We start from the raw sequence: 467,842 nt of genomic DNA on the forward strand, positions 1-467,842 counted from the left end.
CACTTATAAGTACCCCACCTATAAGTACCCCACCCATAAGTACTCCACCCATAAGTACCCCACCTATAAGTACCCCATCCTCGAGTACCCTACCTTTAAGTACCCCATCTACAGGAACTGCATCCTCGAGTACCCTACCTTCAAGTACCCCATCTACAGGAACTGCATCCTCGAGTACCCTACCTTCAAGTACCCCATCTACAGGTACCGCATCCTCGAGTACCCTACCTTCAAGTACCCCATCTACAGGAACTGCATCCTCGAGTACCCTACCTTCAAGTACCCCATCTACAGGAACCGCATCCTCGAGTACCCTACCTTCAAGTACCCCATCTACAGGTACCGCATCCTCGAGTACCCTACCTTCAAGTACCCCATCTACAGGAACCGCATCCTCGAGTACCCTACCTTCAAGTACCCCATCTACAGGAACTGCATCCTCGAGTACCCTACCTTCAAGTACCCCATCTACAGGAACCGCATCCTCGAGTACCCTACCTTCAAGTACCCCATCTACAGGAACCGCATCCTCGAGTACCCTACCTTCAAGTACCCCATCTACAGGAACTGCATCCTCGAGTACCCTACCTTCAAGTACCCCATCAACAGGAACCGCATCCTCGAGTACCCTACCTTCAAGTACCCCATCTACAGGAACCGCATCCTCGAGTACCCTACCTTCAAGTACCCCATCTACAGGTACCGCATCCTCGAGTACCCTACCTTCAAGTACCCCATCAACAGGAACTGCATCCTCGAGTACCCTACCTTCAAGTACCCCATCTACAGGAACTGCATCATCGAGTACCCCATCATCGAGTACTATCAGCCCAACCACATTTAAATGGCAGCAATGGACAGCTTGGTCAGCTTGTAACGTATCTTGTGGACCCAGTGAGAGGTTTAGAACAAGAAGATGTAGACGAGGAAATTGCAGTGGAGAAGTTCTGGAATCGATGCCATGCGAGATACAAAGTTGTCCTACTTGTAAGTTGATGATTAAGATTCTGATTTTATGTTAAAAATGTTAGTGTTTGTGGTAACTTGCCTAGCATTTAATACATTTTAAAATTTTCTTCATGTTTTTAGATCAAGATTTGGGTTGTTTTAATTTTAAAGTAAGAGATAGCTACCGAGGTAACTTAAATACTGCTGGGGTGTTGAAAGACATAGAATGTTTATACTGGAATGAGACCAAAACGTAAAAAATAATTTTAAAATCAATAAAATTCTAAAAAACTTATTAAAAATATTTCTAAATTTTGAAATGTATGATTTTAAACAGAAAACCAACAGATTACCCTGGTAAAGGCTTAGAAAATAACAACTTTTGTCGAAATCCAAAGGGAAAGAAAAGACCGTACTGTCACTATAATTACAGGAAGACAATGCCATGCTATCCATCTTTGTGTATCTGTAAGTAAATTTAATTTTAAAATTAGAATAAAGAGTTACATTTTAGTTGTCAAAATATGGTCGCAACTCTCCACCAATATATGTCTGTGATAATTCCCCCCTGACCATCACAAACAACTTTTTTAATATTTTGTCGGCCTTTAAATTTAATATACATATATATTACGTACTAAGCTTTATTACATACAAGCTGTAGTCAAAACAAAGTTTTAAATTGAACAATTTTTACAGATACAAAGCGAGTTCAATATCAGCCCTGGTCAGCATGTACACAATCTTGTGGTAGTGGATTACAATATAGAACAAAATATTGTATCACGTTTAAATATTTTCAGGAACCTTTTTGTGCAGGAGGAGTTCTTGAACAACGGGAATGTAATATTCATGCCTGCCCAAATGGTAAGTACTTATATTTATGTTTAATTGTTTACTACTTATGTTAGCAAGTTACTACAGCCTCAAGTGATAAATTTTATATCTGGAGCTTTAAGAATCATTTTAAAATAAGAAAACTTTTTCATCTAGCAAATCTACAACCAAATTCTTGTTTTTTATATCCACAAACTAAGTTACGTTGTAACATTTTAATTAAACTATAATTTTTTTTCTTACAGAGCCCTAATAACTACTAGAAACAACTTCAATTAAACAAAGATGACCAATACTATTACAGCATTACATTATAGCAAGCAAATAAGAAAACTTTAGCCAATATTTTTCAAAGCATTTTTGCTTTAACTAAACTGTTGTTACTTTAGACCAGAGATAACATATATATTTACCACCAATCACTCAATTATTTTAGTTATCAAACTTACATATGTTTAAAGTGTTTACTCTATATTCCACATAGTTCAATACTTTTTGTAACCTATATACTTAAATATAACCAGTACATATTCCTACGTTAAATAGTTACTTTTTACTAGTAACAATTATTCTAATACGCTACTGCTAAACTAGTTTTATAATTTAACTAAAATGTAGAAAAATTTACCTTCGTAAAAGCTTCTGATTAAATTCTTTCCAATAGTCCTGACATAACAAAGTTGTCTTACATTTTATAAACTGTTAATAACATTCTGGATAAAAAGATGCAAAGTTATTCGATTAAATTTTAACATATTTTACAAGTACGTACCATATTCATATTTTACATATAGTAAATATATCGACAACAAAATTGTGAAATGAGTTTTTGGAATAAAAATGTGAGCATAAAATGTTAAACGTAGTAATAGATAGGTACATTGGTGTAAATGTTTTGTGCTAAGATAAAACAAAACAGGAATTTTTTAAAGAAAATCACATATATAAAATTTGTAATTCTAATTCATAAATTTTATAGGAATGTATATAATATTGCAGTACAATAGATTTTACAATGCATTAACAGCTTCATGAAAACAAATAAACACAATTGTTTCAAATAGGAAATAATAAAATGCTTTAGTTTTATATATCATATATTTCTGCTGATGTCGGCATCTTTAGTTAATTTCTGCTGATGTCAGCATCTTTAGTGGATTTCTGCTGATGTCAGCATCTTCCGTAAATTTCTGCTGTTGTCAGCATTTTCAGTATATTTCTGCTGATGTCAGCATCTTTTAAAGATTTCTGCTAATGTCGGCATCTTCCGTAAATTTCTGCTGATGTCAGCATTTTCAGTATATTTCCGCTGATGTCAGCATCTTTTAAAGATATCTGCTGATGTCAGCATCTTTCGGAAATTTCTGCTGATGTCAGCTTATTTTAAAGAAGAATCTCAAAGTCTATTGTTTTGGAACAATCAGGTTTTTCAAAATGTCGAACGAATTGCCGTCTGGATGTAAACTGACAACCATCCCGTTGTCATGTCGACGAACCTGCAAGTAACCATAGCGATCGACCCCCACTATTGTAGCTTCAATGAATGACGATTGTGATTCCACATCAGGATCTTCAAATTTTACTTCAACCAAACTAAACAAAAGTGTTTTTTATAACTTTTATTTAAATATATTGTTATTAATAGTTAGTAAGGCGCTATAAAAGGTATAAACACCTGCAGAGCCAATTCTTAATCAGCAGCATAATTATTGGGCAATTATAATCTATAATATCCCAAACTGTCACAGGCATCTCGAGATTGGGTCGAGGTAACTGATATTACTTAATGTTTAGATCACAAAGTCAGCTTTTCAAAGTGCAAATAAAGTGCAAATCAGTACAATTATTCGCCATAAAATTAAGCAATTAAAAAAGTGTTTTAGTATATAGTTAATTACAAATTTATATTACTTATGGATCCAATATTTATAGTAAAGTTTTAGGAAACTATCTGCTCCATTTGCTTGGAAATCTTCAACAAATTTCTCAAAAATCGATAAAGTTTTCGCGATTAATTCTTCACTCGTTATTTTGTAATCCATCGAATATTTTTCTACAATAAATAATTAAAATTTAAAATTTTTTTGCAATAAAAGCAATTTCTGTAAAAAAGTATTGTAAGTGACCAGTTAATTTAACTGATAACAATTTAACCCTTAATTTTTCTGGGGTTAAGTTTTTGAATTACTTTACAAAATTAGTATTTAGTTAAATAGATTTATAATGTAAAACTCACCCTTTATGATGTCATTAATACAAACTGTAGGTTTTGCATTTGATAAATTAACACCACAACCTTAAAAAATAAATATTTATGTTTTAACATAGACCACATAATAATAAAAATTAAGCAAATAAGTATTTTAGGGTATTAAAATAGTATTAAGCTCCTAGTAAGTTTGAAAATTTCTTTTTTTGTTTAGCAATAATTATAATAATAAGATTGAAATTACCTTAAAAATAAAATAAGTGCTCTTATTATTGTGCTAATTAATAGCTTAAATGAATACAGTCTAATAATAAAGTGAAATCACACTGGCAAATTTAATTTGAAATCAGGCCTGTGTCACAAAAGTAACTCTATGTTTAGACTGTAAAATCTTATACTAAGGATAAATACTTACCAATAGAACAGATACACATATCCTTGTACATAGTTGACTTTACAATCACTCCACCTAGTTTAACTTGGGAACCAAAGTAAATGTCATTCGGCCATTTCACCCTCAAGTCAATATCCTTAAAAATAACCAAAACAAAATAACATTATGTTGATGGCATAGCATAGAGTTCATGACATTGAGAAGCATTATGTGGGGTCTTCGGTTTGATTCCTACTAATTCCAATGACAAATGACTATTGAATAATGCACTTACAGTACTCCTGCTAAGACCAAACAAAAAGCTTAAAAATTAAACTGCACAATTACAGAGTATATCAATATAATAAAGCTTAGTGAACAATATATATATATATGTTATATATATGACCATAGGCCAACAAATGTCCCTTGTGGTGTGTGAGTAAATTAGTGCAACCAAATATTAGTTGAAACAATATTGCCAAAAATCAAATCCATTTAAAGAACCAGCTATTAACTTATTATTACCAAAAATGACAATAGCACTCTAAAACAAGGTTAGGTAACTAAAAATTACCTTTTTGTTATTCTTAAAATCCTTCTTATCTTAGAATAAGAAAAACTTTAATAACAGAATTGTGATATTGGGCATATCATATTACCTGAAGTTTTGGTATAGATCGTATAGCATGCACTACCGCTACTGACACCAAGTGTTGAATAAAAGGTAGTCCGCCTCCCAATTGTGACTGGATTGGGATGTGAAGGGTTGAAGTGAACATAGAACAGCCCATCGGACTCAACCATTTATTTCCACCCCTTCCTGGACAAAAAAATCAAAAACAAATTTTAAGTATAAAAATGATTTGAAAACAATTAGGTCTTCAAAAAACTGCCAATAAGGCAATGGTAAAATATCAAGAACTTGGTATTTGCTTTAATACAAAAACAATGTGAAAAAATTATTGTTCCTAATACAAACTAATATATATAACAGCAATAAACTAATGCTACTTTTTTAAATTTTACCTTGTCCTTTGGTTTGTTGTCTGGCAATTACTGCTACTCCAGTTTCCTTTGGAAGTTTGTGAATTACTCTAATGAAAATTTAGTTTCAAAACAAAGTTATATAATATAAAAAAATCAAAAAACTAACATAAAATTGGTAAAACTAAAATAACCCATGCAAAAAAATAGATTATGATAACGTTACAATTCTAAATACACAAAGGTTCCAATAGCTATCCTATTTTACCAAATAAAAAGTGATCACAAGTCAAGGCTATACCTTGTAATTCTAAAGCATAGAGACAGTTGGAATCAAACCTCCGGTCTCATGTACTTATATTTAATGCCTTAAGCACTAGTTAATTAAATAAAAAATCAGCCTTACCCTTCTAATACAGACATTGTAGAGTTGATAACATCAATGTATATCACAGCTTGTCCCATATATTTACTTTCAAGCTTTTCAAAATAAGTTTTATGATCGAAATTGCTCTGATTTGGTTGACAAAAAACTTTGAAGAAATCCTCATCACGATTTTTTTGGTCCCAAACTGAACAAAATATTCAACATTTTAAATTTATTACCAAAATTTGGGAAGTACTAGTTAAAACATAAACCAATTCGGAAGTACTAGTTAAAACATAGACCAATTTTAAGTTAAACGCAAAATTAATTTAGAACAAATTTTTAAATTAACTCTAATAAAGTAAAACACATTTCAAGAAATAAACTTATCTAGTGTGTTTTATACAAATGTCCTTTTATATTAAATATCCAGTGTAACAATTATAGTTAACTTACAAGTAGAATCAATTTTTAGATGCAGAAGTTCAATATCATTTTCTTTCCACATGTTTTTATCAAGGCTAAAAATATAAAAAACATTTCTAAAGTTTTAAATTACAAATACTTAAACTAAAAGTTTAATCTTAGATTTGCAAAGTCTTTTACTATAGAAAGCCTATGTTAGTTTAATGGGTTTTTCTTAATGTTTCACAACAAAAAATACCCAATTTTAGTTTTACCAATAAACCATTACAAAAACTTAAATCTGAAAGCATTATATGTATTATATACTCACCATTTAACAATGTTTTGTTGGTGCTTATCATCTGCTGTATACAGATGTCCATATGGAGAGATATCAGTGCTTTCAGTTTCAATATTTACTTTTATTTCAATCCCAATCACTTGAAGTAAATGTGAGAATAACTTTAGTTCATTTTGGTTGTGACTTTCAAGTAAATCCAACTGTTTATAAAAACAATATTAATACTAAATATTAACTTGTTCAATGTAAGAATCTGTAGACTGTTAATTATACTTACAATCTTTAATGAAAAATGCTAATTTTATAGCCAAAACAAAGAGTAACTTATTTTACCCTTGCCGAGTCTCGAGGTTGACTTTGCCAGTTTTTAGATATTTTTCATCAGTTAAAATTGCCTGACCATTAACTTACCTAATTACAGGCAGTTTTACAACATAAAAGCAGTAAGGATCTAACCCAGAATCGTATGTGCTTAGTCTTCTAACCATCACACCGTGCCATTAAGATAGGCATAATAAGAACTTAAATATTTCTTCATTTGATTTAAAACTTACCAAACATAAAGCAGTTTTCCCTTTGTTCATTTTCTTCATAACACCAACAACCTTGCAACATTCTTCTTTAGTTTCCAATAGTACTTCAGTATTATCTTGTATTGGTTTAGAAACATAGGCTTGCAGTGTTGTAAAATCCACATCAAAACTTGTTTGGTCTTGGTTTGAAACAATGGTTAAACCTGTTGAAGTATCAGCTTCACTTTTCTTAACTTTAATATTGTCATAAAACTTGTTTGAAAAAGTCAAAACATTTCCACCAAAGTTTAAATACTCATCAACCTTTTTCTTTGATTTTTGCACAAGATTTTCTTCTATATTTTTATCAGGCCAGACCACCAACCCACTTACATTCTCAAGCCATGGATCCACAGTAAATTTTTGACTTGAAATGGAGTAAACAACATAACTTTCGCCACCAACTATTTTTTCGATTAATTTCACAGCGTTGTCAGTTTTTTCTGTGCTCCTTCCAGGTGCATATAACAATATATTTGGTGGCTTCATTACCTTAGTTGGTGGGTTGATATTTAAAGTGGCAATTCCTTCTTTGGCAACCCTGCTTTTGTACAGAAATGGATTTATCATTCTTAACAATGATTGCATAAAATCAGAAATAACCAATATTTTCACTTGGTATTTTTTTGAGTTTTCTTATGTCAGAATCGCTTGGTTAGTTGTATTTAAGTATGACTTCTTTTATGCTTCGAATTGATGTTGTTAAGTATTTGTATATATGAGGTATTTTTTAGTTTTCTTGAACTAGAACTGCTGGTTTAGTTGTATTCAAGTATAAGTCCTCCTAGGCATTTAATAGAATTCTAGTTGTCAATTAATTGTATTTTAATATTTTTTAAGTTTTCTAAATGTAAAGTTGTTCGGTTAATTCCATTAGTTTTTCTTTTCTAACAGAGTTTTCGTTGTTTAACTTGTTGTATTTTTATTGTTGAAATTGTTGTTGTGGAATATTTTGCTGCTGCAGAATCTTTTTTAAATCGTCTTGCCTTTTCTTACAAGCTGAAAGCTCAGTTGTTGTATCAGACAAGAAGAACACGCGACTGTTCGGTTGTTGTTTGTAAACTTTCGAGCCAGGTTTCAGGGTTTCCAACTCGTTCTGTAAAACTTCTTGAATTCTGAATTCCCTCAATGACATTTCAACAAAATTTAAAAAAAGGTTTTCCTAACTCTAAACATAAAAATATTGAAGGTTACATTTCAGTTGCAATAGAATAGATTAGTACAAATTAGTAGTTTATATTACATACATTTACATTAGGTTTACAAAACGAAAAATAAAAATGTTTTTATAATAACAAATTGCATATGGTTAAGCCATTAGAAAACATATGCTAGTAGAAATGAAAAAATAAAAGTTTTGCTTACTATAATTTTTATAAATCATAAAAAAGGCTTTTATCACAAAAACTGATGATAATTATGTAAAACTAGTTTACTAAATTCAATAGTATTTAAAATTGATTTCATATTAAAACAAAAATATAAAAGTTAAATATTTTAAGGCAAAAAAAAACATTACAAAACTTAAGTCAAAAAATATTTTTAAATATATTTCAATATAGTGATTAACTTTGTTGCCAATGAAATAGATAGATAATATAAGGTATAGTATATGATATAATGTTCTAATACATAATAACACATGTTTAACTAAGGTTTAACAAACATCAAAGGTCATCCATATTGTTTGTTTGTATTCCTCATTAGGATGTAGTACGGAGTTGGGAAATTTTCCAACCTAGAACAATAATTATTAATTCACTAAACATATATTGCTGTTTAAATTGCAAATTAGACCCAATTAATCTTAAAATAAAGTCAATGGCTTATATAAAATAGGGTGATATTGTATTTTATAGGCTTTTTTAAAATAACTAACTACAAGCATTTGTCATATGAAACATATTATAAAAGATTCCAACTGCTTTAATGAGTAATACCATTAAGTAAGATGCTATAAGCAGTATAAGCTACTGCTGAGCCAAAAAGCAATCAGCAGATTAATTATGGGGTTATTATATTTAATAACTTTCTAAGAATAAACTTCTTTAAAAAATAAATAAAAATAAATTAAATTTCTTTAGAAACCCTTACATTATTGATCGCATTCGGCCAATTCTGTGCCTCCAAGCAGAAAGCTGAATGTTTATTATAAACAACTCCATCTTTGCCCTTTATTCCATCTAAAAAGTTGCCAGTATAAAGTTGAATGCCTGGTTGGGTGGTTTCAACCGTCATCCGACGTCCATTTTTAACGTGTTTCATGCTAGATTAAAGTTACATGTTAAAGTCTATATTGTTTAGTGTATCATATGTTTCTATAGACTAAAAATAAGGCTAGCTACATAATTTATTTTACAGCATATGGTTTACTGTTAAAATGCGATATTATTCTTATTTTTTTTCAAATTTTTTACCATTTAAAATATATTTGTTTAAATTAAACAATTAAATATTTTATAACAGTTACAATAGCTTGATGTCTACTTACACTGCAGCTTTAAATCTTTTGCCTTCCCCCTCCAAACAAAAGTTGTGGTCATAACCTTCCCCAGGCACCTTAGCAATCAGATCAGGGGTTAACAAAGTGGGGGTGGGTAGATCAAACACGGTGTCTTTTACATCACATATTTCACCTTCATAAAAACAGTTTGTTTTTGTTACTCAGACTTTTTCTTTTTAAATGCCAAATTAAAACAAACCGTACTTTTTTTAATACTTATATTTATTTATCATTGATTTCACGATTCTAACATAGAGTAACATCAGTTACCCCGACCCAGTCCAGAGTTGCCCTTGACAGTTTTAAATAATATAGATAATAATTGCTTGATAATTTAGCTGCTAATTAAGTTTTGGCTCAGCAGGAGTTAATATCATTTGTAGGGCCTTTCTGAAAAGCGTTACAGCATGAGAGTAGTGGGGATTGAACCCATATAACTAACTTGTGTAGTTTAGGTATTTACTTAACCTACCTGTCACAAGACAATCACCATCCACTGGTAAATATTGCTTCGAAAATATTTCAACTTGGTGCTCAGATAAATCATTTTTCCAATCTTTCTGTACAACAAAAATAATAAGTTAAAACGATTGTCTCCTTTATAATGGAATTTGCATTTAGGTTATGCCCATTGTTAATAAATATATTTGGCAAGAAAGGATATTGTTTTACCTATTTTGCAAAATAAACTTAGATTTTAGCCAGTTTTTTTTTATTAATATTAAAACACTATGACATTAAATCAATAACACTTAAACAAAGAACCTTAACTAGTAAAAAGGATTAATAAAAAAAATAATGATCATTAAAAATAAAATACAAAATTTTTACTTACATGACCACCAAGATTATAGAAGCCGTGATTGGTCAGATTAATGGGTGTTGATTGATCGGTGGTTGCTTGGTAACCAATCTCAACAGTGTTTCCCTTCAATGTATAAGTCACAGAAACCTTTAAATTTCCTGGAAACCCTTCATCTCCATCTTCACTCGTTAGACTTAAAATTTAATTTAAAAAAATTATAGGCTACTGAAGTTACATATATTTAAAAAGTATATAAACATTGAAAAATCTGTTAAAAGATGTCAAAAATTCACACAAAAAATGATAAAAACTACCTGAAAACAACCGAGTTATCTTGAATTTCCCCTTTGCATATTTTCTGCAAATTAATCAAATATGAAAGCAGTGCTTATTTAGTAAAATACACATATACATTTAATGATTGCAAGGGCAAAAACATGTACAAGTAAGCATTATAAAACATGTACAAGTAAGCATTATAAAAGTATTATTCACTTTTAAATGCAGACCTTAGAAAAGCAAATGTAGACTTTATAATTTACCTTATCAAACCCAATGTTCCCTCCATGATTAGTGTTTGGTCCATTATTAATATTCAAGTTGTAAGTCTTTCCATTTAGTTCAAACTTTCCATTGGCAACCCTGTTTGCTACTCGTCCAATAGTAGAACCAAAGTAAGTGCTCTTGTCATGATATTCTGAAAAAAAAATGTAAACAAATTATAAACATAAATTAAATTTTAAAAATTCGTCAGAACATTTGGCTTCACAACATGAGGTCCTGTGTACAATCACCACTGCTCTTATGCTGTAGCACCCTAAACAAGGTAATATAATCTCTTGCCGAGCTCAATACGACTCACCATTTGACCAATCAGCATTTAGGGTTAATAATACCGGCAGCGTGGTGTAGTGGTAAGAACACTTGCTACACCACACATGGGCTCGTAAGTTTAATCCCCACTGATCTCATGCTGTAGTGACCTTGACATTAGTAAGGCGCTATAAACAGTATGAACTCCTGCTGAGTCAGCACTTAATCAGCAGCTTAATTATCGGGCAATTATAATCTATAATATCCCAAACTGCCACAGGTAACTCGAGACTGGGTCGGAGTAACTGATGTTACTCTATGTTTAAGTCGCGCAATCGACTTTCCCATATCGAGGATAAAAATATATACAAAAAATATATATATATCCCAAACTGCCAAAATCAATTTGAGACTGGGTCATGGTAACTGTTGTTACTTTATGCTTAAGTTGTTTGGTTGGCCTTACCACATTAAGGATAAGTAAAAACATAAAAAAAATATTAAAACAAATCCAAAACAACCAACCTTTCATAGTACTAAACCCCGTGATGACGTCATCTATTACCCCATATTCATCTTGGGTTTTTAAAAAAGCTATAGCAGCCCCATAATTTATCAAACCCAGTTCAATATTATCGTTTTTAAGGGTAAAAATATCAATGCCATTGTCGCCAAAGTGCCCACGTGTTATTTTCGCCATGTTGTATAAAAATTAAGAACGTAACTAAACATGACAAATGCCAACAATAATTAAAAGCTACCAATTCAACAAAAACTACTAACTAAACAAACTTAAATTTTTTAGCGGATTAACATAACATTTAAAAAAAGTAAGCAAACCAAATATTAATACCAACTAATAAAAACTGCTTCAAACAAACTAGTTCTATTTAGTTTATGGCTGTGTAGCTTATTTTGGATAAATCCACATAAGCTAACCTTTAATTTTATAAACAAACAGTTTTTGATGTTGATTTGAAATAAAATTGTTATTTATTTGCTGTCAAGCTTTGGCGTATTTTTCCTCCCTATTTTAACAATGAGTTCCAATGCTTTTAACTATAACTTGTTTATCGAATTTGCGGGTTATTTAACAACTCTTTTTACATGGGAACTCTAACCTCGTTTCTCTAGTATTGAATTATTTTTCCAACGATTTATTACTTTTTATTAAGTGTAAATGTTCGTTTTAAAAACAGTTAGGCAATTTCGTTTTACTGAACAGATGCCACTTAATAAACATGGATTTAGACATTACTTAAATTCAGAGTTTATTTCCGTAAGATTTAGCCAGAATTTTATATTCTTGTATCAACTAACCACTAAAGAATGTTTTTAATAATTAAAATTAATAATTCGCTACAGCTGTATGACAACGAACCAAACTTCATAACTAACTAACCATATAACAAACAAGTTAATCTCCATAACCAAATAGCTCTACTTAGACTCCGACAAACAAATTAAGCTTTCCACACAACAAGCACAATATATCTGCCTAAAAAGTAAAAACCCAGAAAACGACCTTACATTGATTTTAGAAAGAACTTTTGGAAACATATTAAATGGAAACCCTGCAAAAACCAGTGAGCCGATAAGTTTCCAATGTTTTGATAACAACGTCATTTTAACAAAAACTTCACTTCAACTTTTAGCCCCAAAAACAATGTTTAAAAGTAAAAAGAAAACAGGAAATAAGAAACCAAAGCAAGAAGATGTAACTTGGATATTAGAAGGTGTCGTCGAATATCTACGAAGCCCCTCATGGACTTCGCCAATCATGAATTTTGTTGACGATAATTGTTCGTGTTTCGAGAATAAAGAGGAAAATAAACTCGAATACACGACAATCCATGCAGAGTACAAGTCCCTAGTCGAAAAACTGTTGTACCACTACATTCGTGAGTTAAATGTTAACGAGGATACGTTCGCACAAGCTTGTAACCAAAACAACGGAAAATTCAACAAAATTGAGGGAATGTTTGAATACATTTGGGCCGCCGACGATTTTCTATTATTCAAACGAATAATGTCACAACACAACCTTCTATTAGAAATGCAAGCTATCTCCATGATCCAAGAGAAAGAACTGGAAGCGATCGCATCAACTTCTAATGAAACTTTCAAGAAGGCGAGCTCCCCACCTCCACCATATGAAGTTGATGTAGAAATGGATAATTTAGTTGGGCAGTCGAAGAAAGAATACGAAGCTGTGATAACGAAGATGAGTGAGCTGGAGAAACGTGAACAGAATGACTTAAGACTCGCAATCGAATATTCCCGCCGTGAAATGGAGTTGCTTGACGCTCAAGCTGCTAAAGAACAAAGAATGTTGGAAGAAGCGATCCGTTTGTCTCTAGAATCACCAAACCAGGAAACACCACAGGTTGCTAAGCAACCAAACATCCATTCCCACTCCTCTAAAACTGCAGACTCTCACCCAGATAAAAATTCAATATTTCCAACTGAAAAATTGTCACCAAAAAAAGAAAAAGTTGTAGAACTGAGCACAATGACAACTTTATTTTCACCACAGTCGACAAGTGAAACAATAGTCTCAACACAGCCTGCCGATGATAAAATTGTTCAACAAACTGGTGTAAAGTCTAAGAAAGAAAAACCAACAAAATTTGCTAAAACCTTACCACCTTTAAAAGTACAAAGCGCAAGTGAAGCTGCATCAGATTGGATCACACAATCACAAAAAGAAGTTGCTTCGACCAGTGCTTACCCAACATCAAGTAACAACAAAATTTATCCCGATTTACTTCAAACAAAATCTGGGATTGATCCAAATGACTTAGAGAAACGAAGAGAATACTTGAAAAGTCAAAGAGAGAAACTTTTGGCAATTAAGAAGAAGGAAAGAGATGAAGAACTGAAAACCTTTCAAAAAGAGTCGCCAAAAAATGTTGCTAACGGGGATTCAAACTCAAAAGATGAAGATAGAGAAAAGATGTTAAGTGCTAGACTTGCCTTAGCAGATAGGCTGAAACGAGAAGTTATTCAAAAAAAATCTTAATTTTCTTTAAAATAAAAATGTAGCACTTCTAGATCAAACCAAATCTTTGTGATTTTTAACGTATTTCTAAATTGATTGGTTTTTATTTATAATATCTTAATAACACAGCAATTTAAAATTTTTTGGTACTTCATCTGCTGATTTTTAAATTTTTTTATATATATTTCAAGTAAACATTACTTGCAACTTAGAAACTTATTGCATTTCTATTGGTGCAATATTAACATAATATATGGTACTACAACACTTCTGTAATTTTTATTTTTCTATGTTTTTAAATGAATGTATTTTATATATAAAACGAAGGGTGTTAAATTATAAAAAACACTGTTTTTATGTTTTTAACCCAATTTTATCAGCACAAAATAAGGTGTTTTTGAAGCATTTCATTAAATAACAAACCCCAAAAATGCAGTTAATCTTAAAGTGTATCTCTTATTACAAATTTGTTGATTTTTTACTATTTGTCATGGTGCAACTGTACTTCATTCTATATTGAACTTATATTATTATAATACAACTTACATTTAAATATGTATGACTCTATTTATTTAAGATATTGTATAATATATTCTAGCTTGTATTTCATTAAACAACAAACTCTAAATTATAACATCATTTATAAAAGAAAAAAAACTGGACAAATATAAAAGGCCTAATATTACAATTAAGTTAGTACTATTAAATCAGTTTATAACAGTAAATCCATAAACATACTTTACCAAAAAACTTATGCCAAATATAACAAAGTATTCCATTAGTAATATCAAATGCCTTTAAAATTTTACAAAGTTTTTATATATATATATATATAATACAACTCGAAAACCCGTTTACAGCATAACCGAACTTAGCGCTAAGTAAACATGAATATTTTTACATATAACTCTCTTACAAAGACCCCTTTCAGTCAACATATATTCAATAACAGCCTAGTTAAATAACTCATACAAAAACATGTTAAAACATAAATCCAAGATTAAAGTGCCTGTCATGCCATTCCTAAATTTTTGCATTAAAAATGAGTATTTTACAAATGGCTGATCCGATTCGAAAACAGCTTTAGTTTAATAGTAAAATTGTTGCTACGACGACAACAAATATATATCATAAGACCCCCTATTGTTATGGCAACCTGATGCAGTTGTTATGACAACACATGCCCCCTAATTGTTATGGCAACGGGAATTGTGTGTCTTGACCCTGTTGTTGTTGCTGGGTATCAGTGGAGATGGTCAAAACCTGGGGTACATTGGGGGAGGGTTGCGATATAGGGGTGCTTGTTTGAGGGGCGTTAGTGTGGATGTGAATCTAATTAAAATAAAAATTCTCTAAGTTCTACAAAAAAATAAAACTACAAAATAAAAAAACTAAAGTTTACAAAACTGAACCAAAAAACTATTTAATATTGAAAACAACTTAAACAAAAATAGCTAAAAACATTTGCCTACCTGCTGTTGTTGTTGTTGAGGTAGAACTTGCGTTTGATTGGTTGCTAAGGTGGTTGCCAAGGAACGCTGCATTGTGATTGGTGCAGAGGCCACAACTGTTGGACCAACCACAGTTTGAATACCGGGGTGAATTTGGCGAACCTAAAAAAAGGGTTAAATTTTAAAATCCTTTCCAAAGGAATATTAGATTATTTATAAGAAAATGATTTTTTACCCTTGGAAGTTGTAGTTGACCTTGTGACACGACCCTCTGAACTGATTGCTGATTGGTCAGGTTACTTGGTGTTACTATCGCTGTTGCCCCTGACAACGGTAAAGCAATCTGCTGGGCAAGCTGAAAAGATTTTTAATCAAAAAATTATTTAAAAGTACAACTTGTTTTTTTAGTTTGTTATAATATTTTAGAGACAATCAGATAGAGCTAATAAGCATCTTCAAATTTTTTTAAATTCAGAAGACCATCGTGAAAATATCATCATTTTGTCAACATTAAAAAAACAAAAAATATAACCCCAATAAATACTTAAAGCTAAAATTAATGTTATTTCCTTAACGAATTTATTAGAGCAGCAAACCTGAGTGTTTTGTGGCAGAATGGTGTGTCGTATTGGTTGTGCTGTAGATTGCGATGGAAGGAACTTAGTGACAGTTAATGCTACTGATTGTTGGTTCTGTGATGAACTCTGTGAACATAAAAATAAGTTTAAATTAACTATTAGAAAAAAATATATATATTTAATATTAGAGCATAATAAGTGTATATATGTATGTATGTCCCAAAAAAAATTCTTGTATATTGACATAAGCAAATATTAGCTATGTCATTTATGTCAAGCAATTTAATAATAATTAGCCAAATTAATAAAATGGCAAAATTAAAGCACTTGCTAAGTATTTCTAACCAGCAATAAAAAAAGCTTTATTTTACACCCCATATATATATAAAGTTATTCCTAATATATAGATAGATGAGCCAGTTTTAAAAATATATCACAATTAAATATATATATTAAACTCTTAAAGAAATAGAACATAAGGTGTAATAAATAATATTGTAAAGGTAATAGTTAGACAGCTGGTATAGATCAATAATCAATAAATATAAAAGTCAATTAGGTTCATTATTTAAAATTCAAAAGAAATAAATATTTTATAATCATCTATTCATGTGTTTGCTTATTTATTATTAATGTCAAACTGTAATTAACTGATGGTTTAAATATTAAATTACTATGTTTTACTGTAACACTCTTATTTAAATATAATAAATCAATTAAAAAAATCAAGTTTTTTATACACTTTTAAAATTTTTAATATAAAGCACTAATATAGACTTACATTACCCATGTACAAATACATATACCCATATTTTAACCATAAGTATATCAACAACAAAAAAGCAACATAACATTCAAATCACTGCCCTTAAATTACAATCTTTTAATAAACAATGGCTTAGGTTTGATCCCCACTACTCCCATGCTGTAGCACTCCAAGTAAGATGGTGCTCTTAACGCCCTCAACTCCTGCTAAGCCATTACTTAATCAATTAATTTATTTCGGGCAATTATAATCTTTAATATACCAAACAGCTAAAGTCAACTTAAGACTGGGTAGGGTAACAAATGTTGCTCTATGTTTAGGCTGTTAAGTTGACTTTTCTACATCGACATCAAGGATAAATAAATGTTAAAAACTCCAAGTTACCTTTGAGGTTGCAATCCTTCTTTTGTTTTGTTGTTGTTGTTGGACAATTCTGTTAAACTTCCCCTGAGATGAGATCAACTGGTGAGCTACAACGGGAGAGTAAACTTGCTTCTGTTGTTTCGACACAAATACCTGGAAAAAATAAGGTGTTAGATTATCTTTATAAAATGGAACTTGGTGGGCAACATGTCTGTCCCATTGAAGGCTCACATAAAAAATAAAACTGCCTACTATAGTACACAGGTAAATTATTGCAGGCAAATATTAGTTGAGAGTTGCTACTATAATATAAAAAACAGATCATAAGATGTGCTGTTAACTAAAAAATTAGGTAAAGAAGGTTTTTTATTCTGAATTGGTTACAAAGTAAACTTAATGGTTTAAGTATACTTAATTTTGCTGCATTATGATTAATAAAAACTAGTCGATAGCAACTCTTAACTAATATTTGCCAGCGATAATTTACCCATGTACCACAGATAGCAGTTTCATTTTTCTTGTAGACCTTTAAATTTAACATGCTTATATATATATATATATATCCCCCACAAAGCTGCATATTATATATATTAGGTATCATAGGCCAAGAAAACTTTATTATTGATTTTAAGGGCTCTAACCATTTAATTCAACTTTAAAAGACAATCAGATAGAGCTAATAAGCATCTTCAAATATTAATTCAGAAGACCATCGTGAAAATATCATCATTTTGTCTTTTTCAACCAATTTAGTCACATATAAAGGTTTACCTGTCTGGATTGTTGTTGTTGTAATTGTTGTTGTTGTGATTGTAGTGATTGTTGCTGTTGTTTTAACAAATGTTGCTGCAGAATTAGTTGGTTTATACCAGCTCCCTAAAAAGTTACAGTTAAAGAAATTTTACAGAAAATTAAAATTACTGAAATTGAATGCACTCAAAACATTGTAAAAATATAACTTATTTTAACTGCTTGCCGGTCATATAATCTCACTATTTAAAATATAAACATTTATTATTTAACACTTCAGGTTTATTAAAAAATAATATTACTGAAATTAAATGCTCTAAAAATATACGAAAAATTTAACTTAGTCCAACTGCTAGTCATAAAATCTTTAACAAAATTAGTTAAAATAACTTTTTAAAATGTGGACGATTGTTATTTAATAAACAGATTAGAACTAAAAAAAAAGGGTTTACATAAAGTTTATATTACTATGACTATATCATACTATCTTAAACAAAATTAACATAACATCTATTAAAATATAGACAATAGTTTTTAAATAAACTGTGCAGATAAAGGTTAAAAAGATTCACATTATCAGGTTATCATATTATACAAGCACTTACCCAATATTAAAACCCAACGACCCCATTTAAACACATGTTAAACTATAAAGTAACTTACTTGTGTTCCTGTTACAATCATCTGCTTGTTGTGGGCGGAGCTTGGAACTGTCAATCCAGTCAGGTTTACAGCTAAGTAATAAAAACAAATGAAAGTCAAAAGAATTGGAATAAAAAAATACATTTATGTGGCAATTGCATTAAAATAAAAGATTTACACACTTGGCAATTTGGTTTAATTAAAAGCTTTTTTGTTAGTAATATTCAACAAGTAACTAAGTTAACTATGGTTTTAGCTAAGCAGCATAGTGTTTTGGTCAGAACACTAGGTTTCACTACATGAAGTTCTGGGTTCGATTCCCACTGCTCTCATGCTGTAGCCCCCTTAAGTAAGGTGCTATAAACAGTTTAAAATTCTGCTAAGCCAGTATTTAATTAGCAGCTTAATTATTAGGCAATTATAATCAATAATATTTCAAACTGCCACAGGCAACTTGAGACTGGGTCAGAGTAACTGATGTTACTCTATGTTTAGGTCAAAGTCGACCTTTCCACATCGAGGTCGACCTTTCCACATCGAGGATAAATAATTATGAAAAAATTTCTAAATTTAAAACAACACAACTAACTTGGCGCAATATTAGTGACAGGAACGGTGATTGGCAAAGGTTTTGAACTAGCTTGTGTGGCTTGCTGAGCTGCGATCATTTGAACCTGATGTGCCTGATGTTGGGCTCGAACCGGAGCTATCTGGACCTAAAAATAAGTTGGGTAAATTAAAGTGGTTGGTTGGTATATGTTTGTATTGAAAAAATATAGTTTTTTTGTATATAACTTTATCCTTGATGAAAGAAGGTCGAATGCACGACCTCAATATAGATTAACATCGGTCACTCTGACCCAGTCTTAAGTTGCTTTTTGGCAGTTTGTGATATTATAGATTATAATTGCCTGGTAATTAGGCTGCTGATTAGATGCTGGCTCAGCAGGAGTTTATACTGATTATAACGCTTTACTCAAGGTTGCTACATCATGAGAGCAATGGGGATTCTATGATAAGTGTATTTTCGTATTGTTATATTAATAAATGCTTGTTATGACATCATAGTTACCTGTTGTTGACGATGAGGTACAGTTTTAACAGGTCGTTGTTGTTTCATCAAAATCTCAAACTCTTGTGCTGTCATTTTTGCAAGCTAAAAAATAAAATAAGTGATAACTTATGTCTTGAATGTGTTGTCATAACGGGTTAATTGTTGAAAGACAATCAGATAGAGCTAATAAGAATCTTCAGGTTTAATAATTCAGAAGACCATCGTGAAAATATCATCATTTTGTCAATTTTAAAACATAGTGTGTAAAAAAAGATTTGGGAAAAAATACATAAACTCATAGTCAAGAGATTATACAATAGGACTGGGCCTTTAACAACATCTATATTAAATAGGCTTTTAAAACAGCTACAACTGGAATCTAAGTCAAGTATATTTAAAACAAAAAAACAGAAGAAAAGGTAATTATAAATAGAACAAATTTAAAAAAGCTTAGATAAAAACAGGAGGTTTAATTAAAAAACATTAGTTTTAAAATCATTTTGTATTCCTAAAGAATATTATTCATAAAAATAATTTATGTTTAAGATAGCCTGTTAATACAGATCAAATTAATGCAAATTTACCACATATAATAATAAACACATGTATATAATACCTGTACTTTCTTGCCACCAGCTAGAATAGCATTTGAAGGATTTCCAGTGACAATAGTTCCGGCTAAATGTTGAGTACCTTGCTGGCTAACTCTTAATTGTTTAACCTGATATAAAAACATGATTATTATTACAACAATATTAGGGTAGTTAAACACAGTAAGTTGGATCACTTGTACTTAACGGTTTTAAAAAAATTTAAGGACCTTAAAGTATGGGAGAAGGCGATCCAATAAGTCCTATGAAAACTCATTTTAGTATTTGTAAAGGTTAGCTATTTGAAATGTAATAAATTCAGTGAAGTAAAAGTCCTATTTATGGATTGTTAAAAGCAATCAGAAGGAGGCTTACAAATCTCAACAACAAATATATTTTCAGATATATTAGTGGTTTGTAAAATCATCATGTTGACCTTAACAATGCAATCTATATAGGTATATAACATTTAAATTAATAACCAGACTTCTATATTTATTAATTGGCATGGCCTTAATAAAAGGGTTATATTTAAAATTGTTACCATTAATTTTTAGTACATTTTAATAACTAGTCAATACCCGTCAGCATTTTTAGTTGTTATACAGTTGCTACTTTTAACTAATATTTATTCGTAATAATTTACCTGCACACCACAAATGGCAGTTTTAATTTGTTTTGTAGGTCCATAAATTAGCCATACATATATACCTATTGTCCATTATATAAAGATACTGTATATAATAACATATCTGAAATAAGTGTGGTCGGGTAGTGTCAGACTAAGAGTCGAAAGATTTCGGGTTCGAGCCGCACCAACGCCACACTATTCGCCCTTGAGCCCAGCTTTAACAGATAGTTCACACACGTCCCAACCCGCACACCCTTACCCGATAACAATATCAAAAAACTTATCCCCTTTAAGGGGATATGAAAAAAATAAAAATAATAACATATCTGAAATTAAATGAAAGATTTACTTGTTGTTTTAAAGTAGAAGTTTGAATATTTTGTTGTTTTCCTTGCTTGATCTGCTGCATAGTCGTCAGTTTTTGGATTTGGGTAGCTCCTAAACAATAACACATTGTTATTTTCATTGTTGTAATAATAAACAAACCATTGTTAATAAATAAAGACAATCAGATCATCATTTGGGTTAAATTTGTTAATCTTCAAGTTTAGTTCAGAAGACCATCGTAATTTTATCATCATTTTGTCTTTTTTAATAATTTACATAAAATGTACATACACAAGTTACAGTAATAGGTGTAAACTTTGTGTAACTTTTCAATAAAAATTAAGTTAAAAATGCCAACAAAAACTAAGTTTAATAAATCTAATAAACCTTAGAATTAAAGTTGGCAAAAAAATCCATTTTTTTCCAAAATTTTTTAATTTCAGAGCCTTACCTTGAGTAGGGTAAGTAATAGTTGGTCTTGTTCTAGTCGAACTTCCTCCTGCTGTTGCCGTGGTGATAGTAACTAAGGGGGTCTGTGAGGAGAGTGCTTGGTTGCTAGTGCCTGAGATTGCTCGGAGAGTAAGAGAGGATCCCTAGTGGAAAGAAATATAAAAAATTACAGAGGACAAAAAAAAAGTTTTTAGTACGAAAGCCAGTGGTCTTACTACATGAGGTCCTAGGTTTAATTCCCTTTGCCACCATTTCAAAAAAACTTTAAAAAAGCTTTTTACTTTAAGTTGGCCTTCTTAAAACCTGAATATATGAAGAAAAATTTCTTTTTAAACTCACCCCTTTTCCAGTCTGTAGCTTGGCAGTCCCTTGTATAGAAATAGCTCCACTAACTTGCTGTTGGTTGATCGATATAGCTCCGCCCACTTGTTGATTGACAGATATAGCTCCTCCTACCTGCTGGTTAACAGATATAGCTCCACCCACTTGGGTTTGATTGACACGGCGAGGAAATGATGATCCAACAACGATGTTACTGGTTCCCCCTGATATAGGGATGGCTGTGAGTTGACCTAAGCCCTGGGTTCCACCTAAAAACATTAAAATTTAAATAAAAATTCTTAAAAATTGAATAAAAAAAAATTAAATAAAACTTCTTAAAAATTTATTAAAAAAAATTGAATAAAAAAGTCTTGCCTATATTTTTATTCATTTAAACAAAGTATATTATTTATGATTTAGTTAGTACAGTTAAATACCATTTTAAATGTTGTTTAAATACCATAGTTACAAAAGGCCAAACAAAAAGATTTTTTTAAGTAATCAAAATCTTTAAAAATTTAATAAAATAAGTCCTTGTTTTATGCATTGTTAAAAGGCAATCAGAAGGAGGCTTACAACTCTCAACAAAAAATCTATTTTCAGATATATTAGTGGTTTGTAAAATCATCATTTTGTCTTTAACAATGCATTTCTACAAGGTTTACTTATTGTCTAACACCAGATTAGGTTAATTAATATTCATCCTAACAAATAGAAATAACAATCACTATCAAAAAATCACAATTTTATTTAAAAATTTACAAACCTTGCAATGCAGCCTTCCCAACAATCTGGTTACCGTTAGCAACCACAAGAGTGTTGCCAACTTGAGATATTGCGATCGAGTGACCACTAGGTGGCCCACCAGAAGACAGAGTTTGACCACTAGTGGGCAGTGAAGGGTTGAGTTGCTGATCGGTCGAGTTTTTCTTCTGGTTTTGGATTCGTTTTGCTCGAGCTGCTGCAACCTAGATTACAAACATTTTTTTGATTAAAACGAAATGTTTTTTTAACTTAAGTTAGAATGTTCTTGGTATTTACTAAGCAAAAGACAATCAGATAGAGCTAATAAGCATCTTTAACTTTTTATTTCAGAAGACCATCGTGAAAATATCATCATTTTGTCTTTGGAACATAATAACTGTTACCTATTAAACAGCTAATATATTCCCTATTATATTCTATAACGATATATAAATTAAATTTTGCCATTGTACATATAAAGCACAGAGCGTCTATATATAATGAAGCTTAGTAGAATATATTAATGTAAATACATGTATATGTATATCAAATTTATAGCGCCATAAAATAAATAAAACTGATGTTTGTGATAGGAGGGTAAATTATCACAGGCAAATATTAGTTGAAAGTTGAGATCATATTACGACAATTAAAATGAAGCATGCTACTGACTGGTTAATTATAATGTCCATTATACTTTAATAAATAACTAGAAAACTATAAACAAATGCAATGGTTTAACCAAGTTATTACCTGCACTGGATGTAGAGGTTTATCGTAAGTGATCCCACAATCATGAAGAATATTTGTGTGCTTGGGGTTACGTTGGAACTGTCCACTACCCCCTGAAGTCTTGGGGGGGTTTCGTTTGTTACAGATCACTTTGCAAGCATCAAACCTGTACAATAATATAAAAGGTTAACCACATTTGGTTTGCTAAAAGGTTAAACACACACTTAACATTTTGTAATAGGCAAAAAGCATGGTGTAGTGGTCAAAAAACTTTGGCTTTACCACATTAGGACCTGGGTTCGATTCCTACTTCTTTTAAGTAAGGCACTATTAACAGTATAAGCTCCTGCTAGACCAAAACTTAATCAGCAGCAGTATTATCAGCCAATTATAATCAAAATTATCCCAAACTAATGGAGTCAACTTAAGACTAGGTCGGGGTAACAAATGTTACTCTATGTTTAGGCCTTAAAGTTGACCTTTCCATTTAAAAAATAAAAAAATATTATTACCTTCCATTAAATACATTTCGAGTGTTCTGTGTTATTTATTGTTAATAATCCTCATGAAATAACATACCTGTTAGAGTAAAGCGCTGTAAACATATGATTAGAATCGCCAGCATATAATACATTTGTTTTCTGGGTCTTTGTTAGCTTGGTTTTTGGTGTCTTTAAACCTGGAATAAGAATAATTTCAGATATATATTTAACTAGTTTTAGTTTATTGCTTTAATATTGTAAAACAAGGCCTCAGATTGATGTAGATTTTATCAGCACAGTTATTCAGATATATGCTTGTCTATTTGATCATCCTTGGCATATTTTAAATTTTATTATTCTCTTTAAATATAAGAATAACATAAAGTTTAAAAATGCTTACCAAAAAAAATAATAAAAAAAAAATTACTTTTTAATTTTTTCTTTGGTGTCATAGCATCTTGTATAGCCAGCGTAGTTTTTCGATCCTCTCTGGGCAGAATATATTCTTCATATCTTGATTTACATTGTTTTGGTGACCTATATACTGAACTAACACTGTTTACCATGTCTGCTACTAAATGCCAGTTAAGAGTATGGGCTGGCATTAGAGTGAGAAGTGTTAGTGGGATCTCTAATATCTGTTGAACAGCCTAAAAGAAAAAAATAATTTTTTTTTGGTATTTAGAAAAAAGTTTTTAAAAACCAATTTTAATATCTTTATTTAAACTTTTTGCCTCTAAATTGCATTTAGAACAAGTATATATATATATAATTTAACTGGCAGTGTGGTGTAGTGGTAAGAACACTTGCTACACCCCATGAGGTCGTTGGTTCAATCCCCACTGCACTCATGCTGTAGCCCTTGAGTAAGGCGCTATAAACGATATGAACTCCTGCTGAGCCAGCACTTAATCAGCAGCTTAATTATCCAGCAATTATAATCTATATTATCCTAAACTGCCACAGGCAACTTGAGACTGGGTCAGGGTAACTGATGTTACTCTATGTTTAAGTCGACCTTTCCACACCGAGGATAAAGATATATGCATAAAAATAGTCTGTGTATTTAGCTTGTTACCATACGAGAGCTAATGTTAACCTTTCAACTTTCATAATCAATGTTAATAATGGATACTAACAAAATATATAAGTTGTACAGTACCTGTAGTAATGCCCATTCCTCATTAATCACCCAATCAGGACCTGAGACTCCTTCACTCCCTGTTTTAATTGGTTCACTTAAATCCAGGGTGGGTGTCGAAGCATTTGGAAGAGCTGAAAATATCATAAAAAGTTTTTTTTTTTTAATTTGAAAAAAAAATGGCTTTTAAATATAAAACACATTTTTATGGGTCCTATAATAAATTATTTACTTTTTAAAAATATTATGTTTATTATTAACAATTAAATACAGTAAATAGAAGGTTAAATATCTGTAAAAAATGCATAACCACGTTGCATATATGTATATCTTTATCCTCGATGTGGGAAAGTCAAATGCGTGACTTAAACATAGAGTTACATCAGTTACTCCGACCCAGTCTCGAGTTGCCTGTGGCAGTTTGGGATATTATAGATTATAATTGCCCAGTAATTATGCTGCTGATTAAGTGCTGGCTCAGCAGAAGTTCATACTGTTTATAGTGCCTTACTCAAGGGAGCTACAGCATGAAATCAGTGGGTATTGAATCTGCGACCTCATGTGTGGTGTAGCAAGTGTTTTTACCCCAACACCACGCTGCCGGTAATATCTTAAAGAAATAGATAAATTTAAAAAAGTTAAACTTGCCTTGTCCAATATGGGGTAAGTTCTTAGTTGGTGTTGTGTTGACCTTAGTTTTGATTGGTTGAACTTTAGATTTTCTCACTTCAGATTTCTTATTCCGATTGAACAAAGATTTAGGGATGTTGATATCAAGTCTCGCCAGTTTTCGACTCTGGGATTGAGACCCTAAAAATATATGAATTGTTAAAAGTATAATTATAGTAAATTGTATTTAAATATAATGGAGCTTGGTGGACAATATAAATACATGTATGTTCAATTTATAAGCCTACAAAATAAATAAACCTGCAGTTTGTGGTGCAAGGGTGACTAGGGCTTTTAACTAAATGGGGCTTTTAACTAAATGGGGCTTTTAACTAAATGGGGCTTTTAACTAAATGGGGCTTTTAACTAAATGGGGCTTTAACTAAATGGGGCTTTTAGCTAAATGGGGCTTTTAGCTAAATGGGGCTTTTAGCTAAATGGGGCTTTTAGCTAAATGGGGCTTTTAACTAGTTAAATATTGACAATATGAAAATATGAATTTTAAATTTGGGCATGCTTAACCAATCCACAGGTTAACAAAACATGTGATATTCTTAACTATTAATCTTCTAAAGTTAAGAAGTATAGAAAGTTGGTATTAAAAGTAAAAACAATACTATTATGAAAATAGTTAACATAAAACTAATTAGTAAAAAAATCAGACAATATCATAAGACCTAAATTGGTATAAATCTTTCTAGCCTATATTACAACATATTACATCTTTTCTAGCCTATATTACAACAGATTACATTATATTACATCTTTATAGCCTATATTACAACATATATAATACCATAATAAAAATAAAGATTTGGAAATCGGAAAAAATATTTTAAGTACTGACCTATCATATCTTGCTTGGTTCTTCTCTTCTCCTTTTTGCCCACAAGAGGGGGTAGTTGAGCCTCGGACATAATGTTTGGTTTGTAGAGTAGAATGTGGGTGGGGTCAACATAGAAGTCATGGTCATCTTGAGGGGGGGTTGGGGGTAACCAAATCTAAAAAGTAAATTAAGAGAAGTTAAAAAATTGATTAAAAGGAATTCAAATAAATCTTTTGAGTTTCGAAAAGAGAAAAGTTTTTTAATAGTTCTTAAAGCTTTTAATATTTTTTTTTACATTTATTTATCCTCGACATAAAAGGTTAACATTACCACCCAAATGACCCATTTTAGAATTTACTTTTGGAATAGTATTGATTGATGACAGTTTGGAATAGTATTGATTATAACTGCCCAATAATTGAGCTGCTGAATAAGTGTTGGCTTAACAAAAGGTTACAAAGCCTTACTCAAGAGCTCACATTCTAAACCATTTAGGGTTTAAACAACTGGAAGAACGAACAAAAAAGGAGAAATCTTAAGAAAATATAGCATTTAACACTAATAGCTACAACAGTTAAAAAAAGCCCTTTTAAGGAGTTACACAGATGTTGCATAAGTACTATGCATTAAAATCAACTTACCGGCATAATTTCTCCAGTATTTTCATCTATCCAAATCTAAAACAAAATTAAAAATAAGTTTCGAACTTAAAACTACTATTCTAAACTTGCAAGAGGTAGCTAGACATTCAAGGGCATTTACAATGGAAAAAAAGACCAGTTTTAGAAAAATTACACCAAATTTTTGGGTATCTCTATTCAGAAATTGCCAAATTTTTTTAATCCTTTAAAATAGTCCTTGTTTTTCGCAAAATTTGGCATTGAAGTGTTTTTGCATATAAATTTGTCTACATTCTAGCTACATTAAACTGTTCAATGTCTGATCTAATAAGAGTGCATTTGGAATGACAAAAAAATATAAAATACGAGCCAAAAAAATCAAAATTTTTTACAAATTTAAGTCAGACCAAATGCACTCGTTATTTAAACTTAATTATCTGTCATTCAAAATGCACTTCCATATCAAACATTAAACAATTTGTCTCTTGCAAGGAATATATTCAACAATAATCATAAATAAAAAAAATAACAATATTTATCTAGAACAGAAATAGAAGAAAATGAAATAACATACTGATATAATTATAACCTTAACTATATATCACAGAGTCTTTAAAATTACCTAGACAATAGCAAGCATAACACCAAAACAATAAATTTTAATTTTTTTTAACTTTAACTTTTGTCAAATTTTAAAATGAAATCTTGAGAACTTTTTATTAAAATTGTAATAAAGATTCGAAAGACTCGAAAACATTTCTTTCTTCCTCATTAGAGGGCGCTAGAAACTCGTCGTTGTTGTCAGGGGCAACTGCTTCAAGGTCAAGGGTGATAAGGTCATCTTCGTTGTCATTGACAACAGTGAGGTCACATTTCAGCTCTTCCTGAAGAGAATCAAACAACGATGTCGATTTCTCTGTCATGTCAATGACCTCTGCAGGTTCAGGGGTGGTAAAGTCAAGGTCAAACACATTCTGAGGGGGTTTAGTTAACACTGCTGACTGTTTGCGAGATTTTTTAGCAATTTTTGTCGACTTTGGTTGATTTTTAACCCGATTTCCAGTCTGGTTCGGGGTTAAAACTGAATTGTTCACAATTTGTAATTGTTGTGGAAGATTCTGTATCATGAAAGTTTGCGGAGATTGAACCCGTTGTCTTGGTTGAGTGATCGTAAAACTCGACATCTGTGGGATCACAGGCTGCATTGAGACTACATTTGGTGACGAGATATAAAAGTTTGGAGCAGGTGTTATCACTTTTGGTGCCACACGAGAAACAGGGGTCATAACTCTTGTTGCACGCTGAATGTTTTGTCGTGGCGGTCCAACTCTGTTGATCGACGTGTTGAAACGAGGTTGTTGTTGTGCAACAACTGGTCGTGGCTGTTGTTGGACAAATGAAAATGGTAAAAACACTGCGCCTTTGTTGTTTTTGTTGAGAATATGAGAAGTTGCAAACTTATGAGGCTGCTGTGACCTTGGTGCATGTGGTCTGTTCACAGCAAACATATTAAACGTAGTCGGAGCTCGATTTTGCAACATCGGTCGCATTTGTGGCGGAGTTTGTTGAATCCTCGACTTCATTGAAGTTAGAGTTATAAAATTCTGCTTCTTTTGAATCGGCATCGGTTGGGTTGCCGCTGGTTTCGGCGTTTCCACAACAATCTTATAAACCTGTTCCTGAGGCTTATCTGAAGTGAAAGTAGATCTTGGCGAGAAGACCTCGTATTCATCCGCACATAGTCTCTTGTTCCGTTTTCGTGGACGACCAGATTTACTGAAACTCATGATCTCGTTGGGACCATAATCCACATTTGAGTCATAATCCCCGCTCGAGTTTAACAACTTCTCTGATTGCTCAGCGACCTTCCATAAAGGTGATTCCCGATATTCTAAAGCTTTCTGAGGAGGTTCATCGTCGTCACTTACTTCAAGCTCGGAGTTATAACCCCACCCTTCAAGATCATCAAGACCATCGCTCTCAATATCCAGTAAATAATCAGCAGTCTCGTCACCGTACTCTGTCCACAACGGGTCACCATTCCTGTTTAATGAGACGTCAGCAAAATTATTTTGGGATAAATTTTCCTCATCAGAAGTCGGATTTTCATTTTCTGATAATTGTACCGAGTTAAAATGCTCGTTACGGCTTGTAATTTGACCTCTAGAGGGCCTACCACGCCCTCTACCACCTCTAGCTGATGTCTTAGTTTGACCTCGACCTCTTCCACGACCTTTCGGCATCTTCTTGACCTTCACTTTGACCTTTTTGACAACCTCACCATTGATGACCTCATCGTTTTCGGAGGATGATGTCGACATATCAAGGAAACAAATATCTCTCTCTTTTCTTCTCTTTTTCTTTTTACCAACCTCATTCGTTGCATCCTCCCTCGTGTAAAAGATCTCATCTTCTTCCTCCATTCTCTGCTCCTCCTCCTGTTTGAGCGCCATCAAGTGTGTGAGCTCCCAGTCCTTCTTCGAGCGCTCAACAGCATCCTAGGAAGAAAGTAAGTACTTTTGTTAGTGACGGTAAAAACTTCTTTTAAAAAGAAAGTAGATACTATTAGTGGCAGTAAATACTTTTTTAGTAAAGTGTTTACTTTTAATACTGACGGTAAGAACTTTTTTGAGCAAGTAGATACTTTTTTAAATAAAAGTAGGTACTTTAATTAGTGGTGGTAAATACTTTTTAGAGAAAAGTGGATACTTTTAATAAGGACAGTTAACACTTTTTTTAAAATAAGGTAGATACTTTTATTATTGATAGTAAATACTTTTTTGTCCATTTAAAAATAATTTTATAAAATAAATGTCCTTAAAATACAAACAAAAATTAAGTTTAATTGTAAAACAAAGGCCTCAGATTGATGTAGATTGTATCAGCATAGTTAATCAGATATATGCTTGTCTATTTAATCATCCTAGGCAAGTTAGAAACATCCAAAAAAAGACTTTTTACCTCAGCAACTTGAAGTTCAAAGTCGTTCGTTTCTTCCCGACTGATCTCAAGAAAGTTGAGGGCGTATTTCTCGATGGGGTTCAACTCATCGTAGATCGTTCTTAACTCCTCCTCTACTTTACTTCCTTTTGGGATCTTAAACTTGGATGGAAGATCTGTAAGGAAATATACAAAAGCGTGTTTAATTTTTTGAAGTTTTTTTTTTTAAATTCAAAAAAGAATTAACTTCATTTTTAAATTAGGTTTTGGCAAAATAACTGTATTTGCTTATAGTATATGATAGGCATTATTTAATTCAAAAAACCTTTAGTAACTCCTGCGAGTATTTTAAAGTATATTGAAGTATAGTAGAACAACTTTTATAGTAGAACAACAATCTATTACCTACTGCAAGTATTTTTAATCAATGTAAAGTATGGCGACTATTGTACCTTAATTACTATGCACAAAATCCATAAAAAGATTAAAAAACTGACTGAAACCTTAAGTCAATTATACATAAATTTACACAGTTAACTAAGACTAGACTAAAGCTTATAGTTATGTCCATTATGATTTAGTTCAGACAAGCTATAGAGCTTTCTGAGTGGAGCATTTTGATTTAATATTCCTCATATTGTTACAAGCTTATTAATAACAATAAACCTGTTCTTGAATTGAGGGTAGAAAAGATCAAAACTTTAAAAAAGTGGTCAACTATTTAAAAATAATATTATTTTTTACCATTTTTCTCGTTGTCGTCTTTATCTTCAACTTCAGTAAATTCATCCATAACTGCGTTCTAAATATTAAAAAACTTTGAATTGTAGAGTTAGATCAGTGTACATAAGTAGGTATAAAGTTAATTGAGGCCTCAGATTGATGTAGATTTTATCAGCACAGTTAATCAGATATATGCTTGTCTATTTAATCATCCTTGGCATTGTAAAAAATAAAGTAAGCTATGCAAAATAAAGCCATAATAAAAGTATTACTAAATCTTTAGATAAACTAGTTAGCCCACCCTATTGTTAACATTTTAATTGTCATAATATGGTTGCAACTTAACTAATATGCCCGTAATAATTAACCCACACACAAACAACAGTTTTATTTATTTTGCAGACCTAATAATTGATCATACACACACACACATATATATATATATATATATTGTTAACTAAGCTTCATATTTAATCAAGAACTTACTTTTAAACTAAAAAATACAACAGAAATCAAATTATAAATTCATACTAGAATAAACAAGAAATCGAGTTTCAAACCTGTTCTATTTTGAGCATCTTGGCAGCAACAGCATCTTCCTGATCCTCCGTCTCCAACAAAGCATCTTCCAACTTCCCTTCCTCACCTGGATGCTCTGTTGGAGCTGTTTTGTCTTCATTATTGGAGGTGGGTTTCTGGTCTTCATTTGGAGCTGGTTCTGAGACACTGTTTTCATCTTTATTCTGTTAACAAAATGTTAAATTAGCCTGGGCATGTTAAAACTTGTATTTAAGTTTTAAATATGCTATGTGTGTTTTGTTTATACAATATTTTTTATATGTATGCTCTATAAAAGTTAAACGTAATATTAAGCATATTAAATGACCTATAAAAAAGTTATAACAGACATTAATTCTTGTCCATTAATATTAGTGCTCTATTTTAATTATCAGTAAATTAAAGACAGACCCGTAGATAGAAAAAAATGGCCTTATCACTTAAATAAAGGTTAATATTTTAAGTTGTTTTATTGATCAAATTAAAATGCTTTGAATCATCAAAGTCTAAAGACTTTCATATATCAAAAACCTGTAATATCATCATCTCATTCAAACAACTTCAATAATATATCAAGAGTTTAAATTAAAAAGAAACAAAAAATACTATTAATGGTTTTAAACCAATACCTTAGCATCTTCGATAGCCTTTTGTCTTGCAGTTAGTTTAGGTTGTTGAGTTTGCTCAGCTAGCTCTTCTAAGCCAGATGGGGCATCAAATAGATCCTGTTATAAAAAAACAAAGTAAAACAGCTTTAACTTTACAGTTTCTAAGAAAGCCAATGCAAGGGCCTAATCAGAGAGTAACATTTGTTACACTAATCCACTCGAAGTTGACTTTAGTAGTTTGAGATATTATTAAAAACGTGTTTTGATAACAAATCTGCTGATTGGTTTATGGCTCAGAAGTTAAAACTGTATACAAAGCAAGGTACGAATTAACGTTTAAAAAACGATTCGCTAAAAATGAGGTCGCATTTTTAGAGCAATTATTGGGTTCAAGTTATAATTTTCGTTTTTTTGTAATACTTGACGCGTTGCGTGGCATTTTTAAAATGTAACGTATTGTTAAACAATCGTTAAGAATATTTCGCACAAAAAACGAAACATTTTTGTTAACTTTAAACCTGTGTTATATATTTAAAAAATTGCGCAACAACTAAACGAACTCAGGAGCGAAATTTACGCATTGCCAAAACATGGAAAGTTATTGTTATTAAATGCCCTATAGTAACCTACATTTACGCAGGATTATGTTTATGTAATTAAATTAGTCTAAACCGGTTTAAAACAGATCGCAAAAATACACAAATACACACAAAGTTTTATTATTGCCTTAACCTTTTTTGGTTGATTCGCTATTTCTAATATATTTGTAAAAAACGATTCGCTAATTTTAAAAAACGATTCGCTTTTAGCGAATAGCGACCCGTTATTTTGTTCCCTGCAAAGTCTTTTTTAAAAGACATTACAGTAGAAGAGCAGTAAAATTGAACTCCGGGTTTTATATGTATTGAAGTCAAGGGCTTAAAAAAACAGAATTAAAATAAAATAATTAAAACCAAATTTAGAAAGATTTGGAAAAAATAAACAAATTAAAATTTAAAATTATTTGTATTTTATTCTATTGCCAAGTTCAACTCACCTTCAAAGCTTGTTGTTTAAAGAAAGCTGTTGTAAAGCTTCCTCCTTCAATAGCAAGATCACCGAGTAATCTTTTCTGGTTGGCTTTCTTTAGAATATTTTCCTCCACAGTTCGATCACTTATTAATCTGTAGATGTGCACATCTCTTGTTTGACCAATTCTATGACATCTGTGGAAAAAAATTCGGGTTTATATAATGAAGTTACGTGAACCAAGTATATGTATGCACAACTTGCGACCATATTACAACAACGGATTAAAATCATTATGGTAGAAGAAGAATTGCGACCATATTATAACATTTAGAATGCCATGACCATATTACAACAATTAAAATGCCATCCAAAGACCAGGCCATTTCCTAGTGTTTATAAAGCTATGAAATGTATAAAAATGTTAGAAGTGATACTTAGAATTGCCTTTTTGTTAATCCCACAAAAATGAACAATATTATTTAATTTTTAAGCTGTTTATTAGTTAAAAAATATTTGCTTTAAAATTATAATATCTAAGAAATGTTACTTTATAAACTTTTTTAATTTCAATGAACTAACATTAATGTTTCAGACAATTATCGCTGGGTAATTTCATCATTACACCCAGATCAAGTAAACCCCTAATATTAAAATGACCCCCAGAACCCCACCCCTAACTAAACATGGGTTTTTGTGAATCTTAAAAATAAAAGGGGTTTTCCCTGTTTGGGTACAAATCTGACTCGGCCTCTAATTGTCATCATCAACAAAAAAAAGGATGCTAAGAAATCGTTGTAGGGTATAAGTTGTGGGTGTATTTAGACAGTTAAAAGGCACCTATAAAGTGTACCATCAACTAATGTATATATCATGGGGTTTAGTGGATAGTATATATGTATATTTATGTATGTATGTTCAGTCTGTAGGCTTATAAAATTGTAGTAAATTATTGCATTTATTAGTTACAAGTTGTGACAATAAAATGCCAACTTTAGGGAAAAAAATAGACTAGTATCTACTTTACAATGTCATGAATAAGATTAGAACATACTGATAAAACTTGACACTTCGTTGGAATTGTAAAAATATTTAAACATTTAACACAAACCTATCTTGAGCTTGGGCATCCATTGTTGGGTTCCAGTCACTGTCATAAAACACAACAGTGTCGGCCCCCGTTAAATTCACCCCAATGCCTCCACTTCTTGTGGAGAGGATAAAGCAAAATATTTTCGGATCGTTGTTAAATCTCTCCATTCGAATCTAGCAAAAAAAAAAAAAGTTTTAAACTCGGAATTTTTTAAAATATAAAATTGAAAATTCAATTTGTTAGATTTTAAAAAAAATAATTAATTTTTAAAGTTAATTTTTTTAAATTTTTGTTTGTTATGAGTTTTCATTTTAAAAAGTTAATTTTGGCCATTTTTTCAAGTTGTTTTAATGATCAAACTAAAATGTTTTGAATCAGCAAAGCCCAAAGACTTTCATATATCAAAAACCTGTAATATCATCATCTCAATTAAAACAACTTTACCAACATATTACGAGATTAAATTAAATAAACTTAATAAAAACAAGAGCGGGTAAATCAAGATATAAATAACCGCAAATTTAATATTAAAATGCCATAAAATTTAGTCCATATCAAAATAAAAAGTAACTAATCGCTGAGATTCTGTAATGCAATGTCCTATGTATTAGAACCAAAAAATTAACCCTATGCAAACTTAGAACCAAAATTAAAACTCGTTTACAAAAAAAATATTAAAAATCTACTAAAATATCCAAACTTATTATTTGTTTATTATATCAGAAAATGACATCACCATAAGTTAGCAAACGAAAATGACGAATATAAAACGAATTTTCTAAGAAAAAATTAAGCACTCTAACTCACCATTCGTTGTTCAATGTTAGTGCTCCCATCCAGTCTTAAATATCTATATCCATGATAACTTAGGAAAGCTTCTAATATATCCAACACTCTTGTCATCTGTGTAAAGATTAAAATTCGATGTTTCTCCAGCCAGAAGCGTCGAAGTAAGATATTCAAAATTTGAAGTTTACCTAAAAGAAAAATTTCATTAAGTTATATAGTTTTAAAGCTGCAGCAATATAGCAACTACAAAGTTAAGTATTGTTACACAGAACACAATAGAAATGAGTTGGGTAAGAAAGTAATAGCTTTGTTATTAGAAAAACCAATGCAAAGATTACACAGCCAAATGACAAAATTTTTTTAAAAACTGGCTACTACATCTATTTAAATATAACAGAGCTTAGTACACAGTAATTAAAGGTATGTTTAGATCTTGAAAATAAGAAAAATCAGTTTCGATTCTAAGGTAAAATTATCATAGCCAAATATTAGTAGAGTTTTAACCATATTAGGACAATTTAAATGCCAAACATAGGGCAGGTCAATGACTAGCAGATTCAATGGTAAATCTGGGTTAAAACATATATTCTTAAAAACTCTAAGCAATTACAAATATAGTTCAATAAAATTATAATTTAATACAACTCACCACAATCATATTCAATAAGTCTAACTTCAGGAAACTGAACTTTTTGGTTCCTTAGAACCTGGTGCAGTGGTACCATCTTTTTAGACAACCATGTTTGCACTGTTGTGAGGTTGGTTGTTAGTTTGTGGTGTTTCCATGGTGATGGGTGAGACACCTGGTGGTCGGTTGTTCTAGTGACGACCTTCGGGACAACGCAAACAAATCTGAAAAAAAAAAATGGATTTTTTTACAGAAAATAAACAAATTAACTTAATTTGATTAAAAAAAACATTTCAAATGCTACAAAAAGACCCAATTTGAATATTTTCCCACACTTTTTGGTGTTAATAAGATAAAAGTGAGCATAATTTGAATTCCAATGAATGTAAACATTTCAAATGCTATAAAAGGCCCTAATTTTAATATTTTTTCACATTTTGGTGTTTAAATAAATAAATATTAATTTAAAGTGATCTCATTAATCTGGGCTGTCTTCAGAATGTTCAGATTGACTAGGGCAGATTATTATAATCATTGACCACTTATAAATTTAAGTACTTAATAAAAAAATGTCAAAACAAAAATTGACACTCCTTACAGAAGGGTAATATGAAAACTCACTAACATAAGTTTCAAACACAATTTTAAAAGCATAAAAGATTTCATTTTAAACCTTTCTAAAATTCCTTTCATATTTTGTAACCTCGTTGACGGCAACTTGACTAGTTCGTTAATTACATCACTCTCTACTTGGTGGGGTTGCTTCTTGATTAACTTGGATTTACCATTCATTGAAAAACCTCGACGCCAACTTATTCTTGGGGTCACATCAGGGAAACCACCCTCAACCGTGTTTTCATATCTTCAAAAAGGAAAAAAAATTGGGTTTTAGAAACATTAAATTTAAGGTTAGTTTTCCATTAAAATGAAGTAAATTGTTTGAAAAAATCAGATATTTTTATTCATTTTTGACATCAAGATTTTCAGATGAACTATGCCAATGAATTTAATCATCATTTTAATTAAACCAATTTTTTTTATTTTGGTTTTTCACACATTGATAAAAGTAAATAATAAATACGATATACAATTAATATTACAACAATGCGACGGGAAAAAATGACAAAATCAATTTAATGATTTAAAACAAGCCAAAAGTATTAATGTTCACATAAAGATATTAAGTATGTTATGGCATGGTCACCAAACCCAGCATTTAGTATTAAATAGTATATGTGTTTTGCTAGATTAACATACTTTATCAAACTATTAAGATAAACGTTGCCATTGATTTTAATTAATATTTTTAATTATAAACTTGTAATTATTATAATTTACTAAAGTAAATAAATCATCAAAATTGGTCTGTATTAATACATTTTAATCCACTATAAGAATTTTTAATTTTAAAACTTAAATGTTAAACTTACCTTGATTGGGTAATAGAACGAAGAAGTGAGATGGTATTGTGAGGCAAATAATGAGGCTCGTCTGTACAACGATGTTCATTGATGCATGAAAGTCGAGTGAGAATATCGTCATGACGAGCAGCTTTTTTTCGAGCCACCATTTTCTACAAAAAAAATAATTTTTATTGTTTTTTTTTAGCAAAAAAATATTTTTTGTTAAAATTTTGATTTTTTGAATGTCCTTGAGCTACGGGGTCATGTAATGCATGAGTGGGCACACAGACACGAAATCTCAAGTCTTAATTTTCCTGTATTGATCAACACAAGAGGGCACTAGAGAGCACTCGCATGTAAGTGTTAACAGGGTGAGAAATTTAAAAAAAAAAGGATTTTAAAAAAAAATATATAAAAACTGAGTTATTACAAGAATTTAAAGATGGAAATAATACAAAATATTGTGCTAAGAAAATGGCAACAAAGTCAAAAATTTGGTAAAAAATGCTGAATCTCAAATAGTAAGCACTACATTTATAGACAAATTAAATTAATATAAAACTTAAACTTACCGAGTAAGACTCCGATGAAATTCTTTTTCCATCTAAAAATAACGAATTTAATTACAATATAAAAAAAACTTATTTTTAATCATTTTAATTAACTTTTTATGTTCTCATTAATCTGTGAGGGTATCTTCACATTGATTCAGATTGACTGAGGCAGATTATTATAATCATTGACATGAGTGCAAGTGAAAATAAGGAAATGTTATTAACTTACTTTTTTTTGTATCTTTACTTGAATCTGTCGAAACATTTTGTTCAGCTGAAAAAAATAATTAAAATCAAACCACTTTAATAAACAAGCTAAATCCTTATTATGACATAACAGAACAATGATTGTCTCAGACCCCACAATGCACCACAGTAAGCACCCAACGATGACACCTAGTGGCCAATAGTAGCAAGGTTTGAAATCGATATCGCACTACTTTCGATCGAAACAAATATTTAAAAATTGCTCGAAGATACCAGATAGTGCTAATAAACAATAATAAAAAGTAAAACTTACTTGGTTGGTTTGTTGCTTGTTGAGATAAAACTGGGACAGGAGTCGCTGTCCGTGATGTCACAATCTGAACAACTCCACCTGTGATGTCATAATAATGTTGGTATGATGTCATAATAAAAAAAAGCATGTATATATTTATATAAAAAACAGGTCAAAAAATCAGATATTTTTATTCATTTTTGACATCAAATTATTCAGATGAACTATGCCAATGAATTTAATCATCATTTTAATTAAAACTAAGTAGTATATTATATATATATACTTTATATATAATATATTCTCTATAAAATTATCTAAAAAAATGCAACTTTACTTGATTTTAAATAAAAATCCTTTAACATCTATTCACCTGGTAAATGCCTGATCTGTCCATTAGGAATAGTTGCCCATCTTGTACCTTGTGCAGTTTGGTATTGTAAAGTTATACTCTGACTAGTTGGGGTGGGTCGGGTTGAATCTGTAAAGTATTAGTTCAATTTAATATCTATATTATCCACAGCTAATGAAGCTCAGTGGGTGATATATATATGTGTGTGTATGTCCGATTTATAGATCTTAAAAAAGTGGCTGTTTGCGGTGCGCAGATAAATTATCACAAGCCAATATAAGTTGATAGTTTCAACCAATTATGACAATTAAATTCTAACCAAAAGGCAGGATATCAACTAAGTAATACTATTAGTTAAGCATAGTCACAAATATTTTTTTCAAGTCCTAACACTAAGCAATGCATGGTTATTTAAACATAATAAATAAAGCTATTTAGGGTATTATAATCTTGTTTTGTTTTTAAAACACATAAATTAAGTTAATTTTGTGCCAACGTCCACTAAGGTTAACAACATAGAAGGTTGCAACCTAACGATGCCAGAACTTGGTTGATATTTGCACTTAAATCAATCAGAACATTAACTTATAATAATGAACAACTGCAAGAAGTGCATTAAAGCTTAGATTGTAAAAGCATTACATTTAGAAGGGTTATATCAAGAAGATTACTACTAACCTGAATCAGTTTTCACAGTAACTTGTGTCTTGTTGGTTTGGTTCTAAAAAAAAATATAGAATTTTAACTAGATAGGTATCACAATAAATCTATATAGAATAAAGCTTGGTAGATGATATATTCTTAAGTGTATTGCCCAATTTGTGGGGCTTTAAAATATATAAAACTGTTGTTTGAGGTGCGCAGGTAAATTATCAGGAGCTAAATATTAACTTAGAGTTGTAAGCATATTACAACAACTAAAATACCAACAGTAGAGCAGGCTATTGACTAGTGTATATATAAATAGTTAAATTAGTTTTTTAAAATACAAATCTATTTATTATTTAATATGATGTTATCAGTAATTTTAGTGTAATCCTATATTGAAGTTAAGTTATATAGTCTAAGAGAATTTACCTTTTGTTGTATTTGTACCGAGCCTAATGGTTTCGACAGTGATAAAGTTGGATTCATGAATTTCTAAAAATTTTAAATAATAATTTAAACTAAATAATACAAAAAAGTTTAATTAGGTTTATAAATTTTGTTATGAAATTCTTTTGTACTTTTGCACCATTTTAATAATTTTCTGTTTATAATGCACAGGCATTGGAAAACTAGTAGTAACATGGTGTAAAAGTTTATACTTATTTCTGATTGGTCCGACAGTAAACAATGAAGTTATGTGATTAATAATCACTGCATTGTTTACCTCTTATACAATCAATATTTCAAAAAATTCAAATTAAAAACAGCTAAAAAATTATAATAAAAAAAGCAGAACTTGTTTTATTAAATTTTCATACTCCATGAAATCAAAAAATTGTTTTTTTTACCTGGTTTTGAAAAGCTTTGAATAATTTTTCCCTGACCATGGCTTCAACTTTAGCAGATATTTGATATTTTGTAGGACTAAAATTAAAATAAAATTGTTAAAATCAATATAATTATAAACTTTAATTAATGGATTTTTTAAAAATAATGTCGGGACGAGTACAATTAGTGACAAACACCACAAATGGGAAGGTTTTCACCGTTAATATCTCGTTTGATCTGCCCCCATGGCAAGTCAATGGTGTTGATTAAAACAACACCATGATGGTATAGGGGGCCTTACTTAATTGTGTAGTGTGTTAACAAGCTCATAGCCTACCCTGAAGTTGGTATTTTAATTGTTGTAATATGGTTGCAACTCTCAACTAATAGTTGCCGGCGATAAATTACCCGAGCACCATAAACAGCAGTTTGATTTATTTTATAGGCTTTTAAATTGGACAAAATATGATCGACCAAGCTCCACTACATGTAGATGGGTAAGTAGTAATAACCAAAAGTTTAAAACCCCAAAAAATATCAATATAAAACATATACTAACAGTACTATACCAATACTATTTCAAATCTTGAAACAAAGTAACTAAGGTTTAACTATTAAAACTAAAATGTTTTAGAATAGTTTAGTAGAAGTAGAGAGTATTAACATGAAACAAAAAATTACCTTTCTACTGGCTTAGTTGAACTTGATATTTCTTCAATTAACTTTTTGGTTGTTTTTAATAATGTACGAGATTTAAACTCCAATGATGAAATATTACACAATCTTTCTAGGCAGAAGTTTGAGCTCGAGAAATCATATTCCTGGGTAATATAAAGAAGGGTAAAAATTATTTAACTGTACTGGACAAAGAATTGTTTATATAACATATACTACTTAACTTCCAATTTAAATTAACATCTATACATAACAAAAACACAAGAGTGTGACACTTGTTACCCTGACCCAGTATAAAATTGACTTAAGCAGTTTTAGATAATATTGAATCATATTGCCTAATGGGCTTTTTTTAAGGCGCTATAACATGAAAATTGCTGGGATCGAACACAAGACCTCAGGTAGTGAAGCCAGGTGTTTTAATCAGTACACCCCACTGTCAAAAGATCCTTATAATTAGATTATAGTTTAATTCCTATTACTAACCAACAAAAAGCCTTACTAAAAAGACAAATGATAAATACTGATATTTTTATGATTAATGTCCATTATGATTTAGTTCAGACAAGCTATAGAGCTTTCTGAGTGGAGCATTTTGATTTAATTTTCCTCACATTGTTACAAGCTTATTAATAACAATAAACCTGTTCTTGAATTGAGGGTAGAACATTATTTTATATGTAAGTTATATTAATTTGTAATTTAACAAAAAATACATAAAAAAATTAAGAAATGCTGGTGCACACAGACAAAATGACAAACGGTATTACTTACAGGCATTAAAAAAACTAAACATTATACTAAATAGCCGTTATTACATTGAAAAATTGAAGTTATAACCCTACCTCAAAAACATTTTTTTCCATGGCCCTACCGCACAGCATAGGGGTTCTAACAACCAGAGGTGGGGTAACAAAGGGTGAGAGAGTGGGTCTCGGTTCAAATAAGTTAGGATGGTTGCAGACTTTACGAAGTTGCATTAAAACATTGATTACTGACATAAAATGACCGCCAGCTAATGTTTCTTTAGTCCTGTAAAAAAGTGATAAATTCTGTAAAACTATGTGTTTATATAACAGAGCTTAGGAGATGCTATATATATGTATATAATGTCCAATATGTAGACCTACAAAATAATAAAACTTGTGGTGTTCGAGTAATTGATCGACAAATATTGGATGCTCGTTGCGACAACAATTATATTCTCAACTGTAGGACGGGCTATTGACCAGTACCAATAATACAACTATGTGTATTTAATTTCAAATTTTTATATACTTGCAAGCTTATTTGGTTTGTGCTTATAGCGGTTAAATTGTAGTTTTTGTAACTTTAATATTTTTAATTCAAACTACTAGTAAGTTTAAATTAAAAAATTAACAAAAAAGTTGATTTAATTTCTGATTGGTCCGACAAAAACTAACACAAATAAGTTAGTTTTCTATAAACAATCAATTAGTTACAACACTATAATGTTGACTAAAATCTAACCTTAACAAACAAAAATGTTCTTATAAATACTTTTCGATAGCCCACCCCACAGTCGGATTTTAATTGTTATAATATAGTCACAACTCTCAACTAATATTTACCCATGATAATTTACCCAAGCACCACAAATAACAGTTTTATTTATTTTGTAGGCTTATAAATTGGACATAAATATATATTTAATAAATTAATTACATAGCCCCATTATAAATAGATGTTACAAATAATAGAATGATGACATAAACAGAGTTAAAATTTAAATTAAACAAAGTACTTACGATGCTCTTGACATAAAATCCTCATATAAGAATCGCTGTCTTTTAGATAAATGACATTTAATAACATGTTCATATTTATTCGGCATTTGTTTCTCAACATCTTTCTTAATTCTTCGAAGAAGAAAGGGTCTCAACACCTTGAAAAATAAATTCAAAATATAACTAAGCCATTGGTACATATTTTTCTATAGTACATTTACTTTAAAAAAGACCAAGAAATTTATAACTAACATGGTAAGTATAGTAAAACCTTATTATATTAGCAATTACGGTAACCATTTATTTGTTTAAAAATAAAATAACTTTAAAATGTAAATTTATTTTAATTTTGTGCCAACGTCCACTAAGGTTAACAACATAGAAGGTTGCAACCTAACGATGCCAGAACTTGGTTGATATTTGCACTTAAATCAGTCAGAACATTAACTTATAATAATGAACAACTGCAAGAAGTGCATTGAACTTAAATTAACCTTTAAAATTAGTAAGAATAGTGTGACCTATCATTAAGATAATATCAAGAATATATTAACGGTACCTATAAAATACATAGCATCAAATGAACCGAATGTATATCATATGGATTGCATGTTTTAGTTTATTTTAAATGAGTAAGTGTTAGGGTTACAGTTTAAATTATAAGATACTTTTGTTCCATTTATTAACCGTTTGATATACATTCAGTTTATTTGATCTTGCCATATTTTGTAGGTACCCTTATATTAACAGTGTTTAGATTACCTTATGTAGTCTTCTTATAATTTTTTCATTAAATTCTTGAGTACCATCGATCATACCAGTCATTGGGTTGGAAAACCATTCCTAAAATAATAAAACTCAGTATAACATCTTTCTTTTATTAATTTTATAGTGCTATATATTATAGTCTGATGATTATTTTACAGGTGGCAGAATGCTGTTATAAAAACCTAACTTAATACCATTATTAAGTCAAAAATAGTACTAGAAATTACATTCTATCTGTACATATATTAAATATCTTTGCACAACTTCTTCAAAAATATTTTTTGATTGTTGACCTGTCAAAATATTTAAGTTAAAAACCTTACTTTAATAACAGAACTACAAAAGCTGAGTATTAGAAACTAAATTTCATGTCTAAACATTTAAAAATAATACAACAACAATATACACCTTATAGTAGGTCATACCTTGAATTCTTTGTGAGATTGGAATACATGAGGCATTAGAAAGTGCATGAGTGACCATAGTTCCATCAAGTTATTTTGTAAAGGGGTTCCAGTTAGAAGTAACCTTCGTTGAGAGTTGAAATTAAGGAGAGTTTGCCAGCGCTGAGACTTAAAGTTTTTGATGTTCTGAGCCTAAGAAAACAGAGAAAAAACATTGAGTTAAAATTAAAATTAATAAAGGATTTAAATGCACTTTAATAAAATGCATTTTTATTAGTTTCTAATGGTTGTAAATGGTACTAGTTCAATTTTAAATATTTTATTAAAAAAATTTAGAAGAAATTAAAAATGATAGAATGTGATAATGTTGAAAGTAAGTGGTTGTAATTGTAAATGCAAGATTGATAATGTGAACAACAACACACTATCAAAGTTGCACTTTAGTTGCAACACTTTATATTTTAACAAATTTTAAATTAATTAGTTGTAAATATGATTCAACTATATATCAGGGAACGAAATAACGGGTCGCTATTCGCTAAAAGCGAATCGTTTTTCAAAATTAGCGAATCGTTTTTTACAAATATATTAGAAATAGCGAATCAACCAAAAAAGGTTCAGGCAGTGATAAAACTCTGGTGTATATTTTTACGATCTATTTGATCTATTTTAAACCGGTTTTACACTAATTTAATTACATCATAATCCTGCGTAAATGTAGGTTACTATAGGGCATTTAATAACAATAACTTTCCATGTTTTGGCAATGCGTAAATTTCGCTTCCAAGATCGTTCAGTTGTTGCGCAATTTTTTAAATGCATAACACAGCTTTAAAAGAATTAAAAATGTCTGGTTTTTGGCAAAATATTCTTAACGATTGTTTAACAATACGTTACATTTTAAAAATGCCACGCAACGCGTCAAGTGTTACAAAAAAACGAAGATTATGACTTGAACCTAATAATTACTCTAAAAATGCGACCTCGTTTTTAGCGAATCGGTCTTTTTTAGTTAAGCTGATATACAATACAATTTTCGTACAACTGATACTATACAGTTTTGTTTTTTATTGATATTATATTAACATATAATGATTAAAATAAGTTCTTAAAAGCTTTTCTTTTTCACAAAATTATGACAAAAAGGATCTACAGGCCTTACCCATACAAGATTTATATTTTTATTATAAAGCTATACTATATCATTATATTACAGTACTAAAAATTAGCCTTTAAAAATATTCTTTTCTATTATATATAAATATAGTTATGCCTTAATAACACTTACCTCATCCAGTATAAGATATCTCCACCTTTTTCTCCTGAAACTGGTATGATCTTGTAAGACCAACTTATAGGAAGTTATACAAACATGAAAAGCATTACTCTTAGTCCATCCTGTTCTTTTTAACTAAAAAATAAATTGTAAAATTTTAAGAAAAATACGTATTTTGAAATCTTTTTTATGCTTGTAATATTGCCAGAAAATATAAGAACTTCATCTTTTTTTATTTATCCTCGATGTAGGAAAGTCGACTTCATGACCTAAACATAGAGTAACATAAGTTACCCTGACCCAGTCTCGAGTTACCTTTGGTAGTTTCAGATATTATTGATTATAACTTTAATTTTATAAATTTATTAAAAAGTCCCTTTTAGAAAATGGAAGTTTTAACCAAAAAAATAATTAATTTTTGCGAGAATTTTTAAATGTCCTTGAGCTACGGGGTCATGTAATGCATGAGTGGGCACACAGACACGAAATCTCAAGTCTTAATTTTCCTGTATTGATCAACACAAGAGGGCATTAGAAAGCACTCGCATGTAAGTGTTAACAGGGTGAAAAAAGAGCGCAAAAATATTTTTTACCTTTCTTTCTTTTTGAGATCCATAATAAGTTAAAATCTTGAAGCCAGGACACCATTTCTTAAACTCCATCTCCCAGTTTAACATCACACTGGTTGGTACAACTATCAAGTGAGGACCCCATACTCCTGTTTAAACACAAGTGAAAATAACATCACCGAAATCAAGTATATATTTATTACAAAAATATTTTTAACTTAAAAGCAAATTTGGATTTAAATTAAAAACCTTAACTTTAGAATACTAGTCAATAGCCTACCCCACAGTCGGCATTTTATTTGTTGTAAAAAAGTTGCAACTATCAACTAATATTTGCCTGTGATAATTTACCCATGCACCATAAGCGGCAGTTCAATTTGTTTTGAAAGCCCGTTTATTGGACATTAGATACATATATACTATAAATATTCCCCCAACCAAAATCCATTACATATATAGATTTTGACTGAAAATTGCTTCATTCTACCAAATCATGCTTAAGATAGTTCTATTATTAAATGTTCTAGACCGTTTATCACTACAGCCCACATAGCAGGAATGCAGAGAGTAAAGAGGTTAGGTTAGTATATGAAGCATACACTGGTCGTTGTGCTACCAATAAACACAACAACTGAAGATACTTCAATTATTTAAACAGTTGACTTATTATGTTTTGTGTAAAAATTTTAAAAGCATAAATGATTCAAAACTGAAGCCAACATTCTATTTATACGAAATGGAGCAGGGTGATATATACATGTATGTCTAATTATAAATAAGCATTTAAAATAAAACTGCTGTTTCTCGTGCATGGATAAATTAAATTATTGCGAGCAAATATTAGTTGAGAGTTGCAACCATTAAAATGCCGACAGTAGAGCAGGATAACAACAAGCGTTTATAACTGTGTTTGTAAGAGTTATTACTAGAATAAAAACAGTGACTTGTGTTTTTATTCTAGTTAGCTATAACCAAGTTTCGCCTAGTAAACAGTAAGTTTTTAGACAAGAAGTTAAGGTAAAAACACCTCACCTTTATCACAAGCAAGATGAGCTAACAGAGCAATAGTTTGAATAGTTTTTCCCAACCCCATCTCATCAGCTAATATTCCATTCAACCTCTTGTTAAACATGGTCACCAACCAGTCTAACCCAATATGTTGATATTCTCTTAAAGTGTGTCGTAATAATGGAGGTATTGGGGTAACTACCTGAAAGACAAAACATAATATTTTTAGAATGAGTTAGGTTAATAAAATATTTAAAAGAAAATGATTTTATTGGTAGGTAATAATTATATCAAAAATATGCACTAATAAATAGGGAAAAAAATAACTGTTCTTGATAGGCTATTGTGTTAATTATATTAGAAGCCTTAAAAAATTACTAATGCTAAATTTAAAAATATAAAATCTGTATATATATACAATATATATATATACTTATATATAACTTAAACTTATTAAAGTTTGCAATACACCCTTATGTAATACAAAAAATGTAACTTGTACACAATACAACTAACAAACTGTATTAGTACTTAAGTTGAGTTTAAATATATTAACCTGTGTAGTTGCAAGGGTATGTCCAGTAGGTTGTAAACTTTGTGCTTCTGCTGCTACATCAGTAATTTCCTTGTTCGGGGTGGACTCTCTATCTTCCCTAGTGGTACTTTCATCCAACTGTTAAAAAATCGATCAAAATTTTGTTAAAACTTCCGTTAAAAATAAACCTTTCAACCTACAAGTAAGTATCTAAAAATAACTTTCAACCAATTATTGGTATACATAGGTTAAAAAAGGGTCTACAGCCATTTATCTTAATACTTTATGTCAATTTAAACAAGTCAATTGGTCATAAAGTCTTGAAATTAGTGAAATTTAGGCCATTTTATGACAATTTTTTGGTGAATTTTGCCAAATACAGTCAGCAAAGCCCACCAGTTTAGTCTTACAGCTTTTGTTTTAAAAAATCTGAGCCCTAATAGTTAAATATACAAATACAAAAGTTTTGCTTTTTAGGTTTACAAATCTAACCAACCTTGTCCTTTTGTTCTTGTTTAATTTCATCTTTATTTGAGGACAATTTAAGAAGATAATCCATCCCTATCTCCTCCTGCTCGTTCTCTTCTTCATTGTCTGTAACAATCAAGCAATTATGATGTCATATTAATAACATATTGATGTTAAATAAACTGTAAGGTTAAAACCTACAAAAAATAAATTGAAAACATAAAATGACAAAAATAATTGGTCAATTTATTGAAAATTTGAAATGTAATCTCTCCTGGAAGCCTGAAACTTAATAAAGTTGCAGGAATGAAAAGAAAGATGTTAATGTTGCCTCGTGTTACACCCTCATATACTATACAAAGTAAAAAGGGGAAAAATAAAGGCTATAAAAAATTCAAATAATTTTAACTTAAAAATTTTAACATTTTAACTTGGGTATAACCAGGTTGAATAACCAAAACAAATAGTAAACTTGAAGTCACATAATTTTAGGACAGCAAATGTAAAACGATATTTGTAAAAGTGACAACAACGGTATACTTTAAATATCGTGATTATATGAATAGTAATAACCTATTATCTAATATATGTATATATATTGATGGAGTTTGGGTTAGGGTTTAAATAGGGTTTAGTTTGTGAATATATATAGTTTAAAGAACTGTAAAATCAATAGAAAATTTGCCTAGAAACTTAAAGCATACTTAAACCAAATTCTAATAAAAAATTATCAAAATATTGAACAAACCTTCAGCTTCTGATTCTTCTGAACTTTCGTCTTCGCTTTGACTTGCCGGTGTCGGAGGAGGGGAAGTCCCTTGGAAAGCACCACCGTACATTTTCATGAGTTCTTCGATGGGCATTTCACCTTCAGCCTGTTAAAAGACAAAAATTTAAAATTGAGACCACATTATGACAATTACAATCTTGACCATAGGAAAGGCTATTAACTTGATTACTAAGTTATGTTCACTGGTTTTAATCCCCAATGCAATATAGATATACACAGGGGTCGTATGAATCAGTGTGATAATATCCTCCCATTAATGACCTTACATAAAACTATATATTCATAAAGGTAAAGAGATGGGAGGCTTCAACAATATAAATTTAACCCTAGTTAAAAAACTGCCTTTGAAGCAACTTTAAAGGCCAATATAGTAAACATATATACATATAAAGTCATTAAGCTTAATCATACTAGTCGTTAGCCCACTCTACAATCGCAACTTTTATTATCGTAATATGGTAGCAACTTATAACTTCCAATTGCTAGCGATAATTAGCAGTCTTTTACCATTATGCAAGGTTATAAATTAGACCATGTTACACAACTAAAGCTCTATGACATATACATAGATCCGAAGCAAAAACTTAAAAAAGCCAAAAATTAAACCTACTTGCAAGTTGTTGATCTCCACCTTGTGGTCAACCTCTCCCAACTCTTCTTCTTCTTTCATCGTCTCCTCATCATCAGTTGATCCCTCCTCATCTGAGCTGTTAAAGTCCTTTGTGTCTTCCTTCTGTGATAATTTAAAATTTGTTTATATTTCAATTTCTTAACATTTAAATAGAACCATACTGTTTAAACCTATTATAAATTACTTGACAGCCTGCCCCACAGTGCATTTTAATTGTTGTAATATGGTCGCAACTCTTAACTAATATTTGCCCCCAATAATTTACCTGTGCACCACAACAGCGGGTTAATTTATATTGTAGGCCTATAAATTGAACATATATATATATATCGTTTACTAAAGTCCATTATTAGAGATTTTGTTTGTTATAAAATAAAGCTTGTTTTCTAAACATATTGTCAATTTCTGACGTATTGTTCTTTAAGAAATAAAAAAAACAAAATCAAATTAGAAAAACATGATAAATTAATTGATCCACAAACCTCAGTTTTAAGTTTCTTTGGTTCGACTTCATGACCTTCTGACCCCTGTCGTTTTCGAGCCGACCTCCGAAGAGAGATGGGAGTCGGTTTGTTCTTCTCCTCACCATCAGAGAGGACATCATCCTGAAAGAAAAATAGAGAATTTAATTTAAAAAAAAGGATGTTTAGTTATATAAAAAATTATCACAACTATTGACGAAATTATACTAATTTACTGTAATATTACCAATAACCTTTTGCAAGAAAATGCCATTATTTCAACAACAGAACAATTTTTTTTAACCATTTTTTACCCAAACCCTTATCTAAAAAAGGTAAAAAGATTTCGTAAAGAGTTCACCTAAACTTTAGTGAAAGCCCTTTCAGATACATATTCAACTAATAATGTACTAAAACCATGGTAAATAAAAGTTTAACATGAATATATAATGCAAAATTCACCCTTTATCCATAGTAAACAAGTAGCAATCTAAAAAATTGCATTTTTAAATTACTTACGTCATTATCGATAATAGTTTGTTCTTCTTGTATTTCAACATCAGGTTTAACCTCCTTTTCTGTGCTGGTAGACTCCTGAAAAACAAATAAGTTGTTAAATAAAATGGAAATTACAAATATAACTTAATATTTTTATTAGTTTGTTGTTTATTCCGTGATTTATCCGAGTTAAGTTGAAATCTTAACTCGGATATTTTCGTGAAATATTTTTATTTATTTCCTTTGAATGACCAAGTAAAGAATGGATTTCTTTAAAGGTAAAGTGATAGGAAAATCACCAATAATCCTTAAGTAGATTATCATAAACACTTAAGTAATAAAACCACTTTCTATATTAGGTTTGCATAGCAGAACTGTATTAAAGACAAAGTAATGTATATAACATAAAATTTTTAAACTTTATTGACAAAAATATATTTTTTAAACCTATTTTCGTGATCCACAAAATCTTACCTCGTCTTTATCCTCTTTCTTGTCTTCTTCCGCCAGCTCTTTATCCTCCTCAAGTGGTTTCCCAATATTCTCAACTAAGTCAGTTGGAAGTTGCGACAGAAGATCTTCAAATGGTACCTCGCTCTCCTTCTTCAATAACTCCACCTCATCATTTTCTGCATCTAAATGCAAGTTAAACTAATGCAAATCTCTTTTCAAATTTTAACTACGACAGTATTTAAAATTTTAGTTTTTTTTTAACCTTTTAAACCTGTAGATTTTGTATTACATTTTTACAGCGTTTAATCTAAGCAATGCGTTAAGGTTTATAAAAGTAAGTTAAACTAATGCAAATTTTAAAACTATTTATAAATGTTTAATTTCCCACATTAAAATGTTGTTTTAGTGGATTTTTCATTAGATTCTTACAGAGTTAAATTTAAGCAGTGGTTTTGGACATCTTTTAAGTAGTTATTAAATTATATAAAGAAGCAATATTTAATTGAAATTGTAAGTTGTGTTCATTTAAAAATGAAACTTCAAATTTTATTTTACTTTCGTTTTTAGTTTTAATAAAAACTTTATAAGGCAAATCAGTGAGACATTGCAATCATAATTATCAGCATTACGTCCCGTCTTCAATCACATCATTTTTGCCACTCTATAACATCACAGTACTCACCATTGTTGTCATTGTTCTCCTCTTCAACTGCAATTGTTTCTTCATCATCACTGGAGACACCTTGTGGCAGAAAATCATCTAAAGACGAAATAAAAATTAGATTTTCAGAATTTTTTGTAGCGTTGTTTTTTTGATCTTATGCCCAGCAATATTACTTTAAAAATAACGACTAAAATATTGTTTTAAATATTAGTGTAAAAAATTGCCATAAATGTTATAAAATAAATCAAGTTTTGAGAACGTACCATCACTAGCATGAGCAGAACTGCTTGCTTTTGACACAGAGGGGCTTCTAGAACCTTCAGGCTGATTTAAACCCTGGGTTAACCAGTCAGAATACTTTGCTGTTTGGTCAACAATATAACTAAGATGAAGATCTAATGCTTTCATTCGCTTTTCATCCAATAATGATCGCTGCTTGTACTCTACAACCTAGGAAAGAAAAAAAGTGTTACTTATAAGTGTGAAAAATATTTGGAAATCATGTGGTCAAAAGTTGAAGACATTGCAGAATCTAAAGTTGGTTTAAACCAAAAAAAACAGGGGTCACAACAAGTATATATTTACAAATACCTAGGAGCCACTATTTATTTTAAAGCATTACAAAACCTATTTCAAGTTCGAAAAAAAAAATTATGTTACGGCGATATTTGCTGTCAACTAAATGGTGATAAGTTAACAGAAGCAGATCCCGTATTAATATTTGAATCTAAGTTTAAACACAAGGAAATAACGTCCTTGCATTTTCGGAAAATCTAGGTCACAAGATTCAGTAGTTTAAAAATAAAAAATAACTGTTAAACTGTACAACAATTTAACCTATTTTTGGCTAAAATTTAAGGTTTTTAGGTGTCTTAAGGCATTTGTAGTTCAGTTGTTTAACAAAAATTAAAGGTTTAAGCAAAAATTATTTTTTGTTCTTGGTTCACTGGTAAAAAAGTGTTGTGACAGTATTACAACAACTAAAATTCTGACCGTAGAGCAGGCTAGTAACTAGAATAGGATGTATATATATATACCCTTTTTATTACATTTAATAAATAAAACAAACCTTCTCAATATTTGACCAAAAAGTTTTTACTTGTCGAGCCATCTTAGAAGCAATTCTCCTAAGTTTAAGTTGCTCGTCTTTCTCAGCCTTCTTTACTTTCTCTTCCTGGTCTTTGTGATAATTCGAAACCATTCGAACCAACTTCAAAAGAAAAAAACTTTATAATATATATATATAAAGTTTCGATTGTATTAAATATGCCTAAACTTTTTTTGAACTGATGCATATATATATATATATATATTAAAACATAAATTTATAGGACAAATAAATCAAAATAATTTTATTATAGATCTACAATTATGCTAATTCTTAAATGTTGATAATAAACCAATGTATTTTTAAGGTATATATATACCTTTGAAATATAGAGGATTGAAAGTATATATTATAGGGTTATGAAACAGATCGCATGTATTAAATGTTTTCTGAATTAAGTAAGTTAAAGTTCAATTTATGCAATTCTTTTGTTCCATATAATCCATTAGGTATATATACATTTTATTTTGTATATATTTTATAGGTAGCTGTATTCTTAATTTACAGTAAGTAGTTATTACCTTTCTTGCTGCAATTCTTTTCCATTTTCGTTCCTGGGCGAAGTCAGCAGCCAACCATCTCATTTCTTCAAGTAAGTAGTCCCAGTGAGCTTTGTTGCGGGGCGGTTCTTGGACCTTTGGACAAGTAGAAAAGGTTTAATTTTTAAGTTTTAGTTTAGGCAATTAGAGACAGGGTTATAAATAACTTTTTCAATCTTAGTCGTCGGTTAACAACATATGTGTATACACACAATTTCTAAAAGGTTTAAAATAAATTTTAGTCTAAATAAAAACTTTACAGACAAACTTGAGATGCAAACAGTTAAACAGTTTAATTACAAGTTTATTATATATAATTATTATAAATTTATTTTCATACTTTAAAGCTAAATTCACAAGTTTGTATAAATCTTTAAAAGTCGACTTAAGAAGAAACATTAACACACCTAAAATGAAGTTAGTGTAACAGTTTTCATTTCCAACTCTAAAATTTTAGTCACTTTTTCTCACCTTAGGAAGTCTTCTTTGTGACCAGAGTCCCTGCCTCCTAAGATCAGCAACTCTTCTTTGCACCACTGCCTCCTGTTTTGCTCTCTCCAGTATCTCCTCCTGGGAGTTTATGGTGTCGTGGTAGACATCCGATAACTGGTTCCGAGAAACTCTTTTCATCCTGAAAAATTAAAATTTGTTTAGTTAAACTAATATTCATAAATTTTGCCATTATATATATATATATATATATTAAATTTATAACCATTTTAATATATAGGCTATACAACTTTTTTAATAAATGGCATAAAAACCTAAAGATATAAGCTAATAAAATGTCCAAAATCCTCAAAATCTAAATTTATGCTGCGCTTATAAATAAATCTTTTTACCTATTTTCTGCCTAAATTTTTTGTTTTGTTTTAGTTTTAAATGTATATCTCTTTAAGATAAAATCATTTTAAACCTGTGAACAATAGAGGGTGAAATTGGGTTCGAAGACTTAACATTTTTAAGGATTGGTTTCGGTGCAGGTTCAATTGAAGGTGGGGCTTTTGGAGCGCTGAACAAAATTAAAGTTTAATTTAAACCAACACACATAACCTTAAACCTTAATGTTAACTCATTGTTATTTTACTTATTCCAATACTGTCATAAAATTAAATTAAGAAAGTTTTTAGAAAATTGAATTAAATAACTTTTACCTTTCAGTTGCAGTTGCTTCTTTTTTCTTAGTATCCGATTCCTACAAAAATAAATTATTTACACAATACTGTAATATTACCTTAAAAAACATATATATATATATATATATATAGCTAAAAATGAAAACAAAAAAGCACAGTCTTAAAATGGTGTAACTGAGATTAAATTCTACTGACCTTGTTTATTTTATTGGTTTCCTGATTAATTTTATTTTTATCAGATTCATTTTGAACGATTGGGTTCTGTGCAAGATGATCAATTACAAGTTGTGATGGTCGCTTCTTGAACTGCCCAAAATCAGAATAATTTCCTCCATGTTGGAGGAAAAATAACTCTGTGGCAAGATCTTTAAACTTCTTGTTGCACTCGGCGAGTAAACGTTCATTTTCAGCGTTTACTAAAGCTCGTTTTTCTTCGATTGTAAGTTCATTGTTTGTGCTCAGTGTCATTTTAAAGCAGATCGCTTAAAAATTTCTGAAAATAAAAAAAAAATCATTAAATCAAAAAATGCCCATGTTACTATCTTTAAGCAAGTTAGTATAAATAGAGACTTAAAGGCGAATAGTGTGGCATTGGTGGTCCTCAAACCCCAAACTTTCCGGATTTTGGTGTGACGCCATGACCGCCACACCACGCTACCAGGAATTAATAAATGTGGGGAGACCTTTTTATTAACGTTTAATGAATCCTATACAACAAAAAAACGATGCCATTTGTGGCAAATTTTTTTTTAATTACTATTTGAAATGTATTAGGGACTCGAAAAACATTTTTCAGGTTATTATAAATATATATATTTTTTAAATAAATAGAATGAAGATTAGCAATAAACATTTATGCGGAAATGTTAACATATGAACATAAAAATCCATTAAATACTGAATTGTAAAATGTGAAATATGTGCATGGTAAATCACCTACTGACCAAAACTAAAAAAATGCCATTTGTGGTGAGCTTACAAAATGTAGCAAATAACAAAAGATTAATTTTTTTTAAACAAAAAATCACCAAATTCTAGTCACTGCAAGTCTGATTGTTAGAGGAAGTTATAATTTTAATATCAGTAACGCACAATTTAATGTTTACATAACCAGCAAAAATATTGCGCATATTAAAATGAAACATTTTTTTTTGGCGCGTCAATGCGCAAATTAATTAATCTAACTTGTTAGTAGTTTCAATGCAATATTTTTACACTTATTAGGCAAACTTTGTTTAAAAAATTGTAAAACGTGCCCCAAAACACATGCACACGTGGTTTCGAACAAAAACGCTGCATTCCAAGTGTTATATAACGAACAACTTTAATTAAAAAAAATAAATTTTAAGACCACACCTTATATCCAGTGAATATCTTGACTGTCGTAGACCATCGAAGATCATACTAATGCTTAATATCAGCTTGAATATCTACAAATGTTTCTACATAACTTCTTTTGCATTAAAACATCTAACAACCATTCAGATCCAACGTGGAAGAAGAAAGGAATAGAAAAAATTCTGGAATGACCGAACAAAAAACGCACTAAATTTTAGCGCATGCGCACTGGAGGTGTTGCCTTTTTTACTGCATGAATTCTTTGTTTCTTTTTTATATTATTATGGCGCCTAAATTAAGCCGCACCGTTGCCCCGTAATTAACAAAAACTTATAGTAATTAAATAAATTTACAATGAAATACATGTAAAGTCTTTCAGACTATGCTAAACTACGATTTTTTGCGTTTTTAATCCCTAAATATAATCTAGTTTTGCACTATCAAAAAATCTGTTTTTAGTAAACGAAATTACATAAAACCTTTAATTTATACCTTATTTTAATTTAATTAACTTTAAAACCAATTGGTTTTGTTGTTAAAAAACAAAATAATGTAAAAATTAAAAATATTTTGCATACGGTTTAGTTTATCCTCAATCGAGCTACCTGTAAGTTAAAAGCATTGCGGCAAAACCAAACATAAAAGGGTTTGTTATTATTTATGTTGACAGTCTGACTAATTACCATCTGTTGTTTTTGTTTGTTTATAGAATTATCTAAACTTTACATACATAAGTATTTAGTTAATATAATTGGTATACGCGCTTACAAACGTAGAAAAATTAAATATCTTAACAGCTTGACGTTTTTTTTTTTAATTTTTATTTGTATTTTAGATTTACATTCGTTTTGTATGATTGTATAAATCGAGCTTCTGGATACGTCTTAAGAAGACAACGCAAAATAGTTTTACAAATTCAATGGAGATAGAAACTAAAGAAGTACATAATAATCATGAAGCACTTAAACTAAAACAGAATACAAAATCACAAAATGGAATTCATAAACACCTTATAAAGGACGAAATACCTAATGGACTATCAGACACAACAGAACAAAATAAAGACAACTCTTCTAATTTAAAACAGGACAAAGAAATTGTGAATGATACTTATTTAAATTCAAGTGAAAATCAAGAACTAAGAAAAACAAATACAGAATCTCAGAACTCTAAAAATAATGACATTAATGAATTGGAAAAGAGGTTAAAAGAGTCCCTAAAAGTTGACAAATCCGACCACCCTACTGATGTCCATGAACTAGATATTACAGACAGTGTTGTATCCGCAAGTCTTGGTATCTGTTATGTTCGATATAAAAGTGAACTTCAAATGCCAGCCATTATTCACCTTATTACTAAGGACCTTTCTGAACCTTATTCTATTTATACTTACCGCTATTTTATCCACAATTGGCCCAACTTGTGCTTTTTGGTAAGCAAAATTTTGTTTAATATACCTTGCATTTGTTAAGACTTGGTAATTTTTGTTGATGTATATTTTTTTTAATTTTAAGGCAATAAATGAATCGAAATATGTTGGGGCAATAGTCTGTAAGCTTGATCTTCACAAAAAAGTAACTCGGCGAGGTTACATTGCTATGCTTGCTGTGGACCAATCAGTTAGAAGAAAAAAAATTGGTAAAAAATATATATCAAAGACATACCCTTAATTTTTTTTTTTCTAGGTTGTGATTACTTTGCAATAATTTGTGTATGTATGTATGCATAGATTTGAATTGAAATTAAATAGTGTTGTAATTTTTTAGGTAGTAACTTGGTCAAAATGGCAATTGAAGCAATGATAGAGGAGGGCTGTGATGAGGTAATGAAATAAATGTTTATATTTTTCTTGTACCTTAAATAATAAAAATACAACTCAGCATTATGGATAACTTCGAACTTTAAAAATTAATCCATTGGCAACAATTCCATAATTTTTTTTCTGCTCAGACTATTTTCAATTAAACTCATTGTATTTTTTTATTATTTAGGTTGTTTTAGAAACTGAAGTAACCAATGCAGCAGCATTAATGTTATACAAAAACTTAGGATTTGTGAGAGACAAACGCTTGTTTCGTTATTATCTTAATGGTGTCGATGCACTAAGATTAAAGTTATGGTTGTGCGGTAAATTTTAAAATTTTATTCCTTTTTAGTTTTTACCGAAATTATTTTTTTTGAATTTTTTCTTGAAGTACAGATTTTGAAATTAAAAATCAATATTAGTTGATAAACTTATGATAAAACTGGAATTGTATTGCGTAAATTTCGATTCTTAAAATGACTTAACTGGCTGGCCTTTTGTTCTTTCTATTTATTAGTAATTTATGTTATTGCCACTGTTAAGTTCTTCATAGAAAACGGGCATTCTGAATAAATGAAAGTAGCTTTTTATGCAAAGAAAATAAATGTTGTTACAATTTTCTTTTAATTTAAGAAATTATTATTTTAAAAATAAAAAAAACTTTTGAACTTTTGCGTGTGTTTTTGTAGTACGAACGTCTTTAGTAGTTGGTCATAATTTAGCTAATTTGGGACTGAAAATTACTACTAACATGGCATACTCACTGGCAGCCTAGTTCTATTTATTTTAATAGAAATGTTGGTAAAAACGGTTTAAAGGTAAAAAAAAATGCTTTTTAAGGAAGCATGCTCCCGTACACCACTAGTGGTTTTGAGATCTTATTTTGTCACCCCTAACAACAAGACTCTGGCCATATAGCCACTGCTACCAGCTATAAACCCACTGCCATATTAACAAATCATCTTCCTGAGTAAAAGTTTAAAGAAAAATGTAATTTTAACAACAGTAAACCAAATTATTTCAAACCCTTTTTTGTTCCAAACTTTTTCTAAAAATGCATTTAAATTTTTGAGAAAACTTCTGTAAAATGTTGTTTTAGATTTTAGCATTTCGGAATATGTTAATTTAGTAAAATGGTATTCAGTATCATGGACCTATAGCAGATAACTAACACATCACATATTAGGGTGTAGTTTTAAACCATTGTTGCACTTCTAAAGTTATTTAAAATCATAAACGAAGACTTAAAAAAACTCGTCCAATGAAATAACCATTAAAAATGTAATTTAATTTTCGAAATCCACAAAATCGCAACGAATTTGAAGCAAGAATTGTTTTTAAAACACCAGCCATGTTATCTGGTTGTAATCACACACACACACACACAAATTAAAGATAAAATTTTAAATACAAGCAGAAACTACTACTTAACAATACATCTACAACGAAGATATGCTATTGTAGATTGACCATAAAAACAATTGTTTCTATACAATAACAATTGTTATTTAACAATCCCTTAAATTGGAAGGGATACAGTTTTAAACCTGTATAACAAGCAATGCAAGAAAAGGTATCCAATTGTAAAACCAAAATGCCCCTATTTACGTCAAGTGTCCTTAATTGGGACTTCGTGTTTTAAGCAGCATGCACAAAATATTGGACATAAAAATATTCAACAAGGACAATTAAAGTCATTGTTTTATTAACTTCCTAAATAATAATAATGTATACACTAGAACAACGAAAATATATAGTGTAGAAATAGGCCCGACTTTGACTTATTGCTTAATTACAATTTTCAGTACTTTCACCTTTTGGCCTTGAATTTTTAAGGTTTTTGGAACTTTTTTGCATCACAAAAAGTACCACAGAAATTTTTGTACATTGAATTTTTCTGAACAGGGGATTTAACAAATTTGTTGTCAAATAAAAGGCAAAAAAATGAGTTAAAACTTCTGGTCCATTTTGAGAATAAAATATTTAAAAAAGATTTAACTATATTAGATTAAATATAAACGATCGAATTGTCGAAATAAATAAGATATAGAGTTGTTTACTGTTGTGCTTTGTGACATCACAATTTGCCTGTAAAGGTAAGTTACCAAGACAACTCTGAAGACCAAAAAAATTTGTCTGAAAAGTTGTTAAGCTTATGAGTTGAATTACCTTTTAATTAATTTATTTAAAATTTTAATTATGAATTTTAATTGCTTTTTCTGTGTATCCAAATCTACTTTGGTGCCTCTTAGAGTTTTTGTTAAGATGATCCAGACCTATCCAAGCTTTATTGCATAACTTGTTGGTCTAAAAATGTTGAAAAAATTTAAATATTTGGTCACAATACCACAGTAATAAAAGATATAAGTTAAACCTTTTTCACAGGCTTGGAAATCCTTAAATGCAACTTGTTTAGCAAATTAAATAATAAGTAATCTTACGGCCAAATACTACATGTAACAGAAGATTAAAATACTTCAACTGGTACAACTTAAAATAGGCCTGTGGTAAACTTGGTAAACCTTGGTAATATCAATTGAATAAAATAATTGTAGACTTTATGTAAAACAGATAATTTAAACTGCTAAAAAATTACTTCAAGATTGGGGGTAAGCAGATAAAGAGTAAGGCAGAAAGCCTAGTTTGAAACATTAAGTAATAATTTAAATATTTATTAACTTACCGGTGATTGAATTGCTGCCGGTTGTACAACATCTTTAAGATTTATTGTAATATCAACATCTTCTGACATATATTTAACCTTAAAGAAATATAAAAACAAATTTTAGTATAATCTGTTTTGTATACAATTTAATGTAAAAAAATTGGGGCAAAAAAAGGAGAAGTCAAAACACAAAACTACATAATAATATATATATATATATCACTTACAACCCCTACAAGACAATCTAAATGAACAAAAATATATGTTTTTTAATTGACATTTCAGTTGACATTTCCTACCTGCCCATTAACAATGACAGCCACTTTATATTTCTCAAAGATATTGTCTTCTATGTCCATCGCCTTTTGTATTCTCTCTCTAATATCATGGAACCTTTCCCCAGTTTTAACTTTAATTAGAAGAGGAACTCCGAATGTGTTGTAAATCTCCTTGTGGAAGTGACCGGCACATATCAGTAACTCATCTTCACCAATCTTTTAAGACATAAGTGGTATTTAAAAACTTTCTATAAATTGACAGACTAATGAACATCAATACACAGAGTTATCTAATTGAGTTAAGGTAATATTATAGGGTCAATAATATCTTAAACAGGTACAAATTAGGACTAAATTGGAGTAATATTATGAGGTCATTAATATCCTAAACTTGTACAAGTTGGGTCTGGGTTGGGGTAATATTATGAGGTCAATAATATTTTAAACTTGTACAACTTAAGACTGGGTTAGGGTAATATTATGAGGTCAATAATATCTTAAACTTGTACAACTTGAGACTGGGTTGGGGTAATATTATAAGGTCAATAATATTTTAAACTTGTGCAATTTAGGACTGAGTTGGGGTAATATCATGAGGTCAATAATATCTTAAACTTGTACAACTTGAGACTGGGTTGGGGTAATATTATAAGGTCAATAATATTTTAAACTTGTGCAATTTAGGACTGAGTTGGGGTAATATCATGAGGTTAATAATATCTTAAACTTGTACAACTTGAGACTGGGTTGGGGTAATATTATAAGGTCAATAATATTTTAAACTTGTGCAATTCAGGACTGAGTTGGGGTAATATTATGAGGTCAATAATATCTTAAACTTGTACAACTTAAGACTGGGTTAGGGTAATATCATGAGGTCAATAATATCTTAAAACTTGTACAACTTGAGACTGGGTTGGGGTAATATTATGGGGTCAATAATATCTTAAACTTGTACAACTTAAGACTGGGTTTTGGTAATATCATAGGGTCAATAATAAGAACTTGTACAACAAAGACTTTAAAACCTTTTCCTTACCTCTTTTTGGTCATCAGGAACAATTTCGATCCTATATATTCCTGATGCTTGTGCATAAGGTTTCATATTGTTTAATTCTTCCAACGATTTCTCTCCTTTAAATATTCCACAAATTTTATTTCCCACCACCTCCAACATTCGTAACTCTTTATCATTGCCAATGTTTAACTAGAAAATAGAATAATAATATTGAATAACTTACAGGCAATAGGATCCAAGAAAAAAGTTAGTTTTTTAAGGGCAACACCAAAAAATATAAAAAGGCCGGAAAAAAAACATAAATAGCTTTTTTTTTTTAGTTGACAATATAACTAACTATTTATCACATTAACTTGATCTTTATTTTTTCAATATTTTCCTACATAAAACCCTTTTAAATTGTCATTTTAAAACAACGTTACCTTCTTTCTACATTCCTCCAACACACTTGCAACACAACCATTCTTCTCAGGATATAACACAAGTTCTTCTTCCTTAAGATCAGGAGTTACAAACACGCATCTGATTTGCCTCTTGTTCTCAAATTCCTCCACTTTCATGGTAAGCTGTTGGTAGAACAAGCGTTTGGACTGCTTGCGAGTTCCGTATATCTATGTCAGAATAAAACAAACAGAAAAAAATTATTTAAACCTTAGGAAAATTTTAATTAATTGGTTATTTAAGCAGCTTAATTTTTCCTTAAAAAACAAATTCATTTTAATTAATTTTATGTTTCCTTGAAGCATATTCCCAATTAAATTTCCCCTAACCATCTTTCTTAAAAAACAATTAATTATATGTTTAAATACTACCTGCCATTATATAGCTTAGCATAAGTGGTAAAAGGTTAAATGCTGTGACTGTATCATCTTATTTAATATTACATGTAATAAGCATAACATAAGTACCTGTAGTAAGTCCTTAAGTTGTCCATCAAAGCTTGATCTGATCACATTACCAGGTGCATCTCTTGCACTCTGTACTCTGAAGAACTGGAGCATTGCTGGGTCTGTATCCAATCTCTCTGCTACTCTTAGGGCGAACTGGGACAACAAATGTTATTGTTAAAAGATAAGAATTGAGACTAAAAAGGTACTTGATGTAATACTGTACAAAAGTTTAAAAGTAACACATTTTCTTTCTTGAATATACAAGTAAAAATGGCTTTTAATGAAAAGAATTACATGTTTTAACTATTAAATTTAAAATGTGTACAAAATATAGAAAACATCATAAATATTAGTGTGAAACATTTTAAAATATTTGTAAATTTATATGTTATATTTTGCCCGCAATTATTGTAAAAGTCGCTGGTTTTTAGTTAAATCAACTTGGTATATTTTGTAGCTGAACAGTTTATGTACAACATGGATATATATGACACATTAATGACAGTATAGTTTATAAACAGGAAGGCGATATTAATAATAAACCTGATCAGTAACCCAACAACAAATTTAGTTTCAAAACAAAAGGATAAATTCAACTTAAGAATATAAAAACATCTATTAATGTATTAATATTAAATGATAAAATTAAAACAATATTTAAACAAAACTGTTATCTGAGTATTTAGTTTAATATAGTAATTTTAAGAAGAAATTCAAAATTTTGGGGTATTTAAACTACACCATAAAACTTTTCCAAAATTGAGTTTTTTTTCACATAGGCCTCAAATAAACTAAAATGTCTGTAAAACACAAACTTTTTACCAACTTTTTAATCCAACAAACTAAACTAAACCTTCCAAAATACCAAATCAATCTTGTTTATCAAAAAATTAAATAACTTTAAAAATGTAAAAGTTTTGACGAAAAATTTGTTGTTATTAAAATTAAATTTTTCTTTATTAAAAAAAATTTTTTAACCTTTAAAGGTTTTAACTCAGTTCACAAACCTGTTGGTATGTCCAATTCCTGTTTAAAGAAACAACAAAACCAGGATCAACCGGATCATTCTTGTCACAAAGCACAACATCCACGCTGTGATAAATATCCCAGAAGTGCCGCACGGCGTCATTTTTTTCACGAACAATTGGCTGAAACACAAGGATGTTTCCGTCCATCAGTCGGTCCATTGCTTCACCCAACGCTGCCGTCCGTTCTTGTACCATTCGGACGTCGGAAGACCTGACTTCCTCATATAATTGGATCGGTGTGTCCGCTGCAAGACCTCCACGACGACGTAGTTCAGGTTCAAGGTCGGTAATCTATAAAATTATTAATTATTAATAAGTAATTACTTTATTAAGTTAACGATCATAAAGTTTTTAGCTTAATTTGTGACCTAGAAGTTTATAGCATATATAGCGCCTTACTAATAGATGACAGCAGTAGGGATTAAACCCACAACCTTATGTAGTGTAGCCAAGTGTTTTGACCCCTACAACAAGTTTACATAATATTTTAGGCATGCAAATTTTATGTTATTTTGTTAACTATCAATGTCATTTAAAGCATGCCAACTTTATGATATAAATTTATGGGAAAACTTGCTTATCATGGCTCAGTATCAAGATGTTATTGTCAGATTGATTTATGATTGACCTAGCGGCACAATCTTTTTATAACTGTTTTTTTAACATAACAGAAATAACAAAATTCTGAGAATAAAAAAAAAAGAAAAAAAAAGATTAGATTTTCTGATCTAAAGTCAACTATTTTACAAATTAAATTGAACTTACTGTTGAGCCCTCGATTGGAATTGCAATATGGCCACAATAAGAGATAGTTTGCGAATAGGGGTCGTACATTTTAAGGAAGATCAAAATATCGTTTTGTTTATCAAACGGAGACAAAGTGCTCGAATCTGCATCGGGTAAAACTGTCTCAAGCCACACGTGCCACGGATTTTCATTGTCCGCAATATCGATAAGAGCCTTGCTCGATGGCTAGAAAAAAACATTTTTAATTTAAATTTTAAAATTCAAACGAAGTATATATATACTTATAATGGGACTTTCTTAATTAATCCTAATTAAAATGCCATTAGGTTATTTCCTAAACAAATTAAGTTATATATTTCAGTTTTAACAGCACTGTCTTTTCTATTTTTAACAATTTTCTTAAATATTTTAGAAATTCAATTATTTTTGGTATAAAACCACAACAAAAGATTCAAAGATTTTTTAACCAAGGGATTTCCCACTAAAGTGATTGTTCTCCATTGTTACATCGATAATAAATTGATTGTGATCATTTTACACTAAAGTATTTGCCAAATAAACATATTTTAATAACTGATAGTGGATATATTAAAGCAGTTACCTAAATATAAAGTTTCATAAATTCTAAAGAAATCTAACAGCAGGCTTCATTCCAATTGAATTGAAAAACCACAAAGCAGAAGAAAAGTACAATGTATATATAGTTTAACTTATTTAGAGTAACAAAAAAAAGAAAAAAATAAACTTTTTATTACAGCTAGTCAATAGCCCTACCTTATGGTTTGTATTTTAATTGTCATAATATGGTTGCAACTTTCAACTAATATTTACCTGTAATAATTTGCCCATGCAACCCAAACAGCAAGGATTTAAATGTAATGGGTTTAAATGTAAGGGGCTCAGATGAAAGGGTCCAGATGAAGGGGTTCAAATGTATAGGGTTCAAATGAAGAAGTTCAAATTTTAGAGGTTCAGATAAAGGGGTTTAAATGTATAGGGTTCAAATGAAAAGGGTTCAAGTGTAAGGGGTGCAGATAAAGGTGATCAGAAAAAGATTTTTATGTATAAGGGTTTAAATTTCTGGCCATTATATATATATATCAGCCACTAAACTTCTTTATAAGCATATGGAGTTTAGATAAAGGGGATCAGATAAAGGTATTCATGTATAAGGGGTTTGTATATATCGTCCACTAAAATTATTTATATACAAATATCAATAAAAGCCTAAACTTGTGCCATTTTAATCAAATAGCCTACTTTATAATTGAGTCATAAAATCTTGTACTTACATCAGGAATATCCAACAGAGTTGGTCTCCAAGTGCTATTCTGTCTTTGACTAAACACCCATAATCTAAACTGGGACTGCTTGTATCCAAATGCCTTGGAAATTGCCTCCAATACTTCAGTATATGTTGCTTGTTTTAAGATTTTAATGTGTCTGAAATAAAATATTTGTTAGAAAGTTTATAAGTAAGTTTATCTTTAAATTATAAAAGGATGACTTTTCAAGACTATTTTCCTTATAAAGTGGTTTAAAATACATATTTCACTGAAAAGTAATTTAAGTTTCAAATTAAAACAGACCAAAATTTTAAGACCATTCCAATTTTAGTGATATATATATAAAAAAACGTTTTAACTAATATTTAAATCAATTTAGTATGAATTAAAACAGGGCAAAATTTTAAAAATGTCCGTGATGTGGTATAACAAATACACATTTTCATAAATTTTTAAAGTCATTTTAGTAAACCGGAAAAAGCTTTAAAAATTTAATAACTACCTTGTCATATGAGTACGTTCAAAATCAAATAAATCCTCGCCCTGATGCCCACAAAACATATCCTCAGTAATAATATTAAGAGACATATACAGATGCATTTCTGTTCTGTAAATATAAGCAAATATTAAATTTAAATTCTTATTCTTACAGTAAGAATGATTTATGTTAATATGTAATAATTAGGCACAAAAAATTACTGAATTTATCAATATTATGATAGCACAAATAAGTGTTTGTTATGGAATAAGGTTTGTACACACAAAAATTGTTGAAATTTTATGGTCTTGTATATTTCAATGCACTGTTGAGGCATCAACAAAAATCACATGACTGTCTACAGTAAAGAGAAATAACCTTTTCTTAAAAGTTAACAAAATTGTTTTTCATAAACTGCATAGTTAAATAAATAGGAGCACATAGAAATTCTAATATTGTCAACAATTATCATCACTTTGTGTAAATATTCGAATGTAGGTAACTTAACTCTAACAAATATTTTAACTTTACCACAATAAAGTTTTATTGCCAAAATTTTTATCACCAGTATAAGTTTGCCAACAGAGTTAAACCGATGATAGACATTGCTTAAAAACAAACATGGTTATTTCCACAGTAATCAGTTTCTTTGTATAAGAGACAAAGTGAGAAAGTTAATCCTATGTCAATACCAAATATTTAATGATGTAGTTTATCATTGTAACTTTTGGACAATTATTCATTGTGTACTTAATAAATATATCCTGAAAAAAACAAATAAATATGTTTTTAACAAAGAACAAATATTACTTAAGGAGTTATGTGAAGAAACTGCACTAAACCAACAAACAAACTCAACCAAATAAGAACTCGAAAATACAATATTTTTATACCTTTAGAACGGAAGAAAATTTAAGAATAAGTCAATAAGCATTAACCCTAACTTGATTAATAATTAAAGCATGCCCCTTATGGAAACGTAAGAACTATCAACCTTTCTTTGCGACGATAAGCTTCTAACTTTCTTTCTTCTATTAACCTAGCCATAAGTTGTTCTGGTATATCATCATCAGTCACTGAGCATAAAACTTCGGTCAACTTGTTTTTTCTTATGTACACCAACATGTATCTAGAAAAATAAAGTTTATTATTGTATATAAATTTAGTAAAAAAAATTGCAAGATTACCCTTATTATATAACTTTTATTATTACAAAAAATAAAGTTGGTTGATGTTGTTTTGTTTCTTTTTGTATTTTGAGCTAGTTTAAGTTAGTTAAAATAGAAAGTACTTCCTAATTAGTGACTAGTGAACAATTTCACTTCTAAAATTAAAAGTGTTACACCTCATAAAAAGTGTGAATCATGTTAACTTAACAGTCCTTTAAAAGTTTAAGATACTTTTAAATTTTAGGTAAGAAGTGTGAAATCAGTAAAAAGATCCTTAAAGTATATTGTCCATTTAAGAACTGTAAACTACAAATGATTCAAAAGTTTGCCTTAAATATAAATTTAGGTTACATTCACTCACGCATTAGTGGAGTTTCTTCCAACAAAAGAGTCCTCCCCAGTTCCTCCAAAGCTTCCTAGAAACGCCTCCTTTTTGGTGCATCGAGACACCACCTCATCATCAAACTTACACCACTTTCCGTCACCTTTTGGGTTAATATACGACACATAATGACCACCATGGTTGTCTCCACTGTTTAATAAAAATAAAATTAGTTTTATTTTATTAATAAATAAAAACACACATTTTTGTATCAAATTAAATTAAAGTCCTAAGAATTATATCATTCTTAGTTTGCACCAATTTCATAAATAGTAAGGTTTATTGTATCAGCCCTATGACTCAAAAACCAAAAATTCGAAAAACATTTCTACAAAATTAATGTCAATACATTTTTTAGAAATTGCAAGGCATTTTTCAAAAAGAAAGCTAAGAAAAACCTAGGGTTAATAAAATGTATGCCTCGTTGTTGAGTTACCGCTTTTCAAAGCATAAAGTTTTTATATAAATGACAGTGATCCAAGTAAAACAATAAACAATCAATTTAAAATAGAATATGATTTTTTACCTGTGTACAAGTATAGCATGAAGAACATAAACAGAAGGGTCATCTGGGTCAGGTGTTTCAAGAAATTCGTCCAAGTGCAAAACTGCCGGGAACTCATACCGGTCGTTGGTCTTAACATACATATCAGCCGCTAGGTCATACTGAAACCTGAGTAGTTGGAGGTGTAAAACTGGCGGGAAACATTTAAAAATAATCCCCTTATCTGCATCCTGCATCCCATAATCACCGGCATCAAATTTATTATCTCCATCAAGGGTGTCAGGTTTTACATAATTTCTAAATGACTCCATCACGTTTTTATTTCCTTTCACAATCAATTGAATATCAAAAAATGACTCTTCACGACTGGATATGTAATCTACGTTCTTACATTTCACATATGATTTAAACTTGCCTTCAAGGAGCTTGGGAATTGTGCCTTCAACACATGTTCCTTTCATTTTAAGCTCTACATTATCAAGTAACACACGGCACAGTTCTTGTACATCATGTTGCATGAAAGAATCTAAAGTTTCCCATCCGAACGACTTGGTGAGCTTTTTTGTACCGACTGGCTTGTCGTTGCTTTGTAGCTCAAAAAACACACGCTGCAAAGCGAGGGAAACACTCTTGGTTGAGTCGTCACTTTCGGTGGGCATTAAGTATACTGCCTTGCGCAATTTATTTGTAAAAAATAAAGTTTGTAACAAACTGTTCATATAGCAGGTAGCCCCTTGGTTTTTTAACCCAATATGCCCAGTTAACTTTCTACTATTCCATGCTACCCCATGAGGTGCATCGGCAAAAACATGGACCTGAAAAGTCATTTTTTTATCTGTTGTTAGATATCCCTTGTCAACATTAATGACATCATTCCAAGACATAAATTGGCTAAAACCCCAGTCATTCTCCTTGCAATAAAACATGTGATCTATGGGTTTCTCTATCATTTCAACTCCCTCTTTAGCCGATAAGATCCTAAGCTTAGCTGATCCATGACAAGACCACGAAGTTGTTTCATTATCAGCGTTACACTGAAGAAAATAACCTAGATTTTTAACTCCTCCTCTCTCATGAGACATGCGAGGCATTACTAATATCTTCCATGGTAAACCTCTGACGTAAGTGGCTTCACTAGTTACAGATCTATCCAACTTCGGCATGTTTTCAACAGTAAAACTAAAGGTCGCCTCGGATCGATAAAAACCAAATTCATCATCCGCAACTTCAATCTCATCGGATTTTGAATCCTCATTTTCGGAGACATCTCCGTTGATCATACTTGTGTCGACTACCGTCGGACTCTCGTCCAAATCCATTTTTTCGTTGGCAACATCTTGTTCCGCGTCACCGGTTATCATTTCCGGTGTATTATTTGGTGCGACGGTGTCGGGCATTTTGGTTATGCTTTCCTGGTCATCCATTAGTTTGAAATGTTTACTTGGATCCCTCACACCTACAGACACTTGCTTATGCTTACTGTTTATGTGCCCAATGGCTGCTTCTTAAACACAATTAATCCCAATCTTATCATTTAAAAAAACAAACCTAGAATTCCATATTAGATCTGAAGCAATTTTTAAACAATCTAGATAACTTAAACCGGTTAAAAATTTAAAAAACAAATATAAAGATAATAAATCAGTAAACTTTTGCACAATTATAAACACTAAAATATTAGAAAATCGTTAAATTTGAAAGAAAGAGCGAAATTGGCAGCACAACATTTATAAAATTATAGCGCTCGTTAATAATTAACTTTTACTACATTAATTAAACAAATGTTTGTTAACTTTTTAACCTATGCAATATTGTAATACCAAGTTTATAGCTTAAGTTCTTAGCCTAAGCAAATTATAAACGACCAAACCTTATCAAGAAAACGCGTATTCTTACTTCTGTTTTTTTTTCGAAAGGTGGTAACATAACTTTTGTGACATATTTTTTCCTTTTTGTATTTGTTTAAGACTTTTTAAAATCTTTAAACTTCCATTTTACCAAAGCTTAGTTATCTAAAATTAATTTATGCAAGTTAATTGTATTACAAATTAATATAAACATTTAGTTTTTTTCTAAAAGAAAAGTCAAAAAAATTTTTACAACGAAACTGATAAAGAGCTTTTAAAAACTTGTAGTTACAAGCTTTGTTTGAATATTTCGTTTATCCTCGCTTGAAAACGTTATCTAACAAAAATTATTTCACCAAATTTCAACGTTTAAACCTACTAATTAAATATTTTACTGTGGCTGTAATTTATAAATAAAGTTTTATTATTAATATTTTCCACACAGAAACATTTTTTGAATCAATTTAAATAAACTAGTTTTTTGGATGATAGTAAACTATTTGTTCTAAACTTATCAAAAACTCCTAATTGCATAATAAAATAGTATCATATTTTAAACAAGGTATTGCTTTTAATAGGATTAATTATTTATCTTAACTTTAATCGAACACAATAAACCAAAAATAGAAAAAAAGTGCAAATAGAAAAAGAATAAAAATTTAAATGAAGACCGTTGAAAAAAAATATTTAGCAATTTAAAAATCACACCAAAATAATACACAACCATTTAATCATAATGCTAAAAAGTAGGAAGAAATAAAACTACACTGTTAGTAATATTTAACTGTGCTTTAAAAATATAAACAAGAAATTAATAAATTAATTTTCGGAGACTAAAACGTCCTCAAAATATTCATCATCATCTGAAATATCATCTTTAATAGCAGTGCTAGGTTTAAGTAAATGATACGGAATATTAAGTTTACGTTTGGCACTTAATTTACTTAGTCTATGCTTCATTGAAGATCCCTTTTTTGTTTTAGTAGTTTTTTTTCCTTTAATTTCTCTTTTTTGTTCATTTTGCATCCTTACAACAACTTTATCACCGACTTGATCAATTTTTTGGTCAAAGGAGTAACTATTATTATTTGAACTTACATCAGGACTTGATTCTGCCATGTCACAATCTTTAATCTCGGGCATTTGAAACCAAGGTGGCGTTGCCATACTATTACGAAATCCCCTCATTACATTCAAACCAGGTGTTAATAATGGAAATAGATTTATGTTTTCAACACCCTTTGGAATATTTTCGGGGTCGGTAAATAAGTCTCTGGTAGGTGATTGAAGATTAATCTCTAACATTGCTGTTTTGATCTGTTGTCTTCTTTTATTTGAGCCTCTTTTAGCTGTGATTTCAATTTTCTTTGCCGGAACAACTTTAGAGCTTTTGTTGACTACTGGAGACTTTGTTTTTGAAGACTTTAAAGTTCCATTGTTTTGAGGTAGTTTTGTTTTTGTAATCTGCTGATTTTCAGTGTTATAAGATTTTAAATTTGTTTTTTGTTTGGTGGTATTCTTGCTCTTAGGTTGTCTTTTTGGGGTTTCATTTTTTCTTAATTTTTGAACTTCTTTTAAAATATTTTTCGTGGTTTCAATATTAACTTCAGCTTTTTGATTTCTACATTTCTCTGGTATTTTTTTTCGTCCTTTTTTAGTAACTTTAAAACTTGGCTGTAGTTTTTGTTTTTTTGATTGCATAGTTGCAATGGAAAGATCATTTATTTTATTTAAACTTTGTAAACCTATAGCATTTGGTTTTAAGTTCGTGAAATAGTTGTTGAAAATTTCTTCTAAAATCTTTTTATTTTTTTCTTCGTTTTGTGTCAAATTTCTCACTTTTGATCGTGTAGTTTGGGTTAAAAAATTGTTTTCAATTTTATTCCTTTTGTTTGTTTTATTGCAAGTGAAATTATAATTATGTTTTTGTAGATCTTCTGGGGTTAATCGAGTTAATTGGACACTTACATTCAACATTTCAGTTGGTGTAGATTTAGAATTAAAACTTTCACTTGTAACATCTTTACATTTTCTAATTACATCTTGCCTTTGATTGTCAATTTTAAGTTTCTTTGTAGAGTAATCAATCTCATCATTAAAAGTTTCACAAGTTTTTATAAAAGAGCAGTTGCTGTCGGCAGATTGATTTATTTTGCAATTATTTAAATCCTGTACATCTAACAATCTTCGTTTTGTGCTTTTCTTTTTAATAGTAGAAAGATGAGGATCTAGTAAATCTATTTTTCTTAGCAAATTAGTAGAAGGTACATTACTAATAATAGGTGAATAATCATGTATTAATGTTTTTCTTCCTGATTTTGTCTCTGAAATTGATTTGTAACTTTTGTTTAAATATAATTTTGGTGTATTTGTACATTCTTTAAGACTACCCTCAGAATAAGAATGATTTAACAATTTGAAACGGTTATTTTTAGTGTGACTGCAACGTAGAAATTTAAGAATAAATTCCCAATTTTTCGGAAAGCCGTTTTGAAATCTTCGCGCAACATTTTCGGGTAAATTACTTTCAATTAAATTGTTATTTGTTAATTCATCCAGAAAATATACAGCCCCAGATTTAGTATATACATACGATCCATCGGCGTGCTGTACTTTGCTTGTTTGATGCGCTTGAAATTGCGATTTATTCACTTTAATATTTCCATTTACAATGAAGTATTTTCCTTGCATTTGTACGCTCCAATTGTAGAGAATTTTAAAGTCACTTGACATGTTTATTTCTTACAATTACTGTAGATGAATAAATTATAATTAGAATAATCATATTAAAATAAAACAACAGTTTACGTTCTGACGACTGACGTCACCACGCTGTTTTTGCACGCCAATAATAAAGACAAAAGTTGTAACCGAAATACGACCAATCTTTGCTAAATTTCAAAAATTTTAAAAGTGATGACGTCATAAAATGCATTTTTGTCCTCAAATTCAACAATCCAAATATTTGTTATAATAAGGTAATATATAATAAAACAAATATTTAAAAATATTGCAAACAAGCTATAATAATACTTACACTATATGGAACTTAACAAACATGGTAAAATACAAAAAAACATTTAAAATTAACTTCTATATACAATAAATCTAAAAATAATTGATACCAATAAAATATAAGTTATATACATAGAAGTATACAGATTACTTTAAAATAATTTACCATGATAAATATATGATATAACACAAACAAAAACTAAATTAACTTCTACTAGTATAGGTAGTAAAATATTGTTAAAAATAAACTACTAAAAGCAAGAAACAAAGATAGATATAACACCTTATTATAAAATTAATACAAATAGCAAAAAATAAAATTTTAACACACCAATAAAAACACTTGTGAATATAAGTGTATTTCCAATTAACATATACTTTATTGAGTAATTAAACACATTAAAAAACTAATGTTTTTATCTTTCTAATTCATGTTGAAGTATATCTCCCCAATCTTTCTTAGTAAAAATAAATTTGTTTGATTTTTTGTTACAAATATCTTGAGTTGAAATGTTGCTAAATTCTCCCCTTATCCATTTTGATTTTTCATGCAACATCAAATGTCTTTGAATGGCCATTTCCTAAAAAAATATTGACAATATAAAAAGATTGTGTGCCCTTGAGTATGGCTATACAAAAAGTTCAAACTCTATTTTAGCCAACACTTGATCAGCAGTATAATTATGCGATAATTATAATCAATATTATTCTAAACTGGCAAAGTCAACTCGAGACTGGGTCAGGGTTACTGATGTTACTCTATGTATAGGTCTTAGAGTCGACCTTCCTACATCAAAAATAAAGATATACTTAGGCACATTAAATCACAGACTTAAACATTTAAATAAAATCATTGAAAAAAATTAAAAAACAAAAAAAAATTACTAAAAAGTTTAATTTTATAGAAATTTATTTTTAATTACCTTCCATGATATTTCATTTAGGTTTTTTAAACAAATATTATCTTGTTCGCCTAAAGTTTCTTTGCATAAATTCCTCCAAATATACTTAGAGTTGTTAATTAATGTATACCATGTACTAGAAACCTGTTAAAATATTAAATCTATATTAATTATTCATGCTTAGAAAAGTGTAAAAAAGCAATTTACATTTAAATATTGTAATTAAACAAATCACTTTGTAATAACCGGCAGCATGGTGTAGTGGTAAGAACAGTTGCTACACCACACATGAAGTAGTTTGTTCAATCCCCACTGATCTTATAATGTAGCGCCCTTGAGTAAGGTGCTATAAATGATATGAGCTCCTGCTGAGCCAGCACTTAATCAGCAGCATAATTATCCGGCAATTATAATCTCTAATATCCCAAACTGCCACAGGCAACTCGAGACTACTCTATGTTTAGGTCACGCATTCGACTTTCCCACATCGACTTCCCCACATTATTCTTACTTCAGTAGCTGAACATAAGGATAAAATATCCAAATGCATTAAAATATCTTCAGTTATTTGTATAGGAAGGAACTGGGTGAAATCAAATTGTTCATTCTCATTAACATCCATTTTATTTAAATAAATGTTAACTAAATTCTAAATTGTATAACTTAAATAAGTGTTCTGATAATATTTCGCAAAAACTTTATTTATTTTGAAATAAAAAACTTTTAAAATAACTGAATTGTTTAAATTACTGCTCTTAAAATCTCCTACCCGCTGCAGGCTAAACTATACCTTAATTACTAATTAAACTATCTACTTATTAGCGATTTGACCGAAGTTTATGATGTTTTTAAACTGTTTTACAGCAATTTTGTTGTTTACAATTAGCAACAGCTGGCCCTTTAAATGTTACGTCATAAACGTTATTGTTTGAAATTAACGGTGTGGAACAATGTCATTTTACGGGAGGATAAATAAGTTTTTTATTTCCGCGCTTTTTTGTTAATTTAAACTGAATATAATAACTAAAACAACAATTTTTCATTTAAAAAAGTTACTTACTTTACTGAATTTTAAAAATACTTATAATTTAAGCTTAGCTATAAAACAAATTGACTGGTATAGTAATAAAACGTAACTGTCAATCAAATTGACAGGTAAGATTTACATACCAGACTTTCTATTTTATCTTATTAGTACCAACTATAGATAGAGAAAGCTTTAAGCATTAAGACAACAGAAAATCAAAACTTAACAGACCAAGAATAAGAAGCAATTTAAATCCGCCAAAAAATAAAATATAAAAGCAGTTTGGATGGGTAAAATTGTTGCCACGGAAATAAATATTACAGTTATTCTAGATTAAACAACTTGCTTGATCTTAGTTTATTAAACAAGCAGTAACATAGACAGATATTAAGTTTAAAAACCTTTTGTTTATTCACATAGAGTCTTAAGCAATATATTATTCTTTAAACATACTTGGTTACTTTTTTAAAAATGGATTTTAACACTGTTGTGCCATGGGAGCATTTAGGAACTACAGGAAAACTTCGATTCCATGAAAATTGTGGAACAAATATCGAGTTTAACAAAACAAAAACAAAAGCTACAAGGGTTACGGGGTTCGCAGATGCAATTTGTTTCAGGTAAAATATCGTGTCATAAGTTTTAAAACTTTAGTATATTATTAGACTGCTTTTATTGCGCAGAAAATAAGTTTTACTTGCTATGACATTAACCTTAGAAAAATTACATTTTTTAAATTTAACAATAGTTAAAATTTTCGTTACAGCGAATGCCCTCTTTTACCCAACCAATTATTCCCGATTCGTATTTCGTCAACCGAAAAAGGATGGTCAGGTCACGTGAGGATAGGGGTCACTCAGATTGACCCCAACACCCTGACGTCACTTCCTGAGATGATCATACCAGACATGACAGAGGACAACCGCACGTGGGCGCTGGCGATCACTAAATTTCATAACAAAATCGAGGGGCAATCAACCGATCTTTGCGACATCGAAAAAGTACTTAAATTTCGTAACCAATACATCGGCAGCGAACAGTTATTATACGCGGGGAGAAGGCGCTTAAATTTCGGCCACGATGACCGGAGATTTCCCAATGTGGGACAAGCAGTTTTATGCCAAAGTAGAATAGGAATAACCCTTCGACCGACCCGTAAAAACAAATGTAACTTACATTTAATTATAAACGGGGAAGATATGGGGCCAACACTCAGCCACATACCTCTCAATTTGCCTCTCTACGTCATAGTTGATGTTTATAGCGTCACAAGAGAACTTTCTATTCTCCCTGTATCAAAGTTAACTTCGTTGCAAGATATTTGTCGTGACGTCATCAAGGAACAACTACATAATAATGATGACGTAGAAAAACTCGATCTTCCGTTGTCGATGACTAATTACTTACAATACAAACCTCTTTCATAATTTTTTTTTTAACGATTATTTTTAAAACAAATTTTATATTTTCTCTGTTTTAGAAACTTATATTTAATTCCTTACTATATTTTATATTAAAGTTTAGTACTTTAACTATAGCAAGTTATATATTGTATAAAATAAGGATCTAACGATAAATGTAAAGTGGAAATGTAATTGTGTAAATATATAAGATAAAATAATAGACAGTGGCAATATTTAAAAAAAGAAATGTGCAAAGAATTAGGTAAAAGATTTAGTACCCTATAGCTACAGTGTATACACTAATAAATATTTATAAGAATATAAAATAATAAGAAATATTAAAATTAAAAAACAGTATTATAGTTAACCCTTAACCCAACAGGCAGCATGTTGTAAGGGCACTTCGCCACAAGGGGTCGTGGATTCGAATCCCACTGCTTCCATCTTTTTAGAATTCCAAAATGATATTTAAAACTCAAACGGTGGTCTCAGATTTAGCATTCAATCTCATGGATAACTTCTTATTTTGCTGAGTCAGCAATTTGTAATAAAAATCAATCTCCTGCTCTGAAACCATGGTACTGGTTGTTATGGAGATGGTATCTATGGCAACAGGGGGTGATTTAAAGGGGGGTTGACTTTCAGGGATTGACTCGAGGTTAGCAGGGAGGGTGTTGTAAGCATTTGATCCCCAACTTTAAAGTTTAAAATTAGTAAAATGTTAAAATATAAGTTATCTTTTTACAAATGTGAATATATATGAATTGTTATTTTTAACCAATGTCATGTTGCTAAACATCTAATAGACAAAATAAATTAATATAATAGGACTTAAAAAACAATTGAAAACATGTTGGTTGGTGACTATTTTAAGTTGCCAAATTATATTTTAAATTGTTATAATATCTAACTAAAAATGGGTTAAACCAAAAATTTAAAACAAATCAGATTAACTTACAAACATAATGTTTATAAACACTCTTTACTTATACCGATTTTTATTCCAAATATGTTAAGCCTTTAGCCCACTACAACCTACTAACCCAGTGTTTTTGTTCGTGTTTGATTTTCTTCTCAACGAAGATGAAAAATGATTAAAATTTTCTGAAAGTTCGTCGACATTTTGTTCCGATATGGCAAGGTCAAGATGGCGCATATCGGTAAACTCATCATTCGTATTTGCTGAAATAAATAAAAAAAAATTACTTTTAAATAACTCCAAGCAAATTTTTATAGAATAAAACTTAGCGGGCTATGTATATAAATATATATGTCAAATTTGTGGGCCTACAAAATAAATATAACTGGTGTTTGTGGTGTGCCAGTAAATTATTATAAGCAAATATTAGTTGAGAGTTGTAACCATATTACAACAAAATAAATGCTGACTGTGGGGCTGGCTTTCAACTTAATATAGACTTATAAATTTATATTTAAACTGCTTAAAAAAACATATATCATTAAGTATAATAATTTTGTAAAATGCAAAAAATACTATGTCTACTCCATAAAGAATGAATCAATACAGGAGTTTAAAAAATATGCATAAAGTTTTTTTAATATAAATACAACATACTTTCTAATGTATCATCAATGGCGATTGAAATCTTCGACAAATCTTCGTCAAAAGTTAAGTTTCGAACACTTGGCAAACTTAAACTCATTCTTTTTGTATCAACCCCTAGCTTATTAAACTGACCCAGTTGACCTAACAACAACAGTAAAATATTTGTTTAAAGCAAACATATTCTATTTGTTGTTGCATCTTGTAAGTCATTCAGATTTTAATTAGGTTTTAAGTTAGTTTAAATATAGCAGTTTGGTGTAAAGTAAGGCCAAATAATAGTTTTTACCATTCAATTACTTATATACTAATTACACCAAACAGTTCATAGTTGGATTGCTTCGAAAAAGTGCTTTTGTTTTATATATATACATACTATAAACGAATGAAAATTAGCAATCAAATACTATGCATAGGTATAATGTAGTGGTCTCTTTTTTCTTGCATTAACAGCCAAGTTAAAAAAAATTTCAACTTAATTACATACTTGTAGTTGAAAGTCTTCCTTCTGCTGATGATCTTAATCCTAAACTTTGACTAAATCTTCTTCTCTTGTATTCGTTACTGTACATAAAATAAATATCAGATCGTTCTTTCGGTTGTTCTTTCATCTTCTGTGTTTTCGATAATAAACTAAAACAAAAATAAATTGGTAAATTACTTTTTTTTGTTCTGTTAAAATAACATATAGTTTTGGGTTAATATTGTTTAAATGTAATTGATTAAGTCTTTTTATTAGCATCCTTTAAATAAAAGTACAAAAGCAAAATTTTTTCTATCTTTAAGTGACTACTTTAGGTTTAGATTTATGAAGTCTATATTACCAAAAAATACAAATTTAATTGTTATTTAAAATACCTATTTTTCTTCTTCTCGTAAGTGACAAACATATAAGAACAACCATACAATACAAAACATAACATGGGCCACATAATAGAGTGGATAACTGAGTTAATATCCAACACTAAATTCCTTATAACTTCATCTTGATTTGCTTGGTTAAAGAAACATGGAAAAGTGGAGTTTATGTTTCCTTGTCTAAAGTGAATATAAAAAATTAAGTTAAAAATAAATGAAGTTAAGGCAACATTGTATTTTCTACAGTTATTTGCGTTCAATCATAACTAAACCAAAATTAAAATTAAACCAAATTTAAGAACACCATTTTATAAACATTTTGAAAACAAATTTGAAACACCCTTAAAAAATCATTTTAAAAATGCCATTCCATAGCTTGGCCTACAGTTGGGATTGTAATTGTCTAAATATGTCAAAACTCCCAACTAATATTCCTGCAATAATTTACTGGCACACCACAAATGACAGTTTTATTTTAAAAGCCTTTAAATTAAACATGTATACATACTTATATTGTTTAAATTGTCCCCTAAGCTTCATAACATTTAACATATTTTTGCCTAATTATTAATCCAAAGGCTTGCACTTAAATTAAACAACAAAAAAAAAACTAACATAAAATAAAGAACAAAAATCTCACCTCTTCAAGAAGTTTTCCACACAAATTGAGGGATCAAAGTCTTCATTCCATCCATTACATTCCATCTCAGAAGAATGAAACATACCATGTGCTCCAAAAGTATAAGAACACTGAATATTTTGTAAAACAAAAAACAATAAAATGTCTTTAAATTTACACCGGAATTTTTTATGTTGTTAATCATATTAAAATTATCTGTTAAAAGACTACAACACTTATATAAGTCATTTATTTATTTTCTGCCATATTTATAAATGGTAAACTTTAAACTACATTACCTTGTTACAGTTAATCAGAGCCTGTTCATTTTCCATTAGAATTCCTTCCTTAAAATTATTTATATTTCCAGTGGAGTAGGTGACTAAAATCTATTAAAAAGTTAAGAAGTCATTTTCTTTTAAAAGCAAATTGCACATTTTGTTAAAGGTCTTATAATAGGGTGCAAAGTTTTGTACTAAAAACTGTATGTAAAATTTCCTAATAACCTTTTTTTATATAAATTATTTATTCTTTGAAAGGTCGACTTCAAAACCCAAACATAAAGTAACATCAGTTACCCGAACTTTGTCTCGAGTTGTCTCTGGCAGTTTAAAATAATATGAAATATAATTGCCCAAAATCATAAGTGTGTAAAAACTTACTAATCTAGAGAAGTTTTAAATAGGAAAGAGTATAACATACTTGTACACATGGCTCAAATGCATCAGTTCCAGCACTACAACTTCCGTGAACATTTTTTAAAATCCTGGTTTTCTTGATGCGACAATTAGTCTGTGTAAAATCTTTGGTGATAGCATAGGGTCGTATTATGTAGATAATAGACAGCACCATTAACATTACCATACACAACATTACTGGTGCACCAAACAGTATAACATGGCGTAAAATCTCCACTAATTTGGTGCGTGATTTGCTAAAAAAAACAAAGAATTTTAATAACTGATCGCTTAACTATAAAACTTTATATTTTACAATATAACATAGATAAGTTAATTAAATAATATTAAACTTATATTAGATTAGTTTTTGACTTTATAAATTAACTGGTAAAAAAACACAAATATTTTAGTTTTTTTTTTCTATATATCTTTATTCTTTTTTCTATATATCTTTCGAATGCGCGACTTAAACATAGAGTAACATCAGTTACTCCGACCCAGTCTCAAGTTGCCTGTGGCAGTTTGGGATATTATTGATTATAATTGCCCTGTAATTAAACTGCTGATTAAGTGCTGGCTCAGCAGGAGTTCATACCATTTATAGCACCTTACTCAAGGGCGCTACAGCATGAGATCAGTGGGGATTGAACCCACGACCTCATGGTGGTGTAGCAAGTGTTCTTACCACTACACCACGCTGCCGGATTCAGTTTTAAACTAACTTCATAAATTGAATATTAGACAACATTACAATTTAACCAACGCTGTATTACATGCAAAGTTTAAATTTAAACAACATTTACCTTTTCCAGTTAATTTTCTTTTCTTTTACTTCATTATTTTCAAAAACTTTTGACGATTTTGAAATCAATTTATTGGGCAGTTTTGCTCTCGGAAATCCGTTAGAAATATCGTTTAAATTCTGCTGTGATATGGTATAAACCGATGCCATAGCTTTAACTCTTAGTAATGATTCTTTTAGTCAATAATATTGCTTCTAAATGCAAAAATAAAGGCTTGTTTTTTGTGTGTAGTTGTTTGCTGTTAAAAACAAATATTTGCATTTTCAGTGTTTCCACTTCACATTATTTTTTATTAATATTTATTTATCCTCAACGTAGAAAAAAAAAAACGTTACTGCCTAAATATCGGGTAACGTTTGTTACCCCCACCTAGTCTTAAGTTGACTATAGCAATTTTAAATAACATTAATTACAAATTTTTAATAACTTAACTGCCAACATTAAAGTAGCGGAAATCAAACCTCAATTCTCATACAAGTATGGGTTGCTAATTACCACAAAAAATAGGTAAAATACAAAAAATAATTCAAATAATAATATGTTTATGTTGAAACAAAAGCAAAATTCAATAATCTAAAATAGAAAATTCAACCAATAGTTTTAAAAGAAATATATTATCATACTTTAAACAGTTTAGGTCTACCTTAAAATTAAATAAACGTGAAAAACCTATTCCGTACACGCAGTTTTTGGTTACGTAGATTGTGCAACATTTGGTACAAAAATAAACGTTTTCTGTGTTGATATTAACGCTGCTAGTTGCCAAGAGATAAGACCACCTTTCTTACATTACTCTAAATCGTCATTTTCCGTGCAAAAATATACTCCGGCGGAACAAAAGAGGTATGTATGTATGTATCAGCACCGACGAATCGTAAGACTAGAATTTTAGTTGTGGGCGTATTAGAGGCGTTTCATAGGCGTTCCTCAACGGTAAAATGATAGGTATATTCACAATGTTTAGTACAGATGATTGTTTAAAGATTTAATATACTAAAGTTATTGGCTAATGTTTTAAAAATGTTATTTTTTTATACATTGCAAACTTTCAAAAATCTTTAAAAAAATATTAACATTACGATATACGGAAGTACCATAAACTAACTTAAAGTTGGGTCTATTTTGTAGGTATTTTTAATAAAATTTTGTAATTTAAATGAATTTATTGTTTAAATACTAGCATCAACACCTTTTTTTAGTTTAATTTTATTGTCATAATACCTCTTGGCAATATAACATCCTTGAGTAAAATTAAAGGCGTTTTTAAGGCATGTCTTATGTCTAAAAATAGAACAAAATCGCATGATATCTGTGTGCTTAAATTTTAGGAACTAAAATTTGGGAATTAAAATTTGGAAATAAAAAAACAAAACTTTTTATTTTATAAATTAACTTTTTATTTTATTAATTAACACTTGTATTTAGCTAATAAAAAATTATTGTAAATTTAATTGAAAAAATAGGAATTTTTTATAAGTAATTATTTGTTTTTTTAGCATACATTTATGCAATAAAAACCTTTAAAAAAATATTAGATTGATTCCACTGGGAAAATAATAAAACAAATTCAATGATTTAAAACATGCCATAAAAACTAACATTTGTATAAAAATTTTAAAGCATATTACGTCATGGTCACTAAAGCTATTAAATAACATTAAATAATAAACAAAAGTTTAAATTTCGAAATTCGACGGACACAACGCAATATTTTCCCGCCAAAATCACCCCTGGCTCAATTTAAATGACAGTCAATTCTTGGGGCGTTATTAAGGTGTGGTGTCATGAAGCCAACACGCTGTCCACGCATGTCGAAAAGCTATGAAAAAAAGGGGAAATCAAAATACTATGTTTTAAAAGTCGTTAAATATTGAATAATTTGCTCAAGTAATGGGTGAATGTTTTTAATTAGGTTGTAGTATTTATAATAAGTGTCAAAAATAAGGAAAGCCTTCCGTTAAAAATTTATAGGTTTGAATTTAAAGTTTTCGTATTTAAAACGGAATTATTAGTAAACGAAATTGAACTAGTTTCACAATATATTATTTTTTAATTTATAATTTTGACGTAAGTTTTGTTGTTTTTTTTTTCTTTAAAGGGGCCAGTCAGAAAATAGTGGCAGTTAAAAATTATAGGATTAATATTACTTTAAAGTGACAGTAACAGTGTTTCTTGTAGTAAAATTGTTATTTTATAATTGTTATATCTTGTAGTAAAATCGTTATAGTTTAAATACCACGTTAAATACTTTCGTCAACTAAACCTTTACTAAATAAAACTTGCATTGTTGTACTTAAAACCTTTTTTTTACGACTCTCTCATAATAAACAGCCTTTCTCTTATTGCCGCTTTCCTACAAAAAATGATTTTGAGATAGGGGGTTTCCCTTACCGTCCCATAACATTTTCTCTTTTTTTCGATTATATTACGTCAAAAAAGTTCGCCTTTTTCTTTTTAATAGATATAAAATAACTTCAGTACCGGATTATTTAACACTGTGAACAGTTTTAAATAAAGATTCATAAACGTGCGGTTTTGTGCGGTTTTGCAGAATAAACCAGCTTTATATTTCAAGTGCTATAATTTTTTTAAAGTTGAATTGTTTTAAAGCAGCAAAAAGCAAATTTAATTTTAATAACAAATTGTTTGTAAAATGGCATTCGGAAGTGAATTACTTAAAATGAAGGAAAATTTACAAGAGCCTCTTATTAAGGTAAGTTTAAAAATAGACTTTACATCACAATTTTAATTTATTTATTTTAACTTTGGCAATATTTAACGAAAATTTTTTTTAATTGTTTTATTTTTAGTAAACACCAAATATTTTTTTGCAAAATGTTATTAAATATCGTAAACAATTTTTTGTATTTATTATTAATTACATTTATCGTGTTTATATTGCTATTAGAAGCAAGGTTTTATAAAACAAGAATTTTAATTTCTATTGTAATTTTTCTGACTATATTAAAACGTACAAACAAGTTTCTTTAGAAACATAAAATAAAGGTTTTCGTGAATTTATTTTAGGCATCAATCAAACAAATCCTTAAACTTGAGATTTTAACAAATATTCTAAATGGAAATAGAAGTATAGCATGGGAGATAGAAGTTATCTGCAATTCCGAGTAATTATTTATTTTTCATACAGTTTAATTTGTTCTATGTTGTTTTTTTTGTGTGATATCCTATAGTGCCTACGTCATTGGTTGATAGTGCCGCTTTATTCACACATGACCGCGCAGTGTTTCCCTACAAAAGCAACTAGTAAATTTTTTTTGTAGAAAAAACTGTCTGGTCATGTTTGGATAAAGCCTTTGTAGGGAAACACTGCCTGAGACGGCGCACTTTTTTCCTACAAAGCAAATATGTTTTGCGCCGTAAACCCAACTCTGAGCACCTGTAATTCGTCGCTATATTTTACACGTATGATGGATGACATCATACCGTCACATTAAAAAAAAAACAATTTAAAATATATTATCTATGATGTAATCATAAAACATATATTTACCCCTGCATAAACGAAAATAAATATTTGCGTAAGTATTAATCTTATTTTATTTTTATTTTAGAAAACTTATGCTAAAAGTGTATACATTTAAATGCCGAAGGGAACTTCAATACAATTACCAAAACCTGGATGATTTTGTGGAAGAATGCCTTAACCAAATTTATGAACAATTTGAACAATATTCATGAAGTTAAATATTTATATTTAGTACATGTATACTACCCTTATAGGGTATTGCATATTTTGCTTAACCTTTATTTTTAAATTTTATATTTTAAAACAGTATTTACTCTTATTTTTTAAAACGATGGAATTTTAAAAAATGTTAATTTTTTTAATGTCTTTAACGCACTTAACTATGCAAATGTGGTTTCATCGTTTAATTTCACACTTATTTTTATCTATATTGGTTGACTAAACAACACTGTTTTTAAACAAATTCCACAAGTTCATTTTTTTGTATATATTTAATTGCTGGCAATTCAAATATTTTCAACCCGTCTAGAATAAATAGTTTTTTTTTGTGGTAACGTTGTTTGTCTTTGTATCTTGCCCTCCTTTTTCCTTTGCGTTCTTATTTGTATTTGCCTTTTTTTAACAAATATATTCTCTCGTTTTTCTCAATTTTTAAAACGATGGAATGTTAGAAAATGTTTTTCTCAATTTTTAAAACGATGGAATGTTAGAAAATGTTTTTCTCAATTTTTAAAACGATGGAATTTTAGAAAATTTTAATTTTTTTAATGTCTTTAACGCACTTAACTATGCAAATGTGGTTTCATCGTTTAATTTCACACTTATTTTTATCTATATTGGTTGACTAAACAACACTGTTTTTAAACAAATTCCACAAGTTCATTTTTTTGTATATATTCAATTGCTGGCAATTCAAATATGTTTAACGTGTCTAGAATAAATGGTATTTTTTTGTTGTAACGTTGTTTTTCGTTGTATCTTGCCCCTCCCTTTTTCTTTTGCGTTCTTATTTGTATTTACCTTTTTTTTAAATCTTTGGTAATACCATAGGGTCGTATTATGTAGATAATAGATAGCACCATAAACATTACCATACACAACATTACTGGTGCACCGAATAGTACAACATGGCGTAAAATCTCAACTAATTTGGTGCGCGATTTGCTAAAATAAAAGAATTTAAATTACTGATCGCTTAACTATGAAACTTTACATTTTACAATATAACATTTATAAGATAATTAAATAATATTAAATTTATATAAGATTGGTTTTAACTTCATAAATTAACTGGTAAAAAAACACAAATTTTTTTAGTTTTTTTTTTTGTATATATCTTTATCCAGTCTCAAGTTGCCTTAAGCAGTTTGGGATATTATAGATTATAATTGCCTGATAATTATTCTGCTGATTAAGTGCTGGCTCAGCAGGAGTTCATACCTTTTATAGCTCCTTACTCAAAGGCGCTACAGCATGAGATCAATGGAGTTTGAACCCACGACCTCATGGTGGTGTAGCAAATGTTCTTACCAAGTTACCACTACACCAGGTTGCCGGATTCAGTTTTAAACCACTTTCATAAATTGAATATTAGACAACATTACAATACAACTAACGCTGTATTACATGCAAGGTTTAAATTTAAACAACATTTACCTTTTCCAGTTAATTTTCTTTTCTTTTACTTCATTATTTTCAAAAACTTTGGACGATTTTGAGATCAATTTATTGGACAGTTTTGCTCTCGGAAAACCGTTAGAAATATCGTTTAGATTCTGCTGCGAAATGGTTTAAACCGATGCCATAGCTTTAACTCTTAGTAATGATTCTTTTGGCCATATAATATTGCTTCTAAATGCCAAAATAAAGGCTTATTTTTTGTGTGTAGTTGTTTGCTGTTAAAAACAAATATTTGCATTTTCAGTGTTTCCACTTCACATTATTTTTTATTAATATTTATTTATCCTCAACGTAGAAGAAAAAAAAAACTTTACTGCCTAAATATCGAGTAACGTTTGTTACCCCCATCTAGTCTTAAGTTGACTATAGCAATTTTAAATAACATTAATAACAAATTTTTTAATAATTTATCTGTCAACATCGAAGTAGCGGAAATCAAACCTAAATTCTCATACAAGTATGGGTTGCTAATTACCACAAAAAAAGAGTAAAATACAAAAAATAATTTAAATAATAGTTTATGTTGAAACAAAAGCAAAATTCAATAATCTAAAATAAAAAATTCAACCAGTAGTTTTAAAATAAATATATTATCATACTTTAAACAGTTTAGGTCTACCTTAAAATTAAATAAACGTGAAAAACCTATTCCGTACACACAGTTTTTGGTTTCGTAGATTGTGCAACATTTGGTACAAAAATAAACGTTTTCTGTGTTGATATTAACGCTGCTAGTTGCCAAGAGATAAGACCACCTTTCTTACATTACTCTAAATCGTCATTTTCCGTGCAAAAATATACTCAGGCGGAACAAAAGAGGTATGTATGTATGTATCAGCACCGACGAATCGTAAAACTAGAATTTTAGTTGTGGGCGTATTAGAGGCGTTTCATAGGCGTTCCTCAACGGTAAAATGATAGGTATATTCACAATGTTTAGTACAGATGATTGTTTAAAGATTTAATATACTAAAGTTATTGGCTAATGTTTTAAAAATGTTATTTTTTTATACATTGCAAACTTTCAAAAATCTTTAAAAAAATATTAACATTACGATATACGGAAGTACCATAAACTAACTTAAAGTTGGGTCTATTTTGTAAGTATTTTTAATAAAATTTTGTAATTTAAATGAATTTATTGTTTAAATACTAGCATCAACACCTTTTTTTAGTTTAATTTTATTGTCGTAATACCTCTTGGCAATATAACATCCTTAAAGAAAAATTAAAAGGCGTTTTTAAGGCATGTCTTATGTCTAAAAATAGAACAAAATCGCATGATATCTGTGTGCTTAAATTTTAGGAACTAAAATTTGGGAATTAAAATTTGGGAATAAAAAAACAAAACTTTTTATTTTATAAATTAACTTTTTATTTTATAAATTAACACTTGTATTTAGCTAATAAAAAATTATTGTAAATTTAATTGAAAAAAGAAGAATTTTTTATAAGTAATTATTTGTTTTTTTAGCATACATTATGCAATAAAAACCTTTAAAAAAATATTAGATTGATTCCACTGGGAAAATAATGAAACAAATTCAATGATTTAAAACATGCCATAAAAACTAACATTTTTATAAAAATTTTAAAGCATATTACGTCATGGTCACTAAAGCTATTAAATAACATTAAATAATAAACAAAAGTTTAAATTTCGAAATCCGTCCGACACAACGCAATAGTTTCCCGCCACAATCACCCCGAGCTCAATTTAAATGACAGTCAATTCTTGGGGCGTTATTAAGGTGTGGTGTCATGAAGCCAACACGCTGTCCACTCATGTTGAAAAGCTACGAAAAAAAGAGGAATCATAATACTATGTTTTAAAAGTCGTTAAATATTGAATAATTTGCTCAAGTAATGGGTGAATGTTTTTAATTAGGTTGTAGTATTTATAATAAGTGTCAAAAATAAGGAAAGCCTTCCGTTAAAAATTTATAGGTTTGAATTTAAAGTTTTCGTATTTAAAACGGAATTATTAGTAAACGAAATTGTACTAGTTTCACAATATATTATTTTTTAATTTATAATTTTGACGTAAGTTTTGTTGTTTTTTTTTCTTTAAAGGGGCCAGTCAGAAAATAGTGGCAGTTAAAAATTAAAGGATTAATATTACTTTAAAGTGACAGTAACAGTGTTTCTTGTAGTAAAATCGTTATTTTATAATTGTTATATCTTGTAGTAGAATCGTTATAGTTTAAATACCACGTTAAATACTTTCGTCAACTAAACCTTTAATAAAATTGTTTTGTTGTATACTTAAAACCTTTTTTTTACGACTCTCTCATAATAAAACAGCCCTTTCCTTTTACCTCTCTCCTACAGCATTTATTTTCAAATGGGGGGTTTCCCTTACCGTCTCTCTCAATTTTTTCGATCGCGCCACGACAAAAAAAGTTTGACTCTCTCTTTTTAATACATATAAACACGCTACGGACTTTCATACTGAAATAATACATTAGTGAATCATCCTAAACAAATTCATTTAAGTAGTATTGCAGACTAAACCACCCTAATAGTTCAAGTGCTATAATTTTTTTAAAGTTGAATTGTTTTAAAGCAGCAAAGAACAAATTTAATTTTAATAACGAATTGTTTGTAAAATGGCATTCGGAAGTGAATTACTTAAAATGAAGCAAAATTTACAAGAGCCTCTTATTAAGGTAAGTTTAAAAATAAACTTTACATCACAATTTTAATTTAAATAACTTAACATAGGCAATATTTAACGAAAATTTTTTTTAATTGTTTTATTTTTAGTAAACACCAAATTATTTTTTGCAAAATTTTATTAAATATCGTAATCATTTATTATTGAATACGTTTTATTGTTTTTATATTGCTATTAGAAGCAAGGTTTTATAAAACAAGAATTTTAATTTCTATTGTAATTTTTCTGACTATATTAAAACGTACAAACAAGTTTCTTTAGAAACATAAAATAAATGTTTTCGTGAATTTATTTTAGGCATCAATCAAACAAATCCTTAAACTTGAGATTTTAACAAATATTCTAAATGGAAATAGAAGTATAGCATGGGAGATAGAAGTTATCTGCAATTCCGAGTAATTATTTATTTTTCATACAGTTTAATTTGTTCTATGTTGTTTTTTTTGTGTGATATCCTATAGTGCCTACGTCATTGGTTGATAGTGCCGCTTTATTCACACATGACCGCGCAGTGTTTCCCTACAAAAGCAACTAGTAAATTTTTTTTGTAGAAAAAACTGTCTGGTCATGTTTGGATAAAGCCTTTGTAGGGAAACACTGCCTGAGACGGCGCACTTTTTTCCTACAAAGCAAATATGTTTTGCGCCGTAAACCCAACTCTGAGCACCTGTAATTCGTCGCTATATTTTACACGTATGATGGATGACATCATACCGTCACATTAAAAAAAAAAACAATTTAAAATATATTATCTATGATGTAATCATAAAACATATATTTACCCCTGCATAAACGAAAATAAATATTTGCGTAAGTATTAATCTTATTTTATTTTTATTTTAGAAAACTTATGCTAAAAGTGTATACATTTAAATGCCGAAGGGAACTTCAATACAATTACCAAAACCTGGATGATTTTGTGGAAGAATGCCTTAACCAAATTTATGAACAATTTGAACAATATTCATGAAGTTAAATATTTATATTTAGTACATGTATACTACCCTTATAGGGTATTGCATATTTTGCTTAACCTTTATTTTTAAATTTTATATTTTAAAACAGTATTTACTCTTATTTTTTAAAACGATGGAATTTTAAAAAATGTTAATTTTTTTAATGTCTTTAACGCACTTAACTATGCAAATGTGGTTTCATCGTTTAATTTCACACTTATTTTTATCTATATTGGTTGACTAAACAACACTGTTTTTAAACAAATTCCACAAGTTCATTTTTTTGTATATATTTAATTGCTGGCAATTCAAATATTTTCAACCCGTCTAGAATAAATAGTTTTTTTTTGTGGTAACGTTGTTTGTCTTTGTATCTTGCCCTCCTTTTTCCTTTGCGTTCTTATTTGTATTTGCCTTTTTTTTAACAAATATATTCTCTCGTTTTTCTCAATTTTTAAAACGATGGAATGTTAGAAAATGTTTTTCTCAATTTTTAAAACGATGGAATGTTAGAAAATGTTTTTCTCAATTTTTAAAACGATGGAATGTTAGAAAATGTTTTTCTCAATTTTTAAAACGATGGAATTTTAGAAAATTTTAATTTTTTTAATGTCTTTAACGCACTTAACTATGCAAATGTGGTTTCATCGTTTAATTTCACACTTATTTTTATCTATATTGGTTGACTAAACAACACTGTTTTTAAACAAATTTCACAAGTTCATTTTTTTGTATATATTCAATTGCTGGCAATTCAAATATGTTTAACGTGTCTAGAATAAATGGTATTTTTTTGTTGTAACGTTGTTTTTCGTTGTATCTTGCCCCTCCCTTTTTCTTTTGCGTTCTTATTTGTATTTACCTTTTTTTTAAATCTTTGGTAATACCATAGGGTCGTATTATGTAGATAATAGATAGCACCATAAACATTACCATACACAACATTACTGGTGCACCGAATAGTACAACATGGCGTAAAATCTCAACTAATTTGGTGCGCGATTTGCTAAAATAAAAGAATTTAAATTACTGATCGCTTAACTATGAAACTTTACATTTTACAATATAACATTTATAAGATAATTAAATAATATTAAATTTATATAAGATTGGTTTTAACTTCATAAATTAACTGGTAAAAAAACACAAATTTTTTTAGTTTTTTTTTTTGTATATATCTTTATCCAGTCTCAAGTTGCCTTAAGCAGTTTGGGATATTATAGATTATAATTGCCTGATAATTATTCTGCTGATTAAGTGCTGGCTCAGCAGGAGTTCATACCTTTTATAGCTCCTTACTCAAAGGCGCTACAGCATGAGATCAATGGAGTTTGAACCCACGACCTCATGGTGGTGTAGCAAATGTTCTTACCAAGTTACCACTACACCAGGTTGCCGGATTCAGTTTTAAACCACTTTCATAAATTGAATATTAGACAACATTACAATACAACTAACGCTGTATTACATGCAAGGTTTAAATTTAAACAACATTTACCTTTTCCAGTTAATTTTCTTTTCTTTTACTTCATTATTTTCAAAAACTTTGGACGATTTTGAGATCAATTTATTGGACAGTTTTGCTCTCGGAAAACCGTTAGAAATATCGTTTAGATTCTGCTGCGAAATGGTTTAAACCGATGCCATAGCTTTAACTCTTAGTAATGATTCTTTTGGCCATATAATATTGCTTCTAAATGCCAAAATAAAGGCTTATTTTTTGTGTGTAGTTGTTTGCTGTTAAAAACAAATATTTGCATTTTCAGTGTTTCCACTTCACATTATTTTTTATTAATATTTATTTATCCTCAACGTAGAAGAAAAAAAAAACTTTACTGCCTAAATATCGAGTAACGTTTGTTACCCCCATCTAGTCTTAAGTTGACTATAGCAATTTTAAATAACATTAATAACAAATTTTTTAATAATTTATCTGTCAACATCGAAGTAGCGGAAATCAAACCTAAATTCTCATACAAGTATGGGTTGCTAATTACCACAAAAAAAGAGTAAAATACAAAAAATAATTTAAATAATAGTTTATGTTGAAACAAAAGCAAAATTCAATAATCTAAAATAAAAAATTCAACCAGTAGTTTTAAAATAAATATATTATCATACTTTAAACAGTTTAGGTCTACCTTAAAATTAAATAAACGTGAAAAACCTATTCCGTACACACAGTTTTTGGTTTCGTAGATTGTGCAACATTTGGTACAAAAATAAACGTTTTCTGTGTTGATATTAACGCTGCTAGTTGCCAAGAGATAAGACCACCTTTCTTACATTACTCTAAATCGTCATTTTCCGTGCAAAAATATACTCAGGCGGAACAAAAGAGGTATGTATGTATGTATCAGCACCGACGAATCGTAAAACTAGAATTTTAGTTGTGGGCGTATTAGAGGCGTTTCATAGGCGTTCCTCAACGGTAAAATGATAGGTATATTCACAATGTTTAGTACAGATGATTGTTTAAAGATTTAATATACTAAAGTTATTGGCTAATGTTTTAAAAATGTTATTTTTTTATACATTGCAAACTTTCAAAAATCTTTAAAAAAATATTAACATTACGATATACGGAAGTACCATAAACTAACTTAAAGTTGGGTCTATTTTGTAAGTATTTTTAATAAAATTTTGTAATTTAAATGAATTTATTGTTTAAATACTAGCATCAACACCTTTTTTTAGTTTAATTTTATTGTCGTAATACCTCTTGGCAATATAACATCCTTAAAGAAAAATTAAAAGGCGTTTTTAAGGCATGTCTTATGTCTAAAAATAGAACAAAATCGCATGATATCTGTGTGCTTAAATTTTAGGAACTAAAATTTGGGAATTAAAATTTGGGAATAAAAAAACAAAACTTTTTATTTTATAAATTAACTTTTTATTTTATAAATTAACACTTGTATTTAGCTAATAAAAAATTATTGTAAATTTAATTGAAAAAAGAAGAATTTTTTATAAGTAATTATTTGTTTTTTTAGCATACATTATGCAATAAAAACCTTTAAAAAAATATTAGATTGATTCCACTGGGAAAATAATGAAACAAATTCAATGATTTAAAACATGCCATAAAAACTAACATTTTTATAAAAATTTTAAAGCATATTACGTCATGGTCACTAAAGCTATTAAATAACATTAAATAATAAACAAAAGTTTAAATTTCGAAATCCGTCCGACACAACGCAATAGTTTCCCGCCACAATCACCCCGAGCTCAATTTAAATGACAGTCAATTCTTGGGGCGTTATTAAGGTGTGGTGTCATGAAGCCAACACGCTGTCCACTCATGTTGAAAAGCTACGAAAAAAAGAGGAATCATAATACTATGTTTTAAAAGTCGTTAAATATTGAATAATTTGCTCAAGTAATGGGTGAATGTTTTTAATTAGGTTGTAGTATTTATAATAAGTGTCAAAAATAAGGAAAGCCTTCCGTTAAAAATTTATAGGTTTGAATTTAAAGTTTTCGTATTTAAAACGGAATTATTAGTAAACGAAATTGTACTAGTTTCACAATATATTATTTTTTAATTTATAATTTTGACGTAAGTTTTGTTGTTTTTTTTTCTTTAAAGGGGCCAGTCAGAAAATAGTGGCAGTTAAAAATTAAAGGATTAATATTACTTTAAAGTGACAGTAACAGTGTTTCTTGTAGTAAAATCGTTATTTTATAATTGTTATATCTTGTAGTAGAATCGTTATAGTTTAAATACCACGTTAAATACTTTCGTCAACTAAACCTTTAATAAAATTGTTTTGTTGTATACTTAAAACCTTTTTTTTACGACTCTCTCATAATAAAACAGCCCTTTCCTTTTACCTCTCTCCTACAGCATTTATTTTCAAATGGGGGGTTTCCCTTACCGTCTCTCTCAATTTTTTCGATCGCGCCACGACAAAAAAAGTTTGACTCTCTCTTTTTAATACATATAAACACGCTACGGACTTTCATACTGAAATAATACATTAGTGAATCATCCTAAACAAATTCATTTAAGTAGTATTGCAGACTAAACCACCCTAATAGTTCAAGTGCTATAATTTTTTTAAAGTTGAATTGTTTTAAAGCAGCAAAGAACAAATTTAATTTTAATAACGAATTGTTTGTAAAATGGCATTCGGAAGTGAATTACTTAAAATGAAGCAAAATTTACAAGAGCCTCTTATTAAGGTAAGTTTAAAAATAAACTTTACATCACAATTTTAATTTAAATAACTTAACATAGGCAATATTTAACGAAAATTTTTTTTAATTGTTTTATTTTTAGTAAACACCAAATTATTTTTTGCAAAATTTTATTAAATATCGTAATCATTTATTATTGAATACGTTTTATTGTTTTTATATTGCTATTAGAAGCAAGGTTTTATAAAACAAGAATTTTAATTTCTATTGTAATTTTTCTGACTATATTAAAACGTACAAACAAGTTTCTTTAGAAACATAAAATAAATGTTTTCGTGAATTTATTTTAGGCATCAATCAAACAAATCCTTAAACTTGAGATTTTAACAAATATTCTAAATGGAAATAGAAGTATAGCATGGGAGATCGAAATTATCTGCAATTCCGAGTAATTATTTATTTTTCATACGGTTTATTTTTAATCTACGTTAGGCATTTTTGTGTGATTCGCTTAGTGCCTACGTCATTGGGTTTGCGCACGGTGCGAAGCAGAGTTACCCTACGAAATCACATATGCTACCCTACGAAATCACATACCCTACGAAATCACATACAAAATTACATAAAAATGACGTCGATCTACGTAACGTCACTCCCTATTTCCTTTTTACGCTCTATTGCCTGCCGACGTTTTCCTTCAACATATCGTGTGCCCCGACAACATAATGTGGCATGCATTTGGCGATTACAGTCAATATTAACATAAAGCAAATAAATATCTGCGTAAGTATTAATCTTATTTTATTTATATTTTAGAAAACCCATGCTAAAAGTGTACACATTCAAATGCCGAAGGGAACTCCAATACAATTACCAAAACCTGGATGATTTGGTGGAAGAATGTCTTAACCAAATTTATGAACAATTTAAACAATATTCATGAAGTTAAATATCTATATTTAGTACATGTATACTACCCTTATAGGGTATTGCATATTTTGCTTAACCTTTATTTTTAAATTTTATATTTTAAAACAATTCTTAATCTCAATTTTTAAATCTCAATTTTTTTTCTTAATCTCAATCTTTTTTTTGGAACGTTAGAAAATTTTAATTTTTTTAATGTCTTTAACGCACTTAACTATGCAAATGTGGTTTCATCGTTTAATTTCATAGTTATTTTTATCTATATTGGTTGACTAAACAACACGTTTTTTTTTATCTCATGCTTGCGTAGTAAGTTCCTATGTAATTTGATTTTAAACGTTTTATAGAAGATGTAAATCAAACCAACAAACACATATAAATACTTGATGTTACAATTTTCAAACAGTTACTTAATTTTAGAATTTGAATATTACAACAAACAAATTTATATTTTGAAGCAAAATGTAATGCAAATGTTTTTTATTTTAATTTTATTATCACGCACTTTTCTGTAGCATAATTAGAATCTGAATATTTTATAAGTTGTGTGTATATTTTGATTGCTAAAGGTTGACTCTGTTTGAACTGAGATAGTTTTGTGTAATTTGTATATATTGATTGCTGGCGATTTAATTACTTATGTACGTTTTTTAATACAAAATTGTATATGCAAACCTTTTATGGGTGAAAGCTAGGTATCACGTTTTTATTTAAATCGTTAAGACGGTCATGTTATGATATTTTTTGTCACATGATCTTAAGGTGATAGAATTTTTTATAATTTTATTAGAAAGGGTGTTCTGTTGTGACGTAATCAAGCTATTTGTTAACGCAGGGTTAAAAAATAAATAATGTTGCAGCATTGGCGCGACTTAAAAACTTAAACTAATAAATAAAATGTTATTTCTATATTATGAATTTTTTAGTAAAGTTTAAGAATTATGGCATATTTTAAACAATAAAATTGATTTTTAAATTTATTTGTCGCATTATTGTATTAGGTATTGTGTATTTTTCTTATATTTTTATTGGGCAAAAAAACTTAATTATAAAAAACTTTCCCTCGTGAACCGATATAATTACACCAGTATACAAACGACGAAAACGTAACTACGGCAACGCGCCAAAATTTCTTATAAACAGTACACCAATTTAAAAGTCAGGACAAAAATCGAGAACAAAAATCGAGAAGCAATCGTGCATTTCTTTATTTTTCTATAGGACACCAAAAAACTTTCTATAGGACACAAAAAAAGGTGATAAAATGTTATTACCAGTATACAAACAGCAGAAACGGTGCGTCTGGCCGCTGTATCACGTGACATGTTTGTGACGCTGTATCACGTGTATCACGTGACATGTTTGGGCCTCTCTCATTTTCGCTTTGCGAAAAAAAAGGTTAACCGTGTCGTAAAAAAAAATTTTTGAAAGGGTAAAATTTAGGAATAACTTGCATATTTAACAAAGTCTAGTCTCGGGTGTACTCGTTGCACCAAGTCAGCAAAAATGCGCGGAATTTCAATGACTAGCGCGATGGAATGTCAGTACGATGATATCACCTGGTTAACCAAAACCTAAGCCTGACTAGTAGCATTTGTTTCACAAATTAAAAAAAAGACTAAACTTAGGCAGTGCCAAATAACTAAAATTCAAAGACATCCTAAATTTAGAGGTATTATATTATTATACAAAAATATTTAAAAATAAATACAAAAAACAATTACAAACAAACAAGACAAGTTACCAAATAAAGTAAGACTTACAACAAGATACAAGTTATCAAAAATAATAACAAGAGTTCAAATAATTACAGTTAATAAATTATATGTTAATAAGAAATGTTACAACAACAAGATGATTAAATAAAACAGATAACGATGTTGATGGTTTATTATTTAAAAAATTACATTTAATATAACCCAGTATGGCTCTAGTAGGAAAGCACGAACTGGTCACGATAAATTGCATGTGATCAAGGGACTAACCGAAATAAACCTACCGAAAAGAAAGAACGTCCCAACTCGGCCTTTCGAAATAACGTTTGTCACATACATTGCACAAATATATTAAACAACCTACTGTCCAGTAGGGGGCTACATATTATTGAACGAATATGTAAATTAATTAAAATTATTAATTGCAAAATTATTAAAAAAAAATTTGTTATAGTGGAACATGAAACTGTTAGTCAATATAATGGTAAACATACAAAATAAAAACAAACACACACAATTATTAAAGGGTCAAATGGTGAAGATAGAAAAGATTGTGCGGCACCTTTATAAGGCTGTGCACATTTTAAACACCAAGATGGAAAAAAACGCGCCACGCATGGCGGAATAAGATTGAAGATGGTTGTTTAAAGTTAACTACCAAATATAATGTTTTGTTGTTGAGGATGAAACAACGTTCATGTGGGCTACAATATTGGATTTGCCACATTAAAACCGCATAGGCCCATTGAACCACGGGACCATTGAACCATTGAACCACGGGCTAAGTCGTCGAGCGGGCTAAGTCGTCGAGAGGACTACGTCGTCGAGAGGACTACGTCGTCGAGAGGACTACGTCGTCGAGAGGGCTACGTCATCGAGAGGGCTACGTCATCGAGAAGGCTACGTCATCGAGAAGGCTACGTCATCAAAAAGTCAACATCACCAAGAGAGCTATGTCATCGAAAGTCCACGTCATCAAGAGAGCTACGTCATCAAAAGCACAACGTCATCAAGAGAACTAAGTAATCAGAAGGCTACGTCGTACGAGAACTAGGTAATTATTAGAGTTCTATGCCATTAAAATGGCTTTGTTATCAGAGAACCACATCTTAAACGGACTACGTCATCAGAAACACTACGTTATCAAGAGAACTTCGTAATCGGAACAATACGTAATTAGAAGGCTACGTCATCAGAGGTCTACGTAATCATTAATGTTCTACGTCATCAAGAGCGCTTTGTTATTAAGAGCGCTACATCACCAGAAAGCTACGTCACCTACGTAATCATTAATGTTCTACGTCATCAAGAGCGCTACATCACCAGAAAGCTACGCCACCAGAAAACCACGTCACCAGAGAGCTACGTCATCGATAGCCCATCAAGAAATAGGCACAAGGATGTAACCGAAAAATTGTACGTATTGCATGACGTCATCACCTCGGAAAAAAAAGAAAGGTTAAATTTGTTCTTTATAATTTATAAAAATATATTAATTAGATTCGAAGTAGTTTTAAATTTGCTAATTTAATTTATTTATACCAATTGCATTTGTACACCTAACTATAAAACAAACCAATTATTATTTAAGAAATTTAATAAAATTAAAACTACTAACAAACTACATTAACATTTATTAATATAAATAAACCAAAATTTAAATATAAACAATCCAATTATTATTAAAAAAAATATTTAAATTCAAAGTAAAAACAAATTTACTAACATTTAACAAAATACAAACACGTTATTATTATATTAAAACTTATTAATATAAATAAACGATGATTTATATTAAACAGAAAACAATCAGTTGCTCACAAGCAACAGCTAGCGGCCATTCAAAATACCGCGTGACGGTTTAAAAATGTTGCATCTATCACCAAGCAACCCCAGCTAGCGGTCGATCAAATGGTACGCAGCAACCCCACCTAGCGGACGATCAAATGGTACGCAGCAGCCCCAGCTAGCGGACGATCAAATGATACGCAGACCCAGCTAGCGCACGATCAAATGGTACACAGCAACCCCAACTAGCGGTTATACAAAATTTCAAGATACTATCTAATTTTATTATAAAAAGTTGACTGTAAAACTGACGTCATAACTAACCGACACAAACTGACGTAATAACTAAACCGACGCACTCTGACGTAATAACTAAACCGACGCACTCTGACGTAATAACTAAACCGACGCACTCTGACGTAATAACTAAACCGACGCACTCTGACGTAATAACTAAACCGACGCACTCTGACGTAATAACTAAACCGACGCACTCTGACGTAATAACTAAACCGACGCACTCTGACGTAATAACTAAACCGAGGCACTCTGAGGTAATAACTAAACCGAGGCACTCTGACGTAATAACTAAACCGAGGCACTCTGAGGTAATAACTAAACCGACGAACTAAAGTGACGGGCGGAGCGATGTGTTGCAACACGCGCACGAATTTAAGTTAACGTAAGACTGACTCGCTTAATCCAACAAGGCTGATCCTAGTATTTAAATTAAATGCTAAAAAAGCATTGTTTAAATTATTATAATAATATAAAATTAATGGCAAAATATCAGTTTTAAATATGGCAAAAAGGTATTTTAAAATGGGCAAAAAAGTATTTTTAATAATGGCAAACAGTTGTTTTTAAAAATGACAAAAAGTTGTTTTTAAAAATGGCAAAAAGGTATTTTAAAAATGGCAAAAAAGTATTTTTAATAATGGCAAAAAAGTATTTTTAATAATGGCAAAAAGTTGTTTTTAAAAATGGCAAAAAGTTGTTTTTAAAAATGGCAAAAAGGTATTTTAAAAATTGCAAAAAAGTATTTTTAATAATGGCAAAAAGTTGTTTTTAAAAATGGCAAAAAGTTGTTTTTAAAAATGGCAAAAAGTTGTTTTTAAAAATGGCAAAAAGGTATTTTAAAAATGGCAAAAAGGTTTTTTAAATTCTGAAAAAAGGGTATTTTAAATTCTGGCAAAAAAAGGTATTTTCAAAAATGGGAAAAAAGTATTTTAAAAATGGCAAAAAGGTATTTTAAATTCTGGCAAAAAAGGTGTTTTTAAAAATGGCAAAAAGTTATTTAAAAAAAATGGCAAAAAGGTTTTTCAAATTATGGCAAAAAGGTATTTTAAATAATGGTAAAAAGGTATTTTAAAAAATGGCAAAAAAGTATTTTAAATTATGGCAAAAGGGTATTTTAAAAATAGCAAAAAAGGTATTTTAAAATTATGGCAAAAAGGTAATTTAAAAAATGGCAAAAAAAGGTATAATGAATTTTGGCAAAAAGGTATTATAAAAATGACAAAAAAAGGTATTTTAAAAATGGCAAAAAGGAATTTTTAAAAATGGCAAAAAAAGGTATTTTAAATTATGGCAAAAAGGTATTTTAAATTATGGCAAAAAGGTATTTTAAATTTTGACAAAAAGGTATTTTAAAAATGGCAAAAAAAGTATTTTAAATTATGGCAAAAAGGTATTTTAAATTGTGACAATAAAGTATTTTAAATTATGACAAAAAAGTATTTTAAAAATGGCAAAAAGGTATTTTAAATTATGACAAAAAGGTATTTTAAAAATGGCAAAAAGGTGTTTTTTAACTGCGACAAAAGGTATTAATAAGAAATATTTATTATAACTTCGAATGACTTTATTTTATTTATTTTTTAATAGAATTTTAATTATGATTTTTTTTAAATTTTATTATGTTAATAAAAAACAACTATTGAACAATTATGACAAAATTTAACTTTAAATTTAGATAAAAAACAAACCAAAAAATTAAGAAAGGTGTACAATTGGCAAAAGGTATAAAACTTAATTATTTGAAAAATTAAACATTAAAGATGGAAAACAAGTATCTCACCTGTATGTTAAAGGAATCACCTTTCTTGGTCTTTTCCTCACAGCTCATCAGTACCTAAACTAACAACTACCTTAGGGCCACATCCAATTCTTCATCTCCTCTTCAAATCACCGTAGAATCGCCTGATTAGTTCCTCCTAAATAGCCAAACAAAATTACTTTATAAAACTACTGGTTACAATAAAGTTAATGTATAATTTTAATAAAACATATAATATAAATTGCTTTAAAAATTAACCGAACATTAGCCCCATGCTGAAGGCAGTTATCTTTGTCTAATTAGGTATTATCTAGTTAATTACACACTTTTAAAAATGGTGTCGTGTTCTGAATATGCGGACTGTTAAACGCAATTAGCCTAGCAGACATTAAAATAACGAGTGTCGACACGCGATCCTACCCCTAATTGGTTGCATATTCAGATCAACAACACCATATAAACTTTAAACAAGTTTTATAAAATTTTTAATACAATTATATAAAAAATCTACTTAACTCGATTAGTAGAAGTTCGCTTCGTCGAAATACCAATGTTGATATTAAATACAATACTTTTAAATAAAGCTACATAGAACAAATAAACAAAATATCACATTTTAGGAAGGAATTATAATCCACACCAGCGAACTCCAAGCCACGTGCTTTCAAATGAACAATTTCCAGCTAACACCCAGAAATTCTAAGCGCAAAAAAATGTGGCCAATCAACGTCGCCCTGAAATATTAGGCGCCAAAAATGTGGCCAATTAAGCGCCAGAACTCAAATTTTGATGGCTTAAACAATTTTTGCTTAATTGCGCAACTAGTAGTTCAGCAACACAATAAAAATACAAACGGTTTGCCATAAGATATTAGGTTTTAAACCGGGATTTTAAATGGTTTTGCGATAATAAATGTTTAAAATTTAAAATTTAATTTTGATTTTTTCCCATCGCTTTAAAAACACTTGTTTTAAGTTAGTTAAAAAAACAATAATCCATAAGAACAACATATGTTGAAGTTTGTATACAAAACTATATACAATTCTCCAAAAAAGCTGTTTTTTGTTTTTGTGTTTAAACAATAATGTTTTTTTAACCTGCATATTTTTATAACGCAAAACAATTGAGTTTTCTGTATGTGAAACTGAATCATACATTTCCTGTTTGCCCCCATTTATAAGTTGACCATTGTGTTCAAATATTTCTATACCAGCCAAATACAGAAGTTACGTTTTTTTACGAAAATTAAATCTAAAAAAATAGAACAAATATGATCTATAAGTTACTAGTTTTATTCTGTTTCTTAACGATTATGACGTCAGTAATGGGTTGTGACACAACAATTCTACCCAAGGACAGAATCTCGTGTAACCCTGACACGATTTCACAATCAGCTTGTGAGGCAGTTGGTTGTGTCTGGTGCAGTAACACCAACGTTCTAATGGCGCAGTGCTTTCTTAATAAAACAAATGCATACGACGGTAAGTGTATGGTAACTGTAATAACGTTAAGTGTAATATGGTAAGTTTAATCTAGGTTTCTTTTTTAATAAATAAAGGTGTGCTTATGCAACTAATTTGCGTTATTTGTAATTGCTGGGCCTATAAACAAATAATATGACTTTGGTGCGGCTTAAACTTAAGACCTTTTAGTCTGCATTCTAATACCATAACAGTTTAGAAAATTATCGAGATATTTTGAGTTATTTTGGCAAATTTTTGACTATTAATTAATCCTACAAACTTGCTACAATCTTGTGTTAAATGTTTTAAATATAAAATAAATTACATTTTTATTATTTAATTGTCCTAGACAATGGCGATTGTTCAATAAAAGAGCATTGATTAAAGCAATGGTGACTGTTATTCAATTGTGAAATGTTAGCAATTAAAAATATTTTTACTCCATTATTGATAATAATTAATTTCAAATAATTAATTGATTTTTTTTTGTTTTAGTTATGAAGTTTGCGCTCGGAAATTGCAACAGTATAACTGATTGTCCTGTCAAAGTTAACTGCTATCCTGACGTCATTTTAACCACCCCTAATCAGGCGGAATGCAAGGCAAGGTCGTGTCTGTGGTTGGGGACAACAGCCCTCGATCACCAGCCCCGTTGTGTTTATTATAATGTGACGACATTGGCGTCGAATTATTTTAAAACTGGAGGTAAAAAAAGTTTTTATTAAGTTATAAAAGGTTGAATAATTCGATAGTGTGGTATACCGGTCATGGCATCAAATTACGAGCCGAAAGGTTTTGGGTTCGAGCCGCACCAATTTCACAATATTTAGCCTTAAGCCCGGCCTTTACAGACAGCTAATAAACACGTCACAACAGCACCATTTTAACAGCATTTAATATCAAAATCTAAAATTAAAAAAATAGTCATAGCATTGGATTACGAGCCGAAATGTTTCGAGTTCGAGCCGCACTAATTACGGATAGCTGAAACACGTCACAACAGCACACCATTACCCAATAAAAAGAGAAAACTATTGAACAAAAGGTTTTGGGTTTAAGCTGCACCAATGTCACATTATTCACCCTTAAACCTGGCGTTTACAGATAGCTTAAACACACCAAAAAGTTTCGAGTTTAAGCCGCACCAATGTCACATTATTATCCCTTGAGTCTGGCGTTTATGGATAGCTAAAAAACATGTCATGACATCACACTTTTTCCCATAAAAATACAAAAACCAGTGGCCGGAAGGTTTTGAGTTTAAGGCGCACCAATGCCACATTATTATATGTTTACAACCAGCTTTAAAACATGTCACAACAGCACACTCTGACCCAATAAAATATAAAGACCTATTACCTAAGATTTACTTCTTTTTTTTAGTTGCCCCATTGCTTCAAGTAGCAGGTTTATGTGCCACATGTGCTACCTGTACATACAAACAAACTTGTCTTCCTAGTGAGAGTAACGTGAACGAGAACCGGTGCGAGAGAGAGAATTGTTTATGGTGTGATGGTCAATGTATAATTGGACAAACTAACAGTAAGTTATACTATTACCTAGCTTAAAATATTAGCCTTAATTTAACATTTGTTCTACTGGATTTATATATTTTACCGAAAATATTTAACCGAAAACCATATGCCTCAAAACACCATTTTACCTTAAGAATTTTGACCGAAAACCATATGCCTCAAAACACCATTTTACCGAAAATATTTAACCGAAAACCATATGCCTCAAAACACCATTTTACCTTAAGAATTTTGACCGAAAACCATATGCCTCAAAACACCATTTTACCGAAAATATTTAACCGAAAACCATATGCCTCAAAACACCATTTTACCTTAAGAATTTTGACCGAAAACCATATGCCTCAAAACACCATTTTACCTTAAGAATTTTGACCGAAAACCATATGCCTCAAAACACCATTTTACCTTAAGAATTTTGACCGAAAACCATATGCCTCAAAACACCATTTTACCTTAAGAATTTTGACCGAAAACCATATGCCTCAAAACACCATTTTACCTTAAGAATTTTGACCGAAAACCATATGCCTCAAAACACCATTTTACCTTAAGAATTTTGACCGAAAACCATATGCTTAAAAACACAATTTTACCCAGTATACGTTTGACCGAAAATATAAGAATGAACTTTAAAATTATGTCGTAGTGTTTGTGGCAACAGCGCCCCAATGAATGACGTCATTTAAATTTATATTATGTTGTAGTGTTTGTGGCAACAGCGCCCCAATGAATGACGTCATTTAAATTTATATTATGTCGTAGTGTTTGTGGCAACAGCGTCCCAATGTACGTCATGTTATAGCTGCCCCTACAACGCTTGGTTAAAAGTCGGATCGTCGCAAACTGAGTGCACCGCTAGAGGGGGAACGTGGTGCCCGAACAGAGAAAGCGCCCCGGACGATCGGAGATGCATCGTCTTACATGATTATAGTAAAGGTAAAAGATTCGAGATTAACTAAATTTAGCTTTTACTTGTGACGTAACAATGTTAACACTAAACCTCCCGATATAACGTAACAATGGCACAAACAAAGGTGCATAGAGAACAATTAGTTACAAAAATAACACATTAACTAACTTGTTACCATAGAAACTTGCAGCGTTGACGTCATCGGCCGACAGAATTGTAACTCCTGTGATGATTGTGACGTAGCAATCGATTGTAGTGACGACACGAGCACGAACGAGACACAAGCTTCGTGTGAGGAGATGGGTTGTATTTGGTGCACTGACGATTATCCAGTGAAACCACTTTGTAGATATTCATCTAAAGGATGTAAGCACATATATATATAAGTATGACGTCATAGACAAAATAAATATGACGCCATAGAATAGTTAACTACGACGTCATGATTAAAATTAGTAAGACGTCATAAGCAAAATAAGTACGACCTTTTAGGCAAAATGATCATAATGTAATAAACAGAATAAGTATGACGTCATAGGTGAAATGTTTATGACGTAATAAAAATTTAAATATGATGCCATAGAATTAATAGAGCGGTGCTTGAGCCTAAATTTATGTTACGAAAGCTATAGGTTAAACCCAACTCTAAAGTGCTTAGTAAAAATATGAATAGTATTATTAAAGAACCGACAGCGTGATGTAGTGTGAAGAACACTTCCTACACCACATGAGGTTTTGGGTTCAATCCCCACTGCTCTTATGCTGTAGTAAGGCACTATAAATGGTATTAACTCCTGCTGAGTCAGCACTTATTTAGCAACATAATGACCGGGCAATTATATTCAATATTATCTTAAACTGTCAAAGGCAACTTTAGACTGGGTCAGGGTAACAAATGTTACTCTCACATCAAGAACAAACATATACACAAAAAAATTGATGACAAAAAGAAATATTTTTACCTTTTTAGATCGTTGTACCAGCCCGGACCACTGTGAAATTATTTTCCCGCGATTTCAACGCTTTAGCATGTACCGCAAAAGTGGCCAAAAATATCACATCAGTAGATTACTGAAGATCCTATGTTACTCCCAGTTGGGAATGTGGGCTGAAGAAACACAAGATAAATGTATCATCACGTTCCCTTTGAAGTATATACCAGCAGTACAGGACTTTCTAAATAACGTATAGTTATATTGTTAGTATGTATTAAATATACAGGGATTATTGTTCCATTTAAATATTTAACACTTTTTCAAAATGTAAGCAATTAGGCTGTATGCTAATTTTTGGTAAATTTTAAATATAAATGTCTTAAAAAAATATATAATGCGTTTAAAAGTCTATATCTATTACTTATATTTGCTTACAGTAACTCATTAAAAGTAAGCAGGCATTTTTAAATCGCATTAAGTTCGTAAAATAAAAGTAAAATTGTAAAACTCAATAAATGTAACTTAATAAATGTAAACTACTATATTATTACTTCTAACAAATACCTACCTTAATTAAAACATAATTAACTTACCTTATAAAGTAAAATGACAGTATACGGTAGTTTGAAAGGCTGAAGTTTTTCTTTGAGATGTAGTTAGCTTTTTCTATTTATATGAGGCCATATAGAATATATTGTCTAATAATCTTTAGCTTCTGCCTTTCTAGATGGTTTGTAGCTTTTTATACCCTTTTTGTTTTGTTGTTTAGCTTGAAACACTAAAACTGACAATTAAACATCACATAAAATAAACAAGCTGTATACATTGCACAGGCTAAGCGTAAAATAATTCTAAAATTTTTAGAGATTCCCGGGGCTCTGATAGGTTAAAAAAACGCGCGCTTTTTTCTCTTCCTTTCTTTTTTTTCTCTCTCTCTCTTTTTTTTCTCTTTAATTAAAGCCAACCAAGAATAGATGGATGCACATAACACTACTTTATAAATTTTTTTATTACCTTTCCGTTACTTACTAACACATATATGTTAATTGCTATAGTAAATTATATGGAAGGTTTTAATGCTGGAACTGTAGTCTAAACTTACCTTTATTGGTGTGGTTTATATTTATAATATTAAGGGGTGTAGCAGAAGAGATAAGAAAATTTTAAAACACAGGTAACAGTTTTATTTTGCAAAAAGACCAAAATTAAAAACATAATTCACTAACAAAAAACAACAAACAATAAATAAGTTAAAAAACTCGCACCACGAATTTTGTATTTTCCTAAATTGTGGTTTGATTACTGTTTCTTCTTTGATAACTGGTCTTGGCCTGAAAAATAAACAAATTTAATAAAAGTTGAAACTTTAAATATTTACTAAAGAGACGCGTTATTTATATAGACATACACTACATAATTCTTATATACTGTATTACTTACCTTCAATGTAATTTCTTGCGACGAATTTCAGTCCTTCATCGGCGAAAATAACGGGCACTGAAATCTTCAAAACCATCATCCACTCCTCGAGGTTTAATGGACAAATTTGGAAAACCATCTAAAAATATTAAAAATTTCGTTAAAATTTTGACACATAAAATTAACTTAAGCAGTGTAATAAAGTCCAACTGCTACTTACTGGTAAAGGATCAACGTAGAGGATCATAAAATGAAGGGCAAGTGAGAGAACGATAGCTCCAATGAGCCACATGTTTTGCCAAGGAGGCATACGGAACAAAGACTGGTTCTCTGACACACTAAAAAGTAAAAATTTAAAGTTTTAGTTAAGGTTAAAAATGTCATGTGGTATCGTATAAGCATTTTGATATTTCACATTACCTGTTCAGTGCGTTCAAGAGCTCAATAACGACAAGCACCGACAAAGCCATTGTCATTGGGTGAGGATCTTCGAATATCTTGCAAGTTAAACCCTCGAAGTTTTCGGGTTGAGTTGTACATTGCATATAGTGAGTCTAAATTTAAACAATGTGTTTTTATATAATACGCTTCCTTAATATAGATATAAACGTAGTTTGGAGAAGTTGTACACTTACCACTTGCCACCACGACATTTGGGGGCCGTTGCTGGCGTACAAGAACCACCACAACGAAGCACCAACAGTTGCGAATCCAACGTAACCTAAACAAAGACAATTTGTCAATTAAAATCGTGTGTCAATTTGTATAACGTATGTTGCTAATGTAAATTATCTAGGCTAATATGACGTACCTCCAATGACGCAGTATCTGAACATGAGCCATCCGTTGATAAGCGAATCTTTGGTGGATCGGGGAGCTTTGTCCATGATGTCAAGATCTGGTGGATTAAAGCTAAGTGCGGTGGCTGGAAGACCGTCAGTGACCAAGTTTACCCACAAGAGTTGGACGGGGATCAGTGCTTCAGGAACGCCAAGGGCAGCAGCCAAAAAGATGCTGAATTAAAAGAATTGTTCAAGTTTAGGTCATTTATTGTCGATTTTACAACAGACTTGTCAATAATATAAAAGTGTTTTTGTATTTACCAAACAACTTCTCCAATATTAGAAGAGATGAGGTATCGAATGAATTGTTTCATGTTGTTGTAGATGGCTCGGCCTTCCTCCACAGCAGCCACAATCGAGGTAAAGTTGTCGTCAGCAAGGACCATGTCTGATGCACTCTTGGCCACTGCAGTTCCACTTCCCATGGCAATTCCAATCTCGGCTTTCTTCAATGCTGGGGCATCATTTACACCATCACCAGTCTAAATAAACATAATTTTATTACTAACCGGATGACACTATATGTTTGTGTTTGTTAAAAATAATAATGCTGCATAGCGGCTGATTACGTCACGTAGTAATAACTTACCATAGCAGTGACGTCACCATTAGCTTGTAAGTATTCAACAATCTTGCTCTTGTGAGCTGGTTCGACTCGGGCAAACAAGCGAGATCGGAGGCAAGCTTGGAATTGTTCTTCTCGGCTTAAATTGTCGAACTCTCGGCCAGTGTAAGACATTCCTAGAATACCAATGACATTGTGTTATTTATAAACTAAGGCAAATGTGTAAAAAGTGCTTTATATTGTAGCTTTATGGTTTTTTGTTTTAATAATAAGGTAATAACTGACCAGTAGTATCTTCATCTTCACCAAAGACTCCAATTCGTCGACAGATTGCCTCGGCAGTGGCTTTGTTGTCACCAGTAATAACAATAACTCGAATTCCTGCTTTGCGACAATCCTGGACAGCTTGGAAAACTTCCATTCTGGGAGGGTCCAACATTCCAACAATGCCAACAAATGTGATGCCAGTCTAAGATTAATATGGTATTATTAGACTTAGGGCTACTTTGTTATATTAACTGTATTATGAAATGCTTTGTATTTTAGTCAATATTTAACCTCATAATCAATAAATTTAGTTGAATCTTCTAAGTTCATCTGGCATGGACTTGGAGGAGTGTCAATGGTTCCAAGAGCCAAGCATCTTAAAGTGTCTCTTCCTGTTCCGTATTCTTTAACTAAAGCTTGGATCTCGGCCTTGATTTCGGCGGTCATTGGAACTCGTTGTTTGCCAACTCGAACGTAAGTGCATCGATCCAATACACCTTTAAAGAAATACCAGTTATATAGAAGACAGGCAATACATTAGCCAGTATTACTACGTTAGACAGGCAAAAAATTAGTTTATATTTGATAATAAGTTTACCTTCTGGTGCTCCTTTAACAAACATTTTAGGCCCGACTGAAGATGGCGCTGTGGGACGACAATACGAGCTCATTGACTTTCTGTCTCGTGAAAATTCCAATGTAAATTCTTTCTTCATCATTCCTTTAATGGCGCTGTTGCATGGGTGAGATTTTTCCGATTTGCTAAGGCCACTTAGGTCTGAGTTAAACACGTTCATTTTCTCGCACAATACAGTGAGGGCTGTCTCAGTAGCTTCACCAACTTTCTCATAAATTCCTTTTGACTAAAAAATAGTAAAGTTTTAGTTATGACTTGAAAACATATCTTAAAATTTTACAGCTCGAAAAAAATTATAATTACCTCATTGTAATCCAAAGACGAGTCATTACAAAGTGCACAGATGGTCGAAAGTTCGGTAAGTGCGTCATAATCGCTACAACGGATCTTTGCGTCGTTCTTTGTCACGTGGCCGACTGGGTCGTAAGTGGATCCTGAGATTTTAAACTCGTGGAAAGCAGCTCCGTCAGCCATTACTTTGTCGACAACAAACATCTAAAAAAGTGGCAAAAATAAATTGTTATTAAGTGAACCTTAATTAAAATGTTAAAAGACAGAAAGTTTTTAACTAACTTACCCTGCAGACAGACATCTGGTTGGTGGTAAGAGTTCCAGTTTTATCAGAGCAAATTACTGAGGTGCAACCCAAAGTTTCAACTGAAGGAAGACTTCGAACGATTGAGTTCTTTTTGGCCATTCTGCTTGTTCCAAGGGCAAGGCAAGTTGTGATAACAGCTGGAAGTCCTTCTGGGATAGCTGCAACAGCCAATGCAACTGCAATCTGTAAAGACATTTTATTAACTTAATTATTTTAAAGTTTTTGTGTAAATTGACTAATATGCAGTCTCAAGTAAGTATAAAAATTAATTAGATTTGAATGTAAAGTTGTTACAAACCTTGAAGTAGTAGATAGCTCCCTTGAACCAAGATCCACCATGGACTGGGTCGTTAAAGTGACCAATATTGATGGCCCACACAGCAATGCAGATCAAACTGATCACTTTAGACAGTTGCTCGCTAAATTCGTCAAGTTTTTGTTGAAGTGGAGTCTTTTCGCTTTCAGTTGAAGCCATTTGGTCTCGGATTTTACCGATCTCGGTGTTACTTCCAGTTCCAACAACAATTCCAGTTGCTTTGCCTGATGCGATGTTGGTGCCCTATAATACAATGCAGTTGTTACTAAGACTGTTTGAGTACCACAATATGTTATCTTAAACTTATATTAACTTACAGAGAAAAGCAAGTTCTTTTTGTCTTGGTTGACAGCTCTTGGATCGGGCACTGCATCGGTGTGTTTGATAACGCTTACGCTCTCACCTATACATATATAACATAAGGATTAGGCTTTTATTTCATGCACGCGTTTAACACTTAGAATATTGAAAATTACCGGTTAAAATAGCTTGGTCAACTCGAAGTGTTGTGGAGTGGATGGCGATCAATCGAATATCAGCTGGAACCTTGTCGCCAACTAAACAAAAAAGTTGTATTAGTAACTGTTGAACATATTATTTATATAAATATTTGTAGGTATTATGATAGTAAGTATCAAATCTATTTCTTACCAGATATTTCTACGATGTCACCAGGAACAATGTTTTTAGCCAGAACTCGTTGCACGATTTCCCGGTCTTGCCTTAAAACTTTGCCCATCTCTGGTTCGTATTCTTTCAAAGCTTCGATCGCACTTTCGGCGTTGCGTTCCTAAAACATTAAATCGTTATTATAAAATGTATAATTTAAAAAACGTAATTTACGAGTTTAAAGGTAATGTACTAACCTGCCATATTCCAATAATTGAGTTTGCGATCAAAATAAGAAGAATAACCAAAGGTTCAACAAAAGCTGTGATGGTTTCTTCCCCTTCTTCAAACAAGGCTAAAACCTAGAAAAATAAAAGTTTTAGTTACTTTAGTTATAAAGACCACATAACAACCAAAGTTATATTATAGCGAAGAAGAGTAACTTACAAATGAAATGACGGCTGCCAGCAGCAGGATTCGAACCAAAAGATCTTCGAATTGCTCGACGACCATTTGCCACAACGATTTCCCTTCTTCAGCTGGAAGCTCTACATAAAAATAACAAATTGTAACTATTTGTCTTACCAACGCTCATATATGCAAATCATAGAGTAAGTCAATGGTTAAACATATATTTACTTTAGATACGCAGAATTAACTTACTTAAATATACATCGTTCTTACGCCAATACCATATGCATTTAAAATGTGATTTAATCGAGTATTAAACTTACCGTTAGGTCCATATTTTTCACGATTTATTTTCACTTGTTCCAAGGTCAAACCAAGTTTGGATGAAACTCCAAAATGGTTCAAAACCTCGGAGGTTGTCTTAGCGTAAGCGTTCTCCATTTTAAAGAAAAACTTTCAATTAAATAAATAAAAATATGGGCAAAGTTTTCAGTCTATATGAAAACTAAAACCTGAAAAAAAAAACGAAATATTAGTTCAACTAATTCTTTGAATTCAGTAGATACTATTTTCTATTTCAAAGAGTCTATAAATCTATCAGAGTCTTATATTCTGTATTTATATAAATCTTATGCTTACACCTTTACGTTACGAGCTCACTGTTCGATTAGCTAGTACTTACTTAAGAATAGCTTGCGCTTGTTTAAACAAGATGGCTTAATACACAAAATACATAAGAAGGGAGGAACTGTTGTATTGTATGCTACAAACTTTAACTGATGAATAAACAATCAAAGCCCCTCGTTTATATACCCGTATAACGTCATATGTTACGTCACCGATTAACCTTGAGGTGACGACATGTGGTCATCAAGGTGATATCTTGTTAGCACTATGGTAGTGATAATATAAGGTTGGGAAAACTGCGGGGAATCTTGCACGTTAGATAAGAAAGTTACAAACCAGCGGCATTTAGATTTAAGAAAATTTTCTCCTTAACTGCGAATTCGCACTTGAATAATTGTGCTACTAAATTGTAAGTGTAATATAAAATATTGATCTAATGGTAAAACTAAGACTCCTGTCTATAAGTTTAACCACAACTTAAGAAAATTAAATAAAAACTCTTTTAACTGCGAATTCAAACTTAAATAATAAGCATTAAAAAATTAAAAATTGACATTTTTTTGGTACAAATTTGAATGTATATTGTATTCATGTTAGGTTAATATATGCAAACAATAAATGTAGCATTTTGTTGGGTGTTAATATGTTAGTAGATCTCTACTAATAAAAAAAACTATAATAAAAAACTAAATGTTTAGAAGTACCATGCATGCTTTTGGATGTTTTAAAGTAAGAGAATAAGTAACATTGTTAGGAAGAATGGGAAGATTGACAAATGAATTTGTTTTGCAGATTTGTTGAATCGGTTGCACAAATTTCCCTCACAACATTGCTCGCAAGAGGTCCCTCCAGAGCTGCAAAATTTCAAACGTAAATATTAATGTTATAGTTAAGCAGATAATGGCATCAAATTACGAGCCGAGAGGTTTAGGGTTCGAGTTGCTTTAATGTCACACTATTCAGACTACGAGCAAAAAGGTTTCAGGTATGAGCCGCACCAATGCCACATTATTCGCCCTTATGCCTAACGTTTACATATAGCTTAAACACGTCACAACAGCACATCTTTCCCCAACGAACTATCGAAATGTATTAACTTAAGATGATATAAAAAAAACTAATTAAAAATTACAATCATGGGATTAAGTTACAGGCAGCGTGGTAAGAACACTTGCTACATCACACATGAGGTCGTGGGTTTAATCCCCACTGATCTCATGCTGTAGCGTCCCTTAGTAAGGCGCTATAAACGGTACGGACTCTTGCTGAGCCAGCACTTAAATCAGCAGCATAATTACTGGGCAATTATAATCTATAATATCCCAAACTACCACAGGCAACTCGAGGCTGGGTTGGAGTAACTGATGTTACTCTATGTTTAAATCGCGCATTCGACTTTCCCACATCGAGGATAAAAATATATACAAAAAAATGGTTACTGTCCAAACGTCTTAAGTTCAACTCCCACAAATCCCACTTTTATTCACCGTTTAAAAAGTTTTGGATAAAAGGTTCCAATGTAAATTAATTTACAATAACAGTTAAGGTTCATACTTCGTTGAACAAACTTCTTCTAAGTTGTCCTCGTTACAAGTTCTTAGTTGACAACCTCTTGTATAAATATAATTATTACTTTCACTTGTTCTCATTCGCTGGGTCTAAAAATATTTCGAGAATTAGAAAGTTAGAGGTATACAGATTAGATTAGTGACGTTTTACCGAATAAACATTTGACCGAAAACAATATGCCTTAATACACCATTTTATTAAATAGACTTTTGACTAAAAACCACACGCTTTAATTGGGTAAAATTTTAAAGAAAAATTAGAAATGCGCAATTCAAATTACTGTTTATGGTCTCATAGCGCCCAGTAGCGGTTGGTAAAATTTAAAGAGAAAATAAGAAATGCGCAATTAAAATTATTGTTTGTGGCATCATAACGCCCAGTAGCGGTTGGTAAAATCTCTTAAAAAAATTGGATTAATTACGGTAATCCAAATTATTGTTTATGGCCTCATAGCGCCCAGTAGCGGTTGGTAAAATTAAAAAACAAAAATAGAGATGCGCAATTAAAATTATTGTTTGTGGTCTCATAGCGCCCAGTAGCGGTTGGTAAAATTAAAAAACAAAAATGGAAACGCGCAATTAAAATTATTGTTTGTGGTCTCATAGCGCCCAGTAGCGGTTGGTAAAATTTAAAAAAAAAACGGAATTGACCAAGGCAATCCAAGTTATTTGATAAAGGTCTCATAACGCCCAGTAGCGGTTGGTAAAATTTCTAGAAAAATTAAATTAATTACGGCAATCCAAATTATTGTTCACGGCCTCATAGCGCCCAGTAGCGGTTAGTAAAATTCAAAAACAAAAATTGGAAATGCGCAATTCAAATTACTGTTTTTGGTCTTATAGCGCCCAGTAGCGGTTAGTAAAATTCAAAAACAAAAATGGAGATGCGCAATTAAAATTATTGTTTGTGGCCTCATAACGCCGAGGTAGCGGTTAGCAAAATTAAAAAAAAAATTGAATTAATTACGGCAAAAAATGTTTATTACCCAACAATCAGAGCCAGATATAAGACATTGTTCCGCATAAGTTGTTGTTAATTCAAGTTCATTGTTACAAACACTTTCCATTGTTCCGTCACAAGCTACACAAGTTTGTAGAGATGAGTCGGGCTCAAACTTAAAAAAAATGTTAAGATTTTAACCAGATTTTTAAGCAACATTTAATATTGAATATGAAGATTTTTTTGCAAATTTTTATTCTCAATATGAAAAGGTCGACTTTATGACCTAAACATAGAGTAACATCAGTTATCCCGACCCAGTTTCGAGTTGCCTGTGGCAGTTTGGAATATTATAGATTATAATTGTCCGATAATTAAGTTGCTGATTAAGTGCTGGCTCAGCAGGAGTTCGTACCGTTTATAGCGCTTTACTCAAGGGCGCTACAGCATGAGAGCAGTGGGGATCGAACCCACGACCTCATGTGGTGTAGGAAGTGTTCTTACCACTACTCCATTCTGCAGTATATGTAATTCTTTTAGTATTTTAGTAAATTTAAAATATTAATTAAATTTAATTAATTAATTACTTCTAACAATCCAGAATTACAATACAATCCATTGAAACAACATTTCGCACAAACTTTCTCCCGAACCCCGTTCCTCTCTATGACGTAACAAAACTCTTTGTTTTGATTGTGATTGTTACAAAACACACCCTGTCTGATTTCGGGAGGTTGGACACAAGTTCTAGAATATTCTCCGTTTTCGCTTCGCAGAGTCTAAGTTATTATTTTTATTTGAAAACAAATTTTTTTAAATTTTTTTTACAGAAATTCATTTTTTTTACCCAACATGCGATCCTGGGTCCACTACATTCTACTGAACTGTGGGTTCCTCGTTCTTGTATGACGTCACAATCATTTCCAGAACACGTAAAACATTGAAGTGTCTAAAATAATTAAAAAAGAATATTTTAAAAAATCGGTTTATTATTATATCGGTATATTTAAATCCAATATGACGTCACAAGAGCTTTGGAATTGAAGTGTTACGTGATAATGGTGCGTTTGTTAAACACGACAATTAGTTAACATAACAATGGATTTTGGATTGTTCCGTTTAGGTTTAAATAATGGAAAATTGTTGTTTTAGAATTTTATTGTTTCGGTCAAGTTGTTTGTCTTTGTTTTGTGACGTCATAAGTAGTACGGGATACAAGCATTTCAATATTGTTTAATTTAATAATAATAATCGAAAAAGTCAGGTTTTTAGAAATTTCAAAAATATAATGACGTCATCAATGAATGACGTATTTACCGTGTTTGACGTAGGAGGGTTGGGGTCAACCGGATACAAGAACTGAGCTTCTAAAAATAAAGTTTTACAAAATGTTAAAGTTAATTTAAACTAAGTTAATATAATAAGTATTAAACTCACCTGATCTCATATTTAATAATAACATAACAACACACAACACTGCATGAATCGATGTCATTTTAAAAACCTTTAATATACTTTGTTTACTGTTATAATCTTATTCTTAAAAAATTAATAAGAAATAAAAAACGATATTTTTAATATTTTTTAGGTGATATTCACTGCTTATAAATTATGTTTTTTTGTTAACATAGTCTGCTTAATAAACATTCTGTAGGCTGCTTTATTTTCGTACAAAAATCCTTTTTAATAGCCTATGTCTGGTTTTAAAAAACGTAAATTTTCCTATTTGTTCCAACTATGACAAACGAAAATCTGAATTAAAATTCTATTTTGGGTGAAACTTTGAATATCTACCCAAGCAGAAAGTTGTTGTCACGATATAAAAAGGGAAAATTGGAAAAAAAAATTTCTTTTTATAAGGTCATATAAAAAAAGGGGCTTTCTTAAGACGATTTTGCTTTAAAATGCCCGCGTAAGGGGAAATGTAATGCCCATGTAAGTATTTTATATCGATACACGAAGCACAAATAAACTTTAAAAATACGCAAAAATATAGTTACGTTAAAGTTTAAAAATGCCTGAGTTGTTAATTTTAGGCATGCAAAGCCGTAGCCTTCGCACCCACAAAAAAATCAAAAACACCAAAGTAATATACTTAAGAAAAATATAACTCCGTACTTTAAACACGCTAAGGTATCATGGATATAGTTAATTAAAAATTGTTAAATTATATACAAATAGCCAGAGCGTTCCGTAAGTATTTAAAAGTGAATCGCACGCGCAAATGGACTTGAAAAGACCCTAAATAAAAAAAATTTACAATTTTAAACATGTCAAAATAGAAATTTTACCGATATTTTAACAGTATAGACATATTTGTCTTACACAAAGTTTATTAAATTTAACGCACAACCATAAAGTTTCTGTGAGAATTGATACAGAACAATTCGCAAGCAAATTTCAACTTAAAAGCTCAAAATAAAATATTTTATAATACGAAATTGTATAGCCTAAATACGCCAAATTCAATATTTTAATAGTAGTTTTACAGTACATCAAAGTCATGGTCGCCAATGCCCAAATTTATCAAATTTTGACTCGTAATTTTAAGAAAAAATTCAAGCAACTTAAAGTGCCCAAATATGGCCTAAAAAGCGGCAAAGTATTCGCCCCAATCAAGTTACTTGAGTACGAAGAAGCGGTTAAAATGTGGAAGATTACTTTCCATTGTCTTGAACGTTACAAGGCACTTGAACCAACGAACCAGCACTTTATAACATATCAACACCAGTTTAAAAGCTGTGTTGTTTGGTATAACATGTTTCAGATGATAAAAGTTGAAAAAAATTGTAAACAGAAATTAAAATCGTTAGGCTTTTATATTTAAAGCTAGTTTGAAGGAAAGTTAATTTGTAAAAGTAAAAAAGTTAACGAAATTGTAAATAAGGGTTACATCTTCACCCTTATATTATATATTACTACCTGTTTTAAAAGTACTTTAAAATTTTTTAGCGAAGATGTAAATTTTCGAACCAAAAATACGAAACAGATATATAATCGTAATTAGTTTTCTAGCAAAGGCAAAATTTAAAAAAAACGAAGAAACTCCTAATTTTTAAGAAACTCCTAATCATCACAGAACTAATTTAAACATTTTTTAATATTATTTAATCGAATTTAATGGTCGAATACTTTTTCAGGATAATTAGTTTATACAATCCCTTATTAGAACCGGATTTAATTAATCAGATTATACTAAATAAATTTAATTAGATTGTCATAATAATTTCCGCATCTGCAAATCGTCTTTCTAAAATGCGCAAAAATAAACATTTAAAGAATAATTAACACCAACTATTATACAAAGTATATCTATATATAGCACATCTAATAATAGAGTTAGCAAAATTAAAAGTAGCAGTGTTTCTATTAGCCTTGAACTTATGGTTTTATTAAGAATACTTTAGTTTTAAATGTGCTAGGAAAGTGCTTTTAATTAAGCCACAGACACCAAAATTAAAGACTTAACTTAATAAGAGACCAAATTAACATTTATATAAAATAAGTCGGTTTTTACAACCTATAAAAATAGGTTTACTATCTGACATTTAGCGTCAATATTTTCAAAGACTTTATTTATAAAAATAATCGAAAATTTCGCGCATTTGTTTAGAATTAAAAAAATCCTGGATTAAGCAAAAATCGAAATAATTTTCACTGCATTTGATGGCAACGACAACAAGTGGCTTTCAACGGCGATCGAGGACCATTTCAACACATTTTAACTCGTATACAAAAAAGGGAAATTCGACCTCTTCATGGAAAATAACGGCTCAGTTAAAACGCAGTGTCCTAGGTGTGAGTTGTCGTTAGTAAATGGTGGAACCGAAGTAAAGGAGACCCAAACTAAACAAGATTCGGATATTTCGAACGGTAAAAAGTTATACAAATGGAAAAATGAATTGACTGGTCTATGTGCTTGTAATAAGAAAAAGCAACAGAATAAGGATAATAAAGAAGCAACCAAAGCAAAGGAAAATAAATTAACAACAATATCTGAAGGTAATAGAAATTTAATTCTTTTTAAAACCCCATATTTTATTCCTTATAAGATAACTAAACACCTTTTTATACCAGTAGACTAGAATATAGACGCAAAACGTTGCTTAAATTCATGTGCATATTATGACAACATTAGAAAATATTAAATTTGACACAGCTAAATTAAATTTTTATAGAACAACCACTATTATTGTTTACTAAATTCGTTTTTAAGTTTAAATCACAGTTTTACAATGCCACAAGTAAGTATTTATACTAACAACAAGTACTTGTGAAAAAAACATAAAACAAACAAGTTTTAAACAATCTGTTCATACCAACAATTTATCGATTTACACTCAACTTTATTTTAATTAATACTTGAACTAAAACCACAATTTATAAAGGTAAATTTACTTAATGCTAATCAATATAAACAATATAAAACATCCTAGTTAAGTAAGCAACTAAATTGGAGACGTGGAATTTGTGAAAATAGAAAATAAAGGAAGCCAAAAAAGAGGTAGAATCTTAAAAATATAAAAAATTCGTTGACTGTTTATTTATATTTAGGTCAAAATTATTTTAAAAATTTAATTCCATTACCTAGAATAGGGTTGGGGTAAGCATGGGGGTTATAAAAAATGTCTATATTTCGGTATTTGGTTTACCATCAAACGACAGCATCTTTAAATAAACAGCCAACGGAATTTCCGCGTTTTCCGCGTATTATAATTTAAGATTCCGCCTGTCCCTGTTTTTATTTTATTTTGTGGAGTTCTAATAATAAACGCAAAAAGCTTTAATTTACTTTTTTATAAACGTTTAAACCTCGCTATTTAAACTCTAAACCCAAATTAAAGATTATCTTACTCACAATCCAACAACGTAAGTAGCAATTTTAAAAGATTAAGCTCAATATAAAATATATACCATTTTACTTTATTATAGTTATTTAACAAATAGGGGATAACATATAAACTATAATAAAGAGTAATATAAACTAACAGTAATACTAAACAATAAATATAAAAACATTCAACTTATTTTAAAACTTATAAACATATAAGTAGTATCACAGTAATGTGACTGTTAAAAATTTAAAGTTTAAAATCAAAGATAAGTCTAAATATAATCATTTTTTTTTGAATTTTAAACTAAATTAAAAAAATGTTTTTATTTAAGGTGAATTTGAAACTGAAAATTCGAACAAACCAGCAAAAAATGACGTCACAATCTCAAACAAGATCTTGCCTTTAAAGAAAAGTTACACATTACCTAACCATTTAAACGGGACACCAGGACTTACTCGAAACCAGAAGCATTTATTCAAAGGAAAAATGGAAATTTTACACGAAGATTCTGACCAAGTTCCTCCTATTGTGTTAGGGGAATCACCCGCTCATGTTAAGACACTGGGCAACGATAGGCCGCCTAAGAGGATTTCATTAAAACAAGACACCCCGCTACCCCAGCTAAGCAATAACCATCAGGTTCGAATTTTTAAAATTTATAAAATATAAAACCTTAATTTAAGGTAATAGGGAAAGAAGAGCGTTTTACAATAACAACTTTTAGTTAACATGATAACTGGTAAATTTACTACAAAATTACGGCAATACCGATAAAAACAAACGACAAAAACTGCATTTTTTTAGAGAATAAAAACCCCAGTTAATTATTCTCAGTAAATTAAGTCAGCCAAACCCCAGGTATTTTATATTAGTTACTTATTACCCCAATATGTTAAGTCAGCTAAAACCCATATAACTATCTCAGCTTTATTTCATTTTTACAGAGGACCAGCCCCCGTTATCTTATCTCAGTATGCCCGAACCATGACGGTCGAAACGGTGGTGAAACATTAGAAGCTGTGTTGTATTGTGCTTTATGTGCACAACCTGTTTGTTATAAATGCGCGTTTGAGAAACATAAGGAACATTCTGTATCACCTGTACCCGTGGCTGCTGAAAGTATAAAGGTGAGAAACTAAGTTTCATTATATATTGTAACTACTAATAAAGAGAGGTCGTATTTAAACGTGTACAACAAAAGACTGAATAAGAGTAATCTTATTAACCCACCCCCTATGCTGTATTTAAGACTAAGTTAAAGTAATATAGTTAAGCCAATTATATAACTTTAACCAATATAATTTAAACAATGTGGCAGGGTAATATTAGTAGGCATAAGGGAATTAAAACTTGGAGATGGGTAACAAATATTCCAAAAGGTTATAAAATCTTAAATTTACAATATTTTCAGATCAACCTAACTGAAAGAAAACGAAAAATTGAAAATACAATTTCCCAAATGAGAACCAAACGGAAAATGGCAGAAGTAAGTGAAATTTAAATAGATAAATGAACAAAATATTAAATAAATAATAAGTTTTTCAATAAACAGATACAAATATGAAATAAATTAAGTATTAGTATAAACCAAAAGACAGCGTTTGGACAAGGTTATTTACGTTTACTAACAAACAAATAACACCTGTACCTAATGTGTCAAAAATATCGAAATTTAAACACTAATATTGATTCAGTAATTTGGCGCGCGTGCCATCGTTGAATCACTTTTACTTTTAAGTGGGCTCTTATGTAGGTTTGAACACACTTATGTTGTTGATTTGTTTACTATCATGTTTGCTGTGGTTTAGGATTGTGTTTGTGTGTGGACAAAGTGTCAAATGCGTGATAACGATGCATAAAGGCCACCTGGTCTTATTAAGATAAATAAATCGTTTTTTTATTATATTTTTTCGATATCATAAAATTGAGTATTTTAAATAAAAAAAATGTTTAGCTATTTATAATAAATTGAAACAACTGTGTATAGACCGATAACGACGCAGCTATCACCCAGTTTTATTGAACTAATTTAATGTTTTACGTTTTTTGTACCATAGCTAAACTTGTTCGGTTCAAATAAAAGATAGATGTATAAACTAACAAAAAAATATGCAGCAATCGATTTTAAATTAACAGACATTTTTACAACGTCAAACATTAATAGTAAAACATACCAAGTGCAATTTATAAGCCTATACACAATAAACAAAACTAACGTTTATGATGCGCAGATACATTATCACGGGCAAGGATTATTTAAGAGTTTTAACCATATTACGACAATTAAAATTTACTATTGACTAGTTTTAATAATTCACCCAAAATCAACATTTTTTCCTCTAAATATATTTCAAATCAAATTGTTAGACCAGCAGCGAGGAATTACTTCAACGAATCCACGCCCAGTTTGAACAAGTCGTCCAAAGATTAAAGAAAAAGGAAGAGGAAGTGACGTCAGAGTTAGATAAACTAAAGCAAAAGAAGATAAATTTAATTTATGGGATCCAGAACCAACAGGAGACCGCTTGGGGACAAATCGACGCCGTTCTTAAAACTGAAGATGATGTCAAAATGTTGGAGGTAGGTCACGTAACCAAGAATTGGTTTAAATTGTAGCCAAACGTCATCAAAAATTAGTTTTTTTCGTTAATGACCAAAAAAGTAGTTTTTTTAGCATAAGTTACCGTTAACTTTTAAGTTCTTGCAAAAAGCTTAAAATTTACTGATTTTTTTACAGGAATATGGTGGACTATCGCTAGTGTAAGTTGTTTTAGTTTCATGTTTTTCTGTTTAAAATTGTGTTAAAATCTTGTACAGTAAAGTTAAAAGCATTTAAAGTGTATTAGTCGTTCATTATTGTGACGCGAAGACACTCTTATATGACGTCACAAATAGAGATTGATTTGAATTTTAGCGACTTCAAAGACGACGTAGCGAAGTCTACGGACAGTCCTTTGTTCCCGAACAATGGACAACGACCAACAATGGACTTAAACGCGGTCCAGGATGAAATAGAGAAGATAAGACTAAGTTGTTCTGGGTTAGATGCGATCGAGGAATCTCCTGAAGTTCATGTCGTTAATGGAATTACTCCAAGGTGATGACGTCATTCTGTTCATAGTTTTTCTGGTTAACCAAGATATAAAATTGCAACTTTTTTGGCTTAAGCTATTTTAAATGCTTTGACCAAGTCTTAAGTCAATACCATTTACAACTGTTATGGCTCTATGTTGAACAAAAACCCAGTCTCAAGTTGTACAAGTTTAAAATATTATTGACCTCATAATATTACCCTAACCCAGTCACCAGTTTAATATATTATTAAACTCATGATATAACCCCAACCCAGTCTCAAGTTGTACAAGTTTAAAATATTTTTGACCTCATTAGATTACCCCAACCCGGTCTCAAGTTGTACAAGTTTAAGATATTATTGACCTCATGATATTACTCCAATTCAGTCTTAAATTTTACAAGTTTAAGATATTATTAACCTCATGATATTACCCCAACCCAGTCTTAAGTTGTACAAGTTTAAGATATTATTAACCCCATCATATTACCCAACCCAGTCCCAAGTTGTACAAGTTTAAGATATTATTGACCTCATAATATTACCCCAACTCGGTCTCAAGTTGTACAAGTTTAAGATATTATTGACCTCATAATATTACCCCAACCCAGTCTCAAGTTGTACAAGTTTAAGATATTATTAACCTCATAATATTACCCCAACCCAGTCTCAAGTTGTACAAGTTTAAGATATTATTGACCTCATAATATTACCCCAACTCGGTCTCAAGTTGTACAAGTTTAAGATATCGTTGACCTCATGATATTACCCCAACTCAGTCCCAAGTTGTACAAGTTTAAGATATTATTGACCTCATAATATTACCCCAACCCAGCCTCAAGTTGTACAAGTTTAAAATATTATTGACCTCATAATATTACCCCAACTCGGTCTCAAGTTGTACAAGTTTAAGATATTATTGACCTCATAATATTACCCCAACTCGGTCTCAAGTTGTACAAGTTTAAGATATTATTGACCTCATGATATTACCCCAACTCAGTCCCAAGTTGTACAAGTTTAAGATATCGTTGACCTCATGATATTACCCCAACCCAGTCTCAAGTTGTACAAGTTTAAAATATTTTTGACCTCATTAGATTACCCCAACCCAGTCTCAAGTTGTACAAGTTTAAAATATTTTTGACCTCATGATATTACCCCAACCCAGTCTCAAGTTGTACAAGTTTAAGATATTATTGACCTCATGATATTACCCCAACCCAGTCTTAAGTTGTAAATTCTTTAAATTTGTAAATTTTTGACCTTTTGACCATAATTTAAATCTCATTACTGACCCTTTGTGTCGCATTTACTACGTAAAGCCCTTTTATTATGACGTCATAATTGTTACTGACCTTTTAAAATCGTATTTTTGCCCTTAAACGAAATTCGAATTTTTAATGAAATTTCTAAGTTGCAATTTTAAGTAATTTAAAACCATTAAGTTTATATAAAAATATCCGGGTCGTATACTTTACAAAGTGGGTGGTAAATTGTATATTAAGTTCGCAATTTTAAAATAACAATTTACAAGAAATTTTATTACATTTACAGAGTGACAAAGAAGCGATTTTCGTTCAAATTAGACCAAAATACCGCTCACTCGGGTCTAAGGGTTGCTTCCAATGCTTTATCGATGGAATTCGTGGGAGTTGAGCGAAACGGTGTGAATTTAAGGAACAGCCACGCGAATGGATCAATATTACCGAATGGGTGAATAAAAATTTTACAAAATTGTGTTTTAATCTAAATACATGCGACACAAAACTTTATAACGAAAGTTATTAAAAATTTTACGTCTTTGTCAGAATTTTGTGTCCGCCATTTTCTTATGTTTCAGCCGCCATTTTTTTAAATTTACATTTTAAAACGAAAGCGACAAATCCTTTTTTCCAATTTAAAAAATAAAAATCAAACTACTCAATAAATATTTGCAAACTTTAACAGAACTAACCCTTACCAATCTAAACAAGGAGTTCAACATTTAAACGGGATTGGAAGTCGATTAAAACGAGCTCAGTTTGCTACAGTACTGGGAGATTCATCAATAACACAAGTAAGTTAATTTTCAAAACTAAAAATATTTAAGATCAACATTATAACCTTGCAATAACTAAAAATATTCCACTTTTGTATATATTGGAGCATAGTATACCTATGTCCAATTTATTCGTCTACGAAATAAATGAAGATGGCAGTTTGTAGTGCACAGGTAAATAATCACTATACGACAATTAAAATCCTGACCATATTACGACAATTAAAATCCTGACCATAGGTATTGACTAAATGCCGACTGTGGGGCGGGTTATCGACTAGTTGTATATCGAAAAAAAAACAACTATCTTTACAGCAAAAAGTACATACCACACTTGCTTATATTTTTACTTATTTTAATATTACATTAGGGCAAGCAATACTGGGAAGTTAGTGTGAACAGAAGTATGGAATATAGACTTGGAGTTTCATACAAACAGATGCAAGGAACCAAAACATTGGCCGACGAACATAATTGCTGGGCCTTGTGTTTAACCTACCCAGACAGGTGAAAACTTAACATTTTTAGCCGATTTACTTTGAAAAGTTAACCCATTTTTTGACGGAAAAAAGATTTTAAAATTTACACCAAATTTACTATAAAACACTGTTCCAATTTTTTGAAATAACATCAAAAACAAAACCAGAGTTAACGTAAAAAAAATATCGTTTTTTACAGGTTTTCAGCGACTCACAAGCACCATAAAGAATACATATTCGTACCAACACATGCTGCAGCTCATACCATTAAAGTTATCAGAATTGGGATATTTTTAGATTACGAACGAGGGGTTTTATCTTTTTATAACGCAAGCACGGCGGCCGAAAAGCGACATTTGTACACATTTCGAACGTTTTTTAACAGACCTATCTGGCCACTTCTATCATTACGACAAGGCAAATTACAGCTTATAACCGGGCTACCAGTACCCAGAAATCTAGTGTGGAAAACTAGATAAAAAAGAACTTTGTAAAATATTAATTGAAGCATTTAAGAATGTTTAAAAATATGTAAAGATGCGCTTTAGTACCTACATACATTTTCACTTTTGTTTTCTTATTTTATACAGTTTACTTTAATTCAGGTTTACGTCCATACTACAAACTATATTTTATATTGTTTAAAAATGTTAAATAAAAGTAAAAAATACAAAAACGACCGAAAACAAAGAAATTCAAAAGACCGATTTAAATGTGTAAAGCAACCGATTTAACTACAAGTTTATTGCAGTTTCCTTAACGTTATTTAAAAGCAACCCTTGTTCAAATTAAAAAAAACAACAGCTGGGTATATTTCTTTTACAACTCTAAAATTATTGTTTACGGTCTCTTAGCGCCCAGTAGCGGTTGGTAAAATTTAAAAACAAAATTTTAAATGCGCAAAGAAAATTATTGTTTGTGGTCTCAGAGCGCCCAGTAGCGGTTAGATAAATTTTCAAAAAAACTGCACTTAACTAAGGCAAACCAAATTAACTGATTATGGCCTCACAACGCCCAGTAGCGGTTGGTAAAATTTAAAAAAAAATTGTAATTAATTAAGGCAATCTAAATTATTGTTTAAGAAACAAAGCGATTGGCCAAGTTTAGATTAGGGTTACTGCTCATAGACAAAGCAATTTACAGCTTATAACCGGCCCACCAGTACCTAAAAGTCTAGCGTGGATAACTAAACAAAAATTTGTAGTATATTAAATAAAGCGTTAACGAATGTTTAGAAATTATAGAACGGCGTTCCGTAGTACCCATACATTTTCACTTTTGTTTTCTTATTTTATATACAGTTTAATTTCATTCAGGTTCACGTCCATACTACAAACTATATTTTATATTGTTTATTAATGTTAAATAAAAACAAAAAAACAAAAAAACGACTGAAAACAAAGAAATTCAAAGGTCCCACTTAATGTCTAAAAGCAAGCAAGTTATTTACATTTTTTCAGTATATTTTATCTGTAACTTAACCCCATATCGGACCGTCAATATCATTATCATTGTTCCCCACTAAATTTTCATTTTTTTGCAAGTTCAATGCAGTTTCTTTAACGTTATTTAAAAGCAAAACTCGTCGTTTAGCGCTGTTAGTTAAACTGCTTAAATCTGAGTTAATGCCAGGTTTAAAAGGTGTTACGTTAAAATCTAAATCCAGAACGATCGGCACAACTTGAATTTTATTTTTCGTGTCTAAAAATTTAAACAAAACTTAGAATATCGAGTAAAAATTCCAAAAGTATATGCGTTTATCTATATTGACAATAAAAGTACCGCGTTTTTGCGTATGCACCTAACTTATGCGCAGTTGCAGATAAAATATATATGAGGCATAAAACTTAGATAAAGCTAGTTAAGCGTTCACTTGGGAAACCTGAATCTTACGCTACAATACGCAACTGCATATGCTGCATTTTCCCTTTTTCTTAAACAATCTCTCGTTTTCTTTAAAGAGAATAATAGAGTGTCCATCAGAATTATTGTTTACGGTCTCAGAGCGCCCAGTAGCGGTTAGTAAAATTTAAAAACAAAATTTTAAATGCGCAATAAAAATTATTGTTTGTGGTCTCAGAGCGCCCACTAGCGGTTAGATAAATTTTCAAAAAAACTGCACTTAACTAAGGCAATCCAAATTAACTGAATATGGCCTCACAACGCCCCGTAGCGGTTGGTAAAATTTTCAAAAAAATTCTAATTAATTAAAGCAATCTAAATTATTGTTTAAGAAACAAAGCGATTGGCAAAATTTAGATTACTGCTCAAAGACAAGGCAAAATACAACTTATAACCGGCCTACCAGTACCTAGAAATCTAGCGTGAATAACTAAATAAAAATATTGTAATATATTAAATAAAGCGTTAAAGAATGTTTCGAAATTATGTAACGGCGTTCCGTAGTACCCATACATTTTCCCTTTTGTTTTCTTATTTTATATACAGTTTACTTTCATTCAGGTTCACGTCCATATTACAAACTATATTTTATATTGTTTATTCATGTTAAATAAAAGTAAAAAATACAAAAACGAGTAAAAAACAAAGAAATTCAAAGGTCCCACTTAACGTCTAAAAGCAAGCAAGTTATTTATATTTTTTCAGTACATTTTATGTTTAACTTAACCCCATATCGGACAGTCAATATCATTATCATTGTTACCCTCTAAATTGCCATTTTTTTGCAAGTTCAATGCAGTTTCTTTAACGTTATTTAAAAGCAAAACTCGTCGTTTAGCGCTGTTAGTTGAACCACTTAAATCTGACTTAATGCCAGGTGTAAAAGGTGTTACGTTAAAATCTAAATCCACAACGGTCGGCACAACTTGAATTTCATTTTCCGTGTCTAAAAATTTAAATAAAACTTAGAATATTGAGTAAAATTTTAAAATGTATGTGTGTTTATCTATATTGGCAATAAAAGTACCGCGTTTTTGCTGAGTAGAATTGATGATATTCCTATTTTCAACCAAATTTGCTCCTTAAAAAGTTAAATACAGCATTAAAAACGGCTACCGTTTAGGCTTGTCAAAATACAAACAACAGCTGCGTACCTAATATTTGTGGAACTTTTGCAAGCGGTGTCCATAGTGGAGTTGGTAAACTGCTCGAAGGTGTACGACTTGCAAGTGAGTTACGCAAATTTACTGGCGTATACGGTACACTCTGTTCTAATACTTGACTAAGCTGGTTTTCTGACGTAATAGTGCTTATTTAACATGATTATTTGACTAAACTGTCTAGAATATCATTTACTGAACTCTCTAATTTACAACTTTTGCAAATTAGGCATAAATATTATAAAACAACATTAAACTGCGTTAAATTAATTATTTTCTGTCTACAAAACATTTAAGTATTGCGCAAGAATTTTAGCTAGTATTTGCCAACATTTAAAGTTATTTACTTAAAACAATTTTACCAAAAAAACGGCCAAAACAAGCGCGTGTTTAGCATAACATACATTACAAAAACTATATAACAACATTATTTACTATTTTAAGACATAAAACTAACTTACGAGGCGTCCCAATGCGTCTTAAATTAGAATTTTGTTCTTGCAAAAGATTTTCGGCTTGCAGCAGCAATGGTGTACTTGGCACATTTTGCATCGGCGATTCAGTCGCTATTGTACGAAATCTAGCCTCTAAGTTCATATTTAACTTAAATATAGTAGACTACAATTAACAAAACACCAAAAGTAATTCTCTAAAACAAATATTGTTTAGTTTTAAAATAGAAAACTGGTTTTAGGCTAAATTTAACGAGTTTTCGAATTGTCGTCTTTTTTTGTTAAATTTTTACACAATGACCGTAACTGCTTTGTGAGAAAAGAACAAAAAAATTAACAGTTGTGACTGATATTCTTTTTAATAATTACAAGAAAAACGCTGTCATTTTTTTGCAAATTAAAGCAAATATTCACCAAACTTTGAACCAATAACTAGAACATTAACGTTTTATAATCCAATTTTTTGAGTTTGAATAATAAACATCATAAAACACTGCATATAACAAGAAAGGTATTGCGAATACAAAGCGAATATTTATTTTGTAAATGAGTTGATTAAACGAAAATGCTTTAGCAAAAATTAAAGCTTTGAAACAGGCTTGGGTGGAATAGGTATTGCTGCAAGCCTTGCATGAGTATGAGGTTCTATAACCACATCTTTAAACGGTCGAAGCCCTGTTTCATCATCCACATAGTCTGCGTATTTAATTTCGTTGATATACTTCACCCCTATGTCCCGAGTATGAAATGACGTTGTTATAACACCAGCTAAATGTTCACAATTCAAAGATTGGGAAAATTTGATATGGGGAATAATTATTTTACCTTAAAAGCCTTGATGGCCAAAGTCCTTGTGCACTGCACTTATACATATATACATTATTTGTTTCGCCTTTAGTTGAGGCAGCATATCCTTCTCTAACAAAGAAACGAAGCGATTGGCAAAATTTAGATTAGGGTCACTGCTTCTCACAGTTGGAACGTCCAATTTTTTCCCCAATTTGTGAACTACACCTAAATTTACTCCAATTAGTCGACCAGTGGTTTTTTCAAACGCACCAAATAAAGTACCAGCAGAAAGACAATGTTCTGCTTTTATTTGATCCAACTTAATTTCTTCATTTAGATCACATTTTAGCATTCTTCGCAGGTTGTTACTGCCAGAAAAATGATCTTTTATAAAGGTCAGAACTTCGTTTTTGTTATACATATTTAGCCTTTTTACCAAAATATTTTTAGCAGCCATTTTTTATACAACTTTAACTTTTTACAAACACAAAGTTTCTGCAAAACAAAAACCTTTTATACAGCAAACTTTTTTACAGTAAAGCAAAACCACACACAAAATACCAAAGTTAAAACTTCGGGTTTGTTATTCAGACAAAACCTTTTTACCAAAATATGATTGGTGGCCCTTATTTATGAATCAAAAGATTTTAGCAAATAACTTCTATGCTAGATAAAGTTTTTCTTTTATACAATTAAGACCGTTCTACTATGCAATCAGTAATATTAAGCGGGCGAATTTAGACAAGCAGATACAAAAAAGCTTTTAAATTAAATTTGATCGTTCATTAAACATTTTTTGTTGCTTTGTTTTCCACCAAAGCCTTAACTTTCTAAAAGGCGAAAAAAAAGAAAAAGCTTCACACCATCATTTGGGTAAAGCCTTATATAACATAAAGTAGTAAATTTCATGAACTTAACTCATCACTATTTCTTAAAACTACATGTTTAACAAGCTAAACAGCTAATTTATTTGTTTTTGTTAAACATAATTCGTCCTATTTCGTCAGCGTTTTTTCATTACAAAACAAAAACTGTCAAATGATAATATTTCCGTGCCAAACAACACAGATCTGCATAAATTGCAATTAACATATTATTTCGCATTATTATTTGAGTGTATATGTTTATGATGTAGAATTACACAAAATAACATCCCAAAAATATTTTACATTAATTAAGCTATTTTTTAATAAAAAGTTAAACCATTGTCGTAATCCTACACATAGGTAAGTTAAATTGAGGCCTAAATTCAGATTTGATAAAATTACTGGGCGTACTTTTCCGCAAAAATTAATTTAATACGCGTCAAAAACAGCTTGAATTAATGCCACCGGCAATGTGATGACGTATTGCCAGCAGCATGTATACGTAACCTTATAAAATAAGTGAACAAAACTTTCGTTTAGCAGAATTTTTGATGAAATAAAGGTTAACTTTGTCTAATTATAAGTAAATTGGATAAAGATATTTGTAAATTAAAATATTACATATTTTTTTTAGAATCGTTTTGTTTAAATTAATAAAATGAAGCAGTCTATAGTTTTTATGTTAATGTTTGGGTTGGTTTTTGCCAAGTTGCAAACGAAAAAAACATTGGTTTTAATTGAAAATGTTGACATAAAAGCTAGCCATTCTATTTTCTTTAGGTCTTTAACAGGTAAGATTAAATATACCCCCTTTTAATACGCGTTTACCTGCAAAATTAGCACAGAAGTTACGTTTACAATTTCAAACTAAAATTCTATTTTTAATTTTTTTAAGATCGTGGTTTTGATTTAACTTTCAAGCAAGCTGATGACGCAAGTTTGGAATTAATTAAATATGGAGTTCATCTTTATGACAACTTAATTATTTTCTCTCCTTCTGTAGAAGGTTAATATTTTAAAAAAACAGTTTACTTAAAGTATTTATATTGTAAGCAAATAGAAGAATACTATAAAATGGTCTAGGTACCCATGTATGCATTTACAGTTAGTAAAAACTTAAAAAAATGCAGATCTTATAAAAACATCATCATTAACTTGAAATTCTGACACTTTACGCCCATTAATAGTAAACACTTTTGTTATAGATTTTGGAGGGAGTATTAAAGTGTCGACCATCACTGATTTCATAGACGGGGGAGGCAATGTTTTAGTAACAGCTGATTCAAGTGTTGGAGATCCAATCAGGGAACTTGCATCAGAATGTGGGGTAGAGTTCGATGAAGTAAGTATTAGGTCCCAATAATAATAAAACCTATATGCATATAAGTTTTTATGAGGGCCAATGTTAAACCAAAATAGCAATGTAAATATTACAATGTAGGGTAGTATATTAAACATTTAAACCATTTGAATGAGCTTTTATGTTACTATCTGCATATATTCATCCTATATATTTCCTTAATTTACCTCTTGTTGTATAGGAAAACACAATGGTGATTGACCACCACAACTTTGATGCAAGTGACAGAGGCTCCCACACCAAACTTGTCATTGAAACTTCAAATTTAATCAACTCCAAGAATATTGTTGGCAAACCAAGCTCACCTATTCTATACAGAGGTGTAGGGTAAGAAAATATACACTTTTAAAATTCAAAGCCACCAGTTGTAAATTGGTCATGATGTAAATAAATTAACAATATCATTATTAGGATGGTTTTGGATCAAGAAAATCCACTTATCCTATCAGTTATGAAGGGCACACCATCTTGTTATTCCTATTTTACTGATGACAAAATTGAACAATATCCACTTGGCGTTGGGTCAAGTACCATTCTTATTGCTGGACTTCAGGTAACACCAATAACTCTTTCTTATAATCAGTATTACGCTTGCATTTTTACCCGTAGTTAATGAATACCCATCAACCCTTTCTTTGTTACAGGCTCGTAATAATGCCAGGATTTTATTCAGTGGATCAATCCAAATGTTTAGTGATGATTACCTAACATCTAAGGTGCAAAAAGATGTCAAAGGATCCAAACTGTAAGTTTTAATACTTGTTATATGAAAAACCTTATTTTCATAAAGAAAATGCCCAATGCATTGGAGAAAATAGAACTACACTGTAATAATAACAGCCCCAGTGTTAAATATGCAAATGCCAAAAAGCACAACCACTTACAGAAACATTAAATTAAATGTTTTTAGATTTCCGAAGTCTGGTAATGAAGAGCTAGTGACAGCAATGTCAAAAAAACCCATACAGAAACATTAAATTAAATGTTTTTACAGAAACATTAAGTTAAAACCACTTACAGAAACATTAAATTAAATGTTTTTAGATTTCAACCACTTACAGAAACATTAAATTAAATGTTTTTAGATTTCCTAAGTCTGGTAACGAAGAGTTAGTGACAGCAATGTCAAAGTGGGTGTTCCAGGAAGTTGGGGTATTGAGAGTAGGCAACGTTTCTCACCACAAAGTTGGGGAAACTCTTCCACCTGTTGCTTACACCATCACTGACCAAGTGGTAAGAAATTGATAAGATTCATTTTGTTAAATTTGGTTATTATTTTCTGCCAAAAAAGTCAAACTTTTTAATTACAATAGAGCAACGATTGTAAAAGACACATTATGCTGAACTAGCTCCTATCCAAAACCTTAAGTTGACAAATATTTCTTATCCTAACAAATAAGCACCGAAAATAATATAGCCCTTTATTTTTTACTACAGCATTACAGTGCTGAGGTAGAGGAAAGAAACAGTGAAGGGAAATGGGTTCCATACAAGGGAACTGATGTTCAGATGGAGTTTGTAAGAATCGATCCATTTGTAAGGCTTCCACTTAAGCTTAACAGCAAGACTGGAAGGTTTGGGATCGATTTTAAACTACCCGATGTGTACGGAGTATTCCAGTTTAAAATTGATTACTCAAGAGTGGGTTATACTTTCCTGACCAGTGCTGTACAGGTATGTTATAATTTTGGTTTAATTTAAAGAATAAAATAAGTTTAACTGTAAACTTTGAAAGAAAACAAATGTATTGAGTTTTATTTTAAGCATACAAATGCTTCAAATTTCTGTAAACTTGCTAATTTTTGTCCAAATTTCGCAAGCAAAGTTATAATATTCCTATTTTATTTCAGGTATCAGTAAGACCATTACAACACACCCAATATGAGCGTTTCATCTCATCAGCTTACCCTTATTATGCCAGTGCATTTAGTATGATGTTTGGCGTTTTCGTGTTTTCTTTCTTTTTCTTGTACCACAAAACTGAAACCAAATCCAAAAGCGAATAAATAATCTAATCATGTTTTTCATTGCAAGTTGTTACCATTAATTTCGTGCAATGTTATTCTTTTTAATTGAGCAACTATTAATAATATCAAAGTTTTGTTGAATATCTTGCACCAAAAAAGTTCTAAATTAACGTTGAAGCTATTGTGTGTGACTTTTATTCTGCTACATGGTGGAAAATAAAAAAATTTCTAGAAAAAATCAATGTTTTTTTGTTATTGAGAAACAGCAGAATCTTACCTTTATTTTAGTATAAATTAACAACCCAGCGTTTCCTAAATGGATGTCGTTTTACATGAAAACGGTAGCTAACCAGTATAAATAAAAATAGGTAAAAATGGTTCTGAAATCTAGATATTTACCGTAGCAATTAAATCTACATCACAGATTAAAAGCAAAAATCAACAGTCTAGTAAGTCTAGAGTTAATGGATTACAATTTACCTGATATTGTATCCACGAACTTTAATGTCACAAAATACCTAATAGAAATAGAAGCTACTGAAATCGAGATACTTCTGGTAGAAACTAGCAGTTAAATGAAGATTACGGCAATGGTCAAATACAAACATTTGAGTAGCTAGCAATAGCAAGTGATAATAAACTGCCAATTTAACTAACAGTTAAGCTCTTGACCGCAATTGTAACAAAAACTCCTTTTCAAACAATATACTCAAAACTTCCATCAAATATGTGAAATAGAATCATGTTTAACAACGAAAAGTGATTAGAAATCACCAACAACAACAATATGTACACGGTTTTGGTTCGTGGCAGTGAATTAACCACTACGGCAGTACAACTAGAACCAAAATGTGGCCCAAAATAAAAACAGAAAATATTTACAAAATGAGGACAAAACCTTTTGTTTCTCTCATAAAAAGTTCCAATATAAAAGAGTTTTAATTAAAATAGCAAAAATACTAATTTAAAATTCATAAAAGTTAGTCTGCAGCAAATCTTTGCTGATGTGAGACAACAACATAGGTCACTAAACCAGCTTAATTTTAAGACAAACAAGCTTTAGAAAAAAATCCAAAAATCCATAGAGTAGAACATCAGTTATAGCTGATCATGCAAGACAGTAGGTATGGAAAATGTAAGGGCCATGCCATAGTTTACCCCAACATGTAAATATGGACAAACCATTTAAGACCTAAATATTGAAAGAACTAACTTAATGAAAATAGAACTAAAGACCTCTTCTTTTAGCCATCTGATCAGCTTTTGTGTTTTTGCGGTGGGATTTATTTCCCTGTCTCCGTGTCTCCCTGTAAATTAAAACTTTGTTGAGCAAATATATTCATGGTTTATTTTAATTCTATTGCACTATCATATTCACAGCATTTATATAAAACACATCATTTTCACTTTAAGTTGTTTATATTGCACACATACACACAGTGATGTTTTTTGACTTCAGTATAATGTTTAACACTGGTAAAGGGAAAACCACACATCAACAAATAAGAGCGTACCATTCAAAAAGTTACATACCGCATTTAAAACTTTACACAAAATCGCAGCGAAAAAAAACATTGTTTTTCAGTAATTTCACAACCATATTGCACACATATACACAGTGATGGTATTTACTAAAGTATAATGCTTAAAACAGACACACAAATATGGCACTATATACACAATGATGCAACATCAGATTTAAAAATTTCATAATATCACAGCAAAATAAAAACAAGTTTTTTTTAGTACTTCAAATCACAACCACACAAACAACCATATCAATAAAGGGCAAGTGGGTAAATTTAAATGGTTTTAGCTACTAAAGATTAAAACTATCTCCACCTTGTACTAACTACTGGAGCCTTCTTAAAAGTTTTAATGCGATCTTGGAATGTTGGCTTGTTTGTTGTATCATTGAATTTCTTGAGTGGGCCTTTATGGACCTCCCATGTGACCGGCTTCTTTAAACTCTCCTGTAAACAATAAGTAGTAAGGTCATGTTTTGTTAAATTTTTCGCATTTACCATCACTATAAACAATTTATTAACAGTCATATTTTAAAGGTTGGATTTAATCACATATTTATTTGGTATAAGAAGAAGAGTACATTTATCAAATTCGCTCTAGTGAGTAGTAGTATTTAATAACTATACTGATAAGAAAAATTGACAACAGAAGTGAGAATATATTCAAATGCAGAATTCAAATGGTTATACACAACTGTTTCTATATATAATGAAGCTTAGTAAACAATATATATTTTTATGTTAATGTATGTCCCTTTTATAGGGAAACAATTAAATAAATTTGGAATTTCTGGCGTGCTGGTAAATTATGGGTAAATTTTAGTTAAAAGTTGTGACTATATTACAACAATTACTAACAAGTATTTTAATAATAAATTAAATATAAAAACTATTTACCTTGAGATCAAACCCTCTTTTTTTCTCAGAAGTAGGTGTACAAAGGTTGGCATTGCTTGGTTTAAATGGGGTAAGTGAGGTCCTGATACTTCCTCTTTTAGCTGGGGTTCTGAGTCCCCCTTTTCCACCTTTGTTCTTCACCTGATCAGGGGTTTTGGCAACTAAAAAAAAACACACAATGCCAGTTTTTTTAATGATTGTCTCTACTAGGATTTATTTTACAAATTATAGTGGAAAACTTACAAGAAACCAATGATTTTTTGGGTAGAATAGCTTTGTTAGAATGAAAATTGGTTTGAATTTTTGAAGTTGAAGTTATCGTTGGTTTAAACATCCTTTAAAGAAAAAAAATGTTAAGAAAATCATAAATATTAAAAGTTACAAGATTTTAATTTTTTTTTTATGTGAATATTTACTTTCCAGCAGTTGATGTTTTTTTCCCAGGGGCAGGTGAAATAAAAGATGCTTTTGGTTGATCCTTTACTTTTGGGGTCTAAATAACAGTCAAACAACAACATAAAAGTTAAAAAACTTACTTTTGTAAAATGAAAAACACCATCAGAAAATTTATTTTAGGACAGCTGTATAATTACAATTTAGTGGTTTGGTAAACAAAGGAATGGCAAAGCCGACCAACTAAGGTTAAGACCCTTTAAGGGTTGGGCATTATGTGTAAGTTTGTCTACTTGCTTTAATAAAACATGTTTGTTTACCTTATTTTTAGGTTGTGAAAGTCGATTCAAAATATCTCTTTTCTTTTGTGATCCAAGTAGTTTGTTTGCTCGTTCTGTTTTTCTTTTCTGGTAATCATCGATTGATTCCATCTTATCAAATCTCCTTTACAATTAAAATTAGATTTTAAATACAAAAATATTATTGTGATAGTGGTCAGAACACTTGGCTTTATCACTCGAGGTCCCTGGTACAATTCTCATTGCTCTAATGCTGTACCACCCTTGAGTAAGGTGCTTTAAATGGTAGGGTATGTACTAGGGATGGGCCAATCGAATCCGAGTCCAAGTACTCGGCCCGAGTATTAAGCATATTTTAATACTCGTGCTCGTCGAGCATTTTTTAGTACTCGGACGCCGAGTAATAATTTGTCATTTAAGATCGTATACGATTTACTAAACATAAAAAAACACGAGGTTTGCCTTTTTCTAATAATTTATAATCTACTCTCAATTATATTACGTTATTTAAGCAACAATTGCGCAACTAATACACTTTTGATTACACTTTTTTTACTAAATTTTACGCATAATAAATTTAAAACTTAAACATTTTCGTTTGGATTTAAAATGATATTGCTATCAGCGGTTAGTAGTTTTGCCAACGTTAAACCTTTTATAATCCATAAATACGTGTTTTTTGGCAAATTTTGCAGTTTTAAAATTATGCGGGAAAGATTCTCGTGAACAGTTATATACGTTTAAATGACGTCATAACCGAGTACTCGGACTCGGCCGAGTATCGCGACAAAATACTCGGGCTCGTCGAATCCGAGTAATTTGGATTTCAGCCCATCCCTAGTATGTACTTAATACAATCATAATTCAATCAGCTAATTAACTATCAGGTAATTATAAACAATAAGATTCAAATTGCCTAAGTCAACTTGAGATTAAATCGGGGTAACTGATGTTGTTTAGGTCGTAAATTCGGTCTTTCGTCATCAAGAATGTATATAGTCTTTTTAAATACATAACACAGCTTTAAAGTAATCAAAAATGTCTCGTTTTTCGTGTACGTTACATTTTAAAAATGCCACGCAACGCGTCAAGTGTTACAAAAAAAACGAAGATTATGACTTGAACCTAATATTTGCTCTAAAAATGCGGCCTCATTTTTAGCGAATCGTTTTTTAAACGTTAATTCGTACCCTGATAGACAACAAAACATAGAATAAACCATATAAAAAGTTGAGTTGGACATAAAGTCTACACACTAAAAATTTACAAAAAAAAAATTAAAGTTTACCTTTGTTGAGCTTGTACAATCTTAGCAGCAGAAACTTTGTTGTTTGTTGTAAGTCCTTTAACCTGAAATCTTGGGATCTGAGTGACTTTTAAACTTGCTGGCTGTCCGGTCTTCTTCTCCAATAACTTAAACACTTCTTCCCTTTCCTTCACTTCATTGTATGAACTATTTTTTGTTCTTTTTGTCTAATGTAATAAAAGGTAAGTCAAAGGTTAAAAAAAAAAATTGTATGTTAAAAATAAATTCTCTAACAATTATGCAATAATGTTTTTAATAATATTTTGTCAAAGTTATTTATTAAAGAGCATTAAGTTTTATTATTTAAAATAGTATTAGCTATACATCTTTTAGGTGGACCTTACAAAGTTAGAAAAAACTAATTCACCCTTAAAGTAACAGAGTTCTGTTCATCAGATTTTCTCTTTGAAGCAACTTTTTTAGTCGGCAACTTTGAAGTGGTTCGGTTTTTTGGAATACTGAAAGTCTTGTTCGAGTTTAGCTTTTGGGATGAGGTCTTTGCCTCCAAAAAGTTCATTACTTTGTTATTAGAACTAGCATTATCTATAAAGAAGACAGATATATACATAAGTTATATAAATTTAGTAATGAAAATTCAAGAAATAAAAAAGAAAATATAAATATACAGATTACTTGTAACTTGTTCACAGTATCAAAAAGCTTGTTTTTTACAAACTATATTTGCTTAAATTAATTTATTAATACCTTTATTTCTTGAAGAACTTCTTGTTCTTTTTACTGGTTTCTCTTCTGGTGTTTGGATCTTAAATGAGATTTCGTTATCTGATTCATCCTTTAATAAACAAAAATAAATTAATTGCAATTATAAAAGCTTGTTAAAAACTAAACTAACTTACCTCTAGTTTCATCTCCTCTTCAGTTCCAGTTTTCTTTGGTGTAATTAAACACATCAGTTCTTCAGGTGCCTCTATTGAGGAGTCCTGTAGAAGTAAAAGTTGTTAATAATAAAATTTTATTACATACTAAACAACTATTTTTTGATTTTTTTTAAATATTTAAATGTAGTTATTTTTATTACCCCATCTTCAGAAGGTAAATCTGGTTTTGGAAGTATTGCTTTTCTTCCTTTTTTAACAACTGGGGAATTTTCTTTTTCCTTTAATTACAAAATATTTAAACAATAATTGGTTTGGTTTATATATATCGAAATTTTGCAGAATAAAAATGTATAGCAATGGGTTATTTTTAAGCAGCATAAGTAGGAAGTACTCACGTCTTCTGATATGAACAAGTCCTGTGAATTCTCATTTGTTGTTGGATTTTTGTTTAAATCACTTTTTTCTTTCCATAATTTTGTAAGTTCCTGTATTATTTTCCCATTCTAAACACAACAGTAAATTTACTTCAAAAATCAAGTTTAAAAAAAAATACGTTAGGTTAGAGTTATCAAAAATTCTTTTGTTTATATTATAACAATACAATTAACAAATTAACTAAATAATTACACAAATTCTTTAAGGTAATTATAAAATTTACCTTCTTATTTGCTTTTATTCCATTTTCTTTGGCTAATTTCTGTAGCTCTGTTCTTTTCAAACTTTTTAAATCGATCTCCATTTTTACCTAAGTTTACATAAACCTAAACTAAAACAATAAAATTTGTTACAATTAATTTTTAAGAAAAAGAAACCTATTCCGCAAATATTTAACCGCAAAGTAATAAAAGGCATAAAAATAGTTTCAATAATTGCGAGTTATTTAGGATCCAAATTAGATAACTAGGACAAATTAAATGAATAAAATAAATATAAATTTACAGTACAATTCATAAAAAAGATCTAAAATTTTAAAAAATAAAAACAATTTTTAATCATTTTCACTTTCACTAACTTGAGGGTCATTAAATCGAGATTTAAAAAACAAATTATCCGACTCATTCTCCCAGTGATTTAAATCATTACAATCAGTTGCAAAAGCAGATTCAAAAGCTTGCTTCAAATCCTGCATTTTCTCTGTCTCAACCAGTGGGGCGTTGCTAGTACATCTAACTACTACAGGTTGTAACCGATTTGTGACATTGTCCCTCCGTCTACTTGCATCTTTTCGTTGTAACATTTTGATCTCATGTTCCATTGCAATAGCTTCTTGCTTCATACGAGCATGCTGCATTGCTGAAAGATGTCGGATTTGTGCTTTCTCTTTTTGCGCAGCCAAGTGAGCTAATTTTTCCTCTAGAAGCTCCTTTTCTCTTTCTTCCTCTTCTTCTGCTAATTTTCTGGCATCTTTTTCAAGCTCATTCGAAGTAGCCCTCTCAGCATTAAAAGTGCTGTAAAGAGATGATTGTGTCATGTTTCTGAAAGTTGAAGTGTTGCTACTTTTTGTTGAAATTGTTGATGCTACAATAGGTAAAGCAGCGATATGTTTTGCTCGGATCATCTCTTTTTTCGCCACCAATTTTCTTCTTTGTAAAATCTCGTTTTGTTTCTCCTGTTTAATTTCTTCCATAATGTGAAGTTGTTTTAAAGCATCGGCATATCTTTGTTTCGCAATTTTCTTGTTTTGTTCCCAAATTGAAGCCATCATTGCAGGATCTGAATAATGCTCTTCAGCGCTTGTGTGCGCTTTTCCAAACTCCTTTAAACCTTCGGAATATTCATGTTTTGTCTTTGCAGATGCAGCCATTTTTCTTGCTTCAAATTCTTTTTGCAACTTCTTGGCAATGACTTCAATTTCTTGCTGTCTTTTTTGAGCAACATTTAACCGCACAAGTTTAGCAATACATCGTTCCTGCATTCGAACCTGCATCAAACGTAATTTTCTCCGACTTTGAAACTCTCTTTCTGCAATTTGTTGAGCTCCATTGAAGTCCAATAAAACATCTCTACTACTCATGTCTTTTATCAATTTATAAAGTGCTAAAAAGGTTTAATGTCTAAATGTCAAAGAAACACATGAGTTTAACAAAAGCATCGCCAACATTTTACAGTCTGACAGACTGACAGACAGTGGCAGTCTAACTTAATACAAAACTTTTAACAAAATAAAAAAATTTAAATACTTAACTATACAACATAGCGTGTCAGCTTGTAAATACATTTACAACACTTTAGCAAACTAGCAATAGCAATCTAACAAAACTAAACACGCAAAAAAATAGATTACATCTGCAAAAAATTATAGTTTGAAAAAATAGCGATTTAATTTACTTATGACACCAAAATATAAATAAAAATTTTATTTTAGAACTGCTAAACAACTAAATAATGCTGAATTACTCCTTAAACTACCTTAAATTTGCTTTTAACTTACGATTTTTCGACCAAACTTCGTTTTTATTTAGATCAAAATACAAGCAAAAACGCCGCCATTTCAATTCCACTATGAAGCGCTCTGATTGGTCAATATAAAACGATCTAGACGTGACGTCAAACTTATTATTATTTTTTGATTTCTATTGTTCTAGTCAAACAAAAGGAGCCACAGGCTACACAAATTAAAACTAATTAAAAAAAGTAAAAGGATATAAACAAAAAAAATCTTAAGTACCCCAATATTTTAACATTTTGCTGAAAAAGTTTATTTCAAAATAATAACAAAATAACAAAATTGCCCAAAAGTCTATTTGCTTTGAATCAAATGAACAGCATAATTAAGTAATTGTGCATTATTATAGAATTTGCAATATATAACTATGTCATAAGGTGATCAATGTTATAATACAGTGACTAATTAATAATGAAGAAATGCTAATAATCGATTATGTGCTGAAAATGACTGAAGACATTAAAGGCATGTAATTTAACTATTAAATTGGCTTAATAATAATAAATAGCATTAAAACAGTTAACTATATACTAGTACTTATCACATACCATACCCATAATAACACACTATATAATATAACAAATAATAATTAACAGTAGAACAAGATTTAAAAAAATATAATACTCTTATCAAAAGGTCAGTACTACTTAATAAAATCTTTAAAAAAATTGTACTAAAATACATATCAAATATCATGATTTATAACACATAAGTTACATAATACAATTAATAATAAGGAACACAGTTAAAAAGCTTGCATAAATCAAAATATATTATCTATTTGGAACAAATTTAATAGGCTGATTCAAAAAAACTACTTATTAAAATATACAAGAAAAATTTAATTCTTAATAATTATTTAAAAAATAAAACAAGTAGTATTCTAATAACAAAATGATTTGGCCAACATAGTTCTTTAATGTATTATGATGTTTATAATATAAAAAAAAAAAATTTAGATCTAATGTTATGGATGCTCTTTGTAAAACACTTATGAATGCTCTTTGTAAAACAACTAATATTTAAGAATAGAAAGTTCCTAATTTTAAAACAGACAAATAAAAATATTGATTAAAAAACTTAAAAAAAAAAATAAAAATATTGATTAAAAAAAAAAAAAAAATCTTGTAAAAAAACATTTTAAAATACGTCTGTTGGTAGAGACTGTGTAATTTCTGATTAAAAATAGGCGTTGTGTATTTTAGCTACTTTCTCAATAAATTGTTGATGACTGGCAAATAATTTTAGGTTGTGATCCAATCTTATCCACTTTGCACCACTTGCCTCATCTCCAGGCTGTTTAAATTATAAATATTAAGTGTAATTACAGAACAGATGACTAAACTATTTGATATTTGACCATAAATATATAATGGAGCTTACAAGACCAACCAAGTAAAAAACTTAGTTTGTGGTGTGTTAGTAATTTATCGCAAGAAAATATATGTTGCATGTTGTACCTATATTTCACTAATTAAAATACCAACCATAGGGGAGGTTATCGACTAGTGAATATAATTATACCATTAACATAGCAACACAACCAAATAACATTAACAAAAAACACATTCCTACATATTTAAGGTAAACACCATAACATAAAAAGTAAATTTTTAAACTAATAAAAGAAAAAAAAATTGTAGCAATAATAAACCCGAGGTATATATCCATGTACCCAACTAGATTTTAAGTATATAAGGTAGTAGTTTATGACATTATCACAATAAAAACAAACTTACCTTGAGCCTAATATTTCCAAGTATAGAGCCATCATGATCATGAAAGTTGTAGACCATCGTCTCTATCCAAGCATTGTCAGTATTACGGGGGTCATCACAGTATCCTCTAAATACCTGGAAATAAGATCCTTAATGCATCAGTACTTCGAAAATAAATTAAGGGAAACATGTGCAACAAAGAAGCAAAATAAAGTATATGTATATACTTAGGTATCAGTGTATATGAGTTAACTGCATATAAAAAATGAGTTAACTGCATATAAAAAAAATTATAAAAAATAATATGACTAAAAGTTTAAGAAAAATTTGACAACTGTATACATAAAGTAACTATAAACAAGGTAGTTGTATATGAAATAAAATTACTGTACCTACAAAAACCGAATTTAATTTGTACAACAACCATTCTGTGATATAACACCATTATAACAGATCAGTATTACTTAAAAATATACAAGAAAGGGAAACTCAAAATTACAAAAAACAAACATTTTTTTAAAACAAACCTCTTGACCATGACACTTGAAAAGATTATTAATTTTCACTTTAAAGATTTCAGCTTCTTTTTCCTCCATATTTTCACAAGCAAAATTAACCTCCTCAGTAAATTCACGTTCTAGAGTTCTTGACAACATTTCATCTGGATCGACCATGCCCTAATTGTAAAATAAATTGCTGTTTTTGCAATTTTTTTAATCATTTTTTTACAAATTTTTTTTTGTATATATCTTTGTCCTTGATGTGGGAAAGTTGAATGCGCGACTTAAACATAGGGTAACAACTGTTACTCTGACCCAGTCTCGAGTTGCCTTTAGCAGTTTGGGATATTATAGATTATAATTGCCTGGTAATTATTCTGCTGATTAAGTGTTGGCTCAGCAGAAGTTCATACCGTTTATAGTGCCTTACTCAAGGGCGCTACAACATGAGAGCAGTGGGGATTAAACCCACGACCTCATGGTGGTGTAGCAAGTGTTCTTACCACTACACCATGCTCCCGAAATGCAAGTATATATATAGCATAGTCATTGCTCTGCTGTTTTTCATTTAAACAACATTGTGTTAAAGCTGTTAACGTAAACCTAGTGTCTTTAATGACTGAAGGGCCATAATTTAATTCCGGTTAGAATACCATTGCACACTTTAGTCAGGTATTACAGCTTCTTAGATATTTACAAAATTACTTCAAATAACACAGTCTCTAGCAATGCCACCAGTTTAAAAAACACTCTAGTTAACTTGTTAGGGTAAACCTAAAGCTTCTTTAGACAAAAAGCCTTAGATTTGTTACTATTTTTTTAAATATCCATCCAGATTTCAGCAAGGCATTGAATATTTTTTAAACATTAAAATAATTTAGAAAAAAAAATAAAAAAAACGGCAGCGTGGTGTAGTGGTAAGAACACTTGCTACACTACACATCATAGGTTCAATTCCCATTGATCTTATGCTGTAATGCCCTTGAATAAGATGCTATAAACGGTATAAACTTCTGCTAAGCCAGCACTTAATCAGCAGCATAATTATCGGCAATTATAATCTATAAAATCCCAAACTGCCACAGGCAACTAGAGACTGGGTCGAGATGTTACTCTATGTTTAGGTTGCGCATGTGACCTTTCCACATCAAGGATAAATATATACAAAATAATTTTATTAGTTTATATTTTGTTTCTTGTTTTGGCAACTCACCCCAGGAATGGCCCACTCATTATTATCTTCTCTCTTAATTGCTGCAAACTGTAAAACATGTTTTCCATCTATTATTGTGACATCACCATTGTCATCAAGCTCCCATTTTGTAACAATGGGGTCAGCTGCATGGTTGGGACCATAACGACCCAATTTACCACGACCTCGTAACCCTGTACGACCTTCAGGGTTTCTGTGAAAAAATTCAGAATTTGAAAAAAAAGGTTTTCGAGCAAATTTCATAAAAATATGAATTTAAGAGAGTGCTTTCAATCATTTAAAACTGGTTTTAATTGATGGCTTGATAGTTGCCCCATGGTTTACATTTTAATTGGAATTATATTGTCGCAACTCTTAACTTATATTTGACCTTGATAATTTACGCAAGGACCACAAGCGGCAATTTTATTTATTTTGCAAATATAAATTTGACATATTTATAACCTACATGTATTGTCCGATAAGTTTAAATATATATATAACTATATTTTTTATCTTTACTAACCTTGGTATGCCATCAATGACTTGATATTTTCCCAAGTAACTTTTCCTATTCACTTTCATGTTAGAATCAAAGGTGTTGAAAGGTAAATTCACTGCCTCAGCATTAACATCTTCTAAGCTGATATCAGCCCATATAGGTTTCGTATCAGGAGAGTTGAGATCACCTAACACTTCAGGTGCAGTGTAGACAGGAGGTTTGTAATCCAACCATGGAACCTGGTAGTGTACAAGTGTGTTAACGGTTTAAGCATGATACATTATATGTAAGACAACAATGCAGGCATATTCCTAACATAGGATTAAATTATGTAAGAAAACAACATCTATGCATAATAGTGAACTTAATACCAGAAAAACATTTTTTGTATTCATTTATCCTTAATGCGGGAAGGTCAACTTCACAATCTAAACAAAGATTTACATTTGTTGCCCTGACATAGTCTTAAGTTAACAGCAATTAGCAATTTTAACCAAAGCCTACCAACAGACAATATAATAAGCCAGTAAAACTGTAACTGTAATAGGCAACCCAAGGACTTAAATAGAAACTGCCCCAAATTTACATATTAATATTTAAAATAAAACAACACTTACAGCCCATTGCACAAGGTGATCAGGCACCTTAAGTCTTTTAACATCTGTTGCTTGTGGATAATTTATTTCCCTTGCTTTTATATGAACTACAAAAACAACATGATTTAAATGAATATGTTTTTTTTTTTTTTTTTTTTTTTTTTATTTGACACACAGTACAACACAGAAAAGAATAGCGTAGCACGTAGTAGTACATATCAAAAAACAAATATTAAAAATTTTAAATAGCTAAATACAAACATAAACATAGTTTAAGGCAAAGTTGACCATTTTGTAAAAAATTTTTCCATTTTTTTAAATTTTTTATAACGATACAAATCACAATCTCTTAAGTTGGTTACAAAAAAAATAAGTTCCCTAATTGTTGGTGCCCGTTCAGCATATTTACAAATATAAACAATATATCTAGAGCATAATAATAATAAATTAATTAACGAATGAGAGTGATCATGCGAGACCACTCCAAACAAACGTTCGCTGTTAGAAATAATTAAAGGAAGTCTTAATGTGGCCGCAATCCAGGATATGGCATCTTCCCAGAACACGTTGGTTACTGGGCATTTACAAAAAATATGGTAAATGGTCTCACTTTCGGCTTTACAAAAGGAACATACAGGCGTGGTCTTCAACCCAAACGCAAAGAGAGCATCGTTAGTAACTATGGCCCTAAGGTTTAATTTAATTTGAAAAGATCGCAATCTAGTCGTCAAACTTGTGTCCGCAGTTAGTTTATAGACTGATTTCCATACGTGTTCGTTTAAACTCGGGTCGTTAATAGTAGATTGCCATTTTAATTTTTGTTTAATCGGAGTTTTTGTATTATTTAATTGGTAATTGTAAATAGACTTAACTGTACCGCCGTATGTTTTAAGAAAAAGTAAAATATCATCTATGTATTTTAAACCTGAGCGCGTGTTATTGTTAAAATAAGAGTCGTCAACATATGGTAGCTTGGATTTTAGTTTTATATAAAAAATGTAATCGTCATTTGTATTTCCAATGTTATATTTTGAAACTAGGTCGCTAAATTCAATGTGTTCGCCATTGTTTGTATATAGTTGTGAGAGGTCGGTCAATCCACGTTGTAGCCAGTTGGGGTTAAAGAGATATTTTCCTCGATATTTAGTGGTCTTATTAAGAAATATTGGTTCGGCGACATCGTCAGGTGGTAACATTATTTTTAATAGTTGTGCTGTTGTTCGTAAGTTACGAAGCGGTAAAATCCTCGTTATGTCTTTATGGTTGTAAATCAGTTTGGAACACATCACATTCGCAATTGTTTGCAGGTTTCCTGACGCACTTTCTATGTTTTTCCATTGAGACTTAAAGTTCTTATCAAAGAGTTTTGCTGCCCAACGTGTGTATAAGGCTAAGATGTAACTTTCTATATCAATCATATTAATTCCTCCCTCTTTATAATGAAGATGTAGTGTTTCGCGTTTCACACGTTCCCATTTGGAACCCCAAATAAAAACAAACAATTTTCTTTTTAATTTTGCCAAAAAAGCCTTTGGTGGCAACACTGGTACAACGCTAAGTTTATATATTAAAGTAGGTATAACTAGGCTTTTGATTAATGTTGTTTTTCCGATTAAAGTAAGGCCCCGAGAGGACCAGATTTGGAGTATGTTTGCAATTTTGTTAAGTGTTTCGCTAAAGTTTAAGTTGAAGAATTGTTTATCACTAATGTATTTGGAAATCGGTATGCAAACGCCCAAATATTTAATGTTCTCCGACGGCCATTGAAGGCCAGCGGAGGCGAAGGGATGATCTTGGTTATTTCTACTTGCGCCAATATAAAAGGCTTGGCATTTTTCTATGTTCATCTTACACCCGGAGATGTCCCCGAAAAGATTTACAGTTTCAAAGACTTTATCAAATTCATCCGAGTCACCGTTGAGAAACACCAAAGTGTCATCAGCTAAGAGCGATACTTTAAGCCGGTCTTCATTTATTTTAATACCTTGAATAGATTTGTTGATTCGTATTGCCGTTGCCAGACATTCTATGCAAAGAACAAACAGCGTTGGTGATAAAGGATCGCCCTGGCGCACCCCCCTCTGTATAGAAAAATAGCTGGATAGAAAATTATTATTGATAACTGAGCATTTAGGCCATCTATAAAATGTATTTAACCATGATAGTACATATGGGCCAAATCCAAATTGTATTAGAACCTCTTTCATGAAGACCCAGTCTAAGGTATCAAAAGCTTTATATATATCTAGGGCAATAATCGCCCCAGGAAGATTTAAATTATCCACATAATCAATAACATTGAATATAAGTCTTAAATTTTCCCCTATATATCTGCCCGGTATAAACCCAGTCTGGTCTCGAGAGACTAGATCATCGATGTGCTGTTTAATTCTAGAGTTAATTAATTTAGCTAGTATTTTATAGTCTGCATTTAGTAGGGTTATAGGTCTATAGTTTATGGCAAAAAAAGTATCTTTGTTCGGTTTAGCTATTAAGGTAACCACACCTTGGCATTGAGATTCACTTAAAGTGCCGGTGGCCTGCGAATATTTATAACATTTAAGTAATGGGTCCTGCAACTCTGACCAAAATTTTGAATAAAATTCAATAGGAAACCCATCAGGGCCAGGAGATTTGTTTGTTTTCATACTTTTCATGCTTTTATGGCACTCATTTTTACTTATAAGAGACTCGGTTGCAGTTCTTTGGGGATATATATCTTTTTTCCGAGCAAACAAGTTTTTATAAAATATCGAGAGCTCTTTTAAAATAGAATGTTGGTCCGTCAAAATGGAATTTTGAACTTTTAATCGGTTAATAATTTTTTTATCTCCGTGGCGCTTTTCTAAATTTAAAAAATATTTCGTGTTCTTTTCACCTTCTTCCGCCCACTTTGCTCTAGACCGAACAATCGCGGCCTTTGTACGATTCATTGCTAGATTGTTAATTTTTTGTTTACAATTGTTAATTAGGCGCCATTGATTTTCGTTTTTTTTAAGGTTCCATCGTTAAGAAAGGAATTTTCCAGTTTAATTAATTCCGCTTCAAGGCGAATTTCCTGTTTAATAAATTGTTTACTTTTATATGAGGAATATGCGATAGACACACCTCGCAGTACGCATTTCAGGGCATCCCATCTAATATGTGGCGTTGTATCGAGTTCCTGATTTTGTTTAAGATAGTTTTGAATTTCCTTTTTAATTAGGTTTATGTAATTTTCGTCTTCCAACAAGGATATATTAAGTTTCCAATACCCTTTACCCCGCGGTGTTGGGTCAAGCAACAGCGTTAATTTTACTATTTTATGATCTGATCTGACACTAGGTATGATATTAGCTTTAAGCGTTTTGTTTATTAAATTTGAAGAGGTTAGAAAGAAATCTATTCGACTTGCGACTTTGGGGTTATTTTGAATACGAGAAAAATTTAATAAATTGGGATGTTTTACTCTAAATATGTCATTAAGATTATATATTTGCATCAGCGAAATAAGTTCAGCACGCGCTTGTTTGTTTGAGTGGGCTAAAGCGCCACCACGTTTATCCAGGTCGTTATTTAGTGTTAGGTTGAAATCTCCCGCAATTATCATATCATAACATGTTAGTTTATCAATATTCGAAAATAAATTTGCAAAAAAATTTGGCTCGTCACTGTTTGGAGCATATATGCTAGCCAAGGTCAATCGTTCGTCATTAATTTTAATGTTTAGAATAATAAATCTACCGTCCGTATCCTTGATAACGTCATATATTTTGTAATTTATAGTCCTAGACAAACAGATCGCAACGCCCTTGCTCCTACTTGTGCCGTGCGACCATTCTATTTCGCCCCCAAATTCCATTTGCCATAGTTTTTGATCTTGCATAGTACAGTGAGTTTCTTGCAAACAAGCGATATGGATTTTTTTATGTTTCAGAAAATTAAATACCGTTTTTCTTTTAAGTTTATCTTGGAGACCGGCCACATTATACGATACAATTGTTAAAACCATACTTATATAAAAAAAAAAATCAATAAATAAACCTATAATACAATCATGTTTTACTATCACAGCTTCTCTTGAGTACTGCCTGCAGCAAGGGAGTTTTCTCATTGTACGATTGCATCTTACACATCCTATGATAGTTTTTTTAATTGGGACCAAAAACCTTTCGTCGTCCGCGCAACACGCAGTCACTACATCATAATTCAAGTTGCAATTCCAGCAATGGAACTTATCGTTGGACTCCAGCATCCACGCCTCTCTTTTGCAACCAGGGCAATCCACATTTATTTTGTTTTCGCTTAGGCTCGAAGCCTTGGGCTTTTTTCCTGTTTGAGGGGAGATGGTATCACGCCTACGTTTGTAGGTTACCTGTGTAAAAGTGTCGTCTGCTTCGTTATCAGTGATGTTTATGTCAGTCTCGCACTCGTTCGGTTGTGATTCCTTATCGGCTTCTATTTTATCTTTATTATTGCCGTCTGTAGAGTCTCGAGATAAAACTGATACGGACTGGCTTGCGCTTAATTTAGGGAACTCTCCTAACTTTTTAGGGCAATTAGCGAATTTGTGTCCTTTTTCGTTGCAATTTTTACAAGTAAAAATTTGATTTTCATATGCCACAAACATCTCGTACCCCTCTATTTCGATATAGCTCGGAATTGTATCTGGTTTTAAATCTTCTTTGTTCATCAGAATTGTACGAACTCCAGTTATAAGGTTTTTGCTGTCTTTACGAAAATAAACTTTGTGGACTTCCCCGAATCTTTCCGAGAATACTTCTTGGATTTTTTCGTTACTTAGCGGGATTGGCACCCATCCTAATGTAACTTTTATTTTGTCTGTATTGTAAAGTTTTATTCTGTATATGCTGGCGTTGCATTTTTCGTTCAAATCTTCCGCTAAATCCACCACTAGTTTTCTTGTTTTGCAAGTTACATCTACCAAATTCCCTTTTCTTATCGAAATTCCAACAAAGTTTTCTAGCGAGATGCTACTTTCTATCAAATAGTTTAGAAGGTCTTCCCTTGTGGTTCTTTTGACTGTTCTAAAGCTTAGACAGTTGGGCCTTTCTAGCCCATTGCTTGTCTCTTTTGCTAAGGCTTTAGCGTAGCTCATAACCATTTTTACTGTAAACCAAAACACGACCGCACGCGACGCGTCCAATCGTGGTATTAGACAACAACTACTAAACCAAAGCTGAATACCGAAAGCTCAGTCACGCCATCTAGCGCCAACTTGGGTTTGATTGCTTGCATCGTCGGAGGATCGATCTTCCTCCTACTTATCCTCTTGTTCTTGTTTCTATGGTTCAGGAAACGAAACAATCAGCAAGACAGTGAAGCAAATAAGACCCCAGTGACACATGAACAAGATCGTGACTTTGAACAACCTCTTGATGTGACGCATGCAGCCATAGCTGACCAAACCACGTCATCGGTAGACAACCACAACGATCAAGTCGCTAGTTCGTCCAAACAAAATGTCACACCGAATGATGACGTATACGCTGTCATGAAAAAGAAGAAGAAAAAAGTAGATGGCGTCGAAAGCCAAATTTATGACGTCACATCGCAGCCGGATAATGCAATAGCGGCAGACGTGTATGCTGTTGTGAACAAAGCAAAAAATCCCGAAGAACAAAAATTTGATGACGTCACGATCAAAAATAGTGACGTTACATCACAAAACGATGACGTCGAGTCCGGTGACGACAATGCAAGTGGTTGTGACGTATAAAGCGCTTTAAATAATAGACACAAAAAAAGTTTTTGATTGTAAAATTATCTTGTATAAAATGTGTTTTATCTTTTCTTCTTTTGTATGTAAATAATTAAAAATGTTTTGCTGATATTTGTACAGATTTCTTTGCAAGAATAAACAAGATTATAACAAAATATTTCTATATCTCTAAAAATATAACATTCTATAGCGGCAAAGGACAAGAACTTTTAAACAATAAAATAAACAACGTTCTTTTTTGTTATTCGAAAAACAACAATTGTACAAATTCCTTAGTAATAAGAAATACACTCTAAACTACGTCATTGGGTTTCATTAACAATATAACAATCGCTTATCCTAATGACCCTGGGGTAAAATTAAATAAAGACTGTGCTTTTATACTTGTTTCACATTAGAACTTATATTTACATGCAGAGTAAGGATAGACTTATAACAACAAATATGTGTGATGAATATTGCATTACTTGTGTAAATACAAAAAATGGGCAAGTTATTTATCATTACCGTTTAAAGAAATTTTTTGATTCGTTTCACTGGTGTAGAAATCGTTCATCAGAATTAGCAGTTATTCCAAACGCTAATGTATTTGAAACAATTGTTGACAAGGCACCTAACAAGAGTTGTTACAGTAGCACTTATAGAATAGGTCTTGTCAGTTTAGACCAAAGTAAAAATTTAGATTGGGTTAATGGAAGTTCATATTCTTAGTACAAAAATCGAATCAACACTTTAAACGTAAACTTTCCAGATCAAACTTTAGCATTTCGAATTTCATCTAAAGAACTTAAACCTTATGAAAAAAACAAAAAGTTATCCTTCGTATGTTATAAACCAACAAGCAGTATGATTCAAACTTCGACAAATTTGTCCCCAACAACTACGAAATCAACCACCAAACCAACTACTACGTCCACGTCAACAACAACAACAACCACCAAACCAACTACTGCGTCCACAACATTAAAAAAATTAACCACCATTACCAAATTCCGAACAATAACGAAGCCAACCACCAAATCAACCACTGCGTCCACAAAAAAAAAGAAACCAACCACAAAACCTGCTACTGTAACAACAACAAGTGGACATACTTCTACTATTGGGACCCACGAACAAGTAAAACCAATAGCACCTACATCTAATAACAAATCAGGAACTTCTTCAACAAAAACTTTGCTTTTTACATCTCCACCTTTACTTTCATCTTCAACTAACATAACTCAACCGAAAACGGAAAGCTCAGTCACGCCATCTAGCGCCAACTTGGGTTTGATAGCTGGCATCGGCGGAGGATCGATCTTCCTCCTACTAATCCTTTTGTTCTTGTTTCTATGGTTCAGGAAACGCAACAACCAGCAAGACAGTGAATCAAATAGAACCCCAGTGACGCATCAACAAGATCGTGACTTTGAACAACCACCTCTTGATGTGACGTATGCAGCCATAGCTGACCTTGATCAAACCCCGCCACTGGCAGACAGCCACAACGATCAAGTCGCTGGTTCGTCGAATCAAAATGTCATACCGAATGATGACGTATACGCTGTCGTGAAAAAAAAGAAGAAAAAAGTAGATGACGTCGCAAGCCAAATTAATGACGTCACATCGCAGTCGGATAATGCAATAGCAGCAGACATGTATGCTGTTGTGAACAAAGCAAAAAATCCCGAGAAACAAAAATTTGATGACGTCACGAGCAAACATAGTGACGTCACACCACAAAACAATGACGTCGAATCCGGTGACGAAAACCCAAGTGGTGGTGACGTATAAAGCGCTTTAAAATAATAGACACAAATAAAAGTTTTGATTGTACTATTATCTTGTATGAAATGTGTTTTATCTTTTCTTCTTTTGTATATAAATATTTAAAAATGTTTTGCTGATATTTGTACAGATTTCTTTGCAAGAATAAACAAGTTTATAACAATATATTTCTGTATATCTAAAAATACAACAATCTATAGCGGCAAAGGACAAGAACTTTTAAACAATAAAATAAACAACGTTCTATTTTAAGTTATTCAAAAAACAATAATTGTAAAATTCTTTAGTAATAAGAAAAACACTAGGAACTACGTCATTGGGTTTCATTAAAAAAATATAACAATCGCTTATCCTAATGACCCTGGGGTAAAATTAAATAAAGACTGTACTTTTTACTTGTTTCACATTATAACTTATATTTACATGCAGAGTAAGGATAGACTTATAACAACAAACATGTGTGATGAATCTTGTGTTACTTGTGTAAATACAGAATATGGAGAAGTTATTTATCATTACCGTTCAAAATTTTTTTTTAATTCGTTTCACTGGTGTAGGAATCATTTTTCAGAATTAGCAATTATTCCAAACGCTGCTGTATTTAAAACAATTGTTGACAATGCACCTAGCAAGGGTTGTAACAATGACACTTACAGAATAGGTCTTGTAAGTATTGACAAGGGTCAACATTTTAACTGGGTCGTTAATAAGAGTTTATATTCTTGGTACAAAAATCGAATTAAAACTTCAACCGTAAACTCCCAAGAACAATCTGTAGCATTTTGGATTCGATCTAAAGAACTCGATCCTTATAGCATCAAACTTTCATTGCCCTTCGTATGTTATAAACTAACAAGAAGTATGATTCAAACTTCTACAAATTTCTTCCCAACCACTACAAAGCCAACCAATGCGTTTACAACAACAAAAAGACCAACCATCGATCCAGCTACCATACCCCCAACAACAACGAAGCCAACCACTAAACCAACTAAAGCCCCAACAACAGCAAAAACAACCAGCAAATCTACCATCGTAACAACGACAAGTGGACATAAATACAATGCTGAGACCCACAAACAAGTAAAATCAATAGCACCTACATCTAATAACAAAGCAGGATCCCCTTCGACAAAAACTTTGATCTCCACATCTCCACCTTTACTTTCAATCAACATAACTCAACCGAAAACAGAAAGCTTAATCACACCATCTAGCGCCAACTTGGGTTTGATAGCTGGCATCGTCGAAGGATTAATCTTCCTTCTACTAATCCTCTTGTTCTTGTTTCTATGATTCAGGAAACGCAACAACCAGCAAGACAGTAAAGCAAATAAGACTCCAGTGACGAATGAACAAGATCGTGACTTTGAACAACCTCTTGATGTGACGTATGCAGCCATAGCTGACCTTGATCAAACCCCGCCATTGCCAGACAACAACAACGATCAAGTCGCAGGTTCGTCCAATCAAAATGTCACACCGAATGATGACGTATACGCTGTCGTGAAAAAGAAGAAGAAAAAAGTAGATGACGTCGCAAGCCAAAATAATGACGTCACATCGCACCCGGATAATGCAATAGCGGCAGACGTAAATGCAGTTGTGAACAAAGCAAAAAATGCCGAAGAACAAAAGATTGATGACGTCAGGAGCAAAAATAGTCACGTCACATCACAAAACGATGGCGTCGAATCCGGTGACGACAATGCAAGTGGTGGTGACGTATAAAGCGCTTTAAATAATAAACACAAAAAAAAGTTTTTGATTGTATTATTATCTTGTATAAAATGTGTTTTATCTTTTCTTCTTTTGTATATAAATAATTAAAAATGTTTTGCTGATATTTGTACAGATTTCTTTGCAAGAATAAACAAGATTATAACAATATATTTCTGTATCTCTAAAAATATAACATTCTATAGCGGCAAAGGACAACGCCTTTTAAACAATAAAATAAACAACGTTCTTTTTTTAGTTATTTATAAAACAACAATTGTACATAGCTTAGTAATAAGAAAAACACTTAGAACTACGTCATTGGGTTACATTTAAAAAAATATAACAATCGCTTATCCTAATAACCCTGGGTAAAATTAAATAAAAACTGTGCTTATTTTCTTGTTTTACATTAAAACTTATATTTACATGCAGAGTAAGGATAGACTTATAACAACAAACATGTGTGATGAATCATGTGTTACTTGTGTAAATACAGAATATGGAGAAGTTATTTATCATTTCCATTCAGAGGATAAGTTTAATTCGAACATCTGGTGTAGATATCATTTATCAGAATTAGCAATTATTCCAAACAAGGATGTTTTCAAAACAATTGTTAACAATGCTCCTAAAAATGAATGCAACAGCGGCACTTACAGAATAGGTCTTGTTAGTTTAGACCAAGGACAACATTTTAAATGGTCGGATGGAAGTCCATATTCTTGGTACAAAGATCGAGTTAAAAGTTTAAACGTAAATTCCTCCGAACAATCCGTAGCAATTCGGATTTCATTTAAAGAACTCGAACCTTATAGCGTTGACAAAAAGTTACCCTTTGTATGTTATAAACCAACAAGCAGTGTGATTCAATCCTCAACAAATGTGTCCCCAACAACTACAAAATCAACCTTCAAACCAACCACTGCGTCCACAACAACAACAACCACCAAACCAACCACTGCGTCCACAACAACAACAACCACCAAACCAACCACTGCGTCCACAACAACAACAACCACCAAACCAACCACTGCGTCCACAACAACAACAACCACCAAACCAACCACTGCGTCCACAACAACAACAACCACCAAACCAACCACTGCGTCCACAACTACAACAAACCCAATCACTAGACCCACTACTACTGTTTCCACAACAACTACTAAACCAAAGCTGAATACCGAAAGCTCAGTCACGCCATCTAGCGCCAACTTGGGTTTAATAGCTGGCATCGTCGGAGGATCAATCTTTCTCCTACTAATCCTCTTGTTCTTGTTTCTATGGTTCAGGAAACGAAACAATCAGCAAGACAGTGAATCAAATAGGACCCCAGTGACACATGAACAAGATCGTGACTTTGAACAACCTCTTGATGTGATGCATGCAGCCATAGCTGACCAAACCACGTCATCGGTAGACAACCACAACGATCAAGTCGCTAGTTCGTCCAAACAAAATGTCACACCGAATGATGACGTATACGCTGTCGTGAAAAAGAAGAAGAAAAAAGTAGATGGCGTCGAAAGCCAAATTCATGACGTCACATCGCAGCCGGATAATGCAATAGCGGCAGACGTGTATGCTGTTGTGAACAAAGCAAAAAATCCCGAAGAACAAAAATTTGATGACGTCACGATCAAAAATAGTGACGTTACATCACAAAACGATGACGTCGAGTCCGGTGACGACAATGCAAGTGGTTGTGACGTATAAAGCGCTTTAAATAATAGACACAAAAAAAGTTTTTGATTGTAAAATTATCTTGTATAAAATGTGTTTTATCTTTTCTTCTTTTGTATGTAAATAATTAAAATGTTTTGCTGATATTTGTACAGATTTCTTTGCAAGAATAAACAAGATTATAACAAAATATTTCTATATCTCTAAAAATATAACATTCTATAGCGGCAAAGGACAAGAACTTTTAAACAATAAAATAAACAACGTTCTTTTTGTTATTCGAAAAACAACAATTGTACAAATTCCTTAGTAATAAGAAATACACTCTAAACTACGTCATTGGGTTTCATTAACAATATAACAATCGCTTATCCTAATGACCCTGGGGTAAAATTAAATAAAGACTGTGCTTTTATACTTGTTTCACATTAGAACTTATATTTACATGCAGAGTAAGGATAGACTTATAACAACAAATATGTGTGATGAATATTGCATTACTTGTGTAAATACAAAAAATGGGCAAGTTATTTATCATTACCGTTTAAAGAAATTTTTTGATTCGTTTCACTGGTGTAGAAATCGTTCATCAGAATTAGCAGTTATTCCAAACGCTAATGTATTTGAAACAATTGTTGACAAGGCACCTAACAAGAGTTGTTACAGTAGCACTTATAGAATAGGTCTTGTCAGTTTAGACCAAAGTAAAAATTTAGATTGGGTTAATGGAAGTTCATATTCTTAGTACAAAAATCGAATCAACACTTTAAACGTAAACTTTCCAGATCAGACTTTTTTTGACTGTTCTAAAGCTTAGACAGTTGGGCCTTTCTAGCCCATTGCTTGTCTCTTTTGCCAAGGCTTTAGCGTAGCTCATAACCATTTTTACTGTAAACCAAAACACGACCGCACGCGACGCGTCCAATCGTGGTATGATTTAAATTTAAATGAATATGGCAATCCAAATTATTGTTTATGATCTCATAGCGCCCAGTAGCGGTTAGCAAAATTTAAAAGAAAAATTGGGAATGCGCAAAATAAAATTATTGTTTGTGGTCTCATAGCGCCCAGTAGCGGTTAGCAAAATTTAAAAGAAAAATTGAGAAAGCGCAAATAAAATTATTGTTTATGGTCTCATAGCGCCCAGTAGCGGTTAGCAAAATTTTAAAGAAAAATTGGAAATGCGCAAATAAAATTATTGTTTATGGTCTCATAGCGCCCAGTAGCGGTTAGTAAAATTTAAAAATAAAATTTGAAATGCGCAAATAAAATTATTGTTTGTGGTCTTAGAGCGCCCACTAGCGGTTGGTAAAATTTTCAAAAAAACTGCCCTTAACTAAGGGAATTCAAATTATTTAAATATGGTCTCACAACGCCCAGTAGCGGTTGGTAAAATTTAACAAAGCATTAGAAAATTGTGCAAAATAAGAATTAAAAAAAACAAAGGTATTAAAGTTGATATTACCAACAAACTGGTATAAGAGCATTGATTACAATAAATACCCAAAAATAATATTGTTTGTTAACTAAAATATAATAATAACATAAATTGTACTTACCTTCTTTATGTAGAACTTTAGGCACCATTTCGTTGTCTTTTAAAGCTGATATCAACCATTTTAACGCTTCATTCATCTCCTTGTTTTGTTGCATAATTTTCTTTACTTTCCTCTTTACTTTTTTCTGATGTTTCAGTGTTTCCTTTACAGAATCAACCGTGCTTGCAAGCTCATCAATTCTATAAAATAAATGACAACACTGTATTATTATACCTAGTGATATCCCGTCTTATAAAGAGCATTTTAATTGTTGTAACTTGGTCACAAATTAAATTTAAGCACAAAATGCACTTTCTATAGGCCTTCCATACATATGTATATCATACACTACGCTTATTATGCACATGGACCGAAAGGGGACTTAAGTTTGTACAATTAAAAGAAAATAATGAAAGTTATAAAAATACAACAACATACAATGACACACAATGCTTATGGTTTACTAAACCTTTTATATACAGATTTTTTATGCGTATATAAACTAATAACAAAACAAATTTACATAAACGCAATTTCACTACCAAAAATTTGAACAACTTTATGAAAACTTTAACAGATAGGGTAACTCACCTATCACTTATTCCTTCCACTCTATTTTCAAGTTTTTCTCTTTGTAACTTCTTCTGTCTAGAGTTGAACAGATCAGCGTTATATCTTTCCCATAAAACTACTTTCTTTTCATCATTCTCATCAGGAACAGAAGCTGAAAAGAATTTAAAATTGAATTTCAATTAAAAAAGAAAAATTTAAGTCAAATTAAAACATTTCTATTTTACCGTTTTTAAACATAACATTTTATTATAAACAAAAAAAAGTCAAAATTTTATCTAATTTAGTCTAAATTTAACACTTTCAAAAAACACACACTTTTTTACATTTATTTATCCTTGATGTGGGAAGGTCAACTTCATGACCTAAACATAGTGTAACATCAGTTACCCTGACCCAGTCTCAAGTTGACATTGGCAGTTTGAGATATTATAGAACACAATTGTCTGATAATTATGCTGCTGCTTTAGTGTTGGCATAGCAAAAGTTCATATAAGTTATAGCGCCTTACTTAAGGAGGCTACAGCATGAGAGGGGTAGGGATCAGACCCAAGACCTCATGTAATAAAGGCAGGTGACCACAATGCCAGTATACTTAATACAAGGCATGCAATTACGCAACTAAATTAATTTCAATTCAGCCAAAACTTACAGAATGGGTTGTCATGATCCCCATCACAACACGAAGTTAGAGCCCTAGAAATATGATGAACTACACTTAATGGTGTAGCTAGCCATGGTTTTTTGGAGTATTCATATATTAACTCATATCGTTGAAACTTCCATAAACTGTCAGTGTTCTGTACTAAGTTGTCGAATGTATAACTGTAAGGTACAAAAAGAAAGGTTAAATTGCCTGTAAATTTAAACTATTTTATCTGGACAAAACCCTAAAAAAGAAAGTGAAAGCAGAGAAAAATTAAATCATCTAGCATGTATATTAATCACACTGTAAAAAAAAACAAAAACAGATGAATTAAATTTGGATTTTAAACTATATTAAACAGCTATTTTAATATATATAAACAAGTGGCTAAAATTCTAAGTGAGAAAGAAAGGGAGAAAATAACTTTAAGTCAACTAACAAGTATGCTACTTATTTTATCAAATAATACCAAAAAACAGTAAAAACAAAAACTGATTAAATTGTATTATAATTTTAAACTATATTAACTTGCAGGTTGCTTATTACCTCATTTGTAAAAAAACTTTAAAAATAAAAAAAATGTAAAACACATATAGTATAATGCAAAAATACATCTACACACTAATACAAATGAACCTTTAACCTTACCTGAACATAGCAATAAGAAGGTTCAGTAGCAGAACATTAGCAAGTAATAAATATCCAGCAGACAGCACCGGAACAATCCAATGTTGTTCGGGGCATCTTCTTTCACCAGAATCAATCAAAGTTACATTGTTGGTGCATACAAACTCATCATCAGCTAAAACGATAAATGCATTTATAAACTATATGTTTATAATTAAAACCTGGGTTGGTGTAGTAGTTAGAGCACTTATTTTAAACATATTTATTGTATATTTTTTGTTTTAATGTAACATTTGTTACCCTGACCCAGTCTCAAGTTGACTTTGCCAAATTAAGATATTATAGAGTATATTTGCCCAATAATTAACAGTAGATAGTTTTTTTTCATTGCACTTTTTAAACCAGCAGTTTTTATCTTATAAGGTTCTAGGTTCAATAACCTGATACCACCACTAAAGTATTTTAGTGTCTTAAAGAAAACAGTACCAACATTAGAACTCAATTTTTAATGTTTACAAATATCTAAGATTTTTATACAAGCTTTATAAATAAAAACTTTAATGCTTTTTTACCTGGATTATAGCTTATCTCAGGCAGAAATAATTCTCCATAAATATGCCAGTAAGCTTTGCTAAAAATTCCAAGAAATGCTGTTCCAAAGTCGGCCTCGTTTGGGTACAATATTGCCTGACTTGAAACTCCGTAAGCAAATATAAACACAAACAAAATAAACACGAAAAATCCGAGATCTCGAAGCTAAAAAATAAATAATTTTTAAATTAACAAAAGTAATTTTAACAAGCTAGAAAAGTTAGCAAAAATATAACTTAATTTAAAGTTATATAGGAACTAAATTATGTTCACAAAGAATTTGTTATTTGTGTTAAAGATATTACTGTACACAAATGCAATATATTTATTCAACAAACAATAAATTCATTTAAGAAACCAAACTTCCTTTACATCATCTTTCTAATTTCCTGAATTGTTTAGTTTATATACTTAAGCCATAAAGCTCTAACTAAGGGTAATTAAAATATAAAATAATAGTAATTATCCACTAATATGACTGGAAAAAACATATAAACATAGCTAAATTTTAAAAACTATATTATACAAATGTACCAAAAAATGACTTGAATAATGCTAAAACAAAATAACCCCATACTAAAATTTATGCCTGAGTTAGAATTAAAAATGAACTTACCATATTTCCCACCATAATTAGTTTGGGACCTAGAGCTTTGTGGATTGTAAAAATGTTTAGAATTCGCAAACAAAATACAATGAAAGAAACTGCCAGCACTTGTCTTGCTGCGTTCAAGTAATAAAATCTAAAAAAATAAACAATTTAAATCAGACTTAGATAATAGTATTCTGCAACATAAGTAAATCATAAAATTTTATACTTTCAGTATCCTTAATAAATAATGGGTACAAATATTGCTTAAATTAAAAAACATCAATATAGAACTGAGTGTTAAAAGCAAGTTAAAACGAAATAAAATTTACTTGAGATGCACCATATAAAATCCTTTACAACTTACCTTAAACCAAACCCAATCCCAAACAACACGATCGCCAAAACATCCATTTTATTCCAGGTATCTTGAAACCAAATTTTGATTCTTTTTCGAACACGTTTGTGGTTATGCTTACTAATCTAAAAAAAAAAACTTTAATTTAAAAATAAAGCTAATTTAAACCTTGAAATAGCATAAATTAGTGTTTTATTTTAAAAATATACCTAAAATTATTACAATAAAAAAGTTTTTACTTAGTTAATATATATTCAAATTTTAAAGTAAATTGAAATGTTAAACAGTTCAACGAAAATAATTAAATTTGGGTATTAATACCAACAAGACACTTATAAAACTTTAACTAATTTATATATGTTAATACACTTACTTGTTTAACTTCATCTAAGGCCAAACAGACAACCCAAGCCAGTAAAATATACTCAAATATTGAAGCAGTGGTGCCAGAGAAGTTAAATACAAGAATGTAGGTGAATAACAGAAGAAAGGCCTGCAAAATTTAATTAAAATTAAAGAATATATTTTGTCATATTTACTTACAAGATCAATTACAATTTAATATATATTTGTTTATTCTTGACATGGATAGAATTCACAACCTAAAGTAAAGTAACATCAGTTGCTTCAACCCAGTCTTGAATTGCCTTTGGAAGTTTGGGATAATATAAATTATAATTGCCCAGCAATTAAGCTGCTGATTAGGTGTTGGCTCAGCAAGAGTTTACACCATTTATAGCGCATTGCTTAAGGGTGCTACAGCATAAAAGCAGTGAAAATTAAATTCCAAACCTCATGCGGTGAAGCCAAGTGTTGTAACCACTACACCACACTGCCGGTCAATATATATGATTTTTAACTATGAGTTTTTTCATCCAATTTTATTAAATTTTTATCAGGTGTTTTAAAATTACTATTTTTAGTACATTAAATCTTACCACATAGAAGTAGACGTTGTACCAGAACTTGACAATTGGAGCATAAAAAAACTTTGAAGTTTTCTGAACAAAAGTTGGTTCCTTTACTTCGCTTTTATTGTTTGTTTCTGCAATTTAGAAATTAATAATTAACAACTTTTTAAAGAAATTTTTAGGGTTTTTAATTTCAGGGTTTCCAAATACCTGTATCTGTATCAACCACTTCTTTATCAAAATGAATAACAAAAGGCATTATAGGGGGAAACACTGTGCATATAATCACTAAGAATGGACTCGTTTTTTCCTCCATTCCACCAAGCCAGATCTTACTCAACAAATACTGGACAGCTTGATGTGATATAAAATCCTAAACATTAAAAAAATGATCTATTAGTATGTAATTTCTTATTATGGCATTGGAAGCATTTATTTCTATTATGGCACTGGTAAACAATCCTATAGTTTTAAGTTTGTGCTGTGCAATGCTATACTATTTAGATTGTGTTTCAAAAAGATTTCGGGTTTGAGCCACACCAATGCCACACTATTCACCCTTGAAGCTGTCGTTTTCAGATAGCTCAAAACATGTCACAACAGCACACATTATATTAAAACCCATATCCTTAAGGAAAATATATAAAAAGGGTAAATTATAAAAAAGATTTTTTTGCTTGCTTAAATCTTTATCAAAAAATACCTAAAAAAAACTTTTAAAACCATAACCTTATTATACAACATAAAAATAATTAAAAATAATAAGATAGTACATTTAAAACCGAGTTTCTACCTTGCATTTAGCCTTGACAGCTGTTTCAAGACAGGTCAGATCTCCCCATTTTTTTACTCTTCTAGTTATTGATGCAGCCGCTATATCAGGATCCTTCTCATAAAACTCAGTTAAAACACCAGTAGCTAACTCTTCATAAACATTTGCATGATCCAATAAGTCAGCTTTCTGTTAAGGAGGTACAATAATTGTTATCAAAACTAATTGAAATAACTTTTTTATATATTTTTATCCTTGATGTGCGAAGGTCGACTTCACAACCTAAACATAGAGTTACATTAGTTATCCCGACCCAGTCTCGAATTAACTTTGCTGGTTTGGAATATCACCAACTATAATTGTCTGATAACTAATCTGATGATAAGTTGGGCACAGCAGGAGTTTATACCGTCTATAGTGACTTACTCGAGAGTGCTACAGCATAAAAGCAGTGGAAATCAAACCAAGGATGTCATGTTGAAAGGCCAAGTGTTTTTATAACTACCTTACATTGTCATCTTATCAGCATGAATAACAACATCTTGTGAAATTTTGTGTTAATTCTTACATACTTACACTTTCTCTGAGTTCAATCCTCTGGGCAAGAGATTTTAGCATCCTGGTTGCCATGACAGCGGCAGGAAGCTCCTCCCACAATCCTACCCACAATGCCATTGCAGTTTGTCTTTTGTTCGTCAATATACACCACTGAAACAATTCACGGATTGGGTTGAAATATTTCTGATAAGCAATTTTTTCCTAAATTTAAATGCAAAAATTTAACTTAAAGTAACATTAAGAAAATAAAAAGGAATTTTTTTCTATGTCTTTATCCTTGATGTGGAAAGATCAAAAGCACGTCCTAAATATAGAGTGACAACAGTTACTCCAACCCAGTCTCGAGTTACCTTTGACAGTTTGGGAAATTATAGATCATAATTGCCTGATAATTAAACTGCTAATTAATCGTTAGCTCAGCAGAAGTTTTAAACCGTTTCTAATGCCTTACTCAAGAGTGCTACAGCATGAGAGCAGTGGAGATTAAACCCACGACCTCATGTACTGTAGCAAGTGTTTTAACCAGAACACCATGCTGCCAGTTCATTATAAAACCAATAAAGAAATGAAATACAAAAAATTAATGTACCACCTTGTCCTCCTTTCCATTAAGTTGGGTTTCCTCGTAAACTTGGTTATTAACACAACATTCTGTTGAGAGATTTTTGGTGGTATTCAAGATTTTAAGATGAGAATAAGGTGACTTGTAAGTATATCCCATAAGTGATTTCATTACTCTAAAAAAAATTAGAAATTAAAAGCACATAACCTAATAAAACCTAATAATGACTAAAATAGGATATAAATAATTTATTAGACATTAGTTAATTGTAAATATTTTTTTTTTAAATGTCAACCAAAGAAAAACCAAGCTTTAAACATGGGGTTTTTGGTTTAATTTCCACTGTTTATATCAAAGTGCTTTTGAATAAGGCCCTATAAACATTACAAACTTCCCCCAAGCACAAAACCAATAAAATAGATTAATTCTAAGCAATTCTAACTATAAATAATATTATAAACTACCAAAAGCAACTGGAGACTGGGTCAAGGTAACAAATGTTACTCTATGTTAAGGCACTAAAGTCAACACTCTTAAATTAAGAATAAAATATATATTTGTTACCAAAAGATTTACAGCATTAATTTCTATGCAATTTAAACTTACTTTCCAATTGTTTCGATTGTGATTTCCTTTTCTTTTTTATACTTTTTTAACAGAGTCTCAATATTAGAATTTTCTTCAGATTTTTTGTACAACTCAACCAATCTTTGGGTGGTTAAAAATAACCTTAAATTCAATCCATAATCGAGAAATAATTTAACAAATTCCGTCTTGTCCTAAAAATAAACAAATCATGTTAAAAATCAATTAGAACAAATCTTTTAAATAATGCCTTAGCCTGAATAATTATGTCTTTAAATAACACAGTCTAAAAAAAGTTTTCTTGTAAAGGTTATTGTTAAAACAAAATTCCAATAAAAAGTTTAATAATAATTTACAGAGTTTAGTAAATGTCCTAAACTTATCTACCTATATAAATATATATATATGTATGTATGTCCAATTTATATGTCTACAAAATAAATTACACTGCTGTTTGTGGTGCGCGGGTGAATTATCCTGGCCAAATATTAGATGCAACCATATTACAACAAATAAAATGGCAATCAAAGATAGAGCTTTTGACTAGCAATTTTAAAATAAATTAAACTGCTATAGCAAAGAAAAAGTGATTTATAAAAAAAGCATACTACGCATAACACCATTATCATTTACCTTGTACAAAGCTTCTAGAAAGAGTTGACAAAGATCACTTTGTGCAATATTAGCATCATCAGTTAATATATGTGAATGAGCAATATCACTTCTATCCCAGGTAAGTGCTAACTTCAACTGCTCAATTCTATTCTCCTTTAAATCAGGATCTGAAAAAATAAACCTTTGTAAAACATTTGATGGTCTTAGTAGTATATGTTCACATAAAATGGGGTTTAGAACTGTTAAATAAGGAGCCTAAAGCAACAGCACTTGTAGTACAAACAAAAGAGTATGTGATTATATATACCATGATTTCCCTTTACGTTTTGACCAATTTAACTTAATTTACAACTTCAACTAACAGTTAAAAAAATGATATTTTTAGTTATTAGGCTTAAGCAATTTCTACACTTGGTTTTACAATTTCTATTACATTTTATTCTGTTTTATGCTTCTACCAAGTTTACTTACTGTTGAGAATTGCTTGCAAAATAGCAATATCCAGGTCAGCAATATTATCCTCATTATCCACTTGAAACAAGGTAATATTTTCCTTCATTCTAATACATTCCTTTACTGTGTTGGTGTTCCTGTTTAAACCATCAAATTTTGTCATTCCCTGCTCTGTGAAAACAAGTCAGTATTACATTAATGTATTTGATGTTAATTTAACATAATACTTTGCATTTCAAACTTAAGTTGACCAATTTATATCAACATTGGGTAGGTTGTAGAAGGCATAACTTTATTAAAATAGCACTAATATGAACTATAACTAAGTGTAAAGGACACATTTAAATTTTATGTAGCAATATGTATGTATTCAAAGGAGTTAAATATAATCTAAGTCATAAAAAAGTCAAGTGATTTAACCCAAAATATCTAAATATTAAGAAAGCATACTGCGAAGCATTTTAAAATATTCAAAATATAAAATATTATTAATGAATCTTTTTAATCAAATGAGTAAATAATTAACGTAATATTCCTATGATTAACCACTTTTGACTATTCTTTAATTTACAGCGCATCTATATGTAAATCAAGATACAGAAATTTTACAATTTAGAAACACTTACCTATCATAAGCTCCTTAACAAGTTGGTCGGTAACAGCAGTATGAGAATAAGAGTAAAGTGAACCCAGTATACTAGCCCACCCTCCAGACCCATCAACCACTACTACAGGAGTGCCTTGTTTAAGTGAGCTGTATACTGTCTGTATAAAGTAAATATAAAAGTGGTTAAATTCAGACATTTAATAAACGGTTAATATGAACATAAAAAACTGGTATTGCAAATTTAAACTTAGAATTTTATAATTTATGTGATGGTCTGGTGCATATAATTATACAAAGTAGGTAAGATTTGACACATAAAAGATATAAGACACTAGGGTTGGATGATACAAAATATTTGGGTAAATGTAAATTTAAACCACCTATTGTCATTACTGTTAGTATAGTAGGGTACAAAGCAATCAAAAAGTAATTGAAAATTAAACACAATTGAGTGACAAAAATGTAAAGGATTTATAATATACATAATTAAGTTGACAAACTTCATAGACAGGATTAATATTTATTTTTTTTTTGTATATATCTTTATCCTCGATGTGGGAAAGTCGAATGCGTGACTTAAACATAGAGTAACATCAGTTATTCCGACCAAGTCTTGAGTTGCCTGTGGCAGTTTGGGATATTCTAGATTATAATTGCCAGTTATTATGCTGCTTTAAGTGCTGGCTCAGCAGAAGTTCATACCATTTATAGGGCCTTACTTAAGGGCGCTAAAGCATGAGATCAGTGGGGATTGAATCCACGACCTTATGTGTGGTGTAGCAAGAGTTCTTACCACGCTGTCAGTTAAATAAACATTTTGTGACAAATTGTCATATAAATATACAAAACATGATTAAATGTAAACTTACTTCTAATGAGCCAGGACCACCTTGAACAATCACACACACAATAAAAACCTTGACGCCTTTCTCACTGCTCTTTTTAGCTGAAGTAAAAAGTTAAACAAAAGGTTAGTCATATTTTAATACAATGAATTCTTCAAAAGTTTAGCTAGGCAATTGATTTAAAATGTTGTTTAAAAACATAGTCATCAAAAAAATATAATAAAACAATATATTTATATGCAATTTGTTAAAAAAATTCCTATTTTTGAGTAATAATTTAATAGCCAAACTATTTAGTTCCGATATAGCTTCGATTGAAAGAAATGCAAGCCTTGTCAGGTCTAAACAACCCAACATATCGTCAATATTCAACAAACTAATATTTATATACTACACTTAACTTTAAGTTTAACCAATACTTACCAACATAACTTTCAAATCTTGTTCTCAAATCGATTTCAGTTCCATATTTATCTTTGCTTCCATCATCCACTAGTATAAAATGTGTGTGGTTCTTATCCAATAGACTTGTTTTATCATTATATCGTGGATCATCCATATCATGACTGTATTGAGCAGGCTGAAAAATTAATTGTTACTTTATATATTTATGGTAAATTTTAACTAGCTTAGGGATTGGAGTAAAACACTTTGTTTTATTACATGGGGCCCTGAGTTTGATTTCTATTGTTTCTATGCTGTTTTGCCTTTGATTAAGACAATTTAAAAAGTAAGAAATCCTATTGATCTCAAAACAATTAGGTAAAGGATGTTAAGTAACAGAACTACCAAGGTCTATAGAAGAAAATAAAGGTAAATTAACCTTATTAAGGCTTGTGTAATTATTATTTTACAAAATTGAAAGTAAAAAATTCTATAAAAACAACCTCGAAATGTTGAACAGATAAAATCGAAAGTTAATTTATTAAAATAAAAGTAGTTATAAAAGTAATCTTACTTCAAACAAGTTTTTATTTTTATTCTCAAGTTGATGTCGGTTTCTTATTATTCCCCATGGAACAATACCCAGAGCTACAACCTTAAACACAATTGGAAATTAAGGTTTATATATTTATCTGGTTGATTTTAATTAAAAAAATTTAATTTTTAAATGTTGTATAATTTGATATAAAAGACCTAGAAAAGCCAGTTTTTATTCTTAAAAAAGGCATAATTTAAACAGATAAGCAACATTATATTTAATTTGTTTATGTATTACACATTTCAAAAATATATATTTAAATATCATTATACAGTTGTTTTTATATATATCTTTATCCTTGATTTGAGAAAGTCAACTTAATGACCTAAACAAAGACTAACATATGCTAACCTGACCCAGTCTCGAGTTGGCTCAGGCAGTTTAGGATAATAGGAATATAATTGCCAAATAATTACGCTGCTGATTAACTTTTGACTCAGCAGAAGTTTATACCATTTCTAGTGCCTTACTCAAGGGTGCTACAGCATGAAAGCAGTGAGAATCAAACCCATGGCCTAATGTAGTGTGACAAGTTCTCTGACTACAACACTGCGCTGCCAGGAATTGCTTTTAATGAACAAAAACTTTCATTATACCATAAACTAACCTTTTGATCTGAGCTTTTAACAACTGCATATTCCTGAACAGCTTTCCCAACATGTTTCATCACCCCGCAGTTGGTTCCCCCAGTTGTTATCCATGCCCCTGTATAAGTAAAAAAACTACCTGTTACTTGGTGTTTTAACTATGTTTTTTATATTTATTTATTCCTAATGTGCGAAGTTTAACTTCACGACCTAAACATAACATATTAGCCTGAACCTGCCTTAAGTTAAATGTGGCAGTTTGGGATTTTATAAATTTAAAATTACCCATTAGTTAAACTACTGATTAAGTGTGGCTTAGCAGAAATTTATACCCAATATAGCACCTTACTTAAAGGCGACATAGGAGTAAATGAAAATCAAACACTTTACATTTATGTTGCTAAAAGAAAAATGATAAAAAATTTGATTTGAAATTGTTTTCGAAAAAGTTACAGTGTCTTAAAGACTTTTTATGTGCAGAGAAAACAATAAATCATCCTTAGCAAAAATAAAAAAAGCAACAATTAAGAAATATACTTAGTTTTTTTTTCTTTTTAAAGGTTTTAATAATTAGCTTGTTAATACAATTGTGTTAATTTGTTACTTGTTAAAGTTATATTTTGAGAAATTTGTTCACCTGTATTTTCTGCTACTTTGATCAAGCTTTTTCGAAATATTTTCGTTAAACTGAATTTCATTTTGAAATCTTGGGCACCCCCAGTGACAGATATAATAAAATTTGGGAGTCGCATTCCCCATTTCTTTGTGACAGCATAAAGCTCTTCCACACTGGTTTGATGACCGAGTCTAACATACTTTAAATAAAAAAAGTAATTTAATATTATTAGTGGACAAAATTTGTCATTTTCATAAATAATTACAAAATTGTAGAGATTAAAAAAAACTTAATTTCCAAAATATAAAATAACTTAATTCCCAAATTTTTTATTTATTTTTTCCATATATACCTTTTTTTTAAAGGCCTGGTTTAGTTTAAACAAAGGCTAAATAAGATTGCCTATGTGTCTATTTAAAGAAATTAAAAAAAAAACATTTTACTTTAGCTTGTTTTTCAGATGTTCCCACGAATTCTAATTCTCCAGAGGCATTAGTTAAATTTCCGTCACTTAACTTAATGTGTTCTGTAACTGAAACCTGAAACAAAAAGTTGTGCTTAGTTAGTTTACACTTAAAAAAAACATGATGCATTATATATATTAAAACCGACAGCGTGATGTAGTGGTCTGAACAAGCTTTACTAAATAAGGTCTTGGGTTCGATCCACACTGCTTTTATGCTGTGGCACCTTTGAGTAGGCGCTAAAAACGATACAAACAACTGCTGCGCCAATCTGCCAATACTTAGTCAAAAGTTTAAATATTGAAAAATTATAGCTTAAATATTGAGCAATTTATCAAAAAATCTTGTGCATGCAAACTGCCCTACTTTCCAGACTATACTGTGCTGAAACGACAATTGTTACTCAACCTTCAGGCCAAAATTTAACACTTTAGTACCATGAAAATTAGAGATATATAAAAATATTTATTTGGATTTCGAATAAAAATGTTAAAATATATTTGATATTAAATGTAATACTTACATTTTGAACTATTTCAGGTAGCTTTAACTTTGAAAATAGTGCATGAGATCTTTTAGACTTCTTGAAATCCGGGTAAACTCTTGATCTTTTAGCCATTTTATATTTCGTATTACAATTACTTTACATTGCCTTTTTATTTAGAAAACGATATCAAAAACTCCATGCCTACCACAAAAACTTAAATATATTGTCAGTTTGTAGATAATAGTGTCTGCAGTTAGTTTTAAATACATAACAGCATCTTTTATTATCATTTAAAACATTTATTTCCTTTAAATTTTACGTTTTTACTTCTCGTGTAAAAAGACGTGAAATAATTTCACTATTATATTATGTTTATGTTTACAAATAACTGAATCGTGGCGGGTAGTAATCGCAAAAAAGCAAACACTTTAAATTTAAAAAACTTTTCACTTAAAAGAAAACACTTTTTTATGTATTTATTCATTTCATAAAATAACTTGTGTTACCTTTGCTTAAGTCTTAGAAAACCTTTAACAGTTACGAATTTCATTTGTCCAAGTTCTCATGTAATGTAGCCTAAAATTTATAAATAACTTTAAACCAACAATTTTTAAACGATATTTTAAGTTACATAAAGTTAAAGTATCCTTGGACTTATTTACCGAAATTTTTAAATCAGTATTAATAAAATTCGTTGATGTAAATTAACGCCAAGCAAACTTAGGCATGTCTTAAAACAACTGTAATTAAAAATGAGTGTTAAGTAAAATAGCAAAAGTTATGTGTTTATTCTTCAAAAATAAAAAGTTAGATGGGCCTAGAAGACAACATGTTAGAATTTAATTTAGCGAGAACAATGGTTTACCGAAACCATTGTTTTAAAACTATTTCAGACAACTTTTCTCTAGGAAACAATCAAGTTCTCATGTTGCGACAACGAATGATTAAACATCGCAACACGTAACTTAATATTTCTGTTTTTGTTAAGATATACACATAGTCGAAAAGATTTTTTGTTATTTTAAACTTAACGCTTATTAGTCATTATTTAAACTAAGTATAGTATACAAGGTATGAATATTTTTTGTATAGTCATTAAATAAAAATAGAAGTAAATGCATAGATATAAATTTAAAAAGTAGTATCTAAATAGGGTTAGATTAATACTTAAATATTTTGTACATCTTATATCGCCTTTTTACACCAACAACAGCTTCTATAACTACAAAAGCTATGAACTCGACAACAACAGAACTAGCAACAACAACAACAACAACATTAACAACAACCGACGAAAATATACTTCCGTCGACACTTATAATCATACTCGGCGTGAGTACTGGATTATTTCTTTTTTGTACTTGTGCCTTGTATTGTCGTTCCCGTCAACGGGATTCATATATAATTCCACAGAGAATGAATTGTTGTTTACGTTCCAGTCGAAGGGGTTCATGTAGAATTCCACAAAGTTTAAAGTGTTGTTCACATCCCAGTCGAAGGGGTTCGTCTAGAAATTCACAGAGTTTAAACGTTGAACTAAGAGAAACAGCAGAATCTTTTGGGGTGAGCCAAATTGTAACAACCGTTGGCGGGACATTCAGTTACAAACACTTTGTTATCACTTTTTCTCAAAATGCAATTTTAGGAGATACAACAATAAACCTTTCAACAGAAGAAAGTAAATCAATCACCTATAATGAAGATAGTCAAATTTGCATATCCCAACTATTAAAATGTAGACCTTTTGGTTTAAAATTTCATAAACTTTTCACAATAACACTTCAAACTAAATATCTATCAGAAGATAATCAAAACTTAGCCAATGCAACAGTGTTTATTAAACGAAAGAACAAAGCCTTGGAAGAGTTAACAAGATCCAGTATAAGCACAGAAGGAGAATTTACATTTACGGCTTTAGAGTTTGGAGATTTCGCAATTTGTCTTAAAAAGTCCGAGTTTTTAAAACTTAAAAAACAATTTGCTACTTTTGGGACTTTAAAAAATGTGGAAAATATATTTGAGTTAACGTGGTATCTTAAATCAGAAACAAATAGTGAAGATTTGTTTGAAAACGAATCTTCTTCAATCCCTTACCAAACCACGGACGTTAACTTGGGGCGGGATATCTATCTTCATCTAAGTTATACCAAGCAAAACGATGGATTACAACATATATGCCAAAAAATAAATTCAGTTCGGTTACAGACTATGGGATTAATTGTAATACCCTGCCGCTTTTTAATTTATTGCAATCAGCAAAACAAAAAATTGCAAAATGACTTTGACGGTGGCATTGGTGAAAGTAACATACCTAATACTCGCCAAGAAGTATCTGTAAACTGTTTAAACAAAAGTAGTACAGACATGTGTGACATAGTAAAATATTCTTTATCCTACAGTAAAACCAAAAATTTATACTCGGAATATATAATTTCGGGACAGTTTTTGTTAACGGAACATAGCATTAATAACTTTTTATTAGACCGATTTAATTTAGGATAAATTACAGTTTTGTTTTATACCAAATCTATATGTTAAGGCCTAACTATTATTGTAAATGTAAAACTTTTTTTTATTTTTTTATCGTTTCTATAAGAACTTGATGTTTTTATTGCTATTATAGAATTATAAAAATTTTAATCAATGTTTCAATTGCATTGTTTTTAAATTTTTTTATTTAGAAAATGTGAATTACACATTAATATTTAAATTGTTAAAAAAGCTTTATAATGGAAAAAAACTGTTTGTTGTTTGGGTTTTTAAAACCTTCTTCAGTCCACAATGTACGGGTTTTAATTTGGTATTGTGTTACCGAAGATTTCGAAGACAAAGAAATTTTTAAAAAACATCAAGGGTCTGCTATACCGTATGAAAAGGTGTTTTTAGATTCCGAGAAAGATTTCTATTTTAATATTGAAGTTAAACCCACAGGAGAAAGATTAAACACAGTTACATGCGAGCCTACACACCACGTGATTCTAAAATCTTGTTTAAGTCGTAATTCATTCGTAACACCAATGCACTTTAAGTTTAAAGCAACAAGTAACGCAAACGAATCTCAGCTATTGACCCAAACAGAAATCCAGTATTCTATATCGGAATATCCAGACGAATTCACATCTGAAAATTGCAAGACATGTCAATCAACTATAATAGACTTTCAAGATCACGAAAACGATAGATCCACAATAAGTGGCAATGGTTAACTAATTTTTTTTTTTTTTTTTTTGTGTATATCTTTATCCTCGATGTGGGAAAGTCGAATGCGCGACTTATACATAGAGTAACATAAGTTACTCCGACCCAGTCTCGAGTTGCCTGTGGCAGTTTGGGATATTATAGAGACTATAATTGCCCGGTAATTATGCTGCTGATTAAGTGCTGGCTCAGCAGGAGTTCATACCGTTTATAGCGCCTTACTCAAGGGCACTACAGCATGAGATCAGTGGGGATTGAACCCACGACCTCATATGTGTAATTTATTGAACATCGATAGAGCTAATATTAATATGTAGTTAAAATAATACGATCGGGGAATAACGGTTTACATTAATACCGTTATGTCGTTTTATATATAAACTTATTCATCTTTTCCATAAATTTTAAATGTGATTTTTCATTCAGTTTAACAAGCATCGCTATTGTGAGTTTCTTCTTGTATTGCCTTATCGCCTAGTCATTTAAGTTAGAAATCCAAATGATTTTTGTGTTATATATATTTCTTTATTTTTAGAGTTATAGTTTTACAGTAATGTTATATATTTTTGGATACGATTCGCCCTGTTTAAACGATTTATAAATGGTCTTTAATAATATTTGTAAAGAGTAATCTTGATTCGTAAATAAGTGTTAAGCCAGTCTTGTTTTTGTTAATTGATTTTTTTTGTGTATCGAAATTGAATACATTGTACAGATTTTCATATGTTGTGTCAGTCGAGTTAGACACTTGCAATTATGGGCCGATTATCGACATTAGTTTTAAATTACCTGGGATTAATTTGTGATCAGGAGCTTATTTTATTCCCCGTTAAATCTTTAAGTTGGTCACATAAGGCAAGGTTATATAAACCCTACAAATAACATTAATTTATTGATACAGAGTTTAAGTTGAAATTAGCCAAAACAGCTTGTAAAACTAGTAAAACTAGCGTTTTAAATTGGAAAAATTTAAACGTAATAAAAGGTTGCCTTTAAAAGTTGTTTTTTATGTTCGACAAAAGTTTGTTAGTCACGAGAAATATTTATTTTATGACAAACTGATAAAAAAATTGGAATTTGTATTGGCTTGTCGTAAAACATAATAAAAATTTATGACAGTTGCGATCGTAAAAAAAGGTCCTAGCATTTTTTTGCCTATTTTCTGGAATATTAATACCTCATAGTTACTAGAAATAATTTATTTTTTGATGGCTCTTAGATAATGGTATCTTAAGTCACTTGAACGTTAACAAAATTATTAATTATTATATGTCACATTTATCTTAACAAAATTTGATATTTTTACAGTGTTTGTATACTGCCGCCACCCAAATCTATTTTTTATGTTTTGTTTATGTTTACAAATAACTTATTTACAACTAAAAATAGTGTCTAAATAATAAAAGTGTGATCGTAAAAAAAAACATTGGGACATTCAGTTACAAACACTTTGTTATCACTTTTTCTCAAAATGCAATTTTAGGAGATACAACAATAAACCTTTCAACAGAAGAAAGTAAATCAATCACCTATAATGAAGATAGTCAAATTTGCATATCCCAACTATTAAAATGTAGACCTTTTGGTTTAAAATTTCATAAACTTTTCACAATAACACTTCAAACTAAATATCTATCAGAAGATAATCAAAACTTAGCCAATGCTACAGTGTTTATTAAACGAAAAAACGAAGCCTGGAACGAGTTAACAAGATCCAGTATAAGCACACAAGGAGAATTTACATTCAAATTTGCATATCCCAACTATTAAAATGTAGATCTTTTGGTTTAAAATTTCATAAACTTTTCACAATAACACTTCAAACTAAATATCTATCAGAAGATAATCAAAACTTAGCCAATGCTACAGTGTTTATTAAACGAAAAAACGAAGCCTGGAACGAGTTAACAAGATCCAGTATAAGCACACAAGGAGAATTTACATTCAAATTTGCATATCCCAACTATTAAAATGTAGACCCTTTGGTTTAAAATTTCATAAACTTTTCACAATAACACTTCAAACTAAATATCTATCAGAAGATAATCAAAACTTAGCCAATGCTACAGTGTTTATTAAACGAAAAAACGAAGCCTGGAACGAGTTAACAAGATCCAGTATAAGCACACAAGGAGAATTTACATTTACGGCCATTGAATTTGGAGATTTTGCAATTTGTCTTAAAAAACAGTCCGAGTTTTTAAAACTTAAAAAACAATTCGCTACTTTTGGAACTTTAAAAAATGTGGAAAATATCTTTGAGTTAACGTGGTATTTTAAATCAGAAAAAAATAGTGAAGATTTATTTGAAAACGAATCCTTATCAATCCCTTACCAAACAATTGACATAAATCTAGGCCGTATTATATATATTTATCTAAGTTATACCACTCGAAACCACGGATTGCATCATATTTATCAGAAAATAAATCATATTTATCAGAAAATAAATTAAAAAAAAAATATAAAAATAAACATTGGTGAAAGTAACATACCTAATACTAGCCAAGAAGTATCTGTAAACTGTTTAAACAAAAGTAGTACAGACTTGTGTGAAATAGTAAAATATTCTTTATCCTACAGTAAAACCAAAAATTTATACTCGGAATATATAATTTCGGGACAGTTTTTGTTAACGGAACATAGCATTAATAACTTTTTATTAGACCGATTTAATTTAGGATAAATTGCAGTTTTGTTTTATATTAAATCTATGTTAAGGCCTAACTATTATTGTAAATGTAAAACTTTTTTTTATTTTTTTATCGTTTCTATAAGAACTTAATGTTTTTATTGCTATTATAGAATTATAAAATATTTAATCAATGTTTCAATTGCATTAATTTTAAATTTTTTTATTTAGAAAATGTGAATTACACATTAATATTTAAATTGTTAAAAAAATTTATAATGGGAAAAAACTGTTCGTTCTATGGGTTTTTAAAACCTTCTTCAGTCGACAACGAACGGGTTTTAATTTGTTATTGTATTACTGAAGATTTCAAAGACGAAAAAGCCTTCAAAAAACTCCAAAGTTCTGCTATACCGTATGAAGAGGTATTTTTAGATTCCGAGGAGGATTTTTATTTTAATATTGAAGTTGTACCCACAGGAGAAAGATTAAATACAGTTACATGCAAGCCTACATACCACATGATTTCAAGTTCACGTTTAGGTCGTTATTCATTTGTTATACCAATGCACTTCACATTTGAATCAGAAACTGGGTTGGCGCAGACAAGTATCCGATATTCTATTTCGACATCCCCGAGCGAATTTTCACTTGAAAAATGTAAAACATCTCAAACGACAACAATAAACTTTGAAGACCACGAAAACGACATGTCTTCGATCAGTAGCGGGAGTTCTGGGGGGTCTTAAAAACTTGAAATAAACAAACCTTAAGTTTGCAAAGTAGACAGTAACTGAATTCTCTTATATTAACGTTTTTAGTGCTTTTGATAATTGTAAATTTGTTAACATAATTTGCGTAATGTTATACCTAAGCTACGATTTAAATACAATGTAAGCACCTGAGCCGTTTTAACTTATACTGCACAATAACATTTAAAAAGTTCTTTGGTGTATTTGATAGCAAACCTAACCTCTGGAATCACTTTTTTTTTGTTTGAAATTACAAATATTTTTTTAAAAAAATTAAATTTTTTTTTTTTGTTTGTAATTAAAAAATACAATCTCTCTAGGCCTAATTATGTATATTTACTTGATTTTTTTTTAAATATTATTAGTTGAAGTTTATCGTCATCGTCATTTTATTATTTTATGTTCATTTTTTTAGAAAAAGAAAAAAACCCTAGTTTAACAACGTCTATAGCTTACAATGGACAAAACGTGTTTCTCGTATGGATATTTAAACACCACTTCAAGCAACAATGAACAAGTTTTAAAATGGTATTTTATTACTGAGAATTTTAGTACCACAACTTTGTTTGAAAAACACCAAGCTTCAGCATTGTCATACGAGAGTGTTACCATAGATCCAACAAAATCTCTATATTTCAACATAGAAGTATTACCCGCTAGAGACAGCAATAACACAATTACATGCCGTCCTTCGCATCGTATAATTGAAAGTTCTCGGTTAAGAGAAGATGAGTTTACTATACCCATGCACTTCACGTTTCTATCTACAAGCGCTTTGACGCAGACAGGATTTCGTTATTCTATTTCGGAATATCCCGACGAATTTTCACCTGATAATTGCAAAATATTTCATGAAACAACACTTAATTTTCAAGAACATAATTCCGAATCGTTAAATGTTAACTTTTTTTTTTAACATGTAAATCTAAACCATAATGTATTAGAAAGCGAATAAATATTCGGGTTGCATTAACAAGTTTAAAATTTAAAAAAAACAGGTAGCGTTATATTTTATAACAAGATTTTTTATAAAACCGTTTTTTTAAGTAAAACAAGAAACCAATAAAAAAATTTCAAGAAAATGTTTTTTGTTTAAAACGAATTATATTAGACCAGTAAAAAATGTGTTTTATAACAAGAACTAACAAGTTTCTAATTTCTCAAGTATCTACCTATATTGAAATAACTTTTGTTGTCTCGGAGCGTCAAAAGTTTGTACTGTTACTGTTGACGACCCACGTAATATTATCACAACTTTCGCAATCATATTATGACATTAAAAGTAACAAAAACATATATTGAAAAAATATTGGAATCTTTTTATTATCATAACAAAACTTTGGCCGCATTTATGCTTTTGTAAATAAGAATTCCTTATTTTAATTAAATGTGTTTTTATTCTTTAAATGTTTAAGCTATTATATTATATATATATGATGTTTTCAGTACAAAGCTATCATACAATTACAAACGACACGGTATTCACCCCGAACTATTGATTTAAACTCATCTCAAATAAAGTTCTTTTGTTTTATTTTTTGTATTGTTTTTACGCTGTTTATTATGTCTTTAAATATAAACTCGAATTGAAAAATAAAAATACTATTTTTTGACATCAGGTTACCCATTGTGTTCTTTTTACAAGGCAAAATAGATATAATAAGTCTTTGAAGCTGATAGTTTGAATCAAGCCTTTAAATTAAAAAAAAAACTTAACCTTAGCAGTATGTGAAAACTCTTAGCACATTTATCTTAACCTTTTTAATCGATAACTAGGCAAATATAAGGATTAAATCATGGTACCACGAAAATATTTAAATTAAATTTATCTGTTCAATTTAAATACTTACATTTTTACTCTTTAAGGTAATAACCCCCGTAAAATAAAAATTTATTTTTTCCTATTTGGAAAGAACGACCTCATGCTTTAACATTAACAACTTCTACCCAGTATTGAAATATATTTTGCACTTTAAAACATGGTGGTCTATAACTGCGTGATTAATAAACACAAAAATACAACTGATGGCCCATCATCTTTGATTCAACAGCTTTTGAAATTAAATAATCAATTCCTGAATGACGCATTAGCATAAACAATTTATCACAAAAAAGGCGTTAACATTACCATTATGTTTAATTGCGAATTCAACCATTTGCTAGACCAACTGAATAAGATTTTCGATTATATTAAAATTTGATTTTGGTATTAACGAAAATGGCAGGTGAAGTAACTTGTATTTTACGCTGACTGGGATAATAAGGTTTTAAAAGGCGGGGACAGTCTTCTTGTTATTGAGTTATCCGCAGACTGGTGTGGTCCTTGCCTATTTATCAAGTCCGATTTTGAAAATTTAGCCAAAGAAATGCAAGGAAAATTTACTGCCTATATAATTAACGTAGACTACAATAGAGATGTTTCTTCGGAGGTGGGAATCAATGTGTTACCAACTTTTTTGTTTTACAAAAACGGGGTGAAAGTGGATGAAGTAAAGGGAACAGATTTATCAGAGCTCAGGAACAAAATTGTTATGTATGTCTTAAACTAGCACAAAAACCAAATATATCTTCGTTTGTTATCAATATGTTGTAAAATACTTGTTTTAAAAGTAAAACTATTGCAATAAAACTGTTACGCAATAAAAAACTGGGCGTGGCTTATTGCAATAAAACTGGGCGTGGCTTATTGATTACTATTAATACTTGAATATGTATTTGTATTTAACCAATGATTATGATTTTTAACAGGGATGTGACTAATCACAAAACACTAAATGTTATTAACAAGGTGATGTCATTTTTAATATACAAAACATTACAAAAATGTCAATCAAATTATATGCAAACCTTATGGTCTACTAATAAATAGCAAACGCAATTTATAAATCCTTGACTTAAACTTTTACTCAAATCTATTTATATTTGCTAATAAATTTAGTTGGGCAATGTGGTTCTGTTTAAATTGACTTTTGCATTTTAGAATATGGCGGTATAAAAATGCGCAATATTTTAACATAACAAAAACATCTAATATTTATCGGCTTTTGTAAATCACTTGATCAAATCGTGAATGACGCATAATATTCATATTTATCACAATAAAGTTTTTTTTATCACAAATATTCATATTTATTTTAACTATTACAGATTAAGTTATTTGCTTAACCAAATAAATTAGAATTCAGATTATATTAGAATTTAATTTTCTAACAACAAAAATGGCAAGTGTAGTGACTTCTATTAATTGTAGAGCTGACTGGGAAGAAAAGGTTATAAGTGGAGGGGAGAAACTTATTGTCACCAACTTTTCTATGGATGGGTGTGGCCCCTGCCGATATATGAAGCCCATTTTCGAAGATTTAGCCAAAGACCTACAAGAAAAATTGACTGCTTATGAAATCAATGTGGACGACATGACCGAAATTGCCGACGAGCTTGAAATCAACTGCTTTCCGACTTTTTTGTTTTACAAAAATGGTGTAAAAGATGGCAGAGTTACAGGAGCAGATGATATGGAGTTGCAGCACAACATTTTTACGTATATTTAAAACTAGCACAAAAAACTAACACATTTACTATATCTTATATAATATTTCTAATATTACCATGTTATCAAATGTATCTTTATTTGTTATCAATATGCTGTAAAAATGCTTGTGACAATGGTGTAACTTTTGCAAAATAACCTTGTTTTGGGCGTGGCCCATACAATATTAATCACATTATTCTAAAATGTATTTAAAATTAACCAATCATTATTGTCATTAAAAAGGAAGCGACCTATACAAAACATTAAAATCGAGTTGTTATTAGCAACGTGATATCATCTTTGATATACAAAAATTACGACCCAAATGTTAGTTAACTTATATGCAAACTTTATTGCAACTGTAAAGCAACAACTTATATTAAAGAGAACAAACGACTTAAAAATTTAGCTCTTTAAACTTTGCCTTAGACCTGTTTATATTAGCTAATAAATTAAGTTAGACTATGTGGTTCTATTTTGAATTGACTTTTGTACTTTAAAATACGGTGGTTTATAAATCCCCGATAACTAAACACAAAAATAACACATAATAGCTCATCATTTATGATTGATCGGCTCTTGTAAACAGTTTGATTAAATCGTGAATAACGCAAAACGTTTTTACAAAAAAAGGCGTTTGCATTAACATTTTTTAATAACTGACAATAACCACATTCGCTCGACTAACTAGAAAGAATTCGGATTAAAATAGAAAGTGATTTTTATTGGATTTTTAAACAACGAAAATGGCAAATTCAGTGACTTTTATTCATACTAAAGCTGATTGGGATAAACAAGTTATAAATGGAGGAGAACAACTCATTGTTATCGACTTTTACGCAGACTGGTGTGGCCCTTGCCGATTTATGATGCCTATTTTTGAAGGCTTAGCTAAAGAACTGCAAGGAAAATTTACTGCTTATAAAGTTAATATAGATAGCAATGACGAAGTTGCCTCGGAGGTTGGAATTCAGTCCTTACCAACTTTTCTGTTCTACAAGAATGGAGTTAAAATAGACGAATTTCAAGGGTCATCTGAACCTATGTTACGAGCCAAAATTTCAATGTATATCTAAGAACTAGTGTACAAATTATATTACATAACTTACCCCATATTTACATTTATTTAAATATATTGTTTGTTATTAAAATGTTTTTAAATTGTTATAATACTTGTAAAAGTATTGCAATATTGCTGTATTTACTTATTTAAAAAATTATTATAAACTTTTAAACGTTGTGGATATTTAACCGAATATAATTATCTATAGAAGGAAGTGACGTAACCCTAAACATTAAATGTCATTTGTAGCGTTACGTCATTATTAACATGAATAACATACAGCATAAATGTTAACTAATTAATATGTAAACTTTATGAAAATTATAGCAAGCAACAACCTATATTAAATAAAACATGCGATTTAAAAATCCAGTCTTAAAACGTTGCCTTAGTCGTAATTATGATGAAATAGCACAAAACGTTTATTACAAAAAAGGCTTTTGCATTAACTTTTTATTATAAATGATATTAATTAATAATTTGTTTGACTTACTATGTAAAATTTAGATTAAATTAGAAGATAAGTTTTTGCTGAATTCTGTGGTAAAAAAAATAACAGCAGTGACTTATATTTATTCTGAAACGGATTGGGATACAAAGGTTTTAAATGGAGGAGAGGAACTTATTGTGGTTAACTTTTCAGCGGCATGGTGTGGTCCTTGTGGCATGGTGTGGTCCCCTCATGACCTATGAGGCCAATATTTGAAGACCTAGCCAAAAAACTACAAGACAAATTCACTGCTTATGAACTAGACGTAGACAGTCACCACCGAGTTGCTTTAGAGCTTGGAATAATAGCACTTTACCAACTTTTTTGTTTTACAAGAATGGTGTCAAAGTGTACGAATTAAAATGAGCGTCTCGATCAGCCTTACGAGCTCTAACTTTGCAGCATATTTAGAACTAGAGGATCAAAGTTACACATCTACTATAATTATTTCTATATCATTTACCTAGTACTAACAATTATTTAAATATACCTTTGTTTGTTATCAATATGTTGTAAAATTAATTGTAAGAATGGTAAAGCTACTTCAAAACAAAATAACTTTATTTGGGATATGGCTTATATAAAAAATTATTATATTAAATGCTGTTGATATTTAAAAAAATGGTTTTCTCTAAAATGATGAGACGTGACCTAAAATGTTAAATGTCATTCCTTGCTTAGTTAACATTACAACCTAAATGTTAGTTAACTAATATGCAAACGTTATGATATTTATAGCGAGCAACAACCTACCTTTAACCTTTCCCTCAGACTGAGTTATATAATTTCCAACTAATTCAAAATAATGGTTTTGTTTCGTAAATAAAACATTCATTTACACGGTAATAATACCAATTTTATGTATGCTAATATGCTTTGTATCAAAAAATATTTTATCTTTTTACATAAAAAACAAAATGGCCGCCGTAAAAGTTTTTGGGCTTTATTTTGACAAGTGAAAATCTGAAATAAAAATAGACACCATAAATGTTTTTTAACTTAACCTCGACATAACCTGTTTAACTGCTGGCAAAAAGGTTGTTTTAAATCTAAATATAACTTTCCAATTAAAATTAGACAAATCCAACTAAACTGTTTGTAAAAAAAACTATAGCAATTAGAATCGGTTCCATTAATTTTTGTGCAAAATTTATAAAAACAAAATTGATTTTTTTAATTTCGGATAAAAGTTGGAAGCAAAAGCGCAACAAAATACCAATAACATAATTTTCTAAAAACACTTTTTAACTATTTTAAACCACCACAGTTTAAAATAGAAAACTACGTCATAAATTTAAATATATGACGTCATACAGAAGGGGTAAATACAATGTTAGGATAATTTGTACTGCATAAAAGTAAAACATAAGTTTGAATTTTTATTGCAATTTTTTTTTAAATATAGGTAATTCTAATTTTGTTTAGAACGTATTGCACTTATTAAAAGATAGTTATATCGCCTATATTTGGTCTGGTAATTAGTTTAAAATAGACATAAATAAGTTATGGTTGTCCCAAAAGTTAAAATCATAAATAAATTTGCTCACAATATGTTAAAATAATAATATAAAAAAATTAGTAAGTAGTATTATGCTGTAGTAATAAATGCACCTAAAACGCGTTCATTTTCTATACCATATTTAAAAACTTTAAAAATTAAAAACGTATTAGTTATTTGTAAAATATAGTATACCAAGTACTAAATAGTAAAACCTAAAAATTAGTATTTTTTGGGGTAGCGTATAGCCTTTAAAAAGTCCCCAAACAGTCGGCATAAAAGCGATATTAAAACGCGTTTTTATAAATATTTAAATAACACAATTGCGCGAAGTTAGGAATATACACTTGTACAATAAATAAGATTTGGCTTCAGTTAGTATATACACTTAATTCACCTACATATACAAATAAACTAGTTTCAAGTGCGAAGCGATATGCATTAAAAATAAAACACTTTTATAAGGAAGCATATAGATTTATGTCAGGGTATATATAGCGACCCCTATTTTCAATTTTACCCTTTTTACCGCTTTTCATAAAATTTGATATTAAGGTACCGATCGCGGAGGAGATGAGGTCATAGATTAAGTAACAATGACGTCATAATATTAAACAATGAGTAATAGACTGCACATGTAGAATGGCGTGTAAGAAAATGCTGGCAATGACGTCACTTAAAAACGCCCGCTATTCAGTTAAACTTGCTATAGATCACCGCACCGTGTCGACGTCATAGAAAAGATGACGTCATATAAAAAATGACGTCACTAAGTCTTCCATAAGAGAAAGCTGAAAAAAGAAATACTTACTGCAAGAAAAAGAAAGTGATAATGTCACAGTATATGACGTCACGAAAACACTGTGACAACGCCAGGAAAATAGAGTAACGACGATGACGTCATAAGATCAATGACGTCACCTGGCCAGATCACCCATAGTAAATTTCCAGTGTTGGGATGGAGAGTAATTACAACGGGAAAGGATCAGGCCTCTCTGCTGCACCAAACGGCTGTCGAGGCACATGTTAGCGCCCTCAAGTTTTAACTGGTTGTTCTCGTTATCAAAGTGCTAGGGAAATAATCAATTTTGTTATTATTTTTCATCTCAATTTAAAGTGATAGGTTTTGGTAACAAAATTGACTCCTTTTTGTATAGAGATGGGTGTGCTGTTGTGACTTATTTAAGCCATCAGTTAACGCCGGGCTCAAGGCTCGAGCCTGATACCTTTTGGCCATTACCTAATGCCATAACCACAAAGATGTGCTGTTGTGACATGTTTGAGCTATCCGTTAACACCGGACTTCAGGATGAATAATGTGGCATTGGTGGGACTCAAACCAAGAACCTTTTGGCTCATAGTCCGATGCCATGACCGGTATACCACATTACAAAAACCAAGTTTAAGTAGTCTTGTAAGGGTAAATTACAATTTAAACTTGTAGGGTTAGGGTATAGCTACCTGTAAAGCATTGGTGTCCATGCATTGACTAAGTACAATTGTGCTTCCTTCAGTATCGGTCTTAGCAGTAAAACATAATTCCTGGTGAGTTATTTGGCCTTTTTTGTTCAAAGAGAATTCCTAAAAACATAAAACAAAAAAGGGTAAAAATTAAAGTTGAATTAAAATCTATTTAAATTTTTTTTTAGATTAATAAACAAACGTTGTAACAGTTTATGGAGTTATAATAAAACAATGTAGTTATAAACCTAATATTTAAAATAAAACAGTGTAGTTATAAACCTAATATATAAACCTAATATTTAAAAATAAATATAAACAAAACACAAATACAATTATCTATTGTATAACACTACAAAGCCCCTTTTAGTTTTAACCACTGTTTTTTAAGGGGTAAGATGATAAATATAAGAAAAGATTTTGTGATTTTAAGGATTAGAAACCAATATTAAAGTGATTCATCAACTGGGATTAACTTTGAGGGAAAACTGGCAAAATATCAGACTTTAAAGTTGGTTTTAAACTTAATTGATTATTGTGTTTACAAAAAATAAATTTTGTCTAGTTTAAAGGTCACTTAAATGACGCATAAAAATCTTGTTTGTTAATGGTTCCTTATCACATATCATTTAACATATTGTAATTAACATTCTATATATAAAGGATCAATTTTTTAACAGTTTTAATAAACAAAGCATAGCAAACATTGTAACCATAAATTAAAGGATGGTTGTTGAGTCAGCCATAATTAGATGCTTTTACAGATTTTAAATGAGTAATAGAGGTAAGGGATTATCTTAACATAATTATATGGTCTATTAAAACCAGTCACCTAATTCAATAGAGCGTACAACACTTTAAAACTTTTGCAAAAATGAAAATTTATCTATAAATAATGAAAAGGTTACCAAAAAATACAAGTATAAAGATTTTTTAAGATGTTATGTAAACTTTTTATACAATACTAACACTGTCCTATTTAATATAATGCAGTAGTTTATAACAGTTAAATATATGTTATATTTAAAGCTTAGATTAAATTAAAATTGTTGAAAGTTTAAATAATAACCCCACCCTCGATAATTGCTAAAATCTTATAATGTTACTTTGGGTTATTTTTGAGTGCAACTACTAAACGTTTAAATGAATGTTATTTGTAAAATTAGTATTCCAATATTAGTTTCTAAAAATGTGGTAGTTTTAAATGTAATGTGGACTTTAAAATCTAATAAATAAACAATACGTAAATTCAAAGAATAATATTTAAACAAAAACCTAATTTTTCAATAGAGACAAAATTTTTTATTGCCACATTTTTAAATTACCTGATTTCCACCCGATTCGTGACACTCATACATCCCTATATTGCCATCTCTGCCGTGCCCTAATGTGTCGATACAGTTGGTGGCACCTTGTTTGATGGCACCAAATGCCACGGCTTCTTTAGTGGGCACTCTGCAAAAAAAATTTAAGAAATTTAAATGTGTTTATAAATAATCTGTTGTACTAACTACAATTACAGTTTCTTTAAGTCAAAACCATATCATGTAGGAAATAATTATTTGTTAATTACCACGTAATTAATTAGCAATTTACACAAATCACCCAATTTTGCCACGTGTAAGATATTGTTACATCATAGACCGCTACATTATGAGGTGGATTACAGATACGACCGTGATAATTAAATCCTAATCTTAGACGTTAAACTAGGTTATTACATGGTGTAGGTCTGTAATTAAATAAGTGTCTGGAGACCAAATGTACATTGAAGTTTAATATACAGCAAATTTAAGAATGTTTTGTACTTAATAATTACAGTGTTTAAGTAGTATTTTAACCCATAATATATGTTTATCAAAAGATAGAGTGGTGTGCAATTTTAAAATAAAATTTGTACAAGTCATGGGTATATTAAAGTGTGGATGATATATATATGTATGTATGTCAAATTTAAGGGCTTTTAGAACAAATAAAACTGTTGTTTGCGGTGCTTAGGTAAAGTATTAATGGCATAAATTTGTTGTGGGTTGCGACAAATAAAATCCCAACTGTAGTGGCGAGCTAAAAACTAATGTAGTTGATATTAAAAAAAAAATCTTAATAATAAAATGGCTTTTTGACCTATTTATAAGAAGACTAACTTCAAAAATTTAAAAGGTTATACTTAACAAGTAAAAAGAAATGTAAAAACCTCGAAATAAAAGGAAACATGCTTCCAAGAATTAAATGTTTGTAATAAACAAGTTAATCTTTGTGCCTGGGGGTTTAAATTACCGAATAAATTAGTAATTGTTTTTATAATACACAAAGGTGGATAATATATGTCATGTGCCTTGTGTATTGTTTATAGTCAGACAACTTTATTTCATTGAAAAATCCAAGTTTTTAAATCCAGTTTTTAGGCAAAAATCATTGTTTTTGCGAGCCCAAAATTTAACACCATTGATCAAATTTGGTTTATTTCATTAAGTTTATTTAATTTTACTATATTCTTAGTCAGAACCTTACCTTAATTCAGGATATACATTCTCCAAATACCATTTAAATGGTTTACATTTGTTTCTTGATCGTATTTCAAGTCTTTCATCAATACTAAAACAAAAATATAAGTTTAAAAAAATGTTCGTTTTAAGACATATAATCACTTTTTATAAGGGTTTATTTTAGTAAAATAGCAGCTTAAGGATACAAAAATAACTGGGTTCCATAAAACATCAACCACATTTTCCAATAAACACAGATAGTGTATATTTGTAAGATACAAAACACTGCACAACAAACCTAATTATATTGCAACAAATAAAGGGATATGTACACACTGTTATCAGTAAAAAGCTGACCCTAAAAATTGTTTAATTTTTATGACATGATAAAAAGTTTGTTGTTTGTACACAATGCCACAATCAGTAACATCACAAACATGTATCTCTGTACTATCTCTAATTTCACAAGTTAATTATTAACCCAGGTTTAAAAGCAACACAACAGCAAACATCAAATTAGTGTTAAATTATTGCAAACCAATAGCAATCTCAAAATAGAAGTTAACACAACTTAATAACAAGTCAGTTCACTAAGAGTTCATCTTTAATTAGGCTTTAAAGTTGACCTTTATTTAAAGGTAATTAAAAATATAAAAAAAAACTAATTTAGATATAAAAATAACCCATAAGGTTGTGAAGTATAGATGGCAAAAATGTATAATTTTTTCACTTTTTTATTAACTTACTTTCCAAATGGCACAAGCCTCGCAGAAGGAACGGCGGCATAATAATATTCCTTATATTCATCCATCCAAACTTCAGCTGCTCTTCGTGTGTTTCTGTATAATATAATATTGATTACTTAATACAATAACATGGAGTAGTAATTTCTATATTAAAGTGTTATAGCGTCATTTAAACAATAAAAATACTGGATAAAAAAAAACAAATAAAAAGTATTGGATAAAAATAACTAATTCCATACAATATAAACATATAAAAATCTAATTTAACCCAATGTTTTCATACTATTTACATTACCAAACTAACATTGATTAAATATGAGGCCTAGTGTTATATTTATGTATATATATCAAATGCTTCATGCTGACCTAGTAAATACATTCCCACTTCCTCCAGGAAAGGTGTAAGGATGTTGTTTTCTGAATACATGACCCACTCTACTGCATGGAATAATTTCAAGTCTTCCTCCACATTGCCATACTCTGAATGAGATTTCTGTAAATATAATAATTTGTTTAAATTAAAATTGTATACAATATGATCCTTCAACAAAAAAGGCATGATAAAAAAAAGGATTATACAGTTAATTAACTAAAACTTGACAGTTTAAATGTTAAAATTTTTAGACTTTTACATTAAAAAAAGGGCATGAAATCAACTTGTCAAAATAGTTGTAAAATCATTTTAAAAAAATGAAAAAAAAATGAATAAAATTTAAATAAAACCAATTATATAAACACTTTACCAAACTATACAAACTTATCTTATAATAAAGATAGAAAAAATTGCAAATACAATGAATATATTTCAGGTTAAAATACCAAACAATTTACCTAAGTTTTCCCCACCCCATACATCCATGGCTGTGTCATATTTACCAAGTTGATTAAAGTAAGATCGATCCATGGAAAATAAACCACCCGCTATCATAGGAGTCCTGAAATAAAACATGGGGTTAAAACAAACAGGATAAAATTGAAGTATTGTTCATACAGCAAGTCATACTAAGGTATAGTTTTATGTTAAATTGGAATTTATTATTAGCTAGTAAATCAGTTCTTTAAGAAGTTATTATTTAGTTAACAATATATCAAAGTTTTCTTATCCTCTTTGTCATTAACATTAAAAATAATAAATATGGCAACATAAATTGGATAAAAGCATTGTTAAAAGCTGCACACTGTTTTAGCACTAGCATTTTTTTCATTTCATTAGATTTAGTAATTTGGGTTTAATTTCTTTAATATTGATTTAAGGAACTGTAACAAAAATGATATAAATCTTAACCTTTGTGTAATTTATCCTAATTAAATTTCATTTCCTCACTTAATTACCTTCTTTCAATCAATCGTAAGTTAATTATTTCACAGTTACATTTTATCTTCATTATTGGACTTTTTGGGTTTATTTAAATTTAATTATATCAACGGTATATAGATACCTATTCTTAAAACAATTACTTTTAAAATTGTAAAAGACTTGGCCTATTTAATATATTTTATTATATTTATTTTGTAACCAGCTGCACAATGTAATAAATTTAACCACATATCTAAAGAATAAATATAATAAAAACCTTAACAATTTTATTACAGACTAGACATAAAAAAGCCACCAAAAACAAATTAAAAAGTAATATTATATTCTTTACAATTAGAAAACTAAATAAATAATCAATTAATCTAACCCATGTAAAAAACTACAAGACAACAATAATTTTCAATTAGCAAAAAAACACAAAAACAAAGTTTTAAACTAACCACTCTTTGTTTTTTTATTGGTTAAATAAACTAACATATGTTCAAATGTTTTGTTAATTAATCAAAGTTTTAAATTGGGCAAAGCAATATCAATTAACTATCACAGTTAAAAAAAATTGATTTCTATTTGAAAGTAAAAAAACTTTTATTCCCACAAGGGATTAACTATTGTGTTAGATTTCTCAAATATGTGTAAAACTAAATATTTACTAAACAGGGAAATTTCATTTCCCTATGCAGATGTTGGTTTATTAATAATTAAACATGCTTAGTCCATTATGTTGGTTGATTAAATAGGTGAAGAAATAAAATTGAATTCCCTGTAGGTTTTGTAAAAATAAAATAATTCAAAACTTAAGACAAAATCCATTTCAATCTTAAAATCAACATTTTTTTAATTTTAAAACTTTTGCAATTTAAAACAAATTGGTTTTAAAAATCAATACATTTAAAACAAATACAAAAAAGTAGAAGTTATTAAAAAACAAAACTAAAATTGTTTAAACTATAAGTCTGCAAATTGCAACTTTTTTTCAATGTTTACAAATAAACAAACTGGCTTTTAGCTCTCAGTAAAAACTTACAAAAATGTTAATTGAAAATATGATGTAGACCATACAGTAGTTAGTTGATTGAAGAAAATGTAAGGCAGGTATGTTTTAAATCTTTGTTATTTTATATTTATTTTTACTAAGTGCTGCTGAATATTGCATTGAATTTACTTATATTAAACGTTAAATCTGACAAATTACAATTTAATTTATTTTAAACAAACAAAAAGGAAAAAAAACTATATATATATGTAATTAAAAATTACCCTATTTGGAAAAAAATTTAAGTCAATACGAAACCATATAAAAAAAAAACAACCTCACAAAAAATTAAATTAAAATAAAAAATTAACACAATTTTACAAACAAATAACCCTTTTTTTAACCAAATAACTAAGTAGAACGTTACACAATATGACGATACAAAATTTTACCAGTCAAAATTAAGTTCAAGGCCTTGAAGACAACCCCAAAATTGCCAACACAATAAACCTATGTGTTCTAACCAGACTAAACAACAAGTGCCTTAATCTTTTTGTTTAAACAAAAAATCTTGCGGCTACATTTACGTGCTGCCACTCAAGCAGAAAAGTGCTTGAAGATAAGACATTTTTGTGTATATTAGTGGTCTTCTTTATAATGGAACGAAAGTTTCTACCAGTCAAGTTTAAAATAATGATTAACCAGTTTTACTTAAAAATTTGTTCTAATTCAAATAAACTGACATTACATAAAATGTGTCAAGTTATAATAGTTTTTACTAATAACTTTTATGTTTGAAAAGACCTATGTCAAATTTTATATACAGAGTGTTGTTAGATGTATTTTTAATCTTTAAGATTTCATCAATTTTAATATAAATTTAATTAAAATACTCACGCAATAGGAACTACAGGATTGTTTGATCTTTTTCTTCTTTCTTCTAGTGACATGTAATCCCATTTAAACACCAAATTCCAATCGAAACCTAGATAAAAATTAAATTCTAATTAATTTATTTTGTATTAAGAAACCAGGTTAAAATAAACTAATAAAAGCATAACAATGGGTAAAAAGAAGAGGTTAAATTTTAATATAGAACCTATATTTAAACTATAACTTATTAATACTGATTTTTAAAACAATATTAAAGTAAAAGATTCAATTTAGATCAGTAAAACTATTTAGTTTACTTTTTAATACTTTGAAATGCATATATTTTAATATAACAAAGTCTTATTTTATGTAAGTGTGTCAAGATAAAAAAAAATAATTGTTCATTAAACCAAAATAAACTTTAAAGTAGATGAAATTAAAGATAATATAGCCAAGGGCGATCAGACATTTAATACGAAATGCCATTAAAATACTTTATTTATGTAATACAATATAATTTACTAGGCTATCTTATTAAGATTAATTCACACCCAAAATTAAACTTTTAAATTTTGAAAAAATCGCAAGTTTTACATTTTTTAGCTAAAAAATTTTGTAAAACAATTTTTTTTTAATATAAAATTTAAAAAATATTTTTGTTTAATGTGCTGGCCTTAAATTTACATTAATTTTTTATCCTATAATTCTCTTAGGATTTTAAAGGATTACATCGATATTGTGATAAGCTTAGATCATAATTCAAGCATGAAATCAAAAAACCTTTAACGTGTTTGTATTTATAAAACCAACATCAAAAATATGTTGGAAAAAAAATCTTTAAAATTAAACAAAATGTGACTTATAATATAGCAAACTGCTAATGGCAACTCAGGACTAGGTTAGGGTTACCGATGTTACTTTATGTTTAGGTTGTGAAATTGACCTTCCTACATTATGAATAAATAAATATAAAAAAACATAAAATAAATAATTTCTTACCTCCTTTTAGATCTGCACTGGCTCCAATATAATCGAAGTTATCCATGTTAATAACATCAATGATGGGGCACACAACAACAGTTCTGTCTTCATACACCCTTGAGAGCAGGGGTTCTAACCAATTATGGTTACACTCTACATGGGAATCAAGAAAAGTTAGAATTGGGGCGATAGCAACATCAGCTCCTTTTATTCTGGATCTCATTAAACCTGAAAATAAAACAATTTAATTTATTGAAAATAATTTAATTCATTACTTTTGCTGTATAATATATTTAGTGATTTTTCGACGTTGAGTTTGCAGAATTACCTAAGGTTAGCAAATATTTCTAATAAAGGCCTACCTTCTCTTTCATCATTTCTTAAAACTCGAACTTTCTCAATCGTTGATATTTGTTCTCCATCTTCAGCTAATTAGATAAAGAACATGAGTTTATTTATATAACAAAAACCTAACAATAAACCAATGACATAAAAAATGATTCCTCTACAGTTACCAAAAAACAATACAGTCTACTATATAAAAAAATACAATATACATTATAATACCAAATAAGTGTTAAAGAATAAGTGATGATGACATCACAAAACTTACGATTGTCGCTGAAATCGTCAACCAAAATAATTTCTTTAATTAAATGAGGTGGACTCCTGTTTAGAACGCTCACAACTGTTCTTAATAAAGTTGATCTGGCTTCATTATGGAAAGTAATGACAACACTTGTGGCTGGTAGGTTAGGGGTATCCAACTGCTGATTGGCACATCTGCAAATATAAAATTATTAAGTATATATATAACAAATATTGTGAACTACAAAAAATTGAAGCCAATAAAATGTCTGTTCATATGTTACTATTATTTATGCAAAAATCATACGATTTACATAAATTGTCTTTTAAACTTAGAAAATTAAAGACATTTTTAAAAGTTATTTGGTTTTAAAACTTACACATTAAAACAAATGTTTGAAGAGTGATTAACTTACAAATGACTTCTTGTATCAGGAACTGGTCGGTCACATTTTAATTTATCTGACGCAAATTGATTAAATTTATTTCTTTTATATTTATCTTCACCGGGTTTTAATAATGTTTTTTCGATGTAACTTTTTTCATCAAAAATTTGCCATGGAAGGGACCCATGAACTTTAGGGTCAAAAATAGCCTCATTTTCAATTGAATTTAAGTTTTTGTTTTTTTGTATATTTGGTGTTTTTACCGCACCAAAAATCTTGTCTTTATGTTTTTTTAATTTTCCTAAAAAATCGCTTGTATCGTCCGAAAATGTTTCACTGTCAAAATCTTTATTTTCAAATTTAATTTCCTTCTTATAATTTAAATTATTGTCAAAATTAGGAAATTCGATTTTTTCCATATTGTTCTTGTTAAAAAGTTCCTTATGATTGTTGTTAATATGATTTAATTTGGGGTTTGCTTTTTTGTAGGTGTTAATGGTTTGGTGATTTTGAATTGAAAACTAAAAACAAAAAAGAGGTAATGTTATTTTTTTGTAATTTAATATTTTGATTAAATATTATAGCCTAATTAAATACCAATTAAAAAAATTAAAACTTTTACTTGAATAAAATATCAAAAACAACTTACTTCGTGTTCTCGCAATACTTTTTCATCTTCAGATTCTTGGTTAACCGACCAATAATAAATAATTCCACAAAACCAAACCAGAACAATACCAATAAAGATCCGAGATTTTCTTCTCATTTTTAAATCTTTCTGAATCAATTCTGCTGAATTTTGTCACTTTTTGATTCTATTATAAGTTTAAGAACGCTTAGATATATATACCAATCACAGCATTATAGTTTAAATAAATCCCTAAATTGTGGCTGAAAAAAACGTTAAAATTTTATTTTAACGTTTTATTACAGAGTTAGGTAATTAGGCTTTAAAAACTAATAATTTACTGACTAAAAGCATGTAAGAATATAAAAAAAAGTTGTGTCAGCATTTTAGATAACTGCTCAAGGCAATATTTCTTAATATACAAACTCGGCAAGTTTTAGAAAGCTATTTCCTTTTCACGTTCTCCTTAATCTGCAATTACCGATTTAAAAATCTAAAAAATACATTTACGCATACTTTAAAATGCAGTTATAGACTAACTTTTACTATATTTTTCGACTGCATATCTTAATATACATACAGCTATCTGAATAAGTGCATATTTAGTATTTTTTACACATGTTTTCACTCATCAATAAAATTTTACTACGTTAGTAGGCACGCTTACAAATTGAAATGATACCTGACGACGTTCACCGTCTTACAACGTCATTTCTTTTTTCTCTTTTAACTCTCTCGCATTAAAAAAAAAACGAGAGAAGTTTGAACATGTAAATTATATAGCAACCAAATTCAATTAAAATCAATATTTAAGTCTAAAAAATTAAAGTTTTTTGGCTTTTTTTGTAACATACTTGTATTTGATGCAAATTTTAATATAAAAACCCTATAAATTTTAATTATAGAACAATTTAGTTAAAAGATAAATATCCTATAATATTGCAAACTCATGCGTAGAGTGTTACATGCTTTGTTATTGTTTGTTGTTGATTTTTTAACTGAAATTTCCCAATTTTTAATTAATTAACTTCAGGCAATGCAGACATTTCTTTAAACAAGAATACCATATTAATTTAAAGCTTTAAATTCATGGGTGTTAGTTGTTAAATGTTGCAAATTACCAGCGGTTAGCGTAGCCATTTTTTAAATTTGGATTTTTTTGGTTCTATAGTTTTTTAAATTTGTTCAGTCTGTCCTTTACCAAAACTAATCAACGAATTTAATAAATTTTAATACGCTATATTGTTTTATTGCATTTTCATGTGTATAAGTTTAACTTAATCATCTGTTTTTTCTAGAACTTTCTTGTGTTTATATTTTTTGTTCCACCTGTTTTAAAGGTAAATAAAAATTAAGTCAATATGCCACATGAGGTAATTAACCTTCAACTAGGCCATTACTCCAACTACATAGGAACACATTGGTGGAACTTACAAGAATCTTTATTTAATTACAATGAAGATGGCAAAGAATTATCAGACATCGACCCTGATACCATGTTTCGGGAAGGCCAAAACCACAGAGGAGAAGTGACTTTTACACCACGTTTAATTGCAGTGGATTTAAAGGGCAGTATGGGCTGTTTGCCACTTTATGGGACTTTGTATGGAAAACAGGAGATAACCGAAACTCAAGGTAAAAATAAAGTTTTGCTGCTGGTCTTACCTTTAAATTGTTGTTAATTTAATCTGTGTAAAATATTTATAATTATCCTCTATCCAAAAGTAATTTAAACTAAATCTGAATATCAAGTATTTTCGTTTTTATTTTTTGTAGCAAGCTACACTTGGGACAACAACGTTCAAACCTTCGCCTCAAAATCCTACCCAAAAAACGAGTTTCTTGAGGACTTGAGTAAAGAAGAAGAAATCTATGAACTGGGGATCAAAAATGGAAAAGAGAATGGCAACAATAATGGGGAACCAGCCAAGATTTATAACTTGAATAAGCAAATCAATACTTGGTCTGACTACAAACGCGTTCATTATCATCCCAGAAGTACTTTGTTGATCAACAACCATCTCCATGGTGACGATTCTTTTAACCACTGGGTGGCAGGGATCAATGAAGGTCATCAAGGGGTTATTATGGGTCAAGTTGAGGAGACAGTTAGGTTTTATGCGGAAGAATGTGATGCCATGCAAGGGTTTAATGTTGTTGTGGATCTTAATAACGGGTTTGGTGGGCTAGGGTCAAATGTACTTCAATACCTTAGTGATGAGTTTAAAGGTAAAACAAAAGCAGTTTTTCCTACAATGCCTGTTGGTTTTAAGGCAAGGACCGCAAGCAATAAAAAAACTGAAATGATTTCAACTCTGTTGTCGTTATCCAGTTTCTTGGAGCATAGTTCATTAGTTGCCCCACTCAGTTTAAATTGTGATTTGTTCCAGAAAAATGGCTTCACTCGAGATTTTCCATTTCTTAACTTTAGGCCGGGTTCGAGTTATCACTCAAGCTCAATACTCGCAACTACACTTGACTCTATCACTAGTTGTTACCGAACACGAGATCATATTTTTTCAATGTCTCAACTTGAACAAAATCTAACCAACGGAACTCGTAATTTACTATCCGTCGGTTCATCTTTCCCAGTTCCTTATGACATCACAAAGCACAATTGTTTCCCAGATTTTCTCTGTGATTTTTCGAACACAAATCCATGGATGACTTTAACACCCTCAGTTGATGTGACTAAAATGTTTAAATCTACTTTAACACCACAAAGTAGCGAGCGATGCTATGCCCAAAACTTAAGTTTAAGTGGTTTTAAAAATGATAGTTTAATATCCAACTCTGATCACCCTCTATACAGTTCAACACAGTTGCATCAATGCAAGGATATATCTTCAATGCTAAAACTCTATCTTTCAGAACGTTTTCCAAACAGTATCAGTAACACTGTGAACATCATTAAAGATTTAATCCAAATTAAATCTCCCTTTCCACATATCTTTTCCAATGAAATTCAAATTGATGGGTTTATTAAATCACAAGAGTTTAAATCAAATGGGCATACTGATCAATATACAGACTACTTGCTAAATGGTGATGGCCCATTAATTGCAAATGGGCATTCCAATTCCAAACCAGGCACGAGTAATGGTGTTAAACCAGTTTCAAATGGTGCTTATCCTAATCTGGTTGAAAATATCCCAATGATGACCGTTCTTCAAAGCTCAAGTAATTTGGCCTCACTTTTCCAGCGTTGCCAGACGCAAGGAACAGTTATAAGAAGATGGGCTTCACAGTGTAGGAACACTGATGTTGAGATTGAGAGGGAAGCACTGGAGGAGGCCATGGAACGGTTTCAAACTTTGGAAAAGGATTATCAAGCACTTGAAGGCGTGGAAAATGGAAATTCTTCATCAGATTAAAAACAAACAAAAACGACTTGAGTTGTACACCATAATAAACTTTAGTATTTTTTACTTGTGTGTTGTGTTACCTTTAAGTTTTCAATAAAAGAACAAATAATACTTATTTGTACACAAGTTTAACAATCTGACAATATTTCTTCAGACATTAAATACAATTTCTTTAAAATTCTGTAAGCTACATGAACTACATAATATAAACGAAACTGTTAAGTTATTACTTTTTGTACAAAATCTAATTTATGTTTTTTGAAGTGTTTGTTATATTAAATCGTTCTAATAAATCAAATTTAAAAAATACTCTTACCAAATTGGTTTAAAAGAAAGAGCTGGGGTATATATATGTACATTAAAATTAATATTTTTTTTTGCCACTGTGAAAATTTGGAAGTTCTTTTGTAAAATAAACGACAATACTTCAATTTGTTTGGTCTATAATTACACATTTTAAATATTTAAACTTATAGTCAAAAAATCCAATACCAAACTATTATATAACTTACAAGCAAGTATAACCTATCTGTATTTCTAGAATAAGGGATTTATCAACTGAAAAGTAACAAAAACAAAAGTAAACAAATTTGATTTCCCAACTTAAGACCAGCAACTATAATTATCTATATATAAATATATCTTTAACAATATTCAATTTCTTACCAACAAAACCAATTTTAAATTCAGTTATAAATTAAAACACGACCAACCCAAGACAAAAATGAAATATAAATCTACAAATATCTAATGAAGTAGCCATTATATTACTGTATAGTGTAATTGTATAAAAAAAACAACAAAAACAAATAGATGAACTAATAGTTTTATCATTTTATGACCTAACAATGCCCAAACTATGACATAATAGTAATTAGCGCATCCATAAAACGACTTTTATCCTCATTTTTAATAGTTATAATTGAGGTATCGAAATTATCATGCAAGGTCCGAGATTTTGTTCGCTCAGCCGCATGAAGAAAAGCGTTTCCGAATAAACTAAAAAGTGAGAACGTAAAAATAAATTAAAAGTGCTCAAAATAATAAAAATAAAAATCTAAAAAAATTAAAAAAGGAAAAACAGAAAATTTTCTACAAACTTTAAAAACTATATCAACTATAAAAAGGATTTATTTAATCTACCATTTAGAAACAAGTTTTTATATCATAACCAAACTAACTTCAGCTACAACATAATTTCTAGCAAATTTGCAAAATTAACTTTTTTAGAATTTCTAAGCCATATTTTACCATAATTTACTTCCAAAAAATTAATTAAAACTAAGCTTACTTTTTCCTTGTCTCATCAGCTAGTGGAGGAATCCCGATAATAATCGTACTTTGTTCTTCTATGTTATGGGGAGCACAAATAACCAAGGGCAGGTTTCGTGCTTTTTCCCTTTTTAACTTAAAAGAAAAAAATTTAAAAAAATGTTTTTAACTTTAATTAAAACTTTAAAAATTTAATTTCAACTTTAAACATTTAAGTGTTCTCTTTTTGATTATAAAAGAATGGTTTAGTGCCTTTTTCAAAACTTTACAAAAAAAATAACATCAAAAATTTAAACAACATTTTCAGATATTCATACATTTTGTAAGGGGGTTACTTTTATGGAAATTAACTTATGAAAATTTAGTTTAAAACTTGGCTTACCTTAGATAATGATTTCATGTAGGAATGTAAAAGATAATGTGAAAATAAATTCAAGAAAATGGGTTGACCAAAATATTTGTAATCTGGAGTACCCTGTATACAAAATATTAATATTATAGAGGTGAGTATCTATTAGGGACAAGCTTTGTACTTGTTAGTCTTTACTAGCCAATAGCTTGCCTACAGTTGAGATTTTAATTTTTGTAATATGGTTGCAAGTTGCAATTAATATTTGTTCGGCACCACAAATGGAAGTTTTGCTCACTTTGTAAGCTTTAAGTTGGACATACATTTATATAAATTCACTCCATTATAAATAAATTATTGTTTTTAACTTGAAAACTCTACCAAAAACAACTATTATTACTCTAAAAACATCTGTTAAGTTAATTATAAAAAAAATTATAACTAGTACCTCTTGAACGCTTGTGTAAAGGAAAGGACCATAACTCATAACTTGACCAATATCAATAAAAGAACTGACATTACTTTTAATTGACTTTAACTGAAGTTTTGCCAAGTTGAGACCTTCCTTCATCTTCGGGGCGGTTATTCTGAAGAAATGTTAATTAAAAGTAATTAAAATATTATATCTAGGTTATAATATCAAGTTAAGCAATGCTGGGTTTAAAACTAAATGTACATTTTAACATTTAATTGTAAGTCTAAACAGTATATTGTAAAGTTTAAAATTTTAGCGTCTTAAGTAAAGTACATTGTCACCTAATTTAAATGTTTTACATTATCAATTTAACATTAACTTTTAGTCAAATCAAATGCTTTTAACTAAAATAATTTAAAGTGATAACCAACCTTGACAAACTCTCCAGTGCTCCAACAAAATTTGAATTATCTTCCGGAAGGTTATTGTCAGTGGTTCCATTCTAAACAAAAACTCATTTTTGTTCAACATTAAAGATAAATCTTAATATATAAGTTTATCGTGCTAGATTCTATAAATAAAGAAGCTTATTGGCTAATATATTTATATGTTTAATCTATAGGTCTACAAAATAAACAAAACTGTTGCTTGGGTAAATTATTGCAAGCATATATTAGTTAAGCGTTGCGACCATATTACGGGCGAGCTATCAACTAATAGTTTACAATTATTTTTCAACATTATTTAATAAACTTACAATATCTTCTAGTAGAGCTCCAACAGAATAAACTGCATCACTGGCACACAACTATAACAAATTTAACTTGGTTAAAACATAATATATATTTAAAATAAAATATATAATAAAAAATGGTGCAAAATATCATTAAAACTAATAAAGTAACCCTTTTTTTATTGAATTATCCTCGGTGTGGAAAGGTCAACTTTATTACCTAAATATAGAGTATAATCAGTTACTCCAACCCAGTTTTGAATTGCTAGTGGTAGTTTGGGATATTATAGATTATAATTGCCTGATAATTAAGCTTCTGGTTAGCTGGCTCAGCAGAAGTTTATACCGTTTATAGCTTACTTAAGGATGCTACAGTATAAGAGCAGTTGGGATCAGACCCAAAACTTCAGGTAGTGAAACCAAGTGCTTAAAAACAATGTAAAAACGTGAAATAATATATAGTTTATTATATAACAAAAAAACATGAGCAAAACTTAAGTAATACAAACCTTGTGATTGAATCCATATTGGGCTGAGAAACTCTGATATTTCATATCTCTTAATCCAAACTTTTCAGCTGATTCTTCTACCAAAGATTGAAGATTTTCTCGCATTTTCGTGTCCATGAAAGCATAACTAAAAGATCATAATATTTACAAATTTTTAAATCAATTTCATTTATAACTATGCTACATTTACACAAATGCTAAAAATGTAAATGGACAATTGTATTAGTTTGGACTATCACTAGAATCTCAATAAAAATGCCAAAAAAGTTTAAAAAAAAATAGGTTAATAAAACTTGTAAAAATTCATTTAAAATTATCATATAATTTATAGTACATACAAGGGTATATAAATTACTTAAACAAATTTATGAACTATAGAAATAGTTTGATGTTACTTATAAAAATACCAACTTACTTTTGTTTACATTGAGTTAGTGGTATTCCCATTTCAGCAAGGAATTGATGAAGTCGTTTCATCCCAATGTTTGTCCAAACTTTAAAGGTTGTTGAAGTGGTGAGAGAGTGACACAAACTTTCGAACAACGACCAGTGTCGATACAACGCAAGATCCAAACTTAATAAAAACAAAATTAATAAAACATTGATTTTAAATCTAATATAGTGAAAAATCTGCATAGAAAGATTAGAAAATTTATAAACCCACAAAAGCGAAAAAGATTTTTAAAATTTGATATTACCAGTCGTTTAATATTACTATTAGCTTGCCCTACAGTTGGCATTTTAATCGTTGACATATGGTCGCAACTCTCAACTAATATTTGTCGGCTTAATTTACTCTCGCACATTAATATACCCATGCACCACAAATGGCAGTTTGTTTTATTTTGTAGGCCTATAAATTAAACATACTCCTGAATTGCCCACTAAGCTTTATTATATAGATTACAGCATACTTACTCATGTTCAAAGTTAACTTTTAAACAGTTAATTGATTTTGTGTTTTCATCGTCCTCATTCTGATGGTTCAACCTTGACATGTGACCTTGGAGGGTTAACACACTTGATACATATCTGGTAATAAATAAAATTAAACTATTTTAAGAAATTTAATAAATCTTTGAATGTAGGTTGGTTTAAATTTTAAAAAAATAGTATGTTATAATACATAAACCTTATCGCCTAAAACTATATAAATTTTAATAAAGGTTAATAGGATTACAAATTTTTACTATACAATTTTCTTCTGGTACATATACAATAAACAGAATCGAATGGAACGAATGTATATTAAAAAGACTTCAGATCCCATGTATTAAATGGGCTGGTGTTTGGGCTTAAGATTTGATCAATGCAAACCATTCTGTATTTTATAGATACACATATTCTTGACAAATTAATATCACAATTTATTTAACTTACTTATCTCTTCCTGTTCTCTTGTTCTGGAATTGATCAGCTACACCAGCGATGGCCCACCATAGTAAATCACTATTGTCTTTGGATAACTTCCAAGCTATTTCATAAACTATTAATGCAGCCTGTAGAGTATAAAAGTAAATGTTGTGTATGTTTAACATGTGTGCATGTTAATTAATACAAAAAAAATACTACATAACAAGAGACTACTACATAACTGATAGGCCTATTCTATAAGTGCTGCTTGAATTAGGTTAAAAAATAATGTTTCAATTTTAAAATGGTAACAGAGTGGGCTAAAAATTCAAATTACAAAACTTACTGAAGTTCCAAAATAAGAGAATTCTTCGTATTCGAAGATAACTTCTTTTCTTTTTTCTTCCCATTTTCTTCTCTCTCTTTTTCTTTCCAAGGTAGCCTAAAAAATAAACCAAAATTTAATTTTGGTTTAGGTATAATGAAACTATACTTAACTATACAAACTTAGACTTATAACTTTTGATACTTTTAAAACATAAAATCTAAGTTGCAAAAAACTTACAGTTGTTGAATGCATAACAAAGATTAAAGGTATATATATACTAGTCAACTTACTTCATCAAATCTTCTCCTTTTTGAAACTTGTTCTGAATCATCTTCGCTATCAATTTCATCTGACTGAAATATTGAGATTTAGGGGTTAGGTATATATACTACCATGTTGGTATATATACTACGGAAATCAATTTATATTCAATTTTTTTTAGAGACAAAAAAATCAAAAATAATAGCAGATAAATGACCAGTGCTTACAGCCCCATTAACAAAAATTTAATATTTACATTTTTTTAATAATATAACTACAAAGTTAATGCAAAAAATCACGCCTTGGTCCTTTTAATGTTATCATATCTATGACAATTAAAATCTAACTAACATCATAATCTCTGTAAATTGAATCATATTCTGGAATTGAAGTAATTTCATCTTGTTCATGTTGAAGAATGAAGTAAACTTGATTCTCACAATAAAAGTTTACCAAGTCAATTGGTCGATGACTAAAACATAAATACAAAATATATTAATGCAATTGATATAAAATAAATACTGATAGTGTAACAGAAAAACTGTGAAAAATGTTACATCAGGGATAAAAGGACAAAATAAGCGTTACTAATATCCACTATTTTACAGATATATGTTTGTCCAACTTACTATATTATCTTTTAAAAATTCTCTAAGACAATGTGTACAATATGCAATAACACAATTTTCATTTTTAAGATAGTCGACATAAAAAATAAAAAATTTAAACAAGGAATCATATTCTTTAACAAATCTCACCTGTCAATCACAAAGAAAGTGATGTCTTCAGGTGGGTCTAACATATCCAATAAATCTAAGTTTCCTCCACAATTTAACAAAACAAAACATTTATATTGATCCTTGTGCTCCTCAAACTCTCTCTAGTAACAATAAATTTATTGATGAATATCGTAAAGGTTAAAAATTCTTTTTTTACAGATATTCAATTGAGAGTGAATTATGTAAATTTTAAGAAATAAAGCAATCCAGCAAAAGTTTATTGACATTTTTAAATATTATATGAAATATTGTAAAGCACTTTTTACAAGCAAATTTTTATGTCGCATATTAACAACAAAATAACAAAATTTACAATAAAACCAGTTTACAAAATATCGATAAGTTTAATACCGTAAGATCAGTTTTATTAGAAACAGGAACAAGAGTATATTGGACATGATCACATTTAAACAAAGCTTGAAGGATCTTGCAGGCACATAATGCATCAACATCCATGGACACCATCACCAAAACTCTCTGAATAAAATATTAGATTTGTGGTTGATAATGTGACAAGTTCCCTAAAGTCATGCTATTTAAAGCAATACAAATTACAAAAATATTCAAAATTTTTTCTTTTATTTATAATATTCTCAATATCGGTAGGCTGACTTTACAACTTAAAGATAGCCTAACATATGTTAACCCGTCAAGTTTCAAGTTTGGATTTTTTTTTATCATAATTGGCCAATAATTAATATGCTAATTGGTTATTCGCTCAGCAAAGGTTAGTAGCATTTCTAGCTCTTTACTCAGGTTAAAGGGTGCTATTTTATTGAAAATTGCAGCTAGTTAGATAATTTATACAACAAAAATATTTTCAGGTATGTCTACCTTTGACTTTATGTTAGCACAGTAATATTATAAGTACTTAAAACAAATTTACCTCCAAAACAATTTTGTTGTAAAAGTCTTTCACACAATCGGTGACCAACATTGTAATTTTTTGTTCAGACTGTCAGGAGTTTGTTAAGCAAACAAGTTGATCGTATTGAATATATCTGCTTTGTCCAGTCAGTCTGTCAACTTTTACTTTTAAAATCAATTTCTTGTTACATCTTAACGCGTGAACAGTTTTTTAATCAAATGTTTTTTTAGTCTGTTAAATCCTGTTAATATAACAAACAAACAAAAGTTATTCCAAACTGCTTAACACCGAAACAACGACTTTATATTTTATTTTAAACCAGGCTTCGTTAAACAAAAAATAACTCTTAAATAGATTAAGTTTAGTTTGTAGCTACTAACATAAAGTACTTACAGTCTTGTCTGGCTTTATAAAAAACATTTATTTAAACTTTTTTAAACAAAATAAGGCAACGTAATTTAGCAAAACCTTTTCTGACGAAAATTGTAAACAGCGGGAAAATTCAGGAATTCCAAGAAATGTTTGCAGCTGATCATTTGTTTTAATTAAATAGTTTGTCCTCAGTTTTTTTTTACAAATAGATTTGATTATATTTAAAGCAGACGTTAAATATGTAATGTATGTGTGCAAACCACAGTTTCACAGTTTTATTCAAGTACAAATCAGTATAAAAACTATAAAAAATATTTATAAAAACGCAATAAAAAACCAAATATATTACAAGCGGTACCAGACAGTTTGGCCCCCGGACACCTCGGCCAAGACACTTCAGCCCGAAGATTATTTTTTAAAACAGCGGAAGGTTTGCATTTTAATGACCGCTAAAAATTTTATTTTTGCGTATTTATATACAATTTTTTAGACAAAATTTAAAATAAAATAAGCAGTAAATTAATAGTTTTTAAAGAATAATGTGTAAGAACATGTTATCTTTCTTTTCCCGTGTCAATTTTTTAATTTTACAAACTAAAACCTATAACAAACTTAGTTTAAAAGCGCGCGCTTTTAGGTGACACAAGACAATGCGTTATGATATCACATATATATATGTTATTAGTTATTGCCCGTGTTAATGGATATAAATTTATATACCAAAACACAAAGAATAAAAGTTAGCGTAAGACTATATTTTAACAATATTCAAAATAAAATTTTGCATAAGGTACAGTATATATAAAAGTTTTAATTGGTTGTTACGTTAATGACATATGTAAGTTTTAAGAATATTTATTTTTTTTAAGATCGATTGTAAATTTCGACCCCTTTTTCTTTTATTGCAGTCCGCACACTTTTTAACATCGGTTTTTAATGATGTCCAAAAAAACGGCGTCGTAAAATCTTTAGCGTCGACATAACCCCCTAATAGCCTTTATGGGCTTCTTTAAAATCTGTGCTTTCAGTGGTGCTGGAACAACCATTTGTAAGTGGAATTTTGACCCCGATGCCAACTACCATTTGCGAAATAGAACACGTTTATTACCAATGAAGATAGCCGGCCATCAAATTTTGTGGGAACTATAAATGAGTTGGCTTAGAACGAAGGCAAGGTCTTACATTTACTATATCAAGGTCTTCTAAACGGGTCTGGGCAATTTCCTCTTCAATAGTATCATCGTCATTTGATATTGATACTAAACGAATAGGCATATAAAAAGATTCTTTTTTCGAACCTAGTTTCTTCTTGATAGTAATCGCGTTTGGTTGTTGAATTGTGTTCATTTCTGTACAAGAAAACGGTTTTGTCGGACTGATAATTGGATCAAACATGCACGGTTAATTAGAATGCCTTGATCTTGAATTAAAGTCACCTTGAATTTTGACTTCTAACTTGTGACATCATTTCTTCTAATGACGATTCGAGATGTATTTCACTTGCAAAATCATAATATGTGTCACAAAAATTATTTTTTTACATTCTTTCTAGTTTAACCAATTAAAAAAATAATTAAAATTAAAATAAAATTTTTGTTTAGTAAAATTACATTATTAAAAAATCAAATAATTTTATTTGTTTAAAAACTTTTTTTAATTTTGAGGACAAATATTAAGAAATCACGTTTTTTGCTTGAAACATTGTGTAAATAAAATTCCTTTCAGTTTTGTTTGTTTTTTCTTTTTGTTTCGATGACTTAACTCGAGTTTTATTAAAGCTAAAAACTTTATTTTACCTATTTATGTAAATGAAAGAAATGTTTTAACTTATAAACTATTTACTTAGTATAATTTTAAGCAGACAAGAAATAGCGAGAGACATTAGAATTAAATTGCGACAATGATTTAAATCTAAAAACGGCAAAATTACGTTTTTCTTTCTACAAACTAAATGACAAAAGTTAAATTTAACACAATATAATGTTGTAGAGATAATTTAAACTGTTGTTAATTAAGCACTTGTTTAGCTAAGTTGGTTGGTATGGCTATACTTTATATGTAAAATGAATAAAATTGCGATTTAGCAATTTAAATAGCGTTGTGAAATAAATCATTCTAATTTTAAATTCACAAGTTCGATCTGTTGGTCAGTTGGTAGCTAAAGTCGTTACACGGATATTTTTGTTAATGTATTGACTTTGAGGCTTTAACATAGTATCAGTTGTCAACTTTTTGGCTGTGTGATATAATTTGTATTTATTATGTAGTAAATAATCTGTTAATTGTTTTTTTTGGGCTCGGCAGGAGTTTGTAATGTTTATAGCGCCTTACTTAAAATATAAATAGTGGTTATTCTAACAATTTTAACTATGTGTTCAGTTTATAAATAAGGTTAAAAACTATTTTAGTGATATTAATATATATAGAATGCATTAACGCTTAATTTTTTTTATAATTTAATCAGATATCATTATTAAGGAATATTTAGTGTTAATTATATTATTTTCAACAGTTTTTTGATTGTAAATATTATATATATAAACAAAAATAAGTTATTCTTTTAAACTGTATTCACATTCAGCTATGGATTTTATTTCTTAAAAACATGTTTAAAATTGTGATTTAAAAAAACAAAAATATGTTGAGTCGCGGTGACTCATCAGCTAGCGACTCTTCAAGGGGTAGATCCCCTAGACCAATATCTCATCCCAACATGCATCAAGGAATTAATCATAAGATTCATGATTTGGATAAAAGGTTACGAAGAGTTTCCTTGTCAAAAGATCCAAAGAGATTCAGTTTAACTGATGTTGATATCATGGAAACAACTGGGACTGGACGGTTAGTTAAATTTGATTATATTACTTTGAATTATACAATAAAGGTAAAACTTAGAAAGTTCTGTTTTGGTCAGAACACTCAGCTTCAGTATTCTGTTTTTGGTCAGAACACTCAGCTTTAGTACATGAGGTCCTGGGTTTGCCTTCATGCTGTAGCGCATTTAAGTAAGGCGCTATAAACGGTATGAACTTCTGCTGGCACAACACTTAATTAGCAGATAATTATCAGGCAATTATAATCTATATAATATCCCTAACTGCTAAAGTAAAATTGAGACTAGGTTGGGGTACTTGATGTTAATCTATGTTTAGGTTGTAAAGCCGATCTTACCATATTGAGAATAAAAAATATAAAAAAGTTTGAAATTGTTGAAAAATTTGAGTTAGTTTTAGCTTTCTGATCCTATAAAAAATTTTAAAATAGTTAAATTCAAATAATTTTACAATGTAGTTCACACGAAGTTTTAACTAAATTTAAATTTTAGGCAACCAACCAACAGAGGGCCAAGTAAAGGCCATCATGCTCAAGCCATGCAGCAGATTAAAAACAACTTGGACAAATATTCAACTAAAAATATGACTCCGACACATCAACAATATGTTGTTGATCTGATGAAGGAACTAAAAGTGGACCAGGTACAAAAAACTTTTATATTTATATAAGCTTTTCTATTTTAATATTTTTGGCATGAATTTTTTGACAGATACCAGTTTAAAGTTTGGATTATAATAATAAGGGTATGCAGCTGTTGTTGCCACGTTTACGCGATTATTTTAAGTGTTATTAGAAGAACCGCTGTTAATTAAACTTTAAATATGTTAGTAAATTTTTATCATATTTCTTTAAATTACATATATCTTTTCTATATATAATAAAGCTTACCGGACGCTATATATGTATGTCTTACTTATGGGCCTGCCAAATAAAACTGTCGCTTGTTGTGCATTAGTAAATTCTCACAGCCAAAACATTAAGTAAGAGTTGTGGTCATATTATGACAATTAAAATTCTGACCATTGTATAAATAAGACTAGTACCATGAATTTTTATTCAGCACCTGTACATCAAAATTTTTAAATATATTTTTAGGACACTGCGGTTCGTGCAGTTAGAGACACAAACGGTCGAAGTATTGAGGCTGCACGGGAAACTATTACAAGGTTACTCAGCAAAAAAATGCAGCAAGAAAATCAACATCAACAATTAACACAAGATCGAAGACTTCAACAACAACAACATTTACAAAACTTGCACCCCAATTATACTCAACAAGGTAATTTATTGTTAAAGGGTGAATTTATACTTTTCTTAGGCAATTTTATTATATTGGTTATTTTTTCTAAATATATTAGTTATGTGTTGGCTTTATGCTTAAAACTAAACATTCGTTTAACTTTAAATAAATTTCAAATAAGATTTATTTATATACAACTCTGTGCAATATACAACTAATTTACTTTATTAGAATATCATCAAGTTTTGATGCGAAGACCAATGTACAACTCTCGCGATTCAATCAACAGTTTACCCCAAAGAGGGAGTCCAGATGGGGCTAGTAGTCGTGCCGATAGCCCCCCTATAAATGGCACCCACTTAAGGTTAATCCCTCCTGCAGTTGGTGTGAATTATGAAAGTGTAAAGACCCTGCAATCCAAACCGATGTACGATCAGAACTATAATCAGTATCCCAGGCAGTTTACAGCTGATAATGTTGTGTACGAAAACAGAAAACCGCCGACAACTTTGCCTCCGAGTTACCCAATTGGGATAACAACTAACAGAAATAGTGGGTCGTTTTCACCCCAGAGCTCTGATGTAGGGATTGCAAGTAAGTCATTCTTAAAAAACGATTTTTTTTTATAAAAATAGGAACGTACGTCTTAAAAACTTTTAGAGGCAAAATTTAATTCTCTCTAAAATCTTACAAATAAATAAAGCATAACTTTTTAAAAGTATTTGATAAAACATCTCACAAAGGCAGTATTATGTGCTTGAATTTTGATGTTTTTATGGTAGTCATAAACCAGTAAAAGTTGCAATCAAAATTGTTAAAAGTTTTTGTTAAATATCATATCATGCTGATGATGTAAATTGCAAATTTGTTTTTCAACAAATAATTTAATTGCAAAACAGTTACAAATTTTAACATATGTTAAGTTTAAAGTTAGTTAAATTTGTATAAAATAGTTTTAATGTTTTTTTTTCAAATGTGCAATTAATTTATAATGGAATCCAGATGCTCAATTAATAGGCCTGTAAAATAAATAAAATTGCAATTTGTGGTGCATGGGTTGATTATTGCCGCAAATATAAGATGGGAGTTGCCACCAAATTGTGACAATTAAAATTCCTACCATAGCTTGGCCCACCTGCTAGTTGAAGTGAATGTATAGGGCATATATGTTTATATGCTGTAACCATTCCATCTATCTTTTATTAATATTTATTGTAATACAATTTTGAGTATTTATTTATTTTTAGATCCACATATGTACAACCGGGAAATTTCTGCACCCCGATATTTACCCAATTCTCTTGCAGACAGGTGAGTTTTATGATGTCATAATATTAATTATTAATAGAAGTCGACGTCAATGACAAGCTAATATCCATAAATAAATGGTTGAATTGTAATCGAATCTTTTTTTTATTTTGAAATACGAAATAAGATATTGTGAATAACAGTGGGACAAAAGGCTGTTGAAATTTCGAAAGTTTAAACTTGTTTACACTTAGTTATATTATGTGAAATTCACATCTGTATTTAAGGGAACAATTTTGGCGGAAATTTATATTTTTAAATTGTAGTTTACTTTTAAAAATTTATTTTTTTTTTCATTTTAAACAAACTTACATAAATTAAAAATAATGTACTAGTAAAAATTATTAATTATTTAATTTTTTAAATTAACAAACAATATTTTTGTAAACAAATTTTTTTGTTATACAGTAGAATGAGCCTGCCAACTAGTGATGAGAATTATGGGGACACAGGGGTCAGACAAGGTCACGTTCAACAAATTATCCAGCAGTGGTCACCCTCGGACCCAACATTGCCCTCTGGTGGCATGAAAAACGAAGTTGAAATTATGACAAATAATCCACATCAACCTATCATCAAAGGTAAACATTAATTTTCGTTTTTTTTTACTTTGATTTTTGTTTATTTGCTTATTTTAAACTAGTTAATAAAATGAACAACTTAGTAAATGTTATTCAAGCAGGTTTTAAATTAAATTTTGGTAATCGCTCACTGTTTCACAGTTGTGCAGTACGTTTACACTTTAAATCTTAGGCCAACAGAACTTATGATATTCTTGTTTTAAATCTGTTTCTTTGTCTTGTAGGATCAAGTCAAAATAGTCCTTTCTACAACAACCCAACTGGTCTAACTCCAAGGTTACCACCAAGTTATAATACAGCTCAAAGATTTAAGAAAATAACCCAACAACAAAACAACTTTTCAAGTAAATTGGACTTTTTTTTCATAGTTTTTCGTATCTATAATAAATGCATAGTAAAATGTTATCAAATTATGATTAAAAGGTGTATTACCTAAAGTAAAAAATAAATATATTAGAATTTTTGTTAACAATTTGTAATTTACATTTATTTTTAAAAGTTTTTTTATACCGGTAATTGTGATAATTTTTACACTGTATTGTGTTGTTAAAATTAATATTAAAAGGTGTTTTAATTAAGTACCTAATCTAAAATTAGGGGTAGACTTGATTGAATTTTCTGTCAGCCATTAATAAATTAAATTTTCTTTTATTTTTTTGTAAATTTTAAACACTCTTTTTTGTCACATGATTGTTTAATTTTTTTTTTTTTTTTTGATAAGTTAAATTTTTTTTATTATTTCACTAGGTACAACAAACAACAATGTTGGATACCAACAAAATGATGGAAGCAAGCAATCAAATAATCAGTAAGTATTTCCTATTTGCTTGTACAGGAAATAATGGTAAAAAGATGGGAAATAATCATATTAAACCAGCTTGTGAATTTAAAATATGAACCTTTAAACAACACTGTTGCTATAATACCAAAGATTAATCGGCAAATTAATTATCGAGTAATTATAATTAATTATATCCCAAACTACCGAAGTCAACTGAAGACTGGGTTGGGTTTACAATCTTTACTCTGTGTTTGTGTTGTAAATTCAGGTTTCTTGTATCAAGAATAAATGCAAAATTATATTAGATATTAAATAGTTTAACTAAAGGCCGGTTCACACGACAAGGTAATGTTGCGTTGCATTTGGTTACGTAACTTTATGAGTTCTAGGATTTTTTTTTAAATTTTAATAAAAAATATCTAATAAAAGTATACTGCTTATAAAATCTTACGTAACTTTTGCAAACTTTCGTACATGTGAACGACCCTATTTTAAATGGTTGCGAAATCTTACATTGCGTTGCGTACGCCGTGTGAACAGGGGTTTTAACAACCAAACTGTTGTAGCTTTACTTTTATTTGATATATATTTAATAATATAGAAATATTCAAATTGAATTTTGTTTTTATTTTAGACATGAATCTCCAAGCTCGGCAATTAACAGTGCATTGATGGGCAACATTCAACCCAACCCCTACCATAACCCTCCGAGTTACCCCATGTCTCATATAAGTGACGACCAACATATGTGCTACTCTACTACTTCGAGTGAAATTAGTGACTCAAGACAACATAGCATTTCTAGCCAGGTTCGTAAATAAATGTTTTTTTTAGTTGCTTCACTAAAGTGCTACTATATAGTAATACTATGGTGTTTTTACTTTGATCAAGTATATTTGTAGCAAAGTAATGTTGTACACATTTTAATTTTAATTTGGTCAGAGCATTTTATTTTATTTTTATAAACTCGATTGTTGTGTTTTAATAGATTGAAGTGTTATATTATATGGCATATTTAGTATTTCTAATTTTGGTTCTAAATTTTTTCCATTTAAATATCTTTTTCTACCATATTTTGGTTGTTTATTATAAGCCTAGTTTGGAAATATTGATTAAATTTTACTAAGAATTAAAGTATTTTTAATATTTCTTTACAGAGTACTTCTTGTAGTGGAATTAAATCTTCTCGCATGCCATCTACTCACATGCAGCAATATAATGAATCAAACAACAAGGATCAATATAACTATGATTATCAACAAACTAAAAACATTGGATATTCACCCAGAAGGTAAAATTGTCTTATAGAATATAATTCACTGAACATGTAGTTTAATAGATGATATATGTATGTTCAATTTATAGGCCTTTAAAGATAAAATATTGTTTTTGATGCTGGGTTAATTAATTAGGCTATGCACTGTCTTTGTTGGGTACCTATAAAATATATGAGATCGAATGAATTAAACCTTATCTGCAACCCTAACCTATTTAGAATCAATTTGATTTATTTGATGCATTCAATTTACATTTAGTTCATTTCTTTATTTTGATATTTTTGATTCTTTTTGCGAAAAGTTAAAGACTTGATTTGTTGCAGGGATCCACCCCCTTATACTAACTCACAACCATCTGACAACCAACCTCCACCTCCACCCATGCGTGACAACAGTAGTCGCCAAGTTTGCAGCGAAATCAATCGAGCGCGAAAATCGTCCACCGGACCTCGAGGAGGGAAGCCTGCTGTTAATTCAACCGTGGCAGAAAATTATTTAAAATCGGTCGAAAACGGTGGAAAAGTTGACGTAACAAAGGTTGTGATGCGAAGACCTAAGGAGAAAGGTGTTGAGCCAGCTGTTATTGCAGCACGTGTCACGGCCAGCAATAATAACAAACGTCACTCTGGCTCATATTCACAAGCCCCGGTCTCGAAACAAATGAACCGTAACTCGGATAATAATAATCTTGATTCGAACGAGGCAGTCTCCTTGTTCAAAGCTGATGAATCAAGTAAGAAAATGATTTCAACTTCTCCCGTTCCATTAAGGAAAAGTTTAAAGAAAAAGAAGAAGAAGAATGGAAAGAACAAGTATGTAAAAAAATGCTTTGTCACTTAAAAAAGAGAATTTGCTTGGTCATTTTAAGAAATTTCCAGACAAAATTTGGAAAAATATTTTTTGGGAGAAATTGTTTAAGCAAAAATTAAATTTTTTCAGAACTGGTGATGATTCTGATTCAGATTTCTCCTGCTCGGAAGGAGAAGACTCTTCAGTTGTGGAGGAGCAAGAGTGGAATGTAACTTCAACCTCCGAAGATCTACCAGAGATAACTTGTCGCACCAGGTAATATAAATTAAATCAGCAAATCCTGATTTTACATATGGTCCTCCTGTTTCCAGATTAACATTAAGATTTAATCTTTAAAATAATTGCTTAAAGGGCTTGCCTAATAATTTTTTAGATTAAAACTGTTTTAACACATTGTAGTATAGAACCAATTTTTATTATTTAAATTATATTTATTACTAGGAGGATGAAGAAATATTCTCCGGAGGCATTTAAGTTCTACATGGAGCAACACGTGGAGAATGTGATCAAGGGATGCAAGGATCGGACATCGAGGAGGAATCAACTGGAGAACGAGATGGTGAAAGTGAGTTGTTGATGTTTGTGTGTATGGGTGAAACAATTTATCTGTTGGAAGTCAGTAATACACTAGATGCTATTGCAAAAAAATGGTAAACATCCTGTATTTATTTGTCTGGTAGAGTTTGATAACCCGCTGGCATTAAAAGTTAGGGTGGCATTAATAGTTGAGCTAAAATTGTTTTTCTGTTCAAAATTGGGTAATGAACAAAAATGCTTTTGTAAAAAATATTGTTAAACAACCCGTATCTATTTTATGGTAGGGTGTGATAAACTGCTGGCATTAAAAGTTAAGCTAAAACCGTTTTTTGTTAAAATCTAGGTATTAAACTAAGATGCTTTTGTGATAAAGTTTTCTAAATTTTTGACAACAACCACATTTGACATTGGAAATTAGGATTAAAGGCCTTTTTGGGTTAAAACCACACCAATGCCACACTATTTACCCTTAAGCTTGGTGTTTACTAATAGCTTAACAGCGCACTTTTATTACAAAACCTTAAAAGAGATATGAAAAATTGAAACTTTTTATTAATTTACATTTTGCAGTATACATATACTATCAGAAAAAAAAAATTAAATTTAAAATGGCTATTCAATTGTAGTTTTGTAACAATTTTTAACATTTTTTTTTAGTTTCAACTACCTGATGATGAAAAATTAGAAATGAGAAAAATGTTGTTCAAGAAAGAATCCAACTACATCAGATTAAAAAGAGCAAAACTCGATCTTTCCATGTTTCAGATGATCAAGAAAATTGGGGTAGGAGCTTTTGGGGAGGTAAGTTGTATGTTATATTTAAAAAAATGTTTAAAAATGTTGGAATTTATAGTAATTGGTACTCCTTCTAATTAATTATTGTTTATTTTGTATACTAGTCAATTATTTTTCATTGTCATAATATGGTCACAACTTGCAACTCTTATACCCCATGAAATATTAACTTATCTGCGCCCCACAACAACATTTTTTTATTGTAAACTCTAATTACTAGGACATTTATACATATTTCATTAACTGAGCTTTATATATCGATTCTTTGTATATTTTTTCTTGCAAACTAGAGCTAATTATTTTATATTTATTCAGGTTATGTTGGCTAGGAATACCTCAAGTAATTCACTTTACGCGATCAAATTTCTTAAAAAGAAAGATGTACTAAAGCGAAATCAGGTTGGTTTTATTGTTAACTGTATTAATACATGTTGTATCTTTTTCTATGTTAAACAATTTTTAACTGAATTTTGTTTTGCATTTCTATATGCATTTATTTTTCAAATAAGAAGATTGATTTAACGGCAATTAACAAACGACCAGTTTTTGCTTACCACGCTACATTTAGTTTCTTTTTACACTTTTATTGACCTAAAAATATCATGATTAACAATTAAAGTTCGGCTAAGTAGAAAAACTTTATTGCTACCATATATGCTTAATTATGTTAGAACTAATAATTGTTACCATATAATAAATTTTGTTTTAATGAAGGTTGCTCATGTGAAAGCAGAACGAGATATTCTGGCGGAAGCAGATAATGACTGGGTTGTTCGACTTTACTACACTTTTCAGGTAATTTTTTTATGCTTAAATGTTTTCCCCACCATTTTTTTAACAACATGTTATTCTTATTAAATTAAATTCGTTAAAAACATTAAAATAAGTGATTTGAAGCCTTTTTATGCTTTCCCAAAGATTTCTAATTATTTAACACATTCTGTAATATGCCATTTTTTTAAAGACCTTATTACTCTTATTGAATTAAATCTTTTAAAACGTTAAAATTAGTAAGTCATTAGGCGCTTGTAACCACGTATTTTATATTATTGGTGTGCAGGATAAGTTGAATTTATATTTTGTAATGGATTTTATTCCTGGTGGAGATATGATGAGTTTACTGATCAGAAAAGAAGTTTTTGAAGAAGATTTAGCAAGATTTTATTGTGCCGAACTCACTTTAGCACTTGAAAGTGTCCACAAGATGGGATTTATTCACAGGTTAGCAACTCAAAGTTTTTTTTGTTAATTTTTAGCTCTACTATAAACCAGTTGAATTGGATTCTTTTGTTTTCTTTTGCCAGAAAAGAGCTTGTATTTAAAATCTGAATTCCACGCTTTAAAATTATTTTAAACACGTAAATGGGCTTTTTGCTAGATTATCTAGCGTGAATTATAGTAATTATTTTAAACTTTTGTTTATTGATTTTTCACAGTAAAAGGATTAAATTTTTATAAATTTAGTAATGTATATAACTGTTAGTTCTAATATAAGTATGTTTTGTTTGTTATTTTATTATTGTTTTGCTATTTGAAAAAAATCTATTAAACAAAAAGTGAAGAATTTCAAGAATTGGCCTATGTGTTATATTTTTTTAATTGTGTTGCCTGTAATTGCAATGTTTTTTATTTATTAAATATTTCACTGCTGGTATGCCAATTAACTTATATTATTGTTCTGCAGAGACATCAAACCAGACAATATATTAATAGACAGAGATGGACATATCAAGTTGACTGATTTTGGTCTTTGTACTGGGTTCAGATGGACTCATGATTCAAAGTATTATCAAAAAGGTAAGATTGAAAGATTCAAATTAAGAGTTAGCAAAATCCTGTTTTAAATTAAATCGCATAAGAGTCAGAAATATTTAAATTATATTTTATTGTTTTGACCATGTTTTTTTTTGTATAGTGTGCATCAAAAATACACATTTTTAAAATTAATTTATATGACTTTAAGTGAGTACCCAGCTTTAATTCACATTAATTTATTTTACATTGGGTTTGGTGGCAGTACCATCATACACTATAAAAATATTTGTGGCTTTGTGGCATGTAATAAATCAGAAAATTGTATATATTGCTATATCAATGTATTTTTCATTATGTAAACTTACTCATGGTGTTTATTTGCCTTGCGTACCATTTTGCAGGGCACTAAATTAACGAGCAATCCTTATTTTGCGCATTTACATTTATCGTAAACATACTTGGTAGCTACTAGCTAGTATTTATTTATATACATTAATGAACAAAAATTCTAAAAATATTCCTTTTTCTTTTAGATGGCCATGCACGACAAGACAGTATGGATATGAGCCAAGAATGGACGGATGTTCCAACAAAGCCTCTTGCACGAAGAAGAATGAGGGATGCCAACCGACATATTGCCCGCTCTTTAGTTGGAACTCCTAACTACATCGCTCCCGAAGTTTTACTCAGAGAAGGTGAGTCAACTGATATCTCATTTACCATTTCTTTATATAAGCTACTTGTATATAAACACTTGCAAAATATAAATAGAATATATGTTAAATGGTATTTTTTATTTTATAAAAAAATCTATTAGTTTTTTTTTGTATATATCTTTATCCTCGATGTGGGAAGGTCGAATGCGCGACCCAAACATAGAGTAACATCAGTTACTCCGACCCAGTCTTGGGTTGCCTGTGGCAGTTTGGAATATTATAGATTTTAATTGTCCAGTAACTACGCTGCTGATTAAGTGCTGGTTCAGCAGGAGTTTGTACCGTTTATAATGCCTAACTCTAGAGCACTACAGCATGAGATCTCTGTGGATCGAACCCAGGACTTTGTGTATGGTAGGAGAGTGTTCTGACCACTACACCACACTGTCACTACTTGTTAATACTACTTGTTAAGACCACTACCACCACTACTTGTACCACCACTACCACCACTACTTGTTACTTGATAATAACAAGCCTGTTAATGATTTTGCGTTAAGTTTTACTTCTAATCTATCTGTTTTCTAACACAAAATATTGTTTTGCTGATGGCATTTAGTTGCTGTAACTTAGTTATATATATATATATATATATATATATGCAATGTTACTTAGTAGATATGTATGTCCAAGTTAAAGTCCTACAAAACAAATTGTTGTTTGTGTAAGTAAATTATCACTGTCAAATATAAGTTGAGAGTTGTGACCATATTACAACAATTTAAATCCAGCCTTTAAACCCAGTGATGTTTGTGTGATATTAATTGCATTTAACACTAACTTTCATTTAGCCTAGATGCAGGTATGCCACTTTACTTTTTTTTTTAAATAAAACCTAGTTTAAACTTGCTTTACTTTCAGGTTACACCCAGTTGTGTGATTGGTGGAGTGTTGGAGTAATCTTATATGAGATGGTTGTAGGTTGTCCTCCCTTTCATTCTGATACTCCTTCTGAAACACAAATGAAGGTAAGAAAAGTTTTGGGCACAATTAATTTATAATATTTAAATTCATGTGCACTAAAGAGGTAGCTTGTACTTTGCAGCCTACACTGATTTTTACTTGTGCTTTACATTTTAAAGTTTTCAGAGATTTATTGAGTACTAGTTATTCATTAAAAATATATTAAATCATCTTTTTTTAATTCTTTTCAGAAAATATTACACTAGTTTCAAATTTTTTTGTTTAAAAAATATCTGTGTTTGTTTTTAATATTTTTTAAGCATAGGTTATACATGTAATTTTTAATTTTATAATAAACAAATTAAAAATGATTTTCAAACTAAAGGTAAATCAGGTTTTAAAAATTATCAATCTATTAGCATTTAAAGATTAACCAACACATTAACACTATTTAAAATAGGTTTAAAAACTAAAAATTATTTAAAACGTAAAAAAAATCTGGTTTCAAATCACTCAAACTTGGTAAACATTTAGGTTATCCATTTTAAACAAACTTTACAAATTCCCCCCTATGCGAGACTTCAGTCAGACACCATAGACATCATAATGAGGTTGTGTTGTGGTCAACGTGAGAGGTTGGGATGCCACGGAGGAGCCATGGAGGTGAAGCAACATCCGTTTTATCACGGGATCAATTGGGGAAGTTTAAGGAGAATTAAAGCTCCTTACTTACCAGAGGTTAGATTTTTACAGTCTTGAAATTTTTTATTAATTGTTTTAAAGGGTACAATTAATAAGATAAGCAACTAAATGAAATATTTAAAGAATAAAATTTATTTTTAATGTAATAAGGCAAGCCTCTTAACAAAATAAAGGCGTAGATAGTTTTAAAAAATAGAAAAAACTAACATTTATATTACATCTAATTAACAAAAACAAAAATCTAATTTTAATTTATTTTTTTTAAGTCTTAATATTATTTTTTTCCAATATGTTGCTCAATGAATTTTATTTGTTATTCCAAAGATAATGTTAATCAGGTAGTTTAATCTTAGAAAATTTATTTAGATCAAGTTTAATATAATTTTTTTAATGATCATTTAGATCAAGTTTTCTGAAGACACCTCAAACTTTGACCCTCCCCCATGTGGTGAGAACAGCACTCTTAACCTCGGTAAACAGGACAACAAATATAACACATTAAACAATGGGACATTAAGGTTGGGGCCGGGTGAACACGCCTTCTTTGAGTTTACATTTCGGAGGTTTTTTGATGAGGATGGAAGAGCACAATCCAGTGCTCCTAAAGGTTATTATGATAATTATGATGCGGATGGGAACCCACAGAGAGGTGGGACTTCTTCTGACCCCATGTATGTGTAGGGGTTAAATTGGGGCCCATCAAGTCTGACCCTACTTTGTCTTTTTTTGACCCAAAGTATGTTTAAGAGGGATTTTGTTGATTTTGTTCTTTTTTTCTTCCAATTTCATGTTTATGTAAGGAATTAAAAAAGGGGTCTTTTATGGGGTTTGTCCCCATTTTATTTTCCTCTATCTATTCGTAAGGAGGGTTTTTTTATGGTCAGAATATTTTTTCTTTCCTTCGGTCCTATGTATGTGCAAGAGGTACATGAAGCCTTAGGTCCTTATCCTTTTTTGTTTTTTTTTTTTACCTAATGTACGTCTAAGATTTTTTTTCGGGTTTTGACCTTTTGTTATTTTTGTTTGCCCCTTTTTAGTGGGAATTAGGCTTTATTTTACCCACAAGCCCAACTCTACTATTCGTTTACGTTATATTTGTTTAAATTAAATTTCAAAAGGGTTTGACTTTATTTTCTAATTGTTAAAAATATGTTTATGTTAAGTTTATGGTACTTTCACCTTTATTTTTCTATTTGGTCTTACAGGTATGATGGGCTAATGGCTAGTTATATTACTACTAGCTTTGGGGGCTAATAGTATATTTTATATCTTAATTTAAAATATGTTATATTCAGACTTTGCCCTGGTTTGCCTTAAGTCTTAATTTAAATGTTTAAATTTAAAGGTTTGGAACTATATTCATTTGACTTTTGATAATTTCTTTATTAAATGGAATATTTATAAACATATTATAAACAAAATTTGTTCTAAAACCTAGTTCTTTTTTTACATTGAAAATCAAATATCAACCTAGCATTTTTATAGCCAAGCTTTTTTTTTATTTAAAACAAAACTCAAATCGGTTGTATTTTAACATTTCTTTAAAATGTTACAAAAGTTAGTTTATATCACTGTAATGTAATATACTGTGACTAATATACAGATATTTTGATTTTAACATATTTAACTTTTGTATTCTAAAGTTAAAAATTTGAATCGAATTTTAAGTTTGAATTTATTTTCTGATCATGTGACTTTTTCTCTGTTTTGATTGGTTGTTTATTTTACCTAGTGTGGTGTATTGGGCAGGTCCCTATTATGTCACAATACGCTGATTGTGATATCATTGTATTCTGAGCAAAACTAACAATTTTATTTATTTTAAATTAAATTTTGGGCTGTTTTCGTTTTACTTTTGGTGCTTTTTTTCTCTATTAAACTCAACTTTAACGATGGTACTTTATGGTTCATAATTCAACTGGTATATTTATTGTTTTGTAATGGTGTGTTGGTGCTATTATGATAAAAATTTAAAAATATGGTGTTTACTTTTTATATATTTTATCAACTCAAAATTTCTGTAATTTTAACAAAGTTTAAATTGTTTTATTTTCTTATACAATTGCACTAACCAATGTTTAGCTATTTTGTTTGCGTACTGAATGTTACCATAACCAAAATGGTATTTTTAGTAAGCTGGTTTTATATATTTGGTGTTTTTTACATCAGTTTACATCCATAACAGCATAGCTTATAGTATTGGAATCTGTATATTTATCTGATTGTGTTTTTGTTCATTTAGTTTTGTGGTTTTCAACTATTTTGAATCTGTTTTTTTATGTGGCCTTTTTGTGTATTTTCATTCTTGTTTTACAACTTTTTATGAAATAAATTATAATAATATTACTCAGGGTTTAGATAGTAAAGCAAGTATGGGCATAAAGTACTCGGTTTAAAACATTTAATTGTTAAAATCGAATGCTTAGAGTCCTACAGTTTAGATCAAGTTTAGTTAATGTCTTTAAAAGCACTTTTCTATTTAATAAGTTAGTTTTTAATGTGTAAAACAGGTTAACAGATTTTTAAATAACTTTTTAATACATGTTCATGCTGTTTAGGTGTTAATAAGTAATTAAAAATATTCTACGAAAAGTTTCGGTTTTGGCGGTAAAAATTTCTCCGATTGTCTACATTTTCACTCGCACGTGGGCGCTATTTTTTCTGCAACAATCCACCGTGCTTCAAAGATCGAATTCTCTCGGACATTCTTCTTGCAAACAAACTGGAGTACTGCTGGGTTGCTTTTTTGCCCAGTTTTCGTTGCCTGCGACCTGTATTATTAATAAATATCACTTAGTTGGTATTAATGGCTGGTATTTACTTATATAACTAAAAGGGGATTTATCTGTATGAACATTTGCTTGAAAACGACATTTAATTAAAATGTGGGTAGATAAAGTGGTTAAAGAAAAGTACGTAGTTATGGCGACGCAAATGACACAAAATCTGCCCTTAACCTTAACGTTTACAGATAGCTCATTAAAAGTAATTTTAAAAGCCGATTTTTAATTGTGCCGAATATAAATGGTTTACAGTTTTATTTAGCATACATTGTATTTTGTTATAGGCTTTAGTTTTAAGCATTTTAACATAAAACCTTACAACCCTATCAATTAAATTATAAAACATTTATTTTAAACCACATCGCAGCTGAGTTAAAGTTATGCAAATTCACACAAGCGCCTTTCAATCAAACTACTTAGACATTCAGGGTTTATATGAGTATCAAATCTATTTATACCAAGAGGTTAATCACTTAACAAATCCTTTTAACTGTATGAAAACAGTTATGTTAAGTTGCAAAACGTATTTTTTTGTATTTTCTGACAATATTTGTAGTTGTTTTGTTTTATATAATAACGTTGAACCTTGGATGAAAAAAATTGTCTATAACCTTATTTTGTTTATACCAATTTTGTTTAAAAGCCAGCTAATAAATTTGGATTAAATGAACAACAAAAAGCAATAAATAAATGCAGTAATGATGCTATAGCCTATCAATGATGATTTTAAGTTCTTTTTTGTAAAATTTTTATATTTAAAGCAATAAACAAAAATGACTTGAAAAAAATTTATTTGTTTACGATAATTAGAATAAAATATTATTTCTATGCTTAGTTAATGGCTGTTTTTCCAAATGAAAATGGTATTAATGATGTAGTTTAATTTTAGCAGAAGCGATGAAATGTTATGACGTTATAAAAGAATATCTATGACGTATTATTAAGCTCTTTGATTAGCATTGTGATTGCGAAGCCTTTTGTGAGCAGCTTGGTTCTGCGAACAATGATTGAAAATATTAAAATAAATCATTTTTGGTGTTAGTTTTGATTTTATGACGTCACATTTACCTGCTGGTGACGCAGGAGTGCTCGATCCATCGTGCTTCTTCTTCTCCCGCTTCTTGACGTCATCACTTAGTGACATAATACAGGGAAGTCTGATGTCATAATGAAATCCGCGCGAGGTAAATTGTCGATCGTTTAAAGCGATCAACTTCTTCACAATGTCGGCTCCTGTGTCGTCACAAACAAAATGTTAAATTTACTGCAAAATGCCAGAAACTAAAATCAAGTCAATCGATAGAAAACGTGACTTCTTAACGCTTTAACTTCACAGTAATTTGTCCGAAAACTAAATTAATTTCTAAGTTCTGGTGGTGTGGTAAAGCGTTTATCGGGTTTTGAGCCAAACGGTTTAAAGTTAGGGTCGCACTCTACATTATTCGCCCTCGAGTCCAAGGCTTACAAATAGACTAAACACTAATTTTTACCAATCATATAGTTAACCAGTTTTCCCAATCTCTTTCTCTTAGAGAGGAGAGCAAGAAGTGGTTTTCTCTTCCACGTGATGTATCGAACCTCCGAATCGGCCGTGATCGTTACCTGTGACGTCATACAATTGATTGTGACGTCATAAGTTAAAATTAATATCAGTTTTCTGATTTAAAAAAATATTTTGTGACCTAATTTTAAGAGTTAAAATAACGCTGTGACGTCATTTAATTATTTATGTTTATAACGTCACAGAAGAAGCGTTTGTTATTGTTACCTTGTACACAGTTTTGGGGTTTGAGACCCCTTTTAAAGATTCCCATTCGGGTGAATCTATGAAATCTTTGCTTGTAATGTTGTGAAGATATTTTCCGTCTACACCAACTTTCAATCTGTAGATTGTTACGATAATTAGCTTTTAAAGGTTTTAATTAAAGTTACTTCAGTTTGCTTGGTTTAATAAGGTTCCTATTTACAGTTTTTATTATGTTTTTTAACATGTATCTACACAGCTGTTAATATCAACAAGTTATTAAGGTTTGTTTTTTGTTAAGACAATTGACATTGTTTCTTATTAATTTATGTTAACAATGTTTAAAATATTATTTAAAATATTTACCTTCCCATTACAACCATTGAAAGTTTCTCGATAGGGGTTTTCCCTTCAGCAGAATAATTTTGTCCCTTTGAAAGTTTTAACATTTCACATCCCTGCAAATAATGACGTCACTATAAACCATACATACGTTATAAATCGTGATGACGTCATGGTTAATTTTTTTTAATTAAAAAAATGTTTTTTTCCACGTTAAAAATTTTTGTTACGTCATCATCATGATGACGTCATACCTTGCATGTAACTAGTTCCACGAACATCTGCGGAGTGACACCGAAATGAGCAAAACGCGCGTGATAAATCATGTTCATGTCGCTGCTGAAAACTTCCTCGATCTTCTTCGAAGTGTACATGTTGTATCCGATCTAATGACGTCATTAAAAAGTTATGACGTCATTAAATATTCGAATATTTAAAAAAAAAACAACAACTAGTCAAAAGTAAAATGTTTTTTTTTTTTTAATAAATGTATTAAAACTGAATTATAATTAAATAATATGACGTCACAAACCTGTAAAGCGTTGACGATCATGACCACCAAACCCCACAGAATAATATCGATCGCTGCGACGTCGACGGCCCCCCAAATCGCCAAAAACAAGAACGCGATCCCGCTTAGAACATGGAGGTAGGTTGCGGCCACAAAATTATGCCCGCTGCCCATAAACGCAAGGCACATAAGGACACAAAACACCTGAAACAGGGATCCGGGCATGGTGGGGTACCAGGAGCTACATTCCGTCCAGCTATCCCCTCTTACACCTAAATCTTGCCATGAAAGAGGTCCGTCTATCTGTGACGTAGTGATTTCTGGTGACGTAGTTGTGATGTCATTGATGTCGTTGTCGCCGCGCCCGGAAAGCACCGACGCAGCGCTCACCGCGAATTGCTTAGCAACAGTCGACGTCATTTAACCAAAACTTATTGCTGGCAACTTGCTAGCTGGCAACTTGCTTTTAAAAAGTAATTTTTTATTAGATTCTATTGAACTTTTAAGGATTAATTTTGGTTTGTAAATTTGATATTACCAGCTTTAATATTAGTCCTTACTACGCTCTGCATTCATAGCTTGGTTTAAAGGCAATATAACTACTAAGGACATTTACAAACTCTATTAGAAATGCACAATTATTTAACTATTTTTAACTCTTCTAGAATGTACAACTTTAAAATGTACAATTTTTAATTCTACTAGAAATGCACAATTTTTTTATAAGCTTATGCTCTTTGCTGGAAAGTTTTTTCAAAGATTAATTTTAACTCTTTTAGAAAGTACAACTTTTATACTTTTTTCAACTCTACTAGAAATGTACAACGTTTTAAAAGCTTATGCTTTCTGCTATGGAGTTTAATGCTGTTTATACACACAACTGAATTAAACTGTAAGCTCAGTTACTTAACTGCAATTAGATGGGAACCACATTTGCTTTTTGCGCTAAACTAATTATCATCAGCTCGAACTTGGGCTGAATTAGCGCTTACACAACGGGGTTAAATCTTAATATAACTCGCGCAGCTGTTGTCACGTGTGCTATCATGTTAATGACGTCATAAGGAATAAGTTAATTCAACGTTATACATATTAGTTAAGTAAATGTGGTAGTTTAAGCAGAATTTTATGGATAGGTTAAGCAAGTAGATCCAGTTATTTATTTTGGAAAGATCATTATGGAATAAGTTTATACGAGGAATAGTTGAACAGCTAAATTATTTATATACGTGATTTATTTTCACAAAATTTGCAATTTGATCTTAATTTAAAGTCAGAAATATTTATAATTTTTTACTTAATGCAGACAAAAAACAGTATAGCCAGCTTAGAATATTTATTAGCAATAACTTATACAATATTTTCAGATAATCGACTTTACAAACATATTGGTTATATAGAAAGAATACAAAAATAAAACTTTAATTAGCTAACCGCAGCCCCTAATGTTAAATAACACAGTTTAATAGCAAGTTTATATCGAATTTACCAGTATATATCTTAAAAAAGTTAGGAACAAATTAAATCTTAAGGAAACACAGATCTCTATTAATAAATAACACAGTTTAATACTAGTTTTTATTACATTTTTTTAAACATTAGAAAGTTAGGGGCAAATCAAATGATGAATATATCAGAAGCAGAAGTTATTGATCCCTATCTACCTGGCTCCTCCAGTAGATATTGGCTGGGTCCTCAGAATATCAGTTTTCATGTTTGCATGCTCCTTTTTATCGCCGCATACTTGGTACCGAGCACTTTCAAGTAAGTACGACGTCATTATTGGTGACGTCACTTAAGCAAAAATTATTGGTGGCGTCATGTTATTTAATTTTTTATCAGTGACGTCATTTATAGAATTTTTTCTTTGACGTCATTTTTTTAAATTAGGTAATTTTTTTTGCATTTTGCATTCAGATCACATCTAATAAAGTCATTTTTTTAGGCATTATGTCGTCACCCTGAGGTCATTGATGGTTGCTGCACTGTTGGTGTTTATGTTGTGGGGAGCACTTTATTGGTGCACTTGGGATGTGATTGTTTGGGGAACGATTTTCCTCATTCAAAATCTTATCTTGCTCGTGGACGCCATCTACCGGATGAGAAAAGTCAAGTTTCCGTCGGATTTAGAGGATCTCTATGTCGAGGTTAAAAAATCGTTTTTCTTTGTCACATATTTTAATTAACTTACTTTTACAACGATTCAGACTTTGATTTTACATTTTCCACAGGTTTTCTCGATCTTCGGCATCAGTCGGAGTGAATTTAAGGGGCTTGTAAGTCAGAATTGTAAATGGGTGAACATCTTTCCAGGAGATAAATACGCGATGGAGAACCAAACAACCGTCGAAGCTCGAGTCTCCGTTCTTGTCTCTGGAACGTAAGTATGACGTCACTAATGACGTAATAATAAGATGCGCCGTTTTGTGGTCAAAACAAATAAAAATGTGAAATAAAAGTTTAGCAAAGTGGTTAGTTTTGTAGTTGATTGTTTACGATGACATTGACAATTGTTTATATGATTATGACGTAGAATGCGTGTTTCATACGAGGGTAACTACCTTCACGACATCAAGGAGCGGCAGATGATCGATTCTCCAGAGTGGGAAGTAAGCAAACTGAAAAGAGGAGAAATATTTCAGGTAAGTGACGGAGCAAATATAAAATTTATTGATATTAGGTTTTTATTCATGAAAATGTTTTTAAATACAAATCATAGCTTAACATACTCGCAACTCTCAACTAATATTTGTTTATGATAATTTACCAGCACACCAAGAGCAGCAGTTTTATTTCGTTTGTAGGTCTATAAATTTGGTTTATACACATATATATCGTCCTGCTCCGTTATACATAGATTTAATGTGTTTTTAAGTACAACAACATCTCCCCTTCCTAAGTAAACCAGCAATTTGTAATCCACATTTTCTGCATTCTATTGCTATACTATATACCAGAAATTAAATTTAAAATGTAAAATGTGTTTTGTTTACCAAGGTAACTATTGAGGCAATCGACCGATGTTTCTATCTTTGTTGGAATCGGGAAAAACTTCAGTTTTACCTCCAAGCTAACCCGACACTAGAGGCCGCTTTTACTTACATCAGAGGAAAAGATGTCATGGACAAGGTACTATGACGTCATACTAGTACTTGTTTACAATTTAAATATTTGGATTTTTTTAAGGTTTACCAAACCGCTTTGAACGCGGGTCGCCGAAGCGAACAACAAACCGGAAGTGAGGTCAAAGTTGACGCGATCGGGATCCGGAACGGACTTGCCCGCGAAAATCCAAGCGTCATTTACGAGTAACGTCATAATGCCATGACGTCATAAATTTAAAATGTGTGAATTCAACTAAAATCTAAAATGCAAGGTCCCAAAAATTATTTATTTATTACACTAATTATTAATAAACTAATTAACAAATATGACGTCATTTTCCTAGTAATGTTATGACGTCACAATTTTTTAATTTACGTCAATGAATATTTTCAATCTAACAAAGTCAATTAAATTCGGGTTTTTGTTTATTTAAATAAAATAAAAAAGTTACAAAAAGCTTTAATCAAAATAGTTGAATTAAGCTTTTAACTGAGGAACATTTAAATTGGCAATTCTAGAACAAATGTTTTTATATAAATTAATTCTCAGGTTTTCAAAATGTCACAAAATGTCAAAGTTTTGCATTTAATTTGCATGACTTTGCCTCAAGGGCAAATCGTTTAAAGCAATTTAATAATTTGCAATTGAATTTAAATTCCAAATTTGGGTTTCAAAGTCAAGTACATTTTACGTCAAAGCAAATTAATCTGTGAAAGGCATTAAAGCTATATCCACAGGTTGGATAATTTAATATAATTAAAGTTAAATGCTGCAATTAAAACTACATTATATTCGGCATTAAAATAATAAGATTGCAAAGCATTTTGTTCGGTTTAGAAAACCATTTTGTTTTAATTTGGCGGAGTAGTATAAAAAAAAACTAATACAAGTGACGTCATATAGAGTACTTGTTACGTCATGATCTCTTGTCAAACGTCCATAGAGTACTTGTTACGTCATGATCTCTCTCTTATCAATATGTGACGTCGACCAGAAATTTTTTTTGGATGACTTTGCACATTTTTGTATTAGACCTGCCCTTAAACGTCATAAACAACGTATAAATATAACAAGTAACCTTATGGCGTCACTATGACTTAACAGTTTTTGTCAGTGACTAAGTTCTCTATATGCTGCGGTATAATCTGTCATTTTTGGTCCGCTTCTTTTTTGCTCCGACTTTTCTCTAACCCTCTTCTTTAAAGTTTTTAAATCCACTTTAAAATCAAAGTTTTCGTTGTGGGGTTTGTATGCGGGTGGCGGGGACTCGTAGTCTGTTATATTCATCATACTTTTCGCCCATCTACTCTCACCTAATGTTGCTCCCGTGCTACTGATATCCGAGAAGTTACTGCTGTAAAATAAAAGAGAGGATTTTGATTTTTAGAAACCAATAAGTTCTTGCTAGACTCTTTAAAAGAAGGGTCAGATTTTTTTAGAAGTTTAAGGGCCTTCTTTAAAATATAGGGTAATTTTTATTTTTTGGGTTAAAAGTTATATATACAAGACTTCTTTAAACGAGGGTTAAATTCCTTAAAATGAAGTTTTTCGGGAGTTTCAAAGTTCTAAATATATATGTGGGACTTCTGTATTACATGTAATAAGGAAAGTAGAAAATGGAAAAGTTGTAGTTTTAACTATTTCTATTTATAGCAATAATATCCGACATTCACAAGTGAGCAATTATTTAAAGTGGGTATTTCCTTACTTGGAAATTTCAAATATTTTAATTAAACACCCACTTGAGCATTTAAAACTTGTTATAACTTTGCCTTAAGTGATTTGGCTTAAAACTGTAGTAACTCCAGCTGAGCCAAAAAATTATAAAGCAAGCAATTATAATCAATAATTTCTTAAACCGTGGATTTAATCCTCGGTGCTTTTACGTACAGTACCCTGAAATAAAGGTGTTGTAAACAATACAAACTCTTGTTAACCCCCGAATCAATCAGCAGTTTAATTATCATGCAAATTTAATCTATAATATCCTAAACTTACAAAGTCAAATTAAGACTAGGTTGGAGTAACTGATGTTTCTCTATGTTTAGGTTGTGTAGTCGACTTTCCCACATCGAGGATGAATAAATATTTAAAAAAAGTTATTATTTAAAGTACTAACCCTGAATCGGACAACGGGTTCGGGGTTGATTGCGACCCTAACCTTTTTCTCCCCCCATTTGGGGTCACGTGATCCTCCAACGACAACTCACTGACGTCATCGCTGATATTCATATCGTCATAAAGGTCGCGCTTAAACGCGTTATTGTTATTTCGTGACGTCATAATATCGTTCATTATTCGGTCGGATTTTTGTTTGTCCAAATCCCGGCGCGACCGGGTTCGACTGTGTCGGTTAAGGCGCCCGAAAAGGCCCCCGGATTTCCCAGTCTCGGGCTTTTTGTTCCCGAACGTTAAATCCGGGGTCGACATCGCGAACTTCTTCATAAACGACATGCTCTTACGTATCGGTTTGTTCGGTAATGGCGTTATGACGTCACGATTACTTCTGACGCCATGTCCGTTAAGTGCGTCATGTAAACTGGGTTTGGGTAACAGGACTGGGGCCGAAATGTGGGGCTTCCCTGGTGTTTTTGGGGCGTTGTTCGCGGTTTGTGGAGTGGTGACGTCATTAGGTTGTCCCCCGAATTCGAGTTGTCCTTTTAAGTGTTGTGATGTTGGGGAAACACCGTGACGTCGAAAGAATGCGTCTGTGTCCTCGTCCACTACTAATAACTCCACTGTTTGTGACGCTTTGATCTTTGCTACAACGAAAGCGTGTGACTCCTGTGACGTAAACAATAAACAACTACGTCATAATTAAATATTAAAAAAACTGTATTTATGAGTAAAAATATTTAAAAGAAAAAAAAATTTATGATGACGTAATAAAAAATGACATGATAATGACGTCATACCTTTTCGATGTTGACTTCGTTGATCTCGATGAGTCGATGTCCGGGTCGAAGTCCGGCTGCAAACGCTCGACCATGGTCGTTTACTGAAGCTGTGTAGTGACCTAAGTAAAGTTTAATTTGATAAAGGTTGTTTATTTTTTTTTTGTATATATCTTTATCCTCGATGTGGGAAAATCGAATGCGCGACTTAAACATAGAGTAACATCAGTTACTCCGATCCAGTCTCGAGTTACCTGTAGCAGTTTGGAATATTATAGATTATAATTGGCTGATAATTGAGCTGCTGATTAAGTGCTGGCTCAGCAGGAGTTTGTACCGTTTATAGCGCCTTACTCAAGGGCGCTACAGCATGAGGTCAGTGGGGATTGAACCCACGACCTCATATTTGTGGCCAAGGTGTGATATTGATTCAAATAAACGGTATTTACTTCTCCTTTATCGGTCATTTTTGATCAACAATATTCTAATCTGCTTAGTTAACTTGATATTTGGTTAGAGTAACTTATGTTTCTCTATGTTTAAAGTCGACTTTAGACGAGTTTTGTAACAAGACAAGTCATGCTTTAAGGTGCTTTTTTTACAACAACTTTCTTGTGATAAAAATAGTGTTTTACCTGCGATGCCTTTAAGTTGTTGTCTATATCTCCCAGTTTCCATTTTCTTTGACTTTCCGACAGTTTGGAGGACAAAATCAAAACCCTGGTAACACATTTATATTTCATATGAAAGGGGTTTGTCAAAAAAATTAAATGGACATTTTTTAAATAAATTCCGATCATTGATTGATACTAGTTTTAAAAAAAAAGATTTCCCTTTATTTAAATAATTTTATAACATCGAATACTAACCGCACTTGCTCGTTCGACCTTGATAAGTTTTGGTCTTAAAGATTCGTCGCAATTTTCCAGCGGTTTCACCGTCATTCCGTTGTCTGGTTGCTTGAAATATTCTTCCGCGGAAATACTGTGTACCACCGCTAACTTCACGCTAGGTAGACCTGCGTTAAAGTTAAATTTATTTTTAGAAATTTCAATCTAAACTTGTAATAAAATGTTACTATTATTTTTTTTTATTTTATTAGCTAATACTTATTGGTAATCAAGAAATCCCACATAAAAAAAATTGGAAACCCTGATCAAATTATCGATAGTAAATTGGCAACCCTGATGACGTACCTTGTAACCTTTCGACGACACTTTTGTGCGATTCTTTTTCCACGTTTAATCCGTTCACCTTTAATACAAAATTAGGTCAAGAGGTGGTTTGTTTAATAAAACAATTAGAGCAAAACTAGAACTGATTTTTTAAGCAATTTGTTTAGCTTAAAACAGTAAAAGCAAACTAAAATGTATCATTTACCATATAGTGGTATAATAATAAAAATGGTTTATGAATTGGCGTTGTTATTTATTACTAAACTTGCACAAAATAAACGTAAACACTTTTTAGAAATTATTTCAAAATATTTGATAATTTTATTCATTTTCTGCACGTCCTATTATTTCTAAACCACTTATGATAATTGCAGTCTAACCACACCCTTAAATAGCGTTTCCGTTTCTGATATTTTGTACATAACATTCATAGGCGTTAGGTTAAAAAATACATATAAAAAGTTGTTTGATTTTAGATAAAAAATAACTTAAATTCAAATTTTTTTAAAACAATTTGTGTACTACACTAAGTAACGCGCAATATTTAAAGCAATGACAAAGGTCAGTGACGAAACAAAGCATTTAAATACGACATAATAACCCTGTTGTCATTACGTATAAGTACAAAATTTAAAAGTTTGATTTTCAAAATATTAAATTTTTACTATAATTAAAATTTTTAGTTCCATACCTCGATAATTTTATCTCCTGGAAGAAGACTTGCTCTGCATGCTGGTGAGTCGTATAAAACATGAAGTACATAAGTATCTGTTGTATCGTTCTCACAACATAATATAAATCCAAACCCGTTCTCACCTTTATAAAAAAAAATTTAAAATAGTATTCTAATATTGATTATTTTTAGAGTAAATTGGTCCAAAAAAGTTATTTAGATTATACTACGGTAAATTAAACCCTTTGAAATAAGCATAAAAGTTATATCTATATAATTAACATAGCCAAATATATTTTGATTACTTTTTTTTATATATATATCTTTATCCTCGATGTGGGAAAGTTGAATGCGCGACTTAAACATAGAGTAACATCAGTTACTCCGACCCGGTCTTGAGCTGCCTGTGGCAGTTTGGGATATTATAGATTATAATTGCGCAGTAATTATGCTCCTGATTAAATGTTGTCTCAGCAGAAGTTCATACCGTTTATAGTGCCTTACTCAAGGGGGCTACAGCATAAGGTCCGTGTGGATTGAACCCACGACCTCATGTGTGGTGTAGCAAGTTTTTTTATCACTACAACACGCTGCCTGTCTTATTTTATTACCTCTTTGTATATGACAAATTCTTCTCTGACCTTGATTGTAAATTAAGGTATTTTCCATGATATTTTAACAAAATAACATTTTATATAAATTGCCTAAAATCTAAAACAAAAATTAACCTTTAATCTAAATAATTAATTAATTTTTTAATCGTTTCAAAAATTTTTAATACATCTTTTTTAAATATCATTTTATTTAAAACTATTTTTTTTGCAAATATATTTAAATTTTTTTTTGAGTTTTATTTGTCATTATAAAATAACTTCACTCTAAAGTTTGCAACAAAAAGTTTATTTATTTAGATTAGAACACTGACCAAACCTTAACATAATTGCCCTCACATTTCGCATTAAAACTTGACCCTTTATTTAATCACCTGAAAATTGCTTAATAATGACGTCACAAAAATAAATGCGCTATAATTTAAATATTGTTTTAAATTATTTTTACAAACCAGGTTTTAAAATGTTTTTAAATTTTGGGACAAGTTAAAAAACCTTAGTTTTAATTAATTAAATTTAAACATTTTAACTAAAATTCTAAGAAAATTTTAATTCGTGATAATTTTAATTTTTTTTGCCAAAATTTTTTTGCTAAGTCGCCAACACGATAATTTGTCATGGACGCTACATTGTTTAGTATGCTGACGTCATAATCAAATTAATTGTTACGTCATATAATAATAAAAATCACGTTCTGTCAGTTTTAATTTTCTAAAATTCAATCTTAAAAATTTTAAACTTTGAAAAAATTTTCATTCATTGCTTCTAGAACGGAAATCAAACGCGATAATTTACGATGACGTCACAGACCGTATTGTTATCTGTGAATTACAGCCAAAATAATATCGGTAATGACACAGTTAAAGGTTTTTTGATATTTTTCAGGATTTTTAAATTAAATTTAATATTTTTTGATATTAGGTTGTAAAGGGCAAAAAAAATTGACTTTTACTTTGAATTTATCGCTAAAATGAACTTTATTGACCCGTGAAGTTTACAGGTCACGTGAATCTCAAGTCGTTTTACTGTGTCACGGTTTCAATTGCGAATATGACGTCATAAACAAATTTGTCTTCATATATTTGTATCGTAAATGGGAAATTTCATTTAATTTTAGTTTTTTCGTTTATTTTTAAAATTAATTCCGCTTTTTTAACTTAACCAAAACACTAAAAACAAAAAATTTAATTAAATTTCTTTACAAAATTAAACAAAGTAATTGTATGATTCAAAATAATATTATAGTTTTAAATTTTTATGAAGTTTTTACTTAACATCAGTTAATTTTAACTGTTCTTTTTCTACCACAACTCTGTTTTATTTTAAGGGTTCTAAACATAATTTACGTAAACTAATTTTCATTTTTACTTTAAACTTATAATAACAATATTTATATAGAATAATAAAGAACTTGTCTGTTTATCGTACTGTATCGTTCTAAAACTTAATTAATTTAAACAAACCATAAAAAATCTGACATTTAGAATCGTTAGTATTGTAAAAAAATGCGCAAATTATAACAAATCAAATGTAAAAACATATTTTCTAAACTTCTAACTAAAATTTCGGATCTAAATAATCATTTAAATATAAGAAAAATCAGTTTAAGTTAGCTTGTGATATTACTTACAGAATGTAAATTATACTGACTGTTTTTACTTTATATTTAACTTTACTTTTCTTAGATGTTTTTGAGTCACTTATCGTAATCTAATCCGCATAAAAAAGCAAGTTTTCTATTACCAACCTACGCAATATACTAAATAATATACTGTTCAGTTAGTATGTAGCTTAATACATGCTACTTCCATATAATAACCATGCTATCTGCTCAACTAAATCTATTCCAAACCCACGAGTCATTTATTTCTGTCTTGCTCAATCAAGTGTAACAGATCAGCTGTTCAAAACATATCCGTTACGTATATTTTGTGACGTCACATTTTGTTTGTTGTTTGTTTGTTAAAAGAATTATTACATGCAGAATATTTAAGTTTTTAACAGTTTATTTAGAACAAAAATTTTGTAAAAAATTTATTAACAATTTAGATTTCTTTATCACTTTTTTCTCTTTTAATAAACTAAATGAATTTAAAACGTTCCATATATTTTTAATTACATATTATTTTTAAATTATTTTGTACCAGTCGTATATATTATGTTATTTGAATGATAAAGCGTAAAAGTGAGCACAGACTGTTTTAAATTACTTAGAATTTGTGAAAACATGTTTTTGAGTTGGTAGCGTGAAATACTAGAAAAAAAAATATAAAATATTTAATATTAAAATGATTTAAAATATTACTTTGAAATTTAAATACCAACATTTTTAAAGGTTAATTCGTGTGTTAAGAAAAGTTTTTACTTATTATTTTACCTAATATTTTATACGTAAAACTATACAAAATATATTTGTTAAATTATTGCTGATTTTTCCTAAAACTTAGCCAAACGTTAAAATTTAAATTCCACTCAAATTGGTTAATAACAAACTTTTGACTGATAATTATTAAGGTTTATAGTATTATTACACAACCATATCTCTATATTTAACTTAATTTAAAGTATTTTATTACAAGTACTTTAATACTTTAATGCTAACTGTACAGCTTAAAATATTTCTAAAAAATTAAAAAAAAATGTAATTGTTGACGCGGTTTAAAACGTTAACACTGTTAATTTTCTCTGTTTAAAACTAAACTCTTCTTATCTGCATAACAAGTTTGTTCTGTTTCTTAATAGTTATATTTATATTCTGCTAACTAAATTCTTTTCTCCTTTTACTTTAGTTATTAATTTACCCTTAAGGTGAACTTAACTTATAGATATTTTTAAGAAGATTACATAAAAATAATTTGCCAAATTGGTCTAACTTTTACAACGAAATCCCGATTGACTTTTGAATTCAGCTATTTCTTATAACACCATTTATATTTTCGAAAATCTCAGACCTACATCACGTTTACCAAATACTTTAGCCTGCTTACATTAAGTAACAGTAAAGGTATGCTATCTTGTGAGTATATTATATGCCTGGGGCGGTTATAGTCGATCCACTGAATTAAGCCGAGGACGTAGATGAATAAAAACTTGTCGAATTAAAACGTTATTTATGGCTCTATTTATTACCTTCTTTGTAATTGTCGATTTTACACATATTTTAAATGGTTTACCTGCTTTCATTGCGCATTTGACTGTTTATGAATTCTCTTTCTATATATATATTTTTTTATAAGTTAAATTATACATATAACGTTTTCGATTTGGTTAAAAAAATTAGTTAAGGGTTAAGTGTTATCTTATGTAAGAACTGTGTATTTTTGTATATAAAAACAATCTGATTTTTTTTAAAGAGAGAGACATTGACATTTAATTTAATTATTATTAAGTTATTTTATGTATTTATAAACATTTTAAGCTTATAAACTTATGCATACGAAAAGAAATATAACTTTTATACTTTTTTTTTAATTCAGGATAAACGTTTATTTAAAAAAAATGATTTGAACAATATTTATTTGGCAACACTGAAAAATATTTTTTGTTGGGCTAGGATTTTTTCTAATTTTTTTTATGCTTTGTTAATTTGGGTTTTAGCAAAATTAAATGTAAAATTAAGGCAATTCAATGATGTTATTTGTTATATATACATGCCTGGTATAAACTTTGTTAATATTTTTTATATAGTTTAACTGGAGCATAATTTTTGGCAGCCTTAACGCTCTATTAGCGGATTAATTATTTTGTTACGTTAGTCAGTTAGTTGTTTTTCAATTTTTCTTATTTAGTTTTTGTGTTATTATTATACAAAAAGCATTTTTTGTCGTTTAAGCTTAGAATATAAATTATGCAAAGTTTGTAAGTAAGTTTAATACGTTAATAAATAAATAAAGTTACGTTGATTTTAAAAATTTGTATAAATATTTTTAAGAAAATTAGTCTGTGCAATTACATATACAACATAAAACATTAATTAAATTGATTTAAATCTACTTGTACCTTTTTTTTAGATTGTTAAGTATTTATTTTAAAATAGAATAAACTAAATTTAAAGCTAGCTGATTAGCAGATTAGTTTGCTTGAAAAAAGTGAAAAAATGGCAATGAATAATGGAATCGGAGACAATAATGAAAACATGGTAATTTATTTGGACTAAATAAAGATAATTTTTTAAGATTTATAAATGTTGTACCACAGTTTGCTTAAACTAGAGACTTAAAATTTTGGAATAAAATCAAAATATAAAATCTATATATGTTAAATAAAATTTCTAAGTGCAAAACTGTTTAGTTTTGTTCTGTATATCGGGGTGTGAATTATTTAAAAGTTGGCATAAAATGCTGTTAATAGTAAAATTGGAAAGTTGTGACTAGTTAAAATGTTAAAATTAGAAAAATGTTCATAAAATTTTCACTGGTGTTGGAAAATTAACTTTTGCAGTATAGATCAGATTGTAAATAAATTTTTAAACAAATTAGCTTTTATGTGTTAATTTCAATTTAAAGTCAAAATCGTTATATCTTGTTGCAGCCTGAATGTAAACCAACTTACTCAATGCCTGGAATTCTTCATTTTATTCAGCATGAGTGGTCGAAATTTGAGATGGAGCATGCTCAGTGGGAGATAGAGAGAGCTGAACTTCAGGTAGTTACTACTTTGTGTTTTTTTATATGATATGTAACGAGTATTTATATATATTGTAAAACTAAACTGAATAGAGTCATAGGTTTTACATTAAGTACTTATTGTAATCTTACACATGTTTAATATATTGCATACTTTGCAAACAGCCTAGTAAGGGAAGACTGCTAAATAGTTATTTATTATGATTATAACACAACTAAAGGAACTCAAAATAAAAACAAAAAATTGATTGAATTTTATTTTTTTGCAGGCTCGAATTGCTTTTCTGCAAGGTGAAAGAAAGGGTCAGGAAAACTTGAAACGTGATTTAATTCGGAGAATTAAAATGTTAGAATTTGCTTTAAAACAAGAAAGGTAGGTGTTTAATATTGTGCATTTCATTAAAACAATAACATTTTTTTAATGGGGATTTCAAAAAAATTGTGTTGTTTTAAAATGATTTTAAAATTGTGTGTTTGTTGTAAAATTATGTTAGCTAGGTTTTTGTACTTCTGCAATTGCTATAAATAACACTTTGACTTTTAATTTAAAGTATATTACAATAAGTAGGGTATATATGTACAATTTTTGAGTAAAGTTTAACAATAGCCTAGTATTAATATATATAATTTTTACTACAAGCTATAAAAATATTGACTTAAAACAGTATCTTTTATGTAGTCTAAGATAGCAATATATTGTGTATTATGCAATTAAGTTGTTTTTTAGTATTTTTAAACTTGTCAATTTTTGAATGAAAAACTTCTGGTGCATGGTGTATTAATAATGCAAGTTGTTGTTTGTGTTTTTCTGGGTTGTTGTTATCTACAAAGTTTTGAATAATTGATGTTGATTTTATTTTAGAGCAAAGGTTCACAAATTAAAATTTGGAACAGAACTTAACGTGGATCAGCAAATGAATGAATCAAAAGGTAAAAATATTGAACTAAGTAATATATTTTAAAGAAAAGAAAATTGCATGTTTGTAATAAAGCAAATACCTGAAAACTTTTAATTAACCTAACTTAATTATGTAAAATTACACTTATTTAATACGGTAGTGGTTTAAAGGTCAGGGAAAAATATCTATATTTATCATTTTTTACGGACTATAACATTCCTTACACTTTAGTTACTTTAGAATAGTGTTATAACTATAGAATGTACACTTAATTTTTATTTGAATTATTACGTCTAACTGTGGTTCTAATTGTCATGGTAAAATCAATAATATTTTATTATTTAGATGACTCAAAGATGAGTGATAGTATGTCAAACAATGCAAATATGTCTTGGAAGCATGGAAGGCAACTACTTCGACAGTAAGTTGAACAAACATTTCTTTACGATAAATCTTAAAAATTTTTTGGTACCAAAATTGACAATATATAAGTATAACTATAAAACCTTTCACTAAAATCTTTTCTTGTTTCGTAAATTTCTGCTAATTTTTATGAAACTTGAGATTATATATTTTTAAATAAATAGTTTTTTTTATGTAAAAGCAGTTTCTAAAATATTTTAAGTACTTGGTGGTATAAGCATTGAAAGATAATAACAGGGTTTGTACAAATGCCACATTATATCAGTTGTACTACACTTGCATCTAAAAAGCATCTTTTTATATTCATGGAAAATAAGAATTACCACAATTTTAACTTTTTTCTAGTTATTGATTTTGTAGCAAAGATTTTACTAACCAAATGTTTAAAAATTTTGACTTCACTCTTTTTAATATGATTTAAAAACTTTTAAATTTTGTTATTTGTTCAGATACTTACAAGAAGTGGGTTATAGTGACACAATCTTAGATGTGAGGTCACAACGGGTTCGTGCCTTGCTTGGCAACAATTATGACATCACAAAACCTGTGGAGAATGACAACAAAGTTTTGAATGGGGATATATCAGCAGAGGAAAGCAAGTAAGAAAGTAGCTTAAAACTTTTGTTACACTAATGTTACTAATATGGGCTTTTTCTTATTTTACCTTGTTTATGTTGTAATCTCCCTTTAAAGTGGCTTTAAAGTTTATTTTAACGTTATGATGTCATTTGTGGTTTTGGTGTGGTGGATTAGTTGTGATGTGATCTGATGTCATTTATATTGTTAAAGTAGTGAATTAATTGTTACACCTAATTTTTATTTAAAGTAACAGTAATATGTTAAATTAACTTCTGCTGGTTAGTTCATGTATATTTGTTTTACAACAAAATCCAGCATAGTAAGTTAAACTAGATTTATTTTATTAAAAAAATGGTTTAAAATCATTTAATCACCCTATTCACTGACTGGCTACAGTTAAATCTTTACTTTAAATAGAAAAATAAGACCAACAACATACCATACTTTCAGAAGTTTTTCTTCATCAAAAAAAAAAGTTATTGTGTGCTATAAAAATGTTAAACAAGTAGAATAATCATTACAATACAATATGCCTAACAATTGATGATTTTAATCTGGGATAAAATATTTTAAACTGCTTTTACAGAAATTTAAATTGACACATTTATTCATTAGTTGCAATATACCTGTTTACCAACCTATTTGACAATAGCTTCTATATGCATTTTTTAATTTTTACCTGGTTTATTTTCACACTAAACCTAATTAAATTATAAAATTTCAAGATCCGCTGGTTTTCTGCTTTGCACTCACATGTCAGGGGGACCTTCAGAGAGCGATGTTTTAAATGACTTTCAGTTTCTCTCAGGGGGGGATAAAGAGGGGGAAAACGACGTTGTTGACTCAAATGTGGCAGCTGGGGATGTCCAGAGAAAAGCAAGAGCTAACTCGGTAAGTTTTCTTTTTGTTAACAAAATAATTTTTATCATTAGTTGTGTGCTATTGATCACCTATTAATTTTTACCAATTATGTTATGTTACCATTTAAGATACATTACCAGTAAATATGTTACCAATTATTTTGGTTTCTTACCAATTATGTTGGTCTAACTGTGACATTTGTGTGTGTGTTATGCATCATTTCTTTATCAATCTAATATGCCTGTTTGAGAATACTCCGATAATATTGTTGGTTTACTTTATTTTAATGTTTATTTTTGATTAAGAAAATATTATTAATTATATTATTAGAATGAAATAGAAGAAACGGATGAATTTGGAGACACAGAAATGGCTTTGGCTGAGTTTGACTTTCTTAACCCCATTCAAGATGACGCAGGTAGTTTGCTGTTGTTTAATTACTTACCCAACAGACTGCACTTATGATTGTTGCAATATGGTCACAACTCTCAACTAATGTATGCCTGCCCATGCACCACAAACAGCAGTTTTCTCTATTTCAAAGGCCCATAAATTAAACTTACATATATGATATCAACCTGAGAGCTCTATTATATAAGTTTTGCAATGTTTATGCTGGGAGAGGGGGTAGTACTTTTAAGAATTTTCGGTTTTAAGAAAAATTGATATTGTAAAACTTTTACTGAATTGACTAAGTTGGGGTTATTTTAATTCTTGATTATGTTTAAAATGCAGTTGCAGTCACTTAACTTAAACTTAACTTAAGTGACTCTAAAATAGAGTTAACTTAAATTTAGTCTGTGATTAGCATTTTCTATAACTTTAACTTTAGTGCCTTCCCTCTCAATATGTGTATTTAAGTTAGTGTAAGTATTTGTGACCGCAAATAATTTTGCTTATATTTTTAGATGGCAACAAGGAAACAGATTGGTCAGTAGATCAAAACAAACTGGCTGCGATGAAGGAACAATTTAGGATCGAAAAAAGGCAAACAAAGAAGAAAGGAATGAAAAGTAAATCACATTTTATATTTTTTAATAAATTTTAAAACCTAATAATTGTATGTATTTTAAATTGCATTTTATTGTAATGCAAAATGTAGCAAGTTACACTGTATTATAAAATTAAATTATAGCTACACAACTTAACCTGTATTTTGTAGTGCTAGTTTATAAGCCTAACAGTACAACTGTTTAAATAAAAATTGACAATTACATTATCCCTGTTCGTGATAATACATACTTGGCATACCTATTTTTATAACAGCCTTAAATTATAGTTGTGGTAAATGTTATGTCTTGTTTTAGGGCCTGTTAAGAAAGATCTACAAAGTATGCTCGATACTTTAAGAGGATCTGAACTTCAACAGAATAATAATGAAGTTGATATTCATATTCCTGAAGAAGGTAAATGCTTATAGGCTTTATTTTTACTGGTTTAATCAAGGTTTATAAAGTGTTTAAAATAATATCAAGTTGTAGTTTTTGCATGTTGGTATTGGAAAATTTATTTTTTTATATTAATGCGATTGGGTGATTTTTTTGAGGGGGTTTACTCTGAAGTGTTAAATTTCTTTGCCAGAAACCTATGTGTAGCTCTAAAGACTAGATCAAACTTTTCCTATTAAATTCACACTTACAATCAAATATGTCATATATATTTAAACATCACAGATAGATTGGAATGTTAAAGTAAACAACAAGATAGCTTTCACATTAGTAACCTATTTTTATTATTTTTATAAGGGTTTTGCTATACCTTTATTTGAATAGTCACATTTTACCATTGCTACTGTTTCACTATAGGTTTTATCATAGAAAATGCTTTCTAAATTGTATAGGCTTATACTGATGATTGATCAGGTTTACTTCAATCTAAAGACAATTGTAACCTTAGGGGTTAGTTTATTAAAATAAATGTATATACAAGATAAATAAATGTATATACAAGATAAATAAATGTATATACAAGATAAATGGATGTTTTGGTTTGTCCAGGGCTGAGGTGTCCAGTGTTAAGTTGTTATGCTTCAAATTAACATGAAACCCTACATTTAACATTACTATAAGTACTTAAAATAAATGAACAAAAAAAATGTGTTATTAGATTGGACTGTTCAATGTTAAATTTGGTTAAACTGACTAAGTCGATTAAGATTAAGTTGTCACAAGATTCACTTACCTTAGACCTCTTCTAACAATCAGTATCAGTCTTTAGTCCTTACACTTAACAATTAGTACCAAGTTTAACATTACCTCTTTGTTGTTTCAGACAACCTTCCATTCACAGTTGGTGGAGTGTCGGAAGAACCAATTGAAAACTCGCTCGGACTTGGAGCATTGGCAGGGTTAACTGTGGCTAATGAGGCAGACCCTCTGTTATATGATGTAAATATTCAATCTTCGTTTAATTTTTGGTCTTATTTTCTTTGTAGATTTTATATTTTTGTCATTGTTTAAACTTGATGTAGATTTTATGATCTAAACATAGAGTTACATTTGTTATCCAAACTCAGTCTTCAGTTGACTTTTGCAGTTTGTGATATTATAGAATTTAATTGCCTGGTAGGTAACCTAAAGTTTGTACAAGTTATAGCTTTTTACTCAAGGTTCCTACAGCATGACATCACTAGGAATTGAATTCAAGACCTCATGTAGTAAAGCCAAGTGTTCTAAACACTACACTATACATAACTTGGTGTCGTTTGCGAGGCAACTTAAATGCGAGGCAACTTGGGCTAAATTGTGTGAACAGTGGGGATCGAACCCAAAGCCCAACTTTGCCAAATCAGTTCTTTTCTGCACCATGTCACTTATATAAACTTTCAAGGTGATATTTTAAATTAAAACTTTCATTAGATTACAAAAGGAAAGGAATTATCTCGCAAGACATGGAACCAAAAATACACGCTTCGCAGCCACTTTGATGGAGTCAGAGCAATCAGGTTTCTACCAGAAGAATCAGCAGTAGTAACAGCATCAGAGGATAATACTTTAAAGTTATGGAACTTAAATAAACCAAATACAAGCAAGAAGAATCAATCTCTTGATGTGGATCCTATATACAGTTTTAGAGGACATATGTAAGTGCAACACTTCTTAAGCTTGTTTAATTTACATCTAAGGATATGATTAGAAAAAGTTTTTGTTATTAAGCTTGTAAGGTTAAAAATTTAATTATAATAAACTTTTGGAGCAATGTTTACCATAATGAAAATAAATTAGTCTGTAGTAAATATACACAAAACTGTTTGTTTCTTGTATGAAAATTTATGTACAGGGCTTTTATCAGTGATCTTAAGGCTAAAATTTACTTTAGAAAAATGTTTATCAAAGTCATTTAAACTATGTACACAAATTTTTGTTTATTTTATTCTGTAGAAAATATAGACAAGACAGTTTGTTACATAAAGTATTTCTCTAATAAATTAAATTTATCCTCATCTTTTTGTCCACAGAGGGGCAGTATTGAGCTTAGAGGTTGATAACGAGGGGATAATGTGTTATAGTGGGGGTGTAGACTCAACTATAAGATGTTGGGCAATTCCCAATATTAATATCGACCCATATCCATCTTATGGTAAATTCCTTTTTTATATTTTAATGCTAAATTTATATTTTTTATTAGATTTTTTCTTAATGTACAACTTTACAAACTAAGTATAGAGTAACACCAGTTACCCAACCCACTCTCAAGTTGACTTTGGCAGTTTGGGATTTTTTTGATTATAACTTCCCAGTAATTAAGCTGCTGTTTGATTTGGACTTAGAAGCAGTTATTACTGTTACAAGAGCCTCAAGGACAATATGGCATGGAAGCAGTTGGGTTTGAACCCACGACCTCATGTAGTGAAGTTGAAATTTTAAATGTAAATTTTTTAATATGACATCACACAGACCCATCAATTGCGGGGGAGACATTGATCGGACATACTGACGCCGTTTGGTCGTTGTCATACTCCGGATCTCGTCAGCAGTTACTGTCTGCATCGTCCGACATGACTGTCCGATTGTGGAACCCAAACTCAAAAGATCCGCTCATTCAGACGCTCCACACAGAAGGTAAGTTCTAAAAATGACAAAATATACATTCATTTTTTTATATATTTATTTGTCCTCAATGTGGAAAGGACGAATGCGCAACCTAAACATAGAGTAACATCACTTACTGTAACCCAGTCTCGAGTTGCCTGTGACAGTTTGGGATATTATAGATTATAATTGTCCGCTAGTTATAAGCTGCTGATTAAGTGCTGACTGAGCAGAAGTTTATACCGTTTATAGCACCTTACCTAAGGGCGCAACAGCATGAGATCAGTGGGATCAAATCCAGGACCTCATGTCATGAAAGTCTTTGGTGTGATTCCCACTGCTCTCATGCTGTTTATGATTACGTTTATTTGTTGTAAGTAATCTTGTACAAAATTATAAACTTAATAAATTATTAAAAATTTAGTTGAAAGTTTTAAGCTTCTGCTAATTGTTAAATTTTTTTGTCAAAGGTTCACATCCAACTTGTGTCCAATTTGTGCAATGTGACAGCAGCCACGCTGCCGTGTCACATGATAATGGAAAAGTACTGCTCTATGATCTTGAAACAGGAAAGGTGACAACAACCTTAGTAGATGGAGAAGGAAGTAAGTAAAAATTAAAATTTTTGTACTTTGAAATTTTAAAAATCATTTATTTGGAATTTGGTTGCTAAATTTTAGCCAGATTTGAATTTAATTAAAAAATGATGCGCGTAATAGTTTTTTTAAGGCTGGCCATTGGTTAAATGTCCACTAAAAATTGTTTTATTTTAAATTTTATCTTTTTAAACCCTATTTCATAGGCAGAGTAAATTGTGTGGTCACTCATCCAACGATGCCAATAAGTATAACTGCTACTGATGATCGTCATATTAAGTTTTATGATCACTCTTCTGGTAAGTTTAAACTTCATTTTTTGTTCATGATATAAGGATATTATGTTAAATAAGTATGGGTTATGTAAATCTTCATAAATGGGGTATAATGGACAATAGACATAATTGTATATAATAATATGTCTTATTTAGAACCTTTAAAATTAATTGTTTGTGGTGGGCAATTAAATTACTAAAGGCAAATATTAGTTGCAAGTTGCAACCATATTGCTACAATTAAAAAGCAGCTCTTGAAAAGGGCAATTAAGTTTTGTTTTATAATAGTAATTAATTGAATGCTTTGTGTCTAAATTTTTTGATTTCAATTGCTAACTAAAAGGTAAATCTTTTACAAATACAATTATTTTTTATTCATTTGTAAAACAAAGTCTTCAATGTAATCTTTTTTTAAATCTTTTACAAATAGGATTATTTTTTTATTCATTTGTAAAACAAAGCCTTTAATGTAATCTTTTTTTGTATAGCAATTTTTTAAATTATCTTACATTACTATTTAAAACTGTTTACCATAATTCCTTAGTACTCTGTTCCAATATTTAATAATAAATAAAAATAAGTTTTAATTTTTAATATTCCAGGTAAAGAGATAAGATCGGTTGTTGCTCATCTGGGACCTGTTACAAGTTTATCTGTTGATCCAAATGGACTTTATCTTCTTTCTGGAAGTAAGTAGAATTAACTTAACAACCTGCACTTGAGGTTAAAATTTACAAAGTTGATTTATTGTTATGATCTTCGCTTGTCTTGCCAAAACTATCTATTTTAAGGGAACCAAAGTTTTAAAAATGGCAATTTAGCGAAGTTTAGATTACTATTTTTTTGTAGAAATTTAAAAAGCTTTTTTAGGGACATTTTTATAAAGGATGGGTTAGGGTTAGATTTTTAGAAAATGTCTTTTTGTTAGAAAAATTTTATTTTCTGCTGTATGGTTTATGTTTCAATGATTTAGATCATATAACAGTAAACCTATTCTTATTAAAATAAAAATCAACTGTTTAAACTTTATAGACAGCATTTATTTTCTCTCAAACTATATCATTACACCAATGATGTGCCTTAAGTTATTGGACACATTAATAAAAATATTAATTTTGTTACCTTAGATTTTTAAACCCAGTGTTCAAGGGACTTGTAGCACTTTAGTGTAAGTTATTTTTATAAATTATTTTTCAGGTGACGATTGCTCCATTCGTTTGTGGAACTTGGACACAAAAACCTGCATCCAGGAGCTAACATCACACCGTAAAAAGTTCGACGAATCGATATATTCCGTGGCATTTCATCCTAGCGCCACCTACATTGCCAGTGCGGGGGCCGATTCTTTAGCGAAAGTATTCGTTTGACCGCTCTACTAGTGGTGACAGAATGTAGCAATAATTGGCCGCAAAGGGGCGCTTTTTGAGCGTTATTCAACGCGAAATCTTGTAATTAAGTGATTTCTATCTTTTTGGGTTATTTTTTTGCTTGTTATATATTCTAAAATTATTTTTAAATTAAAAAAAAATGGGTTAAAGTAAAATAGAGGTAAGTGGGGTTAATAATTGCAAAAAAACGGTTCTACTACTGGTTTACAAACACTAAACACCATTGTTATATTGGAACCACTTTTACTTATATCTGGGCATGCATTTTTGCCCGATTCTTTGCCTATTGCGTCGAAAGATAATCTTGGTGTATTCGTCAGACCCTCTGACGTCATAGGCAATGACGTCAGTAAGATTTAAAAGTGGGCAAAGTATTCTCGCCTATTTTTTATTCAACTTTGTGCATATTTGTAAAACAGAACGCGCCTCAAATTTACTAATTTAGACAGTTTTAAAAATATTTAGTTGAATATTTACAAATATTTTAAGATTTTTTTATTTATCGGCTTTTTGCTTCGTCATGCTATTTTGCATGGTTTATTTTATTGCTTATTTTGCCGCGGAATATGACGTCATTATTCTGGTTATGACGTCATCTATTTATGTCAGTGTTGTTGTAGTAAATGATTTATTTTTAATGACATCGATTGTTGTGTTGTGATGTCATATGACGTCACAATTAGACGTAGAATTATTGCTTTCGTATTATTGTTTATTGACGTGATGATTCTTTGATGACGTCATAAATGAATAGCAGGTACGTCACAATTGTATTTGCACGCATGACGTCACCTATTTTTTATTTTGTCGAAAATTTATAAATTTTCGACAAAATTTCGGCGACTTCGTAGTTCAATTAATTCGCTGAATGTATTTTGTAACAATTTGCTTTTATGACGTCATAATAAGAGAGTGTTTCCAGATCGTATTTATATCTTTCTTCAAAATTTTTTCTGCTTAAAATCAAGTTCTTTAATATCAGAGCATTCAGGTGCTTTCCCTACATCATAATGACGTCATGCTATGTGACGTATTCGAATAAAAATAAGAAATTCTCATTTCTGTGCCTTCACATCTTACGTACTCAATACACAAAACAATAACGCTCCACTGCGCCATCTTAAGGTGCATTCTAACATTACGTCATCAAAAATCTAGGGGAATCACCAATATTAGTACCTTTTTGTGATCTATTTTCTCTGTTGTGTTTTGTCGAAAAATGAACAAAATAATAATCAAGTTGTCGCCTTATATGAACAAGTCGTTTTTTGTGACGTCACAATAATAGTTGTGTTTTGATTTTAAAAAGGTTTTAAATCTTAAATTTTCTGTTTTTAGAAATTGTTTTAAAAGTAAGAAAACCTTGCAATAGTATGGTGATTAGGTATTTTACTTATTGACTAACAAATGACATAACTGTTTTTAAATTCGGTAAGTTTAATTTCTCCTTGGATAGGAACTAATACCAGAAAAAAAAGCCTATTTTTTATTAAACTTGTAAAATGGATTAAGAGTTAGATTTTGTAACACTAATAAAGACGTCGAACCTAGTTTAAAAACTGATTTTTTATTGCGAAATATTATCTTTTCAATTTTAAACAGTGTTAATATTTTAAATATATAAATTTATTTTTAAAATGTGTTGACGTAGTTTCTTTTAACAAGACATAATACAACAAGTTACGACCAATTGTATCATCATATTTGTATTCTTATGACTTTTTAACAAATTTATTGTAATAATTATCGCAGATATTTTTAAACCCTTTTTTTGTTCCAAGTTTTTATTTCTTCAAGGTTAATTAAAGTTTGGGATTAGTCAACTTTTGTGTTTAAACGGTCATAATGTCATTTGTTCTTATATGGTCCATAGCTTGTTAAATTTTTTGCTAAGTGAACTTTTGTCTTTTGTTGAATACGTAAAGAATAAAACCAAAAAATTCATCATAAGTAATATTACATTGTTCTATGTTAAATTTAGAACAAACTGTTTTTAGCAGAAGATTGAACTTTCTAGAATAAATTTTCAAGAAAAAAAAGTAAAAAAAATTAGCAAGATAAAAAAAGGATTTGTATAATTATGTAATTAAGTTTAGTTTGTTCATATATAGAAACATTTTTCATTGCAGGAATTTTTACATCGTGATTATATTTTAATTTTTTGAATTCGACGACTTCGTAGTTCAATTAATTTGCTGAATGTATTTTGTAACAATTTGGTTTTATGACGTCATAATAAGAGAGTGTTTCCAAATCGTATTTAAATCTTTCTTCAAAATTTTTTTACGTAAAATCAAGTTTTTTAATATCAGAGCATTCAGGTGCTTTCCCTACATCACAATGACGTCATGCTATGTGACGTATTCGAATAAAAAAAATAAATTTTCATTTCTGTGCCTTCACATCTTACGTACTCAATACACAAAGCAATAACGCTCCACTGCGCCATCTTAAGGTGCATTCTAACATTACGTCATCAAAAATCTAGGGGAATCACCAATATTAGTACCTTTTTGTGATCTATTTTCTCTGTTGTGTTTTGTCGAAAAATGAACAAAATAATAATCAAGTTGTCGCCTTATTTGAACAAGTCGTTTTTGTGACGTCACAATAATAGTTGTGTTTTGATTTAAAAAAGTTTTTTTCTGTTTTTAGAAATTGTTTTAAAAGTAAGAAAACCTTGCAATAGTATGGTGATTAGGTATTTTACTTATTGACTAACAAATGACATAACTGTTCTTAAATTCGGTAAGTTTAATTCCTTCTTGGATAGGAACTAATACCAGAAAAAACCTATTTTTTATTAAACTTGTAAAATGGATTAAGAGTTAGATTTTGTAACAATAATATAGACGTAAAACCTAGTTTAAAAACTGATTTTTTATAGCCAAAAGTCATCTTTTTAATTTTAAACAATGTTAATATTTTAAATATATAGATTTATTTTTAAAATGTGTTGACGTAGTTTCTTTTAACAAGACATAATACAACAAGTCACGACCAAGTGAATTATTATATTTGTATTCTTATGACTTTTTAACAAATTTATTGTAATAATTATCGCAGATATTTTTAAACTTTTTTTGTTCCAAGTTTTTATTTCTTCAAGGTTAATTAAAGTTTGGGATTAGTCAACTTTTGTGTTTAAACGGTCATAATGTCATTTGTTCTTATATGGTCCATAGCTTGTTAAATTTTTTGCTAAGTGAACTTTTGCTTTCGTAAAATACGTAAAGAATTAAACCAAAAAATTCGTCATAAGTAATATTACATTGTTCTGTGTTAAATTTAGAACAAATTGTTTTTAGCAGAAGATTGAACTTTTTAGAATAAATTTTCAAGAAAAGAAAGTAAAAAAAATTAGCAAGATAAAAGTAAGAGATTTGTATAATTATGTAATTAAATTTAGTTTGTTCATATATAGAAATATTTTTCATTGCAGGAATTTTTACATCGTGATTATATTTTAATCTTTTTAAAGACAAGTTTTATTTATTTACTTACATTAATGAAAATGCTTGTTTTCAAATTAATCGGGTTGTATTTGGTGATTTTATTTCTGTGCAAAACAAGCGAAGTTGTCTCACAAGGTAATTTTATTTTTATTGATTTTTAAAGGTAAATAAAGTTGACGTTTTATCGTTTTTAGTAGAATTGTTTAGTTTTAATTTATAACTTAATTATAACTTAAAAGTTTAAATGTTGTTAACTATTTTGTTGTCAATTTTTTTAAATTAATTAATTGGAAAATAAATAATCTAAATAATCTTAAAGACGATCTCATTACATCGAGGATAAATTTAAATAATAGTATTTCTATGTTGTACCAAAATAAAGTCACGTGGAATTCACTTTTTAAGCGCGAAGGATTTTAAATTTTTGAGCTAAGAATCTTGATTTTATTTGTAGCAACCACTATTCAAGACGCTCGGGCTAATATCACGTTCTACAACACAACTTTACTGAACTGGGATGATTCTCAAGCTGCTTGTTTAAGAGACACTGGGGGTAAACTTGTTGAGATTCGGTCCCAACAACGTCAAGATAAAATTAACGAGTTTCTAGAGCAATGGAAACAGTTCGTTGACACAAGTATATTTTCTTGTCCTTGGAATGTTGGTTACTGGACCGGTGGAAAGACAAATAAAAACACACAGTCTTACTACTGGAATGGTGTTCCATACAATAAAGCAACTACTTATAATAACTGGCATCGAGGTGAACCTAATGATGATCCACCCTCCTACTTACATGTTTATCCAATAACAAACTTACCTAATAATGAAGGAATGGGTTTGGGTAAATGGATTGATAATGGAAAGAATCCAGAAATGTATTACATTTGTCAAGGTAATTTTTTTATTTTTTAAAAAATTGTTTAACTTAAATAAAAAATTAACTTTAATATTTTTTTAAACAAGCAAAATTTATTAGAAATTGTTTCTCATTTTTTTATAATTTTTTCAGCATTTTGTGGTTATTCGGATATTTGTTTAAACGGTGGAACTTGTTCTGTTGTTGAGGGAATCCCAATTTGTTCATGTCCAGTTTTCTATTCAGGAAATCGATGTGAAAGTATGTTAACTTATGAACTTATACAAATATGTTAAAGTGTGACATTTTATACACTTAATACAAGTATTTTAAAATAATAAAAATCATGTTTATTTTGTATAAAATGCTAATTACATTTTTAGTTGTAGAAACTTGCGAAAATGTTGATGTTTGTTTAAACGGGGGAGTTTGTACACTTGATGGCAGTAGTAAACCCTTCTGTAATTGTCCAGAAATATTTACTGGTGATCAATGTCAATTTTGTAAGTTCTTTTAATAATATCAGTTAATTTATAATTTTTTTGGGTAAAACATAAAAAAATTATTCGATAAAAAACAAACTCTAATATTAAAAAGCTAATCTTAATAAAATTGAGTTTGAAATTAATTTAGTGAAGTCAACTTATTCACCAACTGACCCAGTTTTTGCAAACACATTTACACTAACTTGCCAAGTAAAAGGTGACCCATCACCCGAAATTTTCTGGTCAATTTCAACTAAAAATGGAATAAAAGAAATAGGAGGGGAAAGTGGTTCTCTTTTTTCGATTACAACTTCCAATATTGGAAATGAAGTGACAAGTAACTTAACTGTAGTGGGTGGTGGTCGTTGTTTGGGTTCCAGCAATATTTCTTGTGTTGGCACCAATGGAGTAGCAAGCAGTCTACCCCATACTTTTAACATTAACCAAGGTTAAATAGATTTTGTAATTTATTTTATAAAAAGGCTTATTTAACAGAGTTATTGTATGATAGCTTTTTTACTTTTTGTTGCAGTTTTTAAGCAACCTTTTTTTATATCATAAAACTTGTTTTTTAGTTTGGTATGTGGCTCTGCAACAAAGTTATTTTATGTTTTCTCAAACTTCTGATGTCAAAAATGCTGACGATGCTTCTGCAACCTGCTCAGAAAATGGTGGAAATCTTGCCACCATTTTAAATTCTGAATTACAGACTTCTCTTAAAAAATGGGCAAAACCTTGGGTAACTGATAGAGGTGAGTATTTATATTGTTACAAGTAGTGTTTTAAAAAGTATTTTAAATGGTTCATTTATTAAAGTAATATTAATAAAGTATTTATTTAAGAAATAATATTGGTTTTACTTTGGAACTAAAAGTTTGAAATTATTTTGTTCTAGCATGGATAGGGTTAAGATGGAAAAATAATGAAATATTGTGGCCAAATAATCAGGTTCTAACTTACACAAATTGGAATCGAGATTTACCATCAAGTTCATATCCTTGTGTGATCATAAGTAGAGTAACAGATTGGAGATGGAGGGTTAAAACTTGTTCTAACACTGCTCAATATATTTGTCAATATCCATGTAAGTATTATTCAACTAACTTTAAAAAATTTTTAGTTAGGTGTCATAATAAAAAATTAAAAACTACTAATGTATTAAACTATTACCTACAATAAACCATAGGCAGTTAAAGTGCTATACTAAAAAGTTTTGCAATTTTGTAAATGATATATATAGCACGTTAGTATGGTTGACAATGAATCATAAAATGCCTTTAGAACCCATAAAAAATGTTTGTGGTATATACTTTTTAAATTTAATTTTTAAAAAGAAATTGAAAATAATAAACACCAAAAACCAGGTTACCATATTTTTTCGTGTGATGTAGAGAGTACTAAGTAGTGTAGTGAATGTATACAAGCTAGTACTTTCTATGTCACCACAAACAGGGCCCTTTTCTTTTTTTAAATAAATTAATTTTTTGTCTGACTTAAAAAGTATAAAAGTAAAATTATTGAAGTTAAAACCATTTTTGTGTTCAGTGACATCAATTTTATAAAATTTGAAGTAAAAAAGAAATTGCTAATATAAAACTTTAAAAATTTTGTTTTCTTCAAATAAGATGAAAATCAACCCTCGATATTAAATTTAACAACTCCAGACTGTGTTGGATTTGATTTCACAAGTTTAACTGTCCAATGGTCACCCTCACCCACTTTGGTTGATGTTGTTCACAGAATTCAACTTTCAAACTCAACTTATTCTACATTCACTGATGTAACTCCCAACAAACTGAATGTTACGACCCAGTTCCAACAACTTGGCACCAATGAGGCTTATAATATTGAGGTTTGATCCCCACTACTTTAACTCTGAGTTATGCTTAAACATTAACTAATTTTAGTATACCAGTTCAATGATATAATAAATTGAAACAGACAATTTTAAACAGGGCTGCAGTATTAAAATAATAGGCATCTATCTTCAACTGTATCGTTGGCCGTCATCTTGTTATTGTTTTACTTTGTTTTATTTTCACAGATTTCAGTGTCACCAAATGAATGTACACGGAGTCTTTCTGTTAGTGATTTAATAAGAACATCTAAAATTCAACAAGAAAGAGTTGACAACGCTGAAGTTAGTTTAATAAATAAAACTTGTTCGGTGACATGGTCTTGGCCTGATAATGATCTTCAACCGAACTACTTTGTGGTAAGATTTTATTGGGAAAATAATGTTATAAAAAGTTATATGAAGAAAACATGCCTGCAATGTTAAGTCTTCGTATATTCATAAAATTAATATTTCCTTTTTGTAAACACAGAAGACAACTTTTTTAAATGGTAAATTTATAAACAGATTGAAGTTACAAAATCACCACTTTTCACAACTTTGGACAATGTTGAAATTGTGACATCAACAATTAAAAGTGAGAATTTTATCCGAAATGTGAAATCAACGGCTCGATCGTTCACCTTTCCTGCTCTCCCCAATCGTCACCACAATATTTCAGTTTATCCTCAAACTTGTTTAGGAGTTGGAAACCCTGTTTTAGCTCTTGGAAGATGTGAGCTACCTCCATCAGCACCTAGTGGTTAGTTTAATCAATGTTTGTTAACTTTATGATGAACCAAAAATTGAATATTAATTAAAAATATATTTTAGTCGCACCAAGCCAGCCAGTAGCGGAAACTGATAATTTAAACAAAAACAAAATTAATGTTCAACTTTCTGCAGTTAATGAAGTGAATGGACCGATCAGGTATAAAATGTTTTTGTAATTTTTTATTTGTTTATCAGGTATTTAATACACTTTAAATTTTTAAGGTAGTATATTCGATTTGTGCTTCTTAAAAAAAGATTGTCCTTTTTTTTCTATAGTTGTTACATGGTAGTGGTAAGATGTGAATGTGAAGAGAATTCAACAAAATTGAATGAAAATATTTCTCTGGATGATATTTTAACAGCAACAGATTCAACTAACAATGAAAATCAAGCCTATTTTGCTCTTGTATTAAAAAGGTAGAAGTTAATATTCTTTCCAAAATAATATGATTTAATAAAAACAATATTGTAAACTAAATTGAGAGCTCTGACATTCTAATAACATGATGTTAGTCATAATTTATATTTAAATGTATCAGTGTTAAAGACAAACAAACAATCACACTGGGAGATGAAAGAATTACAACTTGTGATATTACTAAACACACAAGTAAAAGATCGATCGTAAATCCAAGGAATTCTGTGTTTGTTGCTGACAACAGAAAACTTATTGCAGGCAAAACATACAGGTGTGTGCTCACAAACTGTGTCAACTAGTAAAAAATAACCCAAAACATTAGTTTTTAACCGAGTTTAATATTTTTGTAATACTTTCTAGCATGTTTGTTATTGTGACAACTCCTTTACAAAATGGATCAATATCTGTTCTGCAAAGCCAAGCTACCCAATTTACTAAAGAAGGTTTGTTAGAGCTTTGAAAAATTTTTTATGATACATTATGCTTTATTATTTTATCTTTTTTAGGCCTTACACCAGAGTCAAGCAATGTTGGTTTAATTGTTGGAATTGTTGTCGGGGTAGTTTTTTTGATCATTCTTACCACAATTCTTGTCTTTTTGTACAAAAGGTAAACTAACATACGTACTATTAAGTACTTTGAACCAGATCTTAAATAAAAACTATTTTTTTAAGACACAAAACTCAAATCAAGCAGAACAATGATCAATCTTTTCCATCCAGAGGTACTGGTACCAATCCCGGCGAAGGTCAATATGCAAATGTTAATCAAAACAGAGTTTTTGAAGATATTAGTTTAAATATACCTATTAAAGTTTAATTTTAAGACAAAAAAATTGTTTAAAATTTGGGTTTTTAGTACATTTTGTTAATATGTTTATAAATTTACGTTTTGCAGAAAGATTGACACCCAGAGGTACTGGGTTTAATCCTAGGGATGGTGAATATTTGAATCCCATTCAAAACAGAGTTTACGAAGGTATATTCGTTTAAATATAGCTAATGTTGTTTAATTTTTAAACAAAAAAATAGACTAAGATTTGACTTTTTAGTACTTTTTGGTAATATATTTTTAACTTATGTTTTAAACTTTATAAATTTAAGTTTCTAATTGTTAAATTTTATGTTTTAGAGATTTCAAAACCTGATGAAAATTATATAGATTTCAATAGGAAATAGAAAAAAAATATTGTGACCTCTCTACACGTTTTAAACTTCAATCATTTGATAAAAATGTACCTTACTACCAGCAGTTTATTAAATATAAAACGAAATTGCAAAAAAAGGGTTAAACAATGTAAAAACAAATGTTATATGGTTTAAACTCCTTCTTTTTGTTGTTTTTTTTCTATATATAATATTTTTAAACTTTATTTAACTTGATTGATCGTCCCACAAGCTAAATTTAAATTGTTTTGTCAAATTGTTAATCCCTACGGTCTGCATTTAAATTGTCATAATAAGGTTGCAACTCTCAACTGATATTTGCCTACGATAATTTAAGTGGAAATACATATATATATATATATAACATCCACTAATTTTTATTATAAAGTTTACCATTTTGGGTAAACCCTTTAAATTTGTTTTCTAAATAAGTTTGAAAATTTTAAGTTAGAATAGTTGTATTTACAGTTTTTATTGAACTTTGCTTCTATTCCTCTTCGTTTAAACTTGTTTGTTTCAACAGAAATTAGTGATTTTGTAAGTTAAATTTTATATGAAATATTTCATTTGTATATCTAGGTTTTAAATCTTACATTGTATATCATTAAAATTGGTTATTTTCAGTTAGAGGGGTTTATTTACAAATCATTTACAATTAAATATTAAATCTTGAATTATTTAAACTTAAAAAATAATTATTTAGAAATTTTTTTATTTTCTTTACAAATAAATATTTACATAAAACTATAGATTCTATACAAATATAAATATATGGCACTTTATACAATATTCAACAAACACTATTTAATAATACTTAGTAGCAATAATTCACAGTTGTTGATTCAGCATATAAAAAACAAGTTGTCGACTGCGTATTACAATTATGCATTTGTGATAAGGCCTTTTCTTGAGATAATAAATTTGTCCATTTAGGTCAATGTTTTTTCTACACTAAACTAGAACGTTTCTTTTTATTTGATTGCTTTGGAGGTGATAATGACATTTCCTTAAACGTTGGTTGTGACTGTGGCCTTGGCGGGGGTGAATGCTCGCTTTCCCGGGTAAATTTTCCACCACGTCCCGGGGTCAACTCGACGAAGGACGACTTGACCATGCTTGGAGGCGTGGTCGCTAGATGCGTGGGGTCGTATTCGATGGACATCTCGGACCCGGTCGTTTCGTCCACTGTTTCATCGCTTCCAGTTACTACAAACACGGGAAGTTTTCCCCGTTGTTTTCTGTTAAAAATTAAGAAGTAAAACTTTAGGTTCAAAAAATAATTATTTTCTTTTTGGCAAAAATTTTACCTAACGATTTAAATAGCAAATCGTTAGAAAAATGCGTAAAAATTTGACGCGTAACTTATACCCATAAACTACTCAAATTAAAGTTTAATTTCACCTCGTGATGAAGAAGGGGAAGGGAGGGATGGACTGCTTGGTGGGCTCGGTAGATTGATTGATTTTTCCAGGCTTGGTTCCTCGTTTTCCGGCGATGGTATTCCCGATGTTCTAATAAAAAAACACAAGGTATGTAAGTTTAGCGTTAAAAAAATATCAACGTAAATTTTTACCTTCTTCCTGATAGTTGATCTTCTTGAATGTAATCACTCGAGTAGAACACCTCTTCTTCTTCTTCTCTCTTGTTTTTATGTTCTCTCTCTTCGCCCGAACTTTCGTCAAAACTAACTCGAGTAACGGCCAGAGATCGTTGACTCTTTTTGTTACCGCTAGATGATGCTGCAGCGCCGCTTTCCGTGAATTCATCACTCACAAAGGTTAGAGTCGGCGAAGTGGGGGCGGTATCATTTCGGGGGGTTTTCTTTGTGGAGTTTCGTTTGTTTTTGGAAAATCCCCCAAACGACGAAGATCTAAATATATTTATATGCAATTAACAATCAGATAACATTCAAGGGTACTAATTAAGCTAATTACGAACCTAGATTTGGGCGATAAAGAGGTCGATCTTTTTGATTTTGCGGTCGGGAACAATGAAATAGAATTTCCATGCCCCAGTTGCCCTGGCGAAGATTCGAACCCTGACCTACCGGTCCAAATACTGTCTCCATCTGTGCTTGGTGCGTACAGAAATGACATTCTATCGGGTTCTTGTTTGCTATTGAATCGCAGAATAACAATTTCGTTACAAATCTTTTCTATTAGCTGTATTTTACCAGGCTCACTATTTTGTACGCAACAACTTACAGTACGTAATTATCCTTAATATCAGAGATTCTTTAAGACTACGTAAATTTAAAACAATGAGTAAAGTTAGTATGGGGAAGGAAGATTTAAATGAATTTGACCATAGTTCTGTTGCTTGTTTAACAAAACCAGGTGCAAATTATCCTCTAGATTACCTACTTTAGGGCGAAAAAGGGGGCTAAAATTAATACCTATGGTTCTGTCATGACCGGGATCAAAAGAGGGCACTGGAAAAGGAAACGGGAGGAGTCGGAAACAAAAGAAGTTTTAAATGGTATACGTTTACTGTAAGCCTATATTAAATAAGCCTATATTACTTGTTATTGTCCCCGTGGCTTCCCCTTCTTAACTTTTTCATGAAAGAAGTTATTTTACTTTTATCCGACTTTTTCTGCATGGACTCCATCTCTCGCGCCATCGCGTGGATAATTTGTTTTTTCTTACTCAAATCTCGCTCCAAATCAATGATCTAAAAATAATTTCAAATACGATAAACTTGTTAACATATGACGTCACAGTAAATCATGATTACGTCATTTTTTCAGTGAAACAGTTTTGGATTTTTTGGCAAATTTTAATCTTTGTTTTTTAAGTTATTAAATAATATTCGAATCTAAAATTGTTTCAAAGAGTTTTTATTTATTTTAAAATAACACAATAAATTTTTCCTGGTTAAAAGTGATAAAAAAGTGTTTACTTTTAAGTTTTAAGTGCCTACCTGCTGAACTTTTTCAGCGTTACTATGTTGCAGGTGAATATTTTTAACTTCGTTTCTTTGTTTTGATCCTTTCGAGTTGATCTGCAATTCCTGAATTGAAATGACGTCATTAAAAGTAAACTGACGTAATGTTAATGATAAATTAAAATCACGTCATTAAAAAGAAAACTGACGTAATGTTACTACTGAATTATAAAGACGTCATATAGAGTTAACTGACGTCATGTTACTACTGATCTAAAATGTTGTCATTAAAAAGAAAACTGACGTAATGTTAATGATAAATTAGAGTGACGTCATTAAAATGAAACTGACGTAATGTTAATGATAAATTAAAATGACGTCATTAAAAAGAAAATGACGTCATGTTATTATTAAACATTTTTACTTAAAGTAAAGTTTGCCTACAAAGTAAATTGTATTTTAGATGCTATTCTAAGTTTAAACAACCCCATACTTTCATGTCTTCTCTCAGTTTAGTAGCCTCATGCTCAGCCGTATTCCGTTGCTCCTGTAACAACTGGTTCTTATCTCTTAGCAACTCGATTTCTCGCTGTAGCGAATTGATTCGATTTTCCAACCAATTATTTCGTTCGCACACCGCGTTGTATTGCTTCTCTAATTCTCTGTGTGACGTCATAAATAGGTTATAGCGACGTCATAAATAGGTTATAGCGACGTCATAAATAGTTTATAGCGACGTCATTAAAATTAAAGAATTGGTATGTTATAAAGGTGAATATTTAAATCCCATTCAAAACAGAGTTTACGAAGGTATTCGTTTAAATATAGCTAATGTTGTTTAATTTTAAATAAATATAGCTAATGTTGTTTAATTTTTTCACAAAAATAACCACTCAGTTACAAATAAGGTGACCAATTCATGACAAATCACACAATGACTTTGTACCAGATTCTAATAAAAATTCTTATTTCTGTGCCTTTAACATCTTTCGTACTCAGTACACAAAACATAACACTCTATCCTAATAGTAAGGTGCATTCTAACATAAAAAATCTGGAGGAATCACCAATATTAGTACCTTTTTGTGATCTATTTTCTCTGTTGTGTTTTGTTGAAATAACGAACAAAACATTAATCAAGTTGTCGCCTTATATGAACAAGTTTTTTTAAGTTAAAAATGAAATAAAAGATAGGTTTTTAATTGTGACAAAGATAGGAAATAAAAGCTTATTTTTTATCCCTTTTTAAAGTGTTTTAAACTTGTTCATTTATTTTTAAAATGCGTTTTGTCCTTTTAACTTAACAAAACAAACCAAAAAATGACAACCTTATGTATACTGTTAATAATTATTTTTAATTTAATAATAATTGTAGATACTGTTCAAAAGTTTTTTATTCTTGTTACTAAGCAAAAGAAGTCATACTTTATCATTTCTTTAAGGGTAATCAAAGTAAGGATTAGTCAACTTTTGTGTTTAAATCAGTTATGATTTCATCCATTACTACATTGGATTACTAAGTTGCATTTTTTACACAATAAACTTTTGTATGCAAAGAATAAAACAAAAGAAATTTAGCATTAGTAATATCACATTGTATTGTGTTAAATTTAAAACAAACTGCCATTAAAAGGAAAACAAACTTCCTTAGATTGTAGGCAAATAATAAGAAAGTATATACGCTTTGTATGTGAACAATAAGGAAGTATATACGCTTTGTGTGTTCAGTTAAATAGGCTTAGTTTTTTAAACCAAGAGGCTCTGGGTCTTTTTTCTTAGTCTTAACCTTAAATTTTATTAAATTTGGTCGTGTAGTGAGTCTGCAATCTTAGTTTAAAACTTTGTAACAAAAAGGAGTTTGTTGTCACTCTAGTTAATCATGACGTGCAATTAAATTACACAACGACATTTTAGAAAATAAATATGTTTGTTTTTAAATTAATTGGGTTGTATTTGGTGATTTTATTTCTGTGCAAAACAAGCGAAGTTGTTTCACAAGGTAATGTTATTTTTAAAGTTAAATAAAGTTGAAGTCATCGAGGATAAATATATATTTAAATAATAGTATTTCTATGTTGTACCAAAACAAAGTCACGTGGAATTTACTTTTTGGTCGCAAAAAATTTAAAATTTTTTAGCTAAAAATCTTGATTTTATTTGTAGCTACCACTATCCATGACGCTGGGGCCAATATCACGTTCTACAACACAACTTTACTGAACTGGGATGATGCCCAAGCAGCTTGTTTAAGAGACACCGGGGGTAAACTTGTTGAGATTTGGTCCAAACAACGTCAGGATAAAATTAACGAGTTTCTAGAGCAATGGAAACAGTTTGTTGACACAAGTATATTTTCTGGTCTTTGGAATGTTGGTTATTGGGCAGGTGGAAAGACAGATAGAGATGCAAATACTTATTTTTGGAATGGTGTCCAATACAATCAAGCAAACAGTTATAATAACTGGCGCCCAGGTGAACCTAATGACTCTCCACCCTCCTACTTACAAGTTTATCCAATAACAATCTTTCCTGATAATCTAGGAGTGGGTTTGGGTAAATGGCTTGATAATGGAAGGCTTCAAGAAATGTATTACATTTGTCAAGGTAATTTTTCAACTTTTTAAGATAGATAAAAATTGTTTAACTTAAATAAAAAAATTAACTTTAATGTTTTTTTAAACTAGCAAAATCTATTAAAAATTGTTTTTAATTTTTTTTAAATATTTTTTTAGCATCTTGTAGTGATTCAGATATTTGTTTAAATGGTGGAACTTGTTCTGTTGTTAATGGAATCCCAGTCTGTTCATGTCCACTTTTCTATTCAGGAAATCGATGTGAAAGTGAGTTAACTGAATACCTAATTAAATCCTGTAAGATGTGAACTTAAGTCAATTTTTAAACCTATAAAGTTTTTATAATATTTTTTTTAACAAAAGTATGTTGCCTTGTAAAAAAATGTGTTTGCTTTGTATATTTAGCTTCTATCAATCAATTTATGATAAAATTTTGTTTCTAGAATCTTGCGATGTTTGTTTAAATGGGGGAGTTTGTACACTTGATGGCAGTGGTAGACCCTTCTGTAATTGTCCAGAATTATTTACTGGTGATCAATGTCAATTTTGTAAGTTCTTTTATTAATATCAGTTAATTTATAATTTTTTTGGTAAAAAAATTAAAATCACACAATAATAATGACAAACTTTTAAAAACTAATCTTCAATAAATTAGAGTTTAAATTTCTTTTAGTAAAGTCAACTTATTCACCAACTGACCCAGTTTTTGCAAACACATTTACACTAACTTGCCAAGTTAACGGTGACCCATTACCAACAATTTCATGGTCAATCTCAAATGGCAATGAAACTTAGTTTTACTTTGAAACTAAAGTTTAAAATTATTTTGTTCTAGCATGGATAGGGTTAAGATTGAAAAATAGTCAGATATTGTGGCCAAATAATCAGGCTCTAACTTACACTAATTGGAATCGAGATATACCATCAAGTTCATATCCTTGTGTGATTATGAGTAGAGTAACAGATTGGAGATGGAGGGTTACTAACTGTTCTAACACTGCTCAATATATTTGTCAATATAAGTGTAAGTTAAAAAGGAATAACATTTAATATATTGTTCTAATTTATTAAGGCATATTATATTTTAAAGACAAAACTTTTTTATTGTTATTAAACCAAGCACATGAATTCAATTAATATCAATAGAAGCACAGCAATACAATGGTAAACAATGGCTAATGTTTTTAAATAAAAAACAACTGTTTTCTAAAAGCAACCATTTTATTGAAAAATTGTAAAAATTCTAACTTTCTCGACGAGTGTTTAGTCAAAAATTAGTGTGTTAAGTAAGTATTTTAATTCACAGACGCAGACCAGCCCTCTATATTAAGTTTAACAACTCCAGACTGTGTTGGATTTGGTTTCACAAGTTTAACTGTCCAATGGTCACCCTCACCCATTTTGGTTGATGTTGTTCACAGAATTCAACTTTCAAACTCAACTTACTCTACATTCACTGATGTAACTCCCAACAAACTGAATGTTTCGACTCAGTTCCAACAACTTGGCACCAATGAGGCTTATACTATTGAGGTTTAATCCCCACTACTTTAACTCTGAGTTATGCTTAAACATTAACTAATTTAAGTATACCAGGTCAATGATATAATAAATTGAAACAGACAATTTTAAACAGGGCTGCAGTATTAAAATAATATACACAAATATTTGACTGTACTGTTGGCTGTCATCTTGTTGTTGTTTAACTTTGTTTTATTTTTTACAGATTTCAGTGTCACCAAATGAATGCACAAAGAGTCTTTCTGTTAGTGATTTAATAAGAACATCTAAAATTCAACCAGAAAAAGTTGACAACGCTGAAGTTAGTTTAATAAATGAAACTTGTTTGGTGACATGGTCCTGGTCTGATAATGATCTTCTTCCTAACTACTTTGTGGTGAGATTTAAAAATAGCTAAAGCTAAAACTTCTTTATTCTAACTTATATAACTTAACAGATTAAAGTTACAAAATCACCAGTTTCAACATCTTCGAACAATGTTGAAATTGTGACATCAACAATTAAAAGTGAGAGTTTTATCCGAAATGTAACATCAACAACTCGATCATTCACCTTTTCTGCTCTCCCCAATCGTCGCCACAACATTTCGGTTTATCCTCAAACTTGGGAGTCGGAAACTCTGGGAGTCGGAAACTTAGGAGTCGGAAACTCTGTATTTGCTCTCGGAAGATGTGAGCTACCTCCATCAGCACCTAGTGGTCAGTTTAATCATTGTTTATTAACTTTATGATGAACCAAAAAATTGAATATTAACTAAAAAATATATTTTAGTTGCACCAAGCCAGCCTGTAGTGGAAACTGATAATTTAAATGAAAACACAATTAATGTTCAACTTTCTGCAGTTAATGAAGTAAATGGATCAATAAGGTTTGTAATATTAAGGGTATTCCCCTAAACAAGGTACTACCCCATTTGTTTTTTTAATGTAGTAAAATATCTTAACTTATTTTGTAAAATGTTTTACTTAATATTTTTTATAGTTGTTACATGGTAGTGGTAAGATGTGAAAGTGAAGAGAATTCAACAAAATTGAATGAAAATATTTCTCTGGATGATATTTTAGCAGCAACAGTTTTAACTAACAATGAAAATCAAGCCTATTTTGCTCTTGTATTAAAAAGGTACAAGTTAAAATGTAATAGGATTTAATAAAAACAATATTGTAAACAAAATTAAGAGCTTTGACATTCTAATAACATGATGTTGATTCTAATTTATATTTAAATGTATCAGTGTTAAAGACAAACAAACAATCACACTGGGAGATGAAAGAATTACAACTTGTGATATTACTAAACACACAAGTAAAAGATCCATCGCTAATCCAAAGAATTCTGTGTTTGTTGCAAACAACAAAAAACTTATTGCAGGCAAAACATATAGGTTTGTGTCAATTAGTAGAAAATACCCCAAAAACATCAGTTTTTAATAGATTTTAATATTTTTGTAATACTTTCTAGCATGTTTGTTATTGTGACAACTCCTTTACAAAATGGATCAATATCTGTTCTGCAAAGCCAAGCTACCCAATTTACTAAAAAAGGTTGGTTGAAAGAACTTATCTACATTATATGATACATTTTGCTTTATTATTTTGTCTTTTTTAGCCTTCGCATTCATAACAATTGTCTTAATTACTGGAATTGTTGTTCTGGCGGTTTTTGTGATCATTCTTTCCATAGTTCTTGGCTTTTTGTGCAAAAGGTAAACTAACCTACCAAGTAAGTGTTTCAGATTTAACAAAAACTATTTTTTTAAGACACAAAACTCAAAATAAGAAGATAACTAATCAATCTTTTGCTGGAAGATTGACACCCAGAGGTATTCAGTTTAATCCTGGCGAAGGTGAATATTTAAATCCCATTCAAAACAGAGTTTTCGAAGGTATTTTTAAATAGCCTATACTTGATAATAGTTAATTTTAAGACAAAAAATGTCTAAGATTTGGGTTTTTGGTACATTTTGTTAATATACTTTAGACTCATGTTTAAAAGTTTATAAATTTACGTTTTGCAGAAAGATTAACACCTAGAGGTACTGGGTTCAATCCCAGTGAAGGTGAATATTTAAATCCCATTCAAAACAGAGTTTACGAAGGTATATTCGTTTAAATATAACTAATGTTGTTTAATTTTTAAACAAAAAAATAGGCTAAGATTTAAGTTTTTAGTATTTTTTGTTAATATATTTTCAACTTATGTTTTAAACTTTATTTTTAAATGTTTAATTTTATGTTTTAGAGATTTTAAACCGTGATGGAATTTATATAGATTTTAATAGGGAATAGAAAAAATATATTGTGACCTTTTTACAAGATTGAAAATTCAATCATTTGATAAAAACATACCATACTACCAGCATTTTATTAAATATAAAACAAAAAACATAAAAAGGTGTGGTTGGAACTTTTACTTAGTATTTGTTTTTATATATATATATAAAATCTTTTTTTAAGCTTTTAAACTGCCCACATAAATACCCACTCTGTTACAAAAAAGGTGACCAAGCCATGACAAATCAAATAATGACATCACACAATGACTTTGTGACGTATTCTAATAAAAAAAAAATTCTTATTCCTGTGCCTTTAACATCTTTCGTACTCAATACACAAAACATAACACTTGTCAAAACTTTTAATAACTATTTTTAATTTAGATACTAATTGCAGATACTGTTTAAAAGTTTTTTTATTCTTGTTACCACGCAAAAGAAGTCATACTTTATCATTTCTTTAAGGTCAATCAAAGTAAGGATTAGTCAACTTTTGTGTTTAAAACAGTTATGATTTCATCCATTACTATATTGGGTTACTTAGTTGCATTTTTTACACAGTAAACTTTTGTATGCAAAGAATAAAACAAAAGAAATTTAGCATCAGTAATATTACATTGTATTGTGTTAAATTTAAAACAAACTGCCATTAAAAGGAAAATAAACTTCCTTAGATTGTAGGCAAATAATAAGAATATATATACGCTTTGTATGTTCAGTTAAATAGGCTTAGTTTTTTAAACTGGGGGGCCCTGGGTCTTTTTTCTTAATTTTAACCTTAAATTTTATTAATTTTGGTCGTGTAGTGAGTCTGCAATCTTAGTTTAAAACTTTGTTACAAAAAATAGTTTGTCGTCACTCTAGTTAATTATGACGTGACAATTAAATTACACAACGACATTTTAGAAAATAAATATGTTAGTTTTTAAATTAATCGGGTTGTTTTCGGTGATTTTATTTCTGTGCAAAACAAGCGAAGTTGTTTCACAAGGTAATGTTATTTTCATTGATTTTTAAAGTTAAATTAAGTTGAAGTTATCGAGGATAAATATATATTTAAATAACAGTATTTCTATGTTGTACCAAAACAAAGTCACGTGGAATTCACTTTTTGGTCGCAAAAAATTTAAATTTTTTAGCTAAAAATCTTGATTTTATTTGTAGCTACCACTATCCAGGATGCTGGAGCTAATATTACGTTCTACAACTCAACTTTACTAAACTGGGATGATTCTCAAGCAGCTTGTTTAAGAGACACCGGGGGTAAACTTGTTGAGATTCGATCTCAAGAACGTCAGGATAAAATTAACGAGTTTCTAGAGGAATGGAAACAGTTTGTTGACACAAGTATATTTTCTAATCTTTGGAGTGTTGCTTATTGGACTGGTGGAAAGACAAATAAATATACAAATGTTTTATTTTGGAATGGTGTTGAATACAATCGAGCAACTAGTTATAATAACTGGCACTCAGGTGACCCTAATGACCAGCCACCCTCCTACTTACAAGTTTATCCAATAACAATGCTTCCTGATAATTATGGAGTGGGTTTGGGTAAATGGATTGATAATGGAAAGAATCAAAAAATGTATTACATTTGTCAAGGTAATTTTTCAACTTTTTAAGATAGATAGAAACTGTTTAACTTAAATAAAAAAATTAACTTTAATGTTTTTTTAAACTAGCAAAATTTATTAAAAATTGTTTTTAATTTTTTTAAATACATAAACATTTTTTTATAAATTTTTTTAGCATCTTGTAGTGATTCAGATATTTGTTTAAATGGTGGAACTTGTTCTGTTGTTGATGGAATCCCGATTTGTTCATGTACACTTTTCTATTTAGGAAATCGATGTGAAAGTGAGTTAACTGAATACCTAATTAAATCCTGTAAGATGTGAACATAAGTCAATTTTTAAACCTATTTAAAAATTTTTTTCTTATTTAAAAAAAAACGAAAGTATGTTGCCTTGTAAAAAAATGTGTTTGCTTTGCATATTTAGCTTCTATCAATTTATGATAAAATTTTATTTCTAGAATCTTGCGATGTTTGTTTGAATGGGGGAGTTTGTACACTTGATGGCAGTGGTAGACCCTTCTGTAATTGTCCAGAATTATTTACTGGTGATCAATGTCAATTTTGTAAGTTCTTTTATTAATATCAGTTAATTTATAATTTTTTGGGTAAAAAAATTAAAATCACACAATAATAATGATAAACTTTTAAAAACTAATCTTCAATAAATTAGAGTTTAAATTTCTTTTAGTAAAGTCAACTTATTCACCAACTGACCCAGTTTTTGCAAACACATTTACACTAACTTGCCAAGTTAACGGTGACCCTTTACCAACAATTTCATGGTCAATTTCAACTGACAATGAAACTCAAAAAATAGGAGGGGAAAGTGGTTCTCTATTTATGATTACAACTTCAAATATTGAAAATGAAGTGACGAGTAACTTAACTGTAGTGGGTGGTGGTCGTTGTTTGGGTTCTAGAAATATTTCTTGTATTGGGAACAATGCAGTAGCAAGCAGTCTACCCCATACTTTTAACATCAACCAAGGTTTAATAGATTTTGTAATTTATATTGTATATAGTTGTTGTTTTTAATGTAAGAAGGCTTACTTAACACCCTTATTGTGGGATAGCTTTGGCACTCTGTCACATTTATGCTACAAATAGTAAGGTTCATCTTAATTAATATTGAACTTGTTTTTTAGTTTGGTATGTGACTCTTCAACAAAGTTATTTTATGTTTTCCAAAAATTTTGATTTAAAAAATGCTGACGATGCTTCCTCAACCTGCTCAGAAAATGGTGGAAATCTTGCCACCATTTTAAATTCTGAAATACAAACTTCTCTTGAAAAATGGGCAGAACCTTGGGTAACTGATAAAGGTGAGTATTTAGATTGTTACAATAAGTGTTTTAAAAAAAAATTTTAAAAGGTTCATTAATTAAAATAATATTAATGAAACATTTATTTAGAAAGTATTTACTTAAAAAAGAATATTATTTTTATTTGAAACTAAAGTTTAAAATTATTTTGTTCTAGCATGGATAGGGTTAAGATTGAAAAATAATGAGATATTGTGGCCAAATAATCAGGCTCTAACTTACACCAATTGGAATCGAGATATACCATCAAGTTCATATCCTTGTGTGATTATAAGTAAAGTTACAGAATGGAGATGGAAGGTTACTGGCTGTTTTGAAACTGCTCAATATATTTGTCAATATAAGTGTAAGTTAAAAATGAATAACATTTAATATATTGTTCTAATTTAATAAGGCATATTATATTTTAAAGACAAAACTTTTTTAATGTTTTTAAACTAAGCACATGAATTTAATTAATATCAATAGAAGCACAGCAATGCAATGGTAAATAATGCCCAATGTTTTTAAATAAAAAACAACTGTTTTCTAAAAGCAACCATTTTATTGAAAAATGGTAAAAATTCTAACTTTCTCGACGAGTGTTTAGTCAAAAATTAGTGTGTTAAGTAAGTATTTTAATTCACAGACGCAGACCAGCTCTCTATATTAAGTTTAACAACTCCAGACTGTGTTGGATTTGGTTTCACAAATTTAACTGTCCAATGGTCACCCTCACCCACTTTGGTTAATGTTGTTCACAGAATTCAACTTTCAAACTCAACTTATTCTACATTCACTGATGTAACTCCCAACAAACTGAATGTTTCGACTCAGTTCCAACAACTTGGCACCAATGAGGCTTATAATATTGAGGTTTGATCCCCACTGCTTTAACTCTGAGTTATGCTTAAACATTAACTAATTTTAGTAAACCAGTTCAATGATATAATAAATTGAACCAGACAATTTTAAACAGGTCTGCAATATTAAAATAATAGACACAAATATTTGACTGTACTGTTGGCTGTCATCTTGTTGTTGTTTAACTTTGTTTTATTTTTTACAGATTTCAGTGTCTCCAAATGAATGTACAAAGAGTCTTTCTGTTAGTGATTTAATAAGAACATCTAAAATTCAACCAGAAAAAGTTGACAACGCTGAAGTTAGTTTAATAAATGAAACTTGTTTGGTGACATGGTCCTGGTCTGATAATGATCTTCTTCCTAACTACTTTGTGGTGAGATTTAAAAATAGCTAAAGCTAAAACTTCTTTATTCTAACTTATATAACTTAACAGATTAAAGTTACAAAATCACCAGTTTCAACATCTTCGAACAATGTTGAAATTGTGACATCAACAATTAAAAGTGAGAGTTTTATCCGAAATGTAACATCAACAACTCGATCATTCACCTTTTCTGCTCTCCCCAATCGTCGCCACAACATTTCGGTTTATCCTCAAACTTGTTTAGGAGTCGGAAACTCTGTATTTGCTCTCGGAAGATGTGAGCTACCTCCATCAGCAACTAGTGGTCAGTTTAATCATTGTTTATTAACTTTATGATGAACCAAAAAATTGAATATTAACTAAAAAATATATTTTAGTTGCACCAAGCCAGCCTGTAGTGGAAACTGATAATTTAAATGAAAACACAATTAATGTTCAACTTTCTGCAGTTAATGAAGTAAATGGATCAATAAGGTTTGTAATATTAAGGGTATTCCCCTAAACAAGGTACTACCCCATTTGTTTTTTTAATGTAGTAAAATATCTTAACTTATTTTGTAAAATGTTTTACTTAATATTTTTTATAGTTGTTACATGGTAGTGGTAAGATGTGAAAGTGAAGAGAATTCAACAAAATTGAATGAAAATATTTCTCTGGATGATATTTTAATAGCAACAGATTTAACTAACAATGAAAACCAAGCCTATTTTGCTCTTGTATTAAAAAGGTACAAGTTAAAATCTTTTCCAAAATGATATGATTTAAAAAAAATAATGTTGTAAACTAAATTAAAAGCTCTGACATTCTAATAACATGATGTTGATTCTAATTTATATTTAAATGTATCAGTGTTGAAGACAAACAAACAATCACACTGGGAGATGAAAGAATTACAACTTGTGATATTACTAAACACACAAGTAAAAGATCCATCGCTAATCCAAGGAATTCTGTTATTGTTGCTGTCAACAGAAAACTTATTGCAGGCAAAACATACAGGTGTGTACTTACAAAATAACCCAAAAACATCAGTTTTTAACAGGTTTTAATATTTTTGTAATACTTTCTAGCATGTTTGGTATTGTGACAACTCCTTTACAAAATGGATCAATATTTGTTCTGCAAAGCCAAGCTACCCAATTTACTAAAAAAGGTTTGTTAGAGCTGTGTAAATTTTTTTATGATACATTGTGCTTTATTATTTTATCTTTTTTAGGCCTTACACCAGAGTCAAGCAATGTTGGTTTAATTGTTGGAATTGTTGTCGGGGTAGTTTTTTTGATCATTCTTACCACAATTCTTGTCTTTTTGTACAAAAGGTAAACTAACAAACCAACTATTAAGTACTTTAAACCAGATTTTAAATAAAAACTATTTTTTCAAGACACAAAACTCAAATCAAGCAGAACAATGATCGATCTTTTCCATCCAGAGGTACTGGTAACAATCCCGGCGAAGGTCAATATGCAAATGTTAATCAAAACAGAGTTTTTGAAGGTATTAGTTTAAATATACCTATTGAAGTTTAATTTTAAGACAAAAAAATTGTTAAAAATTTGGGTTTTTAGTACATTTTGTTAATATGTTTATAAATTTACGTTTTGCAGAAAGATCGGCACCCAGAGGTACTGGGTTTAATTCTAGCGAAGGTGAATATTTAAATTCCATTCAAAACAGAGTTTACGAAGGTATATCCGTTTAAATATAACTAATGTTGTTTAATTTTTAAACAAAAAAATAGACTAAGATTTGACTTTTTAGTACTTTTTGTTAATATATTCTTAACTTATGTTTTAAACTTTAGAAATTTTAGTTTCTAATTGTTAAATTTTATGTTTTAGAGATTTCAAAACCTGAGGAAAATTATATAGATTTCAATGTAGAATAGAAAAAAAATACTCTAAAATTTTACAAGTTTTAAAATTCAATAATGTTGTAAAAACATACCATACTACCAGCAGTTTATTAAATATAAAACGAAATTACAAAAAGGGTTAAACAATGTATCTGCAAATGTGATATGGTTTAAACTCCTTCTTTTTGTTGTTTTTTTATATATATATATAATCTTTTTAAACTTTATTTAACTTGATTAATCGTCCCACAAGCTAAATTTAAATTGTCTTGTCAAATTGTAAATCCCTACGGTCTGCATTTAAATTGTCATAATAAGGTTGCAACTCTCAACTGATATTTGCCTACGATAATTTAAGTGGAAATACATATATATGTAACATTCACTAATTTTTATTATAAAGTTTACCATTTTGGGTAAACCCTTTAAATTTGTTTTCTAAATAAGTTTGAAAATTTTAAGTTAGAATGATTGTATTTACAGTTTTTATTGAACTTTGCTTCTATTCCTCTCCGTTTAAACTTGTTTGTTTCAACAGAAATTAGTGATTTTGTAAGTTAAATTTTATATGAAATATTTCGTTTGTATATCTAGGTTTTTAATCTTCTGTTGTATATCATTAAAATTGGTTATTTTCAGTTAGGGGGGTTTATTTACAAATCATTTAACAAATAAATCTTGAATTATTCAAACTTAAAAAATAATTATTTAGAAATTTTTTTATTTTCTTTACAGAAAAATATTTACATAAAACTATAGATTAAACTATAAATATATGGCACTTTATACAGTATTCAACTAACACAATTTAATAATACTTAGTAGCAATAATTCACAGTTGTTGGTTCAGCATATGAAAAAAACAAGTTGTCGACTGCGTTTTACGATTATGCATTTGTGATTAAGGCCTTTTCTTGAGATAATAAATTTGTCCATTTAGGTCAATGTTTTTTCTACACTAAACTAGAACGTTTCTTTTTATTTGATTGCTTTGGAGGTGATAATGACATTTCTTTAAACGTTGGTTGTGACTGTGGCCTTGGCGGGGGTGAATGCTCGCTTTCCCGCGTAAATTTTCCACCACGTCCCGGGGTCAATTCGACGAAGGACGACTTGACCATGCTTGGAGGCGTGGTCGCTAGATGCGTAGGGTCGTATTCGATGGACATCTCGGACCCGGTCGTTTCGTCCCCTGTTTCATCGCTTCCAGTTACTACAAACACGGGAAGTTTTCCCCGTTGTTCTCTGTCAAAAATTATGAAGTAAAACTTTAGGTTCAAAAAAATAATTATTTTCTTTTGGTAAGAACTTTATCTAACGATTTAAATAGCAAATCGTTAGAAAAATGCGTAAAAATTTGACGCATAAGTTATACCCATAGACTACTCAAATTAAAGTTTAATTTTACCTCGTGATGAAAAGGGGAAGGGAGGGATGGACTGCTTGGTGGGCTCGGTAGATTGATTGATTTTTCCGGGCTTGGTTCCTCGTTTTCCGGCGATGGTATTCCCGATGTTCTAATTAAAAACAAAGTATTCAAGATCAGCGTTAAAAAAAATTTCAGCGTAAATTTTTACCTTTTTCCTGATAGTTAATCTTCTTGAATGTAATCACTCGAGTAGAACACCCCTTCTTCTTCCCCTTCGTTTTTGGGTTCTCTCTCTTCGCCCGAACTTACGTCAAAACTAACCCGGGTTACGGCGAGAGATCGTTGACATTTTTTGTTACCGCTAGATGATGCTGCAGCGCCACTTTCTGGAAATTCATCACTCACAAAGGTTAGAGTCGGCGAAGTGGGGGCGGTATCATTTCGGGGGGTTTTCTTTGTGGAGTTTTGTTTGTTTTTGGAAACCCCCCAAACGACGAGGATCTAAATATATTTATATGCAATTAACAATCAGATAACATTCAAGGGTACTAATTAAGCTAATTACGAACCTAGATTTGGGCGATAAAGATGTTGATCTTTTTGATTTTGCGGTCGGGAACGAAGAAATAGAATTTCCATGCCCCATTTGCCCTGGCGAGGATTCGAACCCTGATCTACCGGTCCAAATACTGTCTCCATCTGTGCTTGGTGCGTACAGAAATGACATTCTATCGGGTTCTTTTATCGAGTAATTATATCTATCATTCTATCGGGTAATTACGAACCTAGATTTGGGCGATAAAGAGGTCGATTTTTGCTTCGTCATGCTATTTCGCTTGGTTTAATTTATTGCTTATTTTGCCGCGGAACATGACGTCATTATTCTGGTTATGACGTCATCTATTTATTTAAGTGTTGTTGTAGTAAACGGTTTATTTTTGATGACATCGATTGTTGTGTTGTGATGTCATATGACGTCACAATTAGACGTAGAATTATTGCTTTCGTATTATTGTTTATTGACGTGATGATTCTTTGATGACGTCATAAATGAATAGCAGGTACGTCACAATTGTATTTGCACGCATTACGTCACCTGTTTCTTATTTTGTCGAAAATTCGGCGACTTCGTAGTTCAATTAATTTGCTGAATGTATTTTGTAACAATTTGCTTTTATGACGTCATAATAGGAGAGTGTTTCCAGCTCATATTTATATCTTTCTTCAAAATTTTACGTAAAATCAAGTTCTTTAATATCAGAGCATTCAGGTGCTTTTCCTACATCACTATGACGTCATGCTATGTGACGTATTCGAATAAAAAAAAAAGAAATTCTCATTTCTGTGCCTTCACATTTTCACGTACTTAATACACAAAGCAATAACGCTCCATTGCGCCATCTTAAGGTGCATTCTAACATTACGTCATCAAAAATCTTAGGGAATCACCAATATAGGTACCTTTTTGTGATCTATTTTCTCTGTTGTGTTTTGTCGAAAAATGAACAAAATAATAATCAAGTTGTCGCCTTATACAAACAAGTGGTTTTTTGTGACGTCACAATGATAGTTGTGTTTTGATTTTAAAAAGGTTTTAAATCTTAAATTTTCTGTTTTTAGAAATTGTTTTAAAAGTAAGAAAACCTTGCAATAGTATGGTGATTAGGTATTTCACTTATTGACTAACAAATGACATAAATGTTCTTAAATTCAGTAAGTTTAATTCCTCCTTGGATAGGAACTAATACCAGCAAAAAATTTTTTTTATTAAACTTGTAAAATGGATTAAGAGTTAGATTTTGTAACAATAATAAAGACGTGGAACCTAGTTTAAAAACTGATTCTTTATAGCTAAAAGTCATCTTTTCAATTTTAAACAGTGTTTTAATATTTTAAATATATAGATTTATTTTTAAAATTTGTTGACGTAGTTTCTTTCAACAAGACATAATACAACAAGTTACGACCTAATGTATTACCATATTTGTATTCTTACGACTTTTTAACAAATTTATTGTAATAATTATCGCAGATATTTTTAAACATTTTTTTGTTTCAAGCTTTTATTTCTTCAAGGTTAATTAAAGTTTAGAATTAGTCAACTTTTGTGTTTAAACGGTCATAATGTCATTTATTCTTATATGGTCCATGGTTTATTAAATTTATGCTAAGTGAACTTTTGTTGAATACGTAAAGAATTAAACCAAAAAGTTCATCATAAGTAACATTACATTGTTCTATGTTAAATTTAGAACAAACTGTTTTTAGCAGAAGATTGAACTTTCTAGAATAAATTTTCAAGAAAAGAAAGTAAAAAAAATTAGCAAGATAAAAAAAAGAGATTTGTATAATTATGTAATTAAGTTTAGTTTGTTCATATATAGAAAGTTTTTTCATTGCAGGAATTTTTACATCGTGATTATATTTTAAATTTTTTAAAGACAAGCGTTATTTAGTTAATTACTTACATTAATGAAAATGCTTGTTTTCAAATTAATCGGGTTGTATTTGGTGATTTTATTTCTGTGCAAAACAAGCGAAGTTGTCTCACAAGGTAATTTTATTTTTTATTAGTTTTAAAAGTTAAATAAAGTTGACGTTTTAACGTTTTTAGTAGAATTGTTTCGTTTTAGATTTTTTAATTTTTTTATTTTGGTTTTTCGCGCATCTATGACAGTGAATAATAAGATATATATAATAAATATTACATCAATGCGACGGGAAAAATGACAAAATCAATTTAATGATTTAAAACATGCCAAAAATATTAATTTTAATATAAAGATTTTAGGTATGTTATAGCATGGTCACCAAACCCAATTCTAACTTAAACGCAGGATAAATTTACATGTTGTAAAATATTTTGTTGTCGATTGTTTTTTGAATTAATTAATTGGAAAATAAATAATCTAAAAAATCTTAAAGACGATCTCATTACATCGAGGATAAATTTAAATAATAGTACTTCTATGTTGTACCAATTTAAGATTTTTTTATTTATCGGCTTTTTGCTTCGTCATGCTATTTTGCTTGGTTTATTTTATTGCTTATTTCCCCGCGGAATATGACGTCATTTTTCTGGTTTTGACGTCTTATATTTGTGTCAGTGTTGTTGTAGTAAATGGTTTATTTTTTAAGACATCGATTGTTGTGTTGTGATGTCATATGACGTCACAATTAGACGTAGAATTATTGCTTTCGTATTATTGTTTATTGACGTGATAATTCTTTGATGACGTCATAAATGAATAGCAGGTACGTCACAATTGTATTTGCACGCATGACGTCACCTGTTTCTTATTTTGTCGAAAATTTATAAATTTTGTAAAAAAAAGTTTTCGGCGACTTTGTATCTCAATTAATTTGCTGAATGTATTTTGTAACAATTTGCTTTTATGACGTCATAATAAGAGAGTGTTTCCAGATCGCATTTATACCTTTCTTCAAAATTTTTTCTACGTAAAATCAAGTTCTTTAATATCAGAGCATTCAGGTGCTTTCCCTACATCACAATGACGTCATGCTATGTGACGTATTCAAATAAAAAAAAGAAATTCTCATTTCTGTGCCTTCACATCTTACGTACTCAATACACAAAGCAATAACGCTCCACTGCGCCATCTTAAGGTGCATTCTAACATTACGTCATCAAAAATCTGGGGGAATCACCAATATTAGTACCTTTTTGTGATCTATTTTCTCTGTTGTGTTTTGTCGAAAAATGTACAAAATAATAATCAAGTTGTCGCCTTATATAAACAAGTCTTTTTTTATGTGACGTCACAATAATAGTTGTGTTTTGATTTTAAAAAGGTTTTAAATTTTAAATTTTCTGTTTTTAGAAAAAAGTAAGAAAACCTTGCAATAGTATGGTGATAAGGTATTTCACTTATTGACTAACAAATGACATAATTGTTCTTAAATTCGGTAAGTTTAATTTCTCCTTAGATAGGAATTAATACCAACAAAAAAACCTTTTTTTTATTAAACTTGTAAAATGGATTAAGAGTTAGATTTTGTAACAATAATAAAGACGTAGAATCTAGTTTAAAAGCATATTCTTTATAGCTAAAAGTCATCTTTTCAATTTTAAACAATGTTAATATTTTAAATATATAAATTTATTTTTAAAATGTGTTGACGTAGTTTCTTTCAACAAGACATAATACAACAAGTCACGACCAAGTGAATTATCGTATTTGTATTCTTACGAATTTTTAACATATTTATTGTAATAAGTATGGCAGATATTTTTAAACATTTTTTTGTTTCAAGCTTTTATTTCTTCAAGGTTAATTAAAGTTTGGGATTAGTCAACTTTTGTGTTTAAACGGTCATAATGTCATTTATTCTTATACGGTCCATGGTTTATTAAATTTATGCTAAGTGAACTTTTGTTGAATACGTAAAGAATTAAACCAAAAAGTTCATCATAAGTAACATTACATTGTACTGTGTTAAATTTGGAACAAACTGTTTTTAGCAGAAGATTGAACTTTCTAGAATAAATTTTCAAGAAAAAAAAGTAAAAAAAAATTAGCAAGATAAAAAAGGGATTTGTATAATTATGTAATTAAGTTTAGTCTGTTCATATATAGAAATATTTTTTATAGCAGGAATTTTTACATGGTGATTATATTTTAATTTTTTGAATTCGACGACTTCGTAGTTCAATTAATTTGCTGAATGTATTTTGTAACAATTTGCTTTTATGATGTCATAATAAGAGAGTGTTTCCAGATCGTATTTATATCTTTCTTCAAAATTTTTTCTACGTAAAATCAAGTTCTTTAATATCAGAGCATTCAGGTGCTTTTCCTACATCACAATGACGTCATGCTATGTGACGCATTCGAATAAAAAAAAAGAAATTCTTATTTCTGTGCCTTCACATCTTACGTACTCAAACACAAAGCAATAACGCTCCACTGCGCCATCTTAAGGTGCATTCTAACATTACGTCATCAAAAATCTAGGGGAATCACCAATATTAGTACCTTTTTGTGATCTATTTTCTCTGTTGTGTTTTGTCGAAAAATGAACAAAATAATAATCAAGTTGTCGCCTTATATGAACAAGTCGTTTTTGTGACGTCACAATAATAGTTGTGTTTTGATTTTAAAAAGGTTTTAAATCTTAAATAAAAAGTAAGAAAACCTTGCAATAGTATGGTGATTAGGTATTTTACTTATTGACTAACAAATGAAATAAATGTTCTTAAATTCGGTAAGTTTAATTCCTCCTTGGATAGGAACTAATACCAGCAAAAAAACCTATTTTTTATTAAACTTGTAAAAAGGATTAAGAGTTAGATTTTGTAACACTAATAAAGACGTCGAACCTAGTTTAAAAACTGATTCTTTATAGCTAAAAGTCATCTTTTCAATTTTAAACAGTGTTAATATTTTAAATATATAAATTTATTTTTAAAATGTGTTGACGTAGTTTCTTTTAACAAGACATAATCCAACAAGTCACGACCAATTGTATCATCATATTTGTATTCTTATGACTTTTTAACAAATTTATTGTAATAATTATCGCAGATATTTTTAAACTTTTTTTGTTTCAAGCTTTTATTTCTTCAAGGTTAATTAAAGTTTGGGATTAGTCAACTTTTGTGTTTAAACGGTCATAATGTCATTTATTCTTATATGGTCCACAGCTTGTTAAATTTTTTGCTAAGTGAACTTTTGCCTTCGTTAAATACGTAAAGAATTAAACCAAAAAATTTATCATAAGTAATATAACATTGTTCCATGTTAAATTTAGAACAAACTGTTTTAGCAGAAGATTGAACTTTCTAGATTAAATTTTCAAGAAAAGAAAGTAAAAAAAAATTAGCAAGATAAAAAAAGGAGATTTGTATAATTATGTAATTAAGTTTAGTTTGTTCATATATAGAAATATTTTTCATAGCAGGAATTTTCGCATGGTGATTATATTTTAATCTTTTTGACAAGCGCTGTTTTTTAATTACTTACATTAATGAATATGTTTGTTTTTAAATTAATCGGGTTGTATTTGGTGATTTTATTTCTGTGCAAAACAAGCGAAGTTGTCTCACAAGGTAATGTTATTTTTATTGATTTTTAAAGTTAAATGAAGTTGACGTTTTATCGTTTTTAGTAGAATTGTTTAGATTTAGATTTTTTTATTTTTTTTATTTTGGTTTTTTCGCACATTAATTACAGTGAATAACATGATATATATAATAAATATTACATCAATGCGACAGAAAAAAAATGACAAAATTAATTTAATGATTTAAAACATGCCAAAAATATTAATTTTAATGTAAAGATTTTAGGTATGTTATGGCATGGTCACCAAACCCAATTATAACTTAAACGCGGGATAAATTTACATGTTGTAAAATATTTTGTTGTCAATTGTTTTTTGAATTAATTAATTAGAAAATAAATAATCTAAAAAATCTTAAAGACGATCTCATTACATCGAGGATAAATTTAAATAATAGTATTTCTATGTTGTACCAATTTAAGTCACGTGGAATACACTTTTTAAGCGCGAAGGATTTTTAAATTTTGTAGCTACCACTATCCAGGATGCTGGAGCTAATATCACGTTCTACAACACAACTTTACTGAACTGGGATGATGCTCAAGCAGCTTGTTTAAGAGACACCGGGGGTAAACTTGTTGAGATTTGGTCCAAACAACGTCAAGATAAAATTAACAAGTTTCTAGAGCAATGGAAACAGTTTGTTGACCCAAGTATATTTTCTGATCCTTGGACTGGTTATTGGACTGGTGGAAAGGCAAATATAAATACAAATACATTTTATTGGAATGATGTTAAATATGTCAGAGCAGACAGTTTTGATAACTGGGTTCCACCTGATCCTAATCAGCGTCCGTTATCCTATTTATTTGTTTTTGCCAAAAAAAACTTACCAGGTTCGCAAGGAGGATTGGGTAAATGGCTGGATCATTCAAAGCGAATAAGAATGTATTACATTTGTCAAGGTAATTTTTCAACTTTTTAAGATAGATAGAAACTGTTCTATCTAACTTTATTGCAAATTGTTTTTAATTTTTTTATATATATATATAAACATTTTTTCATATATTTTTTCAGCATCTTGTAGTGATTCAAGTATTTGTTTAAATGGTGGAACTTGTTCTGTTGTTGATGGAATCCCAATCTGTTTATGTACACTTTTCAATTTAGGAAATCGGTGTGAAAGTAAGTTAACTGAATTTTTGTTTAAATGGGGGAATTTGTACACTTGATGGCAGTAGTAAACCCCTTTGAAATTGTCCAGAATTATTTACTGGTGATCAATGTCAATTTTGTAAGTTCTTTTAATAATGTCAGTTACTATTTAGTTTTAAAAAAGCACAATTTATAAATATCTAAACTAAATAAAAAAACAATCTCTAACAAACTAACAATTAGTTTTATTTTAGTAAAGTCAACTTTTTCACCAACTAATCAAGTTTTTGCAAACACATTTACACTAACTTGCCAAGTAAAAGGTGACCCATTACCAACAATTTCATGGTCAATTTCAACTGAAAATGGAATAAAAGAAATAGGAGGAAAAGATGGTTCACTTTTTAAGATTACAACTTCAACAAATGGAGATGAAGTAACAAGTAACTTAACTGTAGTGGGTGGTGGTCGTTGTCTGGGTTCTAGAACTATTTTTTGTGTTGGCAACAATACGATGGCAAGCAGTATACCACATACATTTAACATTAACCAAGGTTGGTTAGGCTTTATAAATTATTTTGTATTTATTGTTTTTAATGTAAGAAGGCTTACTTAACATACTAATTTTAGGATGGCTTTATCACTCTATCACATTTATGCAACAAATATTATAGTTGCAAGTTTAAAACAACTTAAATAAAATTGAACTTGTTTTTTAGTTTGGTATGTGACTCTTCAACAAAGTTACTTTATGTTTTCCAAAAAATTTGATTTAAAAAATGCTGATGATGCTTCTGCAACCTGCTCAGAAAATGGTGGAAATCTTGCCACCATTTTAAATTCTGAATTACAGACTTCTCTTAAAAAATGGGCAAAACCTTGGGTAACTGATAGAGGTGAGTATTTAAATTGTTACATGTAGTGTTTTAAAAAGTATTTTAAATGGTTCATTTATTAAAGTAATATTAATGAAATATTTATTTTAGAAAGTATTCACTTAAGAAAGAATATTGGTTTTACTTTGGAACTAAAGTTTGAAATTATTTTGTTCTAGCATGGATAGGGTTAAGATGGAAAAACAATGAGATATTGTGGCCAAATAATCAGGTTCTAACTTACATAAATTGGAATCGGGATTTACCTTCAAGTTCATTTCCTTGTGTGATTATAAGTAAAGTTAAAGATTGGAGATGGAGGGTTATTCCGTGTTCTAACACTTTTCAATATATTTGTCAATATCCATGTAAGTTTTATTTAGCTCACTTTTTTTTTTAGTTAGGTGTGATGATAAAAAATTAAAAAATTATTAATGTATTAAACTATTAACTATAATAAACAGTAGGAGGTTAAAGTGCTATACTAAATAGTTTTGCAATTTTGTAAATGATGTATATAGCACGTTAGTATGGTTGACAATGAATCATAAAATGCCTTTAGAACCCCTAAAAAATGTCTGTGGTATATACTTTTTAAATTTAATTTTTTAAAAGAAATTGAAAATAATGAACACCAAAAACCAGGTTACCATATTTTTTCTTGTGATAAAGAAAGTACTAAGTAGTGTAGTGAATGTATACAAGCTAGTAATTTCTATGTCACAACAAAAGGGCCCTTTTCTTTTTTTAAATAAATTAATTTTTTGTCTTACTTAAAAAGTATAAAAGTAAAATTATTGAAGTTAAAACCATTTTTGTGTTCAGTGACATCAATTTTATAAAATTTTAAGTAAAAAAAAATCGCTAATATAAAACTTTAAACATTTTGTTTTCTTTAAGTAAGATAAAAATCAACCCTCGATATTAAGTTTGACAACTCCAGACTGTGTTGGATTTGGTTTCACAAGTTTAACTGTCCAATGGTCACCCTCACCCACTTTGGTGGATGTTGTTCACAGAATTCAACTTTCAAACTCAACTTATTCTACATTCACTGATGTAACTCCCAACAAACTGAATGTTTCGACCCAGTTCTTTCAACTTAGCACTGACGAGACTTATAATATTGAGGTTTGATCTCCACTGCTTTAACTCTGAGTTATGCTTAAACATTAACTAATTTAAGTATACCAAGTCAATGATATAATAAATTGAAACAGACAATTTTAAACAGGGCTGCAGTGTTAAAATAATAGGCATCTATCTTCAACTGTATCGTTGGCCGTCATCTTGTTATTGTTTTACTTTGTTTTATTTTTATAGATTTTAGTGTCACCAGATGAATGCACAAAGAGTCTTTTTGTTAGTGATTCAATAAGAACATCTAAAATTCAACCAGAAAGAGTTGAAAACCTTAAACTTAGTTTAATAAACGAAATTTGTTCAGTGACTTGGTCTTGGCCTGATAATCAACTTCAACCTAACTACTTTGTGGTGAGATATAAATTTGTTGGGGTCAAATTTTATTTTTACCTTATAACTTATATAACTTAACAGATTGAAGTTACAAAATCACCGGTTTCAACATCTTCGAACAACAATGAAATTGTGACATCAACAATTAGAAGTGAAGGTTTTATCCAAAATGTGACATCAACAGCAGGAACTTTTACCTTTTTTGCTCTTCCAAATCGAAGCCACAACATTTCAGTTTATCCTCAAACTTGTTTAGGAGTTGGAAACCCTGTTTTTGCTCTTGGAAGATGTGAGCTACCTCCATCAGCACCTAGTGGTCAGTTTAATCTTTGTTTATTAACTTTATGATAACCCAAAAAAATGATAATTTAAAATATATTTTAGTTGCACCAAGCCAGCCTGTAGTGGAAACTGATGATTTAAATGAAAACACAATTAATGTTCAACTTTCTGCAGTTAATGAAGTAAATGGACCGATCAGGTATGAAATGTATTTGCAATTTTTTATTTGTTTATTAGGTATTTAACACACTTTAAATTTTTAAGGTAGTATATTCGATTTGTGCTTCTTAAAAAAAAGATTGTACTTGGTTTTCTATAGTTGTTACATGGTAGTGGTAAGATGTGAATGTGAAGAGAATTCAACAAAATTAAATGAAAATATTTCTCTGAATGATATTTTAGCAGCAACAGTTTTAACTAACAATGAAAACCAAGCCTATTTTGCTCTTGTATTAAAAAGGTACAAGTTAAAATGTAATAGGATTTAATAAAAACAATATTGTAAACAAAATTAAGAGCTTTGACATTCTAATAACATGATGTTGATTCTAATTTATATTTAAATGTATCAGTGTTAAAGACAAACAAACAATCACACTGGGAGATGAAAGAATTACAACTTGTGATATTACTAAACACACAAGTAAAAGATCCATCGCTAATCCAAAGAATTCTGTGTTTGTTGCAAACAACAAAAAACTTATTGCAGGCAAAACATATAGGTTTGTGTCAATTAGTAGAAAATACCCCAAAAACATCAGTTTTTAATAGATTTTAATATTTTTGTAATACTTTCTAGCATGTTTGTTATTGTGACAACTCCTTTACAAAATGGATCAATATCTGTTCTGCAAAGCCAAGCTACCCAATTTACTAAAAAAGGTTGGTTGAAAGAACTTATCTACATTATATGATACATTTTGCTTTATTATTTTGTCTTTTTTAGCCTTCGCATTCATAACAATTGTCTTAATTACTGGAATTGTTGTTCTGGCGGTTTTTGTGATCATTCTTTCCATAGTTCTTGGCTTTTTGTGCAAAAGGTAAACTAACCTACCAAGTAAGTGTTTCAGATTTTAACAAAAACTATTTTTTTAAGACACAAAACTCAAAATAAGAAGATCACCGATCAATCTTCTGCAGAAGGAATAACACCCAGAGGTATTCAGTTTAATCCTGGCGAAGGTGAATATTTAAATCCCATTCAAAACAGAGTTTTCGAAGGTATTTTTAAATGTCTCATATTTGGGTTTTTAGTACATTTTGTTAATATACTTTAGACTCATGTTTAAAAGTTTATAAATTTACGTTTTGCAGAAAGATTGGCACCCAGAGGTACTGGGTTTAATCCCAACGAAGGTGAATATTTAAATCCCATTCAAAACAGAGTTATCGAAGGTATTTTTAAATGTCTCATATTTGGGTTTTTAGTACATTTTGTTAATATACTTTAGACTCATGTTTAAAAGTTTATAAATTTACGTTTTGCAGAAAGATTGACACCTAGAGATACTGGGTTCAATCCCAACGAAGGTGAATATTTAAATCCCATTCAAAACAGAGTTTACGAAGGTATTCGTTTAAATATAGCTAATGTTGTTTAATTTTTTAACAAAAAAATAGGCTAAGATTTGAGTTTTTAGTATTTTTTGTTAATATATTTTCAACTTATGCTTTAAACTTTATTTTTAAATATTTAATTTTATGTTTTAGAGATTTTAAACCGTGATGGAATTTATATAGATTTTAATAGGGAATAGAAAAAGTATATTCTGACCATTTTACAAGATTGAAAATTCAATCATTTGATAAAAACATACCATACTACCAGCAGTTTATTAAATATAAAACAAAAAACACAAAAAGGTGTGGTTGGAACTTTTACTTAGTATTTGTTTTTATATATATATAAAATCTTTTTTAACCTTTTAAACTGCCCACATAAATACCCACTCTGTTACAAAAGAGGTGACCAAGCCATGACAAATCAAATAATGACATCACACAATGACTTTGTGACGTATTCTAATAAAAAAAAATCTTATTTCTTTGCCTTTAACATCTTTCGTACTCAATGCACAAAACATAACACTTGTCAAAACTTTTAATAACTATTTTTAATTTAGATACTAATTGCAGATACTGTTTAAAAGTTTTTTATTCTTGTTGTTTTTTATTCAAGCAAAAGGAGTCATACTTTATCATTTCTTTAAGGTCAATCAAAGTAAGGATTAGTCAACTTTTGTGTATAAAACAGTTATGATTTCATCCATTACTACATTGGTTGCTAAGTTGCATTTTTTACACAATAAACTTTTGTATACAAAGAATAAAACAAAATAAATTTAGCATTAGTAATATTACATTGTATTGTGTTAAATTTAAAACAAACTGCCATTAAAAGGAGAATAAACTTCCTTAGATTGTAGGCAAATAATAAGAAAGTATATACGCTTTGTATGTGAACAATAAGGAAGTATATACGCTTTGTATGTGAACAATAAGAAAGTATATACGCTTTGTATGTTCAGTTAAATAGGCTTAGTTTTTTAAACTGGGGGGCTCTGGGTCTTTTTTCATAATTTTAAACTTAAATTTGGTCGTGTAGTGAGTCTGCAATCTTAGTTTAAAACTTTGTTACAAAAAGGAGTTTGTTGTCTAGTTAATCATGACGTGCAATTAAATTACACAACGACATTTTAGAAAATAAATATGTTTGTTTTTAAATTAGTTGGGTTGTGCTTGGTGATTTTATTTCTTAGCAAAACAAGCAAAGTTGTTTCACAAGGTAATGTTATTTTAATTGATTTTTAAAGTTAAGTGAAGTTGAAGTCATCGAGGATAAATATTTATTTAAAGTACAGTATTTCTATGTTGTACCAAAACAAAGTCACGTGGAATTCACTTTTTTGTCGCAAAAAATTTAAAATTTTTTAGCTAAGAATCTTGATTTTATTTGTAGCTACCACTATCCAGGATGCTGGAGCTAACATCACGTTCTACAACACAACTTTACTGAACTGGGATGATTCTCAAGCAGCTTGTTTAAGAGACACCGGGGGTAAACTTGTTGAAATTCGGTCCCAACAACGTCAAGATAAAATTAACGAGTTTCTAGAGCAATGGAAACAGTTTGTTGATACAAGTATATTTGCTAATCTTTGGAATGTTGGTTACTGGTGGAAAGACAAATATAAATACAAATACTTATTACTGGAATGGTGTTCCATACAATCGAGCAACCAGTTATAATAACTGGCTTCCAGGTGAACCTAATGACTCTCCACCCTCCTACTTACAAGTTTATCCAATAACAATGCTTCCTGGTAATCTAGGAGAGGGTTTGGGTAAATGGATGGATAATGGAAGGCTTCAAGAAATGTTTTACATTTGTCAAGGTAATTTTTCAAATTTTTAAGATAGATAGAAACTGTTTAACTTAAATAAAAAAAATTTACTTTAATGTTTTTTTAAACTAGCAAAATTTATTAGAAATTGTTTTTAATTTTTTTATAGGCCCTATATATAAACATTTTTTTATGTATTTTTTTTAGTATCTTGTAGTGATTCAGATATTTGTTTAAATGGTGGAACTTGTTCTGTTGTTAATGGAATCCCAATCTGTTCATGTACACTTTTCAATTTAGGAAATCGATGTGAAAGTGAGTTAACTGAATATCCAATTAAATCCTGTAAGATGTAAACATAAGTCAAAAAAATATTTTTTTTAACAAAAGTTTTTTTTTTTTTAAATTTTTTTTTTAACAAAAGTATGTTGCCTTGTAAAAAAAGTGTGTTTGCTTTGTATATTTAGCTTCTATCAATTTATGATAAAATTTATTTCTAGAATCTTGCGATGTTTGTTTGAATGGGGGAGTTTGTACACTTAATGGCAGTAGTAGACCCTTCTGTAATTGTCCAGAATTATTTACTGGTGATCAATGTCAACTTTGTAAGTTCTTTTATTAATATCAGTTAGTATTTAATTTTTTTGGATAAAAAATTTAAAAATCACACATTAATAATAACAAACTTTTAAGAATCTTCAATAAATTAGAGTTTGAATTTAATTTAGTGAAGTCAACTTATTTACCAACTGACCCAGTTTTTGCAAACACATTTACACTAACTTGCCAAGTAAAAGGTCTCCCATTACCAACAATTTTGTGGTCAATTTCAACTGGCAATGAAACTCAAAAAATAGGAGGGGAAAGTGGTTCTCTATTTACGATTACAACTTCCAATATTGGAAATGAAGTGACAAGTAACTTAACTGTAGTGGGTGGTGGTCGTTGTTTGGGTTCTAGAAATATTTCTTGTATTGGGAACAATGAAGTAGCAAGCAGTCTACCCCATACTTTTAACATCAACCAAGGTTTAATAGATTTTGTAAATTATATTTTGTATTTATTTATTGTTTTTAATGTAAGAAGTCTTACTTAACACCCTAATTGTGGGATAGATTTGGCACTCTGTCACATTTATGCTTCAAATAGTAAGGTTCATCTTAATTAATATTGAACTTGTTTTTTAGTTTGGTATGTGACTCTTCAACAAAGTTATTTTATGTTTTCCAAAAATTTTGATTTAAAAAATGCTGACGATGCTTCCTCAACCTGCTCAGAAAATGGTGGAAATCTTGCCACCATTTTAAATTCTGAAATACAAACTTTTCTTGAAAAATGGGCAGAACCTTGGGTCATTGATAAAGGTGAGTTTTTAGATTGTTACAATAAGTCTTTTAAAAAAATATTTTAAAAGGTTCATTTATTAAAATAATCTTAATGAAGTATTTATTTAGAAAGTATTTATTTAAGAAATAATATTGGTTTTACTTTGAAACTAAAGTTTAAAATTATTTTGTTCTAGCATGGATAGGGTTGAGATGGAAAAATAATGAGATATTGTGGCCAAATAATCAGGTTCTAACTTACGCCAATTGGAATCAAGATTTACCATCAAGTTCATATCCTTGTGTGATTATAAGTAGAGTAACAGAATGGAGATGGAGGATTACTCGCTGTTTTGAAACTGCTCAATATATTTGTCAATATCAGTGTAAATTAAAAAGGAATAACATTTAATATATTGTTCTAATTTAATAAGACATATTATATTTTAAAGACAAAACTTTTTTATTGTTTTAAACTAAGCACATGAATTTAATTAATATTAATAGAAGCACAATGGTAAACAATGCCCAATATTTTTAAATAAAAAACAACTGTTTTCTAAAAGCAACCATTTTATTGAAAAATGGTAAAAATTCTAACTTAAGTAAAGTACAAAACTTTAAACCAATTATTTTAATCTACAGATGCAGACCAGCCTTCAATATTAAGTTTAACAACTCCAGACTGTGTTGGATTTGTTTTCACAAGTTTAACTGTCCAATGGTCACCCTCACCCACTTTGGTTGATGTTGTTCACAGAATTCAACTTTCAAACTCAACTTATTCGACATTCACTGATGTAACTCCCAACAAACTAAATGTTACGACCCAGTTCCAACAACTCAGCACCAATGAGACTTATAATATTGAGGTTTGATCCCCACTGCTTTAACTCTGAGTTATGCTTAAACATTAACTAATTTTAGTATACCAGTTCAATGATATAATAAATTGAACCAGACAATTTTAAACAGGGCTGCAGTATTAAAATAATATACACAAATATTTGACTGTACTGTTAGCTGTCATCTTGTTATTGTTTTATTTTTGTTTTATTTTTTACAGATTTCAGTGTCACCAAATGAATGTACAAAGAGTCTTTCTGTTAGTGATTCAATAAGAACATCTAAAATTCAACCAGAAAGAGTTGACAATGCTGAAGTTAGTTTAATAAATAAAACTTGTTCGGTGACTTGGTCTTGGCCTGATGATGCTTCTCAACCTAACTACTTTGTGGTAAGATTTAAAATTTGCTAGGGTCAAAATTTATTTTTTCTAACTTGTATAGGTTATATTATTACACAGATTAAAGTTACAAAATCACCAGTTTTCACAACTTCGAACAATGTTGAAATTGTGACATCAACAATTAAAAGTGAGAGTTTTATTCGAAATGTGACATCAACAGCTCGATCTTTCACCTTTCCTGCTCTCCCCAATCGTCGCCACAACATTTCAGTTTATCCTCAAACTTGTTTAGGAGTTGGAAACCCTGTTTTTGCTCTCGGAAGATGTGAACTACACCCATCAGCACCTAGTGGTCGGTTTAATCATTGTTTGTTAACTTTCTGATGAACCAAAAAATAGAAATATTAATTAAAAATATATTTTAGTTGCACCAAGCCAGCCAGTAGTGGAAACTGATAATTTAAATGAAAACACAATTAATGTTCAATTTTCTGCAGTTAATGAAGTAAATGGACTGATTAGGTATGAAATGTTTTTGTAATTTTTTTATTTGTTTATTAGGTATTTAATACACTTTAAATTTTTAAGGTAGTATGTTCGATTTGTGCTTCCTAAAAAAAAGATTGTACTTTTTTTTCTATAGTTGTTACATGGTAGTGGTAAGATGTGAATGTGAAGAGAATTCAACAAAATTGAATGAAAATATTTCTCTGGATGATATTTTAGCAGCAACAGATTTTACTAACAACCAAAACCAAGCCTATTTTGCCCTTGTATTAAAAAGGTACAAGTTAATATTCTTTCCAAAATGATATGATTTAATAAAAACAATATTGTAAACTAAATTAAGAGCTCTGACATTCTAATAACATGATGTTGATTCTAATTTATATATTAAATGTATCAGTGTTGAAGACAAACAAACAATCACACTGGGAGATGAAAGAATTACAACTTGTGATATTACTAAACACACAAGTAAAAGATCCATCGCTAATCCAAGGAATTCTGTTATTGTTGCAAACAACAGAAAACTTATTGCAGGCAAAACATACAGGTGTGTACTTACAAAATAACCCAAAAACATCAGTTTTTAACAGGTTTTAATATTTTTGTAATACTTTCTAGCATGTTTGGTATTGTGACAACTCCTTTACAAAATGGATCAATATTTGTTCTGCAAAGCCAAGCTACCCAATTTACTAAAAAAGGTTTGTTAGAGCTGTGTAAATTTTTTTATGATACATTGTGCTTTATTATTTTATCTTTTTTAGGCCTTACACCAGAGTCAAGCAATGTTGGTTTAATTGTTGGAATTGTTGTCGGGGTATTTTTTTTGATCATTCTTACCACAATTCTTGTCTTTTTGTACAAAAGGTAAACTAACAAACCAACTATAAAGTACTTTAAACCAGATTTTAAATAAAAACTATTTATTTAAGATACAAAATTCAAATCAAGCAGAACAATGATCAATCTTTTCCATCCAGAGGTACTGGGTTCAATCCCGGCGAAGGTCAATATGCAAATGTTAATCAAAACAGAGTTTTTGAAGGTATTAGTTTAATTTTAAGACAAAAAAATTGTTTAAAATTTGGGTTTTTAGTACATTTTGTTAATATGTTTATAAATTTACGTTTTGCAGAAATATTAACACCTAGAGGTGCTGGGTTTAATCCCAACGAAGGTGAATATTTGAATCCCGTTCCAAACAGAGTTTACGAAGGTATATTCGTTTAAGTATAACTAATGTTGTTTAATTTTTAAACAAAAAAATAGACTAAGATTTGACTTTTTAGTACTTTTTAATAATATATTTTTAACTTATGTTTTAAACTTTAGAAATTTTAGTTTCTAATTGTTAAATTTTATGTTTTAGAGATTTCAAAACCTGAGGAAAATTATATAGATTTCAATAGAGAATAGAAAAAAGATATTCTGACCTTTTTACAAGTTTTAAAATTCAATAATGTTGTAAAAACATACCATACTACCAGCAGTTTATTAAATATAAAACGAAATTACAAAAAAATGGTAAACAATGTAAATACAAATGTAATATGGTTTAAATTCCTTCTTTTTGTTGTTTTTTTATATATATATATAATCTTTTTAAACTTTAAACTTGACTTTACTTGATTGATCGTCCCACAAGCTAAATTTAAATTGTTTTGTCAAATTGTAAATCCCTACGGTCTGCATTTAAATTGTCATAATAAGGTTGCAACTCTCAACTGATATTTGCCTACGATAATTTAAGTGGAAATACATATATATGTAACATTCACTAATTTTTATTATAAAGTTTACCATTTTGGGTAAACCCTTTAAATTTGTTTTCTAAATAAGTTTGAAAATTTTAAGTTAGAATGGTTGTATTTACAGTTTTTATTGAACTTTGCTTCTATTCTTCTCCGTTTAAACTTGTTTGTTTCAACAGAAATTAGTGATTTTGTAAGTCAAATTTTATAGGAAATATTTCGTTTGTATATCTAGGTTTTTAATCTTATGTTGTATATCATTAAAATTGGTTATTTTCAGTTAGGGGGGTTTATTTACAAATCAGTTAATAAATAAATCCTGAATTATTCAAACTTAAAAAATAATTATTTAGAAATTTTTTTATTTTCTTTACAAATAAATATTTACATAAAACTATAGATTCTAAATATAAATATATGGCACTTTATACAGTATTCAACTAACACAATTTAATAATACTTAGTAGCAATAGTTCACAGTTGTTGGTTCAGCATATGAAAAAACAAGCTGTTGACTGCGTTTTACGATTATGCATTTGTAAAAAAAGCCTTTTCTTGAGATAATAAATTTGTCCATTCAGGTCAATGTTTTTTCTACACTAAACTAGAAGGTTTCTTTTTATTTGATTGCTTTGGAGGTGATAATGACATTTCTTTAAACGTTGGTTGTGACTGTGGCCTTCGCGGGGGTGAATGCTCGCTTTCCCGGGTAAATTTTCCACCGCGCCCCGGGGACAACTCGACGAAGGACGACTTGACTATGCTTGGAGGCGTGGTCGCTAGATGCGTAGGGTCGTATTCGATAGACATTTCGGACCCGGTCGTTTCGTCCTCTGTTTCATCGCTTCCAGTTACTACAAACACGGGGAGTTTTCCTCGTTGTTTTCTGTCAAAAATTAAGAAGTAAAGCTTTAGGTTCAAAAAATAATTATTTTCTTTTTGGCAAGAACTTTATCTAACGATTTAAATAGCAAATCGATGAAGAAGGGGAAGGGATGGATGGACTGCTTGGTGGGTAGATTGATTGATTTTTCCGGGCTTGGTTCCTCGATTTCCGGTGATGGTATTCCCGATGTTCTAATTAAAAACGAAGTATTCAAAATTAGCGTTAAAAAAAATTTCAGCGTAAATTTTCACCTTCTTCCTGATAGTTGATCCTCTTGAATGTAATCACCCGAGTAGAACACCCCTTCTTCTTCTCTCTCGTTTTTGGGTTCTCTTTTTTCGCCCGAAATTTCGTCAAAACTAACCCGAGTAACGGCAAGAGATCGTTGACTATTTTTGTTACCGCTAGATGATGCTGCAGCGCCGCTTTCCGTGAACTCATCACTCACAAAGGTTAGAGTCGGCAAAGTGGGGGCGGTATCATTTCGGGGGGTTTTGTTTGTTTTTGGGAAATCCCCCAAAGGAAGAGGATCTAAAGATGTTTATATGCAATTAACAATCAGATAACATTTAAGGGTACTAATTAAGCTAATTACGAACCTAGATTTGGGCGATGTCGTCATAAATGAATAGCAGGTACGTCACAATTGTATTTGCACGCATGACGTCACCTGTTTCGTATTTTGTCGAAAATTTATAAATTTTGTAAAAATATTTCGGCGACTTCGTAGTTCAATTAATTCGCTGAATGTGTTTTGTAACTATTTGCTTTTATGACGTCATAATAGGAGAGTGTTTCCAGATCGTATTTATATCTTTCTTCAAAATTTTTTCTACGTAAAATCAAGTTCTTTAATATCAGAGCATTCAGGTGCTTTTCCTACATCACAATGACGTCATGCTATGTGACGTATTCGAATAAAAAAAATAAATTTTTATTTCTGTGCCTTCACATCTTACGTACTCAATACACAAAGCGATAACGCTCCACTGCGCCATCTTAAGGTGCATTCTAACATTACGTCATCGAAAATCTGGGGAATCACCAATATTAGTACCTTTTTGTGATCTATTTTCTCTGTTGTGTTTTGTCGAAAAATGAACAAAATAATAATCAAGTTGTCGCCTTATATAAACAAGTCGTTTTTTGTGACGTCACAATAATAGTTGTGTTTCGATTTTAAAAAGGTTTTAAATTTTAAATTTTCTGTTTTTAGAAATTGTTTTAAAAGTAAGAAAACCTTGCAATAGTATGGTGATTAGGTATTTTACTTATTGACTAACAAATGAAATAAATGTTCTTAAATTCGGTAAGTTTAATTCCTCCTTGGATAGGAAATAATACCAGAAAAAAAAACATATTTTTTATTACACTTGTAAAATGGATTAAGAGTTAGATTTTGTAACAATAATATAGACGTCGAACCTAGTTTAAAAGCATATTCTTTATAGCTAAAAGTCATCTTTTCAATTTTAAACAATGTTAATATTTTAAATATATAAATTTATTTTTAAAATGTGTTGACGTAGTTTCTTTTAACAAGACATAATACAACAAGTTACGACCTAATGTATCATCATTTGTATTCTTATGACTTTTTAACAAATTTATTGTAATAATTATCGCAGATATTTTTAAACATTTTTTTGTTTCAAGCTTTTATTTCTTCAAGGTTAATTAAAGTTTAGGATTAGTCAACTTTTGTGTTTAAACGGTCATAATGTCATTTATTCTTATATGGTCAATAGCTTGTTAAATTTTTTGTTAAGTGAACTTTTGTCTTTTGTTAAATACGTAAAGAATTAAACCAAAAAATTCATCATAAGTGATATTACATTGTTCTGTGTTAAATTTAGAACAAACTGTTTTTAGCAGAAGATTGAACTTTCTAGAATAAATTTTCAAGAAAAGAAAGGGGGGTAAACTGGGGTTTTTAGAAAATGTCTTTTTGTTAGTAAAATGTCATTTTTTTCTGTATGGTTTATGTTTTAATGATTTAGATCATATAACAGTAAACCTATTCTTATTAAAATAAAAATCAACTGTTTAAACTTTATAGACAGCATTTATTTTTCGTTTTTGGGTTCTCTCTCTTTGCCCGAACTTTCGTCAAAACTAACCCGAGTTACGGCCAGAGATCGTTGACTCTTTTTGTTACCGCTAGATGATGCTGCAGCGCCGCTTTCCGTGAATTCATCACTCACAAAGGTTAGAGTCGGCGAAGTGGGGGCGGTATCATTTCGGGGGGTTTTCTTTGTGGAGTTTCGTTTGTTTTTGGGAAACCCCCCAAACGACGAAGATCTAAATTTATTTATATGCAATTAACAATCAGATAACATTCAAGGGTACTAATTAAGCTAATTACGAACCTAGATTTGGGTGATAAAGATGTCGATCTTTGCTTCGTCATGCTATTTCGCTTTGTTAAATTTATTGCTTATTTTGCCGCGGAATACGACGTTATTATTCTGGTTATGACGTCATCTATTTATGTCAGTGTTGTTGTAGTAAATGGTTTATTTTTGATGACATCGATTGTTGTGTTGTGATGTCATATGACGTCACAATTAGACGTAGAATTATTGCTTTCGTATTGTTGTTTATTGACGTGAAAATTCTTTGATGTCGTCATAAATGAATAGCAGGTACGCCACAATTGTATTTGCACGCATGACGTCACTTGTTTCTTATTTTGTCGAAAATTTATAAATTTTGTAAAAAAATTTCGGCGACTTCGTAGTTCAATTAATTCGCTGAATGTATTTTGTAACAATTTGCTTTTATGACGTCATAATAATAAAGTGTTTCTAGATCGTATTTATATTTTTCTTCAAAATTTTTTCTACGTAAAATCAAGTTCTTTAATATCAGAGCATTCAGGTGCTTTCCCTACATCACAATGACGTCATGGTATGTGACGTGTTCGAATAAAAAAAAGAAATTCTCATTTCTGTGCCTTCACATCTTACGTACTCAATACACAAAGCAATAACGCTCCACTGCGCCATCTTAAGGTGCATTCTAACATTACGTCATCAAAAATCTGGGGGAATCACCAATATTAGTACCTTTTTGTGATCTATTTTCTCTGTTGTGTTTTGTCGAAAAATAAACAAAATAATAATCAAGTTGTCGCCTTATACAAACAAGTCGTTTTTTGTGACGTCACAATAATAGTTGTGTTTTGATTTTAAAAAGGTTTTAAATCTTAAATTTTCTGTTTTTAGAAATTGTTTTAAAAGTAAGAAAACCTTTCAATAGTATGGTGATTAGGTATTTCACTTATTGACTAACAAATGACATAAATGTTCGTAAATTCGGTAAGTTTAATTCTTCCTTGGTTAGGAACTAATACCAGCAAAAAACTAATTTTTTATTAAACTTGTAAAAAGGATTAAGAGTTAGATTTTGTAACGATAATAAAGACGTCGAACCTAGTTTAAAAACTGATTTTTTATTGCCAAAGGTCATCTTTTCAATTTTAAACAATGTTTTAATATTTTAAATATATAAATTTATTTTTAAAATGTGTTGACGTAGTTTCTTTTAACAAGACATAATACAACAAGTTACGACCTAATGTATCACCATATTTGTATTCTTATGACTTTTTAACAAATTTATTGTAATAATTATCGCAGATATTTTTAAACCCTTTTTTTGTTTCAAGCTTTTATTTCTTCAAGGTTAATTAAAGTTTGGGATTACTCAACTTTTGTGTTTAAACGGTCATAATGTCATTTATTCTTATATGGTCCACAGCTTGTTAAATTTATGCTAAGTGAACTTTTGTCTTTTGTTAAATACGTAAAGAATTAAACCAAAAAATTCATCATAAGTAATATTACATTGTTCTAATGTTAAATTTGGAACAAACTGCTTTTAGCAGAAGATTGAACTTTCCAGAATAAATTTTCAAGAAAAGAAAGTAAAAAAATTAACAAGATAAAAGTAAGAGATTTGTATAATTATGTAATTAAATTTAGTTTGTTCATATATAGAGTTTTTTCATTGCAGAAATTTTTACATCGTGATTATATTTTAAATTTTTTAAAGACAAGCGTTATTTATTTAATTACGTACATTAACGAAAATGCTTGTTTTCAAATTAATCGGGTTGAATTTGGTGATTTTATTTCTGTGCAAAACAAGCGAAGTTGTCTCACAAGGTAATTTTATTTTTTATTAGTTTTAAAAGTTAAATAAAGTCGTTTTTAGTAGAATTGTTTAGTTTTAGATTTTTTAATTTTTTTTATTTTGGTTTTTCGCAAATTAATTACAGTGAATAATAAGATATATATAATAAATATTACAGCAATGCGACGGAAAAAAATGACAAAATTAATTTAATGATTTAAAACATGCCACAAATATTAATTTTAATATAAAGATTTTAGGTATGTTATAGCATGGTCACCAAACCCAATTATAACTTAAACGCGGGATAAATTTACATGTTGTAAAACTATTTTGTTGTCAATTTTTTTAAATTAATTAATTGGAAAATAAATAAATTAAAAAATCTTAAAGACGATCCAAAATAAAGTTACGTGGAAAACACTTTTCAAGCGCGAAGGATTTTAGATTTTTTAGCTAAGAATTTTGATTTTATTTGTAGCAACCACTATTCAAGACGCTTGGGCCAATATCACATTCTACAACACAACTTTAAGAAACTGGGATGATGCCCAAGCAGCTTGTTTAAGAGACACCGGGGGTAAACTTGTTGAGATTCGGTCCCAACAACGTCAAGATAAAATTAACGAGTTTCTAGAGCAATGGAAACAGTTCGTTGACACAAGTATATTTTCTGGTCGTTGGAATGTTGGTTATTGGACTGGTGGCAAGACAGATAGAGATACAAAAACTTACTACTGGAATGGTGTCCAATACAATTCAGCAACTACTTATGATAACTGGGGTCCAGGTGAACCTAATGACAATCCACCCTCCTACTTACAAGTTTATTCAATAACCAACTTTCCTGATAATTATGGAGTGGGTTTGGGTAAATGGATTGATAATGGAAGGCTTCAAGAAATGTATTACATTTGTCAAGGTAATTTCCAACTTTTTAAGATAGATAAAAACTGTTTAACTTGAATAAATAAATTAACTTTAATGTTTTTTTTAAACTAGCAAAATTTGTTAGAAATTGTTTCTCATTTTTTTATATATATATAAACATTTTTTTTTATATTTTTTCAGCATCTTGTAGTGATTCAAGTATTTGTTTAAATGGTGGAACTTGTTCTGTTGTTGATGGAATCCCAATCTGTTTATGTCCACTTTTCAATTTAGGAAATCGGTGTGAAAGTAAGTTAACTGAATTTTTGTTTAAATGGGGGAATTTGTACACTTGATGGCAGTAGTAAACCCCTTTGAAATTGTCCAGAATTATTTACTGGTGATCAATGTCAATTTTGTAAGTTCTTTTAATAATGTCAGTTACTATTTAGTTTTAAAAAAGCTCAATTTATAAATATCTAAACTAAATAAAAAAACAATCTCTAACAAACTAAAAATTAGTTTTATTTTAGTAAAGTCAACTTTTTCACCAACTAATCAAGTTTTTGCAAACACATTTACACTAACTTGCCAAGTAAAAGGTGACCCATTACCCAAAATTTCGTGGTCAATCTCAACTGACAATGAAACTCAAAAAATAGGAGGGGAAAATGGTTCTCTTTTTAAGATTACAACTTCCAATATTGGAAATGAAGTGACAAGTAACTTAACTGTAGTGGGTGGTGGTCGTTGTTTGGGTTCTAAAAATATTTTTTGTGTTGGCAACAATACGATGGCAAGCAGTATACCACATACATTTAACATTAACCAAGGTTGGTTAGGCATTGTAAATTATTTTGTATTTATTGTTTTTAATGTAAGAAGGCTTACTTAACATACTAATTTTAGGATGGCTTTATCACTCTGTCACATTTATGCAACAAATATTATAGATGCAAGTTTAAAACAATTTAAATAAAATTGAATTTGTTTTTTAGAATGGTATGTGACTCTTCAACAAAGTTATTTTATGTTTTCCAAAAATTTTGATCGTAAAAATGCTGACAATGCTTCCTCAACTTGCTTAGAAAATGGTGGGAATCTTGCCACCATTTTAAATTCTGAATTACAGATTTCTCTTGAAAAATGGGCAAAACCTTGGGTAACTGATAAAGGTAAGTATTTAGATTGTTACATGTAGTGTTTTAAGAAGTATTTTAAATGGTTCACTTATTAAAGGAATATTAATGAAGTATTTATTTAAGAAAAAATATTAGTTTTACTTTGGAACTAAAAGTTTGAAATTGTTTGTTCTAGCATGGATAGGGTTAAGATGGAAAAATAATGAGTCAATGTGGCCAAATAGTCAGGTTCTAACTTACAAAAATTGGAATCGAGATTTACCATCAAGTTCATATCCTTGTGTGATTATAAGTAGAGCAATAAATTGGAGATGGAGGGTTAAAACTTGTTCTAACACTGCTCAATATATTTGTCAATATCCATGTAAGTATTATTCAACTAACTTTAAAAAAATTTTAGTTAGGTGTCATAATAAAAAATTAAAAACTACTAATGTATTAAACTATTACCTACAATAAACCATAGGCGGTTAAAGTGCTATACTAAAAAGTTTTGCAATTTTGTAAATGATGTATATAGCACGTTAGTATGGTTGACAATGAATCATAAAATGCCTTTAGAACCTCTCAAAAATGTCTGTGGTCATTTTTAAATTTAATTTTTAAAAAGAAATTGAAAATAATAAACACCAAAAACCAGGTTACCATATTTTTTCGTGTGATGTAGAGAGTACTAAGTAGTGTAGTGAATGTATACAAGCTAGTACCTTCTATGTCACCACAAACAGGGCCCTTTTCTTTTTTTAAATAAATTAATTTTTTGTCGTACTTAAAAAGTATAAAAGTAAAATTATTGAAGTTAAAACCATTTTTGTGTTCAGTGACATCAATTTTATAAAATTTGAAGTAAAAAAAAAATCGCTAATATAAAACTTTAAACATTTTGTTTTCTTCAAATAAGATGAAAATCAACCCTCGATATTAAGTTTGACAACTCCAGACTGTGTTGGATTTGGTTTCACAAGTTTAACTGTTCAATGGTCACCCTCACCCACTTTGGTTGATGTTGTTCACAGAATTCAACTTTCAAACTCAACTTATTTAACATTCACTGATGTAACTCCCAACAAACTGAATGTTTCGACCCAGTTCCAACAACTTGGCACCAATGAGACTTATAATATTGAGGTTTGATCTCCACTGCTTTAACTCTGAGTTATGCTTAAACATTAACTAATTTAAGTATACCAGGTCAATGATATAATAAATTGAACCAGACAATTTTAAGCTGGGCTGCAGTTTTAAAATAATAGACACATATATTTGACTGTATTGTTAGCTGTCATCTTGTTATTGTTTTATTTTTGTTTTATTTTCACAGATTTCAGTGTCACCAAATGAGTGCACAAAGAGTCTTTCTGTTAGTGATTCAATAAGAACATCTAAAATTCAACCAGAAAGAGTTGAAAACCTTAAACTTAGTTTAATAAACGAAATTTGTTCGGTGACTTGGTCTTGGCCTGATAATCATCTTCAACCTAACTACTTTGTGGTGAGATATGGAATTTGTTGGGGTCAAATTTTTTTTTACCTTATAACTTATATAACTTAACAGATTGAAGTTACAAAATCACCAGTTTCAACAACTTCGAACAACAATGAAATTGTGACATCAACAATTAGAAGTGAAGGTTTTATCCAAAATGTGACATCAACAGCAGGAACTTTTACCTTTTCTGCTCTTCCAAATCGAAGCCACAACATTTCAGTTTATCCTCAAACTTGTTTAGGAGTTGGAAACCCTGTTTTTGCTCTTGGAAGATGTGAGCTACCTCCATCAGCACCTAGTGGTCAGTTTAATCAATGTTTGTTAACTTTATGATAACCCAAAAAAATGATAATTTAAAATATATTTTAGTTGCACCAAGCCAGCCTGTAGTGGAAACTGATGATTTAAATAAAAACACAATTAATGTTCAACTTTCTGCAGTTAATGAAGTAAATGGACCGATTAGGTATGAAATGTATTTGCAATTTTTTATTTGTTTATTAGGTATTTAACACACTTTAAATTTTTAAGGTAGTATAATCGATTTGTGCTTCTTAAAAAAAAGATTGTATATTGTTCTCTATAGTTGTTACATGGTAGTGGTAAGATGTGAATGTGAAAAGAATTCAACAAAATTAAATGAAAATATTTCTCTGAATGATATTTTAGCAGCAACAGTTTTAACTAACAATGAAAACCAAGCCTATTTTGCTCTTGTATTAAAAAGGTACAAGTTAAAATGTAATAGGATTTAATAAAAACAATATTGTAAACAAAATTAAGAGCTCTGACATTCTAATAACATGATGTTGATTCTAATTTATATTTAAATGTATCAGTGTTAAAGACAAACAAACAATCACACTGGGAGATGAAAGAATTACAACTTGTGATATTACTAAACACACAAGTAAAAGATCCATCGCTAATCCAAAGAATTCTGTGTTTGTTGCAAACAACAAAAAACTTATTCCAGGCATAACATATAGGTTTGTGTCAATTAGTAGAAAATACCCCAAAAACATCAGTTTTTAATAGATTTTAATATTTTTGTAATACTTTCTAGCATGTTTGTTATTGTGACAACTCCTTTACAAAATGGATCAATATCTGTTCTGCAAAGCCAAGCTACCCAATTTACTAAAAAAGGTTGGTTGAAAGAACTTATCTACATTATATGATACATTTTGCTTTATTATTTTGTCTTTTTTAGCCTTCGGATTCATAACAATTGTCTTAATTACTGGAATTGTTGTTCTGGCGGTTTTCGTGATCATTCTTTCCATAGTTCTTGGCTTTTTGTGCAAAAGGTAAACTAACCTAACAAGTAAGTGTTTCAGATTTTAACAAAAACTATTTTTTTAAGACACAAAACTCAAAATAAGAAGATCACCGATCAATCTTCTGCAGAAAGAATAACACCCAGAGGTATTCAGTTTAATCCTGGCGAAGGTGAATATTTAAATCCCATTCAAAACAGAGTTTTCGAAGGTATTTTTAAATGTCTCATATTTGGGTTTTTAGTACATTTTGTTAATATACTTTAGACTCATGTTTAAAAGTTTATAAATTTACGTTTTGCAGAAAGATTGGCACCCAGAGGTACTGGGTTTAATCCCAACGAAGGTGAATATTTAAATCCCATTCAAAACAGAGTTATCGAAGGTATTTTTAAATGTCTCATATTTGGGTTTTTAGTACATTTTGTTAATATACTTTAGACTCATGTTTAAAAGTTTATAAATTTACGTTTTGCAGAAAGATTGGCACCCAGAGGTACTGGGTTCAATCCTAGTGAAGGTGAATATTTAAATCCCATTCAAAACAGAGTTTATGAAGGTATTCGTTTAAATATAACTAATGTTGTTTAATTTTTTAACAAAAAAATAGACTAAGATTTGAGTTTTTAGTATTTTTTTGATAATATATTCTTAACTTATGTTTTAAACTTTATTTTTAAATGTTTAATTTTATGTTTTAGAGATTTTAAACCGTGATGGAATTTATATAGATTTTAATAGGGAATAGAAAAAATGTATTGTGACCTTTTTACAAGATTGAAAATTCAATCATTTGATAAAAACATACCATACTACCAGCAGTTTATTAAATTTAAAACAAAAACACAAAAAGGTGTGGTTGGAACTTTTACTTAGTATTTGTTTTTATATATATATAAAATATTTTTTAAGCTTTTAAACTGCCCACAAAAATAACCACTCAGTTACAAAAAAGGTGACCAAGCCATGACAAATCAAACAATGACATCGCACAATGACTTTGTACCAGAATCTAATAAAAATTCTTATTTCTGTGCCTTTAACATCTTTCGTACTCAATACACAAAACATAACACTCTATCCTAATAGTAAGGTGCATTCTAACATAGAAAATCTGGAGGAATCACCGATACTTAATACCTTTTTGTGATCTATTCTGTGTTTTGTTGAAATAACGAACAAAACATTAATCAAGTTGTCGCCTTATATGAACAGGTTTTTTTAAGTTAAAAATGAAATAAAAGATAGGTTTTTAATTGTGACAAAGATAGAAAATAAAAGCTTTTTTTTTATCCCTTTTTTAAAGTGTTTTAAACTTGTTCATTTATTTTTAAAATGCGTTTTGTCCTTATAACTTAACAAAACAAACCAAAAAATGACAACCTTATGTATACTGTTAATAATTATTTTTAATTTAATAATAATTGTAGATACTGTTTAAAAGTTTTTTATTCTTGTTACCAAGCAAAAGAAGTCATACTTTATCATTTCTTTAAGGGTAATCAAAGCAAGGATTAGTCAACTATTGTGTTTAAACCAGTTATGATTTCATCCATTACTACATTGGGTTGCTAAGTTGCATTTTTTACACAATAAACTTTTGTATGCAAAGAATAAAACAAAATAAATTTAGCATTAGTAATATTACATTGTATTGTGTTAAATTTAGAACAAACTGCCAATAAAAGGAAAATAAACTTCCTTAGATTGAAGGCAAATAATAAGAAAATATATACGCTTTGTATGTTCAGTTAAATAGGCTTAGTTTTTTGAACTGGGGGGCTCTGGGTCTTTTTTCTTCATTTTAACCTTAAATTTTATTAATTTTGGTCGTGTAGTAAGTCTGCAACCTTAGTTTAAAACTTTGTTACAAAAAGGAGTTTGTCGTCACTCTAGTTAATTATGACGTGACAATTAAATTACACAACGACATTTTAGAAAATAAATATGTTTGTTTTTAAATTAATCGGGTTGTGCTTGGTGATTTTATTTCTGTGCAAAACAAGCGAAGTTGTTTCACAAGGTAATTTTATTTTTATTGATTTTTAAAGTTAAATTAAGTTGAAGTTATCGAGGATAAATATATATTTAAATACCACTGTCATTCTGCTAGAATTTTTTTTTTTTTTAATCCTAGCAGAACTCCGCATTTTTCCGCGTAAGTGCATGTTGATATAAATTGTTAAATCGGTAATACAAAAAATTAAAAATGATAAATTAATTATTGTTCTATTAATGTTATTCATATTGTTTATCCCAATTTTGATTCCGATAATAAACCAATAATTTCGCAAAATGCAGATTTTTCGTTAGCGCAAATTATCGACATTTTATATAAAGTTAAATAAACAATATTAAAAGTTATAGTAAAATCAAAAAACAATAAAAAAACAAGATTTCGCTCCGACCCGAATTAAAATACTTTCCGACATTATGAAATTAAAAAAAATTTAACACCATATTAAACGAATTAAAAAGAAGGTGTATGTTAATTTTTAAAATAAACAAATTTCGTTTACGCGAACTATCGACCGAAAACTGTTAACAAATATGTCGAAAATTCGACAAATCTTTTTATTTCCGAGTTATTTTAAAATACTTTCCGACATTATGAAGTTAAAAAAAATTTAATCACAGCTAGGTTCTGCAATTATATAAAAGTTTGCGCAGTTTTAAGTTGCACATTTTGCGTTTTCGCTAATTATCGAAAATTTAAATACTATAAAAGAAACAATATCCCGCTCCTTTAGGCGAAAAACGAAACCCATTCTCCAGCAGAAACTACTTTCCCCAAAAAATATACGAGCCAAATTCTATTCATAAGTAAGTAATTATAAATTTAATTGATTTCCGAATTGAAAATTAAAAATCATACAAACTTTTTTTACGGTTTCTAAATGAAATTGATTATCAACGTTATCGTTTAAACTAATTGTATGAATTAATTGAAAAAGATTAAGCCAGTCTGAATTTATAGTATTTATCATGGTTTCGGTTATGAAAAATGGTTCAACTATTGGCATTAGAGCATGCATAACTGAATTAAACCAACAAATGTTGTCACTATTTAATAAACCTGTGAAATGCAGGTGTGCATTTGGTACAATAGCTTGTATGCCAGAATCAAAGTTTGTCGCAATTTTAAACAAAGTAAAAACAACCCAACACCTGTATAAATCTAAATCCTGAAAAAAAACATTTTTAATTTTTGTATTTTCGCATAAAATGTCTGTTGTAAGACAAACACAAGCTCCGCAATTATAACCATCGCTCTGTATAATAAGCGTACGCTGCGAAAAACTTACGTTATCGGTGAAACCTAAGTCGTTAAGCAAGGGAATCATGTTGGTCTTAATAAGATTAATAAGTGAATAATTACTACCATCCGCCGAGTCATATAAAGTTACGTGACCTTTACTTTTAACAAACGCGATTAACAAAAAATGATTTTTCCATAGAATCGGAAAAATGACGTTATCTCTAAGCTGTCCATCTTCCTGCAATATGCTTTTAAAACAACGTCGATAGCGTTCAAATTTACACTTACCCTCTACAATTTTATAAGTTACGTCGCAATCTACAGCTCCGAAGTGTAAACAATTTTTAAAGCTGTTGCGATGGCGCACGACGGACGAAACATAAGCGTCAACTATTGTTGTCGAAAACCAACCGTTCGAATATTCCTTATAAAAAATGCGAATTGAGCGTTGTATCTCTAACGATGGGTCCACGTTTACCGTTGCCAAATCTACCCACTTAATTTTGTGTTCGTCAAAAGTATTTAAAGCTAACGTTTTTATATTTAAGCCTGTTGGTACTGCATTCCAAATTTGTTTGGCAAAGTTTTCTATTTTGTTAAGTTTCCACAAATTTAAATCAAGTAAAACATAACAACTGGGTGTGAATAATTTAGATATCATTAAAGGTTTGGTTATTTCTTTATATGGTAATGAATCCACATCAATAACAACAGGGGAAGGGGAGACCAAAGGTTGTTTAGTTGATGTGTCTATTATTACCGTGATTTTAGATGTTTTTCTTTCAGGTATTTTGGGTTCAACCAAGTTAACGTAGCGTAATACTTTTGACGCACCTTTCGACGTGTAAAATCCTTTATTGCGACGTTTTATTCTTTTAAAGGACGACACCACAACTGGGGTTTCTTTTTTCGCGGACGTAAATTTTTTACAATTAGTTTTTACAATTAGTCATAATAATTATGCTTTGCATTACTTTATCCAATTGTTCTAAAGTCGCCGAAGAAAAAAGTAAAGATATCCAATACATAACGCAAAGACGCGTCGCCGAACTTTTATAATGTTTAATTACAATTCGCTTCGCAGCACGCATCGCATGACTTAAACAATTATGAACAAACGTTGTCGTCATATCGCTAGACTTCGCCTTTCCTTTAACAATACGCCAACACCGCTGATAATATTCAACTCTATTCTCTCTACAAAACGCTTTAAGAACCGCATTCCACATAGCCATACTACCGTCGATCATAACCATAACAGGCATTTTAGAGTTGTTGCAAAATTTAAGCTTGTCGAATAAAAATTTTTCAAGAAAATGACTAATGCTAACTCCACTATGAGATCGCGTAATGTTACTTGCAACCGGTAGTGCGATTTTACCTTCATCAGGATTTCTTTCTAACAAAGTATATATTTGAAAATCGCTTTTGTTTTCGATGTGCTGAATTACACTTCCAGTTGCATCAAAATAAACTACGTCCCTAGTTGATAAATCACAAAACGCCCTAATTTGCCCAAGCGAGTACATTATTACTCCTTGCTCATGCGCAGTAATTTGCCGAATACAGTCTTGTCCTAACCTAATATATTCAAGGCGCAAAAGCTCTAAGTTATAGCTACATTTGCTAGTATAACGCTCTGTTAAATTACCTTTAGCTTTAAAATTTCGTAAAACAGATTGGGATGGCGCGAACGTATAAGATCCAAGGTAGCGCTCGATTTCAGTTAATTTTTTGTTTAAATGGCGTTTCGCTTGCGATTTTCGGTGCGATTACGAAGAACGTCGTTTAGTTCTTGTGCCTGAATTCCGGAGACGCGTCTACTTTTTATACACGATGGTTTATGCGATCGTTTTCCATAAACCTTAACATTCGCTACTACCTCTTTGATCGTAGAGTTTAGTGTAACCGTGGTTTGTACTTCACAACCACAGCATTTCGCGTGCGCGCAATACGTGGTAACACATCCTTCTTCGTAACTTTCAGTCGAAGATTTAATGTTTAAAACATTACCAACCCTTTTTAAATAATTATTACGAATGCATGGTACGCAACCGTCGATAATTAGCGAAAACGCAAAATGTGCAACTTTAAACTGCGCAAACTTTTAGATAATTGCAAAACCTAGCTGTGATTAAATTTTTTTAAACTTCATAATTTCGGAAAGTATTTTAAAATAACTCGGAAATAAAAAGATTTGTCGAATTTTCGACATATTTGTTAACAGTTTTCGGTCGATAGTTCACGTAAACTAAGTTTGTTCATTTTGAAAATTAACATACACTTTCTTTTTAATTCGTTTAATATGATGTTAAATTTTTTTTAATTTCATAATGTCGGAAAATATTTTAAAATAACTCGAAAATAAAAAGATTTGTCGAATTTTCGACATATTTGTTAACAGTTTTCGGTCGATAGTTCGCGTAAACGAAATTTGTTCATTTTAAAAATTAACATACACCTTCTTTATTATTCGTTTAATATGATGTTAAATTTTTTTTAATTTCATAATGTCGGAAAATATTTTAATTCGGGTCGGAGCGAAATCTTGTTTCTTTATTGTTTTTTGAAATTACTATAACTTTTGCAAACAAAGGTTGTTTCGCTTTAAACTTTGCCTGCAATTTTAATTTACAATTAATTATTTATGAATAGAATTTGGCTCGTATATTTTTTTGGGAAAGTAGTTTCTGCTGGAGAGTGAGTTTCGTTTTTCGCCTAAAGGAGCGGGATATTGTTTCTTTTATAGTATTTAAAATGTCGATAATTAGCGAAAACGCAAAATGTGTAACTTTAAACTGCGCAAACTTTTAGATAATTGCAGAACCTAGCTGTGATTAAATTTTTTTAAACTTCATAATGTCGGAAAGTATTTTAAAATAACTCGGAAATAAAAAGATTTGTCAAATTTTCGACATATTTGTTAACAGTTTTCGGTCGATAGTTCGCGTAAACTAAGTTTGTTTATTTTGAAAATTAACATACACTTTCTTTTTAATTCGTTTAATATGATGTTAAATTTTTTTTAATTTTATAATGTCGGAAAGTATTTTAATTCGGGTCGGAGCGAAATCTTGTTTCTTTATTGTTTTTTGACTTTGATATAACTTTTAATATTGTTTATTTAATATTATTTAAAATGTCGATAATTTGCGCTAACGCAAAATCTGCATTTTGCATAATTGTCTGGTTTATTATCCGAGTCGACATCGGGATAAACAAAGAGAATAACAATCATGTAACAATAATTAATTTATTATGTTTAGTTTTTTGTATTACCGATTTACCAATTTATATCAACATACCTTTACGCGGAAAAATGCGGAGTTCTGCTAGGATTAAAAAAAAAAAAATTCTAGCAAAATGACAGTGGTACCAAAACAAAGTCACGTGGAATTCACTTTTTGGTCGCAAAAAATTTAAGATTTTTTAGCTAAGAATCTTGATTTTATTTGTAGCTACCACTATCCAGGATGCTGGAGCCAATATCACGTTCTACAACACGACTTTACTGAACTGGGATGATGCTCAAGCAGCTTGTTTAAAAGACACCGGGGGTAAACTTGTTGAGATTCGGTCCCAACAACGTCAAGATAAAATTAACGAGTTTCTAGAGCAATGGAAACAGTTCGTTGACCCAAGTATATTTGCTAATCTTTGGAATGTTGGTTACTGGACTGGTGGAAAGACAAATAAAAATACAAACACTTATTACTGGAATGGTGTTTCATACAATCAAGCAAACAGTTATAATAACTGGCGCCCAGGTGATCCTAATGACTCCCCACCCTCCTACTTACAAGTTTATCCACTAACAATGCTTCCTGATAATCAAGGAGGGGGTTTGGGTAAATGGTTTGATAATGGAAAGCTTCAAAAAATGTTTTACATTTGTCAAGGTAATTTTTCAACTTTTTTAAGATAGATAAAAATTGTTTAACTTAAATAAAAAAATTAACTTTAATGTTTTTTTAAACTAGTAGTAAAATTTGTTTCTCATTTTTTTTGTATATTTTTCAGCATCTTGCAGTAATTCGGAGATTTGTTTAAACGGTGGAACTTGTTCTGATGTTGATGGAATCCCGATCTGTTTATGTCCACTTTTCAGTTTAGGAAATCGATGTGAAAGTGAGTTAACTGAATACCTAATTAAATCCTGTAAGATGTGAACTTAAGTCAATTTTTGAACCAATTTAACAATTTTTTTTTTAACGAAAGTATGTTGCCTTGTAAAAAAAGTGTGTTTGCTTTGCATATTTTGCTTCTATCAATCAATTTATGATAAAATTTTATTTCTAGAATCTTGCGATGTTTGTTTAAATGGGGTAGTTTGTACACTTGATGGCAGTGGTAGACCCTTCTGTAATTGTCCAGAATTATTTTCTGGTGAACAATGTCAATTTTGTAAGTTCTTTTAATAATGTCAGTTAGTATTTAATTTTTTGGGTAAAAATTAAAAAAATCATACAATAAAAAACAAACTCTATAATATTAAAAATCTAATGTATTGTAAAATAGAGTTTGAATTTAATTTAGTAAGGACAACTTATTCACCAACTGACCCAGTTTTTGCAAACACATTTACACTAACTTGCCAAGTAAAAGGTGACCCATTACCGACAATTTCGTGGTCAATTTCAACTAAAAATGGAATAAAAGAAATAAAAGGAGAAAGTGGTTCCCTTTTTTCGATTACAACTTCCAGTATTGGAAATGAAATGACAAGTTACTTAACTGTATTGGGTGGTGGTCGTTGTTTGGGTTCTAGAAATATTTCTTGTATTGGGAACAATGAAGTAGCGAGCAGTCTACCCCATACTTTTAACATCAACCAAGGTTTAATAGATTTTGTAAATTATATTTTGTATTTATTTATTGTTTTTAATGTAAGAAGTCTTACTTAACACCCTAATTGTGGGATAGATTTGGCACTCTGTCACATTTATGCTTTAAATAGTAAGGTTCATCTTAATTAATATTAAACTCGGTTTTTAGAATGGTATACGACTTTTCAACAAAGTTATTTTATGTTCTCTCAAACTTCTGATGTCAAAAATGCTGATGATGCTTCAGCAACCTGCTTAAAAAATGGTGGAAATCTTGCCACCATTTTAAATTCTGAAATACAAACTTTTCTTAAAAAATGGGCAGAACCTTGGGTAACTGATAGAGGTGAGTTTTTAGATTGTTACAATAAGTGTTTTGAAAAAATATTTTAAACCGTGTACTTATTAAATAAATTTAAATCAAATATTTCATCTATTAATTTTAGAAATAATATTAGTTTTACTTTAAAACTAAAGTTTAAAATGATTTTGTTCTAGCATGGATAGGGTTAAGATGGAAAAATAATGAAATATTGTGGCCAAATAATCAGGTTCTAACTTACACAAATTGGAATCAAGATTTACCATCAAGTAGATTTCCTTGTGTGACTATGAGTAGAGTAACAGATTGGAGATGGAGGATTACTAGCTGTTCTAACACTGCTCAATATATTTGTCAATATCAGTGTAAGTAATAATAAACCAACTTTAAATAAATATTAATTAGGTGTCATAACATAAAAATTAAAACTACCAATAATGTAGTAAACTATTAAAAATTAGGAATTATTTTGTTAATTATTTTGTTTTCTTTAAATAAGATGAAAATCAACCCTCGATATTAAGTTTGACAACTCCAGACTGTATTGGATTTGGTTTCACAAGTTTAACTGTCCAATGGTCACCCTCACCCACTTTGGTTGATGTTGTTCACAGAATTCAACTTTCAAACTCAACTTATTCTACATTCACTGATGTAACTCCTAACAAACTGTATGTTTCGACCCAGTTCTTTCAACTTAGCACTGACGAGGCTTATAATATTGAGGTACAGCATTTATTTACTGCAATCTGCCAAAAGCCGGCAGCTACACCACCATGAGGTCGTGGGTTCAATCCCCACTGATCTCATGCTGTAGCGTCCTTGAGTAAGGCGCTATAAACGGTGTAAACTCCTGCTGAGCCAGCACTTAATTAGCATCATAATTACTGGGCAATTATAATCCATATAATATCCCAAACTGCCACAGGCAACTTGAGACTGGGTCGGAAGAACTGATGTTACTCTATGTTTAAGTTGCGCATTAGACTTCCCACATCGAGGATAAAGATGTATACAAAAAAAAAAAATCACTACTGTAATGTTGGATTTGATTTCCATTGCTTTTGTAGTACTTTTAAGTAAAATATCTACTTTTTAATCTTCCTGTTCAATATTATCTTAAATTTAACTAAACTTAAATATCTTAAATTAAGTATCAACATAAGAGTCATTTATATTTGACTGTACTATCGATCATAAACTTGTAATTGTTTAAATTTGTTCTGCATTTTTTTAGATTTCAGTGTCACCAAATGAATGTACAAAAAGTCTTTCTGTTACCAATACAATAAGAACACCTAAATATGTACCAGAAAAAGTTGACAACGCTGAAGTTAGTTTAATAAATGAAACTTGTTTGGTGACATGGTCTTGGCCTGATAATGCTTTTCAACCTAACTACTTTGTGGTAAGATTTAAAATTTGCTAGGGTCAAAATTTATTTTTTCTAACTTGTATAGGCTACTTTATTAAACAGATTGAAGTTACAAAATCACCCGTTTCAACATCTTCAAACAATGTTGAAATTGTGACATCAACAATTAAAAGTGAGAGTTTTATTCGAAATGTGACATTAACAGCTCGATCTTTCACCTTTCCTGCTCTCCCCAATCGGCACCACAACATTTCAGTTTATCCTCAAACTTGTTTAGGAGTTGGAAACCCTCTTTTTGCTCTTGGAAGATGTGAGCTACCTCCATCAGCACCTAGTGGTCGGTTTAAATGATGTTCAAACTTTGTTAAAGCTAAAAAATAAAAATATTAATTAAAAATATATTTTAGTTGCACCAAGCCAGCCTGTAGTGGAAACTGATAATTTAAATGAAAACACAATTAATGTTCAACTTTCTGCAGTTAATGAAGTAAATGGACCGATTAGGTATAAAATGTTTTTGTAATTTTTTTATTTTTTTATTAGGTATTTAATACACTTTAAATTTTTAAGTTAGTGTATTCGATTTGTGCTTCTTAAAAAAAAGATTGTACTTTGTTTTCTATAGTTGTTACATGGTAGTGGTAAGATGTGAATGTGAAGAGAATTCAACAAAATTGAATGAAAATATTTCTCTGGACGATATTTTAGCAGCAACAGATTTAACTAACAATGAAAACCAAGCCTATTTTGCTCTTGTATTGAAAAGGTACAAGTTAATATTCTTTCCAAAAGCAATATGATTTAATAAAAATAATATTGTAAACAAAATTGAAAGCTCTGACATTCTAATAACATGATGTTGATTCTAATTTATATTTAAATGTATCAGTGTTGAAGACAAACAAATAATCACGCTGGGAGATGAAAGAATTACAACTTGTGATATTACTAAACACACAAGTAAAAGATCCATCGCTAATCCAAGGAATTCTGTATTTGTTGCAAACAACAGAAAACTTATTGTCGGCAAAACATACAGGTGTGTACTTACAAACTGTCTTAATTAGTGGAAAATAACTCAAAAACATCAGTTTTTAGTGGGTTTTAATATTTTTGTACTTTTTAGCATGTTTGTTATTGTGACAACTCCTTTACAAAATGGAAGAATATCTGTTCTGCAAAGCCAAGCTACCCAATTTACTAAAGAAGGTTTGTTAGAGCTGTGTAAATTTTTTTATGATTCATTATGCTTTATCATTTTCTCTTTTTTAGGCCTTACACCAAAGTCAAGCAATGTTGGTTTAATTGTTGGAATTGTTGTCGGGGTAGTTTTTTTAATCATTCTTACCACAATTCTTGTCTTCTTGTACAAAAGGTAAACTAACATACAAACTATAAAGTACTTTAAACCAGATTTTAAATAAAAACTATTTTTTTAAGATACAAAATTCAAATCAAGCAGAACAATGATCGATCTTTTCCATCCAGAGGTACTGGTATCAATCCCGGCGAAGGTCAATATGCAAATGTTAACCAAAACAGAGTTTTTGAAGGTATTAGTTTAAATATACCTATAAGTTTAATTTTAAGACAAAAAAATTGTTTAAAATTTGGGTTTTTAGTACATTTTGTTAATATGTTTATAAATTTACGTTTTGCAGAAAGATTGACACCTAGAGGTACTGGGTTTAATCCTAGGGATGGTGAATATTTAAATCCCATTCAAAACAGAGTTTACGAAGGTATATTCGTTTAAATATAACTAATTTTGTTTAATTTTTAAACAAAAAAATAGACTAAGATTTGACTTTTTAGTACTTTTTGTTAATATATTCTTAACTTATGTTTTAAACTTTAGAAATTTTAGTTTCTAATTGTTAAATTTTATGTTTTAGAGATTTCAAAACCTGAGGAAAATTATATAGACTTTAATGTAGAATAGAAAAAAGATATTCTGATCTTTTTACAAGTTTAAACTTTAATTATTTGATAAAAACGTACCATACTACCAGCAGTTTATTAAATATAAAACGAAATTGCAAAAAAAGGGTTAAACAATGTAAAAACAAATGTTATATGGTTTAAACTCCTTCTTTTTGTTGTTTTTTTTCTATATATAATCTTTTTAAACTTTATTTAACTTGATTAATCGTCCCACAAACTAAATTTAAATTGTTTTGTCAAATTGTAAATCCCTACGGTCAACATTTAAATTGTCATAATAAGGTTGCAACTTTCAACTAATATTTGCCTACGATAATTTACCCTGGTACCACAAATAGCTTTTTTTTTGAAAGATCTGTGAATTGGACATACATATATATATAACATTCACTAATTTTTATTATAAAGTTTACCATTTTGGGTAAACCCTTTAAATTTGTTTTCTAAATAAGTTTGAAAATTTTAAGTTAGAATGATTGTATTTACAGTTTTTATTGAACTTTGCTTCTATTCCTCTTCGTTTAAACTTGTTTGTTTTATCAGAAATTAGTGATTTTGTAAGTCAAATTTCGTTTGTATATTTAGATTTTAACCTTACGTTGTATATCATTAAAATTGGTTATTTTCAGTTAGGGGGGTTTATTTACAAATCATTTACAATTAAATATTAAATCTTGAATTATTCAAACTTAAAAAATAATTATTTAGAAATTTTTTTATTTTCTTTACAAATAAATATTTACATAAAACTATAGATTCTAAATATAAATATATGGCACTTTATACAGTATTCAACTAACACAATTTAATAATACTTAGTAGCAATAATTCACAGTTGTTGGTTCAGCATATGAAAAAACAAGTTGTCGACTGCGTTTTACAATTATGCATTTGTAAAAAAAAACTTTTCTTGAGATAATAAATTTGTCCATTTAGGTCAATGTTTTTTCTACACTAAACTAGAACGTTTCTTTTTATTTGATTGCTTTGGAGGTGATAATGACATTTCTTTAAACGTTGGTTGTGACTGTGGCCTTGGCGGGGGTGAATGCTCGCTTTCCCGAGTGAATTTTCCACCACGTCCCGGGGTCAACTCGACGAAGGACGACTTGACCATGCTTGGAGGCGTGGTCGCTAGATGCGTGGGGTCGTATTCGATGGACATTTCGGACCCGGTCGTTTCGTCCCCTGTTTCATCGCTTCCAGTTACTACAAACACGGGGAGTTTTCCCCGTTGTTTTCTGTTAAAAATTGAGAAGTAAAACTTTAGGTTCAAAAAAATAATTATTTTCTGATTTAAATAGCAAATCGTTAGAAAACTGCGTAAAAAATTTGACGCGTAAGTTATACCCATAAACTACTCAAATTAAAGTTTAATTTCACCTTGATGAAGAAGGGGAAGGGAGGGATGGACTGCTTGGTGGGCTCGGTAGATTGATTGATTTTTCCGGGCTTGGTTCCTCGATTTCCGGTGATGGTATTCCCGATGTTCTAATAAAAAAACAAAGTATTCAAGATTAGCGTTAAAAAAAAATTTCAGCGTAAATTTTTACCTTCTTCCTGATAGTTGATCTTCTTGAATGTAATCACTCGAGTAGAACACCCCTTCTTCTTCTCTCTCGTTTTTAGGTTCTCTCTCTTCGCCCGAACTTTCGTCAAAACTAACCCGGGTTACGGCGAGAGACCGTTGACTCTTTTTGTTACCGCTGGACGATGCTGCAGCGCCGCTTTCCGTAAATTCATCACTCACAAAGGTTAGAGTCGGCGAAGTGGGAGCGGTATCATTTCGGGGGGTTTTCTTTGTGGAGTTTCGTTTTTTTTTGGGAAACCCCCCAAACGACGAAGATCTAAATATATTTATATGCAATTAACAATCAGCTAACATTCAAGGGTACTAATTAAGCTAATTACGAACCTAGATTTGGGCGATAAAGAGGTCGATCTTTTCGATTTCGCGGTCGGGAACGAAGAAATAGAATTTCCATGCCCCAGTTGCCCTGGCGAGGATTCGAACCCTGACCTTCCGGTCCAAATACTGTCTCCATCTGTGCTTGGTGCGTACAGAAATGACATTCTATCGGGTTCTTGTTTGCTATTGAATCGCAGAATAACAATTTCGTTACAAATCTTTTCTATTAGCTGTATTTTACCAGGCTCACTATTTAGTACGTAACAACTTACAGTACGTAATTCTACTTAATATCAGAGATTCTTTAAGACCACGTAAATTTAAAATAATAAGAAAAGTTAGTATGGGGAAGGAAGATTTTAAAGATTTTGACCACAATTCTGTTGGTTGTTTAACAAAACCAGGTGCAAATTACACCCTAGATTACCTACTTAAGGACGATAAAGGGGGCTAAAATTAATACCTATGGTTCGTCGTGGCCGGGATCGAAAGAGGGGACTGGAAAAGGAAACGGGAGAAGCCGGAAACCAAAGAAGTTTTAAATGGTATACGTTTACTATAAGCCTATGTTAAATAAGCCTATATTACTTGTTATTGTCCCCGTGGCTTCCCCTTCTTAACTTTTTCATGAAAGAAGTTATTTTACTTTTATCCGACTTTTTCTGCATTGACTCCATCTCTCGCGCCATCGCGTGGATAATTTGCTTTTTCTCACTCAAATCTCGCTCCAAATCAATGATCTAAAAATAATTTCAAATACGATAAACTTGTTAACATATGACGTCACAGTAAATCATGATTACGTCATTTTTTCAGTGAAACAGTTTTGGATTTTTTGGCAAATTTTAATCTTTGTTTTAAAATCAAGTTATTGAATAATAGTCGAATCTGAAATTGTTTTAAAGGTGTTTCATTTATTTTAAAGTAACACAATATATTTTTCCTGGTTAGAAGTGATAAAAAGTGTTTACTTACATGTTTAAAGTGCCTACCTGCTGAACTTTTTCAGCGTTACTATGTTGCAGGTGAATATTTTTAACTTCGTTTCTTTGTTTCGATCCTTTCGAGTTGATCTGCAATTCCTGAATTGAAATGACGTCATTAAAAGAAAACTGACGTAATGTTAATGATAAATTAAAATCACGTCATTAAAAAGAAAACTGACGTAATGTTACTACTGAATTATAAAGACGTCATATAGAGTTAACTGACGTCATGTTACTACTGATCTAAAATGTTGTCATTAAAAAGAAAACTGACGTAATGTTAATGATAAATTAGAGTGACGTCATTAAAAAGAAACTGACGTAATGTTAATGATAAATTAAAATGACGTCATTAAAAAGAAAATGACGTCATGTTATTATTAAACATTTTTACTTGAAGTAAAGTTTGCCTACAAAGTAAATTGTATTTTAGATGCTATTCTAGTTTTAAACAACCCAATACTTTCATGTCTTCTCTCAGTTTAGTAGCCTCATGCTCAGCCGTATTCCGTTGCTCCTGTAACAACTGGTTCTGATCTCTTAGCAACTCGATTTCTCGCTGTAGCGAATTGATTCGATTTTCCAACCAATTATTTCGTTCGCACACCGCGTTGTATTGCTTCTCTAATTCTCTGTGTGACGTCATAAATAGGATATAGTGACGTAATTAAAATTAAAGTATTAGTATGTTCTATTAGCAATGGTTATTACGTATGTGTACATTTAATGTTTTGAAGCTGTTTTATTAAAAATGACGTCGTCATAATTTTCTATGACATCAAGTGTTACGTCACATGAAATTATCATGATATTATAGTAATGTCACGGTTTAAGAGTATTCAAAACTTGGACGAATTAATTTTGTTGGTATCAAGAGAACTTAATAAATAAATAACAACTTTTAGCAGCTGTCAATCAAACTCACTTGTCGAGATCCTCGGCCAATGAGAGCGAGGGGGGCGGAGTCTGTGAGGTTTTACTTGAAAGAAATGTTGAAAGTTGTTTCTCGAGCTGGGATTTGTCTTCTTTCACTTCCTCCAATTCCTTTAATAAATCCTGACTCGAGTCGTTTCTAGATGCAAAAAGAAGTTTTATTTATGACGTCATAATACTTAATAAAATGAATTTGTGCAAAATAAATGTGATGTCATAAAACGACTATTTTGCAAGAAAACAATTTAAAAATCAAATGTCGTCACGTTTGTTTATGACGTCATTTTTTAATTGGTAGTTGATTTATCTATTACGTCACACTTACAAGGATTCCATAATAATTGTTTTTCCCTGAAGTTCGTCGCGTTCGTTTTTCATTTTTTGAGCGAATTTTTGAGATTCGAGAAATTTCTTTTTCAGTTCCAGAAGTTGATGATTTCTGCTTTCCATTTCTAAAAAAATTTTTAGATTCGAATATGACGTAACTGACGTGATAGTAAGTTGAATGTGACGTAACTGTTGTGTTAGTTTTGATAGCCATAAGTTTAAAAGTGTCAATGCTACTGTATAAAGGCCCGTTCACGTTCTCACGTACGAAAGTTACGTAATATTTCGTAAGCGGTATACTTTTATTAGATATTTTTTATTAAAATTAAAAAAAAATCTCTAGAACTCGTGAAGTTACGTAACGCAACGCAGCGTAACGCAACGTTACCTTGTGGTGTAAACAGGCCTCAAGTCCAACAATATTAAAAACATCAGTGTCATTTACTATTAAGTTAACTAACATAGAATTATAACCTAAGTGTATTTTACTTTTATTTTTGACCTAAAAAATGACATTTTATTTGCATTGCAATTTATATTAAAAGGAATTAGAAGTGTATAGCAATGTTTTACCGTCGAGCGCTTTTCTTAATTCTCGCTGTAGCGATCTCATATCCTTGTGCGTCGGTTGGCTTGGTTTTGAACTGTCGCTGTCTTCTGTTGCCTACGTAAAAGCAAAAATAATTTTAGTATTTTAAAAGACTACTACGCCTTGCTCTTGTAAAAATAAAAAATTGTCGTTTATTTTTGTTTAGGCAAATGGAGTTGATATTGTACTTGATAATTTGCAAGTTTCGGAGTAAATTTAAATATAAGGTATTTAAAAAATTAGGCTTAGGAAATTATATGTTATATTTTTTTAGTTTGTAATATTTAAAACAATTTAAGGATTTTCAATCTTACAATTCCATTGTTATCAAGCTGCTCCTTTAACGCATCAATGACCCCTTCTTGCGTCGACCTAACGGCGTTAAACTCGTTTATTTTTGTCCGCAAGTTGGCATTCTCGTCCTGTAAACGTTCTAGTTGGTTGGCTTGGCTTCTCAACTCAAAGGTAATATGCTCAGTGTTGTTCTCAAATGAATTATTACTAAAAAAAGGTTGTTTGAATATGAATGACACCAAGTTAGTATTTTTTTTAAAACAGATATTAATAAGACTAGTAGCGTGCCCGCTATTTGAACCGGCCTTTTGTCCATTTTCTTATTACTATAAACTTGTCAGTTATTATATGGCTTTAATAAATACTTGCCCCTTATAATTCACCTGTGCACCACAAACAGGATTTTTAAAGAGATATTTGACATTTATATGTTTTGTTTACAGCATCCTAAAGGTTCTTGTTAATTTTAATTTTGGGTTCACTCTAAGATTGGCATTCTGACCTTGTTTTTTTTCTTCATCAGTTACTCCGACCCAGTCTCGAGTTGCCTGTGGCAGTTTGGGATATTATAGATTATAATTGCCCGGTAATTATGCTGCTGATTAAGTACTGGCTCAGCAGGAGTTCATACCGTTTATAGCGCCTTACTCAAGGGCGTTACAGCATGAGATCAGTGGGCAAGTGTTCTTACCACTACATCACGCTGCCAGTAACCTTGTTTATAGGTATAATGCGCTTTTACAACTAGGTGTAGTACAAAATATAAGTTCTCATTACCTTCTTGCTTCTTTCATTAATTTTTCATTCTGTAGTTTCATATTTGAAGCTTCCAGGGCGGAGATTCTATCCTGCGACCTCTGCTTTGCATTCTCTTTTATCGTAAGTTTGCTCTCTAACACCATCTCGCGGTGCTTGCCTTCTTCGATTTTTTGTTTTAATCTTAAGACTTTAGCTAAGGAAATAAAAAAAGACAAGTAACTAAGGTCCAAAAATGTGCAAATGAAAAAATAAAAAATTGCTTTATTTGTTAATTAGTAATTCATTTAATAAATTTACCTTTTTCTTCTCTAGTCTCGTTTAAACTTGTCATCGTATTTTGACTTTCCAAATCTTGGACTTTATCTTTCATTCTCATCTCGTACTGACGTGTCTGCATATCAAATTTAGTGACGTCATGTTGGTGTTTACGCTCGGTTGAGTTTAATTGACCACGTGTCGTTTCCAATTCCTAGAGAAAATACAAAATCTGAATAAAATGACTTTTTACCAAGTTAAAAAAAAAGTTTTATTTTTCGGTTAAAAGGCGTTTTGGGGCAAATGTTTTTCGGTTATATGTAATCTCTTTGTCTTAACTTACTTGTTTAAGCAACGCCAATTCTTCTGCTAACAATTTGTTGATTGTTTTTGTTTGTGTGACGTCACTTTCCTGAGGAATCTAAAGTGACAATTTATAAATATCAGAATTTTCTTGAGTTTTCGTTTAAGGGATTTATAATTTTAATTTACCGGAGATTTTGTGAAACTTTGGTTAAAACTCTTGTTCCGTTCCGACTCGTTGAGCTTAGATTTTGTTAGTCTCAACTCAGCCTCAAGTTTTTCGACTTGGGAGTTTAGCAAACTTTCGCGAGAGTTTAATTTCGAGGGCTGCAAAATTGAAAATTGTAAAAAAAATTTAAAATTTTGCGATCAAAGTTATTTTATAACTTAAACAAATGCATTTAAAAAAATCTAAAAAGACGTTGTGACGTCACTTTAAAATCACTCTGACGTCATAAATACGCACCGATTTAGCGAGAATATCTCTCTGCATCTCTAACACCGTAATCATTTGTTGATTTTCAGCACATTCTGTGCTTAGTTTTTTGTTGTCAATTTTTAGTTGGTTGAGTTCTTCCTCAGTTGCTGTTATCTCTGTCAACTAAACGAAATATTTAATTATTTTTTGTCTATATATTCTTATAACAGGTCGCTAATATGTAAGCCTATAACGTTGTAGATGGTTAATTGTATATGCTTAGTAAAGGTTTGTGATATGTAATTACAATTTTAGTTGAAATGTGGACTTAAATTTTAAAGTTTATTTTAAAAATGCACAGGCAAATTTGTAAAACAGTATTTTAAATGTTGTTGCATTCATATTGTTTAAAGCACCTTACTTAAGTCCGCTACAGCATGAAATCACTGGGGTTCGAACCCAGGACCTTATGCAGTGTAAAAACTGTACATACCACTACACTACGCATATTATTTTAGGCCCCTTTTTAACATATTTTAAGCGTTATTAATTTCAACTTAGTTACCTGCATTTGCATTGTTCTACATTCTGCTTCCAATAAAACATTTTTCTCTTCCGTTTCCCTTCGTTTGAGGGCGCCATTTTGGATCTCGTCGTCTTTATCCTCTATCATTGACGTCAGTTTCGCACACGTCTGCCTCCAGTGTTCAAATTTCACCTTAGAATGATCCATACTTGAGTCTAACATATCCTGAACGCTTACAAGTTGCTATACAATAAAACAAAAAAAATTAAAGTTAATATTTGCCTTTATTTACGTCATAAACGGGTGGATTATGAGTAAATTAAGGTTTCATGTTTTTGTCTTACCGTTTCTGCGTCTTTTAGTCTCGTAGAAATGGTTTTATTTTCTTTTTGAACCTCGGTTAAGTCTTTATTTAACTTTTCTGTTTCTTGGTCGTGGTGTTCTCGCAACTTCTTTAATTCTTTTTCAGTGACCGTTAATTTCTAGACGAAAGGATAACTTGTTATTATCTTTAAATTGCATGTATTACAATGTATTACCGGCAGCGTGGTGTAGTGGTAAGAACCTGCTGAGACAGCACTTAATCAGTAGCATTATTATCGGGCAATTATAATCTATAACATCCTAAACTGCCAAAGTCAACTCAAGACTGGGTCGGAGTAACTGATGTTACTCTATGTTTAGGTCGCGCATTCGACCTTCCCACATCGCGGATAAAAATATATACAAAAAAAAATGTGTACAACTGTCTATTTTCTTTTAAATACTGAAGTTAAAATTTATTTTTTTTCCAAGCTACTTTTTTAGTAATTTTTATTTGAAAAAATTTAGATGAACCTTTATAGTCAAGTACTTACTTCTGTTACATCGTTTTTCTCTCGACTTAGTTGTGATTTTTGCGCTTCTAACAGCGATATTTGTTTATCATCGATTAAATGAGTCGATTCTAAATCTTTTATTTTCATCGTTAACTCGTCCGTCAGTGGGCGCAGTTTTTGCACTTCAGCGGTTAAATCTTTGCAGTGCTAAAACATGCAAAAATCAACTTAAATATTAGGTAAGTTATTTTAGTTTTTACTTAAAACTTAAATTGTAAATTGGTCTATTTTATATCAGTTTAAACTCTTTGCTTTTCGGCCTAAAAAGAAATGTTCCCTAAAAAACTGTCTAACTTGGTCTACAGTTTATTAAAAATATTCCAAAAATAAGTCAGTCTAGCTATATACATGTAATACAGTATACTAACACCTTATGGTATAATACTTACCAATCTACTATCTTTTAATTTTGATGCATTTATCGAATTTTCTTCAGATATTTTTGCTAGTTCGAGTCTTGTTCTTGCCATCTCTCCGTGAAGTTCAGTTAAATTGTCATCGCATTCCATTTTCGCCTGTTATGACGTCATAAAGTTGTTATCACATCACAAACTAAAAAATTGTAAAATCAAATCTTAAATTTTTTTGTAAATTTTACCCGTTTGATTTCTTGATTAATTTCTTTAATTGAACGAATTGTTTTCTCCATCTCTAAGTTATATTTTACAGCTCGGTCTCTCTCTGCTATAACCTCACCGTGGTTGGATCTTAAATCTTTTAAATCCTTCACCAGTTTTGCAACTTTGTTTCGAAATATTTGATTTTCCTGTTTGGATCGTTTAAAACAATATTTTTACTGGATCTTGAAATATATATTTTTATCGTCTTTGTATAAATAAAATTTCAACACAATTCTTGTTTTTATTTAGGTAAAATTGACTTTCTTTTAATATTTATTTTATTCATATAATTTTGTTTGGCCTAAATTGGGGAATTACCTCTTGGGAGATCCCCAATTCATGTATAGTTTTATCGCATCTATGTGAGACGTCGCTTAAATCGGACTGGCATCTCGTTAATCGGTGTCCTAGGTCGGTGTTTCGGTTTATAAGCGCCTGATCGGTATTAATATATATTTGTTAGTTTAATAAAGTTAGGTGGGTTAAGTTAAGTTATGTTAAAATTACAAAAATGGCTTACGAAATTATTAATAAATAATCCTTATTTAAATATTTACAAAAAAAAGATAAAAATTTACAAAAATCTTTTTTATGCCCAAATAAAAATTGATATTAAATATGATTTAATAACCACCCTGACAATTTCGCCCCCATTTTTCACCTGTTGGGCTTTTTGATTTTTTTCTAGTTCACTGAACGCGTGATTTTTTTCTTTCTCCAACAATTCACATTTTTGTTTTAAAACTCCGAGTCTGTCTTTGATCGAAATTAATTCGTTGTTGGTGCTGGTTTGAAGCTTGAATTAAAAAAAAAAGAAAAAAGTCAGGTTTTTAAAAATGACGTTTTATATCGATCAATGACGTCACAAAACTTATTATGTAGGAAAAAATAAAAATTGTAACGTCATATCCTATCAATGACGTTAGAGTAATAATTAACAAAAAGAAACAATTGTGACGTCATAAGCCACCAGTGACGTCAAAAAAAAGAAAAAATAATTTACTTCTGCAAAGTTTTTCTTTTCTTCTGTGACGTCATCAATGGTTTTATGCAAATGTTCCAAGGTCACGTGATGTTGTTCTTTGTCGGCCAGCATAAGGTCAAGTTGACATCTTATTCGGTTCGTTTCTCGATTCGATTCCTCGATCCTAAATGACGTCACAATAAAAAATACTTCACTTTTTAACGTCGTATTTATTTAAAAATGACGTTACAAACTTTATCAATGACGTCACATTTCTTAAATATGACGTCACATTTTGTATGCATGACGTCATTATTTTATCAAAGACGTGATATTTTTAAATATAACGTCACATTTTATAAGCATGACTTCAGTTTTCGATTAATGGCGTCACAATAGCAAATATAGCGTCACATTTATAAACATGACGTCATTGTTCGATCTATGATGTCACTTACTTTCTTCGGAGTATTTCTCGATCTTCGGCATCCTGGCGAGATTTGTTAATGAAGTTGTTTCGATCCTTTTGCAGGAATTGAGTTTTTGTATCGAGTTCTTGTTGGACTTGCTGTAGAAGTCGAACTGTGGCTCGACTCTCGTTCAAATCCATCTCACTCGATCTTATTCGCTCGTTTTGAAGCTGAGTTTAAAAAAATATGAACGTTAGAATTAGTTGTAACTTTTATGAACCATATTTGTTTTTTTTTTGGTATTACTTTTTGTCGGATTGTGGTGCTACTTTAGATACGGTTTCAATACCACTTTTGGTACGGTTTCAGTCCCGTTTTAGGTACCCCTATTTGTTCCGTTATCATTACCACCTATGGTTATTTTTCGGTCTTTAGTGCCGTTTTTCACACTATTTTAAGCCCTGTTTTAGCACCATTTTAGGTTCTGTTTTTGGTACTGTTTGAAATCAATACAAAAAAATATTTATATTTTTTAACCTATTTTTCGTAAGTACCTCCATTGTCTTTTGAGCGTCCGATAATTTGTTTAACAAAATTTCTCTTCTTGATTCGCTGTCTCCCAGAGCATCTTGGAAGTTGTTTCGTTCAATTTCAATTAACCTCGGAGGAGTGCGAGTAGGTGAAGGACTAGAAAAAAAGTTTAAATATTTCTTATAATCTTAAGTTTGATTTAAAAGATTAATGTGCTTATTTTCAAAAAATAGGTACCCCAATAACTACGTAGAAATTTTTTTAAAAGATTTATCTAACCTTCTTAAAATTCTTCTAACTGGTGATGCAGAACGCGATCTAATTGGAGAAGGAGAACGCCTTCTAATTGGTGTAAAATAAGCGGCATTTCGTTCACTAGACCGTGACCAACGTTGGTTCTGAAAAAATAAAAAAATAAAAATAGTTTCTTTTGCAAAATATTTTTAGTAGTTTTAAGCAGTTTTTAGCTTTTTATTGTTACCCTAAGTTCACTTTGTTGTCGATAAGTTTCATCCAGAACTTGCATCGCTCTTCTTACGGCGACTGATGGCGTGGAAGTCCGACTGCGAGAGGGAGCTAGAATCTCTCTAAAAAATAAAAAAGAAAAGTTTTAACTTATGTGTGTATCAAACCAACAACGTAAATATATCATTTAAAATAAAAAATACTTCACTAACCTCGTTTCGTCGAAGTCTGACTGGTATCTGTCTTGTATTCCATTTCTGTAGTCCGCGTTATAATCTCTATACCCATTCATTTCTGAATTAAAAAGTAGAACATATTTTAAAATTTACTTTGATACGGAATGTTGCAATTAACCTACTCAAAGATCGAAAGCAATCCCTTATTAGAACATTATAAAAATAAGCACCAGTAATAAAATATTTAACTAAACTAAAATAGTAAGAGGGAATAGCTCTTGACATGGCTTCTTAATTTTAGAAAGTAAAGATAAGTGTCTTAAAAAATAAAAAACGAAATTTGTGTATTTTGCAGTTTAAGTCATCGTTACTACACCAAGTTATGTATGACGAAGTAGCCACTTTATTATGACGTAACAATGGAAAACAATTCCGATGGCTCTTAATGTCGCGCGGCCTATTCAAAAGGTCGCTAACCTATCTATTAATATTGATTGTAAATTACATTATCTTAACCCAAGGTTAAGCTTATACGTTTATGATTCTTTGCTAGTTATATTGTTTAAGTTAACTTTTAGTGTTTGCGAAAATCCATACTTGTCTTTTACATTAAAATATTTGGTCTATTTTTTAAGAATCTTACCTGAATTGATCTGTAAGGACCGGCGAAAATTCTTGTAAATTTAAGTTGTATCGCTTAATCTTGTGGTTATCTTCACCTCCGTAATGTTTTGTAATATAAATATAACTTAACTGTTAATGTTTTTTTTCACTTTAACACATTTTTTGCTCTTTCATTAAATTTGTTTAAATTTTTATTTATAGTCCCATCGTTTAAAGTTTCATATCAAAAACAAAAACTTAACTAAATTGTTAATAAAATATTTAGTTCTTTTTCAAGCCTATTTTTCTGCTCCAAAAACTTGTAATTTTAAGTTAACCCTTGATTAGACTGACTCTTAACTGATCGTTGTATACTCACCGCTTTATTTCAAAAACAACGGCTACTTCTGGTTACTAGAAACAATTTCTAATTTAGTTGTAACTTAATATCAAGTGAACAACTAACTTGCGTGGTTATCTAGTCGATAGATCAGATGACACGACAAGTCTAAGCCAGTCTTTGCGTAGTTCTATTGGTTATTTATGGTATTTTATAGTAATTAACTATAGCTTAGGCTTTTCTTATGTAATATTGCCGTTTTAACAGTAGAACGATTTTGAATTTTTTTTAAATTATTGGAAATAATAATATTATGTTTTAACTTTGTTTATTAAACCCAAAAATTATTTGCTGCAGAATGTATTCTTTTAAAATATGTATGTAAACTTTTTTATTGAAATGGGGACAAACCATTTATATTTTTTTGTGTACATTGTACATGAACAGGAGTGAGAATAATCTCCACGGACTCGATGCAAAAATTTTAATTTTTCGTTTATGATTATTTTTAGTCCCAAAAAACAAACGATTTAGAATGTAACAACATTAATATTCGCTGCATATTTTGGCTAAGATTTTAATTTTAATAGGTATTAACATATTTGTAACTTTATTTTATATCCTAGGCCTTGTTTTTTAAGTAAATTTGGATAAGTTGGTGACTGAAAATAAAACATGATTTTTAAAGTTTGTTTTTGACCAAAAATTTATAAAAAAAATGAAGAAAGTTAAACCCACTAGAAAACCATCAAGAGCAGATTTTATTGAAATAACAAATCAACGAAAAAAAACAGTAAACTCTAATGAATCAAGTTTTACTAAACCTGCAGCAAGATCGAATAAATTTACAAGACCAAGTTCATATTCACAGAGAAATTTAAAAGTAAGTTTTTTAAAATTTTATGTTGAAGCATACAAAACAAAATATAAAATGTATAAAATATCATTAATGTTTTAAAACATGGCTTGCACATACAAACATTTGTTAAATAAACTTTACTGTTTTATTCACTAATCTTTTAAATTTTGTGTTTTTATTGAAGTGCGCTCTAAAATGTTTTTGATAGCATAAAATTTTAGTATTTTTGTTAGTTATATATGTTGGTTTATAAAATGTTTAAAAAAATGTTTAATCTTGTTTAATCATTTTATATAGTTGTATTGTCATGTGTAGTAATTTGTGATTGTAAAAAATATTTTAGACAAATGAAATTAAAGATGCAATGAAAGATTCACATTCTGCTATTTACCACAAATCAGCTTTCTCAGTATCAGAAGATTTAAGTTTGATTTTTCCAGAGAAAAAAACAGGTAAAGCAATTTGAAAATAATTATTTAACCAAATTTATTTAAAAACATTTAGTTACAAAATTTTATTTTAACAGAAGTTGAAGACAACCCCACCCAGTGTCGTATTTGTCAATCTTACGAAGACTCAATTGAGAATCAACTAGTGACACCATGTGGCTGTATTGGCTCGTTACAATTTGTTCATCTCGAGTGTTTAAAGCGTTGGAGACAAACCAAAAGAGCTAAAGGTTTTTGTTATTTTTAAAAAAGTCAAAATTTTCTTTGCTGAATTGATTGATCGGAGCCTATTTTACTTATGTCAATTTAATGAAGATTGATGCTGTTTTAAATTATAGGGCTTAACATACAATTTTTTGTTAGTAATATATTTATTTTAAATTTGTTGTAGGACTTGACATTTGTATTTGTGAGTTATGCAAACAAGCTTATAATGTTGAACTACTTGGCCAGTCTGATGTCCCACCTGATAAAGCTGTTCAAGTCAGTTTCTTAATTAAGTTTTATAATTTAAACAATGTTGGGCCCTAACCTATTCTCTGCCCAAACCTTTTAAAAAATAACTTTATTAACTTTGATATGTTTTTTAATTTAAAATATTATTTTTATTGTTGGCAATACAACTTATTTTACATTGCGGTAAATAAATTGTTTCAGATGCAAGAGGATTTAAAGAAGTTGGTGAAATCTGGAATTTATTTAATGTTGTTGATTAGATCATGGAAGGGGAATATTGATCAAGCTAACCTCTCACTATCATCACTTGACTTGCAAGGTAGATTCATTAGATGTTAATAAAAGTAACAGAAAATAAAATACACATATACAGTATGTATGTAACCCTAGTAGGGCTGTGTACTAACTAAATAAACTTGTTTTAACCACAACATTTATTTAAATAGACCTAACATGCCAGTCTAGTTTCGTGGTAAACATTCTCTCTGGTATAAGGGCAATACAAATAGACTTTTAACACTTAAAAACACTTGACTATTTTTAGGCTATATGGCCTTTATTTATGCTATTGGGTACCCAATTTCTGTTATGGCATAGCAACATTGTTTTGTATATTTTATAACCTTGAACAACTTTAAATATTTTAGACACAAACTCTTCGGATTTAACTGAAAATTCAACTTCAAATTTTGATTATTCAAACTCAAATTCTGAAACCTGAAATGCAGAAATACCTAGTTTATATTGCAACATAACTTGTAATACTACATTCTTGCAGCATATATAATTTTTGCCAACATATTGTAATTGCAGGCCTCTACAGTTTAAAAAAGTGTTATTTCTTGTATAATTGTTTTAATCATTGCCTTATAATTGTGCCCAATTAATTTGTTTTAACTACGTAAAACTATTTATGTGATTTTGTAAGTTTTTGATTGTGTTAAGCTTTACCTATTAACTTATATTGTATTTGCATTCGTATTTGCAAAAAAATTGTTAAAAACATAAATATATTGAGGATAAATTATAATTACGGTAACTTGGTTCTCGTATATTAGACACCGGTTTTTCATTCCACGTTACGACCTGTCTTCTTTTGTTGTTATTTTTCACAAGGCTAACGAACTTACGCGAAACAATTTTTTACTAAACAGAAACGACAGAAAATCGTTTATTACTAACTCAAAAATTTTGTTCCAATTATGCCATTATATATCGGCAATGAAGCGGTGGAAAATGAACATTTAGAAAGTCTGGAATCGTTCTTGGAGGTAAATTTATTAATTTTTTCATTAAAAATTTTGCAACAATATTTTTAAAACATTAGGAAAGCCAAGTCTATCTGCCTGTTTTATATTTGTTCATGCGGGGTTGATAAGTTATATACAAAATGTGTTGTAATTTGCCATTGTGGAAAGTGAGTACGTCTTGTATATTTAACCCAAATTTAAGTAAATACGCAACATACGTCAGTACGTAGGTCAAAAATTTGAATGCGCGGTTACGCCATTTATTACGCCTGCACGCACAAGATTTCGTCGAAAAATTCCCTACTTTTCAGACTGGGTAATTTGTATGCTTATATAACCCCATTTTTACAAGAATCTAATTCTATTGCAGATTTACCTCGACAAATTTGACAAATCAGCTGCTTGGTTAAAAGATCAAGATGTAACAGAAATTAATGATGACTCAACTTGTCTTTATGCAATGGAGAAGGAAATGGCAGCAACCGGAATTTTTGACAATTCTGTAAGTGCTCATTCTTTGTTGGTGAACTGATAACCGACAGCATGGTGTAGTGGTCAGAACACTTAATTTAAACAAATGAGGTCCTGGGTTCGATCCTTACTGTGTGTAAAATCTTTCATGCTGTAGAGCCCTTAAGTAAGGCGCTTAAAACAGTATGAACTCCTGCTGAGCCAGCACTTATTCAGCAGAATTATATTTGGCGAGCAATTAAAATTGATAATTTTTTAAAATGCCAAATGCAACTTAAAATGGGTCGGTGTATTGTTCCTTTAAATTTAGGGTGTGAATTTGACCTTCTTACACTGAAAATAAATAAATAGACATAATAACTTCAAATATTAAAAAATTTCAAAAATACTGAAAAAGACATAATGACTTCAAATATTAAATTAAAATTTTTAGGTTACTTCTTTGGGAAGTGACATGATGACAACTTGTCACATTGTTGTTCTAAGATGTCGTGACACATATGCCACGGCACTGGCACATTTTGATGGAAGTGCCACAGAGGACACAATCTTTAACATGGTTAAAACTGTTCATGAAATCTCGTGTCACACCAAAAAATGTTCAAAGCAACGAAAAAGTAAGAAAATGATTTTATTGTTAGGATTTATTTTATCAAACTTATGTATAGGTTTACTATAATGCCTTACTAATTTGTTGTTACATTCTGGTTATAATTTGCTTTGTAATTTTGTTAAAAATCAAATACTGTTATATAAAGGTTTAGTATTTTATGTGCGGTAATTAATTATTGGTAGTATTAAACTAAAATTGAAAACCATGAATATATGTTAAGTGTTAACCTTTATTTTGTATTTATTTGTTAGTAACTTCACAATTTTGTTCGTAAAATTGTAAAAGGTGATAGGTTTTATATTTTTTCCATAGAAAAAGTGCTGTTGTGACATGTTTTGAGATATCTGTAAGCACCGGCTAAAGGGCAAATAGTGTGGCATTGGTAAAGCTTAAACTTAAAATCTTTCTGTTTGTGGTCTGATGCTTTAGCAGTACACCACACTACCAGACTTAACTAAACTTTAGTTTATATATTTAGGTTTAGTTTGTGATCTTCATATAGTAGGAGGTTTCAATGATGAAAGAAGACTTTCTTATAAACTATCCACCTCAATATTAACTGGATTCCATTCACTTCAAGTAGGTGAGACAAGCTTGATGATGTCACAGTTTTAATGTTGTTATCGTAAATATGATGTCATAAAAGATATGATAAAAGCAGCTGGTATATGGGGGTGGCTGTTATGTTATAATGACTCAGTAAGGTTTTGCTTACTAATTTATGATGGTGATATTCAATGCAGCATTTGCCATGTAATTGTTTATTTAAATTAGGGTATTGGTATTCTATTATATCAATCACACGTCTAAGATACTCATTATTTTTAATTCTCTTTTTATGATGAACAATGTTGTATTTACGATGTAGTATTATGATGAACAATGTCATATCTATGATGTAATATTATGATTAACAATAACATATCTATGATGTAATATTATGATTAACAATGCTATATCTATGATGTAATATTATGATTAACACTGCTATCTATTATGTCGTAAATCACTGTATTGTTATCCTTTTATAAATAGATTTCTAAACCTAAATGTAAATTATGTTTTACTTCACTTGATTACTTTAAAATTAAAATAATATGCCATACCATACCAGGGTGCCTATAAAACAGTTAGAATTAAACCCCCTTTCATTTAGAACACACTTAATGCATATAATTCATTTAATCCTGTATATTTTATGGGCACCCTGGTATGGTATTGCATTTTTTTTTAATTTTAAAGTAATCAAGTGAAGTAAAACATAATTTACATTTAGGTTTAGAAATCGATTTATAAAAGGATAACAATACAGTGATTTACGACATAATAGCCTTGTTAATCATAATATTACATCATAGATATGACATTGTTAATCATAATATTACATCATAGATATGACATTGTTTATCATAATACTACATGGTATTCAGCATGGTTTTATACTACTTTAATAAAAAAAAAACATTTTGTTTTAGATTTTTGTAACACTGTTGAACTCCATCTCGAAACTTTTTGTTGCTCTCCTTTAAACAACCAAAAAGTTGAAATCGATTCGTGCATCGTCGATTCTCCGGTGTTGTTCGGATTGGTGGTTGTCATAGCAACTGGCGAACTGAAATCAGCTGTTTTCCATGAGGACAACAAGGGTCCTGAGCTTGACTTGAGAGGAGCACGGAGTTTGCACTGCAGAGGTGGGATCCCTAATATTTATAGGTGAGTCTATATTTCTTTTATGTTCTTTGCTTTTAGTGTTACTTGTTATTAGACTGCTCTAAAGTCAGTATTTTAATTGTCATAATATAGTCGTGACTCTCAACTAATATTTGTTTTGTAAGCCCATAATATGACTGGATATTTTATCCACTAAACTTTATTAGTTATAAATTTTATCTTTTTAATGATTGTACAATATAAAATTACTGTTTTGGTGGAGTATATATATTTTTAGATAGAGTTTGGTAATCTTACCATATTAAACTATTAAATCGTGTATTTTTTTAGATATATATTTCATTATTATTTTTACCTATAAGGCAAGTTGTTTTAATCAAATTTTTGTTGTCTAGATGGCAGGACAGCAAGATAGTAATACAACCTTTTACTTACTCTCCTTTTCCCAGAATATCTTTATGGCTTCAACAAACCGATAACACTTTAAGAAAGTAAACCATAAGTACTTTTGTTTTAAGTAATATGCACATTAAAAAATGTATCTATTTATAATGTTTTAGTTTGCAACTGGTGGTAAGAATTTTTTTATTAGTCAAAAATCTATGCCTTACTCTTTTTTTTTGTATATATCTTTATCCTTGATGTGGGAAAGTCAAATGCGCGACATAGAGTAACATCAGTTACTCCGACCCATTCTCGAGTTGCCTGTGGCAGTTTGGGATATTATAGATTATAATTGCCCGATAATTATGCTGCTGATTAAGTGCTGGATCAGCAGGAGTCCATACCGTTTATAGTGCCGTACCCAAGGGTGCTACAGCATAAGCTCAGTGGGGATTGAACTCCTGACCTCATGTGTAGTGTAGCAAGTGTTCTTACCTCTACACCATGCAAATGGTTACTTGAAATATAGGTAGAAAATTCTCTAAAATACATTTTAAGAAAGTAAACTTAAGGTATTGCCTATAACAATATTTTTGGTAAGTGTATTTTGTTTACATAAATACATGGTATTTTTTACCTATATTTCAAGTTGCCATTAGCTATTTTAAATGTTTAATATTATACTTAATTTTGTTTTAGCCCTACCTGTACATAAGTTGTAAAAAGGGAAATTAGTTTTTGCTATTTTATTGTTTATTAAAAATATGATTTTTTTTGCAGACATATGTCCACTTCTCCTAAGGTTGAACCTCCAAACTTTGCCCCAAATCTTCGCAAAACTCTTCAGTTTATAGAATCCAATCCTGACCCTCTAACCTCAGTTTTTAAAAACTTTAAAGCAATTGAATATTCAAATATCGATGGAGTTTGGGAAAGGGTTGATCAAAGTTGACATCTATTCGGGTAAACTTTTAGAAAATTTGTTATTTTATTATAACTAGGTAATAGCCTCCCCTACGGTTGGATTTTTAATTATTGTAATATGGTTGCAACTTTTAACTAATCTTTGCCGGCAATAATTTACCCGCAAATGGCAGTTTTATTTATTTGTAGGCCTTCAAATCGGACATTTAGAGATTTATATACATATATACTATTAACTAAGTTTTATCATATATATATTTAAAGGCATTGGTATATAAACTGTATTAGTAATATGAATACCCAAAATTATACCTGAGAAACAATCTTTAAATGTTATAAAAGTCTAAAACTGCAAACTTACCATTTAAAACCCTGTTTAAATTTAAACTTTACATACAACTTATTAATTTACACAATTCTGTATTTTTAAATTACTTAAATTGTTCAAATTTCTTTGAAACTACCTTAACACAAGATCATAATTATGTTGTTCTCTTATGAGTGTATTGTTCTATACCTTCTACCTTGAATTGCTCTTAATTATTTTTTATAAACTTGTTTTTTTGTTTGTCACTGTAGAATCAAAATTGGACAAAAATGAACTGATTATTTAAAATGCAAGGTTGGAAGATTAACAAGTATGTTAGGTGATTTCACACACACACTTATATTGGGCACAATATTTTAAGATATATTGGTGAAGGATAAGTGGTATTTTAAATTAGTAGTTAACTGTTTAAATAGTTAAAGTAAGCTAAAGATATACCTACAGAATGAGTTTTTATATTACTTTATATAAAAAGTAAACTAAAACTAGAAATTAATAGCAGAAACAAATTAGTTGTTGTTTTTACGACATGAGGTATTTGGTTTGATCTGGACTGCTTACATAAACGATATTTTTTTATATATTTTTATCCTTGATGTGGGAAAGTCGAATGCATGACTTAAAAATAGAGTAACATCAGTTACTCTGACCCAGTCTCGAGTTGCCTTTGGCAGTTTGGGATATTATAGATTATAATTGCCCAGTAATTATGCTGTTGATTAAGTGCTGGCTCAGCAGGAGTTTACACCGTTTATAGCGCCTTACTCAAGGGCGCTACAGCATGAGATCAGTGGGGATTGAACCCACAACCTCATATGTGGTGTAGCAAGTGTTCTTATCACTACACCACGCTGCCGAGTATATGAACTTCTGACGAACCCAAAAAGCATTTGGCAGATTGATTATAATCTATAAAATCCGAAGCTAGAAAAGTTAACTCAAGACTGGGTCTAGGTAACTTATGTTACTTTATGTTTGAGCTGGTAAGGCAGTCTTCCTATATCAATGGTAAGTAAAAGAAATAAAACTAATCCAGTATACATTTTGCTATTGTAGCGTATTTTATATTTAATAAACACACTTTTTTTAGTATTTACAAAATTAACGACTTAATATCTTATTTAAATAGAATCACGTTAGTATAAACATAAAACAAAGAAATACACTAGTATAATTGATCTGTGAAAAGCAACCCACTTATCTTAAACAAGAACATTATCAACTAGTATGAGAAATGGGGGCAAAACTAAAGGCGTAGTGCTGTAGACCAAAAAGGCGTTAAACCGGAACGATTACGTCACAAAACACTGTAAAAAGGCAATAAAGCAAGCAACCACTCACGTTACACTATGTACTAATTAAAGTATGACAGTTGCTGAAAACGGTTTTTAAAAATCTGTGATCTGATAAAGTTACATCAATATTTTATATGCATAAATACAAAGATAAAACATCTGTGTCTAACAACACATTTGGTATACAGGCATATTAATCAATATTATTTAATTTAATAAACTGCACGGCGTAACGAAAAACAATATATAACAATTAGGGATGGGCCAATCGAATCCGAGTCCGAGTACTCGGCCCGAGTATTAGGAATATTTTAATACTCGTGCTCGTCGAGCATTTTTTAGTACTCGGACGCCGAGTAATAATTTGCCATTTAAGATCGTATACGATTTACTAAACATAAAAAAAATTTTGCCTTTTTCTAATAAATTATAATCTACTCTCAAATATATCACGTTATTTAGGCAACAATTGCGCAACAAATACACTTTTTACATAGTAAAATTTTACGCATAATAAATTTGAGACTTTTACATTTTTGTTTGGACTTAAAATGATATTCCTATCAGCGGTAGGTAGTTTTGTCAACGTTAAACCTTTTATAATCCATAAATACGTGTTTTTTGGCAAATTTGGCATTTTAAAATTATGCGGGAAAGATTCTTGTGAACAGTTATATACGTTTAAATGACGTCATAACCGAGTACTCGGACTCGGCCGAGTATCGCAACAAAATACTCGGGCTCGTCGAATCCGAGTAATTTGGATTTCAGCCCATCCCTAATAACAATACCGGCAGCGTGGTGTAGTGGTAAGAACACTTGCTACACCACACATGTGATCCTTGGTTCAATCCTCACTGATCTTATGCTGTTGCGCCCTTGAGTAAGGCGATGTAAACGGCACGAACTCCTGCTAAGCCAGCACTTGATCAACAGCATAATTATCGGGCAATTATAATCTATGATATCCCAAACTGCCAAAGGTAACTCGAGACTGGGTCGGAGTAACTGATGTTGCTGATGTTACCTTATGTTTAAGTAGCGCATTCGACTTTCCCACATCGAAGATAAAGATATACTTAAAAAATATATAGGATATATCACATTAAAAAATTTAGTTAAAAATAAATTCCATGCGCTTTTTTATTTTTAAATGTATTCTTTTGGGGCGTGACAGAATTAAGTGCAAATCTTTAAAATTAACGATTATTGCTTTCGCCTAAATAATTAATTAACTGATCTTTTGTTTATATTGAACAGTTAAAATATTAATTATTAATGAAGCTAAAAAGATAATAGGTTTTAACTAAGTTTATGTTTATTTTGAAAGCTTTATTTATTATTTAAATTAAAACAACGCACTTAAAATGGAGTTAAAATTATAAAGTGTTTTTTTGTTTATTTGAAAACCTTATATATCCATCAAAAATTATTTTTTTGTTAGCGTGTTGTAGTGGTTAAAAATTAAGGGTTACAACACGAGGTGCTTGCTTCGAATCCCACTACTTCTACGTCGTAGTGTCATTATTGTGTAAGAAGGTACAAATTTCTGTCGAGCCAAAAATTTTCTGTCGAACCAAAAAAACAATTAACAGATTAATTATCGGGCGATTATAATCAACTAAAACGTCAAAATAAAATACCAAACAAAAACCTATTTTTAAAGTTTTAAAAAATAAGGTTCAAAATTTAACTTAGTTTTTTTCTTTTGCCAAATAAGGATTTAATATTACTATTAAACTTACAACTATGCTTGTAAAAACTTTATTTTATTAAAATATCTGACTCATTTTGTCCAAAGTTAACTCCCAACCGAAAATTGTTTTTATTTAATAGGTTTAAAATAATAAACAATAGTTCAATGTTTTGTATTATTTAAATATAAGATGGAAACCAGATTTAATGCGGTTAAAAAATAAATTTTAATTACCAAATTTCATTTTCAATTTAAAAAAAATTAAATCTGTTTTTAAAATTTAATTTTCGAAAATATTTTTACAATCTCGCATAGCTAATAAAAAAACACAATATTGCTAATAAACAATGACGTCATATTACAGTATTGTGACGATATATCACACACAATAAAGAATCGAATACAAAAAAATAAATTTACAGTGAATAATAAAAAAAGAAATAGAAGAAAAAGTAAAATATTTCTTAAAGTTTTAATTTTAAAAATCACTAATTACAATTTTTATAGCGAAAAAGTAATAAAAAACATCACATTAAAATCGAAAAACAAATCATAATGAACAAAAATAATAATTTAAAATTATTTTGTTATTTTTAAACATTTTCCAACTTCGAATTCGAATCATATTTATTTTCCCCCTCATCTGAAGTATTAACAATTAAAAACTTTGTACATTTTTGCCCGAATTTGATCCTAAAGGTCGAACAAAATGGAAATAAACGATACCTCCAATCCACAAACGTACAAACTGTTGAAATATTGTTTATAAGCATGTCCAATGCAATGAAGTTAACCCAGTAGTAACGCATATAATCTAAGCTTATTAGCATTATCATTATGGCCATAAACAACGACGATAATACACATAAACTAGCGCACCAGGCCAGGCGTTTTATAAGACGGTGAATATCAATCTTAGAGCCTGAAAAAAGCACTGAAATGAACATACATTTGTCCGTAGAATGTTTAGGGTTCGTTCTTAGCAATGGGTGCACAATTAAATAAAGTAAAATGATCTGAAATAAGAAAATGGCGGAAATAAATGTGATCGCGCACGGTAGCACGAATCGATAAGTCGCGACGTGGTCCCATATGACGTCACAACCATATTTATTTGCGTAAAGTGTATAACTTGACACAAACACAGAACTGTTTACTCCAGTAAGGATATAAATAGCTGCGATAATTACTGTACTTAACATGCCTTTAACTTTATTTACAGAGCCAGCTTTAAGAAGGGGGTCTGCATAGAATTTACGCTGTCTCGCCCATAAGATTGTATAAGAAAGTCCAGCTCCTATGCTGTACAACCCACCCCCGGCCCAGTGTATAATAGTGCAAGCACGGTCGCTTAAATTCCCGGAGTAAAGTTCGACTATGATTCTCATATCACAAAGGAAAGTCACCACAGCCGACGCTATGACTAAATTGTTAACAAAAGGCTTCTTTTGCTTACGTCTGTCACCGCTCCAATTATACACAACAAGAGCGATAATCAAGTAAGTAGTAAGCACTGTTAAAATAACAGCAAAATATCTTCCGTCCCTTAGAGTTGCCATAATTTTCTCACATGTCTTTATAGAGGTTACGTTATAACCATAGCGGCATGGTAGTGTTGTATGTGGTGGTTGTGTTGTAATATTAATGTCATCCATTTCCTATTAGTGAGTAATTCGCAATTTAAAACAACTATTATTGTTCAATGTAGAAAATCAAGGCCTACATTAAAACGCTGTAAAAACACAAGTTTAATTTAATTAGGTTAAGTAATTCTATGCGTTTCATGTTGACAGAAGTAATTCCATTAATTTTGGCAAAGTCAATAAGCTTTTAAGTATACTGGATGTGCATTACGATATTTAAATGCTCAATAATATTAACTGATATCTAAACATTACAAATAACTACATCTCATTATCAGTTTAACTCTATTAACAATCCTTATAACTCAGACCTTGTTTTTTTAATTGTTTATTTAAATAGACCATTGTTCCTTTATTGCATTTTTTCAAGCATTGACAACAACAATGGTCTTTATCATTCTATTGTAAGTAGCTAAATAACAAACACGTGCACATTCTTATATTGTTACAGTGTATCAGACTAAAACTAAAAGCTCGTATACACTTCAGCACCAACTTTAATATATCCTGTTAAAACGCGAAAAAGGATTTAGATTCGAAATTGTCTTTTTTAGCCTCGTACGCTCTTTAAAATTATGATCCAATAATTAAACAGTAAACTAAAGATAAAATGTGTATTCAACGAAATTTGCACAATTTTGTATTTTGCAATATTTTTTTGTAATTAAATCAAGCGTAAACAACTGTTTTGTGTAAATTCTGTATAGAGGGTTTAACCGCGTTCCAAGCCACTTAACTTAAATTACCCCATCCGGCCTCAAAATTCTAATTTTTTTTGTTCTTTCAAGGGTGAAGTTTAAAACCAAATACTCCAAGTTTATTGTCGTTGGTTAAACTTGTAATTTAAAGCGCCAAGGGTTCGCTGTTTTGACGCTATTTGCTGCGAGTATATTATAACTTGTTTACCGAAAATAAATTCGTTTCTAATACCTACTTCAACCGAAATATCTCGCTTTAATTACCCCCTGTTAACTTCCTTTAAACTTCACTACATTCTAGTACTTAAACGTTTTAAAACCTGCACGAAACACTGACATTTAAATCACATCGATAGCGACCTCGCAAAGTTTATGACGTCACAAGCTTCCGATTGTATGTGTTAGCGCTGTGTCGAATTGTCGATATTGTGGCGCCAATTATGACGTGCATTGTGGTGTTTTTGTTGATTTCAGCTTTGTAATAATGACTTAAGTGAAATCTGGATTTTTTGTTTTTAGTTTAGCAATAACAAATCAATATTGGAATTTTAAATAATTTTTTTTCTGTGTGAAATTATTAATAAACCTGTTTTTCCCATCATTTATTTAACAATTATATAAAACAAGTGAAGCAGCTTGCCAAGCCAACGTTTTTTTAGGGTTTTTTATGCAACCGAAACTACAATTTAAATAATATTTGAATATTTGTTTTTTTTCCCACATTTTAACAATTGTTTAACACAAATATTGAAAACAACCCGATCTCCCTTTTTTACAGATTTTTCACGCGCCTTGAATCTCACAATAATTAAAACGATATAATAAACAAAATATAGTGGTACTATAGGGAAATTACAAATCCAATTTTACGGTTTAAAATAAAGTAATTTTACAGTAATTTTACGCTAAACCAATTTTATTTAATTTAGCTATATACACATTTAAAAATTTAATGAATAAATTATAAGAAAAATTTAAATAGTTAAAATTTTAATTTATTTCATTATTTTTTTTGTTATATAACCCAGCTTTAACAAATAAGCTATTTTTTTATTACATTCTTATACAGTACATTTTCGAACTTCTGTTGAGCCAGCACTTAATCAGCAGTATAATTACCAAGCAATTATAATCTATAATATCCCAAACTGCCACAGGCAACTCCAGACTGGGTCGGAGTAACTGATGTTACTCTATGTTTAAGTCGCGCATTCGACTTTCTCACATCGAGGATAAAGATAAATACAAAAAAAAAGAAGTTTTTAAAGCGCCTGGGACATCATAAAGTAACTTGACTTTGATAAAGTCGTTGGGTCTTCGAAAAAAAAAATTTAGAAAAAAAATTTTGTTATGACGTGTTTTTATAAAGTTAGGAGCGGTTGAAATCGTACTACACTAAAATCCTAACAAATCCATTGTGACGTCAGAGGTGGCCCTTAGGCCTAAAAATAGCAAATATTTTGCTGTTTGCACTGTGTTTATTTTAACTTTAAACGTATTTTTAATCAAATATTTTATGTGTTTTTCAACAAAATGTTTAATTTGTAATTCGGCTAAGCTTTGCCTACAAAAATAATATCGAATATGGTAAAAAAGCATTACAAATCTTATTAGTAGTGCGTGCGCACATTTTTATTCAAAACGGAGCGTAATTGTACAATTGCGCAGTTTACAAATAACAAAAGTTGGCAAATGATTGATTTTAAAGTTTGTTATCTTGTATTTACTACATTTACGCAAACTTGTAAGTTTTGGTTACGTATAGAAATAGTTTGTTCAACGTGAAGTAAAAAACAAAAAAATATAAGCTACTCGAAAATATTAAAATTGTCACAACAAATCCTTTGTGACGTTAACAATAATAACAAAGAAATACGCAGAGGACAAAATATTAAAAGTCATGGCAAAAAAGTACCCTATTTAGTCTAAATTTAAAAAGTTCCGTTTAAATATTTTGTATTTATTAAAAACTGAAAAAAATACAGTGGAAACATATCTGGTCGGGGGCCGTAAGAATGCTGATGAATTAGGCAAATTGTTTAGTTTCCACGAATTTCCGGGAATCAAAAATTGTGCGTCAAAAGATTCAGTTTGTGCAAACGATATGATTTTAAAAGAGTGGCAAACATCATCACGTTGTAAAATTCCCCTTTTTCTAAATATTTATGTTAATATTTCAAACATCTTCGTGTTTTATTATTTCTTTTAATAACTCTAAGATCTTTTTTAAGTAGCCCTAACCCCATCGCATAAGTTGTCAGTAGGCCACATGCCTATTCTTCTAATAATTAGTAAAAAAAGGATAAAGCATTCTTTTAAATAAATCTAAATTAAAAACTAACTTGTGATAAGATTCCTTAATTGCATGACACTATAATTTTGTTCTAAACCAAATAGGCTGTTTCTAAAACTCATTGATTAAGGCAAACACCTTTAAAGCCTAGGTGAGCAGTTTTGCAAGCAAGCACCGTTATCTTACTGTTCAGTTTTCTAATTTCCCTACAGCATACTGATTGGAAAACGGAACTTATAGAAACCCAGTTGTCACATGGCACTTTATTTACATAAAAACTTATTATTAAATAAATAAAAAAACAAAAAAGACGGCCTAGCTTCGCTGTTTAGCAGTAAGGCTAAGTGATACTAAATATTTTTTAAATTGTTTCTTAAAAAGCAGGAGCTACTTATAATTTGTATTTATTTTAACTGATTTAAGTATTTTGAATAAGTTCACATATATTATAAACATCTTACTAGTTCGTATTTTACAGCCTGCCTTCACGCAAACTTGATTTAAAGTTCTCAAAAACGTGTGTACTAACAATATCAGATTTGTTTACCCTTCCCAATTCGGCGTCAAAATACTCGGGTTATAACATATATTAAATAAAAGTTCCATTTTCCAAAAGAGATTTATTAAAAGAAACTGAATCATATTTGCTTTCTTCTTGGCAAAACATATTAACGCCGATAAAATAAAAATATTTCTGCACACGCGATTAAATCAAAAAAAAAATTCTTTCCAAAATGGCCACGTTAGGCCACTTCTGACGTCACAAGTAAATTCACAACGGTTCGTGGGATTTTAACAGTATTTATTTTTAAATTACTGTAACTTTCCAAAACTGAAATAAAATTAAGATATTTTTTGTAAATAAATTACAAAAAAATATAAACTTTTGTCGTAAATGCAAAAATATACTTTTACTAACGTTTGCAAAATGCATGTCCCAGGGGCTTTAAACGTTAAAATAATAAACAAACGCTGTAATAAAATTCCTCATTAAAAACACGTCAATTTTAAATCTTTGCGAAATGTTTACAATTAAGGTGCCTTCCACTTTCTATGTTTTTATCATCAATTATATTACCTCACAATACTAGCAACATATTTCACATACAAGAGGCAATAACAACAAAATATTTTACTTGTCTTTTAAAAAACAGCGTTTTTATTGATGTTTATTGAAATTTCAAACCAACTTTGCGTTTTTTACAATATAGCTTGTCTTTTATTATTATCTTGATTTAAAGAAATATTTTTAGCTTGAATTGAATGTTAACAATTACATGTATTCTATGTTTATTTAAAGGCACCTTTACCAGCTTTTAAGTAATTATTTGTGGTTGAAAATCAATGACAAATTTCTTGAGTCGAATTTTAGATTTAAGATGCACGTAAAGTGCGGTTGAAACAGGAGAAGTCAAAACGGTTAAAATAAATAATATATATCATTTTAAATAAATTGTTCCTTAATTGAACTTAAAGTATTATAAATAAAACATTATTTCGCATTTTTTCTAAAGAAAGTAACGTTATTAAAAAAAATTAACCTATATAAATTAAACGTTTAAAAATAAATAATTCGTTTAATCTGTTATTTTAAATGACTTGTCCCTGAATTCACCTTAAATAATAACTCATTATTTTGCAATTCTAAAGATCGGAAGACCTTAAAAAATTAACACAAGTACTTAACAAAAATTTTTCAAACGAAGTTTTCAAAACGATGTTTTTGTCTTATTTGTTAAAGCTTAAAAAAATCAATTTTTAAAATTTAGGTTTTACTTTTATTAACATGTAAAATAATATTAATATTGACATATAATTGGATATTGGTGTTTACATTGTTAAGCTTATTCAAAATAACTCGTTTTTATGTTCTAAGTGACAACTAACTGAATTTGTAAACAACCAAATTAATAAATAATTCATTAAACTTGTTTTGTTGATGTAAAATATGACATGGATTTTGTAAACTCAATTCGATAAACTAAATAGTTTTAACTACGACTTATACGTCAGCAATTTACCAGAAGATTGATTAATAATTTGTTATAGTAATAGTTGAGCTTGATCGCTGTAGCTAAACTCTTGATTAATTAGGTAAATACCACTAAATTGCCTCTGTAAATGACTTTGAATTCATTTTATGTAAAATCATAAAACGCTTAGTCACGTGGATATATTTATGCGTCATAATCGATATTTTAAAACTATTATGACGTGATTCTAAATTTTATTATTTTTATATTATGCATTTTTTTCTAGAAAACATAAAACGGTCTAGTCATCTAATATTTATTAATACCACATTTAACTGAACAACTAACATCTATATAAGGGACCATTTAAAGGGTAATAAACTGTTAAATTACACTTGTTCTACGTAATGCTTAAATAATACGTGTAATTAAATTGTACGTTAATCTATTTTTGTCGAATAACTATTTTTGCTTTACAATTAAATTGGCTGAATAAGTGTTACATGGGTCAATAATATCGTATATCATAAGGTCAATAATAGTATAAGGTCAATAATATCTTAAACTTTTACAACTTAGGACTGGATTGGGGTAATATCATGAGGTCAATAATATTTTAAACTTGTACAACTTGGAACTGGGTTGGGGTAATATCATGAGGTCAATAATATTTTAAACTTGTACAACTTTAGACTGGGTTGGGGTAATATCATGAGGTCAATTGTACCCTAAACTTGTACAACTTTAGACTGGGTTGGGGTAATATCATGAGGTCAATAATATCTTAAACTTGTACAACTTGGGTTTGGGTTGGGGTAATATCATGAGGGCAATAATATCTTAAACTTGTACAACTTAAGACTGGATTGGGGTAATATCATGAGGTCAATAATATCCTAAACTTGTACAACTTAGGACTGGATTGGGGTAATATCATGAGGTCAATAATATCTTAAACTTGTACAACTTAAGACTGGGTTGGGACAATATCATGAGGTCAATTATACCTTAAACTTGTACAACTTTCTACTGGGTTAGGGTAATATCATGATGCCAATAATATCTTAAACTTGTACAACTTAAGACTGGTTGTATACGGTTTATATAATTTTTATTCTGCTATTAATTTTTTTATTATCTTAATAAGCAATAGATAACATTGTAATTTCAGTATTATAGGTTATTATTAATAAACAAATCGTTATTTATAACCGTGAACAAAATCTTTGTTAAAACATTTTACCCTTGTTTTGCTGTCAACAAAAAACTTCAATGCATGACTTCATAAGCGTGGGAAAAACTTAGATTTTTGTTGGGTATCGGAAATCGGTGTTATATATATTTAAAAACAAAACTTACAAATATTTGTGCTTGAATAAGTTTGTCTTAGTAACAAGTATTTTGTCTTAGAGGTTGACTTGTCGTTTTAAAAGAATTAAGGTCAAAATGTTGGGGTTTAAAACTAAGTTATTTTTGTTGTGAAAGTGTTAAAAATAATTAATTTAAACAGCGGTTTTCGCGCGAGATATTTTGTTAACATTTGTTGCCACCTCAGGTTTGGTTTAAAACCAATGTTTTGCTTGTTTGAGTTAGTTATATTACAGCTATGTTCTTATGTATATTAAATAGTTTGCGTTTTTTTATGGTCTAGGGAAAATATACTAAACAAGTTTTGGAAATAAATTAAAACGTGTTTTGTTGTAATATATAGTATTAGGCGATAGTTTAGTTAGGTGGTTGGATAATTATATTTATTATAAAGTTAAACTAATATACATTTATGTAGAATAAAAAAAAAAAAAATTTTAGAAACTTTTTGTTGGTTTTTGCGTTTTGTATTAGGGCTGCGCAATGAATTACTGCGCAACTTTGTTGTTGTTGTATTTATGGGTGAGTGACTTTGACATCACAATGTCAATGTCACGTGACATTTCTATACAAGGTATAACTTAAAAAAGTTTAATACAATAATAAAAGTAATTAAAAAACGGATTTTTTTAAATTTATTTTTAGTGCGATTTAAAAACTTTCTTTAATCTATATAAAAAATCTTTATTTTAAATAAAGTATATTTTTTCACAAAGTTTAAATTGTTACAACTTTTATTATCTGAATTTAATATTTAAATATTAACAGAAACAAACTTGTTGAACCAAACAAGACTTGTGCCTGAATTCGTCTCAAAATTCAACAACTCTGCCTCGATTTCCATTCTCCTAAACGTTAAAGTTCCAGCAAAAGCAGTTCCGCTTTCACTTGGGTTATACCAAGATAACCCTCTGGATAAATATTTTGAAGTTACGATCAGTGGCCGAAGAGGAAAAGGTAAGCTTGAGGTTTTGGGTTCGAATCCGAACTAGATTTTTATTTTATTTTTTGGGTTAATAATTTAGGTGTCTGTAACATAAATGTTTTGTCATGCGTCGGTAACTCCAGCAGCTTGGTGTAGTGGTAAGAACACTTGCTACACCGCACATGAGGTCGTGGGTTCGATCCCCACTGATCTCATGCTGTAGCGGCGCCCTTGAGTAAGGCGCTATAAATGGGTCCTGTTGAGCCAGCACTTAATCAGCAGCATATTTATCGGGCAATTATAATCTATAATATCCCAAACTGCCACAGGCAACTTGAGACTGGGTCGGAGTAACTGATGTTACTCTATGTTTAAGTCGCACATTCGAAAAAAAAAACTCCTAACACCTTATAGTCGGTTATCTGTCCTAAGTATACGTAATTGTAAACAGATAACCTTATCATGACTTGTTGCGCAAAACCGATTGTACCTTTGAATGTTGTCTGTGGCGGCTGAATAAGTAGTTCTAACTTGGTTGTGATAAAGTACAGTTGTATTGCTTTATATGCTATTTTCTGGTTCTTATGTTTTGATTGTAGTTAGCGTATGTGTAGTTTTTAATAAGTTGTTGAAGTAATGTACCGCACCCACTTCGTGTATTAATATAGATAACAGGATTGGCTAAATTGGTTTTACGGTGAACCGTTAAAGCAGAGTACCTAGGCTTTTACTAAATTAGGGAGATCGTCTCGTCCTAGTAAACAGTTCAGGGTAAAGGTTAAATACAATTAGAACACTTAATATATCACCACCTAAACGTTAGGTTAAATTACACTAGACGATCAAACTTTTCTTGTAATATATCCAGTTTTTTATTAATGAAAAAAACGCGATTAAAGGTTTTTTAATAGTTTATATATTTTTTTATATGTAAATTTTTGTTTTTTTTCAAAATTTTGTGCATTACATTTTACTTAAAAACTCTTTTTAAATGAGTTTTATTTAAGAATTAGTTATTTTGTTAGCAATTAGAACTATCAATGTAAAATAATTCTGTTTTTTTTCACAATCTAGTCACAATAAAACATCGAAATCAATGGACAAGAAAAAATCTAAATTCGATCGAATTTCGGAATATTTGGATATCGGATAACAAATGGCACACCATATTAATTCACTTCAATATTATATCGTAAGTTGACTTTTTTTATCAGTAATTTAACTAACAAAAAATAAATATAAGAACGAAAATTAAAAAATATTAAAAAAAATACTTTTTTAAATTAATTACCTTAATAATCGCTTAAGTTAATTATATTCTTTATTTTAAATAAAATTCTAAATTTAAGTACTTTAATATTCTATTAAAATATATTATATTATTTATTTAATTAAATTTATTTAGCAAGCTATTTATAATAAAGCGCTTAAGTAAACGGCATTTGTTTGCTCTGTTTTCGAACTAGGTCCCATATTCGCAAGCTAAAATTGCCTGAGCCCGTAGCTCAGCGCGTTAAGCTGTGATCGTATAGTGGTTAGTACCTCACGTTGTGGCCGTGATAACCCAGGTTCGAATCCTGGTCACAGCAGATTTTTTTTTTTTAATTTTTACAAATTTATTTGTTTTTTAAAAGTGAAAAAATGTTTGGTCGTGATTTTGATGCTTTAGGTTCGAATCTTGGCGACGGCAATTTTTCAAACAAAATTTAACGACATTTTTTTAAATTTAAAACATTTTTATAGAATTTACAAATTTATTTGTATTTTAAAAGTGAAATGTTTTTTTGGTTGTGATTTTGATACTTTAGGTTCAATTCCCGGCGACTACAATTCCTAAAAACAATATTTAACGACATTTTTTAAATTTAAACAATTTTTTTTAGAGAAAAACAAGCAAAGGTAATTTTGTTGCTGGACTGCGTAGAAGCGGGACGTCACGAAAAGGTCACGTGGCCACTGGTGACGTCATATAATGTACATAATGACGTCACAAATAAAAAAAAACGATCTACTGTGATTAAATTTGGAAAAAGAGGAATGGAAAATGCAAAAGTAATTTTTTAGTAAAATAATAATTTAAATTTTTTTAATTTTTTGGGTTTAAAAAATAGCTTTAGAATTTGTTCAGGCAAAATTTTAATTTTTTTTTATGTTTAGTCGTATTTTCGACAAGCCTTACTTATTAATGACGTCACAATGGCATCAGTACGTCATAAATACGTGGACGTAGACTGTCAACAAGCGGACAGTGCTGAAGAACCTTCATTGTTGGATTTGGAAAATCATTTTGAGCCAATTTCGCATCTTATTGTACAAATATCTGGTAAGTATTTAAACTTTATGATAACTTTTTAGGTTCTGAGTTCGATTCCTACTGCTTCCATGCTTTAACACGCTTGAGTAATACAAACACAGGCCAAGCTATAATCAATCATCAGCTTAATTATTAAGCAATTATATTTAAAATTATTTAAAAAAACTGTTAAAGTCAACTTGAGACTGGGTCAAGGTAACAAATGTTACAAAGCTGACCTTTCCACTTTGAAAATAAAATAACACGAAAGGCCTTACTGGTCATTTAAAAAAGTTAATTATGTTTTAAAAAATAAACTCACTTTAGAACAATCTTACAAATAATTAAGTATGTATCCTGAACTTGAATTTAATATTACTTTCATAGATCTAACTTCAGCTTTACAAGAAATGCAAAACACGATGAAAAATCAAGTCTACGAGACGAGACAACTACGTCACACGATTCAACGTTGTTCTTTTTGTTCTGGTAAGTTCTTTAACTTTATTCTTTTATTCAAGGTTCATTATAAGTATTATAACTTAAAATGTTAAATATTAATGAAACTTGAGGCCCGTTCACATGGCGTACGCAACGTAACGTAGTGCAAGATTGCGCAACCATTTAAAATGAACAGAGTGGTTCACACGTACGAAAGTTTGCGTAAGTTACGTGAAATTTCGTAAAGTTTTGTAGCCGAAGCGAAATTTACGCAAGATTTCGTAAGCGGTATACTTTTATTAGATATTTTGTATTTGTTAATCCCTAGAACTTGTACAGTTACGTAACGCAACGCAACGTTAGCTTGTCGTGTGAACAGGCCTATATGCTTTTTTAATGCTTTCTACATTATGCTATTATACCAAATGTATTTGGGCAATAGCGTAAAATTTGGGGCATGTTTAACTATCTGTAAACACCGAGCTTAAGTGCGAATAATTTGGCATTGGCGCGGATCGAACCCGAAACCTTTCTAATCCTATTTTAATGTCAAAACCTACACTTCCATACTATACCTTGTTAAACTAAATATTATTATTTTAAATTAATTTAAATAGCGCCACCACCGCTTACCACCTCTTCTACTCCACAAACTCAACCAAATCCACGAATCATTGAACTGACCACGTGTTCAGACGAACCATGTTACCGCGGTGTTACTTGTACGGATATCGATGATGGATTTATCTGTGGACCTTGTCCGCGTGGATATTCAGGTAAAAATAATTCAATTTTAATTTTTTTAACCTAAAAAATGTAATTTTTAATTTTTTTGACAATTTCTAAAATGTTTTTTTTTTTTTGTGACGTAGGCAACGGGACCACGTGCGAGGACATTAATGAGTGTGACGTTATCAAACCTTGTTCGGCCGTGACGTCATGCACTAATACGCAAGGTGGTTTTAAGTGCGGGGAATGTCCGGACTCGTATATTGAGTCATTTGTGGATGTACAAGTAGGACTAAGAACTGTCCAAAAACAAGTAAATATTTAAATATTATTTTTTTTCTATATTTATTTATCTTCGATGTGGAAAGGTTGACTTTACGCTTTAAACATAGAGTAACATCAGTTACTCCGACCCAGTCTCGAGTTGCCTGTGGCAGTTTGGGATAATATAGATTGTAATTGCCCGATAATTATACTGCTGATTAAGTGCTGACTCAGCAGGAGTTCATACCGTTTATAGCACCTTACTTAAGGCCACTACAGCATAATATCAGTAGGGTTAGAACCCGAAACCTTATGTAGTAAAGTTTGAACCACTACACCACGCTACCTGTTCTGTTATTATTAAAATATAATTAAATCAGATTTATATTAACTTATATAGTTGTTATTTGTGTTTTGATCTTAAATTTAAATTTAAATTCAAGTAGAAGTAGTTTAAATACTTAGGTTTCACTTAGATTCTTTTATTGTTATCAATAATGCCGGCAGCGTGGTGTAGTGGTAAGAACACTTGCTACACCACACATGAGGTCGTAGGTTTAATCCCCACTGTTCTCATGCTGTAGCGCCCTTGAGTAAGGCGCTATAAACGGTGTAAACTCCTGCTGAGCCAGCACTTGATCAGCAGTATAATTATCGGGCAATTATAATCTATAATATCCCAAACTGCCACAGGCTACTCGAGACTGGGTCGGAGTAACTGATGTTACTCTATGTTTAAGTCGCGTATTCGACTTTCCCACATCGAGGATAAAGATATATACAAAAAAAAAAGTTAGAAACCAGCTATTTTTAAAATAATTTACAAATTTATTTTTTTATTTAAATTTTTCTAGGTATGCACTGATAGGAACGAATGTCAAGTTAACAACGGAGGTTGTATTAGGAATTCAATTTGCATAAATCTACCGGTGAGTCAGTTTTATGTTATTTAAAGTTAAACAGTAAAAATATTAAGGCATTTTTTCTTTTTTCCGACTCGCTTGTCCAATAAGTGTTTCAAATTTTGATAGCAAAGTCTTAAAATTATTCACTTAAAAAAAATTATAAAACACTTAAATAAGAAAACGAAAACGAAATTCAGAATAAAAAAGACAAATTAGATAGAAACAAAAGCAAAATTCTTGATTATATTTCTTTTCACGATAAAAATATTTATAAAAGTTATTCAGTCTAGTTCTTGGTTCTATTTTCTTTGTTAACAACCACTATTGTCTTGTGATGTCTTAAAACATATACAACCACGTGATATTTGAAAATCGATTTACAGTAATAAAATTTCAATTGTGTTTTGTAACGTCATTGAAGTTTTTGACGTTGTGACGTCACTCCAGTGTGTTCATCTTCTAGAAAATGTGACGTTATTTATTCACTAGGATTGGGGTGAATGATGACTAAGTTTTCTTGTATGGTGGAATAGATGTGTCTTTCTGATGGTAACGGCACCAAATAATCTGGTTCTTGGTTAAAATCCAAATAATCTGGTTCTTGGTTTGGGTTCAAATAATCTGGTTCTTGGTTTGGGTTCAAATAATCTGGTTCTTGGTTTGGGTTCAAATAATCTGGTTCTTGGTTTGGATTTAAGTAATCTGGTTCTTGGTGTATATGAAGTGGTTCCGCTCGATTCTGAGGTTGAACTACCATCTCTGCTGTTTGGTTATTTGTATTTTTTTTTCGCCAAAGTTTAACCGCTAGAACGAGCAAGAGAGCAAGAATAAGAACCACACTAAACACTCCGAATCCTAAAGCAAGGTAGTTGAAGTTTGGGGATTGTACAAAGTTGTCTGTTGATGAAGTTGTTGGTTGAGGAGCCTTATGAGTGATAACGTCAGCTGTAGAAGACGGTAAAGTGGTTTCGTATACATTTGTCGATATTTCAAAGTTTCTGGTAATGTTGGTTATAGGCTTTGTGGATACAGCAGATGGTTTAAAACACACAAACGCTATTGGAGTTGTACTGAAAAAAGGATAAAGACCTTGGTTAGAGCCGGCTGGTATATATATGGTTAAAACTTGGTTCTGAACATTTCTGTTTCTTTTTCCTTTTATGAATTTCTCGTACCACGTGTTGTTATACGGTTCATCACTCCATTGAAATGTCGCACCATAGTCAGAACTTATTAGTCCAATTCGGTAGAAATTACTATAACAACTATCATCATCTTTAGGAGCATTTTCAATGATACTTTCATATACCTCTTCGCTCGGTATATTTGCTACTTGTGACGCTCGACTTTTACAAAATTCTTTTGCTTCAGTATATGAGGTTAAATTTTTATGGTAAATATATTCACCAAAATCTGTATTTCGATAAGTAATACACTGTTCAATATCGCTTTCCATGTTCGTCTATTAATTCTGCGCTATTTCTATTTGCCTGGCTTAGTTATACTGATTTAAATAGAAAAATCAGCAAACTTTTGAGTTAATAAGGAAATGCGTAAAAATATTAAAGAATAGGCTTGAGACAAGAATGAATATGATAACTAAAAGTGTTGGTGACTAATTTTATTGCAGAGTCAAATTTTTCCTTGTCAGTTTTTTTGGTAATGTATTGTATTAACCGGTGACTTAATAAAAGTAATAATAGATTTGGAAACAAGCGCCAGTTCAAAACAAAGATCTTTAAAAAAACTGAATTTTTATTATAAAAACTTGAACAATATAAAAAAAAACAATAAAAACAGAAAACAAAAGCGAAAAACACATCGTTAAAAATTATTGGCCATAATTCTTTTATTCTTTGTACAAGAAATATTTATATATGTTAGTTACACTTTAATTCGTGGTTCTATTTCTTTGTAAACCACCACTATTGTTTTGTGATGTCATAATCTATATACAATAATAAATTTTTAATTGTGTTTTGTGACGTCATTGAAACATTTTAATGTTTTTGACGTTGTGACGTCATTTCAGTGTGCTCATCTTCTAGAAAATGTGACGTTATTTATTCACTAGGATTGGGGTGAATGATGACTAAGTTTTCTTGTATGGTGCAATAGATGTGTCTTTCTGATGGTAACGGCACCAAATAATCTGGTTCTTGGTTAAGATCCAAATAATCTGGTTCTTGTTTTGGGTTCAAATAATCTGGTTCTTGGTTTGGGTTCAAATAATCTGGTTCTTGGTTTGGGTTCAAATAATCTGGTTCTTGTTTTGGGTTCAAATAATCTGGTTCTTGGTTAAGATCCAAATAATCTGGTTCTTGGTTAAGATCCAAATAATCTGGTTCTTGTTTTGGGTTCAAATAATCTGGTTCTTGGTTTGGGTTCAAATAATCTGGTTCTTGGTGTATATAAAGTGGTTCCGCTCGATTCGGAGGTTGAACCACCATCTCTGCTGTTTGGTTATTTGTATTTTTTTTTCGCCAAAGTTTAACCGCTAGAACGAGCAAGAGAGCAAGGATAAGAACCACACTAAACACCCCGAATCCTAAAGCAAGGTAGTTAAAGTTTGGGGCTTGTACAAAGTTGTCTATTGATGAAGTTGTTGCTTGAGGAGCCTTATAAGTGATAACGTCAGCTGTAGAAGACGGTAAAGTGGTTTCGTATACATTTGTCGATATTTCAAAGTTTCTGGTAATGTTGGTTATAGGCTTTGTGGATACAGCAGATGGTTTAAAACACACAAACGCTATTGGAGTTGTACTGAAAAAAGGATAAAGACCTTGGTTAGAGCCGGATGGTATATATATGGTTAAAACTTTGTTCGAACCATTTCTGTTTCTTTCGTCTTTTATTAATTTCTCGTACCACGTATTGTTATATGGTTCATCACTCCATTGAAATGTCGCACCATAGTCAGTACTTATTAGTCCAATTCGGTAGTAATTACCATAACAACTATCACCATCTTTAGGAGCATTTTCAATGATACTTTCATATACCTCTTCGCTCGGTATATTTGCTACTTGTGACGCTCGACTTTTACAAAATTCTTTTGCTTCAGTATATGAGGTTAAATTTTCATGGTAAATATATTCACCAAAATCTGTATTTCGATAAGTAATACACTGTTCAATATCGCTTTCCATGTTCGTCTATTTATTCTGCGCTTTTTTCTATTTGCCTGGCTTAGTTATACTGATTTAAATAGAAAAATCAGCAAACTTTTGAGTTAATAAGGAAATGCGTAAAAATATTAAAGAATAGGCTTGAGACAAGAATGATTATGATAACTAAAAGTGTTGGTGACTAATTTTATTGCAGAGTTAAAATTTTCCTTGTCCGGTTTTTTGATAATGTATTGTATTAACCGGTGACTTAATAAAAGTAATAATAGATTTGGAAACAAACGCTAGCTCAAAACAAAGATTTTTAAAAACACTGAATTTTTATTATAAGAACTTGAACAATATAAAAAAATCAATAAACAGAAAACAAAAGCGAAAAACAGATCGTTAAAAATTCTTGGCTATAATTCTTTTATTCTTTGTACAAGAAATATTTATATATGTTAGTTACACTTTAGTTCGTGGTTCTATTTCTTTGTAAACCACCACTATTGTTTTGTAATGTCATAATCTATATAATCTATATGTCATAATCTATATTTTGTGATGTCATAATCTATATACAATATTAAATTTTTAATTGTGTTTTGTGACGTCATTGAAACATTTTAATGTTTTTGACATTGTGACGTCATTTCAGTGTGCTCATCTTCTAGAAAATGTGACGTTATTTATTCACTAGGATTGGGGTGAATGATGACTAAGTTTTCTTGTATGGTGCAATAGATGTGTCTTTCTGATGGTAACGGCACCAAATAATCTGGTTCTTGGTTAAAATCTAAATTATCTGGTTCTTGGTTTGGGTTCAAATAATCTGGTTCTTGGTTTGGGTTCAAATAATCTGGTTCTTGGTTAAGATCCAAATAATCTGGTTCTTGGTTTGGGTTCAAATAATGTGGTTCTTGGTATATATGAAGTGGTTCTGCTCGATTTGGAGGTTGAACCACCATCTCTGCTGTTTGGTTATTTGTATTTTTTTTTCGCCAAAGTGTAACCGCTAGAACGAGCAAGAGAGCAAGGATAAGAACCACACTAAACACCCCGAATCCTAAAGCAAGGTAGTTGAAGTTTGGGGCTTGTACAAAGTTGTCTGTTGATGAAGTTGTTGCTTGAGGAGCCTTATGAGTGATAACGTCAGCTGTAGAAGACGGTAAAGTGGTTTCGTATACATTTGTCGATATTTTAAAGTTTCTGGTAATGTTGGTTATAGGCTTTGTGGATACAGCAGACGGTTTAAAACACAAAGATGGCAGTGGAGTTGTACTGGAAACATGATGAAGACCTTGGTTCTGAACATTTCTGTTTCTTATTCCTTTTATGAATTTCTCGTACCACGTATTGTTATACGGTTCATCACTCCCTTGAAATGTCGCACCATAGTCAGAACTTATTAGTCCAATTCGGTAGTAAGGGCTGTAACATCTACTACCATTTTGTGGAGCATTTTCAATAATGCTTTCATATACCTCTTCACTCGGTATATTTGCTAATTGCGACGCGCGACTTTTACAAAATTCTTTTGCTTCAGTATATGAGGTTGGAGACTTATGGTAAATATATTCACCAAAATCTGTATTTTGATAAGTAATACACTGTTCAATATCGCTTTCCATGTTCGTCTATTAATTTTGCGCTGTTTCTATTTGCCTGGCTTAGTTATACTGATTTAAATAGAAAAATCAGCAAACTTTTGAGTTAATAAGGATATGCGTAAAAATATTAAAGAATAGGCTTGAGACAAGAATGGATATGATAACTAAAAGTGTTGGTGACTAATTTTATTGCAGAGTCAAATTTTTCCTTGTCAGTTTTTTTGGTAATGTATTGTATTAACCGGTGACTTAATAAGGGTAAAAATAGATTTGAAAACAAACGCCAAACAAAGAAACTATTTTTAAAAACGCTAAATTTTATTATAGAAACTTAACCGGTAGCATTATCACATTTTGTGAACTACTGGACTCTGGTTGAAAGTCCAAATTATGTCAATAAAAATTATGTGTATAAAAATAGTTGGACAATTTTACATATACCATATAAGAATGTTATATGTTTATAAAACTTGATTATTCATACTTCTTGTTCATGTGTATATCATAACGTCATTGAAACTATTGTCATTGTTTTATGACGTAACTATTGTCATTGTTTTGTGCCGTCATCATATACGGTGCCTTTGAATTTTAGGGAATTTTAAATTCTTGAAAATAAAACTTTAATGTTATTTAAATTTATTTTTTATATATATATTAGGGTTCTTTTGCTTGTGGAGATTGTAAGGAAGGGTATGAAGGAAATCAGAAGACTGGGTGCAGAGAAATTCAACCTTGCTTTCATATGGGTAAATATGAGTTAAAATAAACAAAAAAAACTAATTAGTAGTTCAAATATACAATACATTTTGTATACTAGTGCTTTAAAAAGTGCTGATCAAAAAACATAAGGTCCTGGGTTCAATCTCCACTGCTCTCGTGCTGTAGCGCCCTTAACTAAGGTGCTATAAACGGTATAAACTCCTGCTAAGCCAACACTTAATCAGCAGCGTTATTAACAGGCACTTATAATCTATATAATATCCCAAACTGCCCCAAGCAACTTGAGACTTAGTTGGGGTAACTTATGTTACTCTACGTATAGGCAGCAAAGTCGGGCTTTCAGACATATATGTATATTTTGGTCAGATTTTTTTAATAATTAACATTTTTTTATCCAAGAAATAAACCCTTGTGACTTGCACGCAAAGTGCTTGGTGATCAACAAGAACAAGGATTTTGACTGCATTTGTGACCACGGCCACGCCGGGAATGGTTTTATGTGTGGCAATGACACAGACCAAGATAGTTATCCTGATGTTGACCTACCATGCCACGAAAAGACTTGTAAAAAGGTAAATTTATATAAGATTTTATAGTATTACCTAATTCAGGCAAACACTCTGTTACCAACTTAACAACGGCAGCGTAGTGTAGTAGTCAGAACACTTTTTACACTACATTAGGTCCTAGGTTCGATCCCCAGTGATATCATGCTGTGGTGGCCTTGAGTAGAGCGCTGTATACGGTATAAACTATTGCTAAACCAATACTTAAACAGCGGGCCAATTATCAAGCAATTATAATCTATATAAAATCCCAAACTGCTAAAGGCAACTCGAGCCTTGGTCGGAGTAACTGATGTTACTCTATGTTTAGGTTGCGCATTGGACCTTCCCATATTGATAGAAAAGATATGTACAAAAAAACGCGAACAATACGCTATTAACTATTTTATGTGTAAACTGGCATAAAACTGAATATTGTTAACATTAGCATGACTAAAATCCGAACCCTTCTGACCCGTAATTCGATGCCATTTTCACCTTTTGACCATATCACCTTAGGTGAAAGGTTCTATATTTTATCGGGTAGAGTGTGTTGTTGTGACATGTTTAAGCTATTTGTAAACACCAGACTTAAGGGGAAATAGTGTGGCATTAGTGCGGCTCGAACCCGAAAACTTTGCGATTATTTAAACCATACATAATTTAACCTGTTGTCTATATTAGGATAATTGCCCTCTGGTGCCCAACAGCGGTCAGGAAGACTCGGATAACGACGGAGTGGGCGATCAGTGCGACGGAGACGCGGATGGAGACGGAGTGCCGAACAATGAGGATAACTGCGTCCTAATCTCGAATCCTGATCAACAGGTAAGCTTTATTGACGTCATAATCTCTTTCTGGGATCTTGTGTTCTGAATATTATAGAATATAATTGCCTTATAATCATGCTGCTGACTAAGTGTTGGCTCAGCAGAAGTTTATACCGTTTATAGCGCCTTATACTTAAGGGCGCTACAGCATGTAAGCAGTGGGGATTGAAACAAGGATCTTATTCAGTAAATCCAAGAGTCTTGAAGATTATTATATAAAAATAGACCAAAGATTAGAATGCAGTGTTAGCCTCCTTACATCAGAGTAAAGTGACTTAAATCATTAAATTTACCTATTTGATCATCAGAACTCGGACATTGATAGTTTTGGTGATGCTTGTGATAATTGCCCGAACGCCAACAACCCGAAACAACTCGACACCGACAAAAACGGGGAAGGAGACAAATGCGACAACGACATCGACGGTGATGGTGAGTTACGTCATCAATGTATGACGTCATGTGATCTTGAATATTAAGTTTTCTTCTGTAGTAATGCTTCAACGTAATAAGTAACTAAGAGCATTATGACATTTTCACTGTTGCTTATAAAAATATTTATTTGTGACGTAATTATTCATTTTGTGACGTAGGTTTGTCTAATCACGCGGACAACTGTCCTTGTATTCCAAACTACACCCAGGAAGACAACGATCGAGATGGAGTCGGTGATGCATGTGATAATTGTCCATCCGTGTCCAATATTTTACAAGTACTTATATTTATTTATGTATAACCTAAATATAAATTAACATTAGTTACCCTGACCCAGTCTCTAAGATGCTGATTAAGTGTTGGCTCAACAAAAGTTCATTTCGTTTATAACGCCTTACATAACGAAACTACAGCTTAAGAGCAGTGGAAATAAAACCCAGGACCTTATGTAGCACAACATGTCCCCAAATTATTTTTTTAACAATGCAAAAGTTATTTTAACAAGTCACTTAAATTTAAAAAAAACCTAACAATATGTAGACTATATAATTTAATATAACATTATTGTGACACAGACTGACGTGGACAATGACCTTGTTGGTGACGTATGTGATGATGACGCAGACACAGACGGCGATGGGCATCAGAACAACATCGATAACTGTCCCTACGTCATCAATAGTGCTCAGCTCGACACAGTAAGTAAATTAAAGTAAATCAAAGTTGAGGATAAACATTGAGTAATATACCCGGTTACCAGGATAATGACGGGTTAGGAGACGCATGTGATGAAGATGACGACAACGACGGCATTCCTGATTACGGAATAATTACAACTCCCGATAACTGCCGATTAATTTACAACCCGTCTCAAGTTGACTCTGATGAAGATGGAGTAGGGGATGCCTGTGAGAACGACAAAGTAAAAAAAGTTTTAATTTAATTTAGGGTTAGTTTTTTTGTTCTTGAAAATATTAAAATTAAAAAAAATTATCCTTTCACAGGATGGCGATCTTGTGCATGACTGGCGCGATTCTTGTCCTGAAAACGCGGAGGTGACGTCAACCGACTTCCGCACTTACCAGAGCGTGACCCTTGACCCTCAGGGTGACTCTCAAATTGACCCCAACTGGGTAGTGTTGAACCGAGGAAGGGAAATTGTGCAAACGCAGAATAGTGATCCGGGGTTGGCAATCGGTAAGTTTAAAACTATTTTAATACACGAGATATTGTTCACCAGTGTAAAGACGTAATAATTTTAATTATATATTATCAAATTTGGTATTAAAACGGTTCAAAAGGTGTGAAAGGGCTGAAGTCGATCTACGTATACACTATGTGCTTCTAACTTTTAAAAAATTAATTAAAGGTAGCTTGCAACACTAACTTCTTATATTTAGCAAATTTGGAATAGAACGTAAATTGTTTTTCTATTTTTTGACATATTTTTATTCATTTGTAATATTAGTAACCACGTAGCGAAAAGTTCAGGGTATCTAGCACCCTCAAACACTAGTTGTTCTTAGCTTATTTGATAAAAAATTGATTGCTTATCTATTTTTTCGTTTTTATATATTTATATTAATAGTAACACTAATATTGTAACGATTTTGCCTGATATTCCTTTGTAGAGTAAGCCGTATTTATATTTCTAGTCTATTGCTGCGTAAAATTACAAACAACCGTCCACAAACTCGTAACACGAATACTATCTCAATACATTACAATTAAACGGTTAAACCAACAAGTCACGTGATACAGAACACGTGATAATGATAAGGCGTACAGACGAGACTCCAGGTGCAAACACGTGACAAAGAATAGATAAGACTTAAAGAGTAAACAAGAAAATAGCGTATTTGTTACAATATAAAGCAAATATGCCTTAATAATGGGCTGTTAATAACGTCTATAAATACTTAATTTTCACGTTAAGGTTACGACTCATTTGACGGGGTTGATTTCAGCGGAACTTTCTTTGTTAATACCGAAGCTGATGATGATTATGCTGGGTTCATATTTAGTTACCAGAACAGCGCCAAGTTCTACCTTGTTACTTGGAAACAAATGGGACAAACCTATTGGAAGTCGACGCCGTTTAGAGCAGTGGCAAAAGCAGGGTTGCAACTAAAGGTGCGCTTATATCTTGCTATAAAGTAGATCAATTATACTGTGGTATATATATGCAGAATAATCACTAAAAGTACTAAAATTTCACTTCACATTCGTATTGCGTTTAATTTTATCATTCCGCTACAGATGTATTTTTGGCTTTTATTTATTCTATAATGTAGACATTTGAAAGCCTATTCTAAACATTACAACTCTTTTTAAAATCTTCCAATTTGTCCACTAGGTGGTTGACTCCGAGCTAGGTCCGGGAGAACGTATGAGGAATTCATTATGGCATTCCCACGACACCAACGGCGAAGTTAGAGTGTTGTGGAGTGACCCATTACAGCAAGGTTGGAAGGATAAAACCTCGTATAGATGGGAGTTACAACACAGACCAAGGGTTGGATATATAAGGTCGTTATTTTGCATACATAAAGCTAACAACAAAGCTTTGCTATAGGCTTTAGTTTAAGACCTTAATTCTTTAGAGGTTGAATTGGTTATTGATAAAAGTTTACTTTTTTGGTACTTCGTTATCTAGCAAGTTAGCCACTGTTTTGCAGTAATGTTACTTGAAATATAGAAGCTACATGTATAGATTGTTACACGATTTACTTGTTATAGATAATTTATAAAATAATATTTCCTTGTGTAGATTGAAGTTTTTTGACCAAAGCACCTTATTGGCTGATACTGGGGTTATATTAGATAACTCGATCAGAGGTGGAAGATTAGGAGTTTTTTGTTTTAGTCAAGAAAATGTTATTTGGTCGAACTTAAAGTATAACTGTAATGGTAAGTAACTGAGCATTTTTTTGTATGTATTTTTATCCTAGATGCGGCAAGGTCAATTGCGCGACCTAAACATAGAGTAACATCAGTTACTCCAACCCAGTCTTCAGTTGCCTTTTGCAGTTTGGGATATTATTGATTATTATTGCCTAATAAATATAAGCTGTTGATTAAGTGCTGGCTTACCGTTTATAGTGCCCTACTTAAAGGCGCTACAGAATAAGATCACTGGGGTCGAAACAAAGACCTCATGTAGTGTAGGAAGTGTTCTGACCACTACACCACGCTGGCAGATTTAAGTTTTAATTTATTCACTTAAACAGTTGTAAAACTTTTGGCAGTTGTAAAAACTTTTAGAACACACTTAAATAAACTTTTTCTGGCAGCGTGGTGTAGTGGTAAAAACACTTGTTACACCAGACATGAGGTCGTGGGTTCAATCCCCACTGATCACATGCTGTAGCGCCCTTGAGTAAGGCGCTATAAACGGAATGAACTCCTGCTGAGCCAGCACTTAATCAGCAGCATAATTATTGGGCAATTATAATCTATAATATCCCAAACTGCCACAGGCAACTCGAGAATGGGTCGGAATGATATTACTCTATGTTTTAGTCGCTGTTGTTACTCTATGTTTAAGTCGCTGATGTTACTCTATGTTTAAGTCGCGCATTCGACTTTTCCGCATCGAGGATAAAGATATATACAAAAAAAAACTTGGTATAATAATGACTTTGGGCCTGTTTAGTTAAACTTGTTTACTTTATGTTTTAGATACTTTGCCAAATGGTGTATCTGACGAAGGGTATTCATATAGTGGCCAAAACTATAATATCTCTTAAAATATATCAAGTGCTAATGAATGGTTGCGATTTTATACGATTTTTATTAAAAAGTTAAAATGAAAAAAAAATATAAATAGTTCGTAAGAATGCCAGACACTTCGGCCCCCGGACACCTCGGCCAAGACACTTCGGCCCGAATTACAGCGAAAATTTTATTTTTGCGTATTTATATACAGTTGTTTATACAGTATTTAAGCATTAAATTAATAAAAAAACTAAAAAAAATTAATATTCTAACTATTTTACCTATTGTACTTTTTTGTAAATTTCATTTTGAATATCGGTAAAATATGGTTTTGCGTTTAAGGTATACGCGGGCTTAACGCTGCAGACTCCCCGCAGTTTAGTCTTTAATCCTTTTACAAAAAGTTTTTGAAACATAAATCTTTAAAAAAAAATAAAAAAACTAACATATTGTAACAATCGAGTCTAATTGTTTTTCGTAAGAAAAGCCGTATTGTAATTTAGAGTTTATTATAGCGAAAAGATACACATACAAACGTTTACAAACTCGTAACACAAATACTGATTACAAATACATTCTGAAACAAAATAATACATCACGTGATAAAGATAAGGGGTAACAGATCGGCAGACGTGTAAACACGTGATCTGAAGAATAGACAGGACTTTGGCGTAAACAACAAGATGGCGGATTCGTTACATTCCCCCCTTTCCAATGAAAGCAGAAAATATACAACAAAAATAAGAAACGAATTCACCATGTAACTAACAGAGTTTATGGAGCCTTGCTTTGCCAACGACCATAGGTTTGTTTAGACACCTTGGTTTTTTTATGCGATAGGTATTGTTATTGAGTTTTTGCGTAATTACAGAAACTGCGCAAATGTCTTTTAGTAAATTTCCACCCGAACTTTTGTTACGAAGCCAGACCGTCTCTCCGGGAACAAAACATCGCGATTCTTCACTTTTATCTCTTTTTCTTTCCTTGCACTCCGCACACTACCTTTTGTATTTAATCACATCAGCTTTTAATGATGTCCAATAAAAACGTCGTCGTAATCTCTTAAGCGTCGACATAACCCCCTTATGGCCTTCATGCGCCTTCTTTAAAATCCCTGCCTGCAGCGACGCTTCTTCTAAAAAAAATCCCTGCCTGCAGCAACCATTTGTAAGTGGAGTATTGACCCCGATGCCGACTCCCATTTTCGAAATAGAATATCATCTTTGATCATCAATGAAGATAGCTGCCCATCAAATTTTGTGGGAACTACAAATGGGGCTTAGAACGAAGACAAAGCTTTTCATTTATTATATCAGGGTCTTCTAAACGGGCCTGGGCAATTTCCTTTTCTAAAGTATTATCGTCATTTGATATTAATATTGAACGAATAGGCATATAAAAAGTTTTTTTTTCTTAACTAGTTTCTTTTTGGTAGTAATCGCCTTTGGTTGTTGGATTGTGTTCATTTCTGTACAAGAAAATGGTTTAGTCGGACTGGAAATAAGATCAAACGCACACGGTAAATTAGAATGGCTTGATTTTGAAATGTAGTCTTTGGTGCTGGTACACGATATTGGGTTAGGGCTTAAATCCACTCGATACAGCTGTTCGTAAAGTTGTCCAGTTTCCACGGCACTTTCGATAGTAGATGGTAAATGGTGATAAATTGCGGAGTGCAATTCTTGATCGTGTTTTATGGCATTCATGAAACAATTCATCTTTAATTTTTCTAGTTCTTTTGTGCTTGAATTGGTATAAATCGGACATTGCCGAACCATGTTGGCAATGTCGGTTAAAAGTGAATCTAAGGATTCGTTCACTCTTCTTTTTCGGCTATGTAGCTCGTTCAATAGATTTAAATTCGGGGAAGAAAAACGTTTACGCAGTTTATCCTTCAAAACTGCTACTGATGTACGGTCACTTCCAAATAAGTTGGTGACGATACTGGCAGCCTTACCATACAAACTTAACGCTAGTTTATAGCCGCTTTCCCGTGAATCCCAACCGACGGCCTTCGATATAAGGTCAAATTTTATTAAATATTCTTCGACGTCGGTTTTGCCGGTATATTTTTCCAGATCTTGATTAGATGTTAAAAGAGCTCTGTTGATTGGCCAAACTTCATATGTTTTATTTCTTCTTTTAGAGAGGCTAGTTTTTTTTAATTTCTTGTAGTTTTTGTCCAACAGCGCGTTTAATTTTCATCGACAACTTGGTTGTAAGATAATGGTCCATTTTGTTTAATTTAATATTTTTATTTTTGACAAGTGTGAAACACACGATTGTAATTTCTTGCAGCAATACTTCTATAAAATTCTTCACGACTTCAAAAGACCAGGAGAATCCAATGTAATGATCGAGTCTGCTATCTTTCGTAAAAAAAGCCGTAATATAATTTATAGTTTATTATTACGGAAAGATTCACATACAACCGTTCACAATCTCGCATCACGAATACTATTTATAAATACATTTAAAACAGTTAAACTAATACATCACGTGATTAAAAACACGTGATAGAGATAAAGGGTAACAGATCGTAAATAGGTGTAAACACGTGATTTGAGGAATAGATAAGACTTTGGCATAAACAACAAGATGGCGGATTCGTTTGGACAATCGATGGTTTTTGAATTTTTTATTAGAGGTCTTATTTGAACAGTTTAATAATATGATAAAATCAAATAACAAACTGTTGTTCACATACATTTAAGTTCTATCTTACATCGAATTAAAACAGATTTAGAAAAATATTACATTTCCGAATGAATTTCTTATTAATATAATCACATACATAAAACAAAAATACCTTTTGTGTTGTTTCCAATCATCTTAAACATCGGTAAATATCCACAATTTTCATATTGTGATGTCACAAATAACGTCATAATCCCCAGATCTTTAATCAGATGTAGCTTTAAAATATTAAATTTACTATATAAGCTAGAAAAAGTTTATTTTTATACATTAATTCCGTCGAATAGTTCAACTAAATATCCTCAAAAAGGTGTAAAAAAACAATAAACTTTAGTTTTTAATTAAATTTCTAAACAAAATTATAATTTTAGCTAAGAAACTATTAGACAGCAAATATTTAGTGACAATGATTGCCTATGTCTTATAAATTTATGAAGATGAAATCCAGACAGCTTTACTGACAAATATTAATAGTTTAAAGTTAAGACGCTATAAGCCTCTACGCTTACTTACAAGACTGCTGCTTATATGGGTCGCCTGAAAATGAGGGAATGGAAATTGAAGGAGCGGAAAATAAAGGAACTGGAAAATGAAGGAACCGGAAAATGAAGGAATCCCTCAATTTCCGGTTCCTTTAATTTCAGTACCTTTATTTTTTGTTTTTTTAATTTTCCGTTCCTCCAATATCCGTTCCTTCATTTTTTATTTGCTCAAATTCCGCGTATCCGCTTATATAAGTAGAAATGTGTATGACAACGGTACTTTCCCCCTTTTTGAAATTAATTCAAGCGGTTGAAAATTTTGTTGGATTGGCAAGTTTTATAATTTTAAGTTATATGTTTAGAAAAAAACAACAGTAAATTACTAAAAATATGTTATAATTTGCATTTGGTATTAATAGAAAGGTAAGAAAACTACATCTAAGTAAAATATTAGTTTTTGTTTTGAAAAAAATAATAAAAGTTTCAAATTTATTTAACTTTTTTACCAAACTGAAATAATCATTTTTCGTTTTGTTTATGAAAATGTAACTGGCAACTTTATGTTTGGCATTACTTAGTGTTTTGTAGTGCACAGTTAAAAGCCCTGTTTTGTGGTTTCAAATAAACATGTCATTATACTGGTATGAGCATAGTGACCTAATAAAGCAGCATAATTTTTTATTTTTTTGTATATATCTTTATCCTCGATGTGGGAAAGTCGAATGCGCAACTTAAACATAGAGTAACATCAGTTACTCCGACCCAGTCTCGAGTTGCCTGTGGCTGTTTGGGATATTATAGAGACTATAATTGCCCAGTAATTACACTGCTGATTAAGTGCTGGCTCAGCAGGAGTTCATACCGTTTATAGCGCCTTACTCAAGGGCGCTACAGCATGAGATCAGTGGGAATTGAACCCACGACCTCATGTGCGGTGTAGCAAGAGTTCTTACCACTACACCACGTTGCCGCGTTAAATAATATAGCATATGGCATGTTTTATAGTTGTTTATAGCTGCTGAAAATGCAAGAGTTGGCAATAAGCATAGTAAAAACTATTCTTAATTACTAAAGTCAGAAATTTTTTTTAAAATTTGTAAGTGTTGTCTGATTGTATGAGCCATTTTTTAATTCTTAAAGTAAATAAAATTTAATTGGTTTTGTAAAGCAGGTCTTCATAGGTGATAATACTTTGCTAGTCATAACTTTATATAATGATTGATAAAGGTAATGATGTTAAAATAAAACGAATTTATATGGAACATTCTAAGCAAGTTTTAAATTTTCTTGAACACCACTATTCTGGCAAAGCAATACCCCATCGTATGTTACAATATGACCATTATGAAGGAGTAAAAATAGATGCACAAATAGCATTGGAATACCTTTCTTATGGGGTTTCTCTAGCTGCATTTGATACAACTACAAATGCTATGCTAGCAGTGAGTTTAAATGTGATTGAAGAGCTGGATAAACCACTAAAAAATACAACTCTGAAGTTTGTGGATCCAAAATTGGAAGCCAAATTTAGATTTATTGAGTTTCTCGAAAAAGACACTTTACAATTACTTAAAGCCAAGAAAATATTTAAAACTAGTATAGGTGCAGTACATGAAAGTTACAGAAATAAAGGACTGTGGATTAGAATGTGTGTAACCACACTAAAACTAGCTCAAATTTTAGATTGTGAATACAGTGTTGCAGTTATCACAACGGCATTTTATTCAGGAAAAATGAACATTAAAGTCATTAAGGAAATCAAGTATGCTGACTATATTGACGAAAAAACAGGACTTCGACCATTTAAAGGCTTAATTATAAAACCACATACCCATGCAAGGCTAGTGGCTTTCCCATGTAAAATAACTGCTAAACTATAGTAAAAAATATACATCATTAAATGGGAATTTTGCCACATATTTGTATATGTTTTACACATTACGCGTTTATATTGGTAAAAAGAAAAATTTATACGTGTTTCTTTTTATAAGTTTTAATGAAAATGGCATAACATCACTTCCTGAACAAAGTTTAATAAATCATGATGGTAACCATAAGTCAAATATAAAAATTTATGATGCTTTAGATATTTTTTTAACAATTACTATTTTATTTCATATTTAAATGGAGTAACAACATTTTTATGTACTGATTCTTATGTGTTTCGACTTTGGTTTGTTTGCACTAAGCCATTGCACCACGGTAAGGCAGAATTTATTATTCACAATAATTATGGTTTGAAATCTTAGATTTCGAAACATATTGTTATTGTCAGTATTATTTTTATTCTTACTCATCCAAATTTTGAAATAAAATAACTTTTGATCTTGTGTATATAAAGTTCTAAAATTTTAAAAAGTTGTTTAAAATAATATTGTGTTCCAATTATTACTAATTGCTTGTTTATTTATTATAATTTAAAGATCGTTATTAGGTTTTCAAATTTTGGTCAGTTTTATATTATAATATTGTTAACTCAAAAATAGCCTTGAAATTTAATTTTTGTTTGTTTATTATATTTAAATTCTTGTTTGTTTATTAAAAGTAAAGTTCGATATTAGGCATTAAAAATTTAGTACAATAATGTATTTTATAATACAAGTAGTTAAACTCTTATTAAAAAAATATTTTTTTTTGTTTATTATATTTAATTTTTGTTTATTATATTTAAATGCTTGTTTATTTATTAAAAATCAAAAATTAAATTTTGGAATTTAAAATTTAGTTTAATGTATATCCTAATATTGACAACTTGAAACTGGGTTAAAAAATTAATTTTTGTTTTTTTATTTGTTAAATATATTTAAATGCTAGTTTGTTGATTAAAAATTAATAATTAATTTTAATTATCAAATTGTTGGTCTAATTTATATATAAATTCCAATAAGAGAAATTGTGTTTGTTTATTGCAGTTGAATTCCTAATTGTTTACTAAAACTTAAAGATTAATATTTTAAAACTTTTAAATCGATTTTGCTTTAAAATTTTTAGTCTAACATTTTAAAGGAGGTATACTTCATATTTGTTTAATTAGTTTAGTTAATCTTTTTAATTATGTAATGTGTAGGGAGTTGTGTCAGGAGGGGGGCAGAAAGGTCCTGCTATGTATTAAATTACTTAACCAAATTCCTAGGTAAACCCTTATTCAAATATAGTTCTGGATAACATACTTTAATGATAACAATAATAATATTATAATATTAGGGCAAATATATTACATTACGCTAAATAATTTCTAAACTAACATCATTCCTTATCATATAAAATGCACTAACTTCTTTCTCCACAATCACAATTATCAAAAATACAACACACTCACAACTTCTCCTTCAACGTAAAGCAACACGTTAATCAAATGGTACATAATAGACACAAACTAAATTGATCTGCGATGCGAAAATAAATAATATACTGGGTTAAATGATACAAAACTATATTGCATGGCTGTACGTTTTACTGTAATTAAAACGGATGGTAATCCTATATCAAATTAATTAATTCGCACAAGATTCGGGAAAAAATATATTCAGCAAAAATTTGACGCATACATAAAAAATACTCGTCACTATTGTTAACGTTTTTTAAAGGTTTTTACTATATAGTAAAAACTAAACAACAACAGAAAATGTTATTGAGATATAACCTAAATCCAAAATTGCGTCTATACAATGTTTAACTATTTTAATATAATGACGAAAAAAATTTAGTAATTCTAATTACCTTATGGGTAATTAGATCTGTCCTTGAATAAAAAAGTATTTCTTAGTTTTATACCCTTTTGAGTAACCAATACATATAAATATTGTTTCTTTGTAATTTTCTTATTGTTAATAAATTTGTACGAATTTTAACCGCATAGGATGGCAGCGAGTTTGCACAGTTATTTTGGTTAACAGAACGAAAGTTATTATTTTGCCTTAGAAAGGGGTTCTCGTATTTTTTTTGTACTTTTTATTGAATTGGTTCTAGTTGATAGAGTTGATAAAGTTTGTAAATATTTTTGCTTTTGATACCCCCAGTTTCGCGGCGAAAATTACATCACGGCTGTCATGCAGGTGATTTTTGCCATTTCTTGTCTTTGTGAACCAGCACCACAGCTATTTTGAGGCTGGGAAAGCCTTTGCAGCGTAATCGATTGCGATGCTAAGTGCTTTTCCTGCAAGTGTGTATGCATAAATATATTCACAATAAAGATAAATTTTAATAATAATTATATTATTTCGAATCATTTTTTATTTAACAAATAAATCTAGTTATTTTTATTCTTACTAATCCGAATTTTGAAATCGAATAACTTTTGATTTTGTATATATAAATTTTAAAATTTTAGTATGTTGTTCATTATCATATCGTGTTTTAATCCTCCTGAAGTCTCAAAACCTATAATTTTATATTTATACCGTTGTAGAAAATGCCATGCCTGGCTTAGTTATACTGATTTAAATAGAAAAATCAGCAAACTTTTGAGTCAATAAGGAAATGCGTAAAGTTAATAAAGAATAGGCTTGAGTCAAGAATGGATATGATAACTATAGGTGCACTGACTTTTCCTTGTCAGTTGTTTTGGTAATGTATTGTATTAACTGGTGACTTAATAAGGGTAAAAATAGATTTGAAAACAAACGCCAGTTCAAAACAAAGATCTTTAAAAACACTGAATTTTTATTATAAGAACTTGAAAAATATAAAAAAAACAATGGTAAACAGAAAACAAAAGTAAAACCACATCATTACAATTTTCGAAAATAATTCTTTTATTCTTTGTACAAGAAATATTTATATATGTTAGTTACACTTTAGTTCGTGGTTCTATTTCTTTGTAAACCACCACTATTGTTTTGTGATGTCGTAATCTATATAACCTAAATGTCATAATCTATATTTTGTGATGTCATAATCTATATACAATAATAAATTTTGAATTGTGTTTTGTGACGTCATTGAAACATTTTAATGTTTTTGACGTTGTGACGTCATTTCAGTGTGCTCATCTTCTAGAAAATGTGACGTTATTTATTCACTAGGATTGGGGTGAATGATGACTAAGTTTTCTTGTATGGTGGAATAGATATGTCTTTCTGATGGTAACGGCACCAAATAATCTGGTTCTTGGTTTGGATTTAAGTAATGTGGTTCTTGGTGTATATGGTGTGGTTCTGCTCGATTCGGAGGTTGAACCACCATCTCTGCTGTTTGGTTATTTGTATTTTTTTTTTGCCAAAGTTTAACCGCTAGAAAGAGCAAGAGAGCAAGGATAACAACCACACTAAACACCCCGAATCCTAAAGCAAGGTAGTTGAAGTTTGGGGCTTGTACAAAGTTGTCTGTTGATGAAGTTGTTGCTTGAGGAGCCGTATGAGTGATAACGTCAGCTGTAGAAGACGGTAAAGTGGTTTCGTATACATTTGTCGATATTTCAAAGTTTCTGGTAATGTTGGTTGTAGGCTTTGTGGATACAGCAGATGGTTTAAAACACAAAGATGGCATTGGGGTTGTACTGGAAAAGCGATAAAGACCTTGGTCAGAGCCGGATGGTATATATATGGATAAAACTTGGTTCTGACCATTTCTGTTTCTTTTTCCTTTTATGAATTTCTTGTACCACGTATAGTTATAAGGTTCATCACTCCATTGAAATGTCGCACCATAGTCAGAACTTATTAGTCCAATTCGGTAGTAATTATCATAACAACTATCAACATATTTAGGAGCATTTTCAATAATGCTTTCATATACCTCTTCGCTCGGTATATTTGCTAATTGCGACGCTCGACTTTTACAAAATTCTTTTGCTTCAGTATATGAGGTTGGAGATTTATGGTAAATATATTCACCAAAATCTGTATTTTGATAAGTAATACACTGTTTAGTGTCACTGTCCATGTTCGTCTATTTATTCTGCGCTGTTTCTACTTGCCTGGCTTAGTTATACTGATTTAAATAGAAAAATCAGCAAACTTTTGAGTTAATAAGGAAATGCGTAAAAATATTAAAGAATAGGCTTGAGACAAGAATGGATATGATAACTAAAAGTGTTGGTGACTAATTTTATTGCAGAGTCAAATTTTTCCTTGTCAGTTTTTTTGGTAATGTATTGTATTAACCGGTGACTTAATAAAAGTAATAATAGATTTGGAAACAAACGCCAAACAAAGAAACTATTTTTAAAAACGCTAAATTTTATTATAAAAACTTAACCGGTAGCATTATCACATTTTGTGAACCACTGGACTCTGGTTGAAAGTCCAAATTATGTCAAGAAAAATTATGTGTATAAAAATAGTTAGACAATTTTACATATACCATATAAGAATGTTATATGTTTATAAAACTTGATTATTCATACTTCTTGTTCATGTGTATATCATAACGTCATTGAAACTATTGTCATTGTTTTATGACGTAACTATTGTCATTGTTTTGTGCCGTCATCATATACGGTGCCTTTGAATTTTAGGGAATTTTAAATTCTTGAAAATAAAACTTTAATGTTATTTAAATTTATTTTTTATATATATATTAGGGTTCTTTTGCTTGTGGAGATTGTAAGGAGGGTTATGAGGGTAATCAGAAGACTGGGTGCAAAGAAATCCAACCTTGCTTTCATATGGGTAAATATAAGTTAAAATAAACAAAAAAAAACGAATTAGTAGTTCAAATATACAATACATTTTGTATACTAGTGCTTTTAAAAAGTGCTGATCAAAAAACCTGGGTTCAATCTCCACTGCTCTCGTGCTGTAGCGCCCTTAACTAAGGTGCTATAAACGGTATAAACTCCTGCTAAGCCAACACTTAATCAGCAGCGTTATTAACAGGCAATTATAATCTATATAATATCCCAAACTGCCCCAAGCAACTTGAGACTTAATTGGGGTAACTTATGTTACTTTACGTTTAGGCAGCAAAGTCGGGCTTTCAGACATATATGTATATTTTGGTCAGATTTTTTTAATAATTAACATTTTTTTATCCAAGGAATAAACCCTTGTGACTTGCACGCAAAGTGCCTGGTGATCAACAAGAACAAGGATTTTGACTGCATTTGTGACCACGGCCACGCCGGGAATGGTTTTATGTGTGGCAATGACACGGACCAAGATAGTTATCCTGATGTTGACCTACCATGCCACGAAAAGACTTGTAAAAAGGTAAATTTATATAAGATTTTATAGTATTACTTAATTCAGGCAAACACTCTGTTACCAACTTAACAACGGCAGCGTAGTGTAGTAGTCAGAACACTTTTTACACTACATTAGGTCCTAGGTTCGATCCCCAGTGATATCATGCTGTGGTGGCCTTGAGTAGAGCGCTGTATACGGTATAAACTATTGCTAAACCAATACTTAAACAGCGGGCCAATTATCAAGCAATTATAATCTATATAAAATCCCAAACTGCTAAAGGCAACTCGAGCCTTGGTCGGAGTAACTGATGTTACTCTATGTTTAGGTTGCGCATTGGACCTTCCCATATTGATAGAAAAGATATGTACAAAAAAACGCGAACAATACGCTATTAACTATTTTATGTGTAAACTGGCATAAAACTGAATATTGTTAACATTAGCATGACTAAAATCCGAACCCTTCTGACCCGTAATTCGATGCCATTTTCACCTTTTGACCATATCACCTTAGGTGAAAGGTTCTATATTTTATCGGGTAGAGTGTGTTGTTGTGACATGTTTAAGCTATTTGTAAACACCAGACTTAAGGGGAAATAGTGTGGCATTAGTGCGGCTCGAACCCGAAAACTTTGCGATTATTTAAACCATACATAATTTAACCTGTTGTCTATATTAGGATAATTGCCCTCTGGTGCCCAACAGCGGTCAGGAAGACTCGGATAACGACGGAGTGGGCGATCAGTGCGACGGAGACGCGGATGGAGACGGAGTGCCGAACAATGAGGATAACTGCGTCCTAATCTCGAATCCTGATCAACAGGTAAGCTTTAATGACGTCATAATCTCTTTCTGGGATCTTGTGTTCTGAATATTATAGAATATAATTGCCTGATAATCATGCTGCTGACTAAGTGTTGGCTCAGCAGAAGTTTATACCGTTTATAGCGCCTTACTTAAGAGTGCTACAGCATGTGAGCAGTGGGGATTGAACCAAGGATCTTATTCAGTAAATCCAAGAGTTCTGGCCACTACACGTTTTGAAGATTATTATATAAAAATAGACCAAAGATTAGACTGCAGTGTTAGCCTCCTTACATCAAAGTAAGGTGACTTAATCATTTAACTTACTTATTTGATCATCAGAACTCGGACATTGATAGTTTTGGTGATGCTTGTGATAATTGCCCGAACGCCAACAACCCGAAACAACTCGACACCGACAAAAACGGGGAAGGAGACAAATGCGACAACGACATCGACGGTGATGGTGAGTTACGTCATCAATGTATAACGTCATGTGATCTTGAATATTAAGTTTTCTTCTGTAGTAATGCTTCAACGTAATAAGTAACTAAGAGCATTATGACATCTTCACTGTTGCTTATAAAAATATTTATTTGTGACGTAATTATTCATTTTGTGACGTAGGTTTGTCGAATCACGCGGACAACTGTCCTTGTATTCCAAACTACACCCAGGAAGACAACGATCGAGATGGAGTCGGTGAAGCATGTGATAATTGTCCATCCGTGTCCAATATTTTACAAGTACTTATATTTATTTATGTATAACCTAAATATAAATTAACATTAGTTACCCTGACCCAGTCTCTAAGATGCTGATTAAGTGTTGGCTCAACAAAAGTTCATTTCGTTTATAACGCCTTACATAACGAAACTACAGCTTAAGAGCAGTGGAAATAAAACCCAGGACCTTATGTAGCACAACATGTCCCCAAATTATTTTTTTAACAATGCAAAAGTTATTTTAACAAGTCACTTAAATTTGAAAAAAACCTAACAATATGTAGACTATATAATTTAATATAACATTATTGTGACACAGACTGACGTGGACAATGACCTTGTTGGTGACGTATGTGATGATGACGCAGACACAGACGGCGATGGACATCAGAACAACATCGATAACTGTCCCTACGTCATCAATAGTGCTCAACTCGACACAGTAAGTAAATTAAAGTAAATCAAAGTTGAGGATAAACATTAAATAATATACCCGGTTACCAGGATAATGACGGGTTAGGAGACGCATGTGATGAAGATGACGACAACGACGGCATTCCTGATTACGGAATAATTATAACTCCCGATAACTGCCGATTAATTTACAACCCGTCTCAAGTTGACTCTGATGAAGATGGAGTAGGGGATGCCTGTGAGAACGACAAAGTAAAAAAAGTTTTAATTTAATTTAGGGTTAGTTTTTTTGTTCTTGAAAACATTAAAATTAAAAAAAATTATCCTTCCACAGGATGGCGATCTTGTGCACGACTGGCGTGATTCTTGTCCTGAAAACGCGGAGGTGACGTCAACCGACTTCCGCACTTACCAGAGCGTGACCCTTGACCCTCAGGGTGACTCTCAAATTGACCCCAACTGGGTAGTGTTGAACCGAGGAAGGGAAATTGTGCAAACGCAGAATAGTGATCCGGGGTTGGCAATTGGTAAGTTTAAAACTATTTTAATACACGACTTATTGTTCACCAGTGTAATGACGTAATAATTTTAATTATATATTATCAAATTTGGTTTTAAAACGGTTCAAAAGGGGTGAAAGGGCTGAAGTCGATCTACGTATACACTATGTGCTTCTAACTTTTAAAAAATTAATTAAAGGTAGCTTGCAACACTAACTTCTTATATTTAGCTAATTTTGAATAGAAAGTAAACTGTTTTTCTATTTTTTGACATATTTTTATTCATTTGTAATATTAGTAAGCACGTAGCGAAAAGTTCAGGGTATCTAGCACCCTCAAACACTAGTTGTTCTTAGCTTATTTGATAAAAAATTGATTGCTTATCTATTTTTTCGTTTTTATATATTTATATTAATAGTAACACTAATATTGTAACGATTTTGCCTGATATTCCTTTGTAGAGTAAGCCGTATTTATATTTCTAGTCTATTGCTGCGTAAAATTACAAACAACCGTCCACAAACTCGTAACACGAATACTATCTCAATACATTACAATTAAACGGTTAAACCAACAAGTCACGTGATACAGAACACGTGATAATGATAAGGCGTACAGACGAGACTCCAGGTGCAAACACGTGACAAAGAATAGATAAGACTTAAAGAGTAAACAAGAAAATAGCGTATTTGTTACAATATAAAGCAAATATGCCTTAATAATTGACAAGTAATAACGTCTATAAATTCTAATTTTTCACGTTAAGGTTACGACTCATTTGACGGGGTTGATTTCAGCGGAACTTTCTTTGTTAATACCGAAGCTGATGATGATTATGCTGGGTTCATATTTAGTTACCAGAACAGCGCCAAGTTCTACCTTGTTACTTGGAAACAAATGGGACAAACCTATTGGAAGTCGACGCCGTTTAGAGCAGTGGCAAAAGCAGGGTTACAACTTAAGGTGCGCTTATATCTTGCTATAAAGTAGATCAATTATACTGTGGTATATATATGCAGAATAATCACTAAAAGTACTTTCACTTCACATTCGTATTGCGTTTAATTTTATCATTCCGCTACAGATGTATTTTTGGCTTTTATTTATTCTATAATGTAGACATTTAAAAGCCTATTCTAAACATTACAACCCTTTTTAAAATCTTCCAATTTGTCCACTAGGTGGTTGACTCCGAGCTAGGTCCGGGAGAACGTATGAGGAATTCATTATGGCATTCCCACGACACCAATGGTGAAGTTAGAGTGTTGTGGAGTGACCCATTACAGCAAGGTTGGAAGGATAAAACCTCGTATAGATGGGAGTTACAACACAGACCAAGGGTTGGATATATAAGGTCGGTATTTTGCATACATATAGCTAACAACAAAGCTTTGCTATAGGCTATAGTTTAAGACCTTACTAACGAGGTTATTGGTAAAAGTTTACTTTTTTGGTACTTCGTTATCTAGCAAGTTAGCCACTGTTTTGCAGTAATGTTACTTGAAATATAGAAGCTACATGTATAGATTGTTACACGATTTACTAACTTACATTTAATTGTTATAGATAATTTATAAAATAATATTTCCTTGTGTAGATTGAAGTTTTTTGACCAAAGCACCTTATTGGCTGATACTGGGGTTATATTAGATAACTCGATCAGAGGTGGAAGATTAGGAGTTTTTTGTTTTAGTCAAGAAAATGTAATTTGGTCGAACCTTAAGTATAACTGTAATGGTAAGTAACTGAGCATTTTTTTGTATGTATTTTTATCCTAGATGCGGCAAGGTCAATTGCGCGACCTAAACATAGAGTAACATCAGTTACTCCAACCCAGTCTTCAGTTGCCTTTTGCAGTTTGGGATATTATTGATTATTATTGCTTAATAAATATAAGCTGTTGATTAAGTGCTGGCTTACCGTTTATAGTGCCCTACTTAAAGGCGCTACAGAATAAGATCACTGGGGTCGAAACAAAGACCTCATGTAGTGTAGGAAGTGTTCTGACCACTACACCACGCTGGCAGATTTAAGTTTTAATTTATTCACTTAAACAGTTGTAAAACTTTTGGCAGTTGTAAAAACTTTTAGAACACACTTAAATAAACTTTTTCTGGCAGCGTGGTGTAGTGGTAAAAACACTTGTTACACCAGACATGAGGTCGTGGGTTCAATCCCCACTGATCACATGCTGTAGCGCCCTTGAGTAAGGCGCTATAAACGGTATGAACTCCTGCTGAGCCAGCACATAATCAGCAGCATAATTATTGGGCAATTATAATCTATAATATCCCAAACTGCCACAGGCAACTCGAGAATGGGTCGGAATGATATTACTCTATGTTTTAGTCGCTGATGTTACTCTATGTTTAAGTCGCTGATGTTACTCTATGTTTAAGTCGCGCATTCGACTTTTCCGCATCGAGGATAAAGATATATACAAAAAAAAACTTGGTATAATAATGACTTTGGGCCTGTTTAGTTAAACTTGTTTACTTTATGTTTTAGATACTTTGCCAAATGGTGTATCTGACGAAGGGTATTCATATAGTGGCCAAAACTATAATATCTCTTAAAATATATCAAGTGCTAATGAATGGTTGCGATTTTATACGATTTTTTTTAAAAAGTTAAAATGAAAAAAAAATATAAATAGTTCGTAAGAATGCCAGACACTTCGGCCCCCGGACACCTCGGCCAAGACACTTCGGCCCGAATTACAGCGAAAATTTTATTTTTGCGTATTTATATACAGTTGTTTATACAGTATTTAAGCATTAAATTAATAAAAAAACTAAAAAAAATTAATATTCTAACTATTTTACCTATTGTACTTTTTTGTAAATTTCATTTTGAATATCGGGAAAATATGGTCTTGCGTTAAAGCTATACGCGGGCTTAACGCTGCAGACTCCCCGCAGTTTAGTCTTTAATCCTTTTACAAAAAGTTTTTGAAACATAAATCTTAAAAAAAAAAAATTATTTTAAAAACTAACATATTGTAACAATCGAGTCTGATTGTCTTTCGTTAGAAAAGCCGTGTTATAATTTAGAGTTTATTATAGCGAAAAGATACACATACAAACGTTCACAAACTCGTAACACAAATACTGATTACAAATACATCCGAAACAGTTAAACTAATACTTCACGTGATAAAGATAAGGGGTAACAGATCGGCAATACGTGTAAACACGTGACTTGAGGAATAGATAAGTCTTTGGCGTAAACAACAAGATGGCGGATTTGTTACATTCCTCCCTTCCCAATGAAAGCAGGAAATATACAACAAAAATAAGAAACGAATTCACCATGTAACTAACAGAATTTATGGAACCTTACCCTGCCAACGACCATAGGTTTGTTTAGCCACCTTGGTTTTTTTATGCGATAGATATTGAGTTTTTGCGTAATTACGAAAACTGCGCAAATGTCTTTTTGTAAATTTTCACCCGAACTTTTGTTACGAAGCCAGGCCGTCTCTCCGGGAACAAAACATCGCGATTCTTTACTTTTATCTATTTTTCTTTCCTTGCCCTCCGCACACTACCTTTTGTATTTAATCACATCAGCTTTTAATGATGTCCAATAAAAACGTCGTCGTAATCTCTTAAGCGTCGACATAACCCCCATTATGGCCTTCATGCGCCTTCATGCGCCTTCTTTAAAATCCCTGCCTGCAGCGACGCTTCTTATAAAAAAATCCCTGCCTGCAGCAACCATTTGCAAGTGGAGTATTGACCCCGATACCGACCCCTATTTGCGAAATAGAACATCATCTTTGATCACCAATAAAGATAGCTGGCCATCAAATTTTGTGGGAACTATATTATGAGTTGGCTTAGAACGAAGGCAAATTGTTACATTTACTATATTAAGGTCTTCTAAACGGGCCTGGGCAATTTCCTCTTCAATAGTATCATCGTCATTTGATATTGATATTGAACGAATAGGTCTATAAAAAGTTTCTTTTTCCTGAACTAGTTTCTTTTTGGTAGTAATCGCGTTTGATTGTTGGATTGTGTTCATTTCTGTACAAGAAAAGGGTTTTGTCGGAAGGGGAATAAGATCAAACGCACACGGTAAATTAGAATGGCTTGATTTTAAAACGTAGTCTATGGAGCTGGTACACGATATTGAGTTAGGGCTTAAATCCACTCGAAACAGCTGTTCGCAAATTCGTCCAGTTTCCAGGGCACTTTCGATAGTAGATGGTAAATGGTGATGAATTGCGGAGTGCAATTCTTGATCGTGTTTTATGGCATTCATGAAACAATTCTTCTGTAATTTTTTTAGTTCTTTTGTGCTTTAATCGGTATAAATCGGACATTGCCGAACCATGTTGGCAATGTCGGTTGAAAGTGAATCTAAGGATTTGTTTATTCTTCTTTTTCGGCTATGTAGCTCGTTCAATAAATTTAACTTTGGGGAAGAAAAACGTTTACGCTGTTTATCTTTTAAAACTGCTACTGATGTACGGTCACTTCCAGATAAGTTGGTGACGATACTGGCAGTCTTACCATACAAACTTAACGCTAGTTTATAGCCGCTTTCCCGTGAATCCCAACCAACGGCCTTTGATAGAAGGTCAAATTTTATTAAATATTCTTCGACGTCGGTTTTGCCGGTATATTTTTCCAAATCTTGATTAGATGTTAATAGAGCTCTGTTGATTGGCCAAACTTCATATGTTTTATTTCTTCTTTTAGAGAGGTTAGTTTTTTTTAATTTCTTGTAGTTTTTGTCCAACAGCGCGTTTAATTTTCATCGACAACTTGGTTGTAAGATAATGGTCCATTTTGTATAAATTAATATTTTTATTTTTGACAAGTGTAAAACACACGATTGTAATTTCTTGCAGCAATACTTCTATAAAATTCTTCACGACTTCAAAAGACCAGGACCTCCAATGTAATGATCGAGTCTGCTATCTTTCGTAAAAAAAGCCGTAATATAGTTTATTATTACGGAAAGATACACATACAACCGTTCACAATCTCGCATCACGAATACTATTTATAAATACATTTAAAACAGTTAAACTAATACATCACGTGATTAAAAACACGTGATAGAGATAAAGGGTAACAGATCGTAAATAGGTGTAAACACGTGATTTGAGGAATGGATAAGACTTTGGCATAAACAACAAGATGGCGGATTCGTTTGGACAATCGATGGTTTTTGAGTTTTTATTAAAGGTTTTATTTAAACAGTTTAATAATGTAATAAAATCAAATAACAAACTGTTGTTCACATACATTTAAGTTCTATCTTACATCCAATTAAAACAGATTTAGAAAAATATTACATTTTCAAATGAATTTCTTATTAATATAATCACATACATAAAACAAAAATACCTTTTGTGTTGTTTCCAATCATCTTAAACATCGGTAAATATCCACAATTTTCATATTGTGATGTCACAATAACGTCATAATTCCCAGATCTTTAATCAGCTGTAGCTTTAAAATATTTAATTTACTATATAAGCTAAAAAAAGTTTATTTTAATACATTAACTTTGTCGAATAGTTCAACTAAATATCCTCAAAAAGGTGTAAAAAAACAATAAACTTTAGTTTTTAATTAAATTTCTAAACAAAATTATAATTTTAGCTAAGAAACTATTAGACAGCAAATATTTAGTGACAATGATTGCCTATGTCTTATAAATTTATGAAGATGAAATCCAGACAGCTTTACTTACAAATATTAATAGTTTAAAGTTAAGACGCTAAAAGCCTCTACGCTTACTTACAAGACTGCTGCTTATATAGGTCGCCTGGAAATGAGGGAATGGAAATTGAAGGAGCGGAAAATAAAGGAACTGGAAAATGAAGGAACCGGAAAATGAAGGAATCCTTCAATTTCCGGTTCCTTTAATTTCAGTTCCTTTATTTTTTGTTTTTTTAATTTTCCGTTCCTCCAATATCCGTTCCTTCATTTTTTATTTGCTCAAATTCCGCGTATCCGCTTATATAAGTAGAAATGTGTATGACAACGGTACTTTCCCCCTTTTTGAAATTAATTCAAGCGGTTGAAAATTTTGTTGGATTGGCAAGTTTTATAATTTTAAGTTATATGTTTAGAAAAAAACAACAGTAAATTACTAAAAATATGTTATAATTTGCATTTGGTAGTAATAGAAAGGTGAGAAAACTACATCTAAGCAAAATATTAGTTTTTGTTTTGAAAAAAATAATAAAATTTTCAAATTTATTTAACATTTTTTACCAAACTGGAATAATCATTTTTCGTTTTGTTTATGAAAATGTAACTGGCAACTTTATGTTATCATTGGCATTACTTAGTGTTTTGTAGTGCACAGTTAAAAGCCCTGTTTTGTGGTTTCAAATAAACATGTCATTATACTGGTATGAGCATAGTGACCTAATCAAGCAGCATAATATCTGAATATAGCATATGGCATGTTTTATAGTTGTTTATAGCTGCTAAAAACGCAAGAGTTGGCAATAAGCATAGTAAAAACTATTCTTAATTACTAAAGTGAGAAAAATTTGTTACAATTTGTAAGTGTTGTCTGATTGTATGAGCCATTTTTTAATTCTTAAAGTAAATAAAATTTAATTGGTTTTGTAAAGCAGGCCTTCATAGGTAATAATACTTTGCTAGTCATAACTTTATATAATGATTGATAAAGGTAATGATGTTAAAATAAAACGAATTTATATGGAACATTCTAAGCAAGTTTTAAATTTTCTTGAACACCACTATTCTGGCAAAGCAATACCCCATCGTATGTTACAATATGACCATGATGAAGGAGTAAAAATAGATGCACAAATAGCATTGGAATACCTTTCTTATGGGGTTTCTCTATCTGCATTTGATACAACTACAAATGCTATGCTAGCAGTGAGTTTAAATGTAATTGAAGAGCTGGATAAACCACTAAAAAATACAACTCTGAAGTTTGTGGATCCAAAATTGGAAGCCAAATTTAGATTTATTGAGTTTCTCGAAAAAGACACTTTACAATTACTTAAAGCCAAGAAAATATTTAAAACTAGTATAGGTGCAGTACATGAAAGTTACAGAAATAAAGGACTGTGGATTAGAATGTGTGTAACCACACTAAAACTAGCTCAAATTTTAGATTGTGAATACAGTGTTGCAGTTATCACAACGGCATTTTATTCAGGAAAAATGAACATTAAAGTCATTAAGGAAATCAAGTATGCTGACTATATTGACGAAAAAACAGGACTTCGACCATTTAAAGGCTTAATTATAAAACCACATACCCATGCAAGGCTAGTGGCTTTCCCATGTAAAATAACTGCTAAACTATAGTGAAAAATATACATCATTAAATGGGAATTTTGCCACATATTTGTATATATGTTTTACACATTACGTCTTTATTGCTAATAAGGAAAATTTATATGTGTTTCTTTTATAAGTTTTAATGAAAATAATTGCATGACATCACTTCCTGAACAAAGTTTAATGAATTATGATGATAACCATAAGTCAAATATAAAAATTTATGATGCTTTAAGTATTTTTTTAATTTTGGTTTGAAATCTTAGATTTCGAAACATATTGTTATTGTCAGTATTATTTTTATTCTTACTCATCCGAATTTTGAAATAAAATAACTTTTGATCTTATGTATATAAAGTTCTAAAATTTTAGAAAGTTGTTTAAAATAATATTGTGTTTAAATTATTACTAATTGCTTGTTTATTTATTATAATTTAAAGATCGTTATTAGGTTTTCAAATTTTGGTCAGTTTTATAATATAATATTGTTAACTTAAAAATAGCCTTAAAATTTAATTTTTGTTTGTTTATTATATTTAAATTCTTGTTTATTTATTAAAAGTAAAGTTCGATATTAGGCATTAAAAATTTAGTACAATAATGTATTTTATAATACAAGTAGTTAAACTCTTATTAAAAAAATATTTTTTTTTGTTTATTATATTTAATTTTTGTTTATTATATTTAATTTTTGTTTATTATATTTAATTTTTGTTTATTATATTTAATTTTTGTTTATTATATTTATATGCTTGTTTATTTATTAAAAATCAAAAATTAATTTTTGGAATTTAAAATTTAGTTTAATGTATATCCTAATATTGACAACTTGGAACTGGGTTAAAAAATTAATTTTTGTTTTTTTATTTGTTAAATATATTTAAATGTTAGTTTGTTGATTAAAAATTAATTTTAATTATCAAAATGTTGGTCTAATTTATATATAAATTCCAATAAGAGAAATTGTGTTTGTTTATTGCAGTTGAATTCCTAATTGTTTACTAAAAATTAAAGATTGATTATTTAAAACTTTTAAATCGATTTTGCTTTAAAATTTTTAGTCTAACATTTTAAAGGAGGTATACTTTATATTTGTTTAATTAGTTTAGTTAATCTTTTTAAATATGTAATGTGTAGGGAGTTGTGTCAGAAGGGTGGCAGAAAGGTCCAGCAATGTATTAAATTACTTAACCAAATTCCTAGGTAAAACCTTATTCAAATATAGTTCTAGATAACATAACAATATATGTACAAAAATGAGGGGCAATAATATTACAATATTACATTACGCTAAATAATTTCTAAACTAACATCATTATCATATAAAATGCACTAACTTCTTTCTCCACAATCACAATTATCAAAAATACAACACACTTACAACTTCTCCTTCAACGTAAAGCAACACGTTAATCAAAGGGTACATAATAGACACAAACTAAATTGATCTGCGATGCGAAAATAAATAATATACTGGGTTAAATGATACAAAACTATATTGCATGGCTGTACGTTTCACTGTAATTAAAACGGATGGTAATCCTATATCAAATTAATTAATTCGCACAAGATTCGGGAAAAAATATATTCAGCAAAAATTTGACGCATACATAAAAAATACTCGTCACTATTGTTAACGTTTTTTAAAGGTTTTTACTATATAGTAAAAACTAAACAACAACAGAAAATGTTATTGAGATATAACCTAAATCCAAAATTGCGTCTATACAATGTTTAACTATTTTAATATAATGACGAAAAAAATTTAGTAATTCTAATTACCTTATGGGTAATTAGATCTGTCCTTGAATAAAAAAGTATTTCTTAGTTTTATACCCTTTTGAGTAACCAATACATATAAATATTGTTTCTTTGTAATTTTCTTATTGTTAATAAATTTGTACGAATTTTAACCGCATAGGATGGCAGCGAGTTTGCACAGTTATTTTGGTTAACAGAACGAAAGTTATTATTTTGCCTTAGAAAGGGGTTCTCGTATTTTTTTTGTACTTTTTATTGAATTGGTTCTAGTTGATAGAGTTGATAAAGTTTGTAAATATTTTTGCTTTTGATACCCCCAGTTTCGCGGCGAAAATTACATCACGGCTGTCATGCAGGTGATTTTTGCCATTTCTTGTCTTTGTGAACCAGCACCACAGCTGTTTTGAGGCTGGGAAAGCCTTTGCAGCGTAATCGATTGCGATGCTAAGTGCTTTTCCTGCAAGTGTGTATGCATAAATATATTCACAATAAAGATAAATTTTAATAATAATTATATTATTTCGAATCATTTTTTATTTAACAAATAAATCTAGTTATTTTTATTCTTACTAATCCGAATTTTGAAATCGAATAACTTTTGATTTTGTATATATAAATTTTAAAATTTTAGTATGTTGTTCATTATCATATCGTGTTTTAATCCTCCTGAAGTCTCAAAACCTATAATTTTATATTTATACCGTTGTAGAAAATGCCATGCCTGGCTTAGTTATACTGATTTAAATAGAAAAATCAGCAAACTTTTGAGTCAATAAGGAAATGCGTAAAGTTAATAAAGAATAGGCTTGAGTCAAGAATGGATATGATAACTATAGTTGCGCTGACTTTTCCTTGTCCGGTTCTTTGGTAATGTATTGTATTAACTGGTGACTTAATAAAGGTAAAAAAAGATTTGAAAACAAACGCCAGTTCAAAACAAGGAAAATATTTTTAAAAACACTGAATTTTTATTATAAGAACTTGAACAATATTTGAAAGCGTAAAAAAAACAATGATAAACAGAAAACAAAAGCGAAAAACACATCGTTAAAATTGTTTGAAAATAATTCTTTTATTCTTTGTACAAGAAATATTTATATATGTTAGTTACACTTTAGTTCGTGGTTCTATTTCTTTGTAAACCACCACTATTGTTTTGTGATGTCATAATCTATATAATCTATATGTCATAATCTATATTTTGTGATGTCATACTCTATGTGTTGTCATAATATATATACAATAATAAAATTTCAATTGTGTTTTGTGACGTCATTGAAATATTTTAATGTTTTTGACGTTGTGACGTCACTCCAGTGTGCTCATCTTCTAGAAAGTGTGACGTTATTTATTTACTAGGATTGGGGTGAATGATGACTAAGTTTTCTTGTATGGTGCAATAGATATGTCTTTCTGATGGTAACGGCACCAAATAATCTGGTTCTTGGTTAAGATCCAAATAATCTGGTTCTTGGTTTGGGTTCAAATAATCTGGTTCTTGGTGTATATGAAGTGGTTCTGCTCGATTCGGAGGTTGAACCACCATCTTTGCTGTTTGGTTATTTGTATTTTTTTTTCGCCAAAGTGTAACCGCTAGAACGAGCAAGAGAGCAAGGATAAGAACCACACTAAACACCCCGAATCCTAAAGCAAGGTAGTTGAAGTTTGGGGCTTGTACAAAGTTGTCTGTTAATGAAGTTGTTGCTTGAGGAGCCTTATAAGTGATAACGTCAGCTGTAGAAGACGGTAAAGTGGTTTCGTATACATTTGTCGATATTTCAAAGTTTCTGATAATGTTAGTTGTAGGCTTTGTGGATACAGCAGATGGTTTAAAACACACAAACGCTTTTGGAGTTGTACTGGAAAAAGGATAAAGACCTTGGTTAGAGCCGGATGGTATATATATGGTTAAAACTTGGATCTGACCATTTCTGTTTCTTTTTCCTTTTATGAATTTCTTGTACCACGTATTGTTATACGGTTCATCACTCCATCGAAATGTCGCACCACAGTCAGAACTTATTAGTCCAATTCGGTAGTAATTTCTGTAACATCTACTACCATTTTGTGGAGCATTTTCAATGATACTTTCATATACCTCTTCGCTCGGTATATTTGCTAATTGCGACGCTCGACTTTTACAAAATTCTTTTGCTTCAGTATATGAGGTTAGAGGTTCATGGTAAATATATTCACCAAAATTTGTATTTCGATAAATAATACACTGTTCAATATCACTGTCCATGTTCGTCTATTAATTCTGCGCTATTTCTATTTGCCTGGCTTAGTTATACTGATTTAAATAGAAAAATCAGCAAACTTTTGAGTTAATAAGGATATGCGTAAAAATATTAAAGAATAGGCTTGAGACAAGAATGGATATGATAACTAAAAGTATTGGTGACTAATTTTATTGCAGATTCAAAATTTTCCTTTTCAGTTTTTTGGTAATGTATTGTATTAACCGGTGACTTAATAAAGGTAAAAATAGATTTGGAAACAAACGCCAGCTCAAAACAAGGAAACTATTTTTAAAAACACTAATTTTTTATTATAAGAACTTGAACAATATTTGAAAGCGTAAAAAAAACAATGATAAACAGAAAACAAAAGCGAAAAACACATCGTTAAAAATTTTTGGCCATAATTCTTTTATTCTTTGTACAAGAAATATTTATATATGTTAGTTACACTTTAGTTCGTGGTTCTATTTCTTTGTAAACCACCACTATTGTTTTGTGATGTCATAATCTATATAATCTATATGTCATAATCTATATTTTGTGATGTCATAATCTATATACAATATTAAATTTTTAATTGTGTTTTGTGACGTCATTGAAACATTTTAATGTTTTTGACATTGTGACGTCACTCCAGTGTGCTCATCTTCTAGAAAATGTGACGTTATTTATTCACTAGGATTGGGGTGAATGATGACTAAGTTTTCTTGTATGGTGGAATAGGTATGTCTTTCCGATGGTAACGGCACCAAATAATCTGGTTCTTGGTTAAGATCCAAATAATCTGGTTCTTGGTTTGGGTTCAAATATTCTGGTTCTTGGTTTGGGTTCAAATAATCTGGTTCTTGGTTTGGGTTCAAATAATCTGGTTCTTGGTGTATATGAAGTGGTTCTGCTCGATTCGGAGGTTGAACCACCATCTCTGCTGTTTGGTTATTTGTATTTTTTCTTCGCCAAAGTTTAACCGCTAGAAAGAGCAAGAGAGCAAGGATAAGAACCACACTAAACACCCCAAATCCTAAAGCAAGGTAGTTGAAGTTTGGGGCTTGTACAAAGTTGTCTGTTGATAAAGTTGTTGCTTGAGGAGCCTTATGAGTGATAACGTCAGCTGTAGAAGACGGTAAAGTGGTTTCGTATACATTTATCGATATTTTAAAGGTTCTGGTAATGTTGGTTATAGGCTTTGTGGATACAGCAGATGGTTTAAAACACAAAAATGGCTGTGTAGTTGTACTGAGATAAGGATAAAGACCTTGGTAAGAGTCGGATGGTATATATATGGATAAAACTTGGTTCTGAACATTTTTGTTTCTTGTTCCTTTTATGAATTTCTCGTACCACGTATTGTTATATGGTTCATCACTCCATTGAAATGTCGCACCATAGTCAGAACTTTTTAGTCCAATTCGGTACCAATCACTATAACAACTATCAACATATTTAGGAGCATTTTCAATGATACTTTCATATACCTCTTCGCTCGGTATATTTGCTAATTGCGACGCGCGACTTTTACAAAATTCTTTTGCTTCAGTATATAAGGTTGGAGATTTATGGTAAATATATTCACCAAAATCTGTATTTTGATAAGTAATACACTGTTTAGTGTCACTGTCCATGTTCGTCTATTAATTCCGCGCTGTTTCTATTTTCCTGGCTTAGTTATACTGATTTAAATAGAAAAATCAGCAAACTTTTGAGTTAATAAGGATATGCGTAAAAATATTAAAGAATAGGCTTGAGACAAGAATGAATATGATAACTAAAAGTGTTGGTGACTAATTTTATTGCAGAGTCAAAATTTTTCTTGTCAGTTTTTTTTGGTAATGTAATGTATTAACCGGTGACTTAATAAAAGTAATAATAGATTTGGAAATAAACGCCAGCTCAAAACAAAGATCTTTAAAAACACTGAATTTTTATTATAAGAACTTGAACAATATAAAAAAAAAACAGTGATAAACAGAAAACAAAAGCGAAAAACACATCGTTAAAATTGTTTGAAAATAATTCTTTTATTCTTAGTACAAGAAATATTTATATATGTTAGTTACACTTTAGTTCGTGGTTCTATTTCTTTGTAAACCACCACTATTGTTTTGTGATGTCATAATCTATATTTTGTGATGTCATAATCTATATACAATAATAAAATTTCAATTGTGTTTTGTGACGTCATTGAAACATTTTAATGTTTTTGACGTTGTGACGTCACTCCAGTGTGCTCGTCTTCTAGAAAATGTGACGTTATTTATTCACTAGGATTGGGGTGAATGATGACTAAGTTTTCTTGTATGGTGGAATAGGTATGTCTTTCTGATGGTAACGGCACCAAATAATCTGGTTCTTGGTTAAAATCTAAATAATCTGGTTCTTGGTTTGGGTTCAAATAATCTGGTTCTTGGTTTGGGTTCAAATAATCTGGTTCTTGGTTTGGGTTTAAATAATCTGGTTCTTGTTTTGGGTTCAAATAATCTGGTTCTTGGTTAAAATCTAAATAATCTGGTTCTTGTTTTGGGTTCAAATAATCTGGTTCTTGGTGAAGATCCAAATAATCTGGTTCTTGGTTTGGTTCAAATAATCTGGTTCTTGGTTTGGGTTCAAATAATCTGGTTCTTGGTTTGGGTTTAAATAATCTGGTTCTTGTTTTGGGTTCAAATAATCTGGTTCTTGGTTTGGGTTTAAATAATCTGGTTCTTGGTGTATATGGTGTGGTTCCGCTCGATTCGGAGGTTGAACCACCATCTTTGCTGTTTGGTTATTTGTATTTTTTTTTCGCCAAAGTGTAACCGCCAGAAGGAGCAAGAGAGCAAGGATAAGAATCACACTAAACACCCCAAATCCTAAAGCAAGGTAGTTGGAGTTTGGGGCTTGTACAAAGTTGTCTGTTAATGAAGTTGTTGCTTGAGGAGCCTTATAAGTGATAACGTCTGCTGTAGAAGACGGTAAAGTGGTTTCGTATACATTTGTCGATATTTCAAAGTTTCTGGTAATGTTGGTTATAAGCTTTGTGGATACAGCAGATGGTTTAAAACACACAAACGGTAGTGGAGTTGTACTGAAAACATGACAAAGACCTTGGTTAGAATTGGATGGTATATATATGGATAAAACTTGGTTCTGACCATTTCTGTTTCTTTTTATGAATTTCTTGTACCACGTGTTGTTATAGGGTTCATCACTCCATTGAAATGTCGCACCATAGTCAGAACTTATTAGTCCAATTCGGTAGTAATTATCATAACAACTATAACCATATTTAGGAGCATTTTCAATAATGCTTTCATATACCTCTTCCCTCGGTATATTTGCTAATTGCGACGCGCGACTTTTACAAAATTCTTTTGCTTCAGTATATGAGGTTGGAGATTTATGGTAAATATATTCACCAAATTCTGTATTTCGATAAGTAATACACTGTTTAGTGTCACTGTCCATGTTCATTTATTAATTCTGCGCTGTTTCTATTTGCCTGGCTTAGTTATACTGATTTAAATAGAAAAATCAGCAAACTTTTGAGTTAATAAGGATATGCGTAAAAATATTAAAGAATAGGCTTGAGATAAGAATGGATATGATAACTAAAAGTATTGGTGACTAATTTTATTGCAGAGTCAAATTTTTCCTTGTCAGTTTTTTGGTAATGTATTGTATTAACCGGTGACTTAATAAAGGTAAAAATAGATTTGGAAACAAACGCCAGCTCAAAACAAGGAAACTATTTTTAAAAACACTAATTTTTTATTATAAGAACTTGAACAATATTTGAAAGCGTAAAAAAAAACAATGATAAACAGAAAACAAAAGCGAAAAACACATCGTTAAAAATTTTTGGCCATAATTCTTTTATTCTTAGTACAAGAAATATTTATATATGTTAGTTACACTTTAGTTCGTGGTTCTATTTCTTTGTAAACCACCACTATTGTTTTGTGATGTCATAATCTATATAATCTATATGTCATAATCTATATTTTGTGATGTCATAATCTATATACAATATTAAATTTTTAATTGTGTTTTGTGACGTCATTGAAACATTTTAATGTTTTTGACATTGTGACGTCATTTCAGTGTGCTCATCTTCTAGAAAATGTGACGTTATTTATTCACTAGGATTGGGGTGAATGATGACTAAGTTTTCTTGTATGGTACAATAGGTATGTCTTTCTGATGGTAACGGCACCAAATAATCTGGTTCTTGGTTTGGGTTCAAATAATGTGGTTCTTGGTTTGGGTTCAAATAATCTGGTTCTTGGTTTGGGTTCAAATAATGTGGTTCTTGGTATATATGAGGTGGTTCTGCTCGATTTGGAGGTTGAACCACCATCTCTGCTGTTTGGTTATTTGTATTTTTTTTTCGCCAAAGTTTAACCGCTAGAACGAGCAAGAGAGCAAGAATAAGAACCACACTAAACACCCCAAATCCTAAAGCAAGGTATTTGAAGTTTGGGGCTTGTACAAAGTTGTCTGTTGATGAAGTTGTTGCTTGAGGAGCCTTATGAGTGATAACGTCAGCTGTAGAAGACGGTAAAGTGGTTTCGTATACATTTGTCGATATTTCAAAGGTTCTGGTAATGTTGGTTATAGGCTTTGTGGATACAGCAGACGGTTTAAAACACAAAGATGGCAGTGGAGTTGTACTGGAAACATGATGAAGACCTTGGTTCTGAACATTTCTGTTTCTTATTCCTTTTATGAATTTCTCGTACCACGTATTGTTATACGGTTCATCACTCCCTTGAAATGTCGCACCATAGTCAGAACTTATTAGTCCAATTCGGTAGTAAGGGCTGTAACATCTACTACCATTTTGTGGAGCATTTTCAATGATACTTTCATATACCTCTTCGTTCGGTATATTTGCTAATTGCGACGCGCGACTTTTACAAAATTCTTTTGCTTCAGTATATGAGGTTGGAGACTTATGGTAAATATATTCACCAAAATCTGTATTTCGATAAGTAATACACTGTTCAATATCGCTTTCCATGTTCGTCTATTAATTTTGCGCTGTTTCTATTTGCCTGGCTTAGTTATACTGATTTAAATAGAAAAATCAGCAAACTTTTGAGTTAATAAGGATATGCGTAAAAATATTAAAGAATAGGCTTGAGACAAGAATGGATATGATAACTAAAAGTGTTGGTGACTAATTTTATTGCAGAGTCAAATTTTTCCTTGTCAGTTTTTTTGGTAATGTATTGTATTAACCGGTGACTTAATAAGGGTAAAAATAGATTTGAAAACAAACGCCAAACAAAGAAACTATTTTTAAAAACGCTAAATTTTATTATAGAAACTTAACCGGTAGCATTATCACATTTTGTGAACTACTGGACTCTGGTTGAAAGTCCAAATTATGTCAATAAAAATTATGTGTATAAAAATAGTTGGACAATTTTACATATACCATATAAGAATGTTATATGTTTATAAAACTTGATTATTCATACTTCTTGTTCATGTGTATATCATAACGTCATTGAAACTATTGTCATTGTTTTATGACGTAACTATTGTCATTGTTTTGTGCCGTCATCATATACGGTGCCTTTGAATTTTAGGGAATTTTAAATTCTTGAAAATAAAACTTTAATGTTATTTAAATTTATTTTTTATATATATATTAGGGTTCTTTTGCTTGTGGAGATTGTAAGGAAGGGTATGAAGGAAATCAGAAGACTGGGTGCAGAGAAATTCAACCTTGCTTTCATATGGGTAAATATGAGTTAAAATAAACAAAAAAAACTAATTAGTAGTTCAAATATACAATACATTTTGTATACTAGTGCTTTAAAAAGTGCTGATCAAAAAACATAAGGTCCTGGGTTCAATCTCCACTGCTCTCGTGCTGTAGCGCCCTTAACTAAGGTGCTATAAACGGTATAAACTCCTGCTAAGCCAACACTTAATCAGCAGCGTTATTAACAGGCACTTATAATCTATATAATATCCCAAACTGCCCCAAGCAACTTGAGACTTAGTTGGGGTAACTTATGTTACTCTACGTATAGGCAGCAAAGTCGGGCTTTCAGACATATATGTATATTTTGGTCAGATTTTTTTAATAATTAACATTTTTTTATCCAAGAAATAAACCCTTGTGACTTGCACGCAAAGTGCTTGGTGATCAACAAGAACAAGGATTTTGACTGCATTTGTGACCACGGCCACGCCGGGAATGGTTTTATGTGTGGCAATGACACAGACCAAGATAGTTATCCTGATGTTGACCTACCATGCCACGAAAAGACTTGTAAAAAGGTAAATTTATATAAGATTTTATAGTATTACCTAATTCAGGCAAACACTCTGTTACCAACTTAACAACGGCAGCGTAGTGTAGTAGTCAGAACACTTTTTACACTACATTAGGTCCTAGGTTCGATCCCCAGTGATATCATGCTGTGGTGGCCTTGAGTAGAGCGCTGTATACGGTATAAACTATTGCTAAACCAATACTTAAACAGCGGGCCAATTATCAAGCAATTATAATCTATATAAAATCCCAAACTGCTAAAGGCAACTCGAGCCTTGGTCGGAGTAACTGATGTTACTCTATGTTTAGGTTGCGCATTGGACCTTCCCATATTGATAGAAAAGATATGTACAAAAAAACGCGAACAATACGCTATTAACTATTTTATGTGTAAACTGGCATAAAACTGAATATTGTTAACATTAGCATGACTAAAATCCGAACCCTTCTGACCCGTAATTCGATGCCATTTTCACCTTTTGACCATATCACCTTAGGTGAAAGGTTCTATATTTTATCGGGTAGAGTGTGTTGTTGTGACATGTTTAAGCTATTTGTAAACACCAGACTTAAGGGGAAATAGTGTGGCATTAGTGCGGCTCGAACCCGAAAACTTTGCGATTATTTAAACCATACATAATTTAACCTGTTGTCTATATTAGGATAATTGCCCTCTGGTGCCCAACAGCGGTCAGGAAGACTCGGATAACGACGGAGTGGGCGATCAGTGCGACGGAGACGCGGATGGAGACGGAGTGCCGAACAATGAGGATAACTGCGTCCTAATCTCGAATCCTGATCAACAGGTAAGCTTTATTGACGTCATAATCTCTTTCTGGGATCTTGTGTTCTGAATATTATAGAATATAATTGCCTTATAATCATGCTGCTGACTAAGTGTTGGCTCAGCAGAAGTTTATACCGTTTATAGCGCCTTATACTTAAGGGCGCTACAGCATGTAAGCAGTGGGGATTGAAACAAGGATCTTATTCAGTAAATCCAAGAGTCTTGAAGATTATTATATAAAAATAGACCAAAGATTAGAATGCAGTGTTAGCCTCCTTACATCAGAGTAAAGTGACTTAAATCATTAAATTTACCTATTTGATCATCAGAACTCGGACATTGATAGTTTTGGTGATGCTTGTGATAATTGCCCGAACGCCAACAACCCGAAACAACTCGACACCGACAAAAACGGGGAAGGAGACAAATGCGACAACGACATCGACGGTGATGGTGAGTTACGTCATCAATGTATGACGTCATGTGATCTTGAATATTAAGTTTTCTTCTGTAGTAATGCTTCAACGTAATAAGTAACTAAGAGCATTATGACATTTTCACTGTTGCTTATAAAAATATTTATTTGTGACGTAATTATTCATTTTGTGACGTAGGTTTGTCTAATCACGCGGACAACTGTCCTTGTATTCCAAACTACACCCAGGAAGACAACGATCGAGATGGAGTCGGTGATGCATGTGATAATTGTCCATCCGTGTCCAATATTTTACAAGTACTTATATTTATTTATGTATAACCTAAATATAAATTAACATTAGTTACCCTGACCCAGTCTCTAAGATGCTGATTAAGTGTTGGCTCAACAAAAGTTCATTTCGTTTATAACGCCTTACATAACGAAACTACAGCTTAAGAGCAGTGGAAATAAAACCCAGGACCTTATGTAGCACAACATGTCCCCAAATTATTTTTTTAACAATGCAAAAGTTATTTTAACAAGTCACTTAAATTTAAAAAAAACCTAACAATATGTAGACTATATAATTTAATATAACATTATTGTGACACAGACTGACGTGGACAATGACCTTGTTGGTGACGTATGTGATGATGACGCAGACACAGACGGCGATGGGCATCAGAACAACATCGATAACTGTCCCTACGTCATCAATAGTGCTCAGCTCGACACAGTAAGTAAATTAAAGTAAATCAAAGTTGAGGATAAACATTGAGTAATATACCCGGTTACCAGGATAATGACGGGTTAGGAGACGCATGTGATGAAGATGACGACAACGACGGCATTCCTGATTACGGAATAATTACAACTCCCGATAACTGCCGATTAATTTACAACCCGTCTCAAGTTGACTCTGATGAAGATGGAGTAGGGGATGCCTGTGAGAACGACAAAGTAAAAAAAGTTTTAATTTAATTTAGGGTTAGTTTTTTTGTTCTTGAAAATATTAAAATTAAAAAAAATTATCCTTTCACAGGATGGCGATCTTGTGCATGACTGGCGCGATTCTTGTCCTGAAAACGCGGAGGTGACGTCAACCGACTTCCGCACTTACCAGAGCGTGACCCTTGACCCTCAGGGTGACTCTCAAATTGACCCCAACTGGGTAGTGTTGAACCGAGGAAGGGAAATTGTGCAAACGCAGAATAGTGATCCGGGGTTGGCAATCGGTAAGTTTAAAACTATTTTAATACACGAGATATTGTTCACCAGTGTAAAGACGTAATAATTTTAATTATATATTATCAAATTTGGTATTAAAACGGTTCAAAAGGTGTGAAAGGGCTGAAGTCGATCTACGTATACACTATGTGCTTCTAACTTTTAAAAAATTAATTAAAGGTAGCTTGCAACACTAACTTCTTATATTTAGCAAATTTGGAATAGAACGTAAATTGTTTTTCTATTTTTTGACATATTTTTATTCATTTGTAATATTAGTAACCACGTAGCGAAAAGTTCAGGGTATCTAGCACCCTCAAACACTAGTTGTTCTTAGCTTATTTGATAAAAAATTGATTGCTTATCTATTTTTTCGTTTTTATATATTTATATTAATAGTAACACTAATATTGTAACGATTTTGCCTGATATTCCTTTGTAGAGTAAGCCGTATTTATATTTCTAGTCTATAAACTCGTAACACGAATACTATCTCCACAAACTCGTAACACGAATACTATCTCAATACATTACAATTAAACGGTTAAACCAACAAGTCACGTGATACAGAACACGTGATAATGATAAGGCGTACAGACGAGACTCCAGGTGCAAACACGTGACAAAGAATAGATAAGACTTAAAGAGTAAACAAGAAAATAGCGTATTTGTTACAATATAAAGCAAATATGCCTTAATAATGGGCTGTTAATAACGTCTATAAATACTTAATTTTCACGTTAAGGTTACGACTCATTTGACGGGGTTGATTTCAGCGGAACTTTCTTTGTTAATACCGAAGCTGATGATGATTATGCTGGGTTCATATTTAGTTACCAGAACAGCGCCAAGTTCTACCTTGTTACTTGGAAACAAATGGGACAAACCTATTGGAAGTCGACGCCGTTTAGAGCAGTGGCAAAAGCAGGGTTGCAACTAAAGGTGCGCTTATATCTTGCTATAAAGTAGATCAATTATACTGTGGTATATATATGCAGAATAATCACTAAAAGTACTAAAATTTCACTTCACATTCGTATTGCGTTTAATTTTATCATTCCGCTACAGATGTATTTTTGGCTTTTATTTATTCTATAATGTAGACATTTGAAAGCCTATTCTAAACATTACAACTCTTTTTAAAATCTTCCAATTTGTCCACTAGGTGGTTGACTCCGAGCTAGGTCCGGGAGAACGTATGAGGAATTCATTATGGCATTCCCACGACACCAACGGCGAAGTTAGAGTGTTGTGGAGTGACCCATTACAGCAAGGTTGGAAGGATAAAACCTCGTATAGATGGGAGTTACAACACAGACCAAGGGTTGGATATATAAGGTCGTTATTTTGCATACATAAAGCTAACAACAAAGCTTTGCTATAGGCTTTAGTTTAAGACCTTAATTCTTTAGAGGTTGAATTGGTTATTGATAAAAGTTTACTTTTTTGGTACTTCGTTATCTAGCAAGTTAGCCACTGTTTTGCAGTAATGTTACTTGAAATATAGAAGCTACATGTATAGATTGTTACACGATTTACTTGTTATAGATAATTTATAAAATAATATTTCCTTGTGTAGATTGAAGTTTTTTGACCAAAGCACCTTATTGGCTGATACTGGGGTTATATTAGATAACTCGATCAGAGGTGGAAGATTAGGAGTTTTTTGTTTTAGTCAAGAAAATGTTATTTGGTCGAACTTAAAGTATAACTGTAATGGTAAGTAACTGAGCATTTTTTTGTATGTATTTTTATCCTAGATGCGGCAAGGTCAATTGCGCGACCTAAACATAGAGTAACATCAGTTACTCCAACCCAGTCTTCAGTTGCCTTTTGCAGTTTGGGATATTATTGATTATTATTGCCTAATAAATATAAGCTGTTGATTAAGTGCTGGCTTACCGTTTATAGTGCCCTACTTAAAGGCGCTACAGAATAAGATCACTGGGGTCGAAACAAAGACCTCATGTAGTGTAGGAAGTGTTCTGACCACTACACCACGCTGGCAGATTTAAGTTTTAATTTATTCACTTAAACAGTTGTAAAACTTTTGGCAGTTGTAAAAACTTTTAGAACACACTTAAATAAACTTTTTCTGGCAGCGTGGTGTAGTGGTAAAAACACTTGTTACACCAGACATGAGGTCGTGGGTTCAATCCCCACTGATCACATGCTGTAGCGCCCTTGAGTAAGGCGCTATAAACGGAATGAACTCCTGCTGAGCCAGCACTTAATCAGCAGCATAATTATTGGGCAATTATAATCTATAATATCCCAAACTGCCACAGGCAACTCGAGAATGGGTCGGAATGATATTACTCTATGTTTTAGTCGCTGTTGTTACTCTATGTTTAAGTCGCTGATGTTACTCTATGTTTAAGTCGCGCATTCGACTTTTCCGCATCGAGGATAAAGATATATACAAAAAAAAACTTGGTATAATAATGACTTTGGGCCTGTTTAGTTAAACTTGTTTACTTTATGTTTTAGATACTTTGCCAAATGGTGTATCTGACGAAGGGTATTCATATAGTGGCCAAAACTATAATATCTCTTAAAATATATCAAGTGCTAATGAATGGTTGCGATTTTATACGATTTTTATTAAAAAGTTAAAATGAAAAAAAAATATAAATAGTTCGTAAGAATGCCAGACACTTCGGCCCCCGGACACCTCGGCCAAGACACTTCGGCCCGAATTACAGCGAAAATTTTATTTTTGCGTATTTATATACAGTTGTTTATACAGTATTTAAGCATTAAATTAATAAAAAAACTAAAAAAAATTAATATTCTAACTATTTTACCTATTGTACTTTTTTGTAAATTTCATTTTGAATATCGGTAAAATATGGTTTTGCGTTTAAGGTATACGCGGGCTTAACGCTGCAGACTCCCCGCAGTTTAGTCTTTAATCCTTTTACAAAAAGTTTTTGAAACATAAATCTTTAAAAAAAAATAAAAAAACTAACATATTGTAACAATCGAGTCTAATTGTTTTTCGTAAGAAAAGCCGTATTGTAATTTAGAGTTTATTATAGCGAAAAGATACACATACAAACGTTTACAAACTCGTAACACAAATACTGATTACAAATACATTCTGAAACAAAATAATACATCACGTGATAAAGATAAGGGGTAACAGATCGGCAGACGTGTAAACACGTGATCTGAAGAATAGACAGGACTTTGGCGTAAACAACAAGATGGCGGATTCGTTACATTCCCCCCTTTCCAATGAAAGCAGAAAATATACAACAAAAATAAGAAACGAATTCACCATGTAACTAACAGAGTTTATGGAGCCTTGCTTTGCCAACGACCATAGGTTTGTTTAGACACCTTGGTTTTTTTATGCGATAGGTATTGTTATTGAGTTTTTGCGTAATTACAGAAACTGCGCAAATGTCTTTTAGTAAATTTCCACCCGAACTTTTGTTACGAAGCCAGACCGTCTCTCCGGGAACAAAACATCGCGATTCTTCACTTTTATCTCTTTTTCTTTCCTTGCACTCCGCACACTACCTTTTGTATTTAATCACATCAGCTTTTAATGATGTCCAATAAAAACGTCGTCGTAATCTCTTAAGCGTCGACATAACCCCCTTATGGCCTTCATGCGCCTTCTTTAAAATCCCTGCCTGCAGCGACGCTTCTTCTAAAAAAAATCCCTGCCTGCAGCAACCATTTGTAAGTGGAGTATTGACCCCGATGCCGACTCCCATTTTCGAAATAGAATATCATCTTTGATCATCAATGAAGATAGCTGCCCATCAAATTTTGTGGGAACTACAAATGGGGCTTAGAACGAAGACAAAGCTTTTCATTTATTATATCAGGGTCTTCTAAACGGGCCTGGGCAATTTCCTTTTCTAAAGTATTATCGTCATTTGATATTAATATTGAACGAATAGGCATATAAAAAGTTTTTTTTTCTTAACTAGTTTCTTTTTGGTAGTAATCGCCTTTGGTTGTTGGATTGTGTTCATTTCTGTACAAGAAAATGGTTTAGTCGGACTGGAAATAAGATCAAACGCACACGGTAAATTAGAATGGCTTGATTTTGAAATGTAGTCTTTGGTGCTGGTACACGATATTGGGTTAGGGCTTAAATCCACTCGATACAGCTGTTCGTAAAGTTGTCCAGTTTCCACGGCACTTTCGATAGTAGATGGTAAATGGTGATAAATTGCGGAGTGCAATTCTTGATCGTGTTTTATGGCATTCATGAAACAATTCATCTTTAATTTTTCTAGTTCTTTTGTGCTTGAATTGGTATAAATCGGACATTGCCGAACCATGTTGGCAATGTCGGTTAAAAGTGAATCTAAGGATTCGTTCACTCTTCTTTTTCGGCTATGTAGCTCGTTCAATAGATTTAAATTCGGGGAAGAAAAACGTTTACGCAGTTTATCCTTCAAAACTGCTACTGATGTACGGTCACTTCCAAATAAGTTGGTGACGATACTGGCAGCCTTACCATACAAACTTAACGCTAGTTTATAGCCGCTTTCCCGTGAATCCCAACCGACGGCCTTCGATATAAGGTCAAATTTTATTAAATATTCTTCGACGTCGGTTTTGCCGGTATATTTTTCCAGATCTTGATTAGATGTTAAAAGAGCTCTGTTGATTGGCCAAACTTCATATGTTTTATTTCTTCTTTTAGAGAGGCTAGTTTTTTTTAATTTCTTGTAGTTTTTGTCCAACAGCGCGTTTAATTTTCATCGACAACTTGGTTGTAAGATAATGGTCCATTTTGTTTAATTTAATATTTTTATTTTTGACAAGTGTGAAACACACGATTGTAATTTCTTGCAGCAATACTTCTATAAAATTCTTCACGACTTCAAAAGACCAGGAGAATCCAATGTAATGATCGAGTCTGCTATCTTTCGTAAAAAAAGCCGTAATATAATTTATAGTTTATTATTACGGAAAGATTCACATACAACCGTTCACAATCTCGCATCACGAATACTATTTATAAATACATTTAAAACAGTTAAACTAATACATCACGTGATTAAAAACACGTGATAGAGATAAAGGGTAACAGATCGTAAATAGGTGTAAACACGTGATTTGAGGAATAGATAAGACTTTGGCATAAACAACAAGATGGCGGATTCGTTTGGACAATCGATGGTTTTTGAATTTTTTATTAGAGGTCTTATTTGAACAGTTTAATAATATGATAAAATCAAATAACAAACTGTTGTTCACATACATTTAAGTTCTATCTTACATCGAATTAAAACAGATTTAGAAAAATATTACATTTCCGAATGAATTTCTTATTAATATAATCACATACATAAAACAAAAATACCTTTTGTGTTGTTTCCAATCATCTTAAACATCGGTAAATATCCACAATTTTCATATTGTGATGTCACAAATAACGTCATAATCCCCAGATCTTTAATCAGATGTAGCTTTAAAATATTAAATTTACTATATAAGCTAGAAAAAGTTTATTTTTATACATTAATTCCGTCGAATAGTTCAACTAAATATCCTCAAAAAGGTGTAAAAAAACAATAAACTTTAGTTTTTAATTAAATTTCTAAACAAAATTATAATTTTAGCTAAGAAACTATTAGACAGCTATTATTCAGTGACAATGATTGCCTATGTCTTATAAATTTATGAAGATGAAATCCAGACAGCTTTACTGACAAATATTAATAGTTTAAAGTTAAGACGCTATAAGCCTCTACGCTTACTTACAAGACTGCTGCTTATATGGGTCGCCTGAAAATGAGGGAATGGAAATTGAAGGAGCGGAAAATAAAGGAACTGGAAAATGAAGGAACCGGAAAATGAAGGAATCCCTCAATTTCCGGTTCCTTTAATTTCAGTACCTTTATTTTTTGTTTTTTTAATTTTCCGTTCCTCCAATATCCGTTCCTTCATTTTTTATTTGCTCAAATTCCGCGTATCCGCTTATATAAGTAGAAATGTGTATGACAACGGTACTTTCCCCCTTTTTGAAATTAATTCAAGCGGTTGAAAATTTTGTTGGATTGGCAAGTTTTATAATTTTAAGTTATATGTTTAGAAAAAAACAACAGTAAATTACTAAAAATATGTTATAATTTGCATTTGGTATTAATAGAAAGGTAAGAAAACTACATCTAAGTAAAATATTAGTTTTTGTTTTGAAAAAAATAATAAAAGTTTCAAATTTATTTAACTTTTTTACCAAACTGAAATAATCATTTTTCGTTTTGTTTATGAAAATGTAACTGGCAACTTTATGTTTGGCATTACTTAGTGTTTTGTAGTGCACAGTTAAAAGCCCTGTTTTGTGGTTTCAAATAAACATGTCATTATACTGGTATGAGCATAGTGACCTAATAAAGCAGCATAATTTTTTATTTTTTTGTATATATCTTTATCCTCGATGTGGGAAAGTCGAATGCGCAACTTAAACATAGAGTAACATCAGTTACTCCGACCCAGTCTCGAGTTGCCTGTGGCTGTTTGGGATATTATAGAGACTATAATTGCCCAGTAATTACACTGCTGATTAAGTGCTGGCTCAGCAGGAGTTCATACCGTTTATAGCGCCTTACTCAAGGGCGCTACAGCATGAGATCAGTGGGAATTGAACCCACGACCTCATGTGCGGTGTAGCAAGAGTTCTTACCACTACACCACGTTGCCGCGTTAAATAATATAGCATATGGCATGTTTTATAGTTGTTTATAGCTGCTGAAAATGCAAGAGTTGGCAATAAGCATAGTAAAAACTATTCTTAATTACTAAAGTCAGAAATTTTTTTTAAAATTTGTAAGTGTTGTCTGATTGTATGAGCCATTTTTTAATTCTTAAAGTAAATAAAATTTAATTGGTTTTGTAAAGCAGGTCTTCATAGGTGATAATACTTTGCTAGTCATAACTTTATATAATGATTGATAAAGGTAATGATGTTAAAATAAAACGAATTTATATGGAACATTCTAAGCAAGTTTTAAATTTTCTTGAACACCACTATTCTGGCAAAGCAATACCCCATCGTATGTTACAATATGACCATTATGAAGGAGTAAAAATAGATGCACAAATAGCATTGGAATACCTTTCTTATGGGGTTTCTCTAGCTGCATTTGATACAACTACAAATGCTATGCTAGCAGTGAGTTTAAATGTGATTGAAGAGCTGGATAAACCACTAAAAAATACAACTCTGAAGTTTGTGGATCCAAAATTGGAAGCCAAATTTAGATTTATTGAGTTTCTCGAAAAAGACACTTTACAATTACTTAAAGCCAAGAAAATATTTAAAACTAGTATAGGTGCAGTACATGAAAGTTACAGAAATAAAGGACTGTGGATTAGAATGTGTGTAACCACACTAAAACTAGCTCAAATTTTAGATTGTGAATACAGTGTTGCAGTTATCACAACGGCATTTTATTCAGGAAAAATGAACATTAAAGTCATTAAGGAAATCAAGTATGCTGACTATATTGACGAAAAAACAGGACTTCGACCATTTAAAGGCTTAATTATAAAACCACATACCCATGCAAGGCTAGTGGCTTTCCCATGTAAAATAACTGCTAAACTATAGTAAAAAATATACATCATTAAATGGGAATTTTGCCACATATTTGTATATGTTTTACACATTACGCGTTTATATTGGTAAAAAGAAAAATTTATACGTGTTTCTTTTTATAAGTTTTAATGAAAATGGCATAACATCACTTCCTGAACAAAGTTTAATAAATCATGATGGTAACCATAAGTCAAATATAAAAATTTATGATGCTTTAGATATTTTTTTAACAATTACTATTTTATTTCATATTTAAATGGAGTAACAACATTTTTATGTACTGATTCTTATGTGTTTCGACTTTGGTTTGTTTGCACTAAGCCATTGCACCACGGTAAGGCAGAATTTATTATTCACAATAATTATGGTTTGAAATCTTAGATTTCGAAACATATTGTTATTGTCAGTATTATTTTTATTCTTACTCATCCAAATTTTGAAATAAAATAACTTTTGATCTTGTGTATATAAAGTTCTAAAATTTTAAAAAGTTGTTTAAAATAATATTGTGTTCCAATTATTACTAATTGCTTGTTTATTTATTATAATTTAAAGATCGTTATTAGGTTTTCAAATTTTGGTCAGTTTTATATTATAATATTGTTAACTCAAAAATAGCCTTGAAATTTAATTTTTGTTTGTTTATTATATTTAAATTCTTGTTTGTTTATTAAAAGTAAAGTTCGATATTAGGCATTAAAAATTTAGTACAATAATGTATTTTATAATACAAGTAGTTAAACTCTTATTAAAAAAATATTTTTTTTTGTTTATTATATTTAATTTTTGTTTATTATATTTAAATGCTTGTTTATTTATTAAAAATCAAAAATTAAATTTTGGAATTTAAAATTTAGTTTAATGTATATCCTAATATTGACAACTTGAAACTGGGTTAAAAAATTAATTTTTGTTTTTTTATTTGTTAAATATATTTAAATGCTAGTTTGTTGATTAAAAATTAATAATTAATTTTAATTATCAAATTGTTGGTCTAATTTATATATAAATTCCAATAAGAGAAATTGTGTTTGTTTATTGCAGTTGAATTCCTAATTGTTTACTAAAACTTAAAGATTAATATTTTAAAACTTTTAAATCGATTTTGCTTTAAAATTTTTAGTCTAACATTTTAAAGGAGGTATACTTCATATTTGTTTAATTAGTTTAGTTAATCTTTTTAATTATGTAATGTGTAGGGAGTTGTGTCAGGAGGGGGGCAGAAAGGTCCTGCTATGTATTAAATTACTTAACCAAATTCCTAGGTAAACCCTTATTCAAATATAGTTCTGGATAACATACTTTAATGATAACAATAATAATATTATAATATTAGGGCAAATATATTACATTACGCTAAATAATTTCTAAACTAACATCATTCCTTATCATATAAAATGCACTAACTTCTTTCTCCACAATCACAATTATCAAAAATACAACACACTCACAACTTCTCCTTCAACGTAAAGCAACACGTTAATCAAATGGTACATAATAGACACAAACTAAATTGATCTGCGATGCGAAAATAAATAATATACTGGGTTAAATGATACAAAACTATATTGCATGGCTGTACGTTTCACTGTAATTAAAACGGATGGTAATCCTATATCAAATTAATTAATTCGCACAAGATTCGGGAAAAAATATATTCAGCAAAAATTTGACGCATACATAAAAAATACTCGTCACTATTGTTAACGTTTTTTAAAGGTTTTTACTATATAGTAAAAACTAAACAACAACAGAAAATGTTATTGAGATATAACCTAAATCCAAAATTGCGTCTATACAATGTTTAACTATTTTAATATAATGACGAAAAAAATTTAGTAATTCTAATTACCTTATGGGTAATTAGATCTGTCCTTGAATAAAAAAGTATTTCTTAGTTTTATACCCTTTTGAGTAACCAATACATATAAATATTGTTTCTTTGTAATTTTCTTATTGTTAATAAATTTGTACGAATTTTAACCGCATAGGATGGCAGCGAGTTTGCACAGTTATTTTGGTTAACAGAACGAAAGTTATTATTTTGCCTTAGAAAGGGGTTCTCGTATTTTTTTTGTACTTTTTATTGAATTGGTTCTAGTTGATAGAGTTGATAAAGTTTGTAAATATTTTTGCTTTTGATACCCCCAGTTTCGCGGCGAAAATTACATCACGGCTGTCATGCAGGTGATTTTTGCCTTTTCTTGTCTTTGTGAACCAGCACCACAGCTATTTTGAGGCTGGGAAAGCCTTTGCAGCGTAATCGATTGCGATGCTAAGTGCTTTTCCTGCAAGTGTGTATGCATAAATATATTCACAATAAAGATAAATTTTAATAATAATTATATTATTTCGAATCATTTTTTATTTAACAAATAAATCTAGTTATTTTTATTCTTACTAATCCGAATTTTGAAATCGAATAACTTTTGATTTTGTATATATAAATTTTAAAATTTTAGTATGTTGTTCATTATCATATCGTGTTTTAATCTTCCTGAAGTCTCAAAACCTATAATTTTATATTTATACCGTTGTAGAAAATGCCATGCCTGGCTTAGTTATACTGATTTAAATAGAAAAATCAGCAAACTTTTGAGTCAATAAGGAAATGCGTAAAGTTAATAAAGAATAGGCTTGAGTCAAGAATGGATATGATAACTATAGGTGCACTGACTTTTCCTTGTCAGTTGTTTTGGTAATGTATTGTATTAACTGGTGACTTAATAAGGGTAAAAATAGATTTGAAAACAAACGCCAATTCAAAACAAAGATCATTAAAAACACTGAATTTTTATTATAAGAACTTGAACAATATAAAAAAAACAATGGTAAACAGAAAACAAAAGTAAAACCACATCATTACAATTTTCGAAAATAATTCTTTTATTCTTCGTACAAGAAATATTTATATATGTTAGTTACACTTTAGTTCGTGGTTCTATTTCTTTGTAAACCACCACTATTGTTTTGTGATGTCGTAATCTATATAACCTAAATGTCATAATCTATATTTTGTGATGTCATAATCTATATACAATAATAAATTTTGAATTGTGTTTTGTGACGTCATTGAAACATTTTAATGTTTTTGACGTTGTGACGTCATTTCAGTGTGCTCATCTTCTAGAAAATGTGACGTTAATTATTCACTAGGATTGGGGTGAATGATGACTAAGTTTTCTTGTATGGTGCAATAGATATGTCTTTCTGATGGTAACGGCACCAAATAATCTGGTTCTTGGTTTGGAATTAAATAATCTGGTTCTTGGTGTATATGAAGTGGTTCTGCTCGATTCGGAGGTTGAACTACCATCTCTGCTGTTTGGTTATTTGTATTTTTTTTTCGCCAAAGTTTAACCGCTAGAACGAGCAAGAGAGCAAGGATAAGAATCACACTAAACACCCCAAATCCTAAAGCAAGGTAGTTGAAGTTTGGGGCTTGTACAAAGTTGTCTGTTGATGAAGTTGTTGCTTGAGGAGCCTTATGAGTGATAACGTCAGCTGTAGAAGACGGTAAAGTGGTTTCATATACATTTGTCGATATTTCAAAGTTTCTGATAATGTTAGTTGTTGGCTTTGTGGATACAGCAGATGGTTTAAAACACAGAAATGCCATTGGGGTTGTACTGGAAAAGCGATGAAGACCTTGGTTAGAGTCGGATGGTATATATATGGATAAAACTTGGTTCTGGTCTTCTGTGTTTTTGTCTTTTATGAATTTCTTGTACCACGTATTGTTATACGGTTCATCACTCCATTGAAATGTCGCACCATAGTCAGAACTTATTAGTCCAATTCGGTAGTAATTATCATAACAACTATAACCATATTTAGGAGCATTTTCAATAATGCTTTCATATACCTCTTCGCTCGGTATATTTGCTAATTGCGACGCGCGAATTTTACAAAATTCTTTTGCTTTAGTATATGAGGTTAGAGGTTCATGGTAAATATATTCACCAAAATTTGTATTTCGATAAGTAATACACTGTTTAGTGTCACTGTCCATGTTCGTCTATTAATTCTGCGCTGTTTCTATTTGCCTGGTTTAGTTATACTGATTTAAATAGAAAAATCAGCAAACTTTTGAGTTAATAAGGATATGCGTAAAAATATTAAAGAATAGGCTTGAGACAAGAATGGATATGATAACTAAAAGTGTTGGTGACTAATTTTATTGCAGAGTCAAATTTTTCCTTGTCAGTTTTTTTGGTAATGTATTGTATTAACCGGTGACTTAATAAAAGTAATAATAGATTTGGAAACAAACGCCAAACAAAGAAACTATTTTTAAAAACGCTAAATTTTATTATAAAAACTTAACCGGTAGCATTATCACATTTTGTGAACCACTGGACTCTGGTTGAAAGTCCAAATTATGTCAAGAAAAATTATGTGTATAAAAATAGTTAGACAATTTTACATATACCATATAAGAATGTTATATGTTTATAAAACTTGATTATTCATACTTCTTGTTCATGTGTATATCATAACGTCATTGAAACTATTGTCATTGTTTTATGACGTAACTATTGTCATTGTTTTGTGCCGTCATCATATACGGTGCCTTTGAATTTTAGGGAATTTTAAATTCTTGAAAATAAAACTTTAATGTTATTTAAATTTACTTTTATATATATATATTAGGGTTCTTTTGCTTGTGGAGATTGTAAGGAAGGGTATGAAGGTAATCAGAAGACTGGGTGCAAAGAAATCCAACCTTGCTTTCATATGGGTAAATATAAGTTAAAATAAACAAAAAAAAACGAATTAGTAGTTCAAATATACAATACATTTTGTATACTAGTGCTTTAAAAAGTGCTGATCAATAAACATAAGGTCCTGGGTTCAATCTCCACTGCTCTCGTGCTGTAGCGCCCTTAACTAAGGTGCTATAAACGGTATAAACTCCTGCTAAGCCAACACTTAATCAGCAGCGTTATTAACAGGCAATTATAATCTATATAATATCCCAAACTGCCCCAAGCAACTTGAGACTTAATTGGGGTAACTTATGTTACTTTACGTTTAGGCAGCAAAGTCGGGCTTTCAGACATATATGTATATTTTGGTCAGATATTTTTTTAATAATTAACATTTTTTTATCCAAGGAATAAACCCTTGTGACTTGCACGCAAAGTGCTTGGTGATCAACAAGAACAAGGATTTTGACTGCATTTGTGACCACGGCCACGCCGGGAATGGTTTTATGTGTGGCAATGACACAGACCAAGATAGTTATCCTGATGTTGACCTACCATGCCACGAAAAGACTTGTAAAAAGGTAAATTTATATAAGATTTTATAGTATTACTTAATTCAGGCAAACACTCTGTTACCAACTTAACAACGGCAGCGTAGTGTAGTAGTCAGAACACTTTTTACACTACATTAGGTCCTAGGTTCGATCCCCAGTGATATCATGCTGTGGTGGCCTTGAGTAAAGCGCTGTATACGGTATAAACTATTGCTAAACCAATACTTAAACAGCGGGCCAATTATCAAGCAATTATAATCTATATAAAATCCCAAACTGCTAAAGGCAACTCGAGCCTTGGTCGGAGTAACTGATGTTACTCTATGTTTAGGTTGCGCATTGGACCTTCCCATATTGATAGAAAAGATATGTACAAAAAAACGCGAACAATACGCTATTAACTATTTTATGTGTAAACTGGCATAAAACTGAATATTGTTAACATTAGCATGACTAAAATCCGAACCCTTCTGACCCGTAATTCGATGCCATTTTCACTTTTTGACCATATCACCTTAGGTGAAAGGTTCTATATTTTATCGGGTAGAGTGTGTTGTTGTGACATGTTTAAGCTATTTGTAAACACCAGACTTAAGGGGAAATAGTGTGGCATTAGTGCGGCTCGAACCCGAAAACTTTGCGATTATTTAAACCATACATAATTTAACCTGTTGTCTATATTAGGATAATTGCCCTCTGGTGCCCAACAGCGGTCAGGAAGACTCGGATAACGACGGAGTGGGCGATCAGTGCGACGGAGACGCGGATGGAGGCGGAGTGCCGAACAATGAGGATAACTGCGTCCTAATCTCGAATCCTGATCAACAGGTAAGCTTTAATGACGTCATAATCTCTCTCTGGGATCTTGTGTTCTGAATATTATAGAATATAATTGCCTGATAATCATGCTGCTGACTAAGTGTTGGCTCAGCAGAAGTTTATACCGTTTATAGTGCCTTACTTAAGAGTGCTACAGCATGTGAGCAGTGGGGATTGAACCAAGGATCTTATTCAGTAAATCCAAGAGTTCTGGCCACTACACGTTTTGAAGATTATTATATAAAAATAGACCAAAGATTAGACTGCAGTGTTAGCCTCCTTACATCAGAGTAAAGTAACTTAATCATTTAATTTACCTATTTGATCATCAGAACTCGGACATTGATAGTTTTGGTGATGCTTGTGATAATTGCCCGAACGCCAACAACCCGAAACAACTCGACACCGACAAAAACGGGGAAGGAGACAAATGCGACAACGACATCGACGGTGATGGTGAGTTACGTCATCAATGTATGACGTCATGTGATCTTGAATATTAAGTTTTCTTCTGTAGTAATGCTTCAACGTAATAAGTAACTAAGAGCATTATGACATTTTCACTGTTGCTTATAAAAATATTTATTTGTGACGTAATTATTCATTTTGTGACGTAGGTTTGTCGAATCACGCGGACAACTGTCCTTGTATTCCAAACTACACCCAGGAAGACAACGATCGAGATGGAGTCGGTGATGCATGTGATAATTGTCCATCCGTGTCCAATATTTTACAAGTACTTATATTTATTTATGTATATTTTTTTATCCTCGATGTGGAAAGGTCGACTCCACAACCTAAACATAAATTAACATTAGTTACCCTGACCCAGTCTCTAAGATGCTGATTAAGTGTTGGCTCAACAAAAGTTCATTTCGTTTATAACGCCTTATATAAGGAAACTACAGCTTAAGAGCAGTGGAAATAAAACCCAGGACCTTATGTAGCACAACATGTCCCCAAATTATTTTTTTAACAATGCAAAAGTTATTTTAACAAGTCACTTAAATTTGAAAAAAACCTAACAATATGTAGACTATATAATTTAATATAACATTATTGTGACCCAGACTGACGTGGACAATGACCTTGTTGGTGACGTATGTGATGATGACGCAGACACAGACGGCGATGGGCATCAGAACAACATCGATAACTGTCCCTACGTCATCAATAGTGCTCAGCTCGACACAGTAAGTAAATTAAAGTAAATCAAAGTTGAGGATAAACATTAAATAATATACCCGGTTACCAGGATAATGACGGGTTAGGAGACGCATGTGATGAAGATGACGACAACGACGGCATTCCTGATTACGGAATAATTACAACTCCCGATAACTGCCGATTAATTTACAACCCGTCTCAAGTTGACTCTGATGAAGATGGAGTAGGGGATGCCTGTGAGAACGACAAAGTAAAAAAAGTTTTAATTTAATTTAGGGTTAGTTTTTTTGTTCTTGAAAACATTAAAATTAAAAAAAATTATCCTTCCACAGGATGGCGATCTTGTGCACGACTGGCGCGATTCTTGTCCTGAAAACGCGGAGGTGACGTCAACCGACTTCCGCACTTACCAGAGCGTGACCCTTGACCCTCAGGGCGACTCTCAGATTGACCCCAACTGGGTAGTGTTGAACCGAGGAAGGGAAATTGTGCAAACGCAGAATAGTGATCCGGGGTTGGCAATTGGTAAGTTTAAAACTATTTTAATACACGACTTATTGTTCACCAGTGTAATGACGTATTAATTTTAATTATATATTATCAAATTTGGTTTTAAAACGGTTCAAAAGGGGTGAAAGGGCTGAAGTCGATCTACGTATACACTATGTGCTTCTAACTTTAAAAAATTAATTAAAGGTATAGCTTGCAACTCTAACTTCTTATATTTAGCAAATTTGGAATAGAACGTAAATTGTTTTTCTATTTTTTGACATATTTTTATTCATTTGTAATATTAGTAAGCACGTAGCGAAAAGTTCAGGGTATCTAGCACCCTCAAACACTAGTTGTTCTTAGCTTATTTGATAAAAAATTGATTGCTTATCTATTTTTTCGTTTTTATATATTTATATTAATAGTAACACTAATATTGTAACGATTTTGCCTGATATTCCTTTGTAGAGTAAGCCGTATTTATATTTCTAGTCTATTGCTGCGTAAAATTACAAACAACCGTCCACAAACTCGTAACACGAATACTATCTCAATACATTACAATTAAACGGTTAAACCAACAAGTCACGTGATACAGAACACGTGATAATGATAAGGCGTAATGACGAGACTCCAGGTGCAAACACGTGACAAAGAATAGATAAGACTTAAAGAGTAAACAAGAAAATAGCGTATTTGTTACAATATAAAGCAAATATGCCTTAATAATTGGCTGTTAATAACGTCTATAAATACTTAATTTTCACGTTAAGGTTACGACTCATTTGACGGGGTTGATTTCAGCGGAACTTTCTTTGTTAATACCGAAGCTGATGATGATTATGCTGGGTTCATATTTAGTTACCAGAACAGCGCCAAGTTCTACCTTGTTACTTGGAAACAAATGGGACAAACCTATTGGAAGTCGACGCCGTTTAGAGCAGTGGCAAAAGCAGGGTTGCAACTAAAGGTGCGCTTATATCTTGCTATAAAGTAGATCAATTATACTGTGGTATATATATGCAGAATAATCACTAAAAGTACTAAACTTTCACTTCACATTCGTATTGCGTTTAATTTTATCAACCCGCCACAGATGTATTTTTGTCTTTTATTTATTTTATAATGTAAGTATCTAAAAGCTAATTCTAAACATTACAACCCTCTTTAAAATCTTCCAATTTGTCCACTAGGTGGTTGACTCCGAGCTAGGTCCGGGAGAACGTATGAGGAATTCATTATGGCATTCCCACGACACCAATGGTGAAGTTAGAGTGTTGTGGAGTGACCCATTACAGCAGGGTTGGAAGGATAAAACCTCGTACAGATGGGAGTTACAACACAGACCAAGGGTTGGATATATAAGGTCGGTATTTTGCATACATATAGCTAACAACAAAGCTTTGCTATAGGCTATAGTTTAAGACCTTACTAACGAGGTTATTGGTAAAAGTTTACTTTTTTGGTACTTCGTTATCTGCCAAGTTAGCCACTGTTCTGCAGTAATGTTACTTGAAATATAGAAGCTACATGTATAGATTGTTACACGATTTACTAATTGTTGCACGACATTAACTTAACTTACATTTAATTGTTATAGATAAGTTATAAAATAATATTTTCTTGTGTAGATTGAAGTTTTTTGACCAAAGCACCTTATTGGCTGATACTGGGGTTATATTAGATAACTCGATCAGAGGTGGAAGATTAGGAGTTTATTGTTTTAGTCAAGAAAATGTAATTTGGTCGAACCTTAAGTATAACTGTAATGGTAAGTAACTGAGCATTTTTTGTATGTATTTTTATCCTAGATGCGGCAAGGTCGATTGCGCGACCTAAACATAGAGTAACATCAGTTACTCCAACCCAGTCTTCAGTTGCCTTTTGCAGTTTGGGATATTATAGATTATAAATGCCTAATAATTATGAGCTGCTGATTAAGTGCTGGCTTACCGTTTATAGTGCCTCACTCAAGGGCGCTACAGAATAAGATCACTGGGATCGAACCAAAAACCTCATGTAGTGTAGGAAGTGTTCTGACCACTACACCACGCTGGCAGATTGAAATTTTAATTTATTTACTTAAACAGTTGGAAAACTTTTGACAGTTGGAAAAACTTTTAGAACACACTTAAATAAACTTTTTCCGGCAGCGTGGTATAGTGGTAAAAACACTTGTTACACCAGACATGAGGTCGTGGGTTCAATCCCCACTGATCTCATGCTGTAGCGCCCTTAAGTAAGGCGCTATAAACTGTATGAACTCCTGCTGAGCCAGCACTTAATCAGTAGTATAATTATTGGGCAATTATAACCTATAATATCCCAAACTGCTACATGCAACTCGAGACTGGGTCGGAGTGATGTTACTTTATGTTTAAGTCGCTGATGTTACACTATGTGTAAGTCGCGCTATCGACTTTTCCACATCGAGGATAAAGATATATACAAAAAAAAAAAACTTTGTATAATATGCTAATATTACTATTATGACTTTGGGCCTGTTTAGTTAAATTTGTTTACTTTATGTTTTAGATACTTTGCCAAATGGTGTATCTGACGAAGGGTATTCATATAGTGGCCAAAACTATAATATCTCTTTAAATATATCAAGTGCTAATGAATGGTTGCGATTTTATACGATTTTTATTAAAAAGTTAAAATGAAAAAAAATGATAAATAGTTCGTAAGAATGCCAGATACTTCGGCCCCCGGACACCTCGGCCAAGACACTTCGGCCCGAATTACCGCGAAAAATTATATTTTTGCGTATTTATATACAGTTGTTTATACAGTATTTGAGCAGTAAATTAATAAAAAAACTAAAAAAAATGAATATTCTAAAAATTAACATATATATTTATCTTAACAACCGTTTAAAACTATTTTACCTATTGTACTTTTTGGCAAATTTCATTTTGAATATCGGTAAAATATGGTCTTGCGTTAAAGCTATACGCGGGCTTAACGCTGCAGACTCCCCGCAGTTTAGTCTTTAATCCGTTTTACAAAAAGTTTTTGAAACATAAATCTTTAAAAAAAAATATTCTAAAAACTAACATATTGTAACAATCGAGTCTAATTGTTTTTCGTAAGAAAAGCCGTATTGTAATTTAGAGTTTATTATAGCGAAAAGATACACATACAAACGTTTACAAACTCGTAACACAAATACTGATTACAAATACATTCTGAAACAAAATAATACATCACGTGATAAAGATAAGGGGTAACAGATCGGCAAACGTGTAAACACGTGATCTGAAGAATAGATAGGACTTTGGCGTAAACAACAAGATGGCGGATTCGTTACATTCCCCCCTTTCCAATGAAAGCAGAAAATATACAACAAAAATAAGAAACGAATTCACCATGTAACTAACAGAGTTTATGGAGCCTTGCTTTGCCAACGACCATAGGTTTGTTTAGACACCTTGGTTTTTTTATGCGATAGGTATTGTTATTGAGTTTTTGCGTAATTACAAAAACTGCGCAAATGTCTTTTAGTAAATTTTCACCCGAACTTTTGTTACGAAGCCAGACCGTCTCTCCGGGAACAAAACATCGCGATTCTTTATTTTTATCTTTTTTTCTTTCCTTGCACTCCGCACACTACCTTTTGTATTTAATCACATCAGCTTTTAATGATGTCCAATAAAAACGTCGTCGTAATCTCTTTAGCGTCGACATAACCCCCTTATGGCCTTCATGCGCCTTCTTTAAAATCCCTGCCTGCAGCGACGCTGAAACAACCATTTGTAAATGTAATTTTGACCCTGATGCCGACTCCCATTTTCGAAATAGAACATTATCTTTGATTACCAATGAAGAAAGCTGGCCATCAAATTTTGTGGGAACTATATTATGAGTTGGCTTAGAACGAAGGCAAATTGTTACATTTACTATATTAAGGTCTTCTAAACGGGCCTGGGCAATTTCCTCTTCAATAGTATCATCGTCATTTGATATTGATATTGAACGAATAGGTCTATAAAAAGTTTCTTTTTCCTGAACTAGTTTCTTTTTGGTAGTAATCGCGTTTGATTGTTGGATTGTGTTCATTTCTGTACAAGAAAAGGGTTTTGTCGGACGGGGAATAAGATCAAACGCACACGGTAAATTAGAATGGCTTGATTTTAAAACGTAGTCTATGGAGCTGGTACACGATATTGAGTTAGGGCTTAAATCCACTCGAAACAGCTGTTTGTAAATTCGTCCAGTTTCAAGGGCACTTTCGATAGTAGATGGAAAATGGTGATAAATTGCGGAGTGCAATTCTTGATCGTGTTTTATGGCATTCATGAAACAATTCTTCTGTAATTTTTTAGTTCTTTTGTGCTTGAATTGGTATAAATCGGACATTGCCGAACCATGTTGGCAATGTCGGTTGAAAGTGAATCTAAGGATTTGTTTATTCTTCTTTTTCGGCTATGTAGCTCGTTCAATAAATTTAACTTTGGGGAAGAAAAACGTTTACGCAGTTTATCTTTTAAAACTGCTACTGATGTACGGTCACTTCCAGATAAGTTGGTGACGATACTGGCAGCCTTACCATACAAACTTAACGCTAGTTTATAGCCGCTTTCCCGTGAATCCCAACCAACGGCCTTCGATATAAGGTCAAATTTTATTAAATATTCTTCGACGTCGGTTTTGCCGGTATATTTTTCCAAATCTTGATTAGATGTTAATAGAGCTCTGTTGATTGGCCAAACTTCATATGTTTTATTTCTTCTTTTAGAGAGGTTAGTTTTTTTTAATTTCTTGTAGTTTTTGTCCAACAGCGCGTTTAATTTTCATCGACATCTTGGTTGTAAGATAATGGTCCATTTTGTATAATTTAATATTTTTATTTTTGACAAGTGTGAAACACACGATTGTAATTTCTTGCAGCAATACTTCTATAAAATTCTTCACGACTTCAAAAGACCAGGAGAATCCAATGTAATGATCGAGTCTGCTATCTTTCGTAAAAAAGCCGTAATATAATTTATAGTTTATTATTACGGAAAGATTCACATACAACCGTTCACAATCTCGCATCACGAATACTATTTATAAATACATTTAAAACAGTTAAACTAATACATCACGTGATTAAAAACACGTGATAGAGATAAAGGGTAACAGATCGTAAATAGGTGTAAACACGTGATTTGAGGAATAGATAAGACTTTGGCATAAACAACAAGATGGCGGATTCGTTTGGACAATCGATGGTTTTTGAGTTTTTATTAAAGGTTTTATTTAAACAGTTTAATAATGTAATAAAATCAAATAACAAACTGTTGTTCACATACATTTAAGTTCTATCTTACATCCAATTAAAACAGATTTAGAAAAATATTACATTTTCAAATGAATTTCTTATTAATATAATCACATACATAAAACAAAAATACCTTTTGTGTTGTTTCCAATCATCTTAAACATCGGTAAATATCCACAATTTTCATATTGTGATGTCACAATAACGTCATAATTCCCAGATCTTTAATCAGCTGTAGCTTTAAAATATTTAATTTACTATATAAGCTAAAAAAAGTTTATTTTAATACATTAACTTTGTCGAATAGTTCAACTAAATATCCTCAAAAAGGTGTAAAAAAACAATAAACTTTAGTTTTTAATTAAATTTCTAAACAAAATTATAATTTTAGCTAAGAAACTATTAGACAGCAAATATTTAGTGACAATGATTGCCTATGTCTTATAAATTTATGAAGATGAAATCCAGACAGCTTTACTTACAAATATTAATAGTTTAAAGTTAAGACGCTAAAAGCCTCTACGCTTACTTACAAGACTGCTGCTTATATAGGTCGCCTGGAAATGAGGGAATGGAAATTGAAGGAGCGGAAAATAAAGGAACTGGAAAATGAAGGAACCGGAAAATGAAGGAATCCTTCAATTTCCGGTTCCTTTAATTTCAGTTCCTTTTTTTTTTTGATTTTTTAATTTTCCGTTCCTCCAATATCCGTTCTTTCATTTTTTATTTGCTCAAATTCCGCGTATCCGCTTATATAAGTAGAAATGTGTATCACAACGGTACTTTTAAGCTGTTGAAAATTTTGTTGGATTGGCAAGTTTTATAATTTTAAGTTATATGTTTAGAAAAAAACAACAGTAAATTACTAAAAATATGTTATAATTTGCATTTGGTAGTAATAGAAAGGTGAGAAAACTACATCTAAGCAAAATATTAGTTTTTGTTTTGAAAAAAATAATAAAATTTTCAAATTTATTTAACATTTTTACCAAACTGGAATAATCATTTTTTGTTTTGTTTATGAAAATGTAACTGGCAACTTTATGTTATCATTGGCATTACTTAGTGTTTTGTAGTGCACAGTTAAAAGCCCTGTTTTGTGGTTTCAAATAAACATGTCATTATACTGGTATGAGCATAGTGACCTAATAAAGCAGCATAATATCTGAATATAGCATATGGCATGTTTTATAGTTGTTTATAGCTGCTAAAAACGCAAGAGTTGGCAATAAGCATAGTAAAAACTATTCTTAATTACTAAAGTGAGAAAAATTTGTTACAATTTGTAAGTGTTGTCTGATTGTATGAGCCATTTTTTAATTCTTAAAGTAAATAAAATTTAATTGGTTTTGTAAAGCAGGTCTTCATAGGTGATAATACTTTGCTAGTCATAACTTTATATAATGATTGATAAAGGTAATGATGTTAAAATAAAACGAATTTATATGGAACATTCTAAGCAAGTTTTAAATTTTCTTGAACACCACTATTCTGGCAAAGCAATACCCCATCGTATGTTACAATATGACCATTATGAAGGAGTAAAAATAGATGCACAAATAGCATTGGAATACCTTTCTTATGGGGTTTCTCTAGCTGCATTTGATACAACTACAAATGCTATGCTAGCAGTGAGTTTAAATGTGATTGAAGAGCTGGATAAACCACTAAAAAATACAACTCTGAAGTTTGTGGATCCAAAATTGGAAGCCAAATTTAGATTTATTGAGTTTCTCGAAAAAGACACTTTACAATTACTTAAAGCCAAGAAAATATTTAAAACTAGTATAGGTGCAGTACATGAAAGTTACAGAAATAAAGGACTGTGGATTAGAATGTGTGTAACCACACTAAAACTAGCTCAAATTTTAGATTGTGAATACAGTGTTGCAGTTATCAAAACGGCATTTTATTCAGGAAAAATCAACATTAAAGTCATTAAGGAAATCAAGTATGCTGACTATATTGACGAAAAAACAGGACTTCGACCATTTAAAGGCTTAATTATAAAACCACATACCCATGCAAGGCTAGTGGCTTTCCCATGTAAAATAACTGCTAAACTATAGTAAAAAATATACATCATTAAATGGGAATTTTGCCACATATTTGTATATGTTTTACACATTACGCCTTTATATTGGTAAAAAGAAAAATTTATACGTGTTTCTTTTTATAAGTTTTAATGAAAATTGCATAACATCACTTCCTGAACAAAGTTTAATAAATCATGATGATAACCATAAGTCAAATATAAAAATTTATGATGCTTTAGATATTTTTTTAACAATTACTATTTTATTTCATATTTAAATGGAGTAACAACATTTTTATGTACTGATTCTTATGTGTTTCGACTTTGGTTTGTTTGCACTAAGCCATTGCACCACGGTAAGGCAGAATTTATTATTCACAATAATTATGGTTTGAAATCTTAGATTTCGAAACATATTGTTATTGTCAGTATTATTTTTATTCTTACTCATCCAAATTTTGAAATAAAATAACTTTTGATCTTGTGTATATAAAGTTCTAAAATTTTAAAAAGTTGTTTAAAATAATATTGTGTTCCAATTATTACTAATTGCTTGTTTATTTATTATAATTTAAAGATCGTTATTAGGTTTTCAAATTTTGATCAGTTTTATATTATAATATTGTTTGTTTATTATATTTAAATTCTTGTTTGTTTATTAAAAGTAAAGTTCGATATTAGGCATTAAAAATTTAGTACAATAATGTATTTTATAATACAAGTAGTTAAACTCTTATTAAAAAAATAATTTTTATTTGTTTATTATATTTAAATGCTTGTTTATTTATTAAAAATCAAAAATTAAATTTTGGAATTTAAAATTTAGTTTAATGTATATCCTGATATTGACAACTTGAAACTGGGTTAAAAAATTAATTTTTGTTTTTTTATTTGTTAAATATATTTAAATGCTAGTTTGTTGATTAAAAATTAAAAATTAATTTTAATTATCAAAATGTTGGTCTAATTTATATATAAATTCCAATAAGAGAAATTGTGTTTGTTTATTGCAGTTGAATTCCTAATTGTTTACTAAAACTTAAAGATTAATATTTTAAAACTTTTAAATCGATTTTGCTTTAAAATTTTTAGTCTAATATTTAAAAGAAGGTATACTTCATATTTGTTTAATTAGTTTAGTTAATCTTTTTAATTTTTTTTTTTTTTTTAATCTTTTTAAAATAATCTTTTTTTTTTAATTAAGCCGGCAGCGTGGTGTAGTGGTAAGAACACTTGCTACACCACACATGAGGTCGTGGGTTCAATCCCCACTGATCTCATGCTGTAGCGCCCTTGAGTAAGGCGCTATAAACGGTATAAACTCTTGCTGAGCCAGCACTTAATCAGCAGCATAATTACCGGTCAATTATAGTCTCTATAATATCCCAAACTGCCACAGGCACTCGAGACTGGGTCGGAGTAACTTATGTTACTCTATGTTTAAGTCGCGCATTCGACTTTCCCACATCGAGGATAAAGATATATACAAAAAAAAAAAAAAAAAAAATTATGTAATGTGTAGGGAATTGTGTCAAGAGGGGGGCAGAAAGGTCCTGCTATGTATTAAATTACTTAACCAAATTCCTAGGTAAACCCTTATTCAAATATAGTTCTGGATAACATACTTTAATGATAACAATACATGTACAAAAATGGGGGCAAAAATATTACATTACGCTAAATCAATTCTAAACTAACATCATTATCATATAAAATACACCAACTTCTTTCTCCACAATCACAATTATCAAAAATACAACACACTCACAACTTCTCCTTCAACGTAAAGCAACACGTTAATCAAATGGTACATAATAGACACAAACTAAATTGATCTGCGATGCGAAAATAAATAATATACTGGGCTAAATGATACAAAACTATATTACATGGCTGTACGTTTCACTGTAATTAAAACGGATGGTAATCCTATATCAAATTAATTAATTCGCACAAGATTCGGGAAAAAATATATTCAGCAAAAATTTGACGCATACATAAAAAATACTCGTCACTATTGTTAACGTTTTCTAAAGGTTTTTACTATATAGTAAAAACTAAACAACAACAGAAAATGTTATTGAGATATAACCTAAATCCAAAATTGCGTCTATACAATGTTTAACTATTTTAATATAATGACGAAAAAAATTTAGTAATTCTAATTACCATATGGGTAATTAGATCTGTCCTTGAATAAAAAAGTATTTCTTAGTTTTATACCCTTTTGAGTAACCAATACATATAAATATTGTTTCTTTGTAATTTTCTTATTGTTAATAAATTTGTACGGATTTTAACCGCATAGGATGGCAGCGAGTTTGCACAGTTATTTTGGTTCACAAAACGAAAGTTATTATTTTGCCTTAGAAAGGGGTTCTCGTATTTTTTTGTACTTTTTATTGGATTGGTTCTAGTTGATAGTGTTGATAAAGTTTGTAAATATTTTTGCTTTTGATACCCCCAGTTTCGCGGCGAAAATTACATCACGGCTGTCATGCAGGTGATTTTTGCCATTTCTTGTCTTTGTGAACCAGCACCACATCTGTTTTGAGGCTAGGAAAGCATTTGCAGCGTAATCGATTGCGATGCTAAGTGCTTTTCCTGCAAGTGTGTATGCATAAATATATTCACAATAAAGATAAATTTTAATAATAATTATATTATTTCGAATCATTTTTTATTTAACAAATAAATCTAGTTATTTTTATTTTTATTCTTACTAATCCGAATTTTGAAATCGAATAACTTTTGATTTTGTATATATAAATTTGAAAATTTTAGTATGTTGTTCATTATCATATCATGTTTCAATCCTCCTGAAGTCTCAAAACCTATTATTTTATATTTATACCCTTGTAGAAAATGCCGAAAATCGCTGTTTTGGGGGAAAAAATTAAGTCATCAAAATTTGATAAAAACTTGATTTTAAAGACATTAAACTTACTTATATTAGATTAAATAGAGTTTTTTTGCCCCAAAACGCCTAAAATTATATTTTTTTTAAATTTTATATTTATTTTTTTACTGCAAGATGGTGCACGATAGTCACTTTTTTTTAATTTTTTTTTTGATAAAAACATGATTTTCAAGTTGTTAAAAACAGGTTTAAAACGTTAGGATAGCTTATAGTAGACTGTAAGTCCAATTTTGGCAAAAAAATGCCAAAATATTATTTTTTTATTTTCGGCGAAATTTAGCAAAAACACCAAGGCTATGTATACCCTTGTAGAAAATGCCGAAAATCGCTGTTTTGGGGGAAAAAATTAAGTCACCAAAATTTGACAAAAACTATTCAATATTAATAAAGTGAAAAAATTCAAAAACAAAAAAGTTAGGGCAAAAATTCATTGGCCTATTTTGACTCCATTTGCCCTTATATTGGTACCATAAAAAGTGGGCCAAAAAAAATTTCAAAAAAATTAACAATTAAAAATTGAATTTAAACCAAACCAATAGAACCGCACTAGTCTTAAAAATATTGCGTTAAGTCTTAAAAAAATATGTCGAAGTATTTCGAGTTGCGCACTTACATTGAAGTTTTCACAGCAAAATTTCAAGTTCTAGTGGCCGAGTGGTTATGTTGAGGTAGTTGGAGACTTATAGTTGTCAGGTTCGAATCTAGGCAGAAGTGAATTTAGTTAGTTAGAAAGTTAAATTAGAAATGCAAAAGATATAAAAATTAAATTAGAAATACAAACAAAAAATCTTCAAAAAGAAAAAATGACCAGAAATCGCTAAAATTCGGCAAATTTGGTCATTTTTTCGATTTTTTTGCACAAATTGTTGAATTACTTAAAATCTACATAAAATAGAGCGATGTTTGACAAAGTTTGGGCCAATTTGGGGGAAATAAATTTTGAAAATTTGGGCCGAAAATTTTCGACGTGTACTACCTACCAAAAAATTAAAAATTTTAAATCGAATTTATACCAAACTAATAGAACCGCACTGGTTCGAATATCCTATTTCAAAAAAATTATTAAAAAATATTTAATATTAATAAAGTTATGACATATTTACTAAATTTTTGCAAAATTTCAAATCCCGAAATTGAACATCTTATTTGATGTGCATTGCCCTAAACACCAACATAAGATATAAAGAAATTTGCAAAAAAATTCAAAAATAAAAAAGTTAGGGCAAAAAATTATTGCTCCCCCCCCATAAATTTGTACTATATAAAGTGGGCCAATAAAAATTTCAAAAAAATTAAAAAATTTAAATCAAATTTAAACCAAACCAATAGAACCGCACTGGTCTAGATATCCTATTTCAAAAAAATTATGAAAAAATATTTAATATTAATAAAGTTATGATATATTTACTGAATTTTCGCAAAATTTCAAATCTCGAAATTAAACATCATATTTGATGCGCATTGCCCTAACTAACATAAGAGATAAAGAAATTTGCGAAAAAATCCAAAAATAAAAAAGTTAGGGCAAAAAATTATTGCCCCCCCCCCCCCCATAAATTGGTACTATATAAAGTGGACCAATAAAAATTTCAAAAAAATTGAAAAATTTAAATTAAATTTAAACCAAACCAATAGCACCGCACTGGTCTAAATATCCTATTTCAAAAAAATTATGAAAAAATATTTAATATTAATAAAGTTATGACATATTTACTAAATTTTCGCAAAATTTCAAATCCCGAAATTAAACATCTTATTTGATGCGCTTTGCCCTAACTAACATAAGAGATAAAGAAATTTACGAAAAAATCCAAAAATAAAAAAGTTAGGGCAAAAAATTATTGCCCCCCCCCCCATAAATTGGTACTATATAAAGTGGTCCAATAAAAATTTCAAAAAAATTAAAAAATTTAAATCAAATTTAAACCAAACCAATAGAACCGCACTAGTCTAAATATCCTATTTTAAAAAAATTATGAAAAAATATTTAATATTAATAAAGTTATGACATATTTACTAAATTTTCGCAAAATTTCAAATCCCGAAATTAAACATCTTATTTGATGCGCATTGCCCTAACTAACATAAGAGATAAAGAAATTTGCGAAAAAATCCAAAAATAAAAAAATTAGGGCAAAAAATTTTTGCCCGACACCCCCATAAATTGGTACTATATATAAAGTGGGCCAATAAAAATTTCAAAAAAATTAAAAAATTTAAATTAAATTTAAACCAAACCAATAGAACTGCACTGGTCTAAATATCCTATTTCAAAAAAATTTGAAAAAATATTTAATATTAATAAAGTTATGACATATTTACTAAATTTTCGCAAAATTTCAAATCCCGAAATTAAACATCTTATTTGATGCGCATTGCCCTAACTAACATAAGAGATAAAGAAATTTGCGAAAAAATCCAAAAATAAAAAAATTAGGGCAAAAAATTTTTGCCCGACCCCCCCATTAATTGGTACTATATATAAAGTGGGCCAATAAAAATTTCAAAAAAATTGAAAAATTTAAATTAAATTTAAACCAAACCAATAGAACCGCACTGGTCTAAATATCCTATTTCAAAAAAATTATGAAAAAATATTTAATATTAATAAAGTTATGACATATTTACTAAATTTTCGCAAAATTTCAAATCCCGAAATTAAACATCTTATTTGATGCGCATTGCCCTAACTAACATAAGAGATAAGGAAATTTACGAAAAAATCCAAAAATAAAAAAGTTAGGGCAAAAAATTATTGCCCCCCCCCCCATAAATTGGTACTATATAAAGTGGTCCAATAAAAATTTCAAAAAAATTAAAAAATTTAAATCAAATTTAAACCAAACCAATAGAACCGCACTAGTCTAAATATCCTATTTTAAAAAAATTATGAAAAAATATTTAATATTAATAAAGTTATGACATATTTACTAAATTTTCGCAAAATTTCAAATCCCGAAATTAAACATCTTATTTGATGCGCATTGCCCTAACTAACATAAGAGATAAAGAAATTTACGAAAAAATCCAAAAATAAAAAAGTTAGGGCAAAAAATTATTGCCCCCCCCCCATAAATTGGTACTATATAAAGTGGTCCAATAAAAATTTCAAAAAAATTAAAAAATTTAAATCAAATTTAAACCAAACCAATAGAACCGCACTAGTCTAAATATCCTATTTTAAAAAAATTATGAAAAAATATTTAATATTAATAAAGTTATGACATATTTACTAAATTTTCGCAAAATTTCAAATCCCGAAATTAAACATCTTATTTGATGCGCATTGCCCTAACTAACATAAGAGATAAAGAAATTTGCGAAAAAATCCAAAAATAAAAAAATTAGGGCAAAAAATTTTTGCCCGACCCCCCCATAAATTGGTACTATATATAAAGTGGGCCAATAAAAATTTCAAAAAAATTAAAAAATTTAAATTAAATTTAAACCAAACCAATAGAACTGCACTGGTCTAAATATCCTATTTCAAAAAAATTTGAAAAAATATTTAATATTAATAAAGTTATGACATATTTACTAAATTTTCGCAAAATTTCAAATCCCGAAATTAAACATCTTATTTGATGCGCATTGCCCTAACTAACATAAGAGATAAAGAAATTTGCGAAAAAATCCAAAAATAAAAAAGTTAGGGCAAAAAATTATTGCCCCCCCCCCCCCCCCCCCATAAATTGGTACTATATAAAGTGAAACAATAAAAATTTCAAAAAAATTAAAAAATTTAAATCAAATTTAAACCAAACCAATAGAACCGCACTAGTCTAAATATCCTATTTTAAAAAAATTATGAAAAAATATTTAATATTAATAAAGTTATGACATATTTACTAAATTTTCGTAAAATTTCAAATCCCGAAATTAAACATCTTATTTGATGCGCATTGCCCTAACTAACATAAGAGATAAAGAAATTTGCGAAAAAATCCAAAAATAAAAAAATTAGGGCAAAAAATTTTTGCCCGACCCCCCCATAAACTGGTACTATATATAAAGTGGGCCAATAAAAATTTCAAAAAAATTAAAAAATTTAAATTAAATTTAAACCAAACCAATAGAACCGCACTGGTCTAAATATCCTATTTCAAAAAAATTATGAAAAAATATTTAATATTAATAAAGTTATGACATATTTACTAAATTTTCGCAAAATTTCAAATCCCGAAATTAAACATCTTATTTGATGCGCATTGCCTTAACTAACATAAGAGATAAAGAAATTTACGAAAAAATCCAAAAATAAAAAAGTTAGGGCAAAAAATTATTGCCCCCCCCCCCCATAAATTGGTACTATATAAAGTGGTCCAATAAAAATTTCAAAAAAATTAAAAAATTTAAATTAAATTTAAACCAAACCAATAGAACTGCACTGGTCTAAATATCCTATTTCAAAAAAATTTGAAAAAATATTTAATATTAATAAAGTTATGACATATTTACTAAATTTTCGCAAAATTTCAAATCCCGAAATTAAACATCTTATTTGATGCGCATTGCCCTAACTAACATAAGAGATAAAGAAATTCGCGAAAAAATCTAAAAATAAAAAAGTTAGGGCAAAAAATTATTGCCCCCCCCCCCCCCCATAAATTGGTACTATATAAAGTGAAACAATAAAAATTTCAAAAAAATTAAAAAATTTAAATCAAATTTAAACCAAACCAATAGAACCGCACTAGTCTAAATATCCTATTTTAAAAAAATTATGAAAAAATATTTAATATTAATAAAGTTATGACATATTTACTAAATTTTCGCAAAATTTCAAATCCCGAAATTAAACATCTTATTTGATGCGCATTGCCCTAACTAACATAAGAGATAAAGAAATTTGCGAAAAAATCCAAAAATAAAAAAGTTAGGGCAAAAAATTATTGCCCCTCCCCCCCATAAATTGGTACTATATAAAGTGGACCAATAAAAATTTCAAAAAAATTAAAAAATTTAAATCAAATTTAAACCAAACCAATAGAACCGCACTAGTCTAAATATCCTATTTTAAAAAAATTATGAAAAAATATTTAATATTAATAAAGTTATGACATATTTACTAAATTTTCGCAAAATTTCAAATCCCGAAATTAAACATCTTATTTGATGCGCATTGCCCTAACTAACATAAGAGATAAAGAAATTTACGAAAAAATCCAAAAATAAAAAAGTTAGGGCAAAAAATTATTGCCCCCCCCCCATAAATTGGTACTATATAAAGTGGTCCAATAAAAATTTCAAAAAAATTAAAAAATTTAAATCAAATTTAAACCAAACCAATAGAACCGCACTAGTCTAAATATCCTATTTTAAAAAAATTATGAAAAAATATTTAATATTAATAAAGTTATGACATATTTACTAAATTTTCGCAAAATTTCAAATCCCGAAATTAAACATCTTATTTGATGCGCATTGCCCTAACTAACATAAGAGATAAAGAAATTTGCGAAAAAATCCAAAAATAAAAAAATTAGGGCAAAAAATTTTTGCCCGACCCCCCCATAAATTGGTACTATATATAAAGTGGGCCAATAAAAATTTCAAAAAAATTAAAAAATTTAAATTAAATTTAAACCAAACCAATAGAACTGCACTGGTCTAAATATCCTATTTCAAAAAAATTTGAAAAAATATTTAATATTAATAAAGTTATAACATATTTACTAAATTTTCGCAAAATTTCAAATCCCGAAATTAAACATCTTATTTGATGCGCATTGCCCTAACTAACATAAGAGATAAAGAAATTTGCGAAAAAATCCAAAAATAAAAAAGTTAGGGCAAAAAATTATTGCCCCCCCCCCCCCCCCCCCATAAATTGGTACTATATAAAGTGAAACAATAAAAATTTCAAAAAAATTAAAAAATTTAAATCAAATTTAAACCAAACCAATAGAACCGCACTAGTCTAAATATCCTATTTTAAAAAAATTATGAAAAAATATTTAATATTAATAAAGTTATGACATATTTACTAAATTTTCGCAAAATTTCAAATCCCGAAATTAAACATCTTATTTGATGCGCATTGCCCTAACTAACATAAGAGATAAAGAAATTTGCGAAAAAATCTAAAAATAAAAAAATTAGGGCAAAAAATTTTTGCCCGACCCCCCCATAAACTGGTACTATATATAAAGTGGGCCAATAAAAATTTCAAAAAAATTAAAAAATTTAAATTAAATTTAAACCAAACCAATAGAACCGCACTGGTCTAAATATCCTATTTCAAAAAAATTATGAAAAAATATTTAATATTAATAAAGTTATGACATATTTACTAAATTTTCGCAAAATTTCAAATCCCGAAATTAAACATCTTATTTGATGCGCATTGCCCTAACTAACATAAGAGATAAAGAAATTTACGAAAAAATCCAAAAATAAAAAAGTTAGGGCAAAAAATTATTGCCCCCCCCCCCCATAAATTGGTACTATATAAAGTGGTCCAATAAAAATTTCAAAAAAATTAAAAAATTTAAATTAAATTTAAACCAAACCAATAGAACTGCACTGGTCTAAATATCCTATTTCAAAAAAATTTGAAAAAATATTTAATATTAATAAAGTTATGACATATTTACTAAATTTTCGCAAAATTTCAAATCCCGAAATTAAACATCTTATTTGATGCGCATTGCCCTAACTAACATAAGAGATAAAGAAATTTGCGAAAAAATCCAAAAATAAAAAAGTTAGGGCAAAAAATTATTGCCCCCCCCCCCCATAAATTGGTACTATATAAAGTGAAACAATAAAAATTTCAAAAAAATTAAAAAATTTAAATCAAATTTAAACCAAACCAATAGAACCGCACTAGTCTAAATATCCTATTTTAAAAAAATTATGAAAAAATATTTAATATTAATAAAGTTATGACATATTTACTAAATTTTCGCAAAATTTCAAATCCCGAAATTAAACATCTTATTTGATGCGCATTGCCCTAACTAACATAAGAGATAAAGAAATTTGCGAAAAAATCCAAAAATAAAAAAATTAGGGCAAAAAATTTTTGCCCGACCCCCCCATTAATTGGTACTATATAAAGTGGACCAATAAAAATTTTAAAAAAATTGAAAAATTTAATTCAACCAGACCAATAGAACCGCACTAGTCTAAATATCCTATTTCGAAAAAATTATGAAAAAATATTTAATATTAATAAAGTTATGACATATTTACTAAATTTTCGCAAAATTTTAAATCTCGAAATTAAACATCTTATTTGATGCGCATTGCCCTAACTAACAGAAGAAATAAAGAAATTTGCGAAAAAATCCAAAAATAAAAAAGTTACGGCAAAAAATTATTGCCCCCCCATAAATTGGTACTATATAAAGTGGACCAATAAAAATTTCAAAAAAATTAAAAAATTTAAATCAAATTTAAACCAAACCAATAGAACAGCAATAGTCTAAATATCCTATTTTAAAAAAATTATGAAAAAATATTTAATATTAATAAAGTTATGACATATTTACTAAATTTTCGCAAAATTTCAAATCCCGAAATTAAACATCTTATTTGATGCGCATTGCCCTAACTAACATAAGAGATAAAGAAATTTGCGAAAAAATCCAAAAATAAAAAAATTAGGGCAAAAAATTATTGCCCCACCCCCCCATAAATTGGTACTATATAAAGTGGGCCAATAAAAATTTCAAAAAAATTAAAAAATTTAAATCAAATTTAAACCAAACCAATAGAACAGCAATAGTCTAAATATCCTATTTTAATAAAATTATGAAAAAATATTTAATATTAATAAAGTTATGACATATTTACTAAATTTTCGCAAAATTTCAAATCCCGAAATTAAACATCTTATTTGATGCGCATTGCTCTAACTAACATAAGAGATAAAAAAATTTGCGAAAAAATCCAAAAATAAAAAAATTAGGGCAAAAAATTATTGCCCCACCCCCCCATAAATTGGTACTATATAAAGTGGGCCAATAAAAATTTCAAAAAAATTGAAAAATTTAAATTAAATTTAAACCAAACCAATAGAACCGCACTAGTCTAAATATCCTATTTCGAAAAAATTATGAAAAAATATTTAATATTAATAAAGTTATGACATATTTACTAAATTTTCGCAAAATTTCAAATCTCGAAATTAAACATCTTATTTGATGCGCATTGCCCTAACTAACAGAAGAAATAAAGAAATTTGCGAAAAAATCCAAAAATAAAAAAGTTACGGCAAAAAATTATTGCCCCCCCCCCCCATAAATTGGTACTATATAAAGTGGACCAATAAAAATTTCAAAAAAATTAAAAAATTTAAATCAAATTTAAACCAAACCAATAGAACCGCACTAGTCTAAATATCCTATTTTAAAAAAATTATGAAAAAATATTTAATATTAATAAAGTTATGACATATTTACTAAATTTTCGCAAAATTTCAAATCCCGAAATTAAACATCTTATTTGATGCGCATTGCCCTAACTAACATAAGAGATAAAGAAATTTGCGAAAAAATCCAAAAATAAAAAAATTAGGGCAAAAAATTATTGCCCCACCCCCCCATAAATTGGTACTATATAAAGTGGGCCAATAAAAATTTCAAAAAAATTGAAAAATTTAAATTAAATTTAAACCAAACCAATAGAACCGCACTAGTCTAAATATCCTATTTCGAAAAAATTATGAAAAAATATTTAATATTAATAAAGTTATGACATATTTACTAAATTTTCGCAAAATTTCAAATCTCGAAATTAAACATCTTATTTGATGCGCATTGCCCTAACTAACAGAAGAAATAAAGAAATTTGCGAAAAAATCCAAAAATAAAAAAGTTAGGGCAAAAAATTATTGCCCCCCCATAAATTGGTACTATATAAAGTGGACCAATAAAAATTTCAAAAAAATTAAAAAATTTAAATCAAATTTAAACCAAACCAATAGAACCGCACTAGTCTAAATATCCTATTTTAAAAAAATTATGAAAAAATATTTAATATTAATAAAGTTATGACATATTTACTAAATTTTCGCAAAATTTCAAATCCCGAAATTAAACATCTTATTTGATGCGCATTGCCCTAACTAACATAAGAGATAAAGAAATTTACAAAAAAATTCAAAAATAAAAAAGTTAGGGCAAAAAATTATTGCCCCCCATAAATTGGTACTATATAAAGTGGACCAATAAAAATTTCAAAAAAATTAAAAAATTTAAATCAAATTTAAACCAAACCAATAAAACCGCACTAGTCTAAATATCCTATTTTAAAAAAATTATGAAAAAATATTTAATATTAATAAAGTTATGACATATTTACTAAATTTTCGCAAAATTTCAAATCCCGAAATTAAACATCTTATTTGATGCGCATTGCCCTAACTAACATAAGAGATAAAGAAATTTGCGAAAAAATCCAAAAATAAAAAAATTAGGGCAAAAAATTATTGCCCCCCCCCCCATAAATTGGTACTATATAAAGTGGACCAATAAAAATTTAAAAAAAAATTGAAAAATTTAAATCAAATTTAAACCAAACCAATAGAACTGCACTAGTCTAAATATCCTATTTCAAAAAAATTATGAAAAAATATTTAATATTAATAAAGTTATGACATATTTACTAAATTTTCGCAAAATTTCAAATCTCGAAATTAAACATCCCTTTTGATGCGCATTGCCCTAACTAACATAAGAGATAAAAAAATTTGCGAAAAAATCTAAAAATAAAAAAGTTAGGGCAAAAAATTATTGCTTCCCCCCCCCCATAAATTGGTACTATATAAAGTGGACCAATAAAAATTTAAAAAAAAATTGAAAAATTTAAATCAAATTTAAACCAAACCAATAGAACTGCACTAGTCTAAATATCCTATTTCAAAAAAATTATGAAAAAATATTTAATATTAATAAAGTTATGACATATTTACTAAATTTTCGCAAAATTTCAAATCTCGAATTTAAACATCCCTTTTGATGCGCATTGCCCTAACTAACATAAGAGATAAAAAAATTTGCGAAAAAATCTAAAATTAAAAAAGTTAGGGCAAAAAATTATTGCTGCCCCCCCCTATAAATTGGTACTATATAAAGTGGACCAATAAAAATTTAAAAAAAAATTGAAAATTTAAATCAAATTTAAACCAAACCAATAGAACTGCACTAGTCTAAATATCCTATTTCAAAAAAATTATGAAAAAATATTTAATATTAATAAAGTTATGACATATTTACTAAATTTTCGCAAAATTTCAAATCTCGAAATTAAACATCCCTTTTGATGCGCATTGCCCTAACTAACATAAGAGATAAAAAAATTTGCGAAAAAATCTAAAATTAAAAAAGTTACGGGAAAAAATTATTGCTGCCCCCCCCTATAAATTGGTACTATATAAAGTGGACCAATAAAAATTTCAAAAAAATTGAAAAATTTAAATCAAATTTAAACCAAACCAATAGAATCGCACTAGTCTAAATATCCTATTTTAAAAAAATTATGAAAAAATATTTAATATTAATAAAGTTATGACATATTTACTAAATTTTCGCAAAATTTCAAATCCCGAAATTAAACATCTTATTTGATGCGCATTGCCCTAACTAATATAAGAGATAAAGAAATTTGCAAAAAAATTCAAAAATAAAAAAATTAGGGCAAAAATTTATTGCCCCCCCCCCCCATAAATTGGTACTATATAAAGTGGACCAATAAAAATTTTTTGAAAAAAAATAAAAAATTTTAAATCGAAAAATAATTATTGTGTTAGAACCGCACAGGTCCAATTACAAAATATACCGTGTTTACAAAATATTTTTCGAAAATATAAATATTCATAAAAGTTAAAAAACTTTTATTAAAAATTTATGAAATCTCAAAATTTAAAATTTTATATTTAATTAGGCGCGCATTGGCCTAATTAACATTCAAGATCAAACATTTTGCAAAAATTTTGAGTAAAACAAAAATTTGAAATAATTTTTATTTTGGGTTTAATTAGGTCACGTGATAATTTTGGCCAATGATATTGCATACAAATTTTTTGAAAAAAAATTAAAAATTTTAAATCGAAAAATAATTGTTGTGTTAGAACCGCACAGGTCCAATTACCGTGTTTACAAAATATTTTTCGAAAATATAAATATTCATAAAAGTTAAAAAACTTTTATTAAAAATTTATGAAATCTCAAAATTTAAAATTTTATATTTTATTAGACGCGCATTGGCCTAACTAACATTCAAGATAAAACATTTCGCGAAAATTTTTAGTAAAACAAAAGTTTGAGGTAATTTTTATTTTGGGTTTAATTAGGTCACGTGATATTTTTGGCCAATAATATTGCATACAAATTTTTTGAAGAAAAAATAAAAAATTTTAAACCAAAAAATAATTATTGTGTTAGAACCGCACAGGTTTAATTACCGTCTTAAAAAAATATTTTTCGAAAATATTAATATTCATAAAAGTTATAAAACTTTTATTAAAAATTTATGAAATCTCAAAACCTAAAATTTTGTATTTTATTAGACGCGCATTGGCCTAACTAACATTCAAGATAAAACATTTCGCGAAAATTTCAGCAAAACAATAGTTTGAGATAATTTTTATTTTGGGTTTAATTAGGTCACGTGATATTTTTGGCCAATGATATTGCATACAAATTTTTTAAAAAAAAATAAAAAATTTTAAATCGAAAAATAATTGTTGTGTTAGAACCGCATAGGTCCAATTACCGTGTTTACAAAATACTTTTTGAAAATATTAATATTCATAAAAGTTATGAAACTTTTATTAAAAATTTATGAAATCTCAAAACCTAAAATTTTGTATTTTATTAGATGCGCATTGGCCTAATTAACATTCAAGAAAAAACATTTCGCGAAAATTTTCAGTAAAACAAAAATTTGAGGTAATTTTTATTTTGGGTTTAATTAGGTTACGTGATATTTTTGGCCAATGATATTGCATACAAATTTTTTTTAAAAATTAAAAATTTTAAATCAAAAAATAATTGTTGTGGTAGAACCGCACAGGTCCAATTACCGTGTTTACAAAATATTTTTCGAAAATATTAATATTCATAAAAGTTATGAAACTTTTATTAAAAATTTATGAAATCTTAAAACCTAAAATTTTGTATTTTATTAGACGCGAATTGGCCTAACTAACATTCAAGATAAAACATTTCGCAAAAATTTTTAGTAAAACAAAAGTTTGAGGTAATTTTTATTTTGGGTTTAATTAGGTCACGTGATATTTTTTGCCACTGATATTGCATACAAATTTTTTGAATAAAAAATTAAAAATTTTAAATCAAAAAATAATTGTTGTGTTAGAACTGCACAGGTCCAATTACCGTGTTTACAAAATATTTTTTGATAATATTAATATTCATAAAAGTTATGAAACTTTTATTAAAAATTTATGAAATCTCAAAACCTGAAATTTTGTATTTTATTAGATGCGCATTGACCTAACTAACATTCAAGATAAAACATTTCGCGAAAATTTTCAGTAAAACAAAAGTTTGAGGTAATTTTTATTTTTGGTTTAATTAGGTCACGTGATATTTTTGGCCAATGATATTGCATAAAAATTTTTTAAAAAAATCAAAAAATTTTAAATCGAAAAATAATTGTTGTGTTAGAACCGCACAGGTCCAATTACCGTGTTTACAAAATATTTTTCGAAAATATTAATATTCATAAAAGTTATAAAGCATTTATTAAAAATTTATGAAATCTCAAAAAATAACGATTGTGTATTTTATTAGACGCGCATTGGCCTAACTAACATTCAAGAAAAAACTTTTCGCGAAAATTCTCAGTAAAACAAAAGTTTGAGGTAATTCTTATTTTGGGTTTAATTAGGTCACGTGATATTTTTGGCCAATGATATTGCATACAAATTTTTTGAAAAAAAATAAAAATTTTTAAATCGAAAAATAATTGTTGTGTTAGAACCGCACAGGTCCAATTACCGTGTTTACAAAATATTTTTCGAAAATATTAATATTCATAAAAGTTATGACACTTTTATTAAAAATTTATGAAATCTCAAAACCTAAAATTTTGTAATTTATTAGACGCGCATTGGCCTAACTAACATTCAAGATAAAATATTTTGCGAAATTTTAAGTAAAACAAAAGTTTGAGGTAATTTTTATTTTGGGTTTAATTAGGTCACGTGATATTTTTGGCCACTGATATTGCATACAAATTTTTTGAAAAAAAAATAAAAAATTTTAAATCGAAAAATAATTGTTGTGTTAGAACCGCACAGGTCCAATTACCGTGTTTACAAAATATTTTTTGAAAATATTAATATTCATAAAAGTTACGAAACTTTTATTAAAAATTTATGAAATCTCAAAACCTAAAATTTTGTATTTTATTAGACGCGCATTGGCCTAACTAACATTCAAGATAAAACTTTTCGCAAAAATTCTCAGTAAAACAAAAGTTTGAGGTAATTTTTCCTTTGGGTTTAATTAGGTCACGTGATATTTTTGGCCAATGATATTGCATACAAATTTTTTGAAAATAAAAATTAAAAATTTTAAATCGAAAAATAATTGTTGTGTTAGAACCGCACAGGTTCAATTACCGTGTTTACAAAATATTTTTCGAAAATATTAATATTCATAAAAGTTATGACACTTTTATTAAAAATTTATGAAATCTCAAAATCTGAAATTTTGTATTTTATTAGACGCGCATTGGCCTAACTAACATTCAAGATTAAACATTTCGCGAAAATTTTTAGTAAAACAAAAGTTTGAGGTAATTTTTATTTTTGGTTTAATTAGGTCACGTGATATTTTTAGCCAATGATATTGCATACAAGTTTTTTTTAAAAAAATAAAAAATTTTAAATCGAAAAATAATTGTTGTGTTAGAACCGCACAGGTCCAATTACCGTGTTTACAAAATATTTTTCGAAAATATTAATATTCATAAAAGTTATGAAACTTTTATTAAAAATTTATGAAATCTTAAAACCTAAAATTTTGTATTTTATTAGATGCGCATTGGCCTAACTAACATTCAAGATAAAACATTTCGCGAAAATTTTCAGTAAAACAAAAGTTTGAGGTAATTTTTATTTTGGGTTTAATTAGGTCACGTAATATTTTTGGCCAATGATATTGCATACAAATTTTTTGAAAAAAAATAAAAAATTTTAAATCGAAAAATAATTGTTGTGTTAGAACCGCATAGGTTCAATTACCGTGTTTACAAAATATTTTTCGAAAATATTAATATTCATAAAAGTTATGAAACTTTTATTAAAAATTTAAGAAATCTCAAAACCTAAAATTTTGTATTTTATTAGACGCGCATTGGCCTAACTAACATTCAAGATAAAACTTTTCGCAAAAATTCTCAGTAAAACAAAAGTTTGAGGTAATTTTTATTTTGGGTTTAATTAGGTCACGTGATATTTTTGGCCAATGATATTGCATACAAATTTTTTGAAAAAAAATAAAAAATTTTAAATCGAAAAATAATTGTTGTGTTAGAACCGCACAGGTTCAATTACCGTGTTTACAAAATATTTTTCGAAAATATTTATATTCATAAAAGTTATGACACTTTTATTAAAAATTTATGAAATCTCAAAACCTAAAATTTTGTAATTTATTAGACGCGCATTGGCCTAACTAACATTCAAGATAAAACATTTCGCGAAAATGTTTAGTAAAACAAAAGTTTGAGGTAATTTTTCTTTTGGGTTTAATTAGGTCACGTGATATTTTTGGCCAATGATATTGCATACAAATTTTTTGAAAAAAAATAAAAAATTTTAAATCGAGAAATAATTATTGTGTTAGAACCGCACAGGTTTAATTACCGTCTTTACAAAATATTTTTCGAAAATATTGATATTCATAAAAGTTATAAAACTTTTATTAAAAATTTATGAAATCTCAAAACCTAAAATTTTGTATTTTATTAGACGCGCATTGGCCTAACTAACATTCAAGATAAAACATTTGGCAAAAATTTTCAGTAAAACAAAAGTTTGAGGTAATTTTTATTTTGAGTTTAATTAGGTCACGTGATATTTTTGGCCAATGATATTGCATACAAATTTTTTGAAAAAAAATAAAAAATTTTAAATCGAAAAATAATTGTTGTGTTAGAACCGCACAGGTCCAATTACCGTGTTTACAAAATATTTTTCGAAAATATTAATATTCATAAAAGTTATAAAACTTTTATTAAAAATTTATGAAATCTCAAAATCTGAAATTTTATATTTAATTAGGCGCGCATTGGCCTAATTAACATTCAAGATAAAACATTTTGCAAAAATTTTGAGTAAAACAAAAGTTTGAGATAATTTTTATTTTGGGTTTAATTAGGTCACGTGATATTTTTGGCCAATGATATTGCATACAAATTTTTTGAAAAAAATTTTAAATCGAAAAATAATTGTTGTGTTAGAACCGCACAGGTCCAATTACCGTGTTTACAAAATATTTTTTGAAAATATTAATATTCATAAAAGTTATGAAACTTTTATTAAAAATTTATGAAATCTCAAAACCTAAAATTTTGTATTTTATTAGACACGCATTGGCCTAACTAACATTCAAGATAAAACATTTCGCGAAAATGTTTAGTAAAACAAAAGTTTGAGGTAATTTTTCTTTTGGGTTTAATTAGGTCACGTGATATTTTTGGCCAATGATATTGCATACAAATTTTTTGAAAAAAAATAAAAAATTTTAAATCGAGAAATAATTATTGTGTTAGAACCGCACAGGTTTAATTACCGTCTTTACAAAATATTTTTCGAAAATATTGATATTCATAAAAGTTATAAAACTTTTATTAAAAATTTATGAAATCTCAAAACCTAAAATTTTGTATTTTATTAGACGCGCATTGGCCTAACTAACATTCAAGATAAAACATTTGGCAAAAATTTTCAGTAAAACAATAGTTTGAGGTAATTTTTATTTTGAGTTTAATTAGGTCACGTGATATTTTTGGCCAATGATATTGCATACAAATTTTTTGAAAAAAAATAAAAAATTTTAAATCGAAAAATAATTGTTGTGTTAGAACCGCACAGGTCCAATTACCGTGTTTACAAAATATTTTTCGAAAATATTAATATTCATAAAAGTTATAAAACTTTTATTAAAAATTTATGAAATCTCAAAATCTGAAATTTTATATTTAATTAGGCGCGCATTGGCCTAATTAACATTCAAGATAAAACATTTTGCAAAAATTTTGAGTAAAACAAAAGTTTGAGATAATTTTTATTTTGGGTTTAATTAGGTCACGTGATATTTTTGGCCAATGATATTGCATACAAATTTTTTGAAAAAAATTTTAAATCGAAAAATAATTGTTGTGTTAGAACCGCACAGGTCCAATTACCGTGTTTACAAAATATTTTTTGAAAATATTAATATTCATAAAAGTTATGAAACTTTTATTAAAAATTTATGAAATCTCAAAACCTAAAATTTTGTATTTTATTAGACACGCATTGGCCTAACTAACATTCAAGATAAAACATTTCGCGAAAATTTTCAGTAAAACAAAAGTTTGAGGTAATTTTTATTTTGGGTTTAATTAGGTCACGTGATATTTTTGGCCAATGATATTGCATACAAATTTTTTTTAAAAAAATAACAAATTTTAAATCGAAAAATAATTGTTGTGTTAGAACCGCACAGGTCCAATTACCGTGTTTACCAAATATTTTTCGAAAATATTAATATTCATAAAAGTTATGAAACTTTTATTAAAAATTTATGAAATCTCAAAACCTAAAATTTTGTATTTTATTAGACGCGCATTGGCCTAACTAACATTCAAGATAAAACATTTCGCAAAAATTTTCAGTAAAACAAAAGTTTAAGGTTGTTTTTATTTTGGGTTTAATTAGGTCACGTGATATTTTTGGCCAATGATATTGCATACAAATTTTTTGAAAAAAAATTAAAAATTTTAAATCGAAAAATAATTGTTGTGTTAGAACCGCACAGGTTCAATTAGCGTGTTTACAAAATATTTTTCGAAAATATTAATATTCATAAAAGTTATGAAACTTTTATTAAAAATTTATGAAATCTCAAAACCTAAAATTTTGTATTTTATTAGACGCGCATTGGCCTAACTAACATTCAACATAAAATATTTCGCGAAAATTTTTAGTAAAACAAAAGTTCGAGGTAATTTTTATTTTGGGTTTAATTAGGTCACGTGATATTTTTGGCCAATGATATTGGATACAAATTTTTTAAAAAAAAATAAAAAATTTTAAATCGAAAAATAATTGTTGTGTTAGAACCGCACAGGTCCAATTACCGTGTTTACAAAATATTTTTCAAAAATATTAATATTCATAAAATTTATGAAACTTTTATTAAAAATTTATGAAATCTCAAAACCTGAAATTTTGTATTTTATTAGACGCGCATTGGCCTAACTAACATTCAAGATAAAACATTTCGCAAAAATTCTCAGTAAAACAAAAGTTTGAGGTAATTTTTATTTTGGGTTTAATTAGGTCACGTGATATTTTTGGCCAATGATATTGCATACAAATTTTTTGAAAAAAAATTAAAAATTTTAAATCGAAAAATAATTGTTGTGTTAGAACCGCACAGGTTTAATTAGCGTGTTTACAAAATATTTTTCGAAATTATTAATATTCATAAAAGTTATGAAACTTTTATTAAAAATTTATGAAATCTCAAAACCTAAAATTTTGTATTTTATTAGACGCGCATTGGCCTAACTAACATTCAAGATAAAACATTTTGCGAAAATTTTCAGTAAAACAAAAGTTTGAGGTTATTTTTATTTTGGGTTTAATTAGGTCACGTGATATTTTTGGCCAATGATATTGCATACAAATTTTTTGAAAAAAAATTAAAAATTTTAAATCGAAAAATAATTGTTGTGTTAGAACCGCACAGGTTCAATTAGCGTGTTTACAAAATATTTTTTGAAAATATTAATATTCATAAAATTTATGAAACTTTTATTAAAAATTTATGAAATCTCAAAACCTAAAATTTTGTATTTTATTAGACGCGCATTGGCCTAACTAACATTCAAGATAAAACATTTCGCAAAAATTCTCAGTAAAACAAAAGTTTGAGGTAATTTTTATTTTGGGTTTAATTAGGTCACGTGATATTTTTGGCCAATGATATTGCATACAAATTTTTTGAAAAAAAATTAAAAATTTTAAATCGAAAAATAATTGTTGTGTTAGAACCGCACAGGTTCAATTAGCGTGTTTACAAAATATTTTTCGAAAATATTAATATTCATAAAAGTTATGAAACTTTTATTAAAAATTTATGAAATCTCAAAACCTAAAATTTTGTATTTTATTAGACGCGCATTGGCCTAACTAACATTCAACATAAAACATTTCGCAAAAATTCTCAGTAAAACAAAAGTTTGAGGTAATTTTTATTTTGGGTTTAATTAGGTCACGTGATATTTTTGGCCAATGATATTGCATACAAATTTTTTGAAAAAAAATTAAAAATTTTAAATCGAAAAATAATTGTTGTGTTAGAACCGCACAGGTTCAATTAGCGTGTTTACAAAATATTTTTCGAAAATATTAATATTCATAAAAGTTATGAAACTTTTATTAAAAATTTATGAAATCTCAAAACCTAAAATTTTGTATTTTATTAGACGCGCATTGGCCTAACTAACATTCAAGATAAAACATTTCGCGAAAATTTTCAGTAAAACAAAAGTTTGAGGTTATTTTTATTTTGGGTTTAATTAGGTCACGTGATATTTTTGGCCAATGATATTGCATACAAATTTTTTGAAAAAAAATTAAAAATTTTAAATCGAAAAATAATTGTTGTGTTAGAACCGCACAGGTTCAATTAGCGTGTTTACAAAATATTTTTCGAAAATATTAATATTCATAAAAGTTATGAAACTTTTATTAAAAATTTATGAAATCTCAAAACCTAAAATTTTGTATTTTATTAGACGCGCATTGGCCTAACTAACATTCAAGATAAAATATTTCGCGAAAATTTTTAGTAAAACAAAAGTTCGAGGTAATTTTTATTTTGGGTTTAATTAGGTCACGTGATATTTTTGGCCAATGATATTGCATACAAATTTAAAAAAAAAAAATTAAAAATTTTAAATCGAAAAATAATTGTTGTGTTAGAACCGCACAGGTCCAATTACCGTGTTTACAAAATATTTTTCAAAAATATTAATATTCATAAAATTTATGAAACTTTTATTAAAAATTTATGAAATCTCAAAACCTAAAATTTTGTATTTTATTAGACGCGCATTGGCCTAACTAACATTCAACATAAAACATTTCGCAAAAATTCTCAGTAAAACAAAAGTTTGAGGTAATTTTTATTTTGGGTTTAATTAGGTCACGTGATATTTTTGGCCAATGATATTGCATACAAATTTTTTGAAAAAAAATTAAAAATTTTAAATCGAAAACTAATTGTTGTGTTAGAACCGCACAGGTCCAATTACCGTGTTTACAAAATATTTTTCAAAAATATTTATATTCATAAAATTTATGAAACTTTTATTAAAAATTTATGAAATCTCAAAACCTAAAATTTTGTATTTTATTAGACGCGCATTGGCCTAACTAACATTCAAGATAAAACATTTCGCAAAAATTCTCAGTAAAACAAAAGTTTAAGGTTATTTTTATTTTGGGTTTAATTAGGTCACGTGATATTTTTGGCCAATGATATTGCATACAAATTTTTTGAAAAAAAATTAAAAATTTTAAATCGAAAAATAATTGTTGTGTTAGAACCGCACAGGTTCATTTAGCGTGTTTACAAAATATTTTTCGAAAATATTAATATTCATAAAAGTTATGAAACTTTTATTAAAAATTTATGAAATCTCAAAACCTAAAATTTTGTATTTTATTAGACGCGCATTGGCCTAACTAACATTCAAGATAAAACATTTCGCGAAAATTTTCAGTAAAACAAAAGTTTGAGGTTATTTTTATTTTGGGTTTAATTAGGTCACGTGATATTTTTGGCCAATAATATTGCATACAAATTTTTTGAAAAAAAATTAAAAATTTTAAATCGAAAAATAATTGTTGTGTTAGAACCGCACAGGTTCAATTAGCGTGTTTACAAAATATTTTTCGAAAATATTAATATTCATAAAATTTATGAAACTTTTATTAAAAATTTATGAAATCTCAAAACCTAAAATTTTGTATTTTATTAGACGCGCATTGGCCTAACTAACATTCAAGATAAAACATTTCGCAAAAATTCTCAGTAAAACAAAAGTTTGAGGTAATTTTTATTTTGGGTTTAATTAGGTCACGTGATATTTTTGGCCAATGATATTGCATACAAATTTTTTGAAAAAAAATTAAAAATTTTAAATCGAAAAATAATTGTTGTGTTAGAACCGCACAGGTTCAATTAGCGTGTTTACAAAATATTTTTCGAAAATATTAATATTCATAAAAGTTATGAAACTTTTATTAAAAATTTATGAAATCTCAAAACCTAAAATTTTGTATTTTATTAGACGCGCATTGGCCTAACTAACATTCAAGATAAAATATTTCGCGAAAATTTTTAGTAAAACAAAAGTTCGAGGTAATTTTTATTTTGGGTTTAATTAGGTCACGTGATATTTTTGGCCAATGATATTGCATACAAATTTTTTAAAAAAAAATAAAAAATTTTAAATCGAAAAATAATTGTTGTGTTAGAACCGCACAGGTCCAATTACCGTGTTTACAAAATATTTTTCAAAAATATTAATATTCATAAAATTTATGAAACTTTTATTAAAAATTTATGAAATCTCAAAACCTAAAATTTTGTATTTTATTAGACGCGCATTGGCCTAACTAACATTCAAGATAAAACATTTTGCAAAAATTCTCAGTAAAACAAAAGTTTGAGGTAATTTTTATTTTGGGTTTAATTAGGTCACGTGATATTTTTGGCCAATGATATTGCATACAAATTTTTTGAAAAAAAATTAAAAATTTTAAATCGAAAAATAATTGTTGTGTTAGAACCGCACAGGTTTAATTAGCGTGTTTACAAAATATTTTTCGAAAATATTAATATTCATAAAAGTTATGAAACTTTTATTAAAAATTTATGAAATCTCAAAACCTGAAATTTTGTATTTTATTAGACGCGCATTGGCCTAACTAACATTCAAGATAAAACATTTTGCGAAAATTTTCAGTAAAACAAAAGTTTGAGGTTATTTTTATTTTGGGTTTAATTAGGTCACGTGATATTTTTGGCCAATGATATTGCATACAAATTTTTTGAAAAAAAATTAAAAATTTTAAATCGAAAAATAATTGTTGTGTTAGAACCGCACAGGTTCAATTAGCGTGTTTACAAAATATTTTTCGAAAATATTAATATTCATAAAATTTATGAAACTTTTATTAAAAATTTATGAAATCTCAAAACCTAAAATTTTGTATTTTATTAGACGCGCATTGGCCTAACTAACATTCAAGATAAAACATTTCGCAAAAATTCTCAGTAAAACAAAAGTTTGAGGTAATTTTTATTTTGGGTTTAATTAGGTCACGTGATATTTTTGGCCAATGATATTGCATACAAATTTTTTGAAAAAAAATTAAAAATTTTAAATCGAAAAATAATTGTTGTGTTAGAACCGCACAGGTTCAATTAGCGTGTTTACAAAATATTTTTCGAAAATATTAATATTCATAAAAGTTATGAAACTTTTATTAAAAATTTATGAAATCTCAAAACCTAAAATTTTGTATTTTATTAGACGCGCATTGGCCTAACTAACATTCAAGATAAAACATTTCGCGAAAATTTTCAGTAAAACAAAAGTTTGAGGTTATTTTTATTTTGGGTTTAATTAGGTCACGTGATATTTTTGGCCAATGATATTGCATACAAATTTTTTGAAAAAAAATTAAAAATTTTAAATCGAAAAATAATTGTTGTGTTAGAACCGCACAGGTTTAATTAGCGTGTTTACAAAATATTTTTCGAAAATATTAATATTCATAAAAGTTATGAAACTTTTATTAAAAATTTATGAAATCTCAAAACCTAAAATTTTGTATTTTATTAGACGCGCATTGGCCTAACTAACATTCAAGATAAAACATTTTGCGAAAATTTTCAGTAAAACAAAAGTTTGAGGTTATTTTTATTTTGGGTTTAATTAGGTCACGTGATATTTTTGGCCAATGATATTGCATACAAATTTTTTGAAAAAAAATTAAAAATTTTAAATCGAAAAATAATTGTTGTGTTAGAACCACACAGGTTCAATTAGCGTGTTTACAAAATATTTTTCGAAAATATTAATATTCATAAAAGTTATGAAACTTTTATTAAAAATTTATGAAATCTCAAAACCTAAAATTTTGTATTTTATTAGACGCGCATTGGCCTAACTAACATTCAAGATAAAACATTTTGCGAAAATTTTCAGTAAAACAAAAGTTTGAGGTTATTTTTATTTTGGGTTTAATTAGGTCACGTGATATTTTTGGCCAATGATATTGCATACAAATTTTTTGAAAAAAAATTAAAAATTTTAAATCGAAAAATAATTGTTGTGTTAGAACCGCACAGGTTCAATTAGCGTGTTTACAAAATATTTTTCGAAAATATTAATATTCATAAAATTTATGAAACTTTTATTAAAAATTTATGAAATCTCAAAACCTAAAATTTTGTATTTTATTAGACGCGCATTGGCCTAACTAACATTCAAGATAAAACATTTCGCAAAAATTCTCAGTAAAACAAAAGTTTGAGGTAATTTTTATTTTGGGTTTAATTAGGTCACGTGATATTTTTGGCCAATGATATTGCATACAAATTTTTTGAAAAAAAATTAAAAATTTTAAATCGAAAAATAATTGTTGTGTTAGAACCGCACAGGTTCAATTACCGTGTTTACAAAATATTTTTCGAAAATATTAATATTCATAAAAGTTATGAAACTTTTATTAAAAATTTATGAAATCTCAAAACCTAAAATTTTGTATTTTATTAGACGCGCATTGGCCTAACTAACATTCAAGATAAAACATTTCGCGAAAATTTTCAGTAAAACAAAAGTTTGAGGTTATTTTTATTTTGGGTTTAATTAGGTCACGTGATATTTTTGGCCAATGATATTGCATACAAATTTTTTGAAAAAAAATTAAACATTTTAAATCGAAAAATAATTGTTGTGTTAGAACCGCACAGGTTCAATTAGCGTGTTTACAAAATATTTTTCGAAAATATTAATATTCATAAAAGTTATGAAACTTTTATTAAAAATTTATGAAATCTCAAAACCTAAAATTTTGTATTTTATTAGACGCGCATTGGCCTAACTAACATTCAAGATAAAACATTTCGCGAAAATTTTCAGTAAAACAAAAGTTTGAGGTTATTTTTATTTTGGGTTTAATTAGGTCACGTGATATTTTTGGCCAATGATATTGCATACAAATTTTTTGAAAAAAAATTAAAAATTTTAAATCGAAAAATAATTGTTGTGTTAGAACCGCACAGGTTCAATTAGCGTGTTTACAAAATATTTTTCGAAAATATTAATATTCATAAAAGTTATGAAACTTTTATTAAAAATTTATGAAATCTCAAAACCTAAAATTTTGTATTTTATTAGACGCGCATTGGCCTAACTAACATTCAAGATAAAATATTTCGCGAAAATTTTTAGTAAAACAAAAGTTCGAGGTAATTTTTATTTTGGGTTTAATTAGGTCACGTGATATTTTTGGCCAATGATATTGCATACAAATTTAAAAAAAAAAAATTAAAAATTTTAAATCGAAAAATAATTGTTGTGTTAGAACCGCACAGGTCCAATTACCGTGTTTACAAAATATTTTTCAAAAATATTAATATTCATAAAATTTATGAAACTTTTATTAAAAATTTATGAAATCTCAAAACCTAAAATTTTGTATTTTATTAGACGCGCATTGGCCTAACTAACATTCAACATGAAACATTTCGCAAAAATTCTCAGTAAAACAAAAGTTTGAGGTAATTTTTATTTTGGGTTTAATTAGGTCACGTGATATTTTTGGCCAATGATATTGCATACAAATTTTTTGAAAAAAAATTAAAAATTTTAAATCGAAAAATAATTGTTGTGTTAGAACCGCACAGGTCCAATTACCGTGTTTACAAAAAATTTTTCAAAAATATTTATATTCATAAAATTTATGAAACTTTTATTAAAAATTTATGAAATCTCAAAACCTAAAATTTTGTATTTTATTAGACGCGCATTGGCCTAACTAACATTCAAGATAAAACATTTCGCAAAAATTCTCAGTAAAACAAAAGTTTAAGGTTATTTTTATTTTGGGTTTAATTAGGTCACGTGATATTTTTGGCCAATGATATTGCATACAAATTTTTTGAAAAAAAATTAAAAATTTTAAATCGAAAAATAATTGTTGTGTTAGAACCGCACAGGTTCATTTAGCGTGTTTACAAAATATTTTTCGAAAATATTAATATTCATAAAAGTTATGAAACTTTTATTAAAAATTTATGAAATCTCAAAACCTAAAATTTTGTATTTTATTAGACGCGCATTGGCCTAACTAACATTCAAGATAAAACATTTCGCGAAAATTTTCAGTAAAACAAAAGTTTGAGGTTATTTTTATTTTGGGTTTAATTAGGTCACGTGATATTTTTGGCCAATGATATTGCATACAAATTTTTTGAAAAAAAATTAAAAATTTTAAATCGAAAAATAATTGTTGTGTTAGAACCGCACAGGTTCAATTAGCGTGTTTACAAAATATTTTTCGAAAATATTAATATTCATAAAAGTTATGAAACTTTTATTAAAAATTTATGAAATCTCAAAACCTAAAATTTTGTATTTTATTAGACGCGCATTGGCCTAACTAACATTCAAGATAAAACATTTCGCAAAAATTTTCAGTAAAACAAAAGTTTGAGGTTATTTTTATTTTGGGTTTAATTAGGTCACGTGATATTTTTGGCCAATGATATTGCATACAAATTTTTTGAAAAAAAGTTAAAAATTTTAAATCGAAAAATAATTGTTGTGTTAGAACCGCACAGGTTCAATTAGCGTGTTTACAAAATATTTTTCGAAAATATTAATATTCATAAAAGTTATGAAACTTTTATTAAAAATTTATGAAATCTCAAAACCTAAAATTTTGTATTTTATTAGACGCGCATTGGCCTAACTAACATTCAAGATAAAATATTTCGCGAAAATTTTTAGTAAAACAAAAGTTCGAGGTAATTTTTATTTTGGGTTTAATTAGGTCACGTGATATTTTTGGCCAATGATATTGCATACAAATTTAAAAAAAAAAAATTAAAAATTTTAAATCGAAAAATAATTGTTGTGTTAGAACCGCACAGGTCCAATTACCGTGTTTACAAAATATTTTTCAAAAATATTAATATTCATAAAATTTATGAAACTTTTATTAAAAATTTATGAAATCTCAAAACCTAAAATTTTGTATTTTATTAGACGCGCATTGGCCTAACTAACATTCAACATAAAACATTTCGCAAAAATTCTCAGTAAAACAAAAGTTTGAGGTAATTTTTATTTTGGGTTTAATTAGGTCACGTGATATTTTTGGCCAATGATATTTCATACAAATTTTTTGAAAAAAAATTAAAAATTTTAAATCGAAAACTAATTGTTGTGTTAGAACCGCACAGGTCCAATTACCGTGTTTACAAAATATTTTTTAAAAATATTAATATTTATAAAATTTATGAAACTTTTATTAAAAATTTATGAAATCTCAAAACCTAAAATTTTGTATTTTATTAGACGCGCATTGGCCTAACTAACATTCAAAATAAAACATTTCGCAAAAATTTTCAGTAAAACAAAAGTTTGAGGTTATTTTTATTTTGGGTTTAATTAGGTCACGTGATATTTTTGGCCAATGATATTGCATACAAATTTTTTGAAAAAAAATTAAAAATTTTAAATCGAAAAATAATTGTTGTGTTGAACCGAACAGGTTCAATTAGCGTGTTTACAAAATATTTTTCGAAAATAATAATATTCATAAAATTTATGAAACTTTTATTAAAAATTTATGAAATCCCAAAACCTAAAATTTTGTATTTTATTAGACGCGCATTGGCCTAACTAACATTCAAGATAAAACATTTCGCGAAAATTTTCAGTAAAACAAAAGTTTGAGGTTATTTTTATTTTGGGTTTAATTAGGTCACGTGATATTTTTGGCCAATGATATTGCATACAAATTTTTTGAAAAAAAATTAAAAATTTTAAATCGAAAAATAATTGTTGTGTTAGAACCGCACAGGTTCAATTAGCGTGTTTACAAAATATTTTTCGAAAATATTAATATTCATAAAAGTTATGAAACTTTTATTAAAAATTTGTGAAATCTCAAAACCTAAAATTTTGTATTTTATTAGACGCGCATTGGCCTAACTAACATTCAAGATAAAATATTTCGCGAAAATTTTTAGTAAAACAAAAGTTCGAGGTAATTTTTATTTTGGGTTTAATTAGGTCACGTGATATTTTTGGCCAATGATATTGCATACAAATTTAAAAAAAAAAAATTAAAAATTTTAAATCGAAAAATAATTGTTGTGTTAGAACCGCACAGGTCCAATTACCGTGTTTACAAAATATTTTTCGAAAATATTAATATTCATAAAATTTATGAAACTTTTATTAAAAATTTATGAAATCTCAAAACCTAAAATTTTGTATTTTATTAGACGCGCATTGGCCTAACTAACATTCAAGATAAAACATTTCGCAAAAATTCTCAGTAAAACAAAAGTTTGAGGTAATTTTTATTTTGGGTTTAATTAGGTCACGTGATATTTTTGGCCAATGATATTGCATACAAATTTTTTGAAAAAAAATTTAAAATTTCAAATCGAAAAATAATTGTTGTGTTAGAACCGCACAGGTTCAATTAGCGTGTTTACAAAATATTTTTCGAAAATATTAATATTCATAAAAGTTATGAAACTTTTATTAAAAATTTATGAAATCTCAAAACCTAAAATTTTGTATTTTATTAGACGCGCATTGGCCTAACTAACATTCAAGATAAAACATTTCGCGAAAATTTTCAGTAAAACAAAAGTTTGAGGTTATTTTTATTTTGGGTTTAATTAGGTCACGTGATATTTTTGGCCAATGATATTGCATACAAATTTTTTGAAAAAAAATTAAAAATTTTAAATCGAAAAATAATTGTTGTGTTAGAACCGCACAGGTTTAATTAGCGTGTTTACAAAATATTTTTCGAAAATATTAATATTCATAAAAGTTATGAAACTTTTATTAAAAATTTATGAAATCTCAAAACCTAAAATTTTGTATTTTATTAGACGCGCATTGGCCTAACTAACATTCAAGATAAAACATTTTGCGAAAATTTTCAGTAAAACAAAAGTTTGAAGTTATTTTTATTTTGGGTTTAATTAGGTCACGTGATATTTTTGGCCAATGATATTGCATACAAATTTTTTAAAAAAAAATTAAAAATTTTAAATCGAAAAATAATTGTTGTGTTAGAACCGCACAGGTTCAATTAGCGTGTTTACAAAATATTTTTCGAAAATATTAATATTCATAAAATTTATGAAACTTTTATTAAAAATTTATGAAATCTCAAAACCTAAAATTTTGTATTTTATTAGACGCGCATTAGCCTAACTAACATTCAAGATAAAACATTTCGCAAAAATTCTCAGTAAAACAAAAGTTTGAGGTAATTTTTATTTTGGGTTTAATTAGGTCACGTGATATTTTTGGCCAATGATATTGCATACAAATTTTTTGAAAAAAAATTAAAAATTTTAAATCGAAAAATAATTGTTGTGTTAGAACCGCACAGGTTCAATTAGCGTGTTTACAAAATATTTTTCGAAAATATTAATATTCATAAAAGTTATGAAACTTTTATTAAAAATTTATGAAATCTCAAAACCTAAAATTTTGTATTTTATTAGACGCGCATTGGCCTAACTAACATTCAAGATAAAACATTTTGCGAAAATTTTCAGTAAAACAAAAGTTTGAGGTTATTTTTATTTTGGGTTTAATTAGGTCACGTGATATTTTTGGCCAATGATATTGCATACAAATTTTTTGAAAAAAAATTAAAAATTTTAAATCGAAAAATAATTGTTGTGTTAGAACCGCACAGGTTCAATTATTGTGTTTACAAAATATTTTTCGAAAATATTAATATTCATAAAATTTATGAAACTTTTATTAAAAATTTATGAAATCTCAAAACCTAAAATTTTGTATTTTATTAGACGCGCATTGGCCTAACTAACATTCAAGATAAAACATTTCGCAAAAATTCTCAGTAAAACAAAAGTTTGAGGTAATTTTTATTTTGGGTTTAATTAGGTCACGTGATATTTTTGGCCAATGATATTGCATACAAATTTTTTGAAAAAAAATTAAAAATTTTAAATCGAAAAATAATTGTTGTGTTAGAACCGCACAGGTTCAATTACCGTGTTTACAAAATATTTTTCGAAAATATTAATATTCATAAAAGTTATGAAACTTTTATTAAAAATTTATGAAATCTCAAAACCTAAAATTTTGTATTTTATTAGACGCGCATTGGCCTAACTAACATTCAAGATAAAACATTTCGCGAAAATTTTCAGTAAAACAAAAGTTTGAGGTTATTTTTATTTTGGGTTTAATTAGGTCACGTGATATTTTTGGCCAATGATATTGCATACAAATTTTTTGAAAAAAAATTAAAAATTTTAAATCGAAAAATAATTGTTGTGTTAGAACCGCACAGGTTCAATTAGCGTGTTTACAAAATATTTTTCGAAAATATTAATATTCATAAAAGTTATGAAGCTTTTATTAAAAATTTATGAAATCTCAAAACCTAAAATTTTGTATTTTATTAGACGCGCATTGGCCTAACTAACATTCAAGATAAAACATTTCGCGAAAATTTTCAGTAAAACAAAAGTTTGAGGTTATTTTTATTTTGGGTTTAATTAGGTCACGTGATATTTTTGGCCAATGATATTGCATACAAATTTTTTGAAAAAAAATTAAAAATTTGAAATCGAAAAATAATTGTTGTGTTAGAACCGCACAGGTTCAATTAGCGTGTTTACAAAATATTTTTCGAAAATATTAATATTCATAAAAGTTATGAAACTTTTATTAAAAATTTATGAAATCTCAAAACCTAAAATTTTGTATTTTATTAGACGCGCATTGGCCTAACTAACATTCAAGATAAAATATTTCGCGAAAATTTTTAGTAAAACAAAAGTTCGAGGTAATTTTTATTTTGGGTTTAATTAGGTCACGTGATATTTTTGGCCAATGATATTGCATACAAATTTAAAAAAAAAAAATTAAAAATTTTAAATCGAAAAATAATTGTTGTGTTAGAACCGCACAGGTCCAATTACCGTGTTTACAAAATATTTTTCAAAAATATTAATATTCATAAAATTTATGAAACTTTTATTAAAAATTTATGAAATCTCAAAACCTAAAATTTTGTATTTTATTAGACGCGCATTGGCCTAACTAACATTCAACATAAAACATTTCGCAAAAATTCTCAGTAAAACAAAAGTTTGAGGTAATTTTTATTTTGGGTTTAATTAGGTCACGTGATATTTTTGGCCAATGATATTTCATACAAATTTTTTGAAAAAAAATTAAAAATTTTAAATCGAAAACTAATTGTTGTGTTAGAACCGCACAGGTCCAATTACCGTGTTTACAAAATATTTTTCAAAAATATTTATATTCATAAAATTTATGAAACTTTTATTAAAAATTTATGAAATCTCAAAACCTAAAATTTTGTATTTTATTAGACGCGCATTGGCCTAACTAACATTCAAGATAAAACATTTCGCAAAAATTCTCAGTAAAACAAAAGTTTAAGGTTATTTTTATTTTGGGTTTAATTAGGTCACGTGATATTTTTGGCCAATGATATTGCATACAAATTTTTTGAAAAAAAATTAAAAATTTTAAATCGAAAAATAATTGTTGTGTTAGAACCGCACAGGTTCATTTAGCGTGTTTACAAAATATTTTTCGAAAATATTAATATTCATAAAAGTTATGAAACTTTTATTAAAAATTTATGAAATCTCAAAACCTAAAATTTTGTATTTTATTAGACGCGCATTGGCCTAACTAACATTCAAGATAAAACATTTCGCGAAAATTTTCAGTAAAACAAAAGTTTGAGGTTATTTTTATTTTGGGTTTAATTAGGTCACGTGATATTTTTGGCCAATGATATTGCATACAAATTTTTTGAAAAAAAATTAAAAATTTTAAATCGAAAAATAATTGTTGTGTTAGAACCGCACAGGTTCAATTAGCGTGTTTACAAAATATTTTTCGAAAACATTAATATTCATAAAAGTTATGAAACTTTTATTAAAAATTTATGAAATCTCAAAACCTAAAATTTTGTATTTTATTAGACGCGCATTGGCCTAACTAACATTCAAGATAAAACATTTCGCAAAAATTTTCAGTAAAACAAAAGTTTGAGGTTATTTTTATTTTGGGTTTAATTAGGTCACGTGATATTTTTGGCCAATGATATTGCATACAAATTTTTTGAAAAAAAGTTAAAAATTTTAAATTGAAAAATAATTGTTGTGTTAGAACCGCACAGGTTCAATTAGCGTGTTTACAAAATATTTTTCGAAAATATTAATATTCATAAAAGTTATGAAACTTTTATTAAAAATTTATGAAATCTCAAAACCTAAAATTTTGTATTTTATTAGACGCGCATTGGCCTAACTAACATTCAAGATAAAATATTTCGCGAAAATTTTTAGTAAAACAAAAGTTCGAGGTAATTTTTATTTTGGGTTTAATTAGGTCACGTGATATTTTTGGCCAATGATATTGCATACAAATTTAAAAAAAAAAAATTAAAAATTTTAAATCGAAAAATAATTGTTGTGTTAGAACCGCACAGGTCCAATTACCGTGTTTACAAAATATTTTTCAAAAATATTAATATTCATAAAATTTATGAAACTTTTATTAAAAATTTATGAAATCTCAAAACCTAAAATTTTGTATTTTATTAGACGCGCATTGGCCTAACTAACATTCAACATAAAACATTTCGCAAAAATTCTCAGTAAAACAAAAGTTTGAGGTAATTTTTATTTTGGGTTTAATTAGGTCACGTGATATTTTTGGCCAATGATATTTCATACAAATTTTTTGAAAAAAAATTAAAAATTTTAAATCGAAAACTAATTGTTGTGTTGGAACCGCACAGGTCCAATTACCGTGTTTACAAAATATTTTTTAAAAATATTAATATTTATAAAATTTATGAAACTTTTATTAAAAATTTATGAAATCTCAAAACCTAAAATTTTGTATTTTATTAGACGCGCATTGGCCTAACTAACATTCAAAATAAAACATTTCGCAAAAATTTTCAGTAAAACAAAAGTTTGAGGTTATTTTTATTTTGGGTTTAATTAGGTCACGTGATATTTTTGGCCAATGATATTGCATACAAATTTTTTGAAAAAAAATTAAAAATTTTAAATCGAAAAATAATTGTTGTGTTGAACCGAACAGGTTCAATTAGCGTGTTTACAAAATATTTTTCGAAAATAATAATATTCATAAAATTTATGAAACTTTTATTAAAAATTTATGAAATCTCAAAACCTAAAATTTTGTATTTTATTAGACGCGCATTGGCCTAACTAACATTCAAGATAAAACATTTCGCGAAAATTTTCAGTAAAACAAAAGTTTGAGGTTATTTTTATTTTGGGTTTACTTAGGTCACGTGATATTTTTGGCCAATGATATTGCATACAAATTTTTTGAAAAAAAATTAAAAATTTTAAATCGAAAAATAATTGTTGTGTTAGAACCGCACAGGTTCAATTAGCGTGTTTACAAAATATTTTTCGAAAATATTAATATTCATAAAAGTTATGAAACTTTTATTAAAAATTTGTGAAATCTCAAAACCTAAAATTTTGTATTTTATTAGACGCGCATTGGCCTAACTAACATTCAAGATAAAACATTTCGCGAAAATTTTCAGTAAAACAAAAGTTTGAGGTTATTTTTATTTTGGGTTTAATTAGGTCACGTGATGGCCAATGATATTGCATACAAATTTTTTGAAAAAAAATTAAAAATTTTAAATCGAAAATAAATTGTTGTGTTAGAACCGCACAGGTTCAATTAGCGTGTTTACAAAATATTTTTCGAAAATATTAATATTCATAAAAGTTATGAAACTTTTATTAAAAATTTATGAAATCTTAAAACCTAAAATTTTGTATTTTATTAGACGCGCATTGGCCTAACTAACATTCAAGATAAAACATTTCGCAAAAATTCTCAGTAAAACAAAAGTTTGAGGTAATTTTTATTTTGGGTTTAATTAGGTCACGTGATATTTTTGGCCAATGATATTGCATACAAATTTTTTGAAAAAAAATTAAAAATTTTAAATCGAAAAATAATTGTTGTGTTAGAACCGCACAGGTTCAATTAGCGTGTTTACAAAATATTTTTCGAAAATATTAATATTCATAAAAGTTATGAAACTTTTATTAAAAATTTATGAAATCTCAAAACCTAAAATTTTGTATTTTATTAGATGCGCATTGGCCTAACTAACATTCAAGATAAAACATTTCGCGAAAATTTTCAGTAAAACAAAAGTTTGAGGTAATTTTTATTTTGGGTTTAATTAGGTCACGTGATATTTTTGGCCAATGATATTGCATACAAATTTTTTAAAAAAAAATAAAAAATTTTAAATCAAAAAATAATTGTTGTGTTAGAACCGCACAGGTCCAATTACCGTGTTTACAAAATATTTTTCGAAAATATTAATATTCATAAAATTTATGAAACTTTTATTAAAAATTTATGAAATCTCAAAACCTAAAATTTTGTATTTTATTAGACGCGCATTGGCCTAACTAACATTCAAGATAAAACATTTCGCGAAAATTCTCAGTAAAACAAAAGTTTGAGGTAATTTTTATTTTGGGTTTAATTAGGTCACGTGATATTTTTGGCCAATGATATTGCATACAAATTTTTTGAAAAAAAATTAAAAATTTTAAATCGAAAAATAATTGTTGTGTTAGAACTGCACAGGTTCAATTAGCGTGTTTACAAAATATTTTTCGAAAATATTAATATTCATAAAAGTTATGAAACTTTTATTAAAAATTTATGAAATCTCAAAACCTAAAATTTTGTATTTTATTAGACGCGCATTGGCCTAACTAACATTCAAGATAAAACATTTCGCGAAAATTTTTAGTAAAACAAAAGTTTGAGGTTATTTTTATTTTGGGTTTAATTAGGTCACGTGATATTTTTGGCCAATGATATTGCATACAAATTTTTTGAAAAAAAATTAAAAATTTTAAATCGAAAAATAATTGTTGTGTTAGAACCGCACAGGTTCAATTAGCGTGTTTACAAAATATTTTTCGAAAATATTAATATTCATAAAAGTTATGAAACTTTTATTAAAAATTTATGAAATCTCAAAACCTAAAATTTTGTATTTTATTAGACGCGCATTGGCCTAACTAACATTCAAGATAAAACATTTCGCGAAAATTTTCAGTATAACAAAAGTTTGAGGTTATTTTTATTTTGGGTTTAATTAGGTCACGTGATATTTTTGGCCAATGATATTGCATACAAATTTTTTGAAAAAAAATTAAAAATTTTAAATCGAAAAATAATTGTTGTGTTAGAACCGCACAGGTTCAATTAGCGTGTTTACAAAATATTTTTCGAAAATATTAATATTCATAAAAGTTATGAAACTTTTATTAAAAATTTTAGTAATCTTAAAACCTAAAATTTTGTATTTTATTAGACGCGCATTGGCCTAAATAACATTCAAGGTAAAATATTTCGCAAAAATTTTCAGTAAAACAAAAGTTTGAGGTAATTTTTATTTTGGGTTTAATTAGGTCACGTGATATTTTTGGCCAATGATATTGCATACGAATTTTTAAAAAAAAAATAAAAAATTTTAAATCGAAAAATAATAGTTATGTTAGAACCGCACAGGTCCAATTACCGTGTTTACAAAATATTTTTCGAAAATATTAATATTCATAAAATTTATGAAACTTTTATTAAAAATTTATGAAATCTCAAAACCTAAAATTTTGTATTTTATTAGACGCGCATTGGCCTAACTAACATTCAAGATAAAACATTTCGCAAAAATTCTCAGTAAAACAAAAGTTTGAGGTAATTTTTATTTTGTAAACACGCTAATTGAACCTGTGCGGTTCTAACACAACAATTATTTTCGATTTAAAATTTTTAATTTTTTTTCAAAAAATTTGTATGCAATATCATTGGCCAAAAATATCACGTGACCTAATTAAACCCAAAATATTTTTCGAAAATATTAATATTCATAAAAGTTATGAAACTTTTATTAAAAATTTATGAAATCTCAAAACCTAAAATTTTGTATTTTATTAGACGCGCATTGGCCTAACTAACATTCAAGATAAAACATTTCGCGAAAATTTTCAGTAAAACAAAAGTTTGAGGTTATTTTTATTTTGGGTTTAATTAGGTCACGTGATATTTTTGGCCAATGATATTGCATACAAATTTTTTGAAAAAAAATTAAAAATTTTAAATCGAAAAATAATTGTTGTGTTAGAACCGCACAGGTTCAATTAGCGTGTTTACAAAATATTTTTCGAAAATATTAATATTCATAAAAGTTATGAAACTTTTATTAAAAATTTATGAAATCTCAAAACCTAAAATTTTGTATTTTATTAGACGCGCATTGGCCTAACTAACATTCAAGATAAAACATTTTGCGAAAATTTTCAGTAAAACAAAAGTTTGAGGTTATTTTTATTTTGGGTTTAATTAGGTCACGTGATATTTTTGGCCAATGATATTGCATACAAATTTTTTGAAAAAAAATTAAAAATTTTAAATCGAAAAATAATTGTTGTGTTAGAACCGCACAGGTTCAATTAGCGTGTTTACAAAATATTTTTCGAAAATATTAATATTCATAAAAGTTATGAAACTTTTATTAAAAATTTATAAAATCTCAAAACCTAAAATTTTGTATTTTATTAGACGCGCATTGGCCTAACTAACATTCAAGATAAAACATTTCGCGAAAATTTTCAGTAAAACAAAAGTTTGAAGTTATTTTTATTTTGGGTTTAATTAGGTCACGTGATATTTTTGGCCAATGATATTGCATACACATTTTTTAAAAAAAATAAAAAATTTTAAATCGAAAAATAATTGTTTTGTTAGAACCGCACAGGTTCAATTACCGTGTTTACAAAATATTTTTTGAAAATATTAATATTCATAAAAGTTATGAAACTTTTATTAAAAATTTATGAAATCTCAAAACCTAAAATTTTGTATTTTATTAGACGCGCATTGGCCTAACTAACATTCAAGATAAAATATTTCGCGAAAATTTTTAGTAAAACAAAAGTTTGAGGTAATTATTATTTGGGGTTTAATTAGGTCACGTGATATTTTTGGCCAATGATATTGCATACAAATTTTTTGAAAAAAATTAAAAATTTTAAATCGAAAAATAATTGTTGTGTTAGAACCGCACAGGTTCAATTACCGTGCTTACGAAATATTTTTTTTCAGTTTTCAGTAAAACAAAAGTTTTAGGTAATTTTTATTTTGGGTTTAATTAGGTCACGTGATATTTTTGGCCAATGATATTGCATACACATTTTTTAAAAAAAAATAAAAAATTTTAAATCGAAAAATAATTGTTGTGTTAGAACCGCACAGGTTCAATTACCGTGTTTACAAAATATTTTTTGAAAATATTAATATTCATAAAAGTTATGAAACTTTTATTAAAAATTTATGAAATCTCAAAACCTAAAATTTTGTATTTTATTAGACGCGCATTAGCGTAACTAACAATCAAGATAAAATATTTCGCGAAAATTTTTAGTAAAACAAAAGTTTGAGGTAATTATTATTTGGGGTTTAATTAGGTCACGTGATATTTTTGGCCAATGATATTGCATACAAATTTTTTAAAAAAAAATAAAAAATTTTAAATCGAAAAATAATTGTTGTGTTAGAACCGCACAGGTTCAATTACCGTGTTTACAAAATATTTTTTGAAAATATTAATATTCATAAAAGTTATGAAACTTTTATTAAAAATTTATGAAATCTCAAAACCTAAAATTTTGTATTTTATTAGACGCGCATTGGCGTAACTAACAATCAAGATAAAATATTTCGCAAAAATTTTTAGTAAAACAAAAGTTGGAGGTAATTATTATTTGGGGTTTAATTAGGTCACGTGATATTTTTGGCCAATGATATTGCATACAAATTTTTTGAAAAAAATAACAAATTTTAAATCGAAAAATAATTGTTGTGTTAGAACCGCACAGGTTCAATTATCGTGCTTACAAAATATTTTTTTTCAGTTTTCAGTAAAACAAAAGTTTGAGGTAATTTTTATTTTGGGTTTAATTAGGTCACGTGATATTTTTGGCCAATGATATTGCATACAAATTTTTTGAAAAAAAATAAAAAATTTTAAATCGAAAAATAATTATTGTGTTAGAACCGCACAGGTTCAATTACCGTGCTAACAAAATATTTTTTTTCAGTTTTCAGTAAAACAAAAGTTTGAGGTAATTTTTATTTTGGGTTTAATTAGGTCACGTGATATTTTTGGCCAATGATATTGCATACAAATTTTTTTAAAAAAAATAAAAAATTTTAAATCGAAAAATAATTGTTGTGTTATAACCGCACAGGTTCAATTACTGTGTTTACAAAATATTTTTCGAAAATATTAATATTCATAAAAGTTATGAAACTTTTATTAAAAATTTTAGTAATTTTAAAACCTAAAATTTTGTATTTTATTAGACGCGCATTGGCCTAACTAACATTCAAGATAAAATATTTCGCAAAAATTTTCAGTAAAACAAAAGTTTGGGGTAATTTTTATTTTGGGTTTAATTAGGTCACGTGATATTTTTGGCCAATGATATTGCATACGAATTTTTTAGGAAAAAAATAAAAAATTTTAAATCGAAAAATAATAGTTGTGTTAGAACCGCACAGGTCCAATTACCGTGTTTACAAAATATTTTTCGAAAATATTAATATTCATAAAATTTATGAAACTTTTATTAAAATTTTATGAAATCTCAAAACCTAAAATTTTGTATTTTATTAGACGCGCATTGGCCTAACTAACATTCAAGATAAAATATTTCGCGAAAATTTTTAGTAAAACAAAAGTTCGAAGTAATTTTTATTTTGGGTTTAATTAGGTCACGTGATATTTTTGGCCAATGATATTGCATACAATTTTTTAAAAAAAAAATAAAAAATTTTAAATCGAAAAATAATTGTTGTGTTAGAACCGCACAGGTTCAATTACCGTGCTTACAAAATATTTTTTTTCAGTTTTTAGTAAAACAAAAGTTTGAGGTAATTTTTATTTTGGGTTTAATTAGGTCACGTGATATTTTTGGCCAATGATTTTGCATACACATTTTTTTAAAAAAATAAAAAATTTTAAATCGAAAAATAATTGTTTTGTTAGAACCGCACAGGTTTAATTACCGTGTTTACAAAATATTTTTTGAAAATATTAATATTCATAAAAGTTATGAAACTTTTATTAAAAATTTATGAAATCTCAAAACCTAAAATTTTGTATTTTATTAGACGCGCATTGGCCTAACTAACATTCATGATAAAATATTTCGCGAAAATTTTTAGTAAAACAAAAGTTTGAGGTAATTATTATTTGGGGTTTAATTAGGTCACGTAATATTTGTGGCCAATGATATTGCATACAAATTTTTTGAAAAAAATAAAAAATTTTAAATCGAAAAATAATTGTTGTGTTAGAACCGCACAGGTTTAATTACCGTGCTTACAAAATATTTTTTTTCAGTTTTCAGTAAAACAAAAGTTTGAGGTAATTTTTATTTTGGGTTTAATTAGGTCACGTGATATTTTTGGCCAATGATATTGCATACAAATTTTTTTTTAAAAAATAAAAAATTTTAAATCGAAAAATAATTGTTGTGTTATAACCGCACAGGTTCAATTACTGTGTTTACAGAATATTTTTCGAAAATATTAATATTCATAAAAGTTATGAAATTTTTATTAAAAATTTTAGTAATTTTAAAACCTAAAATTTTGTATTTTATTAGACGCGCATTGGCCTAACTAACATTCAAGATAAAATATTTCGCGAAAATTTTCAGTAAAACAAAAGTTTGAGGTAATTTTTATTTTGGGTTTAATTAGGTCACGTGATATTTTTGGCCAATGATATTTCATACGAATTTTTTAGGAAAAAAATAAAAAATTTTAAATCGAAAAATAATAGTTGTGTTAGAACCGCACAGGTCCAATTACCGTGTTTACAAAATATTTTTCGAAAATATTAATATTCATAAAATTTATGAAACTTTTATTAAAAATTTATGAAATCTCAAAACCTAAAATTTTGTATTTTATTAGACGCGCATTGGCGTAACTAACAATCAAGATAAAATATTTCGCGAAAATTTTTAGTAAAACAAAAGTTTGAGGTAATTATTATTTGGGGTTTAATTAGGTCACGTGATATTTTTGGCCAATGATATTGCATACAAATTTTTTGAAAAAAATAAAAAATTTTAAATCGAAAAATAATTGTTGTGTTAGAACCGCACAGGTTCAATTACCGAGCTTACAAAATATTTTTTTTCAGTTTTCATTAAAACAGAAGTTTGAGGTAATTTTTATTTTGGGTTTAATTAGGTGACGTGATATTTTTGGCCAATGATATTGCATACAAATTTTTAAAAAAAAATAAAAAATTTTAAATCGAAAAATAATTGTTGTGTTATAATCGCACAGGTTCAATTACTGTGTTTACAAAATATTTTTCGAAAATATTAATATTCATAAAAGTTATGAAACTTTTATTAAAAATTTATGAAATCTCAAAACCTAAAATTTTGTATTTTATTAGACGCGCATTGGCCTAACTAACATTCAAGATAAAATATTTCGCGAAAATTTTTAGTAAAACAAAAGTTCGAGGTAATTTTTATTTTGGGTTTAATTAGGTCACGTGATATTTTTGGCCAATGATATTGCATACAAATTTTTTAAAAAAAAATAAAAAATTTTAAATCGAAAAATAATTGTTGTGTTAGAACCGCACAGGTCCAATTACCGTGTTTACAAAATATTTTTTAAAAATATTAATATTCATAAAAGTTATGAAACTTTTATTAAAAATTTAAGAAATCTCAAAACCTAAAATTTTGTATTTTATTAGACGCGCATTGGCCTAACTAAAATTCAAGATAAAACATTTCGCGAAAATTTTCAATAAAACAAAAGTTTGGGGTAATTATTATTTTGGGTTTAATTAGGTCACGTGATATTTTTGGCCAATGATATTGCATACAAATTTTTTGAAAAAAAATAAAAAATTTTAAATCGAAAAATAATTGTTGTGTTAGAACCGCACAGGTTCAATTACCGTGCTTACAAAATATTTTTTTTCAGTTTTCAGTAAAACAAAAGTTTGAGGTAATTTTTATTTTGGGTTTAATTAGGTCACGTGATATTTTTGGCCAATGATATTGCATACAAATTTTTTTAAAAAAAATAAAAAATTTTAAATCGAAAAATAATTGTTGTGTTATAACCGCACAGGTTTAATTACTGTGTTTACAAAATATTTTTCGAAAATATTAATATTCATAAAAGTTATGAAACTTTTATTAAAAATTTTAGTAATTTTAAAACCTAAAATTTTGTATTTTATTAGACGCGCATTGGCCTAACTAACATTCAAGATAAAATATTTCGCGAAAATTTTCAGTAAAACAAAAGTTTGGGGTAATTTTTATTTTGGGTTTAATTAGGTCACGTGATATTTTTGGCCAATGATATTGCATACGAATTTTTTAGGAAAAAAATAAAAAATTTTAAATCGAAAAATAATAGTTGTGTTAGAACCGCACAGGTCCAATTACCGTGTTTACAAAATATTTTTCGAAAATATTAATATTCATAAAATTTATGAAACTTTTATTAAAAATTTATGAAATCTCAAAACCTAAAATTTTGTATTTTATTAGACGCGCATTGGCCTAACTAACCTTCAAGATAAAATATTTTGCGAAAATTTTTAGTAAAACAAAAGTTCAAGGTAATTTTTATTTTGGGTTTAATTAGGTCACGTGATATTTTTGGCCAATGATATTGCATACAAATTTTTAAAAAAAAAATAAAAAATTTTAAATCGAAAAATAATTGTTGTGTTAGAACCGCACAGGTTCAATTACCGTGCTTACAAAATATTTTTTTTCAGTTTTTAGTAAAACAAAAGTTTGAGGTAATTTTTATTTTGGGTTTAATTAGGTCAGGTGATATTTTTGGCCAATGATTTTGCATACACATTTTTTTAAAAAAATAAAAAATTTTAAATCGAAAAATAATTGTTTTGTTAGAACCGCACAGGTTTAATTACCGTGTTTACAAAATATTTTTTAAAAATATTAATATTCATAAAAGTTATGAAACTTTTATTAAAAATTTATGAAATCTCAAAACCTAAAATTTTGTATTTTATTAGACGCGCATTGGCCTAACTAACATTCAAGATAAAATATTTCGCAAAAATTTTTAGTAAAACAAAAGTTTGAGGTAATTATTATTTGGGGTTTAATTAGGTCACGTGATATTTTTGGCCAATGATTTTGCATACAAATTTTTTGAAAAAAAAAAAAAATTTTAAATCGAAAAATAATTGTTGTGTTAGAACCGCACAGGTTCAATTACCGTGCTTACAAAATATTTTTTTTCAGTTTTCATTAAAACAGAAGTTTGAGGTAATTTTTATTTTGGGTTTAATTAGGTGACGTGATATTTTTGGCCAATGATATTGCATACAAATTTAAAAAAAAAAATAAAAAATTTTAAATCGAAAAATAATTGTTGTGTTATAACCGCACAGGTTCAATTACTGTGTTTACAAAATATTTTTCGAAAATATTAATATTCATAAAAGTTATGAAACTTTTATTAAAAATTTATGAAATCTCAAAACCTAAAATTTTGTATTTTATTAGACGCGCATTGGCCTAACTAACATTCAAGATAAAATATTTCGCGAAAATTTTTAGTAAAACAAAAGTTCGAGGTAATTTTTATTTTGGGTTTAATTAGGTCACGTGATATTTTTGGCCAATGATATTGCATACAAATTTTTTAAAAAAAAATAAAAAATTTTAAATCGAAAAATAATTGTTGTGTTAGAACCGCACAGGTTCAATTACCGTGTTTACAAAATATTTTTCAAAAATATTAATATTCATAAAAGTTATGAAACTTTTATTAAAAATTTAAGAAATCTCAAAACCTAAAATTTTGTATTTTATTAGACGCGCATTGGCCTAACTAACATTTAAGATAAAACATTTCGCGAAAATTTTCAGTAAAACAAAAGTTTGGGGTAATTATTATTTTGGGTTTAATTAGGTCACGTGATATTTTTGGCCAATGATATTGCACACAAATTTTTTAAAAAAAAATAAAAAATTTTAAATCGAAAAATAATTGTTGTGTTAGAACCACACAGGTTCAATTACCGTGCTTGCAAAATATTTTTTTTCAGTTTTCAGTAAAACAAAAGTTTGAGGTTATTTTTATTTTGGGTTTAATTAGGTCACGTGATAATTTTGGCCAATGATATTGCATACAAATTTTTTGAAAAAAAATAAAAAATTTTAAATTGAAAAATAATTGTTGTGTTATAACCGCACAGGTTCAATTACTGTGTTTACAGAATATTTTTCGAAAATATTAATATTCATAAAAGTTATGAAACTTTTATTAAAAATTTAAGAAATCTCAAAACCTAAAATTTTGTATTTTATTAGACGCGCATTGGCCTAACTAACATTCAAGATAAAACATTTCGCGAAAATTTTCAGTAAAACAAAAGTTTGGGGTAATTATTATTTTGGGTTTAATTAGGTCACGTGATATTTTTGGCCAATGATATTGCAAACAAATTTTTTGAAAAAAAATAAAAAATTTTAAATCGAAAAATAATTGTTGTGTTAGAACCGCACAGGTTCAATTACCGTGCTTACAAAATATTTTTTTTCAGTTTTCAGTAAAACAAAAGTTTGAGGTTATTTTTATTTTGGGTTTAATTAGGTCACGTGATATTTTTGGCCAATGATATTGCATACAAATTTTTTGAAAAAAAATAAAAAATTTTAAATTGAAAAATAATTGTTGTGTTATAACCGCACAGGTTCAATTACTGTGTTTACAGAATATTTTTCGAAAATATTAATATTCATAAAAGTTATGAAACTTTTATTAAAAATTTTAGTAATCTTAAAACCTAAAATTTTGTATTTTATTAGACGCGCATTGGCCTAACTAACATTTAAGATAAAATATTTCGCGAAAATTTTCAGTAAAACAAAAGTTTGAGGTAATTTTTATTTTGGGTTTAATTAGGTCACGTGATATTTTTGTCCAATGATATTGCATACGAATTTTTTAGGAAAAAAATTAAAAATTTTAAATCGAAAAATAATAGTTGTGTTAGAACCGCACAGGTCCAATTACCGTGTTTACAAAATATTTTTCGAAAATATTAATATTCATAAAATTTATGAAACCTTTAAAAAAAAAAAATAAAAAATTTTAAATCGAAAAATAATTGTTGTGTTAGCACCGCACAGGTTCAATTAGCGTGTTTACAAAATATTTTTAAAAAATATTAATATTCATAAAAGTTATGAAACTTTTATTAAAAATTTATGAAATCTCAAAACCTAAAATTTTGTATTTTATTAGACGCGCATTGGCGTAACTAACATTCAAGATAAAATATTTCGCGAAAATTTTTAGTAAAACAAAAGTTTGAGGTAATTATTATTTGGGGTTTAATTAGGTCACGTGATATTTTTGGCCAATGATATTGCATACAAATTTTTTGAAAAAAATAAAAAATTTTAAATCGAAAAATAATTGTTGTGTTAGAACCGCACAGGTTCAATTACCGTGCTTACAAAATATTTTTTTTCAGTTTTCAGTAAAACAAAAGTTTGAGGTAATTTTTATTTTGGGTTTAATTAGGTGACGTGATATTTTTGGCCAATGATATTGCATACAAATTTAAAAAAAAAATAAAAAATTTTAAATCGAAAAATAATTGTTGTGTTATAACCGCACAGGTTCAATTACTGTGTTTACAAAATATTTTTCGAAAATATTAATATTCATAAAAGTTATGAAACTTTTATTAAAAATTTATGAAATCTCAAAACCTAAAATTTTGTATTTTATTAGACGCGCATTGGCCTAACTAACATTCAAGATAAAATATTTCGCGAAAATTTTTAGTAAAACAAAAGTTCGAGGTAATTTTTATTTTGGGTTTAATTAGGTCACGTGATATTTTTGGCCAATGATATTGCATACAAAGTTTTTAAAAAAAAATAAAAAATTTTTAAATCGAAAAATAATTGTTGTGTTAGAACCGCACAGGTCCAATTAGCGTGTTTACAAAATATTTTTCAAAAATATTAATATTCATAAAAGTTATGAAACTTTTATTAAAAATTTAAGAAATCTCAAAACCTAAAATTTTGTATTTTATTAGACGCGCATTGGCGTAACTAACATTCAAGATAAAACATTTCGCAAAAATTTTCAGTAAAACAAAAGTTTGGGGTAATTATTATTTTGGGTTTAATTAGGTCACGTGATATTTTTGGCCAATGATATTGCATACAAATTTTTTGAAAAAAAATAAAAAATTTTAAATCGAAAAATAATTGTTGTGTTAGAACCGCACAGGTTCAATTAGCGTGTTTACAAAATATTTTAAAAAAATATTAATATTCATAAAAGTTATGAAACTTTTATTAAAAATTTAAGAAATCTCAAAACCTAAAATTTTGTATTTTATTAGACGCGCATTGGCCTAACTAACATTCAAGATAAAACATTTCGCGAAAATTTTCAGTAAAACAAAAGTTTGGGGTAATTATTATTTTGGGTTTAATTAGGTCACGTGATATTTTTGGCCAATGATATTGCATACAAATTTTTTGAAAAAAAATAAAAAATTTTAAATCGAAAAATAATTGTTGTGTTATAACCGCACAGGTTCAATTACTGTGTTTACAAAATATTTTTCGAAAATATTAATATTCATAAAAGTTATGAAACTTTTATTAAAAATTTTAGTAATCTTAAAACCTAAAATTTTGTATTTTATTAGACGCGCATTGGCCTAACTAACATTCAAGATAAAATATTTCGCGAAAATTTTCAGTAAAACAAAAGTTTGAGGTAATTTTTATTTTGGGTTTAATTAGGTCACGTGATATTTTTGGCCAATGATATTGCATAAGAATTTTTAAAAAAAAAATAAAAAATTTTAAATCGAAAAATAGTAGTTGTGTTAGAACAGCACATGTCCAATTAGCGTGTTTACAAAATATTTTTCGAAAATATTAATATTCATAAAATTTATGAAACTTTTATTAAAAATTTATGAAATCTCAAAACCTAAAATTTTGTATTTTATTAGACGCGCATTGGCCTAACTAACATTCAAGATAAAACATTTCGCAAAAATTCTCAGTAAAACAAAAGTTTGAGGTAATTTTTATTTTGGGTTTAATTAGGTCACGTGATATTTTTGGCCAATATTATTGCATACAAATTTTTTGAAAAAAAATTAAAAATTTTAAATCGAAAAATAATTGTTGTGTTAAAACCGCACAGGTTCAATTAGCGTGTTTACAAAATATTTTTCGAAAATATTAATATTCATAAAAGTTATGAAACTTTTATTAAAAATTTATGAAATCTCAAAACCTAAAATTTTGTATTTTATTAGACGCGCATTGGCCTAACTAACATTCAAGATAAAACATTTCGCGAAAATTTTCAGTAAAACAAAAGTTTGAGGTTATTTTTATTTTGGGTTTAATTAGGTCACGTGATATTTTTGGCCAATGATATTGCATACAAATTTTTTGAAAAAAAATTAAAAATTTTAAATCGAAAAATAATTGTTGTGTTAGAACCGCACAGGTTCAATTAGCGTGTTTACAAAATATTTTTCGAAAATATTAATATTCATAAAAGTTATGAAACATTTATTAAAAATTTATGAAATCTCAAAACCTAAAATTTTGTATTTTATTAGACGCGCATTGGCCTAACTAACATTCAAGATAAAACATTTCGCGAAAATTTTCAGTAAAACAAAAGTTTGAGGTTATTTTTATTTTGGGTTTAATTAGGTCACGTGATATTTTTGGCCAATGATATTGCATACAAATTTTTTGAAAAAAAATTAAAAATTTTAAATCGAAAAATAATTGTTGTGTTAGAACCGCACAGGTTCAATTAGCGTGTTTACAAAATGTTTTTCGAAAATATTAATATTCATAAAAGTTATGAAACTTTTATTAAAAATTTATGAAATCTCAAAACCTAAAATTTTGTATTTTATTAGACGCGCATTGGCCTAACTAACATTCAAGATAAAACATTTCGCGAAAATTTTCAGTAAAACAAAAGTTTGAGGTTATTTTTATTTTGGGTTTAATTAGGTCACGTGATATTTTTGGCCAATGATATTGCATACAAATTTTTTGAAAAAAAATTAAAAATTTTAAATCGAAAAATAATTGTTGTGTTAGAACCGCACAGGTTCAATTAGCGTGTTTACAAAATATTTTTCGAAAATATTAATATTCATAAAAGTTATGAAACTTTTATTAAAAATTTATGAAATCTCAAAACCTAAAATTTTGTATTTTATTAGACGCGCATTGGCCTAACTAACATTCAAGATAAAACATTTCGCGAAAATTTTCAGTAAAACAAAAGTTTGAGGTTATTTTTATTTTGGGTTTAATTAGGTCACGTGATATTTTAGGCCAATGATATTGCATACAAATTTTTTAAAAAAAAATAAAAAATTTTAAATCGAAAAATAATTGTTTTGTTAGAACCGCACAGGTTCAATTACCGTGTTTACAAAATATTTTTTGAAAATATTAATATTCATAAAAGTTATGAAACTTTTATTAAAAATTTATGAAATCTCAAAACCTAAAATTTTGTATTTTATTAGACGCGCATTGGCCTAACTAACATTCAAGATAAAATATTTCGCGAAAATTTTTAGTAAAACAAAAGTTCGAGGTAATTTTTATTTTGGGTTTAATTAGGTCACGTAATATTTTTGGCCAATGATATTGCATACAAATTTAAAAAAAAAAAATAAAAAATTTTAAATCGAAAAATAATTGTTGTGTTAGAACCGCACAGGTTCAATTACCGTGTTTACAAAATTTTTTTTTTCAGTTTTCAGTAAAACAAAAGTTTGAGGTAATTTTTATTTTGGGTTTAATTAGGTCACGTGATATTTTTGGCCAATGATATTGCATACACATTTTTTAAAAAAAAATAAAAAATTTTAAATCGAAAAATAATTGTTGTGTTAGAACCGCACAGGTTCAATTACCGTGTTTACAAAATATTTTTTGAAAATATTAATATTCATAAAAGTTATGAAACTTTTATTAAAAATTTATGAAATCTTAAAACCTAAAATTTTGTATTTTATTAGACGCGCATTGGCGTAACTAACAATCAAGATAAAATATTTCGCGAAAATTTTTAGTAAAACAAAAGTTTGAGGTAATTATTATTTGGGGTTTAATTAGGTCACGTGATATTTTTGGCCAATGATATTGCATACAAATTTTTTGAAAAAAATAAAAAATTTTAAATCGAAAAATAATTGTTGTGTTAGAACCGCACAGGTTCAATTACCGTGCTTACAAAATATTTTTTTTCAGTTTTTAGTAAAACAAAAGTTTGAGGTAATTTTTATTTTGGGTTTATTAGGTGACGTGATATTTTTGGCCAATGATATTGCATACAAATTTTAAAAAAAAAATAAAAAATTTTAAATCGAAAAATAATTGTTGTGTTATAACCGCACAGGTTCAATTAGCGTGTTTACAAAATATTTTTCGAAAATATTAATATTCATAAAATTTATGAAACTTTTATTAAAAATTTATGAAATCTCAAAACCTAAAATTTTGTATTTTATTAGACGCGCATTGACCTAACTAACATTCAAGATAAAATATTTCGCGAAAATTTTCAGTAAAACAAAAGTTCGAGGTAATTTTTATTTTGGGTTTAATTAGGTCACGTGATACTTTTGGCCAATGATAGTGCATACAAATTTTTTGAAAAAAAATAAAAAATTTTAAATCGAAAAATAATTGTTGTGTTAGAACCGCACAGGTTCAATTACCGTGTTAAAAATTTAAATCAAATTTAAACCAAACCAATAGAACCGCACTAGTCTAAATATCCTATTTTAGAAAAATTATGAAAAAATATTTAATATTAATAAAGTTATGACATATTTACTAAATTTTCGCAAAATTTCAAATCCCGAAATTAAACATCTTATTTGATGCGCATTGCCCTAACTAACATAAGAGATAAAGAAATTTGCGAAAAAATCCAAAAATAAAAAAGTTTGGGCAAAAAATTATTCCCCCCCCCCCCCCCATAAATTGGTACTATATAAAGTGGACCAATAAAAATTTCAAAAAAATTTAAAAATTTAAATTAAATTTAAACAAAACCAATAGAACCGCACTAGTCTAAATATCCTATTTTAAAAAAATGATGAAAAAATATTTAATACTAATAAAGTTATGACATATTTACTAAATTTTCGCAAAATTTCAAATCCCGAAATTAAACATCTTATTTGATGCGCATTGCCCTAACTAACATAAGAGATAAAGAAATTTGCGAAAAAATCCAAAAATAAAAAAATTAGGGCAAAAAATTATTGCCCCCCCCCCCATAAATTGGTACTATATAAAGTGGACCAATAAAAATTTCAAAAAAATTAAAAAATTTAAATCAAATTTAAACCAAACCAATAGAACCGCACTAGTCTAAATATCCTATTTCAAAAAAATTATGAAAAAATATTTAATATTAATAAAGTTATGACATATTTACTAAATTTTTGCAAAATTTCAAATCCCGAAATTAAACATCTTATTTGATGCGCATTGCCCTAACTAACATAAGAGATAAAGAAATTTGCGAAAAAATCTAAAAATAAAAAAGTTAGGGCAAAAAATTATTGCCCCCCCCCCCATAAATTGGTACTATACAATGTGGACCAATAAAAATTTCAAAAAAATTGAAAAATTTAAATCAAATTTAAACCAAACCAATAGAATCGCACTAACCTAAATATCCTATTTTAAAAAAATTATGAAAATATATTTAATATTAATAAAGTTATGACATATTTACTAAATTTTTGCAAAATTTCAAATCCCGAAATTAAACATCTTATTTGATGCGCATTGCCCTAACTAACATAAGAGATAAAGAAATTTGCGAAAAAATCCAAAAATAAAAAAGTTAGGGCAAAAAATTATTGCCCCCCCCCCCCCCATATATTGGTACTATATTAAGTGAGCCAATAAAAATTTCAAAAAAATTAAAAAATTTAAATCGAATTTAAACCAAACCAATAGAACCGCACTGGTTTAAATATCCTATTTCAAAAAAATTATGAAAAAATATTTAATATTAATAAAGTTATGACATATTTACTAAATTTTCGTAAAATTTCAAATCCCGAAATTAAACATCTTAATTGATGCGCATTGCCCTAACTAACATAAAAGATAAATAAATTTGCGAAAAAATCCAAACATAAAAAAGTTAGGGCAAAAAATTATTGCCCCCCTCCCCCATATATTGGTAATATATAAAGTGGACCAAAAAAAATTTCAAAAAAATTGAAAAATTTAAATCGAATTTAAACCAAACCAATAGAACCGCACTGATCTAAATATCCTATTTCAAAAAAATCATGAAAAAATATTCAATATTAATAAAGTTATGGCATATTTACTAAATTTTCGCAAATTTTTTTTTTTAATTGAGTTGCAATATTGTCAAGCTAAATCATCGCCTTTGCAATAATTTTAAGCTAAAACCACCCTCATGGCTTGAAAGTTAGTACCCTTGACTTTCGATCGAGCCCGCTGAGTTCAAATCCAGCTGAAAGCGTGAATATTTTTATTATAGTTTGAAATCTTAGATTTCAAACCAAATTGTTTTTGTCATTATTAAGGTTCGAAATCTTAGATTTTGATATATACTGATGTTGTCATTATTATTATTAATATATTCCAGTGTATTAGAAGCTGTAAATTTTGAATTAAAATAACTTTTGTTCTTAAATATTTACAGTTCTGAAATTTCAGTATGTTGTTTATTATTAGATTGTTTTTCAATACTCTTAGTTATGAATTTTAATTATTACTAATTACTAATTAATAAGTGTTTTGTTTATTAAAATTTAACATGTCATTGAGATTTAAAATCTTAGTCAATTGTAAATTATAATATTAATAACTCAAAAATGGATTAGAACTTAATTTTTGTTTGTTTATTGAAAGTCAATGTTCGATATTAAACATCAAAAATTTAGTATAACGTATTTTATAATATAGTTAAAAACATATTTAAAAAATAATTTTGGTTTAATGATTATATTTAAATGTTTGTTTATTACTTAAAAATTAATTATCAATTTTAGGAATTCAAAAATTAGTTTAATGTATATCCTGATATTGACAACTTAAAACGGGTTAAAAAAAATTTTGTTTGTTTAATATATTTAAATACTCGTTTGTTAATTAAAAAATTAAAAATCAATTTTAATTATTAAAATGTTGGTCTAATGTATATAAATACCAATAAAAGAAAATGTGTTAAAAACTTTTTTTGTTTATTGCGATTAAATTTCTAATTGTTTACTAAAATTTAAAGGTTGATAGTATTTTAAATTTTTTACCAAACTGCAATAATCTTTTTATATTTATATATAGACATGTAACTGCCAACCTACACGTTTAAATACCTGGGGCAATTATGGCCGATAATTTAGTGTAATAAAGTTGAATACCAATATATAAAAATATTTTCAAGCATTTATTTAGCAACTGCAAATATAAGAGTTTTAATTTAGAGGAGACATAAGTATTTATAAGCCGCAAAAATATTTTCGATATATTAGATAGGAATTACCAGAGCAAAATACTACTCGTTTTAACGTATCTACCTAGACAATAATATTTACACAGTTAAGTTAACAAGTTAAGTAACGAACGTGCGGCGAAGCGTTAACTTAACTAGACATGTACTAAAACGTGAAGTAACAACATTTAGTTTGTGAAATGCAAAAATAAAAAATGGGCAAAGTAAAAGGAAATAATATAGCGATAAGACCATTAAATATGAGCCATTTTAACCAAGTTTTAGATCTGATAAAGGAACATTATTCCGGTAAAGCAATACATCATAAAATGTTTAACTACGATCATGAAGAAGGGGTTAAACTGGATAGAGAAAGGCAATGAAATATTTGTCTTACGATTTATCTGTTGGAGCATTTGAAGTGCATACCAATCGCTTAGTTGGTGTTAACCTAAGCGTTATAGACAAGCTAGAAAAACCATTCACAAACGGACCCCTTAAATTTGTAGATTCTAAATTGGAGGCCAAATTTCGCTTTATCGAGGTTTTGGAGGAAAATTTGTTACAAAAACTTAAAGCAAGAAAAGTTTTAAACATCCGAATTGCATCAGTAATACCTGGTTTTAAAAATCATAAGTTAGCTACCAAAATGTTTGCTAGAACGATGGAAATAGCAAATAATCAAATCTGTGATTATATTGTAATAACAACGACATCAGAATTTTATCCCAAAGTTTTAGAATATAAAATCGTAAAGGAAATTAAATACGCTGACTATATAAACAAAAAAACAGGGCTTCAACCATTTAAAGGCTTAATTATAGAACCACATACTCATGCAAGGGTAGTGGCTTATCCATGTAAAATAACTGCTAAATTATAGTAAAAAAAATATATATTCAAAGAAATATTTTGATTTATTAAAGTACAACACACGTTTTTATAGTATTTAATTTTTTTGTATTGTTTTTAGGGAAAATTGATTCGTGATAATGTTATAATTTCTAGACAGTTTTGCTAATTAGGTGACATCACTTCCTAAAATGTACAAGGCATGGTATTTTTATAAAAAAGTAAATTTTTAATATTTATTACGTTATAAATATTTTAATGGTTCAATTTTTTTGTTAAATTTAAAGGAAGTATATTTTTAATTCTGGTTCGTTGGTAATAAGCCATTGCACTACGTCAAGGTCAACCAGAAAGCAACAGGTTATTTTACCCAATAGGACTTTTTTGCCCCAAAACGCCTGAATTTTTTTTTAATTTTATAGTTATTTTTTTACTGCAAGATGGTGCACGGTAAAGCAATACATCATAAAATGTTTTTCGAATTTTATTTTTTGATAAAAACGTGATTTTTAAGTTGTTAAAAACAGGTTTAAAACGTTAGGATAGCTTATAGTAGACTGTAAGTGCCTTTTTTGCAAAAAAATGCCAAATTTTTTTTTATTTTTCGGCCAAATTTAAAAAAAACACCAAGGCTATTTATTATACCCTTGTAGAAAATCCTGAAAATCACTGTTTTGGAGGAAAAAGGTAAGTCACCAAAATTTGACAAAAACTTGATTTTAAAGACGTTAAAACTGACTTATATTACCCTAGTAGAAAATGCCGAAAATCTTTACGTTACACTATACCTAATATGCCAAGAAAATGTTTAAAATTAGTACAGGTATAGTACATAATAGTTGCGGAACTAAAGGTGTAGCTTAGAATGTGTGTTTTTACGAAAAACTAGCTCAAACCTTAGATTGTGAATATATTGTTGAAATAATTACGACATTTATCCAGGAAAATTGAATTTTAAGGGTATGAAGAAAATTAAGCAGGACTTAGTTATAGAACCGCATATTCATACAAGGTTAGTGTTTTGTGTAATAACTGATAAACTATAGTAGGAAATATAACTATAAGAGAAAGTATAACATTATTGGGAGGTTTTATTTCGTTTTAGAACTACTACGTTTTTTTTTAATTTTTGCAATTGCGTGACATCAATTTGTTGAAAATGGTAATTCCTATTAAAAAGGTAAAATATAAATAATTTATGATGTCGTTAAACATTTTTTTTATTGATTTTTATGTTTAAGTAATTAAGAAGTAATA

The 467,842-nt window shown here is 29.7% G+C and overlaps 40 protein-coding genes, 2 long non-coding RNA genes, 1 other non-coding gene and 2 pseudogenes across 48 annotated transcripts; 27 read left to right on the plus strand and 18 right to left on the minus strand.

The window, feature by feature from the left end:
- Positions 1 to 2,633: 2,633 nt before the first annotated feature.
- LOC145755032 (biotin--protein ligase-like) lies at positions 2,634 to 7,910 on the minus strand. The gene is made up of 10 exons (XM_082571232.1): positions 6,982 to 7,910; positions 6,458 to 6,627; positions 6,178 to 6,242; positions 5,761 to 5,926; positions 5,397 to 5,464; positions 5,030 to 5,190; positions 4,410 to 4,524; positions 4,022 to 4,081; positions 3,697 to 3,838; positions 2,634 to 3,378 (listed from the first exon to the last, which is right to left on the minus strand). The coding sequence occupies exons 1-10, from the start codon at positions 7,585 to 7,587 to the stop codon at positions 3,189 to 3,191; spliced, it is 1,743 nt and encodes a 580-aa protein (XP_082427358.1). The 5' UTR covers positions 7,588 to 7,910; the 3' UTR covers positions 2,634 to 3,188.
- A 425-nt stretch (positions 7,911 to 8,335) lies between these two features.
- Positions 8,336 to 11,820, minus strand: LOC145755273 (galactose mutarotase-like). The gene is made up of 8 exons (XM_082571497.1): positions 11,646 to 11,820; positions 10,850 to 11,004; positions 10,622 to 10,665; positions 10,338 to 10,500; positions 9,975 to 10,062; positions 9,491 to 9,635; positions 9,094 to 9,265; positions 8,336 to 8,737 (listed from the first exon to the last, which is right to left on the minus strand). The coding sequence occupies exons 1-8, from the start codon at positions 11,818 to 11,820 to the stop codon at positions 8,657 to 8,659; spliced, it is 1,023 nt and encodes a 340-aa protein (XP_082427623.1). The 3' UTR covers positions 8,336 to 8,656.
- Positions 11,821 to 12,728: 908 nt separating this feature from the next.
- Positions 12,729 to 14,656, plus strand: LOC145755488 (uncharacterized). The gene has a single exon (XM_082571726.1). The coding sequence runs from the start codon at positions 12,787 to 12,789 to the stop codon at positions 14,140 to 14,142; it is 1,356 nt and encodes a 451-aa protein (XP_082427852.1). The 5' UTR covers positions 12,729 to 12,786; the 3' UTR covers positions 14,143 to 14,656.
- Positions 14,657 to 14,678: 22 nt separating this feature from the next.
- On the minus strand, positions 14,679 to 55,131 carry LOC145755486 (chromatin remodeling protein domino-like). The gene is made up of 63 exons (XM_082571724.1): positions 54,977 to 55,131; positions 53,816 to 54,113; positions 53,639 to 53,679; positions 53,401 to 53,496; positions 52,956 to 53,115; positions 52,467 to 52,580; positions 51,907 to 52,047; positions 51,101 to 51,287; positions 50,856 to 50,933; positions 50,195 to 50,355; positions 49,742 to 49,816; positions 49,244 to 49,366; positions 48,741 to 48,863; positions 48,089 to 48,215; positions 47,369 to 47,466; positions 46,894 to 47,010; positions 46,362 to 46,539; positions 45,354 to 45,478; positions 44,773 to 44,895; positions 43,506 to 43,676; positions 43,075 to 43,155; positions 42,334 to 42,470; positions 41,410 to 41,596; positions 40,571 to 40,710; positions 39,910 to 39,985; positions 39,491 to 39,553; positions 39,092 to 39,134; positions 38,435 to 38,542; positions 38,083 to 38,160; positions 37,792 to 37,836; positions 37,581 to 37,612; positions 37,036 to 37,178; positions 36,279 to 36,467; positions 35,627 to 35,829; positions 34,996 to 35,165; positions 34,207 to 34,361; positions 33,124 to 33,292; positions 32,109 to 32,204; positions 31,482 to 31,664; positions 30,943 to 31,000; positions 30,220 to 30,374; positions 29,631 to 29,756; positions 27,280 to 27,315; positions 26,660 to 26,813; positions 25,792 to 25,953; positions 25,165 to 25,277; positions 24,430 to 24,652; positions 24,100 to 24,199; positions 23,542 to 23,686; positions 22,811 to 23,012; positions 22,063 to 22,313; positions 21,725 to 21,866; positions 21,296 to 21,384; positions 20,342 to 20,446; positions 19,744 to 19,827; positions 19,261 to 19,387; positions 18,693 to 18,763; positions 18,051 to 18,155; positions 17,301 to 17,432; positions 16,169 to 16,276; positions 15,808 to 15,927; positions 15,594 to 15,734; positions 14,679 to 15,453 (listed from the first exon to the last, which is right to left on the minus strand). The coding sequence occupies exons 2-63, from the start codon at positions 54,086 to 54,088 to the stop codon at positions 15,316 to 15,318; spliced, it is 7,896 nt and encodes a 2,631-aa protein (XP_082427850.1). The 5' UTR covers positions 54,089 to 54,113; positions 54,977 to 55,131; the 3' UTR covers positions 14,679 to 15,315.
- LOC145755487 (uncharacterized) lies at positions 27,381 to 29,620 on the minus strand. Its single transcript, XM_082571725.1, has one exon. The coding sequence runs from the start codon at positions 29,577 to 29,579 to the stop codon at positions 27,978 to 27,980; it is 1,602 nt and encodes a 533-aa protein (XP_082427851.1). The 5' UTR covers positions 29,580 to 29,620; the 3' UTR covers positions 27,381 to 27,977.
- Positions 55,132 to 55,564: 433 nt separating the features above from the next.
- LOC145755489 (N-alpha-acetyltransferase 30-like) lies at positions 55,565 to 57,405 on the plus strand. Its single transcript, XM_082571728.1, has 5 exons — positions 55,565 to 55,604; positions 55,794 to 56,390; positions 56,473 to 56,596; positions 56,725 to 56,780; positions 56,950 to 57,405. The coding sequence occupies exons 2-5, from the start codon at positions 55,878 to 55,880 to the stop codon at positions 57,094 to 57,096; spliced, it is 840 nt and encodes a 279-aa protein (XP_082427854.1). The 5' UTR covers positions 55,565 to 55,604; positions 55,794 to 55,877; the 3' UTR covers positions 57,097 to 57,405.
- Positions 57,406 to 58,024: 619 nt separating this feature from the next.
- On the minus strand, positions 58,025 to 68,794 carry LOC145754941 (ubiquitin carboxyl-terminal hydrolase 7-like). Its single transcript, XM_082571116.1, has 13 exons — positions 67,230 to 68,794; positions 66,683 to 66,853; positions 66,147 to 66,281; positions 65,177 to 65,281; positions 64,681 to 64,831; positions 63,407 to 63,613; positions 62,621 to 62,932; positions 61,632 to 61,766; positions 61,146 to 61,334; positions 60,745 to 60,912; positions 59,727 to 59,921; positions 59,446 to 59,523; positions 58,025 to 59,069 (listed from the first exon to the last, which is right to left on the minus strand). Exons 1-13 carry the CDS (start codon positions 68,630 to 68,632, stop codon positions 58,956 to 58,958), a joined length of 3,363 nt encoding a protein of 1,120 aa, XP_082427242.1. The 5' UTR covers positions 68,633 to 68,794; the 3' UTR covers positions 58,025 to 58,955.
- A 3,486-nt stretch (positions 68,795 to 72,280) lies between these two features.
- Positions 72,281 to 73,821, minus strand: LOC145755062 (F-box only protein 48-like). The gene is made up of 3 exons (XM_082571263.1): positions 73,484 to 73,821; positions 72,994 to 73,116; positions 72,281 to 72,651 (listed from the first exon to the last, which is right to left on the minus strand). Exons 1-3 carry the CDS (start codon positions 73,592 to 73,594, stop codon positions 72,487 to 72,489), a joined length of 399 nt encoding a protein of 132 aa, XP_082427389.1. The 5' UTR covers positions 73,595 to 73,821; the 3' UTR covers positions 72,281 to 72,486.
- Positions 73,822 to 74,470: 649 nt separating this feature from the next.
- LOC145755275 (neuralized-like protein 2) lies at positions 74,471 to 75,426 on the plus strand. Its single transcript, XM_082571500.1, has 2 exons — positions 74,471 to 74,619; positions 74,766 to 75,426. Exons 1-2 carry the CDS (start codon positions 74,471 to 74,473, stop codon positions 75,424 to 75,426), a joined length of 810 nt encoding a protein of 269 aa, XP_082427626.1.
- A 152-nt stretch (positions 75,427 to 75,578) lies between these two features.
- LOC145755291 (uncharacterized) lies at positions 75,579 to 80,157 on the minus strand. Its single transcript, XM_082571518.1, has 9 exons — positions 79,927 to 80,157; positions 79,146 to 79,377; positions 78,743 to 78,832; positions 78,465 to 78,574; positions 77,825 to 78,004; positions 77,454 to 77,599; positions 76,979 to 77,110; positions 76,446 to 76,584; positions 75,579 to 76,097 (listed from the first exon to the last, which is right to left on the minus strand). The coding sequence occupies exons 1-9, from the start codon at positions 80,073 to 80,075 to the stop codon at positions 75,878 to 75,880; spliced, it is 1,398 nt and encodes a 465-aa protein (XP_082427644.1). The 5' UTR covers positions 80,076 to 80,157; the 3' UTR covers positions 75,579 to 75,877.
- Positions 80,158 to 87,635: 7,478 nt separating this feature from the next.
- LOC145755276 (uncharacterized) lies at positions 87,636 to 88,740 on the plus strand. Its single transcript, XR_014284190.1, has 3 exons — positions 87,636 to 87,762; positions 88,068 to 88,165; positions 88,614 to 88,740. It is a non-coding gene; the product is annotated as an uncharacterized LOC145755276 (long non-coding RNA).
- Positions 88,741 to 92,775: 4,035 nt separating this feature from the next.
- Positions 92,776 to 94,201, plus strand: LOC145755494 (uncharacterized). Its single transcript, XR_014284211.1, has 3 exons — positions 92,776 to 92,917; positions 93,223 to 93,320; positions 93,689 to 94,201. It is a non-coding gene; the product is annotated as an uncharacterized LOC145755494 (long non-coding RNA).
- Positions 94,202 to 100,673: 6,472 nt separating this feature from the next.
- Positions 100,674 to 104,989, plus strand: LOC145755277 (uncharacterized). The gene is made up of 7 exons (XM_082571501.1): positions 100,674 to 100,842; positions 101,320 to 101,529; positions 102,208 to 102,366; positions 103,125 to 103,298; positions 103,453 to 103,638; positions 104,243 to 104,423; positions 104,977 to 104,989. Exons 1-7 carry the CDS (start codon positions 100,674 to 100,676, stop codon positions 104,987 to 104,989), a joined length of 1,092 nt encoding a protein of 363 aa, XP_082427627.1.
- A 517-nt stretch (positions 104,990 to 105,506) lies between these two features.
- LOC145755278 (sarcoplasmic/endoplasmic reticulum calcium ATPase 1-like) lies at positions 105,507 to 110,312 on the minus strand. The gene is made up of 20 exons (XM_082571502.1): positions 110,195 to 110,312; positions 109,908 to 110,008; positions 109,718 to 109,822; positions 109,503 to 109,641; positions 109,328 to 109,408; positions 109,169 to 109,254; positions 108,834 to 109,094; positions 108,515 to 108,718; positions 108,241 to 108,432; positions 107,899 to 108,163; positions 107,592 to 107,797; positions 107,319 to 107,502; positions 107,058 to 107,209; positions 106,730 to 106,950; positions 106,438 to 106,640; positions 106,262 to 106,347; positions 106,047 to 106,180; positions 105,847 to 105,964; positions 105,648 to 105,765; positions 105,507 to 105,538 (listed from the first exon to the last, which is right to left on the minus strand). The coding sequence occupies exons 1-20, from the start codon at positions 110,310 to 110,312 to the stop codon at positions 105,507 to 105,509; spliced, it is 3,006 nt and encodes a 1,001-aa protein (XP_082427628.1).
- Positions 110,313 to 111,060: 748 nt separating this feature from the next.
- Positions 111,061 to 114,669, minus strand: LOC145755240 (uncharacterized). Its single transcript, XM_082571466.1, has 7 exons — positions 114,444 to 114,669; positions 114,324 to 114,373; positions 113,854 to 113,955; positions 113,594 to 113,785; positions 113,053 to 113,181; positions 112,053 to 112,156; positions 111,061 to 111,352 (listed from the first exon to the last, which is right to left on the minus strand). Exons 1-7 carry the CDS (start codon positions 114,499 to 114,501, stop codon positions 111,223 to 111,225), a joined length of 765 nt encoding a protein of 254 aa, XP_082427592.1. The 5' UTR covers positions 114,502 to 114,669; the 3' UTR covers positions 111,061 to 111,222.
- Positions 114,670 to 116,764: 2,095 nt separating this feature from the next.
- Positions 116,765 to 123,913, plus strand: LOC145755279 (uncharacterized). The gene is made up of 11 exons (XM_082571503.1): positions 116,765 to 117,008; positions 118,173 to 118,480; positions 118,786 to 118,968; positions 119,253 to 119,327; positions 120,209 to 120,421; positions 120,579 to 120,601; positions 120,756 to 120,938; positions 122,472 to 122,630; positions 122,865 to 122,973; positions 123,326 to 123,462; positions 123,634 to 123,913. The coding sequence occupies exons 1-11, from the start codon at positions 116,765 to 116,767 to the stop codon at positions 123,911 to 123,913; spliced, it is 1,914 nt and encodes a 637-aa protein (XP_082427629.1).
- Positions 123,914 to 129,217: 5,304 nt separating this feature from the next.
- LOC145756012 (dolichyl-diphosphooligosaccharide--protein glycosyltransferase 48 kDa subunit-like) lies at positions 129,218 to 132,162 on the plus strand. The gene is made up of 9 exons (XM_082572233.1): positions 129,218 to 129,394; positions 129,499 to 129,609; positions 129,809 to 129,945; positions 130,145 to 130,290; positions 130,375 to 130,516; positions 130,608 to 130,708; positions 131,049 to 131,196; positions 131,401 to 131,637; positions 131,814 to 132,162. The coding sequence occupies exons 1-9, from the start codon at positions 129,262 to 129,264 to the stop codon at positions 131,967 to 131,969; spliced, it is 1,311 nt and encodes a 436-aa protein (XP_082428359.1). The 5' UTR covers positions 129,218 to 129,261; the 3' UTR covers positions 131,970 to 132,162.
- A 303-nt stretch (positions 132,163 to 132,465) lies between these two features.
- LOC145755267 (nucleolar and spindle-associated protein 1-B-like) lies at positions 132,466 to 137,955 on the minus strand. Of its 2 annotated transcripts, none has more exons than XM_082571491.1 (13): positions 137,849 to 137,955; positions 137,586 to 137,693; positions 137,391 to 137,468; positions 137,209 to 137,292; positions 137,057 to 137,144; positions 136,719 to 136,894; positions 136,334 to 136,518; positions 135,067 to 135,187; positions 134,770 to 134,846; positions 134,597 to 134,688; positions 134,354 to 134,514; positions 133,773 to 133,903; positions 132,466 to 133,237 (listed from the first exon to the last, which is right to left on the minus strand). In XM_082571491.1, the coding sequence occupies exons 1-13, from the start codon at positions 137,927 to 137,929 to the stop codon at positions 133,159 to 133,161; spliced, it is 1,461 nt and encodes a 486-aa protein (XP_082427617.1). In that variant the 5' UTR covers positions 137,930 to 137,955; the 3' UTR covers positions 132,466 to 133,158. The 2 variants fall into 2 exon arrangements, with proteins under 2 accessions (XP_082427617.1, XP_082427616.1); XM_082571490.1 differs by having other exon boundaries at positions 132,469 to 133,237; positions 135,067 to 135,190.
- Positions 137,956 to 138,027: 72 nt separating this feature from the next.
- LOC145755387 (centrosomal protein of 295 kDa-like) lies at positions 138,028 to 139,240 on the minus strand. Its single transcript, XM_082571612.1, has one exon. The coding sequence runs from the start codon at positions 139,202 to 139,204 to the stop codon at positions 138,179 to 138,181; it is 1,026 nt and encodes a 341-aa protein (XP_082427738.1). The 5' UTR covers positions 139,205 to 139,240; the 3' UTR covers positions 138,028 to 138,178.
- A 1,303-nt stretch (positions 139,241 to 140,543) lies between these two features.
- LOC145754529 (transient receptor potential cation channel subfamily M member-like 2) lies at positions 140,544 to 169,190 on the minus strand. Of its 2 annotated transcripts, XM_082570589.1 has the most exons (30): positions 169,041 to 169,190; positions 168,497 to 168,592; positions 168,075 to 168,252; positions 167,458 to 167,555; positions 166,827 to 166,907; positions 166,292 to 166,448; positions 165,893 to 165,969; positions 165,043 to 165,181; positions 164,435 to 164,587; positions 163,982 to 164,130; positions 163,370 to 163,542; positions 162,794 to 162,938; positions 162,220 to 162,402; positions 161,665 to 161,832; positions 161,082 to 161,244; positions 160,899 to 161,005; positions 160,334 to 160,453; positions 159,970 to 160,085; positions 159,630 to 159,756; positions 158,995 to 159,178; positions 158,444 to 158,597; positions 157,802 to 157,974; positions 157,171 to 157,303; positions 156,601 to 156,779; positions 144,166 to 144,251; positions 143,573 to 143,787; positions 143,068 to 143,260; positions 141,882 to 142,031; positions 141,376 to 141,489; positions 140,544 to 140,932 (listed from the first exon to the last, which is right to left on the minus strand). In XM_082570589.1, exons 1-30 carry the CDS (start codon positions 169,134 to 169,136, stop codon positions 140,816 to 140,818), a joined length of 4,224 nt encoding a protein of 1,407 aa, XP_082426715.1. In that variant the 5' UTR covers positions 169,137 to 169,190; the 3' UTR covers positions 140,544 to 140,815. The 2 variants fall into 2 exon arrangements, with proteins under 2 accessions (XP_082426715.1, XP_082426716.1); XM_082570590.1 differs by lacking the exons at positions 140,544 to 140,932; positions 141,376 to 141,489; positions 141,882 to 142,031; positions 143,068 to 143,260 and adding an exon at positions 143,920 to 143,976 and having other exon boundaries at positions 143,727 to 143,787.
- An 803-nt stretch (positions 169,191 to 169,993) lies between these two features.
- Positions 169,994 to 171,527, plus strand: LOC145755038 (uncharacterized). Its single transcript, XM_082571237.1, has 2 exons — positions 169,994 to 170,075; positions 170,218 to 171,527. The coding sequence occupies exon 2, from the start codon at positions 170,238 to 170,240 to the stop codon at positions 171,504 to 171,506; it is 1,269 nt and encodes a 422-aa protein (XP_082427363.1). The 5' UTR covers positions 169,994 to 170,075; positions 170,218 to 170,237; the 3' UTR covers positions 171,507 to 171,527.
- A 7,223-nt stretch (positions 171,528 to 178,750) lies between these two features.
- Positions 178,751 to 179,428, plus strand: LOC145755469 (thioredoxin pseudogene; annotated as a pseudogene).
- Positions 179,429 to 179,861: 433 nt separating this feature from the next.
- Positions 179,862 to 180,191, plus strand: LOC145755281 (thioredoxin pseudogene; annotated as a pseudogene).
- A 1,610-nt stretch (positions 180,192 to 181,801) lies between these two features.
- LOC145755449 (polypeptide N-acetylgalactosaminyltransferase 2-like) lies at positions 181,802 to 192,865 on the minus strand. Its single transcript, XM_082571690.1, has 13 exons — positions 192,628 to 192,865; positions 192,009 to 192,499; positions 191,618 to 191,787; positions 191,367 to 191,432; positions 191,023 to 191,232; positions 190,048 to 190,135; positions 187,691 to 187,794; positions 187,226 to 187,352; positions 186,860 to 186,952; positions 186,139 to 186,222; positions 184,953 to 185,082; positions 183,628 to 183,747; positions 181,802 to 183,236 (listed from the first exon to the last, which is right to left on the minus strand). The coding sequence occupies exons 1-13, from the start codon at positions 192,742 to 192,744 to the stop codon at positions 183,084 to 183,086; spliced, it is 1,953 nt and encodes a 650-aa protein (XP_082427816.1). The 5' UTR covers positions 192,745 to 192,865; the 3' UTR covers positions 181,802 to 183,083.
- A 1,044-nt stretch (positions 192,866 to 193,909) lies between these two features.
- LOC145755646 (protein misato homolog 1-like) lies at positions 193,910 to 196,347 on the plus strand. Its single transcript, XM_082571895.1, has 2 exons — positions 193,910 to 194,241; positions 194,383 to 196,347. Exons 1-2 carry the CDS (start codon positions 193,968 to 193,970, stop codon positions 195,978 to 195,980), a joined length of 1,872 nt encoding a protein of 623 aa, XP_082428021.1. The 5' UTR covers positions 193,910 to 193,967; the 3' UTR covers positions 195,981 to 196,347.
- LOC145755647 (cell division control protein 45 homolog) lies at positions 196,258 to 203,334 on the minus strand. Its single transcript, XM_082571896.1, has 17 exons — positions 203,232 to 203,334; positions 202,857 to 203,079; positions 202,322 to 202,447; positions 201,950 to 202,071; positions 201,543 to 201,663; positions 201,221 to 201,283; positions 200,949 to 201,044; positions 200,630 to 200,748; positions 200,168 to 200,281; positions 199,665 to 199,823; positions 199,250 to 199,376; positions 198,765 to 198,815; positions 198,439 to 198,509; positions 198,041 to 198,179; positions 197,626 to 197,718; positions 197,263 to 197,378; positions 196,258 to 196,970 (listed from the first exon to the last, which is right to left on the minus strand). Exons 2-17 carry the CDS (start codon positions 202,905 to 202,907, stop codon positions 196,829 to 196,831), a joined length of 1,710 nt encoding a protein of 569 aa, XP_082428022.1. The 5' UTR covers positions 202,908 to 203,079; positions 203,232 to 203,334; the 3' UTR covers positions 196,258 to 196,828.
- A 2,464-nt stretch (positions 203,335 to 205,798) lies between these two features.
- LOC145754895 (uncharacterized) lies at positions 205,799 to 219,790 on the plus strand. Its single transcript, XM_082571056.1, has 22 exons — positions 205,799 to 206,051; positions 206,536 to 206,686; positions 207,141 to 207,324; positions 207,517 to 207,879; positions 208,533 to 208,596; positions 209,002 to 209,174; positions 209,399 to 209,518; positions 209,922 to 209,982; positions 210,590 to 210,764; positions 211,113 to 211,246; positions 211,556 to 212,044; positions 212,172 to 212,297; positions 212,484 to 212,607; positions 213,237 to 213,380; positions 213,690 to 213,773; positions 214,089 to 214,169; positions 214,435 to 214,595; positions 215,059 to 215,171; positions 215,663 to 215,824; positions 216,707 to 216,813; positions 217,283 to 217,486; positions 217,853 to 219,790. Exons 1-22 carry the CDS (start codon positions 205,849 to 205,851, stop codon positions 218,129 to 218,131), a joined length of 3,702 nt encoding a protein of 1,233 aa, XP_082427182.1. The 5' UTR covers positions 205,799 to 205,848; the 3' UTR covers positions 218,132 to 219,790.
- A 46-nt stretch (positions 219,791 to 219,836) lies between these two features.
- On the minus strand, positions 219,837 to 223,346 carry LOC145754896 (popeye domain-containing protein 3-like). The gene is made up of 7 exons (XM_082571057.1): positions 222,852 to 223,346; positions 222,574 to 222,705; positions 222,344 to 222,435; positions 222,002 to 222,116; positions 221,724 to 221,835; positions 221,302 to 221,466; positions 219,837 to 220,221 (listed from the first exon to the last, which is right to left on the minus strand). Exons 1-7 carry the CDS (start codon positions 223,248 to 223,250, stop codon positions 220,103 to 220,105), a joined length of 1,134 nt encoding a protein of 377 aa, XP_082427183.1. The 5' UTR covers positions 223,251 to 223,346; the 3' UTR covers positions 219,837 to 220,102.
- Positions 223,347 to 224,407: 1,061 nt separating this feature from the next.
- Positions 224,408 to 226,404, plus strand: LOC145754641 (popeye domain-containing protein 1-like). Its single transcript, XM_082570729.1, has 6 exons — positions 224,408 to 224,594; positions 224,776 to 224,977; positions 225,062 to 225,210; positions 225,364 to 225,472; positions 225,828 to 225,959; positions 226,017 to 226,404. Exons 1-6 carry the CDS (start codon positions 224,452 to 224,454, stop codon positions 226,140 to 226,142), a joined length of 861 nt encoding a protein of 286 aa, XP_082426855.1. The 5' UTR covers positions 224,408 to 224,451; the 3' UTR covers positions 226,143 to 226,404.
- Positions 226,301 to 231,411, minus strand: LOC145754640 (uncharacterized). The gene is made up of 8 exons (XM_082570728.1): positions 231,289 to 231,411; positions 230,696 to 230,820; positions 230,026 to 230,083; positions 229,699 to 229,847; positions 229,465 to 229,549; positions 228,851 to 228,951; positions 228,055 to 228,719; positions 226,301 to 227,289 (listed from the first exon to the last, which is right to left on the minus strand). Exons 1-8 carry the CDS (start codon positions 231,344 to 231,346, stop codon positions 227,046 to 227,048), a joined length of 1,485 nt encoding a protein of 494 aa, XP_082426854.1. The 5' UTR covers positions 231,347 to 231,411; the 3' UTR covers positions 226,301 to 227,045.
- A 3,885-nt stretch (positions 231,412 to 235,296) lies between these two features.
- On the plus strand, positions 235,297 to 246,858 carry LOC145755472 (striatin-3-like). The gene is made up of 18 exons (XM_082571709.1): positions 235,297 to 235,426; positions 235,819 to 235,932; positions 236,183 to 236,286; positions 236,776 to 236,843; positions 237,158 to 237,233; positions 237,685 to 237,834; positions 238,540 to 238,705; positions 239,006 to 239,093; positions 239,584 to 239,688; positions 239,983 to 240,081; positions 240,947 to 241,062; positions 241,534 to 241,757; positions 242,133 to 242,254; positions 242,572 to 242,736; positions 243,177 to 243,311; positions 243,509 to 243,601; positions 244,180 to 244,266; positions 244,775 to 246,858. The coding sequence occupies exons 1-18, from the start codon at positions 235,385 to 235,387 to the stop codon at positions 244,942 to 244,944; spliced, it is 2,124 nt and encodes a 707-aa protein (XP_082427835.1). The 5' UTR covers positions 235,297 to 235,384; the 3' UTR covers positions 244,945 to 246,858.
- Positions 246,859 to 258,764: 11,906 nt separating this feature from the next.
- LOC145755288 (uncharacterized) lies at positions 258,765 to 263,539 on the plus strand. The gene is made up of 16 exons (XM_082571514.1): positions 258,765 to 258,841; positions 259,006 to 259,446; positions 259,575 to 259,682; positions 259,859 to 259,963; positions 260,251 to 260,439; positions 260,722 to 260,948; positions 261,142 to 261,312; positions 261,373 to 261,634; positions 261,708 to 261,804; positions 261,918 to 262,058; positions 262,171 to 262,320; positions 262,398 to 262,480; positions 262,545 to 262,641; positions 262,697 to 262,821; positions 262,954 to 263,034; positions 263,178 to 263,539. Exons 1-16 carry the CDS (start codon positions 258,766 to 258,768, stop codon positions 263,222 to 263,224), a joined length of 2,400 nt encoding a protein of 799 aa, XP_082427640.1. The 5' UTR covers position 258,765; the 3' UTR covers positions 263,225 to 263,539.
- A 582-nt stretch (positions 263,540 to 264,121) lies between these two features.
- Positions 264,122 to 269,684, plus strand: LOC145755140 (uncharacterized). Its single transcript, XM_082571354.1, has 18 exons — positions 264,122 to 264,202; positions 264,376 to 264,816; positions 264,964 to 265,071; positions 265,249 to 265,353; positions 265,479 to 265,778; positions 265,936 to 266,112; positions 266,270 to 266,458; positions 266,741 to 266,967; positions 267,161 to 267,331; positions 267,392 to 267,626; positions 267,700 to 267,796; positions 267,910 to 268,050; positions 268,173 to 268,322; positions 268,394 to 268,476; positions 268,540 to 268,642; positions 268,708 to 268,820; positions 268,931 to 269,011; positions 269,165 to 269,684. Exons 1-18 carry the CDS (start codon positions 264,127 to 264,129, stop codon positions 269,209 to 269,211), a joined length of 2,844 nt encoding a protein of 947 aa, XP_082427480.1. The 5' UTR covers positions 264,122 to 264,126; the 3' UTR covers positions 269,212 to 269,684.
- Positions 269,685 to 283,057: 13,373 nt separating this feature from the next.
- Positions 283,058 to 288,519, plus strand: LOC145755158 (uncharacterized). Its single transcript, XM_082571382.1, has 18 exons — positions 283,058 to 283,147; positions 283,322 to 283,757; positions 283,914 to 284,021; positions 284,207 to 284,311; positions 284,435 to 284,734; positions 284,894 to 285,070; positions 285,229 to 285,417; positions 285,677 to 285,903; positions 286,098 to 286,268; positions 286,338 to 286,572; positions 286,646 to 286,742; positions 286,864 to 287,004; positions 287,128 to 287,277; positions 287,349 to 287,431; positions 287,495 to 287,597; positions 287,663 to 287,775; positions 287,866 to 287,946; positions 288,100 to 288,519. Exons 2-18 carry the CDS (start codon positions 283,526 to 283,528, stop codon positions 288,144 to 288,146), a joined length of 2,559 nt encoding a protein of 852 aa, XP_082427508.1. The 5' UTR covers positions 283,058 to 283,147; positions 283,322 to 283,525; the 3' UTR covers positions 288,147 to 288,519.
- An 11,710-nt stretch (positions 288,520 to 300,229) lies between these two features.
- On the plus strand, positions 300,230 to 310,663 carry LOC145755585 (uncharacterized). The gene is made up of 18 exons (XM_082571826.1): positions 300,230 to 300,308; positions 305,003 to 305,443; positions 305,565 to 305,672; positions 305,844 to 305,948; positions 306,081 to 306,380; positions 306,540 to 306,716; positions 306,869 to 307,057; positions 307,192 to 307,418; positions 307,930 to 308,100; positions 308,170 to 308,404; positions 308,475 to 308,571; positions 308,693 to 308,833; positions 308,957 to 309,106; positions 309,194 to 309,276; positions 309,340 to 309,442; positions 309,508 to 309,620; positions 309,729 to 309,809; positions 309,963 to 310,663. Exons 1-18 carry the CDS (start codon positions 300,233 to 300,235, stop codon positions 310,007 to 310,009), a joined length of 2,844 nt encoding a protein of 947 aa, XP_082427952.1. The 5' UTR covers positions 300,230 to 300,232; the 3' UTR covers positions 310,010 to 310,663.
- On the minus strand, positions 310,641 to 322,072 carry LOC145755582 (uncharacterized). Its single transcript, XM_082571822.1, has 30 exons — positions 321,998 to 322,072; positions 321,391 to 321,472; positions 321,195 to 321,300; positions 320,993 to 321,111; positions 320,737 to 320,869; positions 320,231 to 320,412; positions 319,812 to 319,956; positions 319,470 to 319,604; positions 319,127 to 319,243; positions 318,787 to 318,954; positions 318,578 to 318,703; positions 318,168 to 318,335; positions 317,655 to 317,792; positions 317,350 to 317,553; positions 316,833 to 316,967; positions 316,556 to 316,693; positions 316,407 to 316,484; positions 316,106 to 316,277; positions 315,827 to 316,001; positions 315,070 to 315,256; positions 314,740 to 314,830; positions 314,165 to 314,291; positions 313,832 to 313,978; positions 313,370 to 313,538; positions 312,913 to 313,002; positions 312,509 to 312,660; positions 311,927 to 312,103; positions 311,565 to 311,858; positions 311,395 to 311,502; positions 310,641 to 311,252 (listed from the first exon to the last, which is right to left on the minus strand). The coding sequence occupies exons 2-30, from the start codon at positions 321,468 to 321,470 to the stop codon at positions 310,961 to 310,963; spliced, it is 4,353 nt and encodes a 1,450-aa protein (XP_082427948.1). The 5' UTR covers positions 321,471 to 321,472; positions 321,998 to 322,072; the 3' UTR covers positions 310,641 to 310,960.
- Positions 322,073 to 322,927: 855 nt separating this feature from the next.
- Positions 322,928 to 325,091, plus strand: LOC145755343 (uncharacterized). Its single transcript, XM_082571568.1, has 6 exons — positions 322,928 to 323,180; positions 323,500 to 323,608; positions 323,683 to 323,835; positions 323,997 to 324,088; positions 324,263 to 324,380; positions 324,709 to 325,091. Exons 1-6 carry the CDS (start codon positions 323,016 to 323,018, stop codon positions 324,780 to 324,782), a joined length of 711 nt encoding a protein of 236 aa, XP_082427694.1. The 5' UTR covers positions 322,928 to 323,015; the 3' UTR covers positions 324,783 to 325,091.
- A 95-nt stretch (positions 325,092 to 325,186) lies between these two features.
- On the plus strand, positions 325,187 to 334,601 carry LOC145754829 (protein N-terminal asparagine amidohydrolase-like). Of its 3 annotated transcripts, none has more exons than XR_014284155.1 (9): positions 325,187 to 325,332; positions 325,682 to 325,813; positions 326,216 to 326,399; positions 326,874 to 326,978; positions 327,871 to 328,108; positions 328,462 to 328,557; positions 329,231 to 329,413; positions 329,954 to 330,021; positions 333,916 to 334,601. XR_014284155.1 is itself a non-coding variant. In XM_082570964.1 (7 exons), exons 1-7 carry the CDS (start codon positions 325,264 to 325,266, stop codon positions 329,400 to 329,402), a joined length of 996 nt encoding a protein of 331 aa, XP_082427090.1. In that variant the 5' UTR covers positions 325,187 to 325,263; the 3' UTR covers positions 329,403 to 329,884. The 3 variants fall into 3 exon arrangements, 1 of the variants encoding a protein (XP_082427090.1); XR_014284156.1 differs by having other exon boundaries at positions 329,954 to 330,012; XM_082570964.1 differs by lacking the exons at positions 329,954 to 330,021; positions 333,916 to 334,601 and having other exon boundaries at positions 329,231 to 329,884.
- LOC145754828 (uncharacterized) lies at positions 332,906 to 335,063 on the minus strand. The gene has a single exon (XM_082570962.1). It carries the CDS (start codon positions 334,346 to 334,348, stop codon positions 333,287 to 333,289), a length of 1,062 nt encoding a protein of 353 aa, XP_082427088.1. The 5' UTR covers positions 334,349 to 335,063; the 3' UTR covers positions 332,906 to 333,286.
- Positions 335,064 to 341,100: 6,037 nt separating this feature from the next.
- LOC145754820 (cartilage oligomeric matrix protein-like) lies at positions 341,101 to 357,560 on the plus strand. Of its 2 annotated transcripts, none has more exons than XM_082570953.1 (21): positions 341,101 to 341,242; positions 341,437 to 341,625; positions 342,668 to 342,785; positions 343,477 to 343,645; positions 343,751 to 343,916; positions 344,274 to 344,375; positions 344,945 to 345,103; positions 345,200 to 345,369; positions 346,175 to 346,249; positions 351,607 to 351,694; positions 352,068 to 352,240; positions 352,898 to 353,041; positions 353,352 to 353,475; positions 353,637 to 353,755; positions 354,054 to 354,176; positions 354,239 to 354,400; positions 354,483 to 354,675; positions 355,415 to 355,611; positions 355,835 to 356,007; positions 356,249 to 356,388; positions 357,160 to 357,560. In XM_082570953.1, the coding sequence occupies exons 1-21, from the start codon at positions 341,152 to 341,154 to the stop codon at positions 357,225 to 357,227; spliced, it is 2,943 nt and encodes a 980-aa protein (XP_082427079.1). In that variant the 5' UTR covers positions 341,101 to 341,151; the 3' UTR covers positions 357,228 to 357,560. The 2 variants fall into 2 exon arrangements, with proteins under 2 accessions (XP_082427079.1, XP_082427080.1); XM_082570954.1 differs by having other exon boundaries at positions 357,134 to 357,220.
- Trnah-gug (transfer RNA histidin (anticodon GUG)) lies at positions 343,111 to 343,182 on the plus strand. Its single transcript has one exon. It is a non-coding gene; the product is annotated as a tRNA-His (tRNA).
- A 3,986-nt stretch (positions 357,561 to 361,546) lies between the features above and the next one.
- LOC145754822 (uncharacterized) lies at positions 361,547 to 362,856 on the plus strand. Its single transcript, XM_082570956.1, has one exon. The coding sequence runs from the start codon at positions 361,589 to 361,591 to the stop codon at positions 362,252 to 362,254; it is 666 nt and encodes a 221-aa protein (XP_082427082.1). The 5' UTR covers positions 361,547 to 361,588; the 3' UTR covers positions 362,255 to 362,856.
- Positions 362,857 to 366,858: 4,002 nt separating this feature from the next.
- On the plus strand, positions 366,859 to 371,691 carry LOC145754821 (thrombospondin-3a-like). The gene is made up of 11 exons (XM_082570955.1): positions 366,859 to 366,985; positions 367,353 to 367,525; positions 368,183 to 368,326; positions 368,650 to 368,773; positions 368,935 to 369,053; positions 369,352 to 369,474; positions 369,537 to 369,698; positions 369,781 to 369,973; positions 370,713 to 370,909; positions 371,128 to 371,300; positions 371,544 to 371,691. Exons 1-11 carry the CDS (start codon positions 366,982 to 366,984, stop codon positions 371,689 to 371,691), a joined length of 1,560 nt encoding a protein of 519 aa, XP_082427081.1. The 5' UTR covers positions 366,859 to 366,981.
- Positions 371,692 to 386,365: 14,674 nt separating this feature from the next.
- Positions 386,366 to 392,827, plus strand: LOC145755289 (thrombospondin-3a-like). Its single transcript, XM_082571515.1, has 13 exons — positions 386,366 to 386,386; positions 386,876 to 386,963; positions 387,337 to 387,509; positions 388,167 to 388,310; positions 388,621 to 388,744; positions 388,906 to 389,024; positions 389,323 to 389,445; positions 389,508 to 389,669; positions 389,752 to 389,944; positions 390,682 to 390,878; positions 391,102 to 391,274; positions 391,516 to 391,655; positions 392,427 to 392,827. The coding sequence occupies exons 1-13, from the start codon at positions 386,366 to 386,368 to the stop codon at positions 392,492 to 392,494; spliced, it is 1,725 nt and encodes a 574-aa protein (XP_082427641.1). The 3' UTR covers positions 392,495 to 392,827.
- Positions 392,828 to 401,651: 8,824 nt separating this feature from the next.
- Positions 401,652 to 407,916, plus strand: LOC145755290 (thrombospondin-3a-like). The gene is made up of 13 exons (XM_082571517.1): positions 401,652 to 401,672; positions 402,163 to 402,250; positions 402,627 to 402,799; positions 403,457 to 403,600; positions 403,924 to 404,047; positions 404,209 to 404,327; positions 404,662 to 404,784; positions 404,847 to 405,008; positions 405,091 to 405,283; positions 406,024 to 406,220; positions 406,444 to 406,616; positions 406,882 to 407,021; positions 407,786 to 407,916. Exons 1-13 carry the CDS (start codon positions 401,652 to 401,654, stop codon positions 407,914 to 407,916), a joined length of 1,788 nt encoding a protein of 595 aa, XP_082427643.1.
- The last annotated feature ends 59,926 nt before the right edge of the window (positions 407,917 to 467,842 follow it).

This window comes from Corella eumyota, chromosome 6 (genome assembly GCF_963082875.1).
Source record: "Corella eumyota chromosome 6, kaCorEumy4.1, whole genome shotgun sequence".
Classification (NCBI taxonomy): domain Eukaryota; kingdom Metazoa; phylum Chordata; class Ascidiacea; order Phlebobranchia; family Corellidae; genus Corella; species Corella eumyota.

Bases quoted from the DNA above. Each gene is read 5' to 3' on its own strand.
- LOC145755646 (XM_082571895.1), top strand. From the start codon at position 193,968: ATGCCACATGAGGTAATTAACCTTCAACTAGGCCATTACTCCAACTAC. The intron at 194,242-194,382 runs GTAAAAATAAAG...TATTTTTTGTAG, and splicing joins GGAGATAACCGAAACTCAAG to CAAGCTACACTTGGGACAAC.
- LOC145755487 (XM_082571725.1), bottom strand. From the start codon at position 29,579: ATGTCGACATCATCCTCCGAAAACGATGAGGTCATCAATGGTGAGGTT.
- LOC145754829 (XM_082570964.1), top strand. From the start codon at position 325,264: ATGCCATTATATATCGGCAATGAAGCGGTGGAAAATGAACATTTAGAA. The intron at 325,814-326,215 runs GTAAGTGCTCAT...TAAAATTTTTAG, and splicing joins CCGGAATTTTTGACAATTCT to GTTACTTCTTTGGGAAGTGA. The intron at 328,558-329,230 runs GTAAACCATAAG...TTTTTTTTGCAG, and splicing joins ACCGATAACACTTTAAGAAA to ACATATGTCCACTTCTCCTA.
- LOC145755158 (XM_082571382.1), top strand. From the start codon at position 283,526: ATGTTGGTTACTGGTGGAAAGACAAATATAAATACAAATACTTATTAC. The intron at 283,758-283,913 runs GTAATTTTTCAA...TATTTTTTTTAG, and splicing joins AATGTTTTACATTTGTCAAG to TATCTTGTAGTGATTCAGAT. The intron at 284,735-284,893 runs GTTTAATAGATT...CTTGTTTTTTAG, and splicing joins TACTTTTAACATCAACCAAG to TTTGGTATGTGACTCTTCAA.
- LOC145754821 (XM_082570955.1), top strand. The intron at 369,475-369,536 runs GTAAGTAAATTA...CCCGGTTACCAG, and splicing joins ATAGTGCTCAACTCGACACA to GATAATGACGGGTTAGGAGA. The intron at 369,699-369,780 runs GTAAAAAAAGTT...ATCCTTCCACAG, and splicing joins ATGCCTGTGAGAACGACAAA to GATGGCGATCTTGTGCACGA.
- LOC145754828 (XM_082570962.1), bottom strand. From the start codon at position 334,348: ATGGATGACATTAATATTACAACACAACCACCACATACAACACTACCA.
- LOC145754529 (XM_082570589.1), bottom strand. From the start codon at position 169,136: ATGGCTAAAAGATCAAGAGTTTACCCGGATTTCAAGAAGTCTAAAAGA. The intron at 156,780-157,170 runs GTGAGTTACCCT...TTTATTTTATAG, and splicing joins GTGGAAGGAATAAGTGATAG to AATTGATGAGCTTGCAAGCA. The intron at 140,933-141,375 runs GTAAGTTTGTTT...TAATTTAAACAG, and splicing joins TTGGAAATATTAGGCTCAAG to CCTGGAGATGAGGCAAGTGG.
- LOC145755278 (XM_082571502.1), bottom strand. From the start codon at position 110,312: ATGGAGAACGCTTACGCTAAGACAACCTCCGAGGTTTTGAACCATTTT. The intron at 109,409-109,502 runs GTAAGAAATAGA...TTTTTTGTTTAG, and splicing joins TGACATCGTAGAAATATCTG to TTGGCGACAAGGTTCCAGCT. The intron at 106,951-107,057 runs GTAAGTTATTAC...ATGTTTATTTAG, and splicing joins ATGGTGACGTCACTGCTATG to ACTGGTGATGGTGTAAATGA.
- LOC145755062 (XM_082571263.1), bottom strand. From the start codon at position 73,594: ATGGATGTTAATGAGAATGAACAATTTGATTTCACCCAGTTCCTTCCT. The intron at 73,117-73,483 runs GTAAGAATAATG...ATATTTTAACAG, and splicing joins CCTTATGTTCAGCTACTGAA to GTTTCTAGTACATGGTATAC. The intron at 72,652-72,993 runs GTAATTAAAAAT...ATATTTTTTTAG, and splicing joins TAAATGAAATATCATGGAAG to GAAATGGCCATTCAAAGACA.
- LOC145755275 (XM_082571500.1), top strand. From the start codon at position 74,471: ATGGATTTTAACACTGTTGTGCCATGGGAGCATTTAGGAACTACAGGA. The intron at 74,620-74,765 runs GTAAAATATCGT...TTTTCGTTACAG, and splicing joins GCAGATGCAATTTGTTTCAG to CGAATGCCCTCTTTTACCCA.
- LOC145754641 (XM_082570729.1), top strand. From the start codon at position 224,452: ATGATGAATATATCAGAAGCAGAAGTTATTGATCCCTATCTACCTGGC. The intron at 224,595-224,775 runs GTAAGTACGACG...TCATTTTTTTAG, and splicing joins TTGGTACCGAGCACTTTCAA to GCATTATGTCGTCACCCTGA. The intron at 225,211-225,363 runs GTAAGTATGACG...ATTATGACGTAG, and splicing joins TCCGTTCTTGTCTCTGGAAC to AATGCGTGTTTCATACGAGG.
- LOC145755647 (XM_082571896.1), bottom strand. From the start codon at position 202,907: ATGTTGGTCACCGATTGTGTGAAAGACTTTTACAACAAAATTGTTTTG. The intron at 201,284-201,542 runs GTTAGTTAGATT...TCAATATTTCAG, and splicing joins CAATTTACAGAGATTATGAT to TCAGATGAAATTGATAGCGA. The intron at 197,379-197,625 runs GTAAGCCAAGTT...TTTTCTTTTAAG, and splicing joins ACATGAAATCATTATCTAAG to TTAAAAAGGGAAAAAGCACG.
- LOC145755291 (XM_082571518.1), bottom strand. From the start codon at position 80,075: ATGGCATCGGTTTATACCATATCACAGCAGAATTTAAACGATATTTCT. The intron at 79,378-79,926 runs GTAAATGTTGTT...TGTTTTTTTTAG, and splicing joins AAGAAAATTAACTGGAAAAG to CAAATCACGCACCAAATTAG. The intron at 77,600-77,824 runs GTATTTTAAATA...TTTTTGTTTTAG, and splicing joins TACGAGAAGAAGAAAAATAG to TTTATTATCGAAAACACAGA.
- LOC145755472 (XM_082571709.1), top strand. From the start codon at position 235,385: ATGGCAATGAATAATGGAATCGGAGACAATAATGAAAACATG. The intron at 237,234-237,684 runs GTAAGTTGAACA...TTATTTGTTCAG, and splicing joins GGAAGGCAACTACTTCGACA to ATACTTACAAGAAGTGGGTT. The intron at 239,094-239,583 runs GTAGTTTGCTGT...TTATATTTTTAG, and splicing joins CCCCATTCAAGATGACGCAG to ATGGCAACAAGGAAACAGAT.
- LOC145755289 (XM_082571515.1), top strand. From the start codon at position 386,366: ATGGATATGATAACTAAAAGT. The intron at 388,745-388,905 runs GTGAGTTACGTC...TTTGTGACGTAG, and splicing joins CAACGACATCGACGGTGATG to GTTTGTCTAATCACGCGGAC. The intron at 391,656-392,426 runs GTAAGTAACTGA...TTTATGTTTTAG, and splicing joins CTTAAAGTATAACTGTAATG to ATACTTTGCCAAATGGTGTA.
- LOC145755273 (XM_082571497.1), bottom strand. From the start codon at position 11,820: ATGGCGAAAATAACACGTGGGCACTTTGGCGACAATGGCATTGATATT. The intron at 9,636-9,974 runs GTAGGTTAAGTA...GTTTTTATGAAG, and splicing joins TGGTGATTGTCTTGTGACAG to GTGAAATATGTGATGTAAAA. The intron at 8,738-9,093 runs GTAAGGGTTTCT...TTATTGTTCTAG, and splicing joins GGCCGAATGCGATCAATAAT to GTTGGAAAATTTCCCAACTC.
- LOC145755387 (XM_082571612.1), bottom strand. From the start codon at position 139,204: ATGAGTAGTAGAGATGTTTTATTGGACTTCAATGGAGCTCAACAAATT.
- LOC145755032 (XM_082571232.1), bottom strand. From the start codon at position 7,587: ATGCAATCATTGTTAAGAATGATAAATCCATTTCTGTACAAAAGCAGG. The intron at 6,628-6,981 runs GTAAGTTTTAAA...TTTTATAAACAG, and splicing joins GGAAAACTGCTTTATGTTTG to TTGGATTTACTTGAAAGTCA. The intron at 3,839-4,021 runs GTGAGTTTTACA...TATTTATTGTAG, and splicing joins TATTAATGACATCATAAAGG to AAAAATATTCGATGGATTAC.
- LOC145755240 (XM_082571466.1), bottom strand. From the start codon at position 114,501: ATGACATCGATTCATGCAGTGTTGTGTGTTGTTATGTTATTATTAAAT. The intron at 112,157-113,052 runs GTAATAAACATT...AAATATTTTTAG, and splicing joins TATCTGGCTCTGATTGTTGG to ACCCAGCGAATGAGAACAAG. The intron at 111,353-112,052 runs GTATGAACCTTA...GAAATTTTGCAG, and splicing joins GAAGAAGTTTGTTCAACGAA to CTCTGGAGGGACCTCTTGCG.
- LOC145755140 (XM_082571354.1), top strand. From the start codon at position 264,127: ATGTTAGTTTTTAAATTAATCGGGTTGTTTTCGGTGATTTTATTTCTG. The intron at 265,779-265,935 runs GTTTAATAGATT...CTTGTTTTTTAG, and splicing joins TACTTTTAACATCAACCAAG to TTTGGTATGTGACTCTTCAA. The intron at 267,797-267,909 runs GTTTGTAATATT...TATTTTTTATAG, and splicing joins GAAGTAAATGGATCAATAAG to TTGTTACATGGTAGTGGTAA.
- LOC145754820 (XM_082570953.1), top strand. From the start codon at position 341,152: ATGAATTACTGCGCAACTTTGTTGTTGTTGTATTTATGGGTGAGTGAC. The intron at 351,695-352,067 runs GTAAATATGAGT...TTTTTATCCAAG, and splicing joins TCAACCTTGCTTTCATATGG to AAATAAACCCTTGTGACTTG. The intron at 352,241-352,897 runs GTAAATTTATAT...TGTCTATATTAG, and splicing joins ACGAAAAGACTTGTAAAAAG to GATAATTGCCCTCTGGTGCC.
- LOC145755449 (XM_082571690.1), bottom strand. From the start codon at position 192,744: ATGAGAAGAAAATCTCGGATCTTTATTGGTATTGTTCTGGTTTGGTTT. The intron at 187,353-187,690 runs GTAAATTGTTTG...TTATATTTACAG, and splicing joins ATGGGGTGGGGAAAACTTAG to AAATCTCATTCAGAGTATGG. The intron at 183,237-183,627 runs GTAGCTATACCC...TTATTTCCCTAG, and splicing joins TGGACACCAATGCTTTACAG to CACTTTGATAACGAGAACAA.
- LOC145755279 (XM_082571503.1), top strand. From the start codon at position 116,765: ATGGAAAATAACGGCTCAGTTAAAACGCAGTGTCCTAGGTGTGAGTTG. The intron at 120,422-120,578 runs GTAGGTCACGTA...ATTTTTTTACAG, and splicing joins ATGATGTCAAAATGTTGGAG to GAATATGGTGGACTATCGCT. The intron at 123,463-123,633 runs GTGAAAACTTAA...CGTTTTTTACAG, and splicing joins TGTTTAACCTACCCAGACAG to GTTTTCAGCGACTCACAAGC.
- LOC145754822 (XM_082570956.1), top strand. From the start codon at position 361,589: ATGATTGATAAAGGTAATGATGTTAAAATAAAACGAATTTATATGGAA.
- LOC145754896 (XM_082571057.1), bottom strand. From the start codon at position 223,250: ATGACGTCGACTGTTGCTAAGCAATTCGCGGTGAGCGCTGCGTCGGTG. The intron at 222,436-222,573 runs GTATGACGTCAT...CATTATTTGCAG, and splicing joins TGGAACTAGTTACATGCAAG to GGATGTGAAATGTTAAAACT. The intron at 222,117-222,343 runs GTAAATATTTTA...AACAATCTACAG, and splicing joins TCAATGGTTGTAATGGGAAG to ATTGAAAGTTGGTGTAGACG.
- LOC145755488 (XM_082571726.1), top strand. From the start codon at position 12,787: ATGTTTAAAAGTAAAAAGAAAACAGGAAATAAGAAACCAAAGCAAGAA.
- LOC145755489 (XM_082571728.1), top strand. From the start codon at position 55,878: ATGGAGATAGAAACTAAAGAAGTACATAATAATCATGAAGCACTTAAA. The intron at 56,391-56,472 runs GTAAGCAAAATT...TTTAATTTTAAG, and splicing joins GGCCCAACTTGTGCTTTTTG to GCAATAAATGAATCGAAATA. The intron at 56,781-56,949 runs GTAATGAAATAA...TTTATTATTTAG, and splicing joins TAGAGGAGGGCTGTGATGAG to GTTGTTTTAGAAACTGAAGT.
- LOC145755288 (XM_082571514.1), top strand. From the start codon at position 258,766: ATGTTTGTTTTTAAATTAATTGGGTTGTATTTGGTGATTTTATTTCTG. The intron at 262,822-262,953 runs GTATTTTTAAAT...TACGTTTTGCAG, and splicing joins TCAAAACAGAGTTTTCGAAG to AAAGATTAACACCTAGAGGT. The intron at 263,035-263,177 runs GTATATTCGTTT...TTTATGTTTTAG, and splicing joins TCAAAACAGAGTTTACGAAG to AGATTTTAAACCGTGATGGA.
- LOC145756012 (XM_082572233.1), top strand. From the start codon at position 129,262: ATGAAGCAGTCTATAGTTTTTATGTTAATGTTTGGGTTGGTTTTTGCC. The intron at 129,946-130,144 runs GTAAGTATTAGG...CTTGTTGTATAG, and splicing joins GTGGGGTAGAGTTCGATGAA to GAAAACACAATGGTGATTGA. The intron at 131,638-131,813 runs GTATGTTATAAT...ATTTTATTTCAG, and splicing joins TCCTGACCAGTGCTGTACAG to GTATCAGTAAGACCATTACA.
- LOC145755290 (XM_082571517.1), top strand. From the start codon at position 401,652: ATGGATATGATAACTAAAAGT. The intron at 401,673-402,162 runs GTTGGTGACTAA...TATATATATTAG, and splicing joins TGGATATGATAACTAAAAGT to GGTTCTTTTGCTTGTGGAGA. The intron at 402,800-403,456 runs GTAAATTTATAT...TGTCTATATTAG, and splicing joins ACGAAAAGACTTGTAAAAAG to GATAATTGCCCTCTGGTGCC.
- LOC145754895 (XM_082571056.1), top strand. From the start codon at position 205,849: ATGTTGAGTCGCGGTGACTCATCAGCTAGCGACTCTTCAAGGGGTAGA. The intron at 213,381-213,689 runs GTAAGTTGTATG...ATATTTATTCAG, and splicing joins GGGTAGGAGCTTTTGGGGAG to GTTATGTTGGCTAGGAATAC. The intron at 214,170-214,434 runs GTAATTTTTTTA...ATTGGTGTGCAG, and splicing joins GACTTTACTACACTTTTCAG to GATAAGTTGAATTTATATTT.
- LOC145755038 (XM_082571237.1), top strand. From the start codon at position 170,238: ATGAACTCGACAACAACAGAACTAGCAACAACAACAACAACAACATTA.
- LOC145755585 (XM_082571826.1), top strand. From the start codon at position 300,233: ATGTTTGTTTTTAAATTAATCGGGTTGTGCTTGGTGATTTTATTTCTG. The intron at 308,572-308,692 runs GTATAAAATGTT...TGTTTTCTATAG, and splicing joins GAAGTAAATGGACCGATTAG to TTGTTACATGGTAGTGGTAA. The intron at 309,810-309,962 runs GTATATTCGTTT...TTTATGTTTTAG, and splicing joins TCAAAACAGAGTTTACGAAG to AGATTTCAAAACCTGAGGAA.
- LOC145755582 (XM_082571822.1), bottom strand. From the start codon at position 321,470: ATGAATGGGTATAGAGATTATAACGCGGACTACAGAAATGGAATACAA. The intron at 320,870-320,992 runs GTTAGATAAATC...CTTTTTTTCTAG, and splicing joins GTTAGAAGAATTTTAAGAAG to TCCTTCACCTACTCGCACTC. The intron at 319,244-319,469 runs GTGAAAAATGGG...AATACCGATCAG, and splicing joins AAAATCAAAAAGCCCAACAG to GCGCTTATAAACCGAAACAC.
- LOC145754640 (XM_082570728.1), bottom strand. From the start codon at position 231,346: ATGGAAAATACCTTAATTTACAATCAAGGTCAGAGAAGAATTTGTCAT. The intron at 229,550-229,698 runs GTTAGTATTCGA...ATGTGTTACCAG, and splicing joins AGGTCGAACGAGCAAGTGCG to GGTTTTGATTTTGTCCTCCA. The intron at 227,290-228,054 runs GTTAGTACTTTA...TTTATTTTACAG, and splicing joins AACCCGTTGTCCGATTCAGG to CAGTAACTTCTCGGATATCA.
- LOC145754941 (XM_082571116.1), bottom strand. From the start codon at position 68,632: ATGGATGACCAGGAAAGCATAACCAAAATGCCCGACACCGTCGCACCA. The intron at 64,832-65,176 runs GTAGTTATTAAA...ATTTTATTTCAG, and splicing joins GAACGTACTCATATGACAAG to ACACATTAAAATCTTAAAAC. The intron at 59,524-59,726 runs GTAGGAAATGTC...TATTTCTTTAAG, and splicing joins CTGTCATTGTTAATGGGCAG to GTTAAATATATGTCAGAAGA.
- LOC145755267 (XM_082571490.1), bottom strand. From the start codon at position 137,929: ATGGAGATCGATTTAAAAAGTTTGAAAAGAACAGAGCTACAGAAATTA. The intron at 137,469-137,585 runs GTGAGTACTTCC...TTGTAATTAAAG, and splicing joins ACTTGTTCATATCAGAAGAC to GAAAAAGAAAATTCCCCAGT. The intron at 134,847-135,066 runs GTAAACAAACAT...ACTGTTATTTAG, and splicing joins TTTCACAACCTAAAAATAAG to ACCCCAAAAGTAAAGGATCA.
- LOC145755486 (XM_082571724.1), bottom strand. From the start codon at position 54,088: ATGACACTGAGCACAAACAATGAACTTACAATCGAAGAAAAACGAGCT. The intron at 31,001-31,481 runs GTTTGAAACTCG...TTTAATATTTAG, and splicing joins AGATGCTCAAAATAGAACAG to AACGCAGTTATGGATGAATT. The intron at 16,277-17,300 runs GTAACTTGGAGT...TTATGTTCACAG, and splicing joins GAAGGATTGCAACCTCAAAG to AGTTCATCACAGAACCAACA.
- LOC145755343 (XM_082571568.1), top strand. From the start codon at position 323,016: ATGAAGAAAGTTAAACCCACTAGAAAACCATCAAGAGCAGATTTTATT. The intron at 323,836-323,996 runs GTTTTTGTTATT...AATTTGTTGTAG, and splicing joins ACAAACCAAAAGAGCTAAAG to GACTTGACATTTGTATTTGT. The intron at 324,381-324,708 runs GTAGATTCATTA...TAAATATTTTAG, and splicing joins ATCATCACTTGACTTGCAAG to ACACAAACTCTTCGGATTTA.
- LOC145755277 (XM_082571501.1), top strand. From the start codon at position 100,674: ATGACGTCAGTAATGGGTTGTGACACAACAATTCTACCCAAGGACAGA. The intron at 101,530-102,207 runs GTAAAAAAAGTT...TCTTTTTTTTAG, and splicing joins GAATTATTTTAAAACTGGAG to TTGCCCCATTGCTTCAAGTA. The intron at 102,367-103,124 runs GTAAGTTATACT...ATTATGTCGTAG, and splicing joins TATAATTGGACAAACTAACA to TGTTTGTGGCAACAGCGTCC.